This window comes from Ammospiza caudacuta, chromosome 1 (genome assembly GCF_027887145.1).
Source record: "Ammospiza caudacuta isolate bAmmCau1 chromosome 1, bAmmCau1.pri, whole genome shotgun sequence".
Lineage (NCBI taxonomy): Eukaryota > Metazoa > Chordata > Aves > Passeriformes > Passerellidae > Ammospiza > Ammospiza caudacuta.
In genome coordinates this window covers 152,196,942-152,773,657 of record NC_080593.1, presented here as the reverse complement: position 1 = coordinate 152,773,657, position 576,716 = coordinate 152,196,942, and the positions used below count along the sequence as shown (strand labels likewise).

The following is a 576,716-nucleotide window of genomic DNA, read 5'->3' as shown; positions in this document are numbered from 1 at the left end:
ATTTCCAGGCTTCCTGACAGCGTTGTTGGGGGTTGCAGTTACATTATTCAGCTCCCCATGCTGGGATATGTTTAAGCTTTCTGACAGGCTGAAGTCCCTGGGCAGCAAGGAGCAGAGAGATGAAACACAGGTTATGCACAGCTCCATTTCTGTGCCTTTATTAATAATTTTGAAGAAAATAATCAATGTATTTTCAATATAGCAATGCCACCAGTTATGTGATGATGTCCCTGCAAAGGTAACAGGTTGCACCCAGAAGGAGAGGTGAGCATTGGACAACTGTGAGACAATCACACAACCATTGCATCTTCTCAAAATAACAAAATGGACTGAACTTTCTGAGAGCAGGCTTTCTAGACATTTAACAAAAGGAAGAAAAAAATAAAATAAAAAAAATCTTATTTTTGCTTGTAAGTGGAGTTTTTGGGTTAGGATTTCCCATTTTCTCACAAACATTGAAGAAGCCTGTTGCTGTTCTTACTGTTATTATTATTGCTGTTGTTTCATGGTATTACTAAAAAATAATTGTGTTAGTACCATTAAATTAAGCATTATTGCTATTTTGTCCCAAGCACAGATTAAAGGACTATTGCCAAACAAAAATTATAAAAATATAAATAAGAGGAAGCCTGTCTCTGTCCCCTGCTTTGTTCCACAACATGGGACTACCCTGCTCTCCCTGGCATCCCTCCAGCCCCTCCAGGTGCTGTTTCCACACTGAAACAGGAGAAGGATGGGGTGGTTGGTACCTTTTGAAAAAGCGCTGCTTCCCTTCTGATCCTTATATTGTGCTCAGATTTATCCCTTATCTCATCCTGCCTCATACATGACACCTGGGAGTGCTGTGCTCAGTGGTGTGTGACACTTTTTAACCCAGAATCTCATCCTTCTGCCTTCCTTGACAGGTGTTTTTACCCAGTCAGCTTTGGAGGGGTAAAAATTAAGCTCATGTAAATTCAAGACAGTGGAGTTTACCCACAGTTCCCTTTCCCATCCCTGTCACTCCATAGTGAGGAATGGGATTTCTCTTCAGGAATCCTCTGTGATTTTCTCCCTGAAGGGAAAAATTAACTCAAGGGAGCCTGACTCACACATGCCCAGCTCAGACGTGAAGTGGTGCCTGCAGACTGGGACCCAGCCTCATCTATAAATAGGACAGTTTGGCTATGGAATCAACTCCTCTTATCTGTGGGTGATGCCCCTGTAAAGGCATAGATAACTTTATGATTCAAGAGTATCTGTCCCAAAATATCCAGAAACTGCAGCTGCAGGGCTACACCAGTGATGCATCAGTACCAGCAGTGTCTCCTCCACTGTTTCCTGCTCAAAATTCATCATTCATTACGTTGTCCTACACAGGGAGGGACCACCCAGCACTGCAATTTCCTCCAGCCAGTGATTAGAATAAGAGGGATATAATTCATTTTCTTAAAAAAAGGTAATTCCAGCCTGCACCTTCTGCCAGAGAATCCAAAAGCAGTGGTGTCAATTTATCCTGATCAATAATTTCTCCCTAAAAAAAAGAAGTACTGTTCCAAGTTCATGTGCGTATTCCAAACTTGGGATGTCCTTTTAGGAATGGATAGGTCTGGGATTGCCTATTTCTTGTTCTTTATCATCTATCTCCTTGCTTTGTACTATTTACAGTGCAAACTTTGCAATTGGAAAGTTAAGATATTCTCTGTTTTTTAAGATTTTGTTTCTTCTCAGTTTCTAGAATCTGATCTTAACTTCTGGGGTTTTTTTGGTGTGGTTTTTTTTTTTTTTTCCTGATGGTGGGTCTCCATCTCACTACTTTTCTTTAGGAAGATTAACCCACAGACACATATTTATCCATCATTGTTATGTAAAGGTCCCATAAAAATACTCATTCCAAATGGAAATCTCATTCTTTCTCCTTGACCCTGACCGTAAATGTCCTGTTGTCTTTTCAGTGTCTGTGCTTCAGGGGTTAGAACCAGATTATTTTTAGGGTCCCCTCCAACCCAAACCATTCTATGTTTTCATGATTCTCTGCCTTCCTTCCTCTCCTGAATGATCCAGATTAAAACTCAAAACACCAGCAAGCCACCACAGCGTTTTCTTTTGGCTCCTTCCTCAATGCATTTCCTAGACTGCCCTACATGCCCTGAATGCTCATCAGCTCCAGAATAGATTTGTCTCTGATCCACCCATCCAAATCGTGCCTGGGTTTTGAAGATTCACCCTGGCAAATAACTCTACAACCTCCCCTTTCTGATCCCTCTGCCAAACCAGTGGGCCAAGGCCAAGGTTTTTCACATCTCTCCTGGGCATTTTTTCTCTGCATCCCTCACAGGTAACATTGGGAAAGTCACTTCCCCATGCTATTTTTACACATCTCAGTTGACTCCAGCAGTTCCCTGTGTACATAAAGGTACTGTGCAGTTTGTTAAACACTGTCTTGCTTCTCACCTCCCTGATTTTCTGCTGCCAAGGTGCAAAACTTTCCTCATGGACAAGATTCCTCCCTACCCAGTAAACCTGTGCCCTTTTCTGGTGTGAGCATCAGTCTGGGAGCCCAGCAGGCACAGAGCCCTGGGATTCAGGGCAGGATTCATCTCACCACCCCTGCTAAGCCTATCACAGAAACATCTACACCAGCTCCTTGCCTGGAGGTTCCCTGTACAGTCAGTGGGAAAAAAAAAAAAAAAAAAAGAAGATACTCCAGGGTTCAGTTTATTTTGGGATGACTATTCCTAATGACAAAAGGCATTGTACACAGCTGTACAATGCTCCACGGCCTGAATTGAGTGGATCTCTCCCAGTTAGCTGAGGGCAGGTGTTTCCTGTGAAGACATCACACTTAGATGAAACCTGTTTATATTACCAAGTGTAAAAAGAATTTGCTGCTGTCAAGTGCACCACATTTTTTTTTATTTTCCACAGTGAGGTGAAAGCATTTAGTTTCCTTGCAGTAACAAGCCACTGGCAAGGTGTAGGCTCTGAATACCAATCCAGAAATAACACTTAAAGAACTGACTGCTTCCTTGGGAATGAAAGCGCAGACAGAAAATTTATGGGCATTCAGCCTGGCCCTTTTATTCAGTATCCACAGCCATTTCCACACAGGACATTTTGGGTTAATTAGGTCAGCTCAGATTAGTCACAGCCCTCCTAACGAATGTTTTTAAATAGGTTTCCCTCCTTAGGGCTCTGTGGAATTAGTAAGAGTCTCGTCAAAATACATGGACATAATAGCCTTTTCTGGGCTAGGGCTTTACAAAGTTTATTTAGAGAAAGCTATTTAAAAAATCCAGGTTCTAGTTCAGCTCCCCGTGAGCACGAGGAAATAAATAGTGTCCCTGTAGTGCAAAGATGTGTCCCTGGAAATAAACAAAATAAGGGATACTTGCCATCTCTGCCCTTTGACTCCAGACCTCCAGACCAGACTGATGGCAGGTTGCCCACAGACTCAATAAAATGTGTCCATTATTGCAGTCTGTAAAGTAGAGCACTGAGGTCACACTTTCCTGCAGAAAATACTCAGAGGAAGGGAAAAAAAGGTCTCTTTTTTTTTTTTGTTTTGGTTTTTTTCCCTCCTTTTTTGCTTTATGTGAATGCTGTCTCATGTCACCCATGCCAGCCTAGATCAGCCAACCCTTGTCCCCAGCTGTCACATTGACCATCACAGCTCAGAAATTTCCTGAACTGATGGAAAAGGTTTTGTGGGATGTTATAGGCCCATGTCTAGTGGTGATCTCTGTGTGTGTTCCCCAGGGCCTTGGCCTGCAAATCTGGGGTTCCACAAATCCCTTTGGAACCATCTCTAAGAGAGCTGCAGTGATCCCCCGTCCATGGTTGGGCACGGACACGGTCAGAAGCTGTGGAATATCCTTCAAACCTGGCTGTTATCAAGCCTGGATCCATCAAATATTCTCAATAATAATGGACCTCCTGCTGCTTGAGCTGGTCTTGGAGACATTTCAGCATGGCCAGGAGTTTGTCAGGTGTGCACTAGGGCTGGGTGAGGTTGTTGTCCTCATGGCACACTCTCTCTGGATGGATATAATGGTGGCCACACCAGCTCTGGCCAGCCAGAACTCTGCCCTGCCTTGTTGTGCTTTGTCTCACCCCCCAGACATACAATCAGTGATGGTCAAGCCCATTCCAAGTGTAATTGATGTGTCTCCAAACATTGTGTGTATGTTCTAGAGGAGAAAAAGAGAAGGAATGGGGCTAAAAGTGTGAAGCTTTGGACATTATTTAACCCATTTCCCATTTCTGTTCCTTCTGACTCCTCTTTTTATCCTGCTGGGAATTCCCCAGATTTTCTTCATCCTGACATAAGAGATCCAGAAACTGTTCCCAGTGCTTTGCCCTTGCCCCTCAGCATTGGCCTCAGACAGATTTGTCCATCTCATCCTCAGGGATGGAAATAGGACATGAAGCTGCTAATGCTTCCTGAGGGAGTGGTTGAGGAGATCATCAAACAATCCTCTCCCCTGGGGCCTGCCAGCCCACCCACAGTGGCAAAACACTCTAGGGAAGAAGATCCCTCAGCCTGAGAAGGAACTGTCACTATTGGCCTCATTTCTGATGTTTAACTCCAACCATGTGCTGGTTTCAACCTTTCCAAGCCATCCCTTAATGTGTTCTCCTCCAGTAGCTGTGATCCTGTGAATATTTTTGTTCCCAAATGGAGAGAGAAGAAAAGTGTCCTTCTCCCAAATGCAGCCTGGATTACAACCTCATCTGATGGAGATGCTAGTGGAGGTGAATAAAAGAGATAAAGATGTTGCCTTTGAAAGTGAAGTGACTAAAAGATGAACAAAGTCAGAACCACCATTTCTCAGGAGCAAGAGATTCTTGGGATAAAGAGGGAGCATTGCAAACCCTGAGTGCAGCTCTTCCCTGCTGCCTCCCTGTGGATGGACACCTGTGCACAGGGATAAAAAACTCCAAGAAGTATTTCTGGTAGGACTCTCTCCCAGAGCACAATAGAAACACTCCTGAGATCATCACTGGGAATAATCCCTCTAGAGACTGATGTTCTGGGATTGCATAGCTGTAATCCCCAATAGCCCCTACCAGGAACACTTCAGACCCCCAGAGTTTATCTGAAGGTGATTTATCACATCCCAAACGCTCCTGAATCCTGGAAGAGAGCTGGATGTGTCCCTTTCTCAAAAGGTTTTGAATGAGAGAGGGGAGTCTACCAAGAATCATGTCCTCTTCCCTATCCTTGTTCCATCCTCAGTCCATCCTTGAGACAGCATAAGGACAAATATTTGCCTTTAAAGCAGCCTTTTTATGTGAATTCATTGCAGCAGGGAAACTGACACTGCTCCCAAATCCACTACACACTTCAGGGGTCATTTTCACAGGAGGGAGTAACAAAGAATTCAGATACTTCCACTCCTTTGTGCTACAGGTATGTTCAGCACAGTAAAACAACATAAAATAAAAAGAGAAAGTAAAATGCATAAATAAAATGCACAGAGATAACACAGTAAGAAGTGTTGTTCCAAAAATATGTGGCATCATTTATGCAGCCCTAAAAGTTATGGGCACTATTATTGTGAGCTGAAGTGGTTCCTTGAGTTTGCTTTTACATCAGCCTTGTTTAATGGTGGCTACTCCTATTACCTGCTAGTAATGGTGCTAAAGCAGCTTGGGAGGAGTCCTAGGGAGCAGAGGGTGGGGAGAATAGAGGGATATATCCAGAGGTACTGGAGTCTTTTGCCGCTTTCTGGCAAACAGAAATTCTGTGACTTCTAAAATAAATTTCTGCTTGTTGTCACAGAGATCTTTTATGAAAAATCCTTTCCTTAGGATTTTTCCTCCTGAGAAGCTGAGAGGCCTCAGGAACAAAATGTAAACAATGGTTATCTGCTGCTGTGGAATGCAACAGGTGCATCTGTGATTGGTCCATCTTAGATGTTTCTAATTAATGGCCAACCACAGTCAGCTGCCTCAGACTCTCCAAGCCACAAGCCTTTTTTATCATTCCTTCTTTTGCTGCTCTTAGCTAGCCTTCTGATGAAACCCTTTCTTCTATTCTTTTAGTATAGTTTTAATATAATATATATTCTAAAATAATAAATCAAGCCTTCTGAAACATGGAGTCAGATCCTTGTCTCTTCCCTCATCCTAAGACCCCTGTGAACACGGTCACAGCTTGTCTCACTGGATCATGGACTGATATGAAATTATACAAGTTTAGGGCAAAGCTGGGTAAAAACAGACAAAATACCATAGTTCAGCAGCTGTGTGTGAGTCCCTGGGCAATGGGCACACAGGTGTCCAGGAAAAGCTTTTGGAGCAGCCCCTACCTGAGTTCTGTAAAGCCCACCTGAAATTCCTAAAGGGATCAGGAACTGGATGCATCATTCCAGCTCCTGTTGTGAATCTGACACTGCCCAGACCCTGTCTCAGATTTGGGTTCTCAGGGTGGACTGCCACCAGGAATGACAGCTTTGGGACACCTTGGGAAACTGATTGGAAACATCTCAGGGGTGTATTTGTTAGCTGGGAAAATGGTTTTGGGGTTTACTACTGGGAAGGCAAAGGTGATGTCTTGAGAAGGCTGAGCTAGAACAGAGACTGGACAGAGTTAAAGAATAAAGTAGGGATTTATTAAAAGGCCTCAATGGATGCACCTTGGGCAGCACAAGAGCCCAGCCAGGGCTACACCCAAGATGAACCCAAAATGGTCATAAAATGCACAACTGGTCATGAGGTCTCACACTTTTATAAATTTTGGTCCATTTGCATGTTGGGGTTAATTGTCCAATTACAGCTCCAGATGATGAAGTCCCATCTTCCTGTTTCCTCTCTTTGGTCCACATTGTTTACACTTTTGGTCTGAAACTTGTAATGGCTGTCCTTGGTCCTCAGCTACAGCAGGAATTGTTTTGCCTCCCTATTCTGTGAAGAGAGCTTACCAACACTTAATGTGAAGCTCAGAATTACACCTGGCAGCACAGAATCTGAAAAATATGAAAGCTAAATGTTAAGGCATCAAAGGAAGAATGGAGGCAGGGAGGAGGGAAAGTGGAATATGTCCTGCTAATGAAGTAACAGACACCAAATTATCATAATCTGGGTACCTGAGCCCTGATCCTGCCCATCAGCTTTAGCATTTTCCTCCCTTATTGAATCAGCAGAAATGAGGGAAGGCTGAAATAACCTTCAGGATTGTTGGACAGAGAAATGGACATTTTGGGGAGGGATCTTTTGTCTCCTGAGATTCCCTCATATTCTCATTCTGAATTTTCCAGCAAGACTTCTGCAAAGGGGAGTTCCTTCATGACTGTCAGTTGTAAAGGGAGTTTTTGAGATGGGGCCTGACCACTAAAGACCCTCCAGACACCAACATTTGGATGTTTCTGGCACAGGATTGATGTGATTTGAAGACCTGGAGGGCCTTTACACAATGGAGTGAGGTGTCAGTCACCAAGAGAACAGGCAGAAGAGTTTGAGCCCCCCTTGGATGTTCATTGAATACTCTGAAGTCTCACATGAAAGATAGGGAGAAACTCCTAAAAAATATCTTGATTCCAAGCTGGAATAAAACTTTGAGCCTGTTGTAAACTGAAATTGCCTTGAAATGGCTTGGTGACCTTAGAGGTCTTTTCCAGCCTAAATGATTCTGATTGTAACACAGGCAGATTTTAGTGGGGATTCACAGGGAATGGTACTGCCAGGAAAACAGTTTGGGGACCTATATTAAGTGGTGGGATAAAGCCTGTGATGAAGACAAGACACAAGGACTGGTGGGGATAGCAAATGGTCCATGAGAGATACTTGGGGAAAAAAGATTTACTCTAAATGGAACTACTACAACCTCCTGTGAAAACTGGGTGTTTCTTGACTTTGAGAAAAAAACCCTGCCCGAGCCCTCTGTCCTCCAGTCTGCCTCCACTTCTACCTGGTTATTGATCACCCCTGGGGAGTTTGGGAAGTCCTCTGGACACCTGCACCTCAGGCAGAGAATTTCAGAGCTTTGCATGTTACAGAAAAGTGACAGGAGGGGTGTGAAAATGAGCCACACATGCTGCTTTCATGGCTGAGACTTGATGTGCCTTGGATTCAGAAGCAGCCCTGATTAATACTCATCCTGCACTCACCAAATTATATCAGGCTGCTTAAAATTAAAAATACATATTTATTTTAGCCAGCCTGGGTATTCTGAATGAACTGAAAAGGAAAAAGGACGGAATATTACAAATGAGACAATTAAGCAAAGCGAGCAGAAGAAATTGTATAAATTACAGTCCTGTGATGAACACAGGGCTTTGATGCAAGGGAGGGGAGCTGGCAATGATTCCCAGAGATGGAGAGTGGTGGGGATGGGGGGTGGGAAAGGACTGAAAGTAGAAATAAAAAAAAAAATTAACTCTGAGAACATTAGTATTGATTTAGGGAGGTAATCAAGGGGAAAGAGTCTCAACCAGGCAGGATGGAGTGTTAATGGTAACACATGAATGCTGTGGCTCCTTCAGCTGCACAACTGCACTTCTGGGAGAGCCTGGATCCATCCCTGGCACCTCCTGACCTGGCTGGGTTCCCAGCATCTGCCAGGTGAGATGAAACTCCTGGGTGTGAAGAAGGATTAGATGAGAGCTGAAGGCTCTTCCCTTGGACAATGCTCAGGATGGAACCAGGAGCAAATGGAAAGGGACGTTGCTGCAGTCAGGGAAAAGCCAATGGGAGAAGAGACAACTCCCAGAGCAGCATCCTGCCAAATTTTGATGGTTTTGGAACAAGTAAAATTCCCAAAAACTCTAGGAGAAGAAGACAAAGTTGGCCATGGATATTATTCACAGTTTATTGGAAATCAGAGATGCTCAGCTTATTGCAGAATCTGGTCCCAGACAGGTGAACTCCTCCTGAATGCAGAGCAAATAAGATTTTCTGGTGAATACACTGAAAATGTTTCCAGAGCACACAAATATTCCTGATGTGAGGAGGATCCTGGTTAATGTGGCAGGGACACCTCCCACCAGACCAGGTTATTTCAAGACCCATCCAAGCTAGCCTTGAACACTTCCAGCCACAGCTTCTCTGTGCCAGGGCCTCACCACCCTCACAGGGAAGAATTTGATTTCCATTGTATGTGTGAGGTTGGGCAATTTCTATGCATGTTTAAAATATATAGTCTACATTTTTTTTTCTTGAACAATTCAGCGCAGTAATATTTTGGTCACAACCAAATCAAATCTCTTTGGGATTAGTTTTTCAAAGGGGAAAATAATTTCCAAGCAGTGGCTCGGGCTGTCAGTGGGGGAGATTTAGAGACTGTTGAGTGAGGCATGAGCTGGATTAAAGCAGTGAGTGGGCCTTCCATACTGATTTTTACTTCATCCACCTGTCAAGCAGGCATTTTCACCTTTCACAACTCCTACTGCAGCTACAAAATCATGAAATCACATTTTCTACTGCACCCAATGGCTGCCCATTCCTGGAAGTGTTCAAAGCCAGGTAGGACAGGGCTTGGAGAAGCATGGTCTAGTGGAAGGTGTCCCTGCCCATGGCAAAGAATTTGAAATCTGATGGTCTTAAAGGTCTCTTCCAACCCCAACCATTCTGTGATTCAACAAAATACTCCTATAGAAACCCTTTTAAATCCTTCAACTGAGTGTTTTGTGTTTGAATTTTTTTTAATACTGTGGATCACTGCCTTGGGCAGTAGATCTGATTGACTCTGTGCTCCTTCAGTATCTCTTGGCAGGTGTTTCTTTCCAGAACTCTTATCTGTAGGTCTGAGATCTGAGATCTGCTTGATCACTGAGTACCAGAGCTATTAAATATAGCATTCCTTTTCTTTAGGAGCTTCCTGCAAACCCCAGTTTAGCTGTGTACTGCAGTATTATATATCTAAATACATCCATAACTACTATATAAATGCAAAGTGGTTATTATTAAGGGGAGAAGAGAATTGCTGTATCCATCTAAATAATATGCTGGTAACTGTCAAAGAGCAAATACACTTTCTGCTAACAGGGTTTTTCTAATTCTAAGAGGAAGAATAACAGGGCTGGAGGCTGCAAGACATTTAGCAGCAAATATGAAAATGGGTTTGTTTGTTCCCCTCCTTTGTTCTGCTAAATTCTCTGTGCTTTGCTGCCTGCCTGTTTTCCAAAGCTCCAAAGCACTTTCACCCTGCAGCAAGCTCTGAAAACAATTTCGCATGGCCAGCAGAGCTGAAGGAGGGAGTGAAGGGGAAACAGATTGACTTTACAATCCAAGAAAATGGAACAGGGCATGGAGAGAGACCTGAGAGACAGGTAGGTGTCATGAACCAAGACAGCAGCCACAGGTCTGTGTCTCATGAGGCCTGGAATTCCCTCCCTTTAGCTTTTGTACTTAAATATGTATATATATATATATATATATATATATATATATATATATATATATATATACAATATATATATATGTTTATTTGAACATTTGGGTGTCTTTTGGGGACAAATACTTTGTGGAAGAAGGATTCTCCCATTCCAGATCCTTACACTGAGTCCAGGTCTGTCTTGGTTTAGAAAGACAGGAGTCTGCTGAGGAAGGCAGGAGCCTTCCCTGAAATGGAGAATGTAAACCCTCCCCACCCCTCCAAATTGCTATAAATTTTAAATTAAGAGGCTCTCAGGCAAAAATACGGGAGCAGGAAACAACAGTTTTTAATAAAGAAAACAAAGCAAAATAAAATAAACAATGCAGTACACTAGAACAACACTGACAGAGTCAGAAGCCAACCTGACACCCTGTGGGTCAGGGTGTTGGTACCAGTCCAATTGGAAATGTGACTGCAGTCCTCCTGCAGTGTCAGGAGTGGTTCTGTTGGAGCAGGGAGTCCTGTAGAGAAGGATGTATTCTTCCTCCAAAGATCCAGTGGAAGAGGCCGCTGCTGTTCCTGTGGGGAATCCAGTGGAGAAAGCCGTGCTGGTGCCTCAAAACCTCTGGATTATATCTGGGTAGCAATGCTTGGCTCCTCCCTCTGGGCGGAGCATCTCACAATGGGATGTTCTAGTTCTTATCAGCCATGAAGTGACATTCAATAGTCTCTTATCAGCAGATGTCCCCTCCCAGGGAGGTGTGATTGTGGTCACTCAAAGAGGGAGATAAGGGAAACTGCCCACTTGACAAAGGTAATCTGCCATACAGATGGTAATGGAAAACATCTTGCATTGCAATCTTCAACAAGATCTGAGTCCTCAGCACAAGAAAGGTGTGGACTTGCTGGAGCAGGTCCAGAGGAGACCATGAAGACGATCAGAGGTTTGGAGCTCCTCTGCTGTGGAGCCAGGCTGGGGGAGCTGGGGGTATTTAACTGGAGAAGAAGAGGCTCCAGGGAGACCTCAGAGCCCCTTCCAGTGCCTAAAGGGGCTCCAGGAGAGCTGGAGAGGGACTTGGGGCAAGTGATGGAGTGACAGGATAGGGGGCAACAATTAAAGAGGACAGGTTTAGATTAGATACTAGAAAGAAATTCTTCCCTGTGCGGGTGGTGAGGCCCTGGCACAGGTTTCCCTGAGAATTTTTGGATGCTCCCTCACATCCCTGGGAGAGTCAGGTTGGATGGAGCCCTGAGCAATCTGATCTAGGGAGTGGCATCCTGCCCGTGGCTGGGGATTTGAAATAAATGATCTTCAAGATGCCTCCCAACCCAAACCATCCCATGATTTTATGATTCTATGGCAAGGGAATTTTATTTGATGGAATCAGGTGGGTTTCTGCCCACCCTACATGCCAACTGAAGGTAGATGTTTTCCACACTGCTCTGTCTTCATCAGCTGAAAGCCACACAAGAAACCAGCTGAGACTTAAACTCTGCTCAAGCAGATGAATGGCAATGTTTTCTTCGGGGTCTGCATTGCATTGCACACTTCTATTTTTATATAAATTTTTTTTCTCTTCAGAAAAATACATGGTGTTGATCAAAAGGGAGCTTTTATAATATTTTTATTTTTTTTTTAGCTTTACATTTTTTTTGTTGTTTTTGCTTTGGTGGAGTGTTCAGGAAGGAAAGGGAAGCAGAACTGCAGTGGAGTGATGTGTATTTACAGATTGAGGCAGATAAAAGGTGCTGTCAATCATTTTGCTTCATGAGCAACAGAAGGCTGAATGAGTGCTCAGGAGAATTTATGGGTGTTCTGTGTGATTAAACTGCCAGAGCTACGTAAGAGCACTAGAATGAAACAACAATAATGAGAAGGCACTACAGAGATGTCCTGCTCAGATCCAGACATGGTCTAACACAAATGTTGCACCTCATCTGACACCCCCTGACCCTTCTTGGGCTGTTTTGTCCTCCTCACCACCTCTTCTTCCCCATGTTTTAGCATCTTCTTGCTATTTTAGGCAGGGATATCCCAAAGGTGAAGAATAAAAGGAGAGAATCAAATGTGACATCCTCTGACACATGTGGGACTTGTAGGGTTGTCCAGTTTATATGGAAAAGAGAAGTTCCATGGGAGAACTGAGGTGCGGGGATGTGAGGACCTGCAAGGTCCCAGCTGGTTGTGATGCTCATATTTTGGATATGGAGGATTCACAGGATGTTGAGAACTGTCACTAAAATGCAGGCAGTGAGGAGGGTTGTGGCTGAGGAATATTTTAAACTTTTGGAGGATATTAGACCAGTCTGAGGTCAGCCACCAGGAGATGCCAGAGGGAGACTGCCTGTGTTACTGTTTTGGACAGAAAGGCCAACATTCTTCTCATTTAACTCCAGATTTCTGTACTACAGACTTCCTTCCTCTCAGTTCAACACTGAGAATCCCAACAGCCACTGGAGAGACACAAATATATCTCAGTGCTTCTCACCACATCCTTTGGGAGATCCTGAAGAACCATGCTCCAAAATTACCTGTTAATTCCCATTAACTACAAAAAGAATTTTCATCAGTGGCTCAGATGCAGAAGTGTCTCTTGTAGCTGTATAAAGCCAAGGCAAGATCAATCCCACCTCAGGAGATATCTGATGAAAGGGAAACTCCTGAAGCAGCTACAAAGAAATGGCAATTAAAGGGGCAGATGACACCATGAGCTGGTAGGAATCCCCAACCAGCTGGAGGATAAGGAGAATCCCTCACAAGTGCAATAGGAAGGGTAGAAGACACTAAGCATGGAAATTAAAAGAGAAAAAGCAGAGTCCATGGTGAGTAAAGGAAAAATGGAGTGTCACAGACATTTCTCCACAGAAATCCTTTCTTTCAGATTTCTGCGTCTTCGGGAGGCCAGAGGCCCCCGAAGAGAAGGTAAACAATTATTATCAGCTGCTGGGGAATGCAACAGGAACACCTTGATTGGCTCATTTTCTATGTTTATAATTAAGGGCCAATCATCAGTGCAAGCTAGGGGACTGAGTCCCTGGACACAACTTTGTTGTGGATTCTTTTCTATCTATTCTTAGCTAGCCTAGCTGCTCTGCAAACCTCTCTCTATATTCTATTTAGTATAGTAATAATGTATTATATCATATATTAATAAATCAAGCCTTCTGATCAAGAAACAAGATTCACCGTCTCTCTCTCACCAGCTGCGCCCACTCAGGTGCGGAAATAATGGAGTGCTTGGGAAAAGCCATTGGAGAATTCTGAATAAGCAATTCCAGTGCTTGGGCAGGCACTGGGATACAGATTAGCAGGTGGAATTGGCAGAGCGGAGATCCATACCTTGAAAGCAAATGCTCAGGGAGGTTGAAGATGAGTGGTGACAAATGAAGTAATTTTTTCTTTTGATAAAATAAATAAAATTAAAAAATAAAAAAAATTTAAAAAATAAATAAATAAAATAAAATGAATAAAATAAAGCTCTCCAATCCATTATCACAAATGGTGAAATAAGTAAATAAATAAAAGTGGGGTCAGCTACACATCATCTTTCTGTTCAGTAGCTCACCTTATGAAAATCACTGATACCACAGATGAGGGACAAACCCTGGAATAATGGCTGGATTGGACAAGGACAAGGCACTAAACCCCCACAAACATAAGCTGGATTTTTCAAACTTTATCAGAACAGCTTTGTTCAGATGATCCCTAATGTGGGTGTCATCAGTTGTGTCCCATCTCTGGGGGTGTTCAAGGCCAGACTGGATGGGACATTGACGAGGTCTAGTGGAAGGTGTCCCTGCCCATGGTAGGAGGAGAAAAAGGATCTCTGCCTTCCCTTCCAGCATAAACTATCCTGTGATTCTATGATTCTATTTAAAATAGTTTGGGGAGACAGTTTATATCAGTGTTCTTGTCATTGAAGACCTTGTTCAAGAGTAAAATGATGTGAATCCACTCATTGACTGTGGCACCAATTCCCTCTGTAGTATCAGCTTAAATTTATCAAAAATCACCTGCCTCAGTTTCCAGTTGCTAAACAGGTGTAAAACTTGTCCTTTGTCCTGCTTGCTCAGACTATAAATGTTCTGGGTTACTTTAGGATTTACAGAAGTACAACCCTGACCTCTTCTGAGGTCCTGGAAGCACCTTACTATAGCAAACAACCACAATTTCTTGCCATTTTACTAAGAAGACCTTTCCTCCTTCTGCTTGTCTCCATATCCATACACATGAACATTAATCCTGCCAAAAGAAAAAGTGGGGGGGAGGAAAGGCAGAGAGAGGGGTGATAAAAATTCAGTACATCAGACTGACTCTTGTTGATTTACAGTGGGTAATTACCATTCTTCACACATGGCTGGTCCCCTGTTGTGGGAAAGCAGAGCAGGTGGAGCAGTGCTTGTCCGAAATCCTTCCTCCACCTGCAAACTTCCCTCACGCCTGCAGCAGAGAGGAATTGTCAGGACCAGACAGAAGGACAGCAGGGAAAAATTGATGGAGGTAGCTGGAAAATACACCTGGAAAAGTTGAGTTAGTCCATACTTGAAATCTTCCTGAACATCCACTTTTTTTGCATTTAATGTGCCATGTCTTGTAACTGAGGGGGTTAAAAAAAAAACCCGGTAAAATTAAAGGCCATAAAGTAGTATGAAATGATAATTGGAATTATTCAGGTAATGGATTAAAACTATTCCAACTACTCAGATCTAAATGTGAATGGTGAAGGAGGGGGAATAGCGGAGTAAACTAATAGAATTTGGAACTGATTTTCAAAGAATACAAAAAATTATTACTGGTAAAATTTACAAGTGCCATAGATCACGCTCGCTGCTGCCTTGTTTGTAACAGGAATATCCAATTCCAAAATGAATTGGTCTCTGCTCAAACTAACTCTTGCTGATGGTGGCAAGTTGTTAATTAAATTACACTTTTCCACTGTTCATTTTGAAAGTCTATGGAAAGATAACCCGAGCTTCTCAGTTTCAGAAATGAGGGGGAGAGGGGAGCAAGCACAGACTTTTTAAAGATTTCATGGGGAGGGAAAAAAAAAATCCCTTCAGGGATATGCTCACCAGGACAGGATTTTATCACATAAACTCTCCATGGCAGGATTTTAGCACAGAGCTTGAGTTTGGCTCAGGCCATGTGGCTGTGGATGTCTATAGAGTTGAGACTGAACATGTCAAAGCAAGTTGTCTCTATAATTAATGAAGAGATATAGGCACTTTTAAGCAGTGAGTCACCTGACTTTTTTTTATAAATCTGTTTCATGATCCAATGAATCATGTCCTAAATTCCACTGTCTGTGTTGACTAGCTGTCCATTTACTGACTCAATTTATTCTCCATTCGTTTTGACAGATATGTTTATTTAATCAGATGTACTCCAAGCCAGGAAATGTAAGAAATTACCTCTTTATGACTCCAATTTCATGCTCTTAGCCTAACTGTTCATGAGATCCAGCGGTCACGGACAGGGGAGTGGGATTGATGGACAGGCTGATCCACTGGAACAGGTCTGACAAACCTCTCTAAATCGTGTTTATGAGTAATTAGCTCAAATTCTGAATAACAAGGTCTAGAGGGGAAGGTTCCCTGCCTATGGTAGGGAGGGTGGAATGAGGTGATCTCTAAAATTTGTTCCAACCGAAACCATTCCATGGTTTTGAGATTCACCACCAAGTCATCTACATTTAGAATCTGGAAATCTGATATTGTTCCAATAAAGAGACAATTCCTTCTCTGTGGAGAAGCAGAGGCGAGAGTCCCAGTTTCCATTTCTAGAATTGCTCTCTCTCAATTCAAATCCAAACCAAAACTGGGCTCACAAATACCATCAGATATTCCACAAAATCATTGTGGAATCATGGAATCTTCAAGGTTGGAAAAGATCATCAAGTCCCATCAATTCCCAACAGGAGCTGCAGGTTCCTGATGGGATGATCACACATTGACTAAACTATCTGAAAACTCATTTTTCCCAAGGGCATGGGCAGGCAAGGCCACCTATCCTGGAAGGCTTTACTGTAATTAGGATGAATCTAGTGGGAGTTTTCTTCCCATTCTCTTTAGAGATTCTGATACCACATTTTGGCAGCAGGAACATGTGGTTTTGCACTCTGTGGGAGAATCCCATGTGGGAATCTCCCCTTCAGATACTCTGCAGGTTTACTTTGATGTTCAAAGTGGAATAATGGAATTCTAGACTCATGGAATCATTTGGGTTGGAAGGGACCTTCAAAATCATCTTCTTCCAATCCCCTTCCATGATCAGGGACAACTTCCACTAGACCAGAACCTGACCCAGCCTGGCCTTGAACACAAGTAGAATTGGAATGATCTTAGTGCATTTTCTAATGGTCACAACTCCTCATCCTTCAGAGGTCTTCTTCCTTCCCCATCCAAACAGCCAAAAGAGCAGGACAGCGAGCTCAGAGCAGAAAATTCCTTGGAATGTGGGACTGGGAAAGGGAGAAGAGGACAATTTCACTCATAAACCTGCCACCCTGATTATTTTGTGGCCAGGACCAGTTCCAGCCTTTCTGTTGAAAGCCTCATGCACAGAAGTGTGGGGTGAGGAAACCAATGACACCATAAAATGTGCCACCTTTTAAGTGGTGAGCAGCAGGGGATGGATGTAAAAGGGTAAAAGGAATTACAGTATGAAAAATTGCTTTCTTTGACAGAATTATAAAATTATTGGGTGAAGGGAAATTTGCAGATTTAATATGCCAGTTAATGAGTTGACATTTGAAACAGTCTCACACAAAGCACTGCTCATGATATTAATTGATATTGTCTGTGAGAGGACTGCTGAGTTTAAAATTGGTGGGAGCATAGAAAACAAAGGATAGCCTTTATCCAAGCTGGTGTGCACCCACAGAGAGGTCTCAATAAACTTCAGTTTTGGTAAAAAGGACTAATAGTGTCTTTAATTAAGTGCTAAAATCCAAGGGGTTCTTTTGTCCTTTTTTTTTTTTTTTAACCAGATAGAAAAATCAAGATACCGGGAACTTAAAGTAATTCACTGTGCACAGCATAGCATTTGCAATATTTGCCCTCTCTTAGTGACTGAGGAAACAATCACAGAAGAAGATTGATGAAGATCCCTCAGCTCTGGTCCCTTTACCTCTAGTGATTGAAAGAGATGCCTCACACAAGTACTTGAAATGACAAAAATTCATATTTACAATTTCCTGAGAAATCACAGGATAACAAAATCTCTGGTTTTGTGATATACAAAATTAACTCCAGACTGGCAACCAGCTCAGCCAACCAGATACTCCTCAGTGTGGATATCTTCATGTGGCCACAGATAACACAGCATTCATAGCAAATTTAATTAATACATCCTAAAAACTCTTCCCTGTGGGAGGGCAGTGACCTTTTGCATGCTGTACCAAAGGAGAAACAGTTCAAAGGAAATAGATCCCCTGTGCAAACACATCAAGAAGATAAATGAGAGAGAGATGGACAAGTGCCATGCCTCCAAAATCCAAATCCAATGCTTTAATAGGAGCATGTCCTGCTTTGGGATACAAGGTACATGTGAGTCACAAGGAGCTGTCACTTGGATCACAATGTGAATCAATGTCAGATCAATCTGCTTAAAAGCCTTATTAGCAATATGAAAGACAGAGGCTGGAGAATCCTGATGGCTGCTGTGGGTTGGAAACTGGTACAGAAATCAAGGCATCCCTCACAAGGGAAGAAACAACAAAATGGGTTTAATTTCTCAGGAATTAAAGTCCTGTCAGGAGCCTGTTAGTGGAGAAGGTCATAGAACTGTAGGATCACAGAGTGGTTTGGGTTGGAACGAACCTTAAAGATAATTTAATTCCAATCCCCTGCCATGGGCGGGGACACCTTCCACTATCCCAGGTTGTTCCAAGCCCTGTCCAAGCTGGTTTTGAACACTTCCAGGGATGAGGCAGTCAAATCTGCTCTGGGCAACCTGTGCCAGGGGCCTACCACCCTCACAGGAAAGAATTTATTCCTGATTTCTAATATAAATCCACCCTCCTTCAGCTTAAGACCATTCCCCCTTGTCCTGTCACTCCAAGCCCTTGTGTTAAATCCCTCTCCAGCCCTTTTTGGTGTCCCTTTAGACATTGGAAGGAGCTCCAAGGTCTCCCTGAAACCTTCTTTTCTCCAGCCCCCTCTTCCAGCTTGTCTCCATAGCAAAGGTGATCAACTTCAGCCCTGTGATCAAATTAGTGGCCTCCCCTGGACTCATTCCAGGAGATCCAAATCTTTCTTGTGTTGATGACGTGCAAAAAAAGTGAGAAAACCAAATCCCTGATGTTCTGCACAAGAGTTACAGGTGATGTGTTTTGCTCATGTGGAAAAAGATCCGCAGGAAAGAGCCCACCTTGAAAATCTTTGCAGAACATCCCTAGAACCTCTCTTTGGAGAAGACAGAGGTAGCGATCCAGGAGAGACTGAGAGACTGAACTGCAGGACAAGTCAGGTAACAGCCTATTTTTTTTTCCTCCCAATGACACAGCATTGTAAAAGCCACTGCTATTGCACAAGATGTTCAGTAAAACACAATAAACCCCTCATTGTGAGCAACCTGAAAAATGCTGATTAGAGACTCAAAAGCAGTGTAATAACTTGTGATGAAAAAGGAAAGTGATAACAACTGAGCTGAATAATGATATCTGAAGTGCTGAGAAGCCATCCAAGAAAAAAAAGAAGGCATCAATTAAAAGGCCACGCACTTTGGGATAGAAAAGGAAAAATAGCAGTGGAATGTGACCCAGTGATAGAGGGAGATGGCTTATGATGTCTAAGAAAAAGTGTACAGTGAGTGTTTCTTTTTTATCCCTTTGGAATAACAATAGCAGTGGAAAATTAATATCACCTTTGGGTGTCAAAGCCTTTGCAGTTGTTCAGAAACCAGGAGCATTGAAATGCATATCTGCTGACAGAAATGCATTGGATGTTTTAGGCAGAGTGATCTGCACCCTGAAATTCTGAAATGTAGGGGCAAATGGATGCCTTACATTCGGGGTCAGCTTTTGAGAAACCTTTAAATGTGGGAGAAAATGCAGAAAGAGTGGGAGTGTGGATGTCATGAAATTAAACTGATCTGGGGTTGCAAAGCTGCCTTGTGCATTCTTCTGCAGAGGAACAAACCTTCCTAAAGCATTTGATGTAGCAGTGATGACAAAATTAGCAGATGGAGATATTGGTAAAACACATGGCAAATAGATGAAATTGATAATCAATAACAATTAATCCTCAGTGGGGAAAAGAGGAGTTTTAGAGGGATACAGAGAGGGGATTTCTTCACCTGATCTACACAACGTGTACACCATCAACAATGGCATTAGTAAAAACGGATAAGCAACAGATAAATAGTAACAAAATGATTCAGTGAAATGTTCCATAAAGAAGATCAGCCCAGCCCTGGAGATTGTTCCCTCCATGTCTGGATAAGACACTGACCATGAACTCCCAATGCAATACTGTGGAAAAAAGACTCAATTCAGTTCTTGCTTTTAGAGTGGTGAATATGAATAGAAATTTATTGATGTCTCTTGTTTCTCTCATGCTTCTCTTTATTTTAATTTTTTTTTAATCTTTCGACACAGGCAAAAAAGGAATTCAGAAAGGAGGAAAGGATGGTAAAATGCATATTGAATGCTGATGGATTTTTCAAAAGGTTTCACCAGATATCACTAAAACCAGGAAAATGTGAAAATTACAAACAGTCATGTTTTGTGTTTGTTTAAGGAAAAAAGTCGTTTTTATCTAAAAGAAAACTTTAAAAGAAAATATTGTAAATAGCTCTATTTAGGACTCTGGAAACAAGAGTGAACTTAATGCCAAGGAAGGCTCTGTAGAAAGTAAATGAGGCACCAAAAGACTTTCTAACTGCTCCATTAGCCTTCTTTCATCTTCTCCATCTATGACACAGCCAACAGAGACACCCTGAGAGTCTCAGAGCAGGGTTTTTAGCGGCTTGCTGAGGGATGCTATCAACTAACTGTGGTACAAACCATCCAATTTGCACTGAGCTCTCCCAGCCCAGTTAATTCCTGCTGTAATGGGACAGGCAGAGGCTTCAGAGAGATTTATCATTTCTTTCCTTCCTTCCAGAAAAACACAGGAATGAAGGGCACGGAGCCACTGCCAAGAAGTTGGACGGTTGTCATTTCAAGTGTAATTCACCCAGAGCCGCTGGAGAAGCACCAGCCTTGGTGGGCCTGGAGCTGCAGGATTAATGGAGCTGAAGCAGAGCTGAAGCTTTTTGCATGCGATTCAGGAGATGTCTAGACTTTGTGAGAAACCTGCTAAATTGGAGTGGCAGGATTTCGGGAACAGGGAAGCTCTTCTTGCTCTTGGCAGGAGGATCGGCGGGTGGAGGCGGGGGAAGCTGCAGGATTGATGGCTGGGGGGTGTCTGTGTTGGGAGAGTTGGCAAAGGGAGGCATTATCTGACTCAGGAATCCTGTCTCTAAATAAAAGTGGGGCATGCCCAGGAGGGAAATTTGGGGGCATCTCTTGTGTGAAAGTAATGGCCCCTATGGCAAAGCTGCTGGGGAGCACTGAAACAGCTGAGGAGGGAGGAAGGAGAACTGTTAAGGCTGATAGATCAGAGAAATCATTTAAAGGTCTCCTTTCCACAGGAAAGCATCCTGCTTTATCTTCATTTCTGTTCAGCCTTTCTTCAGGTGAGATTTTCTAACAAGCAGCAGAAGAAGAAGTCCCCAGAAGCCATCTAGAATAAAATAGTGGTACAAAAGGCTGCCCTAGGAGATATGGTGGTGGTTGCTATAAAAGAGCAGGTGTAGTAACCTTCCAGGTGAACCTGGACAGGAATTTCTGCTGTTTCAGCCTGTTTATTACTCAAATTCCCTCACTCTTTCCCCTCACCCCATCTTATTTCCCAGACCTGTGTTATTATCCTGGCTCCTGCACGAGCTCCAAATATTCAGTTTATCAGAACCAATTATGTCAGACTTTTTTCCCAGGACATGGTGATGGGTCTTGGGAGCAGAGGAGAAGCAGCAGAGGTTATGAGCTGGCAGCAGAAAGGCTCTGGATAGTGTTTCACATGACATTTTCCTCAGGAAGATAAGGAAGCTGTTGAAGATGGACATGGAACAGCTGGGACTGACAAAGGGATGATGCTTGTCACGCTGTCACAGGGAATGTGCGCATCCAAGGGGAACCTGCAGGAACTTGCCAAGATACCCATGCAGGAACAAATCTTGCACAACTCACCCACTCAGCTTTGCCCACAGACTCCCATCCACTTTTTGAACCCCTGGAAAGGTCTCTAAACCAGCCATGGTTCTTAGAATGTCACTCAAAAAAATGTGGAGCATTGGCAAAGGCAGAATAGGGGAGAGCAGGGAGAAGAGAGAGCACCTTCCAGTACCTAAAGGATGGAGAGGGACTTTCCACAAGAACATGTAATACCACAAGGAGTGATAGCTTTGAACTGGAAGAATGGAGATTTAAAATAGATATTAGGGAGAAATTATTTATTATAAGGGTGGTGAAGTCAGCTTGGTCAGAGACATTGTGGACTCCATGGAAATGCTCAAGGCCAGGCTGGATGCAACTTGGAGCAACCTGGCCTAGTGGAAATTGTCCCTGCCCATGGCAAGGAGGTGGAATGGGACGATCTTGAATGTTCCTTCCAACCCAAAACCTTCTGGAATTCAATAAGAATTAGGAGCCAGAAAATTGCCTTCAAGATGTGGCGGCCATGTGATGCTTGGCCTTCCAACAGTGTGAAATGATGAACCTGAGATGACCCTGTAGCTGCCAGAGCTTCTTTTGTGGGGGTGGGAGAATGAAGTGAGAGGGAAGGGGATGGGAATGGGGGTTTCTGTGAGCTTAAAAAAGCAGAGAAAGATGTCATCACACCCGTTTTGGCTGCTTTGCACAATTTGTGCTCTGGCTGGGGGTGGGAGCCCGGGCAATGCAGAGATTAAAGCTGGTAATCACAGGGAGGAGAACATTTGAGGGCCTGACAGACCCACAAAGTCTCATCTACTACAGAAACTGGTCATTTCCTAAATCTTTTGCAGAAGACACCAGAGAATGGGTCTCTTTTTTCACTGCCTGCTCTCATTTTGTCACTGCTCTTTTAATTTTCTTTATCTATAACATTAATAATCCTAAAGGTATTTTTAGTGGGTTCCCTAGGAGATATATCTCTCCCAGTCTATGGGTTTCCTTGAATACCAACAGTTGAATATCCTGATATCATAATTATCTGCTAAAAATGATCTAACTTTTTTTTTTCCCCATAAAGAGTTTCCCACTAAAAATATCCAATAAAATTTGTTTTCTAAATTACCTCCATCCTGTGAAAGTGCCTGTGACAGAAAATAGTTTTTAAAATGTCATTTGTTGCTGCTAAATTTTCAAATTAACTGCAACTTTAACGAGAATTATTGCTCCAGACAATCCCATATGAGATCTTCCAAACTTTTATCTGTTGATATTTGCCGGCTACGATCGTCTTTCATAAATCAGAGTGCAGAAGTATTCAGTAGTTTTAAGTGTGAAAGCTCATTTGCTTGTTTGTTTACCAAAAATATGTGAAGAAGAGCCTCTTTTTTTTTACTGAACAGGCGTTTATTCAGCAAAGCATTCAAACCTCTGATGTTCTTTGCAGGTTTTTTCATCGAGCCCAGCTTGAGCAACTGCAGATTTTGTCACATTGCTGGCACCTATTTTTGCATCCACCTTCTTGAAGCCCACCCCTCGTTAACACATCTGGGCACACTCACAGCCAGAATCACAGAAGGGTTTGGGTTGGGAGGGATCTGAAAGATCAACTCATTCCAACCCCTTTCCATGGGCAGGGACCCCTTCCACTGTCCCAGGTTGTTCCAAGCTCCATCCAACCTGGCCTTGGACACTTCCAGGGATGGAGCAGCCACAGCTTCTCTGGGCAACCTGTGCCAGTGCCTCACCACCTTCACAGGGAAGAATTTATTCCCAGTATCTGATCCAAAACCATGCTTCTTCACTTTAAAGCCATTCCCCCTTCTCTTGTCACTCTATCCCTTGTCCAAAGTCCCTCTCCAGCTCTCCTGCATCCCCTTTAGGCTCTGGAAGGGGCTCTGAGGTCTCTCTGGAGCTTTGTCCTCTCCAGGTTGGACTCCCCCAGCTTTCCAGGCTGGGTCCATGGCAGATGTGGTTTCTTAGGTATCTTTGATCCCATGACAGGACCACAACTCTTCTCCCAAGTCCACACAGATTCTTAATAATCTCATGCATTTCACTACCTCAAGGCATTAGCCTTCTTTTGGTAATCCAAATAAATCCATCAGGACTTCATCTCACAACCCTTTGCAGTGGATTCTTGCTGATTATTGAGATATGGCTTTCCCCTCCAGAGGACACTGTTTATTTTCTCTATTGTACCACTGCAACTAATTTTCCTTCTATGGAAATGATGCCTTCCTGGACAGCTCCTTTGATACCTTTCTTTTAATGTAGTTTTTTGTTCAGTGTTTTTTGGTTTTTTGTTGTTGGTTTTTTTTTGTGTTTTTTTTTTTTTTTGTAATTCTGTATTTAATGAAAAAAATATTGATACCAGGGTCATTTGATGCCTTTATAAAGCTAAACCTTGATACTGAACTTACACATTTCATAAAATAATGAAATCATAGAATTAGACAATGGTTTGTGTTGGAGGGGAGCACAAGCATCATTCAGTTCCAACCTTCTTGCCATGGGGCAGTGAACCTACCACTGGACAATAATCCAGGCCAGAATAACTACAATTAGTAATTTCAGGGGCAAACTGGAACCCAGAAATGTTCTTTCAGTGTACTCTGCATGAAAAAATCTCTATTGCCTCTCATTGCTATTATATTAATTCATTGCATTCAGACAGCAGCAGCATCCAGACACTATATCAACATCCTGCTAAAGGACAAACCCTTCCCCAAAGAGCTTAATACTGTACCAGTTTTATCATATTGCTGAACATCAATTATGCTCCAGCTGCTCCCTCCACAAAGGTAATAACTCTGTTCTTTACAGGCAGGGTCTCAGGCAACTTTCTCATATCTCAAATAAAAAGTCTTTAGAAAACTGATCTGATTGCAGATTATTACAGGGCTGGGGAAACACTGACCTTGCACTTTTAAGTATATGGCTTAAAGAGGAGTGTGAAATAACACCCAAACTTGTTGTACAGGGAGAGAGACTATCTTTGCCCTTCCCTCAGCCCCTTTCAACAAAGCTTTTCCCACCTGATATTTCCTGGGCAGGCAAAGACTTTCAGGAGAAGGAAGCAGGAGCAGGTAGCACAGGGGAGATAAGACAGCAGTGATATAAAATGAAGGTACAAGGTGCCCCCAGCCCTGCATAATCAATGCCCTAAATCAGCCGAAACATCCTGCCCAGGTTCAGGAAAAAAAGCAGCAGTTTCAGGAGCTGCTTTGTTTGCCTTCTGCTTGGCCAGGGAGAAATTTGACAGTTTGGAGCAGTAGCTCAAACTAACAAGTGTCTGTGTCCTCACTCTGCAGGGGAGGCAACAAGCAGGCAGTGAATTTATGTGCTGGTGAGAAGCACCTTATTATTTTCAGCAGTAAATTCAACTCTGCAGACGAAGAGCTCTCACACTTTGGCTCACAAGCATCAATGCACACTTGCATGTGAGAGTGCAGTCATGTCAATATTGAAATATTTGCATAACACCAGAGATAAGCCCCCAGAAATGCATTTGTAGAAGGAGAGACAATCGAGATCATCTCATTCCAACCCCCTGCCATGGGCAGGGACACTTTCCACTGTTCCAGGCTCCTCCAAGCCCTCTCCAGCCTGGCCTGGGACATTTCCAGGGATGGGGCAGCCACAGCTTCTTTGGGCAAGCTGTGCCAGGGCCTCACCACCCTCACAGAATTCAGGAATTAAATTTCAGAAGTCAAGAATTTCCTCCTAATACCCAGTCTGTAAATGTAAACCTGAACTCTTTTGGATTAAAGCCATCACCTCTTGTCCCGTCATTCTCAAGGCCGTGTACAGTTAAGGGTAAATCCCTGGATAAACATGGAAATCAGTAATGCAAAATCTCAAACAACTGCAATGCAGCTGCCAGGCTGTGGAGAGCCACCTTTTTTGTAATAGCAATAACCCAACCAATGACTTCCTCAAAACAGGGGATTTATTAAAATATGGGATGATTTCTTTCAAGAAAAGTTATTATTTATTTATCCTAATAACTATTCAGGCTTATTCCTTCAGAAGTCTGCAAATTCCAAAACTTGCAAGGCTACAAATAAGATGCTCATCTCTGGACAGCAGTGGCCACGTCCTCCAACTCACATAATTAAAGGAAATGCTTATTTTGAGAAGCACAAGACTCAGATCTGTGGCTCTTTCAGCACAGTCCCACCTGTCAGCTGGCTGTGGTAGCTATCAGACTGTATTGTTCCTGTGTTCACTGTGGCTCAATCACACAAAATCCCAGTGGGCTGGGCGGTGAACACACTTCAAACCAGTCCCTGCAGCTGAGCTCTTGGGCTCTCTGCTTTTGGACCAGTCCTGCTCAGGACCCTCTGCTATCTCAGGTTCCTGCAGTGATGTTGGAGATGCTGGAAAGTGACTCAGTAAAGGAATTGGAGATTCCCAAGTGCACAGATTCCATTGTCTTCACCAGCACTCACCTCATTCAACAAGGCCCAAACAGCCAAAAAGGAGCTGGTGGCTGCAGAAGGACATATTAGCGTCAATATGTGGCTGTAGCTGCATTTTTGTGCTTTGTTTTGCACCCAGAACAGCTTTCCTACATATGGCAGAGCTCATCCCAGTGATTGATCTGCCTCATTTGACTTCCCAGTTCCACAGCTGATGGAGATTTTGGGGAGGAAGTCCATGCAAGCATCAGAGAGAGGCAAATTGGGTTTTCATGGCCCCATGCTACTTTATCCAATTATGCTTCCCCATGCGAGGGCATCCCACTGGGGGCTCACCCTTGGATTCACTCTCCTTAATGACATTCAATCATTTTGTGCTGAAGACAGTCATTTTCATAGCTGCTTGCATAATAAATTCAGAGTTACATGCTCACTGGTTCTCTAATTACACCCCATTCCTGCAAAACAAAATGATTAAACTGAATTTTCACTGAAAAAAAATTGTGAGTCAGCACTTTTCTTTTACTGATAAAGTTTGGCCATGTTTGGTTTTGTTTGATATTTTTTTTCTGCAAATTGAAAGCTTGTATTAAAAGGTTAGAACATAGAAAATGATTGGGCCAGTGGATAATTGTCCATTGAGTTTATAGGACATTCTGAATTTCACTCCTGGCCTAAAATTATCTCAGTGACCTTGGGAAAGTTAACCTGCATTGAGTTTGGAGTTTGTGACACTTGGTTATGCACAAGTAGCAGGACTCATGTAAACTCAAGGAGTTTCAGACCTAAAAAAATATAAGGAAATAACTCAGTAACTGTCTGGTAGATAATGGAGAATGAACTATTCATCTATATTTAGATCAGCCCAATCACACACCTTGACATCAGAGCAGTAAATCTGGGAAGCTTCAGAGGAGGTGGTGGGAACCATCAGATCCACAATCACAGTGATTAGACTTCTTTCTATTTTGGGTAACCAGTGCTGAGGTTTGCAAGTGGCTGCTGGCTCAGAGCTTTTCTGGGCCCTCTTGGGCTGGCAGATGTTATTGAAATTGACTCTGCAGCAGGTGATAAGGTTGAGGATAAAATTTTGGGTGTAGAGCCACTGGAATTGGTCATCCCAGGTGTTAATTGTGCCAGTAATTGCAAGATGTGAGATTAAAACAGTTCACGTTCTAAATACAGTTGATTATGGGGAAAAAATAATGAAAGGGATAAGCACAAACAAGAAAGCTCCATTAGGAGGGGTCTGACGGCTTTCATAATACATTCCCCAAAATTCTACAAGCCTTCTGGAAATGGCCCCAAAGCCCTCCAGCCCTGCTGGCTACAGGAGCTTGGAGATTTAGGATTGTCCCAATGGAGAAAATACTCCTATGACCTTGCTGTGGTCACCCAACCAGTCCCCACCACTTCCCTCCTGTCATGCAAGGGAATATTTTCATTTAATTATTTGTCTACACAATCAAAAAAATACAAAAAAAACCAGAGGTGAATCTATAATTTAAAGGTTTTCCATACATAACTGATAGGTCTTCCTTTCCAACTTGAAAATTTTGGTTAAAACCACCTGTGCAATCAAAATTTAATCTTTTCCTAGCCACAAGCCACACATGCCAACACAGTTTCTATTGCAGATCAGGAAGATTTTTCCAAAATATCATTAAATTATCTCTTGTGGCTACAGCCAGGAGTGTGTCTATGGCAGCAGGGAGCTCATGTGAGGGTTTTATCCCCTAAAATCAATTTAGTTTTCCCAGAAAAAAACTACTGCAGTGTCTGTACCTGAGCAGGAATTTTTGGTACAATCTGCTGCAAAGGCTTGGCCTGAGGTGGGATTCATCCCACCTGACACATGGGGCAGGTTTTGTTTGATCAAATAAAGATGGAGATGAGATGATCAATGCCCTAAAATCCCCTGGCTCTGCTGACTCACTCTTCCTTGACCTTAAAGGGAGCCCTGATGGCCTCAGACATTGGCACTTCCAGAACAGACACTTTACTCACCCAAATCCTGCCCTAAGCAAGTCCAGCTCACTTCACCCAGTTTCTTTCCACACCCACACAGAACTTATCGGCCCTTACACATCCAATTTGCTTCCCTCAGCTCTGGCAAAGGCATGGTTACATTGGTAGACATTAACATGGGAAAAATACCCAAAAAATTCCACCTCCTTCTCCTGCTGGCAGAGAGCTTGATCTGTACAATCCCCTCATCTGTGGACCCAGTGAGCATAAACTGAGCTCAACAAGCCTGACATAACTCAGGCAAATGGACCAAAATAAAGGAGTTTTCCTTCTGGAAGGGCAGTTGGAGCATGTGCTGTGGGGACATCATCCTGGGCTGCACTTGGTGGTGGCTGCCATGTGGAAATGGTTTTGTCCCCTCTGTGTCTCACTGCAGATCTCCTCCCCAAGCCTCACACTCCCAGCTCCTTCATTCTGAAGCCCCTGCTGGAAAGCTCTGCAGTCCTTGAGGGCATGTCAATAAAGGAACAGAGTGAGTGTGATCGTTGCTGGGTGGATGGAGGATTTATGCCATCACTGTTTGTTTCCTGCTGCTGGATTCTGTCACCTCTCATCCCTCATCTTTGCTGCTTTCTGACGCTGTAAATTCTTCCCAGCACAGAACTTGCTCTCTAATTTTTCTGTTAAATGTCTAGTCTACAAATGGGTCCCAGCCATCCTCATTAACAATACTTTGTACTTATTCCTTCATAAACTGATGGATGAAAAGCTCCATAAAAGCACACACAAAAAAAAAAAGGAAATTATTTCCCCCACGAGGGGGGTGTGCAAAGTCATTGCTCAAAAGAAGCCAGCAGACTTTCCCATCTAACTCAAATCCAACACAGCACAACTATGTTGCCAGAAGCATATCTTGTTTTCCTTACTTTTTTTTTTTTAATTTTACTTTATCTGCTGGTTGATTCACTTATGAAATTAAAGGAGATTATAATTTTAACTCTTTGTTTTTAGAGCCACGAGCAAGGAAAGCTACGAGAGCTGCCATCTGCAAATTGCAAGAGACATAAAACCAGTGTAAAATAAAGGGAAAAATATGCATTTTCCACTTAGCAATATATTTCAGCAGAAGATTAATTTGCTGCCTGACACTTGATGCTTATTGTTTGCAAACTCCAGATCTGCAACTGCAAATCAAGCTGGAAAGCATCATCTAATCAAAGAGGGGATAATTTAGCAAGAAACCACTCAGAACTGTCTTCCTTTCAGGTTATCTGTGTGCATGCACATTAAAACAGAGATGCACTAACCTGGTGCATATCTGTGTCCCTGACAGCCTCCTTGGACAAGCTGTGACTCACTGACCTTTATTTCAGGTGAGGGGAAGAGGTGCTGATGCCCTTTCACAAAGACTCAAGAAAACACCCAGTCCTCGAGCTCTGCCAACTCACATTTCAGGGAGATGCATCCAAATGGAAACAGAAGAGAAAATCTAAAAGAGGGAGCAAGGGAAAGCGAGATCCTTTGCCTGGTTTTTAATGTGTGGTGGTTCAGGTGAGAAGCTGACACAGTGATCCGGGAAATTCCTCTTCCCCCACCTTTCCATACATGTAAGATGTTATTAAAAGTGTGAATCTGCAGTACAGCCTCGAGCACAATGCAGAAAAAGCACTTCTGAAAAAAAAATCTAGACTTGTTTGAACCCTATTAAATCTTTGCTTCACTGGTTCTAAGCCTGTCCAAGTCAACCTGAATGATTATTGTTATTATTAACAGAGTGCAAAGTGGGGAAAGAGAGGATTTTTTATTTAAATAGGTTATTCTGCCTGCAGCTGGCTGTGCTGCAGAGGCCTGGCACCAGTTCATATTACAGGCATTACCAAATCCTTGGAGCTTTTCATGGGAGAAGCTTACTCTGACTTTCTCATTGACTCTTCTCTCCCCTATTTATCACCCATAGATTGGATTATGTCCTCTCACAGCAATATCTGCAGTTTTAGAAGCCATCTCTGCAGTTCTGTCCTCGTGTTGGGACTTTTCTGTGGGATTTCTGTTTCCTGCTGCTTACCAAATAAATAACTTTTGTGATTTTAATGAGACTTTCCTCTCCTTTCCTACCTAATAAAGTCAGCTGTGGCTGTGTGAATCTGTAAAAATTCAGCAGGAAAACCTCAAATATGAGCACACTAAAATAAAAATACTGTGTCTAATCAAAACACAATTTCAGCCCATGTTTTGACTGAGAGTGGTAACAGAGTGCAAAAGAAAGGCAGCCAGGCTCTGATACTACACAGTGTGTTAATAAACTTAAACAGTTCTTTTTCTATTATTTTTTCCCTTCCCCATCCCATGGCAAGCAATGCCACAGCTCAACAATGTGTTAATAAACTTCAACAGATTTTTCTCCATTATTTTTTCCCTGGAAGCAGCCCCATCCCATGGCAAGGAATGCCACAGCTCAACCACACTGCCTGTGAAGAACCTGCTCCATTTCCCCATCCCTGCTCCACACCCACTGTGACTTTAGCCTGAAAAGAACCTCCCTAAAATCTCTTTTCCACGGCTGAAGTGTGCACATCTATTTAATCCTTTTCTGTGCTGCTGCAGCTGTTCCTTATCATCCTTCTGGCATCTTCTCAGAGCCTTTTCCAGGGCCACTAAAGCCTGTTGAGAGGGGACGACAAGCACCAGACACAATATCCAAGCTGCAGGTCCAAAATGCATTTCTTCAGTGGCATTATGATGATTTCTGTTTGGTTTTCTATTCCCTCCTTAATAATCCTTAACATTCAATTTCCTCTTTTGATTGCTACAGAACAATGAGCTCATAATTTCATTCAACTTTCATTACAAGACCCAAATGCCATTCCTGGGCAGCAATAATCAGCTCAGAGCCCATCACCATGCACGGAGTTGGAACTGCTGTTTTCCTTGTGTGCAATGCTTGGATTGAATGCCACTGAATTCCACCCAAGGTTTTATTACCCAGCAATCAAAAATTCTTCATGGGTGGTGTCAGGAAGCTCCAAGTCTGGACTGATCCACAGGAGAAGGTGGAATGAAACACAAAGGCAGCAGCAAGGCAAGGCAGGGACTTCTTCAGCAGGGTGAAGGAGTTTTGGAGAATCATAGAATTATTAAGGTTGGAAAAGGTCTCTAAGATCATTAATCAATCACTAAACCATGGTCCATCACTAAACCATGTCCCTAAGCACCACATCTACACATATCCTGAAAACTTCTAGGGATGGGGATTCCTCCACTTCTCAGGGCAGCCTGTTCCAATGCTTGACCATCCTTTCAGTGAAGACATTTCCATTACTCAAATAAAACCTTCCCTGGAGCAAATTGAGGCTCTTTCCCTATATGTGAGATTTTCTGAACAGAATACACTGCCCCCTCACTTCTCCCTTGGGGAGAGAGCTGGGGTATGATTCTGGTTCAACCATTCGTTCTTATTTTCTTTGCTAGTGCAGCTTTTTTTAAAGGTGGGTGTTTGAGCCTTGCAGTCTAATCGAGCAGTTTACAGCCTACCCAGCTGACAGCAATAATTTGACATCATAAGTTTGCAGCTCCTTTCAATGTGTGTGATGTACCAGATCCCAGAGTGTCTCTCCTTAAGTATCTCAGAGATACTTTCATATCAGAGAGTGTTACAGAAAAAAAAACCTGAATGCTCCCAACTCTTTAACCAAGACAAGTAGAAAATCCTCTCATGTAGCCAGATAAAGTTATGTGTAAATTTATTCCTTACAAATTTAGCCGCTTGAGACAGGTTATATTAAGACTTTTCCAGTTTGGACTTCAGGAATCCTTGAAAGAAGGGCTGGGCATGACATTTTCTGGATGGCATAGCCAGAAGTTCAAATAAAGTCTTCACTTGGAGGCAGATCCATCTGAAAAGCTGGAAGGCGGGGTAGGTGTCACAGACAACTTTTATGAAAAATCCTTTCTTTAAGATTTTTCCTCCTGAGAAGCTAAGAGGCCACAGGAACAAAATGTAAACAATGGTTATCTGCTGCTGTGGAATGCAACAGGTGCATCTGTGATTGGCCCATCTTAGATGTTTATAATTAATGGCCAATCACAGTCCAGCTTCCTCAGAGAGCCCAGCCACAAACCTTTGTTATCATTCTTTCTTTTCTATTCTTAGCTAGCCTTCTGATGAAACCTTTTCTTCTATTCTTTTAGTATAGTTTTAATGTAATATATATCATAAAATAATAAATCAAGCCTTCTGAAACATGGAGTCAGATCCTCGTCTCTTCCCTGGTCCAAGAACCCCTGTGAACACCGTCACAGGGTAGGTATGGATGCCAAAAACGAGGTACAACCAAGACTTCCCTCAGGCTGCCCAGAGAGATTGTGGAGTCTCCTTCACTGGGGATATTCAAGAAGTTCCTGGATTAAATCCTGTGCCATTTACTCTGGCATGACCCTGTTTGAGCAGGGATGTTGGACCAGATGACCCCACTGTGGTCCCTTCCAGCCTCACCCATTCTGTGATTCTGTGTTAACAGGAGCCCTCTCATCTTTGGTGCAGGGATTCCAGACCAGCTCCACCACTCCAGACCAGCTTTAGCAAACAGAGGCACAAATAATGGTCAGAGCTTCTTCCATGGGGAAAAAAAGAGCCAGTGAGATTTGCTTCTATAAAAACCTCATATTGTTCCCACTTTGGTAATAACCCAAGATTCACCCCAGGGGAAGCAGAACAACATTGCCCCAGCACTGTTTAAAGCGCTATTAAAATACTGTTTAAGGGGATTTGGGAGAACAGGTAAGGAAATTGTTCTTATCATAGGAAAGTGCACAAGGAGATGGGCATTTGGAAATGTGCTGAAAGCTGGGTTATTGCAGTGCTGTTACTAATGACTACAATACATCATTTCCACGTGTTGACTTCTCTTTCTTTAATTTCCAGATTATCCGGCTGTTGCTTATCCTCCACCCATTCTGGGAGTAAACAGAGGCATGTGCTTGAGCTGCAAAAAAGTTACTTTCAGCAGAAATTAACTTGTGTGAGTTTTTCCTGGTTTATTTTGTTTGTTTGTTTGTTTGTTCTGTGGTTTGTTGGTTGCTTGCTTTTTTTAAAGAAAATAAAATCTTTCAGCTTTACCTGTTGGTTTTTCCTTTTTCAATTTTCTTTTGCAATTTCACCTTTGTAATATTTCAATGATTTCAGAAAGTATTATATCTATTCTAGAAATACAAGAAATGCTGTTAAAGAGTAGTTGAAATCCTTTGCATAAAATTCCAGGGGAAGTCTCTGAGAGGTCTCAGAGGGGAAGCTGCTGCTTGGGAGGTCCAGCTCAGAGCACTCAATGTGACTGAAATTATGGGTTCTGACCAGGTTCCAGCAAGAGGGGATTTTTTTCACACCTTACTGAGATCTCAGGCAGAGGAATCTGCTGGGATTGCTTTGGGAAATCTGATTTTCTTTTCCTTTAGAACCACAGAACAGTTTGTGTTGGAAGAGATCTTAAAGATCATCCAGTTCCAGCCCCCTACCATGGACAGGGACACCTCCCATTATTCCAGGTTGCTCCAAACGCCATCCAACCTGGCCTTGGACATTTCTAAGGATGGGGCATCCACAGCTTCTCTGGGCAATCTGTGCCAGGGCCTCACCACCCTCACAATAAAGAATTTCTTCCTGTGATCTAATCTAAATCTAACTGTCTGGAAGGATCTTGAAGAAGTCCTGAAATTTCACTGCCAACTTCAGCTGCAATAACTGTGTGCAACTCTTTTTCAGATCAATAGTTCAAGGAAAAATAGGAAAATCCCCCAGAAAACCTGAGTAAGACTCCAGTGGTTTTGGTGAGACTGCCCAAAGTTCCTCTGTGAAATATACAGAAGATCTGGTCTATCTGCTATATTTTCCCTTCTCTGTTTTTGAAGACACACCAGGGAGTTGAAACAGGATGATCTTCAGGATTCCTTTCCATTCTATGATTTTGTGATTCTTTTTCTTTCTCAAGAGCTCTCACTTTTTATTTTTTTTCCAGGGTGCAGCTCTGTTTTGAAAGGGCCATGAATCACATCCATCAATCTTCAGGAGAAAAATAATCAACAGATGGTTATTTAAGATCACATGGTGCCACTCAGATCAGGAGATGCAGAAAGAAACAAACTCTCTTTCCCTCTTGCTTATACTTTACTGAAGTGTTCAGTCACATCCAGCCTGAGAGGAAACACATGAAGCCACTAGTGCTTTGTGTGTGGGACCAAAATCAGGCCACAAAGCTCCAGTCTCAATCAGAAAAAGGTTTCTACCCTTTTTAAGTAAAAGGTGAAAGACAGGAGCGTTTTCAGACCACATAAAAGAAATACTGGATTGCTGAACACCAAATAGTTTGATCTCAATATTTGGTACAACCTGCAGCTGTTTCTCAAGCTGGCATCTTCCATTCCCAGCAACATCAGCAAGGCCACATCCAATTTTAATGCCAACAGATGTGAGGGAGAATCCTCAAAATGAATATTAGACATCTCTTATAAAGGTATTTTAGATTACATGTTAGGATAATTTTATTGTTATATAATTAATTAGTGTTATTTTATTGTGTATATTTTATTTATATATTTATTGTATATATTTTATCTATTTTATGTAATATGTATTTTAACATATATTTTATGTTACAGTATTATATTTTATATAATAATATTTAATATTATATTATTTTAAATTAGATATTAGGATGAAATCCTTCCCTGTGAGGGTGGTGAGGCCCTGGCATAGGACGCACAGAGAAGCTGTGGCTGCCCCATCCCTGGCAGTCCAAGGCCAGGTTGGATGGGTCTTGAAACACTCTGGTCTAGTGGAAGGTGTTCCTATCCATGGCAGGACGTTGAAATGAGATGATGCTTAAGGTCCCTTTCAACCCAGACAATTCCATTTTTTCAGACATTTTCATCTGAGCTTGAAGTGAGTCTCAGAGGTGCCAACAAGCCATCACAGTAATGGGTTAACTTGGAGAATGGCTGCAAATTCTGATATTTTTGCTTTTGGCAGCTTATTTTTAAACCCCAAACCATTACAAAAGATTATTTTTTCCTTGGACATCTATTACCCTCCTTTGGTCTATGTTTATACAAAACTGGACCTATCCAGGAGGGGAACCCAGGGCACAACAGAATTTTCTCCCTGCCTTGGAGCCAGCTGCAATTCAAGTTGCCAATGAGCCCTTGATATCTTGGAGAAAAATGTTTTTGGGGTCTTTTTATGCCATAATATCCAAGTCTAGGCAAGTGAATTCGTTCTCCATGACAAGAAGAAGCCACTTGATGTTATTACAACAAGTAAAAATTGAACTCTTCAAAAAGTGGTGGTCCTTTGGTTGAAAAGCTCTTAAGCAGGTGGTAGGATTTGAGGTAAGCATTTTTGTCTCGTTGTTTGGGTTATTTCTGGGAAAAAAAAAATGGAACTGTAGCTAGAAAAATTTTCCCTCAAAAATATTTTTTCAAAGTTCTTTTCTAAGCTGATTTCTAAAGAAGGAAGAAGTCCATGGCCTGGAACACACAGATAAGGTCCTATAAAAACTTGTCACTGAAATGTTCTTTATGTTTCACGGAAAAATACAACAATTCCCCCTGAAACACACATGAAAACCCCCCAAAACACAAACCAAACAAAATCTAGAAGGCTAGAAGGAGATCTGTAGAATTGCTTACCTGGGGGAAATAAAGCATGTTCAGGGAATATTTTTGAGCGCTTTACTGGGAAAATAGTCTTTCAATTTCCAGCAGATCTTAGAAATCTATGTACGTCCTGCAATTCCATGTCCTTCATTTATTCCATTACATACATGAAGGATGAGGAGCACGTTCTGGATGCATCATTGTACCTTGGCCATTTGTTTCAGCCAGAGTTTCCTACCTGAGTATGGAAAACCTTCACGTTTCAAGTATTTGACCCCAACCTCCTCTTCCCACAGCTGTGGGGTGAAGACTGGAATTGCAGAAATCTTCAGAACTTTCCCATCATTTCCATCCTGCTCTTGTGAACGACGTTTTTGTTTCCTTCATGCTTTATCTCCTCCCAGTGACCCTCTGCTTCAAAATGCACATTGGAACAGGACAAAAATTCATTCCAGATAGTCACTCCCAGCTCCCAGAGCCCACCTGAATCACCCCAACATCAGTGTCTGTCATGAGTAACGCATGGGATGGAACCACACACAGTCTGTTCCAGGCGCTGAAACCATGGAAATGCTCCTGACATGAGCTGCTCCTTGGGATGATCAGAGGAAATGGTGGCTCAAGGAAGTTTGTCTTGGCTACCTCTGTTGCCCCAGGCCAGATCATTATGAAATATGAAAGATTTCAGGTGCCAGACTTGAGCCCCACAAGGTTGTTGACAGTTTTGGCAAATGGAAAAATGTAAACAAGTCCAGAAATGGGCAATTGTGGAGTTTCCTCAATGAAATCTAAATATTTTGAAGAGGGAGCATGAAAATTCTTCCCTGTGAGGATGGTGAAGCCCCTGGCACAGCTTGCCCAGAGAAGCTGTGGCTGCTCCATCCCGAGAAGTGTTCAAGGCCAAGTTGGACAGGATGGGGAGCAATCCAGGATAGTGGAAGGTGTCCCTGCCCATGGAAGGGGACTGGAACGAGATGGTCTTTAAGGTTCTTTCCAGTACAAACCATTCTGTGACTCTGTGACCTCTTGGTCTGACTCTGTGGAACCAAACCACCCTCACATCCTTCAGCTCACCTTGGAGGCACAGGGAAGAAATTCTTCCTCATGTCATATCGCAGACATGTTTTCATTAAAAATCCTTTCCTTAGGATTTTTTCCTCCTGAGAAGCTGAGAGGCCTCAGGAACAAAATGTAAACATTGATTATCTGCTGCTGTGGAATGCAACAGGTGCATCTGTGATTGGCCCATGTTGGATGTTTGTAATTAACGGCCAATCACAGCCCAGCTGGGTAGGACAGAGAGTCCGAGACAGAGCCTTTGTTATCATCCTTTCTTTTTCTATTCTTAGCTTAGCTAGCCTTCTGAGGAGAACCTTTTCTTCTATTCTTTTAGTATAATTTTAATGTAATATATATAATAAAATAATAAATCAATCCTTCTGAAATATGGAGTCAGATCTCCGTCTGTTCCCTCAACCGAAAACCTCTGTGAACACTGTCACAATGTTCTTGTAGAATTTCCTGAGCATCAGTTCCTGCCCATTCCTTCTTGTCCCATTGCTGGGTCTCACTGAGCAGAGCCTGGTCTCTCTCTGATCCCTCCTTGCAGACAGGGACAGACAGGGATGATGTCTCCTCTCAATTGCCTCTTTTCAAGGCTAAAAAATTATGCTCATGGCAATTAGACCAGTAACAAGCAAAGCTTAGATTTAATATCCCACTCCCCAATGTTCCCCCAGTCCCAAAATCAATCTTTCCATCCCTTTGGCATCATCTTTTCCATGCTCAGAACAGAGCCCCCACTCCAGTACCCCTGATACCTCTCCTATCTATTTGGAAGTGTTTCCTCTGCCCCCTCTAATTTTGGGGCACATTTAAATGATCCAGAGCAGCCAATGCATCTAAAATCTGCATGATTTGGCTCAGAAGCAGCAGCTAAATTTAGTCTGTACTGTGAAAGTGTAGAAAGGAGAGAATCTCAGGGTAGATATCCAGTTATTTTACAGTTTTTTGAGTCATCCATGTGGAAGCAGCAGCAGCAGCTGAGTGACATGGAGTGATGCAAACACTGCAGTGGAAAGACCCCAGTGCTAACAACAGCTCACATGTGTGGAGGGTCTTTCACTATCCAGCTTCAAAAGGGATCAAAAAGAAGTAAAGCAGCTCCTAGGAGTGCTTCATCCACTCCTTCAGTGATGTGGAAGAAAGGCTGGATGGACAGATTCCCAAAACATCCCCAAGCAGGCTTTGGAGGACATTCCTACTCAACAGCGATGAAAGAAAACCTGGAGTGACACCAAAGCCTGAGCTGGTGAGCTCTGGAATAACTTTTCTCACCTGAATAGGTCCAGAAGAAGTTGAGACAGAGTTTTAAATAAAGATATTTTAAAATGAGTGGCTTCCAAAACTTTCCTCAGCTATGCAGTCTGGTGATGTGTCTGAGCACAGCTGGGAATGGACCCCAAATCTGGATGTGAACCAGGGCCTGGTCAATATTGCTTGGTTATGTTTCACTTCTTACCTCTTTCTTTACTTTTTGTCATGAGAAGATAATGTCTGGTGTTCATGAGCATAGCTAGACTTCTGATCTCACTCGAGCGAACAAAATAAGTCAATTTTCTCAATATGTGTAAACTTGAGATGAATAAAAGCAAGACACAACCGTACCGAATAATGGGTATGCCTAGCAATCTGAAGTTTCTGCTCCTATGTAGTTACTTAATACCCAAAAATCTCCACAATTATTCTTTCAGGAGAGGCAGCCAAACAGTGCTGCACCTTGCAAATTATTCCAACACAAAGATGTTTTCTAGGTAATTACTGCTATTTAAATTACCCTGCGTATGCAGCATGAGTGGCAGATATTAAAATGAAGAGATGACTTAATAAGTTCTAGTAATCCAGATGTGTCATTCTTGTAATAAGATGAAAAAAAGAGTGTGGTTATATTTCAGACTTACCAGGTGTACAGTAAATAAAATTAGTTTATTGTATTTCAAAATCCTTGTAAGCAATATTGCCCCTGCTAGAATTAAGACAAATGACACCAATAAAATAAGCAGATTAGGACATATTGTTTTTAGGTGTTGAATCAAAAGTGTGTGTAACTTGTTGACATGAACATTAAAATTGTTGTGAATTAAAAAATCAACTCCCATTAAAATCTAGTGGAAGGTGTCCCTGCCATGGCAGGGGGGCTGGAACGAGATGATTTTTAAGCTCCTTTTAACCCAAACCATTCTATGATTCTATGAAAATTAATTATTAAAGAGGCAAAATCACAGTGAATGAGAATTGGGCAGCTTTGAGACAATGGAGAAAAGAATTCTTGGTACCTGAGTTTCTGTTAAGGCTGCACAGCAAATATTTTTAAAACAGGGATTTCAGCTGCTACTCAGATATGCCATAACTGATCCACTGATAGACATCAAGCGAAGCAAAGGCCCAGGGAGTAATGGCATTTTAAGACTCTCTCTTTCAGCTAGAGCTGAGAATTGATCTTTTTTGATCAGTCATGAACACAAGAAAAATAGGGGATTGCTCCTGCACCTCTCAGCTGAGGCTGAAGCTGGAGAGTAACCAGACAAGCTGGGTTTATCCCAGTACAATGTGTTTAGATTTGTCTCATTGCAAGGTCAGGTTTTAGCAAACAATGACAACAATAGACAGGGAAGGGGATTGTGCCTTGCAAAACACGTTCAGCCAGGCAAGCAGAGCCCTGCTAAAATGGGAAATGCAGTCTTGGATGGCTGGGCAGGGAAACCCTGAATGGAGACAATTATTAAAGCACCCAGCTTTAAAGCATCTGCTTTAGAGTGTCTGCTCCTGCTGCTCCCCACTGCAGAAGAGGCTGAGAAACAGGAGTGGGCTCAGGCTGAAGGTCTTCACAGGCACGACCTCAAAAACTGGAGGAATCAAAGAGTTTGGAAGAAAAGAGGGATTGGATCATCCATGTTTGGGAGTTGCAAGCTAACCTGCACTCCTCTTTTGGATGTGATGAAAAAATTGTTGTTTTTAGGCAGCTGAATGGGTTATGCAAGACCTCTTGCCAGGTTGTGCATCTGTTTTAGGGATGGTTTGTTAGAACCATGGAAGTAATAAATGAGTGTCTCATTCAACACATACATGGGCATTAAAAGTGAGTTTTCTTCTGCTTTCTCTGTCTGCTTGATGCAACCATGAATGTCAGGGCTAAGAATTTTTAATAGTTTCTTTCAAAAAGCTGGATGCCCTCTTGAGCGGGATTGAATAATCTTCACATATATCTTTACCCAGAGGGATTGTGGACTCCCCATCCATGGAAGTGTCCAAGGCCAGATTGGATGGGGCTTGGAACAACCTGATCTAGTGGAAGGTGTCCCTGTCCATGGAAGGGGGTTGGAACTGGATGATCTTGAAAGTTCCTTGCAATCCAAACCAATCTCTGATTCTATACACGGAATAGCAGCAACATTTCCATTTAATGCACTGCTTTAGAATACATATATACATATATATATATATATATATATATATATATGCAAATGATATTTTCACAAGAAATTTTTTTTTATCTGAGAAAGTTAAGTTTATAGAATATCAACTATTTTACTCTGAGAAAAAATAAGCAATTTCCTCTGGTTTTCTGCAATATCATATTTGGCTTTTATTCAGGATTTTCAGGACCATTTGGGTTCCCATCTTTTCCAGAGCTGGAAGTTTGGGTTTCAGGCTCCTCAGAGAGCTTCAGACATGCTTGAAAAAGATTTAGAGGGAAGCCCTTCACAACTTCCTCTAAACTGAGTGTGAGAGTTCCCATTCCACAGGAGATTAGAGTTTCATTCTATCTCAGAATAATTATCTCTAAAAAGAAAACAGAGGGGATTTTTCAGTGGAATTCCCAGGGAGTTCCAGTTTTGAGCCAAATCTATAGATAGACTCAGTTTATTCTGTGATCAGAAATAAACTGTGAATCTCTCTAGCCAGTATGGAGAATCCCTCAAGACTCTGACTTCATACAGGAGTCCACAGAAATAGATGGGCTGCTCCTCTCAGTTAAATCCTTGGCAGAAATCCCACCCTTATTCCAAAAAGTTTTGTAGTGAATCCACCCCTTTCTAGATCCCAGCCTTCCCAGGAGGGCAGAGCAGATCTGGCTGACAAAAAGTATATGTGTGTGAACACAACTTTCTTCCATTTTCAGTGTATTTCTTGGTTTAACAAAGGGTGTCACCTCCACATGCAACTTAGGCCTTGCCTACAACAAGGATGGCAATACTGGGATACCCCATTTGGGCAGGGAAGTTGCTGGATTTGAAATTTGGGGACTACAAGATATGGAGAAGAAAGAAGTCAAACTGAGCAGTGCCATCTGCTTCCCAAATTTAGCAAGAAAGAGAATAGAAGCTTAAAGTCATTGAGGCTGAAAAGAACTCTGAGATCATCAAGTCATTGTGCTCCTAAATCCTCAAGACCTTACAATTTAAGGCTTGAAGCATAAAGAGGGTAGATTTAGGTTAGATATTAGGAGGATATTTTTCACTGTGAAGGTGGTGAGAGACTGGAACAGGTTGTCCAGTGATGCTCTGGGCCCCCAATCCTACAAATTGCTCAAGGTAAATTGGATTGGGATTGGAGCAACCTAGTCTAGTGTAAGGTGTCCCTAAACTTGGCACAGGGGTCATAACAAGGTGATGTTGAAGGTCCCTTCCAGCCCAAACTGTTCTATGTTCCTATGATTTTATGAATTAAAAACACCACTAATAAGCCCATGAACCCTAACACCTCTGTTCAGAGAGGGTTGCTGGAGGTGGCTCCTCCACACAACCCAATTGTGTGGTGGAGGCAATAGAGCCTGAGATCTTTCTGCCTGTATTTGTAGTTCGTGCAGGAAAAATTCTCCTCTGAAAACATCCTAGGGCAGCACTGTATGTAAGTTTTGAGGCCCGTTTCAGGAGATGAAGACCCAAGATTATGTAATTCATCATGCTGGTGTGTCTCCATGCTCCTCTTGTCCGTGTTGCCTGTGTGTTGTATGAAAGTCTCTTTCTGTGTGCAGGCATTTCCTGGGACAATTCAATTCATAGAATCACAGAATAAATAAATGGTTTGGTTGGAAGGGAGCTTAAATAAAATCTCTTTCCATCCCCCTGACATGGGCAGGGACACCTTCCACTAGACCAGTCTGTTCAAAGCCCCATGCAACCTGGCCCTGAATGCTGCCAGTGAGGGGAAGGCCACAACTTCAAATTCCTCTGAGTATCCTGAAGCCCTCAGCACTAAAATTATCACCCTCAATGCCTTCTGTTGCTCAGCCCTTTTCTGAAGGCCTCCAGCCCATTTATTGCCTCCTAGGGAGCTTATTTATCTCCACCTCAGGCAAAAACAACTCCTGCTCTCAGTGAAGCCTCGCTCCAGCTCTCAGGTTTCTTCAAAAAAAAGTGTTGGTAAAGGAAAACTGAACAAATCAACAGGGCCTCAGTTCACCTCCAAAAGAAACCCACCTGGCTGCTTCTCTCTGCATTAAAAAGTCATGGAATCTTAGAATCAAACCATTCTTTATTCCACACAGGCAGTGGGCCTGAGTCACGCGGCCATGCTCGTCACGAGCGGCAGAGCCGGGATGGGATGCGGAGGCACAAACCATCCCTCTGTACTGTATGATAATCGACAAAAAATTAGCTGCCTAAGGGAACCAGGAAACTCTGCCTTGAATGCAGCAGTTAGAGACTGAGCCTATTTATTTAACAGGTGTCCCCTGAGCTGGGATGCCAGGCTCTGTTTGCCAAATTTGCAGAGAGAGGAAGACAGCTTGAATAAATACGGGCGAGAGGAGACCAGTCCTGAAGCCATTTTCTTTGTGGATTGTTGTGTTGTTCTGTTTTTTTTTTTTTTTTTCCCCAGCAACTTTTTATTGTAAGAAAGTCTATCCTAGTTCTTGGCTGGAAGTATTTAGACAGCAGGAGCTGTGCCAAAAATCCAGTTTCTCTCCTCATAATGGTGCAGAGTCCAGCTCAGCCACAAAGCAAAGTTAGCTCTGCTGGATGGCTTCGTGATTGGTTTGTTTGTTCAGTTTAATTAAAATACAGTATGGGGTACATTTTGGATGAGAAGCCATCCCAGGCTGTCAGGGACCAAGAGCCAACAACAGCTGTGCTGAAATGATCTCCTTCCCCATTCCTGTGCAGTGGAAACACAAGTTTCCGTGTCTGGTGCTGCAGCACCGAGAGGCCTTGGATGGCATCTGATGTCACAGCATGAAACATTCCACACAGAGCATCTGGGTGGTCCTCGTTCAATTTTTGGAGTGTTTTCACACAGTCTGGAGGAAAGGGATAGAGAAGGACATAGAGGAACTGCTGCAGGCATTAATTCCAGTGCAAAGACAAGCAGCTCATAAATGGGTTTTCACAGAAGACACAGAATCACAGAATGGGTCAGGCTGGAAGGGACCACAGTGGGGTTGTCTGGTTCAACCTCTGCTCAAGCTGGGCCATCCCAAGGCACACGGCACAGGATTGTGTTTCCAGACAGTTCTGGAATGTCTCCACACCTTCTCTGGGCTCTCTTCAGGGCTTGGTCACTGCACAGGGAAGAAGTTCTGCCTCATGACCAGGTAGAAGTTCCTGGGCACCAGCTCCTGCCTGTTCCCTTTTTCCCATTTCTGGGCCCCACAGAGCAGACCCTGCTCTATTCTCTGACCCCTCCCTGTAGATATTTTAGGCATTGATAAGTTCTTCTCTCATTTGTCTTTTCTCAGGGCTGAACAGGCCCCACTCTCTCAGCCTGCACTCATCAGAGAGATGCTCCAATCTTTTGGGGATGTTCAGAACAAAGCGAATCCTGAGCCTCCTCCTGGCAGATCTTCTCAGGGAACTCTTTCCCCATACATTTCCTGTTGCCTTTCAGTCATGCCAGAAAGCCAATGCAAGACAGAGGAACCAGCAGACTCATGGAGAGGGGCCTGCAGCAGCCCTGCCTGACAACACAAGCTGAAGGCAGTGGGTAGAGTAAACAATCTGCTCATCTGGCAAAAAATGCACAGAGAATGTCCCAGACAACCACACCAAAAACTCTGTGAGCAGCAGGGGAAAAAAATACTTTATCCAACCAGATGTTTTGCTTGAGAAAGGGAGAATTTCCAGACACTGTAGAAATTTTCACTGACTGCTCCTTACAAGCTGTAGCAAATATTTACCAGCTGCACTGAGAAATAATCTGATAAATAAACAAGATTACATTCTTTTCACTTAATTTTTCTGTACAAGGCATTGCCCCAGCAATATCAGCTACATAAAGCACACAGATCTGGATGATCACAGCCATCTCCAAGCCATTCCTTGCTGATTTCAGTGATGAACAGGGCTGACATTTACATCTTATACAGCCAGGCCAGATATGTGGGAGATGTTCATCCCTGTGGTAAGACAGAGAGATGTGAAGGTTCTGCTCATTCCTCCATCCTCCAGCAGCTGTGAGCTGAATGAGCACCAGTGTGAGCCAAAATCTGTCTCAGGTGTCACTTGGTGGTGGCTGCAGTGATCAGTGCATGACAGAGGGCAGCTGTCGTAGATATCCTTTTGTGAAAATCCTTTTCGTTAGGATTTTCCCTTCTGCGAAGCTGAGGCCTCAGAAACAAGATGTAAACAATGGTTATCTGCTGCTGTGGAATGCATCAGGTTTTGTCTGTGATTGGGCCATCTTGAATGTTTACAATTAATGGCTGATCAAGGACCAAGCTATCTCGGACAGAGTCCGAGTGAGCTGCCTTTGTTATCATTCTTTTCTATTCTTAGCTTAGCTAGCTTCTGAGGAAACCGTTCCTTCTAATTCTTTTTAGTATAGTTATAATGTAATATATATATATATATATATATAAAATAAAATAATAAATCTAGCCTTCTGAACATGGAGTCAACATTCTCATCTCTCCCTTCACCGGAAAACCCCTGTGACCACTGTCACAGGCAGCTCACTCCAATCCTGCACCACAAACTTTTGTGCCAAGCGTTTTCCATGGTATAAAATTAGATTTTGCCTTTCAGCTTTGATGGGGACACAAGCTTGAAGGACAGGCTGGATCCCCTCTCTGGAGAGTTTGGAAGAGCCCAGTCCTGCTCTTTAGTGGCTGAGTTCATCCACACATCCATTTGTGCTGCCTCCCATGCTGTGCTGCTCTGAGCAGCCTCTGCCAGCACCTCTGTGGCAAAACCTTGTCCTCTCTAATGCCCCCAAAAACAGCTCCTCATGGGTGACCATGAAATCTTTGCCCACCCTGTTCTGGAAGGACAGAAGCCAGGAGAGGGAAACTGCACCCTGTGTTCCTGCCAGCTGTGATTAAAGCAACAAGGATTGAATTATTTGTGTTGCTCCTCCAATTTCTACCCTAAAAAACTCAACAAAGCCTGAATTCTTCTTGAACTCTACAGCAGGGAAGAGAAATGAAGATGTCTCTATAGGAATAGAAAGCTAAAATAGCTGTGTTTCATGGACCTGGCTGGAATGACATTGCCAGTCCCAATCCACAATCTAGTAAAGGGCTCTGTAATTAATTCAAGACACCCAAAGTGTTTTCACAGAAATTATCAAGCCTATGGGAGAAGTTTGTGACAGCATTATAAATTCATAGGTCTGGGAGAGAACTCAAGAGGTTGCATAGTTTATTTTCCTGTCCCAAAGCAAGACACAGTATTTCTCGGTCACTGTTGATGGATCTTTGTTTAAACTTTTTTTTTTTTTTTTTGAGGCTTCCCATGATGGAGCTGTTGCAGGCAATTAATCTCAGTATTCTGCAGTCCTGACCATTGGAAAATCTCTCCTGATATTGCAGAATCACACAATTATTTAGATTGGAAAAGATCTCTGAGACTGAGCCCAACTTTTGACCCATCCTCAGCTCTTCACCCAGCCCAGAGCTCTGAGTGCCATCTCTATTTGTCCCTTGGACACCTCCAGGGATGGGGACTCCACCACCTCCCTGGGCAGCCCCTTCTAATGCTCAACCACCTTTTCCATGAAGAAATTCTTCCTGATGTCCAACCTGAGCCTCTCCTGGCACAATTTGAGGCCGTTTGCTTCTGTTCCCTGGAAGCAGAGACTGATACCCCCTCCTGTCAGGGAATTTTGCAGAGCCAGAAGGTCCCTCCTGAGCCCCCTTTTTTCCAGGCTGAGCCCTTCCACTTCCATCATCTGCTCAAACAACTCAACACAGCCCAAAACAGCTTAAGCTTTTCCCCTGGATTTCTTTAAAAAATCCCTTTATAGATTTGAACAGCACTACCATATTCCACTCAGCCCTCTGAAGGAGATAATTATTTCAATATTCCCCCACAGGTAATTTTTTCCTGTTGGCCACTCTTTTGGCTCCCACTAGGTATTCCTGAAGTAGGACAAATCTCCATTCTGGAAATGGAGTGCCCCACTTTACATAATCTCCTCCAAGTGAGGGGTCCCTAGGGGTGAGCAGAGCATCTCTGCCAGGTTACACAGCCTAGAACTGTGTTCATCTTTCTCATGGCAGCCCAAGATGTTGATTTAGGGGCAGGTTGTGATTCATTACAGCCTCCAGATGTGGGTGTATTTATTTTTATTTTTTTCTGAGAGTTGATGTCTGATCAGTTGTTCCCAGCCCTGAAATTAATTAGGAAATTACTGAAGTTAAACTTCCTGACTAAGGCCATGATAGAATGAAACCAGGCTATAGGGTGAGTGTAGGAACATTTGTTTCCTTGCTATAAATTTTACCATCATGGTCAAGATCTGAATTTTCTTTGACCAGCCATGGATCTACTGATAATGGGACTTGGGGGGAAAGTATGAAAGAGGATACAAAGGGAATTTGATCTTTTCTCAGTGGTTTTTCCAGATTATTCTCAATTAGTGACATTGTTTAACCCCAGCCAGCAAAGAAGCCCCACAGAGCTGCTCATTTACTCCTCTCTGGTGGGAAGGGGTAGAGAATTGGAAAGGCAAAAGTGAGAAAACTTGTGAGTTGGGATAAAGGCAGTTTAAAAGTTAAAGCAAAAGCCATACACATGCAAAGAGAGCAAGAGAAGGAATTCATTCCTCACTTTCCATGGCCAGACAAGAGTTCAGCCATGTCCAGGAGAGCAGGACTCTGCACAAATCCAAACCATAGCCTCACATCAGCTACTATGAAGAAAATTAAATTAATGACCTAAAGTAACACCTTCTCCACCCATTATTCCATAGCATTTACAGCCTGCTCATGTCCCACATTATCCAACACGTGTTACCCTTTAGTCCCCTTCCCATCACTTCATATAACACATAGGTATAATTCCTCTAATCTATGGAACAATCCTGTAAAATGTTCATAACATGCCCATAAAATATCCAAATTTCCACAAATGTCCACTGAGTGCACTTAGTCCATGACTTTGGGCTCCAGCTGTGATGGTGGTCACTCAGGAAAGGAAAGGTGATGTGTGGTGTGGAGTTTTTGTGCCCCAAACCCAGTTCACTGCTGCACTTGCTGCTCATAAAGCTTGTCCACTGATTTGGGTGGTTCCTGGGGGAATAATTCCTAAAAACATGCACCTCAAAACACAGGTCACAACAATTTTAAGGTATTTCCATTACAATCCCCACCCCTGCTCCTCTTAAGTCAAATTAAAGGGTTTAGTATTGAAATGAGCTCCTGTCTTTGCTCTTAACCCTGCTTGGATTTATCCACAGGCTGCAGCATTTTGGAATGTACCCACTCCAGCTGGAACCATATCCATGAGCTATAATCTCTCCATGGTATAGATTTATCCACAGCAACAGTCTTTTTGGACAGATACCTGTTCCAGCACAAGCTGAGGTCCATCCAGGGATGTTTCTGCTCCATCATGTGCTTCTCCATGGTCACAAGTTTTGAGGTGCTCCAGTGGCACAACCACTGATGCTTTGGGATGTTCCTTCTCCAGCCTTGAGGGTTTTTTTGCCACAATCCTTTCAGAAATGTAGCACAGAAAAAAACTCTGTCTTGGATCCTTCAACCTGCTCTGGTGTGGCACAATCACAGGCACAGATGTTTCAGAGTGTCCTTTTCTCTCATGGACTCATCCACAGGTGTCACGATCCATCCTTACGAATGGGTTTCGTGATGGTTCATGGACTTGATCTCAGGGTGCAAAAAACTGACACGGTACAAGGGGGTTTGCAATGATACATAAAACAAATGCACATTTATTGAATGACCACAGCAAAATGTGATAGAGGGATTAAGGGAGAGAAAAAGATAGAGGGAGAGAGAGAAAAGAGAGAGAGAGAGAGAAAGAGGGGGATATAGCTACCAAACGTAGAGACGAAGTCCTTTGGTCCAGTCCAGTCGAGGATCTGCTTGTTACATTGGGGAGATCTCAAAATCTCTAGCTAACTCAGAGGTTTTTATTGTGATAATTCTATTGAAAATTGTGAGGGGGGGGAAACAGAAACAATAAGGAATAGACGCAACAGGTAGTCCATGTTCTCAGCAGTAAACAAGAGCCATTGTTTTCTTGGTCCAGTGGTCACAACCTGCAGGAAAACATCTCACTTTGGTCAGCTTGCCTTCCCCACACACCTCCCCCGGGCTGGGGGTTTCAGTCCCAGTCCTTGAAGGAGGAGAGGGGCCTTTTCACACGGGGATGTCATGTCTCAGTCCTTGATGGAGAGGCTCCTTACATCTCAGTGTCTCTGTCATGGTGGTTGTAAAACAGGTGAGGGTCTTCTCTGGAAGACCACCCAGAACTCAGGAGAAGTCCAGCCAGGCCAAGAGGTGGGACAGCTCCAAAGGCTGTTGTTGCCAAAAGGGCACAGTGTCCCCTTCATCTTCTCATTGGGCTCAGTGTGGCATACAGCAAACAACACCTGTGAAAACAACGACTTAGCACTGTGCATAGATCTCGAGGCCTTGTTGGCATGTGACTTTCTCCTTCAGGGCCAGAGATTCTAGATAGGGGGGTCTTCACTTCAGTGGTCCCCAAATGATGATCGTGAGGCAGATGAGGGATATTTTGGACAGACTCTCACAACTCTCTCATGTTTTCTTTGGCCTGAATTCACTCTGGAAATCCAGAGTGTCCAGTGAAGCAGCACAGGAGCAGCAGTGACTCCCTGGCCATCTGCCAGGGCAGGCACATCCCTGCTGCTGTTATCAGAGCATTCCCAGGCACGGCACAGGGGTGGGATAAGGAGATAAGAGCAGTGCAAGAAAAGAGAGAAAAGAGCAGCCACTGACGAGCACCGGGCTCAAACAGATACTCAGGCAAACACAAGGGCTGCCAATTAACAGCTGGGCAGTAATAACAGCCATAAATTCAATCCAGCACATCCCATCAAACCTGGTGCTGTCTTGAACCCTTCCTTGGGTGCCACCCAGCCACTCACTCTGCCCTGGTGGGAGAAGGCAGCAGAAGGGTAAAAGTGAGAAAAAGAGAGGGTTGCGAAAAAAAAGACAGTTTAATAGGTAAAGCAAAAACCATGCACATGAGGAAAGGAAAACAAGGAATTAATTCCCTGCTTTCCATGGGCAGGCAGGTGTTCAGCCATCCCCAGGAAATCTGGTCTCTGGAACACACAGCAGTGACTTGGGAAGGCAAACTCCATCACTCTGAATGCCCCCTTTTCCCTATTTTCACCGCTTTATATGCTGAGCATGATGTCACAGGGTCTGGAACCTCCCTTGGCCCATTTGGGGTCAGCTGTCCTGGCTGGGCCCCCTCCCAAACACCTGTGGACCCCCAGCCCAGTCCCTGGTGTGGTGAGGAACAGAAAATGCTGTGTAAGAATTGCTCAGCAATATCTAAAAATCTCTATGTTATCAACACTGTTTGCATCACAAATCCAAACCACAAGCTCATGAATGCCACTATGAAGAAAATTAAGGGTATCTCAGCCAACACCTGCACAGTTTGGTCTTTAGTTGCTATCCCTGAGACTTTTCACTCCTAATTTTTCTAAACCCTTTCTGAAAAACATTGTATTTTTAACTCTCATGACAAGTTCCAGGATGTGTGTAAAGGAAGTTCTTTTTGTTTGCATTAAACCTGCTATCTGGTCACTTCATTAGTGTCCCTGGGTTGTCATGGCATGAGAAATAATGAATAGCTTTTCCTTACTCAGCCTTTTTGTGCTCCTCATCACTTTGTAGATGGCTGCTGGTGCACAGAATGACTCTCAGCTGCAGTGAGAATTACTATTTAGCCATTCCTCCTATTAAAACTACTCTACTTCTCTGATCATCCTTCTTTTTACCTTTTCTAACTCTACCACATGCTTTTTAATATGGCATGAATGGAAGTCCACACAGTGCCCCAGATTTAGGTTCACCAGGGATTTATGTACACACACACTTTTAAACAGAAGCTCTGTTTTCCATCCGTTTCCTAGTAAATTCTAGGATTTTATTCACATATTTTGCTTGTGCTGACCACTGAGATGACACATAAAAGCATTATCTGCAGTGACTTCAAGATCTCTTTCCTGAGGGGTCAGTGCTAATTTAGAGAAGCTTATTGTGGATGCAGTTATCACCTTTTCATTTCCCTCCTGGCTGCTCTTTGGCATTAGCTCAGGCTCAGAGGGGTCGTAGTAATATTCTGAGTCACCAAGCATCCTGGTCATCCCCCAAAAAAGGTCTCATGCCCCAGCTGGACCTTCCTAGCTCATTATGTGGGCTCAGATTGAGCAGTTGAAAGGTAAACATGTGCTGGGTGCTTATGTGCATCCTTTTTTATTTCATTAATGGAAGGTGAAACCCAGAGATAAGAGAAGGTGCATCTGTCCACAAAGTCAAAGAAGGTGCCTGTGCCACTTAAAGTCAAAATTGGATCAATTTGGCTGATTTCACTGAGAAGTGGTACTTCTATTACCGCTTTCTCCCAGAGATGGGAGAAATCCCACCATCCTGTGCATTTTCTAGTCCAGAGGCCATTTCTTATGACTGGGGAGCACAGCAGGAACAAGCACAGCAAAATTTCCATGACTCCGAATCATGTGGCTGGCGGGGATCTGCTGTTCCTGGCTCGAATCAAGAGGAAAAAAACCCTCAACATGTATTCCCTCATTTCCTTACAGTGTCAGTCATAGCCTGCAGAGGTGAGAAACTGGCTGTTAGATATTATTCTGTCACCTCTGAGGAGGTAGGAGTGATGTGGAGGAAGAGGGAGCAAAGGAAAGGTCACATTTACCCAGCAGTCGCTCAGCCCCAGCCTGACAACTCAGAACCACTAACTCCTAGACAATTTCATCATCCCACTTTTCCCTCTGAATTCTCCCTCTCCTGTGAGGAATTCAAGATCAGATGGATACTTCTTTGCTCAGCATTCATAAGGTATCAGCCTTTTTGGCTTCAAAGTTCACTGTTTTTTTCCCTGAGCTCACCAAGTCCTGCAGCACAAGATTTGCTCCTTCCTGGAGGTTCATTATTTAGCCCCAGAGCAAGAAGCCCAATTAGCTGCCACTCCTGGGGATGTCTGTTCTCACAGACACCTTGTCACTAGGGCTGTGACATGATGCCCCTCACCAGCACAGCTTGGCCAAGCTCTTAAGTGCCACCAAGGCCTAGGCAAGGGATACAATGAGATGGACATACAAACCTCCACCAAGCCATGGAGCCATGAACCTCAAGGCTGTTCTGGATCCATTGGGTTGAGATGACAGTCCAAGAAGTTCAGGTCCCCTTCCCAAGCTGTCAGAACTGGCATATGAAAGGTCCCCCAGCCATGTTCCAGTTTTAAGGCTCATGCTGCTGCATATCTCTGTCTTAAAGACAGCTCCTGAATCACTGATTCCTCTCTGTAGCTGCTGCCAAAAATGGAAGTTCCTTTCTCCATCCATCTCTGATTGCATTTTTGGACCTCCTTGGAGTGGAGAAGCTGAACTCCATCTGTGGCTGTTCTCTGTGACTCTGGGCATTTTTGCACACCCCCCCATGGGGAAAGGACTCGGTGTCTGACATTTCTACAACTCTGACTGTGGAGAACCACACCATGAGGACGAATCTCAGACCTAGAACTTAGAACATGTTTTCATTGCCTTTTTAATAGTCATTTCTATACTTTTGCAATCAGTTTTTTGATTCTAATTGCAAACAGATGGGGGAAAAAAGTGTATAATACATGTACAGCAAAGCAATGAGTCCTGGTAGATCCAAAGTCTCTTCAATTGTATACACATCCCAAAAAGCATTTGGACAATGCTCTCAGGCACATAGTAACTCTTGAAGAGTAGGACCGGGAGCTGGATTTTGATAATTCTTGTGGGTCCCTTCCAAAGCAGGACAATCTGTGATCCTATGTTTGATTTTTTAAAGAATAATCATCATGCTATTTCCATTTCTGAGCATAAGATCCAGCCATGAATTTTGAAATGCCAACACAAAATCTATCAGTGTTTAAAGGATGTTGAACATCCATCACTGTCCTGGCTTTTGGTATATTGAGAATCTCAGTTGGGATATTAATGACCTCGTTTGCTTTTGGAAATTGGGTCTTTTTAGCCAGAATCCCTGCAGCTCTGCAGAAATGCAGCAAGGATGCCCAGGGAAACAACTGTGTTGTTTAGGAACAGAGAGTTATGTGATTCCTGGGATCAGAGAATCCCCTGAGTTGGAAGGGACCCATGAGGACCATCAAAGTCCAAATGCTGCACAGGGCAACCCCAAGAATCCCACAATGAGCCTGAGAGTGTTGTATAAACACTTATTGAGCTCAGACTTGGTGCTCTGACCACTTCCCTGGGGAGAAGAGCCAGCCCTCTGGGGGAAGAACCTTTTCCTAATATCCAACCTAAACATTTCCTGACACAGCTCAGAGCCTGACACTGCTCAGCAGAGAGCAGAGATCTGTACCTGTCCCTCTACTTCCCCCTGTGAAGATGTTGAAGACTGCAACGAGATCTCCTCAGTCTCCTCTTCTCCAGGCTCAAAAAACCAAATATCCTCCGCCACTTCTCTTATGCCTTCCCCTGCAGACCCTTCACCATCTTCATAATCTCCTTCTGATGCTTTATAAAAGCTTTATAGACTTCTTTTATTGAAATGTGGAATCTTAAAAGGTGACCTGGGTCCAAAACAAGATCCCGGGCTGGGAAAGAGTGTGGAGACATCACAGGATCGAATTCTGGGAGCAGATCAGAGCTCAGGGGAGAGAAAGTGACTGGAGTGTCCCAGAGAGACAGGAGGGGATAAAATCTGCAGAAGTACTTGAGACAGGAAACTGCTAATGGGGAGATTTAGCATCTCCTCCTAACTCTTTCCTGGCAAGAGGCAGTGAGCATCAATCAGTCATGGCATTCATCCCTCCTGTGCCTCTGCATCTCTGCCTGGCAAAAAGGAATGGTGCTGGTCTTTCAGGGACCTCTGCTTGCTCACTTTTCCCCTGATGGAATGCTCTGTCAACAGCCTCAATATGAATCTGAGTGATCTCTTTTCCTTTTCAAACAGACAAGTTCTATTCTCTACCCAGACTGAAACATCACCGAGATACAAGGCAGCAGCAGCACAGAAAATTAACTTAATTTCCAGCCTAAATCCAAAGAAAAAAAAAAAACAGTTACAGCTGTGCAAATCTGAAGATGAGCTCCAGCTTGTGTTAAGACACTGTTTTCTGGTGGTGAAAACTCCCCTGTGCAGAGCTTGAAAGCAGATTTGTATTTCTCACCTTTTCTCTGTCAACAAACACGGAGAAACCTACATCCAGATCTCTCAAAAAGTCAATTTTCCAGGGCTCCACGTTACAGGAACCCAAGTGCATCTACCCGTGGGTGTGTGGACGTAGGTGGTAATTTAAGGGTCTCGCCATGATCAACTCTTCTGAGAAAATTTAAAATACCATGCTGCTGTGGGTGGGGATTGGAGGACCTTCTCCAAGCAAATTAGAAGCTTTTTTTTTTCAGTGCATGAGTGGGTGGTGAAACTGGGCTCACCTTCAGCAACTTCGATGTAAAAATAAAACTTGTAAGACACTTGAAATCTTCAGAGAGGATTTCAGACCTTCCTGAAGACAAATTAGCAACGAACATCTTATGCATATGTGGAATACACAGAGATACAGAGCTGGCTATTATTAGCACAATATTAATATCTCTGGAGGTTCAAACTTAGAGGTGTTGGCGTGGAGGACACTGCAGACACCATAAGTGGGACTAGCCAATTTTTATTTTAATTTAATTTGGTTTTAGTTTTTTGTACCTACTGATTGGCTTTTTGCTTATTCTTCATCCCCATTACACATTGCCCATCTCACTTTTGGTCCCGCACTGACAAGCTTTACAAATCTCGATCAGGGTTCCAGATCAATTTTAAGTAAAATAAATAAGTAAATTAGAAGATAATGGAACTGCCAATCTTCTGCTCAGCATCTTGCTGGGAGGGAGAGTCCTTGGGGGTCTGGCCATGGGGACATTTATTTCAGCAGAACTTCTTTAACTCTTGTGCTGGGTGATGTAGACATGGCCCAAGTTCAAACATAGAGCCCACATGGTGGTCAGTTAGAAAGAATATAGAGGAAATATTGAATCTATAAGTTGCAATAATAACTGAATTCAGTCATTGCTGCATCACTGGCACAGCACACCTTGGGTTAGTCAAGAATCCTTCTCCCATATAACACTGCTATTGGAAGTTATTTTTCCATGAAAAAATTCCAACTATTTGTATTTGAGTCATGGTGAAACAGGTGAATCACTTTTTGCGTGGCGCTGCTTCAGCCTCTTACTGACTAATTTTGATATTTAAAGGTTTAGAATGATAATTTTGAAATATATCAGTGATAAAAGTCATGGCTGAAAGTCATGGTAATGCAAAGAACATGGTAAAAGCAACGTTAATTAATGTTGATTCAATAATAGGAATTTGGCAGAACATGTTTTAGGAATCAGAATTGAATTATAGAAAGTTATCCTTAAAGGGTTCAAATCAAAATTTCAAATCCAGCTTTCTTTCTCCTTTTGGGGATTTTAAACTTTGGACTTAAACTTCCTTTTGAAGACCCAATAAACCAGGAACAAATATTTCTCAGTCACTGGTCAAAATTTAATATGGCTCTAGATCACTTCCTAAGTGTGGAATGTATTGTCCAACACTCTGGATGAGACTCCCATCCAGTTTTCCTATGTAGAAAATCCCGTGAGAATTAAAAGCAATGCAATGCTGAAAACACAACCCATTCCTCCCTCCTAAGCACAAACCCTCTGCCCATAAAAGTGCAGAAATTCCTTTCTAGTAGAAAAAGCTCAGCCAAGGTGGATGTTTGTGCAAAGAGGGGACTGGGGGAAGACGAGTGGGAAACCAAAGAGCTTGGATTGTGTTTTTGGAGACTCCAGTCTTGGAATGGTTTGGATTGGAAGGGACCTTAAAGGGACCATTCAGTTCCATTCCCTGCCATGATCAGGGATGCCTTCCACTATCCCAGATTGCTCCAAGCTGCATCCAACCTGGCCTTGGACACTTCCAGGGATGGGGCAGCCACAGCTTCCCTGGGCACCCTATGCCAGGGCCTCAACACCCTCACAGTAATTTCTTCTTAATATTCCATCTAAATCTTCCCTCTTTCAGCTTAAAGCCACTCCCCCTTGTCCTGTCACATCAAACTCTTGCAAAATAAATCCTTTTTCACCTCTTTTCAAACAATGTAGGGGCTCTAAGGTCTCCCCAGATGCTGGAACCCTGGTAGCAACTGAGAATTTTAGACTTTCTGTGCTGTCAGGCATTGACCACCAAGAGAACACTGCATTTGACCTGAGGGTGTGGAGAAGGCTTCCAAAATTGAACAATAGAACTGAGATTATGGGTGTGGAGTTTGAATAGGAGTGTGTAATATCACATGGTGGAAAACTTAGAGTTTAAGATTTTAGAATATAGTAATATATATAAAGCAAGATGGAGGTTTCAGGGCAGAGGCTGGTCCTTCTTCTTCACCTTTTTCTCCATGGGTTTGGGTGGTTTTGTGTAATTGGATAAAAAAGTTCACATTTCGGGCCATGGGAGGTTGGAAATTGGGTTAAAAGTAAAAATAATTTAGGTGTCATTTCTTAATTGGAGAGTTCATCCTTAAAAGGCCTTGTAGAAAGAGAGATAAGTCTCCATTTTTAGTTTATTAGAGTGAAGTGCTGTAGAACTCACAGTCTGTGAGACTGTAATAGAGATAAGAGCTAATAAACATCTGAGTTTGAACAAGAAATGCTGTCTCACACATTTAATCCTGATCCTGGCAAAAAAAGAAGATAAAACTCAACACCCAGAACCTTCTCTTCTCCAGGCTGATCAATCCCAACTCTCTCAGCCTGTCTCCAGAACAGAGAGGTTCTCCATCCCTCTGTTATTCTAATGACATCTCTGGACTGGTCCAAGTCTTTTTTTGGAAGCTCAAAAGCTGAGCACAGCTCCAGGTGGGGTTTCACCAGGGTAGAAGGACAGAATCCCATCCTTTGACCTGCTGGCCACTCTGTTTTAGTTGCAGCCCAGGACACAGCTGGCAAATGACACCTTCAGATTTGTTGGCAGATTGCCTTTCCCAATTCCCAGTTATCCCAATGCTATTTTAGAAATGGAAATCCCTCAGGCACAAGACCCAACATTCTCCATTGCTCAAAGACAATCTGGAAAGTTTGAACTCCACTCTCATTCTGGAGATCATCCTATTTAGCCCAGATGAAATTCCCCCTGGACAGGCTGCTGTCAGTGCTTCTGCCTTATTTTGCATCAGCCCTTGCTGGGATTCCTCCAAACAGCCTTACATTCCTAACCAGCCACTCTTTTTTATTGTATTTTTTAAAATTTAAAGCACAGAGAGAGATGTTTTCCAGCGGGATTTGCAGTTTTTGACGAGTAGAAATGGGCAGGCAATGGGACCATCTTTAATACCTTTGGTCTGCTCAGCTCTTCTCCCTGAGCACACAAATGTCCTGTGGCTATGTGTTAAAGCTGAATGCCCGAGTCTGGCTACCCAAGGTGACTCCCAGCTCTGTGAGGGGAAGATCATTTCAAAGCAAAAGGCTTGCCTAACATTCCTGTGGACTCCAAAGTTTGAAGCCAGAAAGGAGAGGAAAGGCATTTCCTTGAATTTCAATGGACACTCTGCTAAAGCTCCAGAGCTTCTCCTGGAGGATTGTCAAGGTTTGCTGTGCCTTTGAGGTGCAGGAGAACGACAGTGCCTCAGCTTTGTCCCCATAATGTAGCTTCCAGTAAAATCAGTTTGAAATTCAGGCGTGCATGGCATGATAAGGTCTATTTCTCACAGTTTATTTTCCTTCCAGATACATTCCTGGCAAATACAATTAAATAAATCAGCTCCTCCTAACAAAGAGAAGTATCATTAATGAAGGCAGTTACGGCAACTGTAGGAAAAAATGGGATTTCAGAGGTTATTACTTCATTGTTAAAAAACCCAAACAAACAAACCTCAGAAAATACTGGCATAAACTATGTCGCGGTATTTGGGAAGGTGGGGGAAGGTAGGGAAGGAGGAAGCAGATGATATTGACTCCAGAGGACAATAACACAGCTTGGAGGAGGAAATGAGGGACAATATGATGCTGCAGATGGCTTGAAAATTATAATTTTTATTAAACTCCCTTAACTTCAGCTCTGTTATCCTAGGCTGCATCCAAAGCAGTGTGGGCAGGAGGTCAAGGGAAAGGATTCTGTCCCTCTGTTCTGGTGAGACCCCACCTGCAATGCTGCCTCCAGCTCTGGGATACCAGCACAGGAAGGACGTGGAGCTGCTGGAAAGAGTCCAAAGGAGGCACCAGGATGATCAGAGGGATGGAGCAGCTCTGCTGTGAGCAAAGGCTGGGAGAGAATTGGGAATGTTCAGCCTGGAAAAGAGAGGGTTTTGAGATGGCCTAGCGGCAGCCTTCATGTACCCAAAGGGAGCTGACAGGAAAGATGGAGAGGAACTTTTTACAAGAACCTGGAGTGACAGGACAAGGGGAAATGTAGATGTAGGTGGGATATTGGGAAGAAATTCTTCCCTGTGTGGGTGGTGAGGCCCTGGCACAGGCTGCCCAGAGAAGTTGTGGCTGCCCCATCCTTGGAAGTGTCCAAGGTCAGATTGGACAGGGCTTGGAGCAACCTGGAACAGTGGAAGGTATCTCTGCCCATGGCAGGGGTTAGAACTGGATGATTTTTAAGGTCCCTTTTCCAACCCATTCTATGATTCTAAGTATGAGCATCGCTTAAATACTCCAATATTGTCATTGTCAGTCCCTGTTCCTTGCTAGACTGGGCTGTTTGATTGTACAATTGTCTGTACAATCTGTCCTCATGCATCCAGATGAGACACTCCTGAGGATCAGCCTGGCTCTTCTGTTTTTCTGAGCATGCCACTACTTGTTTACCTTACCCACCTGGTTTCCAGAAAAATGTCTGGAAAATATTAATCAAAAACCCCAAAAGACGTTCAAGAGCTGTTATTTTCCGTGACCTTATACAGACAACTTGGCATCCAGTAAAATAGCTGAGCTTGTTTGTTAAAAAAGAAAAATAATTTATTTGTGCTTCCTAAGATAAGTCAGTCATGAAAAAAATTAGGTATAGAAAAGAATTGGAATTGTATTGCTAAGTATGTAAATCACTTTTGAGGTCTCATGCTCCTAAACCAGCAACAATTTAGGATACTTCACATCAGTCACCTAAAAAGTGAGCTGTTCCAAAAAAAAATCAGCACTTTTAAAATGATTGAAAATCCCTTGGACAACCCAGTATAAGTCAAAGTTAGAGGCAGGGGAGACAGCAGGGAGTTTGTTCAGGACAAAAGATGAGATACAGGCAGAAGAAATGAGGAGCACAATTCATTAATATTTCCTAGGACACAGAAGACTCTTCAGAAGTCAATCTATAACAAAAATATTTTCTTTTCATGTGTTGGCAGCTTGTTTCTTGTCATGAGTCTGTCCTGTTACACAACAACCCCTTCCCACAGGTTTTCCTTCTCCAGGATTTCTGACCAACTCCTTTCTACTCCAAACTCGTTTATTCCTTCATGTCCCCTTGTTTTATTTTTATATCCCGAAATCAGGTATTTGGAGAGAGAGCTGAAGTGTCTGCAGTGCTGCATCATCTCATCTCACCTCCACGGGCTTTTTTGTCCCAGGAGAATTTTCCCATTAAAAAACAGAGTTTTCATCTCCTTCTTCTTCTCACCAGTTTATGAATCTGAGGTGCACAAGCTCCAGTGAACGAAGAGCCCCTTCCCAGTTCAGTATCAGAGCATCATCCCAGTTAACCCTGGGTAAGGAATGGCCCCAGTGCTCCTGATGAAGCAGCCAAGGTGCTAAAATGGAATAATGGAAATGATTTTCCAATAATTTTGGTTGGAAAAGTCCTTTAAGATCACCAAGCCCAACCATTAACCCAGCACTGCCAAGGCCATCACCAACCCATGGTTCCACATCCATGGAGTTTTAAATTTTAAATCTCTCTAGGGATGGTTTGGACAGCATGTTCTAACATCTGACAACACTTTCAGGGAAGAAATGCTTCTTAAAATCCAATCTAACCCTCCTCTGGAGCAGTCTGAGGCCATTTCCTCCTGTCCTATCTCCTGATAGATGTGTATGGCAAAATACAAACCCCACAGCACCCAACTGGAGGATTTTACAGAGCTGCTCCTCAGGTACCACCTCCCTTCGTCATTTGTATATTTGTGTGTGAACTATTGGTCCCAACCTCTGTGGAGCCTGTTTAGAATAATGATTTCAGCAAAACTTGCCTGTAATTACATGTTCTAATCAGTGCTCTAGGCAAAGCACTCAGAATAAAGGACAGTACTTTGTTACAAGAGGTATTTTAGGAAAAAAAAATTGCTTCTGTTAAAGTATCAGGTATTTTCCTCTAAAGTGAACCTTACATTGCCCTGAAATAGACCACTGACTGATTACAAGGTTCACTTTTCTAAATAACAAAAGGTCTCTAAGATATTTCATAAAACATTAATTTCAGAATCTATTACAATTTTTTTTTACAGAAATGATGGATTTAACTTTAATAGAATATGTATTTATCAGCTTCAGGAACTTGTTTGCTTGCACAAAGAAAAGATGCTTTTCATAGCTGCTGTGAATAAATCAAATTCCACAACATTTAAAAAAATGGGAAAAAAAGGTTCTTTGAAGAAAAAAAGTTATTATTTCTGAGTGGATGTTTCTTGAGGCATGTAAACACACTCCACTTGATCTTTCACTTCATTCTATCCTTTTGCTGATCCCACTTATTTCATAATGCTTATGACATCCTGAAACAGCAAACTTTTTTTCTTTAAAGAACATCAATAAATTAGGTTAAGAACACAGTGTTCCATGAAAAATAAACATTGGGTATTTCAGAAGTAGTTTATGTTGCTGAATAAAACTTTATTTATATATTTATTTCCTGTTTGGTTATCAGAGTCATTGCAGGTAAGATACAAATATATGACCAATTTTTCAGAATAATTCCTAAGTTTTCTATTAGTTCCCATATTCGGTCTACACTTCAGTGCAATTCTAAGCTTTAATATTGAACCATAAAACTCAGATAGACTTTTAGCACATTTCAAAAGACACATTTAGAGTGACTATGATCAAATCTCTCCTCACTTTTATCTTCTTTAAAGAACTTAGAAAATTAAATTAAGAAACTTTACCCTAACATGCAAAAGAAGGGGTTTATGGCAGGCAAATACATTGAAATGTATCACAAATCATAAAAGAACCACATTTTGGGGATGTGTGTAAACGTTTTCCTGTTTTCATGAACCACATGATGAAATATGATCTGTAAATTTTAAACTCCTTTTGAAGAATTCAGAAATGTCATTAAGAAATCCTGCTTAATATTCAAGGCCTGGTCATTGTGATTAAAAATTAAGTGATATGGGACACCCCTGATAACTGAAAAAGACTGATCTAATAAATCACCAAAAGTAAGTAAAACACAGTAACAACAATAGATATTATAATGAGGAAAATATTAGAAAGTATCAGTCACTCCAAGTCACTCTTCTCTCTGGAAAAATCAAGGAGTTCAACAGGAAGGGCAAAGTGTGATTGAGGGCCCTAATTGCCTTCTATGACAGAATTGGATGGCTGGTGGGTGAAAGAAGATTGGTAAATGTCATGTCTTGTGCTTAATGTGACTTTAGATATCACCTCCCACTGCTTTCTCCTTCAGAGGCAGTGGTGGAAGAACAGGCTGTCAAGTAGGTTGAAAATTGGCTGGATCACCTTGTTCAAAGGACAGGGATCAAGGGCTGAGTGTCTGTCAGGCAGCTCACAACAAGAGCAGCCAGGGCTGATTTCATCCTTCCCTTTCCTCAGGGTGGCACAGTGCACCCCCAGCAAATTTAAGCATGTCACTGAACTAAGAAAATCATCAAATGGTTTGTGTTGGAAAAGGAACCTTAAAGATCATCCAGTTCCAACCCCTGCCATGGGCAGGGACACCTTTCACTATCCCAGGCTGCCCCATCCAACCTGGCCTTGAGCACTCCCAGGGATGGGGCAGCCACAGAATTCCTGTACAGCTTGTGCCAGGGTATCACCATCCTCACAGGGAAGAATTTCTTCCTAATATCCCACCCAAACCTACCCTGCTTCAGCTTAAAGCAATTCCCTCTTGTCCTATCACTACATGGCCCTCACTAAACCACAAAACAAACCCTGTGATGCCTTGTGAAGGCTGACCTGGAACAGAGACTGGACAGAGATAAAGAATAAAGTAGGGATTTATTAGAAGGATCTCCTCAATGGATCCACCTTGGGCAGCACAAGAGCCCAGCCAGAGCTACACCCAAGATGAACTCAAAATGGTCACAAAATGCACAACCAGTCATGGGGTCTCACATTTTTATAAGTTTTGGTCCATTTGCATATTGGACTTAATTGTCCGATTACAGCTTTAGGTTATGAAGTCTCATCCTTCTTGTTTTTCTCTCTTCAGTCCACATTGTTTGTGCTCTTGGGCCTGAAATTTGGATTGGTTGTCCTTGGTCCCCAGCTAGAGCAGGAATTGTTTTGTCTCCCTACTCTGTGAAGAGAGCTCACCATGCCCTAATATGAAGTTCAGAACTACACATTAAAACAGTAGAGACTCTGAAAAATATAAAAGCTAAAACCTGAGGCATCACCTGCACTAAAAAAGCATTGAACCTGTTCTCTAGAGAGGTCATGGAAGTGTCAAGACCCGACTGGGGAAGTCATTGGTGACTTGATCTAACGCTGGCAACAGTCCTGTTTCAGGCAGGAGGCTGCACTAAATGCCTTCCATGAGTGTCCTCCAAGCAACATTTTCTGTGAAATTCTCTGGCAATCCAAGACTAAAATGAAGGTGAGAGCCTTGAAAATAAAAGTTTTCCCAAAAAAATAACTTAGGGATAAATTTCACAAGTGTGGTTGGTATTGTTGTTGAATATTCACTTGACAAATACATATTTTCTGTCCCTATCCTCAAAAGTTTCACTGTTTAGGAATTTTCTAGAACTCAACCTTCATTATTTTCCATGAATTATGAACACCCTCTCCATATGTCCTGGAGATGCCAACCACTTTATGATCTGTCCTGGTTTCCACATCACTCTGGCTCCACTGACATTTCCAAGCTTTTAATCCAAAAATTGGTTAAAAATAAATTAATTTAACTTTGGATAATAATTCCCTCCTTTTATTGAGCTTGGCAGGTTGCTGATTCTACTCTCTATTTGAAGACTTGGTGCACAAAAAAAACCTCATGTTTTTTGTTTCTTTCTTTTTCTTTTTCCTCATTTACATCACAGAATCACAGAATCAGTAAAAGACCTTTAAAATCATCAATTCCAGCTGTCAATTCAGCTGCACCATGTTTAGCACTAAATCGTGACCTCAATTGCACATTTTGAACACTTCCAGGGAACACAACCCATTCCATTGTTTTTACAACCTTTCCAATGAAACATTCTTCTTAATATCCAGTCGAAACCTCCCCTGGAGTAACTCGAGGCTGTTTTCTCTCATCCTGTCCTTTGTTCCCTGGGAGCAGAGCCTGATCCCCACCTGGCTCCATCCTCCCATCAGGGACTTGTGCAGAGCCAGAACGTCCCTCCTGATCCTCCTTTTCTCCAGGCTGAGCCCTTTTCCCAGCTCCCTCAGCAATTCCTGGTTCTCCAGACCCTTCCCCAGCCCCATTCCCTTTTCTGGACATGCTCCAGCCCCTCAAAGACTTTCTTGCAGCGAGGGGCACAAAAAATATCAGCTTGTCTAAGAAGGGATTTTACCTCTGACTAAGAACTTTGTTTATTTCAAATTTCCCTATGACCAAGGACCAACAGCAGCACTTGTCCCATGGAAGTCAGTGTGAGCTTTGTCATCCACAAATGATGACACGTTGTGAAGCCAATTAACTCTAATACACTTCTTGCAATTTCAAGCATTTCTAATGAATTTTTACTCTGTTATTAAAAATAATTAAGCAGACAATAGATCACTTCTGTTTCTCCTGTACAGGAATGAGCATCTGCCAGGAGCGTTTTAACATTTCCATGGTTTAAAGCACCAGTGGCCACAGAGGAAAATACGCCCTTTTCAACCAAGCCTTTAATGATTCTTTTGATTGTAAATGGAGCTAGCATATCACTTGAAACAGGCAATGCTTTTATTCTGCCAAGATATATTATTTAACAATGGGTGAATTTTTCAGAAGAACTCGTTTTAATTTGTTCTTTCAATCTAATGACCCATAGGAATGATGGTAGATACAATTGTATCACACGAGTTGCTCCTGTCAAAGTGAGAATGTGTCATTTTCTTCACATCTTCATTAGGGAAAACATTTCAAGTGTTTCAGCCCTGTACGAAAATTGTTTATAACTTGGTTTGCTTTCGTGTTGCCCTATTTATGATGGTCAAGTCATGAGAATTTTCTCAGTCACAGGATCAAGGAACTATTAAAGGTTGGAAATTATTTTTTAAATCATCAAGTGCAGACATCAACCCAGCACCACCACCATGTTCACCACTGAATTGTGTCCTCAAGGGCCACATCCACACATTTTTTAACACATCCAGGGATGATGACTCCACCACTTCTTTGGACAGCCTGCTCCAATACTTTACAACCCTTTCCATGAGAAAACAAACAAACAAAAAATCATAATATTTTATCTAAACCACTTCTGGTACAACCTGAGGCCATTTCCTCTCATCCTGTCACTTGTTCCCTGTGAGAAGAGACCAACCTGGCTACAGCCTCCTGTCAGGGAGTTGTAGAAAGGAATAAAGTCCCCCTGAGATCCTTTTTCTCCAGGCTGAGCCCCATTCCCAACTTCTTCAGCTCAGACTTGTGCTCCAGAGCCTTCCCCAGCTTTGCTGCCCTTCTCAAACTGCTCATGCCAGACCTTCTGTCCAGACTTTCTCAGGTATTTGAACCAAGATCACTTCTTGATGTGGTTCAGAGATGTTCCTGCTGATCCAGGCTGGAGTAAGACACATCTTATGTTGCATCCACACTGGAGTGAAGACCCAGCAGCTTCTGGGCTAGGGAAGGATGTTCCCAGAGACATCAGCCATCATGAACATCTCACTTGCCATCACCTCTGGAGGCTTTAACCCACAGATAACCTCACTGCAGCCTTGCAAAGGGACTGATCTGCACCTCTGGTGAGCACCTGCTGCCTGCTGAGCTGCTAATGGGCCTTCCACAGATCTGGTTCCTTGCATGCAATTTCTCTATGTGAGTAAAAAGTGAAAAGGAGGAGTTTTTATGGGTTAATAGCACATTTTGACAGGAAATGTCCATTATCTTTATTTCAAGTGTGCAATTCAGGACTGCAGAGGGCAACATGAATGGGCTTTTCTTAAGACTAATTTTTCCAGGCTTGGGCTCACTTTTGTTAAAAGGTTTCTCAAGGCAGGTTTTGCACTGAAAAGTGCCATATACAGACACTCTGCTTCAGTTCTGTCCTGCTAAAATGTGGTTGATGATTTAGCTGATCTTTTACTTACCTAGAATAAATGGATGAAATAGAAGGTGTCCCTGCCCATGGAACTAGAAGATCTTTAAGTTTTCTTCCAACCCAATCCATTCTGTGATTCCATGACTATTTCAACAAAGGAAGAGCTTGTCATGTTTAAATCTTTCAGAAATAAGGGATAACCATTTAAACACAGGATAGTTAGTCAAGTTCATGTCTTTTCCCTTACTAAAGACTCCCTAAACCTGTAATAAAGTCTTTTATTTTCAAATACCATCTGTCTTGGAGGAGTAGCAGAAGGCTCACAGCCTGTGTGATGTGTTGTACCCACAGGTTTCTCGCAAGAGTCCCACCTCAGGGGGCATTCCATAGTTGAAAATACAGAACCACGGAATCATGGAATGGTTTGGGTTGGAAGGTGTGGGATCTCAGCACCTCAGGATGGAGGTGCAGAGAGGCCGAGACCACCCTTGGGGGGCTCGGGAATCCTGGAATGCTGCCAGAAGTGTCTGGTGGCAGGATTTTGATCCTACACAGGAGACGAGACCTGTATGAGGACTGGGAGGAATTCACTGGGTGAATGGTGAAGGGATAAGTTAATTAGAGTGTAAAACACAGGGTTTAGGATTTTGGTACAGGGGGGTCTAAAGAAGTAAGATGGAGGAATTGAGGCGTGTCCTGTTCTTCTTCTTCTTGGCCTCCATCTTCTGTGGTGGTGGTGGCACTTTGGGATTGGTTATTACTAAAAGTGCACCGGTTAATAAGGGTAGAAGGTATTGGGGAGAAATGATAAATATTGTACACGTAACTTCGGGTATAAAGATAAGTGACCGCCCAGGGGCTTGCGGCAGTGTGCCCATGGCTGACTTGCTGTGCAGACCTCTGTCGGGCTGAAAGAAAATTTTTTAGATAAACAATTAATAAACACCAAGACCGAGACAAGATCAGAAGTCTCTCCTTGTCCTTTGAAGCGCCGGGCTCTTCAAGGCCATCCCTGGGCCTTTCCAGGCCACTTAAACAGCAGAAACAGAAAACCTTACAAGTGGCGTCCCTGAGCTATCACCCGGTCATAAATCAGAAAAGAGAAACATTGAAAATCTTACAGGAAGGGAGCTTGAAGGCCATCTCATTCCATCCCCTGCCATGAGCAGTGACATCTTCCACTACCCCAGGTTTCTCACAGCTCCATCCAACCATGCCTTGGACACTCCCAGGGATGGGGCAGCCACAGATTCTCTGGGCAACATGTGCCAGGGCCTCACCACCCTCACAGGGAAGAATTTATTCCTAATATCCAATGAAAACCTACTCCTTTTCAGCTTAAAACCATTTCCCTTTGAACTATCGTGCCCTTGTTAGAAGTCCCTTTCCAGCTTTCTAGGAGTCCCTTTAGGTACTAAGAGGCTTCAATGAGGTCTCACTGGAGCCTTCTCATCTCCAATTTAAATAATCCAAATCCCCTCAGGCTTTTCTCACAGGAGAGGTGCTCTCTTTCATCATCTTTGTGGCCCTGACCATCACAGTTCACTGCTTCTTTGGGAGGGCTCTGAGGATGTAGAACTGTGGCAGTGTTCACAGGGGTGTTAGGATGAGGGAAGAGACAAGGATCATGTTTCAGAAGGCTTGATTTATTATTCTATGATATATATTATATTAAAACTATACTAAAAGAATAGAAGAAAGGATTTCATCAGAAGGCCGGCTAAGAATAGAAAAAGAAAGAATGAATAACAAAGGCTTGTGTCTCAGACAGAGAGTCCGAGCCAGCTAACTGTGATTGGCCATTAATTAGAAACAACCAACGTGGGCCAATCACAGATCCACCTGTTGCATTCCACAGCAGCAGATAATCATTGTTACCTTTTGTTCCTGAGGCGTCTCAGCTTCTCAGGAGAAAAAATCCTAAGGAAAGGATTTTTCAGAAAATGTGTCTGTGACATAGAACCTCCTTAAGCCCTCCTCTTTATCAGCACCTTCCCACAGATCCCTTGAAGCATCAGGAAAGCCATGGAGCCTCTCAGAAAGGCACTAATTCTCACTGATGCCTCAGGTTTTAGCTTTTATATTTTTCAGAGTCTCTACTGTTTTAATGTGTAGTTCTGAACTTCATATTAGGGGATGGTGAGCTCTCTTCACAGAATAGGGAGACAAAACAATTCCTGCTCTAGCTGGGGACCAAGGACAACCAATCCAAATTTCAGGCCCAAGAGCACAAACAATGTGGACTGAAGAGAGAAAAACAAGAAGGATGAGACTTCATAACCTAAAGCTGTAATTGGACAATTAACTCCAATATGTAAATGGACCAAAACTTATAAAAATGTGAGACCTCGTGACTGGTTGTGCATTTTGGTTCATCTTGGGTGTAGCCCTGGCTAGGCTCTTGTGCTGCCCAAAGTCTATCCATTGAGGAGACCCTTCTAATAAATCCCTATTTTATTCTTTATCTCTGTCCAGCTTCTGTTCCAGGTCAGCCTTCACCAGATGCAGCCCTGGCCGTGTCTGTCTCGGCAGTTCCTGCTCTGTTTGGGAGCCCCTGGCTCCACTGGCGTGGGATGAGATCATCTCTGGCCTTTGCCATATTCCAGAGTGCCTTGCAAACCACCCACACTCATTGCCAAGTTCTTCCAGTGACTGATCTGTAGAGGAAGGCGCTGAGGAACCCTGGCATGACTAGAAACATTTTGATTTTCATCCAACAGGACTAAAAACCTCTGATAAAAGAAGCAACAAAAATAAACCTTCTTCAGCTTCTGGGCTTTCTGGTTTTGCTTTTAGATTAATTCAGGTCCCACCTTCCAGCCTCTTTCACCCACAATTAAAATTACTGGTTTTGTTTTTTATTTTATTCAATAGAAGCTGAGTATGTAATAATTTGGTTTTGAATCTCACAAGAGGCAGGATTTTATCTCGACAATTGGCAATGTTTTTATAACAAAAGTCCCTGTGCTCAATGGGGTTTGGATCTGATTCACAAATAAGATGGAGGATGTGAACATTTAAATTACAGGGCGTCTAAACTTTAAGTATATTAATAATATAACTGGCTCAAATGAGCTGATAAACAGTAGTTGGGCCCTTGTTCTTCTAATCAGTATATAAATATATATTTGAAAAAAATGATAAAATCTGAATGACTTCTTCATGCTGGAGCTAATTAATATTGTAGGTGGAATGGTTTGGCTTGGCTTGATGTTTTTTTTTTCCCCCTTCTGTCAACAAACCAGCTCATATGCCAACTATGATTCCCTTTAACAAACAAAAATAGAAGCAAATGAACTGGTATCACAAACTATGAACATGTATAATATAGCTTTTAATCAGGGTGTGTTCAACATCTCTCATGGACAAAAGATCACTCAAATAACCTAACCATTTTCATTTTAATGCCCTTTGTAGCTGGGGACTGAATGTGCCATTCTGAACCCTCCTGGATCTCGAATTTGGGTGGAAATTCCTCACTTTGGATAAAAGAGATCCAACAGGTTGGTGTTGTGGTGGTAGCACCTGGATTTGGACAGGTCTTTCCTGGGTCAGGATTTCCACAGCTCAGTGAAATGACCAGGAGTGAATCCAAGCAGGGCAATGGAAAGTTTAATGTGTGAGGCATTGAGCCTGGCAGAAATGTGCAGTCATGCCCAGATAAAGCTGATATCCATGTGGGAAACAATCATGATGAGAAATAAAAATATTGTCAGGTTCTGAAAAGCCATGTTTTTATAGAAGAGAATCAATCTGATGTTAATGTTTAAGATCAGCATATACTGCAGGAGCAGAGAGACAATGTGAGCTAGAAAGATGAAAATATGCGTTTCACAATTTTTTTTTCTTAACTGATATCATCTTACCATTGAATAAGTCATTCTGATATACATCAATGCCTATCTGTGCTCTCTGAAATGAAAATTTTCTAGACACCCTTAAGAGATTAACATCTTGTAAAAAAAGAAAGGAAAAAAGAATTTCAAGAATAACTTTAGTTTCCTTTGGATTTCCAGGCAACTAATTAACTCACGTGGAAAATGAGAACCTGGACTGGAGGGTCAAAAGTGACTGAATGGTGGGGTAACACTTATTAACATGAGCCAAGGCCAGTAGCACCATGGGATAACCTTAAACTAAAGAGACTTTTGCTTTTTATTGCATTTGCAGCTTCAAAATATTTTTTCTTTTCTTGATTTGAGTTTGCCTGAACAGTATAAATATGAAATTTCTGTGTCAGGGGTGATGGAAATAGATGATCTTTAAGGCCTCTTCCAAACCATTCTAGGATTTTGTGATTCTGTAAAAAAAGTGACCAGACTTTTATTTGGTGACCTTGGATGACAGAGGGGGTGTTAAAAAAAAAAAAAAAAACACTCGAAAATGAGGATGACAGTGCTTGAATTGTCAGAAAATGGCATGTGCTGGCATGAAATTCTCTTTGCTGGAACTGTAAAGATGAAGATGAGTTTGGGACAGCATTTTTGGATGGCTGTGTAACACTATATTGAACTGTCTGGGAATGTTCTCAGACAGCAGAACATGATCCATCTATCTCAGAAAAAGTTTGGAGAGGCCCTTGGAGAGCCTTTGGGGCTCTCCAAATCCCTCCCAGTCCCACTCCAGCATCAGTGCATCCAGGGTTCAGGCACCCTTGGCACTTTTGCATCTCAACAAGTTCCCAGCACAGAGGCAGCTCGGGAGGTGCCAGTTGCCCTCATTGCACAGGAAATTTTCCAAGAATATTTAATTTTCGAGCACAGACAGAGTCTCCCAGGAAAAAAAAAAGAGCACGTTGCATCTTCAGCTTCTGCCTTTGCAAGCCAATGGGAATTTCTGCTCTTGCTTTGCTGGTTGCAAATATCTGCAATGGGCCCTAATTCAGGAAAGTCTCTCTTTATGTGCAGTGTAAAACCCCAGCCCACAGCTTGTACTGGTTAAAGCTCTCAGGCATTACCTAACCTTTTTCTACATATTAATGGCAACCTGAATTATCTTTCCCCCTGCAAGAGCTGACAGTAAAACTTAAGGTGTGAGAATCACAGAATCATGTAATGGTTTGGGTTGGGATGGAACTTGAAGGTCATCTTTTTACAAACGCCCAGCCATGGGCACGGAAAACTTCCACTAGACCAGGTTGTTCCAAGCCCTCTTTTATCTGGGCTTAAACACTTCCAGGGATGAAGCATCCACAGCTTCTCTGGGCAACCTGTGCCAGGGCCTCACCATCCTAACAGAGAATAATTTTTTTCCTAATATCCAACCTAAACCTACCCTTTGTCAGTTCAAAGCTGTTCCCCCTTGTCCTATCACTCCAGGCTCCTGTAAATAATCCCTCCACATTTTTCTTGCAGGCTATCTTGAGGTCCTGGAAGGACACAGTGAGGTACTCCAAAGCCTTCTCTCCCAGGTTGAAAAAACCAATTATCTCAGTCTTTCCTTATAAGAGAACTTCCCCATCCCTTTAATCATCTTGGTGGCCTCCTCTAGAGCTGCTCCAACAGCTCCATGTCCTTGAAAGGCTGAAGATGGTGGGCACAAGGGACATTTGCAGCCACACCTCTTATTTTACTTATTTCACTTATTTTACTTATTTATTTATTAAACTTGCTTTACTTATTTTACTAATTTTACTTATTTGATTTCCCCCAGTGTACCACAATTAGAAAGGGCCAAATCCCAACACTACCCTGAGGTTGAGCAGGACTTTAATTATTTCCACAAGACTTCTAGGAATAAAAAGCATGATTCAGTGGATTGCTGCATGCAGCTAAAATAATGCTCAGCTTTGTCTGACCCAGATCAGTGATAGTGAAGCATCTTCAGAAGTTTACAATCAGCTTTATGAGAGTCCAAGGCTGTGGTTTCCATCTTGGCAGAGCCCTGGACGTGCCAGCTGTGACTGACACACACAGATTCAAAACAAATTTTTTTTCTTGATTTCAGTTTGCCAGAACAGTATAAATATGAAATTTCTATTTATACAGGAGAAGCTGGAAATAGATGATCTTTAATCATCTTGGTGGCTTCCTCTAGAGTTGCTCCAACAGCTCCAACGTCCTTCAAAGGCTGAGGATGGTGGGCACAAGGGGCACTTGCAGCCACACCTCTTATTTTACTTATTTATTTATTTAACTTGCTTTACTTATTTTACTAATTTTACTTATTATATTTCCCCTGGTGTATCACAATTAGAAAGAGTCAAATCCCAGCACTACCCTGAGATTGAGCAGGACTTTAATTATTTCCATAAGACTTCTAGGAATAAAAAAAAAAACATTCAGTGAAAGCACAGGTATGTCTGACCCAGGGTGGTGATAGTGAAACTTCTTCAGAGGTTGACAATCAGCTTTATGAGAGTCCAAGGCTGTGGTTTCCATCCTGGCAGAGCCCTGGACATGCCAGCTGTGACTGACACACACAGTGGGTTACACGACCTTCTCTGAAAAATTGAAGCTGAGATTTCCCAGCCTGCAGTGGTAACCCACCCAAACTAATGAGGGAGATTTGCTCAGCGTGTGTAACATTTCTTGTTCTGTGATTAAAGGAATGATTTGGCAGTAAATGTGCTGTGAATGAGCTGACAAGGCTCTGAACCAACCAGCAAATGACTGTAATATGCTGTTTTTATTAGAGCATGCGTCAGCCAGCAATATTTATTTAGAAGTGGATTTCCAAGGGATGCAATGGACATAAAGGTCGTCGGCTTCTGAAGCTTTTGGACTTTTTAATTCTGAGCTATCCTTCTTTTCTAGAGCAGACGAGTAACCTCTCTGCTTCACTCTTCTTCCCAAATTCCCTTGAAAATTATTTTGTTCTAGTCTGGCTGTTTGCTTTGGTAAAAAGAAAGGAGGCTGGAGGTGGTGTGTGTTTGTTTTTCGTCCTACAGCTTCAAAAATAGAGGCTTTGGGCATAGAAGCAGCAAAAAACAAGGCTGAAAGTAATTTTGTGGGGCTTCTCACCTTCTCAGGTACCTTCTTTTTCCCCAAATTGTGAACCTCTGTCCTAACCCCCTCCTCTGCACCAAGGCAGAATCAAGGACACCTACACCACTCCACAGCTTGTGTGCCTCGGGTCTCCTGGTAAACATCCAAGGAGTTTTCACAGCCTCTCCAGACAACATTCACTCTTCATTTTCTTCCATGGCATTTAATTTCTTTTCTTTGCTGGAAGTGGAACAGATTTCATGTTGTTTTAGTCACCAAGGGCACAGAACTATTGATCTTCATAGCCTCCCTCTCCTTTGTTGGAAGAACACACACCTGGCTTCCTTTACGTTTCTCTTTTCTAGGCTAAACAAATCCAACTGTTTCACTTTCTCTTCACATGTTGTTTTCACATCCTCTTCTCATTTTCGCTGTTATTCTCCAGAGGTTTCTCAGTACCTGTGGACTCTGTATTTTTACTGTGCCTTTTCAGCCACTGCTGAAATTCATCAGCTTGCTGAAGTCTGTGGCTTTTCCATTATCCAGTGCAAGGAGCAAAAAAAGGCACACTGACCTCCAGGGAATTCTGAAGCTTAATTCCTAGAAATCACCTCTAAGGAAAGAGAAGGTAATTCCATCTCACTGGCCTAACTGAGCTGGAAGGGACACACAAGGGTCACTGAATCCAGCACCTGGCCCTGCACAGAACAGCCCCAAGAGCCCCACCATGGGCCTGAGAGTGCTGTCCAAACACTTCTTGAACTCTGGCAGAGTTAATGCCATGACCACCTCCCTGAGGAACATGGAAATTAGGCTGAGACTACAGAGAAAAGAACCCCTAAACTCCCAAAAAATCAAGCTGTCCCATCTGCTTAGCTCAAGAGTCTTGGGGAAATTATTTTCCCCTCTCCAGCAAGGAAGCAAAGCAAAGCTGGGAATGTGGGCAGAGTTCTCCAGCCCAGTGTCCATCGTGAATTCTCCCAGTGCCCTCTGTGCCCAGTGAGTGGGATGGAAATTCTGATCCTCCTCCTGCTTCTGCCCTTCAAGGTCTTTGTGCAAAGACTTTTTTGCCTTGAGAAAGGCCGAAGGACTCACAGGATTTACTAAACCAATGACCTGAGGTCTTTGGAGGGTCTCATGTGAAATGGAACAGCCATCTGGGCCATCAGGTCAGGCAGTGCAAGGAATTATTCTGCATTTTGATGACCAGGTCCATAGCTGCACTGAGGCAGAGATATCAGTCTCCGTGACTCCTGCCCAAATTTGAAGATTCTCCTTCTTTGCAGCAGCAAAATCTGGGTGGAAAGTGGAGTTACTTTGCACTTCAGCCCAGATCCACTTCTGCTTCTAGACCCTGGAGCAGCCTACAATCCATGGGAGAAAAAGTTGATGTTTTGCCCATTTGAAGGACTTTAAAAGGGAAAAGCCAACTACAACCTCATCCTGCCACTGCTAAACCCAGCTGTGCCTGTGCCCCTTGCCCCTGTGCCGACAGAAGCCTCATCTCACAGTGGGTTCAGACAAGCTGGAATGCCAGGAAATGAGGATTTTTTCCTGAGCAATTCAGGTTTAGAAGAAATTTTAGGAGAGTAAAAGAAAATGTTGAGGGTAAAAATAGAAGACAATTTTTTCTCCAAGACAGGCATCTTTTCTAGATCATCCTGTTTGGTACTGCCTTTGAGATACAATGGAGGAGGATATAACCCTCCAGTTAAAGCCCTGAACATCTTTTGCTGGTTGCTGGCTCAAGCCCACCCCTTGTATTCACTGTCTTTTTTGAGTTATAACAATTTATGTAAGAGTAGGTCAGTTTTAGAAGGGAGATTTTCAAATTCCATCCCTACCTTGAGAGAAAAAAAAAAAAGAAAAAGAAAAACAACTTGACAGAAAAACCTGACCATGACTGGCATGAAGATTTTCTTCAGCCATCTGGAAAAAAAAAATTAAAAAATCAGGTGTGCCAGCTGTTTTAAGGTATCAATCTAGCATGATGCTATTTACAGCACTGAAGACAGTCTTCCTAAAACTTCTCTGATATGCTGACACTGAGCAACATTAATAAAATTCCTTGCCCAGATAATTTTTCTTTGATTTCCTCCAACCTGACACAATATTTCTCCTTATTAAGTGCCTCAGCAGTGAGTACTATTATCCAGGTAAAGTCAGCCTTGAGGTATGGAGAGGGGGAATAGCTGCTCATGGAGCTGTTGGTACAGGCAGTGAACCATGATGGGGATGTCGTGTGCCAAAGTCTGAGATATTTATTATTCTTCTAATTAAATCCAGCTATGCTCTGCAGATACCATTTTCTTCCTCTGATGACTGGACACAGATTTGTGTCACAGGCATCAGGCAGCACTAAGTGGGGATGGTTTGCAGCACAGCCACCTAAGCCAGCAGGGAACATCTGGATCATGAAAGTTTTAGGGAGATAAAGATCATGAAAAGTGACAGAGTTGGAAAATAAGTGTAGATCCCAAATTCAGAGATGACAAGCCCCAGTCACAGCCCAAGGCTGTGATTCACAGAGATGAAGGGATTTAACCATTTCACCTCCTTCTCTCCACACAGCACAGGGAAGTGGGGCTACTCAAGTCTGGAGGGAATGAAGGCACTACAAGTGAGGGACAAAAAAATAAAAGGAAAAGAAGAAAAAAAAAAGAAAAAAATAAAAGCCACCACACTTTTAGGAATTATCCATAAAATAAATTTTTAATAGATCAGTGTGTATCTGCATCTGGTATAAAATTCCTGTTCATTCATTAATGGCTTTGCCAATGTGTTTAAACTGAAAGAGGGCAAGTTTAGTTCAGATATTAGGAAGAAATTCTTCCATATTGGAGTGGTGAGGCCCTGGCACAGGTTACCCAGAGAAGCTGTGGTTGCCCCATCCCTGGAGGAGTTCTAGGACAGGTTGGATGGGGTTTGGAGCAACCTGGGATAGCAGAAATCCATGGCAGGGGATTGGAACGGGATGATCTTTAAGGTTCCTTCCAACCCCAAACCACTCTATGATTCTATGATTAATCCTTAATAAGAAGCAACACTTATTTGATGTCCATCAGTCACCTGAGCTCTCAAATGCTTCTGCCAATTTTTGTGGCAATTCCCACAAAATCGTTTCCCAGAAACAAGAGCTGTACTGAAAATTCAAGGGGATTGGTTTCTTTTTCGGGAACTCGGACTGAGCTGTAAACTTTTAATGGGAATCTAGAAACAACCTAAAAGTGGAACTGATAAGATTGGTGTTCTGGGAAAAATTTCTACTCACCTTATAATTACAAAAAAAAAAAAACCCAAAAAAACCAGAAAAAAACCCACAACAAAAAAGAGCACAATTGAAGTCAAGCAGTTCTGCCCCCTTACGGAGCACGGAGGACACTGTTATTATAATGAAAGATGAAGTCTTAAGCTTTCCAGCAAAAATATAATAAATCAATGTCCTTTCCCTTGTTTTAATTTCTCACACAAGATTTATGAACCAGTATATTTAGACTGCTTATTTAGAGCTCTGGCACGCAGGCTACTCTTGGCACAATAAGAGAGCTTTCTCTGAATGGATTCTCAGAACCTGCTTTTATTTGGCTTTATTTTAATGATTTAAATTTAAGAATCCATCACTGCTTCCAATGATCAGCTCAAAGTTACCAAGGGCACAGGCGTGTTTTGTGTCAGTCTCAATTCTGCTGCAGCATCATGTTGGAGCTATATTGATGCTATGAATGGAAAAATTTCTCCTTTCGTTACCACATCCCTCTGTTTCTTCACTAAATCTCAGTCTTCTGTTGGTCTTGATACCCTCTCTATCCTCTGCTCTTTTTTCTTCTCTTCTACAGAGAATTCTTGGCTTGCAACCAGGTGCCACCTTGGAGATGAACCAGGGGAAAACGGAGTTGAGCTCTTCAAGTCCTCCCACCAAAGAGCATCCTTCACCAAAATCAGAGTTTGACTCACCAAAATGAGAATAAATATAGATGTGTGGACAGTTTTTGAATCATTTTTTAATTTCTATCATTCCCTTTAAATTACTAAAACTCTCTGATAGTGGCTCTCAGCATTTTGTGCATCACGAGCATTCCTTGCTCACACACACCATGGATACCAAGGGCTGTCCTCTCCCTCTGTCACTATGGGAATACAAGGCAGTTATGACGGTTTTCTCCTCCACAAACACTCTCCTCCAAACAAGGGCTGATATTCCTCATTGTTTCCAGCCCCACTGCTCAGTGGATCACTTCTTTCCATGTGACATGTCCCAAATACAGCCTGTATTAACATCACCAACTGTCACTTGAGTGTGGGCTTCTGAAAAAAAAAATAAATTGATGATTTCTAAATAAGAAGTTAAATTTAATATTTTTCCTTTTAGCATTTTCCTTTTTCGCACTCCACGTTAAAAATACATCCTGGTTTGTTTTTTTGTTTTTCTTTTTGACTGTTCCATAAACCCTCCTCAGATATTCCCAGGATAACTGTGCTGTCACTCTCCCACTTCACTCCCCCATGGCTGTGTCTGTCAGGTCACAGTGACCTGGCAGCACCCGGCTTGCAGAAGCTACAAGAGAGATAATTCCCCTCAAGAAGCCTCAGGTAACACGGCAGAGCATTCATTAACATGAGTCAAAAAGCGACACTTTGATTTCTGCAACGGGGGGAAGCCTCCTCCTTTCTCACAGCTGATCCCACACAAGGAGGACTCCTTGACTGGGATGAACTGTCAAGAGCAAGGAACAGCACATTGCTCTCAATTAACCTGTGGAATACGTCTTTGATGTGGATAAGACACTGCAGTGTAAGGAGACATGCATTTAAATGATCTAAAAGAGAAAAAGGAGCTTCTTTTATAAAATTCTCTGTTATTGTTACATTTTATTGTTGAGCAAACTCTCAGAGCCTTAAAGAAATGTGTTTTCCCTTTATCATTGCAGGGATTTTGTAATTTCAGGAGGGCAATGAGGAGGTTGTATTTGGTTGCAGGTGAGACATTTAACCTTCTATTGTATTTCACTCACTCAGTAAACTGTGTAAATTATCCTTTACAAGAACCAGAGAGCAATGTCACTGCTGAGTAAGGTGTCCTGCCTGGTTCTGAACATTTCCCCGGGATACATGGTGTGAGTGAGTATGTAAATGGTTTTGTGCAAGTACAGCAGGTTGGCCTTGTACTGGGAAACTTTGTGTTCTGCTAAAACATTTACTCAGAGGAGCTGTGAAAGGCCAGCTCGATAAGGACACGTCCTTCCCTCTCCACACAGAAACGTTCCCCAGTTGTAACTGCAGTCCTGTAATGCTTTGTCTCAATTCAGTAGAAATGCACAGTACAAATGAGAGATTTTTTTTTTCCTCCTTCCTTACATAGGCCTGGTCTGGTCATTAAAATGATAAAATCATGGAATGGTTTGGCTGGAGAGGGATATTAAAGGTCATCCAGGTCCAGTCTCTGACCCCCTGCCATGGGCAGGGACACCTTCCACTACCCAATGTTGCTCCAAGCCTCATCCTACCTGGCCTTGGACATTTCCAGGGAAAGGACAGCCCCAAATTCTCTGGGTAACCTCTGCCAGGCCCTCACCACCCTCCCAGGAAAGAATTTATTCCTTAAATCTATATCTACTCTCCTTTATCTTAAAAACATTCCCCTTTGTCCTGTTGTTCCATGCCCTTGTGAAAAATCCCTCTCAAACTTTCTTGCAGCCCCTTCAGGTACCAGATGGGGTTCCAAAGTCTGCCTGGAGTCTTCTCTTCTCCAGACTGAACAACTCCAGCTCTCTCAGCCTCCACAGCAGAGCTGCTCAGCCCTCATGGCCTCTCTGGACTTGCTCCAGCAGATCCACATCCTTCTCACTGTGGAGCCCAGGCCTGGATGCCGTGCTCCAGGTGTGGTGTCAGGACAGAACAGTACAGGGACAGAATTCTCCCCTCATCTGCTGCCCACACTGCTTTGGAAGCAGCCCAGGACAGGGTTGACTTTCTGGGCACAATTGCCAGGTCAGGTTGAGATCCTCATCAACCAAGACACCCAAGTTGTTTTCCTCCCAAGTGGCTTTGATTCATCCCTGCTCATCATGGTAGTGTTTAAACTAAAACAGGAAGCATTCTGGACTCCCAAGTTTCTCCATACAGAAAAAGATTCACCTTGAGAGAGTGGCTCAGCTCATTTACCCTCAGGATTATCTCTTTTACCTAAAGGTGGGAAAAAAACCCCTTCACGCCAGGAACCAGTAGCAGACCTCAAAGTCTCACTCAAGACTCTTCTAAGATGGGTTTGCACCATGCAACAGAGAACAACAAAAAGGCCCCAAGTCTGCCAGAGTGAAGGAAACATTTGGACAAAGCTTTCAGGAACATGGGATGTTCTGTGCAGGGACAGGAGCTGCACTCAGTGATCCTTGTGGGTCCCTCCCAGCTCAGGCTATTCTTTGATTCTGTGATTCTATCAGAGACTCATAACTGTCAGTGCAGCATCTTCCTATTTTGGGACTGAGGGTGACACAGCTGAGCTCAGAGCTTCCAGGCTTTTTTCTGGGCAATCAAGACCCATTCTGTTACAACAGCTGGTGATATCTTCCATTTTCTGCCTTATAAATCTACCTGTAAGTAAGGTCTTTTGTTTCCATTATTGGCATTAGGACACTGTCCCAGACCCTTCTATCTTAATTCTTAAGATATGCCAGACTAAATTAATCCATGTCCAATATATAACAATTTATTCTTGCATCACTCTTGCACCATTCTTGCATGAAGGCTCTGAGCATCCTGATCTGCGGGTGGCATCCCTGCCCATGGATGGGGTTTGGAACTTCAACATCACTTCCCACCCAAGCCTTTCTATGATTATATGGTTTTAAAATCACACTTCTCCCTCTGCTTAAAGAATCCTTCTTTGTTCCTGGAGTTCATTTTTATTAAGGAATAGCCATATTCCATCTGAGCTGCCCCCATCCCAGGTGTACAAAACACAAACACCCTGAGGTTTTTCCTACCTGGTGACCTCTCCATGCCACTGGTGGTTAGTCCTTCAGGAAGTCACATTTGTTGTTTGTGGGAGCCAAGGATTTTGTACCCTTTAAGAGGACTCGTTTCAGTCTCTCCAGAGGCCTCTCCTGGGAACCCCTCTGCTGAGGCAGCCCTGGGATGTTTGCTTTTCCAAGGCTGTATCATTCTGTGATCAGCAAACACAACGTGCCCTTTTTACTCCCTCATTTTCCACTGCTCCAGCTTCACAGCTGATTCTCTTGTTATTAATCCCCACACACACGACCTTACTCTTTGTCCCATTATATTTTTCAGTTCTCCATCCAATTCACCTCACTAATACTCCAATCCTCTCCTGAATTGCCTGTACCTCCCAGCTTTGTGCTGTCTACAAAAGTCATTAGTAAAGCTCTATTTTTAAGGCAGGGTCACCAATGGCAACGTTAAATAAGATTAGTCTGAAGACAGAGCATTGTGAAACTCCACTAAAAACTGCCCTGCAAACTCCAAGTTCTCCTTTCTTCAGAATCCCAGGTCATTTCTCTTTAGTAGTTACTTACTACATTAGTATTTTGGAAATGATCCATATTTTCTCCAGTTAATAATATCCCATGTGGCACAATATTGATATTCATTGAAGTCTAAGTGGATTATGTCTAAAGCATTTTTCTCATCCATAAGAATTGGTTATCCTTTTTAAGGAAAGATATCAGACACAAACAGCCTTTGATAAATCTGTATTTCCTCCCATCTTGATTTATTTTCACCTCCTTTGGTCGTTCCTTTTCTTTAATTATTCATTCATTTTTGTTTTCGGGAAGATTTATTCTAAAGCTTGCACATTTCTGGGTCTGGGTGGTTGCTTTTCTGCACTCCTATATGGACGCTATATTTATTATTTGACACACAGATGGAGCCACCCCCAAATTCATACATTTATTAAAGAGCTTTGAGATGGAGCACTGATTTCCTGAGCCAGCTCTTTCAAATATCAAGGATGCTGATTACCCAGCTCTGTATCTCCTCCCTTCTCCCTGGCTAAATGAAACGAGTTTAGAGAGTTTTGTTTCCACTTTGGTAATAGAAATTTCCATGTCCACAGTCTTCTTCCCATTAATCATCTTGTCTTTTCTTAGCAGGTTCCACAGCAGAGTCCTTACAGGAAACAGAGCTGAAGTAGACCTTAAACTGCAGGGTCATTTTTCCATTATCTTCAATGTCTGCCCTGTACTTCTAATTCCATGTTTTCTTTCTGGTTTCATGTTTAAGTGCTGAAGAATCCTTGCTCTGTGTTTTAATTTTCCTTGTGAGGATTAATCTGAATAAACTTTTAGGAATGCTTGTGCTATCCCTGCACCTTTGAGCTCTAAAATCCAGTTTCCTCTTCTGAGCTTTTTGCTTTTTGTAAGATCATTGTTTAATCCCACTTCTCTATTAAGGTGAATTCAGTAGAAGCAGTTCCCTTTTGAGAAGCCTGATAAATCTCATTTTTGCAAAACACAGGTTGCAAAACACCTGTGGTGGTTTTTGGGTTTTTTTACCTGCCAGGAAACAGATTTTGCTGAACCTTGAAATTGTTGCCTAAAGGACACACCTCCATCCTCTCCCATTATATTATCCCTTAGATTTCACTAAAGTCTTATTCAAATGTTTTAAATAAAATCACAGAACATCCTGAGTTGGAAGGGACCCACAAGGACCATCAAGTCCAACTCCTGGCCCTGCACAGGACACCACAAGAATCCCATCCTGCTCCTGAGAGCATTGTCCACACACTTCTTAAGCTCTGTCGGGTTTGGGGCCGTGACCATTTAGTTGGGGAATCTGTTCCAGGGCTCAACACCCTCTGGATGAAGAAATTTTTCCTGATATCCAACCTAAACCTCCCCTCAGTCAACTTCAGGCCGTTCCTTCGGGCCCTGTCCCTGGTCTAAGCTGAACAAGCCAAGTGACCTCAGCCACTCTTCACATGGCTTTACCTCCAGATCCTTCCCATCTTCATTGCCAAATAATTTTTTCAGAAGCAGGAATCACCTTGAAGACAAAAAGAAAGTAATCCCTGTTTTTACTTATGAATGTATCATTTTTTATTTTTCCTGAAATACCACTGCACCACAGAGGATTTCCTAATTACTGAAGTTTCCATAGCCACATGAGGCTATGCTGCCATTCAGAGTTCAGGTTTCATGTCACTCTCACTTGGTCCAGCTCCAGGCTGCTGCTGGAAGTGATTCCTGCCCCTTCTGCTGCCCTCACCTACAGAACTGCCCAGCCAAACATGGGAAGGCACAGGAATGAGCAGCCAGGGCCAGCTGGGAAAGGGAAGGAGCAGGACCAGCTGCACTTGTGGTGGCAGCCCACACTGAGATCGGAGTGTGACACAGATCAGAACACTAAGTCAGGGGCATTTAAAACACTCCCAGGTATTCTATTTGCAGCGTGGAAGGAAGGAATGATGAATCTGACTCTATGTTCTCAGAAGGGTAATTTATTATTTTATGATACTATATTATAATAAAGAATACTAAACTAAACTATACTAAAGAATACAGAAAGGAGGCTAAAAAGATAATAATGAAAACTCGTGACTCCTTCCAGAGTCCTGACACAGCTTTATCCTGATTGGCCAATAAGTCAAAACGATTCACATGAAACGAATGAAACAGCCACCTGTTGGCAAACAATGTCCAAATACATTCCAAAGGAGCAAAACACAGGAGAAGCAAATCAGATAATTATTGTTTACTTTTTCTCTGAGGCTTCTCAGCTTCCTAGGAGAAAAATCCTAGGCAAAGGGAATTTTCAGGAAATATGAATGTGACACCCAGGCCCATGGTGGGAGTCTTGGTGTCCCGTGCAGGGCCAGGAGATGGACTCAATATTCCTTTCAGCTCAGGGTCCCTTTCAACTCAGGATATTCTATGATTCTATGATATTCTACATTCCCAATAAATGCATCAAGTTGCCCACATTTAATCCTGTTGTGCTTGAAATTATATCACTTTAAGATTAAGAGGTCTGGCTCATTCGAGCACCAATTCATTAGTATCTTAAGCTAGTGGACTATGAAAAACATTTTCCAAAGTTAATCATTTTCCTTTTTTGCATTTATCATGCTGATGAATGCAGGTATCGTCTCTCCATTTCTCTAGCCCAGCACTGTATTATCTCAATGGCCTGCAGGTGTGTAGATTTGTGTCTCATTTTATCAAATCTGTCTGAGAAAAATAAAAAGAATACACTAACTCATTAAAATTAGAGTGCCGGCCTCACTCTGATTTCACATTCTTTAATCAGGCTGATCAATAGACTTCAGCTCCAATCTCCAAACAGATAAATAACCAAGTAAAACAATTTCCAAAAAAAGTTTTATTCTGATGATATGCAAGTGAATGAAAACACTAATTTTGATTTTATATAAAGCCTTCAGGATACATTATTCAAAAGCACTTTGTGAACTGACATAGGAAATTGATCCAGGGATTACTGACTCAGTAGAAGTTCTTCCATTGACTTCACATTAACTCTGGACCAGGATTGGAATGCAGCTGATCCAGGACTGAGGTGAAACAGTTCTGATCCAGGGTGGAGGTGCTACCCAACAGCACAACAACAATTGCTCTGTTAAATTTTGGGGCGTGTTATCTTAATGAGTCATGTCATGATTTGAATTCTTGGTGAAATTTAAGTGGGCAGAATAAAACTCTTCAGCTTGTCACTCAGCCTAAGACTAAGACGAAAATGTCCTTTGTCAACTATCCTCATCAATTCTACTGACTCCAAGTGATTATGGAATAGTTTGGGTTGGAAAGGACCTTCAAGATCCTCCAGTTCCAACCCCCTGCCATGGGCAGGGACACCTTCCACTAGATCTGGTTACTAAATTCCCATCCAGACTGGCCTTGAACAATTCCAGAGATGGGGCAGCTTCTCTGGGCACCCTGTGCCAGGGCCTTACCTCCCTCACAGGGAAGAATTTTTTCTAAATATCCCACCTTACCCTGCCCTCTGACAATGGGAAGCCATTTCCCCTTGTCCATGCCTTGTTCAGCCCTTTTGCAGCCCCTTTAGATACTGAAGGGTTCTATAAGGTCACCCCACAGCCTGGAGGGGTGGGGGAAAGGTGGTTTTAGGATTTGGGGTTTTTTCCCATTATCACACTCTGATTTAATTGGTAATAAATTCAATTATTCTTTGCCAAGTTGAGTCTGTTTTCCCCATGATGGCTTTTGGTGAGTGTTTTTCCCTGGCCTTATCTCACAGCATGAGTCATTGCATTATCTCTCCCCTGTCCAGTTAAAGAAGGGGAGTGACAAAGGGACTTTGGTGGGCACCTGGTGTCACCCAGGGTCAACAGAGTGCTCCAGGTGGGGTCTCACCAGAGCAGAGAGGGAGAATCACCTCCCTCGACCAGCTGGCCATGCTGCTTTGGACAGAGGCAACTTTAACTAATTTGGGATCCAGGGATTCCCTATAATGCAGCATCCTTCCAGCCACAAACTGCAACATCTGTTCAGCTTTGAAGCAGAGAAAGCTTTACCTTGTGGACGCCTCTTTTGCACCATCCGGCCTCTTCCTTGGAGATCTGCCATCAATGACAGCTTCGAAATGGCTGAATAACCAGGATATTTTAAGGAAATAGATGTACTGAAGGTGGAGATGAGGCACTAAGGATGCCCAGAGACCACAGCACAGACCCAGGTGTGAAGTGCCAGTCTCAGTGCTGCTCTGTGTCCTCTCCAGTCAGAAGCACTTCACAGACCTGTGCTCATCTCTCCCACTCACATAACACAAAGAACAAAGCTGTCCTAATGAGAGCAGCGTGTATTTGCACTTAGCGTTTATTTCCTTTTAGAAAAAGGATGCTCAGGCTGAAAAGAATCAGTGATAAAATCTCTCCTCTGAAACATACAGCTGTAGCTCACTACAATAGTTAGTAAAAGCTCATTTTTAAGAAGAAAGGCAAAGTAATTTTCCAATCCCTGGGCAATCTATTCGAGAGCAGGGATGAGGCTCAACAACATTACAAAGGCCATCCACCGAGGGAGGTAACCTCTATTATTTCATTGGACACCCTCTAGGAAAAAGCTCTTCCATATGAGGATTAGGGAAATTCAAACAAATTCCCTTTCTTTATCATGTCAGACATGAGTGTTTTGTTTAACCTTAAAGGTCCTCTGCAGTATATTTTTTACACCCTTTTGATGCTCTCCCCCAAGAGGTTGCCTAGGATCCCCTCTTTCATGAGCGGCAATGTCATGTTGCTTTTTTGGCTGTTCCTTCATTGGGTTTATGGAGCTTTAGGGCCCTTTTTCCACACAAAAGCACAGCTTTGCCTAGCAGGATAGAAAGCAGCTTTAACCCAGCTGCATGATTAGCACATTTTTCTAGGACATGGGAATGGTGGATTGGAAACTTCCCAACCTGTGAGACTTGAGTCCAAACCACCCACTTCCAATGCAGGGAAGATAATCTCTATTACACTGCAAAAAGGACAGATTCTGCATTACCAGACAGTCAGGACTGTGTCATTGGTGATCATTACATGCACCCAGAACATGATTTTGAGATGAGCTTTCCTGGGGTGTTGGAGAAGAGAACCAGAGTCCTGAATCTCATGAAGTGCTGGGAAGGAACTGCTCAGCTCTGCCAAGAAAGCAGCACCTCTGCATATGCACTAGGGAAAATTTTAGATATCCAACATTTAATATTTCCCATCCCTGGACTCCCTATCCCTGGGGCTCTGTAAGATCAGGCTGGATGGAGCTCTGAGTAATCTGGTTTAGTGGAAGGTGACCCTGCCCATGAAATGAGATGATCTTTAAGGTGTCTGTAGAGGCCTAGAAGATAAAGGGGGCTGAGGTTTATCCCTCAAACACCAATAGCTCAAACACACTTCCTTCTAACATTAAACAGTGGAGCCAGCCAAGGGTTTTTATGTCTGGAAGAAGGGGCTGTATGGAGGTAGGGCAGCCCTTTTGGGACAAATATCCTTGTTTTGGGTCCTGGAGATCAGGACAACTCAGCAAAGCCCAAGCACGGGAATGAGGTTGAGAATTGGTGTAAGGAGGGCCAAGACCATCTAAGATCCCAGAAGCCTCTGACCCATTTCCAGACAGGTCTAGAAGAACAGGCTGTGGATGACAACTGATTTGCATAAAAGTGAGAAATTTATCTCCAATATGGGGAAAATTTATCTATAAAAATATACCTTCACAAAGCCTGGGCACATGGGCACCCCATAAGCTGGATCAAGACAGGACTGATGATTTCCTTCCTTCCTTCCTTCCTTCCTTCCTTCCTTCCTTCCTTCCTTCCTTCCTTCCTTCCTTCCTTCCTTCCTTCCTTCCTTCCTTCCTTCCTTCCGCCACTTCCTTCCGCCACTTCCTTCCGCCACTTCCTTCCGCCACTTCCTTCCGCCACTTCCTTCCGCCACTTCCTTCCGCCACTTCCTTCCTTCCTTCCTTCCTTCCTTCCTTCCTTCCTTCCTTCCTTCCTTCCTTCCTTCCTTCCTTCCTTCCTTCCTTCCTTCCTTCCTTCCGACACTTCCTTCCGACACTTCCTTCCGACACTTCCTTCCGACACTTCCTTCCGACACTTCCTTCCGACACTTCCTTCCTTCCGACACTTCCTTCCTTCCTTCCTTCTGACACTTCCTTCCTTCCTTCCTTCCTTCCTTCCTTCCTTCCTTCCTTCCTTCCTTCCTTCCTTCCTTCCCTCCTTCCGACACTTCCGACACTTCCTTCCTTCCTTCCTTCCTTCCTTCCTTCCTTCCTTCCTTCCTTCCTTCCTTCCTTCCTTCCTTCCTTCCTTCCTTCCTTCCGCCACTTCCTTCCTTCCGCCACTTCCTTCCTTCCTTCCGCCACTTCCTTCCTTCCTTCCGCCACTTCCTTCCTTCCTTCCTTCCTTCCGCCACTTCCTTCCGCCACTTCCTTCCGACACTTCCTTCCGTCACTTCCTTCCTTCCTTCCTTCCTTCCTTCCTTCCTTCCTTCCTTCCGCCACTTCCTTCCGCCACTTCCTTCCGCCACTTCCTTCCGCCACTTCCTTCCTTCCTTCCTTCCTTCCTTCCTTCCTTCCTTCCTTCCTTCCTTCCTTCCTTCCTTCCTTCCTTCCGACACTTCCTTCCGACACTTCCTTCCGACACTTCCTTCCGCCACTTCCTTCCGCCACTTCCTTCCTTCCTTCCGCCACTTCCTTCCTTCCGCCACTTCCTTCCTTCCGCCACTTCCTTCCTTCCGCCACTTCCTTCCTTCCTTCCTTCCTTCCTTCCTTCCTTCCTTCCTTCCTTCCTTCCTTCCTTCCTTCCTTCCTTCCTTCCTTCCGCCACTTCCTTCGGCCACTTCCTTCCTTCCTTCCTTCCTTCCTTCCTTCCTTCCTTCCTTCCTTCCTTCCTTCCTTCCTTCCTTCCTTCCTTCCTTCCTTCTTTCCTTCCTTCCTTCCTTCCTTCCGCCACTTCCTTCCGCCACTTCCTTCCGCCACTTCCTTCCGCCACTTCCTTCCGCCACTTCCTTCCGCCACTTCCTTCCGACACTTCCTTCCGACACTTCCTTCCTTCCTTCCGCCACTTCCTTCCTTCCGCCACTTCCTTCCGACACTTCCTTCCTTCCTGCCTCCCTCCCTCCCTCCCTCCCTCCCTCCCTCCCTCCCTCCCTCCTTCCCTCCCTCCTTCCCTCCCTCCCTCCTCTGTTGAATCCATTTCACCCTCTTCTCTTCCATTCTATCCATTTATCCAGAACCCAGTGCCAGTGCTTACACAGGAGGTCAGGGAGTAACTTATATAATTTTCCACACTAAGTCTGCAATTTACCTATAAAACTTTGTAAACTTTGTCTGACTATGGTTGTTCCTTTTGCCCAGGAGCATCTACAAGGACTGAAAGCTCCCTTTCCCTTAAGGATGAGATGTCACCCTTCCAACATTAAACATTATGCAATTCTAACAGGAAAAGCATTGGCATTTATGGACACAGGTGCCTAAAAATCCCTAAGAAATCTTTTCTCAGACAGTTTTGCAGAGTAACCATCCCAACCTTCTCTATGAAACCGGACCTAATTGCTAAAATTTCTTCATTTGGATCTCATTTCCAGTGCTAGAAAGCAACCAGAGATCCAATCAGTATTGGCAACCTGTACTACAATCACCTTGTTAGCCAAAGTGCCTCGTGTGGGTCTGGGTGATATCTTGTTTTCTGATTTTTGGCTCCCACTATTGCTATATGCAGTCATGACACTGAGAAATTTTAGGAGGAATTTTAGCAACATAAATAAGGGCAAAGGAAAGCATATTTTCCTGATCACAGACTATCTGCCAGCCATTCAGATGGGAGGGGAGGAGCTGATTTAGGCTGCTAAATTTAATTAAAGCATATGTTCTTGAGCTCTGCAGTGGGATATCCTCAAATCTCCCTTACCTTGTCTCCTTTCCAGGTCGTTACAAATTTTAAATCACATTGAAAGGTTTTTGTTTCACTACAATATTTTTTCTCTATTTCCTCCAGAGAAATCATACAGAAACCACTAGCAATAAGATATTAAGACCATTTGCAAGAGGACAGCAAAATTAAGATGCTTGGAAGATCAATCAGGAAAGCAGTTATCCCTTATTAAAGGTATTAAGAAATATAAGATGATGCCATTTATTGTTAGAAGACATAAAGGCAGATGGAAGATTAGAAGAGACACATGAGGAGCAGCCTGGGGCCACAGCCCAAACTGGCATCAATGACACAGGTAAGGGAGGTCCTGTGTGTGGAAGCAAAAATTAGAAACCAAAAGGAAGGTGATGTTCTGTGAAGTGCTTCCTTATCTCTTGCAGGTCCAGAGAGACTGGTGGAGAGGCAGAGTATGAATGTAAGACAACTTCAGGCTCAAATGACATGTGTAGAGTGTCAAAATCCAGCACAGGAGGGGCAGAGTTCACCCGTGGCATGGTCATTTAAAATCAGGGAGGCTGTGAGGGAGCTTTTAGAGTGGGGAGTGAGGGAAGTCAAACCAGAGCATACGGCTTGGGATGACATTTCTAAAGATGAAGACACAAAGGTAGGTGCCTCTCAATGAAGAATAGGTCATGGGAAGTAAGTACTCAAACAGAAAATGGAAAACAAAACATTTGACATTTGCAAAGGTTGCGGAGACAGGAGCTAACGTGGCGGTTTTACTATGTAAATGCTGGAAACCTCAGAAATGCAGATGATGGGACTGGCCTTTCTGAGCCTGAATGAGGAGAATGGAAATACATCAAAAACTTGGTGGAGGGAAAACAATCAAAGGGACACTGTATCAGGTAAGCCAGATGCTGTCAGGAGAGAGGAAAACAGATCAACAAGAACCTCTATGAACTGAAACTCCAGGCCAAGATGGAACAATGCACCTTTGGGCCAACAGACAATTCTACACACCTGTACAGTGGCACTGACTGATGTAAAAAATCCAAAAGTGTAGGAATAGCAGGAAGGGGAATCATAAAATCATAGAATGGGTTGGGCTGGGTTGTGATATCTCATTAAATATCATCTCATTCAATCATTTTGCCATGGGTAGGGACTATCTTCTACTATTCCACGTTGCTCCAAGCCTTGTCTAACCTGGCCTTCACCACTTTCAGGGATGGGGCAGCCACAGCTTCTCTGGGAAACCTGTGCCAGGGCCTCCCCACCTTCATGGGAAGAATTTCTTCCAAAAATCCAGTCTAAATGTCTCATCTTTTTGTTAAAAAGATTCTATCACAATAGGCCCTGGTAAAAAGTCTTTCCCATGAGCAGCTTTAGGTACTGGAAAGGGCTCTAAGGTCTCACCAGAGGTTTCTCTGCTCAACTGGGCTGAACATTCCCAACTCTCTCAACAGCAGAGCTGCTCCAGTTCTCTGGGCATCTTCACCTCCTCCTCTGGACTCATTCCAACAGGTCCACTACCTTCTTATCTCAGGGTCCCAAAAGCTGGAAATATAAGCCCAGGTAGGGTCTCACCAGAGTTGGGTAGAGGGACAGAATCCCATCTATTGACATGCCAGACACACTTCTTCTGCTGCAGCCCAGGACATGGCCTCTCACCCACCAGCATCCTGAGGGATTTCAGGTCCCTCCATGGAGACTGAGCAAAGACCACATCTGAGTCTGAAGCAGCAGCTGGTGACTGATCCCACAAGAAGATACACAAATCCTGGGGTGCTATAGAAATCTAGTTCAAAATCTCATCATGAAGTCAGCATCCTGCAGCAAATTCCACCACATACCTTGCATCGACATCCCAATGGGAGAAAACAGGCTGAGCATCCACCAAAGCTCTGTTCAAATCCAGCAGCAGGACTGGGTAGAAAAAAAGCTCTAAAAGAAAAGTTAAAAAAGGGAAGTTAAAGGAATTAAATCCTTACAGGTGTTGACAGTACCATCAGGGTGTTGAGAAGGAAACAAGTCACTGGTGTGCTACTGGTTTGCTCTTGGACAAAAACATTGAGTGAGTGTGGTTGAACAGGAGGGTAAAACTGATATTAGAAATAAGAAAGAAATATGGAAGAAACAGGGTTGATAAAAATCCCAGACCTGCTTTGAGAGGATGCCTGAAAAAAAAAAAGTTTGGATTAAAAAGACAGAATAACCACAGACAAAACAGCAGGGCTGGATATATTTACCCAAGAGTTTTAGGGCAAATAAAAAATTAAATATCTGAATTATTAACAACAATGTGCAATGTTTCACTTAAAGTGTCCCTGGTATGTGAAGACTGGAGAGGATCCAGGACAGATCCAGGGAACTGCAAACTTATAAACCTGACATCTGAACCAGACAAATTATCTGAAACTTTGATGAAGGAAGGTAAAAAGATTTCACTTCTGGTTAATTTCACCTTAAAGATTTCTTGTTTTTTTTTTAATGGACTAACAAGTTGTCAATAGTCCAGAAAATAAAATTATTTTGGATGTCCAAAAAAAGTTTTAACAAAAGGTATTTAAAAGAAATAAGCAGCCTTGGGATAAGATCATCCTCTTATCTGGTCTTGAGTAATATAAATCATCTTTTAAAGGCAGGATGCAAAGGGTGGGAGCAACAATTTTGTTTATTTTGGTGCAAGGACTTGTGTCCTTAAATGAAGGTAATGGAAATTAAAATAAAACAAAGAACATTCTTCATGGAGCAGATGTCAGTCATGAAAAATATAAATGGACATTTTTATGAGCTAAAATCTGAGGAAGGAGTCAGCAAGGATCACAACAGGGTCAGGAAATCTCAGAACTGAAAGTAGCTGGACATTTGCAGAGTGCTCATCAGAATCATCCTGTGCTCCTTCAGCACCCACTTTTGGTGAGGGGAGAAGATGGGTCAAATGTACGTGGGTCTAAAACAACACTGATTTTTAAAAAAGTGTTTATTTTAAAACAGGAGGTGTTCAAATTTCTTATGGGCTTAATCTATCCAACCCATCCCACTGAAGAGGGAATTGACTGTCCAAAAGAAAAGATTGTTCTACAGAATACAGAGGCTTTGGGAGACTGTTTGGTCCATCCCCAAATCATCTCGACCATCACAAAAAAAAACACTTCTACCGATGATTTGTGATTAATTCTGTTTTTGAAAACTTCCAACAGCCAAAATTCAGGTCTTCCCAGGTAGTTTGTACAAGTGGTATACAAACGTTAATACCAGATAGTGGGTTTTCATATCTAAATTAAATCTTCTCCCACCAATCCAAGCCAATTTAAGCCAATGGCTTCTTGACCTATCCTCAGTGGGCATGGACAACAGTTTTTCTGTTTCTTTTTGCAGCAAGGCTTCATGTATCAGAGAAGTTATTCCCATTTCCCCAGATCTTCAATTTTCTAGATTCACCAAGCTCATCTCTTTCAATGTTTGTAAGTAATTACATTGTCTACATCTTGGATCTTTCCTGCTGTTGTTCTTTGTTCTTTTCTCTCACTGCCTTATAGTGTGGACAGAAACTTCAACATAAATTTTGCTCAGTCCTTATAAACACTGGAAAAAGCACTTTTACTTTTGGCATTGAATCCCCAAAACTTTGGTTTTATCTTTGGGCATTTTTAAAATTTTCTTTAGGAAATGGAAGATTTTCTCACATGTCTCAGACCAGTGTTACTATTTAAAAATGATTCTGCAGTGGCATTTGCAGTTTGAACAGAGTTATAATCTGTTGTGAGAGATGTATAAAATCATAAAATCACAGAATCATCAAGGTTGGAAAAGATCTTGAATATCATGGAGTCCAAGCGTGGAGCCAGCATTACCAAGTCCATCACTAAACCATGTCCTTAAGTGCCCCCTTATGTAGTACAAATGTGTAGAAAACCTTTTACCTTTGAAAATGTGTAATTCAGGGGGAAAAAACTATTTACTGGATGACAGCAGAGGCAGGAATAACAATTCCTGACTAATGAGTGGTAGTAACTGCAGCTTTAATAACAGTAACCAAATAGAGACTTGATTATGGTAGAGGAAATTCAGCCTTAAAAACAGATGATTAATTAAATCAGAATTAGACATTTTAAGTCCAGATGTTTTTCTTATTTTCTATTTTTTTCCTATTTTCTTATTTTCTTATAGACCCATTCATATTTCAGGGGTTCCTTTTTCATTATTTCACAAGTGCAGCATAAAAAGGAGGTTTTCAGTCATGCTCTGGATACTTTAGATGGCCCCGTGTCACTATAGGACATGAAATAACACGAGGCGCACACACACTGTTGTTCTCAAGGCAAAAAAGGGAAGTTTATTTTATGACTCTAACATTTATAGATTTCTAAAAGTGACAGTGGATTGGAGGGTGAAACTGCCACTTCTCCAATGACACTGGAGGAACCAACAGTCCATCAAATTTCTCTTCTTTTATAAAAGAATGCAAAACAACAAGTTATTTACAGAAAGTGTGTGAGAAAGTTTGTTACAAGAATGTAAACATCAGAAGGCTTAGAAAATCTTAAAAAATCAGGGCGACACCTAAGAATGGTTTGGGTTGAAAGGGACTTTAATATTATCCCATTCCATCCCCTCTGCCATGGGCAGGGACACCTTCCACCAGACCAGGTTGCTCAAAGCCACATCCAAGCCAGCCTTGGTGAAGAATTATCATAGGGAAGGAGGAAGCACTGAGATTTTCAGACCCGAATCTCCCTCCATTCATTTCAGGACCCAGGGCATCCCTTTGGCTGTCCAGGATGGTCAAGACCCCTTGACAGGGGGCTCAGAGACCCTGGCACAGAGCCCAAAATGCCTGTGGTTTCGATTATGACCCGTGGAGCAAGTTACCAAACTTAAATGAAGATCTGCAAGCCACGACAAATTAAGTAGAATGACAGTGAATTTATCACAAGGTGAAAAAGTAGATTTTGGGGTTTTTAGAATGGGGATCCAGGGGGGCAAGATGGAGGGATCTGGGCGTGTCCAGCCTTTCTCCTTCTTCTTCTTGGCCTCCATCTTCTGCTGTGATGTTGGCACTTTTAGATTGGTTTAGAGTAGAAGCTCACTGTCTAACATAGGTGATAGGTATTGGAAAGTAATTGTAAATATTGTACATGTAGTTTTTAGTATAAAAAGAGATAACATCGCCTCTGAGGCAGGCAGAATGCTTCTGTCTTGCTGAGTGGACCTTGGCAAGACAGGAGAAAGAATTTTATAGATAAGGTACAATAAACAACCTTGAGACTGAGAAATGAAGAGCCCTGACTCCTTCTCCAAGCGCTGGGCTGGGAAAAGAGACTTTCCAACTTTTCTCGGGGTCACTCTGACCAGCTGGAGATCCTGACACATTCACTCTTTGCAGTGCTTTCCTTGCATTCTCCATACCTGCAGCTCCTGGGCCACAGCTCCTCTGTTCCTTCCAATTTTTCCTCCTGATTATCCAGATGCAGCACTGCTGAACTGAGCGAAAGATCGCTGATGTTTTGTCATGGAGTTAAGTGGAGTGAGGGATTTGTTCCGACCTCTGAGTTTTCCTTGCCACCAGCCCCATTCCCTCACCGTTGTGTTACATCTGTTGGTCTCAGCATGGGCTCCTTTAGCTCTGTCAACATCACTTTCAGTTGCCACTTGTCATCCCTGCTCTGAGCTCGATTTAATATCTCCAGCTTCCATAAGCAAAACTGATCACCAGGATTACTGAGAGTATTGGACACGCTTTATTGATGAGGTGATTGACTTATCACTGCCTTGGAGACAAAGTTTTTTACATTGGCTCGTGGCTTTTATTTTCCTAATTCAGATGCAGTCAGATGTCTCCAGAAAAGGAAGGGTCAGATGTAGCAATGCTCAGATAAATCCGAGTGAAATGCCACTAAAATCCAAAGCTATTGCTATTAATCCACAGCTATAACCAGATGTAACTGATGCAGGAATACACAAATGATTGAAAATAATTTCTTTATGGCTCGGGATTCTTCCTTGTGACTTACCAGACCTGCCAGGTGGTCACTAGCTTGGGACATGTATTGCTGCCACTGCAGTACTTGATGAAAACATCTGTTTTATGCCAGATTTTGCTCGGTCCTGGAATTCAAGTCTCTCTTGGACTTTAAATAGACTGAAATAAGGTTGTTCAGGGATTAGCTGGCTTTTTCCAGACTCCTTTTATTGTTGCTATAATATCTTTTTTATTAAATTGCTCACAGGTAGCAACATGCGGATGTGCTGTGATAAGCTCTCTGAGCTGTGCTGTTTTCAGGGAATCTCAGGTCACTGGATGAATGTCTGGAAATAGGAAATAAGAGTCAGCCTTGGTTTTGTGAAGCATTCAGGCCGACTTGTGCTTGTTGCCGTGCTCCTTGAAGTTGACTGGCTTGGTGTTTAAAGCATTTGAGTGGAAAACAGCATTTTTATCAAAGAAAAAAGTGCTTTTCCTACTGTATGGTCAGACAATTAATTCAGCATTGAAAAGTTGCGTACTGATAAAAAAAAATCTTTTTTTTTTTCCCAGCAGTCTTCAGGAAAGCCACAAGCCCAGCCTAATAACTGAAAAGAGTAGGAAAAAAATAGTAAAAGAAAGTAGGAAACTGGGAAGGAAAGGGGGGAATAATTTCTTGTTTAAATCTGAAAAAAAAATGGATGAAACAAAGAAAGAAACGTCTGAAAAGAAGTTTTGTCAGGTTTGGTTTGGGTTTTTGTTTGTTTGTTTTGTTTGGTTGGCTTTTGATGTTTTTTTGGAGGGTTTTGTTTGTTTGCTTGGGACGGGGGGGGGGGGGGGTTGTTGGTTTTGCTTGCTTTTTTTGCTTGGTTTTTTGTTTGTTTGGTTTTCTTAAAGTGGAGACTCCTTAAGCACAAATGAAAAAGTACCCCAAATAAATAATTCCTGGAACATTTTAAAATCTGGAGAAATGTGTTTGTACATGCTCTGGACAAATATCTAGGCTGTCCCCTTCATCTGTTTGCAATGATAAATTGTTCTTTTTTCTTCCCCAATGGTTTTGTTGCCATGTTTACATCTGTGTCCTAATGGGATAAATTAGGCACTCTCTGACACTTTCTTGTGACATAGTTTTTATTTACCTCACTCTTCCTGAATCTGTCAACACTTCCAGACAATCCAATAGAGGAGAGAAGTAAGTAGCACCTTAGACAATATACCTGGTGTTAACAACATAATCCAAATTATAACCTAAACCCCACACTTTATTTAATGCACGTTATTTGTCTGGGTTCTCCTGCTTTGTAGAAAAGTCCTGTGGTATAGGAATGAAACCCCAGTGAGTTATTTGTAAGGATGTAATAAGGTGTAATACAAATTGTTACAGGGAAGCCAAATCCACACAGCTCAGGGAAAAAGTAAGCAAGAGGACAATTGGATTACCTTTCCATAAATACTTCAATAGCCCAGCTATTAAGAGGTTATGATTTAAGATGATTCACAAAAGAAACCTGTGAGCCAAAAGGAAACTCCTTCCAAGGAGTGGAAGAAATTCCCTAAAGACACAGCCAGCCTAAGAGGGTAATCATCCCAGAAGGGATGAGGTGAAAGCATCACAGCTGAGTTTATTTAAATGTTGTTAGAGATCCTCCATTTCATCTTCATGGAGGAATAGGGGCAGTTTTCCAAAGCAGAAACACACTGACAACTTCATCCCCAAATCACATTTCCCAAACCCTTTCAGGTTTAGGGTCTTACCTCCAGGAGTTTTGTTCGTGTGGAATGAAATTGCTGCTTCCACCTTGGGAAACACCACACAGCATCTGGGAAACTAGCAACTTCCTCCCACTCAAAGATGAGGAACACGAAGATTAAGCTGTTTTAATAAAATTTTGGTCCCTGGAGCTTTTGGTTCCCATACAGCTGACTGTATATTTTTCAGATTTATAGATGTTATCACTGTGGGATGGAACAAAGCTGTTAATTATATGGGGTTTTTTTCTTCCCTGAATTTAGAGAAAGCAACATCTTAATGACGCACAACGCCCTGCTTATGTAAAAGACCTGACTTCCACACCATGCCAAAAACCCACCCTCACTCTTTCTAAAAGCTGTTACAGATCAATAAGCAGCTGTTAATAACAAGGACCAGCCCTGCTGCACACAATGAGAAGGTTTGCAACAGCTCAAATTCCTCAGAAGAAAAACGTCCCAAGAGAATGTGCAGCATTATTATTGTATGAATAACACATGTATTGATTAAGCACTATTTCTCCAGCTCCAAAATGCAAAACCAGCAAGATGCAGCCTGCAAACCAAAGCAGTCATGTGAGATTTATCCCACTGTAATTTTTATGATTGCTGTCCCTTGGAATACTTAGGCTGTTTTATATTGGCACGTGTTTATATATTTCTTTTCTTATTTACTTTCATGAGGCTCATGCTGGAGGTAAATATGATTTGTACTGAAAATTACTGCAAAATTTTCACAGTGGTTTTTGAAATGTAATCTATGCTTCTTGCAGGATTAACTCATTCTTCCTCCACCCTCAAAAAAAAAAAAAAAAAACACCCAGCAAGACACAGGACATTGCACATGCAGCTGTAGTCAGAGGATTTTGCAGACGACAAGCAGACAGCTGTATTTCGTTATCAGTATATTTTTATGTCCCCTCTCCTAAGGGATTTTCTCAGAGTCCAGAAATAAATGATTATCAATGCAGTAAAAGATGGAGGCAACTGCTCCGATAGCAACTCGGTGCTGTAAAACCCCAAAGTTTATGGAGGCTCAGGTGGCCCCTCAGCCCTTTTAAAGCTTTTTTTAAGCAGAGCAGGGCTACTGGTGCAGAACTCCATTTCTGAACAGGCAGCTGGCTTGTCAGTCCCTTGTTAAAATGAATTGTTGGTTAAAGGCTCTATCAAGAAAATCCTCTTTATAACTCCTTTTGCAAGCCAGCCACCACGTAAAGCTGGTGTCGCTGGGCAAATAAAAAGCGAACTCCTCGCAGGTACAGTTGTACTCCAGACTACTCTATCAAAGCACTTGGGCTGGGTGAACCTCCAGTCTCGGGCTGCAATTTGTGGTGTTTTGGAGAGAATTAGTGGCTTTAGCAGCAGCAGGTTGGTGGGGCTTATTCATTTATTTCTGTAAGCAGTGCCCTGGGCACTGTGAGGCTACGAAGGAGGGCATGATCTGTCAGGGAATCACAGAATCATTAAGGTTGGAAAAGACCGGAAGGATCACTGGGTCCAACCATTCACCCAGTACTGCCAAACTCACCACTCAACCCTGTCCCCAAGCGCCACATCTACACTTTATCTGAGCATTTCCAGGGAAAGGTGAACCCACTACTTGCCCTTTAGAATACTTGGCCAGCCTTCCAGTGAATAATTTTTCTTAATATCCAACTTGAATCTCCCCTGGTGCAACTTGAGGTCGCTTCTTTTCAGGCTACCTCTGGTTATTTGGGAGAAGAGACCGACTTCCCTCATGGCTACACCCTCCTGTCAGGGAGCTGTGGAGTGATGAGGAGCCCCCTGAGACCCCTTTCTACAGATTAAACACCCCCAGCTCCCTCAGCCGTCCCTGAGGAGGGGGAAGGTGGGGATGAGGAGGATGAGGAAGATAAGGAAGATGAGGAAGATGTGGAACAAGGAACATCCCCCGGAGCGGTGGCAGGAGGGGAGCGGCTCCTGAGGGGCGGCCCCGGGCCGCGCCCTGAAGAGGGAGGTGCTATGAGGTGGGCGGGGCCCCCTCGGGCCGTCCCCTCCGCCGATTGGTTGCCGGGTGAATGGGTCAGAGCGCCGCGTCGCGATGCACTCTGGGAATTGTATTCCAAAGGGGAGGTTCGGCCGGGAGTATCAGCGGGATGTGGACTACAACGATAGGGGGGGAGAGAGGCACACGTGGTCGCGGTGGGCGGGGCCGCGGCGATCACGTGATGTTTGGGTGCCGGCTGTGACGGGCGCGCGGCGGCAGGTGAGGGGCGCGCGGCGGTGCCGCTGAGGGGACAGGGGGGTGACACGGGCTGGGAACGTGGGACACCGGTGACACTGCGGCTGTGTGACACGGGAACCGGGCTGGGCTGGCACTGGGGGTCTGTGTGACACGGGGACAGGCGCGTGTGTGTGTGTGTGTGACATGGGGACAGGCATGGCCTGGCGCTGTGTGTGGGCGTGCGACATAAGGACAGCGCTGGCCTGGCACAGGTTGGGTGGGGAGGGTGTGTACATGGGGATGGGGCTGTGCTGGCGCTTTGGATGTGTTACATGGGGACAGGCTGGCCTGGGGGTGTGCGACACGGGCACAGGTGTGTGTGACTTGGGGACAGGGCATGGCACAGGGGGGATGTGACATGGGGACAGGGCATGGCATGGGGGAGAGGTGTGTGACATGGGGACAGGCTGGCCTGGCATAGTTTGGGGTGTGCATGTGACATGGGGACAGGGCTAGCACAGAGGGATGTGACATGGGGACAGGAGTGCCCTGGCACAGGGGGCAATGTGTAACATGGGGACAGAGCTGGGCTGGGACAAGCTGGAGGGCTGTGTGACACAGGGATGGGGCTAGCACAGGGTCTGTGGGTAAAACTTGGGGGCTGTGGCTGTTGTTGCACAGCAGTTTTTGTGTGTAATGAGTGATTTGGGGACAGGGCTGTGAGCAGGGAGGGACACGTGTGAGGGTGCTGTGTCCCATGTCACCAGTGACTGGCTGAGGATGGGATGTCCCTGCACCCAGTTTGCCACTGTCCCACAGCTGCTCAGGAAGAAACCCTGATTTATCAATTTCCAGCACAATGACAATGCTGGGAACTGCTCCTCGCTTGCCTCGTGTCCCGTTTTTGCTCAATTTTAACCTCACAGAGGGCATGATGTTGTTTACTTATCACTTTTTCCTCCTTCCAGGCTAATTCAGGAGCTTGAGGCAGTGGGATGGCTTTGGAAGTACAAGGAGAGGAAATAAAACCACTTTTAAAAGTACAAAGCGCTGCTTTCTGCGGTGGCCCTCGGCTGACTGCAGAAACTTTTTTTTTTTTTTTGGTTGCTTTTGTAGTTGGAAAAGTGTTTGTGGTTTGAAGCTTTTAATAAAAGCTCCCCTGAGCTGTGGGGTACAATTAACCTTCGGCATCTGGCGCTGGAGTGGACTTTGCTGGGGAAACCTTGTGTTCCCATGGAAGTGCTCGGTGTCTTTGTGTGCATATCAAAAAGCAGAGGGTTTGCAGAGCTAAAAGCACGTTTCATTCTGCCACCAGCACGCTGAATATGCCCTGCAGAACCCTCTTCTTGTTAGCATTTGAAGTTGTGTGTGACATTTTGCAGCTTGAGGTGCATCCTTGTGTCTGGGAGTGCTGCAGGAACAAAGAGATGTTTGTTTGCAAACCCTTGCGTGGGGTGGCGGCTCCCAGTTTTGCTTTGTGCTTTATTCTGCACAGAGGATTTAGGATTCAGCTGACTGAATCCTTAATTTTTACTAGCTGTGGAGTGGGAAGGATTGATTAAAATATGAGGGGTTTTCCCCCACCCTTTTTTTTTTTTGGTTAGCAATAAGGTTTATACTTTATGAAGCATTTATCCCTTTTTCCAGGCTGTTTTTTTCCCTTTGCAGTGGGGCTGTGAAAATAGAGTGCTCAATCCTGCCCTGCTGGGCTCTGCTGTGGTCCAGGTGTCCCTGTCCAGGTGTTTCTGCTCAAGTCACCACTGACTCAGCCCAGCTGCTGTCTGACCCCTTGATGCTCTCCTGCTCTGCTGTCTGCTCCAGCTGTGATGCCCTTTTCCATCTCATCTCCAGGCTGAGCTCTGGGTGTTGTCTGGAGTGTTGATCATGGAATGGTTTGGGTTGGAAGGGACCTTAAACACCACCCAGTTCCATCCCCCTGCAATGGGCAAGGACACCTTCCTCTGTCCCAGGTTGCTCCAAACCCCATCCAACCTGGCCTTGGACACTTCCAGGGATGGAGCAGCCACAGCTTCTCTGGGCAGCCTCTGCCAGGGCCTCCCCACTGTGTCAGTAAAGAATTTCTTCCTAAAATCCAATTTAAATCTACCCTCATTTAGCTCAGTGATATTCCCCCTTCTCCTATCACCCCATGTCCTTCTGGAAAGTCCCTCTTATTTGTGTTAAAGCAAATTCAGGTTTTTAAATCCCTGATGTGTCAGGGCATTGCTGTCCTACCCCTTGTTGCCCTCCTGCTTTGCCAGCTGCAACATCCTGTTCTCTCTCATCCTCAGTCTGGTTTCTGGACTTCTTCTAGGGTGTTAAATGTGCTGATTCCCATTTTCCAGTGGTCATCCATGCAACAAATTACCCTTCTTGTGCTCTCCAAGGCCTCCCACCTTCCTGGTTTGCTTTTGTTTATTAATGATACCAAAAATTAGCTTGTCCAGTAATGCAGCTTTGATGGATGTGGGAGAGGCTGATCAGTGCAGCCACGTGTCCTGCTTGATCCAGGCTTCTGATTCAGATTCCATCCCTCTTTCCTCCTGTTATTGTGTCTAAAGCAAGAGTTCCAGGGTGGTGAGGCAATGAACCAGGCTGCCCAGAGGAGCTGTGGGTGCCCAATCTCTGAAAATACTCAAGGCTGGGTTGGATGGGACTTGGAGCAACCTGGGATAGTGGAAGGTGTCCCTGCCCATGGCAGAGGTTGGAACTGGATGAACCTAAAGGTCCCTTCCAGCCCAAAGTGTTTTGTGATTCTGTAAATTATTTAGTTGAGACTGGTCGAGTTTAGTTGGCCAAAGATACTGGTAGAACACAGATTTTAATATTACAATATTTTATTCCCATCCTCTCTTGTGCAAGCAACCTCATTCATTTTCTCACAGCTCTATTTATTTATTTATTTATTTAAAATATTTTAAACCTCTTATCATTTACTCCTCATCACACAACCCTCTGGTGTGACCAGGTCTCCCTACCTGCTCTGGGTCTGGAGAATCTTTACCAGGAGTGGAGGAAAAATAAATATTCGGTGTTTTGATAAATTTGCACATAGATATTACAGCACTTAAAATGTGATTGAAAAGAAAAATAAAAGAGGGAAGCTGAAAATGAATGAGAGTATGTGCTTCCCCTTCATATATATATATATATATATATATATATATATATATATATATATATTTAAAATGGTATTTTGAATTGGTTTGTTCTTCTAGGATTTCAGGAATATTTAAATACCAAGTGTGAAAGGGCAAATAATATCAAGATAAAAATAACACTTTTGATTCCCTGCCTGTACCATAAACACATTCTGCTCCGTGAAAGTGGAATGAAGTGTTAAAAACTTGAAATTTACTTATCCCATCTTTATTGTCCTCCTTCCTACAGTTCACCTGCTTTGTGCAGTGGGGTCAGCTGGGTGGCTCTCACTTGGGTTTTTATGGACTTTCCAAGGGTTGCTGGTGCTTCAGAGGACTGGAAATTGGTGAGACCTGAGGATTTTAGGTGGGCAGGAGGAGCCTTTGTTTATTTAGGGTTGAAGTTGACATTGTCAGGGCAAAGGCTGATTGCACTGGAAAGGACAGGTTTGGTCCCAGTGAGGATGGATGGATGGATGGATGGATGGATGGATGGATGGATGGATGGATGGATCTTTCCACCCAGGGCATGGTTGGTCTTGTTTCCACCTCTGGTGTCTGGGCTGGGGGATGAAGAGATTGAAGGCAGTTCTGTGGAGAAGGACTTGGGGGTGCAGGTGGATGAGAGGCTGGGCATGACCCAGCCACTGCACTTGGAGCCCAAAAATCCGAGCGTGTCCTGGGCTGCATCCAAAGCTGGGTGGGCAGGGGCTGAGGGGGTTCTTGTGCCCCTCTGCTCCTCTCAGGTGAGACCCCACCTGCAGAGCACAGGAAGGACATGGAGCTGCTGGAGCAAGTCCAGAGGAGGCCACCAAGGGGTTCAGAGGGATGGAGCCCCTCTGCTCTGGAGCCAGGCTGCGAGAACTGGGATGTTCAGCCTGGAGAAGAAAAGGCTCCAGGGAGGGTGTAAAGTCCCCAAAGTGCCTAAAAGGGCTCCAAGAGAGCTGGAGGGGGACTTTGGACAAGGACCTGTCCAAAGGGGACAACAGGGGAAAATGGCTTCCCACTGGCAGAGAGCAGGTTTAGATTCAATATTAGAAAGAAATCCCTTATTGTGAAGGTGAGGAGGCTCTGGCACAAGTTTTCCAGAGAAGCTGTGGCTGCTCCATCCCTGGAAGTGTTCCAGGCCAGTTTGGAAGGGGCATGGAGCAACCTGGGATAGTGGAAGGTGTCCCTCTCCATGGAAAGGGGGTTGGAATTGGATGGTGTTTAATGTCCCTTCCAGCCCAAACCATTCCATGATTCCTGACCATTAGAATGTGTGTGTTTTCCTATGACACGATCCCCTCAGTCTAAATTTAATCCAGCTATTTATGCATGACCCTAACTCACAACTGGAGTATCAGAACGTACGTCCATGATGATGTTTGTGGGGAAAATGCTGCAAAACTTCCTCAACAGCATCACCAACCTTTCACGGTGCATTGTATTTTACAGAACACTTTTTGCCATGTGCAAATCCAAAGTGTGGCCCCAAACTGGCATTGGTGTTTTTGGCACAGGGCACCACAAGGCTGGAGGAAGGCTCTGCCTTTCACTTGATGCTGAACAGAAAGCTTCATAAAATATTGGTGCTTTTTTGCTACTGCAAAAGAGCCAGAAGTGTCTGTATTTTGCTGTCAGAAAGGCTATTTGTGGTTTTTAATAATACACTGTATTTCCCAAAGAATATGGTCAAGATAAGAATCCTACTCCCTATTTTTTTTTCTACTTGCCTTGCAAATGGTGGCGTCTAAGATTAAAATAAAGCAAGAGTTAAATTAATCTGATTTAACACTTGCAGGGAGGTTTCTATTTAAAACTCTTTTTCTTCGAAGTGTCACTAGTCAGGAAATTCAGTAGGCAGGTGCCATCTCTTTGTTGCAGTGCATGGGCACATCTCTGCAGTGTTTCTGATGATGGAAAAAATAGCATTTAACTAAAATAAAAAAGGGGCAGGATGGATTATATTTTTTTTTTATGTCCATTTTGTGTGTCCATTAGAAAAGCAAGGATTGCACTGATAATCAGTTGCTTTTTAAATATATCCTGAAGATTGGTACAAAAATAAGAAGAAATGGTGTATCAGCAGGTGGTTTTGAATTTTTTTTTTTTTTTTTTTCTGGGATGCAGAGCTGTGGGGAAAAGCTCTCCCAAGGGCCATTTAGGTGTTTTGTCAGTTCATCTGCTAGGATGCTGCAAGAAAAATCTGGAAAATATTTTCCAGCTACTCCTTGAATGAAGTCAAACTTGGCTGCAATACCTATACTTACGATTTTAATGTTTTTGGTAAAATTCCTTTTTTGGAAGTAAACACTGATGTTGGGTTAGGTGATGATCTCTTCACTCTCTCTGTCATTTATTTCTCAAATAAAAGCAGAAAATAACTGCAAAATGTTTGATGCTCTTCATTGTGTAGCGTTTTTGTTCTTGCTCTGCTGTCCCCCCTGCTGCAAAGCCAGACATTGCAAAAATAAGATTTTTTTGAGGTTATTGAGGACTTTATTAGTCCTCCTTCTCCTCTCTGCATACATTTATTGTCATTCTGGTCTTGAATAACTTGGCCATGTATTTTTTTTCCCCTTGTAGGACTCCTCCATCATCTCGTGCATGGAGTAAACGAGTACAGGAGACAGCCGTGCTGTAGGATTTTATTCCAGAGCTGTTGCCATAGTTCTTATTTCTGTAAAATAAAACATTTTCTTCTTCCACGAGAGACTTTGATCATGCTCATTGCTGAAACCTGTTGCTTTTTTTTCCCCATTTTTAATGAATCTTCTTGTGATGCTTCTGCGTGGAGGAGGGAGGTGCCTCCTTTGTTTTTCTACATGTGAAAAATCAGGCAGATTTGGAGGTGTTATAACCCAGATTTTTGGATTAACCCATTTCTGGGCTGCGTGAGATGCCAGAGACTCAAATATGCTATGAGGGAACTCCCAAACTTGCTATTAATGGCTGCTTTGTAAAAAATCCCATACAAAGCCAGGAGTTCTGTTTTTCTTCGTCCTTCTTCCCCAACTTTGAAATTCCCTAATTTTTTGTGAGAGGAAAAGGGGGGATGGCTTTAAGCTGAAGGAGCTGAGCAACTAGTCTAGTGGAAAGTGTCCCTGCTCGTAACAGAGGTTTGGAATGAGATAATTTTTAAGGTCTCGTCCAACTCAAACCATTCTGTGATTCTATGATTTACTGACATGTGACATCTTATGACTGTCACCACAGTCCTCATGCAGTGGTGCTGCCTGCCCAGCTCATGTGCTCCAGTTTTTGGGGTGCCTTAGAGGAACAAAATCCTCCTGGGCTGTTCAGGGAAGATTTGGATGATGTCTCACTGGTTGTGGAATAGTCACTTCAATTTTAGATTCATTGAATCATAGAACAGTTTGGGTTGGAAGAGACCTTCAGGATCGTCTCATTCCAGCTCCAGCCATGGGCAGGGACACCTTCCACCAGACCAGGCTGCTCAGAGCTCCATCCAACCTGGCTGTGGACATTCCAGGGATGGGAAATGCTCAGGATCACAGGGACCAGTGCTTGCAATTCACTGTAGGTAATTGCAATTAGGTTTGAGTTGAATTATTAGCAAATGCTTTGCAGCATCCCGTATCCCAGCATGGAGATGTTCACCATGCTCCAAGTTCTTCTGATTTTGGAGATAAAAATGCTGCTGTGCATCTGGAGATGGGGAGGTTGAGACTGCAGAAGTGCTGGGTAGCACCTTGTTTCATATAACCCTGTACGTGACAGAAATTCTTGTTGGAAGCTGCAGATCTTAAGATTTCCCTTTGTGTGAACTGAATCAAGAGCTAAACCTTAATACAGTTTTTTACTATATTTTTCCCCACAAAAACAATTGATTTGTGATCCCTTGTGACACAATTCGCTTTCTAGACTCTCATGAGATCCTCCTAATTTCTAAATACCTGATTTGTACAAATTTAGACATACTGTTACATAGCTAGAGATGTGATTTACCTTCCCCAAGTGTACTAAATGTCTTCTGTTGTGTGCCTGGTAATCTCCAGCTGCTCTTTACCTGAGGGCCTGTTGCTGCTGGGGTGACCCTGATGTCAGTCCCATCAAATATTCTGCTGCAGGTTGTGGATGCTCAGGGAAAAAGTATGAAAAATTAACCTTACAAAATACATATGTTATTGAATTAACAACTGATTTCTGTAATATAGTGCATAAGACTATATATATAAAACTCAAATATATATAATAATACTGGATGTGATTTTGTTTGCTTTTTTGTTCTGGTTTTTTTGGCCTTTGTTTTAAGGAATTTAAAATTTTAGTCTCTTCTCTGCCAAAAGTGCTGTGGGATTGATGTGGGCAGGATGAGGCCATGGTGAATACTCATAGCTGTGATCAGGGAAGTTTGTCCAACCTCTTGATCCTCCCCATCGTCTTGCTTGAAAATCCCATGCAGGTTTTAAAGCTATCCAGAGCTGCAGCAATGCTGAAAAATCAAGTCATTTTACCAAATCTACTTTTACTAATAATAAATATGGTAAAACTCTACAATAATTAAAATAGTGGTGCTCAAATTGTGTTGAGGTTACTGCATGCTAAAGGTTCAATTTCTCAGTGTCAAAGACCTTCAGCTTCCATTAACAACAAGTGCTCAAAGATGGTAGTAGGTGGCAAAATGTGGATGTGGAAGCCTGAGAAATGCTGTCCAAAGCTTTTTGACACTTGTCTTTTAGAGAAAAACCGTGTGCTTTCCAAAGCTCTCCTAAGTTTTGATCATGCACCATGGGGAGGTTTCATAGCTATTGGTTGGTTTTCTAAAAATATAATGGGTTCTGTCCTAGTACTCAAACTGGCCCCTTGGAGAGATGTCTTAGCAAGTGGTGAAAACAGGATTGCAATATTTGTGTAAAACAGGACACCTTTTAATTTGAAAAAGTAAACTGAGACTCTCACTACAGATATTTTCCTGTTGATAATCTTCGGAGCTGAGGCAGGTGGGTTTCATAGGATCCTATAATGGTTTGAGTTGGAAAAGACCTTCTTCCAACCCCCTGCCATGAAGAGGGACACCTCCCACTATCCCAGGTTGCTCCAAACCCCATCCAACCTGGCCTTGAACACTTCCAGGGATGGGACATCCACAACTGATCTGTTTTTGTCTCCTTTTTCCCAAACATAGGGCAATCGTGAGACTGGAATTCTGGTGGGTTGGGATTTTTTTCCTCTTACGGGAATACTGGCAAATTAATTGTCAAGATCCTCTTCCCTGTGCATGGAAGCCAAGGTCTGCTTTTTTATTTTATTTATTTTATTTCTATTTCTTTGCACATTGTTCAGGTGTACCTTTGTTTCCTTTCATATATAAAGATATCCCACAGGCTCTGAGGTCTTCAGGCTTGCTCTTCTCTCTTTGGACACTTCTTTTCCTACTGCACTGTGCTTGCCTTCCATTTAAAAAATAATTATAATTTGAGTGTAATCTCAGAAACAGAGTTGTGCATCCTAGTCCTGTTCGTGAGGCATTTGAGCACAGAATATAAAGAATGTGCAGAAAATAGTCTGGAGATCCTGCTGTCCCCAGGGGCACTCACTGCCTCTCTGCCTGTACTTCCTGAATTTGACCATCTCTTTTCCTTTCCTTCCTTCCTTCCTGGTGAGACCAAAAAATTTTTTTTTAATTTTCCTTTGTGGCTGTTTTGTGGGTTTGAGATGCTGCTGGCTCCTTCAGCCCCATCAGGGTGTGAGATCCTCCTGCTGGGATGGTTTGGCTTTTGCTTCTTTCCTCCACCAGCAGAAAGGAAATTACTTTTCAGATTTTCTGGTTCTTCCTTGGTTAGGGCAATAATCCAGGTCCTTGGAAGCAAGTGGTGGCCTGCAGGGTAAGGGGATGAGTGGTTTCCACTGGTCATTTACATGCAGGTCATAGGAGGGTTTGAGTTGGAAGGGACCTTCAAGATCATCTTGTTCCCATCCCCCTGCTGTGAGCAGGGACACCTTCCACTAGACCAAGCTCCATCCAATCTGGCCTGGAACAATTCCAGGCAGGTGAGTCCCTTGGTTGCTTTCCTCTGCAACAATTTGGTCGAGGGACACTTGTGGACTTGATATCCTCCTTGCTTCTCTCCCACACCCCAGAGAGGCAGCTGGTTGTCATGAGTGGATGTCATCTCGATGGACATCATCTCAAAGTCTGCCAGCATCATGATAAATCCCTTATTATTGGCTGGAGCAATGTCCTCTGGTGGTTCTCCACCCTCTGTTTCCATTAACTCACCATCCTGGGCAGACTGAGCCTGGACATTTTGCCTGGCTGGCTGCAAACCACTTTGCAGAGTTCTCCTGAGCAGACCAGGGTGACCTTGTACTCGCTGATTTGGTAGCCGGGCTCCGATGCCGATTCCCTATGTGGCATCTCATAAATAGCTCCAGTTTTCAGTTTCATTTCCCAGACCTGTTTACACCTTGCCAGAAATAATTACAACCTCTGAGCCTGGGGTTTGCTGGGTGAGGGGGAGGAGGGCAAGGAGAAAAACCTGCAATCCATGTTTCTTCGTGCACTGTCGTCAACGTGGTGCTGCCAGTGGGATTGGGATCTCCCTTCTGGGGCATGAATCAGGCTGTGCTCGCATCCGCCCGGCATCGCTCCCCTTCTGTGCTTGAGAATTCTTCCCCTTCCTCTGTTCAGCATCATCTTAAATTCATATCCCAGGCGGTGCCTCCCTCACCTGCTTTATTACCTCTTAATGTGTTTTCCCAAGAATGTCTCGCATGCGGATAAACCTCTCCCGCTGCCCTTGTAAAACCAGTTCTTTCTGCGCTCTTCCTCCTCCAGCGCCTGGGCATTTTTCCTCCATCCATGCAGAGCTACTTCTCTCCTTTTTGCCATGTTTTCTTGAGCACCTTTGGAGCCTGAGCATCCTCCTGGAGAAGCGGGTGGATGCCATCACTGCCGGCTTTGCATCCGAGCCGGCGCTCGCTGTGGTCATGTGTGGAGCCAGTGGGGAAGGCAGGAATATTTTTAGCCTGCACTTCTGTGAGCTGCTCAGGGGGCCGCCCACAGCAGAGTATTAAAATAATAGCGGGGACATTGGGTAAGCTCTGCAGCAAAATGTTGATATGCAAATTGCCATCTTAAGAGCAAACCTCAAGGCGATTTTTGGCAATGCATGCAAGGCTCCAGAGCGGTGTGTTTTGAATAAAGATTACAGCAAAGGGATTTTGCCTGGAGGCCACGCTCGTCTAATTTATTCTGAAGCTTAGCAGAGCTGGTAATTCAGTGTTGGAAGCCAACAGGGTGAAACGTATGCACCTTTAAAAAGGTATTAGATTAGCATTGGTGAAACAAAATGTCACGTCACCTCTGTAACTGAAATTTCCAGGCTTGCAGGAGCAATAAATTCGGTTGGATTTCATTTGTGAGCAGTTCCTGGGCGCTGTCCAAGGAAGAGGCGGCTCTGATGGCAGCAGAGTTGGTTTGGGAGGTTTCAAGGCATTACCTGGTGAAAAAAATGAGCTTGTGCCAGCTGATTCCACACTGCTTGGACTTTTCTCTTCAACTTTGGTGGTGGATGGCTTGGCTGTTGGAAACCTTGCAGTAAGAAATCAGATCACACATTAATACCTTATTTTTGTTGGGTTTTTTTTGGGTTTATTTTCTTGGCTTTTGAGTTCATGTTGGCACTTCTAGGAAGGAAACAGGAGTAAATTTGTGGTATATTAGAACAGTTTGAGTTGGAAGGGATCTGAAAGATCATTTTGTTCTGACCCTCTGCTGTGTGCAGGGATGCCTTCCAGTAGACCAGGTTGCTCCAAGCTCTGTCCAGCCTGGCTTTGGACACTTCCAGGGATGGAGCAGCCACATTGACATTTATGTCATGTCAAGCTTCCCATCCACCAATATCCCCAAGTCCTTCCTCTTCTCAGGGCTTTTCTCAACAGAGGATTTGAATTCTTTCATTTATTCCAGTTCTTGAGGAACAAGGATGAAATTGTAGGTGTTTTCATTATTTTTTGTTTCCCTCACCCATCAATGCCCCAGCATTGATAGGTAAAGGAAAAAAGTTCATGTCACAACAAATATATTGCTTTAGAATTGAAAAGTGGCAGTAAATTAAAACAACGTGTGAGTTTTGGTGGTTTTTTGAATTTTTTCATTCTTGAAGACTGTTACAAATCCATCCCTTTTAGAGGTTGGAGAGAGATGATTTTGAGTGGGAATAAAAGTAGTTGGTAGCTATTTTTTCTCACTTTGAATGAAGCATGGAAGAACCAGGTGGCTGAGACTCTGTGGGAACACATTCTGACTTTGATACAAATTTGTGTTGATCAGATCTTAGTTCACTTGTATCCTTTTACTTTAATTACGTGTTCCAACACCATGAGACTTTTAAATATCAGATTTTGAGAATGTTCTCTGCCAAAACTGCACGCTTTAAGTGCAGATCCTGTTGGCAGGCATCTCAGGAGCTGTTGACTTCCCTCTTTTGTAACCTCATCCTCTCTTGCCGAGTTTTTTTCCTCCTTAAAATTCTAACATCGTTTGATAAAATAGCCAAGCTCATGGGTGTGTAGCCCTGTGAAGATCACTGTGTCCTGCCTGCATCCCAACAGAGCCAAGTGAGAACAAGAACAACATCTTTGGAGTTTGGTTCAGGCACATCTTGCTTGGATCTTGTTTGTGTCTGTCCTTTGGTGCATCCTGCCTCTCCCTGGCCTTAAACACAAGATGCTGGTTTAGTCTTCTCATGCTGCCTTGTGCCTTGATGAGATATTGATTCTTCCCTTCAAGGGGATGAAACTCTGCTCCTGACTTTGAAATGCTCCAGGTCTCCACCTCTCCATTATTGTTCCGTCTTGATTATTTCATTTGCAGGAATGTTCTTAATTTTCCCTGAAGCTTGTTTTTTGGTGGTGTATCAGGGAACATCACAGCTGACTGTCATGCCAGTGTTTTTGTCTTTCCAGATTGTGTTTCCTGAAATTTCCCATCAAATCTGTGTTCAACTCCTTCTGCATTCAGTCTCCTATTTTAAGGTCTTTATTGCAGGAATTATCTCCGTAGTCTGTATTTATACAACATTTCATGTGATGCAGATGTGATTCCAAAGTGGTGCCTTTGATAATACCTTTAAAATTGTTGTCTTAGTAGTTAAAAATCTTGAGAATGCTGTCATCTTACATAAACATATTTATTTATATAGGTCAGAGACAAAAATTAAGACATATTAAGACACTGTAGATGTTAATACTTAAAAATCAAATTCAAATAATTAAAATATACATGTATTTTTTTATGGCCCTACCTTAGTTCCTTTGGTAGTTACGACACCAGCTGCTTTCTGTGGGGCAGCTGAAATGCTGAACTCTGATCTCAGCAGATAGGAAATATTTTTGTAAAGCTGTGCATTTAGACTAATTCTGCCTGCCGTAGAATGTGCTGAGGATTTGTGATCCTCAGCAAGCATTTGACAGATCTTAACTAGATCTGCTCTGTCTTGTCAATCAAAATTAAACGCCCACCTCACTCCTTCCTACTTTCTCTCTCTTCCAGCCTTTTTATTTAGGTTGGTCATTAAAATTGCTCATAACCATAGAAACGAGGAAAACCCGCCCCTTACTTTCCAGAGCCTCAGAGTGATATTCCTGTACTGACATCATGTGAGTTACATACACGATGGCTTAAAAAAAAAACCCCAAAACCTGCAGGTGGGCAGAGTTGTCATTAATTCCTCCCTATAATGGAATTGTCCCAGTGGATGCCAACCAAGGATCACATCCCTCTTGCATTCCTGTATGGAGAATGCAAAAGGGACACAAAGGAGAGGCCCTGCTGAGGAAAAACCACCAGAAACAGATTGAACTGGGGAAGAAAACATCAATTCGGGGGATGGAACTGGTGGGAGGATGAGATAAGGAGAAGATGGATGGGCAAGAAGTCTCATGTGCAATGCGGGGTGGTTTTGATCATTCCAGTATTGGTTTTCATCCTAGGCCTGCCCTGGGTGCTTTGGGAGAGGGGCATAATGATATTTCTGGGAAATTGGACCACCAAGTTTCTACACTTAAGGACCTGAATCCACACTTGGCAGGATGGGGTGTGCCATGGCTTAGCTTGTTCTGGAAAATTGCAGTGACCACTGGTTTTTTGCTTGTACAGGCAGTTTAAAAATGCTTGTCCCAAGGCTATGTGAAGGTGATAAAAACTCTTACCTAGCATCCAGGAACATCCTGAGATTGCAGTGCTGGACTCTGTGTGCTGCACAAATAATTCTGTTTTCATTTGGAGCAGAAGTGCCTCAGTTTGAGACAAATTTTGTCATTTATTTCTCCCCACCTTCAATTGCAATAAATCATTTGTAGGAAAGTCTCCAGGATGGAGATGTGGATTGTTCCTGAATTACTTGGATGTAAAAGTTTCACCACTCTTTTAATCTGAAGGCTTGTCTCTTGGGAAGAGGAATTTTGACCTTTGGCCAGAGAAATAACAAGGAAGAAGTGTTGTGTGATGTGGCATGACAAGGTGCTGCTGAGCAACATCTTAAAATTTAAAGGTCTTCCTTATTTACCCTGTCTTTGAAAGCTGGTTCTGGGTACTGCACTTTAACTTAAAGGCTCTTAATCATTATTTTTTCCCCATGTTTTGGAGTTGTTGGCTTTTGAGGGTGTTGAAGTCGATTGTGTAATCAAAGAGGAGGAAAGGGTAATTGGATGGTTTTTCTAAGGGTAGAAAAACTCAAGGCAGGAGCTCCTTTGGCATCCTCTGCTACTCTCTTTGGCCCTGATGTCATCCCATGTGATTTTACTTCACCATTCCATCATAAGGAGGGATCAGAAGGCTTTCATGGTTAGTCTGGAAGGCTGTCTCCTGTGTGGTGATGCTCCTCCTGCTTAAAACAAGCCCAAAATATCAGCATTTTCATTAAAACACTTTCTTTGAGGAATAATTGGTGTAAAAAGTCTGTAATGTTTTTATTTCAGTACTTTGCCCAGTGTATAAGTGCCTCTACCTGAGTTGCCTAAGCCCTTCTTTTTCCTCTTTTCTCTTTTACTTTTTATTAAAACATAACAAACTGCATTAAAAGTGTCTTAAATTCCTTCTGGAGCATTAGTTTCCAAATTTGGGCATAAAAAAGCCCCACAAACAGTTGTGAAAGTGTGTGTGGGAAATGAGTTTAGGATATCATTACAGTCTCCAGAGTTATCTGAATTTCTGGATTCTTATGGTTGCTGTTCCTGATGAGAGGAAATGGCCTCAAGTTGCACCAGGGGAGGTTTGGATTGGATATAAGAAAAATTTCTTCACTGAAAGCATGGTCAAGCATTGGGCAGAGTGCTGGGGAAAGTGGTGGAATCACCTTCAAAAGTCCATGCTGGGTCCACTTGGTTGTCTCAGTGGTGTGGTTCTCTCTCAGCAATCCCTATATTTGCATGGGCTTTCTTTTTGTAGGAAATGCTGTAAAAATGTACTAAAAACATCATAAAACCAGTTTAACTGGCTAATACTGACTATAAAATATGACATGGCTAAACAGGGGGAAATGACAATAATGTGCAGACAAGTTGCAGAAAATGAAAATTACTTACTGTGTTTCACTAGGCATCCCCTAAAGTTTGCACCCTGAAATGAAAAGGAAGAAATGTTCTTTTGTTTCCTTTTGTTTCCTTTTTTTTTGGTGTGTGTGTTCCATTGTCAACATTGTGTAGGCCAAAAGCAAAGCTTGCCTAATATATGGATATGTTTAACAAATTCACGGGGTGTGAAAACTCCCAGTTGAATCTAAAGATACAGCTAAAACCTCAGTCTTGGGAATCCCTGAGCTTCAGGCTGAGGGAAACAGAGCAGATGAAAGTCTATTTGTGCTTTTCACATCTGATTTTCTTTTTATTTTCCCTTTTATCTAAACAGGAACAATACTGCTGAGCTGGGCCTTGGGTCCATTGGGTTATTGCTTCCAAGTTCCCAACAAGTGGCTCCGCAGCACAGTGGAATAAAATTGTGGGTGAGGTAATGTTTGCTGCTTTCTTTCCTTGATAATCCTTCTCATTTAATTTTTTATTCTTTGATTTTGGTTGGTTTTCTCCACATCCTTTCATCTCACCGGAGGTGATGCTGTGTGTTGTAGGGGAGTAGGGGTGTAGGAATGCTCTGGGCTTTGCTCCTGCAGATGTTCACCTCTGGATCACATTTTCTGCTCTTGCAGTGGTTTCTTTGTTTTAACTGGTTACCACTGGGTGATCTCCATCCAAATTTTCCCTCTGACCTCTGATCTTGGCTGTACATTAAGCTCTGGGATGTCCCCTTCTCATGGAATGTTGACTTTGAGCTGGGCTTTCTGGCCAAAGCCAGAGTTGCTGGGTGTTCTCTGCTAGGAACAGATGGTCAGTGAAAGTTCCATTTTTCAAGGTGCAGCAGACTGTGTCTGTAAAGCCTATGGAGTTCTTTAACAGCAATAACAGTTTTCTTAAACTGCATCTGGTTTTCCCACCTGGAATATCGTTAACGGTAATTTGTATCGTGGCTGGAATGGTTGTTTCATGGGCTCCGGCTTAATAGGAGGAAATAAGTATTTTCTTGGGTATTTTTGGTTTAGTGTCTGTTTTTTCCTTGTTAGGATGTTATAACAGAATTAGTAAAATGAGTGGATTCTGATATATCTAAAATGATATATCTAAAATGATTCTGATATATCTAAAATGGATATATTTATCTGAATTGATTGGTTATCTTGCACGAAGAAACTGAAGATACTGAAGAAATTTGAAACAAATCCTAAAAAAAGGTTTTCTAAATTTTAAAAATATTTTTCATTTCTTTACTCCTGTTTTCCACAGCCCTTGGAGCGTTGGCTTGTTCCAGCCCCGACTCATACACAGAGCTGAAGAGATTTTGTAACATTCAGTAAATAATATGCATAAATTGTGCCTATTAGCGTTCTGAGTAATTACCAACAACAGAGTAAATTCGAGGTTAATGAGATTAACGGGGCAGAGGAAGGAAAGCTCTGAGTGCCCCTCCCGGTGGCCCCGGAGCCCAGGGTGGCCCCGTTTCTGTTGACAAGCCCAGCATGGCTGGAGCTGCAGCAGTGATTTTGCTGCTGTTCCCCAAACAGAGCCTAATGAGTTCCTACTGCTGGCATTCTGCTTTAAATGCTGGATAATGTTATTAAAACCCACTCCTTGTGAGGGTTGTTTTTAATAGTTGTGTTTAATAGTTTTGTTTTTCCCCCTGTTTGCTCTGGTTCTGGGGATCAGTAATAAGGTGCCTGGTTAGCCCTTATTCTCTGACATCTTCTCCCAGACATCTGGTACCCTCCTGGATGTCTCCTCAAAGCCACAAGAGGAATTGACCAAAGTCTTTTCATGTTACTGTCAGAATATTGTACTCAGAAGTACTTTGAGATTAACCCTTGTTTTCTTATCCTAAGATCCATCCTGGCTTGATTTCATTAGTCCTGTGCCTTTTTCCCTCTAAGAGCTCTTCATTACATGCTCTCCAGTAAGTCTAGCAGGGACAGAAAGTCCAATTTCCAAGCAAAACATTTTTATTTTTCTACTCTAGTATCCCTCAAGCCCTCTCTCTTTTCCAGGTTAGTGGGTTTTCTGCTCTCTGTCCATCATCTTCCAGCATCCTCTGGCAGTCTTCAATGTTTTATCAATGTCACTACCTCAGAATTGTTTATTTGAGTTTTCTCCACCCAAAACTGCATCTGCGTGGTTCCCTCGAAGCTCTGGGCACCGACTCCCCTTGCTGGTCACGTCACAAACTGCAACCTATTTTTTTTTCTGTTTTAAATGAAAATGCCTTACCCAGAGACCTATTTCGTTTACTCAAGATAAATGTTGTACTTATGACTCTGTTTTTTCTTGTTCCGGCAGTTCTGATTAAACCATGAACTTTTCATGTAAACAATTCAGGTAGAATAGGTGCACTGCACATTGCCTAAATGAATTATTCACCTCTTAGCTTTTGTTTTCATTTCTTGGTTATTCATTTTTCTTTTTTTGTGTGGGCTTTTTTTTTAGATTTATTTTATTATTGCAAGTTGTTCTCCTCCTGTTTCAATCGTGTAGTGCAGTGATTTCTCTCTCCTCTCAGTTCTTTCACGTTTTGTTGTGAGGTTGACTGGTTAAGGGATCAAAAGTACATATAGTGTTTTCCTCTACCCTTCCAGTTGTAGGGAATGATGAGGAGGAAGCAGGAAGATCCAGCAGATCAATACCAGGCCCTGAGCCTGGTATCACCTGCAGATATTTGGGTTTTCTTATGGCATGCTGTGTGCGTGAGGCCCTTTGTTCTGTCTCGGTGCAGGTAGGGGAAGGAGATCCCTGCAGCAGCAAAGGCACCAGGGTTATTGATGTGTTTGAAACCATGAGAATGGCCGTGTAGGAATTAGGGCTCCTTCCCCAAAAAGAGATATGGGAACAATAGCCCAGCTGAAGTGCACCTGCACCACAGCATGGGCAACAAACAGAGGGAGCTGGAAGACCCTGTGCAGCAGGAAAAATATGTCACAGTTGCCATGAGGGGAACATGGTGGGATGAGTCCCACAGCTGGAGGGACAGGGAGCAGAACGAAGGCACCATAATCCAAGGGGAAATGGTCAGGGACCTGCTGTGCCACTTGGGCCACCACAAGTTCTCTGGGGCCACATAGGGTCACAGAATCACAGAATAGCTTGTGTTGGAAGGAATACTAAAGATCATCCAGTTCCACACCCCTGCCATGAGCAGGTGCAAAAAGCAGGGACATTTCCCACTGTCCCAGGTTGCTCCAAGCCCCATCCTGGCCTTGAACACTTCCAGGGATGGGGCATCCACAGCTTCTCTGGACAACCTGTGCCAATGTTTCTCCACCCTCAGTATGAAAAATTTCTTCCTTAGAACCTATGATGATGAGGTTTTAATAGGAACAACTCCGCCCCTGTCCTTTGCAGACATGATAAAGGACATTTTGAGGGAGGGTAAAGTAGATACTGAGTTTTTTTGATGGGGTGATGTCTCTTCCTGTTCCCCTGCTCCCCATTGGTAACTGGGGGAGCAGTTGATCTGAGTGTTGTCTCTCCATGCCAAGGCCATGATTCCCACTGCTGGTCAGCCTGTGGGGAAATCCTGCTGGTGCTTCCAGATGTTGCAATGCAGCTGGACAGAGAGGTTGCTGAGCTCCAGGACAGCGAGACCTCCATAAGTCAAGAAACGCGTTAAATCGTAACATCTTAAATGGCCATAGTTTCATTGGGATATTTCTGCGAATAGAAAAGTGATGGAAACAGCAAACATGTGTGTGTGAGTGCAAGGGAGGGACATTGCACATATTTCTGTGCGAGGGCAGGGGAAACGACTCAGCTTGCTGCAAGCTTGTTGCTAATATTTGTGTCTGAGTGCTTAAATTTCACAAGAGATATTACGACTTGAGAAATGTGTTTTGCTGCCTTGTAAGTGTATGATTAAACCTTCATCATTTTCTTCCTTTTCACTGTGGGAATCTTTAAGTCGTTATGCTTGTTTTCTTCAGGCATCATACTGAAAGCAAAGAGTGGCGTTGTTATTTATTTATTTTTTGGAACGTGCTCCTCTCTGCCTGTTTTATGCAAAAGCACTTTAATTGATCTTTCAGACAGTCAAGAAGAGGACAAAGAAGAAAATATTTAATGCAGCGTATAATTCTTTCTGGTTTTGCCTCAAAATAAAAAGCCACTTTGCAGGGATTTATGTATCTAAACACGTTTTATGTAGATGGAACAGCTACATTTTATCTGCCTACTGCAGGAGGTTGATGCAAAGAAATGCCTTGATCAAGGGTTTGAACTGGTTCTGGGTAACTCCCAAACTGTTCCAGTTGTGAACACATTGCCACCTTGATTACAATTGTTGCATCTTTCTATATTTGTGATTTCCTTGACTATTTTAATTTAATCTTTTTGAACGTTAAAAATGAAAATTATGCAGGTCCTTTCCTTGCTGTGCTGTACTGAAGCGCAGTAACATCCCATTCAACCAGGAGTCCCTTCCATGCATTTTGCAGCTCCAGGATGCTTTGGATGAGGTGAGAGGACTGTGACTTCTCTTTAATTCTCCTGCGGCATCCAGAGCTTAGTCAAGCCTGGCACTTGAACACAGATTGCCTGAACTGCAAAGCATCACTTCAGTGTCACCACCTGCCTTCTGTCTATTTTAGGTGAAACAACTGCAGGGATTTGATGCTGTTGTTTGCTTCCCTTCAAGGTTTGAAGGTTGAACATCTTCAGTGCCGGTGGAATCAGGAATATTTATGGGCTGGAATCACCTTGCTTTGGCTCTGTTGTAGTCAAAGGTCAAATTTAAATAGTGTGTGTCAGGTCCTGCTCCGTGTTTGTGATTTGTTGTGGCTGAGATGTGGAATGCGCACACGAGTTAATGCACACTTCTGTACTGCACACTTCAATGCTAAAGATATCTGGACATGGCCTACAAGAGTCAGCTGAGAGACTGCCTGAAAGCTCTCCCTGAAATAGTGAGCTTTGGAAACCCCTCTGTAGCCTGGGAACACTGAAATGGGGGCCATGGGCTTGTTGCCACCTTCATGTGCTGGAGATTTTGTCCATTTAATTGAGTTAAAATATTTGGAAGAGATTCATCTTTTTAGAAGTTGTGTCAATGCCTTGAATGTCTCGAGTAAGTGAAAATCCCTTATTGAAATAGCTTTTTGATAGTTTGGAGGTTTTCAGCAGCATTCATTTGAAATATGCCTTGTGCCTTGACTTAAGAGGGCATTTTCAATATATTTTTGGGTTTCTTTTATTTAATATTAAGCTTGAGAAAGAACAGCCCCTGTCAGCCACCCTCCCCCCCAAAAAGAAGGATGAGTAAAAGCAGGAAATAAGCAAGAGGAGCTTGTCATTAAACCTAAATCCACTTACAAACATCTAGTAAAAAGGCATCTTTAGAGGCTCGTTCTGTACTTTTATTGCAAGGATGGTGTTATACTGCTGTATATATCAGAGAACTGGGTAACAGCACGTCTTCTGTCCTCAACAACTGCTTAGAGCTGTAGGTTTTTGTGCTCAAGCCGATTAATATTTTAGCTTGATGTCTCCAAGGGTAAAATGAAGGAGTAGCTGCTCTGAGGGATTAATACAGAGTGAATTAGATGTTTGTAAAAGGCATTAAAAGTTGCAGTGGCTGTGTTGAATCCCAGCATTGGAAATGTGAGGCGGGATGCGGGGGTGCATCCCCCTGCTGCAGAGGGACATCCATCTGGATTGCAGGATGAAAACATCTGGTTTTTTTGTTAGTTGGTGCTTAGATGACATGAAAAAAGGGGGAAAAAGCTTACTCCCTACTCCCTCTCCTCTTTCCCAGCGTCAATCATAAAAATAGTTGTAAGAAACCTTGGGGATGTTGCTTCTCTTTTCCCTCACAGTTTCAGCCAGCACCACAGGCCGAGTGCTTGTGGGTACCACAAGGATGATGTTTCTTTACCCCAGAAGCTGCATCCCGACTTTTTCTCCCTATCAGCTACAAGGCAGGAATATACAGCCCAGTGGGCAAGGAGATGCCCAAGGAATAGCTCACAATAGTGGGTGGTGGTGTCCTCTGAATGTCCTGCTCCTACAGCATCACCGGGATGGGAGCCAGGCACCATCTTTGACACAGGTGGACACTAACTGGGGGTATTGAGACCTGTTTTCCCACTGCCAGGGTTATTCTGGAGCCCCAGCAATGCTTGGAGCAGCCCAGCCCTAGTTCTGCTGGTCGGGCTCAGGGCTGGTTATTTTGCCACCTTCTCAGAAATCGCTGTCAACTCAGCTCGCTTTTTTTAGAAATGTGCTTTCATCATTTGTGATCCGAAAGGCTCTCCTGCAATGGAGGAGGTTTGGGCTGTTATTTTTAACTGAATGTTTCATTGATCTCATTTACAGCACTCGCTGCTGGTCCCTGTGTTAGCAAGAGAGCAGAGAGGCAGCCGTGGTGTGGGATAGGGAGGGAGTGCTGTGGGGAGGTCTTGAGTTCCCCCCCTTGTCAGAGCTAATTCATCACAGAGCTGCAGCCTAAAGATGACTTTTTGCATAATTTTAGGCCAGTAAAAGTCAGGGCTCCACTGTCTTGTAGGTGAATTCATGGATTTCAGCCCTGTCCAACATTTTGGCCTCGGTGTCTTTAAGCCAACACCAGAGTCTGATGCATTACAAACAAAACCCCACCAAGAATAATTTAAAAAAATGATTAGATTTTGGATAGACAAGATGCAGTTTCAGCTCTTATGAAGCAGCTTGTGCTTTCTCTTAGTTAAATTAATCTTGCTGCATTCCCAGCTGAAGAGTTTGAGTTTCAGCTACTGGCACATGGTGGGACCTTGGCTGATGTGGGAGGATGGTGGGTGGTTTGTTTCTTCTGGGCACTGTCATTCTCTCCTGGAGAAATGGAGGCTCACCTTATCACTCTCCACAACTGCCTGGAAAGAGATTGTAGTGAGGTGGGTGTCAGTCTCTTCTCCCAGGTGACAAGTGACAGGATGAGAGTAAATGGCCTAAAGTTTAGGGGAGGTTTAGATTGGATTTTAGGAAAAGCTTCTTCACTGCCAGGGTTGTTAAGCATTAGCAAAGGTTGCTCAGGAAAGTGGTAGAGTCACCATCCCTGGAAGTGTTCAAAAAACGTGGATATAGCACTTGAGGATGTGTTTTAGTGGTGAACATGGTGGTGGTGCTGGGTTAATGGTTGGACTGAATGATCTTGGAGGTCTTTTTCAACCTTAATGATTTTCTGGTTGTCTGTGATATGGAGAACAAAGCCTTCATGGAGTGTAAATGGGAGCTGGGAGCACCTGAAACCTTCAATGACAGGTTTGAGTGTTCACCTCAGTCCTAACCAAGTGTGTAAATAAAGCTGAAAGCCTCAGGAATGGGTGATTTTTCTACTTGATGAGCCAGAAAATTAAATACAAACAGAATATCTGGGGCCTGGGTCTAAAAGTAAGAGCAGATGAGCACTACTGGATTGTTTACAGAAATATTTTTTTACTTTTTTGATAGTTTGAAGTTTCTCACTTCCTTTAAGGCTTTCTTCTGTCGGTGTCTTTCTGCCTCTTCCGCTGAAGTAGGTTGGTTGAGTTAATCACATTAGAGGGAAAAAATACAGTTCACTGATTTTCTCCTCCACCCAACCATCAATGTATGTATTCACCAAGCACGTAAGGACTTAATATCTCAGTGTCCTCAAGGAAAACTCAGGCAAATTCACTGACTATCTATTTTTTTGGTGTCACACAGTCAATCAGTTAACATGTGTCCAGGTCTAGATTATCCATGTGGGTTGTTTGCTGCCTCTCTGGGGGCTTTGGAGAACAAATTGAGGCATGGATGAGTCCTGAAGCTGAGGAGAGGAGTGTCCATGGATGCAGGGAGGGTGTGGAGAGGTTGTGAGAGAAGCATCATGAGGATATGGAGTAGTAGAACAGGGGTTGTCATGGCAGGAAGTTTTTTGTAAAGGACATAGGTGGGGATTCGCTGTTGATTTCTGCAGTCCTCAGTTTATGCACAAAAGGGATGTGTCGGTTTATCACTGCTAAGCCTTGTGTTGACAAAAAAAAAGAGTAGAAGAGATATCTTTTTTTTCAATATGTTCTGAAACATTTAGGACATTGTCCATAATCTTCCTGATGCAAAATAACTGAATTATTTAGCATTCCATATATTTGGTGTATGCGCTCTCCTCCCATAGAACTGATGAGTATGTCAAGGAACTCAATTATGAAAAGTAGGACTTCTGTGAGGTCAAGGTGACTACCTGTGTTTTAGACATCCTCAGGTGTTTCAAGGCAAGTGTGTCTATGTGGATAGTCCAAATTTAGAAAGGAAAGTAGGGTGAGATTCAGCCTGTTGAGCTACGTTGAAGAAGCTACGTTGAGCTTCTTCATATATTTACAGAACCACAGAATATTCAGGGTTGGAAGGGACCTCTGGAGTTCATCCCATCCAATCCCCTGCCAAGGCAAGGTGATGCAGGAACACATCCAGGTGGGTTTGGAATGTCTCCAGAGAGAGAGAATCCATGCCCTCCGTGGGCTGCTGTTTCACCCTCTGTGAAAAGAAGTTCTTCCTTGGGTTGAGGTGGAACTTGCTGTGTTTTAGTTTATGGCCATTGACCTTGTCCTGTTGCTGAGCACTATAAAAAGAGCCTGGCACCATCCTCTTGACTCCTTGAGATATTTGTGTGGATTGATGAGATTCTCCTCTCAGTCTTCTCCAGACTAACCAGGCCTGGCTCCCACAGTGTCTCCTCACAAGAAAGACCTTTCTCCCAGGTGGACTTTGAACCATGGAGAATCTACTGAATCCAGCTGACTGCTGATAACCTAGAACTATAGAACCTTGGGTTGGAAGGGATGTCAAAGAGCATCCCATTCCAACCCACAGCCATGGACAGGGAACCTTCCACTAAACCAGGCTACAGGCAGTACAGACTTCCATAAATTTCTTCCAAAAAAAACAACCTAAAGAGCCTCTCCTTTACTTGAGAAGCTGTGTTTTCATCAGGTGATAGTGTTCAGGAGGGAAGAAGTGAACTCTTTACATTGCTTATCTCCTGTATCTCAGTGCTTATCTCCTGGAGCAGTCACAAAAAGGCTGAAAGCTGAAGTGTAGCCAGCTCAGGGCAGCAATCCCCTGCACTCTGCTGCAGGGAGATCCTGGCTCCCCAGACTTCTGCACCAGCAGGAATGAGCCATCTGGGAGGCAGGAGATGACTCCAGACTGTTCTGCTGGTATGGATGACTTTGCCAAGGAGGAGGTTCCTGTCACACTGGGTGCTACTATTGATGGCACTGATGCAGATCTTGTGTGCTCCATCATGAGCACTGGAGATGAGCTCACTCCTCTGCCTGGAGTGATGGAGGCTCTTTGCACACCAGACTTTCTCTCTGGTTGCTCTTTTCCCTGAGTGCCCAAATAAGCACATTTTTTCCTCTTGAAATGTTGTTTGTAAACTTTTCTCTTATCTTCTGCTGCCTTCAATTTACTAATGACCTTTCCTGCAGCCTGAATGCAGTGCTCCTGGTACTGTGAGCAATATAAACTGTCTTAAATTATACCCCTTGTCCTCCATCCATCTCAGTTTGATTTTGCAGGGAGATCGTGTTTCATCACTTGGAGTTTGCTTTCAGAATTGAGGATGGTGATAAATAAATGCTGCTGGTAGCAACGGGAGAATGTGGACTGCTTTAACCAACTCGATATGTGGAAAAGAATGAAGAAGGGATTTTTAATTTTATTTTTTTCTTCATTTATGACTTATATGGAGCCCTGTATCTTCTTCACCCGAGGTTTTCTAGGGTTATAGGCAAAGATGCTCCTGTCAGCTGATTTCCTGCCTCACATCTGGAAATGCCAATTAGGGTCACTGCAGTAAAGGCAGCTGCACTAATGCCAACTCTGCTATCTGTGCCTTCCTTTGCATGCTTCCTCTGCACCTGGAATTGTTTCCCTCTCCATGAAATAACTTTTGATTGGACACCTACAGGTGTGTTGCTGTATTTTCCTTGGTAATCTCTGACACTCCCCTGATTTTTACACGGCAGTTTAGCAGAAGGGCTGTTGAGATCCAGCTGTGTTGGCATTCATCAGTTTTGCTCTGACTTGACTGCAAACAAGACCCTATGCTTTGTTTGCAGTCAAGATGGTGAAAAATCCTTAAAATAGAAAGGCAAATTCATGCAATGAATGATACAGATCTAATTTTTGGATTAAAGTGACTAAAATCAGGCCACTGTTTAACTGAAGGACACTTTTCTGTTAATTATGGTCCAAATTTCTTCAACAATGGCAGAGTAATGTGGCAGATCCATTGGTTGGAGCACAACAGATTTATGTTGGAAGCAAACTGTAGCATTTGCTGGCTGGGCACAGGATACTTGGGAAGCAAGAACTGAGTCTTTGAACCTCTGATTGTGGGACACCTGCTTCTTATGGGGGTTTTGGGATACAGTACATTGATATTCTGGTGCTTGTCAGAGTATGTATATAAAAATTATGGAATCACAGAATGGCTTGGGTTGGAAGGGACCTTAAAAATCACCCAGTTCCAACCCCCTGCCATGTGTAGGGACACCCTCCACTAGACCAGATTGCTTCATGCCCTCTCTATCCTGGCCTTGAGCACTCCCAGGGTTGGGGCAGCCACAGCTTCTCTGGGCAGCCTGTGCCAGGGCCTTACCACCCTCATAGTTAAGAATTTGTCCTTCCTAATATCTAATCTAAACCTGCTCTGTTTAAGTTTGAAGCCATTCCTCTTTGTTCTCTCCAGCTCTCTTGCAGACCCCCCTTCATCTACTGAAAGGCCCCCGTTTTGGTCACCCTGAAGCATTTGCTTCATCCAGGCTGAACAATCCAGATTCTCTCATTGTTTCCTGACAGGGGAGGTGTTCCATCCCTCCTCATGGCCCATTTCAGAATTACAGAATCATTTTGGTTGGAAAAGACCTTATGGATCATCAAGTCCAACCCTTAACATTGTGCTGTGAAATGAAAGTGACTGGAGAACTGGAGCATTAGTGGCTGACTCCATTGCTTTTCGTTACACCACCGAGAGTGGCCTTGCTGTGGATGGGGACACCAGCCAGGATGTCACAAAAGAAATGGCTAAAGCACAGTGCTGAGGAGGAACATCTCCATCTGCTCTCCACACTCCATCTGCTGAAGAGCAAGTAGAAGGCCCCTCATTTTCCACAGAAGTGCCTTTCACCTCCTGGCACTTCATCTACCACTTGCTGTGTCTACTTGCCCTTCCACCTCAGGAGGAACCGTAAACCTGGTTGGTTTCCCATTTGTTTACTCATAGATAATCCACTCACTGGGTATTTGCTGCAAGTGTTGTGCTCCGGTCTATTTCTCCACCCTGGTGTTTAATTATCTTTCTTTCCTTGAGTCATAGGATCTCAGAATAATTTGGGTTGGAAGGGGCCTTAAAGATCAAGCTCCTGCCATGGGTATGGACAACTTCCACTATCCCATGTTGCTTCAAGCCCCATCCAATCTGGCCTTGGACACTTCCAGAGGCATCCACAGCTTCTCTGGGAAATCTGCCAGGGCCTCACCACCCTCACAGGGAGGAATTTATTCCTAATAACTAATCTAAACCCACTCTCCTTCAATTTAATTAATTTCCCCTGTGTCCTGTCACTTCATGCCCCTGTGAAAAGTCCCTCTCCACCTTCTCTGTAGGGCCCTTTTAGGTGTTGGGAAAGGCTCTAAGGTCTCCTGGAGCCTTCTCTTCTCCAGACTGATCAGCCCCAACTGTCTCAGCCTATCTTCATAGGAAAAGTGTTCCTGTGCTTAAAATTTCCCTTGATTTTCAGGCTGATAGTTATGATTCAGGATTTTTTAAAATTTGTTTTTCTTTTTTCTCTGATTTATTTAAGCTTTCCAACAGCTTCAAGTTACAGCAGCAGCTGAAAAGGCAGGAAATGGGACCAGTAAAAGGGAAGTTCAGCACAGACCTTTGGTGATTCTTGTATCACTGTCATTCTTTGTGATGATCATCACCATGTTGCTGGGAAAGGCTGAAAAAGTGGCATCTGTCACTGCACAGCCATGGGGCCATTTTGTTTAAACATATCAGAAAATGACAGGATGAGTGTCTGGAGGCAATGCCATGGGAACAAGTAGTGAAGACTTCTCTCTCAGCTCAAGAAGATCTCTTTCCTGGAGGGCAGTGTGAAGAAATGCATCTCCTGTGACTTCTGCATCCCTTGTGGCACAGCATCTCTCTTGACTTTTGGTAGCCTATTTGTGGAAGTATTCAGAGAACATATTCTCCTACATATTCTCCCATCTGTCTTTTTCCCAAACTCACTGGCCTTGGTGGATGCTTAAGAATAGATGTGCTTTCTGCGTTATGTTGAGAAGGCAGTTAAGAATTTATTTTTTGACCTTTCTGTGTTTAGATGATAATATTTTTAGTATCTTCTATGATAGCTGCTTCTGAATTTATTTGGACTCTCTTTTACCATTTAAATGCAGAGGAGAAAACTTGATCAGTGTCTTAATCCAAAAGATATTTTGCGTTGTTCTGCCACCTGGGCCAGGCTGTGCAAGAACCCTTTTCATGGCTCTGAATTGTTTTTTCACATTGTTCATAAAACTCTTTTTTTTGGGAATGGATGAACTCGGCCTGTAGCATTTACCAGTTCTCAAGAATGTGCAGTTGCTTGGCTGTACAGACCCTGAATAAACATGCAAAAAAGGGAGCCCAAAATATCATCCTACCATCAAAAAAGTGTGAAATGGGAAGGAAGGAATTGTTTCTCCATGTAAACTTTTTTTTTTTAATTAGCTTCCTCACCACATCAATGTCTTTTTCTTCTGTTTCCCACTTACCTCATCTTAAGCCTGCGAGCAGATGACTCTGGATGGTCTTTTCTAAAGAAAAGGGATAATACAGGCAAGAAACTCTCAAAGGATCTTAAGACCGTGAGATATGGAAAAAGCTTTCTATAAAATGACATCTGTTGGGGATGTGATGTATCTCTTGAATTCAGTGTAATTAGACCCTGCTCAGCTGTGTAACTTTTGACATGGATTGGCATCTGCTTCTCTGAAGGCTTAATGGTGCCTTTAATTATAAGTAGTCTAGGAATTGCCTAGAGAGCCACAGGCTTCATTTAGCTCAAGAATCTCTCTTTTGGATGGTGATCAGGAAAAACGTGCTGAAAAGAAGAGCAAGCAGTGTCCTTATATGCAAATGTGGTGATGAATCCTCCCTGGGTTTCTCCTGGTGTTAAATCATTAAGGCTTGGCTTCAGCATTTCATGTTGCAACTTAGTTATGACGGCTTTGGCTGGTCTCATTATGTGCTTCCCTGTGCCTTTGGATCCTGGAGTTCTTGCCCTCTAAAACCTGTGCTGCATGTCAGTTATTCATAAAATCCACATATCTCTTGAGTATTTCCTGACTTCTTTTTGTTTTTTCTTGAGGGAGATTTCCTGGGTGGGTTTTTTTTTTTTCTAGTATGTTTTAGGAAGCTGAGAAATTCTTCTCTAAACTGTTCCTTGTTGAAGCTTTTTCTGCTGTGTTTGGTGCAGTTTCCAAATCAAACTCACTCCTTCGGTGTGTCTCCTTTCTTCTCCCCAGTCTCCATGGGGCAAGAAGCATTTCAGGTCTTCACCTCTCAACATTTTCTGAGTGGCTGCTTCTCTATTAAAAAGATTAAGAATCAAATTAAACGGCACCACCAATTTTACCTTACAATTTTCCTAGAATTCTACAGTGATTTGGGTTGGAAGGGACCTAAGGATCACCTATTTCCAAAGCCCCTGCACCTTCCAGATTGCTCCAAGCCCCATCCAACCTGGCCTTGGACACTTCCAGGGATGGGACAGCCACAGCTCCTCTGGGCAACCTGTGCCAGGGCCTCACCACTCTATGGTGGTGAATTTTATGTGGTAGTCATCCATAATAATTCTATTTTTCCTTAAAATAATTTTGATATTATTCTGTCTCCTTTCCTATGCCTCCCATTGCTCACCTGAAAGGATTAGCTTTGGGCAAAGTTTCCTTTTGAGATGCCAGTGGTGACACCCAGTTCCTCTCATTGGCTTCAGCTTCTGCTAGGACTGTGCCTGCTGCAAAACTTCATCTTTGTTTCACATTTATTGGGCCTGGTGTACATAATTCTAAGCCTTATTGAAGTAAAATTTCTGAATAAGAAAGGAAAATCAACTTGTAAGCTCAGGAAGGCAGCAAGTTGGAGTTTTGAGGACCATGAGCTGCTGTGAGGGTCTTAAGGTGTCATCCCCCTTCTTTGCCCATCAGTTGATGTCCTCCATAATCACAGAGTCACAGAATGGTTTGGGTTGGAAGGGACCTTAAAGGTCATCCAGATCCAAACCCCTGCCATGGGCAGGGACACCTCCCACCAGACCAGGTTGCTGATCCTGGTTTTGTTAATTTTGGGGTCAGACAGTGACAACAGCAGTCCCAAAGGACTTGAAGAAGTTCCTAGAGACCTGTGACTCCTTCCATGGTCAGTGGAGCACCTTTTGGTGGCTCTGGTCCCTTGGCCGCAGAGCTGGATTCATAGAAACAGCACCTCAGTTACGTGGGTGAACTTGGCTTTTTCTCCCTTCCCTGTTCCCTAACACATTCAGGGAATTCAAATTGAATCCATGTTAGTATTTACCATTTTCAGATGTGCTCAACTCAGCACTCTGGCTGCTGTTCACACCCCTACAAGCCTCTTCTTGCAGATCCCAATCCTTTGAACAATCAGAAAATCTTTGACAAAGTATTTGATAATTAGCTGTGTTAGAGCCTCACTGCCCAGACTTGGCAATATTTGTGATTCTGCTTGTGTTTGCTTCCTCTTAAGTCATGACTGGAAAAAAGACAGCTGTGCATCTCAGTCAAAGCTCACTGGACCTGGGATCCCTCTGAGCTCATGCATCACCCAGGGAGCTGTTTTGAGCTTTCATCTCTTGCTGTTCGTGGTGGTTTTTCCACATTAGAGAAACTTAAGTGAAATTTTTCTACCACTGGAAGCCCTAAAATCAAAGCAGAAGCATTAACTGCATTCAGAGTTATGACTCAGAGCAGGTTGCCATCATTTTGAATGCTGTGTATTAAATTCCTTTGCAGAAACATCCCCTTGGTACAATAATTCCCAGCCCAGATCCCACCTAGAAGGTGCAACATCAACTGCTAAGGTCATCTTTCCACTTAGGGACAAACATGGGGATTGTCACTTGAAGGATCCTCCTTGTTTCTTTGCTGCCTTTTACTTTGATGTGGGAGCAATTTTTTTTATTTATCCAGCCTCCTGGCATCTTTGGAAGGGAGGGAGGTATTGAGAGAAAATAATTTAGAGGGCTTGGTGGCATGGTGCCATTTTGTTACAGTGTAATCACGCTTGAAATATTCAATAGAACATCATTCTGGAGTTAATGGGGGAGATTGTTGTTGGATTATATCCCATGTGATTTTTCTTTCCGTGTGTGGAGAGTTTTCTTGCTGCAAATGAGATAAATAAAGGATTATATCTACATTTTTAATAGCTGGTATCAGAAGTGAAGCACTTCCAATAAAGTGTTCCTATATTTTCTTCCCACATAAGACTGTTTTACAAGCTTATGTCCTTCTATTTTTTTACCTTCTTTAAATAATCTTAAAAATCAGGTTAGAAATTGTTTGCCTTTGCCCAAACTCTGGATAAAACATCTCTTTACAAAAATAGCAGAATGATGTTGCACTTTATTTGTTGCAGGAAGAAAAAAAGTGAGTTGGAGGTGAACAAAAGAGTGAAAGTTCTTTGAGAAGATGGGAATTGCTTTTTTCTATTTTCTTATGTTTTGGTGGTTGTTTTCAGATCTGCAGCAGTGACCTGGTGATGCTGGGCAGGTGCTGCAGCTGCTGGAGGGACAACACAGAGAGGGCTGTGAGAGCATCAGCAGAGTATTTCTGGGTGTCTGGAGGCTTCGGGATTCATCTTCCCATCAAAGCAGGGCTGAGAGAAATTGAAGCCCTTTAGAGAACCATTTCAGGTCATTTTCAGTATCAAGTCTGGAAAAATCAAAATGTCCTTCCATACAGGTGAGATGAAATAAAGGTAATTCAAGGCAGCTTGAATCTCTCTGTTTTTCTCAGAGAATTTCAGCAGATATTGGGATTCCAGGATGGTTTGGGTGGGAAGGGACCTTCAAGACCATCCAGTTCCAACTCCCTGTCATGGGCAGGGCCATGACCAGGATAGTCACAGCCCAACACAACCTGTTCTGTTTTAAAAACTGGTGATCTTCATGGCTTTTTTTGGAGATGTGTGTACAGCACCCACTGCCCTGTTACTCTTAGATTTAGTATTGGCAGCAGTTTCTTCTTCAGTGTGTTATTCCTTGTCCTTTTTTCTAGGGAAGAAAAGTATTCTTGACAGTCACAAAGGACACTGGAGGAGATAAAGTGTTATTGTATGGTAATTCCTGTGCTCCAAAGTTACAAGGAACCTTTGATCAGTCCTCTGCATGATTATCTTAATATCATGAAGGCTGATAATGTAAATGGAGATTTCAAGCTTGACCTGATTCATAAATAGGATAAGTTAAAATGATGAACGTGATTGAGTTATTTGCTGCAGCTGCTTCCAGGGCTGGATTGATTTGAATTTCTGCTGACAAGGCGTTGAGACCTCTGGGAAGGACATCCCTGAGTTTATTAGCAGAGTGCTGGGGAAGGAGGAGTTTTGGGAATGTGGAGGCTGGGTTGGCTGGGCTCTGAAGCCTTGGGCTGATAGTGAAGTCTTTTGCAATAATTTGGTCTGGTTTAGCAATTTAATATAATAATTTTAGTGGAATGGTGTGTTCCTGGTACTGCCAGTGCAGTCAGTGCATCTCAGTGATGGTTCCTGTTTTGCCTGGTACCGTGGGCTCCTGATTGTTGCTGGTTTGGAGTTTGGGCATTTAAACAAATTCTGACTTGTTGATCAGGTGTTCTGTTCTGGTAAAAGCTTGTAATGGCAAAAGATTCTCCATTCTTTATTGAAATTTTGTCTCAGAAGCTGTGAAATCAGTGAGGTGAAGGACCCAGGCTAGATCTGTGCTTTGAAAATATTTCTGCTGCAGCATCTCAGTTGCTTATCTGAATGTCAGACTCAAATCAGTTTTTCTTCCTCTGTCTTAAGATTTCACCTGTGCATAACTTCCTTCAGAGTTTAAATTGGGTCTGGAATCTCTGACATACAGAAGTTTCTGGTTGTGGGTCTGTCTATAGGGTTTCTTGCCTCCTGGCTCTTGATGAAAAAGGAGCGTCTCAGTGGTGTCACTGTAACACTTCCCACTGAAGACTTGAGGCAAAAAAAATCATGGAGTTCAGGCTGGAGAAGAGAAAGCTCCAGGGAGAGCTTGGAGTCCCTTCCTGAGCCTAAAGGGGCTCTGAGAGAGCTGGAGAGGGACTTGGGACAAGGCACAGAGTAACAGGGCAGGAGACAATGGCTTTAAACTGCCATAGGGCAGGGTTAGATGGGATATTGGGAAGGAATTATTCTCTGTGAGGGTGGTGAGGCCCTGGAATGGAAATCCCAGAGAAGCTGTGGCTGCCCCATCCCTGGAAGTGTCCAAGGCCAGGTTGGACAGGGCTTGGAACAACCTGGGATAATGGAAGGTGTCCCTGCCCACGGCAGAGGTGGAACTGGATGATCTTGATCCTCACCCTTCTCCATATGCTGGGTGTGGCTGTGTGCTCTCCTGCGCTCTCCCATCTCCAGCTGGGATGTGTTTTTTCTCTAGATACTCACCCCCATCCCCACATCTCATCTACCAACTCTCCTTTGCTTAACTTGCAAAGATTTAAGGCACTTAATGGCTGGAGGCTTTGGCAGCATGAATTGAAAGCCTCTTATAAATCTGTGTTTGGTGGTCTTCACTATTTAAAGGTAAAAAGTAACTGTGTCTCTTTCTGCTGCTGCTTCAGGGCTCTGTCCTTGTGTTAAATTCTCCTTCTTACTCTGTCTCTTCTGTAAATCCTGCAGGTTGTAACAGTCCCCTAAATCTTGCAGATTGCTGTAGAAAATATCTTTTGTACTCACTTGTTTGTTAGTTTTAAGAGGGTCATTTGTATTTGACCAGCTTTACATAACTCTGTGTGTGTATAGATATATATACACACATAATACTTCATTCCTTGCACAAATCCCTATATATATTATATTTTTCTTTAAATTCTAAAGAGCTGGATAAACTTCCTCAACCTGTTTTGAAGTGATGCCTTATTTTTATGCAAGTCAAGATCTCAGTGCACAGCAGATGACCCCACAGAGGCACTGCAATACCTGTTCCCATTTCTGCACCTCATTTATAAAGCACCTGAGATCATCTCATTGTCTTTAACTTCTCCCACATCCCAGCAAACCTGGTGTTGGCAAATGCAGCAACTCAGCTGATATCAACTGATTTGAAAAAAAAAAAAATAGGTTTTCCTGATGCTTTAGCTTTGGGAAGGGGATTTTAGTGCATCTGCATTTCTACAGTCATCTGAATTACAGCCCCCTTCTATATTTTGCTTTTTTTCTCTACATTTTTCTCCAGCACTGCTGCTTTTTATGGAAATTTTTAAAAACAAAAATAGTGATTTTTTTTTCCTACCCAAAAATCAGTGTCTGATGCTGGAAAGAGCTTTTACAAATGCAGCACAGTGCTGCTGCTGGGAACAGCCTCCCATAGCAACCTTCAGCTGAAAGCTAAAATCACATCCCCCCATACGACAGCTTTATTATTAGATTGGCATGGGAACCCTTTGGAAGGGGTCTCGGTGGCAGCAAAAAAGTTCCTCTAGATTCTGTATTTAGGAGGATTTCTAATTTATTTTAGATTTTGTGGGGGATTTTGTCACTTTTCAGTTTTGCTTTTGTTTTTTTGGTTGCTTTTTTTTTTTTTTTCTGGTTTAAATTTTCTTTTTCTCAGATGGAATAAATGTTAGGAAAGTGAGAGACACCATTCTAGGGAAGATAGAAGATCTCTGCCATGGGGAATGACACATGATCATGGCTGTCTCCAGAGCAATTTCAAAAAAAATAGAATTATAGAATAATTTGGGTTGGAAGAGACCTTAAAGATCAACTCATTCCAACCTCTGCCATGGGCAGGGACATCTTCCACTATCTCAGGGTGCTCCAAGCCCCATCCAACCTGTCCTGGGACACTTCCAGGGATGGGGCAGCCACAGCTTCTCTGGGCAACCTCTGCCAGGGCCTCACCACCACCACAGAGAGGAATTTCTTCCCCAATATCTATTTTGTCCTAGTATTTATTTCAAGTTTTCTACTTCTGTGCATGGACAAGATGGTAGTCCTTGCTGGAAGGCTGGCAGCAGTGGATTTGGGATCAGGTTGTGCTTTTTTGGGATTTGTATTTATTGCAGTAACATCTGTGCCCTTCCTGTTGTTCTGCCACTTTGCAGACTTGTGTCACATCTCTGTGCTGGCTCTGCTTCCTCAAAACTTACGGTGGGAGGACTCAAAGGACCTGGAGAGCCAGGGGAAACTCCTGACAGTAGTTGGGATAGACCAAATCAGGATTTTCCAGGTCCAGTCTGAGACAAGACTGATGATGGGAAGATTTATCCCCTGAGCTTTTCATTGAGCTTGGCATCTCTGATCTGATGATTGGACAGACTCTTCCTCTCCACTGGAAATCCAGATTGGGTGGATCTTGGAGCAACCTGGTTTAGGGAAAGGTGTTCTGCCCACGACAGGAGACTTGGAACCAGATGTTCTTTAAGGTCCCTTCCCACACAAACCCTTCTGTGTTTGTGTGATTCTCAGAAAAACAATTGCAGAATAATTGGAGGTGTGTGGCTCACTCTGAGCTGGAGGCTGCTGGGGTGAGAGCCCTGAAATGCCTTGTGCTGTTGATACAAACTGGTATCAATCCCCCCTGGTCATATTTCACTGGTGCAGGGAAAGCCACATCCACACTTTTGAGCCACCAGGTCCATGAGAGGAGCAGCATCACTCCTGCTTCAGGTTTCTCATCCCCTCCTCTGTTCTGGGGAGGAAGAAAGCCCAGTGGAGGAGAGGGGGTGATTTTCTGTGCTGGCTGAGAGCGAGGAGACAGCCAGGCTTAGACCCTGGGAAAGCTCTGGTGATAGAGAAAAGGGTTTGGGGTCCATGTGAGGAGTTGCCTCTCTTTATCTGTGGCTCCTTCAAAAGCCTTTCAAGCTTTTCTAACATGCTTTGTGAGTGTCTCCATCCTCCATTTAAATCCTATTTCTTTCCATCCCTTTGCACTTCATAGAGAAGCAAGAAGTGACTCATTACACAGCCTACGAGGAAGCCTTAATGAATAAATGCATTTAAGAAAAAGAAGAAAAGAAAAAATAGAGTTCTGTCTGGGGCAGAGTGGTGCTTTTGCTGTCTTGAACTCTGAAATAATAAGTTAGGCTGCTTCTTTTTTGTTTGCTTTTAATTAATTGAGTCACTTTTGTGCTGTTGTGAAGACTAATAGGACTTTGTTGGGACTAGAGCTGCGGGTTTGTGGGTTGCTTTTTCTATTTTGGGGTTTATTTTGTCTTAATTTGCTTGAAACATCAAGAGCAAAATTTGCAAATCTCCCAAGCCTCTTTCTTTTCTCTTCTTCTTCAAACCTTGTTGCTGGCAGCATTGCATGGGGAGAGGAGCAGTGAAGTGCCCTGTGGTGCTTTCTGCTCATCTTTGGCACTAATTGGGGCACAACAGTGTTTTTTGAGGCACCTGCAGTGTTTTGGAGGTTGGTGGGCTCCCCTTGCCTTGCAGAGGAGCTGTGCTTTCCTGCCAAGTCCCTGAAACAATTCTGGTTATTTACCTTCCTTCCTTTGCTGCTCTGATGGAAAGAACCTTGGTGACACTTTTCGCTTTTTCTCCAGCAATAAAATCACCTCACAGACCTGCAGTTTTAAAGCTAGAACTTGTGCATCCCCTTTCTTGCTTCTAAATATTCTGTTCAAGCTGGAATCTCTGCTCAAGACTCCTGAACAGAGCAAGACACAATGTACATATATATTTTTATATGTCCTGCATTGCATGAATTAAAAATAAAGATAAAAAATTTATAAAATTTATGTAATTCATTCAATTCATGAATTTTGGAGTGCATGGGAGCAATAGGGGCATTTGGCTGGGTCTGGTGGTTGTAACTGGGAATTGCACTTGTTTTTATTTAAAACAAGTGAAAAATGTCACTGCCTATGCCAGAGGGGCTGGAGCAAAATGATCTTTAAGGTCCTTTCCAACCTAAATGATTCTTTGATTCCACAATTCTGTGATTCTTCATTTTGAAGATTCTTCCTGAATTCAAAAGCTCATTATAGGGTTCCTCTTCTCCATGAGCTCCAAGTCTGGGCTGTTTTTTTATCTATTGTTTAAATACAGCAAAGCAATGTTTCCAAAGGCAGGGAAGAGGGTGAGAAGGAAGTGTGGGTGCTCCTCAGAGATCGAGCTGATCCATTTTTGTCTTGTTATATATCATTTTAACTTAATGCTGTTATATTATTTCAGCTGTGCTTGGTTTTCAGATTGGGTGCAGATATGAAGTTGCTATAACAACATGATGATTCATACAATGAGAGCAACAATCTGCCTGGATTTATTTTTCTATCATGACGACTTAGATGTTTTTGATGGGGATTTCTGTCTATTTTCAGATAGGCCATGATGTTATCTCTCTGCAGTGATTTGTGTTGGATTACCTGGACTTGAAGTGGCAACACCTGAGCTTGTGTAACAGACCCAGAGGTCTTAAAGCATTGCCCAAAGGTCAGGGCTGTGGTGCAGGATTTAGGGTGGGAGATGGAGGCACAGAGGTGTGGAGGGATGGTCCAAGCAGCTTCAGCATGTCAGGTGTGCAAAATCAGCACCTGGCACCTTGTACCTGTGCTCAGGTGGTTTTCCATCTCCCTCTTGCAGGGATAGAGCTGCAAAACTGATGATTTCTGAGAGCCTCCTGATCCTGTTGTTTAGGAAGAGAAGCAGAAGTTGTTTTGAATTTTTCCTAGAAATAATCTTGTCAATGTTTCTGTTGCCGCCTAAAGGTCTTTTAGAATCACTGGGGACTTCATGGGTAGATCCAAAAATCATTAACGGAATCACAGAATGGTTTGGACCTTGGGAGGGACCTTAAAGATAATCCAGTTCCAAAAATCGTTAATAGAATCTCAGAATGGTTTGGGTTGGAAGGGACCTTAAAGATCATCCAGTTCCACCCCCTGCCATGGGCAGGGACACCTTCCACTATTCCAGGTTGCTCCAAGCCCCATCTAACTTGACTGGAACTTCCAGGGATGGAGCATCCACACCTTCTCTAGGCAGCTTGTGCTGGGCCTCACCATCCTCATGGTAGAGAATTTCTTCCTAAATTTAATCCAAATCTTTCTGCTTTCAGCTTAACGCCATTGCCCTTTGTCCTGTCACTCCATGCCCTTGTCCAAAATTCCTCTCCGGCTCTCTTCCTCTCTTGAGTCCTAGAGGACTCAAAGGGTGCTCTAAGCTCTGCCTGGAGCCTTCTCCAGCACCAACTCTCTCATCCTGTCTTCATAGTAGAGATGCTTCAGAAGATTTAATTAATAAATCTGTTTCTTTTAATTTATATTTTTAATGGCAGTCTGCAATAACAGAAACGCTTTATTTAGGTCTTTTAATAGAAAAAAATAAATACCTAGAATTAGGGATGATTGATTTTTCTGTGAAAGATAACAAATTATATAGAAATATATACTTCCTGCCACTTTCGCATTGCTTCTCCTTTGAAAGAGCAGTCGTGATGGGAAGTGTCTCAAGGTACCTCCAGACACTTTGGCAGCTTCTCAATTCTGATCCTTGAGCAGTGGAAATAAAAACCTTGAGCTTCCAGAACCCTCACACTGAGAGCTTTCTCTTTCTCTCTCTCCTCTCTCTTTTCTGTCCTGATGTTGAGAGTTTCAGATAACACAGAGAATCACAAAATCGTGGAATGGTTTGGATGGACAGGGACCTTAAAGATCATCTTATTCCAATCTTACTGCCATGGGCAGGGACACCTTCCACTACCCCAGGTTGCTCCAAGTCCCATACAGCCTGGCCCTGAACAGTTTAAGGGATGGGGAGTCCTCAGCCTCTCAGTGCAGCCTGTGCCAGGGCCTCACCACACTTACTGTAAAGTATTTCTTCTCAATATCTGATCCAAACCCACCCTCCTTCATTTACTTCCTGCTTTATTTACATCTGTAAATGGAGGAAAGTTCCCTGCTCAAGCAACTTTATTTGAGTTTTGGTTTTCACCAGTTTTAAAGATGAGGTTTTAAAAAAATAATTTTTAATTTGTATTTTCTTGCTAACAAATACTGGATTATTTGATTAATTTTTAGCAATTTTTCCCCCATGCAGAGCTGTAGCAGGGCTTGATGCCTTTTGGAAAAAGGCTCTTCCTCCTTGCACTGTCTGAAAACCATCCAGAGATGAAAACAGGCTTTTGTCCAGCCTGTCTGTTGAGCTGGTGTCTCTTTATTTCCCCTGACAACTGGAATGCAGTTGATCCTGTAAAATGTCTGGGCTTTCTGTCCTGCCTAATTGTGTTAAGCTGCATTTGCATCCTAAAGAGAGTGGCTGGGAGAGGATGTTGAAGCCTTATATACATTTTTAAGCTCATAAATGCCATCAGCGAAGCCTGAAACATCAGATAACTGACTCTGAAGGCCTTGCTGAAATTCACTGATGCCTTTATGAGTTGTCTTCCCCTGCATAGAGTCTCCAGATCCTACACGTGTTGCTGCCAGCTGTATTAGGGATAAGAAGGAACCATAACTGTGAAAACAGCCCTGGGGGCTGTAAATATCTGCACACCATCAAGTGAATTTTGCAGTTTTGCAAGGGATCATGTTCTTGTTCCTATGGCAAGACTTTTGTTTAATTCTAGAAGCTGTTTCCAGACCTCTCTTCCTGTGTCAGAGGAGCCATCTCTTCTCCTGGTATTTTTCATCATGTGCCCTGTCAACCCTCACTCCACCTTTTCAGCAATTAAATATTTGGGCACCACCATAAAAATCCAGTAAAAGTGGATGGAAAACATATGGAAAACATATTCCAGTCAATCACAACTTTTTCTGGAGGTGTGTTCCAAAAGTTTAAAGCACGTGAAGAAGGCAAATCAGCATGGTAGATGAGATATTGGGGGCATCACTAAGGGTTGTTGCTTTCACTTTGCTCCTGGGCATGGTTTTTATCCCTTGACCACATTGATCATCCTGTCCTGATCCCACACAGCCTCTTCCATGCAGAAAGTTGCAGATTTTTCCTCCTGTGACCTCCTCTGCACATGGGATGAGGACTTTCATGTTTGGCTTGGTGGTTTCTTGGAGGAAGCCTCTTTCTGTTCATCACATCCCTGCAATTTCAGCCTCTGACTCTTGGTGCTGGTGCTTCTTCTCTTGCCTGTGTTTCCTTCTGGGCACACGACAGACCTTTGCCAGTCTGATACCATGGCCTGGGACAAAAGTCTGTGTCTCACCCAGCTCCTTGAGTGCACGTGAGCATTTCTGTGCTGGGTAGAAGATGATTCTCCCTCTGAGTCATGCAATTGCTGTTCCCTTCTCTAAGAAATCCAGTAAAATCAGTAGAAGTAAGGGGAGGGAAGAAATGGAAAGTGTCTCTGTGTCTCAAGAGAAAAAGCAACAGCTCCCCCAGGGTGGTTGTTTTGGCAGCAATCTGCATCTGAATTTCAACCCCAAAATTGCTATCAAGGGCAGGCAGCTGTGTTTGCTCTCCCAGAAGGTGTGAGAGGGTGTTGGTTTTCTTCCTGTGGTCCTGATGGTGTGATGAGCCACAAAGGAAATGTCAGCCATGTGCATGAGGAAAAGAAAAATCAGTTTGGGTTTGCAGCAAGACCTTGGGAATGTCTTGACTTGCCATGTTGGTGCCTTGCTGATGAGCAAGGTTTTCACAGTGATTTCAGGGCTGTGAGTCAGGGTCTGTCCCTCTGATAGAACTGCTCATCTGAGCTGGAACTGCAGTGTAGGACCAGCTGTAGCTCAGATGTCAGGGGTTTGCCTTGGTCTGGTAGCTCAGTGTTAGGTCTTTGCCCCAAACCTCTCTGTTGATGTTGCATTGAGGGTGGAGATGTTTCCCCAGGTGGTTCAGATGGAGGGACACTAATCTGATCACAGGACTGGAGCTACGGAGACAGGCTGAGAGAGCTGGGGTTGTTCAGCCTGAGGACAGGAAAGCTCCAGGGAAAGCTGAGAACCCCTTCCAGTGCCTAAAGGGATTCCAAGAGACCGGAGAGAGAGTTTGGACAAGGGCATGGAGTAGCAAGAGGGAATGGCTTCGGACTGAAAAAAGGCCATGTTTGTATTAGATATTTAGAAGAAATTTTTCCATGTGAGGGTTGGGAGCACTGGAACATATTTCCCAAAAATGCTGTGGATTTTCCATCACTGGAAGTGTTCCAGGCCAGTTTGGACAGGGCTTGAGCAACCTGGTCTGGTGTCCCTGCCCATGGCAGGGGCTTGGACCAAGATGTTCTTTAAGGTCCTTCCAACCAAACCATTCTGTGATTCTGTGATTCTCGGAAGCTTTTTCTCCTTTGGGATGCCTCATGAAGTGTCATTGTGGGGTTGTCCCTGAACTTTGTGTTTGCTCCCAGCTGTCCCCTGAGGTTTTTGCAGAAATTGAATGAATTCTCTTCTGGTTTCTGTTTTTCACTTCTCTGATTTCAGTGTGATGGTGCAGGCAGAACACTCATGAACTCTTCAGCAAATTTTTCATGAGAAAACCTCATGGTTGCCTTTTCCTTCTCCAAAATGTCTGGAAACCACCATTCCCTTGGTTCTCTCATAGCCATTTATACTGGAGGATGATGGTCAGCCCTGTGATGGAGGAAGCTGCTCTAAATCATCTTTGCTGTGTCTCAGGCAGGGGTTGGTCTGCTGGAGCAGATGTGGTGGTGGGGCTGGAACCCTGCTCTGAAGCCTGGTAGCAGCTGGAAATTCAGTTTTCCATTAACTCCTTCAGCTGTTGGAGTCTTGATGTGACACAGGGAAGTTTCTGCCTGGTGCATTTCAAGGAGTGAGGCGAGGGCGGGTGTACATTTTAATTTTAGCTCTGCATGATGGAAGATGCTTGCAAGCCCATCATATTAATTTCAAAACTCTCCAGGATTGTGCTTATTTTGCTGTTACAGTGCAGTGGGTTGGCTGGGGAATAAGCAAGCAAAGCAGGAATTTGGGAATGGTAAAACCAACCATGCAGACATGAGTTAGTCTGCACAGCCTCTCAGTAACCACCTGCATGTCTTCCTTGATCCTGTTCCTACCTCTAAAAAAAGGTTCTGACCCCTGAAGGATCTTTGCATCTTTTGAGTGGGAGTTACTGGATTGGAAGGACTCCAGTTGTGGAGTTCATCCATCTTCCACTGGTCCCATCTGCTCATTCATCCTCCAAGAGAAGCAGGGTGGACGTGCCTTTTTGGGAATTCTCCATGCCCTCCCCTCTAAAGACAGCAGGAACTGTCATTAGAGGGGAGGGCATGGAGAATTCCCAAAAAGGAGCTGAGTAATGGAAGATGATGGCTCCAGCTGGTGCAGAGGCATCTCCACAAAAATGCTGCCCTTCCTCCTCTCTAATTTCCTTGCAGCTCAGCTTTGGCAGCATTAAAACTTAAGGTGACCTCCATGTGAAAGCCTTTGCTTGCTCAAAAAGGGGGAGCTGGTTGCAATCCAGGGATGTCATTTTGGGCTGGGAGGAGGAATACTGCAGGACCATGGGTGTGGATGTGAGGTGGCTCAGCAGCAGGAAGTGAGGAAGCCTGGATTAATCTCTCCATATCAAAAATATTGGTACAACAGAGGTGTTCAGGGGAGTGGTTTTGTTGATTTGGCTTGGTGCTGTCCTGATTTCCAGCCCAGAGGCTCTTTAGATGTTTGGAATATTGGGAACATCACAGTTGTGATGGGGTTTGGGGATATTCCTGGAGAACCCAGCAGGGAAATTCCTCCAGACAGCAGCTGATTGTACATCGTACAAGTGAGATGCAATCTGTGCCTCCACCTCATGAGCTGTGTTGTTGCTATTTTTACTTTTTTTTTTAATAAATACTGTGTTTGTGCACTTGGATGACATTTCCCATTCAAAAAATGGAGGGGAGGAAGGAATGTGTCACCCACACCCAAGGTGCCAGGCACATAACTCAGGAGAATTACTCATAAAGCCACAACCTCATTATCCAGCTATGAAGGATTTCTGCCACCAATTTCCTCAGTCTGGCCACAATCCTGAAATTAATCTCACCTAAACAGTCAGGAGTGTTTCCTCTCTTAGTGCAGGCAGAAATTGTTTTGCCCCATGGTTGAATTCTTCAAACAAATACAGAAACAGGCAAAACTCCCCAAAATGCACTAAGTATAATAATTAGGCTTGTGCCTAATTATTAAGCTGGGGTGTTAGAAAAGGATGCTCCCATCTCAGTTCCAAGCAGACGATGGAATGCACAGCATGGATGGAGCAGACTGGGGAAGACTCAAAGCACCAGCTGGGAAGTTGAGGTGGTTTTCTGTAAAACTGATCTCCGAGTTTTCCCCTTGTAAACATCTCAGGAGGAGGGATAACTTCCTCTTTTGGGGAGCAGATGGGATCTGGAATTTCAGTGTCCTTGTGGGCACTGGTAGGATGAGCTGAGTTTTGAATCCTCTGAAGTACCTGCTGCTGTATTTCTTTCTCCTGCTGGAATCACCTGGGGTTTGGCTACTCTGAGCGATACCCTGCAGGAAATAAGGACAGTGAGCCTATGATGGTTAAAATCCAGACTTAAATGCACCTCTTATAATATTTTTTTAAATTTTTTTTTTTCTGGACCAGAAAAGAATGGCCTGTCAAGTCACAAATGCCCAGCTCTCAGCCCCTGGTTTTTGTTTTTAGGGGTTTTTTGTTTTGGTTTGGGTTTTTTTTTTTTTTTGGTTTTTTTTTTTTTTTGTTTGTTTGGTTTTTTTTTGTTTTTTGTTTTTTTGGTTTTTTGGGGTTTTTTGGGGTTTTTTGGTTTTTTTTTTTGTTTTTTTTGTTTTTTTTTCCTAAAGAAACAGGGTGAAGGAAAGGGGCTCTGGGATGTCCAGGAGAAAAAGCATCCTTATAACCTGAGCAGTGATGGTGTGGCTCAACAAGAAGCTGGAACCAGGATTTCATGAGCCAAACCAGGGGTCTGCACATCACCATGTCCTGCCCACTCTTCCCAAGCAGCAAGTGACAGGACAAGAGGAAATAGTCTCAGCTTGCACCAAGGGGGTTTAGATTTGATCTAAGGAAAAAATTCCTCACTGAGAGGTTTTTCAAGCATTGGAAGAGGCTACCCAAGGACATGGTTGAGTCACCATTCCTGGAAGTATTTAAAGATGTGTGGATGTGGCACTTGGGGACATAGGTTAGGGTGGCCTTGGCAGTACTTAGTAGTTGAACTAGTGGGTCTGAAAGGTCTTTTCTAACCTAAATTATTCTGTAACTCTGGGAAGCTGAGAGCATTTCTTCTGTCAGCTGCTGGCTATGACTGGTGCCTGTAAAAAGTTTGTGTTTTGCCTTTTATCATGCCAAAGGACATAGAAGTGCTGCTGGGCATGTCCCAAGTGTGGGACACTGAAGGATGAGGTGGATTAGCACTCATCTGAAGGGAAACAAGAAGGGAAGGAGTGGGAGGATTGAGCTGAGTTGCCCTGTGGTGATTTCCATAGGTTAACCGGGCAGGTCAGTGGGAATTACATCCTCCAGATGTAACAACTCCATAAGACCAGTGTTTACAAAACCCCTCACATAACTGCATCCAAATCTTGATTAAACCTCGAGGCTGGTTGTCCCCAGCCTGCTCAGCAGCACACACTCACTACTTGCACCACTTTTTGATGTTTCTCACTCCGAGCAACAAGAAAATCCTCTGTCACAGTGTGTAATTGGCTTGGTGTGTTTGCACAGAGGTCACCAAGGGCTGGGATTGCTGCTCTGCTCCTCTGGGCAGATATAAATCATTGCTGCAATTTTATCTCTGAATTTCTCTCTCTGGGGAAATTGCACTTTTTTTTTTTTTTTTTTTTTTTTTTTTTTTTTTTTAGATTTTTTTTCTTAACTGAGCTTTCTGTAGACAGCATGCATATAGGAAGTATAAGCCATTTGTATAGGAAGCATTTATAAATGCAAAAGGATTATCAAAGTGTTCAGCCCACAGTGACCAGAGCTGAAGGCAGTGTGTGAAGGGCTTCCTCACTGGTGTTAATTGAGCAACGCAAGCAGGAATATTAATTAAAATGCCTTTTGTGAGCTCTTGAGAGCTGCCTGGTGCTCATCTAATGCAGGACCTGCCCCTTGGGGTTCTACAAGTGCTTTTTCCTGGCAGCAAAATCGGCTGCTTTTGTAACCAGGGGGTGTTGTTTCTAGAATAAAAGCTAAAATGGGAAATTCTTGGAAGGTAGGAGTGTGTGTACGTGTTTGAAGGCCAGCAGGAGAGAGAAACAAGCAGCTGGTGAGAAATGCCAAGACCTTGATTCAGCAGGGTTCTCCCTCTTCTCTCAGATCTGACACACTGAAATGCTCAACTGGATTGTGGCCAGAGTGCTCCTCCCACAGCAAAACTGGACACTTAAACAAGGGATTATCCTTTTCCATTGAAGATTTTAATTTGTGGGTTTTTTTTGTTTTTTTTTTTTGTAATTTTTTATAAGGTTTTAATATAATTTATTATTTTTGCAGGTGTTCTGCAAACAATTTCAACCCCCTACTTTAGTACTGTTGCTAAGCTGGAAATATTGAAACCTTCTAGGAATTTTAAAGATTCATATCAACTTTCTTTGGAAAAGGAGGTGCTGTTCCCATGCTCAGCTGTGATGTTTTGAGGAACCAACAGTTGTTTTTGTACCTGTTCCTGCAGCTCAGTTCAGAATGTGCCTGGATATCAGAGCTCTTGGTTGTCATGTCCTTGACCATGACAGTGAATTTTTTTTTTTTCCCAGTACTTATCAGTTGTCTTACTTTTTCTTCCAGATTAGAAGAAATTCTTGTGTGCCCAGGAGAGCAGGACTTGGGAAGCAGCTGGTAAGAGCATCTCTTCAGGAGAGGGTCACCTGAACGTGGAATCATGGGGCTCAGGCAGATGCAAATAAAATTTTTCCCTTGAGAAACCTTTTTTTTCCCCATGACTTTCATTTTATAGGAGTTTCACTCCCTTTTGGAATGAGTTGCTTTATCTTCATTCATATGGAAAGCAACCTTATCCAGGAGTTGTCTCAGAGCTTTGGCCATATTTTCATGTTCTCCCTGTGTTCTCATTGTCTTTATCCTTTGCTGGTTTCATGACTTTATCTCTGGAGCAAACCATGCACAGGAATAAAATAAACATGGAGAATGCAGTGCTTTGAAACTTGGGTGCCTAAGGATGCCAGGCAGAATTTGAATCGTGGAATAGTCTGGGTTGGGAACAACTTTTGAAGGTCATAAAATATAATTCCCTTCAATGAGCAGTGAGATGTCCAATGATGGGAAATCTCCAACTTCATCTGCTTGCTCAGAGCCTCATCCCACCTGACCTTGAATCTTTCCAGGGATGGGGCATCACTGTGGGCAACATTTTTGTGCCTTTCCAAAATCTTTTATCTCACCTGAACCCCTACCCTCTTTCAGTTTGAAACCATCACCCTGAAACTACAAGCCCTACCAAATAATCCATCCCCAAATTCCTTGAAATCACTGAAAATGGTATTGTTCTGCAGATCTTCAGGTTCTAGATCTTCAGGTTCTAGGTCTTCAGGTTAAACTTCATGTTACTCATCTTGGAAACTCCTGCCAGGGTGGCAAAGCCTTGTTGGTCTCCTGGGCAGTGTGAAAAGCAAGCAGGGGAGAGCTGGTCCATGTCACACTGTTAGGATGTTCATGTGTCCCCTCCCAGGGAAATTGCTTCTTGCTCCAGCAGCAGATCCAGCTGTGGCAGATCCATTTGTGGGCAGCACAGCCACAGCCACGTTCCACTGGCTTTTTTTTGGGATTATCCTGTCCCTCCCACCTGGTTTACCTCCCCTTGGAGGCATAGGGAGGTTTATAGGACTCCTTCTCAGTGATCCTGGAGACAGAAACTGATTCATGTTTGGGGAGGGAGCAGTGCTTTGTGTAATCTTCTTGTCCCCTGTGGCAGCACTGGTGCTGAATCAGTGTGATGGGTGTCCCCTTTGATACAGGTGATGTTTCCCTAAATCCCAGTGCTCATTCCCCTGGATCTGCTCCCAGCAGGACTGAGCCCAGAGCTTTAGTGGTGTTACTGCTGTCCTGAATAGTCCCCAAGCACCACACCTGGCTCGGGAGAGAGAACACAAATTATCCTCCCACACGGGTCTGGGCTGAAAACTAGAGGATTTGGCTTTCAGTACCAGCTAGTTGTGCTTTAAAACAAATTTTACTGAGGGCATCTTTTCTCAGCTTTATGGTTTTCTCTTCCCATTTCTTACTTTCATGTGCAGTTTGTTCTGTGTGGCAGAAAGGAGCAGGTACATGGGAGTGTGGCCTCTGGGAACAACCTGGACAATGAAAAAGAAAAAAAAAAGCTGTAATTAGCCAGGTGATGGAGCAGATTGTTTCAGCAGTGAGGGGGGAAATAACTCTTGTGGCATTTCTGTGTCTCTGACCAGTCTTGCTCTTGCTGGACCTGGAGTCACCCAGTGCAGGGCATTGGTGGTGGTGGAGTGAATTGTAAAAAGCACCAAGTGTGATGAATGTGAAAGTCCTGTGGTGTTTTGGGAGCTGCACTGATGGTGTCAGCCATGCTGGGCTCAGGATCTCTATCCCCAGCTCTCACGGTGGTCCTTTGCTGTATTGACAACATTTTAGTCCCCATCAATTTGTTAACCTGTCAGTCCTGTCACGGTCCCTGTGTTGAATTTGTGCTTTTGCACACTTGTTGATCACCCTCTCCTCACCCCATGTGTACCAGGGGTCTGTTGCTCTCCCTGTCTATCTGCTGCATGATGAGAAAAGTGGATGGAAACCCTTAGGGAAGAGCCACACACTCTAAGTTGGGTGTGGAATGCTCCTGAAAACCTCACTGTTGTTAGCTTTGGGAGCAAAGCTAACATCATTACAGCTGAGAGTCCAAATCTCTCCCTGCTCAGATTTGTTCTTCTTCACCTCCTGATACCCTGCAAGTCCAGGCAGTGGAGTTGTTTTGAGCTTTTTCATGCTCTGTGCTGGGTGAGCACTGGTGAAGGCACTTGTGCTGGAAGGGCTGCACAGGGCACAAGCACAAGGTGCTCCCTGGCCCCAGCCCTTCATCCACATCACCAAGTGTTTGCCAGAGGCTGCTGAGGTCTGGAGAGGCCACTCCTTGCTAAGTAGACCAGCAGGCTCCCCCTGGGGACTCTGTTCAACTGGGTTGACCCGTGCTTCAGCCATTCAGGTGATGCAAGTAAGAGAGGTTGACTGGGGCTAAGCTGGTGCCTGGATTTGTGTCCAGCATCAGCCTCACTGCTCAAACTTTTTGTGTGTCACTGAGTGGTTTTCTGTCTTTGTCTCTGGCTGGTCATTGGTGCTTTCAGTTATAGGCACAGTAATTGGAAAAGCTGTGTTTTTATCAGTCATAAATGTACATCTGTGTGCACACAACTATCCATAAAATAAGCCTTTAAAACAAATGGAGATGAAACATCCATGTGTTGATGTCCTCATTGTGCCCAGGTCCTTGTTAGATCTCATTGCATTTTCTCCTTGTCCCAACCTTCTGATCTCTTCAGGTGTCAGTGGTGAACCTCACAAATACTGCTTTTCATGAGCACACACGCTGATTTTGTCTTCAGGGGTGTGAAGGACCTGGGTGCTTTGTCCAAGGGCACAAAGAAGGGCTCAAAGCTGGTGATGGGACAAGAGGAAATGGCCTCAAGTGGTGGCAGGGTGTGATATTTTCTGAGTTCCCCAAATGGAGGAGGAATTGAGAATCTGACCCCATGTTCTTAGAAGGCTAATTTATTATTTTATGATTTATATTATATTAAAGAATGCTATACTAAACTATACTAAAGAATAGAGAAAGGATACAGACAGAAGGCTAAAAGATAATAATGAAAATTTTGTGACTCTTTCCAGAGCCTCAACACAGCTGGACCGTGGTTGGTCATTAAGTCAAAACAATTCACATGAAACCAATCAAACAGTGACCAGTTGGAAACAATGTCCAACCACATTCCAAAGCAGCAAAATATGGGAGAAGCAGATCAGATAATTATTGTTTTCATTTTTCCTCTGAGACTTCTCAGCTTCCCAGGAGAAGAAATCCTGGTGAAGGGATTTTTCAGAAAATATGATGGTGACACAAGAGGAGGTTTAGATTTGATATTAGGAATAATTTCTTCACCAAAAGAGTTGCCAAGCATTGGAACAGGCTGCCCAAGGAAGTGTTGGAGGGATTTAACAGGTGTATGGATGTGGCACGTGTGGTGGTGCTCACAGGGGTCCCAGGACGAGGGAAGAGATGAGAATCTTGACTACATGTTTCAAGAGGATGATTTATTATTTTATTATATATATCATATTAAAAGAAAATGATATAACAAAACTATACTAAAATATAGAAGAAAGTCTTTCATCAGAAGGCTTGAAAGGGAAGGAATGGAACGATCCTAAAATCTTGTGACTGCTCACAGCCTCGACACAGGTGGCTGTCATTGGTCATCAGGTAAAAACAATTCACATGCTGGGTAAACAGTTCTCGTGATCACATTCCAAAGCAGCAAAACATGGGGAAGCTGAAGCTTCTCAGGGGAAAAGATCCCAGTAAAAGGATTTTTCATAAAATATGTCTGTGACATGTTGCAGTGCGATGTGTATTTAATTCCAGTAGTGACAGGCATGTGGAGACATGGCATAGTGTTGGCCTTTGCAGTCAGTGCTTGGTTAATGGTGGAACTTGGTGATGTTAAAGGTCTTTTCCAACCTAAACAATTCCATGATTCTTTGTGAACTCCTAGTGGAATTGGCTCTCAGCAAGCTGCTCCATGTGCTCACCACACAGGAGATCCCTGGTTGTGGCACTGCTCTGTGGGATGCCACTGAGTGTGTGTGGAAAGGAAAAAGAGCCATTATGCAACACCCTCGTGTGGCTCTCGCAGCTGCCAGCATGTGGTGTGAACACTGTGGTGACCCAAAATCCAGCATGTGGTGTGAGCCCTGTGGTGACTCAAAATCCCTTCTCCCTGGGTGGTGGGTTAATCTGATAACTACCCACGCCTGCCTTGATGGGAATGTCCTGGCATTCAGTGCACCCCCCCTCAGAGCAATGGGCAGTGTCATCAGGCTGCTGGCACATTTTGTGTTTTCTCAAACCGCTTTCTTGGCCAGCATTCCAGCGCTGGGGTGGTTTCTGGCCGGAATTCCTCCATGTGGTGGTCCCTGCTCAGTGAGCGGAGCTGGCTTCGCCTCCACAAAGCCTGCAGCTCCCGTCCTGCTGCTTTCCCCCCTGCATCTCAATCCTTGCATTCCTGCAAGGGGACAAGATAATCTCTGTGCTGGTTGTGTAGCAAACTCTCCTCAAAGTGACAGCCGTGGGCAAGGCCGTGCGGCTGTGATGTGCTGGGATTGCTGATTCCCTGGGCCGCCCTCCTAAGCTCCTTAGCGCTGAGTTGCTGCTCTGAGCTTGGTTGTCTTCCTTGAGAAGTGCTGCCTCCAAATCACCAGGGAACTGCACAAATTCCCTGGCCTTCCCTGAGCAAGTAGGAAGGTGTTGTCCCACTTGAGCAGGGTGCTTTGTTTTTGGCAGAGCCGAGCATGCAAATGGAGGGAAAGTTTCCATTGTTGGATGCCAGCGCTGCTGTCGGGCTGCGGGGAGGTGTCTGCTGTGCACCACTTGGGAAGAGGGTTTCTTGGAGGGTTTCTTGTGATTTGGGAGTGCTCCTCAGATGGGGAAAACCTGGGTGTTAAGGAAGGATTTCTAATGAGAAGGCTGGAGCACCTCTCCTTGGAAGATGGGATGGAAGAGTTGGGGCTGTTTTCCTAGAGAAGGGAAGGCTCCAGTGAGACCTCAGAGCCCCTTCCAGTGCCTGAAGGGGCTTCAGAAGGACTGGAGAGGGACTGTGGACAAGGGATGGAGGGACAGGACAAGAGGAAATGGCTTTAAACTGACAGAAAGGAGATTTAGATTAGAGATTAGGAAGAAATTCTTCCCTGTGAGGGTGGTGAGACCTTGGCAAAAGTTGCCCAGAGAAGCCGTGGCTGCTCCATCCCTTAAAGTGTCCAAGGTTGGATGGGACTTGGAGCAACCTGGATAGTGGAAGATGTCCCTGCCCATGGCAGGGGGTGGAACTGGATGATCTTTAAGATCCCTTCCAACCCAAACCATTCTGTGATTTTATAATTTTATTATTTTTATTTTCTTTGCGATGTAGGGCAATACAGGGAAGTAAAATTACAGTTATTGCAGTAGCTAAAGGCAGCTCCTGGATGTTTGTAATATTCAAAAATTGAGAATAATTTCCACTGCATATTAAGGGATTGATGGAAGCTTTTCTGTGCTGTGCAGGTGTTTGGATCAAGCACCAGCACCTGAAAACACATGGATATAGAAATTAATGTTGTTCCCACATCTCACACTATGGCAGCAGCTCTAGTGACCTCTTTTCCAGCCTAAAAATGTTCTCTTTTTCTTCTTAAGTGTGGTGGGGGAAAGATGAAACTGCCCTTGCCCTCCCTCTATCTAATGGCTGCCAATTTGTGGTGGGGATTCTGTGATAGAGTTGAGGATTTAATTTGATTTATTTATGCATCAAGTTTTTAAAGGATGAGGATTAATGTTCCTCTTTTGACCTGGATTTTACAGAAACTCAGGTTCCAAAATCAAGAGCAGGTGCCTCTTTGTCTTAGGGCAGAGACATCTGTGAAACCACCTTCATTTCTGCAGTGAGCTGCCAGTGAATCTGTCCTGTGTCAGGCCAGACCTTTTGGCTGCAGCCTCTATTTTGCAGTATATTTTGAATTATCTGCATCCCTGGGCCTTGCGGCTTTCTGTTTGCACCTTATTGCCAGATTTGGATTTTTTTGGTGTGCTTTAAAAACATCTCCCCCTCACACAGGCAGGTTCCTGTGCTGGTTTGGGATGACAGTGTGTGCAAGGTACCAGCAGAAGCAGTAAATCCAGATGTCCCTGAGCAGAAAGGAAGAAGCTGATGTGAGTTACTTCTGCCTTTAGAGATCCAAAAGGCTGAATGCATTTCTATTTCAGCTGAATGAAATGGCAGCCCTCCAGCTTGCTTGCTGCAAAATTGAGGTTATTTTGTGGAGCCATGGTTGGGATATTTCCTCTTTTTCCCTGTCCTCTCACAGTATGTAAAGATGGAGATACCATGTAAGGGGTGGTGTTAGAGCAGCCACTCTGGGAATCACAGAATCCATGAAATGCTTTGGGTTGGAAGGGACATTACAGATCTTCTTGTTCCAACAACAAAATGCTCTTCCAGACCTACACACAGCTCAACATTGTGATCAGCATCCCTCAGAGATGGATCACAATGTTGAGCTGTGTGTAGGTTTGGAAGAGGATTGTGCTGGCAGCTACAGAGCAGAGGAAGGCAAACAAGCAGTGATTGCACAGGAATGATCTCCAGAGCCCAAAAAAATACTCACCCAGCATCAAACAGTAAGAGGAGGAAACCCTGTGGCACTATCCAAATCTGTTGTATGAATTCCAAGGGAAAGGACATCACTCTCTTCTGAAATGACAGGTTTTCTATAAAATTTGAAATGTTGATGAAATTTCAAAATTCTTCGTGACTTCCCAATTCAGCTCTGCTTCCCACTCTCATTTTCCAGGATATCTACAACCCATAGCAGGGCAGGAGAGATCATAAAGTCAAGGAGGGTCAGGATAATGAAGGATAGAGGCCATGGCACAGTGCATGTCACACAGGGAGAGCATTTCAGCATTTCGAGATGTTTTAAATCAATGTTTGTGGTTTTAATGTTGTTTCTGCAGCTTGGTTTATGCCATCAATCCCAGTCTCCTCAGCAATGTAATTGCCTGAGATGATCTGCTCTGGCTCAAGCTGGCCAGCCAGGAAGGATCTTGTCCTGGGAATCTTTGAGTTAGGACTGTATTTTAAGTTAGAAAAAAGTGTTCTCTGTCTGTTTTGAAAGAGCAGCTGGGAAGCAGATAAAGAAATCTATCAATTTTGGTTTTTAAACAGAACATAAAAAATAAATAAATGCAGAAGTAAATAAAGGAAACCTGCAAGCAGAGAATTGAAAAAGTTCAACTTCAATGCTGTTCTGTGTGAATATTATTCCAAAGGATCAGAGCACCTTTGCCAAATGAAAAATATTGTCTGTGCCTGCTGGCATTGCTCATTCCCAATAAGGTGTAGTTGTTCAGTAAGTTACAGTTTTGGGGGTGAAATATCTAGAAGTGATTTAAAAGCAATTTAAAATATCTGTGCTTTCCCATTAAGCTGTTGCCAGGGGCATTGAACAGTCTGTATCCTCCCCTGCACTTAGAACCAGCCTTTTGTCACACTGGAGGCATTTTTATAATAAAAATACATAAAATTACATCATGTATCGACCAGAGCTCAGTTAACTTAAGCACATGCAAGGCCTCTATTAGGAAACAAAAGCCAGTGGCTGGGGACATTGATTTTTGTAGGAATTAGTAAATTTGGCATATCACTGTATTCTTAAATAGCTTCATATCCTCCCAGTGCCAGTTGAGGAAAGATGGTGTTTCCATTTTTCTCTGACCTGTAAATTGGACAAGAAAAACCTTGTGGTTTTTTCTCTTTCCCTCTTCCTTTCCCCATCAATTTCCCTGTCTTTTTCCTTTCTTTTCCTCTTCTTTTCTTTTCCCTCACTGTCTAGAGATCTGCCTTTTTTCCATTTTCCTTTCTTCCTGCCCTTCCATTTTTCTTTTTTTTCCCCTTCCTTTTCCTTGCCCTACTGTGTCTATAATGTAAGCAGGCTAAACAAAATCTCAGTGCTGGAAATCTTTACAAGACACAAATCATGAAATAGTTCAGGTAAGAAGGAGCTGTTAAAGGTCACCAAGTCCAATGATCAGGGACATCCTCAATCACATCCCATTGCTCAGAGCCCCATCCAACCTGACCTGGAATGTTTCCAGGGACGGGGTATCCACCACCTTTTCCAGTGTTTACCACCAACACTGTAAATAATTTTGTCCTAATATCTTATCTAAATCAACATTCTTTTAGCTTAAAGCCATCCCCCCTTATCCTATTGAAACAAATCCTGCTGAAATATTTTCCCCACATTTATTTTCAGGAAAGTGGGGGATTTTTAGAAGAAAAGGGTTCTTAGATTGTTCAAGGCCAGTTTAGGTGGAGCTCTGAGCAGCTTGGCCTGGTGGAAGGTGTCCCTGCCCATAGCAGGGGGTGGAACTGGATGGTCTTGAAGGTCCCTTCCAACCCCAACCATTCCATGGTTCTAAGTGCTGTTTCTTGGCTGAGGTAAAGTTTTCCCAGACCTGCCCTGCAGAGGCTGTTGGCATTGACTGGACTAAGTGGTTTTTTCTCTCACAAATGGCATTTCTGATAAACAGCTCAAATTGCCTTTTAAGAATTAAAATTCTGTATTTATAATACCTTACATAGTCTCTGCTGCGGCTGTAGGGTAGCCATAATTCAAAGGAAAACTTTTCTGTCTAATTTAGCAGATACTTAAACATGGTGAGAGATGGATATGGGTGGGGGGAGGACAATCTACAAGCTGATGGGATATTTGCAATGTACTCTAAAAATTTCAGTTTATAATTACTTATTAGACAACAAGGGGAGGAAAAAAGTTGGGTGGGAGAGAAGTTGACTCATGATATTGAAGTGATAAACAATGTTCTCCTTAAAAAACCAAAAAGGCTGTGTTTTTCAGTAACTTTTGAAAGTTAATATTTACAGGACTGGAAGTTGATAGACTTTCTATTATGTCTTAACTGATTTTGATGGGGAAGAGATTTCTGACTCTGTCACTGCCAGTTAGATCAGCTTTGGCAATGCTCTGACAGGGTTTGCAAGGATGTGATGTTATCCAAGGAGAAGTGCACTGCCACAGACACGAGCTGTGAACCCACCCATAATTTTTTCATGGTTTCTGCAGTAGCATTTCCCTCTAATGAGGGCAAAACAAACAAAATCCCAACTTTTGAAAAGTCCTGACCTGGATAAAACTAACCTTGGCTTTTCTGTCTTGTGTGATTAAGTTCTTCTGTGGCCTTTTTTTTTGGTCCTGTTTCTGCCTGCAGATGTTTCTGAAGAAATCCTGAGCTTTGGTATAAAATAGAACTCTGTGTTTTAGAAACTCTACCCCTTTTTACTTAATGTAACTGCACCTTTGTTTTAATACATTAAATACCAATATATCCTGCAGATCTTCAGATAACATCATAGTTTTAGTGGTGGCAATTAATCTCATTTCTGAGCTGAGGTGTAGCTACAGGGCTGCTTTGTTTGTACATGAGCTTGGTTGTACGAGATTTTCAATCCCACTGCTCAAATGGAAAATTGGGAGGGTTTATCCTCCACGGAAGGAAAACAAGGAGCATGTGAGTCAGGAAAAGAAATTTGTGAGGTTTAGTGAGTACCCACTCTTATTTTTTAGTTGGCAAGAGTTTGGCACTGTTTGGAATTGCTGTAAGGGAATTTTTTAAGTTGTTGGCAAAGTCTTAATTTCCCTCGTGTCCTCAGCCAGCACCTTGGATATCCTGTAGTGGGGTTATGATGGAGACAGAGCTTTTTCAGGTTATGCTGTTGGGGCTGCATCTCCAGGTCCAGATCTCCATATCTTTCTTTTTGGTTTAGCCCAGCTCATGGGAAATAATTAGGCTCTTAATCACAGAATGGTTTGGATTGGAAGGAGCCTTAGAGATTGATCTCATTCTGCCTGGTTGTCTCTGGCAAAATCTATTTTATTAACTCCTTTGCCTTTGGCTCGTGGCATTGAAGTTTGCTTAGCCTCTGCCATGTGTAGGCTCCATGTCAGGAGTTTTTCATCTCCTCCACCTGAGCAAGAACAGGTTGAGTGGAGTGGTTGGAGGTACTGAGGGAGATTTTTCAAGCTGGACATGCAGTTGGACACTCAGGAATCTTCTGAGTGCCTGCTGTAGCCAGGAAGGACTGCCCAGCCCTAATTCTTTCCTTCAGACACAGGCACAGCGCACAGTGGTGTCTTGTTGGCTCAATTTCCTCCTGCACATCACAATTTGGCCACTTCTGCCTCGCAGCTGGACACAACATAAATTTGTACAGAGGAGGAAAGAACTCAACTCCTGTGGGAGGTCTGAGGCTGTGGATTTTTCTCTTTCTGAACAAATTCCTGGTTTGCAATCCTCTAACTACTGTCCAGTCTTCCCTGTGGGCTCAGCAGAGATGTCTGGACCACAGCCTTGTTTTTCTTGGCTCTTCCCTCAAAGAAATTGAGGAAGTAATATGAGTCTCTGGGGTGTCTGGGAAAGAGAAGATGGAAGCTGCTGCCCTAACTTTCAGTGCTGGTTTTTCAGGACTGGTGTGTGTGTTCAACAGTTCTTCAATGCATCTGTAGGCACACGCTGGATTCTTGGAGGGCAAGGAGATGGATTTTGATGATCCTTGTGAGTCCTTTCCAGCTTAGGATATTTTGTGATTCTGTGGTTCTGCTGCTATAGCTGCTGCTTGTGTGGTCCAGGCTTCTCACCTGGGCATGATGGTGGGGCTGCCCGTCCTTAATTTTCACTGTCTCCCATTGGTTTAATGTGGAATTTGCTCTCTCCCTTGATTTGGGATATGGGGGTTTGCTGACCCATCACACGTGGGAGTGTCTGCAGCAGAATTGTTCCAGATATCAGGTGGTTGTTCAGAGTTGGGTGTTTCTCTGGCTATTAATGGGATGAGCTTTGGTGTTTAATCCTGCTTGTGCCCTATTTGAAAAAAGTGCTTTCTGAAGGACTTTGGTCCAGCCAAGGGTCCAGCTTTGCTGCTATAGTTGTGCCACACAGCTCTACTGTCAGTTGTTGATGCAGCACCTTTTGAAATATTCACATTTAATGGCAATACAAGGCATGTCTGAGCTCTGAAATGCCATGGAGAAGCAAAGGAGTGGAAATAGAGTGGCAGGAGAGATTAACATTTCTTGGCTTTTGTTTGTGTTGAGCTATCTGGGTTTTGTGCATTGACTGATCTGCTTGCTTGGGCTGCTGACATTCATCTCTCTTGACTGTCAAATTCAGTGTAGTGGAAATGTTAATCTGACCACAGCCACAATGCAAAGAAGCATCTTCAGGTGAAAACACACATAGAAGCCTTCTTAGGAATCTGTTTAGGTCTGAAGAACAAATCTGTACATGATGCTGGTCATGTTTGCTCATGTGCAGTGAAGTCCCATCCCTGCAGCCTGTGGGAGCTGCTTGGTGGTGTCTCCTCCTGCACAAGACAAATTCAGGGATCCTCCTCTTTCTTAGTTCATGGAACAGGGATCCCACTGGGATCAGGGAGGGTTTTAATGGTGCATATCCTACCACATCTCCAGTTTGGGCTAACCAACATCCCAATATTTAACCGTGCCAAAAGCCATAAACCTCTCTGAAATTCCACTCAAAACTTTGGAACACGGAGATGTCCTTTATGTCCAGGCCATACCTGTGTAGGATCTAAACCATAATCACAATCCTTTGAAGTTTTAAGCCTCTTTCTCCTTCTGTATGCTCTCCTCTCTGTGCTGTCACATCTGCCTGTCAGGCTGTCTCCTGCTGAATTGGGGTTCTACATTGATACAAGATGTTCTGGTCCCCTTTCAAAACACCTAATTTCCTTCTCCCTTTGTCATTTGCATGATATTAAAACTGCTTGTTTTTTGGTGGCTTTCCTGGGAGCTTGGACTCTGCTGTTCTCTCAAGTCCAATTCACTCTGGGTAAGGCAGACCTGGAGGCAAAGTTGATGTTGCTTTCAGAATTTTTTGTCCTTTTTATCCAGGACATGTTTGTAAATGGTGGCATTCTGCTGGCTCCATGCTACATGGAGAGCACCAGAGCTGTCCTGCCTGTGGGATTGTCCATGAAAATTTAGCTAGATAAATGATTTATCTGTTCAAAGCAGCTTGCGAATCACTGTGTGATCCGCAGGGCAGGACTTTGCTGGAGGAGGAAATCTCAATGCAGCAGAGATTCCTGTGCTAGAAGTGAGAGTGGAATGTCCAGGAAGGACAAAACCCCAACCAGCATCTTGCAGGATGGTTTTTCTCTTGGTGTATCAGGTGGGAATGCAGGGAATGTTTTTGGTTGTTTAATTGAGGGACCATTCTGGTGAGTTCTGCCATAGGGAGGGGAACAGAGGCTTCACCTGCAATATCATCCAGGGTGGAACTTTATTTTTTGTCCATTCTTTTTTTTTACTTTATGGATGGATGGGCTGGAGTACAATGAGTCAATGGATACTGTGTTCTTAGAACACTATGCTAAATTTGGATATCTAATTGTGAAATTAAATTCTTGCAGTCCCAGGACCCATTCGTGCTGCTCTAGTTGGGTGATGATCTGACTCCCAGGTGATGCTCCAGCTCTGGTTATTCTATCCCAGAGATGTCACAGCCTATAAAACTGTCTCAGTTGCTCTGGATGGAGCCTGAGCATGTTGAAATAAAGCTTTCCCCTCATGGAAATCATGCCAGGCTCATGGTGGCACATTTGATGTGTGTGTGGGACAATGAGCATCCAACCTCTGCTGGTCCTCTGCAGAAATATTTTGTCAGGATTTCTCCCCCCCCCCTTTATTTGTTGAGCAGTGTGTGAAATTCAGCACATTTGATGGAATGATAAGATTTACCTCTGAAATGGAGCTTTTGTGTATGAACAAACCTGTGTGGGGATAGATGGAAGGAAAGCTCATAACACCACCAAAGTCTTTCAAAGCTACGAGCCTGAGCCTGCTGTCCTCTCTTCACCTCAATTTCTCAGGTGTGACAAGCTTGAAAGCCAGAAACCTGTCTCTGACTGCACACTAGGCATGACACAGCGAGTATATTTTTGGAAAATGAAGAACAATTGGTGTGTTACTGAAGGAAAAATACAACTGATGCTACTTTACTGGAGGAAATCCCACTGCTGCCTTTTTTTTTCTTTTTTTTTTTTTTTTCCCTGGAAGCTACAGAATTTACTACACTGTTTATGTGCTGAAAGAAAATGGTGATAAATTAATCCCTGGAGCCAATCCTACTTGTAGCACAGAAATAGTTGTATTTATGGAAGTGGTCAAACATGCAGTAGTGTCCAGAGATGTATGGCAATGTTTACCCCAGACCACAGCATTGTGTGATTTATCACAGGCCACAGAGCAGGCCATAATGTGTGTCCTAATTAGTGTAATGTACCTTGTAATAGCTGTGAAATAAATTGTGCACCAAAGCTTTTGGCCCAAAAAACACAGGATCTAATGCAGATTCCATGAAGATAAAAGGGGAAAAAAACCCAAAAATGACCTAATGTTGTAAAGGCCTTTAGATGAAGTCTGAGGTACACCTGTACATAATCACAGAATCACAGAATGGTTTGGGTTTTGGAAGGGACTTTAAAAATCATCCAATTCCACCCCCCTGCCATGGGCAGGATCACCTTCCACTGGACCAGGTTGCTTCAAGCCCCATCCAACCTGGCCTTGAACATTCCCAGGAGCAACATGTAGGTGTCAAGTTTGTGGGCAAAATGTGTTAACCTTGTTATTAAATGTGTGTTAACATAAAAATGTGTGTTAACCTTGCATTGCTCACCCTTTTCCTTCCATGACACAGAGCTTTCCTCTGTCCCATGGGCTCATTCTCCCTCTGTCAACCCAAGGGAATTGTTTATTGATTAATGCATTAATCAGCCCCACATCTTTGCTTGCACCCTCTTGGTGTGGCTCTTTTTAGCACTTGGTAGTTTTGGAGACAGAGGATGACTGATGATCGTGTTCTGAAGCTTTGTGAGTGTCTTCCAGTTCCTTATCTCTCTTGCAGATGGTATTTAAGTGTGCTGCAAAACAAAATTCTCATGTGGGAGTGGATCTCCACATGGACTTGTGGGATTTCTTCTGGTGTATTGCTGAATGATGCAACCAAAATCGGCTTTTTTTTCCTTTTTTTTTTTTTTTTTTTTTTTTCATGGAGCTCCTGGCGGACTGTCAAGTACTGATGTTACCAATTCATAGAGAAGGAAACTGGCTCCCCAAGGGCTTTTGCTGTGAAGTGCTGTCAAGAAGGACTAAGCTGAGACCTTTGAGCTTTGCTTCCCAGCTGAGATGCCCTCCAAGGGCTTGCGAAAACAGAGTTCCCTAGTTGGTGTAGGATGAAATTTCCTTCATTACTTGCTATCTCTCTATCTAGTGTAAAGGATTTTTTTCCTTATTTTTATTTTTATAAAGAACTTTCATTTTTCAGATCTTTATTAGGACAGATTTTAATTTTTGGGGCTGGTGCTGTGGCAGTTTTTTTTTCTGTTCTCTTTCTGTTCTTCCCTTATCTGGTTTTCCTCTGTAGATCATGAGTATTTGATTGAGGGTGGAAGAGTCAAACCAACACAAATTTATTTGCTCTGTCAAACTTCCTCTTTGTAATATTCTTCTCTGTGTAAAAGATGACACAAAATCAATCTCCGTGTTGGCGTCGTCATTTCTCTTCTGGCAGCTTTTGCTCAGCGATCATTATTTTTTGTTTGGCTGCATTTTATTCTTTAATGTGTTTTCAAATACATCATCAGATAACAATTGTTGAGATCCTCCCCCCCTTTGAGGGTCTGAGTGCAGATGTGAATTTGTGTGGCCTTTTTTTAACCTTCTGTGATCATGTCATGCTGTTCTGTTACAGAAGGGATACCAGGGGAAGGAATTGAGTGCCAGTCAAGAATGAAGAATGAGGATTTTATATTGTGGAATGGGATGTGGCTTCCATGCTCTTTTTCAAACAATGCATTTGTGGAAGTTTCTTCCAAATATTTTTTTTTGTTTTGTGCTCAGATTCTCTCAACTTTTCTCCCCCATCATGCTGCCCTTCACTTTTTCAGGTTCTCCTTCATTTTTGTGGGTGACTGTGAAAGCAGCTGCCTGATTTTAAGTGAAATGAACCAAAATATGGATTTTTAAAACTACTGTTCCAGTGGTGAAATTATTTTTCTTCCTGAATATTTTAGTTCAGTACAAGTTCTTTCATACTATAATTTTTTTGGTTTAAATAGACTTTTTTTAGAACCTTTATATGTGTAGAATTCTGGATTCAGAGGGGAAAAAAAAAAAGAAAATAAAACCATATGGACATAGTTGAGCTTCTAATCCGAATTGAATGAACTTTTAATATTTTTGTAGTCAAAACTTTGCAAAGCTTTCTCTTTCCTCCCTCCCACACAATAAAGATGATTTATGAGTTCCATGATCTGAGGAACTGGTCTGTAAAGACTGGGGAAAGTTATTTTTGTTGAGAGAGTATTGAGACTGGCAAAGAATAATGACCAGGAGGACTCAGAGCCAAGGTGAGACCCAACAGTGAGAGGACAGAGGCCGCTGATTCAACCTCCAGTTCATTTACTGGAAGATCATTCTTTGCCCAAAAATCCACACTAACTGGTGAAATTTTAAATTCAAATTTAGTGAAGGATGTAAATATAAATCTGAATGTGATTCTCTTTGACTGTGAGTTTGTCTTGTCTTAGGGGAGAATGTCAGGGAGTTCCTTCCTACCCCAAATCTGCACAGATTTACCCTGAGTTCAGCAGGAAATTGCAGATTTCCAGAACACCTCTGATGGCAACTGTGAAATTACCCTTGCAGTTCTGCCATTAAGCTGCTGAAGAGATTTATTTCTTGAACAGCTGTTCTCAGATGGGAATTTTCATTTCTCTAAGTAGGATTGGAAGCTGGGAAGAAAATTTGGCTGTTAGGTTGATGAGGCAACAGTCAGAAAATTATGAACAAAAAAGGAAATGTTTTCTTCCAAGAGTTTAGCAGTAAAATTCTATTTAATGCTGTCTTCAGCTGTGTCCCATTGATCTTTTTGGTGAAAGCTGTTTGACACATTTGAATTTATGTGTCTAAACAGTTTCTTATGATGGTTTGTTGGGTTTTTGTTTTGTTTTACCGTAACACAAAAGGGTGACAGCAGTTTCTCTAAAAAGACAAGTTAAAATCTTGTAAGTTACCATTTTTTCCAAGATGTCTTAGCTCCTGAGGAGACAAACTGTTCTCCTAAAGGTGTTACAACTCACTTCTGAAACCTCAAGATTCTCTTAAGATGCCTCCCTTCTCCAGCAGTGATTAATTGCTGCTCCTGTAACCCAGTGGATGGAGTGGCCTGGTATAAATCCAGACACATGGAGACCTTTGTTCATCTTTAATCATCTGCTGTCCAGTGCCACAGTGGCATAAATTATTATTGTTGTTATAAAAGCTGCAATTTATCTTTGATCAGGCCTCATGGCTAAATTTTTTAATTTTTATTTTGTTTTCCTTGAGGCTTGGTAGATTTAATTTTTTTTTTTAATGTCTACCAATAGAAATTAAATTAAGAGCATTCTAATGTCTATCAATATAAATGAAATTAGGAGTATTTGCAGAGGTACTGTCGGCACACAGCTACTGCTCATCACAATCTGACTGCAGTGATTTCTCTTCAAACTGACCCAGGATAACTCCGGGTGTGTTTCCCTCTGCTCTTGAATATTTGATTGCCAGGCACACAATCCTCCTTTCCCTTCCTCATATCACTTCACTTGATGCATTGGCAAGGGCTGGGTAGAACAAACAGGTATTTTGTCCTCATGAGATATTTGGCAGCTCTTTATTGGCTTTCTCAGCGCTGTTCTCCTGATGTGAGCCGAGGATCAGAAGCTGGGTTTATTTTAGGCGACTTATAAGACAAAATATAAGCTGCTTCAGCTCCTTTTCTTCCTCTGTGTAGGCACAGGCTACACTGTGGGAGCCACTGGAATTATATCTCTGAACAATGCAGCCTTTCATCTTTTCTCAGACTGCAGTATATATATATAATCCGACTGGTTGGTTTATTACATTTTTATTGCTGTCAAATTTTTCCAAAGATTAGACTGGGAGGAAAAATGCCTTTCGAGTGAGATCTATGAAGGTGTGAAATGGGCCCTGAGGAGGCCCACTGGGAGCACCACAGCTTGAGTTATTGCGAGGCAGGCAGCCCAGAGGATGGGAAAATCCCCCCTGGAGGTGATGGTGCCTGGGTGACCTGGCTGGGATGGATTAACCCGTGCTGGGCTCACCTTTCCACAGGTGGGTGGGTCCTGCTGGGAGCAGAATTGGCTGTTCCCTGTTGTCACGGACATCTTTTATGAAAAATCCTTTCCTTAGGATTTTTTCTTCTGAGAAGCTGAGAAGCCTCAGGAACAAAATGTAAACAATGGTTATCTGCTGCTGTGGAATGCAACAGGTGCATCTGTGATTGGTCTCATGTGGTTGTTTCTAATTACCGGCCAATCACAGCCCAGCTGTCCGGACTGTCTTGGTCAGTCACAAGCCCTTGTTATCATTCTTTTTCTATTCTTAGCTAGCCTTCTGATGAAATCCTTTCTTCTATTATTTTAGTATAGTTTTAATATAATATATATCACAAAATAATAAATCAAGCCTTCTGAAACATGGAGTTAGATCCTCATCTCTTCCCTCATCCTAAGACCCCTGTGAACACCATCACACTCTATGAGTCTGTGGGTTTAAAACATCTCTGAGATGCATTTCCAATGAAACAGCCAGAGTTTCTGTGTCTTACTGGACTGTGTTTCTTCATTCTGATGGCTTCTGAATGGTTAATTCCAGATATTCTCTCACTTGTTTAAAAGCTTTAATTTCCCTCCCCTTACTGGGGCCTTTCAGTACCTAAAGGGAGCTTATAAAAAGGGGATGTGGGGTGCATATTGCTAGGAGAAGGGGTAATGGTTTTAAATTAAAGGAAGGTAGATTTAGACTAGAGATTAAGAATCTCTAGTTTCTAATTTTTTTTATGGTGAGGCCATGGCACAGATTGCCCAGCTGTGGCCTTCCTATCTTTGGAAAGTCTCAAGGTGAGATTGGACAGTGCTCTGAGTAAACTGGTCTGGTTGAGGAAGTCCCTGCTCAATGCAGGGGATTGAAACTAGGTGACCTTAAAAGGATCTTTCCAGCCCAACCTTTTCTATGATTCTGTGGTTTCATTTTTAGGTCTGAATAGGACTCCTGAAGAAATACAAAGGGTTGAGCAGGTGGTGGTCTTAAGGCTGAAATGAAAATGAAAGGACCAAATGCTGATTGGTGCAATAGAGCTCTTGAAATCAAGAGCTGATGGTTATTTTTCACGTTTTGAAAGCTTCCTTGATGGACCTGCTATCTTTATCTCAATTTTTTTTTCTAATTTTCTTTTTTTTTTGTAATCTGCACACACTCCCATTCTGCTTACCAAAGCCCCCATCCTGCAAAGATTGACTTTCTTTTCCCATTTTGGAGGAAAGAATTCTTTTCATAGGCAGTGGGAATGTAGGGAGGAACTGCTGCAGCAGAAAATTTGAAAACTTGTCTCTATAAATGGTAAGGGCAAATTCAGCATTTTGGAAAGAAATAATATTTTTAATGTACATCTTGGTGGAGGCTTGAGCTTCATTTGCATGGCTGTACGAATGCAAGCAAGAAACCAAGTTATTTCTAAAAAAATCAACAGCCCAACTTTGCTTTTTCCCTTAGAAAAGCTGCATATATTGTGCAGGGTGCAAGACCTCTTCTTCTCTCCGCCAGGGAAATTTCTGTTCTTTTACATTCCTCCATTTTACCACAGAGGGCTTCCTTTGAATCACCCAAGACCTGATTAATTCCTTATCCCATATAGATGTGAATCCTGGCTGGATAAGCTCTTCCTTGTATTTCAAGCTAATAATTTGAGCTCCATGGAGGTTATCTCTTGGGGCTCTTCCAGAGAAGAACCTTGCCACGTAAAGAAGGTCCTTTTGCTTTCTGTGATTATTAAAAGATGTGAGGCACCATTTGCAAGAGTATGTCCTGAATACTTTTTAGAAACTTTTTTTCAAAAAAAATATTTTCCAGCTCTCTGTATTATTTGATCTGTTATCTGTTACCTTCACTGTAGCAAGTGCCTTGCTGCATTTCAGTGATAACCTTATTGCTGTATATCTGAGGCGGTGTTTAGGTTTCTGTAGTGCCTTTCATTGTGGCATCTCCAGCAGCTTTGCAAGTGTGCTGGAAAGTAGGTCAGTGTTATTCTCGTTTATAAAATAGAGGCTAAGTCTTTGGGTTTCTCTGTAACCAATTTTTTTTTGTTGCTCGCAAGTGGTTCTGGCTGTGGAGAAGTTGCTGACTTTTCCTCTTCACTTTGCAGTTCTGAGCCTCCCCCTCCTTTCCCTGTACAGCTACAAAACCACTTTTGGGATGATGAGAGAGATTTGCCAGAATTGCTCATCCCAAAATTCCATGTTGAGCTTTGCTTCCACCCATAGAATGGTTTGAGTTGGAAAATACCTTAATTCCCATCTTATTCCAACCCCCTGCCATGGCAGCGACACCTTGCACTAGACCAGGTTTCTCCGAGCCCCATCCAGCCTGGCCTTGAACAAATCCAGGCACTGAGCAGCCAAAAATTCTCTGGTCAACCCTTCCAGTGCCTCACCACTCTCATTTTTGTCCTTTCCAAAATCCCTTCATCTGTGTCTCCAGGAAAGCTCAGAACTGCACACAGTGGGAAGATGTATGTGAAAATTTATCTCCAATGCAGTAATTCAACTTGACCTTTTCTTGTGTTTTAGTTTAGCATTTTACAATTATTTTTATTTTACAATACCATTATAATTAGTTTAGCGTTTGGAAGTTATTTTTTTGAGTTCTTAGAGTTTCCCAGGAGAGGCTGATCCAAGAGTGGGAGGCAAAAAACATCAGTCCCTGTTATGCTCTTATTGAATTAATTGAATTTATTGAAATTGAATTCATTGCCTTTAAAAAAGTGTTCCAAAAATAATTTTGGAGGGTTTGCCTAGATGCTTTCTGCTTCCCTCCTGTTCACACCTTGGAGTGCTGTTGTCACAGAATCATGGAATTGTTTGGGTTGGAAGAGACCTTCAAGGTCTTGTCATTCCAACCTGGTCATCTTTGAGTTATCTGAGCTTAAATCAGGTGTTCCCCTGTCTCTATACATGAAATAAACCAGTGACTGCCTTTCCTTGCAGATCACAGTGAAATATTGGAAAATAACTTTCCAGTGGTAGATACCATCCCAGAAGGATCGGTGTTCTTGAATTTCTCTTGGATCCCTGCAGCTTCTGTGATCCCTGAATGTTTTTTAATCCTAATGGATGTGTGTAGAGGGGCTTCGGTTTATTGAAAGATGAGATCTGTGGTGCACTTGGCATTGGTCTCTGGGATGAGCAACTGGAAAACAGCATTTTTGGTGTATTTGGCGTTTGGTTAAGCAAAATACATGGTGTTTTGAGGAGTAGTTTTGAGTGGTCCTTGACTAGGCAGACAGAAAGGCTTCCAAGCAATTTGTAGCACTTTAGGCCGATTTTTGTAGCAGATTTGGGTCATTGTATCCCATTTTAAGCTCCTTTTATGGCATTTTGTAGACATTTGATGGCTTTCTATGAGACCCATCCACAATATCATCTACTTCTGTAGCTCTACTCTCATTCTGTCCTTTTTCCACCCACTAAATGCTACAAACCACGCAGTTACCCTGGAAAAAGAATGCCAAGAGCATTTCTAAGGGTCCCATGGTTTTGTGATAACTGAAATTTTGCTAGATGAAGGTGTTCAGGTGAATTTAGAATATGGATTGTGCAGTCAGCCCACCCATCTCTCACTGTCTGTGAAGTGTCTGACTCCATATCTGTCAGCCAGAGAGGATTTATACCTTTGGATACCATTGATCTTCTCTGATTTAACTTGGCATGGGATTTAGAGGAGCTGCGTGGAAGTCCCTTGGAGTCCATGATGCCTTTAAAATGTCATGTTTGGCAAAAGAAATCAGGGTTGTGATGGCCTCAGTAAAAGGCAAAGTCCTCCATAGGGCGCAGGCAGGGAAATGCTGAGCAGAAGGAATTGGAAATGAAGGGGAAAGCATCAAGTGCTCTCAGTAAATTTTGGTGTAAGCCCCTGGTGCCTGTAAATAACTCTGTGCCACTGCTTGCAGCAAGGTTGGGAAGTTGGGCTCTGAGTGCCTTCCTGAGAAGCAATCTGCTTTATTTTCCAGCCAAAAGATATCAACATCTAATCCATTTCTGGTCCATTTCTGATGTTCCTAGAAGCAGTGATGATGTGTTGATTCCCACAGCTTGTATTTACTGTGGTTTCCAAAGGTGTGACATCTACTGATGCATCAAAATGTCCCTGTTAAGCATTAAAATGTGCTTTGTTTGGATGTGTGCATTAAAGTTGGTCTTCTCACTTTTCCCTCAATACCAAAAAGCTTCAGAGAGCTACAGAGTTGTAAACAGCTACAACTCTGTTCATTAATTAAATGGCAAATAATTAAATCTAAAGTAGTTTGCTTTTCTCTGCCACAGAGTTGTAGTTGCTTTTGGACTGGGAGCTGCCAGCAGTGTAAATTAAGAAGTTTCCAGTTATTCCTAACCTGTTTTGAAAATAAATGCATGAAAATAAAAAAATAGAAGCATGAGACTCTTTTGAGGTGGGTACTACCCACAGTCATCTCCTTCCATGGTGTGGAGTTAAAGTTTTGGACAAGAAAAATTGTCCAGAGTGGTAGATCTCAGCAACAAGGCTAGAAGGGATATTTAATGAATGTAATATTATATGTGTGAAGGTCAGCAGTGCTGCACTGAAAAGAATTCAGATCATGCTGTTTCGAAGGGCTGAAAGAGATGTTGCAAACTACAAGTTAGGATTTATTCCTCTGAAAATAATTATCATCCTTGCAGGCAAGAGAGAGTGCCTGCAGAGAGCTTTGTCCATGGCAAATGTGCTGTTTAAAAGACTCTGCACTCATCTCAAATAGCATCATTCCAAGCCAAAAAAGCTACTGCTCTTAGGTAGTTCAAAAGTTGATTTTATTTTTACCTCTTTTTTTTTTAATCAATTAGCAGAATAAAAATGTCACTGCTATATATGGGCTGTAGAAAGTTAATGTTACTTTTTGACAGGATGCTCTTGTAGGAGAGCCCAGCTAAGGAACACCGCTATGGCTGCTGAGCTGCCTGTTGGAAATAGCACAAATTCAGCCTTTGATTATTATTTTTCACCATATTACGTCATTTCTCCACAAAATTAAATTTCTCTGTCCTTTGTGTGCTGCAGATTGTCACTGGATTTAAATAGCATCCACTTTGTGCTTGGGGAAAGGGGGAGGTTGAGAGAGTCCCTTTGAGTTGTTTCTCTTTTTTAGAGCAGGGATGTCTGTCAGGAGGGAGGTGGGTTTGGTGGCTGACTATAATATCTTTGAATTATAATATATTTATTTTTAAATTCATAATGCAAAAGGCTTGCTCCTCCAGTTAAACACGTGGGGTTTTGGCAGTTTTGGTGTGACAGAATGCAAATAAACCTCGAGGGCAGGTAGTGAGGCTTTACTGCAAACAGATGCTGCTCTCAGCTCCCCAGAATATTCTCATCCTGCAAAAAATCATGGAATCACAGAACAATTTGGGTTGGATGGGATCTTAAACACCATCCAGTTCCAACCCCCTGCCATGGGCTGGGACACCTTCCAGTGGACCAGGCTGTTCAAAGCTCCATCCAGCCTGGCCTTGGACACTTCCAGGGATGGGGCTCCTTTGGGAATCCTGTGCCAGGGTCTTATCACCCTCTCATAAAGAAATACACAATTTCTTTCTAAAATCCAGTCTAAATCTCCCCTCTGTCAGTTTGAAGCCATTCCCCCTTGTCCTGTCACTCCACCCCTTGTCCCAAATCCCTCCCCAGCTCTCCTGGAGCTGCTTTGGGCACTGGAAGAGTCTATCAGAGTCTATAAGATTTCACCAGAACCTTCCTTTCTCCAGGCTGAGCAGCCCCAGCTCTCCCAGCCCCAGCTCTCCAGCCCTTGGAGCATCTGTGGATTTCTAACATTTCAATTGTACTGAAGATGTGATCCTGGGTCTGTGGGTGTTCAGGTGCTTATGGAGAAGATTTTGTTTCCCACTTGGAAATGAGATGATTTCTGTTGAGGAAATCAAATTGATAATGGATGGGCTTTGGGAGATGCAGTTCTTGAGCCTTTCACCTGCTATTCCACCACCTCTTTGCCTTGTCCCTTTTTTTTTTTAATATCTACGAGTAGATAAATATAAAAATGGGAAATAAGTAAAACAGCTTACTGGAACATAGCCAGCTGTTCTCCACAGCAGAAGGGATTAAAGTGCATCTAGCTCTTAGCCCCTCTATGGTCTGGAAAATGATTCCTTTTATTCCAAAGCAGATACCCTAAATAAGGTGCTTGACTCCATCAAAGGTTGCAACCAGTGGAATCAAGCAAGGAAAGCATGATTTAAACTACTGATACTATTCACCTTCCGCTCTTGTAGTTGTAGATTAATGTATTTATGTTTTTTGTGCTGGGTGGTGCACGTGAGGGGTTATTCTGTGAAATAGTTCCTTGATAGATGGAGAAAAATGTCTACAAAAGGAATGTGCTAATGCTGTTTCCATGTGGGATGTTTTTATGGTTATCCCACCCCCACCAGCACACACACACATTCAGAGCCCCAGTGAACAACCACAACAAATGGTTTTCAGCTTAAAAGTCAATGTGGTATTTATTGACTCTTTAGGGAATATGGAATCTGATATTCTGGTTTTGGGTGTTCCTATTGCATCAGTATCCTTGTTACCCCAGGGATAAAATCCAAATGGGATTCAGCTTGAGGAAGAAAAATAGAAAACAAGCTTTTTCTATTTTCAGTTTGTGCTTTTTAGCTGGTGTAACTGCTACCTTGGTGGGAAGATGATCACAACTCCAGGGCACCCACTGCAAGTCAAAATATTTCTGATGTAAATAGGATTGAGGCCAAGTGTGTGTCCTCTGATTGCCATGACTTTCCAGCTGGGTGGAGCTTGTGGACATCAGCTTTTCTCTCAGGGAGCTTCCAGCTTGGTTTCTGCTGCCTGTGGGCAGTTTTGTAACCATCAGCTGTGATGGTACCACTGCTGTTCTCAACTGGTGGAGCTCTTGAATGGCCCTTGGGGTAAATCTTGTCCAGGGAGAAGTGTCTTGAGATGGAATTGTAGAATCGTGGAATCTTTAGGGTTGGAAAAGACCTTTAAGATTGTCAAAGTCCAGCCTTTGAACAAACACCACCACACCCCCTAAATAATATGGTAAAGTGGCACATCTGCTCATTTTTTGAATACTTCCAGGTATGGTGACTCCGCTGCTTCTCTGTTCCAATTCTTTACCACTCTTCAGTGAGGAAATTTTCCTTTTATCCAATCCAAACCTCCTCTGGCATGACAACACCAGTACCCCTTGTCCTGTCACTGGGAGCCTGGGCAAAGAGGCTGAATCCCTACTTCACCACAGCCTCCTTTCAGGTAGTTCTAGAGAGAAATAAAGTCCCCCCTGAGCCTTCTTTCCAATTTAGACCAAGATGATGGTGATTGCTGGAGGACAACATCATGAGCTCTCAGGACTTCATTGTTCAATTCAAAATAGGGACAAGTGGTGTGTATGATTGTCTGGGTGTACTTTATTAATTTATGGTTTGTTTGTTGTTTTCCTGAGTGTGAATTGGCAGGATTTTTCTTCAAGCCTTTTTTGAACTTGGTTATCCTCAATTGCTTCCTCTAAAAATTTCTCTGAGCTCATATCACGATCCATTATTTGTGAGCGCTTCACTGCCGGTAGCAGATATCTGAAAATGGAAACATTTTGCCTGGAAATGAGAGGGATGCTGCACACTTGTGTTGCCTGGCTGGACAGACAGGGATTGCAGTTCTAGGTTGCTCTTGACCTTTGGTAGGATGTGCTTTGCTGTTTACTGAACCTGGGTGTTGCTATGCATGATCCTGCTACTAAATTAATTTGGGAGAGTGTTGCAGGAGGCAGGAAGATTTCCAGAGCAAGGCAGCAGCCCTTGGGGATATTTGCTCAGAAATTTTGTCCTTGCCTTGCTTTTGTTGTTGATTTTTTTGGTGTGTGTTTTTATTTCACTCGGAGTTCATTGAAGGCTTTGCTGGAAGAGCCCCTTCAGCCATAACCTTTAAAGCTGCCATGTGAAGTACAGTGGCAGTCAGAAAATCCTCTCTCTGAAAGTGACACGGTGGCACACAGTCAAGGATTTCATCCCTCTCCCTTCTTTTTTTGTGCAATGAAAATTCAAATTTGATTTGTAATTTCCCCACTCTTTTCTACAATGTCAGTTCTCCACATCCACCCTGAGATCTCGGTGGTTCTTCCCATGAACTTCCAGGAAAAACACCTGGAATTTCCCATCTCTTTCATTGCATTCACTTTTTCCTGCCTTTTTTTCCAAAGGAAAAGTTAATTTCTCTGACTCAGAGGAGGGGCAAGTGCAATTGTTAAATATGTTTTATACAGCCTTGCTTCTGGTCATATATTTTGAGTGACACCAGCATCCAGCCGGCCCTAAATCCTGCAAAACTCACAAACTCACCTTGATGTGAATTTTTATTTATCAGTTTATCAGTTCTTCTCTGATTAAAGCCTGGCTGTGCTTCACCTGCATCCCTCTTAGCCAGGGGGAGCAGGACGTCTTTCCATTGCCCAGTCAGATGGATGCTCAGCACAGGCAGCTCCTGCTCCTGGTGCTGGAGGTGTTGGAGGCTGGAGCTGGGCTGGTGAAGTCCTCAGGAGCTGCAGGAATTATTCACGACAGGATCTCTCTGTCCTTGTCCCCTGCAGCTCTGTAATAGATTGGTTTAGGTGTTATAATTGCATTACACTTCCCCACCCCTTCCATTTCTCTCTCTGCTCCTTCCACCCTTCCTCGGGGTTTAATTTATGCAAAGGAAACTCAGAATAAAATAAAAACAAAAAAAGAAAAATAAGTAGTGATAGAAACAGGAAGGGAATCCCATTGCTCTTTGCATCATCCCCACCCATATTTTGAGAAAGGATGTAAAATCTTGCAGTTAACATTGCTGATTTTAGCTGCAGAGCAGAGCCCTCTAAATGCAGCCAGTGAATGGGGTAGGAAGAGAGCTGGGATGTTCCCTTGCTCTGTGGGAGCATCCCAGGTGACCAAAGATAAGGGGGAGTGGGGAGCAAGGATCTGATCAACCTGGTTCTCAAACCATTAAACCAAACATGTTCAATTGGAAGTTACCAAATTATGTATTTGTATTTGCAGATATTTATTTGTTCTATATAGGGTATCATAGAGTGGTTTGGATTGGAAGGGACCTTAAAGACCTTAAAGACCCTAAAGACCATATAATTCCAACACCCTTCCATGGGAAGAAGTGCCATGCATTAAATCAGGTTGCTCAGAGCCTCATTCAGCCTGTCCTGAACACTTCAAGGGATGAAGCATCCACAACCTCTCTGGGCAGTAACATGGCTTGCATTGTTTCTTCTGTCTCATCAGCAAGTTTTTAATTAATATGGAAAAGGTCCTAAATAAGGCTTTTATTTTCTTTCTTTTTCCCCACTCCCCATTTGTCAAACTAAAACTGGTGACAGCTTCAGGCCATGAAAAACACCCAGAAGATTGAGATAGCAGCTGGGCTAGGGATGGGAGTTACCTCTTTAATTACTTCTTTTCCATCTCCAATCTTTTGCATATTGGTCCAGCACCTCTGAGAAAATTCTGCTGCAGTATGTTTATTATTTATCTCAGAATAACCTTTAATAATCTCTATCATTTTATATTTATGTGCTACATTTTATTTGGCAGCATCCTGCAACTCACGTATCACATACAGAAATGATGATTTTGTCACGGAAAGAAACAACACACCAAAAATTGGATTTTCTTTTTAATTGAGGTGTCTAACCTTAATTACAGCAGGCTGTTGGTCCAGCAAAGTTTTTGCTTGAGGAAGAAATCCATCGACAGCATTTTCACCTCATTGAAAGACATAAAAATGGAACCCTGGATATTTTGTTCTTGTTTGCTAATGCAGAGAAATAACAACTTGGAGTATGAATAATGTAAAAGGCATGCAGTAGTTTGTGGGAGAAGTGAGTCAGTTCTGCTTGCTGAAGCAGGCTGCAAGTTCACCCAGAAAGAAGCACCTCTTGCTATGAATGAATGAATGAAGGAAAAAAGTGTTTGCAGGTTATTTTTAATAACAGACGTGACATTTTTGAGCTCCTGGATGGCCATGTGGGAATCCAAGGTGCGTGCAGACAGACAGGAACTGTGAAATGGAGCTGTTCAGTAGTAAAAAGCAGTAGTAGAGGTGATCTGAAGTTCTGGAGAGGTTCTTATGGAAGTGAAATAGCGAGATTTTGCTTTTTTTTTTGGTTATTTTGCTACTGCATATTCCCACCAAATACAGTGGGTTGGTTGGATTTTTTTTCCCTGGATAACTAAGTATGATATATAGAAAGGCTGATTGTTTTATAAATAATGAATTTATTGAGTATGACTAAAACTTGTGATTTTTTCAAGGACAGAGAGGAAAGAGGGATGGTGCAGTGATAGCCTGGGGAGACTGGAAGGTTGTTCTTTTTCTTTTTTCTTCCTTTTCCTTTTTCCTTTTCCCTTTTCCTTTTCCTTTTCCTTTTCCTTTTCCTTTTCCTTTTCCTTTTATTCCCCTGTTCTGGAGTGCTTCATCCAAGTGAAAGCCTTTCTACAGATTTAAACCATCACTTTAGCTGAACATTTAACTTCCACAGTGCTGTCTTGTTTTTTTTTTTTTTTTTTTTTAGAGCATTAAAGGATGGTAAACCCACTAACTTTTATGCATGTGCTTAATCATTTGAACTTCTGCAGTTAAATTAATTTTGATTGAAATGTTGTTGTACACATGGTATTGTTTGGTGGCATCTTCCTGATCAGAGTTATCATTAAATCCCCTTTTCTTTCCTCTGCTCCGTGACCTGGTTGGTGGCTCTGGGGTGGAGACAATATCTGTGAGGCCAAGTGGGAGAGTAGATAAATATTGCCAGGGGGATTTCATCCTGCTTTTATTTTCTGTTTCCCTTTCTTTCTTCTTTTCCTCCATGGGAAGCCAGATGTGGATGGAGAAGGCTGTGCACTTAGAGGCTCTTGGTTAAAGTGACATAGGATGGAACCATGTGAGGCACATCCCTCAAGCAAAAAGGACAAGAGGAAACAGCCTCAAGTTCTGCCAGGAAACATTTCTATTGGATACTAGGGAAAAAAATCTTCATAAAAAGCCTTGGAAGAGGCTCCCATAGGGAAGTGGTGGAGCCACCATCCCTGGAGGAATTTTAAAGACATGTGGCACATGGGAACGTGGTTTAGTGGTGGCCCTGGCAATGCTGGGTTAATGGTTGGTTTGATGATCCTAAAGGTCTTCTCCAACGTAAATTACTCCACGATGTGTCTGTCATGCTGTGGTGGTTTATGGAGGCTCAGTGTGGGGAAGAGGAGGAATTGAGGAATCCTGTTTTGACAAGGAATTTGGGAGGACTGGTGTTAATGGATGAAACTCTTGATGGGGATGTTAAAACCACTGCACTCATTTACTCAGCACAGGGTGAGCTGATAAAAGGTGAGTGGAAGGTATCAGGTGTCAGAGAAGTCAGAATTTTTAGTGGAGTCTGAGCTGAAAATTACAAGGTTTTGTTTGCTATGAGTTGGGTTTTTCAGCCTTCCCCTAATGCTCTTTCCCATCTGGAGATTGTTGAGGACAGGGAAATCAAAACAGGTTATGAAGTCTTTTTTTTGATGATCTGCAAGAAAAAAAACAAAATAACTAACCAAAACACCAAAAAAAACCTTCCCCAACCAATCAACAATCAACCCAAAAAATAATCTTCTTGTAACCAATAATAATTTTCAGTGGTTTCTGCAGACTGTAGGCTACCACATTTAATAGAGAAAATGTGTTACAACCCACACATGTAATCATGTGCTTCCTCATGCTAGAGACACGATCAAAATATAAAATTACACAGAAATATGGATTCAGAAAAATAAAAAAAGGTGATGGTGGCATCTTGCAACAGGGAGACAATAAATTGCCAGGAGAGAAAAGGTATGTGTGTACCTCCAGCAAATGGACATGAAAACCAGTAGGAGAAATTGGAGGAGGAATTAATGGATTCAGTAATTCATTAATTCGGGTAATTCTTGGTACTCTTGTGTGGACATGGACATTTCTATGGGTGATATCTTGTGATCACATAAATGAGTTAAAAGGCAGCAAATGGGAATTTGACAACTTTTTGATGTTCTAGAAGAGAAGAAACTTAATTCTTTGTTTTAAATTCATGAAATTCTGAAGTTAAAATGCTTGGACTTACTTCTCTGGAGCAAAGGACATTGTCCTGCATGTAGCTAAAATGGCACTTGAATAACTTGTTAAATGTCCATGTCTTAAGAATCCAAAGTGGTGATTTTGTGTGCATTTGTATCATGGCCCATATCATCGCTTACAGGAAATGTAACAGAGATGAATAATAACATTTTTCCTATTAGCTTCATATTAAGGTGGGTGAATCTGAACTTGAGCAATTTGCAGCACAGCAGATCTGAGCAGTCATCATTTCCACATTAATAGCTGAAATCAAAGCTGGGGTGAATGCAGATTGGTGGAATTAATTTCATTGTTTATCAGATTTTTGCTGGTTTCTGCTGTTACAGTCTTTCAGTATTTTTTTTTTTTTTGGTGTCTAATTCTTTGTAGCTCCATTTTGCCATATTTTTTTTTTAATAGGCAATTTGGGGATCCCAGGTGCTGCACAAACACAGGAAAAAAAATAGAAACAGGTTCCATGTGGAATTATTAATTTCAGATTCTGGAGGAGTGTTTTAAAGGGTGCTCATGTGTTGAATATTTTGGTGTAGCAAGAGAGGAAGGGATAGGTTGGAAAATAGCTCTGCAAGAGGGAAATACTGTCCTGTAAGGGAATGTGGAGCAAGTGGAAGAACAGCAGTGCCAAATCTCAGGGATAAAGGAAAAATCCCATGAATGTGTGAGGCCAGGAGCAGGTCAGGAGAAGAGTTACAGGGACAGGGCCAAGCCTTTGGATGTGGTTGGACCTGAACTTTCTAATTTCACCTTTGAGCTGCTGTGTTTTACACCTGTTGCTGCCTGGGGTGGATCAGCCTCTGCAAACCCCCCCCAGCTGCTCATTCCCCTCTTTCCCAGCTGCATGAGAGGGGGAAAAATGGGACAAAGGAGCTGGTGGGTCAAGATACAGACAGGGAGATCACTGACTAATCACCCTCATGGACAAAACAGACTTGCCTCAGGGAGAATTAATTTATTGCAAATTAAAATGCATTTGGGTAGTGAGAAATAAAGATGAAATTAAACCCACACTTTCATTCCATACCCCAGATTTTTTTTCCCGTAATGGAAAAACCCAGGAGCTGTTTCAAGTCATTACCTAGAATAAAATCTGTCTCTCCAAATTTTCTTAGTTTCTGTAGGTGTAAATCTCCTATTCTAATATTTTGTTTTGGGTACTGTGTGGGGTTTTTTTTAATTTATTTTCTTTTTTTTTCCCTCCAAGTGCTCTACTTACTTCACTACATAATGTTAATGGTCTTAGGTATTCTTGCCTTAAATATATTTCTTTGTAGTTCTCTCTTCATGGAAGAAATACCCTCCTAGGTGAGATATCAAGAATATTTTAAACTTCCATTATCAAACAAAATTTTGTGCAAAGACAAGAAATAAATGTTTGTAATACAATCATTTAGGCAGAGCAGTACTAATGCAAAGTTGAACACGGTTGTTTCCTTGCATTCTATTTCTAAATTAAAAAAAAAAAAAAGGATCAAACAGGAAAAAAAAAAAGGCCATAAACAAACAAAAAAAATCCTTTTAATATTTAATGGAGAAGAGTAAGGCTGTGATGTATCTGTATAATTTAAACACTTCTACAGAGAGAGAAACAAAAATGGAATGTAAATAACTGCTGGGGAAGAGGATGATTCTTTTTTAAGGACCTCAGACAGCAAGCTGGGGTGTTGGTGACACTGTTGTGGACTCCAACCACTGGCTCAAGACCTCCAGATGAGAGGTTACTGATCCAGGGAGGATGGCTTGGAAACCCTGAGAACCTCAGTGCCAAGAGAGAGTTCTTTTCCTGGATTTATGTGGCCTAAATTCATCATTTACTGCTGAACATCAGTTTTCCACTTAAATTGTCTTTGGTGCTGCTTTCTTCCAGGAGCTTAAGTTTTTGCATGCCAAGGGAGCAAGTTCTAAGAATCATGGAATGGTTTGGGTTGGAAGGGACCTCAAAGATCATCCAGTTCCAACTCCCTGCCATGGCCAGGGACATCTTCCACTCTCCCAGGTCGCTCCAAGCCCCATCCAGCCTGTCCCTGGACACTTCCAGGGATCCAGGGGCCACCACAGCTTCTCTGGGCAACCTGTGCCAGGGCCTCACCACCCTCACAGGGAAGAATTTCCCCCTAATATCCAATCTAAACCTTCCGTCCTTCAGTTTGAAGCCATTCCCCCTTGTCCTGTGGCACTTGTCCAAAGTCCTCCTCCATCTCTCTTGTAGGCCCTCTTTCCTCTGGGCTCTCTTTTGATGCTTTGTTGATGTTTCATCAAGCTTGGCAGTAGAGTTGGACAGGACAGACTATTCCAATGCTTAATCTACCCCTGTTGGACTGTTTTGGAAACTCACCCCACCTCTGGAATTGGCTTTCATGTAATTATAGCCTGATACCTTGTGGCGGATGAGTTTGTTAACTCTGGGACACATCCATTTTCTTTGGTCACTCAAAGTGATGCTCTGTCCCACAGGTTTCATGTCATCAGTGTGATCTTGTGGATGAAAACATTTCCTAGGGTTCAATAAACCACAGTTTCCATAAATCCATACTGATTTGAATATTTAATAACTCTCTCACAAATGAAGTTTCCAACAGATGAAGGATCAGTGCATTGAGCTGTCCCTTCCTTGCTGGTGAGAAAGGAAGTGTTAAATTGCCCATTGCAGCCCAAAATTAAATAAGTCTTCTTTAATAACAGAGACCAACATCAGCTGTTTCTTCTTTTTCTTCTTTCCTTTCATTTATTTTTTTCCTCTTCTTCTCCTGGATTTGTTGTTGGGCTGGCGGGCCATTAATGAGCCCAGCATTGCCTGCTTTACCCTTTTACTTTGATTCCACGTTAGCTTTTTTTCTGGAATCCCCTTGATTCTCTCCAAATGGTGTCACAAATCAGCACTAATGAGCCAAATCGCTGCTTGCCCTGCTCTTTCACAGTGTTTGGTGCTTGTGTTACCCAGGCTTGCTGGATTTAATCACATCTGAGCTGCTATTTTTGGGCTTTCCTGAGCAACCGATGGGGTGGACATTAATTTCCACTTACTTTTAGTGAAATTTTGTGTTTGGATGTTTATCAAATATTTTCCGAAGGTGGAAATAATTTACAAACATTCCTGATTTATCTGAATTTTTCCTGAGTTCAGTCTCCTGTCCTTTACCAGCTCCACTGTGAAAATTAATTTTTGCCTCCAACTTTTTTTTTCTTAGTTATTTGGCATTTTTTTTTGGCTATAGATTTATTTTTATTGTTTTTTGGGGTTTTTTTTGTTTGTTTTGTTTTGTTTTGTTTTTTTGTGGTGACATGGGAGAAATTTTTCTGGATTTTTTCTCTAGTTGATTTGTTTTCTTTTTTTTCTCCCAAAAACATATGCCAACATAAGGTTTTGTAGTGTTTTATACAATTCTTTACCTCCTGTAGGAAGGGCTGCCATCTTCCCTAGATGAGAATTGTGGATTCCTTTGAAATTTCAACATGTTGTTATTTTTATCATCTCTTACACCCTTCTATTTTTATAATTAAATACCTTTTTAAAACAGGCCTTTTAAAACCAGCAACGTTCTAGACTTAATTTTTCTTTAATAGTTTTTGAGGTTTTTTGGTTTTGTTTTTGTTTTTTTGTTTTTTTGGTTTTTTTTAAGTGAATGAGTCATGGTTACCCAAGCAGCCACTAATTTTCAGTTCTTTGATCAATTCCTCTGTATCAAGATGAAGTCTATCACTAAATTCCCTGGAGTAAAGAACAACCTTTCTGAGGTAGGAGACTTGTCAGCTGTGATGTTTAATAATTCCAGGGGTGTTTCAGCACTGACAGCATGAGGCTACAAGCAGATGCCACTTAGACTGAAGTCCCTCAAGAAAGAATTTTTCTTAACATTTCATAAATAAGTGCTGGTCTTTGGTGTGTTTGTCAGTGGTGTGGAAGTGCTGTCACATGTGGGTTTGGATTCTCTTGCTTTGTTGGTCACTCTTGAAGAGGTTAAACATGGAAAAATCATGTCCCAAATATGCCAAGGCCTCTGTGGGTTTTCAGGCATACAATTATTGAATGGTTTGGGTTGGAAAGGACCTTAATGATCATCTTATCCAACCCCCACCGTGGCAGGAACACCTTTTTTGGTGATATCCATCCTTATGTGGCTATCAAAGCTCCCCCAATGGATACACTTTGAATATTTTGACCACCAAATGCTCTTTGAGGAGCTGGTGGTGAAATAAGTAATTTCTGTAGGAAAAGTTGGCAGTGATATACTGAACCAACCCTTTTTATGAAGTTATATCCTTTTCTGGTGGTTGTACGGAACTGTAATGAAGTTTACATCCCTGTCTTCCTCACTGTCTGAAAAGGTCTGGGTTGATTTGGTCATGAAATATGTCAAAGAATTATTCAAATGCAATTAAATTTTACTTCATTAAGTAAAAAGTTTGACAGGTTTCTTCAAAGGTTGGTGAATGTGGTTTCTGGGTTCTCCCATGGGTAAAACAGCATGAGAGGCTGGGCTGGACTGTGATAGTTGAGAGTTTTGACAGATTTGGGAAAGGAAGAAGCTCTCCTGAGACCACAGCTTGAAATTACTGATTGGTGTTCACCCTCTCCAGAGGATTTTGGGTGGAGGTTGACAGTCCTTATCTTTATTCGGGATTCTCACGCCTCTGTTTGGTTAATTACAAACTTGTTTCAGAGAGGATCAAATAACATGGAATTACATATTGAGAATCACTTGACAAATCAAAGTATTTAAAAGAGATTCTAGTTGTCTAATTTTTGAGTTATTTTAAAAGCTAATTAAAATATAGAATTGAAATTACTGTAAGGGTGTATGTTGTAATTTTCATGGAATCACAAAATGGTTTGGGTTGGAAGGAATCTAAAAGATCATCTAATCCCAATCCCACCTTTCCATGGACAGGGACACCTTCCACTAGACCAGGTTGCTCCAAGCCCTGTCCAGCCTGGCCTTGGATACTTCCAGGGATGGGACACGAATTTAAAATATAGAGATTGACATATACGCAAAATTGAAATGTTTTTTTTTGCTGATGGAGAAACTTGTGCAGAACTCCTGGAGAGGAGCTAGAGAATGAAATGTCTGAGAACTCATCCGGTCTTCTTCTTGCAGGAAATGCAGCTTTCTCTTTTCTCTCCTTTTCTTCTCCTTGCAGGAAATTCAGCTCCCCCTCTCCGTTCCACTCTTGTGAGACCCCCTTGTGTAATTTATCCAGGTCCAAGATTCCCAACATATGAAAGTCATGGACTTGTTGATGTGAATCCAGAGAACATGGAGATGCTCCGAGGGCTGGAGCCCCTCTGCTCTGGAGCCAGGCTGGGAGAGCTGGGAATGTCCAGCCTGGAGAGGGGAAGGTTCCAGGGAGACCTCAGAGCCCCTTCCAGTGCCTGAAGGGGCTCCAGGAGAGCTGGAGAGGAATTGGGACAAGGGCTTGGAGTACCAGGACAAGGACAAATGACTTCAAACTGAAGTTGAGGAGATTTAGATTGGATATTAGAAAAATTTTTTCCTTGTGAGGGTACTGAGGCCCTGGTACAGGTTGCCCATAAGAGTTGGGGATGCCCCATCCCTGGAAGTGTCCAAGGCCAGGTTGGACAGGGCTTGGAGCAACCTGGAATGATAGTGCCCCATGGCAGAGAGGGCAGGGCTAGATTTCCACCTCAAACTATCCTATGCTTTTGAGGCTTTGTTGTTTGTTTGGGTTTTTTCCTTTGTTTTGGGGTTTGTGGATTTTGCAGTTTTTAGTACCTTTTGGGCCTTTAACTTGCAGAACCATCAGTTGAGCTTGAAGAGTCTTCCACGTCTCCATCAGGCACTGTTAGCTCTTGTAGCTGTTTTTGGTGATTAAATAAGCACTGAAAGAAGGCTGTGCACACTCTTGCAAACCACTGTCTGTAACACACAAAATATCTTGTTCTTGTACTCTCGCTCAGACCAATATGGAAAGAAATACCTTGAGGGTTTATCTGTGTTCTCTTTATTTCTCCATATTTATAAATATATACACGACTGGGAAGACAGGAAGAAAGAGGAGCTTTTTCCAGGGAGTGAACTAAATCACAGAGTAACAATACCAGGGAGGAACACGAGCAGAAGCAGCAAGGGTCAGCCTGCCTTAATGAAATTACACCGTTTGAGGTTGTTATTTTAAGAGCTTTTCCATCTCACTGTCCCTGAGCACCAGTGTCATGCTGTTAAATCTGGGAGGCTGAATTGCTTCAGTGTGCTCTGGGACAATGTCCTGATGCAGGAGGGAGGCTGTAATGGCTCAGGTTAACTCATACCTGCTATGTTTGACAGCTGAAGTGCTGTTCCCTGTGCTCGTCCTTCCCTTGCATGGGGGAATTCCAGGAGCAGTGGGTCTGTGGTGGGGATATTCTGATTATTGCTGTGTTTAAACGGTGGCTGTTGTGTCTGGGTGTGAACCAGTGTGTGCCCAGGTGGGCACAAAGGCCAAGGGCATCCTGGATTGTATAAAAATAGCGTGGCCAGCAGGACAAGGGCAGTGATTGTCCATCTGTGCTGGCCACTGGTGAGGCCACACAACGAGTGCTGTGTCCAGTTCTGAGCCCCTCATTTCAAAAAAGACATTGAGGAGCTGTGTCCAGAGAAGGGAATGGTGCTGGAAAAGGGTCTAAAAATACATCTTATAAGGAACAGCTGAGGGAACTGGAGGGGCTCAGCCTGGAGAAAAGGAGGCTTGGGAGGGACTTTCTCTCCACAACTCCAGGTGGGTGTTGGTCTCTTCTCCCAGGGAACAAGGAACAGGATGAGAGGAAATGACCTTGAGCTGCATCAGAGCAGGTTCAGGTTGTCAAAAGGAAGAGTTTCTTCATGGAAAAATGTTGTTAACTGTTGGAAGAGGCTGCTCAGGAAAGTGATGGAATTCCTGTCTCTGGAAGGAGTTGCCCAGGAAAGTGATGGAATCCCTGTCCAGTTCTGAGCCCCTCATTTCAAGAGAGACACTGAGGAGCTGGAGCATGTCCAGAGAAGGGAATGGTGCTGGAAAAGGGGCTAAAAATACATCCTATTAGGAACAGCTGAGAGAACTGGAGGGGCTCAGCCTGGAGAAAAGGAGGCTCTTGCTCTCCAGAACTCCCTGACAAGAGGGGCATCCGGGTGGGTGTTGGTCTCTCCTCCCAGGGAACAAGGAACAGGATGAGAGGAAATGATCGTGAGCTGCATTAGAGCAGGCTCAGGTTGGACAGCGGGAGGAATTTCTTCATGGAAAAGGTTGTTAACTGTTGGAAGGGGCTGCCCAGGAAAGTGGTGGAATCCCCATCCCTGGAGGTGTCCAAGAAACAATTGGATATGGCACTAAGTCTGGTTGACAAGGTGGAGATCAGTCAAAGGTTGGACCTGATGATCTTAGAGGTCTTTTCCACCTAAATGATTTGGTGATTCTGTCAATTATGTTGTTCATAAAATACTTAGTTAAACTTGCTGCTATATTTTTCCTCCCCCATCACTGTTTTTTTTTTTTTTTTTATTTTCTCTCTGTGTAAGTGATGGTTTTCAACAAGTGCACTTGAATTTGGTTGCCATGGCGTGTGCCTGAAGCCTGGTGCAGCTCCTAGAAAGCGCAGGCTTGACTTTGAGCGTGGATGTCACAGCTGAGATCCTGGGTGGCTGATTACAGTCTGCATCTGCCTGGAGCATCTCTGGGATGCTCTCCTGAGGACATGGTGCACTCCAGAATGGGATAAAGGATATCTCTGTGCCTTTCTGAGCAAAGCCAGCACGGAGAGACATCTCTATCTCTGTGTAATGCCTTCCTCAAGATAAAGGCCATGGAAAGCCGGCAGTGCTGGATGAATTTGCTCTGCCATATGCTTGTGGAGGAGTGTTTTTCTGAAGCTTTTATGTATGACTGGTAATCATAGATTGGTTTAGAGAGACATTTCTGAAAGTGTGAAGGGAAAGGAAGGGCAGCATGGTAATTTGAATTAATTGTAGTGTTTATCAAGTCAACATCCAGTGGAGACCAAATCATTATGTAGTCTCTTATTCTGCTTGTAAAAAGCATAATAACTGAGTAATGAATCCAAGGTCAGATTGAAAAAAAGGGGTACACCTCCAACATCTAAAACATTTAAAGTTCTTATCTCATAATACGTGAAATGGCTTTGGAAGCAGACCACAGTGGGGTTGGTTTTGCTTGTTTGCTTGTTTTTCCCTTTTAATCTGCAAATAGATATGTGGAAATAGTTCTTTGTGCTGCACAGAGCTGAAAACAGCCAACAAAGACAGAAATTTTGGGCTAGCACATGCACCAGGAAAAATTTCTTCACTGAAAGAGCTGACAAGCATTGGAACAGGCTGCCAAGGGCAGTGGTGGTGCCACCATCCCTGGGGGGATTTAAAAGATGTGCAGATGTGGCACTTGGGGACAGGGGGTAGTGGTGGCCTTGGCAGTGCTGGGGGAAAGATTGGACTCAATGTTCTCAGAGGGCTTTTCTAATCAATGAAAATTCCATGGTTCTGTGATTGTTGTGGTAGAAATTCATGTTTTAAGGCCTTTGGCTCCCTTACTGGTGGTGGGGAGAATAAAGATGCAGAGCCATGAGCAAGAAATCTTAGAGCCATGACCTGGACCTTCATCCCTTGAATTTAGCCCACTGTTATTTTTAACATCAAATCCAGAGCTATCAATCCATGCTTGGATCCACACCCTGAAACAAAAGAGTTGAGTTGCTGGTGTTCAAGTCAGATCCTTCTCCAAAAGTCCTGCCAGAACTGATGGGATAATTGGCATCAGTTTAAAGGATTGCTCTGTTTCCCTCTGCTCCATCACCCACGGGACCACAGCAAACAGAAAGTCAATCAGCATGTCATGTACATATAAACTGCCCCCTCGTCCTCGGGGAGCTGAGCTCTGTCAGCCTGGCTGTTGGAAAATGGAATGTACAGACTTAGGAGCAGAAAATTTGGCTGGCCTGAAATGAACAAGTGGGTGTTTTACCCTTATGACACATGATGAAGTATCTTTTGGTATCTAGAGACAGCACTGTCAGGGGACTAGGCTGTTAATTTATTATGTGAATGATGGTGGTATCGGGCTGTGCTTATCCAAGCTAAGCCTATTTTAATGATCAAAACCTTGAACCTGGAATTTAGGGTTCAAAAAATTTGGAATAAATTAAGCAAAGGAACAATGTCTCTTTTGTATAGGATTTGTAGAAACAACATTGATTAATTGGAGTTGCAGCAATTACCCACTGATTAAAGTCAGTTGGGTTTTGGTGGTTTATATTGGTTTGTTTGTCTTGGTTTTTTTTTTGTGTGTCTATATTTTTCTTTTTTTTTTTTTTTTTTCCTAAATAACTTGATTATATCTTCCATGAGAGTTTAAGACCAAAAAATAAAAAATAAGACAGGTGGAGAGCCTTTGGTTTCCACCTCATCAAAAAGAAACGTAAGTTTTGGTGACAGAAGATCTGTAAATATTTTATAGAATTCAGACAGGAATCCATCTGGACCAGATTTCTTTTTTTAGCGTTTCGTTCTCTTATAATTTGTCTTAATTTTATCTGCAGAGAGCAGCTACCTCAACTTTTTGAATTGAGTGTTTGAAGTGTTTGAAGATGGATTTTAAAATGTTTCCCTGTAAAATAATGGCCTGGTAGAGGCAGGTATTTCTTTTGAGCAATTTAAAGTGGGACTCCCCCTCCCTGCTGGGGCTGCACACCCTCTGTTTTTGCAGTGAAATGTTTTATTCTGAAAGATCTGCAATGTGTACAGTGCTTGGCAAAATTTAGTTGGTGCAGTTTATGATACCTACTTGAAATAACAGCAATACCTTCTGATTTTTATGGGCATGTGATCATTAAGGGTCAGATTCCCATCTCTTTCATGGAAAATATTTAATCCTTGGATTAAAGCAGCGCAAAGAAGGAGGCACTGCTCAATTTGAATTAATATTTCTGGTATTGTTGTGGAACCCATTAGACACAACTCCCTGCACCCTCCCAGTGCTCTCATGATCTTAATTGCCTGAATTGTTTGTGATTTTGTTTGACCTTAAATTATTTCCTTTATGCTTCAGTTGCAGTGTTTTTATTTTCCTCTTAATAGTGAAATTAGTGGTTGATTTGAAAGGTACAACAGATAAGCTTTTCTATCCTCTTTAAATTTAAAGACAGTTTGCATTTTTGCATAGCTGATGTGTGTTTTGAGCATTATTTTTTTTTCAAGTTAAATGTCACTTAATCAGGTTATTTACCAAGGGGAATACAAATTATGGAATGGTTTATTTGGGTTAAAAACTCATCCAGTTCCAACTCTCTTGCCACAGAAAGGGACATTTTCCACTGGATCAAGTTGCTCAGAGCTCCATCCAACCTGGCCTTGGACACTTCCAGGAATGAGGCATCCCCAGCTTTTCTGGGCAACCTGTGCCAGGGCCTCACCACCCTCACAGGGAAGAATTTATTCCTTAATATCCAATCTAAACCTGGCTCCTTCAGTTTGGAGCCATTCCCCCTTTGCCTATCAACTCATGTCCTTGTGAAAACGTTGCAGAGGAGCCATGAGCTTGTGAGTGGTTTTGGAAACAGAGAAGTGTCCTTGGACTTCCCATGATTTTTCTTCTTCTTCTTTGGAGCTTTATGTGCTCAGGGACTCAGCAGCCACCACATCCCCTCCCGTCATCCCTTCTAGACCCCTTGGATCCTCCATGACATAGGAGGGGAAGCAAAAACCTCTGGACAGGACAAAAACTCCTCCAGCTTTTGTCCAATTAATTTTTGTACATGACTTCTTTTGCTGCCTTTGTCACTTTATTTTTTGGTGGTGACAAATCTCCTCAATTCACCCTTTATGTTTTGGACATAAAGTTTGGACTCTTTTTTTAATTATTATTATTTTTATTATTTTTATTTATTATTTTATTTTGGACATATGTTTGGACTCTTCCTACATAAGCTGTTCCATGCTTTTCACCTCATCCTTGAATCTTCAGTTTCATTTTCCCCATCAAAACACTTCTTGCTGCCACTGGCACCTTGCAGCTGTAATTTCCATGCATTATTTTGTGCCTGTGCAGGTTTGGATGGCTTCCCAAAGCTCTGAATGTAGCACAAGTAAATGGTGCAATAGAACATTTGAAATACAAGTTCTTTTGGTCCATGTCCCAACTCCATTACAGAGGTCTCCTTCCTTTTGTGCTTTATTTATTTTCAGAATGGTGCTTTCTTAAGGCTGGAAAATGGCTTTTGAGTAAAAAAAATCAGTTAAAAACCTGTCTGATGGCTACAAAGGGCAGGAGGAAACAATTCTCAAATGTGGATCCTATTGTTTATGCAGAGTCAAGTTTCTAAAAAGAACCAAACAAAAAAAAAAAAAAGGGACCACTGAGATTTGACAAGTGTGGATAGAGGATATAAAAAATCAAGTGTGGGTGTCTTCATTTCTACTCAATATTGCATCTCTGTGTAATGATGTTGGAACAGGAATTCCTGGGTGGTGGAAGTTCTGTCGGAATTGCTGTCACCAGCTGAGAGCAGGCACAGCAGAGCAGAGTCTGTCTCTCACCTCACCTCACCTCACCTCACCTCACCTTATTGGGACTTAAATATTTCTATACCTTATAACCACCTTAATTCACATTCATCCCTAACAGGGATGCAATTATATGACATAATTGCAGTTCTTTTTTGCAGAGCAGCAAAATGAAGCACAGCACAGATGGATCTTGTGCTCTTCATCAGGTGTGAACTTGGCTGCAGTTACTTCTTTGTGCCCATTCCTGCCTTTAGTCTCCAAAATGTGTTTAAATAAATTCATAAATTCACAGATGGATTATATTTTACCTGCCTGGACACAGAAGGATGCTCAGCCATGAGCCCTTGGTATGTGATAAGTCTCTGTCACTGCTCTTCCTTTCTCCTTTCTCCTTTCTTTCCTCTCTTGGGTTATGGAGATTACCTTCAAACCTGGCCCTTGGGGCTTGGTGTAACCTTGTTTAAATGTCAAGGCTTCTCCCAGTGTTTTCCCAGACTGTTCTTCAGTCAGAGGTGGTGCATTCAATACCACACAATGTATTTTTGTTCTTCTCTTTTTCCTTCCTTCTTTTCACATTCCTGTTGCATTTTTGAGCCTGTGTAAGGTTTCAGGATGCACAACAGCCTGTGGCATGAAGTTCTTGCTCAATTAGACTTTACATGAGGGTTATTTCCTTTCTTTCATTCCTGTCTTCTCCTGAATTTACTTCATTACCCCACAGTTCTTGCACTGGAAGAAAAGAGAGGGAGGTTTGCTTTTTCCAGGTGACTCAGGAATTCATGGGGTGTTATTTTATGGGAATTCCCTGCAGTCCAACATTCTTTTCCCAGTCTGATGAGACATTGCTTTTTTAGTTCTTCTATTGCATTGGGAAGAAAGTGGTAGAATTGGTTAAAACATTGAAAAGACTGATGAAAATTATACATTTAAAAGTAAATTTCAGGGATTTTAAAAAATCTGTTATATATTTTAGCTTCCCAGGAACTGCAAACTTCTCCCTCTCCCTCTCTCTGCTGAAAAGTAGGCACCTCCTATGTGTTTTGACTGGGTCTCCACTCTTCATTTAAGTCTCTTCCAGTAGCTTGGGTGCACACTGAGAAGTAAGGGTCGGTTTTTTTTCCCAGGTAAAAAGTGATAGAAAAGAAGAAATAACCTTAAATTGTGGTAAAGGAGGTTTGGGTTGGCTATTAGGGAAAATTTTTTCACCAAAAGGCTTGCCAAGCATTGAAACAGGTTTCCCAGAGTAGTGGTGGATTCACCATTCCTGGGGGAATTTATTAGACATGTGAATGTGGGCACCTGGGAATGTGATTTAGTGGTAGCCTTGGCAGTATCTGCTTGGACTCAATGATCTTAAAGGTCTTTTCCAACCCAAAAAGTTCTGTGATTTAGGTGCCTTAATTTACAGCTGTTTCCCACTCTTCTGCCAAACCAGAGGGCTGTGCATCACCAGCCAGGTGTCCCAGCCCCACCCAAGCCTTACAGGACATGTGAGATGTATTTGGCACCCACATTTTGACAAATGCACCCCACACTGTGTGACCTGTCTTCACCAGGATCTTACATACAGTTCACAGAGGAAAAATACACCCTCTTTCTTGGTGGAAAAACCAGCAGTCTGCATTTTTAAGGGCAACTCTTCTCTCCTGTGCAGGGTTTGCCACTGAGCTGTTTTGCCTCGGCTTGCTCGGGGCTTGGCGTTGCTCTCGCATGAGTCACGCGCTGGAGCCGAGCTGCTTCTCCTCCTTGATATTTGCTCTCGGTTCCCTTTGGTGCCATCATGTGCTACAAGAGCTCCTCAGCAGGAAGGAGGAGTCCTCCAGTGCCTGGTGAACTGTGAAATTGGCTGAAATGGGGCTTTTTAGGGTCTCTGGTTCATCACTGATTGGAAGCTGTGTCAGAGCAGACCTGACCAATGCTTTTCTCAACATGAGGGTGAATGTACCCCAAAATATCTGTCTGTCTCAGTTTGAAAAGCCAGGTGTCTGCTAAGGAAGGCAGGAGCCTCCCTTGAAATGGAAAATGCAAACCTCCTCCTTCCAAATTATTATAATTTTGAAATTAAGGGGGTCCTCGGCGAAGATATGGGAGTAGGAAAAACAGTTCTTTACTAGCAAAACTAAAAATACAAATGAAATAGTACAAACAAAACAACACTGACAGAATCACAATATGCCCTGACACCCTGTGGGTCAGGGTGGTGGCACAGTCCCATTAAATGGTGGCTCAGCCCTCCTGCAGTGCCCTGTTGGAGCAGGGATCCTGTAGAAGGCTGGAGTTTTCCTCTGAAGGTCCAGGGGTGGTGAAGATGGGCCTGGTCTTCCTCTGGGAATCCAGTGGAGAAGAAAGCTGCTCCTCTAGGAATGCAGTAGGAAAAGGCTGCTCTGTTGTTCCACATCTCAGATTATACCCGGGTAGGAATACTTGGCTCCTCTCCCTGGCCAGAGCATCTCCCAATGGGATGATGGAATTTTATCAGCCGTGCAGTGACACTCACTGGCCCATTAACAGGAGATATCTCGCCAGAGGGAGGATTGGTTAGAAGAGATAAAGACATAAAGAAAACTGCCCGATTAACAGAAGATAACTGCCCCACATTTAACTGATGGCAAATAGAATAAACACCCCCAGCTCCATCTTTCAACCTAAGGCACTGTCATTGGGGTGAAAGAATGATGGGGAATGAATTTAGCTCTGCACAGGCTGCCTCAGGCTCGTAGCTGTCTCTGCTGTCTCACAAATGCTTGGTGAGTGCAGCTGGTCTGGAGAACACGAACTCCACTGACAGCACATATTTACACATCCAGATGTTCTGTGTTCACTGTCTTCTTGTCCTGGCCTGTAAAGCCTTTAAAGAAGGTGAAATCTCTTTTCTCTTGCTGTGCTAATCCTGTGCTCTCCTACCACGTTCTGCTGAAAGCAGGAGATGTGGCAGGAGGCTCAGCTCCATTGTGGAGCATCCCCACCTAATGAGGGTTGGGTGTTAGCATGTTTTCCAAGGATTTGTTGCTGTGTTTTTCTGCTTTGTCCCTCTGGTGAATGTCTGTGATGAAAAACACCTCTACTGCTCGTTCCTCTTCAGTCCATGTTAATATTCATCCTGTTGCCTTGCTGCAAACAGCCCCAGCAATTCCTTGCCTCCCTGTGACTGTTTCTACTGTGGAACATTCCTTTACTTTTCAAACAGTTTTTTAAATGTTTTTTTGTTTGAAAAGAAGGAAAGTTGAAATTAAGAAAATGACAGTGCTCATCTTCCCTCCTGGCTTAGGGAGACTGTGTTGTGGTTTAAAAACATAGGCAGAAAGTCTGTGAACATCAGATTGGTGGAATATTAAGAACCACTTGAAATAATTAAGGGAACAACCACGTTCTCTTTCAGTGAGAGGTTGTGGCAAAACTGAATGAGTTGGAAAATTGACCATGGTTGTGTTTCCTCAAATATGTGCAATGGAAGGTTCACTGTAAGTTTTTTAGCAAATTCACTTTAGTCTGGTAGGAAAATTGGCTCACAGCCACTGCTGACTCTGGGCTATGATTCATGAAAATTTCTTCACCAATAGAGTAGTCAGGCACTGGAACAGGCTGCTCGGGGAGGTGCTGTAATCACCAACCAGGGAATTGTTCAAAAGGCTTCTGGAAGTGGCCCTTGGGGATTTGGTAGCTGTGAACATGGTGGTGTTGGGTTAATGGTTGGACTCAATGATCTTAGAAGTCTTTTCCATCATTATTCTGTGATCTGCTGATTAGATTTACACTGGACATAACTAACTTGGGTCTTCTTCCATGATCTTGGTAGGAAACATGAAATGAAGATACCAAGTTGTTTTCTGTCTCTTGATGAATCACAGCCAAAGGTAGAAGTAGATTCTTTATTTCCCACTGGGCACTGTATCCTCACCAGACCATGCTGCTTCTCATTTACCCTTCTGCAAGGTTTATTTATAATGTGACTGGTAGTAAACACTGGTGGAAGTGAGAGCATATTCTGATTGTGTGTATTGAATAACAATATTTCTTCTTTGGGCAGTGGAAATGAGTTATGCTTGTTGATGGGGGAGTAGGATCCTGGGATTTAGGAATCTATTACTTTATTAATTCACCCATTCTGCCCTGCATCTTCCTTCCCTCAGCAATTGCAGCTCTGTCTATCAAGATGCTCCCGAGGACTCGGAATTTGTTGCCATCCTCAGATGCATTTTTCATTATTCTGTTGAAATCCAATATAAATTTATAAATGCCATTTCTAATTTTGTTAAGCTGACCTAGTGTGGTGCAGTTGGTCTCTGTCCATTCGTGCGTGTACATCTTTTATAATTAATAAGTTTACTCTAACGTCAGAGTAGCAAACTAGACACCAGTTCCCTCTTCCCTGTGTTCCTCCTCCCTGTTTTTTATTACAGCAAATAGACATTAATATTCATCTTTTGTAACCAGTGAAAAGGCGGATGAAACCTGGATTTTGAACTGACTGGAAATTTAATTTTGCTGTTCACTGAAATATGTAATACTTCTGTGTTTGTCTAGCATATGGATAGATTGAGACTGTTCTACATGCAAGGTTCACAAAAAATAGACAGCATGGCACAAAAAAGCAAATAGAAGAAGGCAATACAGGTAAAAAATATAAATAAAACCCTTGAGGTAGAAGCAACAGAGTTTTGAAGCATTTGTACTTGGGCAGTTCAGAGTTTGAAGTTGTCTAGATCATCTTCTTCGGGAGCCAGAAGAAATGTTTAACTGTTGTAATAATGTCAGTTTAAAAAATAGGAAGAGTGACATCACATTTTGATCAAAATGAGCTCAGAGTGACCTGGCACTAAGTCATGGTAAGGCCTGGAACAGCAGAAAACATTACAGACAGCTCAGTGCCCAATAGATCTCTGGTCTCCCAAAGACTCAGGAGGCTCCTTTTCTCTTGATCTTGAATTCCTCAGTATCAGGGAAGCCTGATTGCTTCTCCAGCAGTGAAGATATTTGGGTTGCGAGGCCTGGCCTTGCCTGTGCCATCACTCTGTCATTTATCACCCTCAGCTGCTGCTTTGGGGAACCAAACTGTCTCAGGGTGTGCTGCCTTGTGTTCTGAGGGTGGAATGCATCCTTCTTTCCATGGCATCTGTGATCCTTTTGGTGGAAGACTTTTTCTAGCAGGTAGTTTTGCTCTCCAGAAGTTTACATACCTTAAAGGGGAGGGAGTGTTAGGGTCTATGAATCTGAAATTCCCAAGGTAAACAAAACATATCCAGCCCTTCTTCTTGGCATTTGCCTAAGGCCAGCCTGTGTCTGGTGCAGGATTTGAAGCCTGTATTCTGTTCTCTTGTGAGAAGATGTGAAGACAGGTAGGTGTGGAAGGAGAGTCTGTTCATTGAAGTGGCAGCTGGGACTGACATGAAAGGAGGACAGCAAGCCTCCAGATTGCTTTCCTTGCCTCTGTTCTTCGTGTCTGACGTGCAGACATTGGTGCAATGTGAAATGTGTGCAGACAACTTGCACCCACCCCTTCTAAACTCTATTGCTTGTGGTTTCCTTCTGCTTTATGTTTCGTGTCAGTCCATCAGATGTGAAGCCCTCTGACATCAACAGGAGGTGCTGGGTGAAGGCATCCAGAGCTTGGTGGGGTTGGAGGTGCCTTCTGATGGGCAGGAAAGGGTCTGTCCTACCTGATGGGTGCTGCTGTAGCTGCAAACCTTGGGGATGACTGGGTGATGAAAGAAGGGGTTAGACAGGAGCTGTTCCTGGTGGCTTTGCATGGTGTTGCTGAGCTGGGTGAAAAATGAGCTTGAGCAAAGGCTGCAATCAGATGTGCTGAGAGCAGCCAGAGCTCTTGGTGTCATTGCAATTAGAGGCACAGTGAGCCAGCTGTCTCTGCTTGTGGCTCGGTGTATATCTCCATAAAATGTCATGAGTGTCTTATCTCGCAGCCTGTCCTGATCCTATCTGTTCCTGGGACAGAATGCTCTGCTCCTGGAGACATCTACAGTGGCAGCAGGGAGGAGAAATCAAATCCATTGGGAAGCAATCGGGTGCTTTCCTCAAATAAGGGCTTTGATGAGGAAGAACGCAAAAAAGAGAATTTTAGTCATTCTTTCTGAGCAAGACAAATTTTCGTCTTTCTTTCTGGATAAGAGCAGGAACAGCTCATTCCTGAGATAATCTCTGCTGGTTTTACTCTGCAGCTACTCCACGGTGCCTCCGTGGGCGTTCGCTTTGCTCTGCCGTGAGCTTCACTGGAGGAGGGGAGGCAAGAGCACAGTTCAAGCGATTGAGTCAGGCTGTTCACAGTCATCGCTGATGTCACGCCAGTCAAGCACCTCAGAAGTGTCTCTAGAAGCTTCTGGAAGCCTGTTTAATTTGTGCAAGATTATGGATATGATGCCCCCGGGGGGTTTTGTTGTTGTTATATTTTTGTTGTTGTATTTTGTGTCTTGTCAACCTAGGCTAGACAGTGAGGTCCTCAGGCTGTGGGGACAGAGATGACTTCATCCTCCAAGGACCTTCCATCAGCTTTAGAATTCATCTGGGAAGCAAAGCGTGAGGAAATATCTGTACTGCTGCACTCCCAGCCCTGCTGCAGGCTGGGCATTGCTCCTGACCACCCACCCTCCTGCCAGGCTTTTCTGCAGGTCCTGAGCTCTGCTCTCCTCTCCTTGCCTGCCCAAAGCACCCAGGGACATGACACTAATATTACAAACTCCGCAAAAGATCCAGAAGGAAATAAATTAACTCAAAGTCATCCCCTCCAGCCACTCTGATTGACTTCTGACAGTTGTGTTATGAGGCACTTGGGGATTTGTGCAATGACACCAACTCAAAGCTAAAACCATTGAGTGAAAACCCAACAAAACAAAACAAGGTGATTCCACAGCAGAGCCTGTTCATAAGTTCAGGCTCTGGGAGAAAGAGGAAAGAGACATTTTCTCAGGTAAATTCCAGGTTTATTGAGTTCTGGTTTTAATAATTGAGAAAAAACTCTAAGGTAAGAAGCTGGAAAGCAGAATATCTATGACACAAGTGACAGAGTCAACCCTAAGCAGAAGGCTTTGCAAAGATGCCCTTTGATCTCATTACTTCAAAAACTTCCATATTCACCAAGTTATTCCTGGCTGAAGATGTCCCAGCTCGTTGCATGAGGGTTGTTCTAGACCTTTAAAAGGTTCCTTTTTAATTTTATTTTTATAATTATTCTGTGAGCCTCTAGTACTCTACCAACAGGAGAGCTCTGCCCATTTTACAGGCAGGGAAGTGGAGGCAGCTCTATGGAAAGCAAGGAAATTCTGAGTATTCTTCCTTGTGGCTCCTGTGTAAACAAAACTCCCAGTGAGAAATGAAAGGAGATCAACCTGTTTAGTTCATCTGAGGGAAGGTTAAAAGGCAAAAGAGAGATCAAACAGCAAAATTCAGGGGTTGGGAAGACACAGCTCTCCTAACAGTGGCTGGGGATCATCCTTCCTTAACTGGAGCCTCAGAGAGGCTCTTATGGAAGGAGTGACCTGCGCTGGCCAGAGGCTCAAGGGGTTGATGTGTTAAGGTGATTTATGTGAAATTATCTGCAAGCTCTTTATGAAGGTCAGGCTGGTCAAAGGATTTTATCTGGTTAAAAAACCTCAGAAAAAATATGTCTCAGGTGGGCCATCCAGAAACTGAGGTGTCATCATTAAAGAGTTCTGAAGCCCCCAGGGAAGGCACTTCTCCATCAGCAAGGTGGTGTTAGAGCTGGGAATGGAGCACCTGGACAGGACACAGAGGGGGAACTGTGTGAACCCAGTGAAGGTCAACAAGTGCAAGGTCCTGCACCTGGGTCAGGACAATCCCAAGCACAAGCACAGGCTGAGCAGAGAATGGATTGAGAGCAGCCCTGAGGAGAAGGACATGGGGCTGTGGGTGGATGAGAAGCTCAGTGTGACCCAGCAATGGTGCTCTGGCAGCCCAGAAAGGCAAACCTGTCCTGGGCTGTGTCAAAAGCAGAGTGGGCAGCAGGTGAGGGAGGGGATTCTGAACCTCTGGTCTGCTCTGGTGAGAGACCTGCAGTTCTGGGGTCATCAACATAAGAAGGATGTGGAGCTGCCTGAGTGAGTCCAGAGGAGAGCACAAAGAGGATCAGAGAGCTGGAGCAGCTCTGGAGAGAGGCTGAGAGAGCTGGGGCTGTTCAGCCTGGAGAAGAAAAGGCTCCAGGCAGAGCTCAGAGCCCCTTCCAGAGCCAAAGGGGGCTCCAGAGGAGCTGGAGAGGGACTTTGGACAAGGAGTAATGGCTTCAAACTGAAAGAAAGCTGTCTTAGATTTAATATTAGAAGGAAATTCTGTATTCAGAGGGTGGTGAGGCCCTGGCACAGGTTTTTCAGAGAATCTGTGGCTGCCCCATCCCTGGAAGTGCCCACAGTCAGGCTGGATTGGGCTTGGAGCCATTCCTCTGAGTTTGGTGGGACAGGCAAACTTGCTGAGGATACACTGCCCCCTCATTCAGGTCATCAATGGAGATGTTAAACAGGACTGGACCCATTATTGAGTGGTTTTATCACCTCCAGGTGCAAGAAGATCTTTCTCCATGGTGCCTGTTCCCAGAGGTTCTCTATCCTTACTCATAGGCTCTCCCAATGTCTCCGTTCATATCTCCAGCTTTGGTTTAGATCTATTCCCTTGTCTTGCTCAAAAAGAATGGAAATAATGTTTTCCTCCCTGTGTCTTTGCAGCAGCCTTGCAGAATTGAAGGATTGAGTCTTCCCATCAATCTTCACTTCTGTAGGAAAAGCAACACCATTTACTCAATCTTTCCTAGGCTATGTTTTCTTGACCTGTTGTCATTCTCCCAGTTCCCTCCAGACTCTCTTCAGTCTCTGCCAATAAAAATCTTTGCTGCAGAATTTGTTGCTTACAGCTGAGAATCCACAGTGTGGGGTCAAGCAGAAGGTTTGCTTCCCTTGTTGAGAAGATTGTAATCCTATTTGCACAGCCGCTGTTACAGGAAATGTCCCTGCAGATCTGTGTTCAGCTGGAAGCCTGTGGCATCCATCCATCCATCCATCCATCCATCCATCCATCCATCCATCCATCCATCCATCCCTCCCTCCATCCCTCCATCCCTCCCTCCATGCAGCACTGGCCAGCAGCTCCCCATCCCCTGTTGCTGCTCTCCTTTGTTCTTTCTACATTCAGGCCCCTGCAGTCAACCTAGATTGTGCAGAGCCTCATTTTCTTTGTTGAACATTCCTTCTGGTTTGTTAAGATTGTTCTGGAGGCTGGAGCTGTCACCTCACTCCCCTGTTGGGTGCTGTGTGTGCACTGGATGAGGATAAAGCCGGTTCCCCCACCCAGCTCACTGCTCAAAATACTCATGGAGAGAGCAGAGCTTGGTGGACACCACCCAGACTGTTCTTTGGGTAGGACAACAGTCCACTGGGAGTGTTTAATGGTGGAAGAGAGTAGGTTTAGATTAGGTATTAGAAAAAAATTCTTTACAGTGAAGGATCTGAGGCCCTGGCACAGGTTGGCCAGAGGAGCTGTGGCTGCCCCATCCCCGTAGTTGTTCAAGGCCAGGTTGGATGGGGCTTTGAGCAACCTGGTCCAGTGGAAGGTGTCCCTGCCCATGACAGGGGGTTGGAAGTAGAGGATTTTTAGGGCCCTTAAAACAGTTCTGTGATTCTATGATTTTCTACTTAAAAAGAAAAATAAATTGCTATACCTACTATCAATTTCTTTGGCCATGCAGACATGAGACCATAACAGGCACCCACTGTCTGCTAATTTCTATAAAGATTTGAAGCTTGGTTTGATATGACTTCTTGCCAGCTGTATAGTGGCTGGCAGTTCTGGTTTTCACCCTACTTTCAGTGGCTTTATTCCACTGTCTTTACAGGAAATTAGGAAAAAAAAAACCAAACTGGTGGATTTTGGATTTGCAATTTTCTTACGCTTTTCTCCACCGGTTTAGTAAATAGTCACAGTAAGGACCCTCCAGTCTGCCAGGAGGGCCATGAATGGCTCTGATGCTGTTTCAGGCATCACAGGAGGAGAATTGCAGAATCCCACAGGCAGGAAAGAACATCTGAAGGTCATCTTGTCCCACTCCCTCCTGAGAGCAGGGTCACCTGGAGCCGGTTTCTCTGGCACCTGGTCACTCAGGGCTTGAACATCCCCAAGGATGGGGACCCCACAGCCTCTCTGTGCAGCCTTATGGTGTTTGATGACTCTTACTATAAAAAAAAAAACAAACACAAAATAAGCAAAAAAGCCACTCCAACCCCAAAACAAGCAGGTTTTTTTTTTCTTTTTTGAAGTGGAATTTCCTGTATTTCAATCCCTCTTACCTCTTGTCCTGTTAAGACCGTTAAGAGTCTGGCTCCATCATGTTTGCTTATTTCCATCAGATATTGAGACAGTTTAATACCACCACATCCTTCTCTTCTCCAGGGTGAAGAGCCCCAGCTCCCTCAGCCTTTCCTCATCCCATCCTTTCACCATCTTTATGGTCCCTCACTGGATTCTCTCCAATATGTCCATGTCTCTCCTCCTTTCCCACTTTTTTCCAGTATTGTCTGGAAATAAATGTTCCAGCTCATGTCTTTCTCAGCCAATCTCAACTTTAAATATAAATAAATTGTCTAAAGTGCTGTTGTGGTTGAATTCCAGCTGGCAAATAAGTTCCACACAGCCACTCCCTCCACAGTCCCCAGCAGGTTGATGGAAATGAAGTGGATGAGTAAAAGTGAGAAAGCTTGTAGGTTTAAATAAGAATGGTTTAATTATTGAGATGTAATAGTAAAATAATAATAGTTATTATTATCATTATTATTATCATTATTATTATTATTTATTCCATTATGAAATCTCACCTTTCATTCCCACCACTAATGCTGCTCATCCAAGTGTCTCTAAATGGAAACTGATGGATGTAGAGCTCTAAAATTGAATTTTGCCTGCATGGTTTTACTTGCCAATATCTTTCCCAGTCCAAGAGATATGGACAAACTCTTTCCTTGAAATCCTACATCCTGCTACTCTAGTCAGGCATGATTGGCTTGTATACAGGATATACAAAGCAAGTACCTAATTTCATTAAATTACAAATTCATGCCCCTTTTTAGTCTGGATTGGATGTGTTTATTTTTTTATTTGTATTTCAGTTGATGAGGATAAAGCTGTGATAAAAGGTTTTTTTCTTCTTTCTTTTTTTTTTTTTTTTTCTGTGTCTAGTAGGTTAGGAAATGCTTGTTCCAATTTGTACAAACTGCCTTCACAGTAAATTGGACAAGTTTCCCTGAGGAGCAGTAGACAAAAGACTTGGGAAGTGCCATGGGGATGGGGAGGGAAATGCTTTTATTGCCAATCAAATTAAAGGCGTTTAGATCGGCTCTTAAATTTTCTTGTAAATATATTACTGTGGGGTAAGAATTTGGCTCCAGAGCTGTATGAATAAGGGGTATTTCAATAGCTTGGTAGGATGGGGTGGGAGGTGGCTGCTGCTAAAAAGGTTTGGTTAAGCTACAACAAAATATTTCATTTTCAATTCTTTCTATTTTTCCTCCCTTACAAGGAGAAAAAGCTTTAAAATGGAAACACGTCCTGAAAATGATAAATCAACATTAAACACTTGGAGTGCTCTAAAACCCCCCCTTCTCTCCCCCTTTCACACCACTCTGTTGGAGAAAAAATAGATGCATTCACTGTTTGCCAAAACAACACTTGCCCAGTTGTAATCAAGGCATTTTACAACAGGGTGGAGACTTTCCCTCCGTGTTTGATGTCTGTGGCCTTGGGGAAGTCATGGCAAGAAATGTTTCCACTTGCTTATCTCTAAAGAGAGAGGGTGAGTCAGGAAAAATCTGTGTACAGAGGCTGTTTTCAAGCTCTTTAGTTGTCCCAAATCCCTGCAGTGATCTTAAACTGTGGGAGAAAAAGAAAATATTCCTTATTTCTGCCCAAAAACTTTCTCATAACTGTCTTCCATGTGCCCATATTTTCCTGGGTAAATTTTGGATCTTGGGTTGCATTTTGTGATGAAGGTTGTGCTGGTAGTTCTGAGCTCACCTGAGACCTGGGAAAGCTGGGGTTTGTTCCCAAGTCCATCACAGACGAGTCTTGCAGGCTTTAGTGGTTGTGATCAAGAATTTCCACCAAGGCACTGCAGAATCACAGAATGGTTTGGGTAGGGAGAGACATCAAAGATCCTTTTCTTCCAGCCCCTCGCCATGGGCAGGGACACCTTCCACTATCCCAGGGTGCTCCAAGCCCTGTCCAACGTTGCCTTGGGTGCTTCCAGGGATGGGAGAGCCACAACTTCTCTGGAAAACTTGTTCCAGGGCCTCACCACCCTCTGAATATAGAATTTCTTCCAAATATCCAATCTAAACCTACTCGCAGTTCATAGCCATTACTCTTTGTCTTACCACTCCATGCCCTACTAAAAAGTCCCTCTCCACCTCTCTTGCAGACCCTCCTGAGCTACTGGAAGTTGCTCTAAGGTTTCCTGGTTAAAGTACAATTGTAGGGTGTATTTCATGGAACTCATGGTTTAAGTACAGTTGTAGGGTGTATTTCCATGGAACTCGTGGTTTAAGTACAATTGTAGGGTGTATTTCCATGGAACTCATGGTTAAGTACAATTGTAGGGTGTATTTCCATGGAACTCATGGTTAAGTACAATTGTAGGGTGTATTTCATGGAGCTCATGGCTTAAGTACAATTGTAGGGTGTATTTCCATGGAGCTCGTGGTTTAAGTACAATTGTAGGGTGTATTTCATGGAGCTCATGGTTTAAGTACAATTGTAGGGTGTATTTCCATGGAGCTCATGGTTGTGCATCTTTGATGGATTGTTTTGCTGTTGAGTGTCTTGGTTTACAAGTTTGCCCCTTGCTTCCTCCTGTTTGTTCCATTTCCTGTCTCCTTCAAGCACACTCCAACACACACCTTCACCTTTTCTCTGACTGCTCAGGCTCTCACAGCTCAAATTCCACAAGTTTGGGCTGAAGGCTGTTTCCCTAAAATGAAGGATTTCTGCCCTGGGGGCACCTGCAGCCTGGGATGCCAATTATGTGTGTGCATGGCACACTGAGGCTGGCAGGGGAAGCTGCACTCTGGATTTTCTCCACTTTTAATGGATTTAGCTCCCAACCATTGCTCTGTCAAGGCAATTGCACTTTCATCCTCTTTTCATGTGTCTGGCCCAATTAAGGGAAGATGGTGAGTGATTTCTTTTGGTCCCAGAGTTCCGCTGTCTGGTGAATCTCAGCGCTGATTTTTTTTTTTTTTTTTTTTTTTTGCTTGGTTTTGAAAGTCTGAAAGAAAAAAAAAAAAAAAGGAGAATGAAGTACAACAGGTGCCTGAGGCCATCAGGCTGTTCCCAGTACAGTGCAGAACTGGGATTTTCTGGTGCTTTGCTTTGCATGGAGGACAAACCAAAGGAATAGCAGCAAGTATAAGTATCAGTGCACCCCAAAATAGACTTTTCCTCAGATATCTGTCAATTAGGACATCATGTAACACCTGGTCATGTACCACAGAAAGTGGAGGCCACTGCCAGCTCTCTGTCAGAGGGAAAATGTCTGGTTCAGAACAAGAGAAATTTGAATATCCAAGCCCAGAATGAAGCATCACAGCTCATGTCATACAGCCTAACACCCCAGCATTTTTCTCAGTGCAAGAAAGACATGGAACAGTTGGAGCAGGACCAGAGGAGCCACAAAATGATCAGAGAGATGAAGCAGCTCTGCTGTGAGGAAAGGCTGCACAGCTGGGGTTGTTCAGCCTGGAGAGGAGAAGGCTCTGGGGATTCCTTGATGCAATGTTTAATATAAGAAAGAAAAGGACAGACTTTTTAGCAGGACCTGTAGTGATAGGACAGTGGTTTTTAACTAAGAAAAATGGTAGATACAGAGTAGTTATAATGAAGAATTTTAGTTTATGGTGAGGTGAGTAAAATACTGGAACTTCACTAGAAATATTTCAGACTAAAGTTGGACTGGATGACCTTTAAGGGTCCTGCCAAGCCAAACCATTTTGATTTTGCCATCTCACCAAAAGTGTTGCTATTCTTGCAAGATTGTAACTTTTTTTTTGTGGTAGAAACACCAATCTGGGGTGGTTTTTTCATAGCCTTGGTGTAAGAAAGCAGCAGCTGGGTTTGGTCCTGTATAATTTCCCAGCTCATGCAGCACCTTTATCTCTTCTCTTCCTTTGCTGCCATCATCTCCATGCCTTTGAGCTGAACTATTTTGATACAAAAACCCTGGACACTGTTGAAATGCTGGAGGATGTCTGGTGAGGCATTTCTGTGGATAAGGAGGAAGAAGTTGTCTTCCCCTGGTTGCTGCATTTATTTCATTCTGCTGCTGCTACCTCAGGCCTGGCAGATTTTTTTTTTTTTTTTAAACCAGCAAGGCAAAATAAATCTGGCTCCAATATTTCTGCTGGAGGCCCAAGAGCTTATAACAGCAAACTATCTCTTTTGAGAGCTCATCAGGGCTGCAGTGTGATGGATAAACTCCAGCCACCTGTGTACTGGTAATGATCCAGGAGACAGCATCACCTTTTTTTTGATCGAGTGTTTAAGTCTTTACCTTCCAGCTCAGGATCTCAAAGCATTTTGTGAACAGCAAGGAATTAAAAGTTGCCCTGAATCAGTGGAGAAAATGAGATGCAGGGAGGTCAAATGACTTGCTTGCTCTCAAAACCATTTGCAGTCCAGAACACCTGGATTTTAGTGCTTTTAATTTTTTTGCAGGTGGGCATCCTGAAGTTTGGAGATTGCTCTGTGTCTTTTATTTTCCTTCTCAGTCCTATTTTTTCCTTAGGCTACTGGGGTTTAACTGACTTTTAACAGGGCTGTGCCTGTTTGTTTTTTTTTTTTTTTCTGTTTTTTAGGTTTGAAGTGCAATCCAGCATCCATCACTATCCAGAAAATGTCTTATGGATCCATTGATGGGAGTGGATTTGGGAGCAGGAACCCATTTGGAGGCCCTTCCAGACAAGGCTATCAACCTCTAGGTGAAGTATTGATCCCCTGCTGTAATTTATTCCACCTGAGGGCTGAAGTTTGACTTGCTCAGGTTCACTGTGGCTGCTGTGTAAATGTCACACCCTCACCAGGGGTCATTCCTGACACCGATTTTCAAAGGTGAAATCCAAACATTTGCATTTTTATCTGTGTGATTGAGGCCTGACCACGCTCAGAATTTGAGGCTGTGGCATGGGAGAGCAGCACTAATGAGAGTTTTGGAGGGAATTTTGGGGAACCAGAAGGAGAAATGCAGAATATTCCCTAAAGTGGCTTGTGTCTTTTGTCATCTCCCCATCACCTTTACAAGAAGTTTGTCTCAATGGTTGTTCTCAGGCTGGCAGATGGAGGGAGTGGATGAGAGGATGTACAAAATGCAGTGGGCTGTGCTTTGCCACAGGATAACTTTGATGTGGAAGCTGCTTGAATTTGGGAAACATGCTTTGATGTGGCAAACAGGATCAAAAACTCACTCAGGAAATGCTGAAACCTTAAACAGTGGCTTGAAAATGGCCCTGGATTCTCTCTTTGTGTTGTTTTTTTAAGCAGAGGCCAGACCAGCTCTAGGGTTGATCTGGGCTTATCTAGTCTGCCTTTGAGCAAGTATTTTTATCTGGAACTTATCCTTCATTTTGTTCCTGGATCTGGCTTGCTGTGGTAACAAGGGAAAAGGGTATCTTTTCCTTTTTTCACTAGGGAAGGACATCACCACACTCTCCACTAACCTTTGATTTCAATACTCACTAACACAGCCTGATCTGGTGTTCATGTTTTGAGGGTTGCAAATGTTCTTTGGGAACATTTTTTTTGTTTCATAAATAGTGGTTCTCCCTGGATGGAAATATATATATTTTTTTAAAAAACAGAGGTTTCTCTTGGCTTTCTCTCTTCTTAGAAATTTGGGTTTAATTTTGATTTTTTCTTTCTTTGAATAGGAAGAAGGTATTGAAGTAAGTACGAGTTGTCTGTTCAGTTGTAAATAGTGATTTTTTTAGGCTATTCTGCAAGGCAAAATTAAAGGCATAAAAGCAAGGAAGAATGGGATACTTGGGCACAATCAAAGAACCGTAAGAAAACAGAATTGAAATGTGGATTAGACAAACAATGGATCTCTGTCGCAGACATTTCTCCACAGAAATCCTTCCTTTTGGATTTCTGTGTCTTCGGGAGGCCAGAGGCCCCCGAAGAGAAGGTAAACAATTATTATCAGCTGCTGTGGAATGCAATAGGATTCACCTTGATTGGCTCATTTTCTATGTTTATAATTAAGAGCCAATCATCAGTTCAAGCCAGGGGACTGAGTCCTTGGCCACAACTTTGTTGTGGGTTCTTTTCTATCTCTTCTTAGCTTAGCTAGCAGCTCTGCAAACCTCTCTCTATATTCTATTAGTATAGTAATAATGTATTATATATCATATATTAATAAATAAGCCTTCTGATCAAGATACAAGATTCACCGTCTCTCTCTCACCAGCAGTGGCCCACACAGGTCACTGTAATAGATCTCAATGCATTGTAGCTTCGATTAAAAAAAAAAAAACATAAAAAAATGTTTATTGTGCTGTATGAATGAGCCTCTGTTTTTAATGCAAATTCACAGAATAACTCAAGACACTTGAAATCTTGAAATCTTTAAATATTTGAAGACATCCCTTATTGTTCCCAGCTTGTCCTCAGCTTGGCAGCTGGAGCTGTGATGCTGAAGCCACCCTTAATGGGTTCAAAGAGGAGCTGGTGTGGAAAATTCAGTTATTTTGAAACTTCCACAGTGTGTTGTCTTCCCAGCAGAGCCTGTTGATGCTCTGGGTTATGGCTTAGACTTGAGAGCTGGTTTCCCCTCCAGGCTTGTGCACATCCTGTCTGGTGGCATTGCCATGGATGCATCTCCAGGATCCTTCATTGTGGATTTTCCCAACCAGCCAAAATTGGTTGGTCCCTTAGCTAAGCATCCATGTGGAAAAGATTGCAAGGGGAGGGACCTGTTTGCATTGGCCAAGGCTCCTTGGAGAAGTTTCCTTTCTCTGTGTCTCAGTCAGAAGTTTGTTCAACCTTGAGAAAAGAAGGTTTAGGGGAGACCTTTTCATTTTGTTCCAGCATTTAAAAGGTGGCTACAAATGACATGAAGATTCTCTTTTCACATGGCAAAGATGTGGAGTATTGGGTGCAGGTTACTCCTGGGGAGATTATCAGAGACTCAGACAAGAGGAAAATGTTTTGCAATGAGAGCAATCAGCCTTTAGAATAAGCTCCCCAGAGAAGTGGTGGATTCCATGTGACAGTGTTCACAGGGTCTGAGGGTGAGGGAAGAGACGAGGATCTCACTCCATGTTTCAGAAGGCTTGATTTATTATTTTATGATATATATTACATTAAAACTATACTAAAAGAATAGAAGAAAGGATTTCATCGGAAGGCTAGGTAAGAATAGAATAGCCAAGAATGATAACAAAGGTTTGTGGCTTGGCTCTCTGTCTGAGTCAGCTGGGCTGTGATTGGCCATTAATTAGAAACATCCAACATGGGCCAATCACAGATGCACCTGTTGCATTCCACAGCAGCAGATAATCATTGTTTACATTTTGTTCCTGAGGACTCTCAGCTTCTCAGGAAGAAAAATCCTAAGGAAAGGATTTTCCATAAAAGACGTCTGTGACAATTCCTGAATGCTTGACAATTTTAAAGTTCATCTGGATGGAGTGCTGGGCCATCTTGTCCAGGCTGTGCTTTTGCCAGGAGAGGTTGGATCAGATGATCCTTGAGGTTCCTTTCCAACTTGGCATCCAGTGATTCTGTTCCATGCTCATCTGAACCTGTGTCCCTTTGCCACAGAAGATGGACACTTTGGATACCTTTTGTCACAGCATCCCCAAATATTCCATTAATTAAGTGCCAGGAGAGGGTAGAGCAGCACTAATTATCTGCCTCCTGCTCCTGGACAATGGATGACTGGCTTGCTAAGAAAAATTGCCTTTTGTATTAGATCATGGTGTGGCTGGAACAAAGGAGCATGGCCTTCCCACCAGCATTTGTGTCTCTGCTCTCAGCAGGGACAGACCTTAATGGGAATGTTCTGTGTGTGCTTTAAACCTCTCCCTCTCTTTGTAGATAATAAATAAATCAAACCAGGTGTCCCTGCAGGTAAATGTCCAACAGTGGTCCAGTGATAATATTCAATATCCAACAGAAAACCCTGAGATACAGCAACAGTAAAGGTGTTGGGGGTGGAATTGCTTCATCTGTAATACAGAGAGCAAAAAAAAGAGGGCTCAGGTTTAGTTTGGTCTTGTTTAATGAGGGGTGATACTGCCATGGGGGTTTCCTCTGTGCTTATGCATCTGTTTGCCTTGGCTCTGCTTCTTCCATGCTCAATCCAAATGTGCAGCCAGGATGGGAAAGTTTAATTATTTGAAGGTGATCCCCTTGGCTCTAGGCTGGTGTGATGATGGATGGACTCAGAGCCCATCCTCAGGCCATGTGGAGGTTAATGCTGCTGACCAGCCTAATTAGGGAGATCCACAGACTCCATCTGCAGAGTTTGGGGAGGATCCTGAGGCAGTGATTTCGGAAATTTGGTTTGCCCTGCACACCTTGGTGTCAGAAAACTCTAGTTCAGACTCTGGTTTTGATGGTGGATATCCAGGATTTCTTGGGCAAAACAAAACCAAGTTTTTTTTTTTCAATATTATTATTTTAATATTGGCAGGTTTTAGGAGGAGGGAGAGAGAAGCTCAGCAGAGCTCAGATGTTCTGTGGCCTTAACCAAAGAGCACCCTAAGGTGTGTCACAAGCAGGATCACCAGCATTACCTGGAGTAAAGTACTTTGGGGGTTTGGTCGTCCCACAGCCACTGAGGGACAGCCAGGAGTGGCAGGAGGTGGCATAATCCATGTCCCTGCTTTGCAGCTGGGAGTTACAACCTCCTCCAGCAACATCTGCTTCTCATATCCTCATTCTGATGCCCAAAATCATTGTAAATCCATGTGTTCCCCTGTTTCTTTGTAGGAGTTTCTCTGGGCTTCATCTGGGCATTGGTGTTGCATGGACAAATTAGAAAGCAGGGTTGTTTTTTTTCTTTTTGCTTTTTGCTTTAAGTTTAAACCTGAGAAATGGAAAATATTGACTTAAAAATACTACTTTTTAAGCAATGTGACATGTCTAAGATAAACAGAGAGCAAACACTGTACAACAGTAGAGAACTCTGTATCCTCCTATGTGCAACCTGCACTCTCTACCATGCTCAACCTACCTTCCCAAAACCATCTTTTTGTGGGGAAAATGAACAAAACCTGCCTTACACGAGGAGGCATATAGGTCAGGGAATTTAAATAGCTTGGATTAAAATGCCACAAGACAGGAAATTTTTAGCACTGCTTTTATTAACCTTACTGTAACCTGGACATTAAATGCCAGCTCTGAAAAGGTAAGGTTAATTTCATATTCCAGCAGTGCATTGCTTCCAGGTGAGCTCAAGGGACTGCTGGGTCAGTGCTTAATTTGGCTGTGACTTCATTTAGACCATTTCCCCCTCAGTTTCTCCTGAAGATTTTGTGTGGGATTCTGGCCAGGGTTGTACTCAAGATATATCACACGTGAGTCTTTCTCCTGGTTGGATAAGGTTGGTTATCTTGGCACTGAAGAGAATGAGATTGGTCCCTGCAAGTTGTCCTTGGCAGTGTTCTCTGGGTATAAATCACCTAATTATCATTTTAATACTTAGCAATTGTTAAATTATATTTTCTAACTTTTTTTTTTCTGGAATCAGGTCTATAATTTTCTTTCCCCTCCCATCTCTACCACTCACCTGCCTCTGTGCTGCACCAACCAGCCCTTGGGTGGAAAGTCATGTGCCAGTGGTGCCACTGACTTGTCATGGAATTGTTTAGGTGGGAAAAGCCCTCTGAGATCCTCACATCCAGCAATTAACCCAGCACTGCCAGGTCTACCACTAAACCAAGTCCCCAAAATCTACACATCTTGTAAATCCCTGCAGGGATGGGGACACAGCCCCTTCCCTGCTCCAGGGCTTAACAGCACTTTAGGTGAAGAGTTTTTTTCCTAAATATCCAATACTCCTTACAGATGAACCACCCTTCTGTCCATTCCCATCCTATTTCCCTCTTTTTCTAGCAGTTCAGAAAAATGATTTTTCTTTAAAAACACATCATGGAGTTCATGGTTGTCTCCAAGTTTGGCAGAGTCACAGAGCTCCTGTGCTCCATGGGAGGGGATGTTCAGATGATGGTGACTCCTTTGGTGGGGTGGGGCTGGCAGAAGCTCTGGTTTTGGGGCAAAACTCACTCAAAAGCCCAGGTAAAAACCAGCACCAAGGCCTGACTGTGGGAAATAGCAAAGGTAAGAAGATTTCTAGAAAGGTAGTCAATAAGCAACAAAGTTAAGAGAGTTTCTTTGTGCTTGTACCCAGAGGGGGAAATGTGGGAAATAGTAAAGGTAAGAAGATTTCCAGAAAGCTGTAAAAGCAGGCCTTAGAAACAGAAAGAACAGAAAACTTAGAGCTAGCTGCAGCTGCAAAGTCTGAAAGTAGAAAAAGTTACAATTGTACAGCAAGCAAGGCCATGAAACAATAGCTTGAGTTTTAGGCTTGGCTAAGATAGACCTTAATTCTGCAAAAAAATATACTTAATATACTTAGCAAGATAGTAGAAGGTTTTAAGCTTAATAATGAAGTATTGTGAATTGTTAATAGAAAGAATACAAGCAAGCATTGTGTGACTCAGGTGCATGTGTACTTTTAGTGATTGGCTAGAACAACTGTCTGTAAGCTTTAGCAATATGCTTTTGGCTGGAAAGTTTTTAAAATGCTCTGTAACAAGGAAATCTTTGGCTGCTGCTGGCAGGACGTGAGCTGCTGCCATCTTTCTATTGTCTCAACCATGTTATGAGGCTGATGCTGTAATAAAGCTCAAGGAAGGTGTCCCAACAGCCCCATCCCTTTGTGAAAAACCCCAACACACCTGAGCACCATGTGGGCTCACTGCAGCCCCAGGTCTGGTGCCAAACTGTGGGTAGGAATCCACTGCCAGCCCCACATCTCGAGGCTGCAAAGAGCTGAAGCACAGAACAAACTCCTGAGTACACAGGGAGTGCCCCTGCGGTTAATTTACACTGAGCAGGTGATTAATCCTGCTCTCTTGGGGTCTGAGAACTGCTTTGGTTTTGCACTGGTTTCTTAAATTAATTCCAGTACTTGGAATGCTTTGCTGAAGGGAATTGAAACCTGTGGTCATTGCAGTGAAAGGCATTGTCCAGGTCTGGTTGTGGCAACACTGTCCAAAATCATGCATTTAAATGTCCTCAGGAAAGAGTGCTAGAAAGAGTTAAAAACAGTGAAAGAAAACAAGAATAAAATTGTTTATTTTTTCGGGGACGTTCAAAGCTATTATGCAATATTAAGAATGGTTTATTCAAAGGCTGAAGTCTCAAACTGAAGGGCTGGGCCAGATCACATTCAGTAATTCAAACAAACTGTCAAGTGTGGTATTACAGAATCATTAAAGTTCAAAAAGACCTCCAAGATCATCAAGTCCAAGCTTCAAAGAAGGAAGGACTGAAGATGTGACCTCCTGTAGCAGCTTTTCTCTGTCATGCTTAGATGGGTTCACAAACATTGCTCCAAGGTTTCCTCCTGGACTTATCTCTAATTTAGAAAGCTCTAAACAATAATAGGGCTTGTCAAATGCTGTGTAAAACATTTCTGAGGGTATTAATGATTGACTTGGCTTCTAAGTCTTGGGTCTCATTGTATTTTCTTGAATTTATGGTCCCACAGAAGTTGAGGAATTGGGTGTCATATTTAATAAATCTTTAGTGAAGTGCAAGTTAAAGTCTAAGTGCAATCAATAAAAAAAAAATCATAATAAGATTATCTCTCTCACTAGGCAACCCCAAAAACATTTTTGTGGCATCTACAGAATTATTTCATATTGTTTCTCTGCTATTGTGAAAAACTTCCAAAAGTTATATGTTTATTTTGTTAGTCCATTTTCACTAGATTCAGAGGATCTTCTCTGCCTTGCATCCAGTTCTTGGAGATATTAGCAATGATTTAATGAATTAATAAGACTTAAATTAAGAAAACATATTAAAGAATAATGAACAGCATATTTTATAGCAAAAGGAATTGCCAGGAGAATTAATTTTCAAACACAGATTGACTTTGAAACTGTTTGTTTTGAAAACCTCTGCCCTATCCCTTTTGGCACTTTTAACATTATAATGAACGTTTTGCTATAATTTCAGTATTTCAGGAATTGGAAGTGATTATGCATTTATTTATATAACTAGCAAAACCATTGGAATAAATAAGTATTTTAATGAAATATGTGAGGGTGAGGTGACAACTTCTAGCAGGAAAAAAAAAAAACAAACAACAAAACCAACAAACCAATACAAAAACATCTTGAGTAAAATAAACTTTTCTTTTCTTTACAATTTTATTTGCTGGTCTTGGTTATCCAAAGCAATTTTAATGCAAACATATAAGACTCATACTGGCTGTCCCAGTCTTTGACAGAAAATCAAAAATGAAAGAGACTTACCTTTCCTTAGGCATTTCAGCTGGAAATGCATTTAAATATCAGAACAGCTCAGAACAGCTTGCTTCATTTTCCACTCAATTACAGTGGAATTAGAAGTAGTTTAAGAAGATCCTCTGCCCAGAGCTGGCTTGTGTGCTAGAGGTGCCTTGGTAGGGAAAGCAAAACAGAATTTATGTTGCTGGTGAAAACTGTCCAGTGCAAAGTGTCCCTACCCATTGCAGATGTTTGGAAGCAGATGTTTTGTAAGGTCCTTCCCAGCCCAGGCCATTCTGTGGTTCTGTGATTCCATGAATGTTCTTGTGGTCCCTTTACTTTCCCAATGCGTGCCCAGACCTGGGGCTGCCCTTCTGGGATGTCTTTCCACATGAGTGTATTTTCCTAAAGGAGAAGGGACTGCGCTGTGCTTCAGTTTCAGCTCCTGAAATGAATTTAGCTCAACATTTTTTTTCCTTCTGGCTGCGCTTTCAAAAGCTTTTCTTGGTTTTGGAGGCAGAGGGAAAAACATTTTATTATTTATTATAAAATAAAACTCAGCTACTGGCTCATTCAAACTTTGTACCAGCTCTTGTTTGAGCTGTTCAGACGTGGACAAGACATCAGTGATTTTAAACTGAAAGAGGGAAGGTTTAGATGAGATATGAGGAAGGAATTCTTCCCTGTGAGAGTGGGGAGGCCCTGGCACAGGGTGCCCAGAGAAGCTGTGGCTGCCCCATCCCTGGAAGTGTCCAAGGCAGGTGGGATGGGGCTTGGAGCACCCTCGGATAGTGGAAAGTGTTCCTGCCCATGACAGGGAGTGGAACTGGATGATTTTTCAGGTCCCTTCCAATCCAAACCATTCTGTATTTCTGTGATTCTCTGAACAGTGCTTCCAAGATTATTTAATTCTGTAGATTGAATCCAATTGTGTGGCTTTGAAACTTCCTCAGTTTCTCAAGAGCACTTCTCTGGTCAGGAGAGCAGAGTGCTTCTCCAACAAGCCATAAGGGAGGGCTTGGCTCTGTTATGAAATTCCTGCAAGTGCTGCAAGTCTTCCTCAACATTTTCTACACCACTGGGCTTCCACCCTGTGCTTTGCATCCCGTTCTTTCCATCCTGGCACTACCCAATACTTGGATAGGATCTGCAGCCTGTTTTTCTTGATCTGTGCCTGCAAAAAAGTCCACCTGAAACAAGATACAGCTGAAACTGAGCAGTGGGATTGCTGCATGACCTTGTATGAACATCTGTCCATGTTTGCTGAGTGGGGATCCATGGGAAATAGGATGGGGCTGGAGCAGCCCTTCTGCAGCTGTTTGATTTTCCATCAGAGCTGTCTCTACCTGCACATCCCAGTGCTCCCCAGGGTCCAGCTGTGCCAGGCAGATGTGCTGCCAGGATGGTTTCATTCTGAAATCAGGGGTAGTGCAAATCAGAGCTTATTCCAGGTTTGCTGGAATATTTCCAGTGTCTGGTGTGGTGGCTGCATCCCGGTTTGGTTCATTGAGCTGTCTCCCCAGGGAGGAAGCAGAATCAGCATCCAGACAGGCTAAATACTCAAATACTCCAGCCAGCATTTTTTCCTGAGGTTCTGCAACTCCTTTCCTGCAATATTAGTAGCAGAAGTCCCAAACTTCACTGGAAAAGGTGGTGTCCAGAAACAGACTGCCATTTCTAACACAGCTTTATCCACTCCATGTTGTATTTCCTTATTGGGAAGATGCTGACACTTTTTATTGCCCTTATGGCTGCTAAAAGGTCTTTTTTTTTTTCCTATTGCATTTTTGGATTTTTTATTAATGTGCTCATCAGGAAACCAAATGAGGTTGAAATTGAATTCAGCCTGGTCTGTCCTAGTTTGGATATCTATGTACAGTGATGCTCTCTCTCCTCCTCAATTGCTGTAATAACCCCAGTAAATTTGGGAGTGGAGATTCCTGGGCATTGGAGACAGAACTGCAATAGTTTTTGGCAGGAATTTGCTTTGTCCCAAAAATTCCCCAGGTGTGAATCAGACACTGGCACAGCTCAGATTCTTAGCCCAGGTGAGACTGTGCTACCTCACCCTGATCTTTGGCTGCAAACCAAACTTGATATTAACTGAATTGCTCCAAAATTACTTTTTCAGGTTTTTTTTGCAGCTGCAGAATTTCCACTCAGGGTTTTGGCTGTGAAAGGGAACCAATCCAAAAAGTCTAAAACCTGGGATAAAGTTTAGGAAGGAAAAAACATCTCTGTTGCCTGTGCTGTTGTGATATGGACAATGGGTGCTGCAGGACATGCTGGGTGAAATGGAACTCTGCATGTTTCAGATGTTAAGATATTATTTTTATTAATAATATTTAAAGTAATAATAGATAAACCAACAAAATCTCTGTGTATAAATGCAGTTTTTAGCCTACCAAGTGTCTGATCTTTTGGAGAGCACATCCATGTCTTGGTCCCTCTGTCACTACACCATGGTGTGGCCAGGTGAAAATGTCTTAATTTCCCTGTTTTCTTGTTTCTTTCCCCTCCTATACTTAGTATTATCCAATTAATTAAATGTTTGAGGACATAGAATTTCTTAACTGAAATAATTTTCTAATTAGAAATAAAAGCATTTAGCATCCTCTCTGTGTGAGTGAATTTTCCTTTTTCTCTTTGAAAATGCAAGTGGAGTTTTACGGCATTACCTTCTGCCAAGAAAATGGGGATGGAGATTTATAGAGATACTGAAAAAAACCCACATATTTTAGTTTGGGACAGATTTGGAAGGGAACTTTTAAAGGGATGAATTTTTTAAAGAGCAAAATTTAGTAGCCTTTCCTTTCACTTGTTCGAGAGAAAAAGATTTATTTTGAGAGAAGTGTGAAAAACCTGTTTGTTTAATAAGCAATCATAAGCATTAAAAAATGAATACTATTAAACAATAAAACCTTTTGTTGTTTTGAAGAGATGGTAAACTCAGAAAGTCTTTTTATGGATTGCAGAGAGAGTATTTTTTGTGTGTGTAAAGCAAAGGAGAGCTCTTTTTCCTTTCCCTTTTGCTTTTAGAATCAGTCTTAAAGGTGCAGGCAGCATAAACAGAACAGATGAGGGTGAATACAATAAAGTCACCCTGGGACAACACAGTTGTGGATTTCTGTTCTGCAGCCCCACTCTAAGGATGTATTTATTTGCAGAACACACACAAATCTCACTTCTGTACATAATGGAAGGGTAGACACATCTGACCCAAATACATATGACACACACACAATTTGGGTGGAGAGAAAAAAAAAAAAAAGAAAAAAAAAAGGAATAAAGGTTTTATCCATGCTGTCAGTCCAGAAATATTATTTGTGAATATCTCTTCTTCCAGGTGATGTTGGCTTGGAGGCTGACACTGGCAGCTAGAAGTGGGCAGGGATTAAAGATCAGCAGGGGAAGGACTCGACAGATGTAGGCAGGTGGATTGGGGATTAGGGTGAATTAGTGTGGATGGAAAGCATTTAGGAGCAAGGAGGGGTTTTAAATTGGATGTTAGCATGTATGCATTGCAGATCTTCACAGAATTTCTCTGTTAGACTTGGATATTAATGGTTGGGATTTATGAGCGCATTCAGTGGCTGTGGTGTGGAGAAGCAGCTTCAAGAGGTTCTGATATGTACAAGTGGATGTATAGGTGTTTGTAAAACAAATTTCCCATTATTTCTTAATCCCAAGCTGGAAAAATGTTTTGGGGATATCTCTGTGTTTCTCACCTTTTTTTCTGGCTGCTGAGGGTTGCAATGGGATGATGATACTATTATTTTTTCTTTATGAACACATGCTAAGTACGTTAAAAATTCTGTAATTCCTTCTAAAGCCAATATTTTTAGTGGAAATTAAGTTTGAATTGGTAGGCAGGTGATTCTTGGGACCTACAATGGGCTTTTTTACAGCTTATGTCCTATTTTCAGAATCTCTTTAAGGTCAGACCTCAGAGATCTCCAGGTACCTGATGATGCAGCTGTGAGAGTGGTAGTGGATCATCCAAGGTTCCCCTTTCTGCTCTGGAAGGATTTTAAGGATCTCTTGAAATTTCAACCAATGTGGTTTGGGGATTTTGTTTGTTTTGTTGGTTTTTTGGGGGAATTTTTTGGGGGGGTTGGGGCGTTTTTTTGGTTTTTTGGGGTTTTTTTTGTTTAGGTTTTGGTTTTAGGTTTTTTGGATTTTTTTTTTTTTGCATCCAGTCAAACCTGATTGCTCCTAAATCCCTTGGTGCCCAGCAATGTGCTTAAGTGGAATATTTCCCATGGATACTTCTGCGTGTTTTGCCATTCCTTGCTTTGAAATCTTTGCCGAAGAGATTTGGGAGTGGATTTTCAGAAAGACAAAGAATATTCCATACATGTGAATGCACAGGGCATTATTTGGTTAGCTGGGGAATTTTATTTTATTCTTTTTTCTCTAAATGCTCTTCTCAGGTCCTTAGTGGGGAGCAGAAGAATGAAGAGCTGATCACAACCACGCTGCATAAAATACAATGTTCTCTATTCCTTCTCCTCTCCTAACAGAGATACAGAAATGGAAACAGGGATACAGCTGGCAAAGTAGAGGGACGAAGTTATGTAAAGAACGTTTTTTGAAGTCACAAATCCCTCTGAAGATTTTTAAAGTCATAAATCCACCTTCTGGGGCTGGGAATAGCGCTGGACTTGAACTTGGCATGTAAAACAGGTCTGTTGCATATGAAGCTGTGTGGAAGCAAGACCACTGGGAACCATCCCATTCTCCCCTAAAAAAGAGGTTTTGAAGGGAAAAACCAATCCTGGGAGTCTGGAAATTTCAGACCTCCTATACTTTTCCACCTGTGTGGAGGCAACCAAAGTGATGGGCTGAGCAAAGTAAGATTTCTGTATCACTTTCTCCCACTCGTTCCTCTGAGTTCTTTATTATTATTATTTTCACTTCTGCAAGATGGTGTTAAGCAGAGATTTAGAAAGAGAGTTTGCTGTAAAATACAGGTTTGCAAAGAACTTGGGTTTATGACAAAATGCAGCAAAAAAACCCCTTTTATTGCACTCCTGTAGTAGTCATTTTTCGTAGATTTATTTCAGGTACTGCAGGAGTTAACCAGGTGGGGAAGGAGGAGATGTCAGCTGATCTTCCTGAAGTGCTTTCCCAGCCAGACTGCAGCCAGATGGTTGGGACTTTGAACAATACACAGATAATTCCAAGCCAGGATCTAACAACAATAAATTCACTAAAAAAAAAATATACACGATGTGTATACCTGGGGGGAATGGATGTGCAGTGTGTGTGGGGGTTTTTTGAAATGTAATTTGGAGGTTTCTGTCATATTTGGAGGTTTCTGTCATTTCATACCTCTCCTGTTATAGTCTTACTGCTCAACCAAAGTGCTGTTGATTCATACTTTTAAATTTTGGTTCTGTTAACACAATTTCAGTATTTTCAGTTATTTTTCTTTTTTTTTTCTCAGCTTCCTGGGGTTTTCACATTTATTGCTCATTAGTGAAGAAGAAACCAGGCCATATTTACATCCTGACAGGGAGAAAAAGTTCATGTTTATGTACAATAAGAAAATAGCCACTGTGGCAAACAAGAGCTTCCTTTTGGGAGATTGAAATTCCTGGAGATCAGAGAGGTTGGGCCACTTTCTATTTGGGGGATACCTGGCACCCTCTGGTCCCACTATATGAGGGATTTTAATTGACTTGTTAGTATGTCTTAATGTCAATTCTTCTTTTTCCCTCCATACGCTCAGATTTGACTTGGTAAAAATCCATTTTATTTTATTTTATTTTATTTTATTTTATTTTATTTTATTTTATTTTATTTTATTTTATTTTATTTTTTATATTTTTATTTTATTATTTTATTTTTAATTTTTATTATTTTATTTAGTTTTTAATTTTATTTTTATTTTATTTTATTTTTATTTATTTTTTAAATTTTTTATTTTTTATTTTATTTTTTTATTTATTTTATTTTATTGTCTAAGTTTTGACACTGGCACAAGGCCAAATGCCCCCATGAAAATACACTTTCTGTGGTGTCTGCTGTGAGATTTTGACCAGGAATAAACAAAGCAGGCTCCCACTTGAAAAAAAGAAAAATTTATTAACTAAACTACAAAAACAAAATAATTACTAAATTACACACAAAATAAAAGAAAACACAAGGAAAATGAAAACCTCACAAAAACACTCTCCTCCTCCTCCCCCCTAAATTCCCAATACAATACGTCTTCCAAAATCACCAATTCTGGGTCCAGCAACACCCCTTTAGAATGCTCAACTTTCAGTTCCTCAAGAGGAGAGGGAGTCCTTCCGCGTGTCATGGTGGCCTTTTCCGTCCTTGTTCCGGTGCTCTCACCACCGAACAAGAATCAGGGCTGCTTCCAGGGTTGTCTTTTTAAGGATGCTTCGTCCAGTTCCAGAAAAGCACAGCATCTCACCTTGGGACATCTGTCCCCCCCATATTTTATATACCCCCTGGGGCCGAGGGGTACCCACACTGAATCTTCTTTGGGTCTGGGACATTTCTCCCCCTGGACTCAGTCTCTGTATCACACGGAAACATGGCTCTGTCCATGGCTACACAAAAGAGTCCAGCATAAAATGCCACTCCATCTTCTCCATTCTTCTAACATCTCTCACTCTCTCTGGTCCAGACCTCCATCACTTGTCTAGGAAGGCTAATGTTCTGTGAAGTTTTCATTGTCCAAGAAGGGTTAAAAACTCCTCCAGGCGGCTGGACTCCTGGCTGCACCCCCCCATCTCCTCAGCCGGGCTGCCTGCTGCCAGCACATATTTACTAAATTTCAAGGTAACAGCCACAAACACAGGCTGCACTCTCTCTCTGTCTGTCTCCAAGGGGGGAACAGGCTGCACATTGCTTCCCGGCATTTCTTTACTTCTTCCTTCCACCCTTGGGAGGGCCAGGCCTACCTCTCCCGGGCCGGCCCGCATGGCTTTTCCCTTCCCCCCGCCCAGCCAGCACCTGGGCCGGGGGAGAGACCCAACTCCTTCCCGCCAGAAATCCAAAGGGACCTGCCAGGGGGAGAGCCCTGCTTTCACCCTGTGTTCTCAGAGGTGGATCCAATGCCCAGTGGTTGGGCCAGATGGCAATATTCAAATCTGAGCACTCATTGGCCCTATCTACAGCATCCCAGAAATCCTGTTTCCGGGTCAAACCATGACATTTATTTTAAAAATTTATTTTATTTTATTTTATTTTGATGATGTCTAGTTGGTGGGCAGAGGGCTTCTTGTCTTGCTGCTGCTCTCCAATTCTTTTTTTTCTGGTAGAACATCCTGTACTTTTTGGTCTGAATGGACCATTCCCTCTGCCTTTTCTTTTTCTTTTTTTTATTGCTGTGTTTTACTTCTTCCAGGCATGTTTGAGATGTCCTCAGAACTGAGGGAGACAGTGAGGACAAGGCCAGCATTTCAGCATCACCCTAGACAGTGGCAGTGCCTGCCTGCAGTAGAAAATCTCAGGAAAACTCCTGTTAGCATCTCTTCTCTGTGGAATTTGCATCAGGGGGCTGTGAGTCAGGCAGGAGGGGTTTCACTGCTGGAACACCCTGTGAATTCCTCTTTTGGCTGAAAACAAAACCCAGCCTTGATTTTGGGGAGAAATGCTTGATATTCCTCTTGATTTGCTGTCCCTCTATTTCCTATTTCTAAAAATCCCACCCCCTCCATATCTGATGGTTTAGACACAACAGGAATTCAGCTTTATTCTCCCTGCCATCTTTTTCTTTCCGTCTTTCCCCAGTTGTTTTCGTCCTCTCCTGGAGCAATTTCGATCTCTTGTGGTGTGTGTTTGGTGTCCCCAATGACGATGTACTTAAAACGAATTCGGTTCCAAGTACCCTTCTGTCCAGGATTGACAGAGACAAAATGCCAGTCAGTGTCCTTCAGGTGGAGTGACTCTGTCAGCTGTAACCTGTAAGCCTCATTGACAGAAGACATGGTTAACACAGGATCACCTAAATCATAACAAAGGTTATTTTGTTTCACTTTCAACAGTGGATCAGCAGACCTGGTCTTTGAAGCAACTGCTTCACTTACACAAATATTAATATTATCGCGCGCTTGATTTGTTTTGCTACCCTTATTCCCTTGGCCTGCTCTTTTTGTGTCTGCACGCCTGGCAGGCCGGCGCTCCCCTTTCAGTTTTTTTGTTGTTGTTGACCCCCAGGGAGGGCTTGTAGTTCTCCTCCCCTGCCATGTCTGAATTCATCAAATTCCCTTTTCAGGGGGCACTGGTTACTCCAGTGCCCAAGGTTGTTACAAAGCAGGCATGGTTTTGTGGGCTCAACCATTGCTGGTCTCTGCTGCTGCCCAGGGTACTGCTGTGCTGAGGGAATGGGTGCAGGGCTGGCAACAGCGACACGCTGAGGTGGTCTTGGCAGTGGCCTTGGTCTGGTGTCTTCAGCCACACTCATCAGAGGCACTTTCCCACACACTGCAACAATCCTCCATCTCTCAGTCCCTCTCTTGCATCTACTGCTTTCCAGATTTTCCAAAGTGAAGGCAATGCCATTGTTTATTGCATTGTTTTTTGTGCTGTATAAATACTTTCCCTAGTTTGGCATGAGCATATTTAAATCCACATCCTGCTCAGTGCAGACTGAAGAATGGCTTTGTGCTCAAAATCAACCCTTACCCTGAAATCCCCTGGAGCTCCAGATCTGAATCTGCATGGGAACCATGGGCACAGCTCTCAACCACTTTCTGGGCATTCTGTTTCAATGCTTCATTTTGGTGAAGAAATTTTTCCTAAAATCAAATCTAACCTACTCCTGGGGTACCATGAGGCTGTTTCCTCTTGGCTTGTCCCTTGTTCCCTGGGAGCAGAGCCCAGACCCTGCCTGGTTCCACCCTCCTGCCAGGGAGCTGTAGAGAGTGAGAAGGTTCCCCCTGAGCCTCCTTTTCTCCAGGCTAAACTTTTCCCTCTCATCCAGATCATCAATAAAGATATTAAATAGGGCTGTGCCCAGTACTGAGCCACTTGTGACTAGCCACCACCTAGATTTAACTCTGTGCACCACCAGCCAGTTTTTTCCACAGAAAACCTATCCAATCCATGAACATCCAGTTCCTCCAGGAGAATATTGTGGGAAACAATGCCAAAGGCTTTACTGAAGGATCCCCATGTGTGTCTTGCTTCCTTGACAAGGAAGATGGGAGGGAGGAGAATGTTATCACCATTTCCTCAGAAGGTTTCCGTTCCTGCCCAGCCTGCAAGCAGGGCAGCATTCAGGAGACCAACTCAAAGAGTCAGGAGAATTTGTCTTCTGTTAAATTTCTTCTCCTGTTGCTTTCTAAGTCATATTTATTCACCCAGGATGAGTATTGAGAGCTGATTTGCCTTTCAACAATGACTGTGTCAGATCTAAGTGAGGCAGGAAAGGAGGGGAAGCCTCTACAGTGTGTCAGAAAATGAAGATGATTTAGTGGCTGCCAGTCCTAAAGGATTTTAATGCTGAGGTCCTGAGAAATCCTTAAAGGAATGAAGGTGTCAGATTCCAGCATGAGAAGTAGCTCAGTTCCTGGGAGGAGGCTCTAACAGGCCTTTTAATGACCCCCAGTGGCCGAGATCAGTTTTATCTGCAGCTTGGCAGAAGCACAAGTCCACGGAGGAAAGGCTCTGCAGCAAAAGTCGTGCACAGAGCTTGGCCAAGCGCCGGGAAATGAAATCGTGATTAACCCAAGGCTGGGACCCAACTGGAGTTTCCTTGTGGCAGGGCTGGTTCCTGGGCTGCAGCGTGTGAATGCTTCCCCCTGGGCTCTAGCTTGGATTCCTCTGGCTGTGCCTGCATTTAGAAGATCAAAAAAATGGATCAAAATATTGGCTTTGCCTTCTGGGAGGAGCGCCGCCAGGTTTGAAGATGAATCATTTAAAAATAAACAAGTTTGTGTTGGTGTGCTCTAATGCAGGAGCTGTTCTGCACCTTTTTTTTTTCCTCTCCTTTTCATTTTCCTTTTTTAAATATACTTGATAACTAGCCTTCAAACTTCAGTGATTCAGAGGAAGTCCAAAGCTAATTTTCCATTTGGATGTTCTGGTAGGCTAAATGCTTTGCTTTTTTTAGAGAGGATGTTTCTATTTCCAGGTTTAAAGTTAGAAAAGGTAAAATGCTTATTGGTACCTGCATTGGTATCAAACTTGTGACTGCTCTGCTCACAGATAACTTGTAAAATTTGCTGCTTCAGGATTGAAAACTACATTTGAGCTGGAACATGGAGGTTCAAGAAACAGATCAAGTGCTTAAGTGTGTTTGTTTTGAAAATCAAAACCTTGATTTTCCTTCATGGTTTGCACTCAAGAAGGTGGTTAATTTAAAAGTTAAACTTAATTTTTATGCTTTGACATAAACAGGGGTTTTTTTTTGGTTGGTTGGTCCAAAGTTGCTACCCATCAGCAAATGAAAGTTGCTGTGGGAAGGCATCACCATGGCCAAAAATTCATCTGAGCACAAAGAGGGGCCAATTATTTCTGTCACCCCAAAGCATATACACAGCTCTAGTGATTGTGGTAAAGGGTAAGGAGATCAAACCCCTCTCCTTTTAATTATAAAAACCTCCTAAAAAATGAAAGCTTTGACAGACCATTCCCTTGTGGGTTATCTTTCCATTTTGTACCTTCTCCATAGGTCCTGGAGGCCATGAATTTCTGTCCTGATCCATTGGCTCAGATCTTGTCTAATACCTGTACTTGCCTTGGGAAAAAATTATTTGGAGAAAAGTCTTCTAAATTTTCTGCTGGAAGAAGTTTTGGAATGGAGGGAGTATAAAGAGGATAAAGATTCGGTGGATGTCTGTGGAACAGCGCTGTATAAATTTAGGGAGGTGAGGGACAAGGCAAAAAAAAATAATCATCTCTTACAGATGTGGTTACAGTATCTGGTAGGGACTTTATGAATGAATGAATAGATTCATAGAATTTATGGAATGGTTTGGGCTGAAAAGGACCTTAAAGATCATCCAATTCCACCCCCCTGCCATGGGCAGGGACACCTTCCACTGTCCCAGATTACTCCAAGCCCTGTCCAACCTGGCCCTGAACATATCCAAGGATGGGGCAGCCACAGCTTCTCTGGGCAACCTGGCCAAGATGAGACTCATTGCTGTCCTTAGAAGGAGGTTTTGGAAGGATTTCACATCACTGCCATGTGTGGGGGAGGAATCAAGTGGGGAAGGAGGAGAGAAATGGGGAGAATGGGTGTGGCAATCCCACATGGCAGAGCAGTCCTAAATTCTTTACTCAGAGGGTGATGAGGTCCTGGCAGAGGTTACCCAGATAAACTGTGGAATTCCCATCCCTGGAAGTATTCAAGGCCAGGTTGGACAGGGCTTGTGGAAGTGGAAGGTGTCCCTGGGATAGTGGAAGATGTCCCTGCGCATGGCAGAGGGGTGGAAGGAGATGATCTTGAAGGTTCCTTCCAGTCCAAACCATTCTGTGATTCCATGATAAGACCCAGGAAATGGGACTACCATCCTCAGGGCAGAAGAAACGGAGAACAGAAAGTTTCCCAATCTGCATATTTCAACTTCTTCACAGTAATTAGGGACAGATCAAGGTAAAGTTGCAACCCCACTTGGGTGAAAGTAACTTTCCTGGTCAAACTTTACAAACATTGCCCAGTTTTAGTGTCAGATCAGAGGAGAAATATTTTGTGCATGCTGAGTTTCCCACTCTTGAGACTGGAGCAAGAATGTATCACTGACTTTGTTAATAGGAAAACAAGACCATGGTGGAACAGAGCAGAGTACTCATTTGGACACGATCTCCTGACGTTCCTGGTGATTGCATTTTATGCAGGATCAAATACTGACTGTCTTTTGAAGCTTTCATGGTAATTCTTCAAGGTCAACTTCTTGTGTTCCAGAAAGGACCCAGCTGAATGGTAAATTCTGCCTGATTGAAATCTGCAAGGCAGAACCCGTGTCTTGCTTCTGCAGTGACATAATTTTGCTCTGGGATTTTGGAGCAGGCACACACAAATGGATTGTAGTACAGCAGGCATGTTTGATGTCCTGTCTTAAATCCCAAACTATTAACTTAATTAATGTTGTAAGCTCTTAACACCTTTCCCCACTTGCAAGCTACCTTGCATGAGACTGGAAAATGATGCTGCTTCACCTTTCCTGGCCTTGTTGAGGCATACATTTGTGCTTTTTGGTCTGTATCAATTATTTCCCTCTCAAGGTCTTGATCAGTCTTTGATGGAGAGCTCCATGTGGGCTTTTAGCTCTGGGGTTTAGCAGCCTCCTCACCTCATGCCAGGGGCAGCTGCACTTAGCCAGTGTGTGTAGAGGTACATTTGTAGGTACACAAACCAAATTCCACTTTCTCAGTGATTCAAGGTCATTTTAAGGGGCAAAAGAGTTTTTTTTCCCCCATTGTAAAGGTGGATAATATAGATATGCCCTCTTTTTGTCTCCAGTAGTACTGTCCACTGACACAACCAGCCTAGTAATGTGCAAGTGTTTGTTCTTTAGGGGTATACTGATGCTGAAAAAGGTGCAAAATTGTTCTATTTGATTTGCTGTTTGTGTGGACAACATGGACAGTAAATTCTGTTTGAGCAGTGCAGTGATGTGTCACTGAAAATAAACTATTTGGAATGGGTGATTCCTTAATCAGATGCTTTTAGGTATTTCCAAAGTGTTCAGATTAGATCTGAAGCTTTTCTGAAAATATATAGGGCCCAGAAGTCCCCCAATTTTTCAATAAGAAGGTCTCCACCTTTTCTCCATAGGAAGAAGGGATGTGGGAATTGTGGAAACTTGGTTTTTCCTAGTGTTCAGGACAAGACTGAAGAGTTGGATACCCCATGGTCTTACCTCAGACCTGACACTGATTCCATCACCATTTCAAGGCAAAATCTGACACACCACTTCTTTCTGTAATGATGTTGGCAATTTGTGTTACAAGTTGCTCTTTCCTTTGTAATTTTGGAGCATTTTGAGGATCTTGCTGTAATTACAGAAATTACAGAAAGGAATAATTTTTGTGTTTCCAAGCTGTCAGACTGGGCAACAAGGAAAGATGAAAAATATTACCATCTTCCTCTTAGGGATCAAAATGCTGGTAAAAGATGGAGGAAGAGCTTGGGTGTCCAGTGTCCTTCCAGACATTTTGCCTCTTGTTAATTCCCTCACTCCCGAGTGTGTTTCATCATCGTAAAAGTCTCATTGCAGATTTTGCTTTGAGTGCTAAAAGCTTTGCTCCCCTCTGCCTTCCACTGTGATTTAAAAGCCCCAGATGCTGATACATCTCCGAGACAGAATCTATTGCACTTCTCCTGCCAAGCCGAGCTCTGGCACTTGCTTTATTTCCCTCCTCCTAACACTCAATTTGCTCTTTGTCGGTGCTCAGGTGGCCCCATTGCTGAGCACCAGCAGGGCTCCCTCCCTGCACTGCCTCCCATTGGCTGTCTCCTTCTTAATTTAATTATCCATTTCTAATGGATATTTAATGTCTGAGCTGAATTTACAGCACCAAGGCCTTCCTGCAACTTCTGTTTCTCCAGAAGTGCTTTGAAGAGGACACGACTGACCATCCACCACCTGTGCCACAGAGAAGAGCTGTTCTCCAGGGCGGGAAATGCCTTTATCAGGGTTTTGTTTTATTTTATTTTTTTCTGGAATGTGGATGCTGGTGAATTCACTTGTGTTTACTAAGCATCCTGCCATTTTGTAGCAATTTCCAATTTTCCTTCTTTGTTCACAAATTATGAGATGTGTTGAGAATGTCTTTGTCCACTGTTCAGGTGTAAGAAGGATGCCCACAGAGGATTTCCAGGTTTCCCAGAGAAGTTGTGGACTATCCATCCCTGAAGGTGTTCAAGACCAGGCTGGATGGGGCTTGGAGCAACCTGGTCTAGTATGACATCCCTGTCCATGGCAGGAGTTGGAAAAAGATGATCTTTAAGGTTCCTTCCAATCCAAACCATTCTGTGATTCAATGATTATTGTATGGCATGGTGCAGGGATAACTTGGTCTGGGATTCCTAATGGAAGACAGGGAAACCTTCAGATTTCTGAAAAAGAGATAAAGACATCAAGACCTCTTGCTGCTGGCTTTCTAACAGGTACCAATTGCAGGGAAAGGTGCAGAAAAAGGTGCAAATTTGCTGGTTTTGATTTGCTGTTTGTGTGGACAAAGGGGAGGATGAGATGGTTTAGCTTCCATTCAACATGGACAGTAAATTTCTTCCCTCTCTCGTCTTTTGTCCCACATGAAGTGAAATGAATGGCAAAGATGTAATTTCTCAGACATGAAACCTTGTGTGGCTATGTTCTATAGGGTTAAAACAAACAAAAACACAAATGAAAACTGTGAGCTATTTGCTTTCTGGGAAATTTCTTGCTTTTGCATCAAAGCTTCAGCTGGGAAATTCAGGTGTAGTTCAAAAGTGGGGAAATAATTTCCTCAGAGGGGTATCTGCCAGAAGGTGGGAAAATAGTAAATGAAAACTGTTAATATTTATGTGAATATTGGTTCCAAAAGCTACTGGAGGGGGATCAGTATTCTTTCCCTGGAAAATAAGGATTAAATCTGTCTCTGTCATTCAGTTTCAGCTGTGGTTCTGGTGCATTTATACATTGCTTTATATTCTCAGAAAAACTTACATTTCCAAGTTGTGTTTGCCCACCACAGAGGGACAGGCAGTGGAAACAGGGTGGGACAGGTGGTGCTGTCTTTTGGGAAGGCAAGGACAGAAAAGATCTTGCTGATGCTCAAGGTGTGCAGTTGTGACACTGGGCGTTGGCAAAGCAAAGCCTGGGAATGCAATATGTGTGATCTGTTCCACCAGGTATTTCTTGGACCATAGAGTGGATTTAGCTGAATTCTTCTGGAGGGAATTACAGTTTCTCTCTCCCAGTATAACTGATATTCGTGTACTGAAAATAAGTTTTTCTCCTTTTCAAGTACAGCTGCAGTAAAGAGAGCTTAGGGATGAATTTACTCTTCTATCTCCTCCAGTGCTGCTCCATAGCAAGAGAGGGTGGAAGGGGTTTTTTGTTTTTTTTTTTTTTTTTTACTTTTCAAACACTATTTATGTGGGCTGTAAATATACTCAGCAGCATTTTTTAACTCTTAAGAAAACCAGAGGTTTTAAGCACTCAACCAAAGCAAGGAACTGTGTTCCAAATTCATCTCTCCCTCTGGAGAGAAGGGAACAGGGGAGAAAGTGCCTTTATGAGAAGCAATCTGAAGTCACTTTGTGCACTTTGCTGGAAGGATGCTGTAAGAAATGGTAGAACCTACAGCCCTCGCTCTTTTTTCATGTCTTTAGCCACTGGAGAGGATAATTCAATACATTCTCCTGAAGGGGTATGAGGCTCTGTGAGCCACCAGCTCAGCTGCCAGTTTAGGATGGCTGGATTTAGTTTAGTGCTGCTCCTAAGCTGATGCTGGCAGGGCTGTTTATCTCAGACACCCTGTCCTGGTGTGGCTTCAGTCTGTGCCTGCCAGGCTTTGGTCTCTTGGGCTCTCTGGTGTAGTGGAAGGTGTCCCTGCCCAAGCCAGGGGGAGTGGGGATGCGATGATCTTGAAGATCCTTTCCAGCTCAAAGCAATCTGTAACTCTGTGATTTTTTTGTGTATTGTAAATAAAGAAGGGAGGGGGTAAGAAAAGTGACCAGACAGCTTTCTCGCAGTCTGTACCAGTGCTGATAATTCAATTATTGTCTGTGAAGCCTCCAGAGGATTCTGTAGAGCTGGGCAGGGTTCTTCCCAATGCTTCAGCAGTGCAAGAAAAATGGTTAGACACTAATCACAGAAATTTGCAAAAAAAAAAAAAAAAATACAAGAGGCCAAAACAACAGCTTATTTATTTATTTATTTATTTATTTATTTATTTATTTATTTATTTTCAGCACTGGGGAGGAAAATTTGCTGCTACTTGCAATTTTCCCACAGCTGACAAATGCAAATAAATATATGTAGTTGTAGAATCATTGAGTGCCTTGGGTTGGAAGGAATCTTAAAAAATCATCCAGTTCCAACCCTCTGCCATGGGCAGGGACACCTTCCATCAGACCAGGTTTCTTAGAGTTCTATCCAACCTGGCCTTGGACATTTCCAGGGATGGAGCAACCACAGCTTCTCTGGGCAACCTATGCCAGGACTTCACCACCCTCACAGGGAAAAATTCCTGCCTAATATCTAACCTGAATTTCTCCTCTTTTAGTTTAAAACATTAATTCCTTGCCCTATCACTATCTGCACATGTAAAAAGTTCCTCTCACTTTTTTCTGTAAGCCTCTTTTAATGCTGAATGCACATATTTGTGTCTATCAGATGTAGGTATTATGATTACCAAGCTTTTTTGTTAGCTCAGAAGGACTGGTAGGGCTTAAATGTGCTCTGAATGGAGAAGTTCTCCAAACTTCTTCCAAGCTGTGTTTTCCAGGAGAGAGTTGTATATGTCTCCTGCCCAAGGACACCACTGTGGTGTGAGCATAATTTCCATTTTGAGAGAACAGGATTCATGGGCTGGATGGAAAAGACAGGCCTGGCTGCCTGAAAGGAATGAACACCACAGTGCTGAGCACCTGCCTTTCACCCCAGCCACTGTTTTGGGGCTCCAGCCCTGCTCACACCCCAGCAAGCTGGTTGTTCTTGGAGGGGCTGCTAATAGACACATGTCTGTGGGATCAGGCCCACCCCTAATGAGCAGATTTAATTAATTAACGTGCCTGGCAAGTTCATGTCCTGGGCTTGAACAAAGAAACATCCACAGTGGACTCTTGTGGGGAGGAAGGGTTTAATTGTGTGTGCTGTGCTCGTGATGGAATTTCAGGGAGCAGTTCACCCCCAGCAGAAGTGCAGAAATGGTGATTAATAAAATTATAACCATTTATCCTTCTAATTCTAGGGTTTAACTAGCCTGGTGGTGCCTCTCCCTGATTCTGGAGATGGTGCAATTATTTTCATATATGCAAAACTTGGATAATGTGATAGCTCAAGTGCTTACTCCAATATAATTATATGAAATGTCAAGTTAGTTTAAGAAATACTTGGGGAAACCCCTACCTCTGTCAAGCAGGAATATGCCAAGTGTTTCAGAAGACAACTTGTTCCTTGCTATTAAAAAAAAAAAAAAAAATCTGGCCAGAAAGCAACAGTGTGTGCTGTGTAATGTATCTTGAATATTATAGTAAATCTTGAGTATTATAGTAAAGTTGAAACAGTAGATGTGACTTTCCTTTAAAATTTGGAAAGGTTAATAAAACAGTTTTGTGTTACTCCTGATGTGACTCACAGATGCCTTTTAATTCTGCTGAGTCTCAAATATGGTGAATAAAGGTAGAATAAAAGTTGGGGAGAAAGGTGTAGTTAGCTCTCACAGTGTAGATCCTCTGTTCTCAAGGGGATGGACTTCTAATTTAGAAGAAAGGCCTGGATGAATATAAGGAATGTGCGTGCTCTTTGCTGAGATCAAAGAGTGTGGGATTTTATCCCCTTGAAGGCTTTGAGGCACAGAGAAGCCACATCAGGATAGCAGGTTGCTGTGGTTTGTCCAGTGAACCTGATGCAAATGTGAGATAAATCCCATGCACTTAAATCTTTCATATGGGTGTAAACAGGGCAGATTTATGTTGGTGTGTTGTTGACTGAGAGCACATTGGTTTCATGGGCTCAGTGCTGTAATTTGGTTGTACATTTCAATCATTGAAACAGTGACACCAATCACTCTCACTTCTCACCAAGAATTCAGTCTAAAAGTGCAAAATGCAAACATCCTCTCTGAATCTGATTGTCCAACAATGATTATTAAATTTCAGACTTGTGTTTATGGTGGGATTATTAAATTTCAGTTGTGTTTTATGCTTGGATATAGCCTTGTTCCAGATGTGGATGGTGCATCCTTCTGCAAGAGCCAAGAGATTCCAGCAGCCTTCAGAACTTCACTTTTGATGCAAACTACTTTTGAGATGCAAAATATTTGGAAATCTCTTTTGAACATAAGGCTGGATTTAGCAACATCCTTGTGGCATTATTGGATCAACAAGCACTTTGCTCGCCAGTGTCATAAGAATGTTTGAAGAAATAATTGGCTGCTATTTTGGGGTACAGCTTAAGTAGAAAAATATGAATATGAAGTGAGAAACTTTGTCAGTATTTAAGAAATACTCTGCCAGACTTGGGAAGATAAGTGTCGTGTTAAGAAGAACAGACAATAGCTTCTTTTACTAATTATGGACAAAGACTGTCTGAATTTTAAGGAAGCTATCTAGAAAAAGGAAAAGAAAACTTTTACATAGGCATTGAGAGCATTTTTGGTACTCTTTGAATAACAGTTTTGCCTTCTTGGTAGTTTTCTGCAAGATCAGTAATGTGTGTATGGAGACTAAATATAAGGAATAGCTGAAATTTGATTAATGGTGGAATTTTGCATATGTCCTGATACAACATCCAGCCAAGATTAGATGGGGCTCTGAGCAACCTGATCCAATGACATCCCTGCCCATGGAAGGGGGTTGGAACCTGATGGTCTCTAAGGTCCCTTCCAACCCAAACCATTCCATGATTTAGCTCCTCTCTCAGACAAAGGTGGTTGCAAGGCTTGTCAGTGTGCAGGGATGTTCTCTGCATGGTATTTTGGACCCTAGGACCAGTTCTGGGTGGATCTTGGAGGTCTTTTCCAACCTTAATGATTCTGTGATATTCCTGTCCAGTCAAACCTCTGGAAAAGATGTCACAAATTCTACTGGTAAGGGAAGAGATTTGTTTCTGATAATAAACCCACTGGCATTATTGCTGCTCCTCTGAAGTCTCAGATTCATTTTGGGAGCTGAGAAGACCAAGCTTCTTTTTCTCAGACCTTTGGTAGTCATCCAAATTCAATGTTTCAGGTCCTAAAGGGGGTCTACAAGACAGGTGAAGAGGGACTTTTTACAAGCACATGTGCTGATAGGACAAGAGAGGTGGCTTGAAACTGAGAGAAACCAGGTTTAAGTTGCATATTTTGAAGAAATTCTTCTCTGTGAGGATGGTGAGGCCTAAGCACAGGTTTCCCAGAGAAGCTGTGGCTGCCCCCTCCCTGGAATTGTCCAAGGCCTGGTTGGATGGGGCTTGGAGCAACCTGGGATAGTGGAAAGTGTTCCTGCCCATGGCAGGGCATTGGAATTAGGTGATCTTAAAAGTCCCTTCCAACCCAAACCAGCCAGTGATTTATCCTTTTTAACAAATTCTGAAAAATGTTGCAATAGAAAGGATCAAGAGTCTCTTCTGGTTTAAAATATCAGGTTCTTCATCATAACAGAGAAACTTAAGGTGAGTTGTTTAAGACTCTCTAATAAGAATGAATTTGTCTTCCTGGACTTGTGCAGGAGTTTGAGTGGGAACTTCAGTTCTATAAATCAGGGTTAATTTGACCCATTTATGAGAAAGTAAGTAATTTGTAGGAGCACAATACACATCAGTCTTGTTTCTGTCAGCAAAAGGTGTTCCCAGCAGAGAAGGTGCCTTTTGCAGGTCTGGTCTCAAGTGGAACAGTTGTTGATGTTCTCATTGTTGAGAAATGCTGGGGACATTTCTGCTGCTGGGTCTGTCTGTCTGTGTGGGATGTTGCTGTTCTCCCTCTCCTTGCAGTTCTTAAATTATTAACAAACAGCTCTTTTTGGTCATTATCTCCTTTAATAAGTGTGAGGTTGTCTTGGTTTGGAAAGATAGGAGTCTGCTAAGAAAGGCAGGAGCCTCCCCTGAAATGGAGAATGTAAACCCTCCCCACCCCTCCAAATTGCTATAAATTTTAAATTAAGAGGCTCTCAGGCAAAAATATGAGAGCAGAAATAACAGTTCTTTAATAGGGAAAGGAAAAAAAATAAAAGTATTAAATAAACAATGCAGTACACTAGAACAACACTGACAGAGTCAGAACCCAACCTGACACCCTGTGGGTCAGGCTGTTGGTACCAGTCCAATGGGAAATGTGGCTGCAGCCCTCCTGCAGTGTCAGGTGTGGTTCTGTTGGAGCAGGGGGTCCTGTAAAAAAGGATGGATTCTTCCTCCAAAGATCCAGTGGAAGAAGAGGCAGCTGCTGTTCCTCTGGAGAAGCCAGTGGAGAAAGCCGTGCTGGTTTCTCAAAACCTCTGGATTATATCTGGGTAGCAATGCTTGGCTCCTCCCTCTGGGCGGAGCATCTCACAATGCGATGTTCTAGTTCTTATCAGCCATGCAGTGACATTCAATAGTCTGTTATCAGCAGATGTCCCCTCCTGAGGGAGGAGTGATTGTGGTCACTCAAAGAGGGAGATAAGGCAAACTGCCCACTTGAGAAAGGTAATCTGCCATACAGATGGTAATTGAAAACATCTTGCATTGCAATATTCAACAAAGGTGTTCCCAGTGAATCTGTTCCCAAAACTGACATTGCAGAGCATTTCTGTGGGTATATAAGGGGCATGGATATATGATTATTTTCCTCCTTGTCATACATTTTCTGGTTTTGTGAATTTGTTTAGGTACAATTCCTTGGAACACTGTACGAAGGCTCCTCTTTTTAGTCCTGCAGACCCTGGCAGGACTTTTGATTGGGCTGAGTCATCCTCCTAACCTGTGCCTATGACCAGCACCATGGAATTCAGCCTATTTTTACAGGCAGCTTCAGGGAGATAAAAACCTGCTCTACAGAAGAAAAAAAAAAAAAAATAAAAAAGGAATTTTTAAAGTCTGAGGTGATAGGCAAACCTATCAAAAATGTACTTTTCAGCTCTAAAGTAATGTGAAATCCTTTGAAAAAAATCAAAGTGTGTTTTTATGCTTAGGTTATGCCTACATAATTATTTCATAGGTAATCATCTGAGTTCAATCAATGAAGCACAAAAAAACTCTACAACTTCTATTATCTGCTTTCCCTCAGAGCTCTTTCTCTCCTTTTCCCATCAGGTCAGTTTTCGTGGTGGCTGAGCACCTGGTTAATACATTTAGATATTTCAAGCCGCATTTGGGGATCTGTGTGTGTCAAACACCTCTGCTCACACACCTGTGGACATTCCCAACTTTGTTTTTGTCTGCCACTTGGAGAGTTCATGGTGAGCACCTCCATAGGCTGGAAGTGCATTTTGGACAGGCCTGCAAACCCTTGGAGGAGCCTGGAAATTTGGGGTGCTCATCACCGCCATGCTCCATAATTAATTAAATGACTCCCAAATTATGTAATTTTGGGCTCAGGCTGACCTCAGAGAAATTCTGCCCTGTTTTCATACCTGTAGTCCAGCTCAGATCTGGAGGTTGCTCTCCCCCAAGTGAGCACTGTAACCTGTGTTTTCCTAAAGGACCAATAAAAAAGAGTTTGTGTTAATATTTTTGGCAGTGACTGGCATCACCCATCAGCCCAGAGGGAAAACCAGTGTGTGCTCCTGCCACTGTTTGATGTAGTCCTGGTGAGTCAGAGCCTTTAATTCTCTCTGCTGTGGCTCCCTCTGTAAATTAGGGATAATTATTGCCTTCCTCACAATTCTGAGGTATATGAGGAAAGTGAGGTTTGGAAATATATTTTGTTTTTCAGATATGGATGTGTTAAGATTAAAACTTCCACCTACTTTTTTTCTCATCACTCCTGCAATTATAAGTGTTGCACTTTCTGAAAAGCCACCCTGGCAGTCTCTGTGGGTTTTGTTGTTTGGGGAAGAGTATCTTCATTAAATGGAGGAATTTCTGGGAACGTTTTGGGCAGGGTGGGGAAAGGCTGCTGTCATGTTCCTGGGATGGTGGTAGCATCACAGAATGATTTGGGTTGTAAATGACCTTAAATATCAACTCATTCCAAACCCTTGCCATGGGCAGAGACCTCTTCCACTATCCCAGGTTGCTCCAAGCCCCATCCAACCTGCCTTGGACACTTCCAGGGATAGAGCAGCCACAGCTTCTCTGGGCAACCTGTGCCAGGGGCCCACCATCCTGAAAGGAAATTCACTTTATTCTAAAATGTAATCTAAGCCTCTGCTCTTTTTTTTTTTTTTTTTTTTTTTTAAGTTTCTGGCTTTTAATTATAGCTAAAAACATAGGCCCATTGATAAAGACAAGGCATTGATTCTCTCTGCCTTGATGATTTTAAGCCTTTAATTAATCAATTTAATTGCTTTTAAATTCTTTAATATTGATAGAGAAAAATAAACCTTTCCTTGTTGTTACTGTGTTTATTCTCTTATGGCCGCAAAAACTTCACTTTGTCTACTTTTTATAATACTTTTTTTAATATTAATGTTTTTTCTTTGGATCCAGCCTTACAGCAGCCAGCACCTTCAGTCCTGCAGAGCTGTCTATCTTTGAGGTGGAAATTCAATGTTCCACAGCCCTTTCCATTGCATTAAGCACGGCCCATAAAGGTACTGGAGTGGTCCTGGCTGGGATGGTTGACACTGGCTGCGTGCCAAGCTCCCACCAAAGCTCCTTCTCACTCCCCTCTTTAGCTGGAAAGGGGAGAAAAAAAATATATTAACTGCTTTTGGTTTGATATAAGGGCAAGGAGAGAATTTCTGACATAGGCAGAACAGTCTCAATGTAGGGAAAATGAATTTAACATTGCTGTTCAAAAGTCAGGTTAGGGTCATGAGAAATAAAAACAAATCTTAAAACACCTTCCCACCACCCCTACCTTCCTCCCAGGCTCAAATTCTACCAGTGTTTTTATCACCTCCTCCCCTCCAGTGGTGTGGGAGCACAAGGAATGGGGCTTATGATCAGTTCATCACAGGTTATGTCTGCTGCTCCCTCCTCAAGGCTTGGGCTTTTTACACTGTGGTATTTTCTGGGGTCCCCCATGGCAGGAAGGAAATGATGAATCTGACTCCATGTTCTTAGAAGGCTAATTTATTGTTTTATGATATTGTGTTATATTATATTAAAGAATGCTATATACTAACCTATACTAAGGAGTAGAGAAAGGATGCAGACAGAAGACTAAAAGATAATAATGAAAAATTTGTGACTCTCCAGTGTTACCTTAGTTTTTTAAGATCTTCTAAGCCTTCTGATGTTGACATTCTTGTAGCGAACTTTCTCACACACTTTCTGTAAATAACTCATTGTTTTGCATTCCTTTATGGAGGAGGAGAAAGTTGATGGACTGTTGGCTTGTCCAGTGTCATTGGAGAGGTGTCACTGTCACCCTCCAATCCACTGCCACTTTTAGAAAACTATAAATGTTAGAGTCCATTTTTTCTTCACCTTAAGAACAACAGTGTGTGCTTGTGTTCTTTCGTGTCCTATAGTGACTCTCCAGAGCCTCGACACAGCTGGACCATGATTGGTCATTAAGTCAAAACAATTCACATGAAACGAATCAAACAATGACCAGTTGGTAAACAATGTCCAAACCACATTCCAAAGCAGCAAAACACAGGAGAAGCAGATCAGATAACTGTTGTTTTCATTTTTCTCTGAGGCTTCTCAGCTTCCCAGGAGAAGAAATCCTGGCGAAGGGATTTTTTCAGAAAATATGATGGTGACATTGCACTTTTCCCCTGCTCCTCCCATGCAAGACAGTGCGCCATGAACATTTCCAACACCATGGGCTGCGGATTTCATGAATTCTCCAAGGTGGGTCCCTCGCATTGGATGTAATCCTTCAGGAGGAGGCTGCTCCTGCGAGGATCTCTGATGGGGTCACAATTGCTGCCAGCAAACCTGCTCCAGCCTGGGCTTCCCATGCAGTCCAGCCCCCTTCAGGCCTGTTGCTGTTCCAGTGTGGGATTCTCCATGGGCTGCAGGTGGATCTCTGCTCCCCCATGGATTTGCAGCAGGACAGCTGCCTCACCATGGTGAGAGCAACATCTGAGAGATGCTCAGCTGAGAGGAGCTAAGCTGAGCCCTGATGATCTGCATTTGATGACCCCTGAGGGTGGCATTGTGGTGCGATAATATGATTTATCAGGAGGAGGCCACTAGACAAAGCATGAACAGAAGACCAGCTCTAAATAATGCCATGGAGCAGAGTTTGATTTTTCCCTTTGCTTTCAGCTTTTCTCTGCCACCCACTCAGTGTCCTTCGAGCTCTGAGTGCCGGGAGCTGAGTAATGCTCTGGTGTTTATCCTTCATTATGTCATAATGAAAAGTGGCTTTGGTTCCATGAATGTGTAATTTAAGTTCTCATCAGAGACCTGAGTGGTCTGAGCCTCCCCCAAAGTCTTCTCATTTGCACCAGCTCATGCTCAGGTGTTGGTTTTAATAAGTAGGCAATATTTCACAACATAGGGAGGGTGTAAAGCTATTGACAGGAATATAAATGAGAGCTGCAAAGATGGGGAAGGGTCTGGAGGGAAGGCTGTGAAGGGGAGACTGAGGGGAGACCTCATTGTGGCCTTCAGCATCCTCGTGAGAGGAAGAAGAGGGGCAGGCACTGATCCCTGCTCTGTGTGACAGTGACAGGACCCGAGGGAATGGCCTGGAGTTGTGTTGGTGAGGTTTAGGTTGGATTTCAGGGAAAGGTTCTGCCCCCAGAGGGTGGTTGGGCACTGGAACAGCTCCCCAGGACAAGCCTGACAGGCACAGGGTGGGATTGCTGCAAGGCCAGGAGTTGGACTTGATGATCCTGTAGGTTCCTTTCAACTCAGGATATTCTGTGATTCCATGATTCTCTTCTGGGCAGACTCCAACACGGTTATTTGTTGCCATTTTTACACAGGCACTGCTGGTTTTGCCATACAATGACAGGGGTGGGATGGGATAAAACGGCTCAGACAGCTCAGAAAAGGAAGATTAGCTTTGCAGAATGCTTATTATTTGATTATTTAGCCAGGCAAGAGTTGTCATTTGGAGAGAGAGAGACAAGAGAGATGTTATCAACAAAACTGACTGGATTCTTACTTTTATCCTCTCCACTGTCAGAATAAAATGAATGTCTTTCCTTGAAGAAATATATATTTTTCTTGATTTCTAGAGGATAAACTTGAAGTTTAATTATATTCAGTGATGCAGTATTACTTCTCATCTTCTGATCACTTTAATTAAATTATTGCAAAGATTGCAAAGTATTAATCTAGTGGTTGGGAAAAGTGAGCAAGTGCTTGGGAAGTTTTGTGCAATGATTCTTACCTTGAATCAAATTCTCTGTAACCATATATGACTCCATAATTCTGTTTTTCTTCCTAATAATCTGCTAATAATCTATTTCCCTGGGTTATTCAGAAGATGGTGTAATACCTAGAAGTGCATGAAACATGTAAGACATTATGGAAATTATGTTCTACATTCATCAGAATGACATGTACATTAAAAACTCAACAATTTCATTAACAGCACACTTCAAATTTTCATGAGAAATTTGGAGGTTTTCGTAAAGATTTAATAGCAGGTGCTTTTAATGTTCTTGCCTTGTAGGACATCTCAGGAAAATATTTACATTGGAACAGAAATATGCTATAAAATGTGCTTTATGTGTATCTATAGCCACATCACATCTATCTAAATACTGTAAGGTGAAGAACTATCACTAATATTCCAATGGTAACAAATGTACAGAGGAATTTAGATTTCTTTTTAATTTACCTGCTTTGATATTCATAAAGTGTTATTGATATTTTAATATTTGATATTTTTTAATCTGTTTTTTTGTTGTTGTTGTTGTGGAATGGGGTTTTTGTTTGTTTTTTGCTTTTAAACAGCAAGGGATGAACAAGTCCCCACTTGATACTGGTGAAGTTTCAGTCTACGTGGCTGAATACTCTTATAATGCATCCTGCTGTTGAATGTACCCTATATGTGTTAAATCCACTGAAACTAATAGCAATATCTCCAGGGATTTCCAGGTTTATCACAAAATAGAGCCTGGGAGCCTGTGCAGCGCCTGCTTGTGTGCTCACCCAAACCAATTTGCCACAGTTTTCTTTTCAGCCTTTCACAGACTGTTGTGTATATTGGGTAGGGCACACCACTAGAGCACTGGTGTACTGCAGAATTCCATTTTATAGGTGCCATGTATTACAAAATGATGCATTGTGGTTGCAATAGAAATAATAATTATAATATTAATAAATAATGGATTTTTTTGGAATTTCTTGATATATTTTCTGCTGAACTGAAATTCCCATGGTTTCACTTGCTTTCCCTCATCTCTTAGGAGCAACTCTGTGTTGTGCTAGAGGCAGGTTTTGTCCCTCCCAAAGGAAACTGTAGCTCACCAAAATAAAAAGATCTTCACTTGTCTCAGTGAAAGGGAGCTGCACCTGTAAATGAATTATTTTATATCTATTGATGTCAGATGCCAGGAAACATTTATTAGTATTGATTTGGACTAAACACATCTACAAGGGCTTTTCCCTTTGCTGTTTCCCCTGGCAGGTTCTGTGGACACCCTCCCCTCACTGATGTGCAGCCAGGTGGGAAAGACAAGCTGAGAGGCAGCACTGGAAAGTTTTCCTCTCTCTGCTGCAGCTGTAATTAGCTCATTCCCTTGAGTGCCAGTGAATTTCCTGCATGGGCTTCTCTCCTGAGCTGTGTTCAGGATGTTCATGTGGACAGGATGGACAGAGTGGCTTGGTGTTGTCATTATATTACAAAGGTTCTATTATCATTACATTGCAAGGGTTCCATGTTGCCAGAGTTTCATACCTCCTTGATGTTTCTTGTAGGCATCTCCTCTAGGCACTGACTCTTCCTTGTCCTCACAGCAGCCAACTGACTCCAGTTCCCCCAACCAATCAATCTGCTGTTTTATAACACTCTTCTTATTGGCTACAGCTGTCGCCTGTTAAAATCAGGCCTGCTGCTAATCCTGAATAATTAACGCACCTGCAACTCTTTAGGGGATAAGATTACTTTCTATACTACCTTTATTTACTTATGTTCTATCCCCCTACAATTCCCCCTTTTTCTTTTAATTAAAGAGGTACAGCATTTCTAGAAGGACATGTTCAAATAAATTAACATTATGACACATTCATATATTTCATTCAGAACCAATAGTTATCTAGATGTTCAGACAACATAATATAGTACAAATGTATATATATATTTCTGAGTCTTGGTTCATTTTTGCAGCTTTTCTCAGTTTACAAACTACTTATCTTCAAAATCTTTTATACTCATATTTAATGAACACTAATAACTGCAATTGATATATTTTACCAATAGTTTAGTATTCAAGTCTTTTTCCCAAAATCCACAGGGTTATATAGTCAAACCCTGTTTCCCCAAATCCACAGGGTCATATAGCTTAGTATTTAAGTTCTTTTTCTCCCAAATCACGTTGGGCACACCATTTGTTGCCATTATATTACAAAGGTTCTATTATCATTATATTGTAAGGGTTCCATATTGCTAGTGTCATATGTCTTTGATGTTTCTCATAGGCATCTCCTGTAGGCACTGATTCTCCCTTATCCTCACAGCAGCCAACTAAGTCCAGCTCCTCCTCAGCCAACCAGTCCACTCTTTTATAACACTCTTCTTATTGGCTACAGCTGCAGCCTGTTAACAAAAGGCCTGCTCCTAATCCTTAATAGTTGGCTCAGCTGCAACTCTTTAGGGGGTAAGATTACTTTCTATACTACCTTTACCTGTGTTCTATCCTCCTACATCTTGGCACAGCAACACCTTCCCAGCAAGGTCCTGAGTTGTGCTGTGCAACCTAATTGAGATGTAGGAAGAGGGGGATGCATTGTCCATGAGGGAAGCTGCCTAATTTAGGGAGAGTATGGATGGGATCATTGCTTAATATTCTGTTGGCACACAAAGGACCACGTCCATAAGGGAAACTGCCTAATTTAGGGAGAGCATGGATGGGATCATTGCTTAATACTCATGTTGGCACACAAAGGACCATTTCCCTGCTCACATGGCAGTGGGGCAGTGGCCTTTCCTCTGTCCCCACCCCGAGGGCTCCTGGCAGGGCTGGCAGCTCCTCTCAGACAGATTGATTGCTCTGTCCCATCCTCAAATCAGGCTCAAGTCAAAGTTCCTTTATTGACTTAACCATAATGCGAGTGTTGCCAAATCTAATACGTGGGAATTAAATGGCAATTATCCATTTATTTGAGCTGGCTTCTTCCTCCCTCTGTGCTTCAGCTCTCTCCCAGCTTGCAGGGAGCTCTCCTAATTGAATGCTGCTCAGTGCAGCGCTGCCAGCTCTGGCTGGGTGGAGGGATGGGGGCAGCTCTTGACCCCCTGGGAGAAGGGAAAGGCTTTCCAGACCTACCTGGAGCACTTCCAGACCCACATCTGGTGTGAACATCCTGACTCAGGAAGATTTCCCTTGTGCTGCCCTCCACAGCTCAGTGTCCTCCATCCCCATCCTCCATCCCCATCCTCAATCCCCTGTCTGAGGTGTCTGCAAGAAAATTGCCCTCCATGAGATGGGTCTAGAGGTGGAGCAGTCAGATGAGAGTTTAGCAAGGAACAGGAAATATTTGCAGGCTTTTTAGGGCTTTTCACTATAGCTTTTCTCTCAGAAAACCAGTACTTGATGCTCATATTTTTGTGGGCTGTACCAGGTCTGTATTTAGGCTGTCCAACTCTGGCACAGCTAAGATCTGACCTGGGTTCAGATCCCAGCAGGGGTTACAGAGATATTTTGTGTCACTGGCTATCTCAGAGCTCACCAGCTGCCAGAAGTTGTTTTCTAGCACTACCAAAATGCACCCAGGGCATGTGGGACTGTGTCTCCTTCATACATGGAGCAAATTTTTTTTTTTTTTAAATTATAAAATCCTAGAATGACCTGGGATTTTAAATATCATCCAGTTCCAACCCCCTGCCATGAGCAGGGACATCTTCCACTATCCCAGGTTGCTCCAAGCCCTGTCCATCCTGGCCTTGGACAATTCCAGGATGGGGTAGACATGACTTTTCTGGGCAACCTATTTGTACCCAATGACCAATATAATAGAATTATAGATTTTTCAAGATTGGAAAAGACCTTCAAGTCCAATTATAAGCCCAACCCTGCCAAATCCACCACAAATGCCCCAAAATATCATCTTAGTGTACTTTCAACAGGGAAACAGGGTAAGAAAAAATAATCTCAAAAACTCTGTATATTGCAACCTTCTGAGTAAAAACCTACATTTTGATGAAAGAGGAAAAGAATGATAATGAATTATTAACAAGATGAATCTTGCTAATGTCCTTTGAGCTCTGTTCTTTAAACAAGCCAACTATTGTTTAAGAGATAGAAGCCTCCAGCTTTTTAATGGCAGCACAAAAATTTTAACTTTCCATGTCTGTGAAGCTTGTTTTTTTAAATTTTTTATTTTTACAATATTTCAAGACAATGGCATGGAAGTCCCCAGACGTAGTTCCAGCCCATTTAGACAGAGAGTGCTTTTAGTGATGCAAAGATGGTCCTTTTAAAAGAGTTGTTTTCCACCTACTCCTGCACCTATAGGTGCAAAACTTCACTGAAAGTTTTGAAATTCTGTTATTTAGCCATCTTGGGTGAAAATGCATCTAACCTTGGCATTAAGAGTTAAGTAGCATTAGATATATATTTTTCTGGCATGCCTTTCAGCTCTCACAATCATGAATTTTAAAGCTGGAAGGGATCATGAGATTATTTTGTCAGTCCTTTTGAATTATTTGCATGTGAAGAACTTCCTGCAGTATTATTTGATGTATATTCAACTCCTTGCATCATCCTTGCTACTGAGACCCAGAGTTGCCATTTCCCCTCAGTTTTGCAGGCAGGATCACAGAGATTCTCCATAGAAACAGGGACAGGGTTCCAGGGGAGAAGGGAGAAAGCTTCACATGTTGCAGGGTCAGGACCAGGACTTGGGACCATTCCCTTGCTCTTGCCCCCAGCCTGCACAGACCATGGCCCAGAGCCTGGTAAGGTTTTGTTTTCCTCCTATTTGCCACAATAACCCAAAATCTCTTGTGTGGTGGCCCAGAGACCAGGGTGGGTCTGCTTCATGGTGCTGTGGGTGCCTGTTGTGGGTCTGTGGGGAGGGAAGGGGACACAAAAGGAGCCAAAATGACTCAGGTGAGAGCCCAGTCAGGGCTGTACAGGTGATTTTGGCTGCACCAAACCAGCAAAAGCCTTGGGTTGGCTGTGGGTGGGAACATTTTCTTGGAATTATAGAACCAAGGAATCCATAAAGTTGGAGAAGACCTCAAAGATTATCAACTCCAACCTTTGACCAAATACCACCATGGCCATGTTGACTCATCTTTTCGTGATGGTGGACTCCACCACTGCCCTGGGCAGCCTGTTCCAATGCTGAGCCACACTTTCAGTGAAGAAATGTTTTGTAATAACTGATCTGAACCTCCTTGAGGTTTCCAATTTTTCTCTCGTGAGTTTCCTGGGAGTCCAACCCCACCTGAGCACCACACCTGCCTCTAGGCAGTTATAGAGAGCAGTGAGGTCTCCCCTGAGCCCACTTTTCTCCAGACTGAACATCCCCAGGACCCAGCAGCAGTTGGTAGATACAACTGCCCAGCAAGCTCATCTTGACACATTTAAATATTTGGGAACAGAAATGCTGTGGGATTTGGTAGATCAAAATTCTATTTCTCTGGAGCAACACCAATACCAGCGTGGTGAAAAGCACCATGTACTCTGCTGTTATAAATCTCAACCTGTATAAATTTACCCCAGGTTTGTTCCTGTAGGTCTTGTGCCATTGCACTGCAAACAGATCCACAGTCACAGTGCTCAGCATGTTGGCTGATATTTTGGTTATTTTGTGTGTATCTTGTCTTTGAGTAAGCACAGATGACTGAGAGGTGTGTGCAAGTTTGCACCTGTGTGTGCCTATGTGGGGTTTTGTTGCTTTTTTTATTACTTGGGACTGTTATGCAGTGAGAAAAAACCCAAAACAATTAGCTTTTTAGTTAATGTCTAGTGGCACCAGTAGAGAGAATTTCCTCCTGAATATTCAAGCTTTTCCCCCCAGACATGCAGGCAGCACCTTTCTGAGAAAGACACATTTTAGAGATGTAATTCTCCTTACAAATTGCTTTTCTCTCTCGGTGTGCTCTAATTATAGAAGCCTTGACAGTGTTTGTGCACGCACAGAGGCTGCAGCAGGAATTTCTGATAAAATCAACTCACTCAAAGGAGCTGCTGCTAACTGCTCAGGCTGCTGGGTACAATGAACTGGAGGAGAAGTGCTGATTGACCTCCTCACATCTCTGGGGGAGGTTAAACCATCTCAAGTGTGGAATTAGCACAGCACAGGGAGTGGGATAGGAGAATGAGTGAGGCTGCCAAACTCCCATTTCCACCTGTTTTGGGGGAAATCACCTCATGCTGAACTTTCCAACCAGGCTGTGAAGTTGGAACTGGATGGGTGTTAGGGGGTGATCCCCCCCTTCCTGACAAGCCTTCAAGAGCTTCAAGATGTCTTTTCTTTGTGTCCAGTGGGAGATATTTTCTGTTTTCAGGAGGAATTGGCTACTGTGACTTTTACACACCCAGTGTGGTTTTCTTGGTGCTTTCCTTTAGTTCATTCACCCAGTGCAGACCAGCAGTGGAGAATTTGACCTGCAAAACATCTCCTTCCCCAGCAGATCCATGTGTCCCACCTGGTGGACGTGATCTTTCATGTGGTTGCCCAGTGGGGATAACACCTGGGAACTGCAACATGATGGGAAACCTGTGGGAGGCAATTTCTGACCACTTGAGGATCAATAATTGCCTCTAAAAAGCACAATTTTACCCATTTCAGCAGCAGTGTAGCAGATTTCCTGCAGATTGTTTTGCTGCCCAGTGCAGTTCCCCCTGAACAGGGATTTGGAAAGAAGAAAGGAAGGATATGACCACAAAAGAATCACAGAATCATCAAGGCTGGGCAAGACCTTTGAGATCATCAAATCCAACCTTTGACTAGAAAATCATAGCACTCCTGCTCCTTGGATCTTCATCACTGTTTATTATAAGGAAGAAGAGGAATGATTTGTTGAGGAGCTGTAGAATGAGGGAAGGTTGGAAAAAACCTCTGGAGTTTATAAATTCCAAGATCTCTGCTCAAGCCTGACCAGAATGGATGTGTGGGCATCTACAAAATCAGAGGGTTTTGGGAAAGCTGCAAAAGGCAGGCCTCAGAGACAGCAGAACTGTGATTAGAGCTAAGCAGCAGCCATGAGATAGGTCAGCTGAAAAATTATTAAAACTGTAGAAAAGCAAGGACAAATAGAAGAATAGTCTGTGTATTAATGCTTGTCTAGAATAACTCACTAAGCTACAGAAAAGTTTATCTAGCAAGATATTAGGAAGGTTAAAGCTTAATAATGGGGCTCTCTGCATGGTGCTTTAAGGCTTACAAGCAGGTATTGTGTTTGAAATAAGCAAGCATTATTTTAACCAAAGGTACGAGTGCTTATAGTGGTTGAATAGAACTACTGTCAATGTGCTTTTGCTTTGTGTGATTGGTCAAAAAACTTATAAAGTACGTTGTAACATTAAGTTATTGGTCTGCTGCCTGGGATGTGAGCTGATGGCTCCTTCCCATTGTCATAACCATGGAATGAGAGTGATGCTGAAAAATAAAACAGCTCAAGGCACATTCCACAGCAGACCTGTCCCGTTTGTGATCTGTAAATAGCCCCCAGCCGGTGATATGGATGGGCTGAAATTTGCTGTAGATGAACACAGGCCCTGGGGATGCCCCATCCTGGCAACAGAGATGGAGGCAGTTTTGGGCATCCCTTTGTTTCAACCTTCTCTTCCTAAGAAGCAGCAGGGAAGGGATTTTTCCCAGGGAGGAATGTGACACATCTCAGTCTCCCTGAGCTGCTTTGTGAGCTCTGCATGGCAGCAGCTGCTGCTGACTTCAAAAGTGGTGGGTGGGAAAAGCGAGTGAGAGGCTGAGGGAATGAAGAAAAGGAAAAGAAGGCAAAAAGAGGTAAAAGGACAAATAAAATAGGTTGGATTTGAAGAAACTTTAAAGATTGTCTGATTCCAGTTCTCTGTCTTTGTCAGGGACTCCTTCCACTAGACCAGGTTTCTCAGAGCCCCATCCAGCTGTCTGTGAACACTTCCAGGGATGGATGAGACACCCACAACTTCCAGGGATGGGATATCCCCAGACTCACATCCAGGACAGCTCCCCATTAGGTGGCCTGTATTGGCTCATGGGTGAATGAGTCCCCTGTCCCAACCAGAGGCTGTCCCCACCTTTTGTCCCCACCATTTAATGCTGGTGGATGCAAAACCAGCAGAAGGGAAGCTGGTGGAGCAGGGATTTGGCAGCAGCCCTGTTCCTTCTGCTGGAACATTGAATTTTCTTATTGCAATCCCAACACTGACAAAAATCCAGAGAGTCATTGCTGGCCACACCCTGCTCACATGTTCACATGTACTGTTTATAGAGGTGTGCACAGAAGGGAATGGTTGTAGGTGTGCTGGAAATCAGGTGTTAACCCTTTTATGGGCATTTGATAGGAATAGGTGTGGGGAAGGGTTTTCCTTGACCTCAGCTGCCAATTATGTTTAGAACTTATCTGCAAATGAAAAAAAAAAAATAAAGGAGAGTTGCACTAACACAAATATTTGGGGGAAAGCCTCTTTTTTCTAATTTTCTTGCTATTTCATTTTTTTTTAATATGGGCAAATTTTGAAAACACGGTATTTCAGTTCAGAATGTCAAAACATTTCCCTTTGAAAGCTTGCAAGGGGCTGCTTCAACGATGGTAAAGGGAGGAAGGAAAAAGTCTTTCAGCTGAAACCAGCTTACTGGGTTTGGCATTTGTATCTGTTGATCTAAACCAGAATGCTTCAGCTAATAAACCAGTTGTTTAAAAAATTTAACTCAGCCTTTTCTTCATCAGTTTCCTGTCACTTCCACTTTCTCATACTCATCAGTATCACTGTGCTGTGGAATTTGTTTTTTTTTTTTTTTTTTTTTTTTTTTTAGGCAAATACTTCAAGCCACGTCTCAGTTTTATTTTGAAAGAAAGGGAGAAAGTCTGTATTCAAGTATATAATAGAGTCTTTTCAATTAAGATGGAGAGCAAAATCTGGTCTGCAGATATTTAATGACTCCTGCTGAGAATGAGGAACAGAGCAAAGTTCTGCTGAATTAAACAGCAAAAAAGCCACTTTTTGTCTTGAAGCTGAAGGCACAGTTGACCCTGAGGATGGATCAGTCCTCCTGAACATGGGGCTGAGCCCCAGTGCAGTGTAAATGCTGCTGGTTTACCCATGAGGAAGGGATATTTTTGCTTTACAAAGGTGCAGAGGACACTTTAATAATGTCAAATTAATGGTAACTCCCATATAGTCCTTTTCTTTTGTGTGCAAGTGTGGGCATAAAGCTCATTGTCCAAATCACATCATACATGGAGAAACTCCATTTCCTCTGTAACTTTGCACAACTTCTAATGAACTTCTCTTTTACCTGAATTTTATTTTTTAGCTCTGTCCTTTTAGGGCTGTGTTGCTGTGCTGAGTAAGAGGTTTCCTTGTACAGTAACAGGTCTGTGATATTACTTCTTATAAGGGTGTGTAGAGGACAAGGGAGAATGGATTTAGATTAGATATGTGTAAGAAATTCTTTACTGTGAGGATGATGAGGCACTGGCACAGGTTTCCCAGAGCAGCTGTGGCTGCCCCAACCCTGGAAATGTCCAGGACCAGGCTGGACAGGACTTGGAGCAACCTGGGATAGTGACAGGTGTCCCTGCCTATGGCAAGAGGTTGGGAGAAGAGGATTTTTATCATCTCCTCCAACCCAAACCATTCTACAACTCAATGTTTATAGCTGAAATAATCTGTGGAACAGCAAAGTAATGTTTTTTTCTATGCAATACACGGCAGTAAGAGGATGCTCTCCTCTACTCCTCCCTTGGTACATGGGGACACACTCTTCCTGAGTGAATGTGTAAAAAAAAAAATTACTAATCCTGTGAAATGTTTCCCCACATTGACCATTTCACTGTAAGGAACAATAAAAGGGCTCAGGGTCTGAGAAATCAAAATTTGATCCATGTGAATCCCAGGGAGAGGCAGCTGAGCTGGTGCCTCCTGTGCCAGTCCTTCCTTTCCAGGGAATAACTACAGCAATAATTGTGTAACAAGAAACATCCTATGGCCACTGCTACAACCTCTGCTGACCAGCTGCAGATTCCATAAGCTGTGGGTGGCCAGATCCACATCAAATGTCCCACAGAAACAAGCCCAGGAGACTTCCAGAAGCTCTAGCAGATGGCACTTCATCTTCCTGAACGACGTATGGGCTCTGGTACATATGGATTATAAAACCCTGTATAGGTTTTATGATTTCTTCCAAAAGAGCTGATTCTTGGAGCCAGATGGTTTCTATTATGGTTAATCTTAAGCAAACAAGAGTAATTTTCCTTCCTCTATTCAGTAATGCTGAGAAGGTATATAAAGTATGATGCATGAATTAGCAGTATGGTTTTCTTATTTAAACATGATAAAGATTCCCAATAAATGGCAAGGGGTGTATTAACATTTTTCTTTTTTTTTTTAAAGTCTAATAAATTACCTTCCTCCGTTCTTTTCTTTGATGGAGAGTTGAAGCTCTCCAGAAGAGGAGGCTGCATCAGTTGGAACTTTTTGTGAGGAAATCTACTCCAGCATTTACAACATTACCCATGCACAACCTCTTTTTCCCATCGATGGATGCCAGCTGTTGCACTGCTCCATTGCTACTTTCCATTGCATCCACTTTGTCTCTGTTTCAGCAATTTCTGCTGTCCTGTCATCCTCGATCTCACTCCATCTCTCCAGGGCTTTTAGTTTGTGAAAACTCTTCATGCAGGTCTCAATTACTCTGCAAGGTCTCTCTGAGATTTTTGGTTTTACTTACTGTGGGAGCAATTTTTCTTGTGTGTCCTTGAAATGGCTTGAATTTGAGTTATGAAGAAAGTTATGAAGAAAAAGAAAATGGGAAGAAAAGGCATTTTCTGCACTTGAAATTCTACAGCTTTGTGCTGCAACAAGTGTTGACTCTGGAACAAACTTGAGGGTCCAGCATCATATTTACAGGGAGTGTAGAAATATCAATTTAGCTGGAACATGGAATGGTTTGGGTTGGAAAGGAGCTTAAATCACCCAATTCCAAACCCTGCCATGGACAGGGACACCTTCCACTGTGTAGAAATATCCATTTAGCTGGATCATGGAATGGTTTGGGTTGGAAAGGAACTTAAATCATCCAATTCCAAACCCCGCAATGGACAGGGACACCTTCCACTGTCCCAAGCTACTCCAAGCGCCATCCAACCTGGCCTTGGACACTTCTATGGATGGAGCATTCACAGTGTCCATCCCAATGGGATGTGTTTGTTCATCTGGAAGGTCATGGCAAGGTAATATTTTATTGGGTTTCTCTCTTTTGTTCATAGGGATGTTTTTTTTTTTTCTGCTACCACTCACTTGCATCACATGGACTTAATCAGGGAAAAAAATCATCTCCATCTTGTCATTAATAGCCTGAATCTTTAAAAAGATATTTTCTAAGGCAATTAGTGCTGAGTTCATTAATAAGACCAGAAGAGAGGCTGATTAAGTGCCAGTTTAAAAATAAAAAGAGTATTTTGTGATTTATATCACCAATAAATTTTTAAATAACGACATTTCAAAAATATTTGGATTCTTCATCTTTTTTGCTGGCTGTTTTCACATTACACTCCCAACAGCTCGGGCAGCAAGTGTAAGATTAATCATTTCCACTTTGCTTTTCCAGTCAATTCCTTTACATTTTCTCATGCTGTTGGTGCTGTTGTTTGTGTTTGCATTAACACAGGACTGCAGACTATCCCAGGAACATGGCAGTACAAACAAAACTTGCTTTCACTCAGGTTTGATTTATATCCTCATACAGCATCAATATTAAAAAATGAAACAAACTGTCAAATACCTTAAATTGCATTTTTTGGTTTTTTTTAATGACTTAGGTATTCTTTTCAAAAATTCAGGCAGACACTGCCTTAATGCTTGCTTTTGCCACTGCTTTGGAGCATGAAGGAGGGAACATGATTAGACTTTCCATCTTGAAAAGCAAGAAGCAATAGGGTTTGATAGGGATATTTCAAAAATTAATTGCTATTTTCTAGTACATTGATTTATTTCAATCAAAAATGAATTGTCCTTTTAACTATATCCTAATCCACTACCAGCAAAAATAATACTAAAAAACAATACCAACAACAAAGTGATTTTTTTCATTTAGAAGGGACTTAACTGCACCTTGGTAAGACATCAGAATTATGCAAAATCTTTTAAAGTTTGTCTCCCCACTGCTTAAAAATGGAGAAAAAACTCTTAATTGTAAAACTGTCCAACCAAAACCAAAATTTCCACACTGCCAAAATTAGCAGCTTCTAAATTCACTACCTAGCTCTGCTCTGCATTTATCCTCCATAAAATTTTGCTTAAAATCCGAAGTCTATTTTGCATTTAACCATCACAGAAAATCAACTTTTCCCCTAATTGTCCCATCTGGAGAAGAGCACTGCAGCCTGTGTGGATTCCCGTGGTGAAAGTGTGAGTTCTCTGAATTATTTTGTTCATTTTAGGAGGTTTTGAGCAGGTGGAACAGGGCTGAGGATCCCACCAGCTCCCTCCCCATGGGCTGCCAACCTTGCCTGACCTTCAAGTCACTTTTAGCCATTGTGCTGCCCCCATGAAGTGATGGGCTCTTTATTTTAGTAACAGCCTCGTGAGTCTTTGACATTTCCTTCCACTAAATCAACAGTTTAGTTTTTGTTCCGTGCTGCCTAAGCAGGAGCATAGGATGAGAACAGATTTCTCTGGCAGCATTAATGCAGATGTAGGGAATGTCAGGTTTTGTACTGAAGGCTGATGTTGCTGTCTGGCATCTTTAACAAGCTTGGGAAGAAAAGAGTGAGGAGCACAAACTGTCACTTTCTGCTGGGAAAAATATCTGATATATTTCTAGTGTTTTTTCAAAAGCATGGAACTTGTTAATAATAAATTGAAATAAACCGTTAGGGTAGTAATGTAGCAAAGTTTGTTGTTTGGTTGGAAGTTTTGTTTGAGTTTTGTTGAGTGTTTTCCTCCCCATCATGAGTTGGAAGCAGCATGTCTGCTTTATCCAGCAGTTTGCTTTTACAATGGAGTGCAGCTCATCTTCTGAGTGACACCTTGTGCCAACAGCTTTTTCTTGTGCTCTTTCTGATCCTCTCTGGGAGTTCTCTGCACCTTGTCAAGACTGTGCCTTCTGATTTTCCAGGATTTTGGTCATGGATTTGCCATTTACTTGCAAAATCCTCCTCCAGAACTGGAGGGAATTTGGGCAGGGATGCTGATTGCTCACTCTGGGCTCATGGAATGTGTGATGTCCCCAAGGAGGAGCCTCTCCACATAACCAAGAGTCAGGGCATGGTCTGGCACAGTGTTTGTCTCAGGGCTGGCTCTAGGAACAGTTTGGATATTTCTCTTTATTCCCCTCAGTAGCACGTGGGTGGGTTTGGGAGGCTGTTTGTGGCTGCTGTGAGAAAGTTGGAGATGCACCCTCAGAGACATGGATCCAAAGGTTTGGCAAAGCTGAACAATGACTTGTTGACACATTTCTCCAGCCCTGGCAGGGCGTTGGAACTGGATGATCTTGAAGGTCCCTTCCAACCCAAACCCTTCTATGATTTCTATGATTTTAGCACAATTTCAGATTTCTTTGGCCACACTCGTACCTGAGCTGGGACTCTGGCACTGTCTGTGCTGTCCTGGACACACCAGGTGAGGTGCTATTCACTGGAGAGTCTTTTCCTTTCTTCTTCAGCAGTTTGTTATTTGCATATTTGCTAAAGAAGGAAACCAAAGTGAACAAAAACATCTTAACCAGAAATAATACAAAGCAAATCTGACTGAATCTTGATTGCACTGTGAAAAGATAATTAATCATAGAACCATAGAATCATTTGGGTTGGATGGGACATTCAAAATCATCTTGTTCCAACTCACCTTCCACTACAACAGGTTGCTCAGGGTCCCATTCAGCTTTTCCTTGAACACTTCCATGGCTGACCCATCCACAACTTCTCCTGGCAACTTATGCCAGTGCCTCATGGATCTCTAACATTTCCTAATGTTTCCTTTTCTCTTTGAACCAGCTCTTGGGTACACAGAGGTTTGTATTTTTGTGGCAGAGGACTTGGTGCTGTGTTTGGAATAGCATGGGGCTGTTTCCCTCATGGTGGAGATGGGAATTAGGCAAAGCACTTCTGGGTTTAGTGCTCCTTCTAAGTGGTTTAGGACAAAAATCATCTATTCGCTGATTTAAATGAGAGTGCAGTAATTGTGTAGCCTTTTTCCTCAGCCAGGTTGTGCAGGACAGACTTTCTAAATCCTGTATCTTCTTTAATTTCTGAAGTTGACTTTTACTGCTAATTAATTCTCACCCTTTACCTTCTGGAATTCCATAAGGGATAATTCTCCATGGCTGGAGTGTCCCTTGCAGTGCCTGCTGTGCCACCAAGGGCACAGACACTTGCCAAGCTGCCGAGTTTTGGTCCCACTTCCCTAGCCTTAATTACATGGGAAACTTTTTCCTGAATAGCCCTTTTCCTTAGCTTCCTAGACTTCCCTAGGCATTGGCAATGTATTTATTATTTCTCTCAGAAATGTGTATTGTCTCTGTATTCAAGGCTTCTCTTATATTATATTTTCTAGGCTTTTCCTAGAAAGAACCGTGCTGAGCTCCAGTTCAAACTTGCAAGCTCTACCAGGAGCATTGGTTATGGGGACACTGCACTTATTTCTCTGGAAATGTGTTAATTAGTGTAAATTTAGAGGTTTGGATAAGGTTTAGGTATTTAAACTGTTTCGGAGAACCCAAGACAAAAATGAGACCCTAGGCAGGATCCTTACCAACATGAAATGATTCTCCCTGCCTTCTTTGCCTCCTTGGCTTTATCCACTTGTGGAATTTAGGCCCTGAACTTAATTTGGCTTAGAGATTATGAAACTTCTGTCTCCTCTGGCCAAATTGCTGTAGCTGTGGTAGAACTCTTAAAGAAAAAAAAAATCTATTCAGTGAAAGCAGATGGGTTGGTTTTACTTTCATTTTCTCTGTAATTTTTTCTGGGAGTATTATCTGGTGGGGAAGTGAGGTGGGAACAATGTCCTTGAAATGGAAGGGCAGGCACTGATCTCTCCTCTCTGGTGACCACTGACAGGACCTGAGGGAATGGTCTGAAATCATGTCAGGGGAGGTTTATTGGATATTAGGAAAAGTTTCTTCACCCAGAGGGTGGTTGGGCACAAGGACAGTACCAAGCCTGTCTGAGGCAAAGAAGCTTTTGGACAATGCTTTCCGACATATGATGTAATTTTGGGATTGTCCTGTTCAGGTCCAGGAGTTGGACTTCAATGGTCCTTGTAGGTCTCTTCCAACTCAATCAATTCTGATTATTGGTTTTCCCTTAGGGAGAGGAGAAGTAGGCAGGTACTTCACTACCTAACACCTCTCCCTTTTAGATGGGTAGGATGAAACCTTTTGTTCCAGCTGAGAAGAATTTTGCCTTCAGGTAAAACTTCATTTCTAAAACCAAGAAAAATGTATTTTGTACATTCAGGAGAACTTGGACAAATTGGGAAGATTATTTAAAAAAGTTAAAAAAAAAGAGAATAGGAGTTTATAAGTGTTAATGCAAACAGACCTTGAGTTAACCCGTGGGGAATTGAGTTCTTGAACACACTGACCCTGCTGTGTGAGGAGGGCGTTGAGGGAGGATTGGTGCAAACACCAGATTGATCCCAATTTTCACACTTGTAATTCCAAATGTTCCCCCTCTTTGTGCTGTGGCCGTGCTGAGGAGACCCAGGCCCTTTTGGACAAAGCTGTAGCAAAGGCCTCAGAGCTTTTCCATGTGAAGCAGCCTCACATTTTACAGCACTGATGAAAATCACATTGCCTGACGAGTGTGATTTTTGCTTACATTTCCCTTTATCACTTATTTCACTCAAATTTCATCAGCAGGAAATAAAAACCTCCCAAGCTTGCACGCCAGGAGCAACTTCACAGTACACATGATTCTTTCATTCTCTTCCATTTCCTTTTCTATTTTAAGCTCAATGTTTTGAGGAAAATAACTTTGTTCAAACACATCCTTGGCTAATCCTTTCTGTCCTGGTGTTTGTTGAAGCATTTTCTGACCAGTGTCAACAGGAGAGCAGAGGTGATGAGGAGAATCAAGGTTCCTGTGGTTTATATAAAAGGGGAAGGCAATGGAAGACCAAAACAATGTTCTGGGAGTGGAAGAAACCAAGGGCTGTGTGGAACGTGGGATCAGACACCAGAGAATCCACAGGGAGGAACACCCTGGGAAGCTTTTTAGTATTGGGGACTAAAGGGCTGAAAGGTCTGGGGTGGGTGCAGGTGTCTGTGTCCCCATCACTTCTTGCCTTTTGCATTTTTTTCCTTACATGACAATCTGCTCCTTTCTCTTTACTGATTCTTGTCTTTGGCCTCCTTCACCTTCTTCCACCTTTTCACTTTAATGCCAACTCTTGTTGAATTGACATGAATTTACCACATTTTTTCTCCAGAGCAAATCTCTTTTCCTCTCTGGCCAGCAGCCAAAAATCAATCTTTTCTTCTCCCTGGAGTTCATTTCATGGCTCTCATTGTGGATCTCAGTCCTCAATGAGGAATTATTCTCTTGGATAATGGTATGAAAAGGGGGGAATCGAAGCTTTGCAATGGCTTGAGTGGTCCTGGAGGAGGAACAAGATGCTGGATGGGTGAGACTCATCCACTCAGCTCAGCTGTGAAAGGGTTAATCCACAGGACTGGGTGTGATGGGGCTGAACCCACACTGCTGGAGGTAAATTCAGGATTTGGGGTGGATGGTTTGAAATCAGAGTGAGCAGGTTGCTTCCTGCCTGCTTTTTTTCACTCCTTATAGGTGTTTCATGGCACAAAAGAGGAGTTTGGAGACCAAGTAATTTTCTGTGGGAGTTTCTGTAACCTCAGTTAAAGCTTTCAAAGGAGAGGAGATGCAGGAAATCTGTGACTTTCTTTACCAGACCATAGATATAATTCTTGGTGGTGCTTTGGTGATAAATCCATGGCAGTTTGGGGTGCTGAGTTGCTTTGCTACAGCCACATTAGGTATTGTAAGTAGAAATATCAAATTCTTGTCCTGTTTTTCCTTTTTTCCCCCATTTTACCTGAGTTACTTTAATTACAGCAGCTTCTTCTTTGCAACTTATAGGTTATTTTGAGTTTGCTGCCAAATTGAGTTCAGGGAGGGAATTGACTTCACCTGGCTGCAGAAAAGCCATTAGGAGCTCCAAATTAGTGTGAAATAATTAATAGGAAAGGAAGATTAACGTGGCAAACACGGGTGCTTTTCATTAACATTAAGTGAAGGATGTTCCTGTAGGTTCCTTTGCCATGAGTGCTGTCCTGGACCTCCAGCAATTCCCTTTTACATTAATTTTATATTAATTTTATCCAGCTCACTCCAGACAGGACCTTATAAGCCTGGTCAGGCATCGTATTTGGCTTGTCCTAAAGAGGAACTGAAATAAATTCCTGCTGGGATTTCTCCTTCCCTACCAAAGCTGCTGCTGGTGGTGCTTGGGTCTATTTTTGTCCTTGGGTTCTATTTTGCTCCAAGCACAGACACCACATCCCTCCACTGTCCATTCCTCACCCAGAGTTGTCTCCTGTAGACAAAATTGTGATGAATTAAAGATTATAATTGCTCTGAATCGTGGAAAGTGATGCACTCTGAATGTTCTCTGAAACAGTGGTTGCAAAAATCATGTGTAAGGCTTGCCTGGATTTTTAAGCTTCTCAACCACTCCTCACAATTCCCTGAAGGGACATTGCAGCCAGGCTGGGGTCTGTCACTTCCCCAAGTAGGAAATGGTAGAAAAAGAGGAAATGGCCTCAAGATTCACAGGGTGAGGTTTGTATTGGACATTAGGAACAATTTCTTCAATGAAAGGGTCATCAGTCATGGGAACAGGGTGTCAGGGGAAGTGACTGAGTCAAAATCCCTGGAGATATTTCAAAGATGTGTAGAAGTGACTCTCAAGGCACACAGTTCAGTGGTGATGCTTGGTTAATGGTTGGATTCAAAGGTTTTTTCCAACCTAACTGATTCCATGATTCAGTTTCCTTTTTCTTTCCTTTTTTTCTTTTTCTCCTTTTTTGCATTGATCCAGAGTGTCACTGGTGACACAGAGGTCTGAGAGGCCAGCCCTGCCCACCAGATGGGTGTGAGGTGATGCTGCATGGCTGGATTTGAACTTGCTGCAGCTTCACAGATTTTTGTCCAGATTTTTGCAATTTCTGAGCTAAAACTCCACACCCAAGTCACAAATTTCCTCAAGGTCCCACCCACAGCTGCAGAGTGTGCACTGACATATTTTGCTTTGTCAGAACAGATACTATGAAAAACCCTTTTTTTCCATCTGTTGCACCTACCTGGGTGCCTGTGGATCTTTTCAGGCAAAGAAACAAATAATTAAATAGGCAAATATCAGAAATGCCATTGTTTGCTGCTGCTTTAGGAGTTGGTTGATGAGATTTTGAGGGACCTGGTCTGGTGGAAATTGTCCCTGCCCATGGTGGCAGGACCAGATGATATTTAGGGTCCCTTCTAACCCCAAACATTCTGTGATTTCTATAAATAAAAATAAATATAACAGCAATGAATATAGCAGGAAATCAGTATATGCTAGGCAAGGAGGAGGTTGAACTGATAGCAGAGGAAGTTGGGCTGTCCTGGGATCCAAGGTGATTTTCCTGGAAAAATAAATGGAAACAGTACAATTTTTTTTTTTTTTTTTTTTGGAATGTCCATTTAAATGTCCATTTAAGGCAGTAAAGGAGAAACCATTTGCATCTGGGATTCTGTGACTCATCCACTGTAAAGCCTTCACAGCCTTGAGGAATCCCAGTGCAAATAAAAGTCATTTTCCCAGCTGAGTCCCTGAACTCTGTTAGTGTCAGGACATGCATTTAATGCATAACATCACTTATTGCATATCAGAAACCTCCTAATCCTTCTTGGGGAATCATAATGTTTAAGCATTCACTTGATGTAATCAAAGATGGGTAATTTTTTATCAGACTTCACATCCACTTTACTTCTCAGTCTTGGTTTTTCTTCCTTGGCTTGGTAGCACAGAGGCAGTTTTGCTTTGCTTTCTGCTGCTGTTTTTAAATTGTTCTGTTTGTCTGCTTGAGCTGCTGCATCCTCCATGAATAGTTGCAACATCTCGGCTTGATGTGTTGGAGCTTGAAATTGGAGTAGTTAAAACAGCTTTCCTTGTTACTATTTTCTTTTCTTTTGCAAAATAAAAACGAAATAAAAGCCAGAACTGGCAGCATGCTGTGACATGAAATAAAAAGTCTAGGGGCAGGAAACTGCAAGCCAGATACAGTGCAATTTTCTCAGAAAAAAAAACAAAACAACATTCTCCTTGAATTGCATTTTCAAAGCAATTGTTTGGAAATTTTGGACAAAAGTTTAATTTGTTTTGTTGGTTGGGGTTTTTTTTTGGTTTAATTTGCATTTTTTTGATGTGAGAGTGATTGTGCTGTTGGATAGGTGTGGACTGAGAGGCCTTTGAGGAGGAGTTTGTAAGCTCACAGTCCTTTTCCATTTATATAATTTTGACTACAATGAATACATGGAGGCTTAAAAAATTAATTATTTCCATGATTTCAGAGTGTGATCCACATGCATTGTCTCTTTCCCATTAGGGAATTGAGGCACAGGGTGAGAAAACTGGTCTCGCACCAATAAATAGAAATAAATCTCACCCTCCCAAATTAGCACCTGAATTCTTTGGTAGTTTTTAACTTCATGGAACAACTCTGGGCTCTCAGTGTTGCTCTGCATTTTCTTCTCAGTGAAATTGGTGCTTTCTTGCAACATTTGGGAAATTTCATGTTGACTCCTGGTGTGACTCTGGCATTTGAAATGACTCCAGAGGCACCTGCTGGAGGCTGGACAGGAGTGTCCCCAGGTGGGAGCACACTGCATTCTGCAGCCTGGATTATTTGGGGATTTAATTCCCAGCTGTTCCCAGCTGGGGGATTCCAACTGAGATGGCACAATTAAAAATAGAAAAAAACCCCAGCCCTTGGTTTGGTTGCTTCATGGTTCATCTGGGGCTTTGCTCAGTACCTCAGTGCATGTAGATTCAGGATCACTGGGCCAGGATAAAAATCTTTTGAGGAAAATTTAGTGTTTCTAAGGAAAGAATAAAAAAAGAAGTTAAAAAAAAAACAAAAAACACCGATCCAAAATGAGTTCTATCCCAAAATGTGCAGACCAGTTTTCTCTGGAACATGTTAGCACCTTAAAAATCCAATAAAAAACTCCTAAAATGGGGGTAATCACAGTCTGTAAAGACCTAAAAATCTTTTCCTGTGCTGCTTTTTCACCAGTGATTTAATGAGAGATGGACTTTGTTACTAACAAATGAAATTCCTGGGGGACAGGGGAGACCACAATAATTTCTGCTGTTCTGCAGCCTCCTCTATAGAACTGTCACAGACACATTTTATGAAAAATCCTTTCCTTAGGATTTTTTCTCTTGAGAAGCTGAGAGACCTCAGGAACAAAATGTAAACAATGATTATCTGCTGCTGTGGAATGCAACAGGTGCATCTGTGATTGGTCTCATAGAGTTGTTTCTAATTTATGGCCAATCACAGTCAGCTGGCTCGGACTCTGTCTGAGACACAAACCTTTGTTATTCATTCTTTCCTTTTCTATTCTTAGCTAGCTTTCTGATTAAATGCTTTCTTCTATTCTTTTAGTATAGTTTTAATATAATATATATCATAAAATAGTAGATCAAGCCTTCTGAAACGTGGAGTCAGATCCTTGTCTCTTCCCTCATCCTGAGACCCCTGTGAACACCATCACAATAGAACAAAGGAAAGGAGTGTTTGGGACAGCTGATTTAGGAGAAATTGCAGGAAGAGAAGAGTGGGAAAATCTCCAGCAATGAGGCCCTGTGCATTTGGATTAAACTGCATTTAATACCCTGGATTTGTGTCATGCTGACAGGCTGATCCATGACTTTATTTACAGCTGTTACGGGGCTGAGCCATCTCTGTGAGTGCGAGGAACAGTGGAAATTCTGCTCTCTGGATGTGCAGCTGCTCCTCCAGCACTGGGAGATGCATCCTCAGCCCTAACCTGAGCTGTGCACCCAGCAGGCTTCTCCTTTCGCCTAATTTTCTTCATTTTTGCCTTGCTCCATCGTTGTCTTTCTGCTCTGGCACGTGCAGGTTGGGCGTGTGGTGCTTTAGCAGCTTAGGGAAATTTGGTGAAGGGATGCAGAGTAAATCAGAATTCCAGTCTGCTGACTTAAATAAATGAATCTCAGCTCCTGTTTGAGCCTGAGATGCTTCGCCTCAGAGGAGCAGCTGGGGGATAACAGGGGCTGTTGGACTCTGTTGGGTGGACAAGCCCTGGGATGCTTCAGGATGTGACCAAAGTTTCTGGGAACGCCACAAAAGCTGACACAGGTGGGAGGGACAGAATAAAAAAAAAAAATCTGGAAAGCTGCTGACGTAAAACTGGTGACAAAGACATCATTACAAATGAGTGTTTCTCTGGTGACTGTGATCAATCAAAATTGAAATGCCTAGTTACAGCTTATTTGTGTGTTGTATCCTTACTCTGAGATGGACTTAATACAGCCATAATTAATGATTTTAAGGTGAAGGAAGGTGGATTTAGGTTGGATATTGGGAAGAAATTCTTCCCTTTGAGGGTCTGGAAGTCCTGGCACAGGTTGCCCAGAGAAGCTGTGGATGCTCCATCCCTGGAAGTGTCCAAGGTCAGGTTGGATGGGGTTTGGAGAATCCTGGAATAGTGAAAAGTGTCACTGCCCATGGCAGGGGATGGAACTGGATGACCTTCAAGGTCTCTTCCAACCCAAAATATTCTGTGATTCTCTAGCATAGCTCAGTCCACCATCACATGACTCTTTCTCTGGGGGTGATGAAAATGTGGAGAAGCTGGGGACAGTTTCAGGGATTTTAAAGTTGGGAAATGCAGCTGAAAAACCAAAGCAAACCAGAAAAGAACCAAAAAAATCCTATATAAAAAATAAAAAAACAAAACAACAAAATAACAACAACAACAAAAACCTCAAAACCAACCAAACAAAAAGCCCCAAAACAGCAATAATAATAATAATAATAATAATAATAATAATAATAATAATAATAATAATAAACAACCAACCAAAAAAACCCCCACCCCAACTTCCACCAAACATGAAACCCCAAAATATTCAAACCCTCTCTTCTGTGTTCTCCTGTTAGGGCAGATTTGAGTACCTTGCTTAAGTGGGGACTATGGGAATGAAGTTGTGAGAATTTTTCTGTGCACCAGCAGTAAAAATTCCTGGCACTGATACATTGTCCATTGCATTTGAGCTATCAGGAAGGAATGGTAAGAAGAGGAACCCCTCTTGGGGGTTAGGAGAGGAATCCCACTGAGTTCCCAGTTCCCTCCTGCCCCAAAAGCTTTGACCCCACAGAGCAGGTGCCCTCTGCTCACTGCTTTTTCCACAGGCAGGACCTGCTGTGGGCTCTCCTGCTCTGGAAAGTGCTGGGTAGCCATCACTTGGCATTGGGGCTTCTCATTCACTCGTGGTTCTGATACTCCCACTTGGTAAATGAGGACTTATGGAATTATTTGTATTCAGGTTGCTGACAATCCCTACAAATGCCATCTCAGTCCATGTGGGCTGCATCCACTGTGTTGCAGCAGCATCTTCACTGCCCTGGCGGCGCTGGATTTGTCTGCCCAGTGCAAGTTCCACCACCAGGCCCTGTGTAAAGCAGCATCAGACCACCCTACCTGGGCTAAATTTCTGCAGCAAGCAGGAATCTACATCCCTTTCCAAAGCACCATCCCCTTTCAAAGTGATTGGTGGTGTCCAATATTAACACTTTATTTTTTTCCTGTTTTTCTCTTCACAGCCACTCAGATTGATCCCAGTGAGCTGCAGGAACTTTTTCAGGAGACTTCAGCTAATGTCTTCCGAATTAACTCCAATGGTGAGTAAAATGAGAGCTTTCATGGTGCCTTCTGTGCTGTCCTGCTGATTATTCCTGTGCATGGCCACGGCCCCTGGCAGCTCCTCTTGTCGGGGAGCAAATATTAATGCAGCTTTTCTGCTGCTGCATCTCACGAGCAGCAGCACATGTCCAACACACAGCTCCTTAAAAGATGTAAAAATATTCCACCATATGTTCCATCCAACAGGCACAGATACATTCCAATCCTTGCTGAGACCACATCCTTTTTTTTTCTATTTTTAATTGTGTCATCTGTTACAATAGAGAGCTGAGAGCTCAGAAAGGTGGAACAAGCCAGGCTTGTTTTCAAATATGTTGCAGCACTGCTGTGTTCAGAGCCTGTCACATGAGCTTGCAAAACATCTATCTCCCTTAGAAAAACACCAAAATTCTGCTGTTCTTCACTCTCTAGGTTGGACAGGGGTATCTCCCCAGCTCCTAGAGATGTAGAGTCCTCCTTCCTTTGAAACAAGCTCTGGCTCACCAGTTTTGGTGGGTTAGGCTGGAGGAATTTATCTTGCAGACAGATGTAAACTGAAATTGCTGAGTTGAAGGTAATGCCATTGTACCCCAGTTCTAAAACATGCCAGTGTCAGACTGGGATTTGAAATTATCAGTGCTGATTTTACAATAGACCTGGAAATTGCTTTGGAATCATCTGGACAGCCTCTGTGTCTGTTCTTTTTGTGTCTTAGGTGACAGAGAGGCCTGACCTAAGTGTAGGGAAAGGACTTTAGTGCCTCCTTATTTGTGAAATTCTTCCCCAGTGTGTTCCAGGGTACAGTCCTGGTCATTGTAGCAAGATCCTTTTTAGAACAGGGATGTTCTAAGAATTAAAAACTTCTAAAATGTAGTTGTCTCCACTTTTGATGAGTTGTGTGTGCTTCATCTCCCAGGAAAATTCAAGCACCAATTTTTCTGTGATTAGAAGGGATTGGTGACCCTTGAATTGGTGACACACATCCCATGTAAAAAAGGGATTATGGCCACTGTGGCAGCTTGAACCTCCCAGCTGTGATACTTGGCTTTCAGGTGGGTGAACAACCATACCATAAAGCACAGAAATACCTGCTTTAGAACAAATTTTGGCTGCTCCAGCACCAATAGTTTTAATTTGACAATGCCAGTGATGAGTGGTAGTAGCACTTCTGCTTCCAAACTGAAGGCTCAGACTGAATTTGTGCAACCTTCTCCTGAGCCTGTGTGTGCTGTTCATGACCAACCTGGCCAGATTAGGGCTGACTTGATGTGCCCCTGTGCTTCAAACACAACTCCTTCCACAGTGGAGTTTTATCCTGAGAAAACCTAAAGGTGAATGGCATATCACTTTCGAAATACCACAACCCAATTTCTGTTTTCATTCTTTGTTGGAATTGCCTTAACCCCTTCAATTCGTGTTTGACAACCACTGTTGTTGTTATTTCTCCTCTTGAGATAGTGAGGATGTGTTTCCTCTTAAAAGTTGCCTGAACTGAGTGCTCTGTGAAGCAGATAATGACAATACTTGCACTTAAAACTATTTTGCAAAAATGAAGAGGGTGCAGAGAAAAGCCAAAATTGTTTGATGCCTGAAAATCAGACTTTAAAATTTGTGCCATCCAAATTTCTGTTTGAGGCATCCAAGAGGACTCAATCTTGCTGTGTAAGTATCTCTCTAGGAAGAAAGATATCACATAGATAACAAGGGGCTCGTTAATCTATTGTTCTCACATAGGAGGACATCAGAAGATAAGAGTTAAAGCTAGATAAATACAATTCTTCTATATGGGGGTAACCAGCCATTAGAACTGCTTGTAGAGGGGGCTTGATGGATTTGGCTTTGCCAGGATCAAGATTCAAGATTCAAATATCTTTTTTATAAGATATTTGAATCTTGAATTTAAGATCAAGATTCAAATATCTTTTTTATAAGATTTACTTTAGTCCAGCTGCAGTCTCCAGTCTTGATGTGGGAGTGATGGGACAAAATTTTATGGGAGGAAATCAGGTTGGATAATCAGAATTGCTCTCTCTCTGGCTTTTAAAATCTATGAATCAATGAATCTATAATGCCCTTTTAAAGTGCTTTTAGGTTGAAGAAACGTCCATAAGATACTCTACTGTTGTTGCTCTGTTCACTACCCATATTATTTTTTGTCTGACAAAATCAGTTTCATTCAGTTTATTTTTATATTCTTTCCCCCAAAAAGTGGTTAGAGATTTTCAGGAGAAGGCTGCTGAGTGGGGTGCTGAGATTTGGCAGAGCTAATTCACTTTAAGTAAAGAATTTTTAGGCTTAGGAAATGGGGAAGAATGCCCATTATTCTTTCTGTAGCATAAAATCTCTTCAGAAAACTCAGGAAGCTCTGGCTTGGAGCATGGAAAATAAGTCAGTGATATTGTTTGTGGCTGAGCAAGGAACAGGCAGCTGCATTCCAGATGCTCACCAGGTAATGGTGTTACTTCTTTTGTGCTGGGCATGGTGTGCTGAACATCCTAAAAATTGCATAAATCCTATCACAGCTCCCCTTTCCCTCCTTTTCCTGGCTTGCTGCAGCTCTGTGGGTTTTTGAGGTTCTCTGTTGTGTTTGGAGATCTAACTGTGCACCTGAAATGTTCTTGTCCCTTTTGGGGTGCTGAAGATCATGGATTTGTGGAGTCATACAATCATTAAGGCTGAAAAGACCTCCAAAATCTCCAAGTCCAAGCTTTGAATGCCACCAAGGCCACTAAACCTTGGGAAGTGCCTTTTCAGTTTATTTTTGAGCATTCCCAGGAATTGTGAATTCACCCCTTCCCTGGCCAGGCTGTTCCAAGCTGGCAGGAGCTGGCCATGTTATGATTTTGTTGTTTAGATTCTAAAAATCCCAGGTTGAGGCCAATCTCAGCAATACCTTTTATGTCTTTGGGGAATGACTATTTTTAATGAAACAAGGAGTCAACTTTGTACCAGGATTTTAAAGCACCATTGAATTTTATTGAGTAACACTGCAGAAGTAATAAACACAGTGTGCTTTGTCCCTCTTTGCTGTCCTTATTCTTTTTACAGAATTCTGAGCCTTTGAGGTGATTTAAATTCTTCTTGGGCCCTTCAGGACTTGCTTCCTGACCAAGGGGGATTTTACAGCTCTGAGTTGATTGTGATTATTCTCACCCATAAATGCTTCCTGCTCCCTTTTTCTGCCATGAAAATGGAAATCTTCCTCATTTGTTGAATAAAAATTTTAGCCAGGACAGCTGGTTCTGTTTATATGCTACTGGATCACTCTCCTGCCAGGTCATGAGCTTATAGACTTTTTTTAATGCCATCTATTATGGACGTGTGAAAGGGTAGAGGGAGATTTTTCCTAATCTTTGCACCTGCTTTCTTTCTCTTAATCTTTTGGGGCTGTCCCTGCTGAAAATAAGGAAGGTTCATTGAATCATAGAATAGTTTGGGTTGGAAGAGACCTTAAAGGTCATTTTGCTCCAACCCCCTGCCATGGGCAGGGATACCTTCCAGTAGACCAGGTTGTCACATAGTGCCTTGACTTTTGCAACGTTCATGTTTTGGGTTATTTTTCAGTGTAGTTGATTTCCTATCAGCACACAAAAAGGAGCTCAAATATTGCCTGAATTTGTCTCATTTATGGCTTTATTTTTTATCTATACTTTTATCAACACTTTTTTTTTTTTTCATGTGCAGCTTTTAGCTGCCTCTTAGTAAGTATCTTATAAGTACAATAAATAACACTCCTAAATGGAGTTGATCTGGTGCATCCTTCCTGGTCAGTGGAGGATATCCTGGAGGAATCAGGCCTGTGCTGGCCAGATTGAGAACCTGAACTCTCTAATGGCTCTCTTGCCTCTCTGATTCCTGCTCCTCACTCTTTAATGACTGCCCATAACTGGTTGGTGCCATGTGCAGTCCCATTACCTCGATCTTAAAGGCTGAGCAAAGGATTTTCCTGGATCCCTCAGGTGTGATTGAGTCTCCATTGCCATCTCAGGATGGTTCCTCATCCCCCATTGATCTGAGGATTGCAATGGCACAGGCAACTGGGAGCCAAGCTCTCTGTGAGGTAAATCAGTGCAGCTCCAACATCACTGATGCCTTGTGAGTGTGCGTCATTCTGGAGCACTTGGGCATGCCTTTTAATGATAGAAAGAACAAGACTTTTAAAATAAGATTCCTATGTGACGGTGGTTACAGGGGTCTTAGGATGACGGAAGAGACATAGATCTGACTCCATGTTTCAGAAGGCTTGATTTATTATTTCATGATATGTATTACACTAAAACTATACTAAAGAATAGAAGGAAAGGTTTCATCTCAGAAGGCTAGCTAAGCTAAGAATAGAAAAGAAAAGAATGATAACAAAGGCAGCTGTCTCAGACTTTCTGTCTGAGTCAGCTCTGCTGTGATTGGCCATTAATTAGAAACAACCACACGAGACCAATCACAGATGCACCTGTTGCATTTCACAGCAGCAGATAACCATTGTTTACATTTTGTTCCTGAAGCCTCTCAGCTTGTCAGGAGAAAAAATCTTAAGGAAGGATTTTTAATGAAAAGATGTCTGCGACATTCCTATTTTAAGAATGGCTTCACACATTCCTCCAGCAGAGCTTGATGTTTTGCTCCTCTGGTCAAATTACTGCTCACATGACCAGAACTGGTACATTGAGAGAAATTTTCCACATCCAGAACAGGAGCTGCAGAGATTTTGATAAAATTCATTCTTGGTCGAAGCGAGTTAGATTTAGCCCAGAGTAGCTCAGATTTAATTGTAGAATCATAGAATGGTTTGGGTTGGAAAGGACCTTAAAGATCACTTGGTTCCAACGCCCAGCCATGGGCAGGGACACCTTCCACTATCCCAGGTTGCTCCAAGCCCCATCCAACCTGGCCTTGGACACTTCCAGAGATGGGGCATCCACAGCTGCTCTGGAAAACCTGTGCCAGGGCCTCACCACCCTCACAGGGAAGAATTTCTTCCTAATATACAATCTGAACCTGTAAATCCTCCCCCTCTTGTTCTATCAGTTCATGCCCTTGCCCAGAGTTCCTCTCCAGTTCTCTTGGAGCCTCTTTAGGCACTGGAAAGTGCTCTAAGTCCTCTCTGGAGCCTTCTCTTCTCTGATTAATCCCAGCTGTCCCAGCCTGGCTTCAGAGCAGAGCTGCTCCAGCCCTGTGATCATCTCCATGGCCACCTGGATTTTCTTCAACAGGTCATTGTCCTTCTTGGATGGGAGCCCCAGAGCTGGATGCAGTGAGGGAAGAGATTGGAGGGGGAGAATCACCTCCACTGAGCTTCTGGCCACTCCACTTTTGATGCAGCCCAGGGTTCTTTTGGCTTTCCTGAGATTTAGAAAAGTCACATTGGAGTTTTAGTCCTGCTGTTTTCCACATAAGAATTGGTGTATCAAATGGTAACCTTTGGCTCCTCCAGTGTGCATATCTTGTAATTCTGGGACAACTGACATTTATTTAGTTGTCTAAATGCTGTGTTTGAATTGGAATATTAGGTAAAATTATTGGATAAGAACTTAATCACAGATCACTTTCTCATCTAACTGATAAACGCTTTCCTCACCTCTCGCATTCATGTCTCATATTCTTTTCACCTTTTTGTAGGTTTTCTAAAATGCTGAACAAATCTGACAGCTCCTGGGTTTGCCTCGATGTAAAATGGCTTGAGTGTGAAGTCTTGAAGTGTTTTGTTCAGGAGCAAAACTGCTTCCCACTCCAGTCTTCTCCCAAGCAGTGGCAGTAAAACTCACTTTGAATTGTCTTTATTTTTGCAGGTCAGGATAGAAAGGTTCATGGAGGTTGTAGCTGCTGGTTTTGTTCTGGAATTGCACACATGCCATTAACTTGTTCTTACAAATTCAGTGTCCACACAAGTTGTTTATTTACCTTGGCTTGCTGTCCATTCTCCAAGGACCACACTCTGCTTTGTTCCAAAGGGTTGATGGGCCAAAAAGTATTTTTAGTAGATGCAAAATTTTGTATTTGAACTGTACAGCATGTGGATTCCAAGGGAAATTGATTTGTTAGGATTGTGGAGAGGGAAAGAAGGAATTACAGTATTCATGAGATCTCTGCAGGGTCAGTGGTGTCCTTCTACAGAAGCAAATGGTTATTAGTGAAAACTTCCAATTTATTCTTTAGAACACTGTGCTTCCAGCAAAGAAAAATAATTATCACCTCAGTTACAGACAATTCCTTGAGGCTTTATCTTACCGAATCTCCAAACTCTGCAGTAAAATCTGTTATTGAGAACTAGCATTGATGGAAATATGTGGTGGTATTCAAAGTTTTTTTGAATATTCATGTAGTTCAGGCACATTAGTTACTTTTTATGCTGTTTAGTGACTTTTGGTGTCAAGCCAGCAGAGCCCAAAAGAGAAGAGAGGATTTTGTCTGACAGTGGAAATATCATTAAGTGACTTTTGCAAAATTACAGGCCAAGTCCAAGTCTGCAGAGTCATTAAAACAGAGGATTTCTTAAATTTCTGCAGAAATAATTGAACCATGTTTTTAATCTCTTCTTCTTTCTATCCTTAAATATTGAAGCGTGACTGATAACGGGTTATGGGTTTTACAACTGGAAATGTCCTGAAAGAAATCCCACATGTAAATATCAAGAATGTAATTTATTTAACATTTTCCATTGTGGTAAATCATGAAGTGCTTTGCTTGCTGGCTGTGCTAAGTCCAAAAGTAGTGACCTGTTGTTAATTTGAAAGTGAATTGAGGCAGTGAAATTAAAGGATGGAAAAAGACAACAGTATTCCTAGATTTCTGCTTTTTTTATACACACACGCATATATATATATATAGATATTTCTTAAATCTGAAGTAATTGAAAATTACAAAGCAAACCATGTTTTCACCTTCCAGCTGCTTTTAGAGTATTCTCTTCTTCTGATGAAAAAACCCAAGAAGTTGTTGAGCACAAACACAGGAGATAATTACATCTCCATATTTTCTGAGCCAAAAGATAGAAAACATTTTGAGTTTAAGCATCTTGAACGAGGAGATGGAAGATACCAGAGTACATATCAGTGTTCTGCCTCTTAATTATAATTCAGAGCAATAAACAGTTATTATGCAATTTCTTGCCTCTTCACCAGGGGCACATTTCCAGCTGGAAATGCTCAGTGCACAATTCTGTGTCACCTCAAGGCTGGAAGAGTCAGAGATCTGTGCAAGGTCCATGGAACTGAGGTTTTCCTGACGAGGGGTCATATTCCATCATGTCATGGCATGTTTTACATGGATTCATCGTATAAGCTTCCAAAGGACCCAATTTATCATTCTGTGGCAGTGGCCACTGGTAGATGTTATCCCCTTTCTCTCATAGCTTGCTTGTTCAAGTACTTAATTGTATTTAAAAAAAATAAAATAAAATTAAAAGACAAACATCTGAACTAAGATCCAGTATATTTTTTTCTCTCTGAGAAGATGTGCTGCTGCTTTATCTTTTCTTTCTGTGCTGTTGACAGTGACCTCTCTGGAGAGAAGTCTTCGATCCCTGGGGGCCTCAAACGATACTCAAGAGCTGCAGGATGGACTGTGAGTTTATTTTAAATTGTTGCAGATCTTTCTTTGTCCCAGCTTTTTCATTTTTTTCCCCTCATCTGTCCTCACCTTTTCTTCCATCCTTTTATTATAGCTGGGCACCTTTTTGTCAGGATTGCTTTGGTTCTTTTCGTTCCTGTTTGTGATTAATGGCGGTAGGATGTGTATTGATCGTGTAAAGCTTCGCTTGTGCTGGTTTCATGTGGCAGAGAATGGTGTGGAGATAACATAGAAAAGATGGCCCTCGGTGAAAGAGGGCATTCTGTGGTTCTTGGAGGGGTTATTTTTTCTGTTGTTTGGTGCTTTTTTGTTGTTGGGGGCAGTGGTTGTTTATTTTTAAAGTGAAGATGGAGTAGGAAACTGTGCTGGTTTTGCCTGGTATGGAGATAATTTTCTTCACAGTAGCCAGTATGAGAGGCTGTGGTTTGGATTTGTAATGAAAGCAGTGTTGATAATCCAGGGATATTTTAGTTACTGCTGAGCAGTTCTTACACAGAGTCAAGGCCTTTCCTGCTTCTCACTCACCCTACCAACAAATAAGGAGTGATTGAGCAGCTGTGGGAGGTTAGCTGCTGGCTGGAGTTAAACCAAAACAGATGTTTCTGTAGCTTTTTCTTGTTCCTTTTCTTTCACCCACCAGTTCTACTTAGCCAAGGTCCATGGACCCAAAAGGAAAGAGAAAAGAGACTTGTGACACAGGCATGTAGTGATAGAACAGGGAGGAATGGCTTCAAACTGACAGACAGTAGATGTAGATTGGATATTAGGAATAAATTCTTCCCTATGAAGGTGGTGAGGCCCTGGCACAGGTTTCCTAGAGAAGCTGTGGATGCCCCATCCCTGGCAGTGCCCAAGGCCAGGTTGGAGGGGGCTTGGAGCCACCTGGGACAGTGGAAAGTGTCCATGGCAGGGGAATTGGAACCAAGGGATCTTCAAGGACCCTTCCAACCCAAACCATTCCATGATTCTATGAAAAAATAAAAGAGGGAGAGCATATTTTATAGGAGGAAAAGTGTGTTATGGTGTTGGAAGCTGCATCACAGCATCACGTGGCACAGCACTGACAAAATGAAACTTGATTTTCAGTTGCAGGGGACACAGTTCATTAAACTCCCTCTTCCAGAGCTGTGTACACACAAACATGCACAGTTAGCTCTCCTTGTATGTCTGCTAATTACAGAATTCAAATGACTTCTCCAAATGTAGCACAGTTTATTAAAGGTGCCTCCCTTCAAGCAGCTTGCAGGCAAAAATCAACTGTTTGGGATATGTCTCCGATTTCATGTGTGTGGCTGCTGTTCCTGCTGAGATTTGTCTGTGCAGAAAGAGGAGAATTTGGGGTTTATTTCTTTATTTGCCTGATGGACTTGACTGACCTTCTCTATGCAATATAAACTCTCAGACCTGTTTGCAATGTCTCTCCTTTTCTCTCCAATCCATTGCTTTCATCAGGGCATCAGATCTGCCCTAATTCCCATATACCCTGTTTTGCAAACCAGAGGATTAAAAATAGTAATAGTCAGAAGATTTGAAAGTAAATTTAGGAGATTGGAGAGGATGTAAGAGTAAAAAGTCAGCCTGTGGAGATTGATGTAATCAGGAAAGATGTTTACATGTACAAAATAATTTGCAGCATGAAGCACCTTAATAACTGCTGGAGATCCTTAACCCAGAAAAGACTCTGCATCATGCAGATATTGTGTTTGCTCTTCTAAACTATTTTTTTTTTAATTTTAATTAAAGAATCAATTCCTTGACTCTTCAGAGCACTCCAGAAGCATGCCTGGATAATTTTCCTCTTTCCTGAGCAGTTACATAAACAGTTGCATAAGGCACTAATTGCACTAATTATTTTTTGATCTCAGAATTATTGTTAATTGTCCAGATAGTTAAATGCAGGTTTTTAAAATTTTAACTGTGCTTCCCTACCCTACCCCTGCCATCAGCCCCAGAATTCCTCCAGCTGTCTCCTGGTTCATCCCCTCTCCCCATTGCCTAATGGATCTCCCATTTCTCCCATTTGGTTTTTTGCGTCTCCATACAGAGCAGAACCAGGGTGCTCTGCTGAGGAGGACCAGAAGCTCCCTTCCCTTCAATCCTGCCTGTCATCCTGCCCTGTGTCACTATCCGTCCTTATGAACGGGTTTTGTGATGGTTTGTGGATTTGATCTCAGGGTGCAAAAAACCGACGCGGCACAGTGGATTTGCAGTGATAATGAAAACAAATGCACATTTATTGAATGACCACAGCAAAATGCGATAGAGGGATTAAGGGAGAGAAAAAGATAGAGAAAGAGAGAGAAAAGAGAGAGAGAGAGAGAGAGAGAGGGAGGGGATAGAGCTACCAAACGTAGAGACTAAGTCCTTTGGTCCAGTCCAGTCGAGGATCCGCCTGTTACGTCGGGGAGATTTTAAAATCTCTAGCTAACTCAGAGGTTTTTATTATGATAATTCTGAGGGAGGGAGGGGAAACAGATACAATAAGGAATAGATGTAACAGGTAGTCCATGTTCTCAGCAGTAAACAAGAGCCATTGTCTGCTTGGTCCAGTGATCACAACATCTCAGGCAAACATCTCGCTTTGGTCAGCTTGCCTCCCCCACACACCTCCCCCGGGTTGGGGATTTCAGTCCCAGTCCTTGGAAGGAGCAGAGGGGCCTTTGCACACGGGGGTGTCATGTCTCAGTCCTTGATGGAGAGGCTCCTTACATCTCTACTTGTCTGTCACGGTGGTTATGAACGGGCGAGAGGGGTCTTCCTTTAGACCACCCTGAAGCTTAGGAGGAGACCAGCCAGGCGGAGAGGTGGGGAGGATTCCAGAACTAATGTGCAAAAAGGGCACGGTGCCCTCTTCTCATTGGGCTCAGTGTAACATACAGCAAACAACACTTGTGAAAAAAATAACCTAGCATTGTGCTCTCAGGTCTCAGGACCTTTGGCATGTGTAACTTTCTCCTACAAAGCCAGAGATTTTCAGACAGGAGGGGTCTTCTCTTCAGTGGTCCCCAAATGATGATGGTGAGGCAGATGAGAGAAAATTCAGACAGACTCTCACACCCTGACACTGATGTGTCCTTCCACTGCCCCCCTTTCTCACCGCCAGGCAAACATCCCCGAGTGCTCTACAAGAACTTCAGCTTGTCCCTCCTGAGAGCTGCACCAGCAAAAATCAGCATGCCATGAATCACTAGAGCTGGCAGGGCTGCATAGATCTCTGCTCAGGAGGGTCAGCTCTTCAGGTGAGACCTTTGGGGCAGTGCTTTCTGCTTCCACGGCTGCAAATCATGGCTTAATCTTCCTCCTCTGCCTCTTGACCCCTCTCCTTCAGAGGCTGATGCATGGCTCTCCTTGAACACCCTCTAGCTTTGGAGATGGGAGCAGTGAGGGAACATTTGGCAGGTTTATAGCCCTGGCTGTTAGGAGAAGGATAACGGGTTTGGGTGTCTAAGTAGTAAAATTGCCACAATTTCTGCTTTCTTGTTAAGTGGCTGTCACTCTGCCTAAAATGAGGCTGCCTAAAATTAGGCAGATGAGGGAAGGCAGAGTGTTTGGGAATAGGGATTAATGGTGAATTGTTCTGCCACACAGGACATTCAGCTACTTTGGACTGTAAGCTGCAGAAGTGTTTGCTTACCTGGCTGCAGGGTCCTGATAAACAGAAAAAAAACCCCAAAGTTACCTGTTTCCTTGCCAAATTCAGGCAGACTTTCTGCTTCTTAAGCACAGGACTCACAAAGGCATCAGATGAGGGCAGGATTTTTACTGTCAAATTGGTCTCTTTCCTTTTCTGAAATGTTTTCTCTGCTTTTGAGAGCTGAGTCTTCCAGAATAAGTATTGTACCTGTGGCAAGTAAATTTGGGAGAGTTCATCCCACATGGGGTGCCATCTCTGGTCAGTGAGACAGACTTGGCTGCTGCTGGGAGCAGGGTATACATCAGACCCAAAGTGAATAATCCTGGTCGAGGCTCTTCCCAGAACCAGCACAAATATTTGTGTGCTGCATGCTTGGAGCTGGATGTGCTGGCAAGTGAAATGTAAATGCCCATACAAAGCTCCTGGCTGAATGCAACTGACCCTGGATTAATTGGGAAGGGAGTGGGAGCAAAGGGAAAAAAGGTGGATGGAGCTGGGACGAGGAGCTGAGGCCAGAAGGCAAAGCTGAGGCTTTTTCCAGTGATGCAGGAAAAATCGACTCATTTGTTTTCTCTCTGACCTTTGGTTTAATAATCCAGGCTTCCAAGGCATTTATCTGCTTCCTTAGCCAGAGTGTGTGGGATGAGGGGGGTCTCCAACATCAGGCATTGAGTTTTTAATTTGGGCAAATCAAATTAAACACCCCGGTAGAGCACTGTCTCCAAGAGACAATGAAAACCAATCTCCTTCCTTTTGACTGGTGCAGCTCTTTGGTCTCCCAACATCTTCCACAAAGTGGAAGTGAAAATGAAAGCCTCCCTCTAACCTGGACAATACTCTCTGAGAGGTAGAAGAAGAAAAAAAAAATTAGGAATCTTTCATTTTCACACAACCTGACCCTGTCTTATTGTGATCTCAAGAAAAGCAAAGTGGCCATGCAGGCTGCAAGAGGCCTTTGCTGACCACCTGGGAGCCATGAAACTGAGCTTGAAGGGACAGTGAAAGGTCCTTGATGACCTTTCCTTGGACACTGGGTGGCTACAGAAATGATCCAGGCTTTCCAAACCAGGCTCCTGCACTGCTGAGTGCCACCTGAGTTTGTCACCTTATTGGACGTTTCACCTTGTGTCATTGCAAGGTCAAGAGGAATAAGAGCATTGAGTCACAATCACAGCTTTTTACCATTTTCAGGTGTGTCTGGGATGTAACCCATGAGTCTTCACTCCTTGACTAGTCGCTAGCAGAAGAATTTGCCTGTGTAAGTAGGAATTATAAGAGGGATATTTTTGGGGCTTTTAGCAATGATGAGATTTTAGCACTGATGAGATTTAGTAAAAAAAGTGTTGATTTCTCCTGATTTGAAAAAAAAAAAAGATTTTTAGCTTTCACCTCACTTTTCCCACTGGCATTATTTTTTTTTTAAGTGCACATTATTGAAATTTGTAGGATTTTTTTCTTGCACCTGAGAGAGGGCTCAGCTCTACATCTGTACAGTGTGAGAGAACAAACCTGCTTTTCTGACTGAACTGATACAAAATCTTCGTTAACATGATGCAAGTCAGAGAATTCCTATGGCCACAAAGGAGTTCCAAACCATTTTCCAAGTGGGGAAGGTGAGTTTGAGATCTGAGCTGCTTCAGGGTGAGACAACTCAACAGTCCTGGAAGAGACTGAAAATGCAACTTTTGTATTGCTGCTCTAACCTGTTTTTTGGTGAAATATTAACTTCACTGAGCACCTCTTTTCCTTGGGCATGCATGTATAGATTGCCATATTCTCTACGGGGATTGAAGGGAATTCCATCTTCCTTACCCTTCCCCAGGAAATTTGCATCATTACCAGCAGATTTTTTTGGGAGCAGTAAAATTAATTAATCAGTTTCTTTTGCCACCCTAAAATTGATGGAAGCCTAGGGTGAAATATTGTCAGTTTGGGGTGAAATATTGTCAGTTTGGGGTGCTTTTGGGAAGAGAGACATCCCTGTCCAAGACTGAAGCCACGAGCTCTTCAGGGCTCTCAGGCTCAGTTTGAGGTGCTTTGCTGGATTTGTAGAAGCATTTTTTGACACATTTGTTGACATTCAGGATAGAATCAGAAAGTTTGTGACAGATTGGACTCATCTGTGAGTCTCGCCTGGCACAGGTTGTTACAACCTCTTATGGATAAGACCCTTAAAATGGTTGCTTACATTTTTGGTCTCTGTCAAGCTTCAGCTCATCCTGACAAGGTCAGAAAATCATGGAATGGTTTGGGTCAGAAGGGACCTTGAAGGCTGTGTAGTTCCAGCGCTCCCCTTCCATGGACAGAGACACCCTCCACGAGTTCAGGTTGCTCAAAGTCTCATCCAGCCTGGCCTTGGACACTTCCAGGGATGGGCAACCACAGCTTCTCTGGGCAGCCTGTGCCAGGGTCTCAGCACCTCCACAGCCAAGGATTTCTTCCCAGTGTCCAATTTAAACTTGCCCTTCTCACTTCAAAGTTAATTCCCCTTCTCCTATCCTTCCATCCCTTGTCCAAAGTCCCTCTCCAGCTCTCCTGGAGGCCCTTTAGGCTCTGGCAGGGGCTCTGAGCTCTCCCTGGAGCCTTCTCCAGGTGAACACTCGGAGCTCTCCCAGCCTGGCTCCAGAACAGAGGAGCTCCAACCCTCAGAGCATCTTTGTGGCCTTCCCTGGGCTCACTCCAGCAGCTCCACATCCTCCTGATGTTGGTGACCCCAGAGCTGGACCCAGCACTGCAGGTGGGGCCTCACGAGGTCATAGCAAAGGGGAACAATCCCTGCCTTGACCTTCTGACCACACTTTCTCATGATGCAGCCCAGGATTGGTGACTCTTGGAGCTGTTGAGGTGCCCCAGGGTGTCTGAGACAGGTTGGGAATTTTGGCACAAGACTTGCTGTTCTTTCCCTTCTGAAATGGCAGCATTAGGTGTGGTGGAACACTGGGACATCTCAAGTGACACTCTGTGTGTGTGGTGTTTTCAGGGTCCCTGTGGCAGGAAGGAAATGATGAACCTGACTCCATGTTCTTAGAAGGCTAATTTATTATTTTGTGATATTATATTATATAAAAGAATGCTGTAATAAACTATACTAAAGAATAGAGAAAGGATAGAGAGATAGAGATAGAGATAGAGATAGAGATAGAGATAGAGATAGAGATGGAGAGATAGATGGAGAAGGCTTAACAAGTTAATAATGAAAAAATCGTGACTCTCCAGAGCCTTGACACAGCTGGACCATGATTGGTCATTAAGTAAAAACAATTCACATGTTGGATAAACAATCTCCAACCACATTCCAAAGCAACAAAACACAGGAGAGGCAACCAGAAAATTATTGTTTTCATTTTTTTTTTCTGAGGCTTCTTGACTTCCCAGAAGAAGAAATCCTGGCAAAGAGATTTTTCAGAAAATATGACAGTGGCACTCTGTGACCCCCTGATTCCAAGGAAGGAAGTGGCAGTGGAATTTCACCTTCAGGGTGGACGATTGAGGTGACTCACATTGCACTAAGAAATGCAACAACCCTTTTTGGGGGGAGCTGTGGGGTCATTTGTACCTTAGCTGGACCAGAGGGACCTTTGGACATTCCCCTGTTCCTCTGGATGCTCCAGGGAGGTTCAATAGTTCTCCTCATGTCTTGAAGCCTCACCAACCTGCTGCAGAGGTGGATGGATCCATGGCCCTCAGCTTTTCTGAATTGACATGAAACAGTAAAGACTTTTTTTCCTCAGTTACTTTTATCATTTATGAGTATTGTTTCCTTCTCCTTTCACCATTATGATTGATAAGTTGGAGGTATAGCTTAAATTTATTTTTTTAAAGCATCTGTAAAAAAGATTTAAATTCCTCTGGCATTCAGATTCATTTAGAGCAGAATGATGTTTTAAAGTCATAATTTGCGGAAAGAAGATTTGTTAAAGTAAATCAGACAGAAGCTTTTAAGTGTCAGCATGTTTAATTAAGGATAGAATTTAATAATGTTTTATATGGTTTTGTTATACTGCTTGTAGAAGCTTTAAAAAAAAAGAGATTTCCATAAATATTTTGAAATGTCGTTTTGATTCCGTTAATATGTTAAACCCTTCAAAGTAATACCTTCCCTGTTCAACTCAAAGCAGTGGGATTAACTTTATCTATCCCTCATTTATCGCTACTGGCATCAATTTCTGACAGGAGAAACCTTCTAGGTTCTGGCAGTAAAAATGGGTTGCCAGATTGCAACATTTGCATTTAACTGTATAATACACTCTTTGCCTTAATAACTGTATTTATGTGACAGATCTCACCCTTAAGAATCCCAGAGCTTCAGCTATGTGACATCCCTGTGATAAATTACAAAAGCTGGTGATGAACTGCAGAATCCTCCAATGATGATAAATTCATACACTTTTGAACTGCCTGCCCTGCTTAGAGAGGTCCTTGGAGTATCCCTTCACATGCTCGAGCAGTTCCTAATGGCCACTACAAATCAATCTGTCAGCAAAGTTTTGCTTTTCAGTGTTTTTCTCCCCAAATTGTCCTTGCCGGAGTTCTGAGGTGGCCAGAAACCTTGGTCAAAGCAAAAGTGTCTTCCCACATCTAGATGGGTTGTGGATGTAGGCTGGGAGCTTTAAACCCTTTAGTAATGGAGGAATTATTTGTTGTGGCAAGGGATGGATCCTCCAGGAGATGACAAGGAATGGTGGCATCTGGGGGATAACCAATAATGTCTTGAAGGTCTCTTACTGCTGCTGCTGCTGTTTGTGTAATTTTTTAATGCTTTAATGTAATTTTTTAATGCTTTCATGTCTCAGCTTATGGTTTCTGTCTTCTCCTCAGTGCAGTGGTGGGGTCAGAGAATCACAGAAAATCCCAGCCTGAGTGAGGCTGGAAGGCACCACAGTGGGTTGTGTTGTTCTTCCTCACATTCAGGTGGAACTTCCTGGGATTCATCTCCTGCCTGTTGCTCTTGTCCCATTGCTGGGCCCCCAGAGCAGAGCCTGGTCCATGCTCTGACACCTTACTGCAGACCCTGACAGAACCTGATGAGATCCCCTTTCCAGCTGCCTTTTCTTGAGGCTGAACAAGCCCAGCTCTCTCAACCTTTTCTTTTAAGAGAGATGCTCCAGTCCCTTGATTATTTTCATGGCCCTGCACTGGACCCACTCCAGGAGCTCCATGTCCTTCCTGTCCTGAGGAGCCCAGAACTGGACAGAGCACTCCAGACGTGGCTCACAGCGCTGAGCAGAGGGACAGGATCACCTGCCTTGACCTCCTGGCCATGCTCTTCCCTCTGCACCCCAGGTTCCTATTGGCCTTCCTGGCCACAAGGGCATTGCTGGTTCATGGACAACTGCTTGTCCACCAGGACCCCCTGGTTTTCCTTCTCAGAGCTCTGCAGAGTCAAGGGGAGAACAGCACACTCCGTACTGGTGAAAACTGCATTGATTTGGAGCCCAAGCCTGCCCACACATCCTTGTTCCCATCTCCAGGTTGCAGATTTGCCCCCTGAGTTGAACACCAAGGGAGATGAGGAGCAGGAGAAATTAACACTGTGTGAGCCCACATCCTTGCACATCTGCTCCAAGGATCTGCAGCAGTGTCCCATGGCCTTTGTGCCATTTGGAGCACAGATCTGGGTAAACAATGAGATTACTTTTTTGTCTTCTGCCAGTGTCTAGATAATGGAAAAATAATCCTCCTCCTCCTCACCCCATTCCCCCCTTTGGTGCCCTGGGTTAAAAAATGTTGGCTCTTGTGGCATCCCACACTTAAGGGGAAGGGAACACCCGAGATTTGTGGATCTTTGTGGCCAAAAGGAACGGCAAAAGTCAGAGGATCCACACAAGCATACAAAGATTCATTAATAAATTGTAAATTTAGCATGGAAATCAGTATAAATTAATCCCTGACTTCCTATCTAAGCAAAAGGCAGAGGGTTTTGGATAAGGGAGAAGAGTGAACAGAGATGGATTAAACATAGGGAGAAAGAGAAGGAGAAAGAGAGATCACTAATCTTGGCTCCAGTGTTGACCCAGGTGATGGGATGTCCAGGATGCTGGGGTGTGTCCGTGCTCAGGCTTCACAGGGTTACCTTTCATACATAATTTTTCCCTGCTATTTTCTCTCTTTCCATGCAAATCAGTTGTCAGTCACAGCCTGTTCTTCTAGACCTGTCAGAGCCTTCAGGGATCTTGGATGGTCTTGATCGCCCCTACAATTTGTCCCCCATTCCCAACCTCATTCCTGTGCCTGCACTGTGCTGAGTTTTGCTGATCTCCAGGAGCCAAAACCAGGATATTTTTCCCAGAAAAGTGCTGCCCTACCTCTGCATGGCCCCTTCTGTAGCCACATCCTTTTCCTTCTCACAGCATATTATTACCAACAATCCTTGCTTGGCTCCACGACCATCCAGCTATCAGATTTGGAGACATTCACTTTATCCCCCTTATCTTCTGTGCTCCTCTATTTTGCATTTTGGAAGCCAACTGCATCCCCCAGTGAGCACTCTATTTGTAGCTTGAAAATTTTACGTTACCAGAAGTGTGGCTGGATATTGCAATGTGTAAAAATATTGTCATGTTTGGGATTTTTTTTAATAAATTTATTCTTAGATGTTTATCTGGGAAAAGCTGATTTCACACTGATGTTGTTTTTATTTTTTTGTTTTGTGGGTGACAGAAGGACGAAGAAATAAATAGAATAAAATGTTCCTTCTCATCTCTTGGGCACCACAATAGTTTTGCTAATTTTTCAGAAGCCTTTCTGAGATTAATCATTAAAAAGTATGCAAATTTCCCTTCTTAATATTACCAAAATAGTAGCTTTTTAATTTGGAGTTTACATCTTTTGACATTTTCATGTATTAGCAATGAAATGTGGGATATGATTAGGTAAAAGTTCGTGTTTCAAGGAACCGAGAAAAATTCATCCTCTCTCACCTTGAAAAACAAACCAGCTTCAGATATTTTGCCTCCCTCCTCCTGCAGAGTTATAGAAAGTGCAAGACAAGATCACATTCAGTTAGCATAGCCTGCAGAGGGAAAATAATTTTATATTTGGGTTGTAATATCCACAGGCAGGAAGTTTATCTAATGACTTGAGATCCTGACTGGAGCCACTTTGCTCTGGTTAAGTATTTACAAGTTATATAAATTTTTTCAGGCCAAAAAATAATTCTTGAATGGGGGATAGGACAACTCCATGTTTATGGTGAGTTTTTAATGCCATCAGTTCCAAATTGAGCCATGCAGTTCATGTGGATTGGCCAGGGGGACTGTGGGATGAGGTTTGTTTGGGAATTCCTGTCTGGAGTGAGCATTTGTCAGGGCTGAGCATTTCCAGGGGCTCCTCCAGGGCTCTGGCACAGCAACCCAGGCATGATGATGATTGTTGGGATCCTTTCATTTGCTTTGTGTAATAATGATTGTTGGGATCCTTCTGCTGTTTTTGTGAAAGGTCTGGTTTATCCTTTGAGCCTGGTGCTGCCCACAGAGCTGGGAGCAATGGCAGAGTGATGTTTGTTGTGACTGAGCCACCCCACATTTCTGCAGGATGTCTTTTGGAGCAATTGGCATCCTCTGGAAGGTCTGCTGTGCTTGAGGTAGGAAGAGAGAAAGAGAGAGAGAGAGAGAAAGGAAGGAAGGAAGGAAGGAAGGAAGGAAGGAAGGAAGGAAGGAAGGAAGGAAGGAAGGAAGGAAGGAAGGAAGGAAGGAAGGAAGGAAGGAAGGAAGGAAGGAAGGAAGGAAGGAAGGAAGGAAGGAAGGAAGGAAGGAAGGAAGGAAGGAAGGAAGGAAGGAAGGAAGGAAGGAAGGAAGGAAGGAAGGAAGGAAGGAAGGAAGGAAGGAAGGAAGGAAGGAAGGAAGGAAGGAAGTGTCGGAAGGAAGGAAGGAAGGAAGGAAGGAAGGAAGGAAGGAAGGAAGGAAGTGTCGGAAGGAAGGAAGTGTCGGAAGGAAGGAAGGAAGTGTCGGAAGGAAGGAAGGAAGGAAGGAAGGAAGGAAGGAAGGAAGGAAGGAAGGAAGGAAGGAAGGAAGGAAGGAAGGAAGGAAGGAAGGAAGGAAGGAAGGAAGGAAGGAAGGAAGGAAGGAAGGAAGGAAGGAAGGAAGGAAGGAAGGAAGGAAGGAAGGAAGGAAGGAAGGAAGGAAGGAAGGAAGGATACTCCAATCTCAAAGCTGAGTACAAGGATTTGCCAATCTGTTGCTTGCTGGGGGAGTCACTCTGGGGTGAATATCTGCATTTTTCCTGCAGTGATTTAATGGTTGACCCCTTTCACACTCTGCTCCATCAGGAATAAACCCTTGGAGCAGAAACCCCCCACATCTGCCCCCTGCAGGAGGCACACCAGGGGTTAAACAGATCTTTATGTTATTTGTGTGGACATTGGGTGCTAAAACCGAGCAAGAAGATGCTTTTTGGCAAATAACACTTCCAAGTTCAGCACTGCTGTGAGGTCAGAGGGAAATCATACAGCCATAGAGTGGCTTGGGTGGGAAGGAACATTAAAGTTCATCCAGATCCAACCCCCTGCCCTGGGCAGGGACACCTTGCACTAGAGCTGGAAATTCATAGGGGATTTGGTTTAAACCCCTTTTCCTGCCTTGTTTGAAGTGAAACTGGGTAAGGCAGATCAGGATGGTCTTTGGGAAAATGTATTGGAGAAATAGAAGTGGATAATTCCAGGTGAAAACAGAAAAAAAGGAGAGAAGAGGAAAGGGGAATGAAAAGAGGGAGAAGAAGAAAAGGAAAAGGAAAAGGAAAAGGAAAAGGAAAAGGAAAAGGAAAAGGAAAAGGAAAAGGAAAAGGAAAAGGAAAAGGAAAAGGAAAAATAAAAGGAAAAGGAAAAGGAAAAGGAAAAGGAAAAGGAAAAGGAAAAGATTTTTAATATTGACTGGTTGTTAGTAATGGCACAGCTTTTTGTCATATAACATGTGAACTAACAGATTTACTCCAGAAAATCATTGTGATCAGCCATGGGTCCACAACATCTTCTTGAATAACAAAGCTGAAGGTCAAGTGTTCAACAAGCAGATGTGTTTTATTTTGAAATAATTGAAACCTCAAGGGGATTTATATGTGTTTACCAGGATATTTTTTATTGCTGTCTGTTTATATTCTTTGTTCACAAAACACAGATGCAATTTGTACATGGAGTCTTTCCCTGTTTGCATCCTGTGATCTTCATGCATTCAGCCTTGCAGAATAATGAACAAGTAATGTCATGCTTCTTTCCTAGATTACAGTGTCAAAAAATAGGAATTTTCTTTCTATATTGAAGATAATGAATGGGGGAAAAAAAATCTTACTTCCCCAGTGTACATCCTTAGGGATTAAACTAGTTAAAGGGGAATTTTCAACCTCCTTTTGAAGTTATTTTTTGGTATTGATACAGTAAACAGTTACAGAAGGTTCAAACTGCACACTTGAATCCCTGCTCTTTGCAGCAGTAAACAGTTCCATGAAGTTTGAGTGGTTTTGAGTGCCATGAGTGCTCTGCCACTTGGTCCCATGGCAACAATGATGGTATGAAAGGTGCAGACAAGGCAAACTTGGTACAACATTCAACAGTGTTTTGTTTCTGCTGTATTTCTCCTTTTCTTTCCCTTAAGCTGCAGGAAATGTTAACCCTGTGTGCCAAAGTCTTGTCTAACACCCTTTTGGAGAGTGTTATAAATTATAATATACCCCCTTCTGGGCAAAAAATGGAAAAATCTGTTGCTTGAGAGGAGGTGATTATGGCTGGAGTCCAGTCTTGCTTCTTGGAGGCAAAACCTGGGGAGAAATACAAACACAGCAGCAGGAGATGGAGCAGCAGCTTTTGTTTCTGGTGCTGAATCCCAGGAGGTGCAAACTGAAAAATCCTGGCCAAAAATAGAATGTAGCTGATCTGGTGAGCTTGTGCCACCCTTGAGTCAAAATTCTCCTCCTGGATGTGTCTCTGAGCATGGCTTTGGGCAGGACCTCAGGGCTCCAGAGGAGGCTGATGGAGGGGACTGACCAAAAAGTGTAAATGAAAAAGGGGTGGACCAAATTGCTGTTTGATCAACACGAAGGGTGCTGCCTGTGGGATGGGGGGAGGTAAATTGATGTCACTTTTTCAGGTGAATTTGTCCCTGGTGGAAAGAGCCTTGCACTGCAGTTGCAGGCACGGGTGCAGATTCCACACCTCAAATTCTGGGTTTATTTCTGAGCTCTTCACAACAAGAAAGACATTGAAGGGTTGGGATGTGTCCAGGGAGGAGCTGGGGAAGGCTCTGGAGCAGCTGAGGGAGCTGAGGGGGCTCAGCCTGGAGAAAAGGAGGCTCAGGGCACACCTTGTCTGACAGGAGGTTGTAAACAGGTGAGGGATCTCTTCTCCCAAATAACAAGCCATAGGATAAGGGCAAACAGCCTCAAGGTTTGCCAGGGGAGGTTTTGATTGGATATTAGGAAAAATATTGTGCATTTTCAAGAACTGGAACAGGCTGCCCAAGGCAGTGTCTGAGTCCCCATCCCATGTAGGGATGTAAAGGACACACAGATGTGGCATTTGGGAACATGGTTTTGGGGTGGGCTTGGCAGAGTTGGGTTAAGGGCTGGAATTGATTATTTAAGGGATCTTTTCCAACTAAATTTCTGTGTTTCCACAGCCCTGACAATTCAAACCACTCTGAAGCAAGAGAAGCTGGGGCTGTACTGCAGGGAGCAGAGCTGACTGGGGCAGAGCAGGGTTTCAGTGATTGTCTGTGAATGGGCTCCCAAGAACTGAAAGTTTTGTGGAATCACCACTTTGGGAGCTTCCTGTTCAATGCAGGATTGCAGTGATTTTCCCACTGTGCACTTTTCTTTTCCTTTCAGTGAATTACCCTGTAGCAAAGCCTTGTGCTGGAAATTCTGGCTGTGTTCATGGTACTGCACACGAGTGCATTTGTGTAATTGTACAGCCAGGTTAGAGATAAAATCATCTCTGCTGTTTCAGCTGGTGCTGATGGATCATTTCTCCATAGACCACTGAACCTTCTGAGGTAGCAGATTGCAAATGGGATTTAATATGGGTTGGTATTAACTGCTGAGATGTTTGAGAAGGTGGGCAAGACAGCTGAGTTATTTGCCAAAAAAGCAGGTGACAGCAGCAGGTTGACAGGAGATTTAGATTATTACATTGATAAAGCTCCTCAGTCTCTCCTGCTTGATTTGCCACTGGAGTATGAAGGAAAATCCAGCTATGTCACATTGTCTGGAGAGCAGAAATGAAAGCAAGTGAGATTATTGAATTGCTGAGCATGGAAAATTCCCCCAAGCCTTGCAGAATAATGTATTTTAGTGATGCTGTACAGTTTGTAAAGGTCAGTTTGCACTTCAATTACAAATCCAGGTTTAAAGGTTGTAAAGGACACAAGAAAAAAATAGTGATTTATTTCTTTTTTTTTTTTTCTTTTGTAATTACCTCTTGGAATGCTGGTAATATTTCAGACTCATTTGTAAAAAGATTTCACAGTACTATAGCAACAGGCATTTTAAAAGCCTCAGTAGAAATGCTGAAAATCTAGGTCCTAGTTTTATTTCTTCATTTCACAGATGGAGAAAAGAGGCCTTGTGAATTTTTAAGGTTCTACAGTGAATTAATCACAAAGTTGGGTAGCAGTCTATTATGAAAGGTTCAAAGTCAGACACCAAACCAAGCTTAAATAAAAGGAAGCCATGATCCTTTTAAATTTTTTTTAATTCTTTTTTTTTACCAGCATTCTGCGTGTTAATCATCTTTAGTGAATATGATTTCACACAGACCTGGGAGTGCAGGCTCTTTGCATCCTGGTTAATTCTAGAGTTGACTGAGCTGACAAGAGAAAAGGTTTCCTGCAATGAACAAATGACAAGGGTGAAAAAAAAAAAAAAAGTAATAACCTTTTCTCCTGCATAGAAATGCTCTGAATAGGGTAAGAAATGTTAGTTTTAGGTGGGTGAGGGAATGCACTTTACCCAGGCACTCCCATCCCTGGTTGGCAGCAGCCCCATGGCTCCATATGAATCTGCTTTCCTTGGCTATGCCTGAGTGACCACACTGCTAACAAGCCATAAAAAGAGACAGCAGGGTCACAGGGTAAAGGTTGCTGCATTACAGGGCCAGAACATGCTAATTACAGCCCTGAAAAGTGAATTTGAGTGGATCTGTGAAAATTACTACATTCTCAGGCTGGGAGAGGGAGATTTTTTTCCCTCTAGCAGCAGCTGAGGAAAGCTGCCTCCCTTGACACGTGTGCTGCAGCCTATTTTATGAGTTTCTTCGTTCCACCAATTATGCCTGTGAGATGGACAATTAAAAAAGCATCTGTTTTTACAGCAGAGCACGGCTGCCTCTGGCATTTTATGTGCCATGGCGGGGCTGTACCTAGGGGAGGAAGATGAGGGATGGAAAACGTGGTCATAAGGAAATAAAAAAAGAAAAAGAAATATTTGAAAGTGCTCTTCTCTAAGCTGCTGGCTGGGTGTGCACCCCCTGAGCTGCCTGGCTGGTTTTAACACAGCAAAATGCTGGGCAAAGGGGTGGGCAGCAGGGCTGGTGGGAGGCTGGTCTGTTTGGGACTGATGGTTTTGGGATAAGAGGTTGGATTGTGGCACTGGAAATGTTTTTGGGCACCAGACCAGGCAGGTGTCACCCAACAGAGTTCCTGCCTGAGGAGGGAAGGATCCTTTCTGTCGCAGACATCTTTCCATGAAAAATCCTTTCCTTAGGATTTTTCCTCCTGAGAAGCTGAGAGGCCTCAGGAACAAAATGTAAACAATGGTTATCTGCTGCTGTGGAATGCAACAGGTGGATCTGTGATTGGTCTCATAGAGCTGTTTCTAATTAATGGCCAATCACAGTCAGCTGGCTTGGACTCTCTGTTCGAGACAGCTGCCTTTGTTATCATTCCTTTCTATTCTTAGCTAGCCTTCTGATGAAACCATTTCTTCTATTCTTTTAGGATAGTAATATATATCATAAAGTAATAAATCAAGCCTTCTGAAACATGGAGTCAGATCCATATCTCTTCCCTCATCCTAAGACCTCTGTGAACACCGTCACACCTTTCAGCCCTGGAGAAGCAAGGGATGGATTGATGCTTTAGACAGAGGTGGTGCAATTCAGGGTGATTGCTTTTCCCTCACCTGCCTTGTAGGAAATTCCACATGGCTCATTGCTATGGAAGGAAAGAGAAGCTAAAATTTACAGGACAATATGTGTCGAGTATTTTCATGTGTCCAAAGCCTTTGGGCTGGATGGGTGGCACATGAGACACCCTAATTCCAGGAGCTGATCTCAGCTTTAGCTGGCTCCCCACAAAATTCATTCCCAAACCCACCCACCTCCAATAACGGATCACTTCCCACCATGATTTCTTCTGCATGGGCAGGTGTGGGCTTTTGGATCTCATCCCTTCCCAAATCTGAGCTCACTTTGCGTGCTGAGCCAGGAGAATTGGGGAGATGGGCTGTGATGCTGGCACCCAGCAATCCCAGTCACACTCAGAGCCTTGGCCACTGCCTGGGGGAAAAGTGCTCCAGTGCACGTCACTGCTGCTGCTCAGAGCTCATTAGTCACAGCCAAGGAAATGTCAGCTATGTTTCATCCTAATTTTTATGAAGCCACTGGGACTCATTTTCTTTCTGCTCAAGCAGTGCAACCAACAAGAATTATTTTAGCATTTACCTGTTTTGTTTTTTTTTTTCCCAGATATATAATTAGAGATAAATTATTTATATAGGTGTACATATATATGTGTCTATATACACAGAGATATATATGTGTACACTACACAGACATTCTTAAATAAATATGTAAAACATCTTGTTATCCATATAAAATAATCACTTTGTATTTTTTTTTTTTAATTTTCAAGTGTCTTGTGTGTTGGTGTGTCTGTTAGAAAGACACATAAATTGAGGCATGGAAAAAGATGAAGTGAAAAAAAAAATGGGATTTTCATTTATCTAAACCCCCATTCGGGGACACAGTTTCCTGGTCCTGCTGCAGCAGTTTTTGCTCCCACTGGAAGGTTTCCTCCTGCTCCAGCTTTCAGCACAGAGGTAAGAGATGTAAGAATACAACCTGCCCTAGTGGAAAGTTCCCTGCCCATGGCAGGGGGGTTGGAATTAGACAATCATTAAAGTCCTTTTCAACCCAAACCATTCCATTATTCTAATGAAGACATAACTTTATTTGGATAGCAACAATATATAATCAGTTATACACCTCCTTTTCTATTTCTAGTATGTAAAGTTCATTAAATATTGAATATTTTAGTATTGGACTCTTCGCTCATTCAAGACTGCTGACCGGTTTTTTTCCTCCATTGTTTAGATGTGAAATGAGTATGTGGTGAGTACTCTTCTTTGCCATTTTGTCAACTGGCAAAATGATGAATAAAGAGGAAAAAAAGGAATGCTTGGGCTTGTCAGTGATGCTTATATTCTGTTAAAAACAAACCACATTATCTTTTCTTGTGAAGATATTCCTGAATCCAGCTGCTAGACCACAGAGTCGTTGTGAAGTAGAAGAAAAAAAATTAAATAAATATACACATATTAATTATCATTATGGTTATACTCTGAAATCCAGAACATCTCTTTATTGCCATTGCCCAAATTTCCTTTTCAGAGAAAAAGCATTTTCCCTAGACTGGTCTGAGCAATTTTCCCAATCCACCCATCCAAATAAAATGCACAAAACCACAGCAGCACCTGCTTCCCTCTCCGCATTCAGCAGGGGCTGCGACATGGAGAGGGCTGGGAAGATTGCATGAGCTGCTGTGCCTGCTCAGCAAAAGGAGATTATTCCTGTGCAGATGGGCAGTGTTCCTGAAAAATGCACCTTGGTGGATTGCCTCTCTCATCCCTCCCCTTCCACCTCAAGGCAGGTGACAGCTACCCAGGATAAAAGTCATTTATTGCTGGTAATTGCACAGAGTGTGGTTCCATTATTTATAAGTCTGCTGCTCATGGGGGATTTTGCCTTGGACTGTGTTCAAGTGGATCTTTTCCCTAGATTTTGGAGGGGACTGGTGAAAATCAAGGTGTAATTTTTATTGCTCAGCCCTAACTTCTTATTATCTTCTAAAGCATTAAGAAATTATTCAATGCTGATTAGGCTTAAAACTAACAAGCTGTGAGAATAAAGCTGTGGTGCAAAGAGCTGCTCCCTTTGTTGTATAATGCAGGATTCTCTGAACAGTTCACCAGGAACCCTCCTGGCTGGACCATGGCCAAATCTGCTGCTTTTGCATGTTGATTAACACCTGGACAGGAGAATTTATGGAGGGAGATTGGAACTAAATGATCTTCCAACCCAAACCATTGTGTGAGAGGCTCCAGAGCTGCTGGTGTGACATCCCTCTGTGAGGTTTCTCTGTACAGAGTCTTATTAACATCAGCAGGAGCTGTTGGACCCATGGAGAAAATGTGGTAGCTTAATAAAAGATGACCCAGGCAGCCTTTTATTCATAAATGATGGTGCAGATGAGGGCACAAAGAGGGGAGTAGGAGCTGAAGGAGGCATTAAATCTGGCATTTTTGGAGTGGGAAAATCATCAGCGTGAGGGGGAGCTGGAACATGATGGACTGTTTATTGTGAGAGAGGAGAGATTTATGATGAATGTGTGAATGGCTCACTGTTTTCCCCATTGCCTTCTGTTTTCGTGGAGGGATAGAGTTTCTAGCTGAAATCAAAGTTTGCCTAAGCAGGAACAAAACAGTGTTCAGAGAAACCAGGGGAAAAAAAAAATAAATAACGTGAGTAAAGAACCTCATATGACATTTTAAACTACCCTTGGCACAGTGTGGGATGATTGTAAAATTGCAGAGATGCCTAGAAAACACAAACTCGGAATAATTCCTGGGTGAAACAAGAACAGGATTGGCTTCAAAAGAATGCTGTACATAATGAAGTCAGATAAAACACAGAAAGCTGACACCATCCTTTTGTTTGTACCCATAAGCATCATACTTGCTCTTTTCAGCCCCTTCCCTCTCTCATCAATGGGGTTAATAAAAATCACTCCCTTCTTTCATGACCTTTCTTATGGCTTTTATAGCTCGATTCCTTCCATGCTGGTGGATGCAGCAGCAGATTTACACTCTGGCTTACTTGCCTTGTATCCTGTGCATCCTTATTTATTGTGCCTGTGAATTTGCTGTGTTTTCTGGGGCACTCTTCTTAATATTTCGCTGGCTTAAAGATTTGGTCTCATGAGAAGCACAGAAGGAGCTGGAAGTGGTGTTGGTATGAAGGAAATGGGGTTCAGGGGAGACCTTACATTAACCAAGGAGGTTGTGGTGAGGTGAGTGTCAACCTCTTATCCCAGGTAACGTCAGGATGAGAGGAAATGGCCTCAGGTTGCACCAGGGGAGGTTTAGGTTGGGTATTAGGAAATAATTCATCATGTGAGGGGTTGTCAAGCGTTGGAAAAGGCTGCCCAGGGAAGTGGTGGAGTCTCCATCCTTGAAAGTGTTCAAAAAGCAGGGGATGTGGCACTTGAGAACGTGGCTTAATGGTGAACATCATGCTGGTTGATTAATCATCTTAAAGGTCCTTTCCAACATTAAAAATTCACTATTTCTGTGATCTAATACAATCACATATTATGACTTTCTTAATTAAATGCTGATTTCATGGATACTTCAGTTCCTTGTGACACCAGATGGTGTCCTTGACTGGAGCTGTAAGATCTTAGCACACACCTATAGGCAGCAGTCTGCTCACCTGGGGATTACCTGATGTTAATATGCAGCCATTTGTGGTTTTTTTTCAGCATTTAAAGAGGTGCTGCTTGATACATAAATGTCTGAGGCCTTGGGGAAGATGCACAATATTTGTGATGATTTGTATTTTCCTTCAGTAGTGGGTTCAGGCTATTTTGTGGTAATGTTTGCTGGGTTTTTTAGGGACTGGAGTGATTTTTAATTCAATTTACTTGTCACAGCTGTAATTACTCAATATGCAAAATAACAATGAACAGATTATTTTTAATCCTTTTTAAATCATTTTGCCCTCTTTAGTTTTTTGCTGTTAACACGTGTCTGTGCACTCTGAGCTGTGTGTATGGTGGAACATTAAACTCTGGCTTTTGAAATCCAGATTGGTGAGAATAAGGACAGACAAGCAAAAATTTTTAAAAAAGTACAATCCTTTATTTCCTATAAAGCCTTAAGACTGGCTCCACAGCCATCTCAATCCCAGTTTCATTCAGACGAAATGTTTTAAGAAAAAAATGTTCTGTACATCCATGGTACTGGAATGCGGTAAAACAATTCCTCTGGAATTTCTTCAACCTCATGCTTCACATATAACCCAAAATTATTTTATTATTAAACAATTTAACAATTTGTTGCAATGTCTTTAGAGTGCAGTAATGCAGAAAGACTAATTTGGTTTTCAAAGGGTGAAACAGAGGGGCCCTGAGCACCCCCATTACAAAGTATGGGACACGGACAATGTTTGAGGCTTTAAGCTTTTAGATGATGTTGGCACCTCCTTTTTAAAGACCTAGGAACAACTGCCCAAGTTATTTTAGCCATCCAGTCTCCAAGAGAAGAGGAAAACAGGAATGCTTGGATAAAAAGGATGTGTCAAGCCCGTTGTCCACCCCTCTGCTCATTCCCAGTCTCCAGGTTTGTCCTCTGACAGAAGCATTACTGCGCATCCTGGGTGTAGAGCACTCCTTAATGGGGTAATTAGGGGATGGCCTGATTTAAACACACTAAAAAAGGCCTGCTGGCTTTTATTTACTTATTTTTATGCATTTCTTGGCTTTGATAAATTACCAGACTTGTTTGAAAATGTGTAAACTCAATGCTTGTATTTCTGCAGCCCTCCTGGGGTGTCCCTGCCCCATTATGGTTCTTATTGGTTTTATTCCTCAGATAAAAACCTCTGTTATTGCCAAATAGTTTGTTCTGTAAATCTGCATTTCTAGAAGAAACAAGCAAAATAAATTATATTATAACGTGACAATGTTCTATAAAATTAATTTGGTTTACCCTTCACCCTGGGGAAGTAGTCAGGCTTAAATTTGCTCTTTGACTTGAGTTCTTGACTAAAGCCAATGTTTCTGGGTAAAATATTACAAGTGAAGTTGCAAGGCTTATAATAATTCATCACAGCCTGAGCATTTGGTTTGGCACACACCTAAATTTATCTCCACCCTGCCTCCATTGCAGGGATGTCCGAGCTGCTGGTATTTATGATGGTTTTAGTCAGCAGCCCCTTGAACAGCAAGACAAGGTGTGCAAAACTCCCACAGTGTTTGCTTTGCTGGGGCAGCAGCTGTGCCAGAAGCAGCTGTGACAGTGGCAAGGATGAGAGAGGTTGCAGGGAGGTGTTTTGGTCACTGTCAGGATCAATATTTCACTCCCAAAGCAGGGCTGTGTCTCTCAGGGCAGGTGTTCTAGGGACTGGAGGATCCAGCAGATCAATCCCATCAATTTTCCTGGCAGTGAGTCCCTGGAATCTTCCAGTCATCCCAGCCTTGCAGCACCACAGGGTGGTACATTTTGTTATTCCCCAAAACTTGTTGGGGTCAAAAGGGAGCACAGTGGTTTTATTCTTAGTCCAATTTTCTTGTTAATCTAATGAATTTTTTCACACTCTTACTGTCCAAATTATCTAATTTCTACAGCTGATTAATTAATAATATAATTTGTTATTGCTGGTACTTTTTTTTTTTTCTGTTTCCCAGTTATTCAGGCTTTTTGTCCTTTTTTGCCTATAAAAAGTCCTCACCATCCCCAAAGTTCTTACCTGTTCACAGGGCAGCGCTGCTGTGTTTCAGACTGGGATTGCTGCTGTTCACCTGTGCTTGCACTCAGCCACTCCTCATTTTAATCCAGGCTTTACACAGAGCAGTCACCTGTTATTTCTGTGAGCTGACACAAAACCAGAACAAATTTAGTCAGTGGCAATCATCCAGATCATTGTTACAGCAGCTGAAATAAGCCCAGATGGGCTCAGGTCGAGTTCAGTCTTTGAGACCCTGCACTGTCAGGTCAGGCCAAAAACTGTGGCTTTTTCTAAATGACGGCAAAATCATCTTTTCTGACTACTTTTCTGGTCACACCAGCAAGTAGAAACAACAAATTTTGTGTGACTAATAATAAAAAAAAAAAAGTGACAACTCACATTGTCCCAGAAAAGAGGATTGAGGCTTAAATGTGTTAAGAGCTGAGGTCAGTGTGAGAAATGACCCTGTGTTATTCCCAGTCCTTCCAGATTTGGGAAATTATTTTGGAATAGGGAATGAATGATGCAGAGTGACCAAAGTGTCCCTAATTAGAAATTACTTTTGAGGACCAAGCATCACAGTTCTAAAAAGGTGCAATTCTGGTGACAGGTTTGGACTGCAGCCCCTCTTTTCCAAGGTTGCTCACTTAATCTGAGGGCAAGCAACAAATGGGATTTACTACTCAATGTGTAGCACAAGCTACCCAAAGGTCTTCTATAGGTTTTATATTGGCAAAAACTCCTTCTTCAAGTGGCTATAAAAAATACTGAATATTTGCACAGGTGTGTGTCCCTGAACAAAAAGGATGTTCTCTACAGAAGGTGTTGAGGACTTGCATAGTTTAATTAATAATTAAATTTGATTTATTTTTATTTTTTAATTAATGATGTAGGCAATGGTCACTATTTTTTCATGCCTGATAAATTTGAAATTCCTCCCATTAAAGGGAAATATCAAACAGAAAACATCAGCTCTGTCATTTTTCCATGCAAAGATTCTCTTCATCCTTCCTGTTCTCCTCTTAATAAAAGATTTTCCTACCCAAAGGATTATGCTGCTCATGTGTAGCTTTCAGTATTAACTTGGTTTATCCCCACCCCTTTGTTGTGGATTCAGTTTTGTGCTTTTTGTGTGTTTTGTCCCATCTTTCCCACACTGGGTTTTGCCTTTGCTTTTGTAAGGGGCAAACAGACCTAAAGTGATGGGGATGATTGATGGGGGTGTCATTGTTTTGGGAAGGATAATGTTCCTCTCCCTTTCACAGCTTCTAATTCACCCTTTTTTTTTTTTTTTTTTTGGGGGGGGGGGTGGTGTCTTGTCTTGTTTTTTTTTTTTTTTTGTTTTTGTTTGTTTGTTTGGCATTTTTTGGGGGGTTTTCATTGGTTTTGTTAGGTTGGTTTGGGTTTGTTTGTGTGCTTACTTGTTTGTTTTTATTGTTTTGTTTTGGTTGATTGGTTGGTTGTTTTTTTGTTTGGTTTGGTTTGGTTTTGTTTTTTACCTTCTGGGAGTCTCCTGGAATTTCCTTCATTTTTTTGGTGCTTCTTCCAATTCCTTCTGCGTTCCTTGATTTACCTCAAAAGATCTTCCATTGCTCTGTCCTGAGCCTTTTGCTTGTCCTGGCACTGAACTAAACTATTGGGTGATGATTAAACTAATGACTGTTAAAACATTTTGCCTTTGCCTGGCAGGGTGCTATTCAAACTCCCTCTTATCATCTGAATCTTAAATTCCGCATAAAACCACGATTTGTTAATTAAACTTTCTCCATCTCCACGAACATTGGATTAATGCTGGTGGCTCATTAATGTCTGAGGACAGCCTGGGTGGTGATCAATCACTTTGGGATGGGTTTGTTGGGACTGACCTCCACAATCCAGTCTTTGAGGGAGATGGGAGGAGAAGGCTTTTTATTTTTCCCCAGGGGCTACTTCAAAACGAGTGTGAATTAATGTGGTGCTGAAATGGGAGCTCTGGTGTGTTCACAGGAGACAAAGAGCATGGGGCTGATCTCTGAGGAGGAGGAGGAGGGAGCAGGGACACTCCTGCAGCCCAGTGAGTCACTGTTTTCATCCCATGGAAAATGTCTCCTAGGAAACCAGGGGTTACAAACAGCCAGCTCCAGCCTTGGGAATGCTGTTCTTTACCTAAATAAGCCATGGGAATGCTGTGTTTTACCTAAACCAGCCCTGGGGGCTGAGCACAGCTCTTGGTTCAGCAAAGCTCCTTTGATTTGAGGATGGTGCTGAGGAATTCAAAGTGCTCAGAGTGGTGAATACAGCAAAGAAAAATCAGCAGGGCTCAAGCAACCAACCATCCCCTCCCCACCTTCCCAGGCTGCCTCCAAACCATCTCTCACCATCTCAAGGCTGTGACAAGCCAGCAGTGGTGGACAGAAATTTCATGGCTCATGCAGAATGCCAGGTTTTGTGACCTTGCCTGCTGGCTCTGCCTTTCAGAGACCAAATTGGAGGTCCCCACCCTGCTGTGGCCCTTCCTCCGCTCCACATATGGCTGGGACATCCCTGTGGTCACCTCCTCCTACACAGGGGACAAGCAGTGAGGGGGACCTTGCAGTTTTGCAGATGAGTTTCCTCTGGTGAGCCTCAAATTAGAGGTGGCTTTTATTTTTTCCCTTAATTTTCTTGTATAAACGGAAAGGAAAAGAAGAGTTGTGATGATGTGTGTGACAGCAGCCTTGCAAAGCAAGTCAGAAAAACACCACGTTTTGTCTGGGTGTATAAATATATATATATATATATATATATATATATATATATATATATATATAATATATATATTATATATACACATTATATTATATATATTATAGATACATATACAAAAATATATAATATGTATATATACCTCCATATACATAATATGTATATTATTATATATATTTATATATAAAATAAAAATTAAATATAAATATAAATATAAATATAAATATAAATATAAATATAAATATAAATTCATATACATATACATATACATATACATATACATATACATATACATATACATATATTATATATATGGGGGTATATATCGTACTTTTGTCTGGGAGGAGGGTGTGTGAGCAGACCAAGCTTAGGCTTTGCCATGTAAAGACAGGTATTTCAGCACTGTGCTCTTCAGAGAGACCTGGCCTAGCTCAGTCTGGGTGTTAAAGAGTTGGCATCTTTTATTAGACCCAGTGTTAGAGTTGTAAAAATAAATAAGTTTCCTTCAGCTGTACAGGGAGTTGCTTGTAGGCCTAAAGCTTATTCCAGCTCTACCACTTGTTTTGATGAAAAAAGGTTACCTCTGCCTAAAAATGTCCTACATTTGTTCTCAGGCCAGAACAACTACAGAAATTTGCTCTCTGTTACCTGGGGAAAGGAGGAAGATTGTCCTGAGTGCTCTGGAAGAAAAAACTCCTTTTTCTGCAGGTTGTTGGGGCTGCTGTGGTTCCTGGGTGGGACTGGATTGCAGTGCAGAAATTGCAAGATCTTCTGCAGAGACATCCCTTCACTTAAAAGTGCAACTTAGAGTGGAAAATCTATGCAAATTTTAGATTTTAAGGCTATCAGCTGAACCACTGCCTGCCTCTGTCCTCTGGCACTGGGTGGTTGAAGCCAAGAGGAATAGGACAATAAATTACAGGGGAGCAGGGGTTACTAGAGGGAGAAAGGGAGATTGTCTCATGTTAAATTACAGAGGGAAAAAAAAAAGTAGCATCTGATCCTTGCTCTGTTGAGCAGAGACAGCTGAGGTGTGTTCACAGGGAGTGGTGACAATTGTAATAAAAAGTTGCAGGTACGAGTCCTTCAGTCCAGCGTCACCAGGATATTGAATGGTGTAAGAAATAATAACTGTAAATTATTATTATTATAAATGTCATTATGTCCTTCCCTTCCCTTCCCTTCCCTTCCCTTCCCTTCCCTTCCCTTCCCTTCCCTTCCCTTCCCTTCCCTTCCCTTCCCTTCCCTTCCCTTCCCTTCCCTTCCCTTCCCTTCCCTTCCCTTCCCTTCCCTTCCCTTCCCTTCCCTTCCCTTCCCTTCCCTTCCCTTCCCTTCCCTTCCCTTCCCTTCCCTTCCCTTCCCTTCCTCCTCTCCACACCAAGGTGGAACTTAAAACCAAAAAGCAAAACCAAACACCAAAACATCTGGTATTGGTTTAAGACCAAAACCAAAACCAAACAAACCAAAACCCAAACTGCTACCTCTGAAATTGCACTTTGCCTGATTCCTCCCATTCCATTTCCATTCAAAAGCTCTCAGGAATGTCTCAAAGCCATCCTAGCCCTCCTTAGGCACCATTTGATGGGAGGAGCACTTTGCCATGGTCCTGGAGTTGAGCAAGAAATCTCTGGCTGGAGGCTCCCTGTGGGTTGGTGTTGGAATTTCAGGCCTTTTCTTGCTCTAAGGTCAGGGTGAATAAAACTCAGGAGATTTTATTTTTGAAATCTCACTCTGAAGTTTATTATCTTTATCTATTACAAACTCTTGAGATGTGAGCTCTCTCTAACAAGTCAAGAAAGTGAGCTAAGATGGTCTCTGTTCAAGGCTATTGAAGTCTCAATTATCCAATAATCAATTGACATCTATATTATTTATGCTTCTAACCCAATTATGATCACCCAAAACCCTCAATGCAGACATCTTTCACCCAGTCAGAGAAAACTACTCAGATTCATGAAGAAGAAGGAAGAAGGTGCAGAAAAGACATTTAATCCACACCCAAAATTCTCCATCTTGGTTCCCATATATCACCATAAACGAAAACCTCAAATCTAAGTTTTTTCACACTGTGAGATCACACAGCACTATCCAAACTACACACACAGAGTTTCTCTGCTATCACTCAACTTCTGAAGCTTTTTCCAAGGTCTCAGATCAAACGAGGTGTTTACCTAAAATTTACTTTACTTGATTTCAGAAAGCTTGAACTTTTCAGCCATCAGAGTTCCAGCAGGTTGGCAGGTTAGGAATGTGAGCACTTGGCAGTGAGCAGAGGTGGCTCCTCTGTGGGCAGCCATTGCCAGCATAAAGGGAAGACTGGATGGCACAAAATCTTGGTTTTCAGCTGGCAAAATGTGGAGGTTTAGAGAAACAGTAAAAGAATTAAACCAGAATTGGAGTTATGCTTGGAAATGTGGAAAAACTGGAAGTGTTTGTGTTTGGTAGCTTGTGTTTCCTTGAGTTCTTCAAAGGACTTCTTCAAACAAAGGATTTGGATTGTTTGGGCCCCCAGGACAAGAAGGATGTGGCACTGTTGGAGCAAGTTCAGCAGAGACCACAAAGACTCTCCAAGGGCTGGAAAACCTCTGCTTTTAGAGCTGGGCGTGTTCACAATTATTTTAATTATCGCTTTTAACTGAATCCTGGAAATATTTTTCCCTCTCCCACCCCTCCCAGCCTCCCACAGGAGAGTGCAGGGGACAGGCAGAGCCATGAACAAGAGGAACTCATGGAGCTGATCAGTCTGGTTTGTTCCTCACACTCCATCTGTTTACTTCCATTATCCTATATCACATTTTATGTACCTGTTGCCAATTTGCCAGTTTTAACTTTTTTTGTGGGAAATTCCATGTGTAGTATTTGCCTGGTTTGTGTAAGAACGTCAAAACATGAAGGCTCTCTAAAATACTGTACTTGCTTAAAATAAGCAACGTTAAAAAAAAAAAAAAAAATTAAAAAAAAACTTCAACAGAGAAGTTCTTTATCTACATTGTGTGGGGGATTGAGAAACCCTACTGATGTTGCCAAAGCTATTTTAAGCTATGAGAACACAATACATTTGAAAGTTTAATTGCTTGCTGAATAATGTAAACTGTCAAAATAAATACTCAAGGTCTTGCATAAAGGAGAACATTAGGGGAAAGAAATAAAAAAAAAAAAAGACAAAGCAGAAATGGGAAGTCAGTCAGAAGTGGAATCACACTTCACCCCAGCGTTAGCAGCACCTTTATTCCAGCACTCAGTAACTGCAGCAACAAAAAGCCAGCAGGGGTTCCAGGGGTAACACTCTATTTTCTGGAGTATTTAGAAATATGTGGCTGGGTCCCACAAGTGCAACTGCTCAGAGATAATCTCCCTCTCCCAAAGCTGATGGGATTCAGGCTGCTTTTTCCTCTGACCAACCAGAAGGAACAGTTTAGCTCCATTCTGCAGCTGATAAAAGCTCTCACCCTGCAGAATGCAGAGGAACTGGGTTGGAGGGGTGGCTGTGGGAGCACTGGGATGGACAGGAGGCTTTAGATTCACAGACATTTCCAGAGGGGCAGCTTAAGAAAAAACAAAAACTGCTGCTTGGTTTGGTGTTATTTGTTGGTGCATTTTTTCCTCCTTTTACTGAACTTGAGGATCAGGTCTTTGTGCATTTTCTTTCTAAATCAACAGGATTACATCAGCAGCACGTGAGTTCTTCAAACCAACCCTTTTCAGAAAGAAGAATAAGGAAACGCTCTCCCTATGCCTGCAAAATCCAGGGAAACACAGACATCAAGGGAGGTTTTGTGGGGTTTTTTTGACAAATCACTCCAATTTTGGCTGAGTTGGTGAAGAAGCCAAGCAAAGTTGGCAAGGATTGATACTCTCAGCTAATGGGAAGTTGAGCTCAGAAAGATTTAGCATAAAAAACGCAGAATAAATGAAGCAATTTCACCCTTGTTCTGCAGGTGGATTTTAACACCTAAGGTTTTGAGTGACACTAATTAAGATTCTTAAATTCCTTTAATTAGGCTGGGCTGGTGGACCATAGTAGCAGTTTTCTAACAGTGAGCTGTGCACGATGAGATGTCTTGTGTATTCTCATGTCCTGGTGCTGCCCATAGCAGACACCTCCACTTTCTTCATTAGTCCCAGGAATGATGATAATTTGTCTGTGGAGGGGACAAAGAGCCAGTGCTCCTCACTGCCTGCTGCAGGTGAAGATGCCCTGTCAAGTTGTTAATCCCTGTCTCCTGTGGAGGCAGAAGATGATTTCCGTGAAGCTGAGCCCTTGTGAAGGATGTTCAGCCAATCACAATGCCAATGGCATTGTCATTTTGGCCCATGGTCATTCAGCCAATGGCAGAGTAATTTTGGGGCTGTGAGGGCATTTGAGCCTCGTGGTGAGATGTGTGTCAGGAGCCTGGCATGGATTGCACAGGTGTGATGTTACAGAGTCAAGCAGTTCAGATGGGGAAAGAGATTTCAGATTATCAAGTCCAGCTGCCAACCCAGCATTGCCACAACTGTCACTGAAAAAAACACGGGCAGGAGACTTTTCTCCTTTTAATGCCTTTATTTAAAGTGATCGCCTCAGGTGGGGAGAACCAACGGGTCCGCACTCACGCCACTGCTGCTCCCAGGAGTGATGAGGAGGAGTGCAGCTTTGTCTGCTGGTCTGTGGGCAGAGCTGAGGGTTTCATCTTCAGGAGAGCATCGGGAGATTCCCTAATTTCCCTGGTTTAACATTTGAAGTCCTCTGCCTAGCTGACATCCTTTTAGGTTACAGTGAAGGGTAAAAAGGGTCTTAGCAGACACTGGATTCTGTTCCTCATGTCTAGACATCACTTTGATGCATCTATTTTGTGTTGGTTCATTGTTTTGAGAGGTTTTTAGCTATGTTTGGTGAGGGATTTCTCCCTCACCAAATGGTGATGGTTCTGAGGTCATTTTCATGCTCTCTCCAAGGTCTCTTCCTCTTCACCATCTGGGTGCCATCCTCCAGGAAGCAGCAGGGTGTCACTCACAAAAGGGGGAATTCTTAACCATCAACAACAGGTAGTTAATGAAAAGGACAGGTGATTACAACAACAAACTGTTAGAACTCCACCCTGGCAGCAACTGGCCCAACCTCTGAACTCTGCAACCTTTTTAAAAAATGGGCAGCTTTTCTACTCATAACAGTCACCACATCCTCAAGTGCCACATCCTCCTCTGAGGTGGTCACTCCACCGCTGCCCTGGGCTGGTTTAACAATGACAACCCTTCTGGTTGAGAAATTGTTCCTGATACCCAATCTAAACCTTCAGTGAAACAATTGGAGGCTGTTTCCTCTCATCCTGCCACTTGTTACCTGGGAACAGGGCCTGACTCCCACCTGGCTGCATCCTCCTGCCAGGGAGTTGTAGAGAGGGATAAGGTTCCCCCTGAGCCTCCTTTTGCAGGATGAGCCCCTTTCCCAGCTCCCTCAGCTGCTCCTGCTGTTCCTGTCCCTTCTCCATCTCTTTTGCCCCTCTCTGGGCTCATTCCAGCCCTCAATGTCCTTCTTGTCATGAGTAGCACAGTACTGCACACAGCAATCTCTCAGCAGTGCCCAGCCCATGGGGACAATCCCTGCCCTGCTCCTGCTGCCGCACATTTGTGATACAGAATTCCAGGGATGGATTTTTAATACCTGAGGTTTTGAGTGCCATTAATTAAGATTCCTAAAGTGCTTTAATTGGGTTGGGCTGGTGGTCCATGGTATCAGTGCCCAGCCCAGAGGGACAATCCCTGCCCTGCTTCTGTGGCCACACATTGGTGACGCAGAATTCCAGGGATGTGGCTGGGACATCCTGTGTCTCCTCTGGCTTATACAACCTGCTTCATTTTCCAAGGAAGAGGGAGGAGGATGAATGCCCAGGTCTCACTCTGATGAAGAACTGAACGCTCCCTTGTCACCTAAAAACATCATTCTTATTACCCAAATCTCTCTGCTCTTCTCCCAGCACAGGCACGCCTAAGAGGAGTTTTCCTCCACGGTTTACTGAGTCTAAAAGGCAGGATAAGGAGTGTGACAGCTCTCTGCAAAGTTAACTGGAATCAAAACTGAGCATTTCTAATGGGTTTTCTCTGTGCTTGCTATCAGGCCTGATCCTCATAAGTGATTTCTCTTGTCAGCGCTAAGTGGGTGTGAAAATATTTCTACTGGAATTCAGAGCTGGCACAAAGTCCAGGGAAGTCTGGAGGAGCTGAGTTAGGCTGAGCCCTGCCCAGCAGCACATTTCTGTAGAGCCAGGCACAAAGTTATTCCAAAAAGGAAATTATCTGAACCATTTTTAAAACAGAGATGGACATTGCAAAGCAGAGTCCGGATGTAGGTCAAGAAACTCATCAGGAATTCCCAGGAATGGCATTCCCAGGTTTGACCATTTAACAAGTGAGTTTGAAGGAAGGAAAAGGATTTTTTTTCTGTAAAAACTCTCTATAACTCAGGATTTTTTTTCTGTAAAAACTCTCTATAACTCAGGACAGAGTGGAACATTTTCAGTGTTCACAATTTGTGGTTGAAGTATTAAAAATGATCCTGAGAAAACACAAGCCATAATCGAGATCTATTAAAAAAAAAAAAAGGTGTTTCTCTGTAAACCTTGTAACATAGTCTGGGTTTTTATTTTTTAACTTCTTTTATAATTTTTTTAACTTTTTTTTTCTTTTTTTTTTTTTTTTATAAATGATGCTGAGAAGTGACTTGTTACAGAGTACAAGCCCCTTCAAGGGGGGAAAGTTCTTAAATCTATCAGGGAAAGGAGTGACAAGAAGAGAAGGTAAAAGGTTGACACCAGAAAAAATCGAAAAATTTAAAGAAAAAAATACAATTAACAAATAGACTTGAGTGTGCTTAACTGGGGAAACCCATCACCAAGGCTTTGCTGTGCACATTTGACTCCACTTGTGGAATGAAAGAGGCTGAGCAGGTGTCTCAAAGCCTTTTGAACTGTATTTTTCTGAGGAGATGCTCCCAGAACAGGAGGAAATGCTCCCACCCTGTGAAGATGGGCAGAGGCTGGAGGTGAGAAGGTCTCCTCTCCTCCTGAGAGGGATTTTCACCTTGCAGCAATGGTGTTTTTATTGAGGTGATCACACAAAAATGCTCTGTAGTCAGCCAAGACATAGAGCTGCCTGTATTTAATTGAAATATTCCCATTTGGTGACTGCATCCAGATATATTAATTAATTTTTTTTTTATTTCTCCACTTTCTTTTTAATTTGAAGAATATATCCACCACTACACTGCTGAATAATTTAGTATTATTTACAGAGTGTGGGCTAAATAATGTTCTTTGATGATGAACTGGAAGCCTTTTTCCCACCTCTCACTTTGTGATCACCCACCACATCAGCAATTATGGTTTCCCACCTAGACTGAACTAAAAACTGGATAATGTCAAATGTGTCCTTATGTTTCTGCTGCTTCACAAATTACCTGCAACGCCTCTTTGGCTCTTCCTTTTCTTAGTCACAAGGTGGGTCATGGGAAGCTGTGTTTAAAGGACAGAACACAAATTCCAGGAGGATAAAGAAGAGGCTGTAGGCAGGGAGCAGCTGGAAATGAGTAAGAAAATTTTGTAAAGAGGCCAGAAAGGTGAATCCTGGAGAACCCTGCCCCCTTTTGTTCTCAGACATCTGGGTTTATAAATAGGAGATAATGGAATGCAAAGTCCTGCAGGAACCGTGAATAATGAGATGGATGATGTACAAGAGCAAGTGGAGGTCACAGAGATAAACTGTAATAATGCCTGAATTTATTGGGGAGGGGAAAATGAGTTGGAAATGACTTTGGCTGGCTTCTTGTTTTAAATGGTAGGAAAACAAGATATATAAATCCTCAAAAGCAAAAGTTCAATTCAAGACACCGGTGCAAATCGAGAGTAATTCCATTAAAGGTAATGGAATTACGTCAGGGTAGGACCGGAGGGAAGTTCAGACCCAATTACATCTTGGTCCTAAAATGAGATTTCAATATTGTTTGCCAGCATTTGAAGTGCAGTGAGAGCCCCAAATGAGAGCATCACTTTGCTGTGCTGGGTGACCCTCCCAGCCCCGTGGACAAGGCAGAGAAAACAGGAGGAAAGAAGCAGAAATTAATTCTGAGTACACCAGAAAGGGGGAACTGAAGCAGGAAAGAAGCCAAAATGTTAAAACAGAAGTAACCTGGCTCATTAATGCACTTTTTAAAATAGTGCTGTAAAAGGAAAAGCGAGTGCTGTGCTCTCTGTGGGAGCAGTGTGCACCTGGCCAGTGCTTTCAGTGCGGAGGAAAAATTGTCCTTGGAGTCAATTGTGGAATAAAAAACAAAGCAAAACAAAAGGTTTTGAACGGGGCAGCTGATGTGAGACACTTGGATATTTGGCTGGAAAGGAGCAGTCTGGGGTGACCTCAGTTTTTTTTATCTTAGCAGGAAAAAATAAGAGACAATCCAACAGAAAATGCCGGGTAGAAAAACATCTCCATTTTAAGGTTATTTCCTCAAGCTTTTAAAAAAATCTTTTTGCTCCTCCACTCAACATCTGAACAAATCAGCTAGTGCAGTCACAATGTTAAATTTCATCTTATTGTGCAAGTAAGGAATAGTTATTTTCTTCAACAACAAAAGGAAAAATTTATTCTGCTGAACAGGAAACATGGAAAAAGCCAGCATATATGAAATAGGCTTTGGTATGGTCAGTGCTTTCTCCTGAACCCACAGTTTTATTAGTTTTTTATTATTATTACTTAACATCTGTGTGGTTTCACTGATGGCTTCCAAGCTGCTTTGAATTTTTAACAATTAACTGAAACTGAAATACCTTGGATTTTCCCCAACCATCCCATCTGCAAACAGATTTTCTCAAGAGACAACAGCTGTTACTGAACTGCTGGGCTCTTCTAACAAGGCATGCTGTCTAAACTCTGGTAAACTTTTTATCATCTCCAATTTACTGTCCTGGACAGTGCCAGGCTGGTTGGGAAATAGCAAAGGAGTGTTAAAAATCAGCTCTCCAGGGAGGGAGGGCAGAAGGGAAGAAGGAGATTTCTGCAATATTTTCTTTCTATTAAGAAAAGAGTTCCCTGATCTGATTCTGGATGTGATCTGACAAACATCCAGGCATTTGTCAATTTGATTTTCTATCATTGTTAGAAAGCTGCTGCTATGGATTGCTGATTTTATTTTCTGTTCTCAGTGAGACAGCACCAAAGACCTTTCTTTGTGATTATCTCTGACATCTTCCAGCCTCTAAAATAATAATAAAGCACACTTCTGAAGTGGCATTAAATTAATACATTTATGCAAGAGATTGGTATGGAGTAATCAAAGGAATACAGCTGACTCAGCAAGTTCCTTTATGGGAGTTTTTAGGGTAGATGAGATCCTGCACTGATAGAGATTTTTTATCTTCTGTAAGAGATAGAAAGTATGGCACAAAATTTTACCTCACCAAGGGTGTAAAATCTGCTGAAATCTTGCTGAACTGAAGTTGTGGCTGCCCGTGACAGGGACAGGCAGGGCTGGGAATGGCTGCAGCCTTGCCAGGACCATCGTGGGCACTCTGGTCTGATGGAGCTGCTCAGAGAACCCCAAAATACCCAGCTAAATGTTGGTCTAACAGGGTGGAATGTATGGGCAGAACATTTCTCTTTGGCAGTGCAGCTGAAAATATCAGCAGTTCTCTTAGCTGTTCCACCCATTGATGACTTAATTTCTTTTAATTTTTTGTCATTAATGAGGAAAAATAGATAATCAGGAAGCAGTGATTTTATTATTTTTTTATTTTATTTTATTTAAATTGTGTGGATGCTCCAGGGCTTTCCAAACATTTTGATAGACTCTTGTTTTTTTTTTTGACCAGAGATAGCCCTCGCTTACCCTTGGAATGAAGTGGTGGAAGAAAAAGGGTGATAAATTCTGGGGAAAAGCACCAATCCAGTAATCTGAGCAGAGCTCAACACATCACAAAATTGTGTTGTTTGGGATGATTTTCTGGTTGTCACCTGGACCAACAAGAAGAACAAGGCCAACTCTGATCAGGCTTTTGGCAGCCTCAGGTGACTGTAGACCTCAGTTAAGGGAGATGGTGGGACTCATTCCTGTCTTATCACTTACCCATGCTGACCTCATGCCTCCAGCTTCCTAATCTTTGTACCTTCTCAGCAATTTTGGGATAAGGGATCCAGGTGAATGCTCCAGCCAGAATCCAGTGCACAAATTGTGGGCTGAGAGAGAACTGATTTGTGGCATTCTCTGTGCAGGAATCATCAGCCTGGAGAGCGAAAGAGCTGTAAGGGAAGGAAATCTGCCTGTCTCCAGGGAACTGGTGTTTTTAAACACATGGAAGGAGCAGACACTCAATTCCCACAGGTTTTTGAGTAACTAGAGAGTCACGGTCTGTGTTTTGGTGCCTCCAGGGTGGTGGAGCCCTGAGAAGAGGTGGTTGGAAGGGTGGCTTGGATGTCACACGCATCAGTGGTCATGAGTCTGGATCTCACCCAGTGTTTGTGGTTTGTTCAGCTGGGAGAAATCCTGAAACATAAAAGCCAAACCAAGAATGGGTTTGGGATTTGGGATATCTGATACTGTTTTCTCTCAATTAAAGAATTAATAATGGATAGTGAGGGATCCCTTTCCAGGCACTCTGCCCCCAGCCTGGAGCACTGCAGGGAATTGTTGTGACCCAAGAGCAGGTCTCTGCATATAATAAACTATCCCCAACTTTTTATTTCAATGGTTTTATTCAAAAAATTATTGATTCAAATCAAACAGGATTATTGATTCAAATCACTCAAAAGTAGCTCAGAAGTTTGGAGTTGACATGTGCCTTCTGTTGCTACCACAGCACACATTAACAGAGAGATTTTAGTGAACTGACAAGGAGGGGAAAATCTCTTTCTGCTCTATAACAGCTGATCCATCACCATTTATCCAAATATCATGTGTCTGAAATTCCCCAGATTTTCACTGTACTCCAGAAGTCCATTTTCAGGTGAACAAATTCTTCTGTTCATTCGGGAAAGAAAATGAAAAAATTATATTTAGGATTACTCCCTTTAGCTTCTTGCATTTCAGCCTGACCCCGTTTTGATGTAAAATCCTTTTATTTTAAAAAGAAAGGTCAGTCACATGCTTCAGTAGCATCTCTCATGTGGTGCTTTGGTCCTTCAATGGAAATTGCTGCTGAATTCATTTAGGGAACTTCTCAGCTGGATCCATGTGCTCAACTTTCTGGCAGCTGTTGCATACACTTAGCACACTTACCTATTTTGTATGAAAGGCTGGTTTTAAGCACTGAGGGTGCAAGGAAACATGTTTGGGCTGCTCCATCTGGTTTTACAGTGCACTAAGTGTGACTTTCTCTGTTTTCTTGTCTTTTTGGGTCCCTACCTGCACAAATGCAATGTTATTTTCAACACATGATTTTAAATATATAATTTCCTACCCTGGTTACATTTACAATGGCTCGTGTTGAAGCAAGGCAACAGAGGCTCAGTCTCTGGAATTTTTTATTCTGCACATGAGCCTCAATTCAGGGAGAGGAGAAACATTATTGATCTTTCATCAGGTAATTTTCTTTTAAGCACCTGCATTGGACTCTTAACAGTGGTTCTTAAGCTGAATCCATTTTCCCCCTAGAGAGCAAATTTGCTATCAGCAGCAGAGGTTTCTGATAACGGGGCTCACAGTTTTCACATCTGAATGGATTGGAAAGCTTGGATATTTCCCTTGGCCCTCCCTGTATACAGAGAGTTGCTGTATCTGAGTTCATTAAATGCTCCTGCCAGCAGAGAGTCTTGCCTCACCTGAAACAAACCTCAGAGCCTGGTGATTTGTAATGGACTTCCTCAGGTCTTTCATTCTGCTTGTTTATCCTTTTATTATCTATTTGTACTAGTTTCTTACTAGGGCAGGGTCTCTTTGAAGTTTAATTTTTTGGACGACCAGTGGTGCATTTTAATTGTCGTGGAGGCACAAATCATCCTGGCCACAGTCTAAGGCGTTTTTGTGTCATGGACCAGGGGTGGTGATTTGCACAATTCCTGTAATAACAGTGCCTTTTGGGTGCTGGTGCAAAATTTATTGCCCCACAAAATGGGGTCTTCATTCACATGGCCGCTCTAGCGGGTGTTTTATGGGCCAATAAAGTGCCTTGTGTTTTTGTAATCTAAGTGCTCGTCTGCTTTATGGTCTGATGTCACTTGCAGGGTGGTGGGGAAGAGCGACTTCTGGCACGCTGGAAATTATGCATTATTGTCACCTGGGAGCCTGAAGGATCTTTAAAGTAATGAAATGTGGGGCTGATGAGCGGAGGAGTCTCACCAGTGGCATTTCTTTTAAGATTTTTGCCTGTTTTGGAAAGGTAATCATTCCTGAAAAGAGACAGATACATCTATCTGCCTGCTAAATTAAAGTGTTGCTCGAAAAGCACTGCCAGGCAGAGGGAAATGTAAGGTGAATGGAAAGGACAGTGAAGGAGAAAGAAAAGTATTTGGAGATTTAGACTCTGTATTTTGAGTGCATTGCACTCTGTGCGGGATAAATATATTAATTTTCCTTGTACTTCACAGCTTGCCCTTATGCTCAGGAAGTTGCAGAGATGTCAGATTTAAAGAGGCATATGAAGTATAAGGGATAGAGCAATAGGTGGCAAGTAGGCTGCTGAGATCCATTTCTCTTCCCAGCACAATTCCTTCCAGTTATCTCTGTACTTTTGAGAACAAAGTGCAATATGAAAACAAATAAAACCACAACAAAAAAATCCTGCTCTCAAGCAAACATATTTTAAAGCTGATTCCTGCCTTATATTATGTTCACATTTTTCTGTTCTCCTGTCTCCTGCTCAAAAAACAAACCCCGAAAATCAGAAAAAATAGATCTTGGCACAAGTGCCTCAAGGGAGTGTGTTCAGAAAGCGCCAGCACTGTTACCAACATCGACTTCTATGCTTCACTTTGTACTTTAAAATGTCTCTTTGCTCCAGCTGACCTCCCTCTCTGCATAGCACTGTACTCCAAAACCCCTTCCAGCAGAGGAGGAGGTGGAGGAGAGAGGAAAAACAAAGTTGTGGAGCACTTGGTGTTTGCTCTTGCTGTGGAGTTGAGGGATCTGCTCAGGATGGTTCAGAGAGAGCAGAAATGGCTCTGCTGAGAGCAGAGAGCCCCAGCCCACAGGGCATGGAGCAGTTAAAGTCATTCTCAGAAGCAGAGGAAGTGATCACATTCAGAAGGGGTCATGAAGGTAATTTTATTTTTTCTGTCTGAAGCAGCAGCAGTTTGCAGCTTCCCATTCTGGTCCCAATATTTTTGCACCAGGCAGGCTGAGAGCTTCAGGTCTGGCTCAGGACATGGTGGTGGGGATAAATGTGGGATGAATTTTAGGTGGGTGAGGAAGTGGTTTGGACATCCCCTATCAGGGAAAATGTGATCAGAGCACCAGAGGGAGAAGCCCTGGTTTGTTTCCTCATACAGGTGAGTATTGGGAGTGGCTTTATAAATGTGTGGAGGTGTCATGGGACAGGAGGTGCTGTCCTAGCTCGGGTGATGTGGCTGGGGAGATGTTTGGGGAATGCAGAATCCCAGAATGGGTCAGGCTGGAAGGGACCACAGCGGGGTCACCTGGTGCCACCTCCCTGCTCCAGTAGAGCCATCCCAGGGCACAGGCACAGGATTGTGTCCAGATGGCTCTGGAATATCTGCAGCGAGGGAGACTCCGCACCCTTTATGGAAGATTCCAGTGCTCAGAAAGCAGTTCTTCCTCATGTTCTGGTGGAACTTCCTGGGATCAGTTCATGCCTGTTCCTCTTGTCCCATTGCTGGGAACACCAAGCAGAGCCTGGGCCCTGCTCTGAGCCCTCCCTGCAGACACTGACAGGGATGAGATCCCCTCTCATTGTCTTTTCTTGAGGATGAACAGCCTCAGCTCCTTCAGCATTTTCTTATCAGAGATTTTCCAGTCCCCATATCATCCTCATCACCCCTCACTGGCCCCATTCCAGGAGCTCCATGTCTCTCCTGTACTGAGGAGTCCAGAACTGGCCACAGCACTCCAGATGTGCCTCACCTCCTCACCAGGGCTGAGGAGATTTACACAGGAATTTGAAATTGAGCATCTGAGTTTAGGGAGATTGATATAAAAATAGGATAGTAGCAAACTCTTGGTGTGAAATTGTTTGGGGTTGGTTTGTTTGGTTGGTTTTTTGTTTGTTTGGATTTTTTTTTTTTTAGGAATTAGAGAACTTGTGGATCGTGTTTGGTTTTGGTGAAGTTCATATTGTTGTTGGGAGTGTGGAAATGGTGTGGAGGGAAAATTTAGTTCCTTCTCTGTAGGACATGTGAGAGAGAGGTTTGGGACCAGGGAGGTGAAATGTGGGACATAAACAAAGCATAATAAGACTGGTTTTTCTGGGACAGAAAGGGGTCTGTCTGTGTAATGAGAGGTCCAAAAGGTGCTTTTCTGTTTAGAAGGGCATGGACTCTATGGATGAGCCATGTTTGAAGCAGGACTTGTTTGTGAAGTTGCATTTAAATCCTGGGAGAATAAACCCAAAATCATCTTGTTCCACCTGAATGGAGCTTCAAGATGGAAAAGAAAGAGATTCCAGGAGAAACCCAACTCATGGAATCCATAATCACCTGTCTTGGAAGCCAAAAGCTGTGCCATTGCCTCTGCCAGTGATGGTACCAAAGCAAAACAAATAGAGCAGGAGTTGGCTAAATATTGGATTTCTTTGCATGTTGTGTCACTGTTAGTGGAGTTTGCATCATCTTCAACACCTGTTGCAAATACCAATCCATTTTCATTGCACAGATAGGTTAAATAATTGATATTTACAGTGCACTGTTTATTAACATCAGTGTGGAGCTTTATGAAATCTTTTTATAATGCCGAAATAAGTGTATTTCTAACAAACCTGGTGTCCTCAGTGCTGTTGTTTTGAAACATCGTCTTCATATTCTCCATCAAGCAAATCAGTGTTAATCAAACCTTGCTTTAGTTTGGTCTGTGAACTTTATGGTGAGGTTCCCTTCATTTATAACCTGGGATGAAATTGGAGATGAGGGTAACAAATGTGTTTTCTGAGCTGCTTCCTCCTGAACCCCACAGCACCTGATTGCTGCCAGGGCTGTGCACGAAGCCACCGTGTCCCTGCAGGGCTCTGGATATTTGTCTGCTGCTTCTTAAAGCTGACTTTCCCAGAGATGATAAACCACCTGGCTTTGCTCTTTGGACTGCAGAAGAATTGCTTGGTCATTGCCTTTCTGTTTAGATTTCCTGCTAGTCCAAGGGTGGACATTTTTCATGGCTGTATGAGACAGCCTGTTTGCTCCACACTGACAATTCCAGGGGCACAATTGCTGCTAATGCCTTTTCCCTCTCACTTAAATTCTGATGGAGGAACCGGGTTTGGGCACATCTCTTAATTTAAGCATACACACAGGAGCATTTGTGCTTTAATGCCCCTAACTAGAAATACACAAATAACCACAGCCAGCTGAAAAGTGTCTCAGGCTGTTTGTTTGCCTTTGATTTCTTGCTCACTTCACAAAATAACAAAACTCATCGCAGCAGTTTGAGTGAAATGGATTCATTTTTCAATTAAAATTGCCTGGGTTTAAGCAATGTTGGGGTTTTTGGTGTTTTATTTTTTTAATGAAACATGTATTTTCTGGGATGAAAATGCCTACATCTCAGAAATTGATGTGATTTTTGTCCCTTTTTGCAGATGTTTGCTCTGCATGCTCTCACCACTGAAAAAATTTGGTGGCAACAAAACACATGAATCAGCAAAAGCAACGTTAAAAATGGAAATGAAACCTAAAAAATCTGCATCTCTCTTTACCAAAACTTTTCTTCCTCCAAGTGCTGGCTCTTTTATTAACAGTGGTTCCATTGTGATTTCTCAAGGAGAGCTGAAGCAATCATTCATTCACATCAGCAAAGAACCCTTCATCTTTGCTTTTCACAGTGCCCTGTAGAGCATTGAGTGCATGTTAAATGCTAAAACCAAGAGAGGGAGTGTGGAAAGTATAATAGACTCCATTAATCTGCAGTGCCATTTATCTCCTGTCCATTTGTCTTTCCCACATACGTGTCTGTGTGTGTGTGTGCAGGGCACCTTCTGGCACGTTTGTGCACCCTCAAAGCAATCTCTGTGGTTCTATGCTGAAACACACAAGCTAATCTACAGGACCATAAATTTTGAGTAAACTTGTTTCAAAAGTCATCATTTTTATCGTCATGAAGTCCTTGGGGTTTGTTTTATTTTGGATTTTGAGTCTGGAGCTTCCAGCCCATGTACTGCAATGAGCATGTTGTTAAGAGGCAGTTTGCATTTGTTGGTCCACACAGAGAAAGATTTGATGATGGAATTAAGACAACATCCACATCTCTGCCATTCCAGGGCAGGGGGATTTTTCATCACAGAGTCATTGAATGGTTTGGGTTGGAAGGGACCATAAAGATTATATAGCTCAAACCCCCCTGCCGTGGGCAGGGGCACCTTCCACCAGTCTCTAAAACTCTTTTTCAGTATATAATTTTTTTCTTTGTATTCTGAACTACAAGCAGGACTCAGAAAGTTTTTAGTTCTCCCCTCCAAGTTGACTTAACTCCTTCTACAGAGCCCTAAAAGCAGCGACCCTGAGCTTTCCTGCGCAGAATCGGAATCGCCAAATCACAGAATATCTTGTGCTGGAAGCAACCCTAAAAATCATCGAGTCCCAACCCTGAAAAACCTGGAAAGGCAGCTCCAATCCAAGCTTCAGCAAGGAGCTGCAGCAAATCACAGGGAGGAAGGCGTGATAGCAGCTCTGTAGGTCGAGTGTTGCTCAGCTGCTTTCGGTGACTGCTGCAGGCGCCGCCGGCTCTGCCGCTGGGAATTGCTGCAGGAACACATCCCTGCATCCCTGTGACCTCTCTGTGACAGATGCTGAGCTGCTGTCCCCTGGTTAATGCAGGAATGTGAGAGGCAGGACAGAATTAGAGAGCACGAGCAAAGCAATGAGAGCGGTCACAGCCGTGGTGCCGTTTATCTCGGTGCGCTAAAAGGATTTTCGGGGCAATTTTGGAAATTTGGGTGAATATTTAGAGCTCACGGAGGGCAGCTGAGGTCCTTGGGCTGGGAAGGAAGGGATCTGTTTGCTTTTTGCAGAAATCTGGTGCAGGAGGGTGGTTTACCTCAGCACAAGCAAAGTTGCAAGAATAGGTAAAAAGAAATAAGCAGTTTATCAGCACCTGGAAAGAAAAAAAAATTAAAAATATAACTATCATGATCAGTAGGCATCAGGGTTCATCAAAATGGAATTATGACAAATTAAACTAATTTCTGCCTCTCATAAGCTAAGAGGCTTACTGCATAATGAGGGAGAGGGAGGTGTAATATATCTCAAGTGCTAACAGGGCGTTTACAAAGGATTCAAGGGGCTCTCCCATTAGGAAAGAAAGTGGAACTTTTAAAAATAAAACTTCCTTGGGAATAGTATGGGTGGGAGAAAAAGAAACAAAGTGAGAGGTGACTAATGGCAGTGACATTGTTGGGCTGCTTCCCATGGGGTCCTTTTTGAGGGCTGTCAGCAATGACTTGACAGATGGAGTCTGAGGCGGTGCTGAGCTAATCTGTAGGTGATGCAGGGTTAAGGGGGTGTCTCATAAACTGTTTGTCACATAATTCCATTGAAAAGCGCAAATCTGAATTGCTGGTAGTGGTTGATGAGTAACTGGCTGCCTGCAGCTGGTCAAATCCTGCAGGGGAGCAAGCATTCTCCTTATTTCAGTAATAACTGGTTCTTTATTTATGATTATTTAATTTTAAGAAGCCATGATAGAAAAGGTATTTAAAAATAGGTATTGAAAAAGCCATGAAAAATTTTGCTAAGGTTTGCACTTCTGTGATGAAATTTGTGAGGGCTGCTGATAGAAATTCCTGCTTTATAATGCAGAACCACTGAACAGCAGAAGTGCAAACCATGTTCCTCTCTAGAGATGGTATTTCACCCTTGTCAGGGGTGTTTGAAATACCTCCCCTCCTTTTCCCACACAGGCACAGACCATCCCCTAAGCTCCTGTAAGAAAAATAGTGCCACGTCTCCTAATACTTTCAAGTGACAGGTAAATTGGAAATCCATGATGCTTTTATTTTAGAATATTGTGTGGCTTGAAACCTGAACGTAGCAGTCCATATTTCTCCTGACTTTTACTCTGCTGGATGATTTACACCTATGCAAAGAGGTTTGCTGACAGATCAGAATTAGAGCTCTTACTTTGCTCTGTTGTAAACTATTCCTCAAAATGCACAATTAGGTCTTGAAGAAAAAAAATGGGGAAAAATGGGGAAAAATGGCTGAGAAAGTCAGTTTGGAGCCAGAATAGGTAGATTTAACTGATCTTCCTTTGATGATTGTAACAACACAGTAAATATACTTTAGGGCTTGGGGAAAATTAGTGCAACAACTTAGTCCAGGTTGGATGGGGTCCTGAGGAACCTGATTTGATGGGTGGCATCCCTGCCCATGGCACAGGATTTGATCTCCGAGGTTCCTTTCAACCCAAACCATCCTGTGAGACTGTGATTCTAGGTAAAAATAAATGTAAAAAAAGAACCTTTCCTCCTAGTTCATCTTCCTGCTTTGTTTACATCTGCAGTAAATGCTTAGATGTGAGAGATGCCTCCTGCATTCATCATGCAGAAACAGAGCCACGAGTTTTGGGTAGGGAAGATGTGTGCTAATGCCTTTACAAACAATTCCATGGGTGAGGGGATGGGTGTTAACATCTTTGGAATGGGTCTTAATGTCTCTATCAACTTCAAGGATTGTTACAGAACCTGGACACAGACTCCTGAAACAAGTGGGTCTGCACAAGCCTGAGTTTCTGAACTTTGGGGTAAAGTGCCAGATTCAAGGGGGAATATGGGGTAGGTGGTTTGGGAAGGCTGCACCTTCCTGGTACCTCAGGCAATGGTAATTACCAGAGGTAATGGTAATATTAGTGCAACAGCTTGGGCCAGGTTGGATGGGATCCTGAGGAACCTGTTTTAATGGGTGGCATCCCTGCCCATGGCACAGGATTTGATCTCTGAGGTTGCTTTCAACACAAACCATCCTGTGAGACTGTGATTCTATAATTCCAAAAAATAACTTTTCCTCCTAGTTTGTCTTCCTGCTTTGTTTACATCTGCAGTAAATGTTTAGAGGTGAGAGATGCCCCCTGAATTCATCATGCAGAAACAGAGCCATAAGTCCAGTCCTGGATAGGGAAGATGTGTGCTAATGCCTTTACAAACAATTCCATGGGTGAGGGGATGGGTGTTCATGTCATTGAAATGGGTCTTAATGTCTCTAATGAGACATTAATGTTAACTTCAAGGATTGTTACAGAACCCGGACACAGACTCCTGAAACAAGTGAGTCTGCACAAGCCTGAGTTTCTGAACTTTGGGGTAAAATACCAAATTCAAGGGGGAATATGGGGTAGGTGGTTTGGGAAGGCTGCACCTTCCTGGTGCCTCAGGCAATGGGGAAAGGAGGAGTGCAACATGTGGTTGGGAGTTTGGGATGAAAGGAGGCTGCACCCTCCAAAACCCTGAGAGAGAGAAAGCCCTGTGGGTGTGTGTCACAGACATCTTTTCATGAAAAATCCTTTCCTTAGGATTTTTCCTCATGAGAAGCTGAGAAGCCTCAGGAACAAAATGTAAACAATGGTTATCTGCTGCTGTGGAATGCAACAGGTGCATCTGTGATTGGTCTCATGTGGCTGTTTCTAATTAATGGCCAATCATAATGAGCTGGCTTGGACAGAGAGTCCAAGCCACAAGCCTTTGTTATCATTCCTTTCTATTCTTGGCTAGCCTTCTGACGAAACCTTTTCTTCTATTCTTTTAGTATAGTTTTAATGTAATATATATCATAAAATAATACATCAAGCCTTCTGAAACATGGAGTCATGTCTTTGTCTCTTCCCACATCCTAAGACCCCTGTGAACACCATCACAGGCTGTGCCCTGGTGGACTCTCTCCCTTCATTCGCATAAATTTGCTGAACTCCTCTGTCAGCTTTTCACAGCGTGATTTTCCATACATCCTGGCATTTCTGTGATTCTCTAAAGTGCAGTGATGTAAGGCAGAAAACGTTTCCATCCTATAGATGAGTGTTTCAGCTTCCTCATGATGAGAAGAGGGGAGGCAGACACTGATCTCACTGGTCACCAGTGACAGGAGTGGAGTGGCTGGAGCTGTGTCAGGGGAGGCTTAGGCTGGATATCAGGAAAAAGTTCTTCCCCCAAAATGTCATTGAGCACTGAAAAGGCTCCCCAAGGACTGGTCACAGCCCCAAGACTTCCAGAGCTCAAGGAGCATTCGAACAATTCTCTCAGGGTTGGGGTGGGATTGTTGGGATTGTCCTGTGCTGGGCCAGGAGTTGGGCTGGGATGATCCTCGTGGGTCCCTTCTAACTCAGGGTATTCTCTGGTTCTGCTGTGGGATCATCCTGGCTGTGCAAGATACACTGCAAGGCTGGGTCACCTCTCCAGTGAGGATTCTCTGCATCATTTTGGAGGTGCTGTTGAAGCTTCAGACAGTTTGAGAAGCTCCCAGTGAGTCATGAGGTGCGGAGAGGATCCCTTTCCTTTCTAAACTCCTCAGAGAGGAGCCTGGGGGCAGCTGGAACCAGGCTTATGCCCAGACTTTGTCAACAGTCTGAGTTTTACAACTTTGTGCTTGAGATTTTAATGGTGGCAAATCAGATACATGTCTATGAAAATGGATTATTTCTTATGATAAATGATTAGAACAAAATAACTCAATCAGGTTTATTTACTACGCAGCATAAAAGCTAAAAACAACTTACAGTATCAGACAGGATAGTGCACTAAATCAAAGCAATATTAAAGAAATTATGTTAAAGCTAACAAAACAAACAATTATTAGAGATTGATGTTACTCACCCAGGCCAATAACTGAAGGCAAATCTTTTTCACTCAGCCTTGAGGGATGTCCTTGGGGCACATCCTTTACCCAAAGGACGAATGTCCATACAGACTCTAAAGAGGAATAGGTCAGAAAATGTGTGAATATGTGTTTTCATATGTATGAAAACTGGACTAAATTTTTGTAGTTTAGAGGGGCTGACTGCCAGTCATGTGCCTCCAGGTCAGCTTGGCAACTCATCTGCCAAATCTCTGCCTCACTATCAGGGTGTTGGTTTGAGGCTGATGTGACAGATGGGTTTTAATACAATTTAACATTTTTAATACAATTCAACACCAAAACCCAGCACATGGTACCCCTCTCAGCTCACTCCTAATAATTTGAAAAATAGGGCATTTTTTGAGGTTTTTGACCATATTCCAGGGCAGAACTTCATGCTACAGGTGCCCCCTCCTCCACAAACTACAAAGAATCTCCACTGGATTTTCTCTGTAGTTGAAAATTTTCTCTGTAGTTCTCCCTTTATTAGGTGGAGAAAAGGGAATAGGATCCTTAGGATCCATTGCTGTCCCTGTGGGCAGTTCATGATGTTTTATCTACATGTATTTGAGGTTTGCTGGGTCTATCAGTTCCCACAGCCACCAGTCCTGCACAGAATCCATCTGTACCACAGGAAGGAGCTGTCCTGTGATGCCAATCTCCCTCTGCATATTTGATGCTCCCTTTTGCATCTGTCTCCAGCAGCAATGGAATAAATGTAAATGCAGCTGCTCAACCCACTTCTGCTTAAGCCACAGATCCTGCAGCTCAGGGCTCTGCTTAAAGTCCTCTGATTTTTACCTCTTTTTGGATAAGAAAACTGCAGTAAATATTACAGTAGCTTGTGAAAAAGACAAGTTTTGAGTTATGCTGAGCTATTTGATTTAATTCTTGCCAATTCTTCTTGACCATTCTTAAGTGAAAATTTACTCCATTGCTGTGCAGCTCCCCTGTGCTAAAAAAAGGGGATTCTCAATCTAATGATGTTCAAACCACTACAGCAAAGGTATCTTTGATCTATACCCAAAACCACATTATTGCTCTTCCATTAGGGATCAGATGAAAATAAAATAAGCTGTATCTTGTTTTATGAGTGGAAATGGCATTTCCTGCTGGAGCTGGAACACAAAGCTCTTTGGGATTATTGTGAGTATCGTCAGGCACGGTGAGGCAGAGAGAACTCCCTCCCTTGCTGGTGTTTGCTGTTGCACTTGGGGCCTGATTATTTTTGCACTGGCTTGGCCATTCATCAAGTGTCTCAAAGAAGCAGCAGAGGCAGAAGTTCAGCTCCTTCCTGGTGCTCCCTGCGGATGGAGGGGAGCAGCCTCTCCGCAGAGCTGCTTTTAAAACTGGATAAATAAATTAGAGAGATGATCGTTCAAAGAACAAACTGTGAGCAGCTGGGGATCAGGGATTCACTGGACCGTGCTCCTCCAGCAGAGGAAACAGCAGCCACGGGGAGCTCGTAGGCAGCAGTTTGGCATACCCTGGATTATTTAGTGCTTTGTCTTTGCAGCATTTGTGCATGCAGAGATGCTCAGCAAGGGATGTTACCCCTCCTAAGAAATGCCCTCTCTGGTGCTCACCCTGCCAGGGTTTGTTTTCAGAGCAGAGCTCTGTATGTAGGCAGGTAAATCTTTTACTGAGTTTGTATTTTAGGTGCTTGGCAGCTCCACAGATGGAGTATTAACTTGCTATTGTGTGTAGAGGACTCTTTTGAGAAGGAAATTTTATTTGTGAGAGACACCCCTTTAATTAACTTCCACACTTCCATGGGGAGCAGAATATAAAGACAGATAATAATACTAATAATGCTGTTAATACTAATAATAAAACAACAACAAAAGCAACAACAACAGCAACATATCTTGTTACCATTACAAATTAAAATAAAATACTGCAGGAAGCAGCGTTTTGAGACGGCTTTTTTTTTTTTTAATTAAGATCTTAATAGCATTTAATGTAAATTAAATATAATCATTGTCTGATTCCTGAGCACATCTCTGAGACTGAAGAATGAGAAGTTAATTGTGCTGACAACATAGTGGGAAGTGCCAAAATCAAGCACCAGCATGTTAGTTAAAGTGCATTTTGAATTAAGAGGTGGAAGGCAGAACTTTGATTTTTTTGTACTCCTGCTCCCACTTATTTTTCTAGCAGAGTAAAGTTCGTGCCCAGCACGAATTTATTACGTAAGATATCTAACACAAAATTTACATTACAATGCAAATGAAGAAGGCTTTATTTAACTTTAGAGATTGGGAAGGATCAGATGCAAGAGCCTAACAAGCCATTTTACTTTGGGGATGGGGAATTCGTGGTATGTAAATCCCTGAGTTGTTCTGTGGGCAGATAATTTAATGAGGTCTGCAAAAGGGATGTCAACTCCAGTATCTTGCTTTCTGTTAAGAGGAATTAGGTATGGAAATCTGAGATTTGAATCTACTGCCTGTAGAATTCATGCATTTGGTGGCAAGATATACTTGATTAAGAGATTGGGGATCAGGCTGACTGTGCACTCCTCAATGTTAGCAGTGTGACAGGATTCAATTCCCAGCTCCCTCTCTCGCAATGGCAGTGAGGAATACCTGTCTGTGATAGATATGACCTGTTCCATCTCAAATTAAAAGTGATGTAATTGCTTAGCTGGTGTGATGAGTCCTGGGATCATCAGTAAATGAAGTGCATTCTGATGAGTTAACACAGAAATTGTATTTTAATTTAAATAAACAGAGGTAATAACTCGTTATTGGTTCTGGTTTTGTCTTCATATGGGATTATTTTTCCTCTTGCGTGGTGCCAGAAGAATCTATGCCTTCTGTGTGAGCGTTCAACCATTGACACACATCTGAATTCCTGTTCTGCAACTGAGAGATGTTCTCTCCATGTGTACTAAGCTTTCACTTGTAGGTACCTTGTATGAACTCAAGTGTAATTTTATTCACTAGGAGAGTGGAGAGACCCTGGCACAGATTCCCAGAGGAGCTGTGGCTGCTCCATCCCTGGAAATGTCCAAGGCCAGGTTGGATGGAGCTTGGAGGAACTTGGTCCACTGGAAGGTGTCCCTGCCCATGGCAGAGGGTTGGAAATGGATGATCTTGGAGGTCCTTTCCATGCAAGGCCATCCTATGGTTCCATGATCCTGGACATCTTTCCCAACTGAGTTGTTTGCACAAGAACATTGAAATGGGGAAAAAACTGCTGAACTTTGGATTAAGACCTCAACAAGTGAGGTCATGATGTTTTCGTAATTAAGACTGTGTTTGGTTGACTGTGTTTGGTTGTGTTTGGTGACTGGCCTTGGTCTTCAAAGGAGGTGCTGGAAGAGCTGACCCAGCTCTCAAAAGAGGTGCTCTCCATCTGAACTGACAGAGAAAAAGGAAGGAACTGGAGAGATAAGCTATGTGTCTTCAGGACCTAGGGACCATGAATAGACATTTTGACATTTTTTAATCAAAGAACGTCCATTCACTTCAAATCTCACTACTCTAAAAAAAAAAAAAAAAGCACCGACAAATGAGTCTTTTTGATACAACTGTGGCTCATGCTCATGTGTGTCCTCAAAGGGAGAAAAACCATTATTTTCTCCAGGTCTTTTCCAGGTATTTCTTGAGGTTTTGAATGAAACCTCATGGAAAACCACTTATTTCTGACTGAAAGGATATGAAGTGCTCTCTGGAGAAGCTTAGAAGCTGAAAGTGCTCTGTTGACCTTAGAAAGCTTGAGAACTACTGGACTGAGCTAATAAATACCTTTGGGAAGCTTTTATGTCTTTTCCCATTTGTTTGTATGGTCCCAAAGAGCAAGGCTTGCAACCAGTGCTTACAAGGAATAATGGTACAGAAATTTGGTGTGTAAAAGGGAGGGACACCCATGACTGGAGGGGTTACTGGTTTGGCTCCATTCCTGCCTGTTTCAGTGCTGGAGAAGCACTGGAAAAAGCACTCTGCACCTTCACATCCCCAGTGCTTTCCTGGAGATACTGTGTCATTAAAGGGCAGATGACCAGGGTAAGTAAATTTGTCCTGCTCCATTTCAGATTTCTCTCCTGAGAACAACGTTTTTTCCTGGGCAAACAATCAGGCAACTCCCCTGTCCTGTCTCCTTTGGTTGTACAACCCTTCTTTGAAAATTTGCAGCACCAGCCATCTCTGATGGCCTTGTTCCTTGTCCACCCCCTGCTCTCACCTCATAATTTCCCTTTGAATGGTTCACAGGCATTGTCTTTGTTCTGACAGCAAGGAGAATATTTTGGACATCTCCTTCCCAGTAATTCCTTCTGGTTTCCATGGCTGGTCAAGACCCAGGACTCCTGCAGCCCTCCTGAGCCTCCTTGTGCTGCTGTTGTTGTGTTGTCTCAATTGCTCTGCAGCTTGATAGATTTCACCAAGTGTCTCATTATGCAATTAATTTCAATTGCAATTCCCATCATCTCCTCTCTTCTGCAGGCATGCCACCCAGCAGGAGACTAATAAAACCATCACGACTAGCACCAAAGCCATCAAGCAGCTGTCTGAGGTTGTCAGAGGCTCATCCAGGGTACGTGTCACTCAAGATGCTGTTGAGGGAGAATGATGGGTTTTGTGGAAGGAGGAATAATGAAAATAAGAAGTGGCAGTGGGTGTTTTAAAGCTGTTAAGCTCTGTGTCTTGCTATAACTTTCTTTCCTCTCAAACAAGTGTAGTTTTCACTTATAAATGACCCAGGGGAAAGCGGCTGCAGACACCAGTTCTCCTCCCAAAACTGGATCATGTAGAATTGGAAATCAAGAATTCAGCAGCAAAGCCTTTGGCCAGTTCACATCTATCTCAGGGTCTCAGTCTGGGTGAAAAATATTGCAGAAATCATCTGAGTCACATCACATGAGTTTGGCATTGGTTAAAGACTCAGTTGTGGGGTGCAGGTGAGTTTGGGAGTGTGTTAAGTGCCTGGAAAGGCCAAAGCCATGGAATATATCTGGATATGACACTGATTCAGTGCAAAGGCAACTTTGGGGGTAGATAAATCCAGGCTGTGGCCAGATCAGAGCAGAATTTTAAATTAGAATTTACCCCACTCTGAATTCCAGTTTATCCCAGAAAATCCCATATTTTTGTGTGCAGACTGGGCTGTCATCTCTAGGTTCAACTCAGCAGCAGTGTCACAGGGCATGAATGATCCCCATCCCATTGTCCCCAGTGCAAATAATGGACAAACAGAAGGTTTTTGACCTCCCAACAATGATTTTATACCCCAGATGTTGCTGCTGACTTGGCCCATGATGTGCATCGTGGATAAGAACACAAGAAAACTCTGGGGACCAGATTCCAGCTAGTGTGAAAGTTAAAGGAGAATTTTCACCCAAATAACATTTAGCACATGAAATGAAAATAAGGACAATTTTTCTTTATTTCTGCTACACTCTTGCTTCCAGCATCCATATGGTTTCTAAGTCAGGAACTTTCCTGAGTTCATGTTTTATTCTCACTCACTATCTGCCATTTTCCAAAGTCCTGTATTACTTCAACTCTGCTCTCACTGCCCTTCCACCTAGAAATAAGACTGCTCTAAACACACAACTCATCTCTGACCAAGTGGTTTTTACAGCCTGGATTTATGGCACTTGCCAACAGGCAGTTGAGATGAGGATTTAAAACTTGGATCACCCGAGGCCACCTTGGTAACCTGTGAAGGACCATGTGCAATTCAGCCTGCCTAAAAAAAAAATGAATGGGTGATGGGATACTCCAGAGGATGGGGAGGGAAGCCTGGAATGACTGTTTCCACATGTAGACATCAAGATTAATACAAGAATAATTTTTAACATGTTGCTTTGACTAGTGATGAATGGCAAGGACTGTTTTTTTTTTTTCTTGTTTTCTTGCATAATTACATCTGAGCTTGCTGAAACAGAAGATGCTGCCTTGGAGATATGGGGATCTGGGCTTTTTTTTTCCTTCTTTTTTTTTGTGCTGATCTCCAGGCTCTATTTTGTGACATAAATTGGGTCCAAAGGGGAATCAGGGAAGGTCACATTAAACTCAATTACAGTGCCACACAAGAATGTCATTATTTGGCCTTGAAGCCCATGGGGACTCTCAGGAGAAGAGCTTTTACTGTCATGGGGAGAAAAATGGAAAATTGAAGGAAAAATATTTAAGAGCTAAGGAAATAGACAGAAGTAATTTCAGTAATATGAGGAATAAACTTGCTGCTTTCTATTAAATTGTATAATAACGTTTTTCTTCTCACTGGTCAATTATTTTAATTTTTTTTTAATTCTTCTTTTTAACAGTAGAATTTTAGTAATTAAACCTACAAATTTTGATAGAAAGCCTGTAGCCATCATCCCTTACACAGAAGAAATTGTTCTGGTGGATATTGGCTGCTGGTCAGTAAGTCCCTCATGGGAATCTGGGTAGCACTGCAAACTCTCCTCCCATAAAATTACTCACAGCATGAAAAGCCTTGCAGAGCTTTATAGTTAGTCCTCACCAATCCATTTTTCTGTGGATTGCTTTGCATGCACACACAGGAAAAAAAAAAGGCTTTTTTCCCCCCTTTCTTCCTTATTTTCCACCAGTAACACACTGCCAACGAGATGCAATATGGGATTTTCTCTGACTTCCCATAAATCTCCAAGTGCTGCTAGAGATATTGGAGTCAGGATGCCCAGCTGAGCAAATTGATGGTATTGCAGGAGCAAAGATGCTGCTCTAAGTGGATCAGTGTGCCACAAGGCAGGAGACTGATGGAAAATGGCTCTTTTAGGGCTTCATTCCAAGCTAACCTCAAAGGATGTATATAGAGAGGTAGAGCTGGAATTCCATTTTTTGGTAGGGTGAGTGCTGGAGCATAAGATCTGCTCTCCAGGGTGACAAACTTATCTTATTTTGCATGTGGAACAAACATAAGGTTTATGGGCCTTTATCTGTAAAATGGGAATAATGACACTTGCCCTGCTCTAAAAATGGTTTTAAATCTTTGGATGAAGAACTGAAATATTCTTCTGTGTGTGAAAAAACTACCATTAAAATTAAAAATGTTTATTCCATCCTTTATAAAATCTACTTTTGTAATCCCAAGCAGTTTTCTGAAACAGCTGAAATGGCTGGAAAGTGAACATTTCTGCTCAGTAGGTTTAGTGTAGATTGAGTTTTGCTTTCCACTTGTTTGTTTAAGGTGACATCCCACTTCCTTGCAGCATTTCCCTCTGTAAAATCTGGACATGTGAACTCCTGCATATGTGAAATCTGAAATCCAGGGTGTACAACAGTTCCAGGAGAACTGCTTGGGTTTGGTCATATTTACATCAGGCTGTGCTCTTCCTTCCAAGAACAGAGGTTCTAGCACTAGAGGATTTTTTAAACACTAGGGTTTTCTTAAAACATAGATTAAAACCTTGCTGGAGCAAGCTCCAGCCATAAAGGCAGTGACATTTGGGTTCATGTATTGAAAAACATGAAGATAAGCTGGTTTCTCACAGTCAGACCAAGGAGAGGGGATGTTGTGGCTGTTTGACTTTTCAAGTCAAATAAATTTCCCAAATGAGGTGATCAACTCTATCATGACTTATCCTGCAGAAAAATAACTTTTTCTAGAAAGATCCCTTCAGGTATTTTCTCCAGTGCTATCTTGAATATCCAAAGTTGCATTTTTTTTTTAATTTAACCTGGCCTGAAAGACCAAAGCATCACATTTCCTAAAATAAAATCCTGTTGCATCCTGGCAGCCCTGGTGTGACTGATTCTTTTAGGATACCATTGGTGCCCACATCATTTATTTGGTGTCTCCCACCAGGACAATTTCCCGTGGTCACAGACAGAGCCTACTACAGGACTTATCTCTGACAGACCTGCTAATGAGCCTTCTTTTTTCCCCAATACAGCAAGAAAGGCTTCAGCTGGACAGGCTGAAGAACCAACTCTCAGATGCCATCCAGAGATACGGAGCTGTGCAGAAAGTGAGTGTCCCTCCTGCTTCCATCTGGGAATCTGGGAATGAGTTAAATGTAATTCCCCAGAGCCTGGAGCATCTCCACAGGGCTGCTAATGAATGGTTTCCTCCCTATTTTCTTTCTTTGTCACTCAAGCAATCATAGTGTCATAGAATTAAGGTTGGAAAAAACTTTTAAGATTGTCAAATCCAACCATGCACCTGAGCCATGTCCCTAAGGGCCACATCCACACATTTATTGAACATTTTCAGGGATGGTGTCTCCATCACCTCCCTGAGCAGCCTGTTCCAGTGCTTGACAAGCTTTTCCCTGCAGAAATAATCCCAAATAATCCCAAACTTTTCCCTGCAGAATTGGATCCCAAATCCAATCTAAACCTCCCCTGGGGCAGCTTGAGGCCATATCCTCTTGTCCTGTCCCTTGTTCCCTGGATATGGACATTGATCCTCACCTGGTTACACCCTCCTGTCAGGGAGTTGTGGAGACTGAGGTCTCCCTTGAGCCTCCTTTTCTCCAGGCTGAGCCCCCGCAGCTCCCTCAGATGCTCCTCATCAGATCTGTGTTCCAGACCCTTCCCCAGCTCCATTCTCTCCTCCAGCCCCTCAATTCCCTTCTCATTGTGGATAGCTCAAAACTGACCCCAGGGTTTGAGGTGTGCCCTCCCCAGTGCTGAGTTCAAGGGGAAGGATTTCCCCTGGCTTAGCCATGACATTATTTTAGTGTGCCTCCACTCTCAGGGGAGAGAGGATTGCACAGTTCACCTTCTCTGCTTGCAGAAAATGTGCAGGCAGCACTGGTAATTCAAGTGTTACCCCAACTTCTGGTTCTGCTTTGCGGTTTGGCTGTGCCAGAAAGTTTCCAGGCACATCTTGTGGTTGGGATCTGTTGAAATGCTATGGAACATTTTTCCAACAGGGATCTGTCACCAAGATCAAGCTGTTTAATAAAACAAACAAAGCCTGAACTCCAGTTCCTTCATTTGCTTCTTGCTCACCCTCCTTACCCTGGGGAGGCTCTGCTGATGAGCAGATTTGCTTTGCTTTTAAACACTGTAGTAATGACTTGAATTTAGCATCCCCAAACTGCCTCCTTCCCTGGCAGTGCAAGTTAGGAGATATATCTGGATTAATGAAAAGACAACCTGGACAAACTCTGGTGGCTTTGCTATATCACTTTAATGAGTCTGACGCATGCCTGCAACAATGGGAAGGATATATTGTAATTATAGAGGTGTAATGAAATTTGGCTGGCAACATGCACTTAATAGTGTGTCTCTATTAGAAACACTCTGGACTGATTGATTTCTCAGCACTTGCTGCCTGTGCCTTAAAAATTAAATAAATAAATCGGTGTACATAAAATTGCAGTTCAACAGCGTGTCTGTTGTGTAATAGAATTGCATCATCTCTAGTGCTGCCTCATATTTCAAATTATTTACCTGTTCTATTCAAGAAACTGAGTGTGGGGTCTTTAAATAAAATTATTTTATGTGTTAAATGAGAAGTTGGAATTATTTGGGTTAAGAGCTCCACCCCTGTATACACACACATGAATCTTTTTTATGCTTTTTTTCACCCTCCTAATGTTCATGAGTACAGTCCATATGAACTGTACAGGATTGGATTTCTTTTATTTTAAAAACTGTCATCAATTCAGAAGTGCCAAAATTAACCACTGCAGTTTGTGAATGCCCGGCTGCCTCAGGAAAACAATCTGAGTGATAAATTGCTACTTATCCACGTCCTGGCTGTCATTCCCTAAATGCCTGTTTCAGTTTTGATAACCTTGTCATTCTGGAAGCTTTGAAGACTTTTAATGCCTGCAAGACTGAAGTTTTCAATGCTTTTATACTGCCTTGTTTTTTTTCTAAAGAGTAAGAGCTTTCTCTATGTCCTTTTTTTTAGAAAGTAGAAGAAAATAGCTTCATATGACTCTTTCCCTAAATATTTGGACTCTTCTCAACCATTTTCCCTCTGATTTTTTTTTCTTTTCCTTTTAACAGAAAATAGCAGAGAAATCCAAATCTTTGCTTCCTACTGGGCAGAGAAGCACCAAACAGGTAAGTTCACATGTGTCCCTGTGTTTGGAAGTAAATAAAGTGCTAAAAAAAGCTGTTTTCTAACCCCACTAATGATGCTGAAGAGCTTGGAGCTCCTCCACTGCCCACATTGAAGCCAGTGAGGTGATTTTCCAATAGAGATGTATGATGTCTTTGGAGGTGGAAGATAACAGGACACAGGAAAAAAGATTTATGTAAGAGCTGTTTAATTATTCTCTGCTTTTCTGTCCTCATGGGGCTGTTTTTCCATTCTTGAGGGCAGTTTTGTCTGCTATGAAATATATCAAAAAGCAGTCCTACACCCTCTTTTCCTGGAAGCTGGGCCTGTAGGTGTGGTGAAATCACATTCCAGGGACAATTTCTTGGAAGAAATTAAGAAGAGTTTTCATCAAACCTGTCCCCAGTTTTAAGAGGGATTAGGTATTCTGCTTTCTTTGTCTACATTGCACTGTGGTTAACTACTATATACGTATGCAAACTGAGCCTTTTTTCTTCTTTTTTAGCCCATATTAGGAAAATTTTCAATGAATAAATACTATATAGAATCAGAGTATATGTATTTGTTCTAGTTTGTGTATACATATTCATATATACTCTGATTACTCCATATATGATGCACATATTTTATTTATATGTACATGTATGTGAATATATATAAAAATATAGATGCATGTATGCCCATCAACATATGCAAATTATTAAGACTATAAAGATATTTTAGTGTAAGTGTATATGTATATTTATAGAAAAATGTGTAGTCTTTCACAAATAGTAATGCCAAATGCTATAGATTTAATATGTGTGTGTGTGTGTGTGTGTGTATAAGAAATCTCCACAGATTTCCGAGAGAGTTTGGATGCCAGGAGATCTTTGGCTGAAGTAAGGGTCCAACAGAGATTAAGTTGTCCTCTCAAATTCTTCATATTAAGAAACTTGTAGGCATTTTCAGCTGATACTGTGCCACCAAAACCCAGAACTCTATGTCTAAGTTCAGTGATTATTTCTGATATTTTGGATACTTTTTATCATTTAAGGGGCAGTCAGCAGGTTTTCTGCTTTCCTAATGACTTTTCTCTCCCTACTTTGTGCCACCTAGTTTTCTACAACTTCCTTAATGTATGTAAGAAACTTTATAACTTTGAATTTTTCATTCTCTGTAAAAAAGAGTGAAATGGTGCCACTGAAAACCCCATCATTAGTGCAGATCAATGGACCAAAGCTTTAATATTAACTAAGTTTCAAGCAATCACAATTCTGCCTTAGACCTTGCTGCTTAGTTGGTGTAGGTGTGTCAGTGAAATGAAATTAAGGTGCCAAAGGGCTGATGAATTCCTTTATCCAGAATGAGGGTTCCCACTGCTACCTGTGGAGAGATTGTGCACAGATGTTGCTTTTCAGCTCTGTGTTTATAAAAATTAACAGTCTGGTTTTGTCCACCAGCTGTGGACAAAAGGTGATCTGTGTTGAGCAGGGGTATAAATAACACATCTTGTAACTGTGGTGAACTCCTACATACATTAAATATTTATTGGGTCATTTTGTGCAAATTAACTTTGATTTGTTTTCACGCCATCTGTATTGCATCACTTCTTGGGTTTTTAACCAGTTTTGGTTTGACTGCTGTTGGTGGAGTGGGTTGGGAAGGGAACAGCTCTGCCCTTGCCTGGACTGCCAAATCTGGAACTACCATGGCCATTAGGACTGGGGACACTGCTGGCCATTAACCAGTGCAAACATATAGCAGGAGTCCTAGTAAAATATCTGTATTGTATTTAAATATCTGTATTGTATTTGAATATTTGTACATAGGCCTTGCCCTGATAAGCCCTGGTTGTTTTTGATGGGCTGCAGCTGTAGCTAGTGAAGATAACTGTGATAAAAGGGGGTGGGCTTGGCCAGTCAGGGAGAGCCTGGGAGGAGCCCTGACTAAGAAGCATCAACAAGCAGAGGAAGTCTGTGCTTTGAGGAACTGCCCCCAAGAAATATCACCGAGAAGGTGCGGAACTTTGGAAATATGATTGTGACAGTATGGGACTCTAGAAGTATGAAATAAAACATGATAAAAACAAGTGGTGACCCCGATGTGATAGAAGATAGGACAGCTGAGAGCTGTGGCAGCCTGAGAGCTGGGACTCCAGAAGTATAATAACAACACAAACAGAGTGAAAAATGCTAATTACTGCAAATTGTTGGCATCGGGAGCGCTAGCCTGGATGAAACCAGGTTTTTTGGTGTGTTGAAATTGCTTGATGACTCCAAAACCAACTTTCTTTGGAAGCAGAATTTTAATATAGGAAAAAAAATAGAATGCCAGACTAAAAATACTCCAATTTTTAAGTGAGTAATGGTGGGGTTGGAGCAAAAGGAGGCTGGAGGAAGAATGGGACAGAGACACCCCTCTTTGCCTTTAACCAGGTAGGATCCAACCAATCCAATTCCTGCCTTAAACCAAGTAGGAATCCAACCACTGGGAGATTGTAGCAGGATCAGTTTGGTGGGGATCAGGCAGAATCAGCAGAGATTGGGTTAAACTGGATCAGCTCAGGTTGTTTCTCCTTGTGGCTGTTACTTGCAGGTGAAATGGTTTTGGTGCATTATGAAAAAGGAGGTTGTAGCATGTCCTGGCTGAGAGGGTTCTGACTCAGAAAAAGGTTTGATCACACCCAAGAGCAAATCTTTTTCATGCAGTGACATTTGCTTGGGCTGGGGATACACAAGCCTTCATGCAAAAAAGGGATGAAAATTAATTCACATCTGCTTCAGCCTCCCTGTACGTCTGCAGCTTCACACCTCTTCTTCCTCCCTTAAGTACAGAAAGGAGAAAAATTAAAGGTGTAAAACCTGCTGAAGGCAATGTGGTGCAGTGGATAGTTTTAACTTATTATTATTATTTTTCCAGCAGCAGATTGGCCAGGACATACAGATTTATGGTTCCCACAGGAACTGTAACCTGACCACTATGTGAATATATTAAGGCATTAAAGTTAACACCCTATAGAGTAATGCAAAATACTACATATGTTCAGGAGAGCTGATTTATGGGCCTTGTGAAGCTGCACAGTGGCTTGGTCCAGATCCAGCCTTGATTCGAACACTGCCTGCCTGCAGGGCTTTGTTCTCTTTTATTTATACTTTAATTTATTATAGCAAATTGTAAGAGGTCTGAAGAATACTCGTTTTTCTGGATGCCCGTCCCTATACTTTTCTCCCACTGGTGAGTGGGAAAGGTGAGATCTTGGGTAACACAAGCCCTAATAATTTCCCTTTAGGGAGTAATTGATTCCCTAGACCCATGTAACAGGTAAAAATTGCCATGGCAAGCCTTGGGAAATTAGTTTCCTGCCTATTGTGGTTTGTTGTAAGTACTCTTTAATTGAGTTTATTTGTTTATAAAGGCGAAATAAAGGCATTGATCCAAAACTCCTTGAAGCCTGAAGTTATATAAATTCTTAATCAAATATATGTTTGTAGGAATGTGTTTGTGTATAGACAAATCAATGGAATTCTATAGGTGCGTATATTGGAAGACACAACATTTTACTACACTAAATGATGATTGTTGAATGTTCCTTGTGGCAACAATTAATAAAAAAAAGGGAAAAAAAGCCCTTTCCCCTGAATCTGTGAAAGTAATTTTAAGCCTTCACCTACTGGTGACAAAATGAGACCTCAAAAGGCTCATTAAGGGGAATTTTGAAAGGTAGTTTCCAATTTGTGGGAATTGCTGGTGCAGCCTACAGCAGAGATAGGATTAGATGATATGATCCCCTCTTCTGGTTATTTTTGGGACAGATGGGCTTCAAATCCCACTTCTCCTCCTGAACAGATGCACAAAAGTGCAAACTTCTCCTCTCAGGCAGAGTCCAGTGTAGGACTGGGAGGATTTCAGGTGTCCCCTGGAGCCTGGGACAGTGTGGTCAGTGAGGGAGAGACTGGACAGCTGACCAAATGTGTCCTCTAGGGTGAAATCCATCCCACAGTGCAACAGCTGGATAAAGTATGATAATCTAATAACACAGAATTGATCATCCATAGTATTAAAATAATTAATGGTAGACTGTGGAAAATCCACAGCAGAGCAAATAATGTCTCTGAGCACAGGAGATGAAAAGAATCCTTGTATTTAATTAAAAAAAAAAAAGCATTATTGTGCATCCAACATCATCAGCTTCTGATAGAATCTGTTTTTGTGCCCATGGTTGAACAAGTCCAAGTGATGGGGCTTGGAGCAACCTGGGGTAGTGGAAGGTGTCCCTGACCATGGCAGGGGTTGGACAAGATGATCTTGAAGGTCCCTCCTAACCCAAACCATTCTGTGATTCTCTGCAATTCTCTCTTCTCCACTAATGGGGAGGAAAGTGGGTTTTTCTCACCCTGCAGACTTTGTGGGTGGTTCCCCCAAGGGAGTGGGAGGAGGGGAAGCACAGCTCTGTGTTAACTGGGGAATGAGTTTTTATCTAAAACTACATCAAAAATCTGAACAGACTTTTTTTTTGAGGAAACTTTCCTAGCAATATTTAGAAATTAAAATTACAGTAATTGTCATGGTGTAATGGCATCCCTCTTCATTTCCTGCTGCTCACGGAGAGAGGAAAACATAATTACTGCTTTGGAACATGGCAGTTGCCAAAAAGATGCCTTTGTATCTTATTCTATGGGCCTATTTGACCCATCTCTCACAGGTCAGTAAATTATATTTCTTAGGAGTACAAAGATGGGTAATAAATGTCTATTTGCATATACAAGCTGCTTTTTTTTTTTTTTTTTTTTTCTTCCCTCCTGACTGCATCAGTTTATTCTGCCTTTAAATGGACTTCCTTCCCACAGGAAGCATCATTTCTCCCTTTCTTCCTGTGTTTATGAAGTTGTTCTTTTTATGTGATTAGAGTAAAATTCTCATTTTGGGGGCAGCAAGATCCAGTCCTTGGCTTTATGGAAGAATAATTTTTTTTTGGCAGTAATGTCTGTATAACCTGCATACATCTACGTGAGTGTGTAATGACTTTGGTTATTTGGGCTTCTATTTTTACCAGGCCCTTGTCATGGTAGGTGTTGCATAAGCACAGCTACAAGACTGTGCCACCCTGAGGATCTCACGGGCTAAGCCAACACCAACAGCTTATTTTGAGCAATAATTAATGATGAGTTTTTAAAGCAATAGATGCTCCTGACACTCCTCATGTTTGAAACCAGCTTCCACATTTGTGAGAGCACGTGGTGGGTATTTCCCTGAAATGCAAAAATCTAATTTCTCACAATCGAAATACAGCTTTTGCCCTGACAAATGGAGCTTTTTATTTACACATTTGTCTTATTGACTCTGCCATCTTATCTCAGGACTCATCCCAGTTCCTAATGTTCCAGCCTGGCTGCTGTATCTCAGGAAATCAAGCCTTAGCTTGATAATTTATCTTGCATGTGTGGTAGGAATTGCTGTGTCTTTTCAAGGTCGTTTGGTATGCAGCTACTTCTGTAAAAAGTGTTATTTCAATAATGTCAACTTTGTTTTAAATGACTGTGCATCCTTTAAAAGCCATATTGTAATCAACCCACTCCCCTGTTCCTAGGGTTGTCAATATGGAGCATTTAAATCACACAGTTATTTTTTTTCTTGACTTTACTGAAGTGTGGGCCTTTGTTTGATTTTAAAGGGTTTGGTTTTTTTTTAAAGGCAGTCATTAAAGCAATTTTCTTAAGCAAATTTAAATATTTTCTTTTCTTTTTCTGCCTCTTTGGGGGGAGAGAAGTAGGTTCTCATAAAGGGATTTAATAAGTGGATGGAAATAGATTCACACATAATCTTTTAATTTGTTCCCTGTATTTTCAAGGGAGGTGGAATCTATTCTGAATGTCCCAAAGTATTCTTGCTCTGCTTCCAGTGTGTCTGGGAAGGGAAGGTCTTTTCTTCTCATCATGCCCACGATCTTGAAAAAAAAATTCCAGTGGGCTTTATAGGCACAGAACTTCTCTAAGTAACCATTAAACTCCCCTTTTGTCAGGGACTCAGCATTTTTCAGCTGTAAAACGTAAAATAAAGAATCCTGCACCAGAGCCCTTGGGAAAACATCCAGGTTCTGGATGCTGCTGGTGGCAGGTTTTATGGGACGCCAGGAATGCTCTGGGCTTCAGTAACAACATCTAAGAACTACCCCAAATGCTGTTATTGAAGGAATTCTCAAAAGCTGGAGGTATGAGCTTCCAGTAACATTCCAATCTCCTTATTCTATGAGAGAAGAAAAGTAAGAAAAGCCAAACCTTTATAAAAAAGGAATGTGTATCATCAAGTTTGGGGGGAGCTTGCCATTTCCTAAATTGCCTGAACAACTTGAACATTGTGGATTTTCCTTGGCAGTCCTCTGCTAAGTGCCTTTCAAAGGACCAGCCCACTTTTGCCTGTGTCTGCTGACAGAACCAGAGACTGCAGCTGCCTCTATCAGCACCCAGGCAAAGAACTGAATTTTCACTAGCTGGGTTTTGGTTAGTTAAGGGGATTTTTTTCCATTTGTTTGTTCCCTCGTGTGTTTTTCTTCTTTTTTATTTTTTTTAAAACTTTTCCTTTTGTTTGAGTGAGAAAGGACAGAGGTTTCTGTGTGGGCAGAGGATGAAGGAGAGGGAAGGGGCTCTTTTGTACGAAGCCTCCTCCAGAGCAGCTCTGCTGGCTCCTCTAGCCCGGCTCTGACTCACTGCTGCAGCCACAAACCAAAGCTTTGTTTAGTCTGGGGCGTGCCAGCCTCGCCCCCAGCCCTGCTACCACCCGCCTTTATGCTCCCAAGTGCTGGCAGACACTTTGCTGTCACCTCAGGCTGGCACAGCCCCTGCTGAGGGAACGGTGACACCGGGGTTGTGTGGAGGCGTTTGGGGCCGTGTGATGAAAACACAGCCATGAGCCAGCTCTGCTGATGGGAGAGAGCACTTGGACAGGGAAAAAAATCCAATATTGTGCCCAGAGGCTGGGACAGATCACTCAGCTGGTGCCCATGTTATTGTTCTTCCATAGCCAGAGACAGCTCTGTAATGTATTTTTTACCCACTGCGTGTGGTGGCTGCCTGGGTGGTTGGTGTGCTTGTGTCTTGTGGAGTCACAGAAGGGTTTGGATTGGAAGGAACATTAAAAATCATCTGTTTAAAATTCCCTGCTATGGGCAGCAACACCTTCCACCATCCCAAGTTGCTCCAAGCTCCATCCAATCTGGCCTGGAATGTTTCCAGTGATGGGGCAGCCACAGCTTCTCTGAGCAACCTGTGCCAGAGCCTCACCACCCTCACAGAGAGGAATTTCTTCCAAATATCCAATCTAAATCTACCCTCCTTCAGCTTAAAGCCATTCCCCCATATCTTATCACTCCATATCCTTTCCAGCCTTTCTACCCCCTTAAGTAACAACAGCTCCTAAATTTAAAGAATGCTGCAAATGCACATCTCTGCCACATCAGATTAATTAAAAAAACCCCCAACATTTCTCACCTATTATATGAGATTCAGACATGGTCTCAAGGAATTCTGATTCCTCTTTCCTCCTGAGCATTGCTTTTTACCCAGTGAGTGTGGGCAGTTCATGGTTGCAGTCAGCATTGCTGGCACAGATTTGTATATCTATAAATATATGTGTGCACTGATGTATGCCTACATCAATATAAATAAATACAAATAAAAAATAAAATATAAGTGTAAATACAGAGGCAGCTGGATGGACACTCACCTTGCTCAGAGAGCTCTGTCCTTGCATGCAGCAGTGAGGGTCACCTCTGGCAGCTCTGTCAGATCTGTGTGACAGCAGCTGGAGAGGAGAGCACACACAGGCCAAGATCCCAGAGCTGATGAAACGTGGCTGGGTCTGCAGGATGTGTGTGGCCACAATGGCAGTACTATAATTATTAAAACATGAATTAAAAGCTTGAATTTTGTTCATTTTTTGGGCTTGACTCCCCTGTATATGACTTTTTATTTTTTTTTAAGAAGCATAATTATATAGTTCTGCCCATGGAAGTGGTTTCTGCTGGGGTGGGGTGGCTGCTCATACAACCCCATCCACCTCCTTTCCTTCAAACCCACCTCCCTAAGGTGCCCTGCAAGAGTCAATTTAGACTTTTGCCCTAGCAAAGATCACATGCAGCAACTGGAGTAACAAATGTGAAATCTTACTGAGTGTGTCACCTTGCTCCAAAGTGAATGCAGTGTTATTTAATACATTTAAACCCCCCTGTGGAGATGAATTATTGAAAGGGAGGAAATTGTATTCTTCTAAACCCACTTTGATGGCTGCATTTATCACATGATTAAATGGGGACAGCAATGGTATTTTCCCACCAAAAATGTGTTTGGAAATACATTAACCCTTGCTGCACCAGGGTGAAGACAACAATGATATTTATTGACCCTTCTAGGGCACATCTTATTTGTTTTCAAGGTCTAAATAAACAAAATTATATCCACCATAAAACCTAATAATATTAAACCCCTTTCACTTCTGTGTAGAAGGCAGTGATGTTACCTCCCCTATATTTCATCTCACCTATGAAATCATAGACTCTTGGAATGATTTGAGTTGGAAGGGACATTAAAAACCTTTAAAAACCATCTTATTCAAACCTCTTGCCATGGACAGGGACACCTTCCACTAGACCAGGTTTCTCAGGCTCTTTGAATTGGTCACAATTATTTCTGGTTTGAGGAAACACAGAATCACACTTATAATTCTGATTCTTTATTGTGTTCATTAGCTGAAAACTGTAACCCAAATTTGTGTTGTTTTTGCCAAGTGATGTACTTCCAGTGATGTACTGGTTTGTTATAGAGTTTCATCCTCATTTTAATGATAAACCAGGAAATTCCTTTGAAGCTAACTCATAAAGCTGGACATACATCAGAGACATAATTTATATATAGTGTCATAATAAAACACAACAGGATCTGTAGGATAAGGCATGTGGTGCAGATAACATTTCAAGTAGTTATTTCTGAGCTGATAGCAACAGCCTGTGTGATAAATAAAAGTGTTCACCTAAACACAGATGGAGGTTCTCCACTGCTATCTCACAAGCTTGTTGGTTTGAGAAGATGCCTCTGAAGCAAACAATTCCCTGAATTTTAAGAGACTTTTTCACCCAATTGTCCCAAATATTAAATGAGGTGATGGTTCAGAGCCATGAGCAAACCCTGATGAAAATTCCCTGGATGTGCTATTGTAGATAAGAATGGCAAGGTGTTGGATTTGATGGTCCTCAGAGCTCCTCTCTAATTTGAGTTATTCTGTGATTTCTGTGAATGGAAAAACTGAGTTATGAGTGTTGCTCATCACTGCCACTGCTGGGAGCAAATCCAAGTTGTGTAGTTGGTACCTGCTGAGCATCACCCTCATCCCAGCTCATCCCTGTAAGCTCTTAATTAATCCTGGAGAAGTGATGCAGCCATGCAGCCACGCCACCACAGATCTTCTCCTCCTGTGGGTGCTCACATGGGCAGTTTGTCACTTCAGCAGCGAGGTGACAGGACTGCGCCTCACTGTGTCCCCTGCAGTACAACACAGTAAAGCTCTGCACTGTCCCCTTTGTTATTTGTTTTAATTAAAGCTGTGCTACCATGTGGTACCCTGGGATGAGGTCACTCCAGTGGATTAATTTGGTTTGGTGCAAGAGGAATTTTTCCCTGCTAAGGCCTCAGTCTCACCTCTTGTCTCACTGTCTTCTCCAGATGCTGGAAGGGAGCTGGGAATGGTAGAGCAAGGAAAGTTCTTCCTCATGGGCAATGGAAGTTGATCTTCTGCTCCCTTTTGTGCAACTTCCCAAAGCCAAACTCACAGACAGGAGGTTCCCAAGGTCTTCCTTGGCACAAAGACTGCCATGGAGAAACCTACAGTGGCTCAATGGAGAAACTGGATGAAACCATAAATGTTTATTTCCATAAACCCAATGGCTGTATGGAGAAACTGGATGAAACCATAAATGTTTATTTCCGTAAACCCAGTTTTCCATGGGTTCTGTTTCCAATCCATGCAAGCCCTGGGTTTTATTGTGAGCTGTGGTATGCACACCTCACTTGGATTAAATGAAAAGTTTCAGTGTTTTATTTTCTACCTTCCCTGAGTCTGTAAAATCCTGAATGTGATAAAACTATTGAGGTGGTTCCTAGAACCTTAACTCAATATTACACTTGACACAATTGAATCTCTTGATCTGCAACGTTTCTTGCTTTAAGAAGGATTTTCCCTTCCCCTTCTCCTTTCTGTATTGGGTTACATTCACATGCAGAGCTCAGCAGTGACGTGCTGAGAAGCACAGATAATTGCCCTGAAAAAATCCAAAAACCACCTAGCAAAAAAAAAAAAAAATTTAAAAAAATTTAAAAAATCAAAGCATCTTCTTGCAATCACAGCTGATTTCTGGTGAGTGGGGAAGGTGTTTTCTCCCTTTCTGTGCCCAGCAGTTTGTAACTGGTTGGGTGATTTAAGGAAGGAGGATGGGCATGTGGCTTTTATGTGCAGCAGGACATAGTGACCTCTTCTGGAAGCTGAGCACTGGGAAGTTTGATGGAGCTGCAGTGGGGGCTCCTAACTTGACCCCTATTTTTAAACATGATTAAAAACACCACTAAAGAGCCAGACACAGGAGAAAAATACCCCAAAATAATACGTTTTCCAGCATCTGTGGATGCTGCACGCTTTGGAGTGCCATCTGCTGGCACAGGACCGGTGGGATGCAGGAGCTGGGTTTCACACTGCTCGGATGAAAACAGTGTCAGGGAAGCCCTGATGAATCACTGAGATGAGAATAAACTCTGTAAAGAGTAGGGGTGAAACAGGATGTTTTGTGTGTCTGCTGAAGAGAGAATACCTTGCTCAGTTGTGGAAATCTGCTCCATGCTCCCCTCTCTGTACTAAGGAGAACAAACATATTAAATAGGTATAATATTAATGATTTTGTGTATAAATATATTACTTCTGAGGCTCCTAGGGAGGAGGAATTTGAGCTTTAGGTCACATCTGCTCTAAGTTTGGCAGTTTTTAGTCTCAGCTTCTCTGGTTCTGGTCTTTAGTAAATTTTACAGGGCTGTGCAGGTCCTCTCCCTACCCAGTTCATGTAATTTTGGCACCCAAAGGTGAGCACAGGTCTTGCTCATCAGCACATCTGCCTGAGGCACAGTAGGGTCTGGAATGCCATCTGATAAATGGCAGAGGGTGACACACTTCTGGTGTAGCATGGGGAAGTGGTAATTTGCTGTTTTGGAGTTCAAAAGGTTCAAAATTATTTAAATGAGCAAGAAACCTCAGCTCATGGGTGTGAGAGCAGGTAAAGGTGACAGCAAATGGTGGTGATCTGTTGGACACCTGCCTGCCTGGTCAGACCTGCCAGGCAGTGCTAGCCTGGAAAAAGTGGGGTACGAGAGAGAGTTTTGCACAAACGTAAATGGGAGAAAGGGCTTTTTGTTTATAGAGAACCATATTTTTTATTTCAATATTTCAGCATCTGCCTTTATATTTTTTTTAATATTTTTTTAAATGTTTTGACCCAAAGGGACTCATTTTACAGAGATGCATTCTTCATACATGGGATGTAATTTGTTTTCTTGTCCTACACCAATCCTGTTTATTTTGAGGTGCATTTTATTTTGAGCTTGATGGCATCCAGTGTCAGAAAAACCTTTTTATTCTCCTTACACTGCTTGTTGCTTCCAAGCCTGCAGGCACTGACCCACTGTAGACTTGAGTTCACACAAAATCCCTTTAATCATCCTTTTGCCTTCTTGACTCTCCCCCTGCGTCCTCTTTGGTCTCAAAGCTCACCAGTGCTGTTTTTTTCCTCTTCTAAGCTTTGAGGAGCTGGAAAACATTGCAAATTATTAACTGACCACCAAAACAAAGGGTTTGGAAAGTGTAGTATGGAGCTGTGTGGGCTATTTTTGGAACTGCTTTATTTGGAACAGCTTTGTTTACAAACTGGTGATTGAATATAAGACTCGAAAGAGGAGGTGAGTTGGGAAACCTCCCAATGCTGAATTTTAGTAGATGGCCCTGCAGATCACAAACATTTTGCAAACTGAGATGTTTCTGTCTGTAGGGGGAAGAATCCATCCCCTTTTGTGGCATGTTGCCCCTGGCTGGATATCAGTGCCCACCAAAGCTGCTCTGTCACCCCCTCAGCTGATCAGGGGACACAAAATGTAGTAAAAGGCTCATGGGTCAAGATAAGGACAAGGAGAAATCCCTCACCAGTTACTGTCACAGGCAAAACAGGCTCAGTGTGGAGAAATTAGTTTAATTTCTTACCAATTAAATCAGAGTAGGATAATGAGAAGTAAAACTGAATCTTAAAACATCTCTCCCATATCTCTCCCATCTTCCCAGGAAAACTCATTCCCGAGTCCTCCCTCTTCCCCACCAGCATCCTGGGGGGAATGGGGAGGGAAATGGGACTATTCATCACAAGTTGTCTCTGATGGTCTTTCTTCCTCATCCTCCTCCAGAGTGGGGCCCTTCCATGGGGTCTAAGTCACACCAGCAAAATTGATCCAACACAGGCTCATCCCTCCACGATTCCACAGCTCCTGCCTTCCTCTGTCTTGGGGTTTTTGTTGTTCCTTTTGTTCTGGTTTTTTTCATGATTCCCAGAAGGAAATGGAAATTGGTGGGTCTGGATGCATTCATAAGGAGGAATAGGTTGAGTAGCTGATAAGTGCAAGAACTTTTTACATGCAGAGTCTGCAGAATTGATGTGATTCCTGGGTTTCATCATGGAATATTGGGGATGGAACTGGGAGTACACCTGGCAAGTGAAGTCAGACACTTCTGTGTGACCCCTCAGTGAATTTGAATGCTCCTGTTTCTCTGAGCAGAGGAATTGGGCCACGGTCTCTTCATGGTGAGGGGATTTGGGGAACATCCTGTTTCTTTCATGTAGGTTGTGTTGTCGTTTTCCTTGCTTAGAGAGCAGGAAAGGTGGAAGGGAGAATGAAAGTATTTCAGGGAGATTCATCACAAGTGATTTCCTCTTCAAGAAAGTTGTGTAGTCATTGCAGAGGCTGACAGGAAGTCATTTTGTCAAGGAGTGATGTGACACCTTCCTCTGTTCATTTCCCTGAGTTTCTACTGAAAAGCCAAGGAATTGGTGGGATATTTCATATTTATCCACATCATTACATTTAACACCTCAGAGCTTTCCTTTTGATATCCTCTGTTAATTCCCAGCATCACAGCAGGAAACAAATCAATCTCCTCGTTCTCTGCTGCAAATATTTGGTGATGGGGTTACTGATAAGCTCTAAATTAGTTCTCATAGTTTCAGAATGCAAAGTTGTAGATGTTATAGCCTTACACACCATGGCAACTGGTTCCTCTTGGCAGGTTCCTCCACTGCCTATGATAAAGATGACTTTGGCTTCATTTCAGGACCAGTGATGTGAGAAGACTGCTTGTCTGCAAAATCTTTTCCATCAAGAAAATTCCTTGTGCTATGATTCACTCATACCATATGTGGAGGAATTAAATGCTGGGTGAGACGCATGAAGGAAACCCCACAGGATTTGACAGCTGATCCATAGAGCTCTTTCAGCCACCTCTAAAGAAAATGCTGTGATGCCAGTATGAGTTTCATTACACATCTGGGCTTGACTCATCCGCTACAGTGAGAGAAGAAAGAAACCCAAAGAAATAATTAAAGTTCATTATTGAGTGTATATGAAATAGCATTATTAAAGTATCTCCCTGACATTTATTTATAACCCTTCCTCCTGACAGAGCCTGACATGTTTCGCAAACACCACTGAATGATTATATGTTCTTTGCCCAAAATCTGAGGATGTTGCTCTGCGTTCTATTCATCACTTGCTCAGTCAAAATTTACGTTCCTGCACAATCTGTACGTTTTCTGAGATCTCTTTGTGTAGGTACATTACTCATGAGACCTACCAGGCACATTTAAAACAAGTCAGGGTGGAATGGCTCAAATTTCTTTCAGAGAAAGCCAAGTTCTTCTGAGGAATGTTGGACTGGGTGCTGTCACTGCAGTGGTGAGGGTGAGACTGGAGGAGAAGAATATCTCCATCCTCACAATCCACACGTTTTGGTTGGCAGGATGGAGTTGCCAATGGTGACACTTATCCAGGACAGCTGAGCTATCATAGTTCCTCTTGGAAGAATGCCTGTGACTTCAGGATGTGTGCATTGCTCAGAACCTTTTGTGAAACTCAGCCAAGTGTAGTTTCTTTTTTTTTGACTATAGCAGTGTGTGACGGTGTTCACAGGGGTCTTAGGATGAGGGAAGAGACGAGGATCTGACTCCATGTTTCAGAAGGCTTGATTTATTATTTTATTATATATATTACATTAAGACTATACTAAAAGAATAGAAGAAAAGGTTTCATCAGAAGGCTTGCTAAGAATAGAAAAAGAAAGAATGATAACAAAGGTTTGTGTCTCAGACAGAGAGTCTGAGCCAGCTGTGATGTGATTGGCCATTATAAACATCCACATGAGACCAATCACAGATGCACCTTTTGCATTCCACAGCAGCAGATAATCAATGTTTACATTTTGTTCCTGAGGCCTCTCAGCTTCTCAGGAGGAAAAATCCTAAGGAAAGGATTTTTCATGAAAAGATGTCTGCGACAGCAGTGATTGTTCCTCTGTACTCAGCACTGGTGAGGCCACACCTCAAGTGCTGTGTCCAATTCTGGGCCCTCAGATCAGGAGGGGTTGGAGAAGGTCCAGGGAAGGTCAACAGAGCTGGGGAAGGGTTTGAAGAGTCAGTCCTTGAGGAAAGGCTGAGGGAGCCGGGGGTGTTTAACCTGGAGAAAAAGGAGGGATTTTCTTGCTCTCTACAATTTCCTGTCAGGAGGTTGTAGCCAGGTGGGAGTTTCTCTCTTTTCCCAGGGAACAAGGGAGAGGATGAGGAGAAGTGGCCTTGAGCCAAGGGAGGCTCAGGTTGGACATCAGGAATAATTTCTTCATGGAAAGGATGGTTAAGCATCAGAAGGGGTTGCACAGAGAGGTGGTGGAGTCACCATGCCTGGGAGTGTTCAAGAAGTGACTGAACGTGGCGCTGGTTGACAAACTGGTGATTGTTCCAAAGTTGGACTCCATGATCTTGGAGGTCTTTTCCAACCTCAATGATTCTGTGATTCCCACAAAACTAAAGCCTAAGCAGTGTCCTTGGGAGACTTGGCCAGGACACACCTCAAGGTTTTGTCTCTCCTGTGTGTTCCCTCTGGTCTCACCCCTTTCCGTCTGCCAAATGAGACCTGAAAATAGATGAGAGGAGTATGGATTAGCTGTGTGGCTTTGGTGTATTAGCACAGCTGTGTTTGAGCTGAGCAGCAGCAGGGGTAAAAGCACAGGCAGTGGATGCAAATAAAAGGACTCCAGCAGAAAGGTAATGTAAACTCATCAGGGACTTTAAAATGCTGAGCCAGATCGATGCTCCTTGGCTGATGGAAAGTGTCACCTCCCTCAGCAGGCAGTGTCAGTGGTTCAGGGAGAGCTTCCCATGGAGAAGGCCGGTGTGCAGCCTCATGATTATGATAAAATATGCAGGGATATTGTGGATTCAGTCACCTTCCACTATTTGGTGTGGAAAATATATGTCCAGCACTAACTGTGCTAGTTTCTTCACTCAGTCTGATTTCAGAAAAATATAGAGGTTAGTATTTATCTGGAAAAGCAGTTTTTTTCTAATTCATTTTTTCCCCATTTTTTTCTTTATTATTAGAAGTACCCTGTGGCCAATTCTTTTCCAGAATGTGGGCAGAATGTTGTTTTATCTTCAGAAATAACTGACAAATATTTCTTCAAGAGAAAAGAGATATTTTTGTCTAAAAATGAGATTTCCTGCTCCCCAGTAGTTGGTCTGTGTATGGTAATGAAGGAGAAACAACAGGAATATGTAGATTATTATAATGGCTATTCTGTTTTTGGAAAGATTTTCTGCCTTCCTTCTCTCACGCTTCCTGCTGAAGTATATCAGCACTAGTGAGGGTTCCAGTGCCTCTGAGGGTCCCATCTCAGCTCCTGTCATACCTTGCTGGGAGATCTGTGCATTTTGGAGGTAACCTGGATCTGCCTTTGGCTTCCTTTCAATTCACTTCCAAGCTTTCTTCACTCTTTGTCCCCTTTCTGAGCACCTTTTGTGTTCTTCTTTCACTCTTGACAGTCCCTGCTCCATTTTTTTTTTTGTCTTCCTTTGTCACCTTCTCTTATTTCCCCCTATATTTTGTTCATGTCATTCCCCTCTGTAAAATTCTTGACAAAACATGTGAGAGCAAACAGCACTGAAGCCATTTCCTTGTGACACATTCCTATTTTACAGCATATGATATGATCAGTTACGTTTCTGCCCATAACCATAGGATTAATATTTAAATTGTGCTTATTGACATTATGATACCCATTGTGAGGCTAACAATATAAATATGCTGGAGGAACAGCTAGGAAAACAAGATAAGAGAGTCTCCGTGCCCCGGGGACGCTCACAAGGTGGAGAGTAATAGGGGAACATTATGTATTTTGCTCATCAACAATTTTTCAATGAAAGAGGATTTGAAAACTGCTGCAGTTCTCAGCATAGTAAGAGTGTGAGGTGAATTGGGATTAGCTTTTGTAGTGACTCTGTGTTGGAACAAACTCCTTGTGACTCCAGCTTAGTTTGTGAAGTTCCTCACTTCTCTGGAGCCTGTGGAAGTCTAAAGTGTCCTCAGCAAATATTGCTCTCTTCTTATTTGAAAATTTGAAGAGATCTGAAAGAAGGTTGATCCAGGATTGAGAGTTTGAGTGGTTAAAAAAATATCTGTTTCTGCCTGATTTCTGCACTGCCCTCTGGAGCTCTCCTTGGAGAGAAGAGTAGTGGTCTTCAGAACTCAAAAGTACAGTGTCTTGCTGGAAAGTAGCCATCTGAAATGAAACAAATGTGTTTAGTGCAGGTGTCACTGGATAATTAAATATTAAAAGTCAAATAGAGATAGAAATAACTTTTGAGAAGACATCATGGGAAAATAAAGGATCAAAAAAGACAGCAATGATAAGCAGGAAAATTTTGCTATAACCTTCACTAGAATCAAAATTCTGTCCTCACCATGAAATCTCAGGAATTATAAAGCTTTTCTTGATGATATTCTATCTCTTGATCAGGATCCCTCATTATAACATGAAAGCTCAGCCTGGAGTTTGGGAGAGAGGAGGGTGGGATCTGTGAGGAAGCCAGCTTCTACACAGTGGCTTCAGCACTGCAGTACATCCTTCTTGGTCCATATTGGGCCTCCTTTGGTTGATTTAAATTGGCCTTCAGGCTTCTTCTTGCTCCTGAGCACTAAATCCTGGAGACACAGAGATCTCCTGTCTGACCCAAGCACATTTCATGGATAATCTCTGTGTCTGTTCTCTAAACTCTGTAGCATCTTCAACAGAAACAGCACTGAGCACCTGCTTCCCCCTCTCTCCCCACCACTGGTTTGTTTCTAATGAAATATTTATTAAGTGAATGATATTTGCAGTCAGAGGAGGAGATAATTCATGCAAGCAATCAGCTCTGGGTTAACTGGAGAATGAAAATGTATTGGACCGTAGCAAAAACTCATAATCAAAGGGCTCCCCAGCTATCCATCAAACAATCAATTACTGTATCCATTAGTCCCCTTTCAGCACACATTAGAACAATTTACTAGACATGCTCATGTCCAGGTCATTGCTCCTTAAGGATGAGCAAACAGCAGGGGCATCTATCAAAGTTTTGATGCAGTCCGATCTCATACAGTGTGAATATATAGCTTAGATCACTTCATATTCTCGTGGTGTAAAGTCTATTAAAGACCTGGTCTGTGAGGGAGATGCTGGTTGCCTCCTGTTCTCACCAGCTGGGGAAACTTGTCAGAAGAAGTTGAACTTTTCACATGATGCTGCCTTCTGTGTGACAGGTGAATAAACAAACTGCACATAGTAAACCAGAGGTGGTTTTGTAATTTGTTTGTCACACTAGCCAGGTAATTTCACATATGTTTTCTACTCTCATATGTGCCTTGTGGGAAAACAGAATTTCTCCATGAAGAGGGAATCCCAGAGGCAACTTCTGGGCCATCACCCCAGATCTGTTTTGCCTCTCTGTCCTCACCTAGTTCCTGACAAATCAACTGGGAATTCAAACCATGCATGCTGAAGGAATCTCTGTTAATTCCTCCACAGTGTAGACTTCTGTCTCTGAAGGCAGCAAGACTCTTTCTACAGCTAGCTGGGAGAAACAAACACATCTTAATGTACTCAGCTGAGCTAAGTATGATATATTGTTTTCAGTAAAAAGAAAAAATCTATGTGGCTTTTGGTCAGGGTTTTTTTGAAAAAAAAAACAATCTATGTGGCTTTTGGTCAGGGTTTTTTTGAAAAAAAACATCTATGTGGCTTTTGGTCAGGGTTTTTTGAAAGGAAAAATCTATGTGTTTTTTCATGTTGTTTTGGATTGTTTGGGGGTTTTTCCCCATAGTCTCCCTTGGCCACAGCTGGGCATGTGTAGTGTAAATCTCTACTTCTGAGCCTGACATTCAAGGCTCCCTTTATAGTCTATGGCACAGTCTTGTGTTAAGTAGCTGTCAATCTTTTTAATCTGGAGAACAGGGCTCTTATCTCCATTGACTTTATTGACCACATCTCCATTGATTATAGTGGGAGTCTTAATCAGGAGCTGGAGGTCAGTGCCTCCACTGTGGGTATGTAAAGTTGGAGAGGTGGATTTCTGGCAGTTCAATTTGCCTGATCAATTCAAACAAAGATATCCACTGTGCAAACATCTCAAATTGATGTTAAGAGGGATCCCACTTGCATGTCAATACCACCAGTCCTGAACCAGCATCTGCCTCATTTATCCCTCCTTCTCTGAATGACACTTGATATCTGATGGAGCAAAGTGGCAGCTCTGTTAACAGGGTAAAGCTCCTTGTCTCTATTGCCAGTTTGGAGAAAAGGCCAAAAAAATGAAGGGCAGATTTTTATTGGATTGAATCTCCCACTGGAGAAACCCACTTCACGGTTTTGAGTAGAAAGGGAGCAGAAGGAAATAAATTGCTGCAAACACCCTTCCTGTAGTTCACCCCTTGTCCCTCCAGAATTCAGAGGTTCAGTGGCAGTGTCTGCACCCATGTGTGTGAGTAAGGAGCCTCTTGTGCAGTGAGAAGCTGGGTTTGTGTGATAAAAATCTCATTTTAATGCACACAAACTTTCAGAGGAACAGCAGAAAACTCTTGCCTTTCCACAGAGAGCATCCTGTTTCAATGTGGGTTTGCAGACAGGGGTCTCTTTCAGGGAGTGAAATATGTTTTATTCAGTGAGTGTGTCCCAGCCTTTCAGAATCAGCTCATTACTTTTTTATTACTGTAGGAGTGGAAAATTATCAGATTTGAGTCCTTTGGGAGTGGGTCAAATAGTAAGGAAAATTATCAAGATGCAACAAGTCAACCAATCAAAGCCCCATGCAGCATTTTTGAGAGTGGACTTCAGCACATGACAAAATTTCTCCTATGTTTGGGTGGAAGTTTCCAACAGAAATATACTTTTATGGCACAAGCAATGAAATCTTGGAGTTTATGGTTTGGGAAGGGCTTTGGTATGTACAGAGAGAATAAAAAAAGAACATGAACAGGGCAAGTAAAATAGCGTGAGGTATATAGTCTATAAATATCAGATGAGAAAATGAGGGAGCTAAATTAAATAGTCTTGAAGAAGGTATCAATAGAGACATGATTATATGTCTATAAATATTTTCAAGGTGAAAGTACAAATGAAGACCAGGTAAATTATTCAGAGTTAAATGATAGAAGCCAGGATAGTCTGATGGTAGGAAAGAAACATGTAGGTTAAGTGCTAAAACTAATAAAGAACACTTGTGTGGATGGTTAAACCCCCATCAGTTTGCAAAGTCAATAGCAATAAAGACAGAAGTAAAATAAATAATAATGATAGTGCAATAAAAATCTGTGGTAGAAATTATCTGGATGTTTATTTGTGGCCTCTCCTGCCTGTGACACAGTTAAGACATTGTCCTGATATTAACTGGAAAAATGGGCAGATTATGGACAATTTTGTTACATGTCACGTTCCGGAGGCGCTAAGCTGAAAACCTTTCAGCATTTTTTTTTTTTTATCTTAATCCTTTTGCTGAATGCTTTATTTTGGAAACAGTTTAGGAAGCTTTTCAATCCTCATGAAAGCCTGTATGCTAATGGGGAGGTGTGGGACCGAATGAGGAAAGGTTAACATCTCTGTGAGTGTATATCACCCAGACAGCACCGAGCACCTGAGGATAATAAAGCTGCTCTGCACCGCTTCCCTTCCTGAAACTTCCTATTTCTTGTCACCGTTTGGAAGGTTAAATTCACTTCATCCTGCCCTGTAAAGAACTCACACAGGATAAATTAGCAAACTGCCAAATTCTCCCTATTTCATTCTCCTTGGACAAACTCAGAGCAAGATTTTGTTCCCTTCAGCAATGTTTACACTTCATATTTTCATTATTTCACTTTGCAAGCACTTTGGTGCCAAATACACCTCTGTGTCCTAATTTCCCTAATAGTGTTAGCTTCTCTTCCCTGAGACATTGCCTAGATCTGTAATAACTCTATCACTATTCTTGAGGAAGAATATAATTTTCTTTCTGCCGTTCTTGTGTTTTTCTCTAAACCAGTAAATGTTCTGACTTGATTTGACTTGAAATTCAAGTTGTCACTCTTCATTTTCTGGAGCTTGAAGCTCACATCCTCTGAATAAGGTTGTCGTTGTTAAATATTTCCAGTAAAACAATGTCCTCTTGTCCATGTCAGTCCTTGCTGTCAGAGCACACAGAAATCAGGGCAAGCATTTCCTTCCATTCATTTAAACTCATATTTTAAGGATGTTTACAGGCAGGGAGATTAGACAGAATTGGATGGGAGTTATCACTGGCCAGGACAAAGAACCATCAACCCCTCCTGTATGGACAGGTGGGCATTGGAAAGTTTTATTGATGTTTTGGGAACACTTAGAGGGACAGAAGCCATTTCACCAATTTAGCTGAAAATGTGATCTCTGTTTCTCTGAATGTATCTCTTTAGGAGCAAATGCTACAGAACCTTTTAATTGTAAAACTTCCTGTCTAGCTGGGCTCTGCTGTGCAGTGCTCTTCCATAATTGTACACTTAAAAAGATAAAGCTGTAATCAAATCCAAATTTCCAAGTGTCTCTATTTCATCCCTATGTTGCCACTTGGGTGATCATGTCCCTTGAGCTGTAACATCTGATCTTTGGAAGAAAAGGGAAAAAAAAAGATTGGTTTGAAGCACGGGGAGATTTTAACAGGAAATCAGTTATGTGTCCCCAGAACATGAGAAGGTCATGGATAATTTTTAGTGAGGCCATGAAGGTGCTCAGGAAGCTCCAGCATCTTGGTTCTGGATCCAGGCTGGGAGAGCTGGGAGTGTCCAGCCTGGAGAAGGATCCAGGGAGACTTCAGAGCCCCTTCCAGTTCCTAAAGAGACTCCAAGAGAGCTGGAGAGAGACTTTGGATAAGGGTCTGAAGTGCCAAGAAATGGGCAAATGACCTCAAACTGAAGTAGGGGAGATTTAGATTGGATATTAGAAAGAAATTATTTAATATGAGGGTGGTGAGGCCCTGGCACAGGTTGCCCAAAGCAGCTGTGGCTGCCCCATCCCTGGAAGTTTTCCAGGTTGGACAGGGCTGGGAGCAACCTGGGATAGTGGAAAGTGTCCCTGCTCATGGCAGGAGTTGGAGTGAGATGATCTTTAAGGTCCCTTTCAACCCAAACCTTACTCTGGTTTTATGATTATTGAAAATCAGGTTCTTTTGTGGATGGTGCCAAAAGCTGCGGGGGGATGACGATGTGTTGTCCCATCCTGCTGCTCAAAGCTCAGCTCCTACTTTCATCTTTCTCTCCCACAAAGGGGGGACCTGACTCTCACAGGGAGGCAGGAACTTTGTCACTTTGTCACTTTGCCCTATGTCCCCAGCCCCATCCCAATCAACTGACTTCCCACCCCCCAAGAATCTTATGTGGTGACAAGATTCCTCTGATTTTTGTCCTAACTTGGGATCAGGCATTTGGGCAGTAACAGAATCATCCTGGCAGTGCAGGGGCTGTAAAATGGGCAGATATTTTTTAAAGAGTCTCTAAATGAGAGTGATTCTCAATATCAGGCTCTGAACATTTGCTTGGACACTGAACAGTCCACTGAAACCCTGCCAAAGGCCAGGAACAAAGAGAGATTAAAAATTGTTGCCAATGGAGTTTTATAGGAGTCAAACATGTTTCTAAAAATAAAACTGGTTGAGCAGTCCAAAAACAAAATGCAAAATACAAAAGCAGTCTATTTTATTTTTTTTTAAAGAAAGGGACATATTTTCATTTCCAGCAGCTTTCTGCTTTTCCACTGCTCCAGAGTGGCATTGTGCCTGTGCTAGGGGTTGTCTCTGCTGCAGGAAATCCAGCTGAATTTGATTCTTGACTCTGTGTGAACCCAGGAAAAAAAAAGACTCCTCACTATTTTAATGTTTTTTGGTACTAGATGGGTGTTAATGGCTGAGCCAGTGACTCATTCTCCCTCTTGTTTGCCTTTCTAGCAGGAACCTGCTCGCCAGCTGTGCAGCACATATGTTGGGAGGCAGAGACATCACGACACTTTCTAGACAGTCTTGATGTGTCTGTGAGCTCCTTCAAGCAGGGCCCAGTTCCACAAATGCTGGGGGTTTCAGCTGCTCAGAGATGGAGCTGTGAGCAGGGGGTCCCTGCCTTGCATCACGATCCAGGGACAAAGCAGAGCTCAGCTCTCAGACAGCTCTGCCAGCCAAAACGTGGTGCCAGAGACAGAGAATGCTGAGAAATACACCACAGACAGCTAGGAAAGGGCAGGAACAGCTTGAGGAATGTGTTGTGATGCTATAAAAACACCAGTGAATGCCCTCCTTCCTGACAGCCTTAAAGGAAAAATGTTTATCCACTTGCTCTGTGTGTATGGATGTGACGGTGTTCACAGGGGTTCTTGGACTGGGGAAGAGATGAGGATCTGACTCCATGTTTCAGAAGGCTTGATTTATTATTTTATGATATATATGACATTAAAACTATACTAAAATAATTGAAGAAAAGGTTTCATCAGAAGGCTAGCTAAGAATAGAATAGAAAGCAAAAGAATGATTACAAAGCTTCTGTCTCGGACAGAGAGTCTGAGCCAGCTGACTGTGATTGGCCATTAATTACAGACAAACCAACATGAGCCAATCACAGATGCACCTGTTGCATTCTACAGCAGCAGATAATCATTGTTTACATTTTGTTCCTGAGGCCTCTCAGATTCTCAGGAGAAAAAATCCTAAGGAAAGGATTTTTCATGAAAAGATGTCTGCGACATACGGAGATGCCACCTGAAGGTGGTGGTAGCTCAGGCAGGTGGCTTTGGGGAGGATAGATGCAGTCAGGCTGAAGTTATTCAGTGAAATAGGTTTGAAAAGCAGAGTATTTTGGGTTACAAAGAGGGGAGATGTGCCTCTCTTCACTGATGCTGTTTTCTGTCACTCACATCGCTGTGGGAACGTCTACTTGCATGGTAGATAAAGTTGCCAAACCAAGAGGGGAAAAAAAAGGATAAGGACTGGAAATAGGAACAGAACAAGCTGCTCCTTCCTTCAATCAGACAGGGTGAAAGAACGTGGCAAAATGTAGCCCTCATGATCAACTGAAGTTTGACCTAGAAGCTGATCATCTCCATGAGCAAAATGTGAGTGTCAGCACCACCATGTAAGCCTGGTAGGAAGGGCATTCCTCCTAAAAATTCGGTCTTCACTGTAGGGAGAAAATGTGCTGTGCTTCTTAAAAGCACATCAGTTATCAGAGAGCTAAACCTCGGGCCCCTGGCTTATTTTCTTTTTCTTCATCTACCAGAGACAGGTCATTTAATTCTCCCACCCTGAGTACAGTAAGATCGACTTTGAACTCAAGCAGCCCTGGGTGATGAGGTCAGGATTCCTTAGAATGAATTTGGTGGAGTAATAAAGTCTTGAAGGCAAGCTAAAGAAGAGGAAAACAGTAGGAGGTATGAACTGGGTACTCTGTTACTAAGTCTCTTCCAGTTCCAGGAAACTGAAAAGATTTTCTCAGTCCTCATGACTGCAGAGACCTGAATGAGTAAATTTAGAAATGCTGAAAAGCAAACTAGCAAAATACTTTCTGTTAATACGTTTTCCCTGAAATTAGTAATTTCTTGCAGATTCTGTAGTTGGAAACTGGTGGAAAGGGTGGTTTTCTTACTCAATTTCACATTCCTTTCATTCAAAAGTAAACACCTTGATTAAGAGTGAAGACAGAAACACATGAAGGATTCTAGTTAATTTAAATAAAAATGCACTTCAGCCCTTCCCATTATGCTGATTTCCCCATCCTGGTTTCTCTCATGCTACATTGGTGCAGAGTAATCAAATTTGCATAAGTTGAAGAAAATGCTGAACCCATTTCTGTATTTGCCCATGTCAGTGATGCATGCAGGAAGGGTCCAATACATTTCACTTGAAAGTTGTCCTTGTTGTGGTAGTTTTAAATTTGGCCTTTTTTGAGTGAAAGGAAGAGCAGGGGGTGGTTAATTTGTGATTTCTTGTGATGCATTTCTTTCCCAGTTGTTGTGGGAAGCTCCTCTCCTAAGACAACAGAGCTCAGATTACCAATCACTGCTGTGATCTTCCATGTGAAAGATAATGCAAAATTGTAATATCACTATTTCTCCTCTCTAAAAGATTTAGAAGTCGCAGGCTGCTTGTTCTGTGCCTGCCTGAGGCCTTTCTACCTGTAATTGCTTTGGGCTTTTGCTTGGCATGGCACAGCTCTAAATTTCATTGAGCCTGCAAGGTTAGTTGTTTTGGAAGGATGGTTTCAGCGACACCATCTAATCCAATTTACCTGCCAGCTTTAACCTGTCTGTATTTTGGGGATAGTCGGGCCAAACTGCCTGCTCTGTGTCATTTTTGTCCCAGTCAGCTTTGCAGTGCCAACCTGCCATTAAAAATGTGTCAGGCAGAGTAACTCCAGCAATGCTCTGCAGTGTGGCCCTCCCTGCACGGTGTTTTATTGATCTCTAATGCAGACACTCCAGCCTCATTATTCTACACGCAATAAAATGTGAATCTCTGAGCCTGGATGCGGCTGAGAATAGGACATCCTCATAAAGGCTGTTTACGTGTCTATATGTACTATAAAGCAAGAGATAAACATCTCTGCATTTGCATTTGGTTTGAAAGCCAGAGCCAAGGAGATGTGAGAGTTTGCAGGAGCTGTGGGAGGTGTAGTGGTTGCTGCTGGAGCTGGCCATATCCCTTCTAGAGGTGCAGGAGGCTTCTGGAGATTGGGGAAGACAGAGCAACCTTCCTTGGTTTACTCCCTGAGTCATGGAAAAGCTCTGAAATGCTCTTTTTTCATGGTTCCACAAGATTTCCTTCCTTGGAACTGCCTGCAGTCTGTTGTACAAAATTAGCTCAGACAAGTGGGACTGGTTTTACCTGTGCTCCTACAAACTGGGAGATAACAAGGAATTTGTGGATTGTGCTGTGCATATCAAAGGCACCTCCAGGGCTTTACAGCCCCTCCATGCTCCAGATGCCTGAAATGTGAATGGATGAGTGGTCAGAGAAAAAGGACCTTTGAGCTCCTCCTTATTCTCCAGAATTAGTATTCAGTCCAGGTGGAGGACTGTTGGCTCAAATTGAACTTTCTGACAACCAGGACCCCCAGATCCCTTTTCAAGGGCTGCTTTCCAGCCTCTTGCTCTCCTTCCCCGCTCTGACAGCTCTGCCACATCCATCCCAAGATACTGGGTTTGTATCATCTTCCCAAACTTTCACACACGGAAATTAAACCCTCCTCCCCAGGACACCAGCCTGGTGGAGTTTGTAGTGGAAGGAAGTGATGTAGAAATGGGTTTATGTTGTCTCATTCCAGGCTTAATCAATTCCCTTCTCAACTGTCTCCATGCTGAGGTTGAAAGGAGAATTTGTGAGTGTCTTCCTCAGCCCTTCATTCTCCTGTCCCTGTGGTGTCACTCACCTGGTGGGCAGTCTGTAAACCCAGCTTCAATAAATCTTGGTCATTTACAACTCTTACAGTTATTTTTGACAAGACTGTGAGAGGCCCATCTTATTTCTCACCTTTATTATCCATCTTGTACTAACCTGAAGGGACTAACTCCCTGGAGGGAGTTGTATAATTTTTGTCCTCTGTGGTATAATTTTTTGTCTATATCTTTTTAAGATTTTGGGGAGGATTGGAGAGGAAATTTTCATTTGAAATCACTAAACATTTCTCTGTCACTTAAAGACACTTCTCATCTGACTCCAGTCAATATTTCATGCCCTGAATTTATGGTCAGGGAACAGTCTTGTAACTGGCAATCAGGAATGTCATAATTGAAGTTACTGATGTAAAAAAGAGCTGCAGGAGGTGCCAGGACACTCTCAATGCTTCAGGAGACTCCCAGATCTCTGCAGATGGACTGTGAGGGCTGGCTGGTGTCATGTTAGCTGGAGCTCCCATCAGATTTCTGCTTCTCTGTGGAATAAGGACCATATGGGAGCCAGAAGAGAGGTCATTCCAATGCCTTGCTTGGTGATTTTGTGTGACAAGAGTTGTCAGATTTGTGGTGTTCTGTTCCTCCTGATAGACAAATGGGGAGTGAGGCAGGACCAAGGTTGGGAGGGGGTTATTTTCAGAGGGGTCTCAGACATGCAACTTCTGAGGCAAAGATTTTACTGCTGATAAAGTACAGGCACTGACAGAAGCTGTCACCATCCAGATAAAACCTTTTTTTTTTTTTTTCCCCCTATCAGCAGCTGCATACAGCGTCTCCCCATTGGTAGAATAAATCTGATAAAAAAATGTAGTTGTAAGCAGCAACGATTTTATCCTGGTGAAAAGATTTTATCCGACAAGAAAAATGTTGTGCCTGGGCATAATTTTTCAGATATGATGAACAACAGCACGGTATGACCCTCAGTCCTAAGGATTTCGTGTTAAAAGAACTACTGAGCATATCAGATATACTCAACTTTTTCCTCTGCTATAATTTTTTTTTTCATTGACACAGCTCAGTTTATAGATACATCTTGACAAAAATCTGCCAGAGGCAAATTTCAACAAAAGAACAACTTCAAACACATCCAATTAACAATTTATGAAAGGAAATCCGACAGAAAATTACACAGAGATTCACAGGGCATAAAATTTGGCACTAAATCAAATTTATTGTGGAAATGCCTGTACAGGGAGTTATGGCCCCTTCTAGTGCAGTGTCAAAGGGAACTTTATCTGTGGAGGCTCAGCGAGTGCCCTCCATCTGATCTTTTCTTGCTATAAATAAAATGTTTTGTCAGACATGGCAATGAACATAACTCAGAAGGGAATGAAGAGCACTGATAAGCCCAGCTATATGCAGCTTTCAATCAGAAGCATTAGAAGTGATTAGATTTTTCTTCAGAGTTTCAGATTTAAGATTTTTTCACTTTATCACAAAAATGAGTGGCTCAGTACCATGGACAGCACAAAAAAAAAAGATCACTTTTATTTGTTAGCACAGCGTACAGACCCTGATAGCAGGTCATGGTGACTGTATTTAACATTATTATGGAGCCATTTTTATGTCTGGAAGGAAATATCAGTCCCTCTGCATCCTGTTGTTTTACTGATTTACTCATTCAGTGGCCATGGTTGGATTTTTTTGGAAGATGTTAAGGATGCAAACACATGTAATTGCCTTCAGCAGCTCTGAAATTAACTTAGGTCACTATTTTGTTTAGAGAAAAAGATCTGTGTCTAGACCTTTACCTGATTAAACACGTGGGTAGGTGGTTTTCTTCTAAAAAATGACTTAGTAGCAGCCCTTGCATTGTGTTTTGTGAGTAATTTGTAGGGTAATTTACAGATACCAGGCCCAGCCAGTGAGGATGACAAATAAAGTTGACATAGGCCAAGATAAAGCATATTTATGGTACAGCTGTGTTATTCCATGGACTCACCTAATCTGAAAAGCTGGTTGCTGCCTCCCTTATTATCCCTGTGCTCCCACATCAGACCAGGAAACATTTGACCACTTGTAAATTTGTCATCTTCCCCTGAAATTCAGACCTGCATAGGACAGGCATGGCTTTGAGTGTCCATTCATGGGCATTGAGGTCCTTGGTGCAGCGTCCTTGCTGTGACCAGAGCACACAAATTTCATCAGAACACATCTCCTGTGTCTCCATAAGGAAGATTCTTTGGATCTTCCAGCCCACTTGGCCATGTGCAGTTTGCCTCTGTTCATCTGAGCCCACTGGTGAAGATGAGAGGACACCTTTATCACTAAATGAAGCATTAGAATACCCCAAGTGTTTTTTTTCCAGAGTCCATTAATACACTCTTTTGGCACTGAAACACTCTACCAGGAAAGTTAGTGTCCAAGGCACGTAATAATTAGTGAATAAAACACCTCCAGAGTATCTTAATCCTATTAAAATATGTCTTATAAAGTGTAAATTAATCTTTAACCTAATTTTAAATGATGATTTTCTTCCTGTAACACACCCTTTCTCAGTAGATCCCTGGAAAGCAGAAGGTGAAACAATGTAAGACATTAATGTCAAAGCTTTTCATCTTCTCCTCATATTTTGAAAGATACTTGACTTTTGATGCTGATTTTCCTATTTCCTTCTTCTTCTTCCATCACCCCACTTCCTTCACCATTTGTGTTATTTTCCTTGTCTCCAACAAGGTATGGAGATAATAATTTCATAATAGTGAATTAATTTTATAAGACAAGGTCTAAGTGTAGGCAAATGCAAAAATTATTTTGTTTCTAAATACAGGAATTTCATACGTTTAAAGAGTTAAAGCAGAGTTAGAGAGTTAAACAAACATTTCCAGACTCAAGTTCTCCCAGTCCTTCCAGTTCTCCAGTCCTGTGCTTTTCTATCTAAATGCCCCATGGCCTCACTTCCTGTTCATGCTGTGGGAATTCCAGGGAATTAATAATTTTGAAGATGTAGTCACGGAAAGACAGCAAAGACTTTTATTTTTTGGGCATCAATCCCAGTGTTTGGGCTTCGGATAAATCCAGATCCCCCCAAGTACTTGTTTTCTCTTGTAGCTTTCAGAAGCTTTGGGGATGTTTAGGTCAAGGATGTGCTGTGGCCACTGCCATTTCTTCTTTCAACTTCAGAGCATCAGAAGCACTTGGTTTGCTTTTTTTATTATAACTTTTGATTAGGAGTCAAAGCTCAGCTCAAGACCAAGTTAGAGGACCATGAACATTGTTTGAAGTGAAATCCTCATGCAGTTGTGAGGTTGGAGCCTTCAACAGCACCTCTTGGTTTAGAACTTGATCTCAGCCTTCAAACCAACCTTGATTCAGTTAATTCTCCAAGTCCAGTCAGGTCTGAACCTGACACAGACTCAGAACCCAAAGGCTGGGGGGAAAAGACCTTTTTAAACCTCTGCCCCTTCTTTTTGTGTAGATCAAACCGGTTCTTGAACAAGGTTTTAAAATTTAAACCTGAATATAAGTGCAGCTCCCAAAATAAAAGAAAAGGTGTTTTGAGGCTTATAAAAAAAGTTAGGGACTTTAAAAAAAAAAAAGAAAAAAAAAAACCAAAAGAGAGAGAAGCCTATTAAACAGGAAGATAGGCCATGGGTGGATGATTTTAAACTGAAAGAGGAGATATTTGGATCAGATATTAGAAAGAATTTCTTTCCTCAGAGAGTGGTGAGGCACTGGAATAGGGTGCCCAGAAAAGCTGTGGCTGCCCCATTCGTGGAAGAGCTCCAGACCAGGTTGAGATGCTCTTTAAGATCTTTTCAGCCCCAACCATTCTGTGACTCTGACTGTGATCAGGTGTGTCAGAAAAACCAGGTAAACTCCACAGTGTGAACACCACAGACCCGTGAGTTGCCCAAGCTGATCACTCTGCACTCACATCACTACAGTGATTTCCCCCTTTTTAAGCTTTGCTGTTTATCTCATAAATGGAGAAGACTAGAACTTTTGTATTTTGCATGTTACAAGTTGGATCATAAAGTCTTCAATACAAATGAGTAGGATTTCTCTGTGCCTGAGAAAGTGTCTAATTCAGGAAGAATTTCCAGGGAAATTAAACAAGATAAATGTGTTATTTTTTCAGCTGCACATCAGTGTTTTGTTCTGTCAGAACTGTGGAAAATTGAATTTGAGTACTCAGGCCCTAAAGTAGCTCAGGAGATCTGACTTCAGGTCCTGACATTCCCTTTGAGACTTTAAATGTTTCCTCTCATGTAATTTACTTTTCTCCTCTTCACCTTTCCGCCACTGTTTATGCCATCTCTTGTATCAATATTTCCTCTCCCCACACTAAAGCTGTGTAAAACTGGAAAACATTTACACTTCCTTTGCTTTCTTTCCATTCCCCCATCTCAGCAGAGCCCCAGGGCCCCCTTCTCTGACCTGCCTGATGATGAGAAGATCTTTAATGGAGGCGATGGCGTGTGGCAGAGCCAGGGCCAGGACCAAGCCTTGCTCTCGGAAATCACGGAGGAGGATTTGGAAGCCATCCGCCAGCGGGAAGAGGCCATCCAGCAGATTGAGGTCAGTAACCTCCTCCCACCACCAGGTTTTGTGAGCTGGAAGTGCAAAATCCTTGTGTTGTGCCTCGCTCAACGTGAAGGAAATCCTGATTTACATCGCTGCCAGTACGGCGTGGCTAAAAATGGGGGAGACTAGCAAGGATTTCTAAACATGGGAATCGGTGATAGAAGAAAAAGTTGGAAATTTGTGTGATTTGTGATGAAAATGACAAGAGTTAATTAATGCTTATGGGCTGATGGTTGGGTTCTTCCCAATGAGTCTTCCATGACAGTCTGTGGTGAGGTGCTTTAATTGAGCTGGGTTCTGCAGCAAAGCAACTTCAACAACTGGAATTTGTCACAGGCAAAAACCACTCAGCTTTACCATTAGAGAGAATAATAGGTAGGCAAAAGGAAATAACTTGTTAACCTTTTCAAATTATTCAGTATTTTGCTGTGTCAAAGTATTTGGACATTCTTGACGTAGTTAAAAGAGGACATACTATTTTTATTCCCCCTTTTTTTTCTTGAAAGCACTGTAAAAATATGCAATAAAAGGAACAAAAAGAGGCCTGAATAAGTTGAACATCCCACATTTTTCTTTTTATACTTCCCTTTTTACGCTTTTGGGAAAATCTTGTTAGTTAAATTTAAGCGATAAATGGGTAAAACAAGAACATGTTAAACCTTCCTAATTTGTATGCTTTTGCAGACCTAAACTCAAGATGAACCAAAAAAAGAGGGCTTCAGAATAATCAGAACATATAATTAAGGGCTATACTTTGTCCTTTAATTGGATTGGGCTAATTTTATCAGGATAGATTTTGGGTTGCACTAGAGCAGGAATTGTGATTGAGTTAACAGAGCAAAAAGGGGACAAAAGTTCCTGCTGGGGGCTGGTGCTCTGAGCTTGGGACCTCTGATTGCAAACAGTGATGGCCACATATGACTTAACTCTCCAAGTTAGAAATTTTGACAGTTTTACAGGAGCAGGTTGAGGTCAGTGTTTGTCTAATTTCTGTTGTGGTTCACTGAGCAGAGATGAATGAGCTTTGTGGACTTGTGTCCATTACTAGGGATGAAACTGTCAATGAATATTGTCACACTGAGTATCTTCAGCTGTGAATTGTCATTTTGCTCTTCGAGTGCATCCAGCAGGACAAACTGTAGGGAAAATACATGTTTTGGGGTGTTCCTGGAGGGATGGTAGCAAATGTATTTCTAAAACGAGCTTGTGAGCAGCACCATCAGCTCACTGGAGATATGTGAGAGCAGCCTGAGCAGAATCTTGTGCTGGGTTGTCTGGGATGACCCTGCTTGAGCAGGGATGTTGGACCAGATGACCCCATTGTTGTGCCTCAGCCATTCTATGGTTCTGTGATTTTGTGATCTCTTTTGTTTCAAATATAATCTGAGCCTTTTCTGATTTGTCTTTACATTATTCCTGTCCTCCTCAGAGAAAAAAACCTGCATTTAGTATTTGCACATTAGGTAGTGGCGAATGACAACCCCAAAGGTCGCCTCAAGCCCACCAGCTTTGTAAAATCAAGACATGCAGTTGTGTCTCCTTGGAGAGATCTTTATTTATTTTGCTGGTTAAATCCCATTTCTGTGCCACAATCTGATGTCTCTGCACCAAGTTGCACTGGACCATGTGGCCATGATGGGGTGGTTGAGGGGGATGAAGTGAACAAAATCACAGTCCTAATACTAAAAAAAATAATCTATGTTCATGTATTGTGCAGGGTTTTTATCTGTTGATTTGATCCTGAATACCTTTCTGCCTTATATGAATTTACCTCTGAATAGCTTAATATATGCAATTAATTATTCAGTCAGCTTAAGCAGTTAATGATGTTTAGGCTTTTGCTTCCTGAGCCATTTTTTCCCCATCTCCTCTATCCATTTTGCTTTGCTCTCAAAGATCCCTGTTCATCCTCTAACGAGGGCTACATTCTACAAACATTATTTCAAATGTATTTTAAACATTTCTCCTCAGGGGGAAAATATTTAGGACCGATGGTATTTTGTTTAACATCTCTTTTGAAAGAAATATAATGAAAATGAGTTTTTTTGGACAGCATTGTTCCTCTCCCCCAGCTGTATTTGAATAAGCAGATGGTGCTTTTAAATAATTTTCACTGTGTTTTGTTTTTCTGTTTGTTGACCCACATGAGCATATTTCTTGTGAAAGGATTCATCTTGCACATTAAAACTTCCCTGTTTTCTGTAGAAATTGTGGGTACACAGAGGATTTCTTGAGCTCACAGTCACCACAACAAATTTTTTCCATTATATTTTCACAACCAGTGAGTAGCCAAGAAGGTTAAAATGACACATTATTCCTAACTGTCAAACATAACTAATAAAACAAATTTATTGCCAATTTGATGTATAGCATTTGTTGTCCTTTGTTCTTTGGGGACCAGAATGAAGAACAGAGATGTGCAGAACTTGTTTTGTGCAAGTAGATTGGTCTCACTGGGATTTCCATGTCTCTGCATATCCAGCACCAGAAACATGCAGATTTTGAGCAGCACCGGAGACATTGAAAGAACATCACATCTTGTGATTACACACAACTTTAGAGAAAGTTGTGTACCTGGCAGCTGGTACCAGTTGCGGAACTTTTTCTTAGGAGACGCTGAATTTGCCCTTTTTGCAAGAAAAACCTTCTTCATTGCTGAAGAAATCAGGAAATAAATTCTCTTTTCACCTTGTGTCCTGAAAAAGAGATATAAAATTGTGCCTATAATAGACGTTTTCTTAATGTTCCAATGACTTTTTCCCACTTGTGTGTTTTCCAAAATCTCTTCAGAGGTTTGGGTTAATGGGACATTGTTCTCTGTCGGGAACATCCCTCGAGGCACTTTGCAGTTCACAGTTTCCACCTAGACAGATAACAGCCAAGTCAAAAGTTCACCTGGCTGTTCATTTTATTTAAATGTGTTCCTTTTGCTATTGCTTGCAGATTAAAACCAGAGACGTCTGCAAGGGAGATGTCTCGCCAAAACCTTACATTTTGGATAAAGATCTTTATTGCTTGGAAATGTCAAAATCTGGTAGGACACAGCAGCCTTGACACAAGTGTTATTTCTTAAAATATTGCTTTGAACTGTTATATAAAACCTATTTTAACTTGAACTGTATTGGCAGTGAATAATAGATGCCATAACAGCTTTATATATAGCACTGTAAAATGTGCCATCAGAAATACATGAGCTGAACTGTAATGTGCATTGTCAGTGCTCAGTGCTGGCACAAGCTCTGTCATAGCAAATATATAGATATAATATATGTAATTTACCATCCCATACCTTTCATTTGCACCTGTGGTCATCTGAAAAATGGGAGGAGATAAAAGTTTGAGAAGAAATGGAAAAGCAGTGAATGGGGAACTTCACAGAATTTCAGCTGGTGACTGGAAAGACCTATAAAAAAAGATTGTAAATGCTGTATTGATTCAGAAAGCCTCCCATTATCACCCTCATGGAGACAGCTTCCCCTGGGGTGATGAGAAAGGAAAATGAGGAAAACCTCCCTCAAGGTGGTCCAATAACCATTTTCCTCTCTCATAGCATTTCCCATCCCCATGCTCTGCTTCCAGAGTGGGCATTCTCCTACCTTGGAGAGAGGGACATGTCTCTTCCAATGGCACAGGGGTTGAAACAAAATGATCTTTAAGGTCCCTTCCAACCCAAACCACTCTGTGATTCCATGATATCCTGAGGAAAGCAAAGCACATCCCAGGAACTGCATTTCAGTTGATGCATCCCTCGGCAAAAAAGGAGAGATGGATAGGTTGTGGCAACAGGTGTGAGGAAAATGCTTTTATTTTTAGGAGAGGTTGTTCCCTCTGGGTCGTTGCTGAGAAATGTTGATGTTTATTCCCTATCTGTTTTGAAGAGAAGTGATAGATGCCAGCCTCCACGCCTGTCACTCAAGCCTTTGTAGGCAGACAGAAAATGAAGCACAATAAAAATAAAACAAAAGAAAGCCCCACAGAGTCTGGCAGAGTGTGTTTGTTAGTTCAAACATGTTCCTTGTTCCCTCATTACCGCGTATCATTCCTTGCTGAGGGCTGTTTTCGGTAAAATCTCTCACCGATGGTTGCAGTTTGGAGAGTTTAGTGCAAGCTATATTATACCTTTCATCAGCTTCAATAGTCCAGGGCTTTGACTTATGAGGGCTCTGTCTGTCTCTTCACAGAGGCTCTTTTGACTCACAGTAATGTATAAATAACACAAGATCATGACAAGCACCATCCGTGAACGATCTGGCGCCGTGTGAGTGTCGAGCTCTCCTTGTGACAGCATTGGGGACCCTAATTATCCTGAGCTGCAGAGCTGCCTGCCACGTTGACATGGCCATCCCTGGGACTGGTATTGAGTTGTTCCCTAAAGAACCAGCTCCAGTATGCTGTCCAGTCTAATTTAAAATGACCCAAGCAGCAGGACTGCTACCATTTATTTCGGGAGACTATTTCACGGTCCAGCAGGCTTTGGTGTTGATGAAATGCTTCCCTCTGTTCTTGCTAAAGATCCCTTTCTCATTCTCAGCTTTTTACACCTAGTGAAACTCTGCTGGACCCTGCAAATAATTCTTCTTCCCCTTTGGCTTTCAAACTCTTCAAATGTTAGCAGTTATCCTCCTCTTCACAAGTTGGTCTCCCTGGCTTTTCAGTCACTTCAGCGCTCTCTTCTCAATTATTTCCCATTTGTTAGTTCTTTGCTCCTGCAGCAGCAGACTGTATATAGGATTTTGGTGTTGTAGCAGAGCTGAACAGAAGAAATGTGTAAAAAGCCCTGTGGATCCAGTTCAGAGATTACAAGTCCTGATGGAAAATTTCTAGATAATTTCTGCACAAGTGAATTAAACTCAGCAAAGACACTATAACGTGTTCATTGCACTTTTTAGTTGTTAAGCATGTCCTGACAGACTTTTGACCCAGATTAGCCAGTGCTTGCCCAGTTATTGCCACAGTTTGAGAGGTAACATTTTCTAGAGGCAGTTTTGGTGCAGGCACACTGTTCAGAGGGTAAGGGGATTTAATGATGTGCATGCAATGAAGTGCAGTTTCAATGCCTGGGAACAGGCATTTCCCATGCCCTTGCACAGCTGCAGCCCTATTGATTTATGAGTTGATCACAAAAATTTCCTCTAGTTCTCACTGACGTTTAGGGAAGAGGAAGAGCAAGGTGAATTAAGGGTGAATTTTGTGGGAAACTGTGCAAGCCTGAGGGCGAAATGAGGTGTAGTGAAAATCGCAGCTGGCCTCTTTGAAAACTGGAGAAGCCTTAGCAAGCCTGGAGAACAAAGAGCAGCCTATCCCAGTGGAATCCTGCAGTGGCCATTTCCATTGAATATTGATTTGACTGTGCCTCCCTCTCTGTGCCCTTGTGGCCTGTAAGAGACTTCCCTTCATGTCAAAACCACTCAATCTGCACATCTTTAGCATGTTGCTTTCAAACTGCCACTGTCATGCCAGGCACATCTGAAAAGTTTCATTCTATTTAGATTCAGGGGTTCTGTGAGGCTCACAGAATATCCTGAGCTGGAAGGGACCCACAAGGAACATTTATTCCAGCTCCTGGCCCTGCACAGATACCCCAAGAATGTCCCTGAGAGCTTTTCCCAAAAAAAAAAGTTAACTTTTTTGAACTCTGTCAAGCTGGTGCTGTGACCACTGCCCTGGGGAGCTGCTCCAGTGCCCAACCACCCTCTGGGGGAAGAACCTTTCTCCTAATATCCAACCTAAACCTCCCCTGACACAGCTCCAGACTGCTCCCTCAGGTTCTATCACTAAAACAGCAAACACATCCCGCACTGTATTTTCTTCTCTTTCCATTTTCCCACTCTTTATTAAGTGCTACTGTTATATATCAATACACATCCATCCATTCTGTAATCCCAGTACATCCAAGAGAGGCAGGAGATTAAATACCACTGGGTAAGATATTGTGAAGATTCTCTCACCATCTCCTTTCTGCTCACACATCACTTTTGCTGTGACTGCACGCAAAAGTTCAAACTTTTTCTTCTTGCCTGGCTAAAACTGTATTTCTTCCTCTCCTCATGGACATGATTAGAGCTTGTATATTTTTGCAATCAATGTTTCATCAGGGATACGTGTGCAGTCTTGGATATCCCTTTGCAAGACAGCCAGGTTTCAGGAATATATCACAAATCTTTTTTAGCCCCAGGCAATTTCTCATGTCTCAGGTGTAACCTTTTGACTAAACTGTGTGTAGTGAAGTGTTTTCAACTAAATTGGAGAGGTTTCCACTGTGTGCTAGAGATAATTTTCCTTTTCTCACTTACATTTCCAGTGCCTTATCCAAAGCCTGTTAAGTGTCAGGGAGTCTTGCCCTAAACCCTTTCCTTCATGCCCTATTCCTTCAGTGAGCTTGCATGAAGGAGGCAGTAATGAAAACCTGGATTCAGCAAATCCCTTATGTGTGTCTTAAAAGCTTTGCTGAATAGGGATGGACTTTAGAACCTACTAAAAGTGAAGTATTTCCTCTGCAGAAGGAGAAAATAGTGCTGAGACACACATAATTTGCTAACAATCTGAATTTTAGGAAGACACATCTGCATATTTATATCCACAGAAGTTGAGCTGAGTTAAAATCTCCTGTATGACCTGTCAATGTGCATTGATAAGGCAGAGAGCTGGAAAGAGAGAGATCTCCAGTGCTGGTGGTGAAATATTGGTTTTCTTCTGCAAATCCTCCTGCTTAAATGTTAATATTTCTTTGGTGGAAAGAATGTGTTACTTTCCTCCTCCATTTACTGCACTTTTGCCTAAGTTTTAGCCACCAGATGATGACTGTCTCAACAAAGGCAACATCTTGCCCCTATTTCTGTTAGCACAGACAGTACAAACATCAAATGCTTCATCCGCACTGCAATTTCTGTGGCTGTGATTTGCTGCCTCAAAGGGGAATTACCCTCTCACCCATCAGGTTAGAGTGATTCACTCTCTAGTGCTCTGATGCTAATTAATAACAATCGACATCAATAGACATCAACCAGCTGAGATCCTCTAGCAGTGCTCTAAAGAGCTGTCCCAGCAGGTCTGGCTTCTTTTCTTCCTGACTTGAGTGCTGTGCTTTATTTTTTAATTATTTTGGGTGGGGAAATCAGGATTTTCCCCAGTCAGGATGGGGGGGATAACAGCAGGTGAGTCTTAAGTCATGGAAATATAAAAGTTCCTGTTGGCAAAGCCCTGAAGTATCTCAAGAACCACTGGAGAGGGAGTCAGCCCTCTGTCATTAGAGCTCAGCAGAGAGGGAAGTGAACCAAGGATATGGAAAAGACCCCACAAAGGTAACAAGGGAAGAGATGACTGAGAAGGACAATGAAATCCACATTTTACAGCAAGACCTGCTCCCATTCCCTCCTATTTACCAAAAGGTGCCTGGTCCTTTATAAATTCTCCTTGACAGGAATATTCTCCCACATCCTCACAGAAATTAGACTGAAAATCACATTCTTAACATTGTTAACAATGAATGTCAAATTTTAGAGCCTGATGACAAAGACAGTATTAGTTTATGCCCTCTGCACTGTGCAGGCTCATTTAATTCAGGTATTCTTTAATTATTTTAATTGCTCCTTTATGAAAGAGGATGTTGCAGAACTGAACTGTCTATCCTCACCACCCTGCTCACCGTTTATCTACCCAGTGTCTCCTTTCGTTGTCATTTCTTTCTCTGCACTGAAGTCACCTCTTCCCATCTGCATTGAGGCTCTCAGATGATTCACTTGAGGCAGAAAGACTATTATACTCACCTAGGAGCCATGGAGAATTGCAAATTTTAGTGTTATAATATATTTTCTTCGGTGCAAATTTTTAGCTAGACCCTTGAGCAGCAGGATAAACTCTGGTCTGACCTCAGAGTTGGTCCTGCTGTGAGTGAGAGGCTGGACTTGAGCTCTCCTGTGGCCTTTTCAAACCTGAATTATCCTGTGATCTCATGATCCCATTATCTCTCCACCTCCTTTGACTGCACCACTGAGGGCTACCAAAAGTTCATGGGCTAATCTTGCTTCAGTCTAAAGACAAAACATCTTTATTTCCCTCCCTGTGTGAGCTCCTGAGCCTCATTCTCCCTCCTCTTCCATCCATTGTCACCACGGGCAGGAGTTCACACTTTGCTCCTCTGTTCACACCACATTTGCCATTTATTTGGGGAAATAATTAGGAATATTTTACCCATCAGAAAGGTGGATGTCCCTGGAAGAGAAGTCCTCTGAAGTGACCCTGTGCCATCAATGGGTCTGTATGGGTTTGCCCAGAGAAGCTGTGGCTGCCCCATCCCTGGAAGTGTCCAAGGCCAAGTTGGATGGGGCTTGGAGCAACCTGGGACAGTGGAAAGTGTCCCTGCCCATGGCAGGGGGTTGGAACAACATGATCTTTAAAGTCCCTTCCAACTCAAACTATTCTGTAGTTTTGATGCAGAGATATAACCAGTCATGTTTCAGAAGAATTCATAATTCTCTTGTCCAGCAATAACCGGAATGCAGATGTGGTTTGCTCATGTTGGCATCAAAATCTGCATTTTTTGAAAATGTGGATGCTTATTGATATAAAGAAAAAAGTTGAAACATCTTCTGATTTAAGGCTAAAGTATTGCTATTGAAGGATGTGTGGTAGAAGGACTTTAGACCAAAAATCAGCACATTTCATGACAGTTTTCTGTAATTTCACTCTTAACATCTTCTACTAAGCTGTCAGGACTAAAATGATTCTTCTGGATCGCTCAAAGTGTTCCTGGGAATGTCTATGACTTCCTTCTTTCCAGGTCTTAAACTGTTCCATGGCTTTAAACTGAAAGAGAGCAGGTTCAGATCAGATACTAGGAAAAATCCCTTCCCTGTGAGGGTGGTGAGGCCCTGGCACAGGTTGCTCAGAGAAGCTGTGGCTGCCCCATCCCTGGAAGTGTCCAAGGTCAGACTGGCTGGGGCTTGGAGCACCCTGAAACAGTGGAAGATGTTCTTGCCCATGGCAGGGGGTTGAAACAAGATGAACTTTAAGGGTTTTTACAACCAAAACTATTCCATGATTCTCTGCTGTACCTACAGTGACAAACATCTGCTTATTTTTAACTCTGCCTTTGGAGCTGCTGATTTTTGGAACAAATGTTCCTGAATTTCATCTTTCCTTGTCAGTTCTCCCACGAGGGATAAAAGCTGCCACGGATTTCTCACCTTGCTCCCATTCCCACGTCACAGCTGGAGAAACTGAGACTGAGACATTGTGGATTGTTTCTCTGCCATTGGAGCTCCATAGAAATGTAAATGCCTTGCTTAAGACCTGGGAAAGAGTCAGGATCAGTGCCAGGATTAAAATGCTGCTTGTTCCGTACTTCCATACACAATTCTCTTCAGACTGTGCTGGGATGAGAGATCCAAACACAAGATCTGGCATATTTAGCTTCTAATTTTTCTCCCTGTTTGAATTGTGAGGCAGAAGGAATGTGCTCTTCAGAAAACACAGTCATCCACTCAGTTTGGATGAAGCTCAAGGAAAACTCTGATCCTCATTTGTAACTGAAGGCAGATTTTCCCTGCAGGGGGGAATTGCTGGATATGAAATTTCACCCATGATATCATGACTTTATCAGGAGATGCTGGACAGCAGCCTCTCTGAAAGCACAGATTGCTCTGTCAGAGACTGAGAACCTCTGAAAAATCTTCAGATGTGAGGATGGGGCTGCAGGAATGAGGGCAGGAGGGAAAGATCTGCTCTGTGCTCTTAGACATGAAACACACCTGAGGGAAAGCCTACAGGTGAATGTCAGTTGTGTGAGACAAAGTGGTGTTGAGGGGTTAAAAGATGAGTTTTTGGGTGTTGTGGGACTGAGACAGATGTGCACAAGGGAGTCAGTGCTCAGAGCTGAGTGCTGGAGGGTCACCCTGATTTTTTAAGTTTTTCTAAGCCTTCTAATGTTTACATTCTTGTAATGAACTTTCTCACGCACTTTATGTTAATAACTTGTTGTTTTGCATTCTTTTATAGAAGAAGAGAAATTTAATGCACTGTTAGTTTATCCAGTGTTCGTTGGAGAGGTGGCACTGTCACCCTCCAATCCACTGTCACTTTTGAAAATCTATAAATGTTAGAGTAAAAAATTAAAAGTTCTCTTTTTACCATCAGAAAGCTGCGTGTCCACGTTGTGTTTTTTCATAACCTATAGTGACTTTGATCAGCATGTGCTGATTTTCTGAACTATGCTTTATTGCAAAAGGAATCTTTGCTCATTTTGCCCCTCTCATGGTCCCTGGCAGACCCTTTTCTCTCCTGGAAGTGGTGAGAGCCCAGATATGTGTTGGTGTTGAGGAGGAGGAACTTTGAATCTCATGCAGCAGTGAGAGCTCTTATACGCTCTTTGAAAAGGCTGTTGGTTCCTCATATAGGAAAAAAACTCACTACATCTGCAAGACCAGTGGTTGAAGGTAGCAGCTACTCTCTCTTTGCCTAACCAATTTTAGGAATTGGCCACAAATTCAATGAGTTTGAAGAATTACAGTATCATAGAATTGCTTATGTTGGAAAACACCTTTAAGATCATCAATCAAACCCTAGATCTGACTGCCAAACTCACCACTACACCATGTCCCCAAGTGCCACATCTAAACCTCTTTAAATCCCCCATGGATGATGTCTCCACCACTGTCCTGGGCAGCTGTGCCAGGACCTGACAACCCTTTTGGGAATTTTTTTTTGCTAATATCCAACCTAAACCTTCCCTGGTGCAACTAGAGGCCATTCCCTCTTGTTCTTTGCTTGTTACTTGGGAGAAGAGACCAAACCCCACCTCACTTCAGCCTCCTGGGAGGACAGAGGACAACACTGTTTGTGCTCCTGATCCCTTAATCAGTCATCCCAAGCTCTTGGAGTTTCTTGATTGTCTTTCTTATTGCAACTTCATTGCTACCTAGCAGGAAAAAAGTCAATAGTGGACAATAATCTGAGGATTGTAGCAGGATAGGAAGTTTTCTCTTCACATCTTTAGCCTAGAGAGGCAGTGGACTGCTCTAAGTGGGTCTGGTCTGCACATTGGGCTTTATTTTCCTTCAGAATGGAGTCTTTTCAGCTGCTCTGTCATCTGTACCAAACAGGTGAATGAAAGTGCCTTCACAAAACTCCAATTTAACAGGGATTGCATTAATTTGATGGTTCAGTCTCAGACAAAAAAGCATCTGCCCAGAATCCCTGCAGCTGAAGGGGGTTGCACCAAGCATCCCATGTGCTCTCCCCACTGCCCAAAACAGACACAACTACACCTGGAGAGTCTCCCTCCTGTGGTTTCCAGGGGTTTGTGTCTTTCTCAACAAAATTCAGGTGAGAGCAGAAGTGACTCTTTATTTTTGTCATTTTTAGCGTAGGGTAGGGGCAGTCAGGAGTGGGAGATCAGTAAAGAGGCAAAGTGAAGGATGTCTTGATCAGCAGTGATTCAGCAGAATTTCATATTTAGTCCTGTTTTGACAGTCTCTATAAAAATCCTCCAAATTGCTGCAAATTTCAGTCCTTCAGCCTGATTTGATCACTGGGTGCTGTGAGCAGCCCAGATCCAAAAGTTGCTCTGTAAGCACCAGCCCCTGTGTTTGGCAGGATCCTTTAAAACAGTCCTTAAAAATGAATTTTCTGGAGCATTTCAGTTGTCACACAAGGTATTTCTCCCCATCCTCTTTTTCCTTGCTAAATGCATCCGAAAATGTAAAGTGGGGATGGGAGGGGTGGGTGGAAGGAAATTGAGAGCAAACCCCATGACTCCTCTGCCTCCCTGATTTCAGCTCATGCTTGTAAATATAAGTGTCAGCATTGGGATGCAAGGACTTTTGGGATTAAGTCTTTCTATCCTGAGTGTATCTGGAGGAAAAAAAAGGAAATCCTGCACCTTTGGTGCTGGTTGCTTAGGAGGGGGTCACCTCCTACTGAAGTCTGACAGGGCTAAGTCGTGTTCCCTCAGTTGTTTCCCCCTGGTGTTCTTTCCAATTTACATCTCTGAGAAGGGTTAAGGAAGGTGACTTCAGGTGTTGCCATTAGAAAGTCAAATTGCAAAAATAAAGCATTAAAAATAAACGCCGCAGCGGAATTGCTGAGCCAGGGAATAAAGAGCTTTAAATGCAAGCAGGGAACTGGCTGTGCATTTCTCCACCAGTCACCTGTCTCCCTGTCTGAGGATTAAGGACTCTGTGTCTTTTAGTCCTGCATCTTCCCATTCAGCTCCAGGTGCTGCTGAATGTCACAATTTTTTTACAGCTTGCCTATTAAGATTTAGAGGAACTTCCTTCCTTTTATTTGGATGGCAGGAGGAAGATTATTGCTTGTTCTGAGGAGAGATCCAAGGAGAGTCTCTCATAAAAGAGTAGATTTTAAATATGGCTGGTATTCCCTAAATAAAGTTCAGGAATTTGGTGAGTGGGTAATTTACTTATAGGGTGGATCCCCAGCTATGGGGAATTGTTACAGATCCACTGACTGCCATGCTGCCAATGAACTGGTCTCTCCTTCTGAATGACTTTCAAACTCCTCCACGGAAAAGCATGAACAGCATTTCTGTCATGCACAGCTCTCCTCTCCCCTGGGTGTTTTTGCAGGAGCACAAGGTATTTTACAGCCACACTCAAACAGATCTTGCCACACTAGATCATCTTTCAATGTTTTCCTGTCCTTGTCCCTCCCTCAAGGTATCATGTAATCCCCTAAATCTCAGGCCGCAGTGGTTCTTTCCTGTTCACCCTGGACCTTTGCTGGGGGGTGGGAAGCAGGCAGATGGAATATTTTAGGATTCCTTGCTGCTGTGTGCTCCCAGAGCTGAGAAGACCTCATGGGATCACGAGCAATCACCATCATTGCTGCAAGCAGAGGGAAGTGCAGAAGGATTTTAGGGCTGGAATCTGTGAAACCCAGAGAAGGCCAGGAGCAGGCTGAGGGGCAAGATGAAAATCTTCAATATCAAATCATCTCCTAACTGGGGACAGTGCCATATCAGGACTTTTTACTGCTCTGATGTCCCCAGGGCACCAGTACATCCCCAACAAGCCCACGCAGTTGTTACACCATGGGGAATAGTCTAGGCTTCAAATCTAGCTCTGTCTGAGCTCTCTTTTCTTCTTCTCCATCCCTACAAGCCCTCTAAACCTGGTGTTGATGAATTGTGCAGCACTCTGTGTGGGAGTAATCAGGTTTGGGTTAGAGACTATTACATAAATACCTCTTGCTGGTTTTTTTCCCCCAATTCCTATGGAGTTAGAGCACCTATTGTTGTGTGCCATCAAACAGGCTGCCACAATAGCTTGGGAGGAGCTGTGAGGAGCCAGCACTTTGTATCCCAGATGGGTTTTCTCTGTTGGGTCGTGTGGGTGGCTGAGCAGATGGCTCAGCCATCTCAGATGGTACTGAAGGCTCTCTGATGCTTGGTGACCTCCAAATGAGGTGAGGCAGGACCCCTGTATGGAGTTAGAATGTAAGAAAATAAAGACAGTGCAGAAGGTAATCTCACCCCTGAGGAGTTGCAGCTGCACTAGTTACCAAAGATTAGGAACAGGCCTGCCCTTAACAGGTCACAGCTGTGTCCAATGAGGATGAATGCTATAAAAGAGTGGGTTAGCTGGGTGAGAAGTGAGGTGGAGTTTGTTGGCTGTTGTGAAGAAGAAGGAGTCAGTGCTGTGAGGAGTTGACCATGAGAAATCACCAAGAAGGTATGGCACTTTAGCAATAAGATGACCACAGAAAATCTGAAATCTGGAGTCAGAAGTGCCACCTGCCTCAGCCACGTTGTTCCTGTCAGCCCCCGAGGTTCTGGCACTCTCTGGCTGTGCTGCTTTAGCAGAGGGATAAATGAATCCTCTCCTCCTGAGTGAGGCTGGAGCTGGGAGGTGCTGCCAGGCTGCCAGCCCTGTGTTATTTAGTGCCATTGTGTGTCCTCATACCTTGTTTGCTGTCTGGAAGGCACCAGTGCATCAATGAATGGTTTTCCTTAGGCTGCTCAAGCCTTTCTGTTGTACTTGTATGCCAAATGTGGGGTCTCAGGAGCTGAAGTGTCATTGTGATATTTTATGAAAAATCCCTTCTGCAGGATTTTTCTCCTGAGAAGCCTCAGAAAAGAAATGTAAACAATAATTATCTGATTGCTTGGAATGTGGTCTGGAGGTTGCTTACCAACAGGTGCACATGGTTCCATGTGAATTATTTTTAATTAATGACCAATCCCAGTCCAGCTGTATCAGATTCTCTGATTCTGTCACAGGTTTTTATTATCATTCTTGTCCAGCCTTCTGATGTAAATCTTTCTCTATGGTTTAATATAGTTTTAATATATCATTTTCTTTTAATATAATATGATAATATGATAAATCAGCCTTCTGAGAACTTGGAGTCAATTCTCATCTCTCACTTTGTCCCAGAGACTTTTGCAACACTGCAGGAGGAGTTTTAATTTCCCCCTCTCACACTTGCATTCATCAGTGTTGAACATCATTCTCAGTTGTATTATTGGAAGTGCTGAGCACCTTCTGATGTTTGCAACATCCCAGTCCAGTCTGGATGAGCCTGACTACAGAAATGCAGTCTGGTTCTGCCCTGTGATTGACCACAGGCATTGTCTTCTACATCTGTTGTGTACCACGTCTGTGGTATTTTTGGGGTCCCCAGGACAAAAGAGGAATTGATGAATCTGACTCCATGTTCTTAAAAGGCTAATTTATTATTTTATGTTACTATATTTAAACTATACTAAAGAATAGAGAAAGGATACTTACAGAAGGCTTAACAAGATACTAATGAAAAACTTGTGACTGCTTCTGGAGTCCTGACACAGCCTGACCATGATTGGTCATTGAAAAAAACAATTTACATGAAACCAATCAAACAACCACATTCCAAAGCAGCAAAACACAAGATACAATCAGATAATTATGATTTTCATTTATCTCTGAGGTTTCTCAGCTTCCCAGAAGAATAATCCTGGGCGAAGAGATTTTTCCAGAAAATATGACATTGACACAAAATCCACACAATTAATTATTCCATCCATTCCACACAATGTACTCTCATGCCCTGCACGCTGGGCATTGCTCTGGATGCAGCCTGGCATTAACACCCAGCTGGAACAAGGTCCAAACTCAGCTGCCCAAATTCAGTCTGGTTGGATTCAGGCACCTCTTAGGGTATGTTGAAACCTGGTGGTGTTTAGCCCAGTCCTCCCCAGGTTTTGGGTTCTCCCTGCCTCTCACCAGGCAGCCAGACTCCGGTCCATGTTCCATTTTTCCTGGCAGGTTTTTCCATCCTCCAGTCTCAAGGCTTACCTGGAGATTTTGGATTTACCTGTAACCCCTGAATAACTGTGTCTGCCTCACCTGTGTAGCCTCCCGATGAGATTGTTCAGGTGGTCCTGGGTTTGTTGATAATTATGTATCCAATTCTGCCCCAAGGGAGCTCACCAAAAGTTACAGTCTTCTGCACCTGAATAGAGCTTTCATGTTAACATGGAATTTGCAGGATTATCATGACAGATTGAACTGGTTTTAGTCTTCTTTCTTAGGATTTTTTTAATTTCTTCTCCCAACCACAGATTCACCTTCCTGCATCACTTATATATATTTAACAATGTGGCATCCAGCAAAATGCCTAGAGGAAACTGGCTGTTAACCTTTTGTCAGGATGAAAACTGACCTACTTTTAATTTTGGGTTGGTTTTTTGTTTGGTTTTTATTACTTCTTTTTTCTTCTTTCTTTCTTCTTTCTCCTGACCTGCTTTTGCATTTGACATTGCTTTGTACCTCTCTCCATGGTAGTTACCTTCTGTAGTCACCTGAGGAGTGACAACATCACAGACCTCTACAATCTGAAGCAAAAAAAATTAAAGCAGCTGGTTTACGCTTTCCTTTTCATTTCCACTGAGTTATGGAGTTGTTTAAAGAATTGTGAGGGCTGAGTGAGCTGTGATTTTCCTTACAGGGACCAGCCTTGCATGTGCTTTGTTGTTTTGTTCTGTTTTAGCCATTTCACCACGATGTGTAAGGTTTTATTACTCTATTCATCATTCAAACGGCCAGGACTTTTTGTAAAGCTCAGTTATTTGTAACTGGCAATCTGCAACGGGGCTTGTTCCTAAACAGGGATTAGATGTTCCTGTTAGCAGCTCAGGGGGATTCTGCAGGTCATTAGGATTCTTTGTCACCCAGAGCAAGTTGCTTTTCCCATAACTGGAGGTTTCCAGGGTGTAGATGTCTCTGCCTGACTTTAAGGTCTTAAAATAATCTATGAAAACACACTTTTAGAACACAGTTCATCCACTGTGATTTTAGACACCTGTTCTATCTTGAGCTGACCCATGATCATCTTTCTCTTAATGTACTGTATGGAAATTCCTGTTGTTTATCTCAAGACCTCAAACATACATCCATAACCAGTGATACCTGTAGGCTGCTTCTTCACCAGACTGTTTGGACAAAATATTTTGTGGATTTTTTTTCTTTGAGTGGTAGTGATGCATCCTGGATTCTGTCACCCCAATGTCTTAGAGCACTTTCTCCCTTTTTGTCTAAGTTGAGAAGATTTTTGTCTCCTGAATTTTTTTTTTAAATTTGAAGTTACATCTATAGAATCATAAAAATCAGAGAAAAATCGAAAAATTTGGGTTGGAAGGGAACTTAAAGATCATTTCATTCCAAGCCCCTTGCCCCCTAGACCAATGCCACCCACTAGACCAGGTTTCTTAGAGCCCTCTCCAACCTGAGCCTGAATAATTCCAGGGATGGGGCACCCCTGGAAGTATTCAAGGGAATAACAAGTATTTGTTTTTCAGAGACCATTCTTGTCCTACTTGTTTTGTGCTTCGTCTTCAAAGTATGGCAGAACCAGATGGTTTCTAGGGTGGCTTCTAACCCAAACCTTTCTATGATTCAGTTCTCCTGATAATCACAGACTGCTGGTCCCGTAAGTAAATGCATTTATATCCAGCCATCAGTCTGGATAATGAAATCAGAGAAAAACAATGTTCTGATTTTGATGTGTACTTTTAATTGAACAGATTAAAAGCCTTACATTTCAGCATGCCAGGGTTATCTAAGTAATATTCTGGCACGTTGCCCTTTTTCACCAACGTGACTGTACATTCCAGCAACAATATGGGCAAAAAAATCGATTCCATTGGAAGAAAATCCCGGTAATTGAATCTCCTGTTAATTGCAGCTCAGAAGAAGAAAATTGTTTCTACTGTTTCATAAAACTAAGTGAAAATTCAACTAGGAGTATGGTTGGCCTTGTAAAGAAGAAAATTTTTCTTTTGGTCTTGCAGAATGATGCAAGGCTCACTTTGATAGGACCTTGCAAACCAGTGACAGTGTCTTGACCCAGGCCAACATTTCTGGTGCTGGCAAAACATTATTTTTGCTCTAGAGGAGAAGCCATACAAGGAGAGACTGAGGCAAGTTGTTCACCCTTGTGGAGACTGAGGGGACACCTCACGGCAGCTAAAATTTCCTTGTGAGGGGAAGAGGAGGAGCAGGCACTGATCTCTTCTCTGGTGACAGTGACAGGACCTGAGGGAATGGCCTGAAATTGTGTCAGGGAAGGTTTAGGTTGGATATTAGCAAAAGGTTCCTCCCCCAGAGAGTGATTGGGCACTGGAACAAGCTCCTGTGCAGTCTTCTTGCTATTTAAAAGTCTCCTTGCTGCAACACTGAGCAAAACCATTGAGCAAACTCAGACTGAGACCCTAACAAATTTTCCTTGGATCGTCATGGAGAGACTGATGTGGGAGTCAGTCTCGTCTCCAAAGGAACAAATGAACAAGAGGAGGTGGGCTCAAGCTATAACAGGGGAGATTTACATTGGATATTAGAAAATAAAACTCTTCACGGAGGGCTAGTCATGCACTGGAACAGTGAAGTGGTTGTGTCACCATTCCTGGAGCTGTTATTGATGTGGCACTTGGGGACATGAGTTTAGTGGTGGACTTGGCAGTGCTTGGTTAATGGTTGGACTCAATGGTCTTAAAGGTCTTTTTTATCCTAAATGATTTTATGGTTTTATGAAATAAAAGTGTTGTGGCAAGAAGGGAGCTGTCTCAAGGAGGTTAAAAAAGCATCCCTTGCGTAAAATTTCTCTCCTCCTGTGCTTTGATCTGGATTGTAGCCTATTCTGGTTTGATTTAGGTATTTCTGGATGTCAGGAGGCTCACAGCAATCAAGAACACAAAGTACTTTCCCTGGGAGATGAACAGTCCAATTTCTGCATAGCAAGGGAGCAGGGAAATTTTATCCCAGGAGCATTAATGGAGAATTTGTCAGAAAAAAAAGATGAAAAGTCCAATAGTCAAGTGAAATGTAGCTGAACTGTCCTGAATTTTTACTTTTCCTTGCTAACACACTTCACATTATGGGATTATTATGGGATTATAATGTCTCTGTGTTAAAGGGGAGAGGAAATCCTCAGTGTTCGTTGCACTCATCTAACTCCCTTTTCTTCTGGAAATAAAGGGCAAGATAGGGAAAGGGAGTGAGGGCAAAGAAAAGGAAAAGAAGAAAATTAAGATTGGAATGAAGCCTTGAAATTGGCAGCTGTCAGCAGCCCTCAGGACAAGTGATAAAATGCTGCATTAAAGCAGCTGCAGTGTGAAATGCCATTGACAGAATAACGAGGATGGGAAATCACTTTATAAATGTGCTTACCAGGATAAACAGATGTGACTGAGGGCAACTCCACTCTGTCACTAAACACTTGAAAGGGCAAAATTTATGGCAATCTATTTTCTGTTAAAAAAAAAAAAAGCCACAATGGAGAGATACAAACCTAAACTCAGAGAGGCTTCAGCTGGAGGTGAGGGTTCAGTGCCTGTGTAAAGGTGGGAATCAGGGCAGGAACAATCTCCTGTAATAAACCATTTTGAGAGCCCAATAAATCACAATGTGGCAGGGTGTGATGGTGCTGAGGGAGCTGGGGGCTGGTTCCTGACATTTCACACTTTGCAAAGGCAGGAGCCACTCTGCAGGCAAGGCTTGGGGTCTTTCATGGGCAAAATATGCAAAAGGATGTTAGTTCAGTTTTCTGCTGAGCTGAGGCTGGCTGGGCATGATGGTGGCCCAAATTTAAAAGATCAAGGAGCCTTTGGACAACATTCTCAGGCGCAAGATGTGACTCTTGGGGCTGTCCTGTGCAGGGCCAGGAGTTGGATTCATGATCCTGATGGGTCCCTTCCAACTCAGGATGTTCTATGTTTCTATGTTTTTTGGGTTTGGTTATGGTAACTGAAACTTTATTATATTTCTGTTCTAAATTGCCTCCTTGTATTACTAACTAAAGAAATGCTGCAGTTTTGGTTGGTAAGGACTGGACAAAGAGGAAAACCTGTGAATTTGTGCCAAAGAGTCATCAAACAGTGAGAACTTATCGTCACCAGCCAAAACCCCAAAAAATGGCTGTTTCCTCTTGCTTTTAGAAGTGTTTGAACTACTACAGTGACTTTTCATCACTGTTCATTAAGGCCTGATAAAAGTATTTTGATATTACTGAGTATTAAAAAAAAATCAAATATAAATGTGGCCTCAAGTTGCACCAGGGGAAGTTCAGGATGGATATTAGGAAAAAATTCTTCAATGAAAGAATGATCATGTCGCAGACATCTTTCATGAAAAATCCTTTCCTTAGGATTTTTCCTCCTGAGAAGCTGAGAGGCCTCAGGAACAAAATGTAAACATTGATTATCTGCTGCTGTGGAATGCAACAGGTGCATCTGTGATTGGCCCATGTTGGACATTTGTAATTAATGGCCAATCACAGTCAGCTGGCTCAGACAGAGAGCCGAGCCACAAACCTTTGTTATCATTCTTTCCTATTCTATTCTTAGCTAGCCTTCTGATGAAACCTTTCTTCTATTCTTTCAATATAGTTTTAATATAATATATATATATAATAAAATAATAAATCAAGCCTTCTGAAACATGGAGTCATCCTTCCCCAATCCCTGTGAACACTGTCACATGATTGATTAGACATTGGAACAAGCTTTCTAGAGAAGTAAAGGAGTCACCATCACTGGAAGTGTTCAAAAACTGAATAGATGTGGGATTTCATGGTATGGTTTTGGGGACATGGTGGGTTTGGTCAAGGATTTAACTTGATGGTCGTATTTTTTTTCCAGCCTTAAAGATTCTGTGATTCTGCATCATACTCTATGACAAATCATAATGTGAGGTATGACAGGTCTAAAGTCCTCTGTGCTGGACAATTATTTCTTTTGCCAATCTGAAATAAGTTGGTTGGAAAAAGCAATTAATTACTTCAGTGTTAACAGTAATCAGCAGCCTTTTCAAGGTATGTTCAGGCTGAAAGCAGCTCCCCAATTCCTCAAGTTCTCACCCCACCCCCTAGATCCATCCAGCTTTTCCAGTGCACCATCCTTGGAGCCAGAGACAGCGGTGTGTGGCTGGAAATGAGCTGAGCCATCCCCCCTTCAAGTCTAGACTCTCACCTGCCGCATTTGCAAATTAAAACAAAATTAAAATAGCCCATTGAAAGCTAATCTGAACTCAGGGAGCACAAGCTGAGCATGATTGAATATAAATGCTTAAAACTTTCTAATAAACTGGAGAGCTGAATCCAAATTCTCCTAAATTAGCATTTCCTTGGGGAAGGGGCAATGCAGATGGGAAGGAAGGCAGGATAATTCAGTTCTCTGCTGAGTGACTGGTGGGTTTCTAAGAGCAGGAGTATCTGCTCTGTCACTGCAGATGTGCTTGATGGTTTCTAAATGCAGCCCCTGGGACAGGGCCTGGCTCTGGTTTGTTGTCACACACAGCTGATAGATGGCACACTGTTGTCAGGATTCCCTGATGCAGATGCTGCTGTTCCTTGCTGTTATCTGATTGTTATCTGCTGCTATTTAATGGCAGAAAGTGTCTTTGTGGCTATTGATAAGTTGGTTAAAGCTTATTGAGCTTTACCTTTTGTGGTTTTTTTTAACAGAGCAGAGATTTGCTGAATTTGTCTTAACTTGGAGAGGCTGAGGGAGAGGGGCATGATTTAATCAGTTTAGTGACTGGAGCTGATGGGGAGTTTGTGGCTGCATTTTGAAACAATCCCGCTCTCTTTCTGATTTGCAGGGTTTGTATTGATTGCATTGAGTATTAGACAAGTGGAGTAAAGAGCAATCTTTAATCATCAAATTCTCTTCTCAGCTCTAAGACAGGATCAACAACCTGAATCATTAACTTCTTATATAGATGTCTCCTGTTGCAGTTTCAGTCCATGAATTTCTGTCATGTGGAGGGGGAATGTGGAGAACAGGTTATTCCCTTCCTATTTGCAACAGTTCCACTTGTCATTATCACATCTGTTATGTTCCCCCCACCCCTCCAACCCCACACATCCTCCTTTTTCTACATAAAAAACCGCACTAATTCCTGTTTTTATCCTATCAGGCTATGTTTTTAACACTTTTGATCATTCCTATGGCTTCTCTCTGAGCTGTCTCCAGATGGTCCCCCTGAGATTTGTTGCTCAAAATTGGACACAATATTTCATCTCAAGAGTGCTATCTTTGTCCCCAGCACCCCTCAGCACCTTTTCTTGTTTGTTTGTTTCCCTTTTGAGGACTTCTGCCCAGGAAATTGCCTACTATTTCTTTATGTCTAACTGTAGAACTTTTGTATTTTCATTATTTGACTTCGTCCTTTTTCCTTACTGTGTTTTCTCATTTTAACAAGATCCCTTTGAATTCTAATAATGTCTTCTGACAGGCTCAAAATATTTCTGAGCTTCTCTACACCTTCTCATTTATGACCTGTCCTTTCTGTGCCATCACCTAAACCATTCCTGAAAAATATTGGTTATTCCTGGATCCAGGAAAACCACAAAAAGTCAGGGCATGATAAAATCCCCTCCCTCAGCTGCTGCTCACTCTGGTTTTGATGCAGCCCAGGACATGGGTGGCTTTCTGGGCTTTGAGTGCAAATGGCTAGCTCATGTCAATTTTTCATCCACCAGCTATTCCCACTTCCTTCTCTTCAAGACTTCTCCCATTCCATCTCCCAGACTGTTCAGATTCTGGGGATTGTCCCAGTCTGGGAGCAGAGCCTTGTATTTGTCCTCACTGAGCTTTGTGATGCTGAAATCCTTTCCATGCATCCTTCCAGTCCATTACCAAAGAGAATTTACTGATGAAAAAATAGTTTTAAACTATGATTTCTGAGCCAGTTTTACAGTATTTTCATCAAGTCTTGATTTGCTCTACTTGTGTATTTGTCATCTGCTGCTTTTCCCCCTCCTCAGGTGTTGCCCTGTCCTAGAAAGGCACCAGGTAACCTTTGATAAATGCTCATTCTCCTGCTGTGTTTTCTGCAGCAGCAAGTCATACACTGGATTATTTCCCCATCATCTGTGCAACTGGGGCAGCACAGGGCTGGCATTAAATATCTGGCCTCTAATTCCCAGACTTTTGGATTTTCACTGCTCACTCTCTTTCCTCTCTTCTGATTCCCCATGAATTTTCAGTTTACAGCTCTAAGGTTGTCTCACTATTTCTCTAAAAATCTCACCTTAGTATTTATGAGTCCCAGACAGTTTGAAAATGCTTCACCTTTAATCTGAGCTCCACAATCCCAGTGTTGGCTCCCCATTGACTCTGAAGTGAGCCAGGGCAAATTGCTGAGCAGTAAATGTAGAAGACATCAACATATAATTCACCAACTCAATACTATAAATAATTCCTCCTTCTTTCTCTAGAGATTAAAATGACCCAGACTTTGTTCTCTGGGAGCATCTCCCCCATCTGCCAGTGACACATAAGCAAAACTGTCTAAGTAAAATGGATGATTAATTGTTTGAATTATATATCCTTTGATCAGAGGGAGAGCTTCTTGTTGTTCAGACCCATCATTTTAATTACTGGATGGAATTGCAATCCACAATTTTGATCTGAGAATGAACACAAGATTTCTGGATTTGGGGTGGCAGACAGCAGCTGGTATTGTACTGTTTCTGCAAACATAAGAGCTCCAATGCCCACAGCATGAGCAACAAACAGGAGGAGCTGGACGCCAATTATGCCACTGGAAAACTGACTGGAAATGGGGTGGGATGGCTCACATAGCCAGAGTGCTGCAATGGATCTCTGTAAACTCTTCAAAAGGGACAGCAAGGCAGGAGAGGTAGTGGAGTAGCCCTTGTGTCAATAGGGCTGAGTGTTTATGGGCCGGGATAATGGGAAAGGCAGCAAAGCAGACAGAAATCCTGGTGGGAATCTGTTACAGACCACCCAGCCAGGATGAAGAGATGGATAAATTGTTCTAGAAGTACCTGGGAGAAGCCTCATGATCACTGGCCTTTGTCCCCATGGAGGAATTCAGTTTAACCAGGTGTCTGCTGGAAATACAACACAGCCAAGAGGAAACAGTCCTGGATGTTCCTGGAGTGTGTAGAAGATAAATTCCTGACACAGCTGGTGAGAGAGCCAACTAAAGAAGCCATGCCACTGGACCTATTGGGTACTTTTAACCAGAAATTGGAAATTTTCAACTGGATACTTAGCACAGACAATTGGAAAATAAAGTGAGCTGTCACACAGCCTTTAGTGTCAGCCCCAGACTTTGGCACCTTTTGTATGATAAGGAGGTGTGTGAGAAATGAGAGCATTTTGGCCTGCTTTTTCTATTAGAAATTTGGAGGTGATCCAGAAGGAAATAAATGAGGAAGAAGTATTAAGTATAATTTATGAAGAGAGATTACAGGAATTTACCAATTGCAGGCTCAGAAAGTGCAGCAGTGATTAGTTGAGCCATGATGACTGTGTAGAAATACTTGATGTGTAATAGCATTGAAAAAAGGGTAGAATAATTTAAAATATTAAGGTTGAAGGTAGTAACAAATTACCAAGCAGTAACTAAGGACAGAGAGAAATAAATTAAACATTCAGAAAAAAATCTTGAATAATGAGATGAATCATTTTGGATATAATGGATATTTTTAAAATAGGCAGTCTCTCCTGTATACAGTGGAGAATAAAACTATGTGAGAGTGTTTGGGAGAGTCAACTTGCAGGAGATGATACCCATCAACATTTATTTTCTGAGCCTTTTAGCTGCAGTCATAATTAATTTGTCCTCAGATACTTTAACTCAGCATTGTACCTTTAAAGTAACCTGCATTATTGACTGAAAACATGTAAGAAAATTGTCAACAGTAGAGTCTGCAATCCACAGAGACAAAATCTGGAAGAGCCTACAAAGATCACAGCATTTGGCTTTTAAATGCACAGGGAAATGGAGGGCATAGAGGGTTGGGTTGTTTTGTTTTTTTTTTTTTTTTTTTTTTTAATTGTATGGAAAAAGTATCTCCTTTTTACCCAAATTTGCCATTGAGAAGGTGAACCTTGGACAGACCTTGGGTATCGAGTTACTGATGGAGCTGGTGCTCTGTGGAGCACTGGATGGCCTGAACAGCCATTCCCCTTTTTCTGGCTGTGCCTCTTCAGTCTCCTGAAGGAAGAGGACAAGATCTCTCCTCTGGACCTCTGGGACCCCCAGCACAAGAGAGATGTTGACCACTTCAAACAAGTCCAGAGGAAGCCACTAAGCTGATCCAAGGGCTCTGTTCTGGGGCCAGGCTGGGAGAGCTGGGGTGTCCAGCTTGGGGAAGAGAAGGCTCCAGAGAGAGCTCAGAGCTCCTTCCAGAGCATGAAGGGGCTCCAAGAGAGGTAAAGAGGGACTTGGGAAAAGGGATGGAGTGACAGGAGAAGGGGGAATGGCCTTGAGCTGAAGGAAGGTGGGTTTAGTTTACAAATTAGGAGAAAATTCCTTCCTACAGGAGTGGTGAGGTGCTGCAAGAGGTTGTCCAGAGAAGTTGTGGGAGCTCAATCTGTGGAGGTGCTCAGGTTCAGACTGGACTGGGTTTTGATTAACCTGGTCTAGGTGCCCTGTCCCTGTCAGGAGGATGGAACCAGATGGTCAGTAAGGTCTCTTCCAGCCCAAACCCTTCTATGATTTTATGATTCCAACCTTCAGTGACCTCTGTAAGAGATTGTGACTCCCTTCCTCTCTTGCATCAAACCCATGAACTCCATTTGTAATAAAGCCTGAGTGACTCTGCATATGGTACAGCAGCTTCAGCGTTTTCTAAACAGAGGATTGGCAGCATAGCAGTGAGTTGTAAAAAGCTGCTGTATATTTCCTTATCCCTTTGTCTCTTTCCTTTCAGTTAGTATTCTTTTTTAAATTGTCAAGAATAAATAGTGCACCTAAATCAATCACTCTGTTGATAGCTGCAGATCAGACTCTGCAATCAGTGTTTTATTTAAGTAAAATAATTGAGCAGCAATTGATAATACATGACAGCTTAAGATTGCTCTAATTGCTTGGCTTCCCAGAACACTCCTAAAAAGAAAATGAATTCCTCCATTGTATTTTTTTTTCTGGCTGCATGACCCTCATGGAAATAAATCCAGAGTGGAGAATTAATAGTGCTGCAAACAAAGTGTAGAAAGTGTTGAAGTTTTTGTCATAATCTTTGCACGGTTTCTATTTTTGAAGATAACATACCACCTGCAATAAACTGCCTTTCCTGGGGCTGGTATCAGTCAGGGTGATAGATTACAACTACTTCCCTCACTGCTGCTATTAGTTTATACATTGCTGCCTGGGGCAGGAAGCAGGAGATGCTAAAGGAAAAGTCAGCATGGAACAAACTGAGTTTGGAATTTGCTGACGGATTTTCGTCTCTTCGGTGACTTGGTACTCAGGAGGCCTTCTTCTTCTGAGCAGCTGCAAAAAAGTGGAGCTGTAAATATTAAATGCATTTTATTTTTTTATTTTAAAAAGACTAAGTGTCCCCAACAAGCATTTTTACTGCATATAAAAAAAATAATAACTTTTTTTTCATAGGTTGCTGTAAGAACTCATATATATCTCTTTCTGCAGTTGAGACCAATGGCTCCTTGGAGCTGTTGGAGAGCAAAATAAATGTGCAATACAGACAAATAGTTCCTGTTGGACAGGTACTCACCACATGAAACACTCTGTGACAATTGCATCAAATCACGTGGTTACTGCCCAGCTCTTGCAGAAAGAAAAAGGATCTGTTGCCCATAAAAGCCTTTTCTTGGACAAGGCTGTGGATTATTGGTGGACAATTCTGCTCTCGTTTGCATGGCTTTTATGTTTACCTTTTGTATTCTATTTAATTTTTGCTTTCTGTGTGTCGGGCCAGGAAATTTCACAAACCCTAAGCCACAATCTATATTTGAAATACAAATGGATTTCCTCTATTGGGAGAACCTTCATTTTCACTGAGTATTTTTATTCCTGGTCTACAAAGGCCACAATGTCAGGCATTTCATTATCTCTGTTCATTTTGGGTCCTTCATGTAATTACTTTTGTGCCATTTGATTAGCCTATATACATATGTGAATTAACCCAGAAGGAACTCCTTAATTCAACTCCAGGGAGCTGGGAAAGGTGAGAAGGCAAAAAATCCCACAAAAACCTTTCTAGCATATCAGAAAACAGAAGCAATATTTCTGATCTGTGAGTCTCTTTCATATCCAGCCCAAGGGTTTGTTGAAAAGCAAAGATTAATCTTTCTTTAGTGGTAAAGTAGATAGAAACTTGGCTGTAGGAGAGCAAAAGTTTGGACTCATAGTGAGGGTGCAGAAACTTTCTTCTGCAACCATGAGAAAATAAATCATAGAATCATAGGCTGGTTTGGGTTGGGACCTCAAAGATCTCCCAGTTCCAACCCCACTGCCATGGATCAGGTTGCTCAGGGTTATTTCTTCCAAATATGAATTGTAACATCCTAGAGTCTTCTTCCAGCTGTGCTGACAAGGTACAGGAACATCAGTCATATACAGTAAAGAGAAATAAAATTGAGGCACATTCCCATTTGGAGAGCAGAGCTGATGTTCACTCTGCAGAGTAATGAAGTCACTTCCATCTTCATTTCCTTATTTTGTGCATTTCCCTTCCTCTTTTACTCTTTGTTGATTTTTTGAGTGTCTGGTGGAAGAGGAGAGTGGTGGGGATGAAGGAAGGGCAGGGCTCTGCAAAATATGTAAATTTACATGTTCTTCTCCATCATGGGTGAAATTTGAAACATTCTCCATTTACTCTGCACCTCGAATTTGTAGCATAATTTTTTTGTTGTCCACACTCATGAAGCCCCACCTGGAGCACTGATTCCAGCTCTGGAGTGCTCAAGGCCAGGTTGGATGGGGCTTGGAACAGCCTGGTCCAGTGGAAGATGTCCCTGCACATGGCAGGGGTTGGAACTGGGTGATCTTTAAGGTCCCCTTCAAACCCAAACTATTCTGTGACTTTATGATCCTGTTTTCATGGTCACACAACTGCTGTATCTCAGTTTTCTGATGTGCCCCATCTCTCCTGCTCTCCCTGATATAAAAACTTTCACGGTATTAACTTGAAGACAAAATGGAATCAACACAGCTTTTTTTTTTTTTCTTTTTGGTTAAAACTAAGCAAGGCAAACAAATTTTTCTTTTCTTTTATTCTTTGTTAACTTGCCTGTTACCAGATCATATCAGTGTTCATGCTTATTTTACATCAGAATGTTTAGCCAGGAAAAAGAAGCCTGAGATTTAAGGTCTGTTTTCTGCTACTGTAGACAGAAATAGGTTATGTTTATATCTCTGCAATCTGCTAAGCCTCAAATGTTCATTTAACACCTGGTGTATGTTCAGGGCAAGTTAATCTTAAAATTATTAGTGTCTGTCTCTATACAGTGGCTGTTTATACAGGTAGGAGTGTTTGTGGTACATAAGAATACCTGTGTTTATGTGCCTGTATAAATACCCACATGAACATACATAAAGGAATTCACAGACCTTTACAAACTGATGAATTTAAATGAAATTTAGGGTGTTAATTATTTGAAGATCAGAATCAAAGTCGGTAAAAATAATGCTTTATGTGATCTTTGATGCTTTATTATATTTTCTAAATATATCACGAGGATATCTACATAAAACCAGAACTATTGATGAACCCCTCCATTAACACATCTCCTATTTCCAGATCCAAAGGGTTTTTAAAAGGTCAAATTACTCTTCCTATGTTTGTATTATTATATTTCCCTTAGACTGCCCTGATAAGGGGGATGGCTTTAAACCAGTAACAGGCACATTTAGATGAGATATTAGGAAGAAATTCTTCCCTGTGAGGGTGGGGAGGCCCTGGCACACCCAGAGAAGCTGTGGCTGCCCAATCCCTGGAACTGTCCAAGCCCAGGTTGGATGGGGCTTGGGGCAACCTGGGAAAGGGGAAGATGTTCCTGCCCATGACAGGAGGTTGGAATGAGATGATCTTCAAGGTCCCTTCAACCCAAACCATTCTGTGATTTCATTATTCTGATTCCATGATAGAACTGTCAGGATTTGTGACCCTGTGGGGGATCCACTTGAAGAACTGCAGCCCCTGGGAAGGACCAGGTTGGAGGGGTTTGTGGGGGACTCTGCCTTGGGAGGGACCCCACAGGGCTGGGGAATGTCACAGACATTTCTCCACAGAAATCCTTTCTTTCAGATTTCTGCATCTTCGGGAGGCCAGAGGCCCCCGAAGAGAAGGTAAACAATTATTATGAGCTGCTGGGGAATGCAACAGGAACACCTTGATTGGCTCATTTTCTATGTTTATAATTAAGAGCCAATCACCAGTTCAAGCCAGGGGACTGAGTCCTTGGCCACAACTTTGTTGTGGATTCTTTTCTATCTATTCTTAGCTTAGCTAGCTGCTCTGCAAACCTCTCTTTATATTCTATTAGTATAACTATAATGTATTATATCATATATTAATAAATCAAGCCTTCTGATCAAGATACAAGATTCACCGTCTCTCTCTCACCAGCTGCGACCCACTCAGGTTGCTGTAACGGGAAGAGTGTGAGGAGTAAGAAATATGTGACAAACTGACCACAGCCCCCACTCCCTATTGCCCTGCGCCACAGCAGTGGAGAGGGAGAGAACATGGAAGTGAAGTCCGGGAAGAAGGAAAGGTTTGTGTCCTAGTTCAGGGCAAATTTTGGAGAGAACTCCCCAAAGGGGCTGCTCTAGGAAAGCAGATTCAATTGGCCTCTCCCCCCAGCCAGTCCAAGAGAAAAATACCTCCTTGGAGAAACGTGGAAAAAACCTGTTTATTAAACAATAAAACCTAAACAATATTAAACAGTAAAACCCCTTGCTGCTCCAAAAGAGATGACAAACTCAGAAAGTCCCCCCTCCAGCACTGGAAATGTCGCAGGCCAGTCCTGGCCTGGTGGGCCTCAGGTGTGAGGTGCCGGTGCTCTTCTGGTGTTCAGGCCAGAGCAGGTTTAAACAGTGCCAAAGAAAAGAGAAAAAAAGACCACAGTGCAGGGAACTTCTTTGCCTCAGCTAGCCAAACTAACTAAAACAAAGGAGAGCTCTGTCCTGCTATCTGTTCATCCGCAGACAACACAGTCAGGAGCAGGAATGTAGAGGAGTGAGTGCCATGTCTGCAAACAAACTGCTGCTTCTTCTCTCCTCCTTCACTCTCTGGAACAAGTCTTAAAGGTGCAAAACTTATTATTCAGCATAAACAGAACAGACAATTGGGGATAAAAGCATCATATAGTCAACCTAGGACAACTGGGTAGAAGTGTTTTAAGATTGCATATTATTTTTCATTACCCTACTCTGATTTTGTTTGGTAACGAATGAAACTGATTTACCCAAATCAAGTCTATTTTGCCTGTGGCAATAACTGATGACTGATCTCTCCCTGTCCTGATCTCACCCCAAGAGCCTTTTGTTGAATTTCCTCTCCCCTGTCCAGCTGAGGAGGAGAGTGACAGAGCAGCTTTGGTGGGCATGTGACATCCAGCCAGGGGCAGAATGAATAAAACACCAGCTGGCAGCTGGCAGGATTTCTGTTCTCATCCCTGTTGAGGTGCCCTCTGTGGTGGCCTCAGCTCTCTGATGAGTTTGAGGCATCTCAGCTCCCACAGGCTCTCCATGTGGATTTGGTGGGCAGGAATCCCTTTCCTGTTGTGTTTCCTGGGCTGGTGTCCCCAGGTAGGTGCTGGACTGGCATCCCCAAGCTCAGCATGACTACTTTAATTATGCAGCATGGTTTTACACTCCCTGAGATGACACAGACCTCTAAGACAGCAAAAGAAAGAGGAAACGTGCACAGGCAAGAGAGGGAGAGAGAAACTCCACACTCTGGCTGTTGTTGAATCCCAGAGGAGATCTAACTCAGTCTGTAATTGCTGTTCTGGATGGCTTCTGCCCTCAAAACAATTTTCTGCTGGTCTGTTGTTGCTTAGGCTGAATCAGGTTGATTTATTGAATGTCATTTTTTTCTCCCCAGCCATAGACAAGAGAAAAATATTTGTTGAAAGGCTGTTGCAGCAAGATTTAGTTTCTGCCTATCTTGCATCAGAAGCTTGCTCATGTTTTATGTTATTTTTTTTTCTTTTTCCTTTCCTTCCCCTGCCTCTCAGAAAGGAATGAGGACAGACAAACACCATGCCCTGATTTGTTTTTCCATGTCCATACATGCTGGACCACAGGGTAGGAGATGCCCCACGGCTGTTGCAGAAGGGACAACACACAAGGAACATCTCAGCATCTCTTTGCTAAAACATGACAGAAACTACAAAGGGCTGTTGGTTGATCTTTTCTTTCTTGTTCCTTTATTTTTTTCCCCCAAAGATAACAAGCACAAGGGGTTTGTTTTGCTTTATTGTGTTTTGGAGTACTTCCATGTGCAGAAATGCACACATGGGCCTTCTAGGACATCTTTCAGGATCTCCTTGGGGTTTATTTTACAGCTCTCCTGGCTGCTTGCTGCAGAATAAATGACAGGTCAGAATGTGACCTCGCTTGTAAAAATTCAGCAGCTCCTGAATATTGAGGCAGCAATTAATTTAAATGCTAATTTATAGTCCTTTAAAAAATGGATGGCTGGTTTGTGAGTAAACACATGTGCTAAATAGGATAGACCACTGATACTTTTGATCCCATTTTTATACAAACCTAAGGCAAACATTCCTAGAAATGAGTGCTCCTTCCCTTGAGGACCTGAGCTGACACTGATAGGGGAGGCTGGGATCTGTCTCCATGTGAGAGAGGAATTATTGACTACACAGATTTGTTCTGTGTCCTTCTGAGGAGAACGTGTTCTCTCTGGTTTATTTAACACCATTCCCATATCTGGAATACAACAATGTCCTCAGGATATCATTAAGGGCAGGGTGTCTTGGTTTAGAAAAAACAGGAGTCTGCTGAGGAAGGCGGGAGCCTCCCCTGAAATGGAGAATGTAAACCCTCCCCACCCCTCCGAATTGCTATAAATTTTAAATTAAGGGGCTCTCACGCAAAAATATGGGAGCAGGAAATAACAGTTCTTTAATAGGGAAAAGGAAAAAAAAAGGGATAAATAAACAATGCAGTACACTAGAACAACACTGACAGAGTCAGAACCCAACCTGACACCCTGTGGGTCAGGCTGTTGGTACCAGTCCAATGGGAAATGTGGCTGCAGCCCTCCTGCAGTGTCAGGGGTGTTTCTGTTGGAGCAGGGGGTCCTGTAGAGAAGGACGTATTCTTCCTCCAAAGATCCAGTGGAAGAAGAGGCAGCTGCTGTTCCTATGGGGAATTCAGTGGAGAAAGTCGTGCTGGTGCCTCAAAACCTCTGGATTATATCTGGGTAGCAATGCTTGGCTCCTCCCTCTGGGCGGAGCATCTCACAATGGGATGTTCTAGTTCTTATCAGTCATGCAGTGACATTCAATAGTCTGTTATCAGCTGATGTCCCCTCCCCAGGAAGGTGTGAATGTGGTTACACAAAGAGAGAGATAAGGCAAACTGCCCGCTTGACAAAGATAATCTGCCATACAGATGGTAATGGAATACATCTTGCATTGCAACCTTCAGCACAGGGTAATGTTGAAAGTCTTCAGTGTGAATAAATCTTCACCCCACAAAGCATGAGAGTGAAAGAGAGGAGAGGTTTGCTTATTTTCTGTCATGGAAATACTTCAGCGATGCTCATTCTGTGGGGAAATGGCTGCTGGGATTTATTGTTCCCACATTGGTGACAATGTCTGGATTTTATAACCTGACTTGCTCGCAAATTAATTTCAAAAATATTATAATCTTTATCATGTTAAATAAAAAAATGGGAAATTGAAATTTCTGGTTTATCTGCAAAATCATATTTCCAACCATTTTTGTGTCAGGTTTGGTAATTTAATTTTTTTCCCAAAATCTCAGTACTATGCAGTGACATTATTCACTTACTGAGTCAGGTTAAGTGACTCAAATAGTCCTGCCATTTTAACCTAGTACTTTCTGTTAAGAACTTCCCAAACTAATTTTCCCTAGTGAGAGTTAATCCTCTGGAACTTTAAGGCCTCATTCTTTTGCATCTCTGCTTTTCTCCTCTATCACTTCTCTGCTTTTCTGGCCATCTTTAGCTGCTGCCATTTCATTTTATTGTTGACTAGTTTAATTCTTTTTGTTCCAGAATGAGTGATATTAAATCCTGGCTACTAATCTGAAGAATGGATTTCTCCTTTTTGGGGACGGAAAAAAAAAGAAAAGAAAAGAGGATTTATCTGGAACAGTTTAAATCTGTCTCCCTCTTGCTGCAGAATATAGTGAATGAATTGTTGCCAGCCAGGAAAGAGTGCTGTTAATTAATACCCAGGAAGCCCCAGCCTAGTTAGCTGGCAGGGAGACAGAATTTTGGGAATGGTGGTGGCTGCTGCACTCCTGGGTTCTGTGGAGTCAGAGATTTATGAGGAGCTGTATTTCATTGTGAATTCTGCAAAGTGTGTGCAAACATGGGGAACCAAAGGCAATCTGATTTTCCTAACAAACTCTGATGCCTGGCAAGTTCAGAGGGATGGAGCAGACCTGGCAAGAAGGAGCAGGAGAGTAGCTCCAAGGTATATTCCATTATGGAAGGTCTTTATTTCTGGGTATTTTTCCTTCTTCTATTTCTTCCTTTGTTTTCCTTACATATATCAAGGACTTTGAGACTTCACATTGCCAGGTTAAATTATTCAGCAGATTTCTTGCTTCAGGTCAGGTTGTTTTTGTGCTCTGTGCTTTATAACTCACCCCTGTTTGGTTTTCCTCAAGTGCAGTTTTTCCTTCCTCACAACTCAGCCCTGGCTCTCACTGATGCATATTTGCTAAACAGTAATTTTAAGTGTTATTGCAACATTATGGAAAGGATCTGTACTCTGCAGCTGCAGATGGTTTGGTTTCAAGTACCTGAATACAAATGGCAAAGCTGAACCAGCACCACTTGCACACAATGTTGAATTTTCTTCCTCATTCTTCTCTACTTCATACAATATCTGGGGATCAGGTCACACACACAGCCCAAATCCTCATGGCTAAATTAGCTCGGAAGGACCCTCTAAGAATTCAATGTATCATCTGTTTTATTCCAATGGAAATGCTTGGGGTGGGTGGGGACATGTGTAATTCAATATATTGCAATGAACCCTGTCTAGGCAAATGTACTTACAAAAACAAATTTGTGAGTTTTAAGCCACCTTCACTTAAAGTGCTGAAAAAGAAGCCCAACAAAATAAAGCAGATTGAAGTGTAGCAAGGATTGTGTTTATATTACAAGGAACAGACACAAAATATTATGTCAGTGACAATTTAGCCAAGAGAGAATAATTAGTATTCTGGGCTTTTTTACTATTATTATTTTTTTTGTTTTTATTTTCCTTAATCATCTTTTGCAAAGTCATTAAACAAGAGCAGAGCAAGACATTCAAGTTAATTCTCAGCTCTTCATATTTTGCTAAACTTTAACTTTCTCCCTTAAAATATTTTTACAAAAAGCTCAGAAAACTTCCCTACACAAAAAAAAAAAAAAAAAAAAAATCACCACTAATTTTTCCTCATTTCCGAGTAATGATTTACTAACACACTGTGCAAGTACAATCTCAAATTACTTAAACTTCATTGTTTTGCAAAATATTCTGCAGTATTTACAAGTTAAGAATAATACCATCCATAATTAAAGCTTCTTTATGCTTGACAAATGAAGGAAAGAAGCACATTTTGTGGTGCATTACCCAGTCTTTTTTGGGGCAGTGGTTTTTTGCTTTATTATGATTTCTCACAGCTTTTTCAATCTTTTGCTTTTCTTCCATCTTCAGTTATTCAACAATTTGGTCTATTCTAGCACTCACAGTGGGACTCCCAGACCTCATTTTAAATTGATGCAGTTCTATTGCATTATGTGTTGAAGTGTTTTGCCAGTTATATTCTCATAGCAAACTTCAGTAGGAGGACATGGATTCATTTTGCACCATTTTCTGAATTTGTTAGTGGGGAAATGGAGTTCTTTAAAAAACATGGTGGAGGCAGTTGGATCTTTTGGGATGAACGTGGAATCCCAGACTGGGACAGGCTGGAAGGGATCACAGTGGGGCCATCTGGTCCCACCTCCCTGCTCCAGCCATCCCAGAGCACAGGCTGCGAAAAAATCCCAGAGCAAAAGCTGTGAGAAATCATAATAAAGCCAAAGAGATTGTGTCCAGGCAGTTCTGAAACTTCTCATTATCCTGCTCTGATTTTGTTAGTAATAAATTCAGTTAATATCTGTCTGTTTTGCCCATGATGGTATTTGGAGGGTGAGGTATCCTGGCCCTTAATTTATGAACCCTTCATTATATTTTCAGCCCTCTGTTTACTCACAGAGGGGAGTATTACAGCGACCTGGTGAGGTCTTCAGGTGAGAGAAGGACGAGAATCTTGTTTGATGATCAGAAGGCTGGATTTATTGATATATGATATATAATACATTATTACTATACTAATAGGAATAAAGAGAGAGGTTGCCGAGCTGCTAAGCTAAGAATAGAATAGAAAGAATGAATAACAGGGAATCTGTCCCCGAGCTGGTCCTGTGATTGGCCCTTAATTGTACACATGGAACATGAACCAATCACAGGTGCATCCTATTGCATTTCACAGCAACTGATAATCATTGTTTACATTCTCTTCTGGGGCCTCTGCTTCCCAGAAGATGCACAAATCCCAAAGAAAGGATTTCTATGAAAAAATGTCTGCGACAGGGGAGTGGTAGAGCAGATTGTGTGGGTGCCTGTCATCCAGCCATGCTCAAACAACTCTCAGGGTTCCATGGACTCACAGTTTGCCAGACAGTCTGTGGAATCTCCATTCTTGGGGACACACAAGCCATGCCCTGATCACCCTGCTTTAGTTGTCTGCTCTGAAAATGGCTTTTGGGCAAAATAATTTCCAAAGGTTCCTGCCCATTTCAATGTTTCTATGATTCTCTGACTAGTAAGGCTGAAAAAAAAATAAACATCCTTTTTTAGAGTCTTTTTTTCTGCTCTGGTAGTGCTGCCTTACTGGTAGTGCATTTAGCAGTGTCTATATTATTATGTCTATTATTGCTAAACTAATTCTTTTTACAAGATTCAGTGTCATATGATGTCAACATATGCTCACATTTGCTCTTTTATATGGTAAGTGTTCAGAAATGAAGGAAACAAACCCATGAGTAATTTGCTGTGTTTTCACAGAGAAAATTTCAGAGCTGAATGCAGTTACTTTTTTTTTTTTTAACTACTTGAAAACATATAAATGAATGAGTTCATCAAGCAGCTCTTTCCTTATTGCCCTACCAATAAGGTAATTTCAAATTCAGGGAGTTTTTGATTGTATCCATCAGTTTATGAATAGCATCAGATGGATGCTGTGCTGAGAGATGGCCTCTTTTTGTGTAGGAGAAAACAATCTGAGAATAATGGCCTGCATCACCAATAACTTTTGTAGAAAGGGAAGGGTTTGCCACTGTTGTTTTTCTTTAGTCCTCCACGACTCTGAAAAGCAAGCATAAAATGTGATCATTCCACTTGCTCCTCTCACAAAGCTGGAGTCAGCTGCCTGACTTAGATCCAGCAAACCATGGATCTAATTCCATAAGGGAATTTTTTACTATGGGAGCATTATAACTTCCCCTTTTACTTCTACACCACTGAAGAATTCAGGGTTTGTGTTTTTCTTTGCCAATCTGGACTGTGGAACATGCCTTTTGTACTTGGATATCCCCCATTCCTGGGTAATGGTAATTAGGATTTCTGTCTTTCCAGAGTGACATGTTGGATGTGAACCAGATCATCAAAGACCTGGCCTCCATGGTGCACGAGCAAGGAGACACAATAGGTAGGTGTCACATGAAAATTATGGGCTTTATTACCCTCCTCCACCATTCCAACATGATCTTGTCCCTCACGAGCAGCCCTTTGTTCATTTTCCCTGTGTTTTGAGCATTTTGTACATCCAGAGATGTCTAGATCTGACAAGCTGCCCTGTGCAATAAGGTTCTTATGTTATGGACAGTTTGCTGGTATATTTAGCAAAAAATAGAATTCACAGGGAGATGAATCCATTCCCTTTTGACTGCAAAAAAGGAAGCTGGAGAGTGTATAAAATTAACGGGAAAGGGATCCAATTCTTCCTTTCTACCTGGAACTGTAATAAAAAAAAAACAGTAGTGGCAATTATTATGATGATTATTGACGAAATTAGGGAAAATTAAGGAGCTTTTTTGTTTCCAAATAGAATTTTCATTCCACATAGCAGGGTGTGTCTAATTAAATTTAGAGAAGCCTCAAGATGTACCCATATAAAGTCTGTAGTTTCTGCCCATTAGTTGATCTCCTCTTGTTCTGCAGCTACCAATGACTAGGAAAAAACTGGGTGGAGAAAACTGGGATAAGAGATGAGAGTCACTCCTAATCCTATCTTTAGGAGATGAGAGTCACTCCTAGTCCTATCTTTATCTTCACTGCCAGCCCATCACTGGGAGCCACCAGTTCTTGTTAACAAAGAGAAAATGCACTTTAGATCAGCTCTCTCTGACTTTAGTCACTGCTCTTTTCTGCTGATGTGAAGAAAAAGCAGACTATTTTTTTCTCTATCTCTTGTTTTTTATATGCCCAATAATAATATGTGGTACTTCTGAAACAACTGTTCACTTCCAAAATTGGGAGCTAATTGTCCTAAAGGCTGGTTGAGGGACCTAAACTCCAGAGCAGCAGGATTTATGGGGATATTTCTCACCTAAAGGCTCAGCTGGAATTCTCAGTGGTGCTCCTGGGAGCAGAAGCAAGTCCTGAGACAGCCATATGCAGATTTTAAAAGCAGAAACTCTTCTCTGCTGCTTGTTAACCACTCTGGATTTCTTTACTGGTTCATATCTCTGCAAATTTGCATTACCATAAGATACTTCCTTTTACACTAAAATGAGTGATCTACACCCCTCTGAGAAACACCACTCAGGTTCACAGGGGCAGCAAAAAGAAAAAAATCAAAATTATATTTAAAATCAGAGTTTTTGTATATTCTTTTTTTCTTCTTCTTTTCTTTTTTTTTTTTTTTTTTCCTCTTGATGCTGTTTTGAAAGCTTATTTTTTTGCATGGATAGCTTTGGAGACTGATTCATCTCTAAAAGCACATCAGATGCTAATGCCTTGAGGGACATGACAACATACATCAGCTAGCTTCAAGATCCTCACAACTCCTTTTCTTCAGGCAATATTTATTACTTTAAGACTTTACCCATGCATAGAAGCCATCCCAGTATTAACTTCCCTGTGAGAAGCTGTTAGACTAAGTAGGACATTTTGTCTTTGAGCCAGCATAAGGTTTTTGTGAGTTTTTTTGTTGTTCCTCTCTTACACTTCAGCAGATTTTTAACAGTTTTTTTAAGGACTATCTTTTAATCCTGACAGGCAATCAAGGTATCTTCCCAAGCAATTGCTGGAGGGTCCCACCGTTTATCTTGTGACATTCATATTGCACAAAAGTAAGGGAGATAAAGAATCAGGAGGCAAGAGATGCTGAAACCCCCACAGTGAAAATTCCATGATGACAAGAGACAGCTCTCTTGGCACTTGTTTTATTTTTTTAGTCCATTCCTCTGACATGCATAGAATGAAAGCTCTGTGTGTGCTTGTCTAGGAAACTCAGGGAAAATACAAAACCAGGGAATATGAGATGAGATGGGCAAAATACTCCCAGAGAAAATCCCTCTTTGGTTCACCTGAGCTGGGGAGAATTGTGGGGAAGAGTGTGTCTGGTCTGTGCATGGCACAGGCAGAGTATCTCTTGCTTCTTACAAAAATCGAAAAGAAGATTTTTTTGGCATGTGGGCCATTTCCTTAATGAACACTCTGATAACACTGGGAGAGCAATTTCTGTCATGCAGGGAAGAAATAGAATGCAGACTTGGGAGAGGATATCTCTCTTATTTTGTGTCTTCTGCAAACAAACTCTGTGCCCAAGTTCCTGGTCATGGCATCTCTTTGATACAAATATTTAATTATAAATCACCATATCAGTGAGCCCAAACCTTTGAAACCAAAACAAGCCAATGGCCTGGGTTAGGTGGGAATCAGCAGAATTTCCCCAACAGAATCCTGTAGGAGCTCTTGGCAAAAACATCCCAGTGCTGCTTCATCACATTGGGCTGCTGGTGGGGGCAAAGAGGGCAAGGAGGAGGATACTAATAGGAGAAAACCATAACTGGCTGTAGAATTGGTGTTGGTGACATGGTTGGGGTTCAGTGGGACCCTGTGTGGGGATTTTCAGCTGCTTTGGAGAAATGGGATCCAGCACATAAGGAGAATTTTAGTAATGGTGGGAGAGGGAGGGTGTGACCAGCAGTCCTGTGGGAGCAGAGGACAGGATTGCTGGAAAAAAGACATGGGGTGGTGTGGCAGGAAAAATTCCCAAAGCCACCAAAATGAGGTGTGGGCAGGGAAGTGCCTACCAGGCATCACCATCATGGACAAAAATCCCAAATCCTCTGCAGGAGCTGAGCACTCTGAGGTGCTAAATGCACAAAGTATCAGGAATAAACATGAGGTGTTAGAGATCTGTGTGAAGTTGCAGGGCTACAGTTTTGTTGGGATGATGGAGATGTGGTGGGTTGGCCCCTTGATGAAGTGTTGCCTTGGAGGGATGAAGGCTCTTTTAGGAAGGGCAGGGTAGGAAAATGAGGAGGAAGAGTTGCCCTTTGTAGAGAGAGCAGCTGGAGTGCATGGGATGATGCCTGGGGATGGATGAGAAGCTGATGGAAATTTTATGGGTCAGGATTAAAAGGAGGACAGGCAGAGTAGATGAGGCCCTCTGCAGACAGACAGGACAGCCTCACCTTTTCAGATTCTGGTCCTCATGGCGGATTTCAGCCACCCCAGTATCAAGTGGTAGGACAGCACAGCAGGGCATAAATATTCCAGAAGGTTCTGGCATGCATTGAGGACAGCTTTGGGGATCTGATATACAAATTGCAAGATCTCCAGATGGCCAGCAGAGGTTCATCTCCAATAAATTTTACTGTCATGGTAGCAGAAAGATTCTGAAGCCAAAGCATCCAAGGATTCAAGGCTTGGCACTGTGAGAAGTAAATTCTGTTGGAGGTGGTTGCAACAGCAACAATCACTCCTTTCCATGCTCCTAGATGGCCACTCAGCTGAGCTGTAAGTTCCCCAAAAGTCTGAAATATTCCCAGTATTTCCCACTTAGCATCTCTAGTTTATATTTGCGAGCTTGTACTTTGATTGGTGGCACTGGGATGTGTATGCAGACTTCCATGGAATCAGTTTTGTGTCTGCTGTTAGGGAGAAGAGAATCCTTAAATCCTCACTTCCTCTGAAGAAAGTGTCAACAACACAGCAGCCAATATTTGTATTGGAAGCTGATGAAAGCAAGTGCATATTTGTCCAATTTGTAGGCTTCTGCTTGTCTTGTAAGTGAGAAGAAAGTTGACCTGAATAAGAGTTAATGCTCTTTTTTTTCTTTTTTGCCCATGGCAAAAGGAAATTATCTGTGTTTTAGAAAGGCTGATTTCCATGCCACCTGTGTATGGAACCTTAATAGTTATGCCAAAATAACACTCAAAACCTACACCTCTTATCAAAACTGCTCCACTTCAACTTCCACCACTTCTATCCCTGTTTACAGCTCCATTGCATTTCACAAAGCCACAAGGAAAGACCCACATTGTTCTGAAAACATTTCACACTTTTAAAAGCATCACATTTCTGACTCTTGAGCAGTTTTGGAACCAAGCTTTGTGTATCTGTATCCTTCCCTAAAATGGGAAAAGATCCCAAGCTCACACAGTCACCACCTATTTTAATATCACAAGAACAGCAACACAGGAAGGAATTTACCACTTCTTAGAGGAATTTACCTCTTTGTCCAAAATGAATGTACACAAATCTATATTGCACAGCAAATCTCACTGGCTGAAAGAACCATGGAATCATAGGAGAATTTGGGTTGGAAGGGACCTTAAAGATCGACCACTTCCAACCCCTGCCATAGGCAGGGACATCTTCCACTATCCCAGGTTGCTCTGAGCCACATCCAGCCTGGCCTTGGACAATTCCAGGGATGGGGCTTTTTTGGGAAACCACAACTTCTCTGGGAAACCTGTGCCAGGGCCTCCCCACCCTTACAAGGAAGAATTTCTTCCTGCTAAACCTACTCTATTTCAGTTTTAATCTATTCCCTCTTGTCCTGTAACTCCAGGCTCTTGTAAATAATCTCTCTCCATCTTTCTTGCAGGCTCCTTTCAGGTATTTGAAGGCCACAATTAGATTGGTAAAACCCTTCTCTTTTCCAGTATGAGCAGTTCCAATTGTCTCAGCCTTTCCTCTTAGGAGAGGTGCTCCATCTCTTTAATTAACTTGGTGGCCTCCTCAGAACAGATCAATGTCCTACTGTGTCAAGCTTAAGATTTCCTCAGACTTTGTTTTTAGACCAATACTTATCCAGACTTAGATGTTGGTGTTACCTGGCTTTCACTTCACTTCAGTCTTGAAGTCCGGACTTTTTATATCTAAAAATAACTGGGTGAAAAATATTCTTAACATGATCTAAAGTCGATGGTCCTTCACTTAACAAACATCTCTGCCTGGTATCTGTCAGGCTGGAGCCCAGAGACCTGGAAAAAGAAGTAAAAACATGGCAGCTGTTGCTTTTCTTTGGTCAGGAGGAGCTTCTTGATGGGTCCATGAGTTCAGCTCTTGAGTGATGCTGAAGTGCCACATTGTCACTTATTACCTAGTGATGATAACAATGGCAATGCACTTCCTTCAAAGGAAAAGGTATTTGCATGAATGCAAATGGGTTGCTTATTTTGTAAGCTTTGAAATGCAGGGAGAATTTTTCAGTTTGGGGTTTGCTTTTCTTTTTAATTTTTTAATATTTTTTTCCTGTGAAATCAAGTCCAATCAGGCCTTTCTGACCTGAAAGCTAGTTCGACATGTAAACACTGTCAAGAGGGCCCATCAGCACGTCCTCCTCCAGTCTGACTGCCTGGATGGCACAGCCAGGAGTCTCTTGTCAGACTGCAAACTGAGCTGGGAAATCATTCAACTGGATCCTTAACTAAACCCTCCCGAGTTATGTGCCTCAGTTGTGACATCTACAGAAAATGAACACATCTCGAGAACCCCAGATACCTGAATTTAACAGCTTTAATATCTCTGATCAGTTGAATGTGGCCTGAAAAGTCTCTCATTTGGTTGAGATCCCTAGTGATCTCAGAGGAAGCTGTTATGGGAATGTTAAATGTACATTTATGGTAAATGTACATTTGTGTTCTTATTGGTTCCTGATGGATTGGTAAATCTTCTCTTAGCTGTGTTGCTTTCAGCCACTTGGTGAGACCCAGAGTAAAGTGTCAGTACAGAGCAGAGCCCATGAAGGAAGGGTGCACTGGGGTGTTCCTGAATCTATTCCACTTTCCACTTCTTTGCCCACCTTCAGTTTATTCCCTGTCATCAGTTGTGTTTCTGCTAAGTCTAACAAAGCCTGATTGCAAACCACCTCAGCTGCTGAAATTGTATGGTTTTATTATCCTTATGGTGTTATTATCCTTAATTACCTTGTAGGCAACAATTTGAAGGACGTGGTCAGTGGGTCACTGGCACAGAGTGACAATTTGAAGGACATGGTCAGTGGGTCACTGGCAGAGAGTGACAATTTGAAGGACATGGTCAGTGGGTCGCTGGCACAGGTTGCCCAGAGAAGCCGTGGCTGCCCCACACCCCTGCAGGTTTTCCAGGCCAGGTCGGATGGGTCTCTGACCAACCTGGTCTAGTGGAAGGTGTCCCATGGCAGAGGGTTAGAACGAGATGATCTCTAAGGTATCTTCTAAGCCAAATCATTCTGTGATTCCATGGTGTGTTCTATCCCACTCACTTTGCCCTGTTTACCTGGACTGCAGCAGTGGGGGCCTCCACTGAAGCTCTCTGGACAGGGCTGGACACCCTCAGTCTCCTGTGAGGCACTGGTGGGTGACCTCTGCTGTGACAAAGTTTTTGGAGCCATGTGTGGGCTACTATGATCTCTGACCAACTAATTTTACTGGAGATTACAAGCAACACAAAAATTGCGTGACCTTTTTTGCTTCTCTCCTCCTGTTGCTATCTGTGAGTGTGATTTTTGTGTCCTCCTTTGCATGGGGACTCTTACACTCAGCTCTTGTGCTGGCGGTGCTGCTAAGGCAGCCCATGCTGGTTTACAAGGAGAAGAGTGATGGGCAACTCTACACTTGCAAATCTTCTAACGCCTGAAGATCTGTCTGCTGTGTTTATTTCTGTGTTTGACCCTCATAATGTGATTGGGCTGGTATAATTACAGTTAATGAGCCAGCTAATTTTGTACAAGAAGCAAAGCTCTTCCTTCCACGAGGTTTATTGCCACCCGTAGGATCCTTCTCACATCAATTTATCCAAAGCAGTTTTTTGGGGAAGTTAGAACTGCCGTGGTCTCAGTTTCTAATAATGCTGCAATTGAGCAGTAAATGTCAGAAAGGCAGAAGCTGCTCAGGTGGGTGGTTTATTTCTGCTGGGAGGTGCAATTCTCTGCCAGACTGTTTGGGAAACGTGGCTTGAGCAGTTTAAGTAAATCAAACGAGCCATGTAAAGCAAAAGAGGTCAAGCGAGTTGTAAATATCAGTGACCTTACTTGCTAGGTAAAATATATGATCTTTCCAAGACAGCAAGCAGATATAAAATATATTTATTTCTATGAATCCACACCCCTACCAACCTTATTATTCTGGTGACAAACTCAGAGTGAAACTACTTTCATCAGCAACAGGACTTGATAACTCAGCTGTGGGATGGAAAGTGAATTTTGTGTTAATTATAGACAAAAACAGACTTCTGAAAAATGCTGCACACAAATGAAATGAAGGGATTTATTCAAGCTTTCGATTCACAAGCTGGATTTGGAAAAAAAAATTGGTCTTGACTTCTTTTTTATTGTAAATTTAAAAAAACATATTTTAGTTTTTTTTAACTTGGATGTCTTACGGAATTAAAAAAAAAAAAATTGTATTGAGTGTAAATCACAAGGGAAAGGTTTACAAGAGAAGTTATGGAATCCCCATCCCTGGAAGAGTTCAAGGCCAGGTTGGACAGGGCTTGAAGAAACCTGGAATAGTGAAAGATGTCCCTGCCTGTGGCAGGGGGTTGCAACAAGATGATTTTCAGGCTCCTTCCAATTCAAACCAGCCCATGATTCTCTGATTCTGTGAAAAGAAAGGGTGTGCTACAGGCAACTCTCTGGAATTTCCCTTTCAAAGCTATTTGAGCTGTTTTGCCCTGTAAATTACTTTCAAAGATTATTTGGGGAATAAAAAAAAATCTGACGCACCCCTAAATTACTTCACAAAAAACCCCCTCATGTTGAAATAACTTTTTTTAATCAGCAAACGAAAGAAATAGGGAAAAAAATTAATCATGGGTGTTGTTGTGATATTATAGCCTCAAATGTGCTAATTTTGTGGGTTTAAAGGATTGATTATCCCAGGCCATGTCAGAGCATCCTGTGGGATTTGAGGAGCCCTTGGATGGGTGACTGAGAGTGTGCAGTGGTCACTGGGTCCAGGACCTGCACCCTCAGGACACTGCTCATATGCTCACCCTTCTTCTGTGGCAAACATCAGGAATTTGAGGCCACTTTTCTCTGTAAGAAAGAACATAAATTGCTTTGCAGATGCCAGAGTGAAAATATTTCTTCACTCTGCCATTTAGCACCGAGCAGGTGATAGGAGGTGCCTCATTCTCTTACAGGATGTGTTGTTTTCCAACAGGAAAATGTTTTAAATTTAAATCTCTGGGAGATGTATCCTGGCAGGCATGGCAAACCCCTGGCAGGGCAGTACCATTTTTCAGCACATCCATATGCAGCAGATATTTGACATTTCCAAGATGCATTTCAAGGACAGTATAAATCATTCAGGAGAAAAAGTGCTGTGAATTTATGCTGGTGTTTGGCCATTGCCCTGTAGCCACTTTTATTCATTCAGACCAAGGGGTTTGGGCTGTTGGCTGAAAAAAAACCCAACAGTAAGACCTGGTTGTGACATTTTAGGGTACTTTAAATACTCTTTCCAGGCCTGCCTGGAAAATGGTGCTGGGTGGTTGTTCAGTGCCTCAGTCCTTCCTCTCAGGGCTGTGATTTGTTGTGCGGCAGAATTAGAGCTCTGCTAAAATCAGATGGGAAGGTAAGTTCTATCTGCCTTTTTTTTGGAAGCAATAATCACAGCTCCTGATGACTCACAGTGCTGAAAATTGTATTTTCTTGCACCACTCTAAGCCAGTGTGACCCATTTACCCTGAATTTAACATACGAGCACATTTATTTTATAAATCCTCTCGTGTGCAGAATTTACAACTCGATGTTTACATTGAAGTTTGAAAATTACTAACCCTGAGCCATTTTAAACTTTGCTCTGGAAGAATTGTCGTGGTTTTCCTTCCCTTTAACAGCCACAGTTCTGTCTTCACTAAGCCTGAAGGCCTTTTGTTTGTGGAATGACACTTAAAACTTTCCAAGTACATGGCAATTCAAATGGGCAAAATTAATTTTCATGCTGAAAGCAATTTCCCTCCAAACTTGGCTTTTAATTAGGAAAGAAACCTCTATGCATTACCAAAATACTCCTTTTTTAAAATTTTTTCTTCTTCTTTTTATTGTGCCTCTCAGTGTGCTATATTGATTATTTTTAGCCAGAAGTTGTAGCCATAAAAGAGGGTTAAGCTTATTAAAGTGCTAAAAATAAAAGCATACTATGAAAACCTGAAGGGGCCCATTTTGGTTACTGCCAAGTGGGAGCATTTAAAAATTCTCATTCATGAGCTCTCACTTTCCTGTCTTTAAAGTGATGTAGCTGAAATTCTGCCTTGTGAAACCAATCCATTGTTGCTGCTGTAAAAATCCAGGCCATGTGAGTGATTCCTTGAAAGATTAGGGCATCACCCCCACTCCAGCCAGTGTCAATCCAGTAATTTCCCATATAAGAAATGGTCATCAGAAGGGCTTGATCTCAGGACACAGATAAATAGCTGGAATTGAAAGATACCTCTTGTGGTCATCATTATTTCCATCTCTGCGTGATGGATGTGTCATAAAATCATAAAAAACTGAATCTAAGGCCTGGCTAGCTCTGTCACTTTCACTACTGCTGTTGCAAGACTGTGTTTTAGATGAAAAATTACAAATATTTTCCTAATTCTCTGATGTGTTTGGTTACAAACACCATCTGCTTTGGTGCAGTCCTATCCCTGAGTTTATCAAAATGTCGACTGCATCCCCTTTGGATTTTTGTTCTCAAATTGTAAAATAAATTTGTCACCAGAGTCTGAAGGCAGAAAGCTGTTGTGGGATTCACTTTCTTTGAGAAATTCTGGACCCAGGGCTGGATTATCTCATCTGTTTGGGAACAAACTCACTGTCCCTTCATGCCAAAGGGAAAGGAAAAGGCAGATCCCTCCAGCAGGTTTTTTTCAGCCTGCTGAGGACCCTGCCATCCTTTTTCCTCCATCCCAAGTGAGGTACTTTGTGAAGGAGCCTGAAAGTGGCCAAGGTGAGGCTGTGAACCATCACTTGTTCAGCAAAGATTCACTGAAATATCTATCAGTGACATATTCATCATTGACTTATTAACATAATTGAATTATTGCTTATTTCTCTGTGATTTCAGCCAAATTCTCTTTCCTCTCCTCGCTTCCCTGTGTTAATCAGCAGAAATATCTGCTTAAATTGCTTTACATATTTATGTCTCATTATTGTAGAGTTTTAGAGCTGGTTTGGTGGGGTTTTTTGTTTGTCTTAGTTTTCCCCTGTGCCTCAGGATTACAAGTTGCTTCAAAAAATAGGATTTAAATGGGAGCTTTATTTATTCCAAGGCTGGTATTCCACCACTGGCAGAAGGAGTGAGCAGAAATAATTCCACCAGGGTCCAGGCTCCCTCTGTGACTTGCCATCAACTCACCCAGGACATGGAGCACATCCTTCTTATCTGGGAAAAACAGAGATGATGTTCTCAAAAGCTCTGCCCAACGTGTGGTTCTCCCATTCTAGGGAGCTCTAAGGGGGTGTGCATAGTGCTTAATTTTATCTAACAAAGGCAAATCTCCTCAGGCTGCCCTGCAGGCAGAGGAAAGTGTTGGGTTCCTCTGGGGGGCCTTTTAAGGGAGCTAAATTAAGCTGCTTCTATGATTTCCTCCTTCCCCAGGAGATGTGCAGACAGATTACTCTTGTTTTTGAAGGATATATTTAATACATTTCTCCTCTGTAGCTCCTCTCTGCCTAAATGATTCATTTTCTGAGGCCAATCAGCCTTTAAGAGATGTTGAGCAGTGAAGGGTGTCTGCACTAAGATCCCAAGGAACTTTATACATGACCAAGTTCTGTTACATTGATTAGGCACTTGGGGTTTTGCTCTTTTTCTTGTTTGTGGGGTTTTTTTCCTTTTCTTTGCTTTTCTAAAAATGGATTTTATTTTAAGTGCATAATTACCTTAATGGACTTTAACACTGTTTCATTTAAAAATGGCAAAAATGTGAATGCAAGCACTTTCCACAAATTATCTGAAAGCCCTCATTTCTTTGTCCACCACAAAAGTGGCAAGATTAATTCCTGTTCTTTCCTTTAGAACCTTAAGGAATAAATTGCTTTAATCTTTTGTGGCATGTCTTAATCCAACTCCTTATACTTTTAATTGAAGAATTTCAGTTGATTTTATTAAGGATTAGAGAAATCCCTGGAACTTTGTTCTCCAATTTCTATCTGAGGCTGAGTTCACCTGATCGAGTTCATGCACTCTGTGGTTTATTTTGTGTTCAAAACCACCCATTTGATCAAGAAACAGACCAAGAACACATCCTCTTCCACTGTGAGCAGAAATTATTGGTTGCACATCTCTTGAGGGTAGAGATTTCCAAGATTTCTGCTGGAAACACAAAACCTTTTTTGCAGGTTTTATATCATAGGTGTCAGGAGTCAATATTTGATTTTGATGGAATTGGGGACCTGCCAGTTGTGATGGGTAGCTGATGCTCTTTCTTTTCCAGTCTCATTTTGATTCCCTCTGGCTCATCCAGGCTTCCCCCAGTGCCAAACATAGCAATGTAGGGTGAGATTCTTCTCCCTTAATTGTAGATTCCAGCAATTTTTCTCAATCTGAGCCATTTTACAGACCTCCACTGCAGCTTGGAAATGCGATCCAGAAATTTGGCTTGTGGTTTGTTTAATCTGATCCACTCCTGGAGAGTGGGAGGAATTGTACATCGTGGATTTACTCTCTGTGACATTGTCTGAGATGAATTGATCAAGAACAGACACCTGGGCATGGTCAATAACCCACATGGACCCACATGAATTTTATCCCTGAGCTCTAATAATGAGATGATTTCAACTGCCATGATCCTTCTGTAATTTAATCCAGTAAATTTGTGAGTCTTGAGCTACTTTCTGTTGGATTCCCTGTCACTCTTCCCATTGATTTCAGAAGGAATGGGATGAGAGGCAACCTCCATCCCATCAGAGGAGAGCTGTCAGTCATCCTGCCTCTGACTGATGGGTTGGATGTTCGTTAAAATGGGTGTTGGTCCTACTTGCCTGCAGAAATACAACAAACAAGAGGCTGCTCCTCTCTTTATGCCCATGAGTAAATTGCTGAATTGCTATTGGTGTAAAATCTTTATTTTTTTCATTTTATTTGTCATTTGTATTTATTTTTTTTTTTGTAATTTGGTTCAATTACCCTGTAATTGTCTTCTTTTAATTTGCAGATAGCATTGAAGCTAACATTGAGGCCTCTTCTTCCAATGTAGAATCAGCCAATGAGCAGTTGGCAAAAGCAAGTCAGCACCAAGTAAGTGGGACTAAAAAAACCCCTACAAATGCTTTCAGTGATAGTATTTACAATCAACAAAACACCTGGCAGCTGTGAACCACTGGGCACATGGATTTGTGCTACCTGGAAAGATTATAAAGCATATTCTAAGTATTCTAAACCTTTTTTTATAAATAAATATTGATATATATATATGATTAGATTACCATAGCACAGCCAATTTGCTTTAGAGTAGTCATTAAGAAATCTGCATATTAAACAGACATTTGCCAGTAGGAAAGTCAACAATTAGCTACTGTTGTTCTTGGAAAGGCACCATAAAAAGCACATCATTTAAGTGCATATGTGCTTCTGTTTGGTGTGTTTCCCTATAATCAGGCAACAGTACTTTAAGAAAACAAGTTGAGTTGTCAAACAACACAATGTGGTTGGTGAATAATGGCTGTGGTGGTGGTGTTCAGCACTTTTCAAAAGCAATTTGAGGGAATTTTTTGTGAATTGTTTTTTTTCCTTCATTGGATCAAGAATAAAACATAAACATACACACACAAACATTAATCTTTTTGAAAACAGCTTGCCCAGAAAGAACTCTTTGATGGTTATAGTTAGTACTTTCTAGGGGGATGAAGGGGGGTGGGGGGATGAACAATCAAAAAATTGTTATCAATTGCATTCTGACTGACAGAAGAAAAACCTGCTAGTTTTCTTCTTTCCTCAAGCATAAGTTGGTGATTTCCATGTGTTTGGAGTTTTGACAAAATTTAGCTGAGGTCGCTTTCAGACCAAAGGAGAAAAGCTCACAGGCATTCTATTCTGATGCAATAGAGTGACGTGATTTTAAAATTATCTACAGCTCATTTTCTGGTGAAACACATTGTCCCAATTTAGGGTAATAAGGGTGAGTTTTGTAGAACTTTTGATATTGCGGAAAATAAGCGCTGTCTCTGGCTCCATGTTGGTTTTTAATGTATATACATTTAAGATAATGTGCGTCGCCCTGCATGTAATCCTGCATTCACTTTGAAAATAACTTGTTACATGAAGTCTAAAATGAAACTGGAATGGATTTAATACTTGACCTGACTGTAGAGCTGATTGCAAAGCTGCAAATGAGTTAATGATGACTTTGGCTAAGAAGGTCAAAGAGGAGTCAGGCAGAAAATGAATGCAGCACAGTCTAAAGGCTCTGCTTTCTTCAGCCAGCAGGAGCTGCTGAAATAGCCTGCCCAGACAGGAGGCCCTTTTTCCTCAGATATGTTCATCAGGAAAAAGATAAAGCCAGTTTTAGCGAGGCAACCCCTGCCAGGGGCATAAATATGAACTGATTGGTGTACATGAGAAAACAGAGTCTCTCTTGCACTTGAAACAAGCCCATAAAATGACAAATATCAGTTAAGAAACTTTGGCTGCTAAAGGAAATGTGCAATCCAGATCTCCTGTGGAGCACAGGGAACTGTCCTGTGCCCTACTGGATGTGGATCACCAGAAAAATGTGTATAAACCTGCAGAGTCCTTGCTTCTTTTTTGCCAGGGTTGGGATTAAATGAGTGAGACAATATTTCTTGTTCGGACTCAGATGTTTATTAGTTCTTATTTATGTTGCAGTCTCACAAACCCTGAGTTCTACAGCACTTCACTATAACAAACTGAAAATTGAGACCCATTTCTCTTTCTACAAGGCCTTTTAAGGATAAATTTCTAATTAAGAAATGACACCTAAATTATTTTTACTTTTAACCCAATAACCAACCACCCCTGGCTCGAAATGAGGATTTTTTAATCCAATTGCACAAAACCACCCAAACCCATGGAGAAGAAGGTGAAGGACCAGCCTCCTCCCTAAAACCTCCATCTTGCTTTATATACGTATTACTGCATTCTAAAACTTTAAACTCTAAGTTTTCCACCATGAGATATTACACTTCTACTCAAACTCCACACCCATAATCTCAGTTCTATCATTCAATTTTGGAAGCCTTCTCCACAGCCTCAGTTTAAATGCATGTTCTCTTGGAGGTCAGTGCCTGTCAGCACAGAAAGTCTAAAATTCGCAGCAACCAGGGTTCCAACATAAACCCAGCTCCCTCTGTGTCACCATGAACAGAAAATGAGGTGACATTTTTGTCACTTCCACTGCTGGCCTGGGGCTGGTCAAGTTGCCTCATGTGTTGTGTGTCACAAAATCTGCTCATCTTACACCCAAAGGGACACGGTCCCCATGGTGGGACAGGAAGGGCCCCGGTGCCACAGCCCTCAGGGATGCTGCAGGGAGGAAGGCTGGTGCCCCTCGCAGACATTTGGATAATGCAGTGTGAGTGCAGACCGTCCTTCCTGGTGTTTTGCCTGGTTTTGGATGATTAGGAAATATCTGGGATGGGTTTGGGAGAGCCATCAGCCAGATGGCCCAGTGGGTGAGATGCTTTTAAGGGACCTGCCAGAGCTCTCCATGCTCCAAATTCCATCTGTGCTGCTCAGGGACCAAAGGCACAAACTGTTTCTTAAATCTTACTGGGCAGTTTTCCTTCTCATGTTAAGCTGCTAATTCATGAGTGTGTTTGCTTGTTACTTATGTTACAGTGTGATTATCCTGTAAATGCAGGCTGGCTTACAAACATTTGTTATTTATTACTGTTTATATGTATATAAACGTGTGTGTGTGTGCATGCAGTATTTTTATTAGTAAGTGTAGTGTTTTTATTAGTCTACGAACAAATACATGCATAAATTGAGAAATCAGAAATGTCAACACCACTGAAACATTTGAGTTTAAGACCTTCTGTAGAACTTAATGGAGGGATTTCTGTCAGGAATAATGATTCAGTGGCTGGTTATTTAGCATAATATTTGCATGTAACCCATGCAGTCACTTCAACAATACAACTTGGAGAACAGTCCCAACCTGCACATTAACATAACAAAGAACCAGTAAATTGTTTTTACTTAGCTACTAGAAAATAAGACATTTAGTTTCCCTGAAATGCTAGAAATGTTTAAAAAAGAAGTAAATATCTTCACAAGGAGCTCCTTTGTCTGCATTTTAAATTTGGTAAGGTGCTCCTTCCTCTTGAGATGTGTGCTAACAGCAGTGTTTTATTACTTTGAGTGAATTCTCATGTGCCCCATCTAAACTCTAAAAGATTAGTGGGAGCTGTCAGAGCTTTGGAATACTTATATAAAAGCAGATTTTCTTTTTCTTTCATTTTAAATTATAATTGTAAAATAATTGTTTCTGCCTAAACTATTTTTTACTACAAATCACAGTTAAGCTGCCTCAGTGCATTATCTGTGGGAACACACAGGGTCAAAATGTAGATGAAAGCAATAGGAGTTGAGTTTTGATACAAAAAGGAAGCCTTTTTTCCATATGAAAACCCTGCTGGTCACAGAAATGTGACAATTTTGACTTTTTTATCCTACTTTGACTAGAAAATAAGAGTTTGAAAATGACTGAGAGGCAGACAAATGTGGCTGGGAGAAGCCAGTAGAAATTCTCACCTGCACTGGTCCTGCTTCCATGTCTTTGTTTTTAGTATGGGTCTCATTTCTCTTGGGCCTTGAGCAGGAATGATGACTCCTGCCATTAATACCAACAGCCCAGATTTGCCTCTTGAAATTTCCTTTTCCCTGCCCCCAGAGAAAATGATTCATCCCACCCATCTCAAAACACCGATTTTAACTTGGGTCAAACTGCTCTTTGGAAGAGAGGGATTTATTGGACCAGATATGACTGTGTTTGGTGGTGATGGGTGTTTAGGTGTCTAAACCTCTCTTCCATGATACATGAGGAGGAATTGCTTTCAGCACATCTTGTCTCATCCCACAGGAGATGTCTGACATAGGGAGGTCTGCTGGCTGCCTCTTAGGAAAAGCTTGTTTTCTTCATTAAATTGAGATTATATCAATTATACTACAAATATTCCATGGAAAATCAATCCAAATGTCTCTTTATTGGGAAAAAGGGAATATCTAGACACCCAACCTGCCCCTGAGGTTAGTTTAGGTGGGCTGGACATCACACCAAAGGGGTGGTTGTGTGGAGATGAGCACTTTTACTTTCCTCACTTTGCTCAGAGCTTTGTGCAGGTGGATTGAGAGGAAGGAGAAGAAACCAACACAAACTCCATGGGTGCACATTAAACCAGTTGCTCTGTTTTTTTCCATGCAAAGTTTGGCCTAAGCTCAGCTTGGCCTCACTGACTGAAAGACTCTGTGTGCTGACTGCTGAAGCTAATTTGTTTTGGAAGAGCTGCTTGTGTTGCTCTGATTCATGCTGGTTGCTTTCCTTCCCTATATCCTCTGTGAAAGTCAAGCTAATTTGGATTCCCTGGCATTGAAAGGCAAACAACAGTTCAGTGACCCACTTGTGTAGTCTAAGAACAGTGAGGTTTTTTCCAGTAATGGAACAATTCCCGGGTCTGGCTTGCATGGGTACACACTTTGAAGGCTGGAGCTCTGAGGAAAAAAAAGCTTCAGAAATCTGTGATATTTGCAAAAATCTTATTGCCTGGTGACCACTGTGATAAGGGTCTGTCTTCAACTTTCACTCAAATTACTCATTGGTATTTAAACAACAAAAGAAAATTTGAGTTTCAAAAATCACCTTCTCAGAGTCATTGAAATTTTTTGGCATGGTAGCCTCTCAAAGCACTTGTTGCTTATAAATATTGTGATAATGAAGATCTCCTCCTTTTCACTGTAGATATGATCTAAGACCTTGTCTTTTGCTGCCACTAAATAATTTTAAACTTAGTTTTATAATTAAGAGCCAACTGGCACCATTATTGCATCCTGACCTGTTCAGCAGTCACACAGCAACTGCAAAGCCATGGGGGACCAGTGTGGTTGGATTCTCTTGATGCAAATTGAGGCCATTTCCCCTTAACCTGTCACTTTGTACCTGGGAGAAGAGACCGACCCCCACCTGGCTACACTTTCAGGGAGCTGTAGAGAGTAAGAAGGTTCTCCCTGAGCCTCCTTTTCTCCAGGCTGAGCTCCCTCAGCTGCTCCTCATCTTGATGCCTCAGGTTTTAGCTTTTATATTTTTCAGATTCTGTGCTGCTTTAGTGTATATTTCTGAGTTTCATATTAGGGGATAGCAAGCCCTCTTAACAGAATAGGGAGACAAAACAATTCCTGCTCTAGCTGGGGACCAAGGACAACTGATCCAAATTTCAGGCCCAAGAACATAAACAATGGCAGAATGAAGACAGAAAACCAAAAAGGATGGGACTTCATGGGCTGGAGCGGTAACTGGACAATTAACTCCAATATGCAAATGGACCAGAACTTATAAAAGTGAGCGACCCCATGACTGGTTGTGCGTTTTGTGACCATTTTGAGTTCTCTTGGGTGTAGCCCTCGCTGGGCTCTTGTGCTGCCAAAGGTGGATCTGTTGAGGCCTCTTAATAAATCCCTCTTAATAAATCCCTACAGCTCCCTGAAAGGAAGGTGTAGCCTGGTGGGAGTCGGTCTCTTCTCCCAGGTAAGAAGTGACAAGTTAAGGGGAAATGGCCTCAATTTGCATCAAGATAATCCAACCATGCTGGTCCCTCATGACTTTGCAGTTGCTACATGACTCCTGAACGGGTCAGGATGCAATAATGGTGCCAGTTGGCTCTTAATTATAAAACTAAGTTTAAAATTATTTAGTGGCAGCAAAAGGCAAGGTCTTAGAGCATATCCACAGTGAAGAGGAGGAGATGATCTTCAAAAGTGTGAGACCCCATGACTGGTTGTGCATTTTGGGACCATTTTGGGTTCATCTTGGGTATAGCCCTGGCTGGGCTCTTGTGCTGCCCAAGGTGGATCTATTGAGGCCTCCTAATAAATCCCTACTTTATTCTTTAGCTCTGTCCAGTCTCTGCTCTAGGTCAGCCTTCACAAGGCATCAATTAGACTGGTGCTCCAGACCCTTCACCAGCAGCAGTTGGTTGGAATAAAACTTCTGCCTCCTTTATTCCTTGCTCACTGGCTCCCTGTAAACAGCAGGCTGAGTTTTCAGATTGTAGAGTGCTTTGTTTTGAAGCAGCTTCTGCCTTTGCCTGCTTTTTTACTGTATTTTAATGCAGCCATTTACAAAACAGCTGCTTTCCGTGGGAAGTGGTGTTCGAGTCAGCGCCAGTCCATGTGATAAATGAACTGTGAGAATCCAGCAACTTAACCTCAGCAAGGTCTGAGCCACAACATTTATTTAAAACTCTCTTTGTTTTCTGTAAATAATGGATCTGTGTGATCAAATATTTATTAAGAAAGGGGTTGTTTAGAGCTTTTGGATGTCATGTGTTCCTGTGTGTAAAGGTAAAATCTTTCAGGCCATTTTTAATCACAGCAGATCATCTCTTCATTTGTACCATCTAAAAGGGGGAGATGCCTGATCCAGGTTATAACTTAGTTTGGTTTTTTTTTTTCCTTCCCTTTATTATAAAGCACCAACTTTTTTGGGAGAAAAAAAATAAAAATTGTCCACCATGGGCTCATTTTTTATTAAAGACAAACCATTCAAGAAGGAAGAGGAAGGGGCATGAGTGGAGAAGGGAAAGAATCCAAAGGAGGCCATGAACATGATTTGAGGGATGGAGCAGCTTTGCTGTGAGGAAAGCTGAGAGAATTGTGATTGTTCAGCCTGGAGAAGAGAGGACTCCAGCATAAACTTATTGTGGCCTTTGAGGTACCTGGAGGGGCATACAACAAATCTGGAGAGGAACTTTTACAAGGGCAGAGTGATAAGACAATGGGGAGTGGCTTTGATCTGACAGATTGCATGTTTAGATTGGATATTAGGAAGAAATTCTTCCCTGTGAGGGTGGTGAGGCCCTGGCACAGGTTGCCCAGAGAAGCTGTGGCTGCTCCATCCCTGGAATTGTCCAAGGATGGGGCTTGGAGCAACCTGGGATGGTGGAAGGTGTCCCTGCCCATGGCAGGGGATCGGAACTTGATGATCTTTAAGGTTCCACCTGACCCAAACTATTCTGTCTTTTGGTGTGATATGAAAGACTTGGGAGCAAGTTTAGTGGTGAGCCATTGGTGATCAATCTGTTTTCTCTGGTGAGAAGATGAGTAGGTAGGACAGAGATTTTACTGACTGTTCACCTTGGTGGAATGCAGCTCTGGGGCTCTTCCAAGTCAAGAATATTCTTATTTTAAGAACATCACTTACACTGATTGTGGTGGCCTGCATTCAGTATTTCAAAGGCAAGCATTTTCTCTTTGAAAGCTCTGCACAAGTCTGATCTGTGATGAGTCAGAGATGGCAGAAGGAAATCACAGACTGTCTTTTGTTTTTCTAATTCATTTGTTTAACAGAATCTCTTTCCAGGGTACAATTTCATTTTGAGGGGTCAGAGATTAAAAAGCAATTTTCCCTTGCTAGCAGCAGCATAAACTAGTGAGTTACATTTCTCTTAATGGCCTCATTTAACAGAGGAGTGAATGGAAATCCTTGGTTACTGACTGGAAAACCACACTTAGACTCATCTTTGTGCCCAGTGGCAGCACATATAATAAATTGCACTGCTCAAAGGTCAAAGCTTTGAGAAATTGTATTAAACTTACCTCTTAATGGGCTAGAGATACCAAGGAGTTAGGAATATTATCACTGGAGATGCATACCTAGCTGGGATCCATGGAAATGAGGAACAGAATTTAAGTATCCTTGAGTCCCAGCTGTGTAGCCTGAAGTGTTATTGCACTGGGCTGTGAGCTTGTCACATCTCATCAAGCAGCAAAATGGTCAAGCTTGGTCAGTGTTTGCACTGGAAAGCTCTGCTGAAAATCTGCACAAGCAGGCAGCAGAGTTCTCCTGCTCAGCTTTCCTGTCTGCTGCAGGGACTCTGTCCAGGCAGTGTCACCATTCCTCAAGTATTTCATGTAAAGTCACTTGTAGCCACTTTTGTCCTCACAGAGAAAATCAAGGCAATTTTCCCAAGAGTATTTCTGGGATTTACATTCTCTGAACCTCAGAGAATGATTAAAACAATTCTTGTCTTATTGCTGTGCCTATATTTGTGCAAAAGTAGAATGCAATATGGAGATTTTTTACCCAAAGTCATGGTGTTTTGTTTCCTTGGCCTATCAGGGCCAAGCTTGTGTGTGTGTTGGGACTGTTGGCTGACAATCAAAAGATGTGCGATAAAGTGCAGTTGAGTGCTTAGAAAATTCAGTTTAAATGTAATGTAACATAGTGTAATATAATATAGAATAAAATAGTATAATAAAGTGATTAATTAGCTTTCTGATAAGATAGAGTCAGATGCATCATTCCCCTCCCCTTGTCGGGGACAAAAATGTTATCGATAGTCACTGAAGCATCAGTGAGTCAGAGGAGGCCACAGAGGGGTTGGAGGTCTCCAGCCTGGAGAAAAAAAGGCTCTTGGGGAGACTTTTAGAGCCCCTTCCAATGCCTAAAGGGAATGGACAGGAAACCTGGAGAGGGAATTTTAAGAAGGGCTTGGATTGGCAGGACAAGGAGCAATGGCTTTAAACTGACAAAGGGTCAATTTCTGTTAGATATAAGGATGAAATTCTTCACTAGGAGAGTGAAGGCCCTGGCACATATCACCCAGAGGAGCTTTGGCTGCCCCATCCCTGAAAGTGTCCAAGGCCAGGTTGGATGAGGCTTGGAGCAACCTGGGATGGTGGAATTTGTCCCTGACCATGGTGGGGGGTTTGGAAGGCGATGATCTTTGAAGTCCAACCCAAACCACCAGCTGACTCTTAAGATGCCACATTGGTTTTCAAAGCCACAGTGAAACTAATAGTTGAATTCTACTCTGGGGATTTATATTCCAGTCTCTGTGTCTTGATTTTTAACTTGATTTGTTTGATGAGCACCAGTTTAACAGCCCATCTTTACAAAGGGACAGTGTAAGGGATCTGCAGTCAGTACAGTGTCATCTCATCAGACTTGGTACTTAAAATTTAGGCAGCTGGAAGAAAATAGGCTAAGCTTCCTTCCCCATGCCTCTGGAAGATTGTTCATTCTGTTTCTCTTGGATATTGTACCTCAGTCTGTGATGAACAGTGCCCAGGAAGCAAGCACCTTCAAAAAAACACTTTACTAGACAGTGAGAGTTTGACTTCTTTGCCTAAAAATTAATATTTCGTATCCTTTGGAGCTGAGTAGAGAATCCTGCTGCCCTTTTGGCTTCTGCCATGGAAGGCTGTTGTTCCTCCCCAAATCACTTTCACCTGTGCTAGCTGTGTTTAAATGCTGCAAAGAACCTGGGATATCTCCAATGGTCAGGAAGCAGCTGAAAAAGTAAATGCTTTTTCCCCTGGTGTGCTTTAATAACTGTATTGATCATGAAGGGAAAATGATATGTAAGGAGAAAAAAGCTACAGAAAACGAAATTGCTTTTATTTCCATTTTGACAAAGCCTGGGAGCACTTTAATCAAAGGTGTTTTCCATATTCCTGAAAGAAATCACAGGCCTGGTAGGACACCTTTGTGCCACAGCTCTGGGGTCGTGGCCTGGCACTATCAGAAGTGGAGAATGGGAATTGTTAAGTTCAACTTGTGCTCAAGAGGAGAAAAGAGAGTCAATTATAGCCTTTCTAAATCTGACTTCAGCAACACGCAAAGCTCTTGGAAACATTTTGAAATGAGGAATGAAAAGCAAAGGAGTTCTGTGCAGGGTGGGACAATTTGGGATTTCATTTCACTTTGAAAGGGTCATTGCATATCTCTCTTTGTGAGGAGAAAGGATTTCCTTAGACAAAGAGACACTTGACTTCCTGGTCTCCAGAGAAATATTTTCTATAATTCCATCACATGAGGATTGTCCTTGTTTAGAAGATTTGTAGGAGAAACTTGTTCTTCTATGGCCAGCTCTGATGTCTCCTAATTTTCTTCTACCTCACACCCTGTTATGAGTTCAGCATTGTCAGCTCAAGCCTTTGACAAGATTCAATCATTCCTAAATTCCCTGCTGGGGAATTAAGGGATTAAGGTTTTCTGCAGAATGGATTTAGGAGACTGGGAAACATCTACAGGAACCTGCTCCCCTTCACAAAGCACAACTTCATTTTTCCTTTTTTATTAAGGTGACTCTAGGAAAAAACAATTTGCAAAGTGGGTCAAAAATTCATTATGATTTTTATTTTACAGTAAGTGCTGCATTTGATCCATTTTTAGTGGGCTTGGGTATATTCTTCATAGTTTTTTGGATTTTTTCTAGTGAGCCACGAGGTATCATTCTTCCTTTTTACAGACAACAGTGCTGTCCATTTACAAGAAACAATTCTTGCATCAGTTCTTTTTTACTGTAGAAGACATTTTTCTTACACAGACCTGAAGCATATAAAAAGTAAAATAAACTCTATTTGTATTTATCTTTCCTCTTTAGAGTCCGTCCCAGTGGATATTACCTTTTCTCTGAAACATTTTTTTTGGTTAAGAGTTTAAAAAAAAGGGAATAATCTGTAACTTCAGGCTTTCACTGATGTCAAAGGCACATTAAGGGAAGGAGAATAGAGCTTTATCCACTGTACAGATCACATTTGCTGATTTAATGGTACTGGGGAGAATTCATGAGTGTGAAGGTAAGTTGTCTTTTTTTTCTAAGCAGAGAAATCTTAAATTCTGCTCACTGTCTCCAAGCTTTCCCTGACTCTTCCCAGCTGTGCCTTTAAAAGGGTTTATTACTGAATATTGAGTAGTATAAGGATGCTAATCTTGCTCTAGTTTGAGAGATTGCAATCTTGTTAATACTAGGCCATGTTTCTCCCTATCCAGGCAAGATTTAAATAGATCTTAAACTAGTGAAGACACAATTAAACCTAATTTTTGGTGACTATCAGCATGGCTTCCTTACATCTCAAGAAGAAGAAAATCCAAGTGCTGCTTTTCTTTGCCACGAGCAATGAGCATGGAATTCATTGCAGCTCAGCTGATGCATGGGGTGGGATCCATCCAATACACTTTGGGTGTATTCAAACTAGGAATTAATCATTGGCTGTGCTGCCCAGGTGCTCTACATCCTCACCAGAGATTTAGGAAGCATTTTGGTTTCATATGGCTGCTGGAAGATGGGATCAGTGATGCCACAGGGTCCCCCAGACTACGCGGTCTGTACCAGCCCCAAACGTGGCCTGTGCTGCATCCCTCAGCTCTGTGTGGATGTGCCAGACCCCACAGGGCAGCTCATATCCAGATTTTTGTCTTTGGGTGGAAGTGAGCCACGCTGAGCAGGGGAGATCCCATTGCAGGGCAGTTTATTCTGCCTGGCTTGAGAACACAAGCTTTCGTTCCCTCACAAAAAATAATTCTCTAATTAATTTTACTTTAATGCGGCTTTAATTAATTTAATTCTCTATTAAATTAATTAATCCTAATGTGGCTTTTGTGTGAGTCTTCATCACATTAGAATAGGGCACTTTAATCTTCTTTCTGGTGCTGGGCACTCCCTTTGAGGCACTTTGGGGCAGTTACTGAGGGCATGGGAAAGCAGCAGGAGGGATCTGAGAGCTGCCAAACCAGACTGCAGAGGAAAGATTACGAAAAGAGTTGCTTAAACTAAAAAAGAAAATATAGAGTTGAAGATAAAGGTCTCTTGGTACATAAAAGTCTGCTGCATAGAGGGAAAGAATAATCACTGCTTTTTTTTCTTTGTTTATTACAGTTGGGAAGAACAAGAAGTAATGGACTTAAGCTGCAGCAGGAAAGAATCAGGGCTGATATTAAGAAAAGCTGTTTAATGATAAGGAGATTGAAATACTTCCTGGGGAGATTTTAGAGTCTCTAGCACTGGATATCTGTAACAGTATCTGGTGAAGCATATTTCAGGAATGGTGTTTGTATAATTGCTTTTACTGTTGCCTGTCAGATCACGCTGCAAGGTCCAGTGTAAACAGGACATGTTCATATTGTATCACAAAGCATCATTATCTAATCAGAAAATGCTGCAGCCATGAATCATTCTTTGATTTTCGTTGTCATCCTTTCCTCATCCCCTGCCTTCTCCTCTCCAAAGTTCCTGTTTGGAAACTGCTTTAGGGGCCAAAATTGCTGATTTAGTTTGACAAAGGTGATGAGATTGAGCATTTTCTGTCAGCTCTGCTTAGAATGGGTGCTGGGGACAAATCATAGAATCATGGAATGGTTTTGGTTGGAAGGGACCTGAAAAATCATCCCGTTCCAAATCACCTTCACTATCCCAGGTTGCTCCAAGCCCCATCCAGCCTGGCCTTGGACGCTTCCAGGGATGAGGAAGCCACAGCAGCAGCCTGTGCCAGGGCCTCACCAGCCTCACAGGGAAGAATTTCTTCCTAGCATCCCATCTACATCTACCCTCCTTCAACTTAAAGCTATTAAATTCCATAAACCACTTTATCCCAGTATTTTCTATGTGGTTTCCAGGTGTCCCAGATTTGTTGTCCAAGCGATTTCCACAGAAGCGTGGTCAATAAAATCCTGGTGGGTGTCCTCAGCAGTCTTTGGATGAGGCAGCTGAGCCACACAGGCATTGATTTGACATTTGTGGGAGCTGGCATTGTACTCTCTTTTAAGGGTAACAGATAATCACCACATTTCACTTTAACAAGCTGCTGGAATTCTGAGTTCTGGTTATGTTTGATTAGCATCAGGGCTGGGAATAAGGAGGATTTATAGGAAGAGGGAAAATGAATGTGATGGTAGAATTCAGGAGGGAATGAATCCCTACTGCTGAATTAAATAAGGCCGGGGGCTGTCCTGTGAATCCAAGGCCTGGTTATGTCCTCATGATTAAATTATGAAATAGAAACATGGAATGGCTTGGGTTGAAAGTGACCTTTAAACGTCACCTAATCCAAACCCCTGCAATGAGCAGGGACACCTCCTGTGCAGAAAGGGACAGAATCCAAACACTCCACTGGGAATGGCCCCTGCCACGTGCTACACAGGACCTGGGACATTCCTGGGGAGAACAGAACAAAGATGCACCCAACAGGATGCATGGATGATGAAGAGCCACCATTTGTGCCTCTGCCTCATCCCTCTTTGAGTTATGAGTACAGAAACAGCTGCTTTGTGCCAAAGCTTGTGCACAGACACTTTGTTTATTTTCCCCTTGCCCCAGGGTTTTTGTATGACAATAATTTAGGCCAGGTCTGAGACACATCCCTCTACATCCTTGGATTACAGAGTTGAGATGCCTCCATGGGAGCAGCACCTTTGCCTGGGAGATAAGCTGAAATTCAGCCCCTTGCTCTTGGTCCCTTGGTGCCATTATTCTGCCCCTCTTGCCCATGTTCTGTGCTGAACCCAACTTATTTATTTGTCTCTCTGTCTTGGCCTTGGATCTCCTTGATTTCCTCTCTGGAGGTCCCTGACCCTTGGGCTGACCCTGATTTTTGCCACTGGACCTGCTTTGCTCTTGCTTTGGATGCTGAACCCTTGTGTTGCAGACATTTTTTCATGCAAATCTTTTCATTAAGATTTTTTCCTGCTGAGAAGCTGAGAAGCTTCAAAAACAACATGTAAACAATGGTTATCTGCTGCTGTGGAATGCAACAGGTGCATCTGTGATTGGCCCATCTTGGATGTTTATAATTAATGGCCAAACATAGCCCAGGTAACTTGGACTTTCTGTCTGAGACACAAACCTTTATTATTCTTTTCTTTTCTATTCTTAGCTTAGGTAGCCTTATAAAATGAAACTTTTTCTTCTATTCTTTTTAGTATAGTTTTAATGTAATATATATAATGAAATAATAAATCAAGCCTTCTGAACATAGAGTCAACATTCTCATCTCTTCCCTCACCTGAAAACCCCTGTGACCACTGTCACATCCTTGGTGATGAGGGTGCTGACCCAGCTCCCCTTCGTGTCCCCCCCATCCTGGTTTGCCCTCCCTGGAAGAACAGCTTGGGCTTGCAGCTCCCTGGAAACTCAAAATAAAAATTCTCTCAGGGGTGCATAAACTTAATCCCTTTGAAGGGTTTCTGAGAAAGCTGAGCCCAGTGTTCACCAGCTCTGGTTGTTGTGCTGTGAGTCACAAGAAACCTAAATTTTATTTCTGATTGTCCAGTCAGAAGTGAACTTGGTGTGCTCTTTGTTCAATTCAGTGCTTTTTTGTTTTGGCTCTTTCTGTTGTTGGTTTTGGGTTTGTTTGGTTGGTTTTTTTGTTTTTTTGGGTTTTTTTTTGGATAAAACAGAATAAACAGGAAAGAAAATATAAACAGAAGAAGCATTTTTTGACCCATAGATTTTGAAATAGCTCTGGTGTGATCAGTGAGGATATTGAATAGCTGTTTTACTAGCTACTTTTCCAGGGCCAAAAGGAGTTCTTAATTTGATAAGACATGGCTTTTTTTGGTGCTAAAAGAGATAATAGAGTCCAAGTGAAGAGGGGACTGAAGCTCTACTTGGACCCTTGGGCTCTGATAGAAACTAATCCCAAATAACACATGGAAACAAATCTTTTCCACCATGATCACAAAGATGATGGTCATTAATTGTCCGAAAGCCTCTATAAATGGCAACTAGAACTCACAACTTTTAGGAACAGATATGCTGGAGGACAAAGGAGAGATGGCATATTTCTGTTTCAACCTGGAAAGTCACTGTAGAGAGAAAAAGAATGCTGAATATAGGTACAGCTTGCATAAAGCTGAATTGTGTTGGCAGGGAAGACATTGAATTCTGGGTATTGCATTTAGAGAGGATTTAAACATAGCAGAGGATCAGCAGCAAGCCATGAAGTAAGACCTGAAAGTCCAAGGATTTGGAAATGAGAGCAGCATGCCCAAGACCAGGCAGCAGATTGATCTATGCAGCAGGAAATGAGAGCACAGAGAAATACAAAGCAGCAGAACGATGGGGGAGACAAAGTTGAGCTTACTTTAAATTATTTTTTTTAAATTTAAGGTGCTCTCTAAATACTTGGAGTGTTTTCCAGCATGCAGCAAAAGAGCCACCAAGTCATAGCCTGCTTTGGGTGTCACTGCCTTGAATCTGGAGAATCATGGTGGAATTGGGACAGGAATAATCTGGCAGAAAGAAAGCAGAATACAGCCCCCACTCTGACCATGCTGCTTCTGCACCAGCTGAGGGATGCTGTCTTGTTGTTTTTTAATTCCAATATTGTCTGCTTTCCCCAGCCCCAGAGATTGTGAAATACCTGCTGTGCTTGCTGGCTGTGGCACTCACCTGCTGCATCCATGGCCATTGCCACCAACACCAGGAATTGGATTCCATCCCCAACATCTTCCCCAGCCTTTTTGAGCAGCCCTGCCTTCAGTGACAGGCAGTTTGGGTGTTGTTTTATTGCTTTTCCCTGGTCTTCCTTGCATTTTAGCATCCAAAGCTAGTTAGGATTGAACAACAGAAAGAAGTTGTTGAATTGGTGTTCTCCAACAGATCAAACAATCCTGGTGTACCTGCTTTGTTTGCACAAATGAATAAATGTTGGTTCCTGTGTAGCCATCCCCAGATGGCTCTTCGGGGAGAAACAGGCATAAACTTGCAAAGCTTTGCCCCATGGATGGGGTTTTTGTGCTTCATTCTCTCAATGCAGTTCCAATCCCTGAAGCCCAGGTAAGGAGTCAGCAGAATTTCTTCATCATAAAATCAAAACAAAATAATTTCAGATCTATTGATGGAGAGCAATAAGAAAAGGACTCACCTCCAGAAGGTGGAAGGGAAGACTTATTTTTCACAGAACTGCAGAATTGTTGGGGTTGGAAAAGACCTCCAAGATCACCGAGTCCAACCTTTGACTGATCACCACCTTGCCCACTAAACCCTATCAGAAAGTGCCACATATTTTGAACACTTCCAGGGATGGTGACTTCACCACTTTCCTGGGCAGCCTGTTCCAATGCTTAACCACTCTTTCAGTGAAGATTTTTTTCCTAATATCCAACCTAAATCTTCTCTGGCATGACTCAAAGCTGTTTTCATTGTCCTGTCCCTAACTGCCTGGGAGAGAGGGCTGATCCCAAGTTGCTGAACCTACCTGGAGCAAGATGAAAGATGGGGAGGGATGTATCAGGGGTAGAGCAGCATCAGGAAAAGACCTGAGAAGCCTGAAAAATCTGAGTAACTTCAGCTGTAACAACACACCACACTTGTATTAGAAGAGCTTCAGCACAAGTCCCCAAAACTCCCCAACCTAAGAATCACAAAATTAAATAGGCTGGAAAAGACCTCTGAGATCCTCAAATCCAGCCTATCAAAAAACACCACCTTGTGTTTTGTCAACCAGATGATGGCACTGAGTGCCACATCCAGCCTTTCCTTAAACATTTTCAGTGATGATGACTCCACCACCTCCCTGGGCAGCCCCTTCCAGTGTCTGATCCCCCTTCCAGTGAAGAAATTCTCCTGATGTTCTCCCTGGTGCATCTTAAGACCATCTCCCGTTGTCCTGTGGTTGCCTTGGAGGAGAGACCAACCCCAGCTGGCCACATCCTCATTTCAGGGCGTTGTGGAGAGTGGTCAGATCCCCCTGAGCCTCTTTTCCCCCAGGACAAAGCCTTTGTAGCTCCCTGCAGGTTCATTCAGTCTGTCAGCATGCTGAGTGCATTTATGTGCAGTTAAGCTGCACCCTGAGCTGCCTCTGGCTTGACACCTTGCTAACAAAACATGCTGGCCCTTGAAAGCACTGTCAGATGTCAACCTGGGAAAAGCTGCAGATCGATCCAGCCCTGCTGTGGCAGTGCAATACATTGGTTTTTTTTCCCAGTGTGGATGTCCCTGCTGGCAGGGACTGCTGGCAAATCAGAGGCTGCAGCACTAGATGTATAAATTCATACCAACATCTGCACCCTGAGGGTGGAAGGTTGAGGGAAATTCCTACTGTTCCTGTGTTTCCATGGAATGTCCATGCTGGATTTGACTGACAGTCAAGAACACAGGATTTTTAACCAAAACCAAGATTTATTTCGCATTTTGCTCAGTGTCCTTTCAATCATTTTTAAGCAAAACCAAGATGTATTTTAATTGCATTTTTCTCAGTTTCCTTTCAATCACCAAAACCATTTCATTTCAAACTTCCTGTGACTTTACTTGTGATAATCATAAATGGTTTAGGTTGGAAGGGGCCATAAGGATCAGATCACCTAGTTCCAATCCCCGTGCCCTCAGCACTGTCTTACTCACTCTTTTTTAGATTGTATTTGTATTTCTGCTCTGTTCTGCAGCTGGCTGGGGAGACCAAGCCCATCACCCATCCCACCAACATCTGGGAAAGCCCTGTGTCACCTCCAGCTGGGAATGGTTCAGCAGAACTCCTGCATATTAGTTGATCTCATTCTTTTTTTTTTTTTTTTTTGGTTTGGTTTTTTCCATGTTTCAAAGAAAAATATGAGGATTTTATTTACTCTTGTGAGACTTATTCTTCACTCCAGTCAGGCTGATCATTTGCTTGAATGGCTTTTTGAGAGTGGTTTTTTGGTGTTCTTTGGGAAGCACTAAATATCCCCTGCCATGATGTTAGTCCAACACATTTGGTTTGATTTCACTAATTACTAAAAAAAAAAATCTTTTTTTTTTAATGTGTTTTTTTGGTATTTATTAAATGACCTTTCTTCCTAGGCCATATTTTTCTCCCTGTCTTTTCCTAAACATGTAGCTGATTTTTTTTACCAACCTTTTCATAAGAGTGGATGCTCCCCTCCAAACTCATTTGTCTCCAGGCAAAGCAAGTCAATCTGTGACCTGGTGATGCTCAAAATGAAAGCAGAAGGCAGCAGCAGCAGCAGTGAATTATGGTGTCTTTCTTGCATTTACATGAATTTTGTACATCAAGGCTTAGCTAGCTCTACCTTCACCAGGACAAGGGAGGAGAGCAGGACTAACTTTGCTAGAACTCTTCCTTTATTTGAGGAGAATTTTTCATTGCTCAAATGTCAGCATTTTTTAGGTTGCCTAAAATAAGCAGATACATTCAACTCCTTTATGGAATTCTTATGGGGTTTTATTTTGTTTTGGGGGTTTTTTGGGTTTCTTTTTGTTTATTTTTGGACTAAGGCATGAAAATCCAGTGAGAATCAGATGTGCACATCCATGCCCCGTGGTGAGGATGTCTTCATGTCCTCAGCTGGTGAGCATCTGGTACCCAGAAGCACTGAGCGTGAGGTAGCCCTGTAATTCTTGTTCTGCAGATGCTGCTCTTGACAACAAGCCAGTCTTCCATTGAAACTCACTCCTGTTTTCTTGTTTTATATTCCTTTTATTTCTCCTCCATAGCATTCTCCATCAGAGCAAATCAGTGGTTCATTTAAAATTTTTCATTCCCAAGTCTATGAGGTGTCTTGGACTGAACTTGTATGTAGCTTTATTTCATTTATTACATAGCACTTTTCTTTCTTTCTTTCTTGTGGTGTTTTTTTTCCTTTTTTTTTTTCCTTTTTTTTTCTTTTTTTTCTTTTTTTTTCCTTTTTCCAAGCCAAACAGAAAATTTCTCTTCAGGGTGAGAAGTGGCCTTCCCCTCATGCTTTTTCTCTTTACCTACCTCAAAGTGAGGAATGATCAGGATGAGTCAATGGCAAAATAAATCTTTTTGAAGCTCTTGGGGAAAAAAGGAAGTACCTTGATGTTTTATCACTTAAGCTTTTTTACCCCCCCTCATTCACAATCAACATTTCTTATTTTTTTCATTTGTGAAGTTCTACATTTATTTATCTATATTTACTCCATATTCAGGGAGAGGTCAGGGGTGATAATGTGAAAGTCAACATTTCCCATTTGAAATCCCATTTTTAATCTTACAGGAAAATCCTATTCAGGAGATTCCAGTTCTCCCTACACCATGAAAAGTTAAGGACATCCTTTAACAAATGACGTCCAGAGTACCAAAATTAATTAGGAATTGAAAAGGTGTTTTCTGTGGATTTGGGGTGGTTTTAGGATTTGCATGGACCCAGGATGGATCCAGGCTGAATTATTCCCTCTCCCTGCACAGTTGCCTTGTTTTTTTCATAGTCCAAGGTTTGGCAGTGAGCTTCACAAACAAATATTCTGCATTTCCCCCTGACCTTCCTGAGAGTTTCACTGAGCAAAACAAGCACCTGCTTCTCTTTAAGGTGCCCATTGCTCCTTCATCCCATAACACCAATCCTGGCCACAGCCATCATTGCCCAGAATGAGTTCAGTTTATCAAGTCTGGATTTTCAGCCCTCAAAAATCTTCTTTCCTCTCCCTCAAACAAGAAAACATAAAAATTATTCCTCTGTTTGCTTTGCAGCCTCCTAACAAAAGAACTCCGAGGGCGTTTGTTTTACCACAAATGAAGAAATCTGAACTTGAGATTGATCCTACCTATATCCCTGTTCCACATGTCTAAATCCCTTAGGCCCAAATTATTAAAACTATGAAAAGAAAATTAATTCCTGTTGGATAAATGGGACAGAAAGATTGTACTGCCAGTGCCAGCCTCGATGGCATATCTGGGATGCTAAAGGGTGGTACCTCAGGGAAAAGTGCCTTGGAGTAAAGCAGCTTCAAACATGGCCTAATTGAAATATGTTTCTTTAATTGCATTAATCAGGGCCTTAATAGGATTAAAACAATTGCTCCTTTCACTTTTATCCTGTAGCTCCTTTCTTTCTTCACAGAAATTCTATATTGATAGCTGTTTGTGATTCTTTGCATTTCAATTCATATCTTAAAACAGTCTGCTTCCAGCTGAGCTCACTTTCTAACAAAGAATGGAACAGAAAATCCAACTTAGAATAGATTTCCTTCTCCTTATCTGAAAAGGTATTTGCTGTTGTGTGTCCAGATCTAGTGACCAAATCAAATAACTGATGGTTTCTGTAGTTACATTTGGAGCTGAAGAAAGGTAAATTTCAGTCTCAGATTTCCCAGTTTCACACTAGGATAAATTCAGGTAACAAGACTATTTTATAATTTGTTTTGCTTTGTTCCCTTTTTTTTTCCCCTTCTGTTTAGAGTGGATTTTTGGAGGTTTAAATTACAGTTTTATTGTAAAATATTTACTCCAACTTACTCCACTATTAACTAAGTGATGAAATCAGAACTTTGTCCAAGTGTGTTTTCAGGGCAGTGAAAGCAGAACTTCACTTATTGTTACCAGCAGCAGCCACCCCCAGAAAATTTCTAATTTTCAGGTGCATCAAACTAAATTATAAGGAAGCATATTTCACAAAAATCTACAATGGGCTTTAAAAAATCAGAACTCCCCTGAGAGAAGCATTTTTACAAATGTCATTCAGCTGATCAGATTTTTATAAATTTGTACTTTTGTGGCATTATGTACAATCCCTGCTGTGCTTATGAGAACTGCACATTTAATTATTGATTTTTCCCCTCTTTAAAAGCAGAGGGCTGGTTTCCTGTCAAGTCTCTTCAAATCTCCCTGCCTTTGTCCCCCTGGTTTCAGAAGCAGTGGTTGATTTGTTTCTGTTATATGCAAACGTTAATGAAAAATATGAAAATGACCTTGAAAAAATTTTAATCAGTGTGTTCTTTCACAATAACTATAAGGATGGTGTAGAAAGGAAAAAATTGAGCTATGGCAAAATATCTTACAGTAAAAAGAGGTCTTCCAAGTTAAATGTGAATACATTTTACATAATTTTTCAACCTTTTATCCCACCAGCCTGAGAATTGCATATATAGGTGTAGATATATTTCCTTAAGCATTCATAATAACTGCATAAATATGGAATAATCTGAAGGAAATCACCCTCATTCAATGTATTTTGTTTCTCACCCATCCTGTACCTGGATACCAATCACATTATCCTACAGCAGACAGCTGAAATTAAAAAAAAACAAAAAAAACCAAAAAAAACCAAAAAAAACAAAAACAAAACCAAGCAAGCAAGCCAATATCCTAAAAAGCAGCCATCCAATATCCTTTTCCTGGCTGTAAGGAGTGTGAGGAGGGCTTGGCTGGCTACAAGGATCTCTCTCTGAACCTGTGCTGAATTCTCAAGCTCTGCTTCATCACCACTTGAGAAAGAGCAGTGCCTGTAGAAGATCCTCCCCCTTTTAAAAGATCTAATTCAGGATTCAGTGACTTACCCTGGCTGTTTGACCACCTGGCATTTACAGTTTTAATGCCAAATGAGTTGAACCTTACACACTGAACCTTCTGGTTCGTAGCCCAAAGTGCTCCCTAACCAGAGGTACCCGACACTCCATGCTGTGACCAAACAAATCAGGTTTAATCCTGGTGAGATTTTTGCCCTGAAGGGCTGAAATAGGAGATGGTGGGGAATGAGGAATGTTATAAATATCCATCTTTCCCCATAAGTAAACAGGACTAAGTGCAGGGGTTTTAAATTTTTTTCTCTTTCAGAACAGGATCATGAGTGTGGTCCGGACTGAGAATCACTGAGTTTATTTTTCATGGATTTACTGGTAAAATGACTGACAAACTTTAGGGAAAAGCAGATCTTCATAGTGACCACCAGCATAATTTTTGTTTCCAGTCTTGCATGGGTCTTATATAAGATGAATAACCCTGGCTTGTCTCCTAAGATTCCCATAGACATCGATTGGCCCTTTAATTTTTCAAGAGCTTTGAGCTGATGAATATTGAGTTTTGCTGATGACCACTGAGTTTTTATAATTAGTCTCAGTTGCCAAACTCCAACCAAGCATTTAAGACATTGACAAAGACTTTGTCCTCTGACCACTTACAATTCTTGCCACATGGGCCATGCTCTTAAAAAGTGGCTCAAAAACCATCAATTTTTTAACTATGCCCTGAATGGAAAAAAAAGTATTATTTTGTTCATAGCAGTTTTCAGTTGTAACATTTGCCACTATTTCCATTATTTGCTTCCAAGTTATTAGGGCTGTTATTTAATTAATTTGGGGGTTTTTGTTTGTTTGTTTGACTACAAACAGGTGTATGTGCAGTAGGGCACTCACTGATTTCTACATAGAGTTAAGAATAATGACCTTGAGTAGCATTATTGTATTGAAAAACTCTTTTAACACAAATCAGCTCTACATTCCCAAGGATAAATATACCAGCCAGTTCCTCCAAAAGGTTGTGAGGAGAATTAAATTCAAAAAAGAATAAGCTTGTGAGCAGTTCAGAGGTTATAGGAGGAGCATTCATATAAAGAATGTTCGATAGACTGCCATGTCCTCCTCTTGGGAAGTGTTTGTGCATCACTTTCAAGAAATAAATGGCATTTTGTATAGAAATGCTTTAGCAAAATCGGTTTGCTTTTGATGTATGTGAAGTCATAATCTTGTAGGGGTCTTTTCTGTGATTCAGCTGCTCCATGTGACGTTCAGCTCTCTTTATGTATCTGGCTTGCAGAAGGAAATGCATGTATCTATTCCACTAAGAATGGATGTTTTAGCAGGTGTCAGGTCATAAAATCACTTTAGACCACTTCTTGGAGCAGTTTATGATCACTGGATATTGTATCTCTGGTCCATGATATGGGGCATTGCCATATTGATTAAATGCCTTAGGCTGTTGCAGGGGAAAAAAATAAGGATATTTAATCAATAGACCTGTGCTTTAGTTACTGTTCCTGTCAGGTTGGAACAGAAATAGCTCAAGAAAGGGGCAGCTTCTCAGACAATCTGAGGGAGTTAAAGTTTGAAGAAAGCTAAATAATGCCTTTGCAGACCTGTGAGGGAAGATAATCAACTTAGCAATTGCAAGAGTGGAGATTGAGTTACCAGATCAATCTTGCTTAAGGGTTCAAAAGGGCTGAGAAAGGGACTTTGGGACTTAAAAGGGAGCCCCAATGAAACAGTGGCTTAAACATGAGTGGAATAAATTCTTCTGGTTGCCAGTGATGTGTCCTGATCCTGAATGTTGGATGTGTGAGGAATAATTACTGCTCAGCTAAAGCACCTCCTTCAGTGAGAGACTCCAAGGATGAATCTCTCTGTGACTGTGGTGTAGTAAAAGGGAAGAATAAGTTTTCCCAAGACTCCTTAACACTGTTATTGAATCTTATGATTGTGATGTTTACTTGCCATTTTTTTATTTTACCTGTTATTACATTACTTTAACTTCATACCTATATCTTTAGATATAATCCTTTCAAGTGGCCATTCCACCCAGAAAAAAATCCAGGACAGATGAGTCCCCCTGAGGATGTAGGAGAAGGATTTAATCCTGCTTTGAATAGTCAAAAATAGGCACCTCTTTCTGCCACATTGCAAAAGGGATATGGAAAAATCCCAAGTTGAAAAGAATAGCATGTATGAAAAAACTAGAAGTGTGTATAGATTATTGGAATGAAGACTTAGAGCAAAGTTTACTGCACTGTACATGCACTGTGCTTGAAGGATAATACTGAACATTGAGGGCTCTGAAATGTAGCAGAGAGAAAACACAACAAGAATCAATGCCCAGAAGCTGGAGCCAGGCACTTTATACTTTACTTCATTATTTCTAACAGAAAGGGTAATAGAAAACTGGTGGAGATTACTAAAAGAGGAGAAGGTTTTTCATCTTCTGCTGCATTGCAATCCCCTCTGCTTGCCTTCCTCAGGGCTAGCTTTTTCTCTGAGGGAATTATTTGTACCTGATGCTTGTGAAACGCTGTCACAGGGAGAGTGGCAGCCTCAGACAAGCCCTGCCTTGGACTTAAATTTTCACAACACTTTAAGGAATCGCTCTGGCCCACAAGTTCTAAAGATGGCAAATCAGATCTATTTGTAAAAATTATTTATTTATTAAGCAGATAAGAGATATTGAATGAAAGATCTTAACCAGAGTTACTTACTGCACAGTATAAACTAAAAGAACTTTTGGTAGATCACAGCATAGCATAAAACAGTGCACTATATCAAGGTACCTATAATTAAGCCAGCAAAAAAAACAGTATTGATTAGGAGTTGTGTCACTATAGGACATGAAAGAACACAAGCTCACACCACTGCTCTCAAGGTGAAGAAGAAGGGGGAAGTTTATTTTCTGACTCCAACATTTACAGTTTTCCAAAAGTCACAATGGATTGGAGGTTGACAGTGCCACCTCTCCAATGACACTGGACAAGCCAACAGTCCATCAAATTTCTCCTCCTCCATAAAACAATATGAAACGATGAGTTATTTACAGAAAGTGTATGAGAAAGTTCGCTACAAGAATGTCAACATCAGAAGGCTTAGAAAATCTTAAAAAACTCAGGGCAACAGAGTTGAATGTAACTCACAACAAAATTATGATAATGTATAAATTCCTTCACTCTACCCCTGGGAGTAACCACAAAGAAAAAATTCCATGTATTTCCAGGGAAACGTATAGAAGATTTCTACTTTGTGAAAGCTTGGCGTGGCTTTTAAAATTGTCAAGAGAGTGTCTGTCAGTCAGAAATCCAGCTTAATTTGCCAGCTCTCACTTCAAAAGCAAGATGTTTATTGGCAATTGGGAGATGCCAGGCCAGTGGTTACCCCAAGGCACCAAAATAACTCCCTACAAGACACCTTGTCCTGCTTGAGTTTTCTGGCTGGGTAACAATCAACAGATAAGGTTTTGTGGGGAGTGAGGCACTCTGCCACATCCTGAATTAATGAAGGTGACATAATTGCTCTCCTCCTCCCCAGCCTGTGGGAACTCCTGGGATAAACCCCCTGTCTTTGCTGCCTTTTCCCATTTTAGCAGAGAGGAAGGAAGGGATTGGCTCCCCAGCAGGGCTCCTGGAGCTGGGTGCACTGAGTCATTCCTGCTCGGGGTGCAAAGGACTACTGTATGTATTCAGGAACAAATACAGCTTGACAGCCTACAAGCTGTTAAGACAACCTGACCTTTGTGTGTCTACTCCAAGAACAGTAAGTTCAATTAGCTGTAATGCTTCCAGGTCCTGTACCACCATTAGGAAATGCCTTATTCAGCTAAAGCTGTGAATTTTTTTTTAATTTTCTTTTTTATTTTTTTTTTGGTCAGTATAAAAAGCATTAAAGAAACCATTGTAAGTACTGCCAGCAATAAGGGGGAGAGTCTCATATTCAGCAAGGTCTAAAAAATTAATTAGCTTTATTCCTTAAATACAAAATAAATACATTCTGTCATAGCCAAAAGCTTCAGGGCTGAGTTTTAGCCAGTTGGGTTCAAGCCAAGCTGACAGCCTTGGCAGCTGTTGGAAACATTTTGGAGTAGAGTTTGGGCTGGTCCCTGTCAGTTTAGAGATCAGCTGAAATCACCAAGTCCTTCTGCAAAGACAAAAGGAGTGTTTATAAAAAAGGCCAATGCAGTGGAGAGTGAATCTATTCAAGGTCTGTCAGTAGTTCACATGTCCTCAGATGTCATTTAATTGCCTCAGTTTACCCCTTCTGAGGCAGTGTTGTGATCCCTGGTGATCTTTTGTGTTGTAAGTGGTTAAGTGAGGTCTTCGATATCACCACAGCATTTCCAGAAGCTTTCAGTGTCTAAGGGACAGCAAGCAAAGATAAAATGTTGATTTTTCTTGGAGAAGAATAGAGAACTACAGTGAAAACAAAATCATTTTATATAAGGTTTTGAGGGATTGTCAGATGAATTTGCTTAGATGTTGGAGTTCTGAGGCTTCCTGCAGTGAAAGTCCATGGAAAACTCTCTATGATTTTGATGCAGGATATTTTTGAGAGGTATTTAGCACTGAGGAGCTGGAGAAACAACAGCTTTTATCATGTTTACCTGATGTCCATATCACACCATACAAGAAATGCTCCTTTTCTCTCTGTTTCTTACATAGCATGATATGTTAGTGCCTCTGAAACTAATCTGGACTTCTATCATGGCAGATGTATCACAAAAGAAAATCTCCTCCTGAGGGAGCCCACAATTTAAATAGACTGTCCTGGGCATAGATCACCAAAAGATGATTCTAAAAAACTTTTAGTGCTGCTTGTGATATTTCAGTGGATTCAAGACACCCCAAATTAAATCTCCTTTTCCATGTGAGATACAGGAACAGGACAAACTCGTTCTGGGGCCTTCTGGATCGGCTGAAGGCCCTTTGGAATGCCCCAAAATTTTCAAATGGCACTGGGCTCTGAGACATCTGAACTGAGGCCCCAAATTAAAATCCTGCTGCTTCTTTTACTCTCGTTCCTGCCTGAGGAGCTGCCTACCCAGATTTGTGCTCTTCTCTGCCACTCAACAAATACCTCACTAAGGAAACCTTGCCCTGATGCTCTGGTGTCCCACTTTTAATGGCATGGATAGTTACTTTCTCATGTACTATATTCCAGAGGTTTGGAATTGCTTTCCCTGTATCCATCATACATTTCTCAATGCTTATTTTTCTTCAACTGGCACCCAAACATCTTTTGAAGTCCTTGCTTTGGCTGGCATCATAGCTTCTCAGTAGGGGAAAGAAAAGAGACATTAATCCAGTTTTAAGAGCTGTTCCTCTGTCTCTCTGCATTGATTTGTGTGGAACTGTCCTTTTAGCTCTCTTTTCTTTCTGACTTCTCATTGCCTTCTGATGAGAGCCAGTCTGAAAGTGCAGGGTTGGATTTACATCGATTATTCCCTTTGTTGTCTTTCTGTGACCCTTCTGAACTATGAACTTAGAGCTGTGGCTTGGTCATGAAGGGCTTTTATTCCTCTCACACTGACTATAAATATGGATTAACAGCTGAATGTGACAGTATCTGAGCTTGTTTCTCTGAACAAGGGAAAAAAATCCCTTTTCACCCTGTATTAAACTGCAGTTTGTTCCTAAGAGAGAAGCATATTGGAAAAACCAACAGCAACATCAAACTCTACATTTAGAGTCTTTGGGATGAGAGAGACCAGCAAAAAATGCACATGCCTTGATATCATTTGGCAATGTAAAGCTAACCTTTACAAAGAGCAATCTTTACAAAAGGGCAATTTTAATTAGCTTTGTTTTCTTAGTAAGTACCTTGTTCATCTGTTTAATACATTTTTGGAAGATACACAAAGTGTTAATTTATCTATTAGTCTTTCCTTTGGAACACAAATAGTAATTACTAATAATGTGTGCCTAAATGCAATTACAGCTAATAAATCTAGGACCAGTTTTCTCAGGTTTTATGTATCTGCTATTTTCCCCTGGATTTTTTGTCTGTCTCTTATTCCTTTTTCTTTGCCTGTCTCCTCACGTGTATTCTCTGGCTACACCAGAAATCTTTGGAAATTTCCTCTTTGAATAAAATACATCTCTCCATATACCAGCAACAAATCAAGATACAGCACGTAGTACCAGTTTTCAACAGTTGCTAGAGCCAGTTATCAGGTTATAAAAAATCCCCCAGCCTTTATCTACTCTCCTTAGCAGTAGAATAATTCATATGTGTCATTTAGTAAATCTCTGGAAGACCAGCAGGATGCAGTCAGGATTGTATTATATGACCTTCATCAGTAAACAAAAAAAAAGTGTATTTCTTTGGTATTAACTGGTTTTGAATACAGATTGTCAGTGAAGTTTTTTGGGGAGAGGGAAAAAAAAAAGAGGTAATTACACTTTTGTTTCATAATTGAGCATCCAGCCCAGCTTTTATTCCTTTTTGACCTTTAGAAGTGATACATTATCACACAGGAATCTGAGCCAGGGTCCTGGATCCATGTGGCTGTCACTCTTTGGAGAGGTTTAAATCCAAAATTGTTCCCTGCTCCATAAAGCATCAGAATCATATTATTGATTCAAACTCAGTCAGGCTCCCAGACAACGAAAAATAAATGCAGGTATAAACACAGTGCTTTGACAACTACTGTTTTCCATTATTGTCTTTTACATCATGTGAAATGCATGATGTGATCAGCTGGTCCATCTGCACATAACCACAGGCTGTTTGGAGAGGCCTGCCAGGAAAACCCCGCGCATTTCCACCAGCTCCTCTTCATCTGGCCTTCGCTGCTGGGAGAATTGTTTTCTGTGGCCATCACAAGGGCTGCTGGACTGGTGCCACAGCATCCAGCTTGCTCCTGCCAGTGGGGACAGACTGTGGAGCTGTGGTGGGGTTGTGGCTGCTGCTGGAGCTTCTCCTTTCTGCTCAAAGCCCTGTGCATCCCCCAGGCTTGCCTCACTGAGAGTTCCATGCTTCTCTTTCCCTCTGGATTCCATAATATTGATGGCAGAAAAACAGGAGAGGGATTGAAAGACCCAAAAAGCAGCAAGTGGTCAAGGCCATTATGACAGGGGCACAGGGCTTCTGAAAACTGATGATCATGGATTCCATTGGAATTGTCCATGGAATTGTTTAGGTTGGAAAAGGCCTTGAAAATCACCAGTGCCCAGCACTGCCAAGGCCACCACTGATCAGAATCCCAGCTGCCACATCTGAATGTCTTTTAAATCCCTCCAGGGATGATGACTCCACCACTGCCCTGGGCACACTCTTCCAATGCTGGGCCATCTTTTCTGTGATTAATTTTTTTCCTAATATTCAATCTAAACCTCCACTGGTGCAACTTGAGGCAGTCTCCTCTTGTCCTGATGCTGCACAGGAAAAGAGACCAGCCCCCACCTGGCTACAGCCTCCTATCAAGAGAGACTCCTATCACTTTCATAGAAAGTGAATGTAGAAATGATTTCAGCAATTCCTTCTGGTCCATGCTGAGGGAAGTGAAAATTTAAGTGTACCATAAATAGTGTATGTACACTATGGAATACAGACTTATAAAATGCTCGCTTGTATTTTGATCAGTTGGTAACAGTTATGCTTTAAAAATACATAAGTGACATATGGTGATTATGGCAATGTTGATTTAATGAAGCTTTAATTGAAGTGATTTGCTGTACTGTGAAGAGAAGGGGTAACAAGCAAGATCAAATAAGCACAAAGGGAAACCAAACCAGAGCTCCTGAAGGTCTGTATTTTACCAGTACAGCTAGAAACACCAGAAGAGTTTTAAAAGACAGCTTTAATTTTCAAGGGAAAATAAGTCTAGGATTTTCAACTTTTCAAATAGATTTAAGCAAATGAAGAAGCATGTCAGATTTGACATCCTCGCCCCTGCGCCTTCATACTTAATGAAGTGTCACTAGAGTCTATAAGATAAAGCAGTATTTAATCCAATATCTGAAGCTTCCTCCCCTTGGACTGTGTTTTCAGCTGCAAAACTTGGCAAAGCCCCAGCCTGTGGCACTACATCAACTTCCACCTCTTGCCAGTCTTGTCCTTTGTGACGTTGACTCTGATAGATTTTACTGAAACACATTAGGTTTCATCTCTCTCGTTTTTTTGGCAGACTGATGGAGCTACAGCAGGGTGGATGTTGTGGTGCTCTGCCTCGTGCATCAACAACAACACAGTCATTTAATACTTTTCTGTAATCTCTGTGAATGATGAGGATGAGCAGAGGAGAAAGGACGGACATCTTGATAATCAAATCCCCGGTGAAGTTTGAAACATTGGCTCTCAGAAATAAACTTCTGGCATGCACACTGATGAAATTCACACTAGAAGAAGAGAGAAATATGGAAAGTGAAATGATTAATATTCACAGTCGCTTTTCTGATCGCAACAGCAATAAGAGAGCAAGAGAAAACTACTAAAAATAACTTTCTGCATAGAAAATCAGTCTAAGCAGAGCCAAATATGTGAGGCATTGCTTTTTCAAACACACTGAACAGGCACTTTAGTCCATCAGGTGTTGAATGAATCTCTTAACACTTTGACCTGGCCACAGTTCAGTCTGTGTATCAGTAACCAATTAGTCCACTAAAGCATCCCTCTTTTGTAAAAGGGAAAGAGAATAATCATAGAATCATGGAATCATAGAAGGACTTGGGTTGGAAGGGACTTTAAAGTCATCTCATTTCAACTCCCCCTTCCATGAGACCAGGTGGCTCCAAGCTCCTTCCAGCCTGGTCTTGAACCCTTCCAGGGATGGAGCAGCCACAGCTTCTCTGAGCAACATTTGCAGTTTCTCACCACCCTCTGAGTAAAGAATTTCTTTCTAGTATCTTATCTAAATCTCTCCTCTTTTAGTTTAAAGCTGTTCCCCCTGATATCACTATCTGCCTGTTTAAAAAGCTGCTCTCACTGTTTTTCATAAAATTCTTTCAAGTACTGGAGGGTCACAGCAAGGCCTCCCCAGAGACTTCTCTTCTCCAGGCTGAACAACCCCAAACACTGAAAATCATCACCCCCCTTTTGTCTGAGTGTAAAGCAAGGTATGAAAGATTCCTTGATTATAACATCGAGTTTTATCTCACAGTCCCAGACTAGAAAATACTAACTTTGGACCATCAAAAAATGAAATCTCAAAACAACAACACATTGTTTATTCTCATATTTAATGCTGCCAGGTGTTGGGAAAAACAGAGCTTTTTTCCAACCTTTTCATTTGTAGGATACCTCAAGCAGGATGTTATTCTTGTACAAGTTAGCTGTGTTGTCCCACTGTTATTCTCTAGGGAGTAATGGCAAAGTAAATATCCTCAGAGAGGTGAGAAGAAGTTCAGCCTTTCATCACTTCTTTGAGAAATGACCACAGGAGTTTGTTTTCCACTGAATGTGAAAAGAAATTCCCTCCACAGGTCCACAGAATTCACTGGACAGAGATCGCTTAATCCCCGTAGCCAAGGCAGGGTTTTCAAAGGGGTGAGGTCAGATGGAAAGACCTCTCTTCAAATTTGTTTTCTAACAGTTTGGCTTTGGATTTGAATTTTTAGAAACCAGGATGGTTCTTTTCCTTTGAAACCTCCCTTCTTCTCCTTTCCACTTTGTCTGCAGACATGTTGTTTCCAAGGATGTGCCATTTTTGGGTCTTTGCATCTGTGTGTCCTCTCTGGTCTGCATAAATTTACGATTATTTAGCTGATTTCTATCAAGTTGTCCAAAGCAGAAATCTTCAGTTTTACATTCCTACAAAATTTTGGAAAAATTTCTACCCAGGCAGAGGAGAAATATTATTAATAACTCCACCAGGGGAATGGGTATAGGGCAGGTTCATTCCCTGCTAGATGTGAAATACCCTACACAACAGAAGGCTTGAGAAAAACAACTCTGGCAGTGTTGGTGCTCTCTGAGTTATTAAATTTTGAAGTCAATTTCAAAAGGATCCTCCATTACTACAACAAAGAGCAAGGAACAAATGGACTGTCTGTGTTTGTGGTGCTCTGAGATAAAAATCCAACAGGATCTGTAGTGAAGATTATGTTTTTTATTAGACTCACTCAGATATCTGGGACAAAAAAAAAATCCCAAGAGATTCTCTTAGGAGTACAGATCTTGGAGTGGCCTGAAGAATGGCTCACGTGCCTCAAAGTTTTCTGCCTCTTCCCTTAATTATTTCCTCTCTCTAATAGAGGATTTATTCTCCTCCTACAAAGCTTTTTTGAGTGACATCGCACTGATCTAAATTAGCTACAATTCCTCCATGGCAGCAGGATTGGAACTAGGTGATCTCTAAGGTCCCTTACAGCCAGACCATTCTGTGATTCAATGATATTATGAAGTGAAGAAACAGTGTCCAGACAAGGAAATATTTAAAAAAATAATAACGATAAGAAAAAAAGTTATTTAGTTATTAGAGAATCGAGCCCTGAAAATCTGTTTATCTGGGGCTTTTATAATGTTTAAATCTCAGATTACAATGCTGTTGCATGCAGCATGGACAGATGCAGACAGCTTTTAGCTACAAGAATCTTCAATTTTATGGCCATAATTTTCCCCCTCACTTGCACAAAGTCCTGTGCCCTCTGACTGAGCACACACACAAATCAAAACCATATAAATGAGGAGGTGGCTGCCGTGGTTATGTGTAGGTACCAAGAGATTTTCCATTTAATAGAGCCCAACACCTGGCTATTTAATAGAGGTCACCAGCTAAATCAGTTAGAAACGGCTTAGGCAGGCATGTGGAAGCAGGGCTGAATTAGAAATAAGTGAATCCTAGCTATGGCCACAAATGTGTGGAAAATGAAACTAAATTAAGTTGCTTCAGCCCTTTCACTGGCACAAACTGATATAAATTGGTTTCATTAAAAAACCCTAATATATTTTAAGGCTGCAGTCCTAACCTATTACGTTTTGTGTGGTTGCCGAGAGCAAGTAGCTTAGTGGCATTTTATGTAGCAAATGAACAGGGGACAAATAGAATTTTATTGCTTTGTAAATGAAAAGGCTGGGAAGTTTTGGAATAAAATTGATTTTCACATCTGGAAAAGTTTGCCTTATCATTAGTGCTGTGCTTGCTCTCTCTCTCTTACTCGACTTATTTTTCACTCCATTGTTTTCCACTTATTTTGCAAGGCAGCCATGTAATTTCCATTCTCATTCATTCATGTTCCCAAATTGTGTTTTTCTTTTCTGAGCTCAATGTTTGAAAATGTTTGCACAGGGGCTGCTCAGCTGAACTGTTCCTTGGATGCAGTGGGATGTGTGTTGGTCTCTGCCTTTTTTCATCTCAGACCTCTGGAGATAATATTTGCAAAAGTGGTTTTGGAGCATTTTTAGAAACCCTGACTGTGTTTAATGGAGTTTTTATAAACTCCATGATCCACTGGTCTTCCCAACTTTTCTGTGTGTCATGAGCAAAATGCACCCATGGTATGATGCAGCATTATATGGAAATACAGGAACAAACTGACCACCTGAACTACTGTGGGAACACCATAGATATTTGGAAGGGTTTATTGGCTCAGGTTAGGCACCTCCTTGAAGCTTTTGGAAGAGCTGGGTGGCTTGGCATCTCTTCACAGGCTGACTTTTGCCACTTACATGAGACACTCTTCAGAAGCTCATCTGAAGATCACAGTTTTTCCCATATTTAATCCCTGTTCAGAAACCACAGGTGGTCTGTTTGGCAGTGGCAATTTGGCTCAAAATAGAATTGTGTATTTTGTGTATTCAAACAGTATTTTTTGTAAATTGGAAGTGCCAGTTTAGTAAGGAAAAGACTAAAGCACCATTTCACATATCCCATAATTTGCAACCTGTTCTCCGTGCCACAGAATGATGCAATTTGTTCAACACAGAGACAGCCCAAGGGTGCTGGATGTGTCTCACACTTCTTCCCATAGAACCATACCATTTTTTAGGTTGGAAAAGACTTCTGAAATTATGACCTGCAATTGTCAACCCAACATCACCATTCTGCTCACCACTAAACCATGTCCTCGTGTGCCATTTTTTAAACACTTCCAGGAGAGGTAGATTAGATATTATGAAGAATTTCTTCCCTGGGAGGGTGGTGAGGGCCTGGAACACATTGCCCAGAGCAGCTGTGGCTGCCCCGTCCTGGAATCTTTCAAGGCAAGGTTGTATCTTGGTTTTAGCAACCTAGTGTAAAGTGCCCCAGACCTTGGCAGGAGTGTTGGAAATAGGTGATCTTTAAGGTTCCTTCAACACAAACCATTCTATAAATCTGTGATTTTATCCTTGGACATTATCCTTCTGTGTTACAGAAATGTGTGCTGGACTCTGTACTGCCCCTGGCCACTTCACTGGTTCTGTGCTTACTTTCATTAATTTCTTTCCATTTAAAAGGCACAAATTCTTCACTTAATAACAAAAAAAATTATAATTCTTATCACAATAGTCAGCTGTGAGTTTGGGTTAGTGATTACAGAGTGTCTTGGGTTTATTATGGCCTTCTACATAGATTTAAACCTGGAAACTTCCACACCTTCCCTTTTGCTTTGGTTTGCAAAGTCCCATTAGGCACAGACGATTTTCCTAGTGAAAATCTGCTTCTCAGAAGTTTTGCCTCCAGTGATGTCAGCTGGTCACCTTTTCCTGGCACTGAATGCAATTTAGAGTGAATAAATTCAGTAAGATCCTTTGCCAAGAATTACTCAGCTCTTCGTGCCGAAATATTAATCGATAACGCCTCTTAAAATTTCTCTTCACTCCAATCATTTTTATAGCATTGCAATTTACTGCATGGAAAGCAGGGTAGTAAAAGATAGAAAAACCAGCTGTTAAGTCACATTATTATTAATATTTATCTGTCATTTACAGAGTCCCAAAAGGTGTTCACAGCACTTTTGTGTTGCTCAGCAAACCAGACAACACAACAGCTTTCTCAAGGACTGCAGTTGTAAATATGTAAATACGGGACAAAGACATTTTCTAATCAGAGAAATGTCTTCAAACAATCCCATGGAACTTTCTGCCCAGAATGTCCTGACAAACCATTTTGGGCTTTTAAAATGGGGATGGGAGGAACACATGCAAATCTGTAGGAACACAATTCTCAATCTCAAGCTTTGAGCAAAGGAAAATTCATTTAGCCATGAAAAAGAAGATAAAGTTATGTAGAGGTACTTGTAGGACAGAGGACTCTGATTTAGAGCCAGGAGGTATTTTATTTTGGTTTGGTTTGGTTTGGTTCTGTTTCTCCCTTGGAAACTTTCCAATATTTAATTTGTTATCCCAAATTTGCTCTGGGGTAAATCTAAACATTTATGGGTTTTCTTCCTATTTTACTGCAACGAATAGACCAGTTTGGCAAAAATTCTTTTCTCAACACCAGAATGCTGAAGATGCCCATGCTCAGAACATTCTTACATGGGCTCAGGTCATCCAGGGTCTTGTAATTTCTTCCCTTTTCTGTGTATCCCAAGAGAAGAGCCTGATCATTAGAGCTGGTGTTACACCAGGGAGAGGTTTTGGTAAAGAATTAAATACTCTCTTTTGGTAAAGAATTAAATTACTCTTTAATTAATAAAGAATTAATTACGTACTCAACTGGTGATGGATAGAATCTCCCTCAGCCACAGAGCTGCAAAGTGTTGGAGAGGAAGACAAAACAGCTCCACCAGAGCAGCCTAAAGCTGCTGGTGAGAAATTCATGGGGCTCCATCAGTTCAAGGCTCAGAGCTGGACTGAGGACAGGGAGATTTACAGCCCATTCCTCAGGGGCCTTTGTTTTATTGAAACCTTTTCCTTGTGTTTCTCTGTTAGGTCATGATGCAGGACAGAGCAGCTCACCAGAGGTTGAATCAGTTACAGACACTTCAGGATGATATTAAATGTGGTGTGCACTGAAGAGGATTGAGTAGGAGAGGTAGAAGCTGTATTGGTGAGGGGAAAACAGAGCATGGTGGCATATTTTAAAATGTCACCTTGAGAATGGTCACAGAATTAGAATTGTAGTCATAAAATTGTTTGTGTTGGAAGGGATTTTGGGACACTTTCCACTATCCCAGATTGCTCCAAACCATGTCCAGCCTGGCCTCGGACACTTCCAGGGATGGGGAGTCCAGAACCTCTCTGGACAGGTCATCTCTGTGGGAAATGAATTTGTAGAGAATTTTCAAAGCCTGACAGAAGGCTCACATAGAATGTATCTGTATGTAAATGTTGAGATGAGAAATGTTGACTTAGAAATGCTACAGAATAAGATAGATATTGGTAAGAGAAAAATAGAACTAGAAACAAATTTCAAAAAGATAGCTTTACAAATAAGACTAGATACTTTAGAAAAATAGAACTATAAAAGATACATTGTAAGACTTAAAAAAGGTAGTTTTAGATTATTAGCTTTAAGACATTTACAGTATGGTCTACCAAAAGCTGATAGGCTAAGAAATGCTTATAATGGATTGTAATTAAGAAATAGTTAGCTAATGATTGCAATATAACATTTATATTATCTCACCCTTCACGTGAGATTGAAAATAGAATAAAAGTTTTTTAAATGCCTCTCAGTTACCCCATCTCTAAGTCAAAAAAAAGCTTAACCCAACACTCTTGATTGGCCTATCTTGGAATCAATGTGGGACTGAGCTCCTCAACACCATTCCCTACTGAACCTGAATTAATAAATGGGGAGACTACTCACAATATTTCTTCCCACATCCTGCCCTTTAATTGAGAGAATTTCACTCAGTCCTGGAAGAGCTGTGTGATTCAGCATAGGGCAATGGTTTGAGAGGTCTGAAGGAAGAGCAGAGTTCAGGCTTCAGTGGTTTTCAGGCATTCAAAACAGCACAAATGTGTTTTTATAACCAAGGTTCCAAATAGTGGTAATTACACTGATTATGTAGTGAATGTCTTGTTTTCATGTTTTATAAATCCTTTAGTCCTTTACCATTGTGAGTGGACGGGAGGGTTGGCTTTTCTCTGATAAAAAAATATAAGGATAGAATTTCATTAGTTACTATCTGTGAGCAGCAGCAGGAAAGCAATGTCAGTGCAGTTTTCCTTGCCTAAGAAAATCAGAATATCACATGCTGAAAGTATAGCAGTATCCAGTGTCCAGAATGAAGGCTTGATAGATAAGTACCACCTTGGAAATGCCAGTGGATCTTGGTCTTCCCAGGCTGCACTTTAAGGGCTTGTCAGTGGTTTAGTGATATCCACCTTTCCCAAACACACAAATTGTATTGCGAGCTTTGACAGGTATTTCAATAACAGCAAGATTTTAGACAAGACAATTTCTCTCTTTACCTCTCTATATTGCCTATCCATCCTTTAAAACTCAAGATTTATTTATTTTTTTAAATCCTAACATGAAGTATATACTGCTGAGGTTTGAGAAATATTTGGAAGAACTTTGTTTGCATCCATGTTTTTTTCTGAATTCATACTTTTACAAACCATGGTTCATTGCAAAAAACCCACAAATCCTAAATGCAGAAGGAAAGATTCCAACAGTCTGCTTTGGTCACACTGGATCAGCTACTCTCCCACAGAGGGGGCAATATGAGAAGTGTTTTCAGGACAGTGTTTAGTCACACTTGGAGCTGGGTTTAAAATAAGAAGGCACAATATTGCACTTGATCCCTTCTCCAGTTTGGGAGTTTTCCTTACTGCTGCTTGCACAGCTCATGCTGGAATAAAAGCTGATTTCTGCTGGGGTGAGACAAGTACATGAAGAGAGGGCGCATGTGTCTTGGGAAGAAGGATCAACACTTCAATGTCAGAGTCTGAAGAAAAAGTATTTCAATCTTAAATTGGGCTCCTGGGACATTTGTCACCAGCTGTGCACTGGGCTCATAATACATTTCCGGTGTAAATTGGAAACATTGGGATCATCTCAGACAATGAGGAATGAGATAAGGAGAAGTGGGTGAAGAAAAATGGTGAGTGCACACTTGCCAAAAAAATCCAGCTAATCAAACCACAAAGAGGAAGCTGCAGGCAGAGCTCAGGACCCTGATGAGAAGAAACTCAGGTTTCTTCCTTTCTTCCCTTGTGAGTGCAGGCTCTGAGCCTGTTCCTTAAGGCACAAGTGGGACATCACTTCTTGGCCTCACCTCTCACTACCTTCCTTGAGGGTGGCCAGTGAAGCAGATGCCATTTGCCTCTGCAGTTTGGAGGGCCTTAAATTACTTTGTAAGGAGCCTTAGAGTGCTTCTGAAATCCTGAAGAAAATGTAAGAAAGTGGATTTCTGTGAGTAAATTGTGAATGAGTAGTTTTCTCTGAGCGGTTGTTTAATTGAGCTGCAGCTGGTGCTGATTATGTTTGTTTTTCCTTCAGTGTCTCTCATTTCCTTTAGTTTCCGTTAATTCCTGCTTTCATTGGGTAACTGTTGCTGTACAAGATTTTAAGAGTGGTAAAAAAAAAACCCCAAAAACAAAACAAGAAATAAAAAAGTGCATATTTTAGGATCTTTTTACAACAGTTGTTCCTGGAGACACCTGTAAACCATTGAGCTGAATTGGGCTGCAGCTGCTGCTGATGACATGGGGTGTGAGGGAGAAGGGGTGTGACTCATTCTTCTGGTTGTTCCACCACCCTGTCCTGTGGCTGGGCCTGCTGAGGTGGCTGTCATGTGTGCTGTCTGTTCATGTGGGTCTCTGGGTCAAGAAAATTCTAAACTCAGTGACTGCCAGAGGCTGGAATGGGAGGATGATGGAGGGGAAGCATGGTAGAATCACAGAATATCCTGAGATGGAAGTGATCCACAAGGATCATCCAGTCCAGCTCCTGGCCCTGCACAGGATCAACCCCAGGAATCACTCTCATTTCAGCCTGGAGAGGGACAGACCATTGGTCTGGACAGAGGTCAGGTGTTGTGGCATCTCAGGTGGCATCTCTGCCCTGCTCAGGTCAGACCCCACCTGCAGAGCTGCCTCCAGCTCTGGGGCCCAGCACAGGAGGACCTGGAGCTGTTGGAGCAAGTCCAGAGGAGGCCACCAACGTGATGAGAGCCATTCTATGATTCTCTGATATCACTGCTGTATATGAGATGTCAAACTGCCACATGTCCTGCACAGACAGTGACCTGGGTTGATGGATAATGAATTCTTTGAGTTTTGTTTTTTTTTTTTTTTAATCTACATGAGCAAAAAGCAAAGATGGTCAAGATAGGCTGGCATCAACCTCATGAACTTGAACAAGAAGTGTTAAATCCTGTACATGCACCTGAGAAAGTGGCTCTTGGACAAGGGGGTTGAACCAGATTCCAAAGGTCCCTTGCAACCTCAAACATAATGTGATAATGTGATTTTGTAAGATCTGTCAGTGGGGAGGATTTTAGTATTTTCTTTTTTTTACTGTGGTCTGTCTGTTCTGCTTTGCTTATGGTGCAGAACATATCCTGTGGAAAGCACTCACGTTCCACTGGAACTGCAGGGACTGCCAGGTCAGGTTTTCCATAGAATGTTCTCCCAAGAAAGATTAATATCAGAAAACAGAGGGCATGTTGTGGTTTTCTGCAGGGCAACACATCTTATCCTTGAAGGTCAAGTTAATTCACTTTTTCAACCCCTTTTTGATTCCATGTCCATTTACTATCTGTGACATTCACGACCATGTGAGCAGTCAAAACCTCCATTTCCTGCGAGTGTAGTAGTTTGGTAAAGAAAGAGAGAAATCCTCCAGAGACCTTTGGAGGCATGACTAGATCAAAATGCTGGCTGATCTGAAATAAATAAATAAAGAACGATAGATGTTCACAGGCTCCAAGTCTTTTGTTCCCACTCACGCTGAGCAAGAGTTTTATCTGGAGAATAAAATCCATTGTTCAGGAATTCTGCATCACTTTACTTCTCCACCAAGACCATTTCTTCTTGGTATCTGCAGACTTCTGAGGGCCACAGTCAGCTTCTTGTGCTGCTTAATTATATTTATGCAATGAGACAAATGCGGAAGCCTTGTCAGGTGTCAGGTGGTTCACTTCCAACTCCAGAAGTTCTTTTTTGTCTCCTCTGGTTGTAACATCCCAGTTGTCTGGATGTGATCTGGATCTCCAGGCTCTGGACATCACTCTGTGATACTTTTAACTTTCCTCTTAACATTCCTGTGAATGACTTCTCAAGGTCACCACTATGTAAGGCAGTCATGTGGCCATTCTTGTGTTATTTTCACTATTAACAGCTGTTTCTTAAAAACTCCAGGGTCACTGAACTCATAAAACCCAATTGAGCTCAGTTTTCTCCCGGGATTTTGTCAATCCTGTTTTTCTCAGTCATGCAATGCTAGAGAGAAATTCAGGGTTTATGGTCTATCACCATGGCACACCATCATAGGAAAAGAGCTCCTATTTTAGCACTGAAACTGGGACTACATGCCCTGTCTTTTCACCCATTTGAAAGTTTTTTTGTGCAACCAACTGAGCCACGAAAAGGTTTGGGTCACATTTACAGGCAGAAATTTGAGGAGAAGCAATTGAGGAGCAAGTCACCACAAATTATTCATGGTGAAATTTCTCTTCTTTGGGACCATACATCCAAATTTCCTGCATAGCTCTGTGGAAGCTTTTAGGAACTTAACTTGTCCCCAGTGGCTGATGTTTTAAAAAAGTTCCTTTGGACAGGGTCCCTTTCTTTCCTTCAATGTGTGATTGCACAAACTGTGCTGCCTTTTAATAGCAGTGAATGCATAATTTTGAATTACAGAATCACAGACAGGGACAGGTTGGAAAGGACCACAGTGAATTATCAGGTCCCACCTCCCTGCTCAAGCAGGGCTATCCCAGAGCACATGGCACAGAATTTTGCCAGACACAGGATTTTTGTGTCCAGACACTTCTGAAATTATCTCCCATTTTCAAACCATATTTTCCTGTAATTTTGCCTGAGCATTTGGATGCAGAATAGGATAGGGTTCCCTTCACCCTGGTTTTAAGGCAAATTTCCATCTTAAAGGCAGGTTCCTGCCACTCAGCAGATGTGGAGTATTACTGACTTTTGCATGGCATTGCAAAATTAGAGGCAGAATTAGTCTTCAAATTTGAAGCAACCAGAATTGAAGCAAATGGACTTGCTAGCCTGTCCTTTCAGTAGCAGATTGCCTCATCCACAAGGCATGTTCTGTGGGAGCATGACAATGACCACGTTTCAGAGCAAACCCTTGTTCAAACATCACCTACCGAGTGTCACAGCAGTGCAAACAAATTGGCAGCTCCAAGGAAAAAAGCCCGTTTTAAAATGTCCCTTGGGGAGCCAGAAACAGGCAGGGTTAATTTGTGTTTTCTGCCTGTGCTGAAGCAAAATCTTGTTTAGTTTTCTTTAGGAGAGAGAAGCCAGTGCATCAATCCACAGCACCTCCTGGTTTGCTTGACATCCTGCTTTTCTGGAATGAATACATTTCCTGCATTGCTGCATGCTTCTCCCAGTGTAGATATCTATGATTAATATGCCTTGTCTTTTATAAACAAACCTAATGTAAAGCCAATAATGTGAGTCTCATTTCTTTACTGCCAGCCCACAGCTCGGCTTTGTTTGGGTATATATGTAAAGGAAGAAAGATGAATGTTCACTCAAGCTTGGGAGCTGAAGCCATAACAAATTTATGGGATGGAAAACACACATCAGTGTGAAGCAAATACAGCCTGGGAAGGTCTGTTTGGCTCCCTCCTTTAATTTTGCTTTTTAGTAACAACAATACTGTGTTGTGCACTCAGTGAACATATGTTACACTATGTAAGTACATTGCAGGGGGAGAAAATGTGTGGAAGTACCAGGAAGCTTTTATCAGTTACTGGATTCAGTCACGGTATCCTGAATGATGAATGCAGAAGGAACTGTGATCACATAAAGTGACCATTAGCCAGTGAATTTCACCCAAATCAGTTTTGACTTCCACTAGCTCACCTCGGAGACAAAGAGAGATAGAGGGAGGAATTACAGTTTGAAATTTTGACTGATGAGAGGCCTGACCATAACCTGCATTCTGCTTCTCTGATGGAAATTCCCTCCAGTGCTCAAAGCCCACACCGGACTCGCAAAGTGAATTTGTCCATCCAATGAGTCCTACCATGGTATTTTACTTTTCCCTTACATCATCTATCAAAGCCCTCATTAACAAAGTCATATTCCTCAAACAACCATATCCTGGTGCCACGAGAGGCTGCCATTTCTCTTTGATAAGGACAGTTCATACAATTTCCTCATACCATTCCCTTCATGTGGACTTTGGGTTTTTATTTGTTTCTTTGTTTGTTTGGCTTTTTTTTTTTTTTCCTCTTTTTTGAGTGTAGGATTGTTTAGTTTTTATCACTTACTGAATTTGGCTGGATTTTTTCTTATTTTTCAAAATCTTTCATAGCTTGTGGATCCAGATGTGGATCTCAGCACTTCAATAATGAGTGCTGAAAATGAACTCTTCTCATTCCTGCTGGGGAGTCCCACATTGCAGGATCTCAAATCCTTTTTCAATCCATGTCTGGATGTCCATTTGTCCCCATTGACTGTTTTGCTCTTCTGGGCATCCTTTGATACCTCTGTAACAAGGATCCTGCAATAATCTGTCTAATGTGATAGATTTGTCATGTTGCTGATAGAAATGCCCAGTTTGTCTGAAGGAAAACCATATCAACACTTTTTTGCGATATATTTTGTGGGATATTTTCCTGGTTACTGGAGCAGCCAGAGTGCTTGGCCATCCTTTGTTTGGTATAATTTGTGTCCTGGGGATTCATTGCACCAGTCCAGACATTAATTTTACATTAATTAGCCTCATCTCACCAGCTTGTTCTATATCATCATCAACAGGGACATAACATTTATTTAATGAAGTCTCTTCTCCAGAAGCCAGTGATGATTGATACAGATTTATAATAATTTTCTTAAATTCTTTATTAATAGAGTCCTATATCAGTTGCTTCACTATTTTGACTAAGATCAATGCTAGATTGACAGGGCTGTAATTACCTGACTCATCCCTTATTTTGATCTGTCTACATCATCTGGCTTCTTCACAAATAATGGACCTAAATGTCACTGAATTCGTTCACCTTTCTTTTTTTTTCCCCCCTCAGCTTTATTATTGATACTCTTGCATTTCACTTGCAGTAATAGAGTCTAGCTAAAGATGGTTTTGGTTTGTCTATTTCTCATATATGGAAAATTCTTCTTTATTGTCCCTACTATTGACAGACAGAGTTTTTGTCATGTGCCCTGTAGTTCACCTGAATGAATTTTCTTCATTTTCTATCCTCTGATTTGTAGCACATTCTTATTTTTTTTCCCTGTTTGTAAAATATCTTGGGATTTTTATTGATCAAACCCTACAGAACAGACTAGCATGGGAAATAAGTCCTCTAAAGCAAAGATGCCAAATGACAATTTGGTATAAAATGCAATTTAGTTACAATTTATGCTCCTACATTCATAAATAAATTTTAGGAAAATCTAAGTTACATGCTTAGCTGCCACTGCTTGTTTTCTTTTGATAACATTTCCAAGTTTTGTATTCCAACCATTTTATATCAGAATCAAATCTTTTACATTCCAGTGCTGAATTTTCTGATTTACAACTCTATGAAGAATTATCATTAATTCTTACGACTTTTCGATTGGCATCTAACTCAGATCCAGACAACAACAGTTTAAACAGAAAACTGCACAAGTAGTACCAGTGTGGAAATATTAATCCCTTTACCATGGAGAACTTTCCACTTCTGATGAGATTCTAAGTTCATCTCCCTTCTGATTTACATGGCAGGAAATAAGCAGAGTTTATAACTGAATTAACCAAGAGACTGGACAGTAAATCATTTGCAGAGTTGGGCTGGAAACCTGACTTCTCCCTGTAAACAATGCTACATTTTTTCTTGAAGATGAAAAGTTCACATAGGAAGAGGTGTTGCCTGCACTTAATGTCTTTTCACTGCACTTAGTTCAAAATTTTGGGTTGAAAATACATTTCCTTAAATATTATTGTGGGGTTCTTTTGGAGTCTTTTCTGAAATAGGGAAGCTCGTGGTTGATTAGCAGGGGGTTATCTTAAAGGGCTGGGTTTACAGTGACTTGGAGTGGTTATTCTGGAAATATTGGAAATACTTGTCAAATTGCATGTATTCTGGGTTTGTAAGGAAAAATAAGCTTTTAGAGGGAGGAAGAATAGAAATAGAAGACACTTTATATATTATGTGGACAAGAACACTGAAAATAAGGGAGAAATGGGAATTTTTGAAATGTATTACTTACTAAATGTTTCTATAGTGCTTGTGAGATGTCAGTTCTTGAAAACTCCCTATCTGGAGGAGGTCCTATTATTTAAATGAAAAAACACTGATGTTAGGGTAGGAACAGTCTATATTTTCTTTCTTTTTTCTAAAAGAGCTGGGGAAAATGTTGATACATGTGACGACATGCTAGATTTCTTACAAGCATCCTTGAAAAAAAAAATCAAAAAAGCAAAAAACAAAAAACAGAAACCAAAACTTTTTTGAAGTTTCCATTGAAGGATAAATTCCACATCTATGACTTAAGGCAGGACATTTTGGGCTGGAGTTACAGCCTTTGACTTTATGCATTTCATTGAGGTACCCAAATTAGGGCTTGGGCCTCTGAAATATCAAATTGAAGTATCAAATCATCTACTGGAGTATCACAGAATCATATAAATATCCTGAACTGGAAGAAGCCCATTAAGATCATCAAAGCCCAACTCCTGGCCCTGCAGAAGACAGTAATTATTAATTTTCTGATAACTGAGAAGGTCTGAGAAGGATTTGCTTGGTAAATGTAGGTGTAATTAAGATGGTTGATTTTCATTCCTCAAGTTAAGAAGCTCTTCAGTCGGGCCAACAGCAAACACAGAAAAGGAATCCCCCTGAAGGGATGAGGGTGTCAGCTGGGCAGAAGGGAGTCTCATCCTTTGAGGAACAGAGCAGAGGGGATACAAAATTCAGTGAGGCACTGGCAGATGAGTGTGGAAAAGAAGCAAATGCAGGCCTTAGAGAGCAGCAAGAAGGAATTTTGCCTGGATATTCTGAGGAAGGTCTTTAAGGAAGAAGTCAGGATGGTCAAAATATCAAATTTGGAGTCTGAGCATTGCTTTGCTCTGGGAATCAGAGAACTGTCTGAGAAGCAGAGAAGTGTTTGCAGTAGCTGAAACAGAAAAGGGTTATTTACCCAATCTCTCCTGATATAACAAGTGTTCAAACCCTTTTGTAATTCTTGTTGCTCCACCACCAGGACTATTAGCTGGTAATATCTACAATTTGTGAAGTGCAGAGTCCACAATCAGCTGCAGCTCTTGACCCTGCTGGCACTGAGATCCCCTGGAAAGTCTGCTCTGCCTGACTGATAATGTTCCATCAAGACATTCCCAAAGGAGTTCTGCTCTTCTGGCACAGCATCACACTGCTGCTTTATAGGGAGTTCAAGATCCCCTTTCAGCACCAGAATTGTGTCTGATATCCTGCCAAACATCTTTACATTTGTTATTTTTGCCCAGAAGAGCTGTAAAGATGTGGATACCCCATTCCTGAAATTATTCAGTGCCACTTTGGATGGGTCTTGGAGTAACCTGGTCTGGTGGAAGTTGTCCCTGCCCATGCAGGAGATTGGAACTGAGTGGTCATTAACTCAAACCATTTTATGGTTCTATGATTTAACTTCTTAATCCTTGGCATAGCATATTGTATGTCTGAAAATTAATTTTTTTCCTCCTAAATTCACATCTCTCCATTTTTTTTCAAGACCATTTTAGATTCCACCTCTGTTCACTAAAATGTTCCTGATATTCACAAGCTTTTAGTTATATTTTTTTTTTACTAAAACAAGTCAGGGGTTGTATTTGAAATAGAAGCAGGTCTAAAAAACATCACCAAGATATCTCATTTAAGATCCCCTTCTATTCTGATGCTAAGAAGCTTCTGACAATTGCTCTTCAAAAGTGATTTGCCAATTATCCCTTCCTCACTACAATTGGTTCTTCCTAACCTTGCTGTTGATAACTTTTTCTAGGCTCATGTAGCATCTTATTTTGCCATCTTTCTCTCATCTGGCTTTTTCTAAGTGAGAATTTAAATTAGGTTTTTTGGAATTATTTCCTATAGTACATTTGCATTTTATTTATTTGTCTTTAAGAAGGTGATTATCTTCTCAGTATGTGCAGATGATTGCTTAATAATTTCTTCTAGAGTCTGCCCACAAATTGAAGTTAGGCCTAGCAGTCTGTAATTTCTCAGTCATCAACTCTGCTTTTTGCAGGCAGGTTCTATATTTGTCCCTCTTCAGTCCTCTGGTACTTCTGAATCTTCCACAAACTCTTGAACATAATCACTAATGACTCAGTTTGCTTTAGCTGGTTTCCTGCAAAATCTTCAAGACCCAACTGATTCAAACATCTCTGGCATCATGAAATATTTCAAACCCACTCTTCCTGTGACACAACATCCATCCAGTCTCCTGTGGTAAGAATAATTCTGTCAGCATCTGCTCACAGGTTGCCATCCTTGCCAAGACAAGCAAAATGTCCCTGGGGTACCTCAGATCTCTCTGCACCTTTATTAACCATCACTATTTTGTTTCTGATTTCTAGAAGTATTATTATCTTTTTGATGGTGGACCTGAAGCTCAGAAGTTGCTTTCTCTCTTTGGAAATGGGATTCACCCATGTACATACACTCCTGTGTATTCCTGGCCACTGAGATAAGCAATTAAGTGGCAAAGTGGCCTCATCCCTATTATGCTGCATGAGTTGCACTTTGATCACACTAAAAACCATGCTGGGAAAATAATCCAGGTGGGTTTTTTACAAGGAAAGTAATAAACCAGAAAGAAATTTATTGTTTTTCCCAGCACCACATGGGGATTTCATGAATTCTTTCAGAGCATGTGCACATCAAAGAATGATCAAGGTTGGAAGAAACCTTCAAGGTCACTGAGTCCACCCATCAGTGCAGCACCACCATGATGAGCCCTAAACCACATCCCCAGCACCACATCCTGACACCTCTTGAACCCTTTAGAGGCAGTGACTCCACCACCTTCCTCAGGACCTTCCAATGCACAATCCCTCTTTCAGTGGAAAAAAAGAAATAAAAATAATCTAAACATCCCCTGGCACAACTTGAGATTGGTTTCTCTTCCATTTGAGACATGTCAGAAGAGAACAACTCTCCCTTCACTCCAATCTCCTTCCAGGTAAATGCAGCAGGGTGTAGCTTCATGTGGCCATCTGTAAAAGGGTGAGGACACATTTCCCTTTTCCCAAAATCTCGTGCTTCACCTTGCTTTGTGCTGGTTCTGATGTTTGCCCAGCACTGTAGAGAACCAGTTCAGGTTATTCACCTAGCAGGGAAATTCCTCAAAAGCAGAAAGGAGCTGCAGTTCTCAGTCCAGGACTGGAGCTGGCACCAGTGCAGCCCCACCGTGACCAGCCCTAAACCACATCCCCAAGTGCCACATCCTGACACCTCTTGAATCGTTTAGAGGCACTGACTCCACCACCTCCCTCAGCAGCTTATTCCCATGCCCAATTTCTCTTTCAGTGGAAAAAAAGGAATAAAAATAATCTAAACATCCCCTGGCACAACTTGAGATTGGTTTCTCTTTTATTTGAGACACGTCAGCAGAGAACAACTCTCCCCTCACTCCAACCTCCTTCCAGCTAAGCACAGCAGGGTGTAGCTTCATGTGACCATCTGTAAAAGGGAAAGTACACATTTCCCTTTTCCCAAAATCTCATGCTTCACCTTGCTTTGTGCTGGTTCTGATGTTTGCCCAGCACTGTGGAGAACCAGTTCAGGTTATTCACCTAGCAGGGAAACTCCTCAAAAGCAGAAAGGAGCTGCAGTTCTCAGTCCAGGACTGGAGCTGGCACACTCTGGCACTTTGGGTGGGTGAGGAGGGACAGGAGTTAGGAGCAAGACACACATTTCTTGAGAGATCTGTTTCTATATCATCTCAGGCAAGTGACACAGCTTCACTCTGAAGGGACAATGAGCCCCAGTGCCTTGACAGAGGGACCACTGGGAATCTCTTTCCAACCACATAAAACCTCTGTTCTGTCACTCCAGTAGATGTTTTCTTTTAGACTTTATTAATCTTTGGATCAGCCTTTGGAGCACAGCAGCCAGTCTGCCCAACCTTCTGTAATCTTCCTTCCCACGTAATGCTCCAGCTGTAGTGTTCCTTAGAACAGAATTTCATCATTATTATTAATGATGGAAAGGGCTTTGCAAAGCATCTGAGGAGGAAGCTCATTCACTTTCCTGCAAGCCCGTCCCCCAGACCCTTTTATCCCTTTAAATATTAAAGATTCCATTCAGTGTAAGCATCAAGAGCCTGATTTTAGGAAGTGCTGAGCTCCCATTGTCTTCAGCAGTTCTGAAAATCAGCCTCTCAATGATCAGCATATTGCAGAAATATTTAACAGCTACATCTTTCCCACCCATTCCCTTTCATTCTCAAGCCAACAAAACTCCCTATCCCACACCCTGTCCCCTATGGAAGGACCACTTTTGTCCCTCTGTCCCTTCATATGGCACCTTGCAGGTCGTGCTCTTCACCTGGAGCAGGTTTGGTGGGAGTTGTCTCATCAGCTGTGATTGTCTGCAGTGTGGGTGTCAGGATCTGGGCAAATTGCCCTGGATTCTGCTCACAGTCAATGGAGGGTGAGTCAGCAGAGTCAATGGAGCTCAGGGTGTGATTTCCCATCCCAAAATAGGCACCCACATTTGGCCAGATGACTCACACTGAACTTCATTAACTGCATTTTCTGTACCTCCAGTGTCTTCAATGGGAGACGAGAGACTCAGGTGGGACACCCCTATCAGATCCTTAAAGTGAAATTAAATTAATCCCACCCCTTCTGTGAACCATGCATTGATTTGCTGCATAAATCACACTCACCACCTTCCTTGAGAACTTCTGTGTTGGTGTCTACAGGGAATGAATCAGGTAATAAAAAGTAGTGAAGTAGAAAGATAATGGTAGGTCATAGCAGAAAGTCAGACTGAATCCTAGGTTGGATAAAGTGGAGCAGATTTATTAAATCCTGTGGAGTTTTTCTCCTTCATATAAGAATTTTGCTGAATAGAATTAAAAAAAAATGAAAAAAAAGGAAAAATAAACAAAAGCTAAGTGTGACAGTGAAATATTCAGATGTACTTAAGTCATTTTCTTTCCATGTAAATTTATGGTTCATCCTATTTTTCTTCAAACTTCACTATTACTCTCTGGATTAGGAAATTTTCACCACGGATAGGCAATTTCTCCTCCTGGCCCTTCCTGTGTGCTGTTTAATGCTCCAAGACCTCACTGATTCCTGCTCTGAGGACTGATAGGATCTGTTGGGATCTCTGTAGGACAGGCTTCAACCTCTCCCAGTAGGAGATCACCCATCAAATACCCTCCAAAAACACCTCCTTTGCAATACAAACAATACAATGATTTTTTTTTTTTGTTTGCAATACTGTTGGGAATTTAGCTGACTAGAGACTGGAAAAGTACAAGGCCATGGCTAATTCCAAGTCCTGCCCCTGCAAGATAGTGTGTCCTTGGGCCTAGCTGGGTATGATAACAAGTGGACAGAGAGATGTGGGAAATAGAGAATGTAGGCCCAAAGGAATGAGGAAGAGTTGATGGTATAGTTTAACCAATAGATCGCTTGGCTTACAGAATATTCATAAGCTTATTACTTGCTGTATAAGTGTCTGATGTTCTCTTCAATAAACGGAACTTGCTTATCACTCATATTGAGTGTCCGAGTCTCCCCTCACCGACAAATGGCTCATCCCCAACAAAGGCCTCATTCTGCTGTGTGCCACAACTAGAGACTTTAAACTTTGTTTCCTTCTAATTTCAACATTCATGTAGGATTTGGGAAGTTCCCTGTGGACTGTCAGATTTCTGTTGGCAGGAATCAGCAGTTAATTTCCAATCTAAAATGTTTACCCCAAACAAAGTGGCTTTACCTGCTGCATCCTGGGAACTCCAAATGCTTTTTAGAGCAGCTTAGGAAGCAGCACAGCAGGAGGAGCCTGGTTATGAAACAGAAACGTAATAATCAGCATGGAACACGGAAAAATAGAGAGTAATAATAATAAATTGATTCAATTACTTCTCCTCTGGTCTTCATTACCACTATCAGCATCTTTTGCTGTTGCAGTTCATCAAGGGTAAACACAGATGCTATTGCCACTTTCTACATATTTAAAAGGCAAAGTCTACGCTGTCCTCTCTTAGATATTTAACTCCCTCATTCATGACACCTTCCAGTTCAAAATGGCCCTTCTGTGTTATAAAACCCGCCACAGAGGCACACCAGCCTCTGCCACAACTGTGCCCTCTTTCATTATTAGCTGGCATTTCCTGGGCTATTTCAGCTCTGACTTTATCCTTGTGTCCCTTTGTTCTGACTCATTTCAAACAGAAGTTGAAAACAGCTCATCTCTCCCCGGCCCCTGCCTGTTAATTTCTCCTTCCCTCACTTATAATTTAGCTGTAATGATCTTATTTAACTCAAGACCATTTCGTGGGTGCAATTGGTATGAGAGGTTCTGCATATCATGGTAGGTTTGGGTAGGCAGTTTGTCATGGGGTACATCAGCTAATGAGCACTTTGGATCTGATTGGGCTGAGTTGCTGAGGACAGGCTGTGTTACCAAATCTCTTTTATGAAGATTGAACAACACACGCCATTATTACACAGCAGAAAATGCTGAAGAAACCAAACTGTCACATTGTCTTTCTTGTCTCTGCATGCAGATTTGTGAGTGTGCAGCACCTACTGACACACAAATCACTGAACAATATAAAAATCTTCCATAATGAAGCCCTGAGCTGTGTTGCTGGTGAAGGTTGTAGTGTCACTCAGGGAGTCGTTGACAAGCTTTGAGGAAAGAGATGGATTCCCAGGAATGAAAGAGCTAACATCTATCAGCCATAATTGAGCAAATTAATAGCTTTGTGAAGTCTCTTTTTTTGGTTAGGATCCCATGAAATGACAATAAATGTGGCAGAGTTTCTCTTGCAGCCTTCTCTTGCCTTTTTTATTTTTTTTCTTTCTGCTGTTGTGTACAATGCATAATTACTCTGAAACAAAGGGAACCTCTACAGAACCAGCTGCAATTTTGGCAGTGAAACACAGGTGTGAAAGGTAAAGACTGAAGTGTGTTTATCATCCCCCTCTAAAGGAGGGAAAGAGGATATTTGAAGGAGGATTTCTTTGCATTTGGAGACCAGTTTTGCCACAAATATTGTATCAGTCACAGCAGGAATCAGTAAGGAGCCAGTGATGGGATCTGGAAGCTGTCTCAGAATCACAGAATCATAGAGGTTGGAAAACACCTCCAAGATCATCAAGTCCAATCTTGACCAAAGACCACCACAACCACCAAACCATACCCCAAAGTTCCAGGTCTACTCCTTTTTAGAAAATGTATAAGGATGGTGACTCCAGCACCTCCTTGGAGAGCCTGTTCCAATCCTTCCCCGCTCTTTCAACAAAGAAATTTTTCCTATATATTTGTCCTGAAACTCCCTTCGTGCAACCTGAGGCTGTTTCCCTTTTCCTATAACAAGTTGCCTGGAAGAAGATCCCTATCCCCACCTCACCACAGCCTCCTATCAGGTAATTCAGTTATCTGCCACTTCCCCATCACTGGGCAGGAACTTTATGGCTCTTTTCTTCCCACTTCTCCACTATTTTTGACCATCAATGGCTGCATTGCTGCAGAAACAAACACTGCCAAGTTTTCCTTGAGACATGGACTTTGTTCTGTGCTTGCAACCTGAGGAATAAATTTTTAGGAAGAAAGTCTAGAGGTATAAAAGCTTAGCAAGAAAGTTTAGTAGCCTCTATTGGAGAAAAGAAGGCTGAGGGGAGACCCTATTGCTCACTACAAATGCATGAAATAAGGTCATAGCCAGGTGAGGATCAGGCTCTTCTCCCAAGTTACAAATGACAGGACATGAGGAAATGGCTTCAAGTTGCTTTGGAGAAGTTTGAGTTAGATATTAGGAGAAATTTCTTTATGGCAAGGGCTGTAAATCACTGAACCAGGATGCCCATGGAAGTTGTGGAATCACTTTCCCTGAAAATGTTCAAAAACAACTTGGATATGGCACTGGAGGACACAGTTTAGTGGTGAACATGGTGGTGGTGGTGGGTTGATGGTTGGGCTTCATTATCTTAAAGGTCTATTCCAATTTTAATGAGTCTGTCATTTTATGCTTCTAAGAACCACCAAGTGGGTGATTTGCATTCCCATTATCAGAAGAAAATTTAAAAAAACCAGTTTGGGTCTCTGTAATTATTGTCAGTTCTCTGTATTTTGGACAACTCACTGCTCTTGTTTTGTTTGTTTTCTGAAGTCTAAGAATGGAAGAAAATTTTTGGCATCAATGTCTTTATACAGGACACAGAAACTTTGGATACAGCCAGGGTGAAGGTGATGCTGCAGGATCAAGTTGTTATTTGGACCAAACCAGTACATCAGTTGTATGTACAGTTGTACATATTTGGACCAAAGAGTACCTCACCCTGCTGAGTTTTACAAGTAAACACAGATAAGAAAGCAGGGCCTGAATTCAGCTCCAGATGCCCTAATATCCAGAGTGGCACAATATTCTGTCACAGTCCCAGGCCCATGCCTTGACCTGTTCTCTTTTTTTTGTATAAAAGAGAAAGCCATCCTAAGAAGTCAATTTATCTCCTTGACTCCTTTAAGCTTTTTCTTCGGCTTTAAAATAATATTTGCTAATTTTTCCCACACACTGTTTAGTTTTTCTTTTCTTTTGCCTTTTTTTTTTTTTTCCTGAAAGACAGCAGGTTTCCAGTATTTCTCTCATTACACCATTTACAGAGTAAAACAAGGTTGTGCTATTTACTTTTATTTTTCTAGTCTCTGAAATATCTCAGGTCTTCCAGATCTATTAAAAATAAACCTAAGTGGGTCAGTCTTCTTCTAAGAAAATTCCTTTGTGTGGAGCTTGCCTGGATTGGTTTTTAAAGCCTTTCTTCTGAAGTAAAAAGCAGGAAGAAAGAATCTCAATTTCTCAGTGTTTTCCCAACAGAACCAAATATCTCTCACATGTCAGTCACATGTCACTGGGTCTGATCTGTGAGCACTGTGTAGTTTGTTAAATGTTCTCAGTTCTAAGTTGTAAGGACAGATGAAACATTCACAGCCAGGGCTTCAGGGACATGCAGTCCCTGTGCTTGGTGACTTTCTTTGCAACCCAGCTCCTAAATTCTTCTGGGGTTGGAGGATGGTTCATTCTCTGATTTTTCCTAGGTACTTTCATTGTTTTTGTTCTCTTGTCTCCAGCTCAGATTTATAATTTATGTGAGTATTTACTTATTGATTCTCTGGAGGAGAAAAAAACTGGAAAATACAGCAATTTAAAACACAGAACTGTCCTTGAGTCCCCAAAGTTTGTGTGCTAACAGGGAGAGGAGAGCTGGTTGATACTTAGTGCATGCAACCAGCATTATTTATTCATTATTTAGGAATATAAATGCATCAGTTTCTATCTTGGTATCTATCAGTTTGTTCCTTCCCACATCACTTCCCACTCTGGCTGTGCCAGAGCTTCACAACTCTTATGTTGACAGCCTTCTAATTTTTAGTCTCCATGTCTTTGTGGCTAGTTTGCAAAAATTTGTCCTTGTGACAACTTTTTCAGTGGTTTTTATGTAGCTTGTCTCCCTCCCTGATGTGGATTCTCCTGTTTTATTCAGAGGTTGGTCATCCCCTTCCTCAGCCTTTGGTGTCCTGGTCTGAACCAGCCATGGGTAATGTAAAAACACACACACACTCAAAATGAAACACATAATTGTCAAAACAACTCTCATGGGGTTTGAACTTGCTTTGTTGGAACAAACAGCCTCATCCAAACCTCTCAAGCCACAGAGCAGCTGTAAGACCTCACAGTTCTACTTTTTGAGAGTGGCATTGCTCCTTTCAGGCTTTCATAAGCAGTAGTGCCTTTTATAGAGTTACTTGGAACACTTTCTCCTGACATCAGACAATCAGATCCAGTTCCTCTGTGGAAAGTATCATTATTGTGGAGAAATACCAGGAATTTATGGGTTAAACCCCAGAGCAGGGTGTCATACAGGATCTGACTGATTTTTCTGTGCTCATGGGATATGTTAGGAGAATTCTGGGCTTAGCACATGAGATAAAAGGATGTGATGGATGTTTATCCATGGATGTCCTCCTCCAGTGTCCTGTCATCCATTGTCACTGATTCCTGTGTTGGGGAATTGCATTAGGAAAGTTACAGGGCTAATTACTAAATTTTCTGGCTAGGTGCCATGCCTTCTAAGAGGACTGGAGCATTTCTTCTATGGGGATAGGCTGAGGGAAATGAGGTTGTTCAGCCTGGAGAAGAGAAGGCTCCAGTGAGGTCTCAGAGCCCCTTCCAGTCCCTAAAGGGGCTCCAAGAGAGCTGGAGAGTGACTTGGGATAAAGGATGGAGGGAACAAAGGTAAATGACTTCAAACTGACAAAGGGTAGGTTTAAATTGGATATTAGGAAGAAATTTTTCCCTGTGAGGGTGGTGAGGCCCTGGCACAGGATGCCCAGAGAAGCTGTGGATGCCCCATCCCTCAAAGTGTCCAAGGCCAGGCTGGATGGGGTTTGGAGCAACCTGGGATAGTGGAAGGTGTCCCTGTCCATGGCAGGGAGTCAGAACAAGATGATCCTTCCAACCTGAGCCATTTTGTGATTCTCTGGTTCTGACATTGGCCCTGAATGATTTCCTCATCCTGTGCATTCCCCAGCCATCCCTGCCGGAGGGATTCCACTGCTCACTCTCCTGTGGGTCTCAGATCTGTGCATTCACAGTTCAAAGGCAAGGAGAAACTCACATTTAATTCACTACAGCAGTACCAAGGAAGAGGAATTCTGGACCACTCTGGCCTTCCACATTTAACTAACATTCCACTTAGCTGCTCTCTGTAAGCTGGGGCTAAGCTGCAGGCCATGGTTTCCTCTGAAACCTGAGAAGCTTCTGCTGTTCTCTCAGCTTCCCTGTCAGCTTGCTCTTGGCAAAGTTAGAGTGCATGAAGAAGAAAAAAACCTGCCAATTATATCCTCACTGTCTGCTGCTCAGGGGGCAAACACATGTCTTATACATTATGATTCAGAATCCTTCTTGCACATGCATTTTTTTTTGCCAGCTTCTGAATTCTCTGTATTGATCTGACAGCTAAAGGAAAAACAAAAAAGAAAAAAAAAGATGTGAATGAGGAGTATGGAAAAATGCAAATGGTGTTTGGGTGGTAATTCAGGGTAAAAAACTACTCCCACAAAAGGGCAAGAAAGCTTCCTAGCAGCCTTCCTTCCCAGCAGATCCAGTTTTGTCCTCATGAGGAAAAGCCACTCAAGAATTTTGGTGACTAAAGTTAGGTGACTGCAAAATTAGGTTTTATTATTTATGTATTTATTTATTTTATTAGGTTTCATTTGTAAATGGCTTTCTCTTGACTCAAAATCAGAAGAAAAATCCATTTTCATTTGACTTAGATTCATTGTTTGCTTCTGGCTTCCAAAAATAGCTCACTGAGTCCATAACTCAGGGAAGGTGACATTCCAGACTCTGGCAGAAACTCCTGAGTCAACATGACCTTTCCTGGGTATGAAACCCTACCAAAACACTTTTCTGTGTTTATTTTTCTTACCTCCTTTAGGAAACAAATCCCAGTTTGATGCCCATCCCCTACTTTCTGTACAGGGCAGACAAATCCAAACAATCACCTGGAATCTCACCAGTGGGAAGGGTTGCTTGTGGTCTGAGAGTGAACCCAGCAGTATGGGCAGTGTCAGGAAACATAGGGATGAATCCTAAAATGATGTTTGCTGCACTCACAGAGAGGTGCTGACACTGCTGGAAGAACAGCAGGGCTCTATTTTGTCACACTCCCATTCGTCCCTTCCTTAGCAGATTTCCTGTGTCAAGCTAGGAGCAGTCATCTGGCACTGGAGCTGTATAAATGGCAGAGAAATTCCCCATCAGCTATTTCTGGGAAAAATCAATTCTCTCTGTATTCAGGAAGCTCTGAGCTTGCTAAGCTCCCTACCTTTTAACTGCAAATTACTCTACATATTTTTCCCTTATCATCAATACAGCATAGGGAAGCAAATCCAGTTTGAGGCTGAGCTGGTAAATTTTCAAGCCAGTTGAAGCCAGGTGTTTTATTAATTGATCTTTACCTGTGTGTGCAAAACATGTGTATTGAAAGCCATGGAAATCCTGCTTTGATGCTCAAAATGGTCTAAACCCAAGCATCTGGTGAGGATTTATGTCAGCTACTGTATCCTTGGGAAGGGATGGATGCTGGAACTCCTGCCAGATGCTCTAAAATCCTAAAAACAAGCAGCCATGAAGTTGGTGGCCATTAAGTAAACAGAGAGAGGCAGGGCAAGGAGTTAGAGGTTTCAAATCCAAACCTGAGAAAACTATGAGGAATGAGGCCAAAAAGTGCTCCAAGAATTCTTTGTAATCAGTGGGCACAATATTGATGCTCAGTTTGTTCAACCTTGGCCAAATTTTGCCGAATCATAAAATCTCAGAGTGGGTTGGAAAAGACCTTAAAGTTTATTCAGTTATAACTCTCTACCACGGGCAGGTACACCTCCCAGATTGTTCAAAGCTTCATCCAGCCTGGCCTTAAACACTTCCAGGGATGGGCAGCCCACAGAAACTCTCTGTGCAAGAGTTTCTCCCCACAGGGGTGCATCTCCAGGGGAATGGCTGTGGCACAGGAAAACACCAGGACCTGCTGCTGCCAGTCCCATCAAGCAAGGGTTTGTACAACCTTTTCAGCATGGTACAAGGCCCAGAATGACTTGTCCTCGAACTGCTGTTGTAATTTCTGTCAGAACCGTGCTTCTGACTTTACACACTGTGCTTTACACAATTTATGACAATATTTCTCCCTCAATAGCTTTTTGTAGAATGTGTACAACCTATTCTGCAGACTGCTGGTTTCCTTACTTAACATCTATTTTATGGGCTGCATTTTAAATTCCTTTAAGTGCAAGCAGTTGAGGAACAAGTTTCTGAGAGAGAGAGAGATCACTACTCAATCCCAATTCCCTCATGCACAGTCTGTATATTCTTTATAGGCCAAAACCTTCTCCCCCAGAGACTGCAGCATTTCAGGAGCAGACAGAGCAACCCCAGCCTATGTAAATCACTTAAAAATTATAAAGTCCTGTGAGATTCTTCCATCTAGAAGATGGAATGTTGGTATTGATATGACAGTAATTTTTAGCTGAGATTGCAGACCTCCCATACCAGGCATTACCCAAATCCATGGGGAAAATTTGTTCCTGCTTCAGGAACCTTAAGTTGTAAAAATCAGTATGAGATAAAGGATGGAGGAATAAACAAGGGCTACAGCAGAAGATGCATCTACACTGTCAAATAACTCCCACACCCTGCTCCTCTGATCATCCACATTACATAAATATTAATTCCCCGGGTTCATTTTTTTTGTGTGTGTGAACCAAATAGTCTACACCAAAGTGAAACCTGGATGATTTTGGGATGAATCCCCTTTGTGTGAATGGAAACACACCAGGCTTAGCTTCTTGCCCCATCCAGAGCACTCCAACTCTTCACTTCACTGTGAGCCTCCAATATCCTCATACAATCATGTAATAAAACCCAGCTGTGGTGGGTAGCAGTGAAGATTTCAAGTGTTTCAGGCAGCTTTGACATGAAATAAAACCCCAAAAATATCAAAATACCTAAACATAAAACTTGATAATTATTTCCCACTGTACTTGGCACTGGTGGGGCCTCACCTTGAAACCTGGGATTGGTTTTGGGCCCATCACAGCAACAACAAAAAAGACTTTGAGGTGCTGGACATGTCCAGGGAAGGACAATGGAGCTGGGGAAGGGGCTGGAGCACAAGGCTGATGAGGAGCAGCTGAGAGAGCTGTGGGGCTCAGCCTGGGGAAGAAGAGGCTCAGGGGGGGACTTCCTCATTCCTAAACCACCTGACAGGAGCCAGGTGGGATCACTCTCTTCTCCGAGGTAATGAGTTGCACCAGGGGAGGTTTAGATTGGATATCAGGAAAATTTCTTCACCAAAAGGGTGGTCAGGCATTGGAACAGGCTTCCCATGGAAGTGGTGGAATCACCCTCCTCTGGAGTGTTCAAAACACCTGTAGATTTGGTGCTTGGGGACTGATTTCAATGGTGGACATGGCAGAGTTGGGTTAATGGTTGACCTTGAAGATCTTTGAGGTCTTTTCCAACCTTAATGATTTTGTGATCCCATATCTTGGAGCTGTGAAGGCATCTCAGTTAGACCTGATCCATCCCAGAGGAGCCAGTCCAGGATGAGGTAGATAAAGCTGCTCTGCCCTTTGTAGCCAGAGTCCCAGAGCGGACATTTTGCAGCAGTGTTAATATAAACAGGAGATAATCCTATGACACAAGAGTTAATTCAACTCCCAGTGCCTTTCTCCCAGCTCCAGCTTCCTTGCCACTGAGCCAGCTTGGGGAAAAGGGTTTGAATGGAAGATTTAAGTCTAACCTCTTTCCAAGGGGTGATCACAACATGATCAGAGCACGTTGAGCAGTGGGAACATGGAAACACTAGAAGGAAAAAAGAGCATCCTTTTCTACATCCCATATACGCTCCCAGCCCCAGAGCCTTATAATTCTGTGTGTGTTTAGGGTAAGGTGTTCACTTCTGATCAGATGGTCTTCTGCAAAGCCCAGGAATTACTCAAAACCCCCCAAATCCTCTGTGATCCAGCAGGTTTCCTGGCCCTGTGTACCCAGCAGCTTGCTGTAGATCCTGGCTGAAGCCTTTAAAGGCTTTAGTGGCTGTTCTGGGATGGGATGATCTGCACTGTGTGAGGTCTTGTTTAAACTCTTGAGATGCTGTAAAAGGCTGCACCAGCAAAGGATAAAACTTGGTTGGATGGCTTAGGAAGACAGTTTTTTCTGATTCTTATGGGAGCCTAGTAGAAAATCTGGGATTTTTTGTGGTTGGAAGAATTATTATGTGCCTCATGGTGCTGTATTATTATTATTTGTAATAAAACTTCATTTCACATATATGTGAATCATGTAGCCATGGCCATGAGACAGATGCTTCTCTTCCTTGCTGTTAATCTCATTTAATTAAATTAATTTTATTTCATTAATTTCATTTGTCTTTTCTTACAAGAAGGATTCATGCTTGTAAAACAACCTCCATCTGTCTCACCTGCTTATTTAAGATGCAGATGTTTTTAAAGCTTCACAAAACAAAAGCATAAATTATAATTCAGGAAATCTACTCAGTAATCTATGGCACAAAATGCTTAACTCTTCTTTCTTGTCTCCTGTCCTATTCTCACAGGGCTGTGCTGTCTTAGTTTTCCCAGATTCCCTTCCATCTTTTCCCTCTCTTGTTTGCCTGGCTTTCCTTGTGCCAATCACAATTCTGCTGTGTGAATGAAATTCTCTCTTCTCTTCTCTCTCTTCTCTTCTCTTCTCTTCTCTTCTCTTCTCTTCTCTTCTCTTCTCTTCTCTTCTCTTCTCTTCTCTTCTCTTCTCTTCTCTTCTCTTCTCTTCTCTTCTCTTCTCTTCTCTTCTCTTCTCTTCTCTTCTCTTCTCTTCTCTTCTCTTCTCTTCTCTTCTCTTCTCTTCTCTTCTCTCTTCTCTTCTCTTCTCTTCTCTTCTCTCCTCTCCTCTCCTCTCCTCTCCTCTCCTCTCCTCTCCTCTCCTCTCCTCTCCTCTCCTCTCCTCTCCTCTCCTCTCCTCTCCTCTCCTCTCCTCTCCTCTCCTCTCCTCTCCTCTCCTCTCCTCTCCTCTCCTCTCCTCTCCTCTCCTCTCCTCTCCTCTCCTCTCCTCTCCTCTCCTCTTTCTCCCACAAGTTCTCCCAAGCTTCTGATAATTTTCTTTACCTCTTCCAGCCTCCTCCTCCCCTTCTACCTACTGTGTTTTATTTCATGGCATTTAATTTAATTTTATTTCAATTTTGAGGCAGTACAGTGAAACTTGAGCACAATATTCCAGGTGAGGGCATCTCATTAAATGCTATAATGGTGCCACTTCCACTGTTATTCTCACTTCCATGCTTTCTGCACAATAGGATTTTCTTTTCTTTTGCAACTGCCATTGTGGATGTGGCAAATATATTCATGGAAATATCCATATTTGGACTCTGAATGGAAGAATTGAGAGTCCCACAGAGGTTACTGCAGGCATCTGTACTGCAAGCTCAGAGATATAGCTCAGCAGGCAAACTCTTCACTTATTTTCCAGAGTAACTTTTGTCTGGCTGTAAAGAAACCTTAGGCTGAATTGCTTTGGTTTGTTTTGTTTTCATTGTAGAGGAGGTGGAGGTCTAGGGAAGGAAGTTTCCTTTTCACTACAAAAATAATTTGGATCTGAGTTCAGGTCAGTTCTTGACATAGAAAAATAATGAAGAAGCTGTTTTGTCTCACTGAGTTTTTATTCTCCAGCGATAAAACAGCATTTTCTAATCTAACTTCTTATGCACTGGGGTGGAAACTCTCAGGAGCTTGGAAGAAGTATTTCCTGAATACTCATCAACTTCCTTGAACCTCTCTTTCCTCCATGAAACTCTTTCCAGAAGATCTTTGACTTTTTCCCTCTTCAGTGCCTTTGAATTTCTGTCCTGTGTTGTAGGCAGTGCAGGGTAGATGTGGTGTGAGCACAGTGGAGGCATCTGGGGCTCCAGCAGTGAGAATGTGAACAGGACCTTGCCAAGGGACCTGATCTGGGACTGGCCTCAGAAACAACCACTCTGTGAGAAAAGATTTGTTCATTTCTTCTTCTGGGTTAGGGAAGTTGGAGGCAGGAACTGGTTATGCAGTCAAGACTAAATTAATCTTCATAAACCTCCAGTGTTGCCCATGCAAAGGATGTTTTTTGGGAAGATGAGCAGGAGCGTGCTGAGCTCTGTTCAGCATTGTGGGCTGCTGCCAAAGAAAGTCAATGTTCCCCAGAATTCCATGGTCCAGTGGGAGCAGAGATGACAATCTGGGCATTCTAGAAAGGTCTAGAATTGCTGTGTGCAGAAGCCTGTGCTCACACTGTATTCACTGTACTCCAAATGACTTTATCAACATGCAGAGGCACATTCCTGCTAGCCATACACCTGGCAGGGAGATAATTCTCCTCACAGGAGTTCTGGGTTGTATTTACTTCTTGCAAGTGGCACTGGGAGCCACTGGCCACTGGCACCGTGTCAATGTGGATATTTTCATACTTAAACACTTAAGCTCTTCAGATATTTTCCTCTATGCAGCCTCCTCTATGCCTTCCTTCTTACTCTGTATTAAACTTCTTCCCACAGCATCAGTTTCATCCCAGCTGGCACATGTAGTTAAATCCTCTCCACAGACTATGAATTTTGTCTTCACAGAGCCTTCCTGGCTACTCAAACAATTTGAGAACAAAGTTTATAGCAGAAAATTCCCTTTGCTTCTCCTATTCCTTGCTACATATGTTAAGTGGTACTTTTTTGGTGTTTTGTATTGTGTTGATCAAAACACAGTGATACAAAAATATGATAGACTTGGGTTTCCTCAAGAAAATTCGAGCAGTGAATTTCTTGTTTTCCAGTGTTAGCAGATTTCAGAATGCTGATATTATGGAAATATCACGGAACCATAAAATCACAGAATGGTTTGTGTTGGAAAGGATCTTAAACATCCCCCAGTCCCAAGCCCCTGCCATGGGACAGGAATCAACAGTGTTCTTCTGGCTCTTTGAAAGGAGTGGAAGTTCTGAATGAAATAACCTTTATATTTCAACATTCTACTGTAAATCAGTAGAGTAAGAGAAAATATTTATCCATTTCTATAAATTTAGAGATTTTGTTTAACCATGGGGAATAACTGTGCAAGTCCAGCATCTCCTACACCTTTTCCCTTCATTCACCAGAGCCATTTGTTAAATGTGGAATATCTGCAGGCAAAAATATTTATCTTGATCACCTGCAACATGGGAGTGTTCTTCTGACTGACTTTTTGTCCTCCACCATCCCAATGGCAGGAATTTATATCCTTCTCCGTGGGAAAAGGCTGGGATATGGTTTCCTTTCTTCCCATTAAGAGGACAGTCAGGTTAAGGAGGGAAATGTATTTGAGCAGCAGCCAGAGTTACACACAATTAGAGGCAAAGTCAAGTGTTTGCCTCAGAGCTGCCCAGCGGTCCTTGCCCTCTGATCTTCCCTCATCTGCTCCTGTTATTCCTGTTATTCATCAGAGTCCTTCGCCTCTGATCTTCCTCATCTTCCCCATTTCTGATTCCTCCCTACCTCTGCACCTCCTTTTGTCCCAGCTGTGTAAAACTGGAGCTTATCTGATGAGGTATTTTGCCAAGTAAACCTATTTTTAGAGTACTGTGGGCTATTGGGTACAGTGTGAAAATGCAGAGAATGGAGAGTATAACACAGCAAAAAAGTGATAGAGCATCATCCTCTTTATTCAGTTCCTGCTGGAATTGCCATCTTTGGGTCCCATTAGAAGTTCACCAGTTAATATAGGAAAAGGAATACTAAAAGAAAAGAGGTTGTTAAACCACAGGTTGCTTCACTCACTGGTTTCTTGTCTTGATCTCCATTTAGCTCTGAAAAAAAATGTATTTTTTAAACAGGATCTTTTTAGAGATGCTGTTTAATGCTCAAATACCTCAGCCCAGACCCTTAATTTTTACAAGATATAAAAGTTGTTTTATACCCAACTGCTTACACATTTAAGCCTCTGAATCCCTTAGCTGGTTTTAATGCCACTCTAACAATGAAAAGGGCTAATTCAAGATCTGTTCTTATGTTTATAGCACCATAAAGAATGTTCAGAGTAAAGACTTCATTTGCATACATCATAAAAATAAACAAAATAATTTGCATAAAAGTCTGTGCATGGAGCAGTGTTTTGGCTGAGTGAGGAATCTTGGGAAATATATTTGTAAGATGAGAAAGAGATGGGGGAGAGAAAAATTACTTTCCAGACATAGGAAGGTGTTCATGGAATGTGATGCTCAGCTTCTTCCAATAAATATCCTTGGATATTTATTTACATTTTTGAGGCAGACTTGGGCTATAAAGATCCCTGGGAAGCCCTTGGGAGGTGTTTGGTGATTGTAGCAGGTTCTCTGGGTTGGAAATAATGATCACTGTTTTTCCCAGGCAAGTCCAGGATTCTACTGGTCTGGTCAAAGCTCAGAAGAAATCCCAGTGGTTGGTTATGAATATTTATCACACATCATTTTCCATTTGTGTCGGCATCCTGGGTTTCTCTGTGGTGTGATTCAATATTGCTGAAGTCAGTGGCCTGCACTGGAACTGCACTGATTTATTCTGCAAGGTGAGAACCTGGGACAGCGGCATGAAGTGGTGCCTGTTAAGGAATTACTGGAATGTCACACCTACAGCATGGAAAACAACCCTGAAAGCCTCCTCTGATGGTGTTCATCTTGGCCATGATTGCATCACTTTTTACTGCCATATTTTAATACTTTTTTAAAGAAAATAATTAAATCATTTTGCTTTGTGTTTTCATTACTTCTGTTTGGAAGGGTTGGCCTTCATGGTGCTCTGCTTGGAGAAAATTTGAAGCCAGAGGAGTTTGAATTTAAAAGGTACTGAGGAAAACCAGCTTCCTACAGCTTTTAAAAGTGCTTGGCCACTTTCCTTTTTTGGGGGTTTTAAATATACTATTTCAGATCTTCCCAGCTCCTCAGGTCTTTCAGATAGAATGGTTTGTGCTGGAAGGGACTTAAAAGATCATCTCATTCCAACCCCTGGCATTGACACCTTCCACTATCCCAGGTTGCTCCAAGACCCATTCAACACTTCCAGGGATGGAATCCACAGCTTCTCTGGGCAGCCTGTGCCAGTGCCTCACTACCCACACAATAAAGAATTATTCCTAATATCCAATCTGATTTCCTTATTTTCCAATATCCAATCTGATGACTGTGATTCTTCCCTCTAAAATCATTTTAAGAGGCTATGCTGCACTCAGAAACAGCCCAAAAGGTGCTGTGCAAACAGTACAAAATAAAGGTCTTGAGAGCTAAGTGAAGTATCCTAAAGAGTTTTCTGACAACTTGTGGCTGTCCTGAGGTCTCCTCTTATCCAACTAATGAATGTAAATCAAAATTGCTACTGGGATGGAAGAGCCTTAGGAAATATTTGAGTCCTATGCTTGAGTAGCTGTGTGTAAAACTGGGGTGATTAGCTGGTGCTGTGGGGAAAATGGCTCAATACACATCAGGATTCCACAGCCACCTCTCCTCCTGCCTAATGTGGAGGTTAAAGGATCCAGGAGCTGCTGGAGCACAGAGAATTTACCCAGGGAACCTTCTGACAAGGCAGCCCATGAGGAATGAGGGTCCAGTGCCTATCTGTCCACCAGGCCACTGCCAGCACAGCCAGGGCATCTCTGTGGGATCAGGGGAGGGAAAACTGCTGCCTGGATCATCATGAGCTGAAAATATCCACCTGCATTTCACAGGCTTAATTAATAATAAAGTCTGTGTTTGCCTCATTGCATTTCAGCGGTTGCAGAAGACTCTGTGTTATTAGAAATCCCACAGAAAGCAATTTGCAAGATTTCAAGTTTCTACTTGTCTTGGCCCAAATCTTCATGCAAAGACCCCTCCTTGCCACCCTTTGCCTTGAAATCTAAATGACAAGGAATGTGCCACACTTCACAAGCTGGGAGCGTGCAGTGTCAGCTCCACACAGACACAGGAACAGCCTCACTTCAACAAAGAAATAAAAAATATAAGGCTTAACATCCAGCTTTAACAAACCAGATTGATTTTGGCTTCAGCAGCTGGGAGTGGTATCTTTTAAAACTGGGGGGAGCATTTTAAACTTATGGGGTGCTGTCATCCTGCTTCTGCTCCCCAGCATCAAATGGTTTTGGGTGTCAGGTCCCCCAAACCACACCAATTCCAAGCTCTGGGTCTCTGAGCTCTTTGCCTGAACTGTGGTTTCTTCCTGCTTTGAACACCTTGGTGCTGTTGAGAGGAATCTCCACAAAGAATATGGCAAAAACCAAAGGGGATGAAAGCAGGGGAGACTGCAAAGGGCACTTTGGTTTTGTGGGCTCTGTGGATTTTTAAGGCTCGGGACTAAATATTAAGCCATGCATATCAAAATACTCGTAGAATCATAGTGAAATAAACTCAGGCAGAAGACTTTTCTCCTTTCTCATGCCTTTATTAAGAACCTACGTGTCCACACTCATGTTGCTGCTGCTCCCAGGAGTGACTCAGCAAAGACAAAAGTGAGCAGAGCTGGGGGTCTCATCCTCATAAGAGCACCAGGTGAATCCCACCTTTCTGGTTCAACATTAGAGGTCCTCTGTCTAGCCAACATCTTTTGGGATAGGGTGAGGGGTAAAAAGGGTCTTAGCAGACACTGGATTCTGTTCTTTGTGTCTAGTTATCACTTTGATTTGCCAATTTTGTGTTGGCTCGTTGTTTTTAGGGGTTTTTGGCTATGTTTGGTGAGGGGTCCCTCCCATTGCATGATAGTTCTGAGCTAACTCCAAGGTCTCCTCCTCTTCACCATCTGGGTGCCATCCTCCAGGAAGCAGCAGGGTGTCACAAGACAAAAGGGGGAATTTTTAACCATCAAGGACAGGTAATTAATGAAAAGGACAGGTGATTACAACAACAAACAGTTAGAACTCCACCCTGGCAGCAACTGGCCCAACCTGTGAACTCTGCAACTTTTTTAAAAAAATGAGCAGATTTTCTACTCATAGCAGGTGAAAGCAGGAGAGGCTGCAAAGGGCACTTTTGTTTTGTGGGCTCTGTGGATTTTTAAGGCTTGGGACAAAATTCAAGCCATGCATACCAAATTATTCATAGAATCTTTGAGGCTAGAAAAGACCTTGAAATCAACAAGTCCAATTGCCAACCCAGCACGACCACCATGTTCTCCCATAACCCACGTCCTCAAGGGCCACATTCACATTTTATAAATACTTCAGGGATTGTGAATCTACCACTTCCCTGGGCAGTCTATTCTTCTAGGGCTTTACAAACCTTCCCAGGAATAAATTTTTCCTAATATCCAACACAAACCTCCCCTGGTGTAACTTGAGGCCATTTCCTCCCACCCTGCCACTTGTTATCTAGAAGAGGAGACTTGATTCCCTTTCTGGCACCTGTAACATTTAGACCATGAATGCAGTGCCTGGAAATCAAAATATTGCACATATTTTGGAATTCTTTTGGCCAGGAGTGGTATCTTTTCAGCTCCAAAGCAGAATCCCCTGCACGATGAGCAGGGCAGGCAGTTTGGGTGTGGTGCTGGCCACACCAGGCAGTAATTATAATTTATCCCGCATTGCACGGCAGGGCAGGAGCAGCTAATGAAGAGCTGCCTAAGTAAATACTCATTTGTGTGGCTCCCGTTAAACCTTTGGAAGCGTTTCCAGCGGAGCACGAGGCGGTAATGGATCTCATTACAACAAATAATAATGCAGAGCCAGGTGCACAGGGAGGTTTTGCCATCAGCCCTGGGCAGCCACAAACCCTGGAGCTGTACCTTAGCCTGGCCAGGATCAATCCTTCCTCACACCACTGAGGAGGGATGCCCTGACACACACAGCATCCCTCCCTCCTCTGCCTGTCTGCCTTAATATTTGCAGCGTCCAGTGTTCCTCTCTTCCTTTCCAACCTCATTTTTACCACTGTACTCCCTCCAGGATTAGTTCTTTAATTATATTTTTAACTCTTCTTTATTTTTATTTAATCTTTTCTCTTTCTTTCTTTTTCTTTCTGACCAGCTTGCTCTAGTGGAAGGTGCCCCATGGTTGATGATCTTAAGATTCTTCCCAACCCAAACCATTATATGATTCCATTATGTCTATTTTTAATTTTTTTCTCCCACTCCTTCTCCTTTTCTGCTTAACCATGACGCAGAATCAGAAAACAAGAATATCCAGAATAATAGAGATCATTCTTTGTCCAGTTCTGGCTCTTTTCCTAGAGATAATGCATGAAAAAATCAAGCCAAATAAGATCAGTCTGTGAGGTTTCTATCATTTTTTCCCTCTCTTCTTTACCTTATTAATGTTGCAGCTGTCTCACTCTATAATCTCATGCATTAGCTTCACCCAGGCACGCAGCTCTGTGTTGATTCGTTAATTTTAATCAAAGTTTCGTCTCCTGATATTTTTCCCTGTGCAGACTGGAACAGAGAAAATGAAATTTCAATAGAAAACACACACACAAATCATTAATATTTGACCTCTGAAAAGAACTCATTTATTAAACATTTTTTTTTTCATCCCTTCAGGGTATTCAGAGACATAGTTTCTCTGTGTGTTACTTTGACAGTAATACTGGAGCATTTCCCTTGGGCTTCTCTAAGTGATCTCAAGTGTGCACTAATAGTCCTTTGCCTTTGGCTTTTATGAGTATAACACACACTTAGTCACAGGATCCCCTTTGGGTCATGTGAGTTGGTTTTCTTTTTTTTAAGTATGGGGATTTTTTTCTTTTGGGTTTTTTTTTTTTTTTTGTTCCTTTTTGAGTTTTTGGTTTTTGGGTTTTTTTTGTTGTTGTTTGGGATTTGGGGTTTTAAAAATCTTTTTGGTTTTTTGAGGTTTTGCTCTTGGTTTGATTCTGGCTTATTTTTTTTGACAATTTACAAGGAGGGGATTTGTTATGTTTCAGTGAGAAATACAGAAGCCTTCTGCTGTAGCTCTGGCGTTTTAACAGATGGAGAATATTAAACCTTTATATATACATATACATATATATATTCATATATTTATATATATTCATATATATATATATATATATATGTATATTCATATATATGTATTTGAGTGTATAAAAGGATTGATTGCCACTGACCAAGATGCTGGTTGTTGGTTTTCCTCATCCTGAAGCATGTTCTCCTCTTGATGGTAAATGGCTCCAGAAAAATGTTGACCAATTGATCATCCACTCATCTCATTCTGGGTGCCAGATGTCCTTAGAGACAACTTAGAGATTGAAGGGCCTGGAAGAACATGTTAAAGAAAATTAAAAATCCAATCAAAACAACATAATAAAATCAAGAACCAGAATTGCAATTGCCACACTGAGCACTAAATCTTGGTTGGGAGTGTTTCAGCAAGCTGTTTGTCAGAGCTTAACAGGAGAAATCTTCTCCACACTGAGGTGGAAAATGGGTGTTTCTGGTGGAGGAGGACATAGGATCACGTTGGGACATGGTTGTCAGTGGGATCACGTGGTAGAATTGAAGAGTTTGAGCATCAGTGGGAATTTAAATATGTTAGATTTGGCAGCTTCCACAGCTTGAAGGTGAAGCACTGACTGTGGAGCAGTCCCTGGTGCTCACAGCAGCATGGGATGTGGGACATTGTCACTCCTCAGGAGTTAGATGATGTAAATAGATTAAATAGATGGTAAATAGATTAAATAGATGACTTTTCTGTTGGAGTGGGCAAAGATCTGGGACTGTGGGGGAGGGCTGGATGGTTTGTTCAGAGACTCATGGCATCATAGGGGATTAGAATATGCTCAGTTGGAATGAACCCACAAAAATGAACCAAGTCCAGCTTCTGGTCCTGCACAGAACAATCCCAAGAGTCCCACCATGTTCTGAGAGCATTGTCTGAACACTTCTTGAGCTCTGTCAGGCTTGCTGCTGTGAGCACTTCCCCAGGAGCCTGTTCCAGTGCCCAACCACCCTCTGGATGAAGAACCTTTCCCTAACATCCAACCTAAACCTCCCCTAAACCATTCTCTCAGGTCCTATTACTGGTGCCCATAGAGAAGAAATCTGTGCCTGCCCCTGCTCTTCCCCTGACAAAAAGTTACAGGCCCCACTGAGGTCTCCTCATTCTCCTCTTCTCCAGGCTGAACAAACCAAGTGATCTCAGCTGCACCTCATACATCCCCTCCAAACCCTTCACCATATTCACAGCCCTCTTTGGACAGTCTCTAATAACTTTGTATTCTTCTTGATTTAGTGGTACCCAAAAATGTGCCCAGTGCTCAAGGTGAGGCTACCCCACTGCAGAGCAGAGTGAGACAATCACCACCTCATCCTAGTACGGGTTGATACTCTCTCCTCTGTTGCTCCCAAAAGCTCTTTGCTTTTATTGTGTGGAGTACCTGAACAAGCTGTAGACAGATCAGACCCAAGGAATCTGCATTTACCCCTGCAAGTGGCCAACTTCTCACCCAAACTCAGCCCAGTCTGCAAGACCAACACTCTGCTTGCACTGCTGGGTCATGGGGCAATTTCTGGGAGCTGGAATCAGAGTTTTCCCCATTCCAGAGCTGCCCAGCCACCCACATGTCCTGTCTTTAATCTGTGTGCAGCACTGAGCCCCTGAAGCAGCAATTAGCAACAATTCCTGAGTTTTCTTGGTTTTAAACCCTCATTGTATCTCACCAGCCCACTCCTTCCCTCCACCCCATCCAGTTCCTTCTCGAGATCTATTAATATCCTGTGATTTACCTACACACAAAGAATGTTACTTTCTGATTCCCACTGGGCATATGGAACAGATGTCTCTTTTCAAGGGATTTATCAGCAATTACAAATAATGCAGTGTAAATAAGTTTTCCAAGACCTTCAATTATGCTCATTAGCTTGATGTTAATGAGGGATGGGATCAAATATAAATCCATCGGCCTATAAATTTGGGGATGAAGAAGCTTGCTTAGGTCCACAGCTTTAACAACTGATTGTGATGCCAGCACAACAAGGCACTGAAGATATTTGAGGCAGAGCTCTTCAGGATTTTACTGGGAGCTTTGCATGAACCAGGATCGTGACTGAAACTCTCATATTTTTACCCTGGACATTACATAACTATGTCTTGCTTGTGCCTTTAAAGGGGCTGCTATTTTAGACCCTCAGGGGAGTAAAGCCTTTGAGGAAAACCCTTTTTCAATGGAAATCAGAGGGTAACACAAATGTTAAGGTTCTGCTTCTGAGGAGAGAGGAGATTTTTAGCTGTTGGGAACTCAGGTATTTTTAGCTGCACATGCATGAAGTGCTTTAGACCCAGGGACTGCAAATCAAATTTCTCATTAGAGTCCTCCTGGTTAGAGTTTTGGGGGAAAAGCCACAGCAAACCAACAAAAACATAAAATCCACAATAAAGCAGAAGCCAACAGATTTGTATGGGTTTTTTTGTTTTTTTTTTTTTTTTGTTTTGTTTTGTTTTGTTTTTGTTTGTTTGTTTGTTTGTTTTTGTAGCACTGCTTTGATTTATCAGGACCATTTTTGCAAACTGATCCTTGCAATGCCATTTCTTCTTCGCAGGAAAATCTCATAATCATGTCTTTTATACCCACGTTCATGGTATCTTCTACCATGGATGTTTTTTGCTGTAAAGATTAGAAATAGTGCAACAGAGCAGTTTCCACATGGATTTTATTAAGAAAAAGGGAGAAGAAGGGAATGATGGGCAGAGAAATGTGTCAGCTTTCAAAGTTTCACATCCTCAAGGAGAACATGTCCTCTGGTCCAGCCCAGATGTGTCTCAGGGATCCCCAGTATAACTGACATGTATTTAATATGCTGATTTTCTGTTGTTGGATCTTTGCTGGAGCTAAAGAGATGAGGCAGGATTAAATACATCCCAGAGAGATAAAAAGGTATGTCTGGTGCAGGAATGTGAAGCAGCCTTTGAAGTCTGTGGGAGGTATGACTGTTTCCTCCAGCTCAGGATTTGTATCAGACTATTGAATTCTTTTCAGAACTGTACATTAAAAGATGTTTTTAATAGTGCAGCTTTAAGCAAGTCAATGAGCAGTCTGTGGCAGAACTACTGTGTTACACTTTTGCTCTCTGTGTCAAGATCAATAATAAATCACCAACTCTACTCCTCAGTGTAAAAGGAAAGTACATTTCTCCCAGAAAACGATCTGTCTAACAGAGGAAAACTTTTTTTTCCTCCTCCCTTGATATATATTTAGAATAGATAGATAGATAGGTACATTCTATTTTAGTAGAATTAAGTCTCCCCATACATCCATAATAGATATAAAAGTGAGGAAAGGGTTGTTAATTCAGAAGGATATTCTGTGACCATATCCAACAATGAAAAGCATCCTGGAAAATTCCAAAATGTGTTTTTAAATATCATCATCCAGCACGAGGTGCCCAAATTGACTTTAGAAGTACATTGTTGTTATTAGGAGTTGCTATAATAAGCAGAATCAACCAGCAGCTATTTCCTGATGGGGTTTTATAATTGCTTGTTGGGTATTTCTGGGTTTTGGCTCAAAGCCTTTTATTCTTGTTGTTAACAGAAAGGAAAAAAAAAGTGTAATAACCGGTAGCTGCAGCCTACTGTGGAGGACACCATCCAAGTTAGGAGAATATGTAATGAGCAGCTTTGATTCACATTCTCTTACTCTTTAGAAAATAATTCTAGTCTTTAAAAGGCTCCATGCACCACTTAACTCAGTAATTGGCAAGAGGGGATGGAAATACAACATTCTGCAAGCAAAGTTGCACATTTCAGATTGCTCTGTGAGGAGAGCAGGCACTTTTTTTGTCATTTATTCATAACTTCTCTCCAGCACTCAGTAACCATCTGATATCAGGCTGTTGGTTGAGTCCTGTTCTGCCTTGCATGTTCAGATGCTGTCTTTGTGATCTCAGGGGTATTTTACAGGCACAGATGCTTGGGGTGCTTCCATGCCATATTTTAAGAGGCAGGAATTTAAAAATTTCATGGCAGGGTAATAGAGATAATAAAAGAATGACTTGGAGCTCCTGGAGCAGGTCCTGTGGAGGGCTGCAAATAGGGTTAGGGAATGGAGCATTGCTCTAATAAGGAAAGGCTGAGGGAGCTGGGGCTGTTCAGCCTTAAAAAGAGAAAATGAAAGGGGACCTCATCCCTGTCAGTGTCTGCAGGGAGGGCTCAGAGCAGGGCCCAGGTTCTGCTTGCTGTTCCCAGCAATTGGACAAGAGGAATGGGCAGGAACTGATCCCAGGAAGTTCCACAGGAGGAAGAATTTTCTGAGCACTGGAATAGATCATCCAGAGAGGGTGTGGAGAGGTAAATCCCTCCCTGCAGATATTCCAGAGCCATCTGGACACAACCCTGTGCCCTGGGATGGCTCTGCTGGAGCAGGGAGGTGGCACCAGGTGACCCCACTGTGATCCGTTCCAGCCTGACCCATTCTGGGATTCTGTGAGTCTGTGAAGTGGCAAAGAACAGGAGGAAATGTGGATGAGAGAAATCCATCCAAAGAAGGAAAGCATTTCAGGGTAGAGAAATGAAAGGAAAAGGGGAGAAGGAGAAGGAAAAAGGAGAAGGGGAAGGAAAAGGAAAAGAGGAGAAGGAAAAATAAGGGGGAAGGGAAGGGAAGGGAAGGGAAGGGAAGGGAAGGGAAGGGAAGGGAAGGGAAGGGAAGGGAAGGGAAGGGAAGGGAAGGGAAGGGAAGGGAAGGGAAGGGAAGGGAAGGGAAGGGAAGGGAAGGGAAGGGAAGGGAAGGGAAGGGAAGGACCATGCAGTGTAGATTTAGTTGTCACTTTTTTCCTCTCACACATAGGATTTCAAACCAAAATGCAAAGCACAGCAGATCCTCATTCATGTTGCTTTCTACTTTTATCAGCAAGGCTAAAATTCAAAGGGAATCACCTGACCTTATCACCAATCTCAGTGTTGTGTTTTCAGTAGAACTCCCAGGTAGTGAAAGCAAAGCTCTCTTAGCACTGAGAGTCTCTCTCAATTTACTTAACCTTCCACAGTCCTCCAGGAGCTTGAGCTCAACAAGAACATTCTTAAGGTACAAAATTTTGCTTTCTAGTTCACTGAACACACAGAGAGCCATGTGTTGACATTATCTGCCCTGTATCTTCAGGGGAGACAGCGAGTCATAAGTGGAGAGGTTTGTGAAATTCACTTCCAAAAGTCAGGGAAGCAAACAAGCAGAGAGATAAAACATTACTGACAGGACCACGTTCAATATTGCAAAACAGAGAGGGGGAAAAAAAATTTAAAATTGAATGGTGGGATTTAAACTAGAATTTAATCAATTAGTTTCTCTAATACTTGTGTATTCTTTATGAAGAGTTTAATTATGGTGAGATTATTAATTTGTTAAATGATTCATATGGGATTATATTAGAACAGACAGATTTCTCATTACAAATTTCTTGGTTTATCTCATCCCTGCAAACTACAGTGCCAAGTCTTGGAATGTTTTAGTTCTGTTCTTCCTGAAGGAAAGGGGAGTTTTATATTCTAGAAAAACATGCAATATTTGCTTGAAAGCACACTTGGATACTTGGACTACAATTTAGACACTGGAATTGTTTTCCATTGTTGAAAGATGTCACTTATGTCCAGTGAATCTTGGGAAAAATTCTTTACTTTTTTCTTGTTCAAATATTTTCTGTGCAAATTGAAGATGCAATTCATCTGATTCACCCTGTTTGCTCTTTAATTAAACTGTAATTTCTTTGGGGGAGGTGTGACAAGATGACACTTTGTTAAGAAAAAAAAAGTATGTAAATTCATGTTAGCCTTAGTTAGCATACAAAGCTAAAATCAAACAAAATCTGACTGTTTTTCCTCTTCTTTTTTGACAGCAGAATAACATAAGTGATGGAATTGTAATTGCTGTTTGGTTCAGTCTAATTAGATGTCAAAAATCTTATGGTAAATTATGATTCTGAACTAAGACAAATTGGGAGAATTTTTGCCAACCAAAATTCAGCCCAACTTCTTTAACAAATGATGGTCCACAGATTGACTGCCTCCTGAGTGAAATCCATAATCCATGGCTAGACTTTGCAGGAAAACTCCATGAATTTCCATTTCCCATACTGTCACAGTCATTTAAATGTCAGGATTTCCCTCATCAGGAGATGCCAGGATTTCCCTCTCAACACTGATGTGTTGAGACCTGAGGAAGCAAAAGCTAAAAGCATTATCATCATCATTATCATGTTGTAACCCAAATGCAAGAAAGGCCTGAAACACCATCTGGGTGATGCCAAAGCTTTGTCTTTAGGGGCAGACATTTTCCTGAGCTTGGTTTGGGATTTGGGAGACAGTTTTTAATGCAGGCAGTCTTAGGTAATTTTAGCAACCTTTCTAAGGAAATATCTGCATCCTAAATTGTGCTGATTTGCAGAGTACTTGAGAAAATTTGGGTAAGAGAAGTAGCCCTTTCTCTGGTGCAGGAGAACTCACCTTTGGCCAGGTCAAAGGAGAAAATTCAGGGACAAAGAGGAGAATCCATAAGGAATCTTAACCTAAACATGGAAAGCACTGGGGAAAACATTCCTGTGGTTCTGTCCATTTTTCACTGGCCCATACTGGTGTAGGTTCCCATCTACATTATGTGATCTATTTCCTATGTAGAATTACAGAATTGTTTAGGTTGGAAAAGACCCTGAAGATCCTTGAGTCCAACCAGCCCTGCCAGGTCCACCACTAACCCATGTCCCCAGGTGCCACATCTACAGGTCTTTTAAAATCCCTCCAGGACTGGGGACTCTACCAGTTCCCTAGGCAGCCTGTGGCAATGCTTGACAACCCCTTTTGTGGAGGAATTATTCCTTATACCCAATCTAAATTTGTCCTGGTACAACTTGAAACCATTTCTGTCTTGTTGCCTGTTATTTGGGAGAAGAGCCTGATCCCCACCTGCCTGATCCCCACCTCCTGTCAGGGAATTGTAGAGAGTGACAAGGTCCCTCCTGGGCCTCATTTCCTCCAGACTGAGCTCCCCCCAGTCCCTCCTGGTGCTCCAGACCCTTCCCCATCCCCATTCCCTTCTCTGGACACACTCCAGCCCCTCAATGTCTTTTTTCTATCATGAGAGGCCCAAATCTCTCTCCAGGTTTCAAGGTGTGCCATCAGTCACCAGTGCCCAGCACAGAGACAATCCCTGCCCTGGTCCCGCTGGCCACACTATTGCTGATCCAAGCCATCATATCCATTTGAAGAATTACTTTACTTTTCATGCACTTTAATGTCTTAAAAACTGGCCAAATTCCTCAGTGATCTATGTGTTTAAGCTGCCTGCATTAAGAGGGAAAAAAAAAAAAAAGGAAGGAATAAATGTAATAACCATTGAGTGGATTATTTTCAGCCTCTAATATGGCATTGATTTAAGCCTCACAATGAAAATATAAGTGAAGAAACACAAATGAATTTGCTTACATAAAATCCGCTTATTAAAAGCGGTAAGCGAGGCTTGGAGAGAAACATTTCTGCAGTTCCTCTTCTTTGATCACTTCTTGCCTGGCTGGGCAGAACATCTTGGAAGTGACTGCCAGAGCAGCCTGGCAGTGGGGGATGGCAGGAAAAGGGTGGGAATGCTGTGGGAGGCAGGTCCACATGTCCACCCCAGGTTGGAGCCCTGCCTGGCACACAGCAGAGAGTGGAAAAGGCATCCCCAGAGCCTGGTTCATTTTCTGTCCTGGCACTGGGACTCCCTGAAGATGGAAGATGAAAATTTGTCTTCCTCTTTGCTGTCCCACACACCAATCTGACCTCTGGCACTCTGCTGATTTCACCTATTCCATGGCACCTCTCCAGCTCCAATCCTTCATTAAAGGACTGATGGTATTGAGAACCTGTGGGGGGGGGGATAGAATGTAAGAAAATAAAGATAGTGCATAAGGTAATCTCACCTCTGAGGAGTTGCAGCTGTACTAATTACCAAAGATCAGGAACAGGCCTGCCCTTGATAGGCCACAGCTGTGGCTAATAAGGAAGACTGGCATAAAAGAGTGGGTTAGCTGGTCCAGAGGTGATGGAGTTTTTGCCTGTGAAGAGAGCTGGAGTTTGTTGCTTGTGCTGTGAAGAGAGTTTGAGTTTGTTGGCTGTGCTGTGAAGAAGGAGGAGTCAGAGTTGTGAGGAGATGACCATGAGAAATCACTGAGAAGGTATGGAACTTTTACAGTGCAATGGCAACAAGAACCAGAGGATGCAGTCTCAAGCTCCACCAAGGGAAGTTTAGGCTGGGTATTAGGAAGAAGGTTTTTTTTATGAGAAGAGTGATAAAGTTCTGGAATGGCCATTCCCTGGATGTGTTTAAGAAAAGACTGGATGTGGCCCTTGGTGCCATGGTTTAGTTGAGTTGTTGGGGCTGGGTTGGACTCAATGATCTTGAAGGTCTTTTCCAACCCAGTCATTCTGTGTGTGTGAATTTGTACCATGCCTGGTACTCCTGGCCCCTTTTTAAGTACTGCCATAAGTATGATTAACAGTGTTTATTATCAGTGAACATTATGTGTTTTACAAGGCTTGTACACATCCATGGTCTTTAAAACATGGATTCCAACTACAATTCTACCTATGCCAAAACAACATGAGAATTGTTATACTGCAAAAGAAATAAAAAAATTTTTAATAACACTTTATTATCTGCAGATGGAGTCACAAGAAATTTTCTTTATTTGGCTACAACTGTTTTCACTATAATTTCCCCCTTATCTCTCTTTCAGGGATTATATTCAGATTCTATGTGCAAGGATTATTGCCCTTGCTAAGGGTGTACAGGCAATGCATGGAGTGGAAATCAGAAGCTTTTAATTCCTGGGCTGTTCCATATTGAAATTACTAGACTAGACACTATAGGTCAAAACCATGTAGGGATGTGTTATCTGTATTTTTCTGTGTAATCTGTTTTTAGAGGCAAGCATCCATTTGCTAAATCAGCCACAAAAATATTTATTTTATGATAACATTCAAGAGTTTTTAGATAAGGAAATTAAGCTGATGGCATGCATGTAAAAATTCAGTGAGCTCTTTGATATATTATCACTTGGAAAGTGAATACTTAATTTGTAAAAGCTGGAGATTACAGGAAACACTTAGAAGTGGATAAAGCGCTGGTTTAAGGGGAGATGCTGAGATATGATCAGTAGCTGCTGGATTTGAATTGGCAGTGCAAACTGGGGCTGATCTTGTTCAGGATTTTCACATGTTATCCTAGCCTGGTGCTCAGTCAGGAGGTATTGGGAGCTAAGGGAAGAAATAGATATCACAGAGAATACCTTTACCCCTGCTAGTGAAGCTGCAAATACATTTCCTAACAGAAAGTGCCAGGTTATTCACTTAGGGACTAATAATTTTCAGTGCAAAATGGAATCATATCATCTGAAACTGAGAAAGAAAAGAGCTTATGCATTCCAGGGTGGGAATAAATTATTAATGCTCAGGTTCCTGAAAAGACATATGTGGACATAAGATGTGTTAGACAAGATATTTCTGGTGCTAAGAGGGGCTATTGCCACTGTAGCAGACACTGTGGGGACTTCAGTGGGAGGATTTGGGGTCATTCTGAGCAAAAAACCTGAGTTCAGGCAAGAGCAGAGGGGACATGATGGGGAGAGGGGGGTGTTACCTGAATAAATTCATTTTTACCTGCTGCAATCTGCAGCTCAGCACTGGAGTGTGCTGGCTGGTTCTGCATGGGCTTGCTCAGATATTGCAAACACTGGCAGTGCATGGACAAAGTTCCAGCTTGGAAATTCAGCTGTTTACCTCCCAAACACCAAACCCAGAGCTTCTGCACTTGACACTTCAGTGAAGTCACTCAGAGCTGAGTTTGTCTGTATGAGACACTACAGGAGAGCTAATGAAGGGCTGAGGGGAGCTGTTTATCCCTCAGACCCCTAATACTGGAAAAAACAAACACACCATACCCATGAGTAAATTCATGCTAAATTTGGATTGAGACTGTCCAGGAAACACAATCTGACCCAGGTTTAGGTGTACTCTAATCAGTTGCAGATATCAGAGCACCAATGTAGATGCCTGATTCAGTATATGCTCCAAAAAAAAAAAAAATAAAGTCAGAATAATGAGCACATTTCAAGAAAAGTTTTGCAGCCTCCCCTCTGCAGTTCTTAATTCAGGACTCTAAACTGCTCCTGTGCTCCTTATTTCACAGAATCATAGAATCATTAAGGTTGGAAAAAACCTCCAAGATCATAAAGCCCAACCTTTAACTTTGTTTTAGTGGTACCTGGGACCTGTTGTGGAACTATTTCTTACCATTTTAATTTCTTTATATGCCTTAAAGTAATAATGCTGCATTATTTTAAGCGCAGTGAAATAGCTAAGTATGATTACATGACACAGTTCTCTTCAAGAGGAGGAGATTGTACCTAAAAATTTAGGAATGCACCTTCTTCTTCATATTTTAGTTTTAACTGTTCACAGCTCCTGAGAATTGTGAATCTGTTCTGCCACCAGCTGTTCTTGAACCAGCCCAGAGAAAACACAGCTCATATCCACGAGCTTTGGATTATGTTTGGTTTGTTTTCTTTGCTTGATCCAAACCCAGCACTTGTAGTAAAATAATCAGACACCTTTTTCTTCTTTGCATAATTTGTTCCTTTGAAAATTCATCTTACTTTCCTGGCTGTCATATCTGTTTTGTTTTTGTTTAGGATGCTTCTCTCTCTGCTTTCCCAACTCCCTTGTATTTAGATTTTTTTTTTCAAATTTCAGTGCATCTCACCTGTGCATTGGATTCCATGGGTACTACTTCAGAGAAGGCCATTTATTTTATTTAATGAGTCAATTAAAAAGGGATGGTGTTTATTACATTAGTGCACACATCCATGTCAGACTTGTCTCCAGGAGAATTGGGATCATTTGTCTCATTTGGGAACAGTAACTTCACACCTCAATTATTCTGTGCTGTTGCATAAGTAACATTGCCAGGATCTCTATTAGATGGGGACACCAGGTGACTTAAGGAAATTTAATACCCTGGCATTTTCAGCTGCACAGCACTTGGTCGTGTTATTAATCAAGGCTCCAGAGCCTTATTCATCTCCTGATTAAAGATTTCAGCAGAAGGGAATCACACAAACTTTAAGTACAGTATTTTTAATTAGGGACAAGTTCAGGGTATCACTATGCATTACTTCTTTAGTAGGTGTAATTAAAGAGCTGATCTGTAACAAGCCCGCTTGGATAAAATACCTGTCTTTAAATCCTAGCAGCCTGCTATGAAAAATAAAAAAATTAAAAAAAAATAAAAAAAAGCTGAGCAAAAGAAATGGGATAATAAATCTATCTCTCAGAAATACAGATGGGAAATTTCCTGTGGTTATTGTGACCACCTTAAATATCTTCAAGGAAGGCAGGTCCAGACACAGGACACAGTATGCAAAGCACACTCAGCCTTCACACATGCTAGAAGAGAATGGAGAGGCACTTCAGTTTAAAAAACAGTTTACGAGTTGTCTGTAAAAAGCATCAGGATTTGCTGTAACTAATTTACACCATCCAAATATGATTTGCCTGCTTTAAACTAAGTCATCTGGGCTCTTAGTGGGAAAAGAAAGACTCCTTCAATAAGGAATTCATCCTACCCCCTCAGTGATAAGTGTTTGAGATTGGTTATCACTGCAGACTGTGATGCAGCACACAGGCTTTAGACACTCAGGAAAGAAATTTGTTCCACCTGCCATCAGAAGCCCCTCTGGCTTGAATATATTAATAATTTCTGCTGCAGTGGCTGCTGCAGCTTTCTTTGGGCTGAAGCTTCCCTCAGATTTCCACTGTCTCTTCACAAGCTCCTTCCACTATAAAAAAACTCTTCAAGATGAACCATGTTTGCTGGTTTCCCAGCTGTTTAGGTGACCTGGAAAGGCCCGGGGTGGCCTTGGACAGCCCACGCTTCAAAGGACGAGAAGAGGCTTCAGATCTTTTCTCGGTCTCGGTGTTTATTAATTGTTTATCTAAAAGATTTTCTCTTGGCCTGACAGAGGTCTGCACAGCAGCCAGCCATGAGCACACTGAGAGCCCCCGGGGCGGTCACCTATCTTTATACTCAAAGTTACGTATACAATATTTATCAATTTTCCCCAATGCCTTTTACCCTTATTAACCAGTGCACTTTTAGTAATAACCAATCCCAAAGTGCCAACATCACCACAGAAGATGGAGGCCAAGAAGAAGAAGAACAGGACACGCCCCAATTCATTCCTCCATCTTACTTCTTTAGACCCCCCTGTACAGAAATCCTAAACCCTGTGTCTTACACTCTAATTTACTTATCCCTTCACCATTCACCCCAGTGGAATCCTCCCATCCTCATACAGGTGTCGTCTCCTGTGTAGGATCAAAGCCCTGCCACCAGACACTTCTGGCAACAATCCAGGACTCCTGAGCCCCCCAAGGGTGGTCTAGGTCACTCTGCACCTCAGTCCTGAGGTGCTGAGATCCCACACATGTTGGGTTTGTAAAGCTTCCGTGGTCATAGAACACAACTGCAAACCAAGGGTGTGTTATACAGGACTGAGATGGGAAATTTCTCCAAAGGAATATAGATTTCAGCTGGGATAAAATATTTAAAAATTAAAATCCCGTTATTGTGGGAAGCACATGCACCAAACCCAAAATAATGTTATTTTGCTAATTTATCTACTGTTCCTTAGCAGAGGTTCATTTCCCATAATCTGTTTGGAGCTGACCTTGAGTTCTAGGAACCGTCAGGGAGTTTTGAGTCCTTCCCAATTCTTAGCCCAAAGGTTCTCCTGGGCTAGAGGGAATACAAATTTAATCTAATCTTGCAGTCAGGTTAGAGCAGCTGAAAAAGCCTCCACACCTCAACTTCCAATTAACACCTTTCAGATGAGCTGCTATGAATGAGCACTCACTGTTCCCAGGCTGTTCCAGCAGGAAAAGTAGCAGGGACAGCATCTTTGCTGAGGGGGCTCCAAGTAGGACCCAAGCAACAATAAACTCCCATTTTTTAAATGGAAAGAAGGTATCTAACCTCAGATGAAACTGCTTTTAGTGGATGCTGAGATGTCTGAAGGTGCTGGCTCGTGGAGAATGCCAGACTGGCTTTGTTGGATACACCTGGGTGTGAATCCACATCATGGAAAACTTATCTGAGAATTCACCATTGCTTTTGTTACAGTTGTTACAGTCAGTCGCTGGAATAAAACTAATACAACCATGAGCTTCGAAAGAAATGAATATATATTTTTTTTTTATTAAAAAGCTCATGAGGCTCTGAAATTTGTGACTTGAATGACTAAAAATGAATTTAAAATGCTGCATCAGTGCAATGTAATGTACTGATTGTCTAAAGGCATTGATCAGGTTAAAATCTGTTCAAGTTGGCTGGACTAGCCTGCCATGACAGACTGTAGGTCAGCCAGGGGTTGTATTAAGTTTCTATTAATTTTCTGTAAAAGCAAATGCCACATAAAGATACAGTCTGAACTCTGATGTACTGAATAATTCAACAGAAACATGATGTCCCATTCAAATTTGATCATTGGCTAGTGATTTCACAGAATCACAGAATAATTAAGGTTGGAAAAGACTTTTAAGATCTTTAATTCAAGTACCAATTCAGCATCACCACCATGTTCACCATCAAACCATGTCCTCAAGTGCCACATCCACACATTTTCACATTTTTTGAACACTTCCAGGGATGGTGATTCCACTGTGTTTTAATTCAGATTTAATCTTTAGGGCTGCAGGATCACAGTCTGATTTTCTGTCCTCATCAATGAAAAAAGGGGATGTTGGAGGCTAAAGGGCACATTGAGTGTTACTGCAGACATGGAAGGCACAGTCACAGGCACAAATCAGCTTAATTTTCTTTGAGAAAATTGTCCCTACTGGTGTGGAAAATAATAATTTAATTTATTGCCCCTTTTTTTTCAATTATAAAAAGGTATATAATTAAAATGAACTAAATTTTTAAACAAAATCCAATGGCACATTACAGGAAAAACATTATTTACCTCGCTAGGAAGAGTGCCTTCAATGGCAATCATTCCTTTTCAATTAACCAAAATTACCTTAGGGAATTGGTATGACAGCTGCAGGAAATAAAATGAGAATGAGAATGTACTGAGAGAGTACAACAGGAAATCAGAACCTGCTTCAAATATGTTTGGTTTGGGTAGGGTTTCTGCATAGAACATGCATGACCATGTTTTGAAAAAGTTTACTTCATCATTTCACTGGGGAGAGCAGCAGGTACAGATATGTGATGATCCATCCCTGACACCACTTTCCCTAGCTCAGGCATTTTCTTAACCATGCTAACCATGTATTTAATACTCTTTGATGGAAATATACTTAATTTTTTTTCCATTATTTCCCCACTTTATCTTGTAACCTGCTCTAGTGGAAAGTGTCACTGCCCTTGGCAAGGAGGTTAGAACTAGATGGCCTTTTAAGATTATTTCTATCCCAAAATACTGTATGATTCTATGCTTTTATTTCATATTTTGCAACTATGAAGACATTTAGCATCTACTCTCTTGCGTAGGAATAATTTCCACAGTTTGGATTATTATGACAGGGAAAAAAAAATAAAATCCATCATTGTGTTTCAGAGTCGCCATATGATATTTTCATGTGAAGGTCTGGTTTTCTTGTATAAATTATCTGAGTGGGGAAAAATAAACCACAAAAAAAAAATCTTCCCCAAAATCCCATCAACATCAGCAGGTTAAAAGGGTAAAGGAGGGGATTCTGCTCCTCTGTTCCACTCAGGTGGGACCCCACCTGCAGAGCTGCCCCAGCCCTGGGCCCAGCTCTGGAAGGATGTGGAGATGTTGGAAGAGTCCAGAGGAGGCACCAAAAGCATCAGAGGGATGGAGCAGCCCCACTGCAAGGAAAAGCTGAGAGAACTGGGACTGTTCAGCCTGGAGAAAAGAAGGATTTGGGGTGTTTTAATTTCAGCCTTTCAGTACCTGAAGGAGATGGCAAGAAAGATGGAGAGGGACTATTTACAAAGGCTTGGAGTGACAGGACAAGGGGGAATGGCTTCAAACTGGCAGAGAGTGAGTTTAGATTTGGTTTTAAAACAAAAAGTCTTTACTTTGAGGGTGGTGAGGCCCTGGCACAGATTTCCCAGAGAAGCTGTGGCTGCTCTATCCCTGGAAGTGTCCAAGGCCAGGTTGGATGGAGTTCTGAGCAACCTGGGACAGTGGAAGGTGTCCCTGCCCATGGCAGGTGTTAGAATGAGATGATCTTTATGATCCTTCCCAACCCAAACCATTTTATGATTCTGTGATTACCACCACCCCCAATTTATCTAAAAAATTATGGAAAGGGCCTGATCCTCGCACTTATTTTGGGGGTATAAAAGGTATTGGGGTAAATCAGCCTGTACCTCTCATTGTGAAGTTGAGGATTCACAAGAGAAATAGAAAAGGGCTGATGATGGAGTTTCTGTCTGTGAACCATCAATAAGTTTATTCCCTTAAGAATTGCAGTTTCCTATGCTTGCTCAAAGTTTCATGCCCAAATTTTGCTCTTTTTATCCCTGGATAACATGGCCAATTCCAATATCCCAGTGCAGAAATGGGAGCTAGGCCATGGGTGTTTCCTCATGATAAAATGCAGGAGGAAATATCAGCATAGAAGGCGAGGGAGAAAGAAATAAGTGATCCTGAGGACAACAAAGAGGCGGAATGTAATATCCCACGTCATGCATTTGAGGATGAATATTAAAGAAAATGATCCTGCTATCATGTAATTTAGCCCATATTATCAGAGACAGCAAGAGGGATATGAGCCAAGGATTAGGATGCTGAAGAGCTGAACTCCAATCTTGGTTCTGCAAATGGCTTGATGTATGCCCTTAGGCAAATTCTCTACCTTCTCTCTTACAGCTTCTCTTTCTGCATTAACAGGATAATAATATTTAGATGAGCTTTGCAAGGACTAATTAGTTAATGATTATAAAGTGCCTGAATATGTAAAGTGCAATGCAAGTGCAAGGGATTATTATCATCTTCGAAATAATGAAGAATGTTTATTAGTTAGTTATTGTGATTATTTCTTTTAAACCTCTTTATTGCTAAGTGCCTAAGAGGCTGTCAGCCATAAAGTGGGTTTTACAAAGGGATTTAAAAGGGAGGGGTGGAGGAATGGTTTGGAGGCACAGATGTAGTTTTAACACTGTTATCATGCTAGCTCCTACCTTAATATGACAGCTGGCAGCCCAGATTGGAGAGCAGTGAGGAGCAGCATCTGCAGCCTCAGGATGGGGTTTTTCTTGCCACGTGGGTTCTGTGACCTTGCACTGGCTGCTTTTTGGGTACCACTGCTTTTTAACTGGGCACTGCTCTTCTCACTGCTCTCTGCAGTCAGGGACACTCTCTGGGACACTGTAATGAGAGGAAAGAGGGGTGGCAAAGCAAAACAGACTCTTGGGTCAGGACTATGAAGGCCATGTCTGGGAGCTGGCGAGGAATGCACTCACAGAATCACATAATAATTTGATTTGTGGCATCTCTGTAGAAAGCATCATCCAGGCCTCTTCTCAAAGTATGGTCACAGAATAATTCCATATATATAGGAATAATAAATAATAATAATGTAATAAATAATATTAAATAAGAATACATAAATAAATAAATAAATAAATAAGAAATAAATAATATGAGTCACAGAGTAATTCCATTTGTGGCATCTCTGGAGAAAGCATCATCCAGGCCTCTTCTCAAAGTAGGGTCACAGAATAATTCCATATATATAGGAATAATAAAGAATAAATAATATAACAAACAATATAAAATAATAATAAAAATAATAATAAATAATAATAAATAATAGGAATCACAGAATAATTCCATTTGTGGCATCTCTGGAGAAAGCATCGTCCAGGCCTCTTCTCAAAGCAGGGTCAGCCAGAGCAGGTTTCTCAGGACTGAGGTTTGAATATCTCCAAGGATGGAGACTCCTCTACCTCTCTGGGCAAGCTGTTCCCATGTTTGGTCACCTTCACGAAACAAGAATGTTAAATCCTGTGTTTAAAGGAAATTTATTCTATTTTAATTTAAGAGTCCCATTGCCTCTTGTTCTCTCACCTGTCACCCTTTAGGGTTTCTCTTCAGGTACCAGAACACAAGAATAAAATACATCTGCGAATTTTCTAGGAAAAATCCCAGCTCTCAGCCCTTGCTGATGTGTGGGACTATTCCTCCCCAGATTTAGAACTACAGACCTGGGAAACTACACAAATCCAGAACTGGGAATGAAAGGATTAATTTCCTTTATTTTCCACATTGTTTAGCTCATGGTTTGGGTTTGGTAGGTGATGATTTTTTCCAGGGGAGTGCATAAGATTAGTTGATTACTCAGGCTCAAAGTGACTTCAACAGCTATGCAGTTCAAACTCTAGCTCCAAACCTGCTGCCTCTGCACCCTGAGTCCTGCCTTTGTGCATTGGAGCCTGTCAGGAATTTTCTTCATAGCCAAACTCATGTTCTGATATGTCTGATTGTATTTTAAGTGTTGGGATGCCCCATTGCCACCATTGCTGTGCTTAGAGGATGCTGACTTTAAAACTAGTTTTAAATGGAATCTGCTAGTTTTAAAATCTGCTAGATTTTCTGAACTCCATTCATTCCTCTTCAGAATAGCCTCACATGGGATCCACTGACTGGTTCCCTCAGCAAATTAAAACATGTTTTCATGAAGTCTGGGGTTTGTACTGGGTTCCTCTTTATCCTTTCAGGATCTTGAGCTACACTAATTGGGGTTCACTACAGCCAAGACTTCTGTGATTATCACCTGTTTTCTTCATCCAGCTAAAGGGAGATTACAACATGAAATTATTAACAATAAATAGTTAGAACTCCACCTTGGCAGCAATTGGTTTAACTTGTGAACTTTGGACAACTTTTTACTCATAACACACCTGCACCACACCTGGAGCTAAAATTGGGCTAAAAGTTGCCCATTGAGCTGGCTGGACGCTGGACATTTTGAATCTGCAAACCTGCTTCCGGAGTGTTCAGGAAAAAGCCAATTTATGGTGGTTTTCTTTACTGGGTCCATTAGCAGGAGTGAGAGTCTCAGTTCCAGACAGCATCACAATGAGGAGGTTTATTCTCCCCAGCCCAGGATCTGTGAAGCTCTTTCTGCATGGTGCAGAGTGTTTCTACATTTTCCCCAGCATCCTAATCCTCCTTGAGCACTTTGCCATCAAAGCCCCTAAAAGTATGTTCATGCTTAACCTGTAAAAGCTCTGCTAATCTTTCTCCTGCCCTCCCACTATCCCAAGCAGAAAACTGCTGACAAGTCTCAGGATGAGATAAACTGGCTCATAAGGGTGAGGAGATGGAAAGAGACTTAAGCTGACAGGCTTGATCTCCTCCTGCCACCCTTTTCCCTCAGAGCTCCAGCACAAGCTGCACGTGGAACAACTTGTACATGACAGCATCCCTCCCCATGAGCTTCTTAGGGGAGAGACTGGATTTATTCCCATTTCCCTGAACTTCTCTTCTGTGCAGTGCAGCCCATCCCTGTGCTCTCACTGTCAGATGGTGACAGGGTGATCTACAGGCAGCTTCTGAGGGGGAAACTAAGCTTATAAGTGCCTTAAAATTTCACATGGAGATGGGTTTTCCATTGTAATAAGAGCTGACGGTACCTTTTTGTAATCAAAATGCAAACTCCCTTCCACTGCTCAGTGCTCAGGAGCACAGTTGAGAGTGACAGAATTCATTACACAACAGAGACAGATGGAGTACTTTAAAAAGAACCATACATCAAGAGCGGAGGTCTGTGAGTGTGTAGATAGTGGGCAAAAAAGCTTAAAAACTTCAATCCCCTCCATACTGCTGAAAATTACCAATCTTCTTATCTTGGCAAAACCTTATTATGCAAATAGTTGTCAAGTGGAACACTCAAATTGGCAAAATTGCTTTATTGTGGTACTTTTTACACTCCTTCCAAGAGAAGTCTGTTTTGCTGGTGTGATAAGTAAATGATTGATTACCCATGCTGGTCTGGAATAGCAGAGTGGAAAATGATGTAGTAACACCGTCAGTGGCACAAACTCCATTTAAAAAGGGAACACTACCAGTTTTGAAAGGAGTGCACCACTTAAAAATTGCCAAGTCAGTACCTCTTCCTTCTCCTACTTAAACTGAAAAAAAGTGAGTAAACAGATTTTTTTTTTCAGACACCAAATGATTGAACCCTTTTTCTTGAATCACTGTGAACTTGGGTTGGTTTTAAACAAAATATAGAACTTGCCAGCAGTTCTTCCCTTCCAGAAGTAGTAGAGATTTTATTTTTTTTCCTTCCTCTGAACATTTTTCCTCTGTACATCATGGGATGCTTCAGTCTCACAGTTGTGGACTCAGCTGTGATGAATTTTGTGTTCATTACTTTGACAGAAAGAGAATTATTTCATTGGATTTTTCTTGAGAAGGCAAGAACTGGAAATGGCTAATGGAGCAGAACTGCAAACTCCCTCTCTCCAGAAGTGCTTAGCTCTTCTCTCCGGAGCTGGTTAAAACCAGCTGTTGAATTGTGGGCACAATATTCCCAGGTACACTGTGGTCAGATGCAGTCAGTACTTACCAATAGAATAATATTAGATATATAATATATAATATATAATATATAATATATAATATATAATATATAATATATAATATATAATATATAATATATAATATATAATATATAATATATAATATATAATATATAATATAAATGGCACTGGAGAAGAACCAAATGAAACATAAAACTATTTAATGTGGTTATGGCATAATCAAAGTGATTCTGTATCATAAAATCATAGAATGGTTTGGGTTGGAAGCGACTTCTGAAGACAATCTTGTTTAGTCTCCTTGCCATGGACAGAGACACCTTCCACTAGACCAGGTTCCTAAAATCCCCATCCAACGAGGCCTTGACCTCCAGGGATGGGACATCCACAATTTCTTTGGACACCCTGTTCCTGTGTCTTGCCACTCGCATTGCAAAATGTTTCTTCTTTTGTCAGACCTAAATGCCCCCTAATTTAATTTAAAACCATTTCATGTTGTATCCCTACAGTGACAGCAAAAATCTGTCCCCATCTTTCTCCAAGTCCCCTTGAGGCACTGGAAGGCTCCAGAAAGGTCTCCCTGGAGCCTTATCTTCCCCAGACTGAACAGCACAGCCTCTCTGTGTCTTTCTTCATAGGACAGATGCTTCCATCCTTCTGTGGCTCTCCTCAGGGCCCACCCCAACAGGCCCAAATCTTCCAAATGTGGGGACCATGGAACTGGGTCTCACCAGAGCAGAGGGGCAGAATCACCCCCCTCTCCTGCTGCCCACCCTGCTTTTTTTGCAGTCCCTGTCATGGATGGAGTAGGAGCTTCAAAGTTTATTAAAGAAGCCCTGAGGCTGAGTCACGAGGTGCTAAAAAGACCCCCTGGCTTTCAAAACCGTCCTCAGAGGAGTTTAGAGACAGCTGGCTCCAATCTTATACTCAACAGTTTAAGTTTTGAAACTTTGTCCTGTAAGTTTTAATGATGATAAATCAGCTATATTTATGAAAGATGTTTTATTTATTAGGGCAAATGGACAGACAGAAGATCTGAATCAGAATTGCTGCACAGTACAATGCTAAAAACAATAATTGACTATAACATTAAAGGGCAAAGTGCACTATATTAAAGGAATAACATTAAAGCAATCATATATTAAAACTAGCAAAAAAACCCAAAACATTAAGGAAAGAGCGATGTATGTCACCACTCTCCCTTTGTTTTTGGGGTACTTCTCCCTCTTCCTCTCAATCCCTGGGAAGCAACCATGAAGAATTGTCCCATGGAAAAGCTCCATGTTCTTTGAGGCCTATATGGAAGAATCTGACTGTATGGAAGGCATTCTGGATTTACAGGATAACAGAGCTGCCAGTCACATCCCTTTAGGGCAGTTTAACAGCTTATCTGCCAAACCTCACCTCAGAGGGACAGATGTGTCCCTTGAGAGCAATCAGCCAGATTGGTTTTTGAGCAAATTCAACACCAAAAAATCCCCACTGGTGCCTCAGGTAACTCACCACAGACAGTTTGTACTGTTTGTGTCTCCTGACTGGGTTCCAAGGCAAGCAGGTAAGATTTATTGGGGTGAGGCATCCTGCTACACCCACAAAACCACTGTCAGCACCTTCACCCTGCTGAGTCCTGGCCAGAATCCCCAAATCCTTCTCTGCTCTCAAACTCCCATCCCCAGCCTCGTGACACTGGGGGTTGTTCATCCCAGGTGCAGAACTTTGCAGGGGTTTGTGTGGGCCCCCTACTCATTTATTTATTTATTATGGGAGAGAATTCTTGGAAGAAGAGCCATGCTGCTCACAACAGGTGGTTCTGCTGTCTGCAAAAGCAGATGGGAAATGCTAATGATGCATTTACAGGCAGATCCCACCTGCCTTCCAGTAAGGATTCCTGGTGATGGTGTTGGGAACAATCTGGGGTGCAGATCACTTGAGTTTGCAGGGGGCTGTTTGTCTCCTTACCTCCCACCTCAGCTGCTGTAGGTGACACTAAAATGAGTGAAAAAGAACCACACCATTCTTCCTCAGAGCAGGGAATGCAATAGTTGAAAAATGTGCCTGTGGCTTGATGCTACAGAAGCTTTTTGAAGGGCAAGTAGTGATAATTTCCAGGAACATGGAAGTACTCTACGACTTAATAGACATGATTTAGATATTTTCACAGAGTTCTTCATAACTGCTAAGACCATAAATAATAAATATATAGAGAACAGACGATTTAAGCCTCATGAAGATGCCTTGTTTCACCCTAGGTGACACAAGCTTTTCTTCTTGGATATCCCAGGGTGTTTTGGCTTGGAAGGGACACTGAAGATAATTTAGTTCCAACCCCTCTGGATGTGAAGAGATGTCGCCCATTAAATATGGGTGACAATGGGTTGTGGTTCTGGGTCCTCACAGAAGCCAAGGAGGGTTGGTGTGATGAAATCATGGTGAAATCATCATAACTGGAGAAGTTATTAATGAGATCACCATGAAATTATTCATGGTGATTCACCATGTTATTAATGAGATCAATACTTTGCCTTCAAAGAAAACAGTGTGGTCTGTGTTAGCTACCTTTACCAGAGAACTAATAAATACTTTTTGTAATTACAATTTCTCAGCAGATTTGTTGTTTACACATCCATGTGTTTTGGTACCCTTTTTTTTGTCTCTCCCCAGTGCAATGCACTCTTTTATTAAATGTAGCACTGTATGCAGCACCACTTAAAAAATAAACACATTCTACCTGGATCTATCTAAATGGTGTGTTCCTAGAGTACTTTATCTGACATGTAGTCTAAATATAAACAAATTATCCTGAATGACATATTTTATGGATATATTTACATAGAATGCATTTACACAGTTTTGATAATTCTGTTTGGAAATGCTGCAGCTCATGTTCAGGGCAAGTGCAGCATCTAGGCAATACAGATGCTTTCCACCTGGCAGAAGCACACAACCTTGCTGAATCAAATATTCCCTTTTTTGAGTTAAAGTGGTGACATTTATACTTCTGAAACTTCACAAAATTTATATGTAGGTCATTGATGATGCATTGATTTTCAGAAGTAATTAAGAGATCTGTCAGATTGCTTATATCCCAGCCCAATTACTTGTCTATTAAATCTCATAACTGTGTTTTTTAAAAGCATTTTATTTATTTAAAAATATTTATTACTCCAACGTGTTCAAACTTAACCAGCAAACCAGATTCAGGAATTAGACCATTTGTTCCAGTGGTTAATCAACCTCCCAAGCACCACACCTTGTTTCTAATTAGAATATAATTGATGTTTCCAATTACACTCTTTTTTGTTGTCTTTCCCATTAGCTTAAAGGATCTTTTAATAGGTGGCTTTTGTTTTTCTGTCCCTGGATTTATTTAAAGGTTTTAATGTTCTGTCTTTTTGCTGAAAAAGATTTTTAGAAAACTTAAATAATTTTTGTCTTCTGACCCATGCCGTGTTACTTATCATCCATTTTAACCCAGTACTGAAATGTGTTGAACATTTTAGTCCCAATCTCTTCAGTGTCTCGCAGCCATGAAATCTGCCAAGGTTTGCATCAGACCCATGCCCACAGGACTGCACCAAGAGCTCATCTCGAGCTGTTTATCTGCTTTGACTCCTAAATCCTCTGCACTCTCTACATATTAAAATATATTTTCCCATTTCCAGTGTGTATATTTGCAATTCTCAGATGTTTAGATTTACATTTATCTGCATTGAAATGCTTTAATTTGTTTGACTGGGTCTCTTTCATTATCTCTATTGCCTTGTGCTCGTTGCGGCACTTTGAGCACTGATGCAAAGATCAGAAATGTCAGATCCAGTGGTTGTTTCAGAAAACCACCTTAGAACTTGTTCTGTTCAATGAGTTCCTCAACAACAGCATGAAGAATTGGAAAGCTTTATGGATATGACCATGTCCCAGGAAATGGATTTGAAGGGATAATTGATGGTCTCAGACTTTCCTTTCCTTTCCTGAACTTCATTCCTTAATGATGTCTACCCTGGTAATATGCCCACACTTTTATTTGAAATGGAGATGTTTTAATGGTGTCCCTGCCCATGGCAGGGGGGTTGGAACAAGATGATCTTTAAGGTCCTTTCCAACCCAAGCCATTCTATGATTCCATGGAAACTTCTCAGTGCTGCATTTTCCATCACAGTGTTCTGGGCTGTGCAAGTCAAGGACCTCATACTTGACAACTGGATTGTTAATCACTTTCAGCAATCAGTTCAGTTTTTTCTCTAATTTCAGAATGCAGGGCAAATAATCTGAATAATTAATGTTTTCTAAAAATTAAATATTTATATATGTATCTATTGTTTACTTCTGGTCCAGCCTCACACTTCAATTCATTCTCAGTTGAGTCCTGTGCTGTTGCATTCTTTTGGGGTCAAGAAGCACAAGTAGCTGCTTGTCTCACTGCTCGTGTGTTTCTTTTCTTTCATTCTGTCCCAGATCCCCAAAACTTTTTTCTTTAGCCAGGCCAAGAATTGTTTCTACTGATGCTTTTAGCTTCTCTTTGTAATGTGTGGCTGACCTTTCAACCTATTTATAGTACATTTATATTTTTAAGCTCCATCTCTTAAGGAAGTGAGGTGCATTTAATCAAACTCTATCACAATCTGTCATAACTGAGATTTTGGGGTATCAGAGTAAGGTGTGGTTTGGGTGTCCCTCCTGGGGATTCCAGACTGTGGATATGCCATTTGTGGCCTCCATTGTAAGAGAATTAAAGAACCATGGAATGGTTTGGGTTGAGGGGACCTTAGAGATCATCCAGTTCCAAGAGCTGTTGTCACCACCGCAGGGACATTTCCAGTCTGGATGTAGAACTAGAGGATTGCAGAGAACATTCCTCCCCCATTCACAGGACAAATCCTTCAACTTCTAGTTGCTGCCCAAAATTTATCACTGAACCAGGATGAGGTTTTAGCTAAAACTTTCAAATTTTTGGTGCGAGATCAAGGCATCCTCACCAGTTAATGGGCTGTTCTTTTGAGCACACTCAATTTGCCTTCTTATTTTCCTATTTACACGGTTTCTGCTGTGATTTCTTTTTCCTCAGAACTTTCTCAGTTTCAGGAGATGTGCCCTTTAGAGGCACCAATTACGTACATAAAATGGTACTGATTGAGAATTGATTCTGTTTTTCATCTTGAATGTAATCAAATCATGATCACTCATCCCTGGGTGCCTACAGATTTCCAACCCAGTAAGTAATTCATCTATATCCCTCATAATCAGGTGCAACCAAGGCATTTTGCTGTGGCTACAGCAGCCTAAAATAAGGAGTAGCAGCTGCTGGTTTTATGCATTAATAGTGACTCTTTGCAACCTTAATCATATTCCTCACAAACTGAAATTTTGCTTCCCAACACAGATTCTGGTTTTAATTTTTTTACCTTCTCTCATCAGCAGGCAGGTGTTTAAGGAGTAACTTCATTTTCTCTCTTTTATTTGATAGTTATAACAAATCCCCTCATCTGTGTCTGCTCCTGGGCTTTACTTAGTAGGGCTGAATTTCAGAAATGTGAATTATTTTGCAATAGTGGCTCAGAAATAAAATTCTTAGTTGGTAATAATTATTTAATAAAAAGCAGTATCTTTGATGAAGAGTTCCTATTGTTGTCCTCTCCACCCCTCTCACCTTTTTGAATCTTGTTAAATAAGTACTAAACATACTTAGAAGTGGTTTGTTTGACTTTCTGGGAAAGCTGAGGGGGTGAACATCCCAAAATGTGCTCCCGCTCACTAAACTGCCAGGTAGAGATTAAATTCACTGCCCTTCTCTCCTCATGGGCTACTTTCTCCCCTTCCAAAGACAGGGCTGAGCATCTGCCAAGGTGCAGAACTGTGAATCTCCCTACCAGAAATGCCTGTACACACACCACACACAATAATGTTCTCCTGTGAGACCTCAGATGTATCCTTTTATTTACATCAATCTCTGTCACTCACCCAGAAGCACTTTAGAATTTAGCAGTGTTTTACAGCTGTTGTATCTCAAATTATCTCGGCTGAGCTGCTGGGGAACAGCTGGAATCAAACAGGAAAAAAGGGGGAAAAGGCCTTGAGTTGCACCAAAGCAGTTCACATTTGATATTAGGAAAGAACTTCTTCACTGAAAAGAGTGGTCAAGAATTGAACAGGCTCCTTAGAGGAGTGATGGAGTCACTTTCTCTGGAAGTATTTCAAAAAATGAGTCCATGTCTCACTTCTTGACATGATTTGGTGGGTGTGGTGGTTTTGGATCAAAGGTTGGACTTCATGATCTGAGAGGTTTTTTTATTCCAGCATTAATTTTCTATGATTCTACAAAAGATCAAGCCAGTTTCTTAACCAGAAAAATCTGGTCAAGAAGAGCATCCTCATTGGCTGTCCTGGTGAAGATGGAGTGTTGAACAGGCCATGAGCTCAGACAAACCTCTCCTTTGAAGTGGTATTCTCTTGCAATGCCACTCCAAAGTGTCACAAGAGATGAGGGATAGGAAAATGCTCTTGCCTATATTTTGGGGCTTTTCTTCTGAAATACTTGGATTTTTGGAGCCTGCTTACCCAGAACTTCTATGCTCTTAAAAAAAAAAACATTATAATATTTGAATCAACCACTGAATGGAGATGCAAATAATAAAATGAGGAGGTCTAAGAAAAAGAGAAACCTCCTTTAAAAACCACACAATTTCTCACTCCTCTCTCATCACCACACCCACAGAGTCATTCACTGATTCATGGCAGTTACAAGTTGACAATCAACAGATAAACACCTGAGCCCAGCTAATGAGATTAGCAGAACTAATTACAGAGAGATGGTAATTATTGCAGTTCCACTGCTTTGAACATCATAGGCTCATGCATCCAAAAAGGCTCCAGTTGCAGGGATTTTACAAACTGTAAATTTGAGAAATTCAAAAAATGCTACATGTGAGATCCCACCCACCTCCCCTTGTAAGCTGCTGTTCCAACAGGAGGTTAAAAGGAAAGACCTGTTTTTATCTTTTTATTAACATCCAGGTGCTATGTACTGCTAAACTTGAGAGGTAAAATCACCTTTTTTCTAAAGTATAAGCTACATCAGATGGTATTTCTACATAAGCACTCAAGGAGGAGCACCTTGGTTTTTTCTGCAGTTTTTAGACTTAAAAGCTGTGAGGTCTTTGTGATCTGTTATTAATGGCAATGTGCTCTGAGTAATTAAGCTACTAGCTCAGACAATTATCAAACCCCCAGAATATTCCAATGTGATGTTTAGCTGTATAAAACAAACAAATAATGACTAATTTCCCCCCCCATAAATCTTTTGATAAAATTTCTGTTCCATTGAACAGGTGGAGCACAAAAGACATTGATTTTTTTTTTTTTCATCTTGGAAACATCATCTTTGTGTCTTTCCAAGATGAAAATATAACACTACGTTCACCTGCCTGCCATCTGGATTGTTTTCTGAGCCTTATTAAAAAAAAAAAAAATTAAAACAGTTCCAAGATGTCTGGAGGAGAAGGGAAGAGAAGGGAAGAGAAGAGAAGAGAAGAGAAGAGAAGAGAAGAGAAGAGAAGAGAAGAGAAGAGAAGAGAAGAGAAGAGAAGAGAAGAGAAGAGAAGAGAAGAGATTTGGCAAGGAACAAGGTTTAGAACTTTATGCCCAGAGCATCATTGAAGCCACAGCTCCAACATCCCTGGCCATTCCTTTCTCCCACCCCTTGGCACCAGTGTCACCTTGTAGAGATGACAACACCTGGCAATATTGTCATGGCCTCAATGTTCCTTGCAGGATGAGAAATCAGATGATAGTGAACACCTGGAAGGCAGCAGCAGTCCCAAATTTACAGCTCCCTGACATCCTTCACGGCCATTCACCATCAGCTTTGCTCTGATGGTTCACATCATATGGTTCACATCACAGGTGCAGCTGAGCTCACCTGCCTGTTTAGGCTTTTCCTCCTGTTTTTCACATGCTTTTAGTAACTGGAGCGCTCCTGGAGGAGGGTGGCCTGAGACTACAAAGCAGAAAATCTCTTATTCAAGAGCAAAACCTCCAGGGAAGAAACAGCTGCCTGTGAAGGCAACCTTTGCTTCCACCTTGGTTCATTTTTTTTATTAAATGTGGAGATGTGAGCATAGGCTAAAATTCATGGTCAGCTCATCTTTGGCCTTACTACTAAAAGGCTGGGAGCAGTGTTTGTTCTTGATCTCATTAGAATTTTATCTGCTTGCTTCAGAGGCATGGCTGCTGTTTCCTGCTTTTTCAGGTTTTTCTTGGCTGGATAAATTATTTGAGACCAGATCCAAAAGGGACCTTTGCCTTATAAAGAGAAAATAACAGAAAAATTGAATTATTATTCCATCGTGTTTTGCCTGTGACAGGTTCTTCCTCAAATAGAATCACAGACCCAAAGAAAGTCTTGAGTTGGGAAGGACGCACTGGGATCACCTTGTCCAAATATTGCCATGCTGATCTGCAGGGTCTGCAGAGGGATCCTCAGGCTGCAGCTGTCATGGGGAGCAGGACATTGCATTTCACTGAGTCCCAGAAGCATTTCCTGAAACTCTGGGAGTGAAACCCAAGTTTTTCTCCAAAGAGCAGAATTAAAAATTTCTAATTTGCTGTCAGCTGTGGCCATTCTCACCGAAATTTTCTCTTTTTCTTGCATTCTCCCCTTTATACTCCACTATACATAAATTGTAAGAATATTGTATTTCCAGAAACTGCATTATTTGCTGCTTAAGCAATTAACTTCTGCCTAACCAAAGAAAGAGGTGTCTTCTCTACAAGGCATCAAGTGTCCTGAGAACAGAAGTACTTTAGATGCTTCATTTCTCTCTCAGATATGATTGAATTTGGCAAAGAAGTTTTGGAGCACTTGGGAGCAGGAAAAGGACTGACAAACAGAATACCTGCTTTCCTGCAAATTACAGGCTACTGACAAAACACATCAATCCTGATTTAAAAGGATATGTGTAGAAGGACAAAAAAAAGATTTAAAAAACATGTAGCTTCAGATTCAATTTTTTATCTGTCAGCAATGATCCCACAGATAATATGATCAGCATCAACTGTTTGCAACATTCACTTGTAGAGCAGCATTTTGGGCTTTTAGGAACTTATTAGAGAAGTAATTTATGCCCACAATTTAATAAGAAATTTTGATAAGATTTAGCAGGATTATGGATTAAAAAAACCAAAAAAGCCCAAAAATCCCAACAACTCAATGGTGAACTAAGCAAAGCAGTTCATTGACATTCCCAATTATTCCTCTTTTAAATGGCAGCCAGCTACTGCATGGTTTGAAAAAGAGATACAGAATCCCATGGTTTGTGTTGGAAGAGACTTTAAAAATCATCCAGTTCCACCTCCTGCCATTTGCAGGGACACCTTCCCCTATCCCAGGTTACTCCAAACCCCATCCAGCCCAGCCTTGGACACATCCAGGGATGGGGCAGCCACAGCTTCTCTGAGCACCCTGTGCCAGGGCCTCACCACCCTCACTGTAAAGAATTTCTTCCTAAATATGCTAAACATCTCCTCTTTCAGTTAAAAAACACCCCCCTTGTTTGATCTACCTGTCCATTTCAAAAGTCCCTCTCCCTCCTTTTTAAAAGCCCCTTAATGCAGTGGAGTGAGGTTTCCCAAAGGCCTTCTCTTCTCCAGGCTGAATAACCCCAATTCTCTCATCCTGTCTTCACAGCAGAGGTGCTTCAGTCTTCAGAGAATCTTTGTGGCCTCCTCTGGGCTTCCTTCAAGAAGTCCAAACCTTTCTTGTGCTCAGGAGCCCAGAGCTGGACATTGTTTCAGGTGGGACCTCACAAGGAACAGAATCACCTCCCTTGATGTGCTGGGTCATGCAAAACACAAAAAAAGACAAAAAAATTTAGATGGTTTTTCCAATTGCTCAGACTAGGTTGGATTTCAACAAGGATTTTTCCTAGCTTTCAACAGACTGCTTATTTGCATCCTGGCAGAGAAGCATTCTGTAAACACACAAATTTCCTAAGTAAAAAAGGTAAAGAAAGCAACCAGGTCTTGGCTATAATAGAAGGTAAAATGCTGGAGAATTTCACTGAATTGAAACCCCCAGAAGGTAAAAACCTCCTGTGTGCTGCTCTCTCATACCTACAGCAGTGCCAGACCCATTTTGGAGAGAAGTCACAATTAATGGCTTCTTCTGCCCATCTTTGGTTAATGGGTGCTTTTGCCTCATCAGACTTCTCTGACAGCAAGAAAATGTCTCCAAAATGGGAATTTGTGCTCTGCTGAACAGTGCATATGATCATTTTTTGTCCAATATTTTTGCTAAAAAGGAGGGAGCCAAATTCATCAGCCGTGGTGTCAAATTTTCCTTTAGAAATTTGATTCTGTGTACTCCATCCATCTTGAACTGGTTTCTGGCAGTTACACAATAAATTCATCATATTTCTGATGGAAAATTTTCACCGTCCAGCTGTCAAAGTAGTGTTGCCACTTCTGGTATGATTTTTTAGCACTCTGTCATGAATAACCTAAAATTGTACTTTACTTTTAAATATATATGTATATTTTCCCCTTTGGGGAATAATTATGTAGTCTAATAGAACTTGGTGCTAAAGCTTTTTCTTCCCTCAAGTTTAAATTGCGTTTTTATTTTTTTTCTTCAGAGGCATAATGTGTTCCTATTACCCCTCATGGAACACTCTAAACTATTTTCAGCTTATACTTTCATTTCTAGCTTCCCCCTCTCTGCTTCCCTACAACAATTTCATCATGGTTTTTTCCCCATTTCTTTTTTTTTTTTGCTTCAAGTTATTAACAAATAAAGACTTGGCTCCATCAGCTCCTTGACGTTTTTTGCAGACATTCTGACAACAGATTGAATAAATTATATTATCCAATGTTAACCAGGATAATGGTCTATTATGAATGGAGAAAAGCAACGCCAGATGAAGGCATTTCTGCTCCTGCAGCACGTGAATGGATGTTTTATTGAATCCTGTGCTGCTGCAGCAAGAGCCAAACAATCCCTGAGTGCCTGAAGGGGGTGGAACTTGTCCATCCCTCTGACCTTCTGCTGTGCTCTTCTTGCTTTCTCCAGCCCCCTCTTTTTATCACTGGCTCAACACCTCGTGCAGCACATTTTGGGTCTCAGTATGTAATGGAAGCACAATAATCTCTCCAAAGGAATCCAGACTTCCCCTTCCCCAGGCCTGCAGCTATCACCAACTCCTTCAAGCGTCACCACACCATCAGCTGTCAACCAGTGCCATCCAATAAAGTCATCCATGATTAATTATTCTTAAATGACAGCAGCATATTGAAACAAGCTGATAGCTGCTGACAGTGGAAATCCAATTAACCTGAATTACTATCTTGATTGTGGCCCAATTAATGTCAGCTGTGCCATGTCAGAAGTGAAGCCCTGGCTAATATAATTGTTTAATTAATTGGTTGCAGAGATTAGCTGATGTGAGCCTGCCTTTACACTGATTTTCTTATTTTCTCCCCTCCCCCTGTGAACATTAAATATGAGGGAAAAGCATAAACAGCTTTTTGTATAGGGCTTTTGGCTTGAAGTGGATAAATGAAGTTCCATCTTAAACCCAGTTTGGAAGCTCACAGAGGGTGTAGGGGAGCTTTTAAACTTCTGCAAAGTCTATTGTGGGCCTTTGTTTCAGTGAGTTTCACTGTGCCCCTTTGCTGAGATCCAAAGGGATTATGAGGAATTTCTTTGATGCATTCAAACTGGGATATGATGCAGTTACGAATTCATTATTTCTCTGGCTATTAAAGCACATCTAGTTACCAGCAGGAAGGGTGGTAATGGTGAGGGGTGGATTTATTTGTCTTTAGAAATAGAAACTTGAGTCAGAGGTGGCTGGGGGTTTGTTGCTCATGGTGTAATATCTGCCTGGTGCCTTGAGATTAGTTTATCTTCTGAGACCTCTTGTGCAAAGACTGTCCTGCATGACAAATAAAGGAGCATTAAGAAATGCATTATGACTAATTTTAGGAATGACTCATGAAGGAAAAGGGTCTGTTGGTGGCTCCTCCAGTTGGAGCACATTACAGTAGCTATTACCACCATCTTTGCCACGTCCATTTCCATTCCTCTATCTCTCCTCTGGTCAGCTTTCAACAGCCATAATGCATTTAAAAGTAATACTTCCATTCATAATGGTTGTAACTCAATGATTCTTGAGAGGATTTTCAGCCTAAATAGTTCTGTGATAATATGGTTGTATAAAGGATGAGATAGAAGTGCAAAAAGTGACTGTGGAGTAAGTGTTGCACTGAAGCACTTACTAATAATAAGTTGGAGTTTGTGAAGTAGAGCAAGAGAAAACTTCCCTTGATCTTCACCAGAAACTTTTAAATATTCTTAAAAAATACAGACAAGCTCAGACTGATTACCAAATAAGAGGATTATGATGAGAAAAGGATCTCTAATGACTTAAAGGAGCTAGCATTAAAAAGTTCAACTTGGTAAATTAATATGTTAAGTACAGAGGCTCTGACAAGCAGTGAGAGGAAAATATACACACGTCCTTACAGATATCTATATGGGCTTTTCCCCACGTGGAGCTCAACTATTTAAGCTCTTGTCATAGATGCCAGGAGAAAAGGGATGGAGAGTTAAAAGCTTTGATCAGCTGCCTGTAAAAAAAGCTGTGACACTTCACAAGTTCAGAGGTTCCCTTCACTTCTCCAGACTCTTCAAAAATATCTGGTTACTTCAATGTCAACCTCAAAAGAATTCCATAAGCAGGACCTCCCTGGAGATGTCTGTCTTTGAGCTGTTCTCCAAATAGCACCAGGGCATAATCTCCCATGGAGGTTTCAGTTTAGGTGGAAGTGCTCAGAACTACTTTAGAAACTTTCTCAGAGCTTCAAGCCACTCGTTCAGTCCAGTTTTCAGGATTTTGGGAGAATTTGTCGATAAATTTGGGAGGATTTTCAGATCAGCCTTATCCTAAAAAGTGATTAATGTCCTCATCTTCTCAGCAGTGGAGGAGAACCACTCAGCATGTTTTAAGAAAACTATGTCATAACAAACCGAACTACATAAACTCCTTTCTTTTTAACTTAACTTAGTTGGCAGTTTATTAATTTGTTGTCTGTGCGCCTCTAAGAATATTTTATTTAGATGGTGTGTAACTTAAATTTGGTTTTGTTGGCTAAAAGTTAATTATGGTTGAGTGACATGAGGCCTTTTGGCTGCATGTCGTGGGTTCTGCCATGCTGGAGAATCCCATCTCTCTGCTGTTCTGTTAATTGGAGGAAATGTTTACAGGTTGTTCCTTACCCAGCATAGCTGGATGGAGTAAATGAGCTTTTTAATGTGAATCTGGCTCCAAACTGGCACCATGACAGAAACCATAAACACAAATATACGTTGGATTTGATACATTTCATTGCTTTCTGCCCCTTTCCATACTTGCAATGACATAAAACTCAAACACGAGGGCTGTTTTCACTTCCACCCTTACAGACCCGTGATTTAATTTAATTCTTTCTCTTCCAGCCTGTCCTCCCATTGCTGTGAGGGATTGATATGCTCTGTAGGACAGTCTGTTGGCACTGTGCTCTGTGACATTCCCAGAGCTCTATTATGTTGTCTATCACAGTCCAGTTATTCCTACACTCTTCACGTAAGGAGCCCTTTGTGCTGGCAGAGCTGACAAGACTCTGCCCAGACATGGGAGCTGTGATTCTGACCAGCAAGGTCAGGCTCCAAGGCCATTTGTGAAGCAGTGCTGATATTCCATTGTTTGTTACAATCATCTCTTTCATTCAGAATCCACTGCAATTTGCAATTACGCTGTGATTTTGACACAGAGGCAGGAAACTCTCAGCTTTGATGGCAGTGAATAATTCAGGATGCTCTGAATGCTGTCTCATTGCCAGGGACTGAGGAACACTGAAACGTTTTGACCTCTGGTCCTTCTCAGCTTTCATATTCATTGTCCCCCTCAGCTCAGATCAGACCAAGCTCCACTTTAGGATGTATTTAAGTGTCACACACATATTTTCTGAAAAATCCTTTTGCCAGGATTTCTTCTCCTGAGAAGCTGAGAGGCCTCAGAAACAAAATGTAAACAATAATTATCTGCTGTTGTCAAACGTGGCAGGTGCATCTTTGGTTGGTTTCATGTAGATTGTTTCTACTTGATGACCAATCACAGGTCCAGCTGTGTTGGGACTCTGGTCAGTTCACAAGATTTTATTATCATTCAATCCCTTTTCTTTCTTTGCTAGCCTTCTGATGTCTCCTTTCTCTTTCTTTAGTGTAGTTTTAATATACAATTTTCTTTTAATATAATATAGATCATAAAAGAATAGATCAGCCTTCTGAAGCATGGAGTCAAGATTCTCATCTCTTCCCTCGTCCTTGGGACCCCTGCAAATACCACCACATTTAAGGATGCTGCTTAGAGTGGTTGTTTGAGAGATGAAGGAAGGGACAAAAACTTATTCCTCTGTAAGATGAGCTCCAGTGTCATATCCATAACTCTGTGTGACTAAATAATTAAAGAGAAATGCTTTCATCCTAGAAGATTATAAAGGTTTTAAGTTAGAAATGGCTCAAACAGTTTACCTAAAACAAAACCAAAAAACCCATCCCTATAAAAACCAGATAGTTAAAAATATGATGTTTGTGTGTTGATCTTGGCAAGTAATGGCTCCATCATCACAGGGGTCACTATTTTTACTCTATTTATTTAATGAAGTCACATCCCTGATGTTACAATATGGAAAATTAGGAATGAAGAAATTAAATGACTTATAAATAGCCACATTGCAATTTAATGAGAAAAGGATGAATAGTGCTATATCTCCCTGTACAGTTCCCCTCATTGCCTGCTCTTTTCAGATTTATTTTTGTTATTTATATTGAAAGGCTCTTCTTACCAGTCCTGAACTTTGCTCTTTGACGTTTTCTGGATCTTCAGCTGTTAACCTGAGCAGAAAACCTCAGAAGAAAACTGTCTCACACAAGATTTCCCAATATTTGCTACTTCCCCCTGGAGTCAGAAGTTCAGTATCAATTCAGTCTACCTCTTGCCATTTGTGCATTTAATCCACCAGAAAAATGAAAATGAAAAAACAATAGAGAGTCAAAATCCTCTTCAAACCTTGAAGAAGTTGTTTGGGTTTAACCAAAGGCTTAGATCAGGTATTTTGACAGCCTGACCAGTTCTCCATGGCTTCTAAGGAAAAATCAAGCTGCCTCAAATTTAATTCTGTGCCACCCGATAAAATGATATGGTGGCTCTGTTTCTGCTTAGTTTTACTGGTGCTACACTAGATGTGACTTCATCCACTTCTTTTTTGTGACAGACATATAAGTAAGTAGTAAAATGGAAATATCCTTTGTCATTTTGCAATTATTTAAGATTCTCAGCTTTTATGTCTCAACTCTACTTTGAACAGGTGAAGACTCACATTTGTAAAAGTATACATGGGTTTAAGAAGCAGTAAAATAGATTTCAGTCTCTATTAGGCAAGATGTGAGATTTGCATTCCTTGAGTTCCTAGCAGACAAGTTGTCACTTTTCAAAACAAAGGTTTTCATGCCTGGTCTTAATGTAATTTTCTCACTTTTCCTTAGCCCTCTGCTCACAGGTATTCTGAAAAGGAGCAGCAGGGACATGGTGGGTGCTTGTAAATATTTTCTGCACTCTTTGGATTTCACTACCAGGAAAAAAAAAAAAAACAAACAATTAGAGGTCTATTTAAAATTCAGTGCGGCACAAGTTCAGCTCTGTTCTGTGATTTTACAAAATAATTCATGGTAGTTTGTGCCTGTCAACCACTGTTTGACATGCTAATGACAGGAGTATTTTAGTAGTAGTAAAGATAGTAGTGATGTTAGTGATAGTGGTGAGCAAAGTTTGTAGGAAGTAACGTTCTATATTAAATCAATGGACATTGTTAAAAAAAAATCCTAATTTATCTTTATTACTGGTGAGATTTGAAGGCAATTTTGGGTTCAAGAACATGGTACCTTGAAGACAGAAAACCTTTCTTTCAGTCCCAGCATGAACAATATTGTTGTTCACAAGAAGAAACAGCCTTAAATTGCACCAGAGGAGGTTTAGGTTGGATATTAGGAAAAAAATTCTGCACTAAAAGAGTTCTCAAGCCCTCAAAAAGGCTACCCAGTGAAGTGTTGGAGTCACCATCCCTAGCAGGATTTAAAATGTGTAAATGGGACATGGCTTAGTGGTGGCTTGGCAGTGCTGTTTGGACTTGATGATCTTAGAGGTCTTTCTCAGCCCAAATTCTTCTGGGATTCTTTCTTTACTACCCCCTGCAAGTTCCTTCATTTTCTTTATTTTCTTTGTTTGTATTTGTTTGAGAATTTTCAAAAGATCCTTCGTGGCTGATGCTGCATTCTTTTGTAAAGCATTTTATCTTTATTAGACTTTTCATCTATATTCTTTTTTGCGCCTTTATACAGAGTAGTGAGGAGAAATTCTTAGAATTATTTGGTCCAGAGTCTCATCAGAGTACACTGGAGTTAATCCAGACTAAATGCTTTTTTTAACTCTGGTCCTTTTAAGATTTTGCAAAGTTTCATCTGGTTGTTGTTGGCAAAAGATACCAGTCTGGGGAGGGTTGAAGTGGTTTTGGGAGCAGAGGCTGAGCTGGTTCAAGAATTAAATCTTTCTGCCCTGAAAGAGAAACTGATGATGTACAGACCAGATAAGAGGTTGGTCGAAATCTGGATGAACTTATGGGCTCAAAATGCTAAGATTGGCAGCACAATGAGCCAAAATCTGTCATTTGCAATCCTTCCAAGTAGACCCATTCATAAAATATTATAATCTAACTAATCAACACAGCTCAGCAGGAAGGTTTTCTTCAAGCACTGCACAGCTTTAATGTGGTCAAATCACTGCTCCCTTGCAGTGTTTCTGGGTTTGAATTGTTGGGGGAGTTAAATTCTCTCTGAATCTGCCTGTGTGGGGCTTTTAAGCATCTCAGGGTGGTTTCTAAAAAAGTGTGTTTGTTTTGCTACTCTGGGTGAATTCTGATTTGGGAAATGCAGTCTCTGGTGTTTCAGGTGCACACACCAGTCATTACCTGCTTTAAATTGCTGGCTGGGTCTGCTGTGTGGAACTCAAAACAGCTGCCAGAGGTAGGTGGCTTCATTCCAGAGCTGGTAAAAAGATAATCCTCTTTATAGTGAATTTGTAAATCACGTTGGAGGTTTGCTGCCTTGAAAGGCGTGCTAGAAATGTAAGCCATTATCATGTGTTATTACAAATGATGTCTCAGCCATTAGAAAAACAAGTGTATTAGGAGAATATTAAGATTGCTAATTCAAGCATTCAGAAGGTAGAAAATGCAGCAATTAAATCTGTGTGTGCAGGCTCAACATCAGCCCCTGTCAGCTTTTAGGCAAACCAGTACAGAAAGCACTGTGCTGCCATCCTTGTCCTGATAGAGGTGGCAGATGGTGAAAATTATCTCAAATTTTGAACTAGTCAAGAGTGTACATGAACAAAGGTTTGAGAGAAGTCACATCTTTCCTAAACTGAGCCAAATTTCCCAGAATCAGTAAAATGAGGACCTTCATCAAAGGCACAATCCCTTTTCTCCCTAATCTTCCTTGCACGGGACAAGGGAAAATGGCTTCAAGTTGCACCAGGGGAGGTTCAGGTTGGATATCTGGGAAAATTTATTCACTGAAAGAGTGATCAAGGAACAGGCTGTCTGGAGGCAGGGTGGACTCAACATCCCTGTAAGTGTTCAAAAAACAAGCAGATAAGGCACTTCTCCATGTGGTTTAATGGGCAGGGTGGTGATCAGCCAAAGGTTGAACTTGTTGGTCTTGGAGGTCTTCTCCAACTTCAATGATTCTGTGATTTTTCTCCAAAGCAGGGAGAGACTAGAGAAAATATTTCCATTATCTTTTTCAGTATGGAATACTTGGATTTTTTTAAAATAGTTTTCTCCTTTGATTTGGCTGGCATATTTTTATTTAAAAGAAATAGCTTGGGGTAGATCCAGGCATGAAAAATCCAATCCTAGGTGGTTGTCCATGAATAAATAAGTGGGAGAAAATACAGTTTTGCAGTAGGCTATGCTGAGGAATCATACCTGTAGATGGCACTTGGCTTCACCTGGGTTATATCATAGAAAAATGGGGAATCATGGAATAGTTTGGGTTGGAAAGGACCTTAAATATCATCCAGTTCATCCCCTCGGCCATGGGCAGGGCCACTTTCCATTAGACCAAGTTGCTGAGGGCCCCATCCAACCTGTCCTTGAACACTTCCAGAGATGTATGCAAACAAAATTAATTAATGAGGAGGGGATCATGAAGAGACTTATGGGGAATGGGAAAACTGCACAGAATTAGTGGAAAGCAGAAAATACAAAGACATCATGAAAAGCATGGAATCAGTCCAAATGACATGCAAGTGAAGGCTCAAAAACAATATGTCAAAGCCAAGTGATCTATTTCCTTGCTGCTGTGGGCTGGCCTTTCTGTGTTGCTCTCATATCTTGTGAGTTTTATTCATTTGCAACTTGTCTACTTTGTTCTCATTTAAAAACACTGTAAGTGCTTAATAATATTCCTGGCCTTTTCTAGCCTGCCTGCAGAAGCAGTGATATTTGATAGCAAATTCATTGTAGCTCTATAAGGAAGCCATACCATAAAGGTCACCAAATTTGGTCAGTGCATTTTAATTTGTACACACGTTAAAGGTCATGTTCCTCCCTTCCACTGCAATAACACAGAGTGTTTACTCTCTTATCAGAGCTGATTGTGTATGGCTTAGTTAAGGGAGCTTATAAATGCAAATGGAATATGAAAAAAATATTATTATTACTATTATTACTACTACTACTACTAATAATAATAATAATGCTGTTGCAAGTGTAAGGGGATTTTCCCCCTCTGTATGTTTACATAATTCTTGGAGGTAACCACACGTCTACAAGGTCTAACTTTCCACTGTGTAGCTCCAATATTTTCTTTTCCTCTCCCTCTCCAGCCTTCAGCAGAGCTTTTGCTATTGTCCACTGGAATGACAGCAGTTTCAGATTTATAATATCAGCTCTGTATAAACACGTCCAAGCATAATTAAGAACCTGGGCTCTCAATCCAGCAGACCTCAAATTAGCTTTCAAAATGCATATTAAGAGCATAGACAAATGCTTTCATGAAATTCCAAATGACCTCTGAGGTCAGGGTGAACAAAATTGTATGAACCTCTTTAATGTCACAAAACTCTCTACAGAGATTTGCATATAGAATGAACCATTTTATGTCAAACAGATTTGTTAATCTTACAATAAGGGAAGCAGCACTTGAAAATTAATCAGGGTGGGTTTTCATTGCCCAACAGAGGCCCTTAGAAGGACCTGACCTGATAACTGGAGGCTGTTATTGTGTGGTTGCTAAATTTAATAATTTTAGTTTTTTATCTGCTCAACGGATATGCAGGAAATAAATTTCCAGAGCAGATTAGTCTGCAATGGTTTCTTTGCTCCAGTAGTGGAATTGTACTTTCAGAAGTTCTTGCACTCCTGGCTCTGTTCAAAGATGCTTCATGAATTGTCCTTTATTTTAAAAATGTGTTTGAAACATGAGTAAGCATTTCTGTAAGTAAAATGGATTTTCTTATTGAGTCCGTTGGCATTGAGTACATGAGTAGATTTTTGCTTGCTGACCATAATAACCTAAGAAATGATAATGGAACACTGGTCCTTGTTCACTAGGAGACAGATTCTTGCCCATACAACCAAACTGAAAAGCTCAGGGTATTTCCAGACCTGTGTCTTGTCCTCACTCCTAAGCTTTGGAAGCATTGGAAGAACCTGCCCGGGGAAGTGTTTAAAAACCTGTGGATATGAAACTCGAGGATAGGGTTTAATGGTGAACATGGTGGTGCTTGCTGGGTTGAAGGTTGGACTTGGTGGTCTTAGAGGTCCTTTCCACCCTGAACAATCCCATTTTTTCTATCAATGTTTCGATTATTTAACATTGCAGGAGGAAGAGGCAGAGTCAGGTGGTCTTGGGTTAACCCTTTAGGGCAAAGCTCTTTGGTTACTGTCTTCATCCTCGTCCCAGTGCCAGGGCTGAGACCTGGGAATGATGGAACAAAGGTGGTATACTGGAGAGATTAATTTAATTAATTTCTAATAAGAGCAACCTGCCCAATTTTGTCCTGCAGAAGACCCAGAAAACTCCCCAGCCATGGAGTTGTAGGGTATGACTCTGTTCTGAAGTGGTGTCACACGCTCTGATGTTCCCAGAATAGAGCAGCTGCTCTGGTACAAATCCCTGCCTGAACTAGAATTCCTGTTTCTAGGGATTTTCACCTCCTTTGTGGAGGCAGTTGAGAAATCTCAACTCCTGCCTTACAATCCATAACTGCCTTACTCCTCCCTGCCTTACATTTCATAATGTAATCAATCCACCAAGGGTGGAGAAGCTCAATGCTGCATTTCTATATGTGAATCAAGTGCTTTTTTATTTGTTTGTTTTTCTCCATTCAATATAAATACAGGAAAAACAGTTTCCTTTAGCCTCTTCTATTATTTATGCTTGGCCTCAGCTAGTTTTTGAATCCTTAGCAAGAAAGCATTTTTTTTTCTCCTTGTAAATGTGTTTGCTTAGGAATTTCCAAGATGAAACTTACTCTTCTGGGCCCGGGGCCGTAATGGGCTTTAATGGGTTTTAATTACTTAACTATCTGTTGTGACATAATTAAAATATTTTTCAACATTTCACCCCCAAGAAATAAATATCTTCTAGGCTGTAAAATATGACTTGCAGCTTAATTTTCTGAAACGATGAGGGAAAGGTTTCTTCCAGGCTCAGTCACATCCAGTTTGCCTGTCAATATAAAGTGCTTTTCAGCTGTGTCCCTAAATAGCCTTGCTCATTCCTTCCCTGCTTTTCACTCCTATTTCACATGTGTGTTTAAAGAGCCTCTGTCAGGATTAAAATATATCTTTACTTATTTTGCTAAAAAACCCTGAGAGCCCAGAAAAAATAACTGTAAAAAGCCATTACATCTTGCTACAGGATTAGAATTTTTTTGGTCCCATGTTGCATTCTTTTCATCTTGGGAAAATTTGTACAATGAAAATAGATTAGCTCCAATTTAATCAACAAATTCTAGGTGTTAAGGGAAATGGACTTACAACAGGTTGGGACAGAGCTATAAAACCAGAGCAGTGCTGCAGCATAGCATTCAAGGTTTAGAATAAGCTAAGATAATTAAAATGAAATCAGACAGTGGGCTTATAATTATTTCTCATACATTTTCCAGCAGAAGATAATCTTGTAGCTTTGAACTTTTCCCAAATTCAGCCTGAAATTTTTTGTTGCGTTGATTTCTCTATCTCTATTTAAATACTTATTTTAAGAGATAGTTAAAGGGAGTCAGTGCTTTCCAAGGTGGAGTTCCAGGATTTATTTCCCTGAGAGGAATATGGTTTTTGGGAGGTTTAGTTAAATTCAAGCAGCTCCTTTTTGTGGACAGAGTTTTGCAGTTTAACAGGAAAAATATGGAGAAAGCAGCCATCGATTTTTGTGACCTCCAGGAGTGTTTGGCAAAACCTCCAGGTCCCTGGAGGGAAAAAAAAAAAAAAAAACAACAAAACAGTTATTTCCTCAGGTTTTCTGCATACTTTGTGAAGTTGAGGTGAAGACCATCCAAGTTTGGTTTGTACCAAAAATGCCCTTCAGCTGTTGATCCATCTGCTGTGCCAATGACCTTGGGTTTGTCTTGTCTGCAAACATCTGACTCCAAGGGCAGGTGGAAGATTCTGGGCAAAATGTCCTTAAAACTTCTCCTGTGAGCAATCATGGGTGTAGTTGCAGGAACTGAGGAGGTCACGTTGCCTCAGAGCTTCCAGGAAAGTCAAGGAAGATCAGGAATAGGAATAATGCAGAGTGTGAGAGAAGGAGCCTCAGCAGCTGAGGGGAGAGAGAATTGGGGAAAAATGAGTGAAATCCACTGTGGTTTAGTTGAATTTGTGGGAAATGCTGCAAAAATGCAAAGCTCCCTGAAGAAATATTCTGTAATATAAATGATTCATTTTACCAGTGGGTTTGGCTTCTTGTGGGTTGTTTCAGTTTTGTATTTTTAAAATTTTTCCTCAACTTTTCTGTGGCTGTGGTTTTGTTATTCTGACACTGCTAAAATTATGGCAGAAACTCGTAGGGTCTGTCTCAGGCAGAAAGGAACTTGTCCTGGTGAGAAATCCTGTTACAGATTTGGAAAGGGTTTTCCATTTCCATGTCAGTGTAGATTAACTTTGATGCAAATGGTGGCATCATTTGCTTTTTATTCTTGTTTTTTATGCATTAGGAAAACTGGAACTCTCTTGAGATCAGCTGTACTTTCACCCAAGGGATGTGTTTCTACTTCCTCCACTTAAAATGGATATAACCCCATCATTGCATTGATGTTTGGGATGGAAAGCATTAATTATATGATTCTGCTGTCATGGAAACCCCTTGAAAAAAAATCAGGATCTTTACATTAAGTGAGATCTTTGCGTGGTCTTATATGAACACGACTTTAGATAGATGTCCTAAGAAAACCTGAGCAGATCAGTAAAATTTCTAAACATGTATGATGTACACAGCATAATAATTATTGCCTTACTGAATGAGGCAGAAATCCTGCTTTAGAGAGAGGCAAAGATTGCTCCCTGTATATGCACACATGGAAAACACAAACTCTGAAATTTCTTCACTGCTCAGTGCTTACATTTCTGAGGTTTCTGTGCTTCCAGTGTGCAATGTTACCTCAGGGTTCTTTAAAAAACCCTTTGAAAAACTCATTAAAAGAGATGTGTTTGCTTTTGTCTATCAATGCCCTTCAAGAATGGCAGTGGGACATTAAGACACCATTTGTAATTTCACTTTGGCAATCAGACTCTGTTAACATAAACTAGGGGATGATAGCAGAGTTAGTTAGATGTAATATTATTATTTATGCTGTTTATTAGTGAATATTTATGTAATATTTAAGTGAGGGTGCCCATAGCACACATCAGATCCTGTCTGGGGAAGAGAATCTGTTCAACACATTCTGTGCTTGCATATTTCTCCTCTGATAAAAGAGCTCACAGAAATTCAGGCTGGTGCTCTCCACAGGACAGGCTTGGTGAGCTCCACAGGGTATCATAAAATCATAGAATATTAGGGTTGGAAAAGACCTCCAAGGTCATCAAGTCCAATCTTCATGCCAAGTCTCATTGAAGGGATTCTTTAAAGTCTCTTTCTGAACCAGGGTGTGCACCTGTCCAGTGAAGGGACACACTGCTTTTGTTCATATATCAGCATTTTTCTAACAAAGTGACAAACCCCTGGGGTGCTGGTATCCTGCCAGTCTTCCTCAGGATCTGTAGGAAAGGTGGTAAGTCCAGAAAGGGATCAGAAGCTTCTTCTACTGATCCACCAGCATGTGCAGATTTATGGCTGGAGACTAAAGCAACTCAAAGAATTCAACATTTTCCTTATTTAAATGTAAAATAAGAATAAAGAAAAAAAAAAGCCAAAACTAGGAATAGACAGGAGAATCCTGCCATGGGTTTTATGGCTGTGAAGAACAGTTATACTAAATATACTAGGAGATATTTTAAAGAGCAGGAATCATTGCCCTGACTTGCCAGACAGGACAAGATCATAAAATGTGAACCAAATCCCAGGATTCAGTCTGGGCTGCAGCTCTCCTGTCCTCTGATCAGTCTCAGTCTGTTTATGGTTTAGTTGGTTAAAAGCAAGGAAAAAGGGAAGAGAGAAGAGATTCTGCAAATCCAAAATGAAAGTGACTCAGACTTTGTAATGCTGGAAAAGAGGAAAAGAAGAGAATCTCTCTGCAAAGAGAATGATGGAAAAGCCATGTGAAGTGATAATTTTGAGGCTCTTAATGGACTATTTGAGAATTCTGCTTGAAGCTAAATGACCCATTAGCATCCTCTGCTGACCAAACACAGGCTCTGACTTTAGAAGTGGACAAGGACACCCTAGTGCCTTTGAAAGTCTGCAGTTTGAAGCAGAGGTTTCCTGGTTTGATTTGGAATTAATGAAGGTTAAAATTAAAGGGGAACCCGTAGCAAGTCTGTTGTCTCATGGGCTGAGCTTTCAGGATGCATTGCAGTTTCTTCTGAAGAAATTGAAGTGTTAGGTGAGGATCTGCTGTGAAGAAACCTTCTTTTGTGTGTGAAAAAAAAAAAAAAAAAGTTAAAGAAAATCAGAGAATCACAGAATGTTTTAGGTTGGAAGAGACCTTAAAAATCTCATTCCATCCCCTGGCATGGGCAGGGACACCTTCCACTATCTCAGGTTGCTCCAAGCCCCATCCAACCTGGCCTTGAGCACATCCAGGGATGGGGCAGCCATAGCTTCTCTGGACAACCTGTGTCATTGCCTCACCTCCATCACAGTAATTCCTGTGGGCATTTGCCCACTCATATTCTCCCCCACAGTCACAGTAAACTGATGGAAAAGCATGAAAAAATCTATGCTCCAAAGTAGGGGTTTTGGGAAGTGGAATCGTGTCCCTTCTCACACTCCCTCCTGGCATGCCTGACAAGAAGATCCCTCTTCACAAATGCACATGGAATGATATATTTAAAACTTTTTTTCTCATCCAAATCAAAGAAAACTTTTCTATTTGAGTGATTGAAAAGCTGATGGAGAGCCACGATGATTCACTGATTATCTGTTAGGGAGGCAGGACAGTACAGCATTTTAAGGTGCAAAAAATAGTAATCTGCAAATCCACACTTGTATAAAACCACAGTTTGATTGGTGGTTGATTCTGAAAGAGAGAACAGGTCATGCATCACTGTTCCCTGCTGGAAGTGCTTCTCCAGCTTGTTTGGGCACTGAGAATGAAGGACAGGATTTGGAGCACCAATGGAAGAGATGAATCTCCTTTGCAGTGTAGAGACCAAAACATCCCCAGAACAGAACAGAGCAGCTGGGGAGCAATGGCTCTGGGGAAATGCCGGGCAGAGTGATGTAAAGAAGTTAGAGAAATATCCAAGGTAGACTGGGAGACCTGATTGCAGCAGTTAGGGAAAGGAAAGGAAGGAAGAGTGGATAAGAGCAGTAACATTAACATCATCTCTCCTGTGAGAGTGTTGCTTCAGTTGTAAGGAAGGTAAAGGACTCTGGCATAAAGCAACTGGTTTGTCACGTGAAGATGACGTTATCAACTCTGGTGGCTGGAGGACTGGTTGATCTGGTCTCAAGGAAAATATCCAAGTTAAGGATTTCACTGAAGTTACTTTTTTGTGTGTATTGGATAACAGGACTCCTTACACTGAGGGATCATGGAAACATCCTTCTTCAAATCCATCTAAAAAGGAGACAGGGGAATTGGATTATCTGCAAAGATTTTAAATAGGAAGAAACAACATCACATCCACAGAGGTCACTAGGAGGACTGATGGGTTGAAGTAGAAACAGACATCAAAATTAAAATTCCACAGAATCTCTTTTACCATATCTGAAAGTGGATGAGGTCAGGGTGGTTAGCACTGAGAGCACATTTGCCTGCCCTGTGAACAACCCATGTCAGCGCTTGTCTCGATTCTGTTGCACAGCAGAGTGGAGAGGGAACTTTTCCTCGTACAGGGCACAGTTTTCTCCTGGCTGAAACATGAGTCTCCTCGAGCCAGGTCTCATGAGCTCTTGGAGATCTATTTCCCACCCAAGATAGCTCAGCTACCTTAGAAGGCATAAAATCAGCTGGATGGCTTCTGTGGTAATATTGGCAACAAAAAGGTTTTAATAAAAGGCAAAATAACAAAATTCTTTACAGAGAAAAACTTAGCCAGGTGCAAGAGGCCCCCTGCCCCTGGTAAAACACCTCACAAAAGCAATTAGTTTCTTTGTTCTCTTCTTTTTCTAGTAAATTGCTCAGGCGGGACGTTTTGGCTTCTGTCCAATTAGTTATCCTTAAGTTTGAGGTGAAGTCCCCAGGTCCTATGAGATGTCTTTTCACCTAATTAAGGAGAGAAACTTCTGGGCTTATTTCCTTTTTAAGGGGACAAAGGAAAGTTTTGTCACTCCATCAACAGGGGGCACATTCCTATACCTGGCAGCCAGATGCAGCTCCAAAACCCCCAGACCAAAACCAAACTGAGTGGCCTTACCCAGGTTCAGCCCTCCAAGCAGAGCCTGGAAATTTAGTATGACACAATGATTTAGGCAGAAAGAAAGTATTGTAGAAAAAGGGAATTGTGTCCAGGAGGAGAAATCTGGATTATCCAGAAGGATAAATCAGTCTAAAAAAAATAAAGAAATTCTCTATGTTTCTTCAGCTTGTTCCAAACCATTCTTTCAATGGAAAAAAAAACCATTTCTTAGTGGATTTAATCTCTATGAATTAATTTTCTTGTCTGTCTCCCCTCAGCTACGAGCCAGGAAGATGAAGTGCTGCCTTCTGTCCATCGCCTTGGCTGTTCTGCTGCTCGTTGTCATCATCATCGCGGTCTCCGTCAAGCGCTGACCTGCCCGAGCTTCCCACAGGTAAAACCCTTTGGCCAAGTCTTTTATCACTCTCTGTAAGGTGCCTGAAAGATAGTTTAGGAAGCTGATCATGGTAAGAAAAAAATATCTTCACCTGCAGAGTCAAGGCTGGCATACTAAAATATTTTCTTTTGAAGGGTGTTGGAGATATTCTTAATGGATCCTTAAAATTAAGCCAAGGTGTTATTCCAACAAAACAACATATGACCCTTTCCTCTGCTGTTTGTGCCATGATTTTACAGGAATCTCATAGCAATAATAACTAATGGATCCTAATTATTCAGATTAGGAGTTAGAGATGTAGAAGCAGATTTAAAGACTCCAGGCTGGAGCAGGTTCAAGTGCAATCCAGCAGCCCAAGAATATTGGTGTTCCCAAGTTCTTGAAGTGTTCCCAAGTACTTTTATCTTCTGAGATGTTCCAGAGATCCTCTTGAGGAACAGGAAGACAAACAACTGCAGATGTCAGTAGGGATGAAAAATAAAAACGGATCTTTGGTTATCCTTGCTCTGGATCTACACCTAGAAGGAATGTTGGTCTCTAGTAGGAGGATTGGGCTGTAGCCTTTGGAATATAGGTGAGTTATCAAAGCACCTTCATCCTATTAGTGAAGTTTCACCTATAGCATGTTTACAATGTAATACAAGTTGTATTTTATAATACAAAATGTGCTTTAAATGTAAAGTATAAGACACCAAAAAAAAAAAAAATTTCTTTCTTGTCCCTCATTGCCCTGGGAGAATGACTCATCAATTATTTTTGATATTCTCTTTCTGATGCAAAGCATGTCTGGGTTTCTCCTTCTCTAAAAGGTTGCCAGGCCATTGTTCAAGGAGAGATATCAGATTTACAGATTCTCTGCCCTCCAAAGGGAGGCTGTGACCTAGAATAGAGGCTGGACAGACTTAAAGAATAAAATGGAGATTTATTAGAAGGCCTCAATGGATCTACCTTGGGCAGCACAAGAGCCCAGCGAGGGCTACACATCAGATAAAACCAAAATGGTCACAAAACAGATGACCAGTTACGGGGTCTCACACTTTTATAGGTTCTGGTTCATTAGCATATTGGAGTTAATTGTCCAATAACAGCTTTAGCCCATGTAGTCCCATCCTTCTTGTTTTTCTCTCTTCAGTCCACATTGTTTGTGCTCTTGTGCCTGAAATTTGGATCAGTTGTCCTTGGTCCCCAGCTAGAGCAGGAATTGTTTTGTCTCCCTGCTCTGTGAAGAGAGCTCACCATCCCCTAATATTAAGCTCAGAACCACACACTAAAGCATCACAGAATCTGAAAAACATAAAAGCTAAAACCTGAGGCATCATGGTAAAGTCAGAACCCAAAAGTAGCAATGGGACTTATCCTGCAGACACTAACTCTCCTGTGAAACTATCCTTGGGAAAGTCAAAGGATTGAGAGATTTTGTTAATTCTTTTGTTTAGCAAGGGTTCAGTTGAAAATGCTCTCCTTCCATGTGGGGCGGGGCTTCTAAAGTGCCTTTTTTCCACTGAGAACTAAAAGGAGTTGGTTCAAAACCATCCTAGAAAGATGATTCTCCACACTTCTTGAGCTTTGGCACTTCTTCTGCCATGACATTGTGGTCATCACAATTTGGGTACAAGAAAGAATTGTATAAATCAAAAAAGAGAAAAAAAAATGGTTGAAGGATGTCAAGAACCATGTCACTGGTTTAGTTGAGGATGATCCCAAGGAGAGATAGGTAGAGATATTGTGCTACACTTGAATCTTTACTTAGGTGTTTGGCCAGCGCTGAAACAAGGATGATATTGGTGAAATGAACCTTTAATTGACTGAATATTGATGTTCTTACAGCATATCTATCTATCTATCTATCTATCTATCTATCTATCTATCTATCATTTCTATATATTTTTTATCACATTTTTATAGAAGAGGCACTGCTTATGGGTGCAAACAAGGATCTGTACTGGTAATTTAAATCTAGAGCAACTACAATAATTTCAATTGCATTGCTCTGCTTTTAGTCTGCATTAGTTTGGAAATTTGTTCCATCAGGATAATCTGTAATATAACACAATTTCTTTTAGTATAGTTAAATATTCCTATCTACTGGAAATTGCAAATCTTATCATCAGTTGACTTCGTCTAGGCACATTTTAATCAAAATCCTTTTAGTGGAGAAAGTCAGAGAACAAAATAATCTTACAATAAAACTCCATTGGAAAACTAAAATTAATCTCCTGTTATGAGATCCATGTCTTGAGGGAAGTGAACCTAGAGATACTAATGAAAGCCCCAGGAAAAATATCATGCTCTACTTTTCATCATCAGTTGTGAAACTAATTATTGAGCTTCTAAAACAAGAGTTACTCTGCAGCAGAAGAACTGGAGGCAGGACCTGCATTGAATTATACAGGAGCAATGATGATTTCTGATCTTTAAAAATGGTTCTAAGTCTGGCTTAGTCCTAGTGGTGTGCAGCAGATTTCATATTTATGCTTTGAGGACTTCTAAACCAGGATGTTTTCAGGGTTTCTATGTCCACAGTGCTAGATGAAATTCTGTTCTGAATTTTAATGCAAACAGATTTTAAAAAAATACATGGTTTTAAAAATATCAGTGTACATAAAGATTACCTCAAGAAACAGGTTCGTATAAAACTCTCTTACACACTTTAGGGAGATAAGGAACAGCTGGGGTTTAATGTGTAACAGCTCTGCATGACTTCAGACAAAATAAGGGGAGGAAAGCAGGTGAGGGAACTAATTACTAAATACTCTGGTTGGCACAGGACATATCACTAAATGAAATCCAAAAATTGGTCTTAAGAACTTCCACTTAACATCTCCTCAAAATGTTTGTTCCATGCTGGATGAGTAAGGGGCCAGAAGATAAAGCCCCAACGATTCCATTCCATTGGTTTAAATCCCATTTGCAGGATATTAAAGTTAGGCTTCTTTAACTTTCATGGCTGGTGAGAAGAAATATGAAGGTCACTATTCAGTAAATTAAAGAAATTGTGACATTAATATCTATGATTAATAGTTATTGTTTTGATCATTAGCAGATAAAGTATTCTTATTTTATTTTTTTTAATTGCTTGATGTTTCTGCTTTTGCAATAATGATACAGAACAACAGTATCAAATACATAATATATATAATGATACTGATCAACAGTATCAAATCAACTTTTTCTTCTCAAAAGAAGAATTTTTTTCCCCACACCACGAATCAGACATGGCTTGGACAGACAAGCCCATTCCTTCCAGAGGGGAGATCACTTGGTGAGTCCTGCAAAGTGAAAAGTAGTTTTCGCTGTGAGTTTCCCAGGCAGCTGTGCCATCACAGAGGGAGAGCAGCTGCTCAGGAGAGCTCCCAGCCCTGGCTATGCCTGTCAGGGCCCTGCCATAAGTGTGTCACTGCTCCCTTGGGGCAGTTTTGTCTGGCAGAGAGAGAAGAAAGTGTCTACAGCGAATGCAGAGAAACTCCTGAGGACTTGTGTCTGTACATTTGTTTGCTGACACCTTAGGAAAATAGCCCAGGAACTTTTGGGTCACGTTGTGTGCATCTTGGAGCAATGCTGCAGCTGTTCTTTTCTTGCTGTTCCATCAACATCAGCAACCATTCAAAAGGACAGGATTGCAGGAGCAGTCTGAAAGGAGCTTTTTTGGGTAGTGTCAATATTTCAGCTAGGCAGACCTCCTGTGCCCTTCTTTTGACTCATTTGCATGAGTGCACACTTATCCAAAGTGACAATCAAGACTGTTGGAATCTTAAGTTTTAAGGCTTCTTTATAGGAAAACAGAGGTGACAAACTTTGAGAAAGATGCTGTGTGTGTGTGACAGCTGGAAAATATGGTTTTCAACAACAACTTCATAATCTCAATCGCATTGGCCAAAGCAAGAAAGAATCAGTGATGACTTGACTGAGCCCTGTTTTTGGAAGCAGCAGAAGGTGCCTTCACCCTTACCAAGACACATTTCTGTCAGATAAAGGGTACTAGACTGAGCACACACACTTTACCATGTAGATTCCTTAAATCCCGTGAGCTGTGACTCAACAGATTCTCCCAGCATTCAGCAGCTTGAAGCTCAAAGCCCTCCTGATACAGGAGACAAGTTATTAAATCTTTAATGGACATTGATTCATTCTTTTTTTGATAATTTGACCATTTGGACTTTGAACCATCCTAAACTTGTAAATGTTGACTATCCTGAGTGAGGAGTTGCACTCTGATTACAGTCTCCATGTAATGTTGAATGTACAGACATAAAATCCTTAGAATCACAGAATGGTTTGAGTTTAGATGGCACCTTAAAGATCATACAGTTCCAACCCCCTGCCATGGGCAAGGGAACATTCCCCTATCCCAGGTTGCTCCAAACCCCATCTCTTGAACACTTCCAGGGATGGGGCAGCCACAGCTTCTCTGGTAATTCCATTCCAGGGTCTCACCATTCTCTCTGTAAAGATTTTCTTTCTAATATCTCACTTAATGTCTTGGACAGTGTCTTCTTAATTGGGCTGTAGTCCATGTAAAATGAAATAATCAGGCTCCAAGTATGTGTTTCCAAAATATGCAACTGTCTTGTTTTAAATTTAAATTTAATTATCATAGAAAAATATAAAATATTGGTTTAGTTTGGATTATTTTTCCCCAGCCTCACAGTTACAGCTTTCCTTGCATAATTCATTTATGGCTTTCTAATGTGGTTAAGTGTTTTATGTAACCTGATCAATGAGGATGAGGTTCAGACAGCTGATTTTACACAGCCCATCCTTGGTGTTTGTTTTTCTTTCAGACCTTTTGCTTTTTGATTTCCCTGGATTATTTTAGTGCCTCGTGCACAACACTGTCCCTGTGTGCTGCTCCTCTTGCCACCAACAAATGCAGTCACAGCATCACAGCCTTGTCATGAGGGTCAGGGTGGCAGAGAGGGACAGATTGACAGGTGGCTTTGTGGCACTTGACATGTGCAGGTCTCTTGTTCCTTCCAAGCAGGAGACACATCTGGGCACCCTCTGCTGACACACACAGCAGAAATTCTGACATTTGCCCCTTTCAGCTCTCACTGGCTATGTCAGGCTGCTAAAGCACAGCAGTTCCTACTCAGTGTTGAACAGAGAAATAATTTAACCTAAGGAACTTTGTAAATAAAGGCAAAGCACTGAGAGTTTTGTTTTGTGGTATGGCTTTTGCTTTTTAAATTTTTATCACAGGGCTTTTCTTGTTGTCTCTGTTTTCACCACACATCTCTATGTGGCTTAATGTGTGAGTGGCTGAGTTTTCAACCTTGTTTCAATCTTTCAAGCTCTCTAAGGGTCATAATACTTTTGGCAGCTGTCATTGAAATCCTAAAATAATTCACCCCTCTGCCCTGGCTGTGGCACTGCTGCTTTGTTTGCTGTGCAGCACAATCAGGAATCAATAGCTCTGTAATATTTTTTTTCTCTGTATCCTATTACTTTGAAAAAGTTCCTACATTTAGAGTCAGGTGTCAATTCTTGTCATTTCAGTTCTTGTCTTTTAGCCTATAATGAATTGCTCAGATCCTGGCATCCCAGCTCAATTGTTGCTCTGACAAGAAGGCTGAGGTACACCCTGATTCTGCAGTAACTTTTTGCTTCAAATTTAAGATCTGAGAAATGAGACCTGGATTTTCCCTGGATAATATGTACTGGGTCTTGGTTTATGGTTTGGCCCAATTTCTTAAATTAGGCTAACATTTGTATTCTTTAAGATTTTCCTGATTCCAATGGCCATGTCTCCACTTCACTCCACTAAATTATTTCCCTGACAGCACAATAAAAATGTGCTGCCACAAATGTGCAGAAGAAAGAAATTATTATTAGTAGAAAAAGAAATTTTAAGAGACAAGAGTCTGCTTTGTGAAAAAAAAATCCCTCAAAATAACAGGGCAAGAAAGGCAGAAGTGCCAAGAAATAGGCAGATTCATTTCTAGTTTCTCTGAGTTCTTACTATTGAGACAAACTTTCAAACAGATTAATGTTTTGATGGGACACCACACAATCAGGTTACTGTGTTTTAATGTATTTTCGATTATGGTTGTTGCCCATCTTATGGTCTTTGACCTTTATAAGTATCACATAATGCCAGGTCATTAACTCTGTGAGAGAGTGAAGGGGGGATGTATCACATTACATTTTCTTGAGAGTCGATGTGCAGACAGTTCCTGCAGCTCAATTAACTTGAGCTCATTGATTTGATTCCAAAGTCAGGAGGACTTTGGAACAGCCAGCAGCTTTCTTCATCCCATCTCAGGTTTCTTTGCCATCAGTAGGAAAATGGGATACTCCCAGTGAATGCGCAATGCTGACCCTTCTGATGGATGCCAAGTCTGTGATCTGAGCTTCCCAAAGCACTCTGAAGACATTAATCATTTATGCTTTGTAACTCTTTTAAACCTAAACCATCCTGACACACTTCTAAGGAACTGGTAGAAGAGGGCAGAGATTTTCATCACATTCAGTTTGAACTGTGAAACAGCACAAAAAAGGATGCACTGATTCAGACCAATGGTTATTCTCTCACTTTCTGTCCCATTCACAGATGTTTAAGGAAATAACATGTGAAAAGCTGATATTTCAGCAAGAATTATGGACAACACCAGCCCAAGTGAGGCTTTAGATGACCAAAATTTCAATTTTGACTTGAAAAGATTGTGACGAGTATAAGTCTAAAATATTTGAATGAGTCAGTGCCAAGTGAGCTCTTCCCTATGGGCAGTGCCAGTTCCTCAGGAGCAGTGATGTCTGAGGGAGCAGTTGGTGCTCAGCTCAGGGAGCAGTTGCGCTGATTAATGGCTCAGGAGGGTTCTCTGAGGCATAAATCTGTAGCCCCAGGAGAAGGGAGGATTAAACTCTTTATAGGAGCAGCACAGAGTCAGGAACTGCTCTCACATCGCTGCAGCACTCTCAGCTGATATTTTCAGTTGGCAATGCTGGAATTATCTGTCTCATTGAGCCCCAAAAATGCAGCAAGCTTGTGCTGTAGTGAGGGCCAAGAGCAAAGATCAGCACAAGGGAGTCCCTCATTCATCCTGGTGCCACGGACTGTGGAGTGAGTGGACTTGCAGTGAAGTCAGCATGGGAAGGTGTGAGGTTCTTTCTGATAAAGCTAAAGCAGTGTATTCTTCTGTGGAGAGCAATTCCTCTTGTCCTGGATGTGGTGGGGACGTGGGTGATGTTGCTGCCACTGGGTGCAGAGTTTGGTGTTTGGGGGATCAGGGGTGGCCAATTCTGTTCTAGCATGTATTGATCCAAGAAAAACCCACAAATTCTAAGTGTTTTATCATCATTCCAGTTATCTCAACTGGCTGGACATTGCCTGTAGGTGGAAAGTAGAGAATAAATCTCCCATTTTCTTTTGCTTCCATGTGCAGCCTTTACTTCTGCCTTGTTAAACTTCCTTTACCTTGTCCAAATGTGTTTATTTGCTTCATCTTATTTTTTCCAACCTACACCACTGGAATCCTGCTGAGGAGGGGAGAGACAGAGCAGCTTGGTGATCACCTGGTCAACCCACCACAAAGTCTCAGAGGTTTTCTTGGGAATAGGGCAGCAAAGAGTTCATCAGAGCCATTCCCTACATGACAGGACTTGATTCCTATTGTTATCCAAGCTCCTTGAAAGTGTTACTGTACTGTTATCCTTGGTGGTGGTGTCACAGCAAGGTAATTTTGGATCAGTGTTTTATGGAAGAAAACCTGGAAATCAGCCCAGGAAGTTTTCTTTGGTAAAAGTCTGTTAAAGAATAAATATTTTGTCAGTTTAGCTGGAAAATCTCATGTTCCAGCAGGGCAGACTCTTAGAAAGGCAATAAATCTGTTATTATCTCTTCATGAAGAAAGGTGCTGGAGAGGACAGTGTGTCTGGTGTTGTGACTCTCAGAGTGAGGTAGATGGGAAGATTGTTCTGTTTCTTCAGTTCCAAAATTCGAGTGCTGTCTAAGGATGTTCAACAAGTTGGAAAGTGTTTTAGTGTCAGAGGAAAATCACTGCAAGTAATTAAATGTACTCTTTGAATTGTTGTCCTTTGTCCCAGCCATTTCCTCTGAAGCCCTGGAGGTGGTAAACCTTTTTTTTGGGACATGGCCTTATCCCATGATGTGCTGCAGGTTGTTAAATTCTCCTTTGGAGCCATGCGACTCTTTCCAAGCCACCACGATGATCTGGGATTTATCCTTTCAAACTGAGAGTGAAATCAGAGCTCCTTCAATGCTGTTTTGGTGGCCTCCTTTTCTTCTTAGGAAATAAAAAATATAAAGTTATAAAAATTGTAAAAATAAAAAAATAAGATAAAAATTCTTAAATTCCCACTTTACTGTGTTCTTTCTCATGTAGTGGTAACCATGTCCTTGGTAGCTCTCCTCCTCCTCAAGCAGAACTAGAAATGTCCACATTTTAGTAATATATCAAAGAATATGATATATGAATATATCATATATTCAACATGTAGATCGTGACCTCCTAATTGCAATCATCTCTCTGATGTGAGATTCTTCAAACCAACTTTAAAAAGAGAATTATAATTCCATCCTACTCAGTGAATTTTCTGAAATATTCCTTGTAGCTTCATCAGGCTTTACAAGCAGTTGAAATCTGCTTCACAAGGATCACTCATTTACAAAATGTTCTTCAGCTCCTAAAATAGGCTTTTGAGGTGTATCTGGAAAAGGAGACTTTTGACTTTAGTCTTTGTTTCCTAAGAAACTTCTGGAGAAAAGGCTTTTTTACTTTTGAGTTTGGTATGGACGTTGCTTGAGCTTTGATAGGTTCTTAATTCCTCAACAGCCATATTTTGACACTGAAATGGGATTTTTTTTTCACATTACAGTGTTGCTGCATAGCCCATAAACCATTTAATTCCTCTCACAAATAGGCCACCAGAAATCTCTGCATTTGTGGGTCTTGTCCAAAGAGCCACCACATTTCCAGCTGTGCACCTCACATGGATCTCATCCTCCCGGCCCAGAAAGTGGGCAAAGCTCCTTGTCACTGAAACAGAGCGAGTTGGAGTGGAGGGAGATGACTTCAATTAGCAATTTCTGATGTTGATTGAATTACCTCTCGTTAGCAGAACTGCCTGGCTGTCCATGCACAGCCTGCTGAGAGTGCAGGGTGAAATGCATTAGTCCGGATGTCACGTCATCAAAACTTGCCAAGAGTAACATCCCAGCCATTGCTGCCTCTCAGCTGACAAGCACTAACTCATTGAACAGCAATCATTTGATCCCTTTCCATTGTCTGCCTCCTCTCAAGAAAAAAATAAAAAATCTGAATCATCTGTAGAATATTTTCAAGGCATCTGCTTTTTCATAAAATCCTTTCCAATGGACAAGAGTTTCTTTCTTTAGCCAAAAATGGAATTTCCTCTGCTTCAATTCCTGCAAGGATTGGTGTTTCTGTTTTTTTATTTTGTTTTTGTTTTGTTTTGGGGTTTTTTTGATGTATAGCACTATGCCTGGTAAGAGTTTGCTCTATGAAGAGGCATTCTTGTTGATTATTTGGAACAAAATTGTTCTCAGTTTTACAACTGCCATTTGTACTATGTTTACAACATGCAATTAAGGACTCCTATTAAATGTTCTTACAAGGCAGATCCCAATGACCAATGTTTATTTACATTTTTCCAGAGCACAGTATTGAAAAGACAATAGAGAAGAAATGTAATGCAAGAGAGTGGCTATAAAACCTCCATTTCAGCTTGTTGAACAAATTTGGGCATTCACTGGCCTAGAAAATCTTCTCTTCTGACACTCAAATATTTCTGTGGAGTAATAGGCACAAAAATTTCCTGGAATCCCTTTAATTTGTAACAACTTCTCCTTTACTGAATTACATATTTCAAGGAATATCTTGTTAATGACCAGTATATGGCAAATGTATTTTCCCAGCTTATTAGTACAGAAATAATTGCAAGTGGCTGCTATAGTTCATTAAGGCTTATTTATTTTATAGTTCATTAAGACTAATTTTATCAGTACAAAATATATTTTAATAGCTAGTTTTGCTTCTTTTTTTTTTTTTAATGTTTCTCTGCCATCTACTGCTAGCAATAGTTTCTGATTTTCTTCTTTGGTCTTGGATAATTTTCCACTGTATTTACTGTGAACTACTTAGTTGTGGCTTTTAATCAACAGTTTTTCTGGGCAGTAGCAAATTCTGATCTTGAGCTGGGCATGTATTAATTTACATCTGTGTTTTTCTTGGGTCAAAAAGGGCTGCTATAGTTTATTGTTTAATATAAACAAAGAATATCACAGTAGCTTCACATGCAGTTAAACTCACCAGTTTTCCAGAGATAATTGGAGAGGCAATTTTCCAGTCTGGATTTGAGTTAAATATTTATTGTTTTGTGGTTTGTAATGAGCTGTTATATGGAAAACAGAGTTTCCTTGTGCCTTTTGCTCAGTATCTGGCTGAGACAGCGGGTTCCTCATCCATGGCTCATCTGGGTTTGATATCTGCCAGAGAGAGGCAGATTTTTCATGGCTCAGGTTTTCCAAGAGATCACCAGGGAAGGTTCTCCATCTCTAATGCATTCTTGATTTTGATCTGAAGAGAAACTGAAGAGCAACTCTACCTTAAATCAAATTATCTCAGAGACAGAATGATGCTCAGTCTGGTAAAGGGAACTCACACCAGCTCAGACATGGGAGAGAGAGGGAGAAATCAATTTCTTTTCCTTGCATCTTCTCCACTTTCAATGAATACTTAAATATTTATTGATGAAAAGACCAGAATTTGAGTGCACTGCCTCTCCTTCCTGTATTTGCCATCAAGCAATGGGACTGTGCCTCTTTAATGTCTGTCTCAGCAGTGATTTACAATTTTGGGACAGTGAAGCAACTACAAAACAGATTAAATAGTGACCTCTCCTGCATGCCTCATACCCTCCTGGCTTATGGCAGAATGTGGTTCAAATACTTACTCAGGGTTTAAGGCAAGATCTAGGTCTGATTTCTCATTTAACCCTATAAATATAAAGCTAGAAACAATATTGTGCAGAGCCCTAAACTGTTCTCCTTCACTCCTGTGGGATTAAAGGAACCAATGTGACAGAATTCAGGAGTACCCAAAGGCAGAGCCATTCCTGTCCTTCATTCTCACAGGGATAAAGTGAAATTTGAGTCTCATACAATTGTTGAAAAATGTGGGTGAGGAAAGGCCATGGCCTTGGGATTTCTTCTCTAAAATTGTGGATATACTGAATTTTAGTACATCTGGTGCCATTTTGGTGTGGCAATTTCAGTTCAATTTTCTGTTTTTTAGGTGAACTCAACATTCATTTTTTTTGCTAGAGCACACACAGACGTATATGCACACACACATAAACCTGGAATCTGGGGTTATCAGCAACTAACAAAAATCCTAAACTTGGTGGATGGAAAAAACTCACAGAAATTATTACAGTCAAGGATAAAAGTAGAGATAGCTCCAGTTATGAAGTGGAATGAAAGGGCAAGAGGTTAACACACAGCCAGCTTTCCCTTCCATTTTCTTGGAGCTGAAGGGAAAAGTACTAACAGGATTAAGTATTATGTGCATGAATCTGTGTGTGTATATATGTGTTTTTCTGTTCATATCTATGTCAGACAGACAGATTTGGCGTTGTTCAGCCTGGAGAGGAAAAGGTTCTGGGAAAATCTTAGAGCACCCTCCAGTACCTTAAAGGTGCTGATAAAAAGAAGGGATGGTGACTTTTTTTGTACAGTGACAGGACAAGGGAAGGTGGTTATAAACTGAAAGAGAGCACATTTAGATGACATGTTCAGAAGAAATTCTCTGCTCAGAGGGTGATAAAGCACTGGAACAGGTTGCCCAGAGAAGCTGTGGCTGCCCCATCCTTGGAAGTGTCCAGAGTCAGGTGGGATGGGGCTCTGAGCACCCTGATCCAGTGCGTGACATCCTTGCCCATGACAGGGGGTTGGAGTGAGATGATCTTAAAGGTCCCTTCCAACCCATGCCATTCTGATTGTATGATCACTTTCTTTGCTAAAACCAATTTAGTTTCATTTCATTTGGACCATGAAATATCATACAAATTGGATACTGTTAGTTTCAGTTGTTTCAATACAAAACAAAGGGCTTTAAGATTACACTCCATTTCTGTGAATAAGCACTGAATGCTTTCCCTTTGAAAGGTTTTTTCTAAGTCAAAAAAGGTGGCCATTCTTTCTTTTGTGTTTTTTTATAATGAATGGTCATGAGGGCTGTTTTTGTCTAAACACCAGGGAAGTCAATGAGCTTACTTCCATGGGAACAGAAAACCCCACTGTGAGTCCCTGTAATGCCTTTTCCCGGTAAGATCTTGGTGCACACAGGCACCAAGTGGAGAAAAGTTGCAGTAGCCAGGAAAGCAGATTTTCATCTTCCAGGGCAGATTTTCATCTTCCAGGGCAGTGTACCACTTTTCTTGTCTCATCCATGTGAAACTGAAATTGAAGGGATCTTTGAGAATATCTCATTCAAAGCTCCCACCATGTTCCATCCTTCCACCTCCATCCAGGTCCAGCCTCCCACCATGGGCAGGGACTCCTTCCTCCAGACCAGGTTGCTCAAAGCCCCATCCAACCTGGCCTTGAGCACTTCCAGAGAGGTTTCAGTGCCTCACCACCCTCACAGTAAAGAATTTCTTCCTAGTATTCAGTCAAAACCTGCTGTCTGGCAATGTGAAGCCATTCCCTCCAGTCCTGTCCCTCCATGCCCTTGGAAAAGATCCTCCCCAGCTCTCTTGGAGCCTCTTTAGGCACTGGAAAGGGTTCTGGGGTCTCTGTAGTTCCATGCAGGGACATTTTGGTTTTGTAAGACTCTCCTGGTCATGAGAATTCTTCCTCCTGCCAGCCTAAGTACGAGTTCTTCATCCAACCCCTGCCATAAAATAATCAGCCCAAGCTTTACGCTCAGAGAACCAAATCCCTTGCTGAAACATGCTTGGAAAGTTTAGGCCTGCCAGAAATATTCTGTGAGCCTGTCTTGGGCTTTTCAGTGAAAGGCAGGGTTTTGCTCTCTGTCAGATTTTGATTTTTTATTTTTAATCTCCTTTAGATGAGCTTCCTTATTCTTGGGTTTTTAGCTACTTACAGTAGAAAGTTAATTTTTTAATTGTGGTTTCCAACCAAAAAAAAAAAAACCCAACAAAACACCCTCATCACTTCAGAGTCCTTCTTGCTTTCATTTCTTCCTGCTGTTGCTTTTACTCTTGACATTCAGCCTCCTCAAGTCCTGATGTGACACTCCATAAAATCTTTATCCTGTCAAAGCCCTGCTGTGAGCATTGCCCAGTGCTTCCAGAATTTACATTTAGCATCCATTCATATGACTCTATTGGTGGGGCTCTCTTATCACTGAGTAGCCCTCCAGCTTTATATGAAAAGGCACAAAGTTAATGAAAACAGCATTAAAACTCAATTAGCATTTAGTGAGATCACTAAGACTTGTTCTGAACTTAATATTAGTTTCCGAATTATTTTCTTTTTTAACTCACAGTATCCAGAACCAGAGACAGCAGAAACAATTCCATCAAAGAGGCTGTTTTTCAGTGAGGATGTTATGTCAGAAGGAAGGGAAGGCTTTGATTTTTAAGGGGGTTGTTCAGGGTTAGGGGAAATTTTATGTGTTATTTCATCCTTTTGTCTTTTGACAGAAGAGTCACTCATTGGAAACGATGTCTCTTTTCTGTACATTTTGCCTTAAATTCCTGGAGAAATGAATCCTAGAGGAAGGAAGATCTCTTGAAAATGTCACAATATACCAAACTTATTTCAGAGTGCTAATGAGGATTTTTCTCCAGACACAAACTTTGCTTGCTGTTGCTTTTCTTGGGGGAGAAGAAGAGTTGAAAACTCAGTGTAATGGTGGTAGAGACAGGAAAATTGCCATGCCAGTGAAAGCAGAATAAATTATGCTTGAGTATAAACATTTGTGTATTCTCCATTCACAGCCCTTGCTCTAGCTCAGGCCAGACCTCTAGGGCCTCAGGTGTGTTGCTGATTTTAAAAATACCAAGAATATTTCGCTGGCCTCAGGGCTAAATTACGTCTTTGTTACTTGAGCAAATCCTGCAGTTCCACAGTCTAGGGTAGCATCTCATATTCCTTAATTCTGAGTCTTCTCTGAGTCCTGTGTGGTTTTTTTGTAGTCCTAAGACATTTTTATACATTTTTAGTTGTGTTTCTGACACTGGAGGTACCCACATTTCTACACACTGCTAAGGAGGACGAGAGCAAAAGCTAAGATGTTCCACAGAATTTGCTGGAAGAGGTGTAGAGATTTTTTTAGCTTCAGTTGGGAAAAATTTTGGAATAGCTGTGGTTGCTTGTGCCTAAAACTTCTGTGTTTGAGTCATTTCCAGAGAGACAGCAAGGAGAGGATTTGTGGTAAGGGTTCTCAAAGGCGTGGTGATGTTCAGCAAAGAGAGAGGATAGAATAATTGGAATAGAATGGAATGGAATGGAATGGAATGGAATGGAATGGAATGGAATGGAATGGAATGGAATGGAATGGCCTGGAGTCATCGACCCCTAGGAAGACCCGTGGGCAGAAGGAAAATGGTGTGTTCTGCCTGAGAATGTCAGTTCATAGAGAAACCTTCAGGTTGCACAGATTTTAAATATTTGACTGCTGTGATGTTGTTGGGGACATAGACATTGACAAAAGTGAAAACACTTCTGCAAGAAAAGCAACTCCAGCTGAGGGACTTCAGCCTTTCTTTTTCTACAGAAGAAAACCCCAAGAAACAATCAAACAATTAGGTTCCAGAATGCACAAAACCTATATTTTATTTTCATTCCTTTGGACTGAAGGACCAATTTGATGACTGATAAGGAACTGGATGGAAAAGTGACAATCCCAGCTTAAATATCGATTTTGACCTGTCCCTTTCCATGGGAAATCAGCCCATTTTTGTGCTCATTTCTCTTTCCCAGATTTGGACAGTGGTGTTTGAACCAATTGTTTCAATCATTTGGGTCGTTTAGGTCAGTTCTTCTAAAAATGGGTGTAAATCTCTGATCTAAAGGTGTGTTTTTATGTCACATCACTGAGTATTCCTCACAGATAATACAGGAACATTAAGAGAGGTCACATAAGGACTTAGGCTGATAAAAGGACTTAAGAAGAAGAACTGGACAGAATAATCTGTCATGTGTTGCGTCAGCTAATAAAAAAGGTAGTTACTTAAAATGTCCACAGGCACCAAAGCGTAACAGAAGTCTTAGACAAAGGAAAATAATTGAAATTACTATGGACATAATGAGAAATGCACTATCAGGTTTTGCAAAGGCTGAGACCAAGGGTTTGATTCCTGAGCAAGAGGCAGCAGAATTGCAATGTAGCCAAGTGTAAAAAAAATAATAAATTAAAAATGGATTTATAAAAGGACGTTGTGGAGGCTGGCATTAAGTGAGCCCAGGTTGTCAGTTCTGTAATTCAGCGAGAATCCAGGTACTCTTTTTGTTGGAATAAATAGAAATTGAAGCATTTAGTGCTGAAAAGTGTTGTTTGCCTCACATTCTTACAAACCTGTGTGCTGAACTGAAGATGCTGTAACACAAATGTAAATAAAAGCCCTGCACGCCTTTCATCCAGCAGGTCTCAGCTTACACTCCGAGCACCCCTCTGAGGGGCAGAACTTTCAATATTCTTGTTTTAATGGCAGCAAAACTGAGATGTAAAGAGATTAAAGTCACTTGCTGGAGGCTGTTAGAAAAGCTCAATTTTGTCAGTTGCTCCCAAGCTCTCACCATTCAAGCTCAAAGAGATTTTATTTGCACCCCAGTCTTTACAAAGTATGTATTTAGATAAGTGAAGGGAAAATATCTGTGGCATAAATCTGGTGATTTCAGCAGAAGTGCTTTGGGGATTAATTTGAGCTGCTCATTTCTGGGTAGGTACCAGGAATTCTGCTGTGTGTTTTTAAAGCACACTGGTCCCACCTATTGGGGCTGCTGGGGAATTGATTTTATTGGGTTGCAGTAGGTCGTTTGTCTTCATGCTGATAATTTTGTTTGGGTTTAGTAGTGTTTCATTATTTTCCAGTCCAGTGTATTTTTCACCATCTAAAGGATTTCAGGTGTAAATGTATTCCCCCACCACCAACCTCTGCTAATAATTCCACTGCTGTCTTTGGGACAAATATTGATTGTGACCCCTGCATGAGGAAGGTGTTGATATTTAACATCAAATTTTCTTTCTTACACCTCGTTTCATGCAAAAAAGAAAAAAAATCCCCATGTGAGCCAGCTGTAAGGATTCCTAAGGAAAGGCAGACTGAAGAAAGTCAGATTCATCATCTTGAACCTGTCCATTTAAAAGTTAGATTTTTCAGCCTCAGTGAGCTCTCTGAACTCTTTGAACAGCCAAAATTGTAGCTATAAATAGAGGCTGAGCAGTCCCGCCTCTCTTGATGGTATCTCAGATGATGAAACAGCTTTGGGAGCTGCCTGCTCCTTCCTGATGGCTTTGCACAGATCTGGGTGAATGGCCTTAGGAAAATTAAGGGGAGGGAAGAGGAAGAGGAAGAGGAAGAAAGAGAAAGAGGAAAGAGGAAAGAGGAAGAGGAAGAGGAAGAGGAAGAGGAAGAGGAAGAGAAAGAGAAAGAGAAAGAGAAAGAGAAAGAGAAAGAGAAAGAGAAAGAGAAAGAGAAAGAGAAAGAGAAAGAGAAAGAGAAAGGAGAAGAGAATTTAAAGACAGAAGTCTATCCAGTCCACAACCATGATTTTTGATGGGACCCATTTAGGGACACTGAGGAAATATATGAGGAAAAAAAAAAAAAAGAACAAGAAGCATTTAAAGAAGCCAATTAGAGCATTGCTAAGGTAAAAAAAAAAAATCACCATGGAGTTTAACTCAACTTTTTCTGTTTACTTGCTCTAATTTACTCCAATAGACAGTGAAGATGGAGAAGTACATGGAGCTTTATCCCATGTGTTTGGGAAGAGCCCACGGCTAAAACTGAGGACAAATACAGAGTAGGACAAACTGGTCATGGGTGTAGGCAAGGGGACAGCTCAATCGCAAATAACAAAAGTTTATATTTGGTTTATTGTTATTTCCAAACTATTGGAAATAACAACCCTGGTGTTATAGGACATCAGGTGAACAAAAATTATTAATTGCTTCAAAATAGTTCTCAAAAACTTGCAACATGTCAGTGTGGAGTTCAGATTTCTGTCCTACTTTATTCCAACTGTTCCAGCTCTTTGTGTTCATTTCTTTTTGGCTTTGCTAAAAAACCAGAGAGTAGGAGCAGCATTTTAGTACCTTCCAAAATGACTTAATCTTTACTGAATGCCTAAATATTTTAAAGAATCCAGTTCCATATTCAGGAAGCCTGTACCTGGAGCTAGGACTGCTGACTTTTTTTTACTGTAATGTGATTCATAGCACAATCTGCTCAACAAAATGGACAGAACTCCACAAAAATAATGTGGTGCTTCTGCAGAAAAATAGGGGGTTTTTCTCCTTTGTATATGAAAGATAAAAATAAGGCAAATATTAGAATAAGATATCTAAAATTAAATTCTTGTTTATTCTTCAGACCTCTTTCTTTGAAATTTACCTTGAAAATGTAGCTTCAATGACATCATATATAATTTGCCTTCAGCTACCAGAAGCAGAGTGTTGTGTCTTCTGATAATTCTTTCTTTTTTTGAATAATCTAAAATTCAAAATAATTCTTATATTCAGGTGAGATACTAGTTATGCTTTTATTTTATGCCTTGAATGATTCCAGAAATAGCTTTCTATTTTCCTTTCTAAATGATACTGGAAACTACAGAGGAGGAAACAACCCTGGTTTTGTCCCTTTTTTTCCCTATAATAATAACAATAATGAAAAGCAGAAGCATTCTGTCTGCTGTGCAGCACAATTTCTCATCTGGAGACCCCCAGATGCTTTTGAAAGCCCATGATATTAACTCTGCTTTAGTGACTGAGGAAACAGCAGCCCACAGTTTAGCAATTTTCCCAGTATCACACTGAAAGTCCACAATAAAGGACTTTAAAGCACAGGACCCTGACTCCTCCTGTTTTATTGCCACATGGTTATTTCAACTGCATCATCTTCTCCATCCTCTGTCAGCTGAATTTCTTGCACCCAGCTGTGCTTGGTTAGATCTGATTTAATGATAAATCCACATTTTAATTGTTACTCTGATGACAGGAGAGAAGGAATCTGTCCCTTTCCAAACTGATCATTGTTGAGATGTAGTTTGGTCACTGAGGGGAGGAGTTGCTTGAGACTGGGAGATGAATAAATAACAAATTATTTATTTATCTGTTTATTTTTTAATAATTAATTAATTCTGATGGGAGTCCTGTGCTGTGCTCATCCCTGAGGTTTCTCAGCATGTTCAGTGTCACAGGAGACTTTTCTTGCTGGAAGGCTCATGTTTGGGGGGCTGTAAATGAGATATGACTCTGAATCCTGTAGGACATTAAATTGCTCACAATAATGAGGCCAGGACTAATGAAGGATGAATGTACTGCTCTATTCTCCAATTTCTCTCACAAAACTGTAGGGCCCAAGCACAGAGGAGATGCAGCTGAGTTACTCCTGATGTGTATCACCACCTGCTACACATGAAGTATTGAAAATAGAGAAATCTAGTGTAAATTAAAAAAAAAAAAAAAATCCCCATTTCTTCCATTTTAAAAGAATACTAGGAAAACTGCTTCATGCTAATTTTCATATAATTAAGATGTACAGACCATTCCTAAAATTGACTGGAGAAGTCTGGCTGCCAATTAGACAGGTTTCAAGTGTCATGAGATTAAGTTCTGGGCTCCACCTTCCCCAGAGTAGTCTGGTATTTAACTGATGGGCTGCTTTAATCGTTTTGGCTGCCTAAAGCCTCTGCTGGAAGCAACTGTGAGTTAATATCACTGGAAAACAGGCCTGAAGAATTAACTGTAGCACCTATGATTTTAATTCTTGGTGGCCAGCCTTACAAATCCCTTATTATTCATTCATGTGAGTGTCATATTTAAAATGCAAATTCCTTCCCATTGTCCTCCCCTCATCTCAATGCATTTCCTTTGAAGTATCCCTGGAGCTTTTTAGGGGCCACCCACAGTGGGATCGCTGTGATCAGCCAGCTTGCAGAAGAGTGCCCTGCACCAGCTCAGGTGAATTCACCTGGGTCCTGCTCAGCAGTCCCAGCTTTCAAAAAGCATCCAGATTTTGTTTAAGAGGAAGAAAAAAAAAAAAAAAAGGTAAAACAAAGGATATCAGGCCAGGTGTTTTTACCAGGCCTTTTTAGCAAGGTTGCCTCTCCTGAGACACATCCCAGCCACGTGTCTGCCACCATCACATGGCAGTGAGGTCAATAACATTAATAGATCTGGTTTGTCTTGCCCATGTTCTGCTGGTTTGGGAAGAGCTGAGCTCTCCTACAACATCCATTGCAGAAAAAAGTGTCAAGGCTCAGCTGGCAGAGTTCCTGTATCCATGTAGGGAATAGTCCATTGTCCTTGGTCCTTGCTACCATTTAGCCACAGTTACAAGTTTTCTAGGAAAGGAAAGTTTTCTAGGCAGGAGTAGCTGACCCAGGCCAAAATTGTGATAGAAATAATTCCATGAATGGGGAAAGGCCACTCTGATCCACTGCAGGATGCTTGGAGAACATATGGGAGGCAATTATTGTGTTTTCAGGTGAAGTCCAGGCTAGTGAATGCATTGTCTGATTCAACCTTCCAGGAGCAACATAAATACTGATAATAATGACCTTAATAGCAAGGTAAATTGTATTATTAGTAATGGCTAAATAGTTTAACAGTCTTCATCAAATGACTAAGTACCTTACCCAGCAGAGAGACTTGCTGGCTCCTGTGGGCTAATGCAGCCAGTATTAAAACTGGAACCAATGTATTTTTGAGTAAAGATTGCACTACTTGAGTTAAAAACCTATTTTTATCAGTTTGATGTGGTTTGTGGGGGGAGTTCATGCCCCCTAAGCAACCTTTAAATCTTGTGGCAAGACAGTTGTAGTTTAAAATTTATCAAAGTTTATATAATATTAACAGGGTCCTGGAAGAATAATGTCAAATTATCAATGTCATTTCCCACTATGAGTGCAGGAAGCTGTGGCATTCTTTGTCAACAGCATTTTCCTGAACTGGTAGAACAAAACTACAAACATACTGCTGGAAATTAATGGGTTGTGAATATATGTATTTATATATACATATATATATAAATATATAAATATATATATATATTTACACATATATATATATATATTTACATATATATATATATTAAATGTTTTTTTTTTTTTTTTTTATTTGATTGAGTGGAGAAAAGGCAGCTTCAGAGTGACTTTATTCTCACCTTCAGGTACCTGAATGGAGCCTACAGGAAGGCTGCAGAGAGACTTTTGACAAGGACCTGTAGTGACAGGACAAGGGCAGTGGTTTTAAGCTGACAGAGGGCAGGGTTATATTAGATTTTTGGAAGAAAATCTTTATTCAGAGCGTGGTGAAGCCCTGGCACAGGTTATCCAGAGAAGCTGTGGCTGCCCCATCCCTGGAAGTGTTCATGGCCAGGTTGGAACAGGACTTGGAGAAACTTGGTCTGGTGGAATGTGCCCCAACCCATAGCCAGGGGTGGAACTAAGTGATCTTTGAGGTCCCTTCCAACCCAAGCCATTCCATAATTCTATAACATGATTCTCTGATTGGTAATGATCCACATCCATGAACCAACCATCCTGTTGTCTCCTTTAAAATTGTCTTTCCCCCTTGGTTGAAGACTTGTCCCACTCAGCTTGATGTCCTCACATGGTTGAGCACTTTGTGTTACTGCCCAGTCTGGAACTCAAGTTCTGCATCTTTCCTACTTTTTTAAGCAAGGTCTGGATGCCCTTAAGAGAAATGTTGGTGCTTTTAATTAAAAAAAATAATGGTCCTACCAGTTATGAAAAAGCTCTCTGGAAAGTTCTGTGGAAAATGTCCTGCAGGTGCTGGTGAACAGGAAGATGAGCAGGGGCCAGCAGCAGGACCTTGCTGCAAAAGCAGCAGAGGGAATCCTCAGCTGCACTGGATGTATTGCCAGGTGAGGGAGGTGATCTTTACCTCTGCTCAGCTCTTCCAAGCCACACCTGAAGTGCTGTTCCCAGTTCTGGGCTCTTCAGTACAAGGGACGCATGGACATAATGGAGAGAGTCCAGCAAAAGGGCCACAAAGAGGAATCAGGGTCTGGAAAATCTCTTCCAGAGCTGGGACTGCTCAGTCTGGAGAAGAAAAGCTGTAGAGGAATCTAATTAATTCCCAAAATATGGGAAGGGAGGGATTAAAGATTGAGCCAGGCTCATTGCAGTGGTTGCCAGTGACAGGATCAGATGAAATGGGCACAAACTGAAGCACAAGAGGCTCCCTGTTGACATCAACCCTTTCAACCTCAGCCATTCCAAGACTCTTTGATTTCAGGTGCTGATAATTAGAGAAAACTGGGAACATTGTTGCCTGGACAAGCCAAACATCCTCAAATAATGGTGTGATCAAGTTTGCAGCTTGTCACAAATTTCATTAGCAAGTAGATAGTGAGTGACATGAACTTCCTTTACCAAATCCCCTTAGCTCTGTTTGGATTTTGTGCTTTGTATTTGGCTCCATGTATGTCTGGGAGACCTACTGCTGTTTTTATATGTGATTTGTGGATTTATTAAATGGATTTGGGAGTTAATTGTGTTGGGATGGTCCTGCCTGCCAACAGGAAACCAGGGCAGCATTTTCAATGCCCTTCAGTCCGCATAATCTAAATAAATTCATGAATGCACAGAAATTATTCTACCTTGTTCCTTTTGCCCAGCACAATGTGTTGGCTCAAAGAGCTCAGATTTGCTGTAATCACCTTTTCCTCCCCAGTAATTCCTTAGGAGTCAGCCATCTCCTTCAGAAAACTGCACAACTGCCACCAAATCTAATTATTTCAGATTTTGTTTCCTTTTTATGAAATTTCTGACATATTTTGTAGAAGGTTGAGAGAGTAATCAGTAACTTGTGAGTGAGAGAATCACAGGGGCACAAATATTGGGAGGACACACTCCTCAATGATACATCTGCTGAAGTCAGGACTGCTTTGAAATTCTGTCATTAATTCTTAGTAGTTTAAGAAATTAATCTCTTAAACGGGTTTATCAGAGAAACAGGATTTTGTGACTCAAAAATAAAACTGTACAGGGACAAAATTTAGATTTTGAAAGGGTGAGAACAGATTCTTTTTTGTATTACCAAAATGTTCCCCCTGTTTTGTTTTTTTTTCCGCTAAGAAACAGTGAAAACTATGTAAACTTAAATACCCTTATAATCTTTCTATAGACTGTGTTGTTCTTAAAAAATGCATTCCCAGATAAGGTATTTTTACTGCACTAGATGTTCCATTTCTTAAAAGTTATCTTTACACAGCCCTGTTCTGAAAAGGCATCAGAGGTGAAAAAAGAGAACATCTGTTGCATTGCACTGTAAAATAAAAGGTTGTTTTTAGAGTCTATTTAGTTCAGTTCTACAAGAACAAACCAAAGAGGGCTGAACTATTTCTGTTAAGAGATAATTCCTTGCTCCTGCCTGATGAAGCATTTAACATTTGTCCTCATATATTAACTGGTCTTTTTTGTTTTATATTTCCTATTCTGTCAGAGCAGTCAGCACAGGACTTCCTTCTCCTGTGGAAAAAGCTATGGATTTTGGTCTTGGAACATTAAAGATTAATTTTGATTACATTTCCACCAAGATTTTGGATTTTTTTTTCTTTATGTGTGACTAGGAAAACTCAGCTTTACTTATTTATTAGGAATTTCATCAATACTTCTAGCATTATTGTGAAAAAGAACATCAGTTTCTGGCTCACTTCAGATTTAGTGAGATCTTAATGCTGTTTCTTGGAATGTAAGAAAACAGATTTATGCTTTGTTAATATCTTCTCTCCTGCCTCTGGGATCTCAAACAAGAATTTGTTTGCATGGTGGTCATCTGCATATTCTGAAATAGTTGCAGCTGTGCAGGACATGTTCTGTAGGGCCTTTTATCTTCCCTACCTTTAGAAAATACATGTGGATCTCTCCCATTTCACATAAAGACATAAAGGAATTTAGAGAGACGACAGGTTTTTACTTTCTGTCAATCCCACTTTATCATTTTTTAATGATTAAAAGACATAACTTAGAATAAAGAAAATAAAAATCATTGAATCATAAAATGGTTTTGGTTGTAGGGAAGCCAAAATCATCTCATGGTATCATCCCATAGGTAGGGACACCTTCCACTATCCCAGGTTGCTCCAAGTCCCATCCAACCTGGCACTGAATTTTCCAGGAATGGGGCATCCACAGCTTCTCTGGGCACTCTGTGCCAGGGCCTCACCACCCTCACAAGGAAGAATTTCTTCCTATTATCTAATCTAAATCTCTCATTGCTGAAGATTGCAATGCAAGATGTATTCCATTGCCATCTGTATGGCAGATTACCTTTGTCAAGTGGGCAGTTTGCCTTATCTCTCTCTTTGAGTGACCACATTCACTCCTCCCTGGGAGGGGACATCTGCTGATAACAGACTATTGAATGTCACTGCATGACTGATAAGAACTAGAACATCCCATTGTGAGATGCTCCGCCCAGAGGGAGGAGCCAAGCATTGCTACCCAGATATAATCCAGAGGTTTTGAGACACCAGCATGGCTTTCTCCACTGGATTCTCCAGCGGAACAGCAGCTGCCTCTTCTTCCACTGGATCTTTGGAGGAAGAATACATCCTTCTCTACAGGAGCCCCTGCTCCAACAGAACCACCCCTGACACTGCAGGAGGGCTGCAGCCACATTTCCCATTGGACTGGTACCAACAGCCTGACCCACAGGGTGTCAGGTTGGGTTCTGACTCTGTCAGTGTTGTTCTAGTGTACTGCATTGTTTATTTTATCCTTTATTTTTTTCTTTTCTCTATTAAAGAACAGTTATTTCCTGCTCCAGTATTTTTACGTGAGACCCCCTTAATTTAAAATTTATAGCAATCTGGAGGGGTAGGGGGGGGTTTACATTCTCCATTTCAGGTGAGGCTCCTGCCATCCTCAGCAGACTTCTGTCTTTCCAAACCAAGACACTCATCTTTTAGCTAAAAATATTTTAAAATATTCCTCTTCTTTAAAATTTCATCAGAACTTCAAGATTACAGGACATTCAGCATTTTTGTTTGCCATTCCTTCTCACAAGGGCAGTTGTTTCTTCAGTACTACAATGAGTGTAACATCACACTGCAGTGAAATCCAAAGATAGCACATCTCCAGTGGAAACAGAAAGGGAAATCACTCCTACAAAATGAACTGACATTTCTATGTGTCAGTTGGAAATTTTGTTTTTCGATACAGACCAGATCATGCGTGGGATATGACAATCCCCCTATTCTTTCTGAATCACCTATCATTGCTAATAGTACACCCTGTCACAGATACTCAGGCAAAATATAGAGTGCATTATACAGGAGGCAGAGTAGAACCCATCTCATTTTCCTCTCAGTGATAGTTTAGAGAAACAAAGCTGATTTTCACCAGCAAAGTGCAGAGATACTCAGGGAAATGATGCCACTTCTTTCCTTATCCAGGGACTTGGCTGATTGGAGGGTGAGGCATTGATGTGGGATGTTCAGGAGGCCTTTTTCAATTCATCATTTCCAGGAGGGACACACAAACAATTATGGCATTGCACAGGCAATGACAGGGTTTCCCTCTGGAATACAACACATACTTATGGCTTAGAAATCTAAATTCAAACTGGGAAGGTGGAGCAGAGGGAGAAGCAGTTACTGCTCAGTGATTCACAGACTCACAGAATCATTAGGGCTTAAAATACCTCCAAGATCATTTAGTTTAATTGTCACATTTAGTCCAATTGTCACATTTAGTCCAATTGTCATCCAAATACCACCAGACCCACTAAACCATATCACAAAGTTCCTCATCTGCTTGTTTTTTGAACACTTCCAGGGATGGTGACTCCACCACTTCTCTGAACAGTCTGTTCCAGTGTCTGACCATGTAATTCTTCCTAATAGCAACCTCTTCTGACACAACTTGGGGCTATTTCCCCTTGGTCTGTTATTTGTTAGTTGGGAGAAAACACCAACCCCTACCTTGCTACGGTCTCCTTACAGGGAGCTGTAGAGAGAGTTAAGGTCCCTTCTGAGCCCCTGCAAAGCTCCCTCAGCTGCTCCTTTTCAGACCTGTGCCCCAGACCCTTCCCCAGCTCCGTTTCCTTCCCTGGATACACCCCAGACCCTCAATGTCTCTCTTGTGAGAGGCCCAAAACTGACCCAAAAATTCGAGGTGTGGCCTCTCCAGTGCCCAGCTCAGAGGGACAATCCCTGTCCTGGTCCTGCTGGCCATGCTGGTGCTGACACAGAAGGTCAGAGATCATCTGGGCACTCGGGCTTATGTTTGGCCACTCTTGGCCAACATCCCCAGGGCTTTTCCTACTGAGCAGCTTTCCAGACACTCTGGAAATGTCCTGGCGCACTACAGGGGCTTGTTGTGGCATCAAGGAGGAGACCTTGTTATAAATAAGAAGCTTGACTAGGTCAATATTCAAGCAGCAATCAATTTATTGATTAATATGGTAAAGTATGAGCAGTACAGAGCTGGGTACAGTGGCGGAAGTTTTCCCTCCAACTGCACACAGATAGTTGGGGCATACAGGTGTTTATAGGAGTACTCATCAGCTTTCTCAGCAGTTTCTATTCCCAATTTTTACTCATCAGCAGTTTCTATTCCAAATTTTTATGTCACAATTCTATACCCTATTGTGATTTCGTTTTTCTCACAATGTACAACCCCAAAGGAATATCCCAGGTGGTGGTAGTCCAGTTTCCAAAAGAAGGAAAGAGTATTTCATCTGGTGAAGTCCAGTTTCCAGATGTGGGTCCACCTTTTGATTGCAAGGACTATAAATCTCATAACAGTGATGTCCAGCTTCCCTTGGTCAAACCTTTTAATCCTTGAGTTGATGTCCATCTTCCTTTCTCTACCTGCATGTTTCCTTTTTATATATTCTAAAGCTATAGTTTCAAAAGATCCTTACTACAAGCAATATTCTAAAATTATACTTCAAAAGGTTGTTATTGCAAAACTCTTTAAGGCTTACAAGCAGAAAGTTACTGTCAAAAAGCAACATCCTTAAAGCTTTAATTCAAATGCTGCTAAATCGACTTAAGACTTATAAAGATTAATTGCAAACAAAGGATAGGTTCAAAGGCCTTCTTCCATGCTTTATTTTTCTCAGTTATTATTAGAATTAGTTTTTATAACTGTCCCATGGTTGGTTTCCACAAATATTGCAATCACAAATACACACATTGCCTGTATGTACCTGACACGAAACTCAACTTTGAATTTCACAACCTTGTCTTACAAAAGGTGTCTAATGAGGTTCTACTGATCAGCTGAGCTCTGGAGAAGCCCCAGTCAGCTCAGCTTGGCCATGAGCAGGGCTCTATTTCATTCCTGGCCTGGGGCACTTGATCCTGTTTAGAGGTAGTGGAGGTCACTTGCAATGGTTTTCCCAATTTACTGTGAGTTCTCCTTCAGCACTCCCATGTTCCTGTGTGCAGTGAAATGTGACAGAGCCCACAAAGGGCTTGTGCTGCTTCTTTTTGCAAAAGGGAATCTGCAGTGGATGCAGCCCCTCGCTGTAAATCCATCACAAATCATCACAAATCATCACAAAGATCCAGCTAAGAAATATTCACAGATATTAAAACCGTGAATAAACCAATGCATTGTCCCAAAGTTCTCTTTTGTATGTAATTTTTCCTTCTTTCCCTTTCATGTCCCTGATACAGATCAGTAGACAGTTTAGAAGTCCGTATTCAAACTGCTTTTTTTTGGGAGGTTTTTCTGTTTCTTTTCAGTCCTGTTTCAAAAATGCTGACTGAGACTAACAAAGGGTTAAACCATCTTGTAGTGGGCAGTGAGACACACAGAGATTAGGAAGGATTAAATCTCTAAATGTCAAAGGGAGAGAAAGGAAGAGTCTGTGCTGCAATCTTGACTGAGCATCCCATCATTGCCTGACTCTAATGCTGGGGAAACAGAGATTAGAAAATCTTCAACACAGCTAAGTGCAGACTGCAGCTCGGAGATAAGTGAACCAGAATATCTACTCTGGGCTCATTTGTTCAACTTCACTCATCCAGAGCCTTTCTGATGGGGAAACACAGATCTCAATACAAAATTCAGAGCTTGCTCAGCTCTGCTGTCACTTCCTGAGCCACTGTCACTGTCACTTCCCAAATCTCTGTCACTGTCACTTTCCAAACCATTCCCACAAGTGAAGATCTATCCTCTGCCCTGCTGAAGTTCCCAAGGATGGGTTCTTGGGTTCAAGCACTCGGATGAGATCCACACCAGGGATTTAATCAATGGTTCCTCAAATTAGATAATATTTTTTGTTGCTTGCTGCTGTTGGCCAGGAAGCCTTGAGAAGAATGGATGGAAGAGTGTTAGTTTATATTCAAAATACAGTCTCCTCTCTTCTGAATCAATATGAAATGGATATTCTGAGGAAAAACATGTTTTGCAGATTCTGTTGTCAAACTCTTGGTCATTAAGAGACTCTAGCAGATTTTCCCAAATTTGAGGACAGATCGTTCTATTCTATTTTATTTTTCTTTCATTTAGAAGTTACAAAAATTTTCATTTAATTTCTGTGATATGATCCAATCCCCTGAGGGGCAGAAAATCTACAGACAAGTCAAATCTGGCCTGATAAACTGAAGAGTAAACAGTAAATTTTACTTATAGAAAAGTATAAAAATATCTGAAACACTGTCTGATATGGGGAGATTACTGAAGATGAAATTGAAGAAAAAAAAAATCACACGGATTGTATAATATTATCCTTTATTCCTCTATTTCACTGTGAAGAGGGGTTTTTTTAGCTATCAGCATAGTGGCATTCTGGATAGAGTTTGACAGTGATGATTAATTGATAGCCTTGGGTTTTAAAACACTGAGAAAATACCTCAGGCCCTGAAGTACCAACTCCTCTCCCATCCAGGTTTGGTTTAAAAATTGCTCTGTAGGTGCTTTGCAGTTGAGATTATTTTGGCAGAGAATTGAGAAATGCATTTGGAAGTGTAAGATAAAGGGTAATTTAATTTATTTCTTGGTAATTTTCAGTGTCTTCCTGTGTTTTTTTGTGTTTTCCAGAATAGGAATTTGAGGATTGCTGGGTAATACTGTCAGCACACTGGTTTCAAGTGATAGGAGACAAGGAAAAACAATTTAGAAGTCAGTGTAAAAAGTAAAACAGCAATCAACCATCAAGAAACCAAAACCCTCGTGTTTCAAGGATGATTTAAAAACATGTTTCTAGGCCTTAGGAAATGCAATTTGCTAATAGACTGTAGTGCAACGATTAAGGGGAAGCGATTGTAATTGTAAATTACCCTGTGCCACGTGGAAGGCACTAATACACTTAAAATACAATAGTGCATACATCTATGACTGGTAATGAAGGTGATAATCACCTTATATTCACAAAGGAAATGATGTAATAAATCCTATATAATGCAGTTTACAGGTTACCTTGGCAAGGGCACTTGAATCGACAAGCAGAGAACAGGCCCTCCACGAGCTGCAGTATATATTATAATTAGGGGCATAAAATTCTAATGAAATGTTGTCCTAAGTGATATTGATTCCAATTTGGCAGACTAGGAGCTCAGTGATGTCATGATATTCAGGTTGGTTGGTGCACCAAGGAATTCAGGAACACCCATACAACCCTTGATGGGGCCCTTTCCAGCTTTTCCCTCAGTAAAACTTGTTCTCTGACTCCAAAATAAAAAGGAGAGAAAAGATCCTGCAAACACTCAATTGCAGCAGAAGCCATTTTCCAGCTTTAATTAGCATAAATGTAACATTCTGTGCAAAAAAGCAATGGAACTGCAGACCGTACAAGCTGAACAAACACTCCCCAAAGTGTTCTTAATTTCACCTCAATCTCACTTAGTATGGGGGGCTGGAGAGGTTTGCAAGGAGAATTTCATGGTAAAGTGGCCCTGTAAGGCAGGGGAGAGATCCACTTGGGGCGGGAAATTGTGGAAGTGAATCAAGGGCAGCTTTGTGGGATCAGGATGGAAGTCTGGATAAAAAAGAGCAGGACAGACTGCAATAGTGATGGGAGATTGGCAGAGGTGCCAACAGGAGCAGTACAATATCAAATATAGTCTTATTTTTATTATAACCCTTATAAAAGTGGAAAAATAATAAGGAAAATAGCAGGGAAAGACTGGAGGAGTTAGACTTGCTCTTTCTGGAGAGGGAAAGGCTCTTTATGGTATTCTAGAAATTAAAGGGTGGCTACAAAGAGGACAGACGCTCTCTCATCACAAGGAGGCACATGGGCAAGACAAGTTGGACAAGTTCATCTTGAGAGAAGAAATAATTTTTTTTACAGTGAGAACAGCCAATCACTGGGAAAACTTCCCAAGGGATGTGGCAGAGTTCCTGTCCCTGTATGCTTTTAATCTGTGCCTGGACAGAGTCCCACATGGAGTCACCAAGGCTCCCTTTCCCAGAAAACATTGGATCAGATGATGCTTTGAGGATCCTTCTAGCCTGGGCTGTTCTATGATCCAGTAAGTCCAATGACACATGAAAATGATTTCTAGTTGTTGAAATAGACCTGTAACAAAAATTTTATTTTTGAGGCATTATAATTACTACAGTCTTCCAAATAATTTCATATTAATTGTTTTTACACCAGCTTTGTCTGAGTATTGTCCATCCCAGGATAAAAACCATATGATACTCAAGTTTTGAAATAACAACTGAGCACAATTGCAAACACAACCAACTCTGAAAATCCATTGTGTACTTTTCCATTTCCACAATAGTCCCATAGATCTAAAAAATGTATTAAAATACCAGTGAGCTGGAGGTGCAGGTAATTATCATGTGTTTGTTGTCAAAGAGAGTTCAGAAGTCCCATTCAAGTTTTTATTTTTCCTTATGCATGCCTTATACTTGTTCTTGTTATGGCAAGAAGTAAAAGCCTCTTCAGAAAAGCTGAGCCCTGTTCCTCTGAAGTTGATGGTTACCTCTGATAATGAAGATTACCTTTATTTTTTAGTAAAAGAAAATGTCTTACATAGGAAACAGCAAGATACATCTGTGTCTTTTTTAGCCAGGCACTCAAACTACCCAGATTTTGGACAACCAAGAAGAAAATAGTATGTATTGTTTTGCACCCTTTATTTATAGTACTGTACCTTCAGTACAGTTATTTTCCTTCAGTAGGAAAATAGCAGCCTTGTACTCATAAAAACTCAAATTAAAACATTTTGGAAGAAGTGAAAGCAGATGTTTTTAGGAATGAAGGAGTGCAGAGGTTAATTCTCAGTGACTTCCCTTTCAAGTGATGAGTCCTACATTGACTGCCATTGTGCCCTATTGAAATTCTTATTATTCCATCACTGATAGCACTGAGGCAAAGGGAATATCTCACTGACCCAGTCAGTCCCCATAACTCAGCTTGTTAGACTTCCAAAGGGGCTCCTGCCCAGCAGACAAATAAACTCAGCTTGATGTTATAAAACCCGTCAGACGTTTCAGGGCAAGATTGGGACGAGCAAAACAATGTATTTTTCAGACAGCTGGGTGTGCAGTGTAAGCAGAATGGACTGCAGAACTGGAGATCATATCCTTGGAGATTTACTGGAAATGCATCCCTGCCTGTTTATCTGGTTTTATATCAGCACAAGTTTGCAGTTCCATATGCTGTTCGTTATCTGGGGTTTTGTCAGAGCCTCTGCTTTGCTCTTATTCTGTCTGTGCCTGTTCTCCTTTTGTGAGCCTCTCCCAGCCTGGCTGGTGCAATTTCAGTGGTACAAACTTTAAATGACAATCCAGCAGGATAATGTCTCAAAGGAATCTTCAGCACTGCTGGGTAAGTGAAGCACAGCAAAAAAACAAAGTTGTTTTCTTATTTTTTATATGAGCAGAGGGTGAGATGCAGAGTCAGAACCCAGAGTGAACAGGCAAGAACAAGTGGTCAGCACAGGGGGCTTTGATTCCTACAGAGTCCCGCACCAAAAAATGCTTCCACATCCACATTTAAAGAAGCTGTCACAATGTAAGAGAGAAGGTTAATAACTAACAGTGAGAAAAAGATCAGAAACAGAAGAGATCAGAAATAAGGTGATTAATTTTCATGGTGGAGGAAATTATGAACAGGAGCCTTGGCTGTGCTGTGCATAATGCTCTTTCAAGAAGTGAGGTAATGATCTGGTAAAATTACTGCTGACAGAGAGTTATTCAGGTTATTTAGAGCTAAAGAGTCTTCAAATTATCTCAATGACTGCACAAAAGAATAAAATTCACTGTTGACAAAAACAAAAATGGGTGCATAGGAAAAATATGAAAACAGTGTGTAATTATTGTCAGAACTCAAATTATCTATTCCAGCTAAGGGGAGAAATTGTTAAGTCATCACCTGAAAAAGCCAGCTCAGTGGCAGCCAAAAGGGCAATTATAATGACAGGAATTATTTGAAAACTGTTTGAGAACAAACCAGAAAACATCATTAAGCTGGCTTGTAAAAATTCACAGGATGCACAGATACAGAAGCTGCATGCCAGACTAATTGCTCTGCCTCTGGAAGTTATAGAAACATGGAACAAAATATAGAGGGAAGCAATGATGCTGATTACAGATATGGAATGGTTCATGAAAAACCTTTTGATTGTGGAGCTGCTTGCTCAGATTCAGGCCTGGGAACAGCTGGTCTCCACAGGCACCACCTGGAATACAACACTGAGCGAGGTGTGTTATGTAGAGAAAATAAGAGAGTGGCTTGGACACTGCAGCAGTGTTGGAGTGAAATAGGAGGACACGGAAGTAGAATTAACTGCAGGATTGGTTGGTTTCTTGATTCCTTTTATTGCTGCACATTTTTTTTTTTATCCTTCTTCAAATAAAACAGAGAGGGACAAAATAGAAATGTCCCTCTTAGTTCAGGAAAACTGCCAGTGCTCAGATCCTCTCTGGGAAAAATGCCAGCACTCCACTCATGCAATATCTCTCTCACTTTAAGCACGCTCTTTAGGAATTGGGGGAAGAGTGCAAACCAATGAAACCTCAATATAGGACATGCATTTTCTTTATGCATAGAGAGAGAGAAAAAACAAAAAGAACCTAAAATCATGAATTCTCAGTCTACTAAGCTGTACAAGGGAACTCTTTCATTTCTCCAGGATTATGGCTTTTGCAAGTGCTCTCTTCACAGAACTTTGTAGCTCTCCATCATTGGTTATTGCTGCTGTGCTGCCTGCAGAGCTGCTTAAGTTCAGAAATACCTCAGGCAGAAACAGAGGGAATGGAAATATGGAAGGGTGTTGCAGCCTAAAAGGTGTTGGGGTTCAGGAGGGATCTCACAATCTTTTTCCCTCTCAGTGTGAAGCTGATGCATTTATCTCAATGCTGTTTGAGTTATGCTGGTGGTTTCAAGTTATCATCTGGGGTCCCAATTATTTTGGAAGATGCATAAACATGGACTGGTGTAGCCATGTGGATTTCTTATGAGCTTTAGTGCTTATTTGGGTAAAGGATCTACACAGAATGAGTCAGCAGGAACATAATTTTTTTAATGAAGAAAAAAAGCGAACTTCAGAGGTCCAAATCAAGTGTAAAATGTTATAAATCATTGCTGTACAGTGAGAAAGAGACTGTGCTTTTGTACCTTTGAAAATCTTCCTCCCCACGCCTAAATCATTTCCCTCAGCTGATACACATTTTTTGTTGGAAACAATTAGAGTTTGGAATATCTGTGGGAACAAGATGAGCCTCTCATATCTGTCTGAAATCATTCACATCTCAGCTGAAGGCTGCCCATGGAACAGCTCAAACATGGTTTCATTGCCATCACCTGCCCTAGATTATCTCATATGTGAAAAAGGAGAACGAAACAAAACCAACAAAAAAGCCAAAACCAAAAAAACCAAAAAAAAAACCAAAACAAAACAACAAAACAAAACAAAAAATCTCGCTGGTGTCTGGAAATTAAACCCAACAGGTTTAATATTTTGGGAGAGGACCTAGAAATGCCTTGATTTTAGCCATAGCTTTTCCCAGTGTTAGAGCAGATCCATGGCTATATAGACAATATAGAATGAAGTTCACCAACCAAACCACTTAGTGGTGGAGTCTCCATCCTTGGAAGTGCTCCAAAACATCTGGCTGTGGCATTGAGGACATTGCTTAATGGTGATCATGGTGGTGCTGGGTTGACAGTTGAATCTGATCATCTTAAAGGTCTTTTCCAGCTTTAATGATTCTGTGATTCTCTTCCATTAATTTGATTGATCCTGCAGTTCCCAGTTCTGTCTGCAGACAACATGATGAAAATTTGACACTTTAACTCTCATTGTGTATCTCTCTGTTTAAAAATGCACTTACTTAGATTATTCTGCTTTTTACCCTTCTCCAGTCTCTCAAAACAGGACAGAGCATGAGGGGATCTAAGCTGGGACATCAGAAGAGGCAGAGATATGAGGTTAATGAAGACTGTAAGTTGTCATACTAAATGGATTTAAGCATTACATTCTGAAAGACTTTAGAAACAGCCCCAAGAAAATTCAGAAGGGGCAATAGAGCAAAAGAATCAAAACTTAGTTTTGTCTGTATTACCTTGGCCTTACATTTCTGCCCACAAACACCTCATGCTGTGGCGTGGAGGTTACTGGGGAGCTTTGGTGGCATCCTTAACCCAGAATGTGGGAGGACTCCAGATCCAGCAAAAACCATCTCTGAGCACAGTTTTGCATGGACACAGAGCAGATTAAAGTGATGGGTTATGAGAAATGCTGCATGAAAAGGAGGGGAAAATGAAGAATGGGGAGGAAGGACATCTTTCATGGTTGAAAGAAAAGTTTTGTTCCAGATCCCTGTTCAGTGTATGAATGGTGTGTCTTATTTTACATCCTCAATCATATCCTCCCCATTTCACATCCTGAATTTGATCTGCTAATTTATGTGGTTTGGGTAAAATTGCCTGTACACATATGCATATATAAGTACATATATTTCATCTGTGAGGGAGAAAGTGTTATCAAAACTCAAGAAATTCATGAGTGATTAAGTTCTCGCCTAAGGTCATACAAGACTGTGCTGTCTCTCAAAGTCACGAAAACCTTTGAGAGGCACAAAGAATTTATCCCCTGGCACCTCTCCGACAATATCAGCAGCACAGCCACAATCATTGGTACCTTTAACCATCAAGGCCTTCCAGGAATGGGGATGAGGCCACTGATTTGCTTTGGAGAGGCTGCAAAGTAACTGCCACCAAATTGAACCTTCCAGCACTGAGAAGCTGAAACCATTTTCATCTCAATCTCTGCAGCGAGGCTCCTGTTGAGCATCTTCAGAAAAAAAGTGCTGCTAAGTTTCCCCTAACCTGCTTCTCTGGCAGGACACAGATGAAAGAACCATCTCTTTCTATGAAGATATCTTTGAAGGCTCTTGTTTGCTGGTGGGACCTCCCATTGGCAGTAGGGTCTCAACTGCTGTGCTCCCAAACTCTGCTGTAATGGATTCACTTTTATGGGGGTTTTCTCACAGTTCATCCTGACTTGAGTTGCTCTTTTTGTGAGAGCTGTAATGGATGAGACAGTCTGAGAGCAGAGCCTGTGTGGTCCTTGATAGTCAGCAGTGCTCCCTTGAAGATGCTGGTCGATCTAATTCTAGGGGTCAAAAGAACAGCAGAATGGTTTGGGGTTGAAGAGATCTCAAAGATGATCCAGTTCCAACCCCTGCCATGGGCAGGGATACATTCCACCAGACCACATTGCCCAGAGCCCCATCCAGCCTGGCCTCAAACACTTTCCACTCCTTGAGCTCTGTCAGATTGCTGCTGTGAGCACTGCTGCAGTGCCCAACAACACTCTGAGTGATATTTTCCTAATATCCCACCTAAATCTCCCCTGACACAACTTCAGGACATTCCCTCAGGTCCTGTCACTGTTCAGCAGAGAGAAGAGATCAGTGAGAAAGCTGCAGACCACAGCTGGGCAGCATCAATCTTAAACAACCTAAAACCACCAGTCTTAAGTCACACCTGGACCATGGTAATCCATGAAAAGAGCAAGGAAGCCCCTTTGCTCTGGCTCTCCATCAGTGACACTGTGAGCAGCTACTGCACAATGCTTCTGCTGTCCCTGCCCAGGGAGGAGAGTCCAGAGCACTGACAGGGAAGCACCAGGCCAGTAATGAGTCCTGCACTGAGCAATTAAATTCAATGAAATGTGAACAATGATATTGACATCACAGGGAGCCTCCTGCAAGCATCAAAAGGAAGTTGCCATGAATGTGAAAGGCACCTCAGCCTCTCCACGCTAAGGGAGGGATTGGTTTATTTTTAACACAGCCTTGACAAAATGGATATATTGGAATCTGTAACTTCCACTGGCAACTGGCTCCTCCAACAGGGAATAAAGAAGCCCCTGAAGGCTCATCCCATCGAGTTATATCTGACACCCAGGGAGAGGCAATGAGCCTTCAGCAGCCAGGCTGCAAAGCAAGATGAGCCTTGTAAAAGGGGAGCAGCCAGCTGTGCAGTTAGGGCTAATCCTAACTGGAACCTAACAGGAGAGGAATTCTGTGGCATTTGGGTTTAAACAGGCTGTCCCCAAAAAATGTGTGGCATGGTGTGGCAAAGCACCTAAAAAAAGAGACAAAGAGAACTGTCATGTCTGAATGAAGGATTTTATATTCAGTGCTTGACTTTCAGTGTTGTCTGGTGGTATTTTAAAATGAAACAACACTTGCCATGTATGGATTACCACTTTTCCACATATATTCAACTTAAATTTAATCTGTTAAGAAAAAATAATCACATGATTGAGCAACAAAGCAGGAGCATGTTTTATGTGAAATGAGTACAAACTATTTATGCAAAGATATCAAACTTTAAAAGGAGTAAAATATTTAAAAATTAAACTATTGTGAGCAAAGATAAAAATTAATATTGCTTCTATAATTTGTTTCAGCTCTCTTTTGTATATATTCTGGTATGATAAAATTTCAGTCATCTAAGGAACATGACATTAGGCACAGAATGATGAGCAGCCAGTGAACAATCATTTCTCCCTTTCATTTTACCATGTGGTCACAGATATAATTTACTGCACACCACTTAAACCAAAAATGTAAAGTTAATCTCTTCTTTGGGAACATCCATGTCTCACTTAACCATTGCATATCAAGAGCACCCCTTTTATGTAGGATCACCCTTTTTTGATCAGATTTTATGAATGAGGACCCAAAGTGCAGAGATGTTTTTGTCAAAAGTGATTGGATGCTGAATTATTCACGCTTACAGCCTGTTTTATTCTGAGAGCTGAGCCATAGGACAGCCTGTAGGCTCACCACAGGTCTTATCAGCAGATGTGCATTCCCAGAATCTTGCAGATACCCAGGTCTTTGGATGGTTGTTTCCCTGTGAGTGAAAGTCAAGGGAAGCATGGAAGAGGCATTGCCTTTGCCTGCACTTCCTGAGAGCCTGGGGGATGAAGACTGGAGCAACTGGATGGATCATGCAGGTGACATTTCTAAAGAATTTAAAATTTCTGAAGAATTAAGAAGTGGACATCCTTATGCTTATAGTAAACACAGGCAAATCCAGCCCTGTATCTATTTTTCACATGAATGACCAAAGCAATATTCTGGGTGCCACTGCCAGTATCAGTCCCCTGTTTGAAAAATGGCTACATTAGAATTTCTCAGCAAGGCATCTGAAGAATATTTTAGGGCTGTGGATAAAAAAAGAGCAAAGTTTAATCAGTTTACTGAGTTTGCATCGCTGTATGAGGTGATCTGTGGTAATCAGCAAGCAAAAAATGACCCTCATTGAAAGGGAGGCAGAGATGCACAGGATGTTTCCAGCATTTCTGGCAGCGAGTCTTTCTGGGTAAGCTCATTTAAATGGTTATGTGCCCCCTTATGGCCTCATCAATGAGGCTATTAAAGCTAAGGTTATTTCCAGCAATGGATACACTTGCACATTGCAAACTTGGGAGAAGAAGAGAATAATAAAAAAATCAAAAAAAAAGAAGTCAGCAAAACAGAGAGAAAAAAAAGTAGAGAAAAAAAAAAAAAAAGAACAACCAGGATTTTGACAAAGCCAATTCTTTCCTACTGCTGTTCAGAGATAACCAGTGATGGAACAGCCACGATAAACTGTGTGACAATGGAGATAAATCCTCGGGGAGCGGAAATTAAAGCTTGAAATAAATGTAGGCGACTGCAGCATAGAAAGGTGGGAACACTGTCCTGTCTAATTATAGGATAAATACATGCAAAACAAATGGTACTAAAGCACATGGGTCACTGTCTTCAACAGCTGTTGCAGTAGAATTTTGAGCTTTATATTATCCACTTCCGTGATGAAAAGTGAATTCTGTCATCTGCTCATCTCACAGCTCTTGGTGAGCCATTTGAACTCCTTGTGGCTCCAAATGCCTGCAAGGAGTCTTGAATTCAGTTTTACATTCATCATCTGATACCCAAAACACAACAAAATTCCCCTGGGATGAAAGCTTGTGTATGCAATATCCTAAGTCAAGCAAAGTTTTATTAACAGCTCACTGTACCTGGAGTGAGACATTGGTTATGGGAGCAGGAGTGTGGCAGAGTCCTTCTGGCCTCTGTTGAAACAGAGGTTATTATTTCTAGATTTAAGAATTTTGCCTTTTCAAATTCCTTTGACTTTTAAAATAATTGAATTTGTAGCTTTTCCTTGTGCTCTGACTCCCATTCTGGTTTAGAATGATTTTATGTAACTTCTGAATCACTCAGGCCTGCATCAAATCTTGTGAGAGCCAGATGTAAGGGTGAATACAGAAAAATAATCCCTGAAAATAAGAATATATACAAACTTCTCAAGACTTGAAGGTACAAAATTATCTTTAAGGCCATCGTACTGCCACAGTGCAGTTGGGATGCTGGGGACAGAGGTTCCTGTCTGGGTGAGGTGCTGTGGTGAAGTAGTTTGTCTGGTTTTGTTCTAAATGCATCTCATTCAGGACTTTCACCTCTCCTCTCTTCCTAGAACATCATTGATTTACTTCTGCTCTTACTCTTCAGCCCATAACCTCCTTGACTCAAGTTAGGCTGGAATCACAGGAGAGGAGCATCCCTGAGCTCTGGTGCAGAGATTTGGAATAAAATGCAAATTACTTTAGTTAGATGAAAATATTTCCTCTCTCATCTTGACCAAACTCTACTTTTATACTATTTTCTAATTCCGAAAGTAGGGGTTTAAAACTATTAACAGTGAAAGTGTGATATCTTCTCAATTCTTAAAAATATGTCGGGATGATGTTGGATGGCATTATTATCCACACCTCTAGGAATTGTTCTACTGAAACCTGAAATGAATCACAGGGCAGTGGGTTTCACAATCCAGATGTGATTTTATGTGTGGATTTGTCAGTCATTTGGAATACAGCTTTTCAATTTATTCCCACTCCATAATTCTATATAATTCTGGATGAAGTCTGAGTTATAAATCGACTTTGGTAAAATGTGATTATTTTACATGCTTTTAACTACATTACCATGTCATTGCATTTGCATAATAAACCTCCCAATCTTTTCCTCTTGTTTGGGAGAATATTTTCTTCTTACCAGTCATTCCATTCTCACCATCTCTTCACCTCATTCTCGTTTGGACTCTAAATGTTTTTCCTGCCATTTCTAATTTTATATTTTCCATTGTTACAAATTCTCACCATATTCCAAAACCACTAAGGAAAATTAACTACATTAAATTTTAATGTTTCTTCCCATGAATCAGTTCCTCAGTTTTGTTTCAGTACTTGTTGTTCTTGCTTTGACTTTTGTGTATCTACTTTTTTGGTAAAGAAAAGTGATCTGAACTTTTAAATAAATCCCTTGGGCTAGATGGTCATTTTAGGCTCATTCCTATTGAACCATTCTATTCTATTCTATTCTATTCTATTCTATTCTATTCTATTCTATTCTATTCTATTCTATTCTATTCTATTCCATTCCATTCCATTTTTTAATATGTCATTATCTTTCCAAGTGAAACTTCTCTCTCAGTCTTAGATTGGCCTCACAAATAAAAGTTGGTCTGAGGTTTTTACTGAGTGGAGCTGCAAAGCAGTCATGGAATGGCTGATTTGCCTTCTTAATTCTTAACAAATTGCAGGAATTTCTCCTGCTGACACTTACCTGTGTGTCCTGGCTTCAAGAACCAATGGCACAATTCCTTCCTTTCTTTTTAACCTTTTGTGATGCTCCAGTGCCTTGAGTGTTGAGCGCCACAACTTCAGCTGATTTGTAGTGCTCTGGGGTAATTTGTGGCCATTTGTCATTTCTGGACAGGTTTTCAACTGAATAAAGTATTCAAAAGAAATCCTGAATCTTTCATGTTTTTGGGAAGTTTGCTCAGGTCTGCACTTGGTGCTTTAGGTGACAAAGTACCTTGGAAAACTTTACCTTTAGCAAGATTTCTGCTGAAAACTGATGTGTTGGCTGGTACATAACCCCATGGCTGAGTGCTCACAGCATATCAAGACAACTTCAAAAGCCCCAGCCCTGCAAAAAAACCCAAAAACAGCTGAAAGCAATTAGATGAAGGGAATTTCATAGCTTTTCTATGACAACAACCTTTGGTATTCTTAGTACATTTTTATTTTGAGGAGTGAGTCACACAAATGCAGCGAGAAACAACAAAGAGGACGTCAAGTTCCATTACGGTAGCTCGATGGTGGATGACAAGGGCATCTGGTTGATAGAACAGAACAGAAAATTGCACTTTGTCTGGCAATTAGGGGAACAAAACGGAAAAAATTGTCACTGTCTTATTTCTGTTTAACTTCAAAAAGTACATATAATTCTGCCTGGGGAAGTTCTGTAGGTGGCTGCCTGCCTTGTAGTCCTGCTGAAACATCAATTTGTGTTCAAAGTGGAGAAGTAAACTGGGCGATGAAATATTCATCTGACTAAATTTCTGAGGTTTTTTGTTGTTGTTGTTTTGCTTAAAAAAAATAAAATATGAAAAAAGAAAAAAGTCCCATTCCTGCCTGGCTTCAGCTTCGGTGTTGATGTAACCATTCATGACAGAATACTGTTTTTTAATGAACTTTGCAGCTGGTTGGAGTTTGGTGCCAGAAGGACTGAGTGATGCTGTGGACACAAGAAATGAACTCCTTTTTTTTTTTTCCAAAAAAAAGCTGAACTTATGTGCATCTTCTAAAAGATCTAACACAACCCAGAGATCCCTGTCCTGTGCTCCACTGAGGCTCAAAACAGTCCCCGCAGTCCTAAGTCTTTCATATTTTGGCAAGATTGTTCAGGTCTGCACTTGGAGCTTTAGGTGCCAAAGTACCTAAAGCATCTGCAGCTACCAGAATAGGGATAAAAAAGATAACAATTTTTTGAGACACAATTTTTCCCTTCTTTACAAGATTACTGGCTCAATAGTCAAAAGGAAATTTGAATGAGTTATGCCAAAAAATTTCATTTCAAGCTGTAAATAATATTTTTTGTTCTCTCCTTTTTCTTGAATTTTTTTTGTGATTTTGAAAAAAACTGTGACTTTTTTCTCTGAACACAAACCAAATCCAGCCCATTACCAACTGGATTTAATATTAAAATCCAAGGAGGATTTATTTATTCCCACAAAGGGAGTTGAATTCCAAATCCTTCCTCACTGTGCCAAGGTGGAGGTCACAGAGAGCACAGTCTGCTGTGATGAAGCTGCACAGAGCAGTAGCAGCAGCAGAACTGGGTGAATTGGGACCCAAATTACGTAGATTATACATTTCCTGTACTTTCTCAGGTTTCTAATTCCATTATTAAATTGTTCAGCATTATCACTTAATTGTTCCTAATGACTTCATACATAACAAGCCACTGTTACAAGAGAAAATTAGACTGTCTGTTCTCTCCGCCTTCCAAATGTTTTATGAAAAGAAGAGGAAAGCACCCCACAATCTGCATTTATTTATAGCCTTTAAGGAAACCCAGTGAGTCACACCACATCCTCATCCAGCAGGATTGGAAGGTTTTCCATTAGGATAAAAAACATTTTCAGATTGTTCACTGAGAGGGGAGTCAGTTGCTGGACTCAGCAGGGTAGTGGTCCTGGCGCCAAGTCTGTCAGAGTTCAAGGAAGGTATGGACAAAGCTTTTAGTCAGATGGTTTAGTTTTAATATGGGTCCCTTCCAACTTGAGATAGTCCATGATCCTAAATCAATTCTGGGGTCAGTACCTCTTGGCAGAACATCACTAAAGCTTTTTGATCATTCGAAGTGCTCCATATTGTATAACACTTAAGTTAGACCCGGACTTTCATGTTTTTCACTTCAGGTTCCATGAGGTCCTTCTGCATTCTGTTGCCCATCCCATCCCATCCCATCCCATCCCATCCCAAAAGCAAGAGCAGCAAGATAGGGAGTTCTATTCTTCAGAGATAAGGCAAGAGCCCAACTTCCCAGTGAGTTTTCGTTTATGTTTGGACATGGCTTGTATAATTTGTAGAACATGTGGTTTCAAACTGAGAGACAGTAGGTTTGGATTAAATAGGGGGAAAAATTCTTTATTCAGAGGGTGGTGAGGCCCTGGCACAGGTTGCCCAGAGAAGCTGTGGCTGCCCCATCCCTGAAAGTGTCCAAGGCCAGGTTGGATGGGGCTTGGAGCACGCTGGGATGGTGGAAGGTGTCCCTGCCCATGGCAGGGGATGAAATGAGATGATCTTTAAGGTCCCTTTTAACCCAAACCATTCTGATTCTTGTATTCTGTGAACATAGCTCATATTTAGAGTCCATGAGCTAAAAAATGCAAGGGTTCAGGGCTTCATGGCACAGTGTGAGCAGAGATAGAAAGCAAGATAAAGTAGCAGAAGCAGGACTGTCCCCTTCAAATGAGCTGTCACCTCCACAAAGGCACTGCTAGCATGGGACACCAGGGCCTGTGACAGAGGTTTTCCTTTCAATCCATCTCTTCTGAGGTCTCGTCCCCAAATATGATATGAAGGAAATGCAGTAGAAGACTTTCAAATTAAATAGGAGAATGGAAATGGCATATGGCAGAAGGAGATGGGTGTGCTGGTGATGGAATATTTAGGATTTTTTTCTAGAATCTTTTATATTTATGTTGAAATGTGATGTTCTGCTGATGTTGAGGGTAGCCCATGTGGTTCTGAATTTTTCAAGGGATAATTTGCTTCAGCAAACTGTCCTTTTTTCTCTCTTCTGTTACATTAAGAAGTGTGATTTTGTAGAGTTTGGAAATCTCTCTATTCAATTTAGAAACAGATTCTACAAAGTGAGGATCTTTCACTGGCAGTCCTTTAAAACAAAACAAGCAAACAAACAAATAAGAATCCAAAGAGAAAAGCATTAAGCAAAAAGATTGGCATTAATAGGAATTTCTGTCCTCCTGATTGCAAAGTTTAGAAAACGAGAATCCACAAAATTACACAAACATGTTTTGCATTTCCAGAGCTAATTGGTGCATACTGGAGGGGAGAAAATTACACCAACTTCTAAACAGAAATGTTAATTGCCAGCCTTTGTTTTGCAAGGCAGTAAGAGTACCCTGGCATTTCTGCCCTCTCAATCCCTGCATAGGGAAAGAGAAGGAAATCTGTCTCCCCATTCAAGTCCTTTACTAAGACATCCTCTGTAATGACTACCCAAAAAGAAAAAAAATAGCCTGAGCTAAAAAATTTATTTATGTGTGTTTTGATTTCAAACTCTGTGAGTAGTGAGTCAGAATTCCTCGAGTTTCCAAAACACATACTCCTGTTTTGTGTTAAAGGATTATATTAAAGCCTTTGTATGGTTTTCTGACTATACTTCAAAGTATTTTGGATGTGATACTTTGAATTTGACCTTTTCTTTACTGGATTTGGGATTCTTATGTGTCCTTTTTTAATTACTCAGAATAAGCCTCAAGCCTGGAGCATGTAATTTTGTCAATGAGTTTTGCAGAGATTCCCATGAGACATATTTTCTCACATTTCCAGTTATCCCAGATTTAAATATTCTATGTAAAAAATGTTTCTTCAACAGTTTTTTCATACCATAGAAACACAAACCATGAATATCTATGAAATTTCAACCTACAAGAGAACTTAGGTTTATATGAAGAATATATATTTTTAAAAATTATCATTTTTAGTTAGAAAATGCAAAGAGTATCTGCATGGATTGCAATTGCTTTTTTGTAGTCATACAGATTTTTCCTCCTAAAAAGAACAGTCTTGATGCATTTATAGTCTTGGATTTCTGGGATATTTCTCTCTTGCCTCATAGAAATATAACACCACTGCAAAACACAGCTCTGAGAGTACCTCAGAGATCTGAATATTTGCTAAAATATAACTGAAATGATGAAATATCAGAAATTTGTGAATTCTTTTTTAATGCTTTCCTTTGGGCACCAACCAATTTCAGATAGAGAAAGACAAATACGACCATAATAATAAACAAAATCCCTACATAAGCAGAAACAGTGAGTTTCATAACAAACAATCAGATGGCTCCCAAGTTATTAAAAAGGTTATTACATTTGAAGGTAAAGGAAATCTCTATTTCTGTTTTCCCAAAGCATTTATTTCATGCAAGGGCAAATATTTTCTGTCAGCATTTTGAAACTTATTCATGGTACACTGTTTTCATTTATCATTGTTATCTTTGCATCATTTTTTACTCACAGAAGAAATGTGAAATGAGGCTCATGAAAACTTTTACCTTTGAATAAAATGCTGACAGTTTTAAATGATTGAAAGACATGGATTTATAGAAATTACTGTATCCATATCTACATTTAAAAGGCCAAATTAATCCTACTTGTAATTAAATCAAGGCTTAGGCTCTGTATTAAATGTTGCAGTGCATTTCTCTTGGGTGGATGGATGGATGGATGGATGGATGGATGGATGGATGGATGGATGGATGGATGGATGGATGTGACCCAAGTTTTTTTATTTATAATGTCTTTGTGCTGACTTTTAAACATTGCTATAAAACAACAGAAGTAATTTCAACCACTGTAGAAAGCAAATATTAGACTCCCTAGGCCTAATTCTCATTAACTTTAATGCAAATTTACACCACTCTTGCAGTGCACTGGGGCCATAAACTGAATTACATTAAGCATAAAATGTTTCTAATGTGAGAACCAGACCCAGTGTGTTTACAGCAGTTTTACAACCAACTTCCCAAAGATGGTGAAACCCTTTCCAGTTTCCTAACAGAGGGTTCATGGCTGTTTTCTGACGTTCAACTTGGAAGAGCTTCTTCCTTTCAGTTTGCACAGTGTTGGATTAGCTAGAAATGTTAAAAAAAATCCCCTTCCCCCCCAAAAAAAAAAAAAATTAAAAAGGTGTATTGCTGAAGTTCTGTTATTGACTGCATGAACCCTGTGCTGGACTTAGAATATCCCACCCCTGTGTACATCTGATCCATGAGAATTACTTCTCAATTATTGGGTAAAACCTGACCAAAACAGGCCTGGCCACATTGAAAAAAACCCCTAAAACATATAAACCAGGTAATTCCAGTCAAAAGTCTCAAGTGTGTTAATTAAAAGGAAAATTTAATATAAGAATTGATAATGTTCTAAGAATAAAATTTGATATCATGGCTGGCATAACCTGCTAGGCCCATCAAAAAACTTACAATGAGGGAGCCACGAGTAGATCTAATTTTCTCACACAGACATTCAAATCTGACATAGATCTATAGATAGTTTGGGAAACACAATTTGAAATACACATAAACATTTTAACACATTTCCATTTATTATTCCTTGCAGTTAAAATTCAGTAGAAATCCAATATGAAATCTGTGCTTTGTTGGAAACATCCAGTTCTGCCTTTTTAAAATACTGAGCTATTGCAGAGAGTGATGAATAATAATGAAAATAAAAACTCTACATTAATTATCATTTTCTTCATAAGGAATTCAGATGGAGGATTAAAATAACAAGAGATTTTCTCAATAAAGGAATTAATGCTCTGAGAACACATTCACAGAACATTGTTTTTTATGATACATTGATGGACACTAGAAGATAGAACAAATAGAGGAAAATCACTGATTAAATAAATATTTAATATGTTAAATGGATTCACAGTTTTTGTAGAACAAGGTAATACACAGAGTGTTTGATAAAAAGCACACATTAAATACTTTGCATGTTTTGTACCCTTGCAGAAGGAAAACTGAGCTGCTGCAGGTGCTTCGCCCTGGGTGATGCAGTTCCAGAACTGGCGCAGGAATATCAGCAGGCAGAATTATCTGCAGTGCCACATGGAATGATGCAGCCACTCTCCATCAGAGCTCCCTAGAATGGGGTCCCTAGCAATCCCTAGAGGGTAAAAACTTGCCACAGGCCTTTTGGGACAAATTAAACTTACCCTGTGGAGTGGGAAACAAATGCATGGGATGGAAGGAATGATATTTATGGAAGTACAGTCAAGGAAAGACAGGAAGGCGAGACAGGAATCACACAATGTTTTGGGTGAGGCAACAAAGCTATGAAATGGCAGATTTGGGAAACATTAAACCATGTAGCAACCTCAATGTAAATGGAATAATGATCCTTTAGCCCTGTGGTCCTTTTGGCTGATGATCTTATTTGCTGAATGCAATTGCTGCAGTTAAAACCTCAGTCTTACCAGATCACACAGAGCCACAGGATGGGTCAGGTTGGAAGGGACCGCAGTGGGGTCACCTGGTGCCACCTCTCTGCTCCAGCACAGGCACAGGATTGTGTCCAGACAGTGCTGGAATATGTCCAGTGAGGGAGACCCCACACCCTCTCTGGGCAATCTCATCAGGGCTTGGTCACTGCCCAGGGAAGAAATTCTGCCTCATGTCAAGTGGAACTTTATGGGGTCGGTCCCTGCCTGTTCCTCTTGTCCCACTGCTGGGCCCCCAGAGCAGAGCCTGGGCCCTCTCTGAGCCCTCCCTGCAGACAGAGACACACAGGGTTGTCTCCTCTCAGTTGTCTCTTTTTGAGGCTGAACAGCCCCAGCTCCCTCAGCTTTTCCTTATCAGTGATGCTCCAGTCCCTTCATCATCTTCATCACCCTTCCCTGGACCTGCTCCAGGAGCTCCATTGCCTCCCTGGTCCTGAGGAGCCCAGAGCTGGACAGAGCACTCCAGATGTGCCTCACCAGGACTGAGCAGAGGGGCAGGATCACCCCCTTCAGTCTGCTGGCAATGCTCTTCCTGATGCATCCCAGGATCCCATTGATCTTCTTGGCCACAAGATCAGGATCTAACTGAAAGCTAAATGTTTCAATAAATCAGTTATTTTCAAATAGGCCTCCCATTTCTGACTCTTTTCTTGGATTCTCTTTACTCTGTTTCCCCAGCAACATGTCTGTACTGACTTTCCCTTGTGAGGTCGTCCAGTAATTCTCTGATACAGCCCAAACTTGTTGAGACTGTGATATACAGGGACACAGGTACAGCAGAGGAAACACTGTAAAAGTTTCAATCCTGCTTCTAAACTCGTACAGGTATTTGTTGGGCCAGCAGACTCTGAAATTCTGAAATCAGCAGTGGTATTTCTGCTGCAAGGACAAAGCCTCACACGGTAAATCTGCTGTGAAATGGTTTGTGATCAGTGAGTCTGAGTCCAAACAACAGAAGCTCCTTCTAGGAAAGAAACAAGACTTCAAGCTGTTTCAAGCAGAAGTGGAAGAGTTCAATAATAATTCATTATTTGAACTTTGTCTTTTTCTTTATTCTCTTCCCTTACATTTCCTTTCATTCTGCCCTCTGCTCCAACCCCAGTAGCTTGCACCCATCTGTTAAAATATAAAAAGGGCTCCCTCTGCTAGTGCCTATTAAAGTGCCATATGGCTGAGGTATAGCCTGAGGTGCTGAGCATCACAGAGTGCAGCTCTGCAGAATAAAGATTCCTGCACTTGAGGTTTAATTAGGTAAGTGCTTTTTAAGTAGCATCGCTGTTTCTCCTTAAAATATTTATAACTCCTCTCCAAAGAACAAGGAGGAAGCTGGTCTAAATCACAGCCTGACCTGTTTCAATGAGTGTTCCCCTCCTTCTCCTTCATCCTCAGAGTTGGGGATAACAGGCAAAGTGGTCTCCCAAATGTGTGTGATCCCTCCTACTGTGGAGGAATCTTCCCAACCTCATCACTGCTGCTGCAGACAAGGCTGTGCTCTGGGCTCCACCTGCTGCAGAGGAGGAGGGAATTCTTTATTTCCAGATGCAGCTGCACTACAGCTTTATTGAGGGGGAAATACAGAGAGGAATTGTGTGCTTTGAGGTGTCACTTCCTCTGATGGGCTGGGGTTCGGTGCTGGAGGAATCTGCCACCTCCAAAGAAGGAATTCCTAACTAGGAACCCAGTGCAGAGAAGGCAAAAGACATCTAAAGAAACACTTGGCAAGGTGTTGGCAACTTTGAGTTTGTTCTGATTCTTCCAGCTGCTGCCAGCTGCAGGTGAAGAACAATAAATATTATGTCTTTGATTTTTTAGTTTGTTTGCTTGGTTTTTCAGTGTTGCTGTTATTCTTGTTAAGAGGAAAGTTCAGTGTGACCATGTGCACAGGGGTCTGAGGATGAGGGAAGAGATGAGGATCTGACTCCATGTATCAGAAGGCTTGATTTATTATTTTATTATATATATTAAATTAAAACTATATTAAAAGAATAGAAGGAAAGATTTCATCAGAAGGCTAGCTAAGAATAGAATAAGAATGATAACAAAAGTTTCTGTCTTGGACAGAGAGTCCAAGCCAGCTGACTGTGATTGGCCATTAATTAGAAACAGCTCTATGAGACCAATCACAGATCCACCTGTTGCATTCCACAGCAGCAGATAATCATTGTTTACATTTTGTTCCTGAGGCCTCTCAGCTTCTCAGGAGAAAAAATCCTAAGGAAAAGATTTTTCATAAAAGATGTCTGTGGCAGTTCAGTATCTGAGGGGAAAGGATCTCCACTTGTTTGGTGCATGTGAAGTGTAGGCTTTTGTTCAGACCTGTTAAACATGATGTGCAGGAAAAGCCCTCTGAAAAAGTCCGTGGGAAGTCCCAAAAGTCATTGCTAAATACCATTGTCTTGGAGATCTTGGGTGTGCTGGACAGAGAAGGCTGTGCATCAACTACCAAAATTATTCTGCTTTTCAAACAACTACAGAGACATAAAGAAACCTCAAAAATCTCTATCCATTCCATGGATTCACAGTAACTCTCTGGAATTTCCTATCTTGTATTTTGTCTTATCTTAAGCACCTCAGTCACTGTAGTACACAAGACCTGTTAAAACTGATCCCTTTTATTTTGTTCCTTTGCCTCTTGTCTAATAGACTTGAGCTGAAAAACGGCTTTTTTGATACCCAAATGCTTTCTCTGTGTCTACTGGAGCCCTTAAATACTTCATCTCCCCTCTTTTCTGTCTTAACCCCTTATAGCACTACATGCTAAGGAGTAAGTAAAATCTTAATCATTTCTGCTCCCAAAAATGGAGCCAGAGGCACAATGCAGAATATATAATGTATAGCTGACTCTTCAGTGATTACTCATGATTGTCTTCCCTCCCCAACAAAATCCTGTTTCTTTCCAAAAGAAAATGGAGACAACTTGTAGAACTCTGCATAATGCCTTTAGTGCTGGTCTTCCCAGCAGTGATAATAAACAGGGAGGAGTTAAATGGATGCAGCACCCTGATAAATCTGACACAACTATTTTGGGGATTTTAGGACACCCAGCCTGGCCAGCACAAAATATTTCACCCCTTCATTGTCTCCAGCAGTACCCATGAACAGGCACTCAAGGAAGAGTAATAACAAATGATGTCCATAAAATATTCCCTGGGCACTGTCCAAGCTTCTGATTATTTCCTACTCAGGGAGTTCTGACATTGTTTCTTGCTCAGTAACTCAGAGATCTTTCTTTGAAATATTTTTCTATTCTTCCCTTCAACCTGTAGGTTTCATTTTATTCAGTTTTGGTGAGTATGGTAGGAGAGCATACATAGTGGAGGATAGGATTGCTTTTCTGTACACAAAGAATATTATGGGGAAAACAAGATGGGAGTTGTATCCATACAGTAACTAAAGAATTTATAAGGTTTTAATTAGATGGGTCCCAGTAAGATCTGACATGAGAGTTGATACTTATCCTTATTTCCAATAATGCTACCCAAGAAAATGAAGATAATCTGGATTCCATATGAAAATGGGAACACTTTGTGTGTACAATAAAAAAAAGAAGGAAGGAAGGAAGGAAGGAAGGAAGGAAGGAAGGAAGGAAGGAAGGAAGGAAGGAAGGAAGGAAGGAAGGAAGGAAGGAAGGAAGGAAGGAAGGAAGGAAGGAAGGAAGGAAGGAAGGAAGGAAGGAAGGAAGGAAGGAAGGAAGGAAGGAAGGAAGGAAGGAAGGAAGGAAGGAAGGAAGGAAGGAAGGAAGGAAGGAAGGAAGGAAGGAAGGAAGGAAGGAAGGAAGGAAGGAAGGAAGGAAGGAAGGAAGGAAGGAAGGAAGGAAGGATGTACAAGGCATTTTATGAATAAAGGCTTCTTTCTGATCCTAGTGGTTGCAACACTCATTTATCTGGTCACTGAAGATTTGTTTATAGAAAAAATATACAGGGTAAACCATAAAAACCTGTGAACAGAATAAGGTAATATAGAAATATTTGATCCAGCATTAGAATATTAAAAAAAGAGAAAGATTATATTAGTGTCACTGAAGTTTAGACAACTAAACCTGAACTTGTTACTTTATGTTCCCTTTCAGGCTAAGGCATAATTTTTTTTTTTTCAGCTGTTGAATGGATTCATTAAAGTTGAGCCAGATTGTCCTCTCTCCTCTCTAAAGAGAAATGAGAGTGATTTGTGTTGATCTGGAACATTTGAATTTGAATGCAAAGAATCTCATCCATAATATTCCATATTAACTAATCTGGAGCAGTAGAAAAGGGACTAAACATCCACTAGGCAGGATATTTCACCCACCTACACTGGAATAATGGTGGAAGAAATCAAAAAGAAAGTCAACTCAGCTGTTTTCACCCTTATTTATGAACAGCCCACTAAGGTCCAAATGAGGAGGTGTCCAAAAGATTTACGAAGGTTGTCTACAAATATCAGAGTGAAATCCCTGGCATGTGTGCATTTTCCTGCCATAAGCAGGGATCAACTGCATTAGTCTCCCTGGTGTCTACAAAAATATCTCTTTTCTGATGGGATTAGGGTTTGCATTAATCCAGTGCTGACTCTTAGAATGTAAGCAAAGCAAACATGAAGCTTCCTTCCATCCTGTGCCTCAGCCCTGGCACCATCTGTAGGAATAACACCAGCATATGCATTTAAAACCAGCATCACCCAGAGTTAACAACAGCTAGAGCCCAGATGGATGAAAAAAATGCATTATATTTACATCTAGAGAATTTATTAGTTCTTTTTTAATTAGCTCTCTATGCAGCAATTTATTTCCTGTGCTGTTCTTAATGAAAATGTTATAAGTTGCAGTTCTATTTCCAGTGTTAAGAGTTTTGTCCATTCCATCTCTGTCCTCATTGACTAAAACCAGTTTTGTTTCCTTCATAGTTAAATAATCTTTAAAAAAATTATCTAAGGTACTTCTTATGTTTAAATATGCATTGCTGCTGCTCTGAGAACACCCATCAGTGTGTGAGACAGCAACTCTTGCTATGCAAGTGTGTTTTTCTTTCCTGATAGGGAACATTTTCAGCTCTCATTTTCCCTAGTTCTGCACAAACCACATTATTCTGCCACCAGCTCCCTTTCAGCAGAACTGGAGCATACAGCTCCTGCTCCCTTAGCTGGAATAGTTTAATGCCAACCATTTTGTGTGTCTTCTGTGGGCTTTTTTAAGGTTTATTTCCAGTAACACGTGAATGAGAATGTAAGGGTTTCTGTCACCTTTTACGGCTGTGATTTGCTTGCTCTGTAGTTAAAAGCAGCTGCAAGGTGAAAGCCTGGTATTTCCCCATGGCAGGTTCTCAGGGATGGTGGGACAGTAACGAAGCACTGGATGGGCACTGAGAGATTTGCATCCTTGGTAGCCTTGACTGTGTGCTCCAGTGCTTAGGCATCCATCTCCTTGAATCTGTCCTGCAACCAGACACATTTTAACATAAGTCAGCATTTTTCCTCCTGATGCTTAATCCAAGATGAAAGTCAAATGCCAGTAACTCTGCTTGTTCCCAAAAAACCCACAAAATTTGCCACACTGGTGCAAATGGATGAGTTGCCAGGTCTGCTATCTAATCTCTCTTAGTGTCTCAGCTGGCCAGTGTTTTATGTCTCTGGTTTTTACATTATCCTGAGTGCTTCCCAGAATAATTCCACATATTCATGAAGCTGCTTTTCTCTGTCCTTCCTCCCTCCACACTGCAGGAGTTGCCAAATGTGAGTCAGGGAGCCCTGTCCTGCTAGGGAGAGGCAGTGGCTGCTCAGACCAGAAGGGATGTGGCCTCTTTCACAGAACGTTCTTGCAAATGAGCAAAGTTACTGCAGCTTAAATTGCAAAGTGAACCCATGGAGGAAGAACAACCAATGGTATTTTTTTGGTCATTCAGTCATTTAGATTTAGATCACACATTGCTGGAAATTTTAACTTTCTTGTCAAGGCAATAAAATAAAGTCACAGCCCTCCTCTGTAACTTGAGCCTCACTCTTCTGAGTTTCAGCCCTCAGAAAAAGATGACTTCAGATAAATTTATTTAGTTTGTTATTGGGATGTTGTGAAGGAAATCCCAATTTCCAAGGATTTTTTTTTTTGAGAAGTAAAATCATAGAATTGTTGAGGTTCCAAATATTGAGTTGTACTGTTCTCCTACCACCACCACCACCAAGTTCACCACTGAACCAAATCCACAAGTGCATATCCACACATTTTTTTCCATTTCCTGGGATGACAACTCTACCACTTCCATGGACAGCCTGCTCCATTGCTATACAACCATTTCCATGAAAGAAATCAACTCTAAATCTTCTCTGGCACAACTTGAGACCATTTCCTCTTCTTCTGTCTTTTGTTACTTGAGAGAAGAGACTGACACCCACCTCACTATTACTTCCCTTAAGGTAGTTGTAGAAAGCAATAAGGTCACCCCTTTTCCTCCAGGCTAAACAGGGTGACAGTGCTTCTACAAGAAAAGTAATATTAAGAGAAAATGAGTACACATTTCTTTGGAGGAAGCATCTCCTGTGACTTGTGACCTTGAGAAGAAACAAGGCCTAATTATTAGGTGGGTTTGATTCTTTCTATTTCCTGACTTACTATAGTACAGGAATGAAGTTTGTGCTTCAGTAGCTCCTGAGGTTTCCTGTCAGAACTTTCTGGGAGAACTTGTTAGAAACCAAATTTTAAACCTCACACAACCTCAAAAAATTTATTTGGGACTCATACCAGGTCCATCACTCAAAAAAAAAAAGGTTGCTGGAGGTTGAAAAAGAACTTTTTCTTGTATTACTTGTATTAAACATTGCCATGTTAAAGAACTATGCAATGACTTTTCAATCATCCCGAACTCTGCCACGCACAGCGGGCTATGAGAGAAAAAATGAGGTCAGCTCACTCATAAATAGATTTTCCCCTTGTTTTAATGTGATAAGACAATGCTGCTGAGATTCGCTCTTCACTTGCCATTTAATCAGAGCTGAGTTTGCAATGTCATTACCTGATGTTTCACATATTCAACACCAGGTAATTTAAAAATCTTTATGCAAATGGCCCCGCTACTTCTATAACAGCATTTGTTTTTAACAGGTTGGGCAAAATTACTCTAATTCATTACGTGTCACCTCCCAGGCTCTGGGCATTCCACCTCTGAGAAATGAATTTTCTCATGATCCCCGAAGTTCAGCTAGCAATATTCACTTCTGAAATGTGATATCACCATTGTATCCCTGGCCATTATTATGTCATCTTCTGCAGCTTTGCCTCCCAGGTGCAAATTCTGAGCTGCTGCGGACCTTTTTTGCATGTTTATATGAGTACCAGTTGCACATTTTCTTAAAAGCTTTGCCATGTACTGTGCACTGCTAAGACAAATCGTTAGGGGTCAGACTGAAATGCACAGGGGTAAATTCCCATTGGGAACATGACTAAACATGAAGATGGAAAAGATTTGGGATTTCCTTTAGTGTAGTGAATCCCAAGGAACTGATTTGGATAGACAACACCCGTCTTGGACCCCCAAACAGTGCCTGGACTGTGGACTTGGGTTTTGTTCCTGGGGTTTTGTTTTGTTTTGTTTTGTTTTGTTTTTTTCCCAGTATCATCTAATCCCTTGTTTTAGTTTTGCCTTAGGGTTAACCCATACTCTCCATAAAACACACCTATGCTCTTGTGGTGGTCCCTGACAGATACCCATGCACTTGCATTAATATCTTTAATATCTTTATCCAGAACTCCTATTTTAACAATGAGCTGCAGCTGCCAAATTTGAAGAACTTCATATCAGGGCCAAAATACCCTAGTCTTCCAAAGGGCCTGGATTTCTACTGGGCCATCTTTCTAAGCAGAAAAAGACATTATTTCAGTGAAGTTGAATCAAAGGTGGCTTCTGGGAACCATTGATGCAATTAAGAGAAAGCACAGGGGAAATAAAAGTGTAAGTGAATATTAAGCCATATTGCACGGGGTATATCATCACCCTGCCATCTCATATTTTTTCTGACAGAAGACTCTTGGGTTATTAGGCCTGTCCTATATTAAGAAGCTGCTGTTAGAACTCCAGAATAAGCAGAAATGACCAGAGTGGCTGAATAAGAGCAGCAGCTTTCCTGCTGTGGGCAGTTGTGCACTGAAGAAATTCTGCAATGAAAAGTGGACATCATTTGCTTCCCTAGAAAATTAGTGGGAAGGATTCTTTAAAGAGATGAACTTTAACTGATGAAACAACAGTCTGTACTGAAGGCAAAATTTCTTTATTGTGTACTACACTTGAAAAAAGGCCCAGCTAAAGGCCTGGAAGGTTTACAATGTCAGAAATGTAATTCTCAGACTAATCTGCTATCTGATTAACTTCAGCTTCAAAGAGGCAGGAAACATCACAGGTTTTCTTAGTATTGTGACCTTTTTCTTTCTTTCATTTTATTTTCTTTATTTTCTATCCTGAAAATACATCATTAAAATTTATGTATAAAATAAAACTTATATCAAGCCCATTTTGAAACCTTCATCAGAGTGATCAGGAAGGGTTTTCAGAGGCCATTCCCTGCCACCACAGATGGAAGAGATTAATTTCAAATGAGTTAAGCCATGAATTGCACCCCAACTGCAGAGAAAGTTATCTGACTTTGGATAAATTTAATGTTGATGTCCAAAGCTGGTGATCTGTTGAATCCTAAACACAGAAGCAAAGCATATTTGCCATATTGTCAGGAAATGAAAATCAGAATATTAGCAGCTACAAGGAACTAGAGCCAGAAAAATGTAAACAACCATAGATTTCCTGGTTTCCCTTTAATACTCTCTTAGGGGTTTCAGAAATAGACAAGTTAGATCCTCATGTTATAAGATGCTGTCTCCACTGTCAGCCTCACAGATTAATTTAGGTTCTACATTCACATCATGAATGAGATGATGTCACAGGATTTCAGCTTTGTGATATTTGGAAGCTACTTTGCAATGTGCATCTGAAACTATAAAGTATGCAACAGTTTTAGAGGAAAGCAGATAAAGTTTTGACATGGATTTAATTAATGTAAATTATGCATATGGGAAAGTTTCAGTTTGAAAACATCAAAAGGCAATAGTGACTTGGAAACAGGTTCACCAGAACACTGAAAATCAAAATCAAAATAAGAGAAAATAAAACTGAATTAAACAAAAAATGGCAAGCTCAAGTCAAGGGCTTAACATTTCCTTTCTGTGGGTTGTCTTTCAAGACACCTGTACTGAGGATCCAGCACTGGCACAGGCTCCCTCCCTGCCTGAGCTTGACACATTGGCAAGGGCCTTTAAATAACTCTGAAGAGATGTTTCCATGTCCATGTTTTCAGTGCTCACCACCAAAATCCATCTGTTCATTCTATGACTTTGCAGAGCAGCTGCAAGACCTTTCCTATGGGCTGGATAAAGTCAGTGAGAGTGTTTGCATGGACTTTAATGAGATTTGGGTCATCTCTCCCCTTTCACTGAGGCAAAATTCCACTTGGTAATTTCATGTGCCACCTTCAATCATCTCAATCAGCTTCCAATGATTGTCATTGTTTCACACTTTTAAAGAAACATTCAACCACCCAAAAGCTCTGCATATATAATTGTCACCTATTATTAATAACGGAATATGATTTGTCTAGATGAGCCTTCTCCAACAGAGAAATCCTTTGAGATTTGTATCTATGAGAAAGTCCTAAATCCATGTAAATTTGCAAATGTCAAAGGTTGTATTATCACAACTTATTTACACAGTGTGATACACATCCTCATATTTGCCCAGACAGAGATCTCACTTGATTTGGAACAACAGCAGGTAGGGACAAATTATTATTTATTACTCTTAATAATTTATCTTCCCATGAGACCACCTCTTTAATTCACAGCCAGAACAGCCCAGACTAAATAAATGAGCAGAGTCTACACTGAAAACCTCAAAGAGGGGAAAGATTCTTCTCTGAGCTAAGGAGAGTTGGAGGATGGATCCTTACCTGAGGTTCTTGTTGCAGCTCTTTACAGGCTGCTTTTACACTTCTCAGTGATCTGTCAGCTTATAGAAGCATAATTTTTGCACCTTGATAGCAGCAGGGTCCTTTTTTTATTTGCCCTCTCTCTTTATGCATGGAGGAAAAAATCAAGATAAATATATCTGTTTCCTTTTAATGATTATGAAAATAATCACAGAAATAAAGACAGACAAAGCCTCAAGTCAGACACGTTTATACCAATAAAGTTCCCAAGACATTAAAGAAAACCTAAGATACATTCCAGCATAATTTTAATTTATTTCTTTCCAAAGATTGTTATTTAGTTCTCTATTTGTACAGCAACTAAGATAAGACTGTATGGTCCATGAGTAGAACTGCTAAACTTAGCATAAGTATGACTACATAAAAAGTAAAAAAAATCTTTAATCAAAACCTAAGAGTATGACAGAACTCAAACTCTCTCTCAGTAACTTAAATTCATATTTATCCTCAAGCAAACCTGACAGGTATACGAAGTCTGTTGGGTTTTTGGCCCACAATATCTTTTAGCCACTTTGTGTCTGGAGAATCTCCCTTGCTGCACTCCAAGCCTTGTAGATTACCCATTTCTTATCCAAATGGCTTTTGCATTTTAAATATTTATATTTAAATAAATATTTTCCCTGATTTCAAATCAAAATTCAAAATCCCCAGCAGCTGCAGAGCCTGCTAAGAGCAATGGTTCTGTGCTGGACATAGGGTTTGGATTCATGTCCAACCCATCTTCATCCCAGTGCTTGGAGAATTCTGTCCAAGCTCCAGAGGATCTGTGTTCTTTTTCTCCTGAACACAGGCATGTGTGTGCCTGCACAGGAGCTCTCTGACATGTGAGGAGTGGCTGAGAGAGCTGGGATTGCAGTCTGGGGAAGGAAAGGCTCTGTAGGAGCTTTCCCATCTATAAATACCTGAGGCAGGGGGATAAAGAAGGTAGAAGCAGGCTCTTCTCAGTGGTTTCTACTGACAGGTCAAAAGGCAGTGATCACAACCTGAAAAAAATGAAAAATATTTTGGGCATGTAAAACCACTTTTTTTTTTCTTTGTTTTGTTTTGGTTTTTTGGTTTTGTTTTTTTTTTTTTTTTTTTTTTAGTATAAGATTGACCAATTGGGGAAATGGGTTGCTGAGAGTTATGGAGCCTCCAGCTTTGGAACTATTCAAAATCCAACTGGGCACAGCCCTTCTCACCCTACTTCATCTCCAGAATCTGTGAATTTCTGTGATTCTGTAACTTGAACAGGTGCTGAATGTTGTTGGCTAGCACCTGCAGAAATAGGATAGGATTCTATAATGCCATAAAATGGTTTAGGTTGGAAGAGACCCTCAAGGTTCACCTTAGAGCCTTTCCTCTTTAAAAAGTGCTGGGAAATATTAAATCTCAGAAAAGTGAGAATAGTTCCCAAGTTGAAGGAAAGGTTAAATGATTAGTGGTGTGCATCCCCTTTCCAGAGCTGGCTTTTTACTTGTGTGAGTGACTTGAGCAACTCCTCCTGTGACATTAAAAGGACTTTGGCTGCTGAATTTGTGCAGCTAAATTTAGATGCCAACAGTGACCCTCTCTGCATCTGGGAAAGTCATCCTGAAGATCCCTTTGCAGTTAATGTGAGTCAATACCAGCCAGTGAAATTTAGGTCAATATGGAGTTGATTACTTTATTCAAATGATCCCCACCCTAAAAACCCTAAAAATCTTTGGCTTGATTGATTAGATCTGTAATTACTGTAATAGGAGCCTGGAGCCTGGGAGTCATTCTACTCAGATGGAGGTGCTTAGACCTTAAATTAGCTGGGATGAATGTCATCTTCAGAAAGGTACCCTTCCATTAGAGTGTTTCTATTGCCTCTTTGAGGTGTTTATGTGAATACAATGCAGGAACCCTCATCTCTGCTTTGTATCTGCAGCACAGCACATAATGGACATCTGGTTTCAAAAATATTATCTGAACAATCTTATAATGAGCAGTTTAAAAATTAGCATAAATGAAAATATGTTTGTGTCTATATTTGGCTGCTGTGTCTGATCATGGTCTATTTTAACACCTTGTTGGTTTGCAGCAAAGCATAATTAAAACAGTGTTTCTGAGGCTTTCACCTGTATTAAAAAGAGCTAGAAAAAAGAAAAGAAGTTGTTATCAGTTATGCTTTCAGTAATAATAATGACAATCCAGTTTTTCATTCTTATCCTCACCCTGGATAATAAGTTTAACCTGATTTTCTTAGACTGAATGTGTACACAAACACAGTCACTGAGGAATCAGAGATAGAATAAACACAAATTCTACAAAAGCCTGCTGATATATTTTATAGTGATGCTTCCTACAAACACTCAGGGCTGTTTCATAGGTGGTGAGTGCAAAAATACAATCTGTGTAACCTCAGAAGTGCAAAGTGCTGATCTTGGAGGTGCTATCCTGCTGCTGATGTCTTTCTTAAGAAGTTTCTTTTACAGTAATTGGAAAGAAACAGACTCTTTGATCAAAAAGTGCGCCTTTAATAAATTCCATTAACTTGTCTACATGAATAGTGTAAACATTTTATGGTTTGGATCTACATGTTTTTGATCTCTAATTACACATCTACAAGTTATAATGAGTTGTTCCTAGTCAGAGGAAGTGCGTAAGGTTTTAGTTTTTTCATGGCATGGAAAAATGGGAAACAATACAATTTCCCAGCTCTGTTCTGTCCAGCAAAGTGCACAGTGCCATGCTCTGTCTTCTACTCTTTGTGCATTTTGCAGAAAATTATATTTTTAAAACTAAATGCACTTTTCTCCAGGTATGGGAACTGCTGGCATTGAAGAGAACACAAAATTTACTTTTTTCCTTGCTACAGGTTATATGCTGTATTTTCTTGATGAATTTGTTTTTTTTTTCTGTATTCTCAGTCACAGAACCATGGAAAAGTTTGGGTTGGAAGGGACCTTAAAGATGATCTCATTCCAACCTCTCTGCCATGGACAGGGAGTCCTTCCTGGTTATTCACAGCCCCTTCCAACTTGGTTTTGAACATTTCCAGGGATGAGGAGCCCACAGTCTTTGTGGGTAATCTGTCCCAGTCTTCTCATCCCTTGCACTTCCACAATTACCTTAGTCTGCAATCAGTGAAAATACACTTTCCTGAACTTGATCTGCTTTGTTGCTGTCTGTACCTTTTGGGAGCAGCCACCCTTCCATCAATGACACCTCTGCACCAGAAATTCTCTGGGGGCCCTGTGAATACTCACCAGCTGTTTTTGGTTTTACAGAGGCCGTGGTCACCCTGGGATGGATTCTCAAGGCACTGCACATTCAGGCCCCATGTCCGTGTCTGCATTTCTGATCACATCATGTTAATCCTGCTATAACCAACAAGCACTAATTGTATGAAAGAAAAGCCAAGTTTTATACTGTGTGTTGGTATCATTGTGAATAATTTTGCCTATTTTTCCCCCTCTTCATCACAGGCGTGTTTTACCTTATGTTACAGATTTTAATTGTGCCCCCTCTATCTCGGGAATTCGATTTCTTTGCCTCCAGATTTGCTATACAATGTGCTGTAAGACAAGTAGCTGTTAATTCATCTCTGTTGTTAGTGTTTTTAACATGCTCCTGATCTCCAATTCTGCTCATTTAAAACCGTGAAAGTCAAGATGTTCATCTGGTTCTTTTTTTTAGTATTATTATTTTTATTTTGTTACTCTTTTTGTACGTTTAAAAATTAATTTAGCTCAGATTCCCCTGCTGTGCACTGCTGCTTTAGAATTTGCTCTGCTGGATCTGAGCTAAGCACTTCCACAATTTCATGTGCCGTTTACAACACATCAATTAGATGCTTATTTGATCCCACTGTATGCACAGAACACCATATTTATTCATGAGAAACCTCACTGAAAGAGCAGGACAAATAAACAAAACATTATGTTATGATTTTTTGGTGGCCTTTAAAAAAAAACAAGAAAGATATCTCATGAAAAATGCCAAATCTTGCTCCAGATTTCATTTAATATGTTTCAATGCAACCAGCATTTGTGAGTTTGTTCCATTTTCATCCATAATGTTTTCTCCTGACAACATGATTGAAAATGCCATTGAAATTCATCTTTAAATGTGTCATGTGTTATAAATGCAGTTTTCCTCCAGTAAATAAAGCATTTCAAAAATGGTTTTAATTAAAACACCATAGGAATTATTAAAGAGAATTTAACAAAATTATATATTTTTTACTCTTTGGGTAAAGCAAAATCTTTTGATTTTGAAAAATATTTATTACCAGAAAAAGAAAAAAAAAGAAAAAATGTTACCTCTCTATGTTATGGGGGTTGGGTGCTGTGGAGTTTTAGAAATGAATAACAAATATTAAACTGGATTCTCACCTGCACTGATATCAGTTACATGCTCCCTTTCCAAAGAGCTGACACAGTCTTTCATCAGTAAAGGTTGAGCACAGAAAATGCTCAGAGAGCATTTGCAGGTGCTTAAGCTCACTCAGGGTCAAAACTGTGAAACTTAAATCAGCACAGTCAGGTTTGGAGAAGAAACACAAGTCACAGTTTCTGGTGGCTTTTCTTTAGATATACAAAATCTACCTAACTGGACTGGTATATGTTACATTAAATATTCATTAATTGCTATTAAGAAAGGCTAATGAATAGAGTGACACTCTTCTTCTTTTTCTCCATCCGAGCTTCATGCTGGCATGAAATTAAAAATTATGACACCTATGGCTTTACCTCACTACAGAGAGTTTACTTCTGAACCAGAACTCCCCCTTTCTCTCCCCCACAAACTGCAGACTGCCTCCATCAGCACATTTGGCAAATCCTGCAGAGATGAAAATAATTTTCATCTAGTTAGTGAGAGCTGAAACGAACCCAGCTCGTGGCTGATTGCAAGCAAATATTTTGAGAGCTTCGAGCTGCATTTGAACAAGGGATCCAGGACAAACAATCCTTGCCCAGTCACTAATCCCATTCATTAGGAGCTCAGTGATTACCTCATTAGTATGATTGAGCTTTCCCTGGGCCAGCTCACACAGCAGATCATTTGGCACTGATGACCCAGGTAAAGAATTTCTCTGCTGAAACTACAGAGGTTCTCTGGCCTCAAGAAAGGAGGAAATCAAGTGGCAACAAAGATGGGGTGTTGTGTATTAAAGATTTGGTTATAATGATAAATGTTGTTAAAAAAATACAAACTATTCACAAGGTCATTATAAAACAGTATATTCATGGCAAATCATAGAATTAGAAAATGGTTTGGTTTGGCAAGGACTTTCAAGAATTGTGTAGTCCAAGTCCGTGCCACAGAGACCTTCCTCTAAACCAGGTTTTTCCAAGCCCTTTTCCAACCTGGTTTTGAACACTTCCAGGGGTGGGGCAGCCACAGCTTCTCGGGGCAACCTGTGCCAGGGCCTCCCCACCGTCACTATAAATAATTTGTTCATTTTGTCTAATCTAAATCTCCCTGCTTTCAGTTTAAAACCTTTGCCTCTTCTCCTGTCACTACACACCCTGGTGAAAGGAATCTCTGTCTTTCTTATAAGCTCCCTTCATGAATTGAGATGGTGCAATGAGGTCTGTGCAGAGCATTTTCCTCTCCAGGCTGAGCAGTGGAACCCCAGCAGCAGCCAGAGGAGTGAGAATGTGAGAGAACAGCTCTGCAGAGCAGGTCAGAGCAGAAGGAGGGGCAGGAGCTGCTCCAGGAGCTGAGCAGAGATTCCCCTGCACCCTTTGGTGAGGCAGCCAAGCCCCTGCAGCTCTTGGGGACTCCTGGCAGGACCTGTGACCCTGCAGAGAGAGGAGCCCACACTGGAGAAGGTTTGATTGTCCCCACAAGCATCCCAGAAAGGCTCAGCCTGTTCCTGAAGGATTGCCCCCATGGAAGGGACCATTCTGGAGCAGTTTGTGAAAAGGACTCATGGAAATGACTCACACTGCAGAAGTTCCTGAAAAACTTTCATGTGGAAGGGACCCCACACTGGAGCAGGGGAGGAATGTGAGGAGACCATTCCTTCCCCTGAGGAAGAAGGATCATCAAAGATGGTGAGGAAGTGACTGCAAGACCCATTCCCTGCCCCTCTGCCCCACTGAGGGGGAGCAGGCAAAAGACTGAGAAGTCAAATTCAGGGAGGAGTGGGGGGAAGGTGTTTTAACATTTGGGTTTATTTCTCATCATCTTGCTCTGATTTCATTGGTAACACATCAAACTAATTTCCCCAAGTGAGTGTTTTGCCCAGGGCAGGAACTGCTGATGGGGTGCAGGACTTTGTTCTTGGGCCTTGTTCAGATTCACACAATTCACATTTCCCAAGCCTGTCAAAGTCCCCCTGCCCAGCATCCTTTCCTTCTAGAGTATCCTTCACAACCCTGCAGGAGGCTGCCCTCAGTCCTGATGTCTGTGTCATTTATAATGATATTAAATCATGCTGGCTCCATGTGGACACAACTTGTTCCCAATCCCCATTTGGACAATGAGCCATTGACTGCAACTGCAAGTGAAGATTTATTTTCTAGATTTATTTTCTATTTCTTCACTCACTCCATAGGTAAATTTTCCTTTGCCCTCCTCATGGAAAATAGAATATCTAACAATGGCATTAAGCAGCTGTTTTTGTTACTGATGCTTTGAGAGAAAATACAGGCACAGTTTCTTCCTCTTTGCATCATCTCTGGCAGAGACACAGAGCTCAAAGATTTCCAACAGCAGGCAGTTCACTTTGGCAGGTCCTGCAAACCACCATGGTGTAGAGGGTTAATTGGTAACAAATAGGTGAGAATGGGATATGACAGGGGAAAATTCTAATAAAACCTCTTTGCAAAGGCATTACAAGGAGTGAGAGCATGCTGGCAACAGTGGAAGAGAAGTTAAAAAGATCCTGACAAAATCAATTAAAAAGAGGCACATCAGAGGCATGGTGAGCTAAGTACCCAGTTCAATTATTAAATTGTCAGGTCCTCTTAGTCTGGAGTGGAATAGGAAACAGTTTTTTCTCTGGTGCCTTCAGGATAAATGTGAACATGAAAAAAGAAACCTGTTTGGGTGCCTTGTGCTGCTGCTGACAAACCATGCATGAGCCCGGGAAATTTCTCAGATTCTGAGACCTTTAGAAATGACTGTTTGCCCAAAACTGAGTCCACAAAAGGAGACAGATCTCAAAACTGACAGTGCTGCACATACCATCACTTCTTCAACAATTTTCGTGACTTTTTCTCCCCTTTCAGGACACACATGAAAAATTTTACTGCATATACAATTCCAAGAGTCAGACTTTGATGAACCTTGTAGGTCCCTTCCAACTCAGGGGATTCTGTGATTCTGTGAAATCTGCTGTGCTGGGAAAACAGCTGGTTGAACTAAGCAGGAGGAAGCCTTGAGGAGCCTTCTATGCCTTTATCAGCACAAGGTAGGACATGAGGACAATTCTACTGCCCCAGCTCAATGCTACACATCACTCAGTATTCTGTCTCCAGCAGTGGCAAAAACAAGTAAATGGGAGACAGAAAAAGTACCTTCAGTCTTTTCTCTCTAATAATCTCACTGTCTTCAATCCTAATTTTTCCATTGAGGGGATTTCCAGGTGATGGTGTGGTTTGAAAACAAGTTTCAAAGATCTACTACCAAGAGGGAAAAAAAAAAAGAAAAAGAAATCCCTGAAATCCCAGGGTTTGTTTTTGTTGTTTATTTTTTTCTCATTTAATTTGGCTCCAACTACTATAATTCCGTATTCATTTTCTCCTTCCATTGACAAAAGATGTTGGCAGTCTGTTTCAATACACCCTTTCCACCTCATCATAATTCCATAGCCTGTTAAACAAGGGATATAAACCCCAAAGAGCAATGATTTAGATTAGATATTAGGAAGAAATTTTTTATTATTAGGGTGGTGAGATCCTGGCACAGGCTGCCCAGAGAAGCTGTGGTTGCCCCATCCTTGGAAGTGTCCAGGTTGGAGTAATGTGGTCTAGAGGAAGATGTCCCTGCCCACAGCAGGGGATTGGAACAAGATGGTCTTTAAGGTTCCTTCCAACCCAAACCATTCTCTGATTCTGTGAAATGCTGACTTTTAGACAGCCCCATCCAGCTGAAAGGAGTTCAGCCTTTACCCTGAGCTGTTTTGTGCTAGCAGGGGACCCGTTACCTCCTGTGCATGCTGCATTTTGATACAGTGCCAACTGAACTTATTGAACATGCCAAGCACTTTATTTTTATCTTTCACCTATTTTGGTAATTTCTTAGTCAAAAACCAGAGAGAGACACAAAAGTGAAAATGCAGAGATTGACACATTCCTACACTTGAGCGTTTCGCGCCTCCAAGAGCAGATGGAGCCAAAGCCAAGAACAATGGAGCAGGTCAGCAGATCACTCTCTAACGACTTATTAATCTGCAGTTCTGTCAGTCCAAGGGGACTTGAAACACTGAAAGTGGCTGCAATTCATCCATTTAGTTTAAGTGTGTTAACCCACATAATGAGGTGCAGTCTCTTCCAAGGCAGCAGCCCAGAGCATGTTAATGATCCCTCACATGGAGTCTGGGCTGTGCTTCTCATGTGCTCACTCATTACAGCCTTCCACACTGTGGAACTGAGCTGAACCTAATTAGACCACAAAGAAATATGGTTGTAATTGGTCTGGGGCAGCTCAGTAGTACGTAATGAGGAAGTTTAATTGGCTTCTTCTTTGTTTTACTGGTTCCGGAATTTATCGTTTGCTTTGGACATTTGGCCAAATCCACCTCACCTTGCCATGGAAAGCAGATGAACAAAAATATGATGATGATTATTAATTTGGTTGTTGATTATACACAGTGATGGCAGAAATTGCTGAGTTTAACAGTAAAATATGGGGATTCCTGATCCTTGGATGCTGTCAGTAGCAGGAATATCAGGTTTAAGAGTACCAGGTAGCATTTAGAAAATGAAATAGGTCACTGTTGCTTTGTGATCTTTGTTTCAGTGTAATGGATTTATGACCAATGCCAAAATCTCTGATCATCATAGCTAGAAATCATATATATATATGTAAAAATTAAATTAGAACCTACCTCCAAGGTGAACAGGTTTTTGGTTGATATAAGCAGAGCAAGGAAAGTCATATAGTGAGGTTCCTGGAAAAATGCGTAAGGATGATAAATATTCCTTCCTTCCTTCCTTCCTTCCTTCCTTCCTTCCTTCCTTCCTTCCTTCCTTCCGCCACTTCCTTCCTTCCGCCACTTCCTTCCTTCCGCCACTTCCTTCCTTCCGCCACTTCCTTCCTTCCGCCACTTCCTTCCTTCCTTCCGCCACTTCCTTCCGCCACTTCCTTCCGCCACTTCCTTCCTTCCTTCCTTCCGACACTTCCTTCCGACACTTCCTTCCTTCCTTCCTTCCTTCCTTCCTTCCTTCCTTCCTTCCTTCCTTCCTTCCTTCCTTCCTTCCTTCCTTCCTTCCTTCCTTCCTTCCTTCCTTCCTTCTTTCCCTCCTTCCTTCCTTCCGCCACTTCCTTCCTTCCTTCATTCCGACACTTCCTTCCTTCCGCCACTTCCGCCACTTCCGCCACTTCCACCACTTCCTTCCATCTAAAGTGACATTTTTCTGCCCCTGAAGTGGAATATTTGAAGATTAAAAAATAAACTGTATTAAAAATGAATTCTCACCTCCATTGAGGGACTCTTACCAAACACCTGGGGAAATTCCTCAACATCCCATCTTGAAATCACTTTTCAAAATATTTTGCTTGAATTTTCAATCTGCTGTTGCAACTTCTGCCTGGCTGCTTTACTCCCTTTGACAGAATGTCCCTGTGCTCAAGAATCACAAGAGTACAGTAGGATATAGTGAATCATCCCCATCCTAAGCCTCCTTTTTATTTAAAGGGGAAAAAGCCAAAAAGTTCATGACAGGTGTAGCTGGAGCATCATTTTCCATCCTTTGCTCACACAGCTTGTAGATATGAATGAAAGACTTTGTAGCAGGCATTTACTGGATAAACTTGGGGTTTATACGGGTCATTACTGGCACTGCACTGTGGGTCTCAGGGGTGACACAGCTCAGAGACCCTGCAGGGTCTGGATGTGTTTGTGTAGCTGCAGAGGTGCTTCCATGCTGAGTGCAGTGACATCCCTGGAGGACTTGAACTCTGAGGAGAAAAGAATTGCCTGAGAGACAAACCAGAGAGCCCAGGGGACTCTGGCTCATGCTGGCTGCAAAACATGAAAGCAGGATCAAGGAATCACAGAATGGTTTGGGCTGGAAGGGATCTTAAAGGTCATTTATTTCCAACCCCTCTGCCATGCACAGGGACAGCTGCCACTATCCCAGGTTACTCAGAGTCTCATCCAGACTGGTGTTGAACACTTCCAGGGATGGGGCAGCCACAGCTTCTTTGGGCAACCTGTGCCAGGGCCTCACCATCCTCACCATAAAGAATTTCTTCCTAATATCTGAACCCAATCTTCTTCAGCTTAAGAATATCATCCCCCATCCTAGCTATTCATGCCCTTGTGAAACGTCCCTCTCCAGATCTCTTGGATCCCCTTCAGGCACTGGAAGAGGCTCTTGGGTCTCCCCAGAGCCTTTTCTTCTCCAGGCTGGACAACCCCAGCTCTCCCAGCCTGGATCCACTGCTGAGGTGTTCCAGCCCTGGGATCAACTTGGTGTCCTTCTCTGGACTCATTCCAACATTTTTCTTGTATTGGGGGCTGAGGTTTGGCCACAATACTGAAGAAGAGGTCTCACAAGATCAGGGTAGATTTTGCTAAAAAGGGACCCCAGGAGTGAGTACTCCAAACCTCTGTCTAACTGTGGCACTAACTTTTTAGTACCCAGCTTGCTGGCACACAAGATAAAGAAAGGAAGCAAAGCTAAAAAAGATTTCATGGAGAATGTTGATGCACCAGAGCAGCTCCTGGAATTCCTGACCACCAGGCAGTTGGCAAAAGGCAGAAGTTTGGGATGAGAGGCAGTGCTGACAGCAGCAGGCAGGAAAACACCAGGCAGCTCTGGGGTGTCCTTTGCCTTTTCTTTCCTGGCTTTATGATTCCACTGGGGCGTTTCTGACATGCTCAGCAGCAAGGCCAAGTGCTGAGAAGCCTCTGCCAGGATCCTCCAGCCCTGCACATTCCGAGCACAGACTCAGCAATTCTTCAATCTGCAGGATGGTTTTAGCATTCGTTTTCTTTACAGAAAAGTTGGATTCAGTGCTGAGCCCAGATTCACCTTATCTTACTTTAAGCATTTAAAAATGAGCACAGCCACTTTCAGCTCCTATTACAGTCAGTGGAAAAAGATCTTGGGATAGACTCAACTACCCTCTGGAGATTCTGATGTTTCCCAAGGGCTGATGTGTTCAAAATTTAGAGCCTCAGTTAGGTAGGGTGAGTCTAGACTGATTTTCCCTTCACAAAGCTCCAAGATAAAAACACTCTCTGGTGGGCTATAAAGTTCCATCAGGGCTACTTCTTCCCACTTTTCCAAATCCCATATTGATCTTTCCTGTGCTTTTAAGTGTTACTAACCTTCTGAGCCTGCATCTTCATTTGACATAAGACCAAATAAAGTACTCCGCAGAGGTAGGCAGGCACACAAGAAGAAGTCAACCTTTATAAATGCCCTGAAATATTTAAGGTCCCCCAAGGAGAAAGTGCAAGCACAGTGCAAAGACTGAAAAAAAGGTCACTCTCCATTCCCTGAAGTCATTAGAGGATTCATCAATAGCTTTATATATTACTAAAATCAGAAAACTTTGTTGTGAAGAACTTCACTGTAGATGACACCTGAGAAATTATATCTGTGGGTTATGGTCACAAAACTCTGGCACTGGATAGTGTCAAGGGATTTATTGGTAAAACTCAGAGAAAGAAGATACATCCACAGGGAGGAAATTGAACACCGGCTGAAGAGAATTCAGATGATATGGATATATAGTAAAGACAAAACAACTTTTCATGTTTGAGCCAAGATAGGCAGGAGTGGAAACTGGTGCTAATTCTTCAGTTAATGTGTCTTGTTCCTCCAAGTCACGTGGATTCCAGGTATGACCTATTCCATGTTGGATCTATAGCAATAGAATTCAGTTTCTGATCTTTGATCTTATTGAGAAATGGGATCAAATAATCTATGCTTTAAAACATAAACAGGATCTATTATGCTATCCTGACAGTCAGCCTCCCCTTTCCATGATCAACAACTTCTATGGAGTATCCATGGGCTAAAAATCATCAATATTTCATGTTAGAAGCTGAAGAATAACCAGGAAAGGAAAGATCGCTTCACTTTTGTCAACTTCTTACATGAGGGGAATATTTCTGCCTTTCTCCAGCCACTCAGTTCATCGAGGTTTGCCCTCTCCTGAAGGGCAGGGGCAGTTTCCAAAGACTAAGGGACAACAAAAAGCACTGAGAAGACAAATTGTCATCCTAGTATGTTGTTATTCTTCACAACTAATTAATCTTTGCCTGTACATGAGCTTGATTTTGTCTGCTTTACTGATGAGAAGTGTGCATTGGGTTTTTGCTTCATTTTTCCTGGTGTGGGGAAATGAAAGTTTGTAATTGAATCAGAAAGTTCATTGTTCTGTCAGCTGTGGCAAAAAAAAAAACCCAAAAAACCTGTGAGATGGCCCCAAAAGGCAAAACACTTGTCTGGCACCTCTGGGATCCTCACTCTCATTTCCAGCCCTTTAAGGCATCAAAAGTGTGGTAGAATTCCAGGGGAAGAATGTGAAGATGATGTCAGGCCTCCAAGAAATACAGGTTAAGAATAAAAATGAGAGAGGATAAAGGGAGATGATGAGTTAGGAAGACAATCCAGTGAAGTCTGGAGTGGTGAGGATGTTTGGGAAGATTCAAAAAGTCACTTTTCCCCTTCCACCTCTCTGTCCACAGCACTGAAACCTTTTTCTTCTTCACAGTCTCCCATGGATTTCTCCCAAATTCACGACAGTATAAACAGGGGTTTGATCTGTGCAAGCAAGATCACGGATGCTCATTTTGGAGCGGAGATTTCCCCTTACCTGTGGCCAAGAGAGGCAACCCTGGCACTGCCTTCTGAGCTCATCAATTCCCTGCTTGATCAGGAGTAAATGCTTGATACTGCTCTGTGCATTGTTTGCTTTGGACTCAAACTCTGTTGACAGTAAAGGATTTAAGGATTGTATTTAATCTCCCAGTAAAACACTTTACAACTAAAGGGACAAAATATTATAGAGAAGTACTGAGAAATACACTGCTTTCCTGCTCTTAGCAGTCCCTCCTACATATTATTAAACATAGTTTTTCACCAAAAAAAAGGTGATATTTTTACATTTTTGCCCCACACAAAGATGCAGCATTATAAGATATAGATATATATCTATATAGATACAGATATATATATATATATGTATTTATAGATATATATAGATTTAGATAGATAGATAGATAGATCTATATATCTATTTATATTGGACCCAAAGACCCTGCAGTTCATATTATTGATCCTCTCAGTTTCAGCAGTCTTTGATTCATATCCTGATTTGCTGCCCACTTGACCACACTCCCATTCCCTACTTTTTGCCACATGGAAACTTCCACATTCCTCTCCAGAAAATTACTTC

General features: G+C 41.9%; 1 protein-coding gene across 4 annotated transcripts; it reads left to right on the top strand.

The window, feature by feature from the left end:
- Positions 1 to 96,582: 96,582 nt before the first annotated feature.
- On the top strand, positions 96,583 to 567,277 carry TSNARE1 (t-SNARE domain containing 1). Of its 4 annotated transcripts, none has more exons than XM_058814748.1 (14): positions 96,583 to 96,623; positions 111,579 to 111,677; positions 141,144 to 141,194; positions 196,828 to 196,950; positions 252,333 to 252,410; positions 259,902 to 259,971; positions 310,436 to 310,526; positions 313,855 to 313,929; positions 315,926 to 315,982; positions 346,404 to 346,568; positions 382,681 to 382,753; positions 394,693 to 394,775; positions 507,337 to 507,452; positions 566,414 to 567,277. In XM_058814748.1, the coding sequence occupies exons 4-13, from the start codon at positions 196,866 to 196,868 to the stop codon at positions 507,430 to 507,432; spliced, it is 873 nt and encodes a 290-aa protein (XP_058670731.1). In that variant the 5' UTR covers positions 96,583 to 96,623; positions 111,579 to 111,677; positions 141,144 to 141,194; positions 196,828 to 196,865; the 3' UTR covers positions 507,433 to 507,452; positions 566,414 to 567,277. The 4 variants fall into 4 exon arrangements, with proteins under 4 accessions (XP_058670731.1, XP_058670704.1, XP_058670713.1 ...); XM_058814721.1 differs by having other exon boundaries at positions 346,401 to 346,568; XM_058814730.1 differs by having other exon boundaries at positions 96,600 to 96,623; positions 111,579 to 111,672; positions 346,401 to 346,568.
- The last annotated feature ends 9,439 nt before the right edge of the window (positions 567,278 to 576,716 follow it).

Excerpts from the sequence above, each read along its gene's own strand:
- TSNARE1 (XM_058814721.1), top strand. The coding sequence starts at position 196,866 with ATGTCTTATGGATCCATTGATGGGAGTGGATTTGGGAGCAGGAACCCA. Across the intron at positions 259,972-310,435 it reads CAAGAGCTGCAGGATGGACT|GCATGCCACCCAGCAGGAGA; the intron begins GTGAGTTTATTT and ends TCTCTTCTGCAG. Across the intron at positions 382,754-394,692 it reads CGAGCAAGGAGACACAATAG|ATAGCATTGAAGCTAACATT; the intron begins GTAGGTGTCACA and ends TTTAATTTGCAG.